Source organism: Colias eurytheme, chromosome 15 (genome assembly GCF_061535395.1).
Source record: "Colias eurytheme isolate Ceu_HAF_F1 chromosome 15, ilColEury1 Martin Lab GWU primary, whole genome shotgun sequence".
Taxonomy (NCBI): Eukaryota; Metazoa; Arthropoda; class Insecta; order Lepidoptera; family Pieridae; genus Colias; species Colias eurytheme.
In genome coordinates this window covers 896,029-1,456,944 of record NC_142994.1, presented here as the reverse complement: position 1 = coordinate 1,456,944, position 560,916 = coordinate 896,029, and the positions used below count along the sequence as shown (strand labels likewise).

The following is a 560,916-nucleotide window of genomic DNA, read 5'->3' as shown; positions in this document are numbered from 1 at the left end:
ATACTGCAAAGAGCATCGCTAAATTCCGCATTTATAATATTAACAACACTGCTATTAAGCAAGCCAACACCTACTCAAATATAACAAAGGAATCCACTTTAACAGCAACACGTAATCCGACGTACGTACTCATACAAAGTTAAATTTTTCAGGCATTACCAAAAACACCCGGGCATTACCGTAAACAATTCCGTTGAATAAACATTATGTTCACTTACACGCCATTAATCTGTATTCATTTATTCATTTCCCGCAGCTACAGTGCACTCATAGTTAATAATGCAAAATCAATATTGCCTGATTTTCAACACAATTGTAGGTACTGTTGTCCGCACCATTTCGTTGAGTTTCATTATAATCCTATCACGGGCAAAGTCAACTCTCCCGTTGATTAATTACCGACTTTGTATCACGGATTAATTAGCTATCAAGTCGCGTCAATTCAATTAGTTTTCCTAATAATTTAATGGGGGATTTCGCGTGTTAAGTGTGAGCTTTCAGTGAAATGTATACTATTTAACATGGACTTTGAATGTTGATAAAGACTTTTAAAGATGTTTTAAAGATTATTCAAATGTTTACACGATAAAACTTACCATTTCGGTTCGAATAATTTTATTTCCATTTTTATTTCCATGTACGGTAAATTTGAATATTTTATTTTTGATCATATTTTGAATTATTTTCAGCTTTGTACTTTAATTACAGATTATATTAACCGGACTATAATTAAGCCGTAAATATTTTTATAGAATACGAAAAGATGGCGAACGTTTTTCCATAAACAAACTATGTATCTATACTATTACTACGTTAAAAAATTAATACACATAAGTTATTCTAAACTAGCATAACGCCCGCGGCTTCGCCCGCTTTGTCTACAACCTTATAAAGTATATACTAAAAAATTCCTCTTGAATCACTCTGTCTATTAAAAAAAACCGCATCCAAATCCGTTGCGTAGTTTTAAAGATATAAGCATACAAAGGGACATAGGGAAATAGGGACAGAGAAAGCGACTTTGTTTTATACTATGTAGTGATAACAATTCAATTTCTCTATATATTCTACATTACACGCATTAACTAAGAACACAAGCGGACCTTACCCGCCACAACCAATACAGAAGCCTATAAATTTGATTACCCAAAATAATATAAATGACAGGCCATCCCAAAATCGAAATTGCTCAGTAATGGTTCTAGGGTATTTGTAATTAATTTAAAGCCTACATGCGATACGCAAGATGAACCTTTGGGTATCTTATCCGATAGCTTTGATGTTAAGTACATAACTCTGCGGTTTGGTATAATGAGGAAACTATAGCGAAATAGTTCTTAGATATACATTTCCTTATATTATGTAGAATTTTAGAGTATTTTAACCTAAGACTATCGAAATTCTCTGATTAATGGCAATCATTGTTGCTAATAAAGGTGTTTTTGCAAGGGTAAATCGTATTCCAGTTACTTGAATCATGTAGTATGATGGAATAACTATTTATTACATACGAGTAGTAGTATCTTCTCATCTTTCTTTAGTTAAACTACGGTCTAATTTGTCTTATTTTTGGACACACAATTATAACGCCGTAAATAGTAAATTTCAGTAGGCGTTAAGAAATTCTTTCCTGTCCTTTTTACAGTTTGAATATGAAGAAGAAGCGATAAGGCCGCCTTTTTAACTTTATAACATATAGCCTGTTTCTTTTTTTTATATTCTATGTATTTACTTGGTGCTGAATAAAGTATATTCATTATTAAATATTTATTATTAAAAAGTTCAACAGATTATACAGTACATATGTGAATTTATATACATATAAAACAACTAAATTAAATTTATATTATCTTTTCGCTTCCACCACACGAGTAATTGATGAGCAGCTGCGATTCAATAATTAATTTATTTAATGTCTCACATAACATGTTCCGATGCTCTGTCAATATCTGGTAATTATCCAGCCAATATCACATCTACATGAAACTAACAGCAAAGGGAAATTGTTTAAATTTATAAAAAACATCACTAAATATGTTTAATAATTGGGAACTATTTCAATTTCACTTGGGTTCGTGAGATTAATGACTATTTTACTTATTCAAGTAAAAATATCAGAATAATAATATTTTTATACTAGTATAGTATTATATTATCTGTGTATCTGTTGTATAATATTAATTTCGTGAAATTTTGCCATTGCTGTTTGACGTCAGACACTCACTGAGATGAATGTAAATTGACCTCCTCTTTATCCAGCTAAATAAAATGTTATATAAACAATATGTACAGATTAAATTACAATCGAACATAAATCTCAAGAACAATTGAAGACGATAGTACTTACCTTGAAGAAGAATATTCAATGAAACATACTCATGTTATTTGCAGCTACGTTATTCGATTAGAGTCCATTAGCTGTGTAATCAATAAATCACAATTAGTCCATTCGTGCCAGTAATCATGTTTCATACTGTTTTCGGCCGTTTTCCGTAAATTTTAATAAACTCTAATTATGTGTGATACGAGTTCGAAATATGTTTCAAATATGAAAGCTCGTTGTTTAAACTTTTTGTTTGGAATATGTGAGCCGTAATTGCGTGTGATCGACGGTGAAACCTTAATTAGAATTGACGGACAGCTAATATACCAATTTTATGATAATGGAGAGAAAAGCTAGGCTATATTGTTTATCAATTTTGACAAAATTGGGCTGGGTATAAAAATATTGAAGGAATTTTGTCTCAACTCTCAACAGTAGACAACAAGACTTAGTAAACAGACAATACTAGAAGTACACTACAAGATTACAAGTACAAGATATATTCATAGGTATAATTAATGAAACGAGATGTCATTTAATTTATGGAATCTATAATAACCAGTTTATATATGTATAGTTTTAAAGCATTCAAATGCTTTATAAATGAGAAATGAAAAAATTCGATCACGAGGCAGGATTTGAACCCGCGTCTTTCCGCCATTCCGAGGCTACACCTAGCCTTTCCAAAAACGATACATAAGTAAAGCCATCACTAGAAAGTTAACTGTAAACATTCTAAAGAAACAAACTTGTTACTGATTTATAAAGTTTTTGATTATTTAAAAGTTATAAGTAAATAACTAGATAAATAGATGAGCTGTCACTTGCACTCGCAACGACGGTACAGGGAGTAAAGGGAAAATAATACGAGTAAAGTTTTATACAAACGACTGCCACAGTTCCTTTGGCAATCCTTTCAAGAAATCTGTTGCATGGCTCAGGTTGTATATGCACACTGCGGTTTGATTCATTTTGTTATTATTTTTGTGAGAATGCACGATTTTTTAATATGCTAAAGCAACGATGTCGTATTTTAGAAACTGAAAAATAACACATCAATAGTAGCAATCAGTTAAATTCATATTTTTTATTAATGTGTGGTATAAGTTACAAATACCAAGCGTATGAGAAATTCTTTTGTCACGCTCATCTGGATATTTATTTATTTATTTATTTATTTATTTCTTTGTAATCATACAGCATTACAATAAGTAACAATTTCTAATATATTAGTACAGAACTAAGAGCCAATTAAGATTACTACTTAGATAAGTTAATTTTTTAAATGACATATTATCAGAAAAGAGTGTATTACATGTTTTGGTGAATTATATAATATCTTAAGAAAGGTTAATGAATAATTAAACAGTTAAATCTGAAATCTCCCTTTGTGTGCGTGTATGTCCCATCATTTTAACAGTTATAAAGTACGAAAATTAATTGTTTTCATATTATTTCAGATTGACGTGTGAAACTACACTGCAATTTCAACCCCAAAACCGAGAGGATGTAACAAAAGATAGACATCTTACTCGTTTCTACGATACTTCATTCACTGTTCAGGCTATTAAATTGTGGAACGCTTTACCTGAGCCAATAAAAAAGGCACAGTCATTGAATAAGTTTAAAATAATGGTAAGCGATAACTATCACTCTTCTTGTCGTACTTAATTATCTATATATTGTATTATATCTTTGTCGCTTTATATATTTATTATCATGTTTTTATGGCTTTAATTATTCTTTCCTATACTTTTGTGAATATATATATTTTATTTATACATATCTTTATATTATATTCTTACATATCTTTATATTATATTCTTACATATTATATTTATGCTCTGCCCTATCCCTCTCCTCTAACTAATTTCCTTCCGTACTCCGGTTGTCTGGAAGAAATCGCTATTTAGCGATAAGACCGCCATTTGTTTTAATTTATAATTAGATTAAGTTCATATTTTAGTTTAAATCTAAGAGCAATAAAGGATAAATAAATAAATAAATAAATAAATAAATAAGATAGATAAAATCTGTTATAAGATTACTTCATGCACAAATTACCTACTTTTCATTTTCAGCCTACTAAGAATTAACCATCAATCATCAAGTTATACTGTTATTAAAGAATAAAACTACTTTACACTTATTTCCTCCCACATTTATAACACATAGTTTATTCCTCGAACATAGCTTTTATAGTAACTTTGTTGCAGCTTATATAGAAGCCCGAAATGACGCGAAATTTTGTGGGTCATTTGTAACAGGATGGCGGTTCTACAGGAGTCTTAGTACGCAATGACAAAAAGAAAAATGATGGTCCGAACGCTGATACCGGATGCGTTAAGATACTGTAATATAAAATATAACAGTATCTTAAGATAAAATATTATAGTATCTTCACCGTGTGTGACGCACTTTACAGTCTTGTATTTTTAAAAATGCACATAATTTTAACGTCTTACATTTATATTAAATATTTATTTGCTTACTAATAAATTAATAAATAACAATTATTTTTGTCCCACAGTGCGAGACGACCCGCGCTACACACATAGTGCAGGTGACACCCGGGAATTCAATTTGTTTCCTCACAACTTGCTGAAACAAGACCTTATACTGCATAAGGGAAACTACGTGAAACTTAATTAAATCTATGGATTCATAACATATGTTAATGTATTATTAATTATACAATTTTCTTGTTACAAAAATTAAAAATACCTAACTCAATACCATAACCAATAGATGAGATTTTTTATATTTTTTAAATTTAAAATATTTTTTAAAGCTTTGCATGAATTTCTCTCCCTCAAAAGCTCTTGCGTATGTAATTTTTAAATTATTATGATAGAAAGATACAGATTTACACCTACCTAACCTAATAGAAATTTTAAATTAATTCATACCAATTTATGACCTTCGTTCACAAACAAATTTACAGTTATGTACTCACTTCCTTACAATAAAATTTAAGAAATCCGGCTGACTTAATATAAAAATAATTTTATTTTAGTACCTCTTAGGTTATACCGATCAAAATTATTTAAAACAACGGTTTCTAAAAACGATTTATTCTCATAATCACGTAACATACATTTCAGCCACATTTAATAAATATCCAAACATTATTTTGCACACTATATTACAAATCACAACTCAGTAGATAACGAATATCCTATGCTACAGCATAACACAACTCAATAAAAAAAAATATCCTTTTCCAATCGCTAACTCTATCGAAAACTTAACAAAAACCTTGCAACCAATAATCGATCATTGAGATAACATAAAGTGATTTACTTGGAGTCGTTAGCGATTTTAACTTTTAAATTAACTGAACCAATGATGTACTGCGGTCGCTGTATTTTGTGTTAATTGCCAAGGGATTAAATATCGCTCATTATCAGCGGAAATTTTTAATGATGTTCCAGTGAATACTTTGATATATTTATTTGCGATGTTGTAGGTATATAAATTACGGTTGAAAGTTTATATCAATGTTTCGAATACCGCATAAAACGGATTCATTCTTTCTAGATATCTATCCTATGGGTATATAGTGTTAACTAAAACTAATATTACTAATAATTACATTTCTGAAAATATCCTGAATGTAGGGTTAGCTTAAATGAATATGTTTAGTTTAGTTATTCAGATAAATAAATAATTTATGTTTTTTTCCTATTAATAATAGCACAAATATGATGAATATTAACAATATTAACAAAAATGTACAAAATAAAAACGTAATACATGCGTTACATAACTACAAAAACACCTGGATTTTCATATAAGCAAAACTCCAAAGCTCCTGTACAAAGAGGAAGACGTTTAACCAAATACAAATAGCACATAAAACTATCCCACATTTAAAACGTTAAAAACAAATACTCTTAACATTTAAAGTCGCTTGTTTCAAATACTTTTAAGAACCTAAAGTGGCCATATCTTCAAGTTAAAGTTATCCGAACTTTCGAGATTTTTAAACTTATATCATAAAAGAATTTGTTACGGACCATGAATACGAGAGCTGTTCAATTGAAGTTTCACCTGGGGAGGCAGTTTATCGGTTTTATATTTTGTTTAATCATTTTACAGCGTGTATCGCTTGTACAGAAAGTTCTTGTTAGAAAATTGTATGAAACAATCGTTAATAATAATATATGTGAATATGTTAAACTTGTAGCTATTACATAGCTACATAATATGATAGGGGCTTTTTCCGGCTCTTCTCCGTAGAAACTGAAAATCAGTAGTAAATTAGGTATTATTTTTCTGTGTTTTGACGATTCAAAAACGCTTAAAAAAGAGGTCTAGTTGAAGAAATTAACAAGAGAGTTTGAGCTTATGAACGACAACTTTCATGGTCTGTAAAAATGTTTTTAATGTTGAGCCCATCATGAGCCTTGATATGTTTTGCTTTAATCCTGGCTGGCATTGCTACACATAACGAATTATCTTATTTTATATAATAAACGAATCCTATATAAATCAACACAATAAGGTACTGTCATAAGTCCTCGACGGGTAAAGCCTAGATTTATATTTTAGCATTTATCAAAAATATTCGTTATCTATAAAAAATAACTCGCATTTACTTCAATTAAAAACAGATCATCGTTGAATTCAAATCTCAAAGTGCCACAGATAAAAAATTGCAATAATAGTTCGAATTTCAAATTTAGAAAAGCTGGCCAGTAATTGCGCTCTAAAAAGAAAAAAACGTATCTATAGTCTATACCTCGTCTAGCAATAAGATCCAATGACAATTTGGCGCGGCAACGACACGTGTTGTACAAATGACCACGCGTCTCACGGCAGGTGAGACCGGGACAAAGAGCTTGTTTAAGTTTCGCTTCGCGCGGCGCAAATAGCCAACTTGTAACGGGAGCGAGACTACTGAAAATGGCGACTTAAGCATTTTCTATTGTTTGTTTTTTCGAATTAAATTTTAAAGATGACCGTATTTTAAAGTGTAGTGAATATAATGTGAATACAATGTTGAGAAACATGAATCGCAAATAAGACAGAAGGCGGGAAGTGGAAACCGGGACAATTTTCAAGTACCTAATAAAAATAAATTGACCAAATTTAAGGTTGTATTCTGTAATCTGTTTGATTTAATCAACAGAATTTTATACTTAATTATTAAAGTATTCTCCAATATTATATAGACACAATGAAAAATATGTTTCAATTATCGTATTCTATCTTTCGATAAAAACACTATATCCAAATTCAACTGACCCAGTTCGTTTTGCGCCGTAATAGTGACACCAGTGAGCTTGTTTAACACTAAATTAATGAATGATACGTTCATGGTTCTTATTTTTACATACAATTTACTATTGCACGCCTGATAAGCGAAGCGTTGAGGTGGGTACTACTGTCACTTCGCGCAAAACATCTGATTTTTCAAACTTAAAATGTCTTTATGTATCATACATTGCACTTGTAAGATAATACATACACACACATATTAAGAAAAAACACTATTTTTAACGTTCATGATATTTTTGATGTCATTTTTGTTATTTAAACTAGTTAAAAAACAGTTTAAAAAAGTTCTGTCTTGGACGTCCGTGTGTCTGTATGTGCGGATCCTTTTTCTTGTTAACACGATAGCGACCGAAATACTTTACTAATCGAGTCTTTTTTTTTCTCTTACGCTTGAGTATGCTCAGGAATAGAACCCTTTCATTTTTCAGGGTCTGATTCGATGTGGTTTAATTGTTATTAAATAAACAAAAATAATAATTAATAAATATTTATTAAAAAAAATTATGAGGCGTGCACTTTTGGATTTTCCAAATTATTTAAAGAATGATTTCGCAAAAAAGTCCGTTGTTCGCAGTTATCCCATACACCATAACAAGCCAGTCAAGGCGGCCACGTGCGCGGACTGCGAGGCCAATCTAATTTCCTAAAGCTTTGTCCTTCCGTTCATGTTATTCAGAGAGCACGATACGTTTAAATTGTTTTATTCTTTCCTCCTAACATCTGATAATCTTGCTGCATTGTAATCTAATTGTATATTTGGATCATTGTTTTTTGAAGAAAATAGTGTGATGCTGATAAAAATGCTGTTTGTTCACAATTTTTGAACCATTGTTAAATAATCTTAGAAGAAGTAAAATATAAGAAATAAATTAATTGACCAAAATATCTTTATCTAATCTTTTCAAATATTACAATAGTATTTTTATCAACTTTTATTTTATTTATACTATATCTTATAAACAAAAAAATATAACATAAATTCCTTGTACTTCATCTCCCAATAAAAATGGTCCTTCAATATCATTATAAGAAAATTCCAGAACAAAATAAACAAACTTTACAAATAAACCCTTTTAGCTAAATTCAATAATAACATAAACAAACAATTGATATCTTTAATATCAAGCGGCTCGAATAAATCCGAAGTCAATTGAATGTTTGTACAAGTTTGAATCAAATGGTTTTCCCAGGATAAATCAAACTTTGCAAGGGAAATCTGAGGGACGCGGAAGTGTGGTCTAATGGTGCTGCTACACGAGTTTTAAGTTTTGAATGAACATTCGATCATGCAATTTAAGAAAGAAAGAAAGAAAATACATTTGTTTGTACCGATAACACATTACTTAAAAATAATAAAAATTAACTTATTATACTTATTACTTTAATACGATACGAAATGGATAATATCCACTCAGTGATTTGAGAATCTAACTACATAGTTGTATTAATGATTATAATTAGGCAGTTTCTTTTTTTTATAGCATACTGAATGATTACTTATAGACTTGCAAAAACTAGTTTTGATTGTAATGTTTTTGTATGAATTTCAAATCTGTATTTCTATTTAGTCGCATTAAAAATTATCGTAGTCATTAGGATATTCTAAAGGTGCAAATACTGCTTATAATTAATGAAAGCAATCATTGTTGTTTATTAACTTATATGAGTAATAATTTTGCACATGCTTGATCTCAAATAAATCGTGTAGCAGAACCTTTAGTTTGTTACACGTAAATGAGGTCCGTTTATGCATACGGAAACTTATTATGAATTGAAAGTTAAATTGTATAAAAACGATTTTATTTGATAATTCTGGAGGGTTCTTCGTTTAAACTTATTTTTGAATCAATTTCCTTTTCGCTATTAATAATAAATATTGTGGAGTTATGGGAGAGACTGTTTCTTTATGAAGACTTTATTCGTATAGCATTTAAACTAAGTTCGTCTTTGACTTTCCTTTTCGAGGTCACTAACCGTATTAAGAACCTATCTTCTTCACTTCGTATGAAAATCATCAAAGACTTAAAAGTATTTTGACCACTGGAATGAAAACGGTAACATATAAAATTTTAAAGACCAATTTCATAGATATAAGCGCGAAAGAATCCTTGCCAATATTCATCCACTCAAATACAACAAGGCATTCGTTTTCTACAAATATCCAACTATAACATGACACTCGTTTTTACCATATCTATACCATAATGCCATATAGAATATTCATTTCCAAAAACCGTGTAATCCATTTCCCGATTAATGCAGCAGTGCAACAAATAATCTCTGTTGGCAGCAAGCACTCCCAGTAGTGTATCTTTACGTAAACATTCCCAAACTCAAACTAAACATATCAGACAGACGGACAAGCTAAACAGTAACCTAATATTTCATTCAGCGACATACAAACATGCTTAATTCAGAGACTAACTAGAATTAAATAAAGCCTCAGTGCAAAAATCCAAGTACATTAATTCAGCTAGCTTTGTACCGAATCCGAGCCATGAGATAACAGGATAATGTGCAGTGACGTCACAAAAACATCTTGCAAAAGCCACTCGGCTCTTTTAAAAGCACCCTACTAGTGTACGCAAATGTACTACCGATTTAATGGTAAGCATGAGATTTAGTTGCGGATTTGTTAATATCCTAGCTCTACTTTTTTTTACTTTATATTATTCATTAGAAATTTGGTAGGAATCTTGCTTACTTATTGAAATGAGTATGATTTATGTATCAAGAAAATATATATCTCCTTAAAACAATGAACACATAAAATAAATTTCAATTATTTTTCACGATCGAGTTTCCATATTACGGGACAGTTTGTCATCTATATATCAAATACTAAAAAGGCAAAGGTCATAATTCGGCGAGCTACAACAGTACATTATACTATTTTTGTGCCTTTGTGGATTATCTTCCAGTGACATTAACATTAGGGCTGTTATACGCCTGTAGGGTTCTTTATCAGCCACAACTGCGTGCTATATATATGTAGTTTCGTTCTGTATACGTTTTTAGAGAAACAACTAACTTATATGCCACGTTTGCTTTCCAAATCGGTAGTCAATGGTAAATCGATTATGACGATTCAAAAGTGCTTCTTCTAGATGAATCCAATTGAAGAAATGAATGTTCGAATTTAAGTTTATCTTTAATACTATTTTATTTTACGTACTGTAGTGAGACTTGCAAGTCGCTTCGAAGACATTCAGTTCTCATTTGAACCAGTGCCAGGACCTCAACTAATAATGTATTGCTAAACACAACATTTTGATAATATGTTTAGTTTAAATATGTGATTTATATTTAAATATTATAAAGCTGAAGAGTTTGTTTGTTTGTTTGAACGCGCTAATCTCGAGAACAACTGGTCCGATTTTAAAAATTCTTTCGGTGTTAGATTTACCCATTTATCGAGGAAGCCTATAGAGTATAGGCTATATAATATCATCTCGGTAAGACCAACAGGAGCGGGTAAAACCACGGAGCACAGCTAGTCTGTATGATTTTGAATATCTACAATCCAAATTTGAAATGTGTTTATGAACATTTCAAAAAACATTATTAACTCAGAAAGTCCTCACGCAAAGAGTCGAATATTTTAATGAGGGTTCCGTCATTACAATTACATTTATTCAACTGCCATAGTGCTCACATCTAACGAGACACATGGCTTGATGAAGTAAAAGAAGACGAGCTTTTACTCATTTGGAATATTTTGGCTGTTCACAGCGGAATTTATATTTTTACGTGATCTTTTTAGGTTAGAATTTTCTATTTTTTGTTGAAGACGAATTAGAATAGAATGAATAATACGTAAGAGAAAAGAGTAATATAGTAGATTTTATTTATTTTCAAATGTAAGTAGTTAGAATGTAGTTTAACATGCATCACGGAGTCTCACGTTGTCTTGTGATACTGCGATCTGTAAAAGCAAATTGAAATAGACGTCGTGTGCACGTTTAGATTTCATTCCATTTGTAAGAATGGATTAACGTTAATGTTTATACCAAAAATTCTTATTATTTATTTCGGCATGACAATTAAGCTCATGAAATTGTTTACTGTAAAAGGCATTATCATTGAACGAAATGTCAATGATCATTCAAAATGATGATCCGCTAGTTTGCATTTGCTGACCACTTGATAACATCGGCCAAACAATATTAATAATTCGCAATTTAAATGCTAGCTTTTAAACACGCAACCGCAAACCGATACCGATACCGACACCGATATCGATATGTACATGCAAGATCGCCAAAAACGAAAAGATTAATGAAATGTCACGAATCGGTGCGACGGTGGTTTCCTTGTCATAAAGCGGTGCAATTGACATTATCCGTTTAATAAGTATTGGAATCATTTAAGCCCCGCATTTAAGGGCGCGTATAAAGTCAAATCACCAATCAACTTTTAGTTGATACGTGTAATATTCAAGACCAAATATAAAAAATAAAATATATGTAAAACTTGATGATATTTTCGATTATATTGTCAGATCAAAAACATAAAATATTGAAATTGACTCGATAGAAAAAATTCACGAAGTTACCTCTAAATTTCACACTTTTACGTTTTTTACTGGACATGGTAATACTTATTATGATTTTTTTTTCATAAACAATTATATTAAAACATTTGCAATATATTTGTCAGAGCATTTTGTGTAATTACTTTTAGTTTTGGTTTAATCACGATAAAACACTTTTGGCGCTTACTATATTTTTAATTACGCAAGAAATCATCTTCCATCGCACGTTCCGGGAGCTAAAAACATAATTCTATTTCATACATCAGACGCTATCGCTCCGTTGAGACGAGTAGACCACGCTAAAATTGCTGCGCCGTGTTTTATAATTACGCCGAATATTGATTTGTTGAAAATGGTAAACAACAAAATGAAAAGACTTAAGAAACGAGAACTAAAGAAGATTCAAATTGAAAAGATAACTAAATGTCGAAGGTAATAATGTATATAATGTATAATATAATAGTATTGTTATAATATTAATAAATAATAATTATAATATAAAAAGATAAGTCTTGATTTACCTATTTGAGAAAGTTTAGTTAGGTAAATAAAATTCATAGTGGTACCTAATTCTTACAGTCGCGGTGCAATCAATCAAGTCAAGAAAGATTTATATTATTATTATTACTATAGGCAGATCCTATGTTCGCTCCAGTAAATAATAATATCAATAATATGTAAACCGGTTGTGAATAGTACATATATATTATATTTACAATCTGTATTAGATAATCATACATAACATCTATACATAGGTATAACAAATTCGTACGAAAGTCAAAGTTGTACTTACATTGAATAGGTATTTTTTTTATAATATACATATGTATATGTATATATATAATATATTCATAATCTGTATTACATAGTAATATGTAGTACATATCTATACATAAATATAGTTTTTAGAATTTTTGTATGTGTGTCTGTATGTAGGTATGTCTGGGCTCTAATTTTGGTGCAGATATAGCTTGAGACCTGAGAAAGGTCATAGGATGAGTTTTATCCCGTAAATAAAAAAAACTGTCTGTGTTTGTCTGTTTGTTTGTACACGCTAATCTCCGGAACTACTGGACGGATTTGAATGAAAGTTATTTTGTTGTGTAGGTACTATTATATTATCCGGGAAATATAAAATAATAATTTATTTTGAAAACTGAAACACCTGATGCAGAACCGCAACAGACCACCTAAACTATAGATTCATTTGAGAAAGTTTATCCAGGCGAGTTTGGATATTATTATTTGTGTAAATTCTGTAAATTCGTTTCCGCGAGTTGAGTATTCATGCGACGATATTTATAGATACCTACATTCATAGTGCAACACACTGCCTTGCCTACAATTTACAAAGACACTTTTTATACTTAGTTATGTAGGTACCTAATTCCTACGGTCGCCTTGCAAATGCAATCAATCAAATTGACCCTGTTTGAAAGTAATTTACTAATTTCACAGAACAATTTTAAATTTGGAAAATGTGGACCCTCACTCTCAACCTGTGTCTACTGACTATTGCCACGCAGAAAAAAATACTCCAGAAAGGTACCTGCTAAAGTTACCAGCTGTCGATAAAATAATACGTAAATTTCGAAGAACTTTGTAATATTTTATAAAGGATAATTTTTATTTTTATTTTTAGAATAATTGCTGAGTCGAAAAATGTCGTACAATCTAATAGTCCATTGAATAAAAAGTTCTAGAGTGCGTGAGTTAGTAACGTAAGATGTTTCTTCGGAAACATGTCAAGAGTCCCTAGGTAATAAACATACTAAAACCCCGGGCCACTAGGAGGAGCCCCGGAGTGGGGGGAGGGGGAAAATGGATCCATTTTTTCATTTTTCGCTTAAATCTCAAAAACGGTACATGTTAGAGAAAAACTTTCAAGGAAAAGTTGAAAGGCCATAAAATTATCTACAAGTTGTACCTGAATCATTTTTTCCTATATCCTACCGTTTCTGAGTTATACGCAGTAAAACATGATTTTGGCTCAAACAATTTCCACATCAATCGATCAAAAAATATTTCTTTCTTCCAAAAAACTCAAAAGTGCTACTTGTGACCGGTACTGATAGATTGCTCTTAATTAGGTCTATAATTGGTAAAATAAACACATTCCTCCATGGAAGCCTTTAGGAGGAATCGATTGTCAAAATATTATATTATGGTAGTTTGAGTTACTGAACTTGATCTTTTTATTTTTTTCTTCCAAAAAACTCATAAGTGCAACTTGTGACCGGTACAGATAGATTGCTCATAATTGGGTCTATCATTGATAAAAATACCAGATTCCACCATGGAGGCCTTTAGGAGGTATTGAATTTTATTAGGGTAGTTACGATACATGAACTTTTTAACTAACTACCCTAATAAAATTCAATTCCCCGTAAACGCCTCCATGGTGGAATCTGGTATTTTTATCAATGATAGACCTAATTATGAGCAATCTATCTGTACCGGTCACAAGTTGCACTTTTGAGCTTTTTGGAAGAAAAAAAATAAAAAGTTCATGTATCGTAACTACCCTGATAAAATTCAATTCCCCGTAAACGCCTCCGTGGTGGAATCTGGTATTTTTAGCAATGATAGACCTAATTATGAGCAATCTATCTGTACCGGTCACAAGTTGCACTTTTGAGTTTTTTGGAAGAAAAAAATAAAAAGATCAAGTTCAGTAACTCAAACTGCCCTAATATAATATTTTGACAATCGATTCCTCCTAAAGGCTTCCATGGAGGAATGTGTTTATTTTACCAATTATAGACCTAATTAAGAGCAATCTATCAGTACTGGTCACAAGTTGCACATTTGAGTTTTTTGGAAGAAAGAAATATTTTTTGATCGATTGATGTTGAAATTGTTTGAGCCAAAATCATGTTTTACTGCGTATAACTCAGAAACGGTAGGATATAGGAAAAAATGATTCAGGTACAACTTGTAGATAATTTTATGGCCTTTCAATTTTTCCTTGAAAGTTTTTCTCTAACATGTACCGTTTTTGAGATTTAAGCGAAAAATGAAAAAAATGGACCCATTTCCCCCCTCCCCCCACTCCGGGGCTCCTCCTAGTGGCCCGGGGTTTTAGTATGTTTATTACCTAGGGACTCTTGACATGTTTCCGAAGAAACATCTTACGTTACTAACTCACGCACTCTAGACCCCCCTTGGAGGGACTCATTCAATGGACTATAACCAAATTAATCAAAATAAAGTTCTGGAGGAATGTGTGTCGTCGACTGCGTATGTTTATTTAAAAATAGTATCTATACTCGCTATTTCGACAGACTTTTTTTACGGATTCGTGCTCTATACTGTTTCCCTAATATTGTTTTTTTTTTATATATTACATACAGACAGTTTTTACTTTTTTTATTGTTTTATAATATGTATAGATTATCATTAATAATTATAAACAAATAATAATAAAAAGACATATTACATAATTTGTGATGATTTCAACTTCACTGTTTTATACAATTATTTTAGACAACATACCTACTAACTACCGAAAATACGCGTTGAACGAGCGAAGAATATTGTGTATAATTTAGCGTGCGATGAACTTTACGTACGTTGGATGAGCCGGGTGTATGAGGGTATTGTGAGGGCGCGCGGCATGGCGCGTAATGTGCGGGGCTTAATCGTAGAATTATCTGGCTTTATACGCCTTCTTAATAACGTAATTTCATTCGCATCAAGCTATCTCTGCTGATGATATTGCGGTCGAAATTCGCGCTTGTTTTAATTAATTGATGCGTTTTCGTTTTTAACTCGCATTTATGTTTATTAGATTGATAGTTAATGCAATTTGTAGATTGCTGTTTGTAAACGATTCAATATTGGTTCGATCGGATGTTTTAAGTAGTTTTGTCCGTTTTGTTTTGTAGTAGAACTTCAGTCTTTTTCATTTGGCTTGATAAAATGTACATGTGTTTTTACACCTACTGTTTAATGTTATTTATTTTAATGTTATATTAATGTATTTATTTTTATTACATATATGAATGTAATTTTTATTGTATTCTTTATTTTATAAATTTTTCGACCATCATAATACAAATAAAATTCTATTAGGTATTTTAAAAAGTCGGAAAACCAAATTTCCTTTTCACGCTAAACTCTAACCAATTCATAGACATTTCAACACAACTTACTTTCTAAGAATCGTGTATAGTTGCTTTAGTTATAAACCTCGACAATAGGTTTTACCGTAAATACCTGACACCTCCAAACAATTCCAACATCTCTTTTAAACGAGCGAAAACTTTTAGGAAATCCAACCTCCTTGTCTCCCTTTAGCTTTTAGTTTGTCAACATGTTAACTAAATAACATTTAAAGGTTATTTTTATTAAATAAATTCTATAAAGTAGTTTTGTTAAATTGGAAATGGCGGGCGTTACAAATAAAATTAACACTGAGGTTGTAATTTTTGTTATAAATATGAATGTTGTACAAACATTTTTTTAATCAACAGTACGTTACTATTGATATTATTATAATTACCTATACATTATATTAATAAGATTATAAATACGTAACTTAAAATTCGTCAATATAAAAATTTTGAAAATTACATTTTATTAATTAGTTTTAGGATAAAGCTTCGACATTTCGAAACGTTCAGAAATGATTATGTGTACTCTTTTTACCAACTGTCATGCAGTAATACAACATTTGAAATACTCTCCGCGAGGGAAATATATTCACGACGTGAGGAAGTGAATACTGGACTCCGTTTATACGATATCGGAACGACGTGTAATTTGATTAGTTTAGACGACATATAGTTAGTTCAAATAGCCTTGTATACTTGTATTAATTTCAAGGTGTGTTGAGAATCTATAGTTGACGGACAGCGGACTGCGGACTCTATATTATATAGTAGAAAATGAAACCGTGACGAATATTAAAAAGTGAAATAGTTTGTGTGTTTCTTTTCGTTAATAATAGGAACAACTAATAGGAGCGGAGCAGCGATGAAAAATGTTGCAAAAATATTACTTTTAAGTTTTTTTATAAAAATAAATATGTATTGAAGTTACTACATTTCTAATCTCAAGAATTCAAATTACTGTATAGTTATTTCTTTAAACTTATATTTTATCTTCGTTTAACAATTTGAGCAAGTATTAAAATTATAATTCATGATTTTTTTACGATTATACTCGTATCTATGTCCTTAATAAAATGAGGGTATAATATCTTAATTTTAGAACTTGAGATAAATTGATAAAAGACTAATTAAAATGCAATTCAGACTCTATTTAACGCCAAGGTTAAAATGTTTGCGAAAAGCGTGCCAAGATAATGTTTATACTTTAAATAATTATTTTAAAAAATTTTGAGACTCTTTATCAGTTTTCCCTTATCATTTTTTAATAAAATCCATAATTATCAATGCACCTAAAAAGGATTTGAATCACAGACATACATTTGAATACAGCGCTGGTCGCTGAATCGAACATTATCATACGACATCCGACAAAAATGTCGCAACGATATTGTATAAACAGACGGCACGATAAAGCGAGCAATGAATTTTTTAGTATGATGCTTTCATAAAACACTCTTTTGACTTCCGCCTAGCAATTATTTTTAGATATTTATTCATATGTTAACACTCATCATAATATAACTAATTAAGTTATGCACATCAGTAGGCTCTGTTGCAGTTGGGTTCGATTCTCATCTGGGGGCACGGTAGTGCCCCCGCCAAGACGAGCCAAGCGACTACGCGCACGGGCACTACCTACCTTTTCTCGAAGCGCTTCGACGTTTTTTTGAACCCTCATAACTTGGGTTTGGATTATGCTAGATCAACAAAATTTTCGGGATATATTGTCAATAGCGGACTTATTGAACATATTAAGTTTTGATTACATTAGCTTTTATACTTCAGATTTTATTTATATCTAAAAAACGCTAATTTCGTCACTGACTCACTGATGATCATCAAAATTCTTAAGGTATTTCCTAATGTCCTAGAAAGCTGAAATTTTGTATGTAAGCTAATATTAGCACACAAACAACAAAAAAATTATAAAACTTGTAACTTTCATCCCCCAACCCCTTAAACTAGGGGATGGGAGTTTGTATGAGACCTGTAATTTTAAATTAAATTTTGATGACGCTAGACGTCTAATCTAATAATCTAAAACTTGGTCCTCCTAGATATATATACGTATAGGTACTCCTTGTTCAAAAAAAATAAAAATTTAATCGACATATATTGAGACATATACTTCAGATCAGATCATATAAATATGAATGAATAGAAGTGTTGCGAACGTCTCCTGCCTCTTACGTCCACACAGTAGCTAAAAATAAAAATAAAATTGTTACAAGCAACTTACAAAAAGAAATGAAATCCAACCAAAAACATTTTCATGTAAAATGTTGCCAAGACGAGCCCATATGACTCGCACTGTCAAAAAGTTACCAGATCTCATGTAGAGCCAAGCTTCTAACACTACACGCCCTAACTCTACAAGGCCTAACTTCACAAACTCTACACCTTAGTCAAAATATGTGGCTTGGCCGTTCGTTACTACAAGAACTATTGTTCACAATTTTTCACCTTACGCCGATGTGAATGTAGCGAAATGGCCAAGCCACATATTTTGACTAAGGTGTAGAGTTTGTGAAGTTAGGCCTTGTAGAGTTAGGGCGTGTAGTATTAGAAGCTTGGCTCTACATGAGATCTGATAACTTTTTGACAGTGCGAGTCATATGGGCTCGTTTTGGCAACATTTTACATGAAAATGTTTTTGGTGGGATTAAATTGTCCGAAAATAATAACACTCTCATCGTGATAATTATGTACAATTTTCGTAATGTAGGTACTTATACTAAAAGTTGCCCTCAAATTTTATACAAAGATGTCTTTTAAATTTTATTTTTATCTAAGTTTTATAACATCCTGAATCAATGTCTATATAACTTTACTCAATTTGGATAAACCTAACTTGACGTGAAACATTTCTTTTTTTATATAACCTAAAAATGATATAAAATATGATACAATAGCATCCATAAGATCAATTTCCATCGAACATCACGCTCATACGAAATAGCCAACATTAAAATTCATACCCATGAAATTCGCAAGCGTCTACAAATTCGCTGAGGTATTACTTTCACGTATTCAATATTAGGTTCAATGTATGAAGGATCAAAGGGCCTCGCTACGTGGCCAATATGCCGGGTTATCATTTTCGATTCTTACAAGCTGCCTTTGAATATCAACCGGCCTTATTGAGACGTACGTTCTATTTCTGGGGTTAATCAATGCGTGATCTTTAGTGATTATTCATTGGTTGGGACTGGGATTAATAAGAGCGAAAAGATTATTGTATTAAAAATTAAATTGATTTTTCTGTTTCTTCATATTATCATCATAATTATTCAATTATGGCACCCTGCCGAATATGGTAAGATCCAGCTTCATGACCAGTGTGACAGATTAAGGAAAAAAACAGAGGTATCCTCCGGCGTGTGTTTCTATTTTTATAGAAACAACAATGAAATTTATAAATTATAACAATGACATTTTCAAATAAGTTATCCGTATAACATAAAATTGTTAAGACACCAACAATAGTTATGTATCGTTTCATGACCGCAGTCTGCACCTACATCATCAACTGTACTATTAATCTACTGTAATATTCTGAACACATTATAGCGTATATTTCTAAACCCGATCTAAAAAGGACCATTTAAAAATAGGCCACCACACATCCTTGACTAACAGAAACTCTGAGCCAAGCCAACCGCAGAATATTCGTATCTTTAAAAAGGATTCACGTGACAGCCATGTTGGCTCACACGCAGTGGTTAACCAAACGAATTTACAGCCTTATATTATAGTTTCAGTAAAAAGGTTTTATTCGTAAATCTCTGGGAAACTCATTACAGGCTACTTCTGCTGTGCAATTTCACGGAGTACTTGAATTGTCATGAACCATAATATTGGGTTGTTTATAAAGTAATTGTGTATTTACAATTTATTTTAAAGTAATTAAGTCTTGATATTTTGCAAAAAAATATATACTTTTCTGCAAGTATGCAAATTGCAAAGAAATAATTAAAAGATATATTTAGGTATAAATTGTCCTCAGGAGACAGGAACATCTTTGTTGTTCGTTTCCTGCTTATGCAATTATCATGTACTGTAATCACAACATTAAAACCTGGTTGCAATATAACGAGCTGTAGTGACTAATTTTATCTTATACATTATAACTCTTACTTAAAAGCTTAGAATTAAATTTCTAATGGACATCATCTAGTCTTTATAAGGTGTTAAATATTTGACCTTTTTTTCTTGTATTTCCAGTGACTTATTTCACTACTTCGCACAATAAGTGCACAAACACAATATAAAATGAATCAATACTGCAGCATGTCCACCTCAGAACCCGTTATAAACCAAAAGTTCCAAGCATTAAGACGTCGAATATCTCTAGAATCGTCCAAAATGGCGACCATTAGACGACGACGTGTACCAGTTACTCTGTACGTATTGTTTGTTCCATTCGAGACACCTTCAGAATTGTAATTAGATGAACGCTTCGATTGCGCTCAAACAGAAGCAGTGTACAGTAAGATTGCATTGATTTCGACGCTATTGAATCGAGCCACTTTGTATGGACCGAAACACAACTGTGGACTTTTGTCTCGGCGTCATTTGCAAATGAATGCTTCTAGTGTGTCAAAGGTTATTTGTGTGAGTAATTTGTGTAAACGAAACTCTGTATTGCCTTTAATTAAGCGATGATCTTGATTTTTTTAATTAAATATGTTTAAGAATTGAGTATCTTTACATGTACATCCATACTAATATTATAAATGCGAAAGTAACTCTGTCTGTCTGTCTGTTACTCAATCACGCCTTAACTACTGAACCAATTTGCATGAAATTTGGTATAGAGATATTTTGATACCCGAGAAAGGACATAGGATAGGTTTTATCCCGGAAATCCTACGGGAACGGGTTTTTCTTTGAAAACGCGGGCGAAGCCGCGGGCGGAAAGCTAGTATTACATAATTTGTTTTTATATTCGGCTTAAATTGTCAGCTTTTATATAAAGTCAATACAATATTATGTCGTCATTAGTTCACTTAAGTTTCACGTGATTTTTACTCGCAAATACGTTTATTATTTTCCACTATTTAATTTTTAGAATAACCAAAATATAATTCTAAATGAAAAGTAATCCAATTGGGCTTGGTTAACAAACTTAAAGAGTAACAATAGTTAGAAATGATTGCATAGTTATAAACTGAAAAGCAATCATGGTCCAGTGTTTACGAGTCGCGTAACAAACACGAAGAGCCGGCACGTTTTCAATTTCAACTTGCGAAATGTTTACTATTTATTAATATTTATTTTTGATGAGATATATCGGGGATTATGTTTAAATTGAAGTTAAATCAACGTGGACTATAATGATTGCATTGAGCGCTTTTCCTGTTAAATATATTTATTTAAATACAAAATACATTGTAATTTTGTTTGTATATTTTTGGTCACGTCAGAAGTACCTATTTGCGAATACAAAAACCGTTAAAAATCCCCTCATGCAAAAAGAGACTCTACAATCTAACATCAAATGAAAATAACGATCTTTAGCTTTAAAAACAGGCTAGGCAAATATTAATAATAACAATGATTGTCCTTCCAAACGAGACGTTTCTTTACGAGAGTCGTTTTGTTCCGGTTTCAGGCGATTCTCAATACATTTATCGTTTCATACTTTAGTTTTATAGCATTCAAATGCTTAATAAACGATTTTTTTAAGAATATACTCTACGTTTGTCATTTTAAAGCAATAAGTCGCTAAACATCCCATATTAAATCTCATGCTATCTATATATTTCAGTTTCCAGACACAGGGGTATCTAAAAAGCCATTTGCCGGTAGCCTAGGGCGTCGGAAGAGAAGTTAATTGCCATCGAGTAGGTATCACAATTCTGGCCAATGGGATGGGCTGGTGATATTGAATCCTATATAATATGACACCCTCGATGAGGGAGTCTTTAACTGCAGACTGCTACTATGTTAACGTAAATTGATTGGTAATTTTGTTAGGGAAGTAATTTTGTGTTGTTTTATTAAACGATATGAATTGAAGTACTGGTAGGGGGATAAATTCCTACTGATTAATAAATTGTGGTAGAAAAAAAAACTGGTGCTTGTATTTTAAAAAATATCAATAACTTATTAAAAAGCGACATCGCTAGTTGCATTTTTTACTGTTATAAAAGTTTTGCATGAAAGGAGACACGAGGAAAAAGGTCAATGTTATTACACTAATACATTATTAATTCAACTGATTTCGTTTATTAATAACAGACACAACTCATTTTTCTTAAAATATATATATAAAAAATTATGGAATCTAAAGCCAATTCACACATTTAAATGTATGATAAATCTATGCAAATTTAAAACACCACAATATTATGATAATTGAACCATAAAATCTTCCATGCATTTTATAGTGATTCAATAAACACCCCTATCAACATCAACACATCAGCACGCCTTGTTTCATCCTATTGAAAAATGTTTTGAGTAAAGTTGCTTTGAGTTTGAGTTTTAGTTTAGCAAAAATAAACACTATGATTTCATAGTGTCAGTCATTAATTAATTTTAATTAATACAAAATAGTACTTTCCCGTACAATTTGTATCTTTAATATTATACATACTTAAAAAAATTTCAACTTAACAAAAAACTCAAATGACCAAAAATCGCGGCCGGGAACTACTACAACGTAAAACGTAAAATTATAACAGTAGATGTCGTAATATACCACATATTGTGATAAAAGCAATGCAGGGCGGCTTTATCCGTATACTGTTATTACTCCAATATTTCTAATAGCCGAGCCAATCCGGGCTATCGTTGTCATACCGTGGACTTTGTTCAGTTTTAGGGATCCGGTCATAAAAGGTAAGAGTTATTTAATAAAAAATAATACAAAAACACCACTGTCATAGTAACTAAAAGAGAATCATATCAAAAATCAAAACATATTGATTTTCTTTTAATAACTTTTGTTGCTAAATTGAGTTGTTTCATTATACTCAAACTCAAACATTTATATATTCTACTTCTCTTAGAAGCACTTTCAAATCGTCTTATGTCGAATGAAATATTAAAATATGTAATCATATTTTAACATTTACCACCGATTCGGAAAGCAGTATTTATGGAGAAGAACCGGTAAGAAACCTATAGACCTTTTTGTCAATTCTCGACTACACTATTGCAAAATTTTATCGCGATATTGCAATTTAAAATCGTCCTTAAATACAGAATAATTACATCAAAGAAGCACAGGTTTCATTTTAATTGTATTGTACATTAAATAATTAATTATTGTTATTATTACACCATAATGTAGTAGCATGCCTTTTCCCTTTCTTATTAATAATGCAACATATTAATCAGAAGTAATTCAAAATTCTATATACCTACAGAACCCCCTTTGATCTCAGCAAATTGCCCTTGACATGTTTTATTATTAAAACTCTCAGCTCGAAACGTGACTTTGTTTGACAATATAGAGGATATAAATTGTACCCGATATAAGGTAGAGAATTTAAGATTGTATATATTTGAGTTAGAATGAATACTTCGCAATAGTATAGTAAATTATTTTAAGGACAAACAAACAAACAAACAAAAATACTTTATTGTGCACCACAGAGAAAAGTACAAGTAAGGACACAATACATTGTTAATAAAAGAGCACAACAGGCGGTCTTATCGCTCAGACAGCGATCTCTTCCAGACAACCTGGACAGTAGTGAGTCGAAAGTAAGCTATGTATAAGAGAGATTAAGATGATGAAGTTAATTGACTACGCAAGCGAATCAATAACATCTACGTGATTATTAATATGTGTTATCATATGTATACATTTTTAAGCTATTGCATAGCTTCTATCGCGGGCCTTGAGCGCGGGGACCGAATCCAGAAATTCCGTAACGAAAAAAACCTCACGCTCCCCACTCCGACGGGCACGGCGGAGGTGTGGCTTGAAGGCATAGCACGCAATAGCTTTACCGCGGCAGTCCCCGAATGCCACACGTCTTTTTTTTTACTTTAAAGCATCACTTGAAATGCTATGAACAAAAATATTGTACGATCCCTTTCAAATGTTTAATTCTCTTGTTTTGAGTCTCCATTTTGCAATTATTCCCGATTAAGTTAAGCCCTAAAGGCATAACCACTATAACATTCTACGTATTTTCAAATATATCTACTATATGTATATTGTATATAAAACAAACCCCAACTATTTCAATACCGAAACATTATCGTTCATAATACAGACGTTGTATGGCCAAAATACCTTTAGTCAATTTGTCTGCGAACCCAATCACGTAGGCAATAGCATTGAGATGGAGGAAGGTATGGCCGAATTATGTTGTCTCATCCGTTGAATAAACGACGGGTTTGCGTATTTGCACTGTTTGTTTAATAGATACTTTAATATTGCTTGCGGTTTATTTTAGATGTCGCGAAAATCTTTATACGATTGATTTCATTTTAAAACATTTCCTATAAAATTGATATTGATACGTTTCCAAAGGAACGTTTATTATAAATAATAAACGATAAAATATTTAAATGCGATGGACAAATCAATGTAATTGATGCATATTTATTTTGTGAGATTTACGAACAATCAATTTTTATAGATACATGCGTATGTGCTAAATTATTGTGTACTCAACCAAATTTAATGAAATACCTATGATGCTAAATTATTGTGTACTCAACCAAATTTAATGAAATACTCAAAGACATGACGCGTACATCATAATTGTAATTAAAATGTTTGTATAGTTACCTTTATTTTACCACAATAATAAGCTACCAGCCTACGAGATTGGCTCTACGAGCGTGCTACGAAATCCGTAGATGATTTCGTAACTTCTCACATTCGCATCTACACAACAAAGCTTAAACTATCTAACGCTCTTATCATACTACAATACATCTGGTATCCATACAATCCCCTTACTCGTCTAGTTGCTCTAAAAACCTATTAAGAAACAATTCAAATACGTTATCCAGAACATCTTGACATCGGCCGTATAATTAACCAGCCAAATCCCACAGATTAGATCGGCCTGGATAAGAAAACGATTGGATTATTCCAGCTACTAAATACAGATACATTTGATAGGATTTAGCCTGTGGTTTTCCGGTTAACGACGTCACTGATCTATGTAATTATCTATGGATGCCTGAAATTGGATTACCTATTATGTAACAACGTTTTAGTAACGCTATTATTTTTATTACCTAAAAGTTTGGTTTAAAACAATATGTAGAAATCAAAAGGCCTAATCAAACCTAATAACTTCGTTAATATTTATAATATTAACAAAGTTATCATAAAATTACATGAAGTAATCAAAAACTATAGACCGAAGATAAACTTAAAGAAATATGAACACAAAACCTTTTATAACCGCATAAGCAAAAATTACCAACTCCGACGTACCTCCAAAGTATAATCTTAAATGAGCAGAAGTCACGACTTCGCGATTAACATGTCCCCATAAACCTTAAGGATCTTGAAATATTTGCTTAGGCATCGTAAAATGTTGCCCTTGATTTAGGAGTTGTGTAGTCGCAAGGTATAAAGCAGCTAAACGCGGAATATAGGAATACAGTAACATGCGGCGCGGTACTAAAATCTTTTTATGGTGCGTCCTTGGCTGTTGTGTATGAAATCCAAGTTTCTTTTGACAGGTATCCAGGTGACCGGTTTGAGACTGGAAATTTATTACTAAGTTATATATTTTTATGGAGGATATAATTTGTTGATTTGTCTGAAGAAAAATAAGGAATAGATTGTGATCCCAATTACCGACTTTTCCTAAAGTTGTAACAATTTTTTTGAAATTTATTACAACTAATTATTATTAATCTTAATATATTTTTAAGAACTAATTGAATCATGATAGTATTTAGCAATTACACGGATATATAACAATACAGATGTACCATCAACATTATATTATCTTAGGATATATGGCACGCTACGGTCTAGAAATAAAAACATATTTCGTCAAAATAATAACCCAGCTAAGCCAAACTTCACGACTGCCATCATATACGCTCATATTCCTGATACCGCACCCAACTTATCCAAGTCTTTAATTTAAATATCGTTGAACCGCATTTGCCTAAATTTGACTACATTTTATTTCTCCAGAGCCCGCAATCCGTACGCCAAGTGTTTGCGTTTTACGAGCACTATTATGGCAACCCTCTGCATACTTAGTTTTACAGTTGCCATGTATTGCCATGATCTGCCTCTCGATTCTCCCTATCAGGGGTTTTATGCACTTTATCAGGCGAATTGAATCCGTCACGAAGGGATTTCATGTGGAACTTTTGGTAATCAAAATTTAACGGGAATTATAAATTATGACTATTTGTCATTCCATACTTCCGTATATTGTCTGATAGGACCTCGCCTTGCGGTGATATACATCATTATTCTTATTTTTTTCTATAGTTTTGATTGCAAAAACAAAATCATTCCAAATATTAGAACTATCTAAAATTTATGGTGTGCTTTTTTTATCTTAATTTCTAACGCTCTGTATGTCCGATTCTATAAGCTAGGCAATATATTTTTCTTACTTTTCCACTATTATTTTCTCAAAAAAAATATCCACGAGCGTTTGTAGGAATGTAAATTCGAATCTTCGGTATCTTTGTCCGAATTCGTTTTAGCTTAACGAAAATAGACTTTATATTAAAGGGTATAAGCACTACATTGTATGTGGGTTGAAGTTGGCAGTTTTGAGAGTAAACAATTCGGCTCCTGCCCAAATTTGCGGCTAGCGGTCTGTATGTTTGTTTGCTCAGTAAACATAACGCTGTCTCTGATTTGTATGTATTTCTGTAGTAATTGTTTCTATTGTGAATTTCTCCTGACAAATATTTGCCGAGAAAGTTTTGTATGTTTAAGTTGTTCCTTTATGTTAAAAGGTCGTCCTTAATTTCGTCCTTCGGGTTGTTTAGATAGAAGTATATTGTTTGAATATTAAACAAATGGAAACTAAAAAGCCGCTTTTCATTGTTAGTTAAAGTTTCTACACGAGTGTGGAATTAGACATTCCTTTATCTTTGTTCTTGTATCGTATTAAATATTAAAACCACTGATTCATTCAAAATGGGTTTATTCAATAATAATGGATTTTGTGAGCTTTAAATATCATCATCTTAACTGAGATACTTTAATTCTATCTTCAACGAACTCTCATAAAACCAACGCGCTTGAAATTCAAGGTGTAGGCAGAGATTTTAAGCACGCAGTTGATAAGGAAATACACTGAGTATTGTATGCTCCAGTTAATATCAAATTTGTAATACTGTTTAATACGTATTCTTTTACTTAGCCTCTTTATTTTACCAGATAAAACTAAGACAAGTTATTTATTAAATGTAGTTAGAACACACACAAAATGGCGGAAATATCGATTTTATTATACGTTTTTACTTAATAAACATGCACCTGGCAATAATCCCAAAATGAAATTTAAAAAAAAACAAATAATCATACTGAAACAATTTTATTCACTTACATGTTCTATCTTACACCGTTAAACTTACTTAATATAATGAAATAAGCAATTTAATTATCTAATTACGAGCTAGAGCCACGCCTATAATTGCAACCAAGAGGACCATTCATTAATTTGTTGTAAAGTTATATGCACCACAGGTCATAAAACTACAGAGGCATTTATAAAATTGGAATATGTCTCTATTTTGTTACAACTTAGAGCTAATTGTACTCATTAGGATATAAACTACGTGTATAAACTACGTACATAGGACACCGTAATAGCTTACCCACGCAACTTCGTTCGCTATTGCATACAATTCAGCCTTTTGTCTACCAAGCTTTCCAAGGGCCTGCTCGGCCTCGCCTGCTTTATAGAAAACTAAACAAATTACATGCTAAAACCTTCCTCAAGAACCACTCTATCTAAAATCTAAAATAAACGATCTTTCTTTCTTTCTTCTCTCTTTCTTAAAATCTGTTGCGTAGTTTTAAAGATTTAAGCATACATAGCATAACATCCGGATATCAAACTACTCTGTACAGACAGATTTAACTCGAACAATTCATAAAGTGAACGATAACCAAGGGACTAATGAATGAAACTTTCAACTAATAAAGATTTGCAACACATACGGACAGAATATTCTCTGATTTATTAGTGCAGATGTTTCACTAGTTTTATAATCACTGCACTGTGGAACTCGTAATTTATGGGACGGTCCACAAATTCAACTTTAAACCTTATTACCTTGCACTAAGATTGTAATTATCTTTATGTTTATTTAAAGTAGTTGTAAATTAACCAAAAAAGCTAGCGTGTCGTAAAATAAATGAAGTTATGAAGACATTAGCGCGGGAAATTATTTTAAATTGCCCTCGTTATGTTAAATAACAATGCAGTGTCGCAAAGCGATAACGCTTGCATTCTACGAATAAATTGTTGCAGAAAAAATAAGTCTCCTTGTGCGCTGAAGTATCATTATTTAAAAGCATAAAATATATTATAGTGATTTCAACGGAGGAAAAAGACGGTTTATTATTCTAATGTATTTAAAAGTAAAAATGTTTCGAGGTAACACGAAGCATAATTGCGATTTTATAGAACTACTAGAAGACTAGATTCACCCGCAATCTTTTGTACATTTTATAAATATCATCATTAAAATATAAAAAAATAATAAAATATAATTAATAAGTCTAGTAACCTTCATCAATCTAGGAATGTGATTATGAAAGCATTTTATTTACCGTGTTCAATACAAGAAACACTACACTATAAATTGGCCCAAAGAAATCTTTAACAAATAGCCTCACAAAGGAAGAACATTGAGACAAGGCACAAGTTTTAATCTTCCTTTCGTTCAGTTGCTATTTGATTGCGAATAAGCTCGTTTTATTACCAACGATAGCACTTTGTCTCGTAATGAAACGAGTAAATAGTTAAGTGTGCCGCTTTCAGGATATCTTCATTATGAGACTCGTAAAATAGTCGCTTTATAGTTTTAAATAGTGGTACAATGAAATGCGTTTTATTGGTCATGTTATCTGGGGTTTAAATGGGATAGTTTTTAAATAATAACAAACACAGTTAATAGGGGTAAATCATGGAAGTTTATTGAAGATTTATATAATACTAGCGACCCGCCCCGGCTTCGCACGGGTGCAATGCTGATACTAAATACACTACAGAAAAACTGTGAACGTTGTACCTATATATAAATAAACATAGCGGCGCCCGCTCCGGCTTCGCACGTGTATAAAATAGATAGCCGGGCCGCGGCCGGCCGGTACCGCCGCAAACGCTACGCAATCTTTAAATCTGTAATATCTTCGAAAATATTCACTTAAATCATACGGTATAAAGGGCCATATAGATCTATATTAAATCAACAATGTATTCAAGGTATTTAATTGGCTAAGGATTAATGCTGTATTGGTTAAAATCGCATCGAAAATTAGCCAATATTTGTCGTAAAAAGTAAATGACAAAAAAAAGTTATTGTGGGTTATCCATAAGAGATAGACATATACCATCGCGGACTTTTCTGTAGACCTTTTCAATGTGTATAATACTTAGTACATTATTTTGATAAAACTCGTAGGGTTCAGCCTGCGTTTGCAATGTAAGCGGAAAAAATGTAATTTTTTACGACATCACATTAGAAACCTCAAAAATAACAGTACTTTTCCACTATTTAATGGATGTTATTATACATATAAACCTTCCTCTTGAATCACTCTATCTATTAAAAAAAACCGCATCAAAATCCGTTGCGTAGTTTCAAAGATTTAAGCGTACAAAGGGACATAGGGACATAGGGACAGGGAAAACGACTTTGTTTTATACTATGTAGTGATGATTATAGAAACAAGAAATGACACTGGTCTAGAACTGAATATCTCTGCAAAAACAACTTTTACCAAATCTATCTGAAAAGCATATCAATAGACAATACCTGATTAAAAATACTTATATAAATCACTGCTTCATATATACAAAATTAAAACTCTTCTTGCTTCCATATCTTATTAAAACAGTAAATAACGAATTTGGTAAGATTTTCAGATGAAATTGATACTTATTGTTGTACAATTGTTACTTATAACAGCTCACCGTTTTATAACTAATCAAAATCTAACTAGTTAACTTCTCAAGTTTATTATGACCATAGAATGTTTTGCGTACTCCATATTGAATATTCAGGAGATTATAATTATGGACGTTCTCATCACAAGTCGAAAATTAATAGGTCAAAGATAGAAATGATATTCAATTATAGTTCACAGTTTATATAGGTTCGTGATGGATTAGATTTAGTCATCCGTAATGTAGTGACCGATGGTTAAGCTAGTCTTAGCATGGTAGATTAATTTAGTCTATACATCGGTGTCTATTAAATCTGTTAGGCTGTGTTTGCAGAGAGTAGAGAGTGAGTGAGTGAGAGAGTGTTTTGGTGACTAAATTATGGACTTGTTTGTTTGTAGATTTGACTAAAATATGAAGGGGAATATAATTATATCTTTTATCTATGTGAATGTCTTAAATATAACAACATCGATTAATTAACATAAAATATGTACATAATGATAAATATACCTACTTACTACGTTAGTTCTTCATGGCACTAAATTTGTGAATTAAAATTACAATATGCATTAGTTTTATATGTTTTCATTACGTTAGTTTTAGCGCGTAATTACAAACTAAATATTTCTACCAATTTGTTCTGATCTAGTAAATCGATCACAGTCTTCTAAGGCAGAAAAAGTTCCATCCTCCAAGAAGATCGACGAGTAAAACTCATTAAGACAGAAGTCTAATTTATACAGTGATTTTGTTTAATATATATTTCAAGAAGTTTAGCTCTTAGTCTTAGCTAGAGCTAACATTTATATAAGAACATTGTGTTTCTTTTGTTTCGAGAAACTTTCGTAAATGCTAAAACATTAAATTCTCTGCACTACTTTACAGCTGAAGCATGCACTTTCTCGCCGTAGCTTCAAACAAAATACCTTAATGGTCAGTAACTATAATTCTAGCACAGTCATAATAAATATCATACCCATCAACTATGATTCAACGCAGTACACCCACCACTTAAGATATTAGCCATATATCAAGCTGTTACAAGAGAAAATAGTGTGTATTTCCATTGTTTTAAGAAGTAGAACGGCTTGCATTGTTTCCCCGTTCTAAATCCTTTGTGATATGGGTTGTAGGAACCGCAAGGAGGCGTGATATAGTGTTATTGAGCGTCCCTTCTGTAATGGATGGTGCAGCGCCCACATCATGACAGATGATCAAACCGAGCTATGTATGAATGTATTATTCACGGTCAAGCAGCTTTAGGCATTAGGTTTAAAAAAACTTTTACTACGGCCTTTGGCTGAGACAATCCAGAAGCGAACATAAATTTTATACAAATTTAAAAACAACAACCTGTAGATGGAAAAAACAACAACCTGTAGATGGAAAAACATCGGTCACTTTAGAAATTAATACGCCCTTAACCTTAACTCATTTGTTTTTCTCCACTTAATTATACTTTTAAAGCCTAGCTTCTTACCAAAAAATACATATTATGTCTTATTTAAAAAATTTTAAAGTTAAAGAACAATAATATTTCAAAGTAAATTACTGAAGATAAAGCCGGGTCCCAGCGTAAATAATATTATATTTCCCTGCAAATTTATATTCTCAAAGGCCCTTTACAGCCAAAGAAGGCATCTAATGTAGTTAGAATTACTAATAAAGTAAATACCCCAGCTCGATTTTAGTTTCATCAAAATGGTATACTTATTAAGAATGTACGATTACTAACATTATTATACATGTATGAAATAATTACAACTTATTTTTCATAAGTCGGAATATAATAAATTAATAACAAATATATGTACATGATGCTTAAAAAACCTGAAAAATTTAACAAACCTACTTCATTATTGAATAATCCGAAGTATATAAATTATTACACATTTATTTACGACCTTAAAAAGCTGCAAACTTTTTACAACCATCATTATTGAATAATTCGTTAACCAAAAATCCACTAGAACATTCTATAACCTAACAAATTTCACAGTTCAATAGTCGTATCCGCGGGTCCATTCAAAAAGGTTATCCAGTTAGAGTTTTTACCGCCCCAATCAAACTCTTTAAATAGTTTTATCAAAGTGTTTGACGTTGTGAAGGGTAAAAGGCAATGTTTATTAATAAGTCACTCTATAAGTTGGACGGGGGATTAGGCATAATTTGTCGGCTAGTGGGGTGTCCCCATAAATTTTCATCAACGCACCGTCCCAAATGAAGTTATGACGCCGGTTTACATAGTAAATGAAAGCTTAGTGAATGTTTCAGACGATTTTGCGTTTCAAATAAATAGAATTATAGTGGCTGTTGGATTGAAATAACGATTATCTAAAGATATAGAGATGAATTATTTACATGAATATTTATATTTTTTTCCTTTTACATGAAATTTCAAAAATTATTTATTAACTAGCTTCCGCCCGCGACTCCGTCCGCGCGGATGTCGGTCTTCGCGTGGATGGTTTATTTCTCCATTTTGAGTAACTCTGACAATGACATCTTATAAATATCTATTGGACCCAAATACGGCTAGGCCTATAATAATACGCAACGTGTGTTCGCGGTTCTACAGAACAACGTCTATGGATAAAACTGAAAAATTAAGACTAATTTTTTTCTACGTATTTTTCCAGGATAAAAAGTATCCTATTTTACGCCCAGGATAATAAGGTATAATTATACCAAGTTTCATCGAAATCGAACCGGTAGTTTTCACGTGATGTCTTCACATACAGACAGACAGACAGACAGACAGACAGACAGACAGACAGATAGACAGACAGACAAAAATTTTTTTAATCACATATTTGGGTTTGGTATCGATCCAGTAACACCCCCTGCTATTTATTTCTTCAATATTTTCAATGTACAGAATTGACCCTTCTACAGATTTATTATATGTATAGATTCAACATTTCTTAGTATGCCTATTTAGTGTTTATTCTTATCATACAAACTGGTTATATTGAATAATAAAATAATAATAATAAAATAATTGCAATATCATGAAGTAACTGGCATGGCAAAAACTTTGACGTGGATTATGGCCTTATAGACCTTTCTATGGTTTTATATTTACATATTTACAGTGGCAGCAAGAATGGCTAACGAAGAGCCTTATTATATTTGATTATATATGTATTAAACCAGTGCATTTGCTGCGGGGTTTGGCTTTTATATGCCTGTTTATCTTTCTGTTTGTTCAGGTTAATCTCTAGACCGTGTTAGAAAAAAAAAGCTGTTATACAGTAAGTAATGAGGGAATATCGTCTACTTTTTATCTAGTTTGTAAATATTAATCTTGTAATGATAAATTCTTGCGTCAACCTTCAAGTTTTAAGTGACAAGTGAAGAGAGTTACCAGACTAAATTAAAAAAATTGATGAAACTTTTAATACTTTCCGTCAATATATTATTTAATCAAACAAAATTCATCAAAATGGATCAAACAGTAATATATCAGGGATGATGAATAAACATAGAAACGCGTCACTATTTGTGCCCATACGACCTGAACATTTAACAAACAATGAATTAGCATATACCATCTACTCGTACACCCTCTAACATACCACTTGGCAATCACGTAAAACAATCTGACGACAAACGCTCTTAACCCTTGCGAACTAAAGCCCACATCCGCGTAAAGCAATTTGAAACCAATCTCCACTATTGAAATTCGTGCGTTCGATTATCCGATTTCGGATTATAACCTGAACATTCGATTGATGGACTTTGATTGTCGCGTGATGTTTGCATCGAGTAGATATTGTTCATAAAATTAAATCGATTCGACTAACAAACGTTCTACTCGGCCGTGTCGAATGGTTCCGATAATCGAATTACAGTTTCAATGTTTAGTTAATCTATTGAACCGTTTAGGTAACATATTCTTATTAAATTTAGGATTTTTTATAGATATTCTTATGCGTCTTGAAATCAGTTATTGGAAAATTAGTTTGGCACAAGTTAGTTCAGATTTATGTAGACGCTGGCATTGTATCATGCTGTGTAAGACGGTATACGGATGTAATATACGGATGTAAGGCCGCCTTTTCGTACGTATGTGCCTTCGTGTTATTTTCTTTTTTAAATTATTATATCTTGTTATTCTCTATCTGGTATATATGTACAATAAAGAATAAATAAATAAATATTTAGATTCTGCTAAATATTTAATAGAGAACTAGAGTCTAATAATAAAATATGGATGATTATTAAAATTTTCCTCTTTAAAACGTTGAAATGTAGTTTATAAATTAATTATTGTTAGATATTTAATGAACCAAGTAAAGAATTATAGCAAGGTTATAAAAATAACACTATTTTCTAAAAATCCATCTAATTAATATTTCCATCACACACCCCTCTCTAAAGCGCGTCACACACGGTGAAGATACTATGTATAATATTTTATCTTAAGATACTGTTATATTTTATATTACAGTATCTTAACGCATCCGGTATCAGCGTTCGGAGCATCATTTTTCTTTTTGTCATTGCGTACTAAGACTCCTGTAGAACCGCCATCCTGTTACAAATGACGCGAAATTTTGTGGGTCATTTGTAACAGGATGGCGGTTCTACAGGAGTCTTAGTACGCAATGACAAAAAGAAAAATGATGCTCCGAACGCTGATACCGGATGCGTTAAGATACTGTAATATAAAATATAACAGTATCTTAAGATAAAATATTATAGTATCTTCACCGTGTGTGACGCGCTTTATGCATACCATAGAACATGCGCCTATTATTTCATTACCAAGTGCGTGCTAATGAGAAATATAATTGCTCAGAGTAAAGTGGGTCATTAAATTATACATAATTATGACGAATTTATTTTATTAATTAAGAAGCCATGACTGAACACGATCGGAGATATTTTAATTAAATCCGCTGACATTTTCGTTTTTCGTGTGATAAATTGCGCGTTAATCCTCGGATATGTTTTTTTCATTTTGTTGTGGAATGTCGCATATATTAAATTCGTAATAATACTTCTATTTGTTTTGTTTTCACGCCTGAACTGCTGGACTAAATTTGATGAATTTTGTAGATGGATATGGAAACTTGGACATTATATAATAAAGGAAACTTGAAGGGACGAAGATGAACGAAGATTATTCTATATAATATCGCATGTAAATATTAATTCACATTCTATCGTTAGATGCTTGTCTTATTTCAAAAGTCTCTAACATTCGTAGGTAGTATGTAAGAAAATCTCGATTCTATACAAAAGCCAATGTATCTTTATATTTGCTCTTTGTAAATCAAATAAAATGTTATTGCAATATTTACTTTTATTTCCAAGAATATGAAAATCCTAGAAATCGTCTTTGTTTGATTAAGAATACAATAATACTCCCAAGACCTTTCCAAGATTTCATTTTTAATAATATAATAGCTTAAGTATAAATTGTCAAACAACTCTATTTATATTGAAATAACCTTGACATTATAAGTACATAACCTAATACCTACCTAATACCATTACTTAAAAATGAACACCAATAACATTAATTGGCAAACAGTGTATTTCATGTTAAGAGTAAATACAACACATTGATTTGTTCATCTTCAACTAATTTTACATCATAAAATTTCACAACATCATTCATATTATATTTTAGCGTGTCTATAAACATTATTATTAGAGTTAGTGCTTTAAATAACCCAAAAATATATCCAACTAGATTTCCGCCCGCAGCTTCGCCCGCGCAGTCAAAGAAAAACCCGCATAGTTCCCGTTCCCGTGGGATTTCCGGGATAAAACCTATCCTTTGTCCCGGGGCCAAAAAGAAGCCTATGTCCTTTCTCGGGTATCAAAATATCTCTTTACCAAATTTCATGCAAATTGGTTCAGTAGTTAAGGCGTGATTGAGTAACAGACAGACAGACAGAGTTACTTTCGCATTTATAATATTAGTATGGATAATAGGATAATAGGATTATACATGTCACCTATATAATAATGTTCCTAGTTCCTACATATCAGGTAGACCGCGTGGTGGTATTAAAACCACGCATGCACCATAAATTGTAACCCGCTGCGCAGTAATGGTGAGGTGTTACAACAAACCTCATTTACAGATTGCTCTTAATAGCAGTACTAAGGGTTCTCGATTCTATCTCACAGGGTTTGCGAAACATTTTGTTGTAAATTCATTTATTTTTAAACTTCTTATACTTAATGAACAAACTAAGAAGCAATGATTATTTATCGTACTCTTAAGTTTCTTCTTCTTCTTTACCATATTTCCATCATAAATTTCTTTGTTCCTTCTCTTTTTTAATTAGCTGGCATTACCTCACCTCTGCAAATATGTATGTGAACACTTACTATCGAGCGATGCATCTTATTAGTCTGCTCTTGCATAATAAAAGCGTAGTTAACCTATTAAATTATATACTAACAATCCTCGAGAATTACATTTATCGAGAATTGCATTATCTATTAAAACAGCATCATTATCCGTTGTGCAGTTTTAAATAGCCAAGCATTTTCCGAAACACACAGAAGGCGAAAAGCGATTTTATTTTTTACTATGTATGTACATACAATTTCATGAAGATTTCACAAATAATATACCTACTTAATTAGAATCCAAGTAATTATTTCACAAAGGACACAATTATACAACGTGTTACATTGTATCGAGACACAACAGTAGGGGTGGTTTCATACATTTTATGTAAAACTTTTAGCGCAGTATACACCACAGCTGGTACTTTCATAAATTCAATTAAAATAATTAAATCTTGTCAATGATACTTTGTTTCTATCGTGAAACATAATATGAAAATTTTATATAATACTAGCGGTCCGCCCCGGCTTCGCCCGTGGTACCTACATGTTTAAACTATCCTATCTCTCAAGTTGGATCGAACTGCACATGGTGTGTGAATTTTATTATAATCGGTTAAGTGGTTTAGGAGTCCATTGAGGACAAACATTGTGACACGAGATTTATATTATATGTATTAAGATTTTAAGTGAAATAATATACTTCTCCTTCACTACAAAACCTATGCTTCGGTTCATTTTCGTTTATATCTAAAAACAATTGTTAATACATAAACTCAGACATGGTTCATTTTTTCATTTTTCAGGTTCATCTTCTATATGTACAATATATTTTTTATTCAATTATAACCCTGTTCGTAATTTAAGAACGACTTATGAAAATTAACAAAGTAAAGCTTGGAAAAAGCATTATAAATGTATAGTCCGCAGATAGAGTAGATATATCCTCTACCTTCAAAGTATCATATTTTATACCTATCTATTTACTAACTAGCTACTAATGTACGTTAATAGCTATTAACCACAGTATCACTATTGTGCCCTCTCTCACCCTCTTAAAGGATTAAAATCCAAACATGCCTGCTTAGTCTTTACCTATTACCTACAAACATGTAATATAATATAATACGTATAGGTATTAGTTACATATGTTTTATTTTTATATACCTACATATACAAATCCATACTAATATTATAAATGCGAAAGTAACTCTGTCTGTCTGTCTGTTACTCAATCACGCCATAACTACTGAACCAATTTGCATGAAATTTGGTATAGAGATATTTTGATACCCGAGAAAGGACATAGGATAGGTTTAATCCCGGAAATCCCAATTTATTAAAGTCTAACTGTACGGGAACGGGAACTATGCGGGTTTTTCTTTGACTGCGCGGGCGATGCCGCGGGTGGAAAGCTATATAAAGTTTCTAGCCGGCTCTTCTCTGTAGAATCTTTATAAATCGGTGGTAAATGGTAAATCCATTGGATAACAAAACGTTCGAGATTGAGTATACATATTATATTCTTGAGTATAAATTAAAAATCAACCTATAGTCACAATTTTAATAGAATTTTAAAATTAATTAAATTACCGTTCTATATACTCAATGCTATATTGAAACACCGTCAAAGCGTAAACAAGATTCAATACATACTGATTACATTTTAAATTCACAGCAGAGCTTATTACCTAATTAATTAGTCACAACACGTCTGCTATTGGCGTTCCCGTGTATGTATTGAAACTAGTTATTGCACGCTGCTTCGTCTATTAATATTATATTATTTACGTAAGTTTGTTATGTAGCGTAGACTTAGTTCCTCAAATTTTTCCTTTCAGGGGCTAAAACAAGAAAAAACTTCATAAAATCAAAGACGGTCCTAAATTCTACAATATATCTATTTTATAATGCTTTTATTTCCATAATATGAACAATTTCAGCTCTACATTCAAAGAACAAACGCTATAAATTATATCCAAGTTTCAATTTAATCTAGTAATACAGCCCAACGTACGTCAAATAAGATTACAGACTAAAAAACAGTTGTTATATGTTATCTGTGACCGCATTTTAGTCACGCAACATTTCAAACGTCAAAAATAACATAATCAACATTATAATCAACACACAGTGCATGCAATTCCTTGTCATATAATGACTTCAAAAGTGCAATAACAATAATGCGACTCGTGGAAGTTTATCGTAAAAGCCTTATGTGATAGCTTTTATAGTTTTATCGTGTAACAATGTGATAAGGTTTAAAAGGAGGTTTTATTTCAATTTGAAATGTTTTAATAACTTTATGAATAGTGAGTGTATGTTTAAAAAAGCTTGATAAGAATCGAATGATAACGGGCAAAACCTCACGTATATTTTATTCCAGTATTTCATGCTCTTTATTATTTAATATGACATACAGCCACAATTGTATACTAAAGTGGGACTAGGAATGGTGAGGAATTGAGAGTCTTTACTCTTTGTCTTTTTAGGGAAATGATAAATTATTCTCTAACAACGTCAATAGAAATTTAGAGTGCCTCGGTATTATGTATGTAAATTTTATCTTGAAACTACTCACATCATGGGATTCGACGATGTATGAGGTCAATTTTGTTTGTGTTTTTGTGTTTTGTATGTGAACTTGATTACTTATTTATTTTAGTGGAACGTCTTTAGACGCGTTCAAAGTAAAATTTCAAGGCAATACCGTCACGTCATGGAGTAAGGCGACGATTTGGGCATCTTTGAATCTTACTAAAGAAGTTTCACTTCTGACACGTGTGCTCAGTACACATGCTCTTTTTTTCTATACGTAGCAAGGTCAATTAGAAAAAGAAAGCGAATCGCAGCTAGGCAAACCTTAGAATTAAAGCGTAGATAGTTTCAGGCAAGTGCCTGTAAAGATAAACGTACCGATTAAATGCACCACAAAAACTGTGCCTTTTACTGTAAAAGTTTCGGGCCTACACATATCACGATAAAGTATTCAACTACCTATTACACACTTAACAAAACTCATTACACGAACAAAACAAAGACACTGTTTACAATGCCCGTAGCTCCTTTAATAATAATTATCTAATTACCAAAGAAATTGTTCACACTCGCTGTTTAGACAGTTTGCTCAAAGAGAATAACGACAAAGCGTAATTCCAAATGAAACATTTCAATTACATGTGTTACGAGTTTAGATACGAATTACTTTGATCTCTGCTACTGACTGTGTGCTCGATATCTAGGTTTAGATAAATATAAAAAGTTATGTTATTCCGTCAGTCCTCGGATCACAGACACAATAGAAAATCTATTGTGTCTCGGCCCGATCGGGCCGCTCGGTGGTCAATGGGTTATAAACTGTAATAATTATGAGAATGCAAAGGTCTTATAGTAAAAATAGAGTATTCAGTTTTCAACTTGTGCAAGATGATTTGAACGAATTGATTGTTTATTTATCGTTTGCTTTATATGACTGAAAGTATATATTCAATTTTTCATTGCACTCATAAGTAACAACTAACATTTTAATATAACATAAGTCATAACACTACATTAACACCTCTCACTGAAAACTCTAGGCAAGAATAACATAATTTATGAACAAATTATACACATAAAGATATCCCACATACGTTGTACGTAAAAAGTAAGGTTCTGAATCTGTAAAGTCGTGTCAGATGTGACAAAGGCATTCGTCAACATAAGAGTGCAAACGAATCAAAAAGCATTTGTCCTACAGTCTACAGAATGTCGAGTTTACCTTTGCTCTTTTAAAGCGTGTACAAATATTAGCTCTAGACCCCATGCTGCATTCTGTATGTGTGCTTCTGTATGTATTGTACACATATTCTTTGGAATTTCGTTCACGAGCGATTTCTGAACGGAAAATTTTTCGATTTCAGTGATTTTTTCGAAATTTGATAAATAAATAACCTTATTTCTATGTCACTTATAAACAACTATTCGATATCCCAATTAAAGCTTTTGTTTCTAATTGCTTTTTCTCTCTACAAATAAATTATTTAAATATCTTATAGATTCGTAGTATATTATTATTAGTCTGTGCTTATAGTATGCAAATACGATACTATTTCTATCCGTTCACGGTGTCTCCAATCGAAAAGTCGTGTATATTTTCTACATTTTAAAAGTATGGTGTCTTAACCCCAGTTACTAATTATAATTATATTGTTATAGTACGACAACCCCAGAAACTTAATACATTGATAAATAACACATTCTACCGTTTACAAGGAACTACATATTTTTTTAAAGTTTGTAATGATCACAGATTCCTTCCATTTTATATACACCTACAATGTATTCCTACCTTATACAATTACTAGAGGTCCGCCCCGGCTTCGCCCGTGGTACATATTATTTCGCAATAAAAGGTAGCCTATGTCCTTTCTCGGGTATCAAAATATCTTCATATCAAATTTCATGCAAATTGGTTCAGTAGTTTAGGCGTGATTGAGTAACAGACAGACAGACAGAGTTACTTTCGCATTTATAATATTAGTATGGATTACCTTATAAAGCATTGCGTCTAACCCATACCATTGAAGATAGAATTTTTATATCAGCATTTGAAAAGCTGCCAGCGCAAATAGATAGTCTTCATGGCTAATTTTATTACGGCAATGGTTATGCGGTTTTACAATATTTGCTTCGGCCGTTAGTTTTTAGGATGCAACGTTGCCAATTTACCAGCACTAAGTGAAATGATGCAATTGAATTCTTTTTCTTCTTGGTTGTCGGTGGATTTGGAATATGCATATTCGTATTTGTAAAAAGCATAAAAGTGATGATATAAAACCAATTTTAATTTCGTAACACTGTATTGAGAATGTATGTAATATGTAAATGTGTATTTTTCATTTGATTTCAAGTAAAAACGCTTCACGGGCCTAAGTTCACATAACTGAGCATGACGTAAAAAATTAGGTACAATTAGGTACATTTGATAAATATAAAAGTCTAATCTTACACTATGCTAATCAAATATATCCTAGCAACAATGGTTAATTTACTAATCGTATAAAAAAAGCTAGCAAAAATGTAGAAGACACGATAACAATAACACGAAAATGACTAGTACCTATACCAAAATATTTAATTAAATCAAAACATATCAATAAGCATAAGTTTACAAAAATATACCGGCTGAATTGAGAACCTCCCCTTTTTTTGAAGTCGGTTAAAAAAGCAAGTCTTTATTAAGAGATCAATCAGCCTAAGCGACTGTTTATCAAACACATTTACAATGCCGTTTATCCGCTTGTAAAACGTAATGCGACAATTATTTCCTCATTCCACGATCACAATATGCCATACCCAGTAAACAGAAGCTTACAAACTAGGTCGGTCGTTATCAGACCATCAGCGTATGAACCATTTTTCAACTGACGTCTTTTGTTAACCATTCACATCAATGCAGGTAATGCATGCAATACTAACTTACTGATAAAACTTCCTAGCTCGACAGCTCTTTGTTTTGCTAACCGAAACATATTGAACTCTTATTACTGGGGATTAAAATTGATAATCGTTTGAAATTAGTGGTGGTTAGTGTAATGGATCATTCTCATTTGGTTTAGATACATTAAGGAATATATACCTAGATTTCCAAACGTGGCTTCACCCATGTAGTCGAAGAAAAACCCGCTTAGTTCCCGTTGTATATAATACTTATCTAATTTCACAAATTCATTCCAAATACATTAATAATTATGTTACATTCTTATAGTTCTATTAATCGCACGAAATGTAATGCAAAAAGTGTCACTTTAACGCTGACTGTTAAAAACCAAAAAGTTAGCTATATAAAATTGCATAGATCTTCATTCTGTCCATCGTCACTCAAAACTTGAAAGTCTAAATTGTAACACGATTTGTAAAAATGAAGTTTGACGAAAAGGCTGAAAAGCTTTTCCAATTTACCGTTTCTACCCAACTCTATTTGTTTAAAGGAATTTATTTTATTTTTAAAGTTGCTTGCATTCGTTAGGGCTTTTTACTCTCTACACTCCTAGTCGATTAAAAGATCAGTGAATATTATTATTTCATCTTATTAGAAACTCTGGTAGTACTCTCAGTAAAGTCTGGTAGACTCTTCACATAAATAAAATCCATGAATCATTATAGTCATTTATTAATTGTTATCTCAAATAAGTTTTAAATACGCACTTAACTGTATAAGAAAACACTTTTTACACTTTATAACATAGGTAATATATCCTATCAGATATGGATGTATAGAAATAACTGTAGGTAGTATTAATTAATATTACTGCCCCGAATTTTATTTATTGAATAGAAGTTAAATTAATGTCAACTATTTGCAATGAAATTTAATGCTTGTACCAAAATTATTCTTAAATTTAATGATAACTATATTACACATCGGACCTAGTAACTTATTAAGATAGATATTAAGTTAATATATAAAAAAACTACATGAGGAACCTACATGCCATTATACTATACCTTTCACATTTACAATTCTCGTACACAGTATCATTTTCTAAAGTTGTCAATATTACACAAGCTTACAATGTACAGACAGTCTCGTTCTAAAACAATATAGCGAGTAAACTGGAAGTTGACGGCACAATATCACAAAGTTTTCCAATAATTGCAGCGCAATAAAACCAGTACAATTAGTTCACTCTTCTATTGAACATTGCCGTTTCTAGAATGTACCTATGGGCTGTATTCTCTGTGAAGTCGTGTATTAAATATATAATTCTACTGTTTAAACATTATCATTAGGTTTGATAATAAGTACTTAGTCCTTGTCTAGCTGATGACTTCTTTGCTGCAAGATTGAATGCAGTATTCGACCAAGTAGATGAAGAAAAGTTTTAGCAATGTAGCACAAATAATTTGTGAAAATAATATACACAAAAATAATATCTGAAACAAAATCAAGCAAGCCCGAAAATTTAGTTAAAAAACTTAAAAATCCCACAACGTCGCCTTTATTAGAAAATTCGTTACACTTTTAATAGAATTAAAAAAGTTCGCAAACTGGAAAGAGCGGGCGATCAAATTACATCAGAGTAACCGAAACACCTAAAACTTTATAAGAGTAAACACGATGCGTTCAGCGGCTATTGAAATTGCCAAGTTATTTAATAAAGCCAGTTTCTAGATAAAGGGAATAGGATTAACGAGGGAACTTCGTTCGTGGAGATTTGTTCAGTGCATTCACGGTGATCACGAACTTTGTATTTACGTATTTGCACGTGGCATTAGCTTGTTATGTAGCTTGGGGTGTCATGAGGGTACACCTTAACTCGATACGGCAAAATACACAGTACAGAGGTCTGTTACGTACGTAGGTACGTATGATGATTTTAGGATATCGACCTCACGGTATTTATCTTCGACCGTTATAGCAGTGGTGAATAATGTTTAAGCGGTTATTGCTTGCCCAAGTTCGAGACAAAGTGGTGCTATGTTTCATCTATGTCTCTATTTAGATAGGCATGATCATTTGCAAATGTATTTGGAATAATATAGAGGCAATATATCCTCAATTCTATGCCTATTTTGTGTGAAATGGAGGAAAAACAGTAAAAGTTGATACCACCCCTGCTGCTCCATGAAGCTCCACAGTTAGCAATCTTAAAGAACCCAGGTGTCCTTTTCCTGTATTCCTCAACTACCGATGTTGCATTATTTGACGTATTAGACTACAGGCCCGTATAGAAAAAAAATATGGGTCATTTGAACCACCAGGTAACCTATCTAGATCGATATAAGAGCATAAAATAATAAGATTCAGCACTATGCCGTCACTTGTAAGCTGTCCAACTGAGTGCAGATGAGAATTCGAAAGTACAGGTAGACTCGGTAAATTTTGGTAAATGTACAGTCACGAGCAATAATATATGCCCAGGGGGCGATGTGCAAAAATATCTGTCACTAGAACAAATTCAATAATATCTGTCTGCCCGTATACAGCAAAAATATCTGACATTATTAGGCAGCATAATAAAGTGGCATCAAAATTATATGACGAAAATGTAGAGCAAATAATTGTGACAACCTCTCGAAGCATAAATATGTGACGTTACCTAGGAGGCAATAATATCTGACCCAATTTTATATTTCTGTATTGTAAAATATAATTGATTCCTCACAAAAAGCATAAATATGTGACACTAGCTTTCCGCCCGCGGCTTCACCTGCGTTTTCACAGAAATACCGTATAGTTCCCGTTCCCGTGGGAATTTTGGGATAAAACCTATCCTATGTGTTAACCCAAGTTACTCTCTATATGTCTGCTAAATTTAATTGTAATCGGTATTCGGTTCAGTAGTATTTGGTTGAAAGAGTGACAAACACACACATACACATCTTCACAAACTTTCGCATTTATAATACTAGATTAGTAGGATAGGAAGTAGGATTATAGTAGGACTAGTAGGATAAGATAGGATAGGATTTTAAAAAGGCCAAACGTTTTTTTTTATTGAATTAGTGTTTTGTATTTTGCAGGGGTAAAAATATGAACAAAAGACACATTATATTTTGTAAATAGTTTTTATTTAAATGAAATTACGATAATACGATAACTTGCCATACTTTTCGATACTCAATAAAATAATAGCAATATTATAGGTAAATGAAAATGAATAACGGAGCAATCGTGTCAAACGCCGCTAACGTCAAATATAACAAAACAATTTCTAAATAATACACGAAGGTTACACTGAACCTTCAAATAAAATAGATCTATCCAAGTGGGTATTCATATAAGTATATGAATACTTTAATTTTGTCATGATATGATATCCTTCTAATATTATAAATGCGAAAGTTCGTATCATGTAAGGATGTTTGTTACTCTTTCACACAAATAAAAGACAAAACAATGAAATTTGGCACACGCATAGAAGGTAACTTGGATTAACGCTTATGAGAGCTTTTATCCTGGAAATCCCACAGGAACGGAAACTATGCGTGTCTTTCTTTGAAAACGCGGGCGAAGCCGCGGGTGTTAAGCTAGTAGGATATAATATCTAGACATACAATATGTAGTATACAACGACGGCACATATTAATTAATATGGTAATCAGTTTAGATCTGGTGTCGTATGTGACTAGACATTCTCCTGATTGTTGTTTGAAGTGTTTAAATTTTTTAAAATTAAAGTTTTTGCTCACCGCGCCCGTGTGGATTAGAACTCGGATTTCTAATTCGATAGTCCGACCCTACGACAGCGCAGCTATTTATGCTAAGAGACTCCGCGCGAAATACGTGAACGCTTATCTACGTACGTCGTATAAGATTTGTGTGGTGTCCCCAACCTTCGGTATGAATAATTGTAAGCGCTGCAACGAAAAAGTATCTGATGGCGCTCTTTGTTCGAGCTGCCGTAACACTTACCACTTCCACTGTGCGACGTTATCTGAAATTGGCTGGCGGAGACTTGGCACTGAACGACAAAATTCTTGGTGCTGTCCTGACTGTAGAAACTCTGTCTCATCCGGTGACGCCGTTAAACCTAGTACTGAGCCTAATTCCTATCAGTCATCTTTGAATAGGATTGAGGAAATGCTATCACCGCTCTCTACTCTGCCGGAAAAGGTTGAAAAGTTAAGGAGTGATTTGAACGACTTAACGAGCAAAATAAATGCAAATGTGATTGAAGATTTATACAAAAGACTGGAAGATATAGACTGCAAGTTATCCATAGTTGACAGACTTAACGAAGATATGAAGAAGTTAAAGTCTGATATGAAGGGATTTGGAGAACGTTTTCAAAGGTCCGAAGTTGAAGCAGCTAAGAGTCGTAACACTATAAATACTCTTCTAGCGAAAATATCTGCCCTGGAACTTGAACAAGGTCGCACAGAACAAAAGAATAGATTTTTAAATGTGGAAATTATCGGTGTGCCTGAAGAATCAAATGAAAATTTACAAAAAGTATTCCTTCGTCTAGCCTCTGCTATTAGCTGTAACCTCAACCAGGAAGATGTCGAATTCATTACAAGGGTTCAATCATTCAGAGACAAGAAGGACAGCCCACGTAAGATAATAGTCAAACTGAAAGACAAAGCCACAAAGGATACTTTGATCAATAACTTTAAAAAGTCTAACAAAGTAAAAGGCATAACATCACATGACCTTGGTTTCACGGGTAACTCCCTGAAGATATTTATTAATGAACATCTTACAATCGCTAATAAATTATTACTTAACAACTGCAAGCAACGTGCCAAAGAAAGAAACATAAAGTTCGTTTGGATCAGAAATTGCACCATTTATTTACGCGCTAATGAGAAAGCGCCGGCGAAGGTCATAGCTTCGGATGAAGACCTGAAGAATTTTTTAGAAACCTGCCCTTAACCATTTATTTCAATAGCAATTTACTTCTTTTAGATATGTTATTAATTTTAAGTTTTGATCATGCCCTACATAATATTACATACGCTTTTATATCTTCAGTATCTACCACTTACAATTTCTTAACACACTTATACACTACACAATACAAATACCTTTTAATTTACATTATACGTGAGCTCTCAATAAATTATTTTACGTCAACTTCATATATAAATAATTATTATTACGACTTCATTATAAAAGGTTCCGCTCCCCTGTACTGCATTACTTTTTTCAGAACTGCCCGCAATGTTTTTAACAATTTTTGTCATGTTCCGATAGTTTTATTCTATAATTATTATCTTTATAATATTCATGTGAATAGTGTAATATTACTAAAAAAACTTAAGATAGGTATATGTATTGCCGCGATAATACTTTATATAACTTGTAAGTTGATATTATTTCGATTTAATCGATTACTTCGCTATTGTACTTTACTTATATTTAAATTGTTTTATACTTGTTCTCAATGACTTCCAAACGTAATTTTATTAACATTTATTACCAAAACACTCGCGGCTTGCGAACTAAATTACCGGAACTGCATAAAAATATCGTATTAAGCAATTATGATATTATTATCTTAACGGAAAGTTGGTTGTGTGATGGAATTCTTGACTCAGAGATTTCTGATTCTCGCTATGACGTTTTCAGATTTGATAGGAAACATAAAATGAAAGGCGGAGGCGTTGTTATATGCGTTAAAAAAGCGTTTTGTGGTTACTTAACTCAAAATATTGTGTGCGGTTACGTGGAAAGTGTCTGGCTAACTATACCTGGTAAGTCTTTTAATTGTCAATTTGGTAAAAGTCAAGGTGACCTTCACATTGTTGCTGTGTACTTGCCTCCTAATTCTGATTTGCCTGGTAATATAAGATCTTTAAACGCAGCGTTACTGTCCTTGTATGAATGTTACCCTAATAACAAATATTTGATAGTGGGCGATTTTAATTTGCCGTTTATTACTTGGTTGAAGGATCACTCTTTTATTATTACAGATCCCTGTACCAATGATCTTTTAGATGCCTCTCTGGACCTAATGAATTTAACAACCTTAATGGGGGCTAATCAATACAACCTTTCACCTAACTGTTGTGGTAATATTTTAGATCTCGTGTTCTCTAATTTATCTATTGATTGTAATGATATTATTTCCTCCGATTCCCTAGTCAATATTGATCGATACCATCAACCATTTGTAATTACAATAAAAGATGTTTATATACAACCGTTACGTTTCCAGTTTTCAAAAATAAAAAAATTCTATAAGGCTGATTATACTGCAATAAATCGTGAAATTAGTAAAATAAATTGGACTGACGTTTTAAATTCCGCATCTATTAATATTTCCATCGATAAATTTTATAATGTTTTAAATTCTTTAATAGAGAAATACGTACCGTCTGTTAGGATTTCATCTCGTCGTCAATATCCGAAATGGTATACGCCTGCATTAATTAATTTAATAAAAGAAAAATATAAGTTTCACTTTCGTTGGAAGAAATACAAAAATCCAAACGATTACGCATCTTTTTCACTGCTTAGAACTAGAGTAAAAAAACTTCAGGACGAAGCGTACTTAAAATACATTTTACGTTGTCAAAAATCTATTAAAACCACGCCTAAAGAGTTCTGGACGTATATTAAAGACAAACGAAATAACTCTAGTTACCCATGCAGTATGATTTTCCGTGAACGCAACCTTACTGATGGTAACGACATTTGTTCAGCGTTTAGTGAATTTTTTTTATCCGTTTTTCAATCCGATGATAATACTGACCCAATTACTACTGTAGACGATTTTGAGCTTGCTGATAGCCTCTGCTCAATCACAATTAAAGATCAGGAGATTATTAAGCTATTTCGGGATTTGGACTATAGAAAGGGAGCCGGGGCCGATGGCATACCGGCTGTCTTCATTAAAAACTGTGGAACTAGTCTTAGAACTCCTTTACGCATACTCTTCCAACGTTCCATAACCGAAGGTATTTTTCCAGACTTATGGAAAAAGGCTTTAATTGTGCCCATACATAAAAAAGACTCGAAGAAAGATATAACTAACTATAGGGGCATATCACTACTTAATATATTTGCTAAAATGCTGGAAAAACTAGTATACCAAAAAATCTACACTCATACACTTAAATGTATTCCAACTAAACAACACGGTTTTATTAAATCACGGAACGTTACTACTAACTTATTAGACTTAACACATTACATAAATAACAACATGAGTGAAGGAGCACAGGTCGATGTAATCTACACAGATTTCGAGAAGGCATTTGATAGAGTAAGTCATAATGTTCTTATCCGTAAGCTTTATGCGGTGGGTATCAGGGGTGATCTTCTCAGATGGATAGAGTCTTATATCAGGAACCGCAGTCAATCGGTGATTCTAGGGGGGTTTAAATCAGATTTTGTTGATATTACTTCGGGCGTCCCGCAGGGATCGCATCTCGGTCCCTTATTGTATAACATTTACTTATTCGACATTGGTAACTGCTTTGTAAATTCTAATTTCTTACTTTATGCTGATGATAAAAAAATATTCAGAAAAGTCACTTCCTCTTACGATTGTCAATGTCTTCAAGATGATCTTAATAGATTAAGTGACTATTATAAATTAAATAAAATATCAATTAATATAAAAAAATGCCAAAAAATAAGTTTTACCCGTAATAGAAATAATAATATTATTTGTTTTGATTATAAAATTAATAGTGAATCTATACCTGCTGTTACTTCAGTAAGGGACCTAGGTGTGATTCTGGACGTCAAACTTGCATATCGTACGCACGTGGATTTTATTGTTCATAAAGCCTACAAAAATCTAGGTTTCATCTTGCGACAAGCTGATCCATTTAACGACATTACTTGCTTGAAAGTTCTTTATTTTGCCTACGTACGTAGTGTTCTCGAATTTGCAAGTGTGATCTGGCGACCGCAATATAAATGTCACATTAAAAGATTGGAAGCGATACAAAAAAAATTTGTGAACAAAATGAATTATAAAACAAAAAATTATTCGTTAAATTATGAACAGGCTTGCGCACATTATGGGTTAAATACTTTGGAGGATAGGAGAGATATAATAGACATTATGTTGTTATACGATATCGTGAACAACAAGTTTGACTATTCCACAGCGTTGGAAAATATAAAGTATCTTGTACCCACACAGCGTACTCGCCACACACGCCTATTCCACGTGCCGGCTACATCAACTAATTATCTAAAAATGTCACCGTTCCACAGGCTCCCGGACATTTATAATAAAAAATTTTCTTCTGTGGATCCCTTCTATTTATCACGTACTAGTTTTAAAAAGCAAATTTTACAATTAATTAATACTGAAGCTCAGCTCACATAATAATATAATACATTAGCTTTTAACACTCACACATTCTCATACACGCACTTTCACACACACACACACACACACACACAATCACATCCTACTTACATTAAATTGGTTTTAATTTATTTGAATTCGAAGATATTTAAAACATTTCCTTTCTTTATAAATACTTATTGGGCTTGATCAATGCTTACTTATACCTACAAAAAATTAAAATCTTTTCTCTTATCATTTGTAAAATTCTTATACTAGTATTTGTTCACATACGTAGATTATTTTTACTACCTATTGGTGTACCTTTTAATTGGCGTAGCTTAGTATTTATTCATCTCAAAAATTGTATCACTAGCTGTAAGGTACCTTATAATAAATAAAATAAAAAAAAAAAAAAAACAACGTAATAAAATTTATTTATTGTATATTAATTCAATATTAAATTGAAAATAAAATTGTGACAGATATTATTGCTTCCTAGTTGATGTCACATATTTATGCTTTTTGTGTGGAATCAACGCAAAATACAGAAATATAAAATTGTGTCAGATATTATTGCCACCTAGTTGGTGTCACATATTTATGCTTTGAGTGAGGAACCGATGCAAAATACAGAAATATGAAATTGTGTCAGATATTATTGCCACCTAGTTGGTGTCACATATTTATGCTTTGTGAGAGGAATCGATGCAAAATACAGAAATATGAAATTGTGTCAGATATTATTGCTTCCTAGTTGATGTCACATATTTATGCTTTTTGTGTGGAATCAACGCAAAATACAGAAATATAAAATTGTGTCAGATATTATTGCCACCTAGTTGGTGTCACATATTAATTATGCTTTGTGTGAGGAATCGAAGCAAAATACAGAAATATGAAATTGTGTCAGATATTTTTGCTTCCTAGTTGATGTCACATATTTATGCTTTTTGTGAGGAATCGATGCAAAATACAGAAATATGAAATTGTGTCAGATATTATTGCTTCCTAGTTGATGTCACATATTTATGCTTTTTGTGAGGAATCGATGCAAAATACAGAAATATGAAATTGTGTCAGATATTATTGCCACCTAGTTGATGTCACATATTTATGCCGTGAACGGGAACTATACGGTATTTCTGTGAAAACGCAGGCGAAGCCGCGGGCGGAAAGCTAGTGTCACATATTTATGCTTTTTGTGAGGAATCAATTATATTTTACAATACAGAAATATAAAATTGTGTCAGATATTATTGCCTCCTAGGTGACGTCACATATTTATGCTTCGAGAGGTTGTCACAATTATTTGCTCTACATTTTCGTCATATAATTTTGATGCCACTTTATTATGCTGCCTAATAATGTCAGATATTTTTGCTGTATACGGGCAGACAGATATTATTGAAGCCGTTCTTATGACAGATATTTTTGCTAATCTGCAAATGGTAATATATTTATGCTTCTGACTGTACAGTCACGAGCAATAATATATGCCTAGGGGGCGATGTGCAAAAATATCTGTCACTAGAACTAATTCAATAATATCTGTCTGCCCGTATACAGCAAAAATATCTGACATTAGTAGGCAGCATAATAAAGTGGCATCAAAATTATATGACGAAAATGTTACAGCAAATAATTGTGACAACCTCTCACGGCATAAATATGTGACATCAACTAGGAAGCAATAATATCTGACACAATTTCATATTTCTGTATTTTGCATCGATTCCTCATACAAATCTATACTAATATTATAAAGAGGAAAGGTTTGTATGTATGTATGTATGTATGTATGGTTTTCACGCATAAACTACTAGACCGATTTTGATGAAATTTGGCACAGATAATCTTTAGACCCTGAGAAAGAACATAGGCTACCTTTTATTTCGAAATATGTACCACGGGTGAAGCCGGGGCGGACCGCTAGTCATAAATATGTGACATCAACTAAGTGGCAATAATATCTGACACAATTTCATATTTCTATATTTTGCATCGATTCCTCACAAAAAGCATAAATATGTGACATCAACTAGGAAGCAATAATATCTGACACAATTTCATATTACTATATTTTGCATCGATTCCTCACAAAAAGCATAAATATGTGACATCAACTAGGAAGCAATAATATCTGACACAATTTCATATTTCTGTATTTTGCATCGATTCCTCACACAAAGCATAATTAATATGTGACACCGACTAGGTGGCAATAATATCTGACACAATTTTATATTTCTGTATTTTGCGTTGATTCCACACTAAAAGCATAAATATGTGACATCAACTAGGAAGCAATAATATCTGACACAATTTTATTACCCGACTGCCAAAGAAGGAGGGTAATGTTTTTCGAGTGTATGTAAGTATGTATGTATGTCTTTTCCTTTGTGACCACCTGTAGCCTAAACGGCTTGATGGGTTTTGATGTATGAGGTATCGTTAGATTTGTCTTGATTACGGGAGTGTCATAGGATACATTTTATCCTAAAAGTCCCACGGGATAAAGACATAATAATATTTTTTCTAAATTTCCCTTTATTTAGTGTGCAGTCGGGTATTTTGTTTTTTTAATAATAATCTTGTTTTTAATTTAATATTGAATTAATACAAAATAAATAAATTTTATTTTAACTACGTTGTTTTAAAACATTATTACCATATTAATCAATATGTGCCGTCGTTGTATACTACATATTGTATGTCTAGATATTACATAATATATCCTACTAGTTTAACACCCGCGGCTTCGCCCGCGTTTTCAAAGAAAAACCCGCATCGTTTCCGTTCCTGTGGGATTTCCAGGATAAAAGCTCTCATAAGCGTTAATCCAAGTTACCTTCTATGTGTGTGCTAAATTCCATTTTCTCTTTTATTTGTGTGAAAGAGTAACAAACATCCTTACATGATACTCACGAACTTTCGCATTTATAATATTAGAAGGATAATATCATATCATGACAAAATTAAAGTATTCATATACTTATATCAATGCCCACTTGGGTAGATTTATTTTATTTGAAGGTTCAGTGTAACCTTCATGTATTATTTAGAAATTGTTTTGTCACATGTTTTGTTATATTTGACGTTAGCGGCGTTTGACACGATTGCTCCGTTATTTATTTTCATTTACCTATAATAATTAGCCTATAATGTTGCTATTATTTTATTGAGTTTAAATATACGATTGTTGTAATTTCCTATAAGTATAGAAACATATATTGTTATTATACGATAAGCTATTTTAGTATTAAGAGTTTATAAATTATGTTTTCTTTGTTGGAAATTCTTAATAAAAATAAAAAAATAAATAAATAAATTGAGTATCGAAAATTATGGCAAGTTATCATATTATCGTAATTTTATTTAAAAAAAATATTTACAAAATATAATGTGTCTTTTGTTCATATTCTTACCCCAGCAAAATACATACCTAATACTAATTCAATAAATAACGTTTTGCCTTTTTAAAATCCTATTCTATCTTATCCTACTAGTCCTACTATAATCCTACTTCCTATCCTTCTAATCTAGTATTATTAATGCGAAAGTTTGTGAGGATGTGTATGTGTGTGTGTGTGTTTGTTACTCTTTCACGCAAATACTACTGAACCGATTACAATAAAATTTAGCAGACAAATAAAGGGTAACTTGGGTTAACACTTAGGATAGGTTTTATCCCAAAATTCCCACGGGATCGGGAACTATGCGGTATTTCTGTGAAAACGCAGGAGAAGCCGCGGGCGGAAAGCTAGTGTCACATATTTATGCTTTTTGTGAGGAATCAATTATATTTTACAATATAGAAATATAAAATTGTGTCAGATATTATTGCCTCCTAGGTGACGTCACATATTTATGCTTCGAGAGGTTGTCACAATTATTTGCTGTAACATTTTCGTCACATAATTTTGATGCCACTTTATTATGCTGCCTACTAATGTCAGATATTTTTGCTGTATACGGGCAGACAGATATTATTGAACCCGTTCTTATGACAGATATTATTGCTAATCTGCAAATGGTAATATATTTATGCTTCTGACTGTACATGTGATGTATTATTATACTACATTGAAAAATAAAATTTTGTAAAAGAAATGAATATTATTACTTCATTTACCTAACTTCTAAGCTCCTATTCTGTCGCGTTTTTGATGCTTAATACTATGCGGCTTTAGGTTTTTAATATAATAGTTAGGTTAGGCGTAATCACAACTATTTCTAGAGAATTCCTCCTATACCTTGCCTTGACAAGATATGACATGTGAAACTAATTGCTTATATTAGAATTTAATCAACCAAGCTAAGCGTTTATACTATCCCGGTTTCAATTTGAATACCATCAAGTATCAGTTACAAGTTATCGAAATAGTAAGGGGTTTACATGAGGCATTAATAAGGTTTCATATCATAGTTCATACTGTCTTCCTTAAATCTTTGATTTAATGGTTTCGTGGATAGGAGATAATAAAGATAGGCTTTATTTTTATTTTATATATTTTATAGGTATAATATAACAGGATGGATGTTTAAATTTGTATTATGTGGTGGATTTAGGTTTAGGTAGGACCAATTTTTTTGTTACATGACAACAGACAAATTCATGAGCTAGATTTTAAACTCCGTATTTTCAGATATTGATATCATAGCCTATGCAATAGCAGATTTTTTTCAAATTATTTACCAGAACAGTCTCTATATTCAGTCTCTATATTCAGTCTCTAAATTCAGTCTCTATATTCAGTCTCTATTTATAATTTGCATATGCAGCATAAGTCATTTTTTTTTTAAATAATCAAAATATCCTCCACTCTACGTTTACACACTCTACATATTTCAGAACTCGAAATAGATATGGAATCTAGTGCTGAATTAACCTTCGATCTTTTCACCAATCTGTTACTACTGCTAATAGATAAATAAATAGATAGTCCAGACCAAGCACCAAGTCTTTATAAATTATAAACCCCACCACAAAACGAATTATAACCACCAATACTGATTCGCTAACATGCCTTGAGTCCCGCCATACCTCAGCGGAAATTCCTTGAGTGCAAGAGTTCCCGGAGACTCCCAAACTATTCACTATTAACGCGACGCTCAGCCCAACTCGCGCTCATAATTTATAACATCTTAACTACCCGCAACTTTCCTGCTTAATACTTCATTATATGACCTGTCCTAGCTTGCAAATGATCGGTATCTTACGCTCTACAAGTAAACTTGTTCTTAGGTCTGCTCTACAATTAAGATCATTCAGGAAAAATAATTACGCTTTTATGCAATTTTTATTTACGCAAATATATATATATATATAATATATATTATATTATAATAATTACGCAATTATCATTTAAATTCGAAAATCTTTACATCTGTCTATAAATTATGAAGCAGGTTGCAAATTTTCACATGTTAACAAATGTAATTGACCAACATTCCTATCCAAGTCTTACTTAAATACATGTGTGAAACCGTAACACTTATACAAAAAAAAGTATTCAAATTCATCTTTGCTTACACCACTGTATATTCTAACAATCTAGTCATATACGTTGCGATATTTTACAACAAATGACAACGCATAATACCATGGCAGCACTTTGATCAAGATGCACATATTTATGTACAACTTATATGGAGTTTAATCCTCAAGCTAAGAGTAAGTCATATACTTACATAACTTGGCGAAGTAATGTGCGAGAGCTTCTGAGCTTGTTTTAATTATTTTCACCCTAAATCGCGTCGAAATCATGCGTTAATTTGCCACTTAGGAAAGTTTAACTTTTATCTTATAAATAAAAAAATTGTTCTAAATAATTATAGAAATACAAATAAATTTATACCGATGTCTTTTTAAACATTAAAACAAGGTCACAAAATAAAATGAACAGGGAATATTGAGACAATATAGCAATTAGCGACCCCATCAATAGAAAAAATTGCCTTGTCCCTACCACATATAATACATTCACAATTCCACACGTACGCACTTCCACTCAGTACTGGCAAGTACAGGCCTGTTGAGCAAATACTAAATATTAGCGGTCTCCGTTCAGTAAACCCATTTACACATGCACAAAGCTAAGGCTGTGTCCACACCGCCGCTGGCTCCGGACATTCATTTATTGATGACGCGATCGATGTCTTTGACGTGAAATTGCTGGTAATTACTGAATTTTATAAAAGCTTTTGAGTATTTAACTTTTATGTTTGTACTTTATTGTGAATTATTCAAACCAATTTTTAAGCGAATTAATTAAAAACTTTTTAATGCTATATCGTTTATAATAAATCTTTACATACTTATTATTGATTGTTGGATTGACCATTTAGTTTACCCTAAAAACTCACTCATCAAAAATGAATAATACCTATACCACAAAACTCTTAAGAATCGACTTCAGTTCTCAAACGATAGTCATAAGCCAAAACTAAAAACTGTCTCCAAAACAGCTAATAAATACAAAACCAATTCAGACACAACAAGCACCAAACATGCTATAATGTTTTCAATCAACAAACTAAAGCAAACAACACATCGCAAGTTGGTTCTTGCAATAATAACGGAATACGGCTGACTTGAATAAAACTTTGATTGGATTCCTCGCGTCGCTATTGGAGCGACGTTCATTAATGTTTCGTCTCGAGATACGAGTACATAATGTACATATATCTTACATTTAACGTCTACGTTCTTATGTTCCTATAAGAACATAAGAACTCAGAACTTATTACTTCTTATGCAGTCATATCCCCATTGATTCTTATTCCCCTCCTTTCATTCAGAAGCTCAAAGCTCTAAAACAACATAACGTTACCAGCGCGTGGAAAATAATCTCATTGTTCTTTAGATCTCAATCCCGATCGATTTCTAATAAAGTAACGGGACAAGGAACTCATCATTTATTACGCCGCTGTAAGATGATGAACAATGGGCAAAGATTAAACGCTAAGTCACGGAAACTTAATACGAGCGGGAAATATCCGTAGTGCCGGCCATCCGGAACAAATTCCGTCCCAATAACAAATAACACAAATGTACAGATTTCTTGAACACAAAGCCGAGGGCTCGACGGAATTTAGATTAAAAATGATCCTAAGTGAAGTGCAACTGAACGTGAAATTTTGCCCGATATTAATTTATTCGAAGCGTATAAGTATAACAATGGACGTCGAAGTTTTACGTTCAAGTATTTTTATTACATTTCACGTGTTCACACGAACATCGTTGGGTTTTATTGGTTTACGCTTCACATGCTCTTTAGAAAGCACACGGATCAGAAGGGAATTAATATCGATTTCGGGTTAGCTATTGCTCATTTTATCTACCGAGCCGTGTTTGAAGCAAGTCCCTTTCATAGAAAATTTTAAGCTATGTACCACATTGTTCTGCTTTTAATGAATACCAACAGTAGATGAATAATATTCCATTAAGTTTTTCAATGAATCGATCTTCCCATAGCTAACAATATATTCATTAATCAAAACGGCTGAACAGTTTTTAAATAATATGTGGTTTGAGAAATTGGTGATGATTTGGTATCTTTGAATCTTGCCAAAGAAGTTTGACTTCTGACACGTGTGCTCGGCACACGCTCTCTTTTATTTTAAGAAACAGATACGCTCTACATTTTTAAACTATGTATCGATATCTTAGCAAGTAGATGTATTCAAAATAACAGACAAAAAATAAACATGAGATAAGAAACGTTACAAGACATCCAATATCGAAGTATCCTATTCATCATAGTAATATCCACCCAAAAACATACTCTACAAAACCTTATAAGATTTCAAAAGAAACACTTCATAATTTAGACGTCAGAGTTCCTAACTCAACGTGTGAAAAGCATTTTATTACAATTATATCATACATCATCTCAAATTGTGTTCTTTGTGAGTAATTACAATTTCGTACCAAAGTTCCTTAAACTAAACAATACGACCAACTAACTTCTACAACTATGTATAAGTAAAAAGGAAAATATGTATGTCATGAAAACAGTTCTTGGTAAGTAATTACAATTACGTTCTTAAAACTAAACAATTCGACAACTAACTTATTCCATATCTACCAAAAACTGGAAAATAAGTTTTATCATGAAAACAACTACAATTTATACGATACAGATCATTCCGCATTATAACATACGCAAAGTTATTGACGATCAAATTGTGCTGTATCGAGCCTTTCAAAATTATGATGTGTAATTTATCCTCAACATATGAAACAGGAAACATTGATATTCAGCGTCGACTCGTAATAAATAAAATGGAAGCAAATGTAGCAAATACATTCGAGATACGTTCATTTGAACGAGTTGAATAAGTATATTGAAATGCTGTGCAATTTTATTACTTGTTTATGAACCACTGGGAGCGGTATGAACTTGCCTGTTTGTTCAGTAATATGACCTCATTGTGTGATTTATGCTTTATTGACATGCTTCAAGCTACTGATATCAATTTTCATTAGTGTTTATTGTTTGTAATATGTGCACGTGCTGGTATATTTGTTTAATGTGCTTCCTTAGTTTAATAGTTTAGGAGTAGAGATGGTAGAGCCTAATTATTTTGAATAAGATGTAAAAACATTTCTATAAGGTCTGGAATAAATGTATGTTATAGTGTAGTAATAGCTTCTTGGCTTAGCAGAACAAAACGATGTTATTAACATAATTAGAAGCCAATAATTTAATTTAACAGGGAAATCATTTTAAATCTGTCCATGAAATTCTTTTCATTTTAGAACATTGATGTAAAAATGTACGATGATTCTCACGGCTCTCCACTGTATTCATATTGTACAAAGAACAATGTCCATCATTAACCTTTGTCCTAAATTAACTGAACAATATCCAATTTTCGGAACCGCAGTGAAATTTAAACCAATCTACCATGAGCATTCGAGCACTGGTCAATGTACGTACGATCTCGTATTTTACAACACTCCAGAGGACCAAATGGGGCCTTACAGGGAAACTCCATTACCCTATTAAGCACAGTTTCAATTAGGTTATTAGCTGGCCTGTTACCCGATACAGCGCTGTAGAGCGCTTCGCGAATTTTTTCAACAAAATTTCGCTGCGATACTTGTAGCGCATTTTAGCTTGATTACTTAATAATGAGGTGCGCCATTTTGCTGTTTTTTCGTCACAGGATACGTGTGCTGAATTACATATTTCATAGAAAGACTATTAAATATGTAAATTATTAATATGTTTATACTATTATTATTAATACTATTTACTATTTATTTATATGATGTATATGATATACACCCTTTTTTTCCCCTTTTTTTTGACTGTAGCATCAAGTGACTGAAGTAATCATTTTTTTATGAAGTATTAAATGAAAAAGAAGGTTATCAAATACCAGTACCGTCTTTAAAATATTAGTTAAATCTGAGTCATATCCATGTAATTGGTTCAAAATATTATTTTACAACAAAACCTGCATCACCTGCATCTCGTAAACGCTCTACTGCGACTGAAGTGGGCAAATCAATCAGCCTTGGTGCATACTCCACGGCTCACTGAGCGTCTCACATTTGCTTACACCCTGTAATTAACCTTTACTATCCAGGAAAAATACGGAGTCTTAAATTTAATTCGGATTAGAATTGAACAGATAAACTACTAGATTACTTATATATATTTAAGCTATCTGAAATGCAATAAACCAAGATGCAATACCACATGTATAAAACGTACTCCTATAAAACGTACGTTTAATAGAAATTTCAACTCAAATCTTCCAAATGTAACCATCACATCGTTAACATTTAAATCGTTTTATTTTAGTGCAATTTAATCTCGAGTTCGCGTGGAATGTTCCCAACGTACAATATAACTGGGTAAACATTGTACACACAACTATTACAACAAAACAAAAGTGCTTGTTAACGAACGTGAAACAACTTTCCGAAACTATGCAAAATTCGTTAAACGAAAACTTTCTCTACACTGTGTTTTCTGATGCACTAGCTTGAATTACGCAGATACATCCTGCGTGTGTAAGGATTTTTTTTGCCAAATGAAAATGTTTTTATTCTTTTACTAAAAAATCGGATCGGATTTTGCTAAAATGTAAAGGATTAATTTTAAAACAGTCATGGATATCAATTTGGAAATTGGTCTACATTTTAGTAATATTATTAGTTCAGTATCGGTAGCGTTTAAATCAGAAAGAAGTAGAAATTAAATTTTTATAATTTTTTATAAATAAAATGAATACGCCCATTAAAGAAAAAAGTATCTAGTGGGATATCTAAACTGTATAAGACATAGACAACCACATTTGCTTGTTTCAACTACCAAAGCTTTTAAAAATCAACAAAAAGAGCGCTATATTGCACCTAATAAACACCGACACTGAAATAAGGCACGTTTGCAAATTCACCTAGTATTATATCTCTTACGAAAACCGGAATAAAACGAGGACATGTCGCTTGTATTTTTATATAAGGCGAGGAACAGCGCCAACTGTCTAACAAATTCACATTGGGCTACAGCAGAATAGCTTCATTTATGTTACTTGACAAATTATTACGTGGGCTGCTTTGTCTCGTATAGCTTTGTTCATATATAACAATATAACGGGGTCGCTCCAGGAATCTTTCGATAGTTTAGTAACTACGGAAAATTTTCCATCAAATGTCTCTTAATAAATAATTGACCTAGAACACGAGCTGAAAATTCCGTCCTTCAATAAAATCGAGAGTAATAATTACTTTACTGTTTCCTTCTCGAATAATTATTTATAATATAGGGATAATTATTTTTTGTTTGTTATACTTAACTGTTTCAGCAGTCATATTATTAAGTAGAACTACTTATAATTAATTGAAGATAGATCTATAAATTCTGAACTTATTTCGAAAATTGGAACTTCTTAAACATACATAGTTTTAAAAGCTTTATTTCATAAGAATTCCTGTTTAGTTTATTCGGTTCATATCGATGTAGAACTCATTTTAGATTTATTTCGTGAGCCTTCAAGCATAGATTGTATGAGTTCGAATATTTACCAAATGATGTATTGAATGTTACTAGCTATGCATAAAAAATTACGTATAAAAAAATTACGTCTCAAAAATTAACGACTAAAAATACGTATAAAACGCTCGTATAAAAATACACGGCTAAAAAATTTTCACCTGTCAAAATGTCCACTTAGTATAATTGGATGAAATAACATGATAATCTTGATGGATGCTCAGAATTCTTGAAAACACGATAAAACAATTTATAAAGGCAAATCTCTGGGCCTAGGAGGATTGGAAGCGTATTGAGTGGGGAAACTCAGTGTGCCCAGGCAGATAACTTTTCCAATTTGACGTTGAATGAGGTGATCGACAAATGTTTGCGAATGTGTCACTTTACGCACGACTGGGTAGAATTGACATGAAATAAATATACTTATGTGGACTACATTGCATGTGTGATTTATAAATATGTAATGTATAAGTATATCCTGGATTCAGTCATTTGTCATGCATGCATCGTCTCATAATATTTACCACGTCTCTTGATTCGAAATCCGTATCGGTGACTGTGATTTGAGTCATTTGTTTACATGTACCTACTAATGTATCAAGGAGGCGGGACATAATCATTCGATCAATGAAACAGAAATTAACCCCACAAAGGACAACATTATTTCTTTGTTTCTTCTGTCTAATTAAAATGTCTCTCTAGGTATTTGTAAACTCTCAAACAACCGTAGTAAAAAAAACATTAAACATCTGCATAAATTCCACATAATATAAAACAAGCATGTAATGTAAAGATTAAAATTAAAAACAAAAGTGACAGCAGCATCGCATACATCCGTAGAAGGATTAATTACGGTATTTACATGCAAACTTGCGGCCGAGCGTCCGAGCAAATCAAATTAAATTTCACGCTCGAACCGTTACGTAAACATTTGCTCTTACTCTAATGAGTTCCAAACTTTGCTCCTTTGTAAGATTACGCCAAAAATTGTGAAAAACTTCTGCTTGCGTCCCACGGCGAGCGTTTGACGTGGACATAGATTACTTAACTTATAGAGGGATGTTCAAACATGGATTAATTCATTATCTATATACGAGGAGGAAACTTTTCAACTTAATGTCGTTTCTTTTACGTCTTCTTATGTTTTTCGTTAATGTTTCTGTAATTTGACTGAAATTTCTGAAATATTACCTTTGCCTACTCTATTTAATCAATTCCTAACGATGAAATAAGCGGTGAAGTATCAAGACAAAACAAAAACCACCGCTGTACCTACAAATAAAATGCATACGTAAAATAATTATCATAACATAATTGCACTGCATACAAATACACATGATTGGCGGATAAAAATTTCAGTAGAATAATAAGTTCAAAATAATAATTCGAGTTTGTATAAATTGCTTGCACAACTTATTATTATTGCCAGGACATTAAAACTTTTCAAAAACAGAACGCAATCAAAACGAGCATCAAATAAAATGGCGCCTTTATAATCTATGGGCATAATATCCGACTTCCGTCGTTGCGTGTCCCGCTGAAAGTTCGTCATACTTTTCCATCTGTTTACTTTAGCACGCTTACGAGAATTAAAACTTAGGCTTAAGTTGTTTTTTATTACGAACATTTCCCTTCTTAACTTGGAATGTTTTGCATATTAAAGTTTCGATGGCGTACTACTTTTGCTTTTTACATTTTACATACAACGTCGTCGTCTTTGATTTAAGAAACGGACTCAATTTTTGAAATGGCGAACGTAAAACCATTTTAATTAGTCCGCTCACTTTTTATTTTCATTAATCACGCACAAAATAGCCGCGTTTAAATCGATAGCAATTTGGTAAATTCAAAAATAAAATTGGAACGGAACAAATTTAAAATCGGGATTATTCATGAAGCTCGTACTAATTAAAGAGCAGTTTTGTGGACAAAATACAGGAGTCGCACGACGTGTGGCTGCAACAAATTATACAAACATATTTATTCAGTTCTATAATTAGCGTGCACAATTTCCAATGTAACTTTATAAACGCTACGGATAAATAAATTTTGCTGGTAACATTTTTTGCCCATTCGTGCATGAGTTTTTGATTATAGAGTAGTAATTATATAGGAGACCTATTTGATTAAATGTGTTTAAAATAATTAATACATCACGCATTCAATTGTATTATTTTATTCTGATCTCATCAATTTATGCGATCACGTTTTTAATTATAATTTCGTATTGACAAACGTATACTGTATTAATAAAATAAATACAGCAATTACAAGCATGATTGTTACCAAATACAGACGATATTTCGAACAATTGCTTTTCTAATGATTTATATAATTCGTCTTTTTCTCAACAAATGACTCAATTTATAGAATAAGTTACAATTTTTCTCCAACTTCTGCTATTTCGACGTGTAATGGTCGAAAACCGAAATGTCCCAGCAGTAAATTGAAGTAATAATACATTTTGAAAGTTGCCTCTCAGCGTTGTACCTTCACACTTTGGAACTAGTTACCACCTGAGCTATTACTCGAATTTTATGACTTCAGAAAACTTCGCGGAAAATTTATCACGAAAAAAGTAGGTCGAATTAAAAATTCGATAATGAAATTTTTCCTTCGTTGAGACGGCGACAAGATAATAATGGTTAGTGTTGTTATTTGACACTAAAATCTGTCGAGATTAATTATAACCTAATTATGTAAGTTAATAATAAAAAGATGACATGACATTACATTTAGTTATTATACATATATTGGTCGCCTCCTCTTAGGTTCACAGTGATTATATTCATATAATGTTGCTCTAATGAATATAGATTTCTCGAATGTTTATTTTATCACGGTCCGTGCAAGGGAATGCACAGGTGAGGATAGCTATCAAGTGAGATTATTTTTTCATTTCTGTTGACGTTGGCAATATTAGTCTTTGAATGTTCATTTGGACACAGATCTGTGGACCTTTAATTATAATATAAAAAAACTTCGTTCCAAAATTTATACACTTTATCTATTACTATAGCATCAATAAAGTAAAACTATTTTAATCAATTTCTTGATCAAACAAATCATATCTAGTTAAATCACAGCTGTTATTTTACTTTCAAGTTTCAACATTACAAAATTTACAAAGTTACATTTGCTACTCGCAATAACATTTAGGATGCGCACATCCTTCAGCTTCTGTACTGTGTGCTGTTTGACCCTAAAACGCCTAGTTATCTAAAAAATCAATTTAATTATCTTGGTACTAATAACTGTATCTCTCTTCGCTCATCCAACCTTCTAACTCTTTCCACACCAGCTCATCGCACTAATTTTTACGGCTCTTCATTCACTGTTCGCGCTATCCAGCTTTGGAACGCTCTGCCGGAATCCATCAGACGTGCAAATACTATCAATAGCTTCAAAGAGCTCGTTAAAAATCATTTCTTGTCATTAGAATGTGTTGCTTATCTTTTGCCTGTGCTTTTGCCTAAATTATTTATTAAATGATCAGTATTAATTATTATTATAATACGTACGTCTTCGTACCGTATTAGTATGTATGTAGTGTATATAGTGTAGTGTATGTAGTTTATGTATTTTTATAAGTATATTGTATGTGTATTTGTGAAATATGTATTATTAATAGTAATTAATATATTTTATATTGTTATAGCACTGATATATATATAACTAAGTACGTATTACTTATTCATATTCTCATTATTTATTTTGTGCCATCGCGTTCTCGTTCAATATTCCGTGCCAACAGGGTTGCCTGGAAGAGATTGCTTTTAAGCAATAAGGCCGCCTTTTTGTATGTATGTGCCTTTATGTTTCTTTTTTTAATTATTGTATTTTGTTTTTCCATGCTTGGTGTATATGTACAATAAAGTATCAAATAAATAAAATAATAACATATTCAATACAATTAATTACACGGCGATGTAATGATCATTATTTCCCAAACTGAAACTGTCGCATTACGATATTACCATCATTTGTGGCTCACCACAAAAATTCCGGCGAGCTGCATACACACAAATGAATTACGTTAATTTATGAATAAACAGGTGTACCTTTTTACGCTCATTTACTGTACAATGTCCAATTCTTTTTAAAATAATATTCATTCACTTAACGTGTGAACATTTTAGTTAAAACAAAGAAAGGTTGCAGTTATTGTTTATGCTGAATGACTCGATTTCACTCAAAGTCACGAACAAACAAAATTATAGAATGTAATTTTTTTTTAAATAAATAATTCAAAGCTAAATCTATCATTTTATGTTTGAACGAATTTAAGATAAACTAATTCAGTAGTTTGTGCGAGAAAATTTTAAACAAAGAAAGTGACATGAAACTGCTTGCCTGAAAAACGTCAGATTACAACATTTTAAAATATCCGTCTCCATAGAGAAGTTGGTTAAAAACTCAACAGACTCCTAATATAACTTGCAATGTACTAACATCGTAAACAACAAACACACAAACTTGCAAGAAAAGCAGTTAAGAAAACCTTTGTTGCGTAGTAACTTTAAAATTACAGACTAGAAAATGGGGATTTGTTGTTATTTGCACACCGAATGTTATTGTATAAGATGTTTATTTTGTTGTGAATTCGGTCCACGTCGCGGAAATGTAGCGAGATATCGTGAAATAGTGTTCTATATACAATGACGTTATAGGTTAAGAGTAGTTTGTAGTAGTTTATCTTTTGGCAGCTTATAAATAGCAGTATATTCCAATTTAAACTCTAAGTTTAGAAATTAACTTTGTTCATTGTGATTTAGATATTACTGAACTGCCACTAGCAAGCTTTGATTTTTTTTATTATTATTACATGAACATTTTTGTAACATGAACGACTAATTACTGAGCGTCAAAAGATGTATGTAAAATACTGTTTGATTTGCTTTATAATCTTATCATATATAAAACTAACGGTCCGCCCCGGCTTCGCCCGTGGTACATATTTCGCAATAAAAGATTAAATCTGTGCCAAATTTCATCAAAATCGGTCCAGTAGTTTATGAGCCTATTCATTACAATCAAACAAACAAAGTTTTCCTCTTTATAATATTAGTGTAGATTTGGTACTTTATTATTTATATAAAATGTTTTTAAACATGTAAAGCGTAACGACAGTAAAGGGTTCTAAAATATTACGTAGCCATAAAATAAAGGAATAAAACTGACATCCTTTACGGATACGTAGGGGATAGAATCTTCACATATATTATAACAACGTATGAAATACTTATATTTCACAGCAACCTTCTACGACGGTCTACTATTCACCGAAACTAGAGCTAGAATCAATTTGTTCACAAGCACAACTCTTGTATATTATACCAAGACATTTCAATAACTTCCAAAAACCAACTGTAATATAAAACATACCGTAACAGGAACGCATATACGTGCGTAGATCATAATTCAACCTTTCGTCTCACTCGCTAGGCCCTCTGGATGTACTGATATTGATATAACGTGGGTCGACAATTACTTAGACAGAGGTTTAAAGTACTGGATATGTCATAAATATTATAGTTATGATTAAAAATGGAATAACCCAAAAGCTAGAAATAAGCTGCTACGTCGCTCTATTTACGTAGACATTCTCGTAGCGCGTAGCTATATCTTGTAGCATTTCATTAAAAGTTATCAAAACAATACAATATACAAATTAAAAACAAATTATAAAATTTCCTTTCGTTTTGCAATTTCGTTTGTAATAAGTTTATGCAATGTAATGTAGTATAATATTCGACATTGTAAGATATTCTTCTAGGATTATTATTCGTTTATTTGTAAATAGTAATTATTATTGAAATTAATTTCAAGAACTGCATCATTCTTTAAACTGTCAACCTTTTTCTTATCCAGTGTTCTTATATCCATGGCGTCAATAATATGCGACACAGGCAGAATTTCCCCCGAGCGCGATCCACAACAAGCCACGAAGAAGAATAACCCAAGTGAATGCAAAATGAAAATTATCATACAAATTCCCTTTCTTGTATGAACGGTGCCGTTACTGTCGCGGCGTAAGTATGCAAAAATATGAAACTCCTTTGCCTTTCAGATGTTAACGTGAAATTACGAGTGTATCGTATCTGTACGTTAAATTTTTATACGATCGTAATTTGCATTTTTCCGGCCACGATTGTCTTCACTTTGTGAGTGTTGCTTACTGCAAAAATAACATTTTATATGCGAATTTTTGTGTCGTTTTTTCAGACTTTTATTTGTTACGTACCAAGAGACTTGTGAATATTGAACAAAAATCTTTTCTCAGATGTAGGTACCCAGCTTTTATTTTATCAACACGATCTGGTCAAGTATTATTAAAGTCTAATGCCTTAAAATGGTTTTAGTTTTAAAACATAATACTGGTTTCATTATAAATATTAACCTACTGTTTTATTAGGAAATAATTCTTATTTACCAGAAAATAATATAGTACCTACCTAGTCAGCGCAAATTATGTATATGTACCTTTTCCAGATAGCTAAAAAATATGGTTTTTCCGCATACTTTGAGCCCTAATGATCCCTTTCATTAAAGAAAATAAAACTCAATGGGAGTGTACCCGGACCCCTCAAATAGGTTTCAAATACAAAATACTCCAAAATATAAAAACAAATCACGCTCAAGTTCATTTTGAGTACCTCTACTAAAATCGCTATTTACTTTGAGCCAAGTAACATGTTCAATGTACCACAGAATGCATATTACCGTAAGAATAAAAAATAATGCACGCCGTCGGAGCGCATAGCATCTACGCCGTGCACGGCAGTGAGCACACGTCAAACGTGGAACGGAACGACATCAAGTGTGCGAGCGCCTGGCGCGGTTGATTTCACGTCAAGTGCGGGAAATGGGCGGGAAATCCGATACGCCACAGATTAAATAGCACATTAACGGGTTAGAGTGTATTATAACGTATATTATAATATTAATTGAAATTGTGTTGTGATTTAATTTGTTTTTTTAAGCACGATAGGTATTATAAGTACTTACTTTATCTTATTTTATAGATTTTATGTTCTAAAATGTTACCGCGAGAAATGTGCCTTTGTGGATTCTACCATGTTGCTATTCTGATTCTTCAATGCGAGTTTTTTTTTTTAAGGGTAAGGGCTGACTTGGTAAAAGCTTAACTTTATATACTGTTACAGATTGACATGGTTTGTTATACCTCCAACCCTGCAGAATATTAAGTATGTAGTAATCTTTTTGACGAGTCCAAAAAAGAAGATATTATTTAAGATTATTTCAAGCGTAGAGTGAACAGAAATAAAAAAGGCAAATTAATTCCAAAACACATTTATTAAAAATAAAAGCAGTTTCCCGAACTACGTATGTTAAACATAGATAAAAAATATTAAAATTTTCAACTTATATCCTATATAAATGCGTTAAAATACAATGGAATTATTACAATTATTATTGAAAATATTAAAATTAGTAGATTCTCACAGATTCAAGGAATTAACTTTGGTTTTATATTACATCTACTTAAGAGCTAAGTTAAGTAAAAGAGTTGCCAATTTTAGAGGAGAGATTCATACTGGCAACATTATAGTACTTACATCCAAACGCTTTTCCGTCAATACTAAATACTTCCAAATTTTTTAAATTTTATTAATTTCGACGAGTTCAGTAAGTAATGGTATTACAATGTTAAATATTTAGTATTGCTTTAGAAAACATTCAATTGTAGCCTACCCTTCGCTAATATTAGATATTATGGCTCATTACAATTTCAATTGATTAAAAATAATGTATTGCTAAGTACGAAATAACAAATTACGTAATTTTTTGTTCGAATGTAGAAACCTTAAATGATACAAGGCAATAATTAATGTATAATATAAGGCAATATTAATAATTTCAATTCAAAAATGTCAAAGTCAACAAGGCAATGTATTTACTATACCTTAAGTTTTGACATTTGTTACTTCGATATAACAAGGCTGTGCGTTATATTACGTTCAATAACCATACGGCATTATAAAAAAGCATTAACAATATATATTATTCGACATTTGTATTGCTTACATACATCGTAAATTTGAAGACACGTGTTGAAAAAAAACTAAAAAATTGGCGCCATTCATTTGACAGTTAAAGTTGTCAATGCCAACCACTAGATGGCGCTGTAATAAAAAAAGTGTTAAAACTCGTCGTGTCTCGCGAGCGCTTCACCAAAGTCCGTGGCTTGAGAACCGACAAAGAGGTCGTATTTGTCTAATATTTCCTCTTTGGTTAGTTTCTCGTCAGCGTCCGAATCCGCTTCGAAAACTAAATGCTTCGCTTCAGCTTCCGCGTGATCGAATTCGGGAGGCGCGATCCAGTCTTTTACTTCGTGCTCGTCCATGAAGCCGTCTTTGTTCAAGTCCCTGAATAATTGCAATTTATTAGAAAATTATTCATAGCAATATAAGTTACATTCTCAAAAATCGTTTATAAAAAAATATTGAATGTTTGTAAAGTAGGTTTACGATCGAGATGGTCGTGGACGATTTCTAAGAGTACCCGCGGCCCCGGCTAACTGCGCGGCTCGACGGAACACAGTGGGGTTTTAGTCGGTAAGAATCCGACATAACCCTTGGCTCCATCCCCGGGGGCCGTGGGTATCTTTGGAAGATTTCCCCACTATAAAAAAAAAAAAAGGTTTACGATCGAGATGTTTACGTGATAACGTCTTATTGGTGGCAGCGCTCGAGATGAGACAGGAGATCGGTCCGTCTCTCTCTCGTTATAACTGCGATCGCGCTCGTGAGGTTTTGGTGTGACACAAGTTTCTGAACATGTCACCTGACTAAAACGATTTTAAAAACGTTATCACGTCAAAATATAAATTTTATATGTTTATCACATTTGTAAAGAAACTTTCTAATTTTTTTTCCACAAACAAATACATGAAATTAATTAGAATTTACTTCTTCCTTAATCCTGTACGTACCTATATCCAGTGAACTGTTCGCGCTCTTGTTTCACCCAATCTGGTTCATCATCAACGCTCTCGCCTTCCTCTGGCTTGTACATGTCTCCGATGTACTCTTCAAGAGATACTTTGCCGTCCTGTTGAGAAAATATATGAGAAACCATAATCCATACTAATATTATAAATGCGAAAGTAACTCTGTCTGTCTGTCTGTTACTCAATCACGCCTAAACTACTGAACCAATTTGCATGAATTTTGGTATGGAGATATTTTGATACCCGAGAAAGGACATAGGCTACCTTTTATGGCGAAATAATATGTACCACGGGCGAAGCCGGGGCGGACCTCTAGTATATTATACTTCGAATATGCAATATACATGTAATGTATAAAATCTATACTATAATATTATAAAGCTGAAGAGTTTGTTTGTTTGAACGCGCTAATCTCAGGGACTTCTGGTCAGATTTGAAAAATTCTTTCAGTGTTAGATAGCCCATTTATCGAGGAAGGCTATTAGGCTATATTATTATATCATCACGCTAAGACCAACAGGAGAGGAGCCACGGGGGTGAAACCGCGCGGAGCGGCTAGTATATAATATGTACTTCGAATATGCAATAGTACATATCCATACTTATATAATATTATACATGCGAAAGTAACTCTGTCTGTCTGTCTGTTACTCAATCACGCCTAAACTACTGAACTAATTTGCATGAAATTTGGTATAGAGATATTTTGATACCCGAGAAAGGACATAGGCTACCTTTTATTGCGAAATATGTACCACGGGCGAAGCCGGGGCGGACCTCTAATAATATTATAAATGCGAAAGTGTGTTTATTCGTTTTAATGTGTCATGGCCATGGGTAACTTTTGACAGCGGTTAAACGACTCATACTAATGCGAATTTAACATCAGGGGAATCCGGGGGCAAAGAAAAATATATGAATATTGTTTTCAATAAAAATGATGATGATGATATAGTTCATGAAATTAATAATAATTCCATAATTCCAGGGCCCTGGTGAAAGCGCCCAACGACCAGTCGAGTTTATACGTTCGCTAGCTATGCAGATACTGAGCCATTCTGCGCACGCGCAGCCTGTGGATAGAGAGCATAGCGTACGGGATGTGGGTGGGAATAGGTGGGTGGTTTACTTTAATCAGTCGTAAAAAATAATTTTAGGAAGTTTAGAAAAATGATTTTAACAATAGTAATTACAATTTCTATAAGCTGGAAAATTTCCATAAGGAAGGAAAATTTCTATATGCCAGGAAAATTTCTACACGCCAGGAAAATTTCAATATGCCAGGAAAAATTCTATACCCCAGGAAAATTTCTTTACGTCAGGAAAATTCCATAAGTCGGGAAAATTTCGATAAGTCCGGAAAATTTCTATAAGTCAGGAAAATTTGTATACGTCAAAAAAAATTATATACGCCAGGAAAATTTCTATACGCCAGGAAAATTTCTATATGCCAGGAAAATTTCTATACGCCAGGAAAATTTCTATATGCCAGGTAAATTTCTATACGCCAGGAAAATTTCTTTACGTCAGGAAAAATTCTATAAGTAAGCCAGGAAAATTTCGATACGTGAGGAAAATTTTTATAAGTCAGGAAAAATCCATAAGTCAAGAAAATTTCGATAAGCCAGGAAAATTTATATACGTCTGGAAATTTTCTATATGCCAGGAAAATTTCTATACGTCAGGAAAATTTATATACGTCAGGAAATTTTCTATAAGCCAGGAAAATTTATATACGTCTGGAAAATTTCTATATGCCAGGAAAATTTCTAAAAGCCAGGAAAATTTCTATACGTCAGGGAAAATTCGATGACAACGGAAAATTTAAGACAGGAAAATTTCCTTACGTCAGGAAAAATCCATAAGTCGGGAAAATTTCGATAAGTCCGGAAAATTTCTATAAGTCAGGAAAATTCGTATACGTCAAAAAAAATTATATACGCCAGGAAAATTTCTATACGCCAGGAAAATTTCTATATGCCAGGAAAATTTCTATACGCCAGGAAAATTTCGATAAGCCAGGAAAATTTATATACGTCTGGTCTATACGTCAGGAAAATTTATATACGTCAGGAAATTTTCTATAAGCCAGGAAAATTTATATACGTCTGGAAAATTTCTATATGCCAGGAAAATTTCTATACGTCAGGGAAAATTCCATGACAACGGAAAATTTAAGACAGGAAAATTTCCATAAGCCAGCAAAATTTCTATAAGCCAGCAAAATTTCTATAAGCCAGGAAAATTTATATACGTCAGGAAAATTTCCATACGCCAGGAAAATTTCTATATGCCAGGAAAATTTCTATAAGTCAGGAAAATTTGTATACGTCAAAAAAAATTATATACACCAGGAAAATTTCTATACGCCAGGTAAATTTCTATATGCCAGGAATATTTCTATACGCCAGGAAAATTTCTATATGCCAGGTAAATTTCTATAAGTCAGGAAAAATCCATAAGTCAAGAAAATTTCGATAAGCCAGGAAAATTTATATACGTCTGGAAATTTTCTATATGCCAGGAAAATTTATATACGTCAGGAAAATTTATATACGTCAGGAAATTTTCTATAAGCCAGGAAAATTTATATACGTCTGGAAAATTTCTATATGCCAGGAAAATTTCTAAAAGCCAGGAAAATTTCTATACGTCAGGGAAAATTCGATGACAACGGAAAATTTAAGACAGGAAAATTTCCTTACGTCAGGAAAAATCCGTCGGGAAAATTTCGATAAGTCCGGAAAATTTCTATAAGTCAGGAAAATTCGTATACGTCAAAAAAAATTATATACGCCAGGAAAATTTCTATACGCCAGGAAAATTTCTATATGCCAGGAAAATTTCTATACGCCAGGAAAATTTCGATAAGCCAGGAAAATTTATATACGTCTGGAAATTTTCTATATGCCAGGAAAATTTCTATACGTCAGGAAAATTTATATACGTCAGGAAATTTTCTATAAGCCAGGAAAATTTATATACGTCTGGAAAATTTCTATATGCCAGGAAAATTTCTATACGTCAGGGAAAATTCCATGACAACGGAAAATTTAAGACAGGAAAATTTCCATAAGCCAGCAAAATTTCTATAAGCCAGCAAAAGTTCTATAAGCCAGGAAAATTTATATACGTCAGGAAAATTTCTATACGCCAGGAAAATTTCTATATGCCAGGAAAATTTCTATAAGTCAGGAAAATTTGTATACGTCAAAAAAAATTATATACACCAGGAAAATTTCTATACGCCAGGTAAATTTCTATATGCCAGGAATATTTCTATACGCCAGGAAAATTTCTATATGCCAGGTAAATTTCTATACGCCAGGAAAATTTCTATACGCCAGGAAAATTTCTATACGCCAGGAAAATTTCTATATGCCAGGAAAATTTCTATAAGTCAGGAAAATTTGTATACGTCAAAAAAAATTATATACGCCAGGAAAATTTCTATACGCCAGGAAAATTTCTATATGCCAGGAAAATTTCTATACGCCAGGAAAATTTCTATATGCCAGGTAAATTTCTATACGCCAGGAAAATTTCTCTACGTCAGGAAAAATTCTATAAGCCAGGAAAATTTCTATACGTGAGGAAAATTTTTATAAGTCAGGAAAAATCCATAAGTCAGGAAAATTTCGATAAGCCAGGAAAATTTATATACGTCTGGAAATTTTCTATATGCCAGGAAAATTTCTATACGTCAATAAAAAATAATATTATAAATAAATTATGATATATACGTATTTAAGGCGATAGAAACGATTCAACTATAAATTTATATTTAAACATGGTATGCATAATAAATAACCTTATATTTCTACTACTAATTAATACAACGGTTCCGTGAGATGGGAGAGGATACGGAAGATTGCTCTAAACCGTTGTTAGGCGATTGTGTAGGTAATATTATTACTTATTTAATTAAGTATTTGATTTGATTGTTGTTAATTGTTATATGATGTAGAAACAACTGAACTTAAGGAGAAGATAGACTCCTTAAGTCAAATGTTAACTGATGTGAACCAGAAATACTCTTCTGCCCAAATGCAAATTAACGAGCATATACAAGAGGCAGATTATCTTATTAAGTTGAGCAATGAGAACATGGATCGTTTTGAGTCGCTGACCAATAAATATGTATGTCAGTGTTCAAACAATGACAATGAGCAACCGTCGCCCCATAAGCCTGACTACACAGACATACATAGTGTTAAACCCACTACCACAATTACAACCAGTAATACTAAATACCTTTCAAAGCAGGAAATAATTGTGTTGTCAGATAATATTGGTCAGGGATTTGGCGCTATGCTCAACAACTTAGGGCTTAAAGTTACTAATGTTTGTACGCCTAACAGTTCATTTAAATATATAATCAAATCACTGGATCATTTCAGCTTTAATAAGAATAATATTGTAATTATATTATATGGGGACAGTTTAAATATAAATAATAAGGATATTGATGTAGGATTAAAAAAAATGTTAGATATTAGTAGTAAGACTAAATGTAAATTTATGTTGTGTACCTTGCCATACCTACCTGGTTTAACACAAGAACAAAATAGATTAATTCATAATATGAATTTAAAATTGTATAACCTAACAAATCATCATCGTGATGCATTTATTTACTTTGACATTAACTCATGTATTAAATCTTTTAATTTGACAAAGAATACAGTGTATCTGCCATATAGATATAAGCGTGAACTTGCTATGTTAATAGCATATAATATTAACCAGTCTGGTACATGTTCGGTATCAGACCATCAATCTACTATAATTTTATGTAGTAGTAATTTTATACATCAACCTAGATTAAGTGTAGACAGACAATCTAGCCCTAAGCTAGATTTAAACTAGTATATAAGACAACAGCTAAGCAGTCTTTTTCCATTGTGCATCAAAATATTCAAGGCTTGGCTAGCAAATTGTTAGAAATAGAATTGTTTCTGAATGTTAACAATATTAAAATATTTTGTGTAACAGAACATTGGCTTAAACAATGTCAGTCGTTAGTAAATATTGAAAATTACAAATTAAAAAGTATATACTTTAGGACACAGGCTATTCACGGAGGTTCTGTTATTTTTGTACATGATAGTGTAAAATGTAAAGAACGAACTGACATTGTTAGTCTTTCTGTAGAACGGACCATTGAACTGTCCTGTGTGGAGCTGGAGCGTTATATTATTGTTTGCGTTTATAGACCCCCTTCCAGTGACTATAATATGTTTGAGACAGTCATGGAAGAAATATTAAAGCGTCTAAGCAGGAGTAAAAAAAAAGTTATAGTATGTGGTGATTTTAATATTGATTTACTTTTACAAACACAAACGGCTACACGAATTGTTAATTTGTTTCAGTCATTTAATCTATATAAACTTTTTAACGAACCCACACGAATTACACCTACTTCTGCAACTTGTATTGATAATATATACTGTGACTGCATCTGTTTAGAGAAAAATATTCTCAATACATTGACTTCGGATCACTGTGGCCAGAAAGTAGTTTTTGAATGGGATTGCATACCTACATTTAAAAGGATTAATGTTAGGCCTATAACTAAAAAAGGCATTAATAAATTTAGGAATAATATTAATAAAAACCTGCCCGTACTAAATGATCAATCCTATCCTAACAGTCCTTGTGAAATGTTTAAAAATCTTTTTAATTTAGTACATAAAGAATTTGAAAAAATATTTAAAGTTAAATCTTTAAATATTACCAAGGATTTACCATTTAGTAAATGGGCGACAGCTAGTATACATAGGTGCAGGAACATTCTTTATGAATTATATGGTATGAAGCAATATAATAAAGACCCATCTTTTCTTAGTTATGTTAGAAATTACTCAAAAAATTTTAAAAAAGTTTGTTTCACTGCAAAGCGTTTGTATATCAAAGAAAAAATACGCGACTCTGATAATAAAGTTAAAACAGTTTGGTCAATTATTAATGGTGAAATGGGTAAAAGCAAATCAAGTAATACCATAAAACTTGTAAATAATGACAGGGTTATTGACAAAAGTGCTGATGTTGCGCTTGCTTTTGAAGAATTCTTCAGTAGTGTCCCTGCTACTATTACTAATAGTTTAAATTCGTCTTCAGCACTTGCAGAGACCTTTTTGAGGGACCATGTTGCGGAGTGCAGTACATTATTTGAATTACGACACGTAACTGCTAATGATATTGTTACTGCCTTTAAGACGCTTAATCTTAAAAATACTTGTGATCTTTGGGGAATGTCCGTAAATTTAGTTAATAATATAATAGAAAATATTGCGAAAAATTTAGCTTCCATATTTAATAAGTGTTGTGACTATGGTACATTTCCTAATTTACTAAAGCTTAGTAAAGTTATACCTTTATTTAAGAAGGGCGATCAAGAAGACTGTAACAATTATAGACCTATCTCTATTTTACCAACATTAAGTAAGGTATTCGAGAAGTTAATATTAAACCAATTGAGTAGTCATTTTGCATCTAATAATTTACTGCACACCAAACAGTTTGGTTTCACAAAGGGACGCTCAACCACAGATGCTGGAGTTGCACTTCTAACACATATATATAAGGCATGGGAAAACTCAAAAAATACTCTAGGGATATTTTGTGACCTCTCCAAGGCATTTGACTGCGTTGAACATTGTACTTTGTTACGTAAACTTAATCACTATGGAATTAAAGGAAAAGCCCAGAACCTCATAGCGTCATACCTGCATGATAGGATACAGACTGTAGTTGTTAATGGAGAACGTTCTAGCGGTGCGTCAATAAACATTGGTGTTCCACAGGGGTCAATTTTAGGTCCCTTCTTGTTCTTGGTATATATCAATGATCTTCCCTATTATTTGCAGGATAGGTGTGAAATAGTTCTGTTTGCAGATGATACCTCATTAATTTTTAATGTGGATAGGCATGACCCTAATGTTGACGAAGTGAACAGTGCTCTTTTACACATATCTGAATGGTTTACTGCCAATAATTTATTATTAAATGCCAAAAAAACCACTTGTGTTGAATTTTTACTTCCTAATGTAAAAAAGTTGAACAGAGATATTACCTTGAACGGGGAGGTATTGCATCCTACTGAGTCTACTGTATTTCTAGGGTTAACATTGGACGAGAAACTACAGTGAGGAGCCCATGTCAACACCGCTGCAGGTAAGCTCAGTTCTGCTGCATATGCAGTCCGAAAAATAAGGCATCTCACCGATGAAGATACGGCTAGATTGGTTTATTTCAGCTACTTTCATAGCATTATGTCCTATGGAATTCTACTGTGGGGCAGGGCTGCAGATATAGAAACTATATTTATCTTACAGAAAAGAGCCATTCGCTCTATATATAATTTACGTGCTCGGGACTCACTAAGAGATCATTTTAAGAATACTGGTATCCTTACTGTACCATCACAGTATATATTTAATAATATTTTGCATGTACACAAAAGCTCTGACTTACACACAAGAGTAGGAGATAGACACGATTATGGCACAGGGAACAAGAATAGAATTGAAATGCCATTTTTCCGATTAGCTAAAGTTAAAAATTCATTTATGGGTCAAGGTATACGCTTATACAATAGAATTCCTCACAATATTAAAGAGTTTAGTAGTTCTAAATTTAAAACTTACATAAAAAATGTACTAGTTCAGAGAGCGTACTACAGTATTCAGGAATATATGGACGATAAAGACCCATGGAGGGTTGTCGCGTAAAAACCACAGGACAGTTCTTTGGCATATTATGTAGTTAGGTAGATATAAGTTACATATTATGTAAATTTATTGACATTATTTAAAAGAGCAACTATGGAGTTTCTTGCCGATTCTTCTCCATAGATACTGCTTTCCGAATCGGTGGTAAATGTTAAAAATACTATGTAATGACGATTCGAAAGTGCTACTAAATAGTAGTCTAATTGAATAAATGAATGTTTGAGTTTGAGTTTGAGTTTGATAAATAAATTAAAAAATTTAATCAGAGAGATAATGTAAAAAGCAATTTTAATCCCACTAATATTATAAATGCGAAAGTTTGTGAGGATGTGTGTGTGTGTTTGTTACTCTTTCACGCAAATACTACTGAATTCGATTACAATGAAATTTAGCACACATATAGAAGGTAACTTGGATTAACACATAGGGTAGGTTTTATCCCGGAAATCCCACGGGAACGGGAACTATGCGGGTTTTCCTTTGAAAACGCGGGCGAAGCCGCGGGTGGAAATCTAGTATAAATATTATACTTCGAATATGCAATAGTACATATAATGTATAAAATATAATATAGCTGAAAAAGTGGACTGTGACTAAAACAATAATTATAGTCGTATTTTTAGACGAAGTCAGCTGACAGCAGCTAATGTCGCTTTTTAAAATAATGTTGCCATATTTAAAGTAATAGTGATGTGTATTTTATTATTACGCGTTTATTATATTTTTAGAAATAAATAAGGAAAGGAAAATAGGTTATTAAAAATTCATATACAAGACGTCATAATCATAATTTACACAAAATTTAAAATTTTTATCACAATAGCATATAATGGGGAATATTCATGTTTTTCTTTTTTGTCTTAAATTAATAGTTTACTATTTTATAACGTAGAAAAAAATATTAATGGGCTTCAAAATACTCTAGATATTTTTAAAAATGAAATTTAAAACTTACAAAAAAATTTAAGCAGTTCAAACGCTGCCATTTTGCGCGCGCTTTGCGTGACGTCACATGACACGTCCAGTTGGTGTTTACCTTAGTGTTTACTGTGGAGTAATGGATACAATGTCGTATCAGATGACGTCACATTTCGTTCGACCAGTTGAGGCGCGTTTTGGAAGTTTGAATTTCGCTCCCTTATTTTGCACTTTTTGAATATTATTTTAGGGGTTTAAATGATAAGTAAATAAAAAAAAATACTTTTCATTATAATATTACGATGATAAGTATTCGAGAAAAAAATATTTTAGGCCATTTCAAATTGTATGCATATTCCTATTGTTTGTCTAAACTGCTGAATCTACAAATGAAACCACAGAACACAACTAGCACATTAAATAATTAAAAATTACCTTATCCTTGTCAATATCCTCCAGAGTTTCGAGCACAACAACATCTCTCATACCAGTGTGGTCTTCCGGGTGAAGGAACGATGCGAATTCTGTTCTGTTTAGCGCGTCATCTTGATCGGCGTCTGTAAATAGGAAAATATTTGTAAAACTAATGAATGTTTTGAAATATTTTAATCTACTACATAAAAATAAGTCGGGTTTTCCTTCCTGACGCTATAGCTCCAGAACGCACGAACCGATTTCCACGGTTTTGCATTCGTTGGAAAGGTCTCGGGCTCCGTGAGGTTTATAGCAAAGAAAAGGTGTCTCTGGTGGCGAAACGGAGTTCGCCCGGTTTGCTAGTTATATATGAAATTTTAATATAAAAAAATGTATTGTTGTAATAAATGGTAGTTTCTATATTTTTGAGAACTTTAAAAAAAACCAATGTGAAAATTGATGAATTTATATATTTTGATTTACAAAAACTTATTATTATGACTAGTGGTCCGCCCCGGCTTCGCCCGTGGTACCTACATGTTTAAACTATCCTATCTCTCAAGTTGGATCGAACTGCACATGGTGTGCGAATTTTATTATAATCGGTTAAGTAGTTTAAGAGTCCATTGAGGACAAACATTGTGACACGAGATTTATATATATTAAGATATGAAATTTTAATATAAAAAATGTATTGTTGTAATAAATGGTAATTTCTATATTTATTTTTGAGAACTGAGAGAAAACTAATGTGAATATTGATGAATATATATATTTTGATTCACAAAAACCAATATATTTTTTACTATGCACATGAAAATTATTTCCATGTAAGCACAATTACGGGTTCCTACTACATCGCTGACACGGGTCGCACGGGAACGTAAATCGCTGATTCTAACGCATTCCTTTAGTGCAACGTAATTCATTACATTTATTACAATTTTACTCATATTTCGTAATCACTTTATCTATCAATTCTTAATGGAAATCCATACTAATATTATACAGCTGAAGAGTTTGTTTGTTTGAACGCGCTAATCTCGGGAACTACTGGTCCGATTTAAAAAATTCTTTCGGTGATAGAAAGCTCATTTATCGAGGAAGGTTATAGGCTATTATATCATTACGCTACGACCAACAGGAGTTGAGCCACGGGGCCGAAACCGCGCGGAGCAGCTAGTAAAATATAGTTATTAAAGTAATCACTTCATAGTATAAAACCAAGTCGCTTTCTCTGTCCCTATGTCCATATGTATGTTTAAATATTTAAAACAACGCAAAGAATTTTGATGCGGTTTTTTTTAAATAGATACAAGTGATTCAAGAGGAAGGTTTTAGTATATAATTACATTTTAGACAAAGCGGGCGAAGCCGCGGGCGGAATGCTAGTCATAAATAAATTCGATTCGTTTTATTGGCCTCGATCTGTATGAAACATAATTTTTAAATATTTTCCATATCGATATTTTTATACATACATAGATATGAATTATTACGATTATTATGATTAACTAGTGGTCCGCCCCGGCTTCGCCCGTGGTACATATTTAGTATCCTATGTCCTTCTCCTGGCTTCTAAACTACCTCCCTGCCAATTTTCAGCTAAATCGGTTCAGCCGTTCTTGAGTTATAAGTGGAGTAACTAACACGACTTTCTTTTATATATATAGATAGATAACCAAATGAATATAAATATTATAAGACAAAAAATTAAAAAATATCTCACCAGCATAATGCCATCTTCTGCGATCCCTTTTCAACAGGTTGCTGTATGTAAAACCTTCGGTGTTAGCTTTCAATTCATTTGGACTCATTTCATCCATGAATCCATACACATTTTTCCTGTATGCCTGAAAGAGATTTAATCTATTATTGTAAGTCTATTTTAACTAATATGTGAAAAGAACAAAAACGAATGGGTTTCGAAACTGCGTCACCTATAGGCTTAAAGTTGAAATCTTTATATTATTTATGCTTTCATACAATTTTTTTAACATTTTATCTCATAAATATATCTATCTGAATATATATTAATCTATTAATATCATAATTATTAATCTTGCAACTTTCTGAACCAGATTATTAGACTACCAATAATAAACAATGCCCATTTAAACTAAACGAGTGTAAGATTACATTAAAATAAATTTAAATTATTCAAAAGTAGAAAGAATTTGTAATCAAGAACACAAAAAAAGTTTGTATTCAAAAACAAAAAACCACTAAAACGAACCTCCCAAGTAACAACATCAGTGTTCTCCGGATTATGCTGTTTCCAATGACGTTCGACATCTTCCTCTATATACCTTTTCTGCGTGTATCTAATCCAGTCCTTCAACTCTACCGGCGTCACGTAACCATCTTTGTCAGAGTCGATTTTGTCAACGATCATTCTAGAACATTCCGGAGATAATGAGGTCAGTGAACTTTGATAAGATTCCGCGGCAGAGTGAATTTGAGTGTTTTAGATGATTAATGGCTAGATGCAAATTGCTTACAGTTTGGATTCATACAGAGAACAATGCTCTATTGAAGAAACATTTGGATTTACAAAGTATTCTTATGATTTTGGAATCATAACATTGGATTTTTGACTAGATGACTAATTGCGGACTTCATTTATTTTCTAAATTATTTTGTATTGGTCAATATAAATTTAAATTCATTTATAAAATTTTTATACTCCCAAATATACTAATCATCTTTCCATAAAGATTTGAAAATAAACAGTATTCAAATGAAAAATTACCATAAGCTAAGCTTCTTCTGTGTCATTTTATCTTACAAACTACATACTTGGTGAAATCTTTACAATGCAACAACAGAGTTTCTCCCACATATTGTATATCTATTTTTAGCTCAAATCTTACAGAGCCGAACATTTGAATAACCCACATTACTATATTATCTTAGTAGTTATCACTTAAGTAAACAAAAGTTAATCATACCGGCAGAAAAAACGTTACAATTTTTTATAGAAAATTTGCCATATTTCTAATAATAATTATAATTATAACTAGAAAACATGGCTTAACCAAGATGACAAAAGGTGAAATACCAAAAAAATATTACCAAATTACCAACATGAGTAAATAAGTATGCAATATTTATTAATGTTTAAAAAAGAAAAACATAAGAGCTTTTACCATAAAAACTTAAACATTACAAATAGTTCACCATATTCATATCTAACGCACATAAAAATACAATCAAAATGAGGACGTAATTATTTTAATCAATAATAGAAGAATTAGAATAATATTATTAAAATAAACTCACCCTAATCTTCTTTTACTCTCTTCAGGAGGTAGCTGATCAAACGTCTTTGCCTGATCCTCACCAAGGAAGGCATCATGGTCAAACTGCTTATTGTGATGCTCGTTCCTATAATGCTCTGCGTCAGAGAGGTGGTCCATCATCCTCTTTGTGTCCTCTGGATTTGGGACTCCGGCAAATACTGCCGTTATGGCCAGTGATATGTATAGTGTTGTCAGCATTGTGACTGCAAGAGAAATAATTTTTTGAAGATCCTATCAGAAGTTTATTATTTAATAGTTTGGCAGTCCAATAGCAAATTGCAAAGATAGAATAATTTTACAGGGTAATTTAGTGTGATTTAACCCATTGACCACCGAGCGGCCTGATCGGGCCGAGACACAATAGATTTTCTATTGTGTCTGTGATTCGAGGACTGACGGATTAAGTGAGAAAAGAAGAAAAGATCATGATTATTTGTTTGAAGTAAATTTATTAAATTCAAACTATTTCATTTATGATAACAGTAACTGCAAATATGACTAACATGTACTCTATTACTTTTAAGAAATAAATTAACATAGCCTACCCTTTTATTACCTAGTTTATCTACTTGTAATTTTGCTACTTTTATGTTTTGACCTACATTCCATGTAAGTTTATAAGTACACCCCAGATTTCCTAAAGGACACTATAATATTGTAACAATGATGTTGATTAATCAAAAAATGAACATGAATTATTATATTAAATTTTTGTGGTCTAATCTAGGAAACTATAAAGCAACGATAACTTTTAAATGCCGGTATGGATGTACATCGACATACAATTAAAAGCTCATGATATCATTGCGATAATAATATGCGATAAAACAATTACTTACATTCTTGTACTGACCTTTAAACTACACAAAAACTAAAGACACAGTTAAAAATACGAACCTGCGTTGGTGGAATTGGCCACGTCAACAAAGTACACGTAAACTTCCTAGTTACCAGTTTGTTCCCTATTCCCGTTCAAATACTCCCAACTTCAAATAATAGGCGTACGCTCTATGTACCGGCAACAGTTCAATCGCGAGATGAATTTGATACAAAACGTCATAATTTATGTCAATCTGTGCAGGATGCAGCATCCAGTATTGCTAGCTAATATGTCATGAATTCCCTCTTTTTTGTCATCTATCACAAAATTCACACAAGAATAATTATTTCGCCATCACAATTAAAATTTTAACCCAGATATTTCAGTGGAAACATAATTTATTATCCTCTCTGTGTTCAATCTTGCTAATAGTTGCAACTTGCAAGATAATTTTGTTCTACAGACACTGCAGTGAAAACAAAGTGCGGAAAGTTGGTTAAAATCACAGGTTAAAATCAAAACCTCCAACCTAATGAGGTTTCATCCTCAATCATCCCTAATCAGGCATATTTTCGAAACATACTAATTACATATTACTATAATTATTCAATAGATATACAAATTTATCCATCTATATAAAAATGTTTTATAGGGGGTAATACACAGAAAGGGGTAGCATTTGCTTGAAAGAGTTAGCATTCGTTGTTTTTAAATTTTATCTTAGGGATATTCGAGAGCTTGATTTTTCTCAAAATAACGAACGTATTGGTGTTATTTTTATCGAGACAAAACTAAAAGAACGAACGCGCAAGGCGAACAGCGAGTTAACTGTTTACACGTGGATGTTCGTTTTTCGCCTCACTGGTCACCTCACTTTTCCCGCGAGTAGAGTGTGGAAATGCTCCAAAACTTCAAAAGATTGAGCTTAAGATTTAAAATTCCCAACGAAATATTTTTACCTATTAAAAAGATTTTTACAAAAGCAACTACAAAACCTTATTATTGGGTACCAAAAATTAAGTATCCAGTCTAAAAACATTTTAGAAAAAAATATAATGCTGTCATCTGATTGATTTGATTGAATGTCAAGAACATGACTGTTGTGCTTATTTTGCATACGCGTAATATTATATGCGGTGCTTAATTATGGTTTAGAGAGGAGCAACGCTGTTTTAATAAATTAAATTTGGCTAGCATTGCATGTGTTCCTCATAAGTGTAGCTAAAACAGGATTGCAAATGTCAATATGTCAGGATCTCGGCCTTAACTTCCAACAGAGAATGGTAGGTTTCTTCGTTTTTGGTTTCAGTGAATGCTGTTTTATAATTTCGATTTACAATTATTTCAACCGGTTTGTGTAATGAAAATGTAAGAAATTTATGTAAGAATTATATGCTGTTCCATTACAAATAGCGTGAGTAATTTATATTTTTAAACATCGTCCGATGTTTATTTATTCCATAAGCATTATTAATTATCACGTAAGGATATCTGCACAATGTTTTTGAATATAGTTATAAATATAAATGTGATATTCCAATTGGAAGTTATAACCTAATAAATGATCTGCAGGGCGCAAACATATCGCAATTGGAGAGAGATATAGGATCAGAGCAGTTTCCGCCGAACGAACATTATTTTGGTTTAGTTAATGTAAGTAATATTTAATCATTACTAGTATTTTCATACCTTGAAATAAAAATAAAACATTTTGGTAAATAGGTTCTTCTTCAGCTATCTTGATTGCAATAAAGGAAATGGCCTATTACCTTACATATCTAGTGTTAGTTCGATATATTTATTAATTCATTAATTAATGTTTACATAAATACATTTAATTAAATTAAAAGTTCTTGAGAACTGTCTAAAACAATCTCTAGACATCTTATCAGTACAGTATCAGCCTATATTCAACTCTCATAACCTCTTTTCAGTTTGGCAACACTTGCTATAGTAATTCAGTGCTTCAAGCTTTATACTTCTGCCGTCCATTCAGAGAGAAGGTTCTAGAATACAAAGCTAAAAACAAGAGGACCAAGGAGACATTGCTAACATGTCTGGCAGATTTGTTTTATAGTATTGCAACACAGAAGAAAAAAGTTGGTTCCATTGCGCCCAAGAAGTTTATAGCTAGATTAAGGAAAGAGAAAGGTAAGTGGAATATATATTTTTTTAAATATAATATCTATACTTAATATTATAAAGCTGAAGAGTTTGTTTGTTTGAACGCGCTTATCTCAGGAACTACCGATCCAATTTGAAAAATTCTTTCAGTTTTAGATAGCCCATTTATTGAGGAAGGCTATAGGCTATATATCATCACATTATTGTGATGTCTGTGATAGTCTTATGACTAACAAGAGCGGAGTACTGCGGGTAAAACCGCAGGGCACAGCTAGTATACTATAAAATTGTCTGAATATGTCCAATTTGTAAAGGTTGAATATTTATGTTGCTTTCAAGAAGGATCTTTATTAGTTTAATAAAAATTTTGTATCTTTCTCTTTAAATAAAATCTTAAGTCAAAACAGAGAATAAAAAAAGAGTCATCAGTTGAAATGTTATGTAATTTATTCATATTTAGGACTTACTCATAAAGAATAATTTTTAGCCTTATAAGTCTAATTTTGTTTGTATATCAAATAATATGTTTTCTTTGCAGAAGAGTTTGATAATTATATGCAACAGGATGCCCATGAGTTCCTCAACTTCCTCATTAACCATATAAATGAAATTATTTTAGGTAAGTTACTAGTATACTGATATTTTATTAACATTTACTTGTGAATTGATAGAGTGGAAAAGTTTATCTTGAGGAAGATTGTTATGTTATTTCATAATAAAATGTAATGTTAAATGACTATTCATTAATGCTTATAAAATTTTAAATTAGTAAAAAAGTGAAAATTACAAGAAGTTTTATATATATAAAATACTAGCGGTCCGCCCCGGCTTCACCCGTGGTACATGTTTACGTTTTCTCTACATAAGAACCATGCTCGTAATTCAAGGAATAGAAAAACAAAAGAATTATCGAAATCGGTCCACCCGTTCAGGCGTGATGCCGTGACAACGCGAAACGGGTTTCATTTTTATATATATAGATGAATGTTAATTCAAGAAATCTACCAATAACAACCTACACATAAGATTAGATTCAAAGATATGTAATTGGATTGCATTCAAATAATAATTGCTGTGATAACATAAAATGGCTTCTTTGTCTACACTCTACTGAGACATGAAATGGGATTTAGCTGTATTACAATTGCTTTTCTTTATAGCAATGTAAGTGTAAAGCCATACAGTTAAATTGACGAAATGACATTTTGATTGAAATCGTAACATATCAACTGATACAAGTAAATACATATAAGTTAATTGTGAGAAATGTTGTTTAATAAAGAAAAGGGTTAATATCCCAAATGCTGGTTTAATTTGAAGTATACACTCCAAAATTCCATCTTATTACCAATTCTTCTGTGATTATATAAAAAAAATCATCATCAATTATAAAGTATAAAGTTTCATTACAAAAACTGTACATTCCTTTACCCTTGAACTAGAATATGACCATTGTGGTTTAGTATAATATTAATACTTAATAACACATTTTCACTTACAATGACCTATAAACTGGGTCATTTGTGACCCATCACAAATGACCCAGAGGATATGTATCTTACCAATAAATTTGTATTTCTGCTTTTTTGGTAACTTTTATATTAAAATTAGCTTTCCGCCCACCACAGTCACCTTGCGAATTATTTACTTTACGACGTTTTCTCAGACTTACATATTAAAATATGTGTGAACAATTTCATAAAAAGTCAATTGCAAAGCGTCAGTAGAGTTCAGTTACAAACTTATCACAAGAAAAATTTACATCAATTGTAGCGGAACGCAATCAGAGCACGTTAAAACTGCAAAAGACGTCCGGCTCCGGCGAGAGCGTGACGTGCAATGGCTCGGTGCCGCAGAGCGCGGAGCCCACGTGGGTGCACGAGATATTCCAGGGTACCCTCACTAGCGAGACCAGGTGTCTCAACTGCGAAACCGTCAGCAGTAAGGATGAACACTTCTTTGATTTACAGGTGAGTTTTTGATATAAAAAAAAATAATTTCGAGATTTTTGAAGGATTGTATAAAATAGTAGATGTAAAACATTTTGCGAAATAAAATTCAAACATTGAAAAATAAAACATAAAACATAACTCTAAATATAGATATAGGATACAATGATAGATATAGACATTACACATACAATGTGTAAGAAGAATATATTATAATTACTTGGTTTTGAAGAAAAGGAAGAAAAATATCACTACTATCTAAATTCATTCATCAAAATTGCTTTATTGCAACTTTAGACTTTCGATTGCTCCGCGATTAACGACATAATCGTTGATAATTTTTTTTTTTTAATTGTGATAAGCCCAAATATCAATCCCAAGAAGTTTTAGATGAATAAGAACAACGCATGATTGCAAAATCTATAAGATATCAATTTACGCGATAGGAAAACTGATGATTGACGTACATTTTCGTAAAATTTTAAGATAACTGTTGCTATCATACGATCAATATCAATTTGTATGCGTAAGACACTTGACTTTTATGTAGACCACGAAGACAAAGGATTTAGTGGGTCATTTAGTAATATAAAGTGCCTACTTTTGCCCATAATAATTATCTTAGTAGCGCATACTATTATTTGGGTCACAAAGCAATTCGTCTATTATATGAATCACACATTACCTATTAGTGATGGTCTATTTTGATTTTGATTTGTCTTTATCGCCTATTGTTAAGTACAACTGAAATACATATGCCTATGAACATTTCATAGGTTCTAAAGTATAATCTTTCATTTCGAAAGACTTAGATTGAGTTAAAAATTCGCATTTTGATTAGAATAGTAAAAATTCTATGAAGCGGGATTCGAGCGTCTTTCGCGGCTACTGGTCATTCGAGACCACACGAAAATTCGATTGCTGAGGTGGGAACCTCATCAATCAAATATTCTTCTAATCTTTCGATTTTGTGTTTTATGTGCTTAAAATTCGAATCCTACATCATTATTTTTATTTTAGATAAGAATTATTATAATATAGTGAAGTCCCATGTCCACTAGTGGGGTAAGGGGCAGTTGCATTATAATTTTTATATCTGTTTCACTGATCGATTTTCTTTAGGGACAAGTAGGTGATCAGCCTTCTGTGCCCTGCCAGACTGAGACATTTTTTTTTCTTCGTCTCCACCGGGAATCGAACCCAGGACCACTCGGTACTACGCTTGCGCGTCAACCACTGTACCAAGGAGGCGGTCGATAAGAATTATTAATGCTATAAAAATGTTCGACAGTTCTAATCGTCAGATATCTATCTATCATAAACATATTTATTTTGATTTTATTTTAATATAGTCTTTTCATTTTTTAAAAGTAAATAAACTTCCTCTCCAGGTGGACGTAGATCAGAACACCAGTATTACGCACTGCCTCAAGTGTTTCAGCGACACAGAAACGCTGTGTAACGACAACAAATTCAAATGCGATAACTGTAGCAGCTACCAAGAGGCGCAGAAACGTATGCGAGTGAAGAAATTACCGCTAATACTGGCTTTGCACTTGAAACGGTTCAAATATATGGAACAGTACAATAGGCATATTAAGGTGTCCCATAGGGTTGTTTTTCCGCTGGAGTTGAGGCTTTTTAATACGGTGAGTTTTTTTGCTGTCTGTATGTAGATACTAGATATAATCATCATGTTATCAATAATTGTAACTGTTTATCAGTGAAATAATCTTCTTCTCTTAATTAATGGCTCCACCCGATAAAAAATAGTGAAATAATACTAGTAGTCAATTGTAACTCACTCAAAAAAAATGTGTACGTGTACTAGTGTACACACGTAAGAAGTGAAACTTCTTTATGACCTTATTTTTCAAGAAATAATTTACTATATGCAACTTTACAGAAATACGTCGAATCACGCGTGGTAAGGACATGAAAAAAAAAGCGCGTAACGGAAAAATGTTACACTAAATTTTTTTCCAACCCCGATAAAGAAGTTTCACTTCAAAAACTGTACGGAATTTTACTTTCCAGTCCCTTTTATCTCGTACATTCATAAAATTGTTTCATGATTAGATACGTAATGTTAAATCAATCTTGTCAATATATAATTACGTCCCTTTACATTAACATTAAGGCATGTAATATCGGAATAGTTTTGAATTCCGATATTGATTTCCGATATTTGAGCTCAATATCGGAATTCCGATATTGATATCGGAATTGGACATATTTGTTAAAAAGGTGGATTTTATTAATTAAAAACGTAGGTATTATAATCATAATATTTTATTCGGTATGAAAATAGTTATTTTACTGCTTAATTCTAAACAACTTAATTTAACTGACTCAAAATAAACATGTTTTAAGCAATACAATTTTTGAAAATATCTGGCATTACTATTTTTGAACGTATCTCGGTCTGGCCGTCATCCGTGATCCGATCGATGAAAATGATCCCATACATTTGATGAGCGTTTTTTGAGAAATTCTGAGAACGATTTTTTTTATGAGTCCATTTTTAACAATTTTGCACACTATTCATCGCATCGCCAGAAAACGCAAACACCTCCTAACTATCACAGTTCATGAAAGTGACTGATGCACACAGCAGGTAATTGTTTCTCTGTGCGAGAGAAGAAGAAAGTGAGTTATACGCTGCGAAAGAGTAAGATAGGCATACTGAGATGCGTCATTTCAATCACCACTATACCTATTTCTTTTTTTAAATCTGGCTAATTATTTAAATTGCCGCAAATTTTAACCTCAACTTAATGATTCAGCACTGAATAAAAAAAATCTTAATTCCGATATAACGATATTGGATCACTCAGTATCGGAATTGTAATATCGTAATTTTCATTCCGAGATTCCGATATTGCGAGATTCCGAGATTCCGATATTCATGCCCTAATTAACATCTTGCGGTCTTAATTACTTTCTTACTGAACCCGTCAATTCACGGCGTAAACTGACTGGGAATGAGAGGTCATAATACGGCCCTTGTTCATTTTTAACCGACTTCAAAAAAAAGGAGGAGGTTATCAATTCGACCGGTATGTTTTTTTTTATGTATGTACACCGATTACTCCGAGGTTTCTGAACCGATTTACGTGATTCTTTTTTTGTTCGATGCGGAATGGTATCGAATTGGTCCCATAAAATTGTTTTTCGAATAGCTGCCCAGTAGTTTTTAAAGTGAAACTTTTATTACATCGTCTCAAACTTTTTGGTCTGTGTAGCGCATGTCGCGTGTATCGCGGCTGCCGAGTAGGTATACCTACTCGGCAGCCGACCGTCACGCGACATGCGCTACACAAAGCAGTGTTCGGAACCGTTCGAACAGTTTCACTTTTACCGTGGTTTCATAAAACCACACAACATTTTTATTTTATGAGCATTTTTGTCTGTACTCGATGACTAAATTGAAATGTAGCAAGTAACTTTGATTCACTTCCCGGTAACCGATTGAGCTGAAACTTTGTATACGTATGTAAATTGGATAGCAATGAAACACTATCATGACATAGAGCTGATTTGATGATGGAATCAGAAGGTGGCCATAGGAACTCAGTAATATATTGACTCAACTTTATCGAGTTTGGGCTCGTTTGATTCGTGTTGAAAAAGGCACTAAAAAGTATCAAATAAAAATAACTGATTTAAAAATAACCGACTTCAAAAACGGAAAAGTAAGAAATAAAAAAGATTTGATATTATTAATTATAACATATTATTTAGATGTGCTATTTACTAAAAAGGTTTGATGTCGGTGCAGGGGACAACGGAAAAGTATAAGAAATAAAACCTTTTTTATTTCTTACTTTTCCGTTTTTCAAGTCGGTTATTTTTAACGCAGTTATTTTTATTATTCCCCTTTTTATTATCGCATAGCTTTCGAGTTGTACGTACATATTGAATGATAAATATTAAATAACTCTATTACAGTCGGACGACGCAGTAAACCCCGACCGTCTATACGATCTCGTAGCGGTGGTGGTGCACTGCGGGTCGGGGCCCAACCGGGGACATTACATCAGCATAGTGAAGAGCCACGGCTTCTGGCTGCTGTTCGATGACGATATGGTCGATGTGAGTTGGGGATATTTGTGGAATGTAGGAGCCTTATCTGAATGGAAATTACCCAATTTCAAGTGGGAGAAAAGGAAGTGTGTGGGGATTGAGATGGATCATTATCGTCATGAGTTACGGTGTCTGCAGACGGCAATGTAGTATATTACAAGCATTTTAATTTGTCAGATGAAATGTTTGGTTTTTAGCATATCTAAGATTGTTTTCTTATAGTTATTTAGAACTTATACAGTGTATTTTGAAAATCTTTTAGGTTATATTAATATTATCCTTTCCAGAAAATCGACGCGTCCGCGATTGAAGACTTCTACGGCCTAACATCAGATATACAGAAATCATCAGAAACTGGATATATTTTATTTTATCAGTCTAGAGATGCTAGTTGTTAAGTTTTCACTAAATATAGTATAAATTATTTAACATAGGCACTCAATCATGTTAATATGCCCAGTTTGTTAACGTTGGAGCGGCATATTTATTGTTTATTTGTCTTTATTTAGATTTCATCCATTTGTAAATATAATTCATTTGAAAATAAAAAGAAGTGATTTTAGTTTGTTGTATTATTTTCATAACCCTATTTCTTGCCTCGAGTCTGATGATAAATGACATATTTAAGTAATAATTGAAGTATTTTCTTTTGCCCACGGGTCGTTTGCGGGTTTAATCGCGCGGCACAGGGACATAGTTTAGTATCATGATTTTTTTTTATTCTGGCTAATCCTATAAATCTATACAAATATCATAAAGCTGAACAGTTTGTTTGTTTGAACGCGCTAATCTCAGGAACTACTGGTCCGATTTGAAAAAGGCGTTCGGTGTAAGATAGTCCATTTATCTAGGAAGGCTATAGGCTATATTATAATCAGTGCCGGCGTTAGGGGAGGGCGAGTGGGGGCGATGGCTCAGGGCGACAAATTCTGGGGGCGCCAAGGTCTGAAGTTGGAGTCTCTTGCCTCTCCTGATGCAAACCTTCAGAACACATCCAGTGGGCGCCACAATATTTTCGCCCGGGGTGTCAGTGGCCCTTACACCGGCACTGATTATAATATCATCACGCTAAGACCAACAGGAGCGGAGAGCAATGCGGTTAAAACCGCGGGACACAGGTAGTAAAAATATATACCTGATATTTTATAAAGTTGACACTCAGCGCCATCTATTGAGAGAATGTTATATCATTATAGTATGGATTTAGAGATTTAAAAGCCACAGATAATATTATAATAATACTTTTATAGTAAAGCGAAACCAGTGGGTTCAAATCCCGCCATATTTAAATTAAAAATATCTTCTGTTGCTGATGTGCGTACTAGATTTTTAGATTTTGTACATTGTAATGCACTGTATGCCAATGTACAAACTAAAACATTTCCCATTTCCTGGAAGAAAATGTTTATCGGCGAAAAGCCGGCCTATTGCGTTTCTGTTTGTCGTATCTCTTATATATAAAAATGAATCGCAAAATGTGTTGGTAAGCGCATAACTCGAGAACGGCTGAACCGATTTCGATAATTCTTTTTTTATTTTATTCCTTGAAGTACGAGGATGGTTTTTATGTAGAGAAAACGTAAATATGTACCACGGGCGAAGCCGGGGCGGACCGCTAGTTTAAATATATTTTTTTTGTTTTCTTCGGATTTTTTCGCACTTGCGCTGGTCGGCCTATGTCCCAATTCTGGGAAGTCATATAACAAGTAATAGGTAATATTTAACTATGTCTTTAGATAAATTTTCCTACAAATATTAATAAGAACATCATGGTTAAAATAAATAATTATATAGTACTGTAGTCTCAAGCCTGAAAAGCGGTATGTTTGATCTAGTGTCCAGAGCTATATAATATAGAAATTGAAATTATCTCAATTGTATTGTAATTTACTAACTGATCAGCAATTATTATAATACACATTTCAATTCCCATGATTGCAAGTGGTGAGAATATGTTATATATTTTATATAGTGTCAAATTTAGTAAGTAATACTACCAGCCTACTTAGATAAAATAAACATAGTTACCTGACAGTTTATAAATAAAAAATATTCATAACATCAGGTATAATACATATTTTATTATAATATATTTAAGAGGAACTCCAAATAAAAATCTAGTATGCTTAAAAAATATTTATTTTTAGGCTACAAACTCGTAGGGGATGGGAGCAAGTAAGACTGGCTTTTCGCTTCCATTCACAATGTGAGAAGCCCTGGGGGGTTTGGGCTGCCTTTTGAGGTTGACTGTCTTGCCCGCCGCCTTAGCGTCTTTCAATAGCCTTTCGTTTTCCTTGACACGCTTGAGGAAATCCTCACGGCACTTTGAGTGCTTGACGTGTTCAATTCTGATGTTGATTCTCTTGGGGATGATTCTGCCGCGCACCCTCTTGTTAACAATAACTCCGAGGGCGTGGGCTGTTACGTTGTACACACGGCCGGTCTTTCCGTGGTATACTTTGTGTGGCATACCCTTTTGTACTGCACCATTACCCTGAAATAAACAATTTTAATAAGAATCAGCTGAAATTTACAATCGGATTGAAAATTTAACATAGGCCTATTTAGAAATCATCAAGTAATATCGTATGACTACTATTTGAAATATAATCGAATAATCGAAAAAATGTTTATAAGAAATAAGCAATTTAGCAAATATTTGCAAAAATAAATGAACTACACCGTATTTATAACTAGATTTTATACACATCAATGTTTTATCATCATGATTTGCATCCCTTACCCTGATGTCAACGATGTCGCCGACTTTGTATACTTTCATATACGTGGAAAGTGGGATGGTTCCATGTGTGCGGAACTTGCGGGCGAACAAATCCCTGGTACCACGACGATAACCTTTGGAGTTCGTCATTTTGATGCCTGTAACCAGAACAAACCCTTGTTGATCGAGCTATCGCACGTGGCTTCTTGCGATATTTACGCTACGAGAAATATACACAAAAACTATCTGATAAATATGCACAGTACAAATATTTTATTAGAAAAACAATGTGAATACGCAAAATAACATTAATTTTATAAATCTATCGAATATTTCAATTTTTCAATAAAATTCACCTTAGCTTGACAGAGCTTGGCTATTGAGAAAGAATAGGTTATGTTGTCTCTGGTACTTTTTAGGCCAAGATTGCCATATACAAATATTTTGTAGAAAATTAGGAAGCTATGCTTTTAAAATACAAACAAAATTTTTCCCGTAAGAATATGAAAATAAATAATTTAATTTTTTTTTGTTATTTTAAATACCAGTTTCACGTATGTGTGTGATCCTAATATATTTGTACGTTCATTATTAACATACTGATTTATTATACAATATTGAAATAATTCTAAAGATTTACACTACATTACGTCAATAATAATAACATAATTATTAATAAATTTTATTTATATATTTAATTGCACTACTTCCTTGAAATTATTTTCATATCAACTGAGCAAAATGAAAATATTCACATGGCCATACCAACCAAAACCAATATAAACTCATTCCGTTCAGAAATTATATATATTCTAGAAATGTCAATGTTACTAATGATTTTTATTGAGAAAACATTCTAAATTTACAACTAATCTATATTAATTTATTTCAATATAATTTTTTAAACGTATCAGAAAATGATAATCTTATGATAATACATAAGCTTACCAAGAATTATTCATCGATGTTTAACATCGCCTACAAGTAAAATTGTTTCTGAACGTGTCCTATATGTCATAGCATTCTTGCATCATACATAATCTGTGGCCACATAATTTATAAACACTGTTGATATTAGTGATTTACACAATTTTTTTAACTTATCTTCGATGATTATAACAATATAAAATATGTAAATGAACTATTTATTTTAAAAGATTTAGCTATTTACATAAAATGAATTCGCCTATTGAGAATATAATTGTGAATTCAAGTCAATATACGCCAGTTTATTTTATTGAAGATCCTGGTGTTAACCAGGTACATTAAAATATATTGAGATAATCTTTTAATACTGTACCATGCTTACATATTATGATGCAATTTTATATTTATTTTCAGACTGGATCGATAGTTGTTACTGCGAATCAACCAAAACCCATAAGTAATACATTAAAAACGTTTTACGAAAATAGCGGTAAACTGGAAAATAACCTCCTGCAGAGTACAGATACTGTTTCGTTTACGAAACCTGAAGGAATCGTTAATAAAACTGATATAAACGTTATTGGAAACAATCTGAAATTAGCAAATTTTTTTTTACCGAAAACGGGAATACAGATCGAAGCTAGTAAACAATACATAGCACCTGTCAACAATGTTGTGCTGAAACCTGTATATGTAGCTAACACGAACACGTCTAGTACTCCTACTGTCAAAAACACTGTCCCTAAACTTGATGTATGCAGTAAAATTGTTAAATTAAAAGACCTACCAAGTATACCAAAACAAAGAACTGGAAAAATAGTGCCAAAGAAAAAACCAAAGGAGGAGTATGTTTTTTGTTTATGTACAATGTTTTATTTTATTTAAGTTACACAGAATTAAAACAATCTTTTCTTTTTTAGTACCACCATAAGCAACAGTAAAACTACATCAGTGCAATTATTAAAACTAGGAGAGACATACCATAGGTAAATTTTGCATTTATTTTTTATATCCGTCAATATAATCCATGCTTTGTAATCCATTATACAGGAGGAGAATTCAAAATTCAATTTATTTTAATTAATTCTTTTCAGTCTCAATGAGCTGAGCGATGATCAAATGAAGATAGTAAATCATGCCCTGAAAATATTTAGTAATCCTAAGAATACTCCTAAAGAACCAACCTATGATCCTGTAACAAATACCAGGTTTATTTATAAGTAAGTATTGCTATAACTAGTGATATTAATATAAAATATGAATTAAGACATTTCTTTATTGCCGTTATTGCCTTCAATATACTCAGCTAATCACGCAAAATAGGCGCTTGACGTCGAGTTGCGGAGAAATGCCCGTATTATTATTATTATTATACTCAGCTAATTTACAGAAAGACTAATATAATAATAACACTCTTTATTTGATAATAAACTACCATATCTTTGAATATTGTTTTAGATTCTCATTAAATGTTTTATTAATTTAATAGCCTTTCCGCTTGCACTAGCCTTGGCTTTGCCTGCTCTAAAACCTAATAAATTATATACAAAAACCTTCCTCTTGGTTCACTCTATCTATTAAAAAAACTATTTAAATCCGTAGTGTAGTTTTAAAGATACAAGCATTCACACATACAGACAGACGCGGGAAGCGACTTTGCTAGAGCAATATATAATATTAGTATAAATACTATGTAGTGACTTGCTATGGCTACTACAACAAGTTAAAATATATTTTTCTATATTTTTTAGGGTGGTATCACCAAAAGATCTTACAGTTGTTGGCAAGAATAAAGTGGTAATAAAACAAAAGAAACCAGAGGTAAAAAAGGAAACTGTGAAGAGACAGGAAAAGAAAGAAGCAAAACTGGTACCTGAAGTAATTAATGAACCAATTCCTGTTGAAGTAAGTAAAAAAAAAAAACGAATGTGCCGAGGACACGATTCAGAAGTGAAACTTCTTTGGCAAGATTCATAGATACCAAAATCTTCGCCTACTTCATGACGTTATGGTATTGCCATGACACTACCTTTAAATTTTACTCTCAACATGTGTAAATAAGTTTCAATTCAACATTTGAAGAAAATGATACATTTTTTCCATGTGAAAAAGTAGCAAATATTTATATAAATAGTATTTGCTATAATAACAGGTAATATTTTCTTATTTCTAATATTACATTTAAATTCTAGACCAAAGTTACAAGGAGCGGCAGAAAAGTCAAATTGCCCAAAAATATCTTACCAGAGGAAATACACCAAAAGCCAAAGAAAAAGAGTGGCACTATAGCAAATTGTTTTCAATGCTCATCAGTAAGTTCTCATGTTACCTTGTATTAAACTAGTTAAAAAAAAACATGTTATTCTTTCACTAGGATAAAATTAGGTAGGTACAGTAGAACTCCAATCCGAACCACAAAAAATTGTCCAAAAAAGTCTAAGTGCGCTATTATTCTTCCCCTAACAAGAATATGGAGAGGGTGATGATGATAAAGATTCGTTGTCACTAGAGGAAATAAGAAAAATGATTGAAAAATATTTAAAACATGTGAAAATTTCATGTTTCTTTCATTTAATTCAATAAAAAAATAGTGAAATATCAAAACGTAGCTTTTATTCTCTCCAATGGCAATTTATTTTTAAAATCCGATTATCCGAATATTTGATTATCCGAATGGGTCCCGGTCCCCATTAATTCGGATAATTGGAGTTCTACTGTACTTAAATATATTATTCCTTGCTATTTAGATACTATGCACCCACTTTTAAATAGTTATACAAGTAAATTATTGAATTAAAACAATATTATTGTTTATTTTTTGATAAAATTTTAAAATTGAACAAATTACACAGGATCAAAATCAGTTCAGTAGTTTTGAAGTTCAAAACACAAGTAGGGAAATAACTTAAAAGCTATGGTCAATTACGATATAATTTGTGAACCAATATTATACCTACCACATGCAGTTAACTTCACACAGACACAGGAATCCATCTTCGATAATTTTGCTACCCTTTTTTCATGGTCTTCATTCTTTATTTTACCTCAACATTATATTATATACCGGTTGTCTGGAAGAAATCGCTATTTAGCGATAAGGCCGCCGTTTCTTATATTGTATCCTAGGCTAAGTCTCAATTTGTAATTTATCTTGAGCAATAAAGCATAAATAAATAAATAAATTATTTCCTCAGGAATTCAGCAGTCTGTACCGTTTACAACGCCATTACGAACACCACCCCACGCATATACCGGCTCGAATACACTCGAATCTATTCCACTGTCTTCTAGCCATTATCAAGACTGGTTCCGAGGAAGATAGAGCCAATATCTTCTTACAACAGTTGGAACAAGTTATAACGAAGATAAAATCATTAATACCGTGTTTATTAAAAAGCGATGGTGAAGGAAAACTAAGTACAATTAGTGAAGATGTGGGAAGGTATGTTTTACTATTATGATTTTATTAAACTAATTTTAACAAATTAGTAAAGTGATGTTCGTTATTCCCCTATTTTTAATGTGTTGCATTGCATTTCCTAAATAATAATTTAACCAATTCAAATGTAAGTCAATATTAAAAAAAAAATAGTCTGCCCGTGGCCACGCTCACTGTAAAGTGTTCGAAACGTCGGGAAAATAATATAATGAATAAATCGCGTTTAAAATCCGTTAAAAATCTTTAATTTCTAAATAATAACATTTAACATTGCCTATTTGTCTTTACAGATTATTTGGTGTAAGTCCTGGGAAGTACAATTTAAACATTGATGCACTTAGCTGTGTTAAAGACAAAGACGGTCATTGCTTACACAACCCGGCTCCACCAAGTAAACCATCACAAACTTGGAGTAATGAAAACAATGAAGAAACATTAAAAGTGGCAGAAACTGATGACTGTGCAAGAATTAACTCGGCTGAAAAATGGCCGACTGTCAGCAAAAGAATGGAACGCAAGAAACCTGAACAAAACACGGCAAAGAAAATTAAACTGATAGAATCGGAAGTGCCTATAGAACTAGGTGACGACGATATTGCCGCGTTCTTTAGCAATAACCACAAGACTGATATTAGCTCATTGGATAAGACTGTTACAGAGGAAATTGATATAAGTAATCAAAAGAACAACGAAACAAAACATTCAGAAACTTCAACTAGTAAACCACCACACATACAATTTCACAGCACACATTTTGATATCAGATCATCACCAATCAAACCGACGTCAACAGTTTTTAGAAAATTTCAAATAAATCCTGAGAAAATGCCAAAGTTTGATATACAAGAGATACAACCTTTAATTAGTCAAGAGAATGAATTTACAGAGACGATCAGAACTGAATCAAATGAGAGTACAAATATACAGAGTGATTTATTTATTGATAATCGAGTGCAATCCGAGGCAAGTTGTAATGATACGCCAGATTTGAATTTTGACACGTCAAAAGAATGGACTGTAAAGTATACGGATGCCGAACATGACACTGGAAGCTTTATGAAGTCTGATAGTTTAATTAATGAAAATACAGATTATTTAAAATCAAATGCCTCAATAGAACCTTCATTAATTCACGTGAAGGATATACCAAAAACTGTAGAAAATGAAATAAGTATAAGTGAGCTACCTATAAGTGATCATTCGTTATCAAATCAAGGATCAGTGTTAAACTTTTTAGATTCATTGGGAACTACTGAGTTATCCTACCCAGATACTACAATAAGAAATCACTCCGTTGATTTTCAACTAGATCTATTTTCTTTTAGCAATTAATAGTATTATTAAATAGTAAATAATGAGGTTTATATGATTTGATTTATTTTATTTTTCTAAGAAATAATTATACATTTTAAAGTATTTGTATTTTTATTTAAGACAATATAACTTAATTGTTAATCTTTATTACAGTAAATTAAAAAATTGTTACATTATGTTACCGTAACAAGTAACAACATTAAAGCTCTAAAAAAGGTTTACAAAGGTAACAATTATAGCATTGTAGCTATTTTTAACTAAGCCTGCAACACTGGCCTTTCATTTTTAGCTTCCAGACTCTGGTTTGTAAGTGCATATCCTGTGCCTCCCCTTTGTAAAGGAATGATGTCTTTTTCTTTCAATTTATCCCCTGTCAAAGGATGTAACCAATCTTTCTTTATTATTTTTTCAACACATTCCATTGTGACCACATGTCCTGTTGTTCTGAAATTCATTTTAATTTTATAGAATAATGTTTGATTGAAAAATTATTGAGGTTACTAAAAATGTTTTTTATAAATAGGTACATAGTTAGTGTATTACCAATACAAGGTTATCATGGGTTTATAAACAAATTAAGAGCATTATTTCTCATAACGTAAGTAATGCTTCCGTTAATTCTATTTGTTTGCTTTAAACCTTTTAATAATACCAATTTAAGTTCAAACAATATAAATGATTAGAGTTCAAATTCAAGAATACAAACTCACCTGATTACAGCACATGGTACTGCATTACTCAATATGTCATGTGTAACAGGACACATGTATCTGTTCTCCTTTGCAATAAGAGATTTCTTATCATCTGGGTCATTTACTAATGTCCACTTAACTTCAATAAGATCCTTCATTTTTAAAGGCTTTTCACTTAATGGACAATATACAGTAGGATCTGGCTTTTTTAACTTTGAGATTTTTGCATCAGGCAATTGAGAGGGCACCCAGAAACTCGGTAGCTGCTTATTCTTACCATTTGCAAGATTTGAGATAGAACTTGTTGGCTGGCCTTCCGATTTAGATCCACTGTTCGTTATATTTTTCTCCCTGTTCATGAATTTGATTAAATTTGCCTCTTTCTCCGCCTCAGCGAGTTCTTTTTTCTCTTCGTCCTCTTTCTTTAATTGTTTCTCATACTGTTTTAACTTACGTGTATACTCGTTCTTCTTAGTTATTATGTATTCAAGAATAGCTTCTTTGTCAAATAAAAATCCGTCTTTAGTTACGACTGGATTTCTACAAGGTTGTAAGGTAAGACTACAACAATCGAAGCTTTTGACCGAGTCCTTACCAACTCTTTCACTTTGAGTGCCATACCCTGATGCTGCAGCATCTTTCTTCTTTTCGTGGTAAGTATAAACCGCTCCTGCTGTGCAATTTCTTGCGTGACGTGTCATTCTTATATATTTGTGTTGAAGGTAATTAAACACGGAAACTATACATAAATCTTACGGACACTTTATATTTTTCAATATTCAACAACATCAATATCAATCAATATTTCGAGGATTTGTCATTTGATTTGACAACTCTAATCACAGTCCACAGATTGGTAAAGGATTGGTAAAATCAGGTGCCAGATAAAAAAGAATACATAAAATCCACATCTGTGATAAAATCTATTTTTATCTTATGCGTCTTATTCACGGTCAATCCCCGACGTACGTCGGCTCAAGGCCGCGGTGCTGGATGTATCCTACTGACGATCGTGCGCGCATCAAGCATGGCTAGGGTTGCCAACTTTTATTCGAAGAAATAGAGTATATCTGATTTTAAAGGAGGTAAATAAAGAGTAAATAAATATTTTTAAAAATGTATTTTTTTTTACTTTTTGCAGTAACCATGGAACTATAGTCATACTGGAACCCAAACTCCTAAGAATAAATAAAAAACTGATAGAATGACCGCAAGTAACCCCTGTTTACCCCATAGGGTAGCCAGCGTGATTGTAAATTTTTCCCCTATTGACGTGCATTAAAAAATCGACTGTCAGTAATAATAGTCTATATGACATAAATCATTAATAAAATCCGCTAAAAAAATGAAATTTAAACGAGATTCATGCAGGTTTGCTTTTCCATTGAAATAACAAAGGTTTACAACTTTTAAAATGGACTGCTTATCGAACACGCTCATAATTTTTTTCCCATATTTTGAATTATGTTATGAAAATCGTTGCGCGGCAGCCCCAATTCTAGGTGTCAAATAATGTTTACTGCAAAATGGCGGATGTTTATGTTCATTTCGTGAGTTTGTTCTTGTATTTTGGAATTATTCTGAGCCAAAATTAATAGAAATGGTTGTAAATATATTGTGCGCGGTTGCAAAAGTGAATGGCATCCAGGATGTGATATTATATTTCATTCGTAAGTACAAAAAACCATGCATAAACTACGCTTCATGTAAAATTGTAGTTTAGTAATATTTCTACTTTAATTGTTGTTAAATCTGGAATAATAGATCGAAGTTGTGATTATAATGTTAATTTTGATTAGGTTTTTTCCATTTAACATCGTTATTTGCTTATTATTAAATGTTTCATGATTGTAATAAATATTAGACTAGGGTGTCCATACTTTATAAAATTGTGTACATATATTTCGGTATGGTATTTTATATGAGGAGAAGTCTTTCTCCACTTGAGTTAGTTCAATTGGCGTGAAAGTTAATGGTATAAAAACGTTGTTTACTACTTTTATATAATGATATATTGTAAAATCAAAAACTCAAAGTACATACATATATGGTACCTACTGAAATAGAAGCACAAGACAACAGCACAAATTTTGTGTTATCTGTATCTAAATGACATTTTTTTTTTATATTTTGCAAATAATCTTCTTTTCTCTTTACAGGTTTCCGTCCAATCTAGCGGAACGTAATACATGGCTAAATATAGTAGAATTAAAAATATCCTGTTTTGAAAAAGTGAAGATATGCAACATTCATTTTAAACCCGCACTTGGCCAGTGTGGTGGATGTGGCTGTAACCTCATAGGAGGCCATGTCCCAGCAGTGGGAACGTAATATATACGTTACGGGAAATAAAATGTATGGGAGGGTTTAAAGTTACATTTTTAGATATTTCTTGTTATATTTAAAAAAAGTTATTATTGTTATTTTACTCATTAGGTAAAGTATCATATCAGTATCATATCGATATCAGTTTAAAGTTTTTTGATACCTGCAATAGTTACGGAATAATCACCTGTGCACACTTAACGATTACACCCTGAATATATTATATTTTGTTTTTTATTGTATGATAGGGAAGCGCTAGACCACGATCTTATATTTCAAGTACTCTTAAAACTATTTAAATACTTAAGGGTATGGAATGATAAAAATATTTTCAGTGAACCGATTTCGTTACTTTTTATTGTTATTATCTTATAATTTGCAAATTTGTAAAGGCAGTTGGCATTGTAATGATAAATAAATATTTTAAAAACACATTGATATTTTACTTCATTAATTCCTCAAATGACTGGACGTAACGCCAAATTATACAGCAAAATGTTGTCATAATTTATAGCGGTCCTGTGTTCTGAAGATGCAAGACGGAAGACGCAAACATGAAAAAACGCTGAAAGGAACATTACAATTTTCCAATGTTAAATACTTGAACATCTATTTTTTATCTATTTGCAAAAATTCTACAGTAACTATATTAGAATAATAAATGAAATTACGTAATTTATTTCCGCCGTAAATCATCAACCATCAATCAATCAATAAATATAAAACTCTCCCGTTACTTAGTGACTGACAGACAACGCACAGCCTAAAATCACTGGACCTAAAGACATGAAATTTGGCACACTCTGTATATCTAGAGTATCCTAAAGGTGCACTTAGAAAGGCTATTCCGAAATCCCCACGGGATAAATGGGATTTTATGTTTTATGACTTCAACGAGGACGAAGTCGCGGGCAAAATCTAGTATTATAGTAAAATTTTAATACGAATAAAATTGATGTATCCGTTATTTTTTTCCTTAATATCCTGAATTTTTTACATTTATACTCACCCCACGGAAATATAGACATACTATATATATTATGACTCACCGTAACTAGAAAGAGACGGAGGGGAAACGATAAGATTCAAGGTCAAATTTTTTGACTTTACTTTTTCTTAGGGAGTGTGGGTTCCATACGTAGTACATATATATAGTTCCATGGCAGTAACTAAGAATTTTTCATTATTTTTAAATGAATTATATGAATCCAAACATTCCAAATCTAAATTTATATATTTCAAGAGCTCATTTTTAATTAATTTTTAATGAAGCTCGGTTTCTCTCTTCCCGCCACTTCACATTCATGACCGAAAAGACTCTTTCAGTAAATGCTAAAGTGGCGGGAACAGAGAGTATATAGCTAATCATATTTTTTTAAACAAACAAATTCGTCAAGATATTTTTTTTAAATAAATTGCCATTTTTCTGCAGTGGACTTTTGCATAAAATCTGTGTTATTCAACAATTCGCCTTGGAGTTCTTTTAAAATAATAACTTCTGAATATAAACTGTCCATGTGTACAAGGTTGATCCAAGAGTAATGATAATTGGGATTTCCTGTGTACATAAAAATCAAAAATAACCGTTTCTTGCTTGCTCATGTACTCACTAAGTTATCACAAAAAATCATATCAATAGGCCACGTTTCCAAGTATTTACATTAATTTCTGTTGGCAACACTAATCTGCTGTACGTCCGCGCTATTCACTGTCCATCTGCACGACGTTCGCGGTGGTGGGGGTGCTTGCTGGATGAAAAGTTGGTCGTGCACATCCAGCAAGATAATAATAATAATTATTGACGTACGTCAACGCTATTCACTGTCGTTTTGCGTCGTGCATCGTGTATGACCTTGGCGGGACGTACATCAAGATGGACCGTAAATAAGACGCTTTAGATCATTATTTTTATAAATAACACTAAGCTCTTTACTTTATGGTTGTGATGTAAAAATTATATTAAACCATGGACCAATATACTCAATTAAATTGGTCCATGGTTTAATATAATTTTTGCATCGTAAATCGTAAAACGGTCTCGTAGTTTTTTTGTAGATATTAAAAATGATGGAAGACAGGTAAGGTTTCTATATTATATAAATTCGCAAAATATGGGGAAATTTGAATTTAATAATACTGGCAACGTTATTTTTACGGGACTAGTTTCGAGCCAACCACATAATTGACATTTCTCAACTTCAAATTGAAGTTTTCAATTTATGACAGCCCTCATCGACTTCTTTAATCAGTGATCATCACAATAATAAATTACTGCCTTGAAACTAGTCCTATTTTAATAACGAAACTATTAATAAGTGAGACGGTCGTGTGGTGTTGTATTACAAACGATTCTGTATACTTTTATAGTTTATTTGCGACAACTAACTGTAAAATGATATCACAACTACGAGTGTTCTAGTGTTTTTATTGAATATTTTACTGTGTTGTGTTAAACCTGTGTGAAGTTAAAATTGTATGTGTAAATAATAATGAACTTATCGTTTGCTGGTTGTGGTTTTCTTGGTATTTATCATGTTGGTGTTGCAGTGTGTCTTAAAAAATATGCTCCACATTTGCTTTTAGGCAATATATCTGGCGCCTCCTTCGGCGCTATATCTGCCTGTTGCTTGCTTTGTGACCTACCAATAGGTAAGTTTGTAGAAAATAAAAAATATTTTGAATCAGAGAAGAAAATAAATAGTTTCAAACTTTTATCACATACTCTGAGTAACATTCTGTATTCAATTCTTTGTAATAGTAACAAGTTTGCCGGGCATTACGGAACACATAAAATAAACATGTATGAATTTTAATGCAGTAATATGGAAGTTGTACAAATTGTAATGTGTGTACAAACATTTAGGTGATTCATTATTATTTGTAGATAATTGTATGCCCAGGTATATTCTCTCATATTCTTTCTGATGAGTGATTTCATTTCTAACTTTAACATACTAGACTTGTGTTTAGATGCACTTTTGAATCATCAATATGCACAAAGAGATTGTTTACCCCCAGATTAAAAACATTATAGTTAGTGTATATTTTGTAGTTAAAACCATTTATGTTTTAAATTCTTCTGCTATTTGATTCTTAAGAAAAATATGAATAATTTGTACTTACTTTCAATCATGAAATTTGAGATTTGTCTTCCTTTCTTAGACTTATTTTTATTATCTCTATAAAGCTGTAATTTGAGGCAAGTCTTGTTATTACATTCTGAACTTCAAATAATTTACTTAAATTATTTTGGTTTCAACTTACTTAAAAACTCAAGAACAGCTGAGCAGATTTGAATGCTTTTTGTTTTGGTGAATTTGTCTCTGCTTGCGTAAAGACAATATGTAAATAACTTGTTAATAAAAAAATTATATTAATAAATGCAAAAAAAGCATATTGTAATATTAATTAATTTCATGATAATAAATCAATATTTTTTTTACAACTTCGTTTCTAGGTACATATTTAGTTTATTTACTATTTACTAACTGCTATCATTAAACCATTTCGACTTTTCAGCCTTGTTTTAGGCACTGTTGAATTTTTGTTGTTTATTTTTTTGTATTTATTTAATTACCACAGCAATTTTTTCAAGGTGAAATTACAAGTGATGTCTTAAGAATAGTGAGAGAAGCGCGGGCCGGGTCTTTAGGACCGTTCAGTCCCTCGTTTAACATTCAAAATGTACTACTCAATAGTATGCAAAAGTATTTGCCGCTGGACGCCCACAAGATCGTCAGCGGCAAGCTTCACATTTCCCTCACAAGGGTGTACGATGGCAAGAATGTCATTGTATCAGAGTTTGCGACAAGGGAAGACCTCTTGCAGGTGATTATTGGATCTCTTTATTTTAATATTTGTAAAAACTAAAAAGTCCCTTCAATAAATGTTACAAATGAGGTTGTAACACTGTTCCAGGATTGAGAACCTTTTGATTGCGAGCCAAAAAAGTATTATTCAGTGTAGACTTCTGATATATGTATATTATGTGTTTATTTATAAATTTGTTTCTTTTATGAATTCCCAGATTACACATTTTTTGTCTTCAATCATAGACCTTTTACTTGTGTTTAAGTTTTATGAATAAGGAAGTTGTTCGTTTAGAAAAAAATAACTTAAAATTTAAATAAAAAAAATGTCTATCTACCAATCAACCTGGAGGCTTATCCCAAAATTCCTTCCAGGCCTTGCTAGCGACATGTTTCGTGCCAGTGTTCTCTGGGATGCTGCCGCCCCGTTTCCATGGCATTCGCTATATGGACGGAGGATTTAGTGATAACCTCCCGGTTCTCGATGAGAACACGATCACCGTCAGCCCGTTCTGCGGCGAAAGCGATATTTGCCCGAGGGATACTAGCTCACAATTATTTCACGTAAGTGTAAGCGTGAATGGGAGTTTTAGTTTTACTTTTTTTGAATGGGAAAAAGTTTTGTGTTGTCTATGGCTGTTTAATAAAAAAGACAAAAAGAAATAAAATACGAATTTCGAATAAATTTTAGAAACAAATTGAAACAAAACAAGATCTCTAATTTGTATCGCTCATTAAATTAATAATAATTTAACTTTACTATCGATTAATTTTTAGGTAAATTTAGCAAACACAAGTATAGAACTGTCAAAGCAGAATATGAATAGATTCGCGCGGATTCTGTTCCCGCCAAAACCGGAAGTTTTGAGTAATATGTGCAAGCAAGGGTTTGATGATGCTCTACGATTTCTACATAGAAATAACATGATATCGTGTACGAGGTATGTATTCAGCGATGGCGAATAAAAACTGTAAATAGGTTTTTTTTTATTATTGGTAAACAGCCAATTACTGTGTTACGCAGCAGCTGACCCCAATTTTGAAAGAGAAAAGATTGCCTTAAATGGATCGTTTTTTCCACTTGTTTCTTGTATCTTACGAGTTTTGTTCATTATTTTTTTATTCAAATTATGTTGCCAATCGTCAAAGTAATCTTTCTTACTGAATCCTAATACAGGAACAATTATTAACGTGTATGCGATAAGACATATTGACGCGACGGACAAACACATGACATGTAGTCAAGCCAAATAAAAAAATAGGATTCTCTCTGCATATCTGCAGTTCATAACAGAAATTCCCCAAAAAATATTAGCAAAGAATAGTTTTCTCTATTTACAATGTCAATAATTTGAACAGGTGTCTCGCAGTGCAATCAACATACCAGTTACAAGATGTTCTAGACGACAGTACTTTTGAATATAACCCCGAATGTGAAGAATGCAAAACCCATAGAGAAGTGAGTAAAATATATTTTTTGTATTTTTTTGTAATTTTGTCTTATGTTTGAAAATTTATTTTTAAACGATTCAACGAGAAAGTCAATCCGGTCCAGACTGGTTTAGTGAAAGTTGATAGATTATGCTGAGCTATTAAAAATTATACCTTATAATTTTCAATATTATTTATGACCATTATATAGGCAGCCGTTATTACATTAGATAATTCATACATCCTATATTTAATTGTTAAAAATTTTTATTTACATATATTACAAGGTCTGAATAAATTAGCGAATGACGAATTATTATGATTATTATTTTCTATTGAAAAGAAATAATAGCATGTATCAAAAAGTGCTGTTTTCGTTATCTAATAATGACGACTGGGAAGTCTTCTTTCTAGTGATATGTATTAGAAACAATATACAATATATTTTTCATCAAACAAGCATGAAGAATTTTTTTCAATATTACGAAATGCACGTGAAATCAAATTACGTCATGTTTCATTTGCTTTCGTAAAATGTGTTTTCCTTTTCTATCACGCAATGAAAATATAAAGAAACGCAGAAAATTATTTCAAAATATGTATTATGAAAGCCAACGCGCAAGTGGCTTTTTTCTTGATGGTGAATTTACTTTTACAAGAATAAAATTACACAAAATTTTGACAAGATGTGAAAAAAAAAATGTTATTTTTTTTAATAATTTCTAAATCTAGCCTAATAAATAAACCGCTTTTAGGATGCGCTAGTAGACGATCTCCCCGACACAGTGATGACGATATTCCAAAACGCGATAGATTCCGCGAACAATGGTATCATTAACTGGGTGATGCAAAACCGCGGTATGAGGTGTGTCTCGCTGCTAACACTACCGTACAGGATACCCGTGGATGTTATGTACGCTACATTTACTAAGTGAGTGCATTTTTTTGTAATTTTTTCTATTTTTTTTGTGCTAGGCATAACTAGTACTGCAAGCTAGAATTAGTGGTTTATACATTTTTGTGGTATTTTTTATTTTTGTACTAGGTAGAATGTCTGGGTGTATGTAAGGGATTGTGGTATATTTTTATTGTTTTTAAAACTAGGTGTTAGGTTATATACTTAGTACGTAAGTGTTTATCGTTAGTTTATAATAGCAGAGTATTTAGCTTTGATGCTCTCAAAAGGTATATTTTTACTACTTTTTTGAGATGAACTGATCACCTCAACTTTGATCTCTAAAATATTTTTTTCACATATTTTTACATTTTTATTAATGCTTTGTCACTGAATGTAGACTGTTTTTGTGTTGCCGATAAACCTTTAGAGGACCTAAACACCTGAAGAACAGCCCCCCTAGACAAGTGGCTTTCTATTAGCGTAAAGTTTAATAGAATAGATTATGAATGTATGAGATTGACGTAATCAATCGTCGTCGTCGTCGTAATCAAACGTCAATCTCACACATTCATAATCTATTCTATTAAGGGGATTACTATGGTCAAAACCGGAAAACACCTTATACATATTGTATTTTGTTGAGGAAACTATTGGGACGATTGTCTTAAAAAAAATATATGTGATACTCAAGGATATAATTAACAAAGTGTATTGTTTACTTTTCAGTTTAGAACGGCCTAAACATAAAAAAAATACATACAAATCAACCCCTTTTTGAACATAAAACGCATTTTGTTAGGAAAACGGCTACATATTTATACATGAAATTTATACCAAAAAATATGTTATGATATTTGTAACAATTTGTATTGATTGTTTTTTCAATTTATAATAAAACCCACATAAAACCTCACCTCTATTGCATATTTTCGATGAAATTTGACGGTGTCAGTTCGACTCGGACGGGGGACTGTACGTGCGGTTTTTTTTGCAAAATAACGCTAAAATTCACCGAATTGAATGTTTTGTTAAATTAAACCAGATTGTAATAGGTATTTACATGAGCAGTTCATGAAATGAAAGTTAAAAATAGGTATGTAAAGATATAAAAATCTGTTTGTAAATTAGTTTTGTTTTTGAAAGGCGTCATTGAATAATATCCAGTGTTGATAATTTTTGACAGTAAAATATTATCAGAAAACACATACCTACCTATAAAACAGTAACCAGATTTTCCCTGTGCCTTGAATATTTTTTAAAAAAGATTAATAATTGCTGTTCTATCGTATATATTTTTAAGGGTCCAAAACAATCCAAAGCCGGGAGATACTGACACAAAATTTTGGGTCATTTGTAACCGGATGGCGGTTCTACAGTGGTCTTAGTACGCAATGACAAAAAGAAAAATCATGGTCAGAAGTCAGAACAGTGCGGTACCGGCAGACTAGTCGCGTGGGCGTTAGTCGAACTCGTCGGATAAATTACGGAAGGCAAACGATTTGTAACACAAAAATTTTAGGATTTACCGATAGCCCATAAAAAAGAAGTAGGCGGTAGTGTCATGCCATACTTTTCCGGTGTAATTTACAGCCCACAATACCGACGTGAATGCGTTGATTTAAAAAAAAAATTCAACCATTTGTACCAGGCTAATTTTTGCACAGGTAATCATAGTCCAGTAGCCATGTACGAAAATCGCCATGCCATACTTTTCAGACAGTTCCAAATGGTCGCCATACCGCCGAAAATCAGCAATTTTTTTTAATATTGTATAAAATCATTTAATTTTATATTATTGTATAAAATCGTAGGAAAGTCAAAACTGACATAAACGTATAGCAACATTTTTAGCCGACGCCATTATAGGACGAAATTCTCAATTCAACTGAATTTTTTGTTGGTTCCGTTACCTCCGCACTTTTAACTGGGTGAACCGATGATTTCTTCTACACTAATATTATAAAGAGGAAAACTTTGTTTGTTTGTTTGATTGTAATGAATAGGCTCATAAACTACTGGACCGATTTTAAAAATTCCGTTCACCATTCAAAAGCTACATTATCCACGAGTAATATAGGATAGGTTTTATCCCGGAAATTCCACGGGAACGGGAACTATGCGAGTTTTTCAAAAATTAACCCCAAACTAACTACAAAATACATAACAAGTCGAAAAAAACGTGATTTCTTGTCCGTTCCCCTATTTTTTCGGTGTGTGTAGGTTGCATGCATATATTCCTACTAGGTATGAAGAGATATTCAGAGAACGCTAAATACATTTGCCTGGTCACCATTACCATTCGATACACCATGACATGGTAGAGGCCGTTCTATAGAATTACGTCAAATAATGTACTCCATCTTTTATATCTCTGTAGGTGAGATGTTCTCCACCCTAGCCATCATCAGGTCTCCAGAATATAGTAGAGTCCGTGTTGAATAAAATTAATTTCTAAATCGGTGTTTTCTTAACTGTTCCCCACTCTAGAACTTATAATTACTTGCTTTGTCATCTTAAGGTCTCCAGAATGGGTCATGTAGTAGAGACTTTGCTTATAACGGTTAATGTTGAAAGATGAGTCTTCCTACATTACATTTACAACATACATAGTACACAATATTTACTATTCATAAATGTAATATGTTACTGCCTCTCAGAGAAAAAATAAATTAGGTAGAAACCAACTAACACATTACGATACAATACGATACAGTATACAATTCCATAATCTTTGGTCACTTTTACTTCAACAACGATGTATATTTATAGAGGGCGGTTAAAAAAACAAATTCAAATGTAGTGACAGAATCATTAAGGTCGTTGAACCGTGTAATTGCCTTAAACTTTACACTAATAGAAAGCCACTAGTCTAGGGGGGCTGGTGTCAAAGGTCAAATCTGTATTTTTTGATGTTGTATTTTTTTCTGATAATTGCTAAAACCGCTTAAAGTGCTAATCGTCTTCTAAGTTTTTAACACATGTTGTATCGTTTTGCTGTAAAAAAAGGCTAAAAAAGTAAAAACTAATATTCTAAAGGACGCCATTTTGGATTTAGCGCGACGCGAGATTTTACCAGTAATTATGATGAGTTTAAAAGTTAGGCTGGAACTATGTATAACTGAAAAGAGGTTCTAACGTTCCATTTAGCCCAATTTTAACCATTCGGTAGAATAATAAAAATAAAATGTAGAATATAGATTGTAGATAAATAATAATTTGAATGCACAAATGTTGTTTTATCTTTAATTATAATAAGTAGGTATATCGTTTAAGGATATATACAGAGCTTACAATTAATCAAGGCAATAAAATGTATTTACGAAAGTGCTAATTGTAAAGATAGGTATTGCTGATTTCTTATTGAACCAGGATGTTTTTGATTTTGTATGAGTCAGTTTTGTTGTTGATCTGGTGAAAATATGATTTTATTACTAAAGACTAACTAAGTCAATATTATTGTTTTTTTAGTTAGTTACCTATGTTATTACACGAATCAAATAATAAATTTTCCTTACCAATCGATAAAATTATATTATGATTGTGATATCGATAAAAACAGATTTACTGAATTATTATAATTTATATGGTACGAATTATGTTAGAAAGCAGAAAAAAATGTATCTTAGATAATAGCTGCTGTGAGATAAAACTACACAGCAGCTATTCTTACAGCCTTCCGATCCTCATTGAAAAAAAGTGAAATAACTAAAAAATAGGCTACTTTCGTAAAAAAATAAAAGAAATAGGATTAATAATGGCGGATTAAATCGAGGGAATAGTTCGATCATAATAAAACTACAGATGCAATAAACGGCGCTCTATTAAATTCCTTGTCATACATAGAACCAATTATTTACAATGTAGATAAACAGTATATTATTAATATACTTATTTATTGTTAGTATCTCAAAATAAACGTAAACTGCGTGGATATATTTGTTCTACGCAAATGTGATAGGGCAAACAAAGAAACTGTATTGTATAACCTAATGTATGATTAATAATAATTATTATCAGATAAATTGGAGCTATTTTAATTTCATATCGATTGGTAATTAGTAATTAAGTACATATTGCTCAATATATTGAGGCGAATGTTTTGAAACTTTTTTGTGGCTTAATATATTTGATGACATTTTTATCTTTTAAGTACCTAAATGCATTAAAATAATTAAAAAATTATCCGCGTTCTTTTACGTGATACTGTCTTTTAGTAATCTTATGCTTATCTACCGTTTAATTATAAATATAAAACGATAGAAAGACAACGTATAAGAACTCTTACGCAACACAAAGGCTCTAAAATCATAACAATTTTTATTTTATATAAACTTAGGCATTGACGTCGATAATTTTGATATCTCATTATGAGGAGATAAGATTTTCATATTACGTTAAAATAATAATGGAGCAAAAAAATAACAAAATATATTTACTAAAGTTATGTAAAACGATTGAATACGTCGCGGAAAAAAAATTAACTGCATGAAAGTGCATACCTGTTTCCTATAGATAGGTAATTTGACGCATTTATACTTCCATAAATACACAAGAATATATTAAACACTTGACCGTAATTTGAAGCTTACTTCATTGAGAAGGTACCTAGCTTTTTCCGCCTATTTTGCCCTCTCTTTCCGTTGTATATATGCTATCTCTCTCGCACACCTCTCCACCAGGTGGCGGGGCGCACGATAATGTGCGGGCGCTGGATGTTTTTTCATTGGCGTCTAGCTTCCGCCGCGAGAAGGTTGTCTACAAGACTACAACCTTGGTGCTGTTAAGTATTAAGTATTGCTTAAAGCAAGTGCTAAAAGTGTTAAAAAGTGTATCCCGTCGGATCGGTACAGTGAGTTATTTTTACATCTATTCTAATTTAAAGTCAACGGTATAATCGTTGGACTTTATTTAAAATGCTGAGGTTTTTAATGAATCCTTCAGCAATAGTTTATTTTTCAATATACTTAAATACTTAATAGCATGAATAAAGATATTTAAAATTAACGATACAACCGTTACATTTTACTTGAAATAGTAACTTTTCTTTTGAAATATTTCATTATGCAATATGTACTAATTAATATTTGAATTTTTAATACTGTGAGTAAAGCTATTTTAACGGTGTTACCGTTCGGCTTTACTCGAATCGTTAATATTACTTTTGTGATTATTTGATATTACTAGATATATCAAATACCCTCTCTTGTATATAGATATTTTTAATTATTTATTTCATTTTTAATAATGTGTTTTTATTACAAGGTTACAAGTGAATTTTTCTTGGAAAAATTACAATTAATACCTACTTAGTATGGATATGAGCCAACTCAAAGCTTTACAGGCATACGATCCATTGCTACGACTTTATTACATTGTCGTTATCGCTAGGAACGGTTCGGAATTCCTATAATAGTTTATTACTAAAAATTATCGAACGAGATGAGTCAGCTCCAAGAAGTCACGACATGTCAGAACATGTTGTGATATTATTTTATAAATCGTACGGGAGTTACCGCTCAACTGAATAATGATGGAATTCGCTCATGTATAGTAGATACGTACCATGAATGTACCACACATTCAAAACTATCCGTAGTCTATACGTGTCCTTTTTATGAGTATTATTCTGATCCGTTTTTATGTGAAAATAGACATATTACACACGGCTAATTTGATTGAAAATTACGTTTCCTATGTTTCAAATGATGCAACTTTTTTGTTTAAACGAGTAAGTACCAAAATTTTACAATTCAATTCTTTGGTTTACTGAACTTGTGCTGAAAGGGTTATCGTATAATAATTATCGAGATACCTTAATATAAATTAGATTTAGATACATTTATTTCAAAGGATTTACAATTCACTTCTAACGTTTTAGAATAATATTATAAACTTGTACACCTTGACAAAAAGTAAAAAATTGCGGGTGAGTGGAGATTATTTTGTGCAATTAAATATAACGTCCTACGACGGTATGGTTGCGTTCGTAAGGAATGTTAAAACGGATATAAAGCAACTAAATGTTACATCGATTGCATGAACAAAAATAAATATGAATCGAAGTTCATTTTAAAATTTAGTGAATTGATTTGAATTATGAATTTATTAAATAGTTAGTTCTTTTTTATATAAACATAATAATTAATTACCATTGTCAAATCAATTCTTATTAATTCATCCTGGACAGTTGTCGCTAACATTGGAAAATAAGTTAAAGGACCTTGTTAATTGCTATATTATTTAAATGATTATTTACTGCTAATTTTATATTAGCACTAAGGTGTATTCTTGCTCGAAGCAGAATACATAAATGTGGCCACTACTCCTCGCAGGGGTTAGCCAGGTCAAATCCACCCTCGCAGGGTGTCTCTTAAGCATTTTTTGGCAGGCCCTACTTATTTCTAGTTACAAACATCCCTCGCGCAGCTGTCGCTCGCAGGGAAATGGTGCAAATATATATCGGCCCTCGCGGGGCTTTGATTACAACCGTCCCTCACGGAAAAGATTGTGCAAATATATATCAGCCCTCGCGGGGCTTTGATTACAACCGTCCCTCACGGAGAAATGGTGCAAATATATATCAGCCCTCGCGGGGCTTTGACTACAACAGTACCTCACGGAGACATGGTGCAAATATATATCAGCCCTCGCGGGGCTTTGATGGCGATTGGTGCAAATATACAAAGGATTGATCATTAAAATGATCATAGATATTTGCTTTCGTCAACGAGGACCCACGAAAGAAGTTTTGGATATGACCGTATCGGATCTTCACTCTTCTAAGGTAGGTAGAAAAAGGTTTTGAAATCTTCTTCACAGTGGGCAGTATAGTAATATGACCTAATAAATACAATAAAGGTTAGAGACGTCAAATAATGGGCGCATGAAATTGATACTTCGTATCCTAAAAGTTTACGCTTCAGGAATCAGGAAACCACCATTGGTTTACCAATTATTATGGAAATTGGAATTGAACAAATCGTATTTACCAATGTAAAGCCTATTCACAACAAAGGAAGGCGAGTCGGATCAAATATCATCTCGCAGATGATTTGTGGCGGTGGTTTCGAGGATTGTCACCAAGCCTTGCGTCAACGGTATGTTTGGTATCGTCATTCAATGGCACTAGCCGACCAATTTTCATATAAAAACATCGGAAGAGATTTTTTAATCGCAAAGCGATTGAATGTAACAAATGACGATTGATTCAAAATCAAATTTCAAATTTCAAACGATTGATTACGTATATTTGACCTCTCATAGGCCTATTTTAGTTGCCCGGTCTTGTAGGCAATTTATTTGACTCGTTTTTCAACCCATTTGACCTCATTATTGCACCCATGAGGTTTTTTCTTCAGGGCTCAAACAATAAATCGCTGAGGGATTAGGATAATCGTTTGTTAGACAAGTTTCTTGTCATCCCACCAGGATTATTATATTGTATAATAAAGTTATATACAACTATTTACGTAAAACGTTTAAGTACTCAACGAATACTGAGAATACTGACTGTTGAGTTACATAGGATAGAGGATAAATAACGGAAAGTGAATCTATCCAAACAAAAGCCTCTTATTATTAGATATTACTTGGAACCCCTACCCTAACGAGAAACCAAATGACTGTTCATTTCTTTGCTTTGAGGGGGGGGGGGGCAATAAATGAAATGCAGTAGGTACAGACTATACGGCTTTTAAAATATAAGTCTGGTAAGCGAACTAAACTTTGCTAGTTTAGTTCTTGCTATATCGCTGTCCGTGGCTGCCTCTCGTGTTTACGGATGAATAAAGTAATGTCCTGTCTTCGCATCCACAGCTAACTGTCCTATACTGTCATAATCTTAACACAGATTCATTGGACATAGCTCCCCACGAGCTCTGTTCTTCATTTTTGCACTCGCACAACTGTGGACAACACGAGAGCAATGCCTGCATTGGTAGCAGTTACAATCAAGGGCTAGCAAGGTAGGCTAGCCATATTACGGATGTTGGAACAACCGACTATATTTAGGGCAATTTTCTTTGTCCAGTGTAACGTTTAGACTGTCGTAGCATTCCTACGGAACAAAGATGGGATCAGATCTGCATCCTTAATGAAGTTAATCGAAAGGAGATACTTTCAGACGACGATAGTATTCAAAATCCACCATATTCCTGAGCATAATAATGCATAGTTAAGCTTATAATCTCTCTTGCCATTATCCTGCAGCAGAATTCCTTGGCGATAATTTGTTCTCGTAATGCTGGGGCCACACTAACGTCTAACGTCTAATGCCCTTTATCGCGATAATTATTCCGATAATTTTTAAGGCGTTAAGTGGGTGGCTACACTTGAACGGTCAACGTGAATGCCGATTGTTGGCGATAAAAACGGCGTTAATTTTACTAAAATTCTAGCAAGATGGACGTAGTGTGACCGCTTCATTGCGTTAATTCTCGCGATAAAGCTATCGCCTCGCCAAACGGCAATGTTAATGCCGTTGTTAAATAATACTGGCTACACCTAAAGTTAACGTCCATTATCGCGTTAATTAATGGCATTTCCTGTTAGTGTGGCCCCAGCATTAGAACGAGCGAGGTTGTTACGATAATATGAGAAATCCTGTCAGTTAGAGACCTGAACGACGCGATAGAGTACCGCTATTTCAGTAGTAGTAGCACCTAGAAGGGTGAAGGTATTCTGGAAAGCGGAACTGAAGGCCCGGTCAGCAGCACCAGCCACCTAATAGACAGTGTTCAGTGCTGCACTGCTATAATCTGCAAAATGACTCTGACGGTATGAAAATGTGGAGTACATTTTCAAAATATCAAATGATATAGTTGGAATAAAAATCCTATTTGCCTCCGTCTACCCAAAAGACGTACGGAGTAGCTAGTAGTAGTTGGTTGAATTATAATAAGTATAGTTAAAATCCTTTATTACTGACTGGATAAATTTGGCTCTTTTCCTATCTGACGTTCATATAGCTGTTGACTGCCTAGTGTTATGCACAAACACTATTATAAATAAGTCACGTTATGTAGTCCCGAGACTTTCGGTATATAAGTTCTGATGTAAATCATAATTATATCTTAAAACTGAATTGATTAAAAGTATCGTACTTAGCTGTAGTAATTGCAGTTTTGGGGCACAGATAAGCTCTTTATCATTTTAGTCTCTTGAGTTCAGTATATTTGTTTCCAGTACAGAGTTTATGACCTATCAGTTTTAAATAAATAATTCATGCATTGTACTGAAAGTACCAGCCATGTTTAGATTATGATTGCGACGTTGGCTCTAAACATTAAAAGATACCGCACGGTTTAGTTGGATGTTAAAAATCTGTATTATAATTTAAACCATTTACCTGTTTTGTTATTTTATTGCCTTATTCAAGGGGTGACCTTTTAAATTTACTTCTGACCCCAAAAGTAAGGACCAAGGTCTCTTCTTGTCCGCTTGTAGCAGGTTGGGTTAAAACTGTGTGAGTTGAGACATTTGGTAATTCTATGTTAAGATGATTCAATGATGCTTCTGCAGAGTTCTAATTGAATAAATAAAGGTTTGAGTTTGAGGTATTTTTGCCTCGTCGGGATCAGCTGTTGCTTCATTTTGTAAGTAACATCTAAATGCGTAATTGAAAGTCGTTACTGGCGCTTTCGCAGATTTACGCTAAAGATAGTGGAAATTGTAGTAACTTTAACTTTTCAAGCCCAAAAAGGTTAACTAAGGTACGCTTGAACCAATCTCATAAGTTCTAATACTTTTAATCATTATGATTAACTTTTTGGTTCTTATTTGATTAACTTTTCATCTGGGATTGTTAATATATTATATAATATAAAAATTTGTGTGATTTATTAGTAGGTATACTATCTGCACACCTTACTCTTTCAAATAAAGAAATAAGTAATTACTTATGTATTCAAATTCACATTGGCGTCACATTGTACACCAGGTGGGTAACAGACAGGTCTCAATGAAGTAAGCTTCAAATTACGGTCAAGTGTTTAATAGCTGTGTTTTACCTGAAAATAAAACACATATTAAATACTTACCTATATTTGAAGCTTACACTTAACGTCCACCTGTTGTGGATTTCGACTCAATGAAAAAACATCCAGCGCCCGCACATTATCGTGCGCCCCGCCACCTGGTGGAGAGGTGTGCGAGAGAGATAGCATATATACAACGGAAAGAGAGGGCAAAATAGGCGGAAAAAGCTAGGTACCTTCTCAATGAAGTAAGCTTCAAATATAGGTAAGTATTTAATATGTGTTTTATTTTCAGGTAAAACACAGCTATTATTACACTGTGTTATAATTATTAATAGATGCAAGCGAATATATTATAACGATGTATGTGTCCAGTTACAGAAGCTTGTGCATGACGTATGTTGCTTACACCTTGCCACTTCCCTGTATCAAGATTTGCATTTAAACATAATTACTATTACTTGTTGGAAATCATACATTTTCCATCCATTTTCAACTTTCTTACAAATGTGCGGACGTATGGCATGCTCTATTTAACTTGTCGGTTTGAATTACGACAGGAATGTTTCATATAGAATTCATTTATTATTGCATAGGTATATAATGAAAATAAACTCTGCAATTCTACTCATGAATCATTATCTCTTATATATAAAATTCTCGTGTCACAATGTTAGTCTGCATACTCCTCCGAAACGGGTGGACCGATTCTCATGAAATTTTCTGTGCATATCGGGTAAGTCTGAGAATCGGCCAACATCTATTTTTCATATGTACCACGGGCGAAGCCGGGGCGGACCGCTAGTAATAATATGTAAATATCAAATTGTAGGTAAACTCAAAACTCGACTATTCGAGTTGATAGGTCTTGAATAACTTAGTAATTTAATAACTTCTGACCTTGTACATTATATGTAGAGTCACCTGTTTCAGTTAAAAAGAAAACTTCGGGTTCGAGTCCCGAAGAGACGGATTAAAATGCTGTATTAAATTTTTTAATTGTATGTGGATTATAGATTAAATATCTATAGTAGATTTAAATCGATCGAATCGATTATGATTAGGTCACATTAAATGCGCAATAATGAACATTTAATAGCATTTAGATTAGCGGTATTTTCTTAGATACGCACTTTATGAACTACCGTCAAAATGCATGGTTTTGGTATAATAATATGGTCGCTTTCTAGCTATGTCGGTGGTAAAGTAGAGTCGCATGCGCAACAGTACTCAGTGGTGGGCAATGTGCGCGTGATTAGGAGGAGGTGTGTGCGTCACAACAACACCATGACTAGGTTAGTGATTGATTGTTGGCGGGTTGGTGCTTGGTGGTGGTCACTGTTTGTTGTTGGTTGATTGTAGCAATCTACAGGATTACGGATCGAGTTTGAGGGCTTTGCGTCGTGGTTATGTTATGGGAGCTACAATTTTAGGGATTATGTTTCGCGGAATAGTTCGAAGTGTGTTCGAATTTTGAAATGAATTTAATTGTAAAATAGTGGTTAGTGATTGTTTGTCGATTGGTGGAGGTTGTTTGTGATTATTATACTTATGTGATAGAATATAGATGTTCCACGGTCCACCGCATGCCTATTTTATTTATTTGGCGGATTGCTTTGCTTTGTTTTGAAAAAAGGTACTTAAATAATAGGAAAGCTTTTTGATTCAAAGTTCGGAAGTGCTGAAAACGAGTAGCGGTTTTATCGTACGGATAAGTTTTTTTTATATAAGAATTTAAATAATAACAAGATGAATATGAATGTTTGTATCCAATTTCGTTTATGAGGTCAAGTAAAATTCTTTTATCATTTCATATATGGTTGCATTATTTTTATTTCGCTGCAGGGGTCAAGAGTTGTTGTGACGTCTTTCATCATGTTTTTCGCTTTGTAGTATTTATAAAAAAAATGTTTTATGTTTCATATATATTTTGTTTTGCAATATACTGTAATTGTGAATAAGTTTCAATAATCATCATACAGTAAAAGCGCGCTATCCATACCAAAGTCAAAAACAATGCTTTATAATGCGTTTACTTACACATAGTACAATTGCATCTTAAAATAATGATTTATTAAATTAAATATATTTAATTAGTTACTACATTATCATAATTTGCAATGACCTCGAACATGTTGATATAAGAGCATAATAGAACCGCCTATTGATAACGTTGCTAGTAATGACACACCGCTTCCTGTTTTTCTATTTAATATCGGTATATTTTAATTTATAAGACAGTTATGTAGAGAAACAATGACATTGTTGAAAGTAGTACGGGATGATAATTATGTAGTAATGTATATTATTATGTTCGTGAGTTCCCCAAGGTTCTATTTTTGGTCCTTTGCTCTATTTTATATAGAGAAAAGTTGTTCGGTAATTATCTTAATTAAACACTGCTAATAAATCATTTCAATAATAACTTAAATACAATTTTATCATAAGATCTGAAAGGAGATTGTTAAAGAATTCCTTAATTTAATTTGAATAATATTAATACCTACCTACATAGTTATTATTGATCAGGTTATTTCATTGTTCCTTAATTACTTGCTGTATGTGATTGGAAATAATCTTAAAGATAACGTTATCAGGTAGGTGGATAATGTTTTATAAGCGGTCAAGCTACAACATTGTATGATAAATATTTTTAAAGTAAGGAGAAATAAGAATGCCAATGTCAATAACGCAGAAATTGATTGTTATTGAAAATCTTTATGCTAATAAATTCATTCTCTGAGAATTAATATCATCTTATATTTAAATTTTAATTTTTTTTAATAAAACTTTTTGTCTATTTTTTTAAGCATTTTGTCTTGTCGCAATGTGTGTACTATTCAATATTTCGGAAAATCTTTCTAAAGATGAAAATTATCTCAGATTCGTCTATGCATAATAAAGATCATCATGTTTCATGATGTTAATTAATCACGTAATGTTTATACGTGCTGCACTTTGGATTCATACATTAATCTATTAAACGATGATTAAACGGTGTGGCCTTTACTGCGCACTTTTCTTCGGTCATCGATAGAATTATTGTTATTGCATATGAAATGTCGATTTCTAAATGGACGCAAGCGTGAACACGTATTGAGTATTATTAAATAGTAAATACCTTGATTAAATTCCTTAAACGGTATTGCATGAAACGAAACTAGATAAAAAAGTAGAAGTTCCAACGATTTATGACGTAATATTTTAAACACAAAGGCTTCTGTAGTTTTTTCTATGACACGATTACTTAGAAATTTTCATTAATCCATGAAACTGAAGCAGCGCAACGTTAATAAATTATTATTTACTAGCTGTTGCCCGCGACTTCGTCCGCGATTAGGTCGTTTTTCGTCATTCGTCGTTTAAAAAAAATACGTGACACTTTATTTTTGAATGTTCTTAATTATTGTCTCTTATAAAATTTAACTACTTACATTAAAATTGAACACTCTGATTAGAAAATCTTAAAATCTGAAGAAAACATGAATGAATGTGATTTAAATTCTACATTACTTAGTATCAAAATATAATAATCTAAATTAAATGTAGATTAACAGTTTGAGCACACCATTATAGAATATGTACTTAAGTATTAAATTACGTTAGTTAACATAGTAACTTTACTAAAAACACGATGACTTTCTTTCGCGCTCGGTACCACAAACTAAGCATGTTTGTGGTAAGTGGCCCGCGTGACGCGTCACTTGACCCCCCGCGAGTTCCCCTCCGTTGCTATGCGAAAATACATTCGTTGCTCTATTTTAGGAAAAATTTGTAATACTGTGGCCTGGGCGTTATAACACGTCCAGGGAGTTCCTGAGTGCCGATATCACCATCTTGAGGAAAAGCTTCTAATGTCGATTTAAAACTGCATACATACGAATTAACCTGTTCTAAAATTGTGAAATGAGTTCAGTTTTAAATTTGAGAAATATTGATTTCTTGTATTCCACTATTCGTTGTAGTCGAATACAAAATATAGGGTAAAAGTGTGATAGATGCCGCACCGGGATAGATGCCTCATTTTCAAAAAACCTCACTTCCCAGAGTCGTGACAACGAATTAATGATTTAAATAGGAGCTCCTATCACCCCGCACCTCGGGTACGCATGAGCTGTTGTTTGGTGAAGACGTGTTTCGCTAGTGCGTGTTGTAATATCCGCGGCGAACTTCACGAACACGTTAAAATTTAAAAAGGTTGATATTTGCCTTTGCATAACTTTATAAGCATTAATAAATTTCACTATATTTCTTATTATGTCTATACACTGGTTCATTAATTACAAATCTAAGTGAAAATAGTGGCTCTTTTGTTTTTATTTAATAAAAAAAATACTGGGGCAGCTATCCTTATCAAAAAGTATAGTTGCCCCTTTTTTTTCGAGGGATAGATGCCCTTAAGGGCCTCTAAGGGCATCTGTCCCTCAATACATATTATGTGTATGTTATTATCGATAATCACAGGTACCGTTTATATTTTTACCTGATACCCCTGATGCCCTTATACTGATTGTAGGAGAACCACGCCACGAAAATACAAAAGAAAAGAAGGAGTGCGAGCGCAAGTATATTCTTGGACAACAGAACAACTATGTTAACATGACATTTGCTGGTTTATCATATAAATTTTATTAGATTTCGCGTTTATAGAGTATGTAAGGCATCTATCCCACTCTGCAGGCATCTATCCTCAAAAAAGGTGTTCTACAAAAATGTTTATTACACATTATCTATAAATGATAGGATAAAAAATATATACATATAGTACAAAACAGATAATTAACCTAGCTATATTCATACAAAGTGTTCGTATAAGATTCATGTTTTTAAAATTATGAGGCTATTTCAAAAAGTGGGGCATCTATCCCACTTTTACCCTATTTAAACAAACTTAGGTTGGCCTACAGGCAAAAGGGATCCTATCAAATGGTAAACTTGACCTTGTATCTTAAAAGTAAGCATGCCGTTCATGCACCTTCTGATAATTATTGAGCACCAAAGGATCATTTGAAACGCGCTACTATAAGAGCGAATATTGTCTAATAAAAGTTTACATTGCACAGTATGTTCCTCTAAAAGTAGTGATTTCAAAGGTTCCGGTGTATCTTCAAATGAAAGCCGACTCCTTACTACACTTTAAAGCATTACAAAAAGAACATACTACGCCTTTACAGAAGATGATCTGTAATCAATTGTGAGGTTATAAGCAAACCCACTTTTATATTTGTCAGACCACACCACCGAATTCGTAGATTGTTTACCTCAAGTCATTAAGACTATGACGAAATCTGTCTGCAGTAAGACGGGCCTCTCGCTATTCGTCCGTTTCCAGAGACCGAATAGTTTCAATTCTTAATGTTTCATTAAACAAACTTATTAATCGTTCTTGTCTCATATAATTGTAATATTCGCGTCCCTACTCTAGTCATTGCTTATACTCATGTTCATCTTCAAGAGATCGAATAATATTATGATGCACCCTATCATTTGTCAAACGGTCTTCATATTGAGTAAAGTTTCAGATTCTCGAGATAAAATATGACTGTCGTGATCAGTAGTGAGACGTAATTCCCTCTCAGTGAGGGTTTCGGTCTCACGGGATAGTACAATATGCCGTTTGCGATCAGCTGTGAGACGTCATACCCTCTCAGTGAAGGTTTCGGTCTCACGGGATAGTAGGGGAGACCGGGTTTGGTTGTCTCACGGGTTGGTTGTCACAGCGGTCTTAACACAAAACTGAACTATCGAATAAGTCTGTTGAACAGCGTGGCAAGAGCGATACAGTGACAACGCTGTCCCCACTTCGCGTCAGACCGCCCCGATCTGCCGTGAGGGCCTCACACGTGTTTATTGTTTTCGCACAGATTTTTTATGATATGAGGACCGAATATGCTCCTCATAACATCACTTTTTGTGAACGAAACGACAGCGCGGTTTAATTTAATGCCAAGACCATTAGAAAAAAGGATTATTATTAATTGTGAAAAAATATCATGATTTAGGTACACTATTAACACTCTTTTAACATAAAATATAAGTCTGTGAGTGTGTAAAAATAAATCCAGCTAATTACACATCAAACTTATGATTATAATTAGGTATACGACATGAAAATATATTAATTACCAAGCAATAATAATACAGATAAGCAGTGGTGGCTCAGTGGTGAGACCTCGGACTTCGAATCGATAAGTCCGGGGTTCGAGACCAGGCGAGCGCGCAGGAAATAAATTGATTTTTCAATTTATCTGCGCATGTTGTAATATCACCACTGCTCGAACGGTGAAGGAAAACATCGTGAGGAAACCGACATGTCGAAGAATTAAAAAGTTCGATGACATGTGTCATCCGCCAACACGCACTTGGCCAGCGTGGTGGATTATGGCCTGTACCCTCATAGGAGGCCCGTGTCCCAGCAGTGGGAACGTATATGGGCTGATGATGATGAATAATACAGATAAATACTGAACATAAGTAGGTATAATAGATATTAAGTAGTATTAGTTAAAATATAGGTACTTTGACTGTTAGTCAAAGTTTATTTTTACTAACAACATGTAAATGAAGAAGAAATAATAATTACCAACGAACTAACCTTTTCTATAATACTTAACACGGCACATTTTTCAAATTATCTTGCTCAACCCTGCTCAAAAATTTGAGGGTTTTGTTGGAACTTTAATATGTCAAAACTATGATATATCTAAACTACGATACAACTTGCTTGCGGAAATGCCCATTACAATTATTATTGTGAATCTAAAGAATAACTAACAACATACTATTCAATTTTATTGAGCTGATGAATATCTTTTGCCTGGAAGAAATCACCGTCGCCTAATAAATATACTGTGTTTTCTTATAAAACCGTTACATAATTTATTTTATCTAATGAAAATGATATTATATTTATAAAATATAAAACATATTATGTAAAATGATTAAAAACAAATAAATGAAGCAACTACGATTCAAAGAAAACATCTTTTTCAGTGTTAAAATGCTCTTAGCAATCCTGGATGATGAACTGTATCATGTACTCTGATCCCAGTACGGTCGGTACCTCGATAGCCATAACGATAAATATTATAATCAGATAACCGCAAAGTCAAAATAAAAACATTACTTGTACAGTTGTGAGTGCAAAATTTACGTTTCATTTGGAATAACATTTTTTTCGGTACTAAAACGTAGTCGTTTGATATGTGGTTGGCTGCCCCTCCTCTCCTTCCTGAAAAATATCCTCCAAAATTTCCCGAGATACTTCCAATGATTGAACCATTGGACGTTGGACATTAACTTCAGTCAAAAATTGACGAAGCGGATGATTACTAATTTCCACTTAATCCTCGCTGCTACTATCTTTACCATCAAATCATCAATTTTCAAGTGGTGTTGTAAAAATATCAGCAGAAATCGTCTTCCAAAGGCGATATAATTTTATGAGCATTGAATCTGTAAATAACAAAATCAAAAGTTAACTGTAAATCTATAAAAAAGCTACTTACAAATAAAATTTTATCAAAAACTACTGTTCCCAATGCACCTCAAAATAATAAAAGAATTCATCATTTTATTATTTCATTCTAAAAGTGTAATATAATACATACCAACAAAAAACATGAATTGCTATCATTATAAAAAATAAATACCTATAAGTAACAACTTACTTTTTGTGGGAACGCATGATGGTGAAAATTCACAAAACACGAAGATTGTATTTGATATTTTTGGTTTTATGGCATTCAATTGCTTTATAAATATCACTACAGTCGCTTTCTCTGTCCCTATGTCCCTTTGTATGCTTAAATCTTTAAAACTTCGCAACGGATTTTGATGCGGTTTTTTTAATAGATAGACTGATTCAAGAGGAAGGTTTTAGTATATAATTTATTAGGTTTTAGACAAAGCGGACGAACCCGCGGGCGGTAAGCTAGTAAATTTATAAAATACGAAGATTTTTAAAATTGTAACTAATGAACGCAATCAATATTAGATTTAACTGTAGATAATGGTGTCTAGTTTTACTTAAAATAATAAACATCTACCCTCACTTTAAAAAATGTAGTATATTTATTATTTACACGAAATATACCTTATAGGGAAAGGGATAAATAAATAACATAATTATATTTAAATTATTAATTTCCAACTGTGTATTCAGTAGTGTTAACATCTAAATTGATTTGATTTTTACGAAATCTCATAGATGGCGCTGTTACAAAATTAACATTATACAACTTACATTCTTTAAACTATGTTTCTCTTCCCAAATTACTTAAATAGCATAATTTTTATAGTGTCAATCTAGATATTGTCAAACAACATTTATATATGCGTCATTTGATTATTAATTTCCAATAGTTAACGTGTATTTGATTTTTCTAACACTTCATAGATGGCGCTGTTTCAAATTTGTCTTTATACTGCTAAGATTCATTTAACTGTTTCTCTGCCCAAATTACGTAAATGACATAGTTTTTATTTTGTAAAGCTAGATAATAGCATGGCTTACTCGAAACCAATATTTAAACATGAGTCTTTAGATTGAACGCTGTCGTAGTACACGGAATATGTAAGAAAAATAAAGGCTCACAGCTCCGCCCCCGAAGGTGATATCATGATAATATGCTTAAACTATCCTCACCCGACCTCTTAGGAATATTCATGCAAAATTTGAAGTAAATCTATGCAGTACTTTTCGAGATTAGCTCGGTCAAACATACAGACAAACAGACAAACAGACAAACAGACAAAAATTCTAAAAACTATATTTTTGGCTTCTATATCGATTATAGATCATGGATTATGTATTCTTTTAAAAAAATATTCAATGTACAGTTTTGACTTTCCTACGATTTTATTATATGTATAGATTACTGGATTGAATAAATAAAAGTAGTAACTCCTACAGGAATTGTCTTGACCTAATAGAACATCTTGAGTCTGAAATCTGATGTTTTCCTGATCCATTCCCGAATAAAACCAAATTTTTCTAAGGTATCATAAGGCAAAAATCGAACGCAACATTACACAGAAATGTGCGAAGACTATAAGAGGAGTTCCGTGTAGACAGATGCAATATACAATCTGCTTCACTGACCATTTTTTTTACGGAAAATTTGAGACTCAGCTTTCATGTTCTGCCAGATCTATATACCAGAGATCGAACTTATGATCATTCGGTTCTAAGTGTAATGTTAAGGGGGCGGTCAACGAATATCCGAAGGCTGATTTATACCAAACCTAGTAAGTAACAGATTTATTTATTGTTTGTTTTATTCCTTATTTCCAGGTTCGTAGCGTGCACTCCAAAGATGAGCAAATCGCTCTGGCGTCTCAGCTGGCGGTTGCTTCGTCAGTTACACGGGTTTATGTACTCAGCCCACGATCGTTCCGAAGTCGCAAGGGTGTACTATAAACTGACCATGGATAGAGATGACCATCGGTTGGATAAGAGGTTAGTAGAATTATTTCAGGAGAGTTGTGGGGTATTTATTATAGAGGATTTTGAAATATTAATGTGTTGCTCAAGTAACTAATTGTTTTTTGGAAATTGTCTCTGGAAGTGGTAATTAAACTGTTTTAAAGTAAGTCAGACTTTTGTCAGGTCTTCGTTGTTACGTTTTTTTATCAGATCAAAATCAAACAGAAAAGTTACCCTTATCTCTTGTACTTTCAAATGTATCATTGAGTGCAAATAAAAGATTGTACCAAGGAGTTTCTGTAATACGCATAATTTGTTTTTGAGAGTCACTTTGTTTTGGTACTTCTTACCTACTTGTAAAATGCGCATAATTCCCAAATTGATATCTTAGTCCATCGGAGTCCGGGTTGACGTATTCACAATGTTCGATGTAGAATCTAATCTATTGACCTTCGCTTGTCAGATAACCTTATCTATATTAATTGCATCGATATCTGGAACTGATTATTGAATGTTAATATGATAATTTCGTAAGAAATTCAAATTGGATTATAAGCTGATACGATTTGACTGATTAATGAAGCAAGTAAAGAAACCAGGTATCATTATTCGAAAAGAAAATCTTATTTATTAAAGGCCTTTTTCCCATGAATGGAACTGTTCCATATTATATATTTTTTTGTATCTAAGCCTCGTAAGCGGTCCTTTAATCGTTCCAAGAAAACATAAGCCTTGCCTTTTAGCTAGCTTATAAAAGTATAATACAGTCGTTCAAGTATTGTTCGCATCATCGTGAAAAGGCGACTGAAAAGAGAGAAATGAAAATAATTATCTGACTCATCATTATGACAAAAGAACTTCATTTATTTATAATAAAATAAAAATTAAATCGTAAATACCCTCATTTATAATCAGTCGATGTAGGAATAATAGATTAGATATTTCTATTAGCAACAAAAATCACATTACATAACTTCACCTACTATGAATTTCTAGAACAATAGATGTATAAAATGTAAGAAATTATCGTAATCTTATATCGATGCCGGAATACTGAATAGTGCTGTTATGTGACATTGAAATTTATGACTTATATCATATAACCTTAAGATGGAAAGTTCTTTGACACGTTTTTATCATATAATCATGTCGTTAACTTCAAACGACCTTTTTGTCTAACTTAGCGGTCAAATGTACTCCCGGAACTGTAGGTATTGTGCGATAGAAATAATGCCGGAAAATGTATTTATGTATGGCGATTAGTGTTCTAATTGATAGTTTAGAGTTTGATTAGAGGGTATATGAGCTTTTTCTTACATTAATAAAAATAAATAAAATTACATGTTTCCTTGTATTCAGTTTAAAATGGTTTTTCTGTAGCATCAGACATTGGTCTTGAAATATCATTAAGGTTTTTAAGCTATTGCATAGCTTCTATCGCGGGCCTTGAGCGCGGGGACCGAATCCAGAAATTTAGTAACGAAAAACCTCACGCTCCCCACTTCGACGGGCGCGGAGGTGTGGCTTGAAGGCATAGCATGCAATAGCTTTACCGCGGCAGTTCCCGAATGCCACACGTCTTTTTTTTATATATTTTTTGTACATGTATTTTTTTTTCTAAAATATAGTCCAATGTAATCATGTTTTAATTAAAATTGTGTCAACTTTGGCACAAATTACAGTGGTATCTTTGTTTTCGCATAAGTTCCCTGATTACGTTTGTTTCCTGTATTATTTGATAAAAAATTCACTGTTGTTTTATTTACATTTTGAAGCTTATCATTCAGTTGCGTATTAAACGAATTATTTTTTTTTCTGCGAATTTGTGAAATTATCAGGTTTTAGTCATATTATTAATTGATAACTTTAAACCGCTTGAGTAGATACCCTTCAAACCTAACTTTTAATAGGATCAAAGCGATAAACTAAAAATAAGCTCTATATTACGTATAAACGATTGTTTCAAATTTTCCCTTAAGAATTACAAAAAGAGGCCACTCTTTTTTGGTTGTATGTATTGTTGTATGTCTTTGATCTTTTTTATCCAGCTAAGGTTCAGTATTCTGTCCTGTTTACGACAAACCTCTTCAAATCACCTGTCTGTTACCATCTAATACTCACTTAATTAAGCTATTTCCAAACTATAAGCATCTTATTACAGAAACCTCATTAGATCCGGTTTAAACCCAGAATTTTCTGTCATATTAATTTCTACCCTCAAATTTTAAACCAGCCCAATCATCCTATCTAACTTCAGATTACATCATTTTAGTTTATCAAGATTGCTATAGCTCGATCATTAGCTATTTTCCGACAAAATCTCAGATATCCTTCACATCCAGAACACAACAGCATTGACGTCACCCACAGCTGTTAACAAGCAGATAGCATGACACAATTACGACAATCAAATAATTGTGCGCAAATGATAACTTATCACTTTCGTTGTTGTTTGAAAGCAGTTGGGCTATTTGATTGCTAATTAGTACGAATAAATTGATTTCATTGGTCGTTGGATGCTTTATTGTTCGATGTTTATTAGTCATGAACTACAATATAGTTCATATTATGTTCAATGTTGTTTAGGAAATCTATTTATTGATAGTCTATAAGTTGCTATGTTTAATAGGTTTGTTCTTTCAAATTGAATTGATAATTAAGAATAGTAAACTGTTTCCTTCACAAATGAGCATTTCTTTTCAGAAAGTAAACAAAAATATAGTTTTATCGAAGTTAATATTATTGCTGTTTGTTTATTTCTCACGAGGATTTGAATGACACAAACAATGAGATAACAGTATTGTGTCGGTACACGTGACTGCTTTTGTGATGAATTTTATAAATTACAAATGTAATTCTGTTAATTATGGGTCTCTCATTTATAGTTATAATAACGTTTTTGAGCACACAGAATGATGATATTGTGTTGATAATGTGTCAATATGTCATTTTGCACTTGATTAACGAGCTTTTAGAGCTATAAACTGAATACAATCTAAATCAGTTTTACTTATTTCTGCTTGTAGTTGGGTCAAGTTTTAATCAAACTAAACGTATGTTATTATCAATAACTATAGTTAATGAAATAGTAAAGCAGTTCTAGATGTAATGTCTGGATTAACACTATCACAATAAAGAGTAAGCATTCTATTTTTTGGTTGGATGCAATAAATTTGAAAAGTTCTCTTTTAGAGCTATTTCCTAATTGACATAACCTATTGTTTTACTTTACCTGGTTAATTTTATTACCCACTAGGTTTACGCCCGCGGCTTCGCCCGCGCAGTCAAAGAAAAACCCGCATAGTTCCCGTTCCCGTGGGATTTTCGGCATTGCGTCATTTCCCGGGATAAAAAGTAGCCTATGTCCTTTCTCGGGTATCAAAATATCTCCATACCAAATTTCATGAAAATTGGTTCAGTAGTTTAGGCGTGATTGAGTAACAGACAGACAGACAGAGTTACTTTCGCATTTATAATATTAGTATGGATTATATTTTATATTACATTTCAGAATTAAACAGTAACTAATTTACAAACATTTGTTTCAGACGTGCGAGTGAGCTCTGCGTGACATACGGCGACGTGCCCGCAGACGCGGACACGTTTGAACACATACTCAATGTGACCAATCACAATGATGCTCTACTGGCTTATTATTACCTCGATGGGGATAATAAGGTGAGTTATTTATATTGTTTTTCAGGCATTGACGTACGTACAATAACAAAACTCTGCCTGCGCGTGTATTAGGCAGAGTTTTCTATAGAGCGTCAACACTACAATACGCTTTGCACATTACTAGCACGGACAGACAAATTTTTGTTTTATACTATACTGCTCTATATTAACCTTTCACTTCATTCTTATATTTTGTTATCTAGAGAGAAAGACATATCTAAATATAAGTACATTATAATAAAATAAATTAATTATTAATTAGTAAACAGAAAAGATCTTTAAAGTAGATGTACAGCAATCTGCCTCCAATCCAAGGATAACAAGACTTAAGCTTTATAAACACATTAAAACACTAGAATCCCATAAAATAGGTACAATATAATATTTTCAAAGAGCGTTAAATAAACACTCGTTATCTCAACAAGATGACGTATATCGCACCACTGTCACTTCATAACCTATGACTTTGATATCGATGTGTTTGTTTTGCAATTTTTCGATTATATATCTTGGCTCGTTTATTGGTAGATGCTGTTTGAAATAAATCGATTTAGATACGCTTGTGACGCTAACGTCAATTATATGATAAAAGTATGCCTTTCCTTGTGTAGGTATAAGAAAAAAAATATTTAAGTAACCTGGTTAAAATGTAAATGATACATAAAAAAACCAGTATTCAAAAACAAAAGGAATCATAAAAAGAGGTACTTAAATTAAAAAAAAAATAGCTACCCTATAAAAACTGTGAAATTTCCTATTGTTAACTCGGTTAATATTTCGAGGAAAGGGAATCTTAATATTCATAAAGTACCTACGGACCACACTTTCCTATATGTAAATACTAGCTGCGTCGCGCGGTTTCACCCCCGTGGCCCCACTCCTGTTGCCCGTAGCGTGATGAAATATAGCCTATAACCTTCGTCGATAAATGGGCTATCTAACACCGAAAGAATTTTTCAAATCGGAGCAGTAGTTCCCGAGATTAGTGCGTTCAAACAAACAAACAAACAAACAAACTCTTCAGCTTTACAATATTAGTATAGATAGGTACGGTTTGCGAAATGAATATATTTTGTTAACTTCAATGAGCAAAAAAAATATTATATAATATGATGTCATGTTAAATTTGTTTATATTTAACTGCGTGTTTAATTTTAGCATGAGAATTTTAAATGCAATTAATTACGTTTTACACCGCGATAAAGTTATTTACGAAACCTTTGTGAGCCAATTAATAACATATGAAAATACGTAAACACGTGTTATTCATATTGTTTACTGCAAAACTTTACTTTGGCACTTTGTACTGTGCGTAATAGGTGATTATCTTTTGTTGCAATTTCTTTATCGTAATAAGTTGCAATGTTTTCGTTTTATTTTAAGTGTTTTATATAATATTGTATAAAAACGTTCAAAATAAATTCATCATTTCCTTCATAATATAAATCTTTTCCTTTAATCACATATCAAAAAGATAGGTTACATACTAACTATTTGTAATTCAAGAGGACAACCGGTGATTATAAGTATCGATCTTTCACACACACACACGCAGAAAACACATCTCGTTCGCTCGATTAAGTCAGGTAACTACCTGACTTCCTTATTACCACTAGAGAGAATAAGTAGTTAGGTACACCGTATCTATAACTTTAATTTTTTTTTAGTTATCCCTATAATTTAAATAAAATGGGAATTCATGGAGTGAATATGTTACAGTCAAAACCCTGAATATTATCTATATCCTTATTAACTGATTTTATCAGATAAAACCAGTCAATAAGGATATTAACCGACGCCCTTAGTCAATAACCGTAATAACCGTCAATAAGGATATTGACTGGTTCAGGGTTTTGACTGTAGCAAAATATACAACGTATGAAAACATTAACAAAACAGGGCGTGTGTGCCGAACACACGTGTCAGAAGTGAAACTTCTATGGCAAGATTCAGATACCAAAATCGTCGCCTTACTCCATGACATGAAGTTTCCCTAAAAAGCCTCTAAAATAAAAATTAATTTCCCCAGATGAAAATGACGGAAATCTATGACGTGACGGACGCGGACACAGACGCGGTGCAGTCTCCCGCAGAGAGAGACCTCAACCATCAGCTGCAGTTCGATAACGATTGGTCCGGCGAGCTCATTGCGGATGGTATGTTACTAAATAAATATTATACGACATTATTACACAAATCGACCTAGTCCCACAGTAAGCTCAATTAAGGCTCAATTAATGTTGTGGGTACTAGGCGACGATAAATATAATATTTAATAAATGCATAATATATAGATAACACCCAGACCCAAGAACAAATAATTGAGTTCATCACACAAATATTTGTCCTGACCGGGGATCGAACCCGGGACCGTCGGCTCAGCCCCCCTAGTCAAGTGGCTTTCTGTTAGCGTAGCGTTCAATAGAATAGACTACGAATGTATGAGATTGACGTAAGTTGTAGATAAACGTATCTACAGCTTACTTGTATCAATAATAGAGGTGGCATTCTTCCATATAATTATAATACAGGAATAATACGGAAAGCTCCATTCTAACTGTCTCATTATGAAACAGTATAATGCTAATTTTCCTTAACAGAGCTGCCATTTTCCATCTTCTTAAATATTACATTACATGTGTATAATTATTTATAACGCAAAACCCTCTATCAATCCTGAATTATATACAGGGTAGAATTCCCTGTAATAATCACACAATATTAACATTACCCATTATCGCAAAAATGTAACTTTCCTATCATTTCATTTATCCCACACATAATATCGAATGTTTTTAAACTTGAAAAAAAAAAGCCAACTAGATTGCCTTCATCTTAGCTATCTCGCGTTTAATTAAAAAATAAAATAAAAATAGTTTATTTCGTTTCTAAATTTTACACAATTTCGTACTAGTAAGTTTAAGATAAAACCTGTGTCAGGAGGACCCGCTCTTAACTTAATTATTATAATTACTCCTTTCATTTCCAGAAGAAGCAGACATAGACATAGAAGAGCTAGACCGCAATATATTCTCCGATCCAGAAAGCGAATGGACACGTAAGTCCTCCATTGATTCCAGTAGTGATGGCGACCAGCCGGAGTCCGATCGACCAATCACGTTCATGCACGCGGAGTAACAGCCAATCAGAAGCAAGCAAGCGGAATAACGACCAATGATAATCAAGCAAGCAGAAAAATCACAGATCACGCGGTGTTTTCTCGACTAATCAAGCAAGCGTTTTTACGACGAGAAAACAAGCCAAGCAAGCGTTTTTACGACCAAATGCAATCATTCAAGCAGAGTAGCTACCAATTATTTATAGAGAACGCGGGTTTTTGTCGACCAATTACAGTCTAGCAAGCGGAATAATAACCAATCACAATCATGGACGTATAAAAAAAGACGGACGGTATATCGCCTAAACATTGAGTGAAGCCTAGTAATGGCGGCGAAACATCCATGTGTGTGTGCCATGTTGCCATGGCAACAGCTGTCCTGTTGACAATGGCGGCTGTATTTTTTTCTATAAATTTTGCCGTAATAATTTTGGCATTAAAACATAAAAGAAATAACTTGCTTCCCTGTGGAATGTAATCCCTCGTGTTTTGTTATTTAAAATTGTACTGTTGCGACACCATTTAACCACGCAAGACGGCATTTTAAATATTTTTTGTGAAACAGTGACGCAGTTAATCAGTCGGTAGTTCACGACGTAATGGCGGCCGACTAGCTTACTATGGTGAGAGTGTGTGCGTTTATTGTCTTTACACGATCGCTAGCTTACTATGGTGGCTTCACGTTGTTTGTTCGTAATACGGCGTCCGTCTTTTTTTATACGTCCATGATCACAATCATGTAAGCAGAATAGTTGCAAACTATACAGTACGCTAATCGACATTTTAGCAAGCTGAAAGAGACTAATAATTACAGAGACTGGGTTTGTGGACTAATCAGGATAATGCAAAGGGACCAAAAATTGTTGTCTTGCAGTAAGATAAAAATAAAATTCAAAATGTACGATTACGAAGCTTTAAAAAATTGTTATTAAGTTGTTGTACTGAAGACTTTTAGCTCCTGTTTCTTTTCCTTCTACTCTAAAAGTTTGTTTGAATTTTAGTTCGGTTACTAAAAACATGACACGTTTATTATTGAGGGTCTTAATGTATTTGCTTGTTTGATCAATCCATAAAAATAATTTATACAAAAATGTAGTTCATTAACTATTTTATATCACAATTTTCGCGCTTTAATACAGTTTGAATAAAATAAGAAAAACAGTTTTGTTTTGTTTAGTATCGAAATTTTCATTTCAATTACCCTTTGAGAACTGTGTACCTGAACTTAAGCAAAGCTTAAAAAATAGTTACCTGCAATAAGGGAACTCAAAAAAATAATTGTTAAAATATAAAAAAACAAGTATTTATTTTTACAATTATTTAATAAGATATGTAAGTAAAAGTGTATTGTGATAATTTGGTTTTAAGACTTAATTTCATTATTTGTATATATTTTAATTTTCACGACTTTTAATATGACAAATCATTAAAATGTAGTCTTACAAATCGTCGTTTGATTTTCGATAGTATTGTTTCTTTCGCACTTATCACTTATAAGAGCGATAGACAAGGTTAGCGCTATACAAAATCGAATTTTATAAAACAGTCTTATTTCAAAATAATATTCAATCGTAAAAGAGGTTTAAGTCACCGTTATATTATGTTTGGAAATTCTAAATATAAGCTGAACATGAAAAAGTTATTTTTCCTAGTAGTTATCATTTTTCTCATCTTTCCATGAAATACAAAATTTTCATTGAATTTATCAAAGTATTTCATTTCCTTTGCTCGTATTTTTACTATACTGTTTAAATCTAGTGTTGTTTTACTTTTTACTTGCTTTATTATTCAATTAAAAAGTATAAACTTTACGATGCGATTGTATTAAATAAATAAATCATAAATAAACTTAAAAGGTTGAACAAAAACTAATTTGTCACGTAACCTAAATATTTATTACATAGAATACCCAATGCAATTACCAAATATTTTTATCTCTTTATAAGAAATATTTATTTGTTTGTTAACATGCTATAAGTATTTTGTTATCATTGTTATCAATTAATGGTGTAGGCTATTGTATCATTTAACACAAACACGTTTGCTTTGGAAGTATTTAAATTGTTCTAGAATGTAAAGCTGCCATTTTTTAAAAGAAAAAAATATTTTTTTTTGTTTCAAAGCATTCGTATAGCGGTTAAGTGTTTGACATTTAGTATGTAAGTTTTTTATCGAGTTTATGGTTCCTATACCATAGCCAACAAAATTTTCCAAATATTATAAAAAAGTATTTTTTTAACTACGATAGGTTTTCCTAGATAAATATTACGTTAACTGGTACAGTTAAGGAAATATATTTTTTTTAATATTTGCGTTACTCTTTGTATTGTTTAATTGGATTGGTATTGAAACTTTTAACTTCATTGTATTGACTGAATGTAAGACGGTTACTAAGTAATACCAATCTAGTTAAATATTTTATATTTACCTTACGAATATTGTGTATTCTTGTTACATATTTTAAGACAGCTTGAAGATAATATTTTTGTATTTTATGACTAAGATTTTCTTATACACGTGTAACGGTCACAAATATAGTACTGAAATATGGGACTTTGTGTTTTATTTATTTACAAATATTACCTATGGGCGTATTCAGAAAGAAAGCTTGAAACTTATAAGCGCTTATCGGCGCTTGTCATGTTCATATATTTTCCTGTCAGTGCTGTCAACCCGCGCAGGAAAATATATGAACATGACAAGCGCCGATAAGCGCTTATAAGTTTCAAGCTTTCTCTCTGAATACTCCCTATGAGTGTTCAATTACTATGAACACTATTAAGCGCGTCACACACGGTGAAGATTTTATCTTAAGATACTGTTATATTTTATATTACAGTATCTTAACGCATCCGGTATCAGCGTTCGGACCATCATTTTTCTTTTTGTCATTGCGTACTAAGACTCCTGTAAAACCGCCATCCTGTTACAAATGACCCACAAAATTTCGCGTCATTTGTAACAGGATGGCGGTTCTACAGGGGTGGGTGGTACGCAATGACAAAAAGAAAAATGATGGTCCGAACGCTGATACCGGAAGCGTTAAGATACTGTAATATAAAATATAACAGTATCTTAAGATAAAATATTATAGTATCTTCACCGTGTGTGACGCGCTTTAATCTTACCTCTTTTCAACTCTATGATTGAAATTGGATTGTTAACAAGTCTAGCTGTTTCAAAATATTTCTACACACATTAACTGTATCTACAGACGCTCCGATTTGGTTGGTGCCAACCATCCGACCACGACCAAATCGGAAAGTGTAGAGAGCGGTCGGTCCGACATAATTATTATTAATATTGGTTTGACGTGGTCGGATGCGCCAGCAATACCGACCAAACCAACTTCCTATCCGATCCAACCAAATTGGAACGTCTGGAAGCTTTGTTCCGACCAAATCGGCTCATTCCATAGAGTAATATAGGTAATTGGCTCATTCACATTCGCAACGCCGCCGGTGTAGGACGTCAACATGAACGCCGAGGGAGTTACGGTCACCGAACGTGACATATTAATAAAATTGCTGGAACTATATAAAGACTTTCCCTGTTTGTGGGACTTAAGTAACAAAGATTACGCAAATAGAGATGCCAGAAATCAAGCGTATTTTATTATGTTAGAAGTATTAAAAAAAAATTGACAGTGCGGCTACATTAAAAACCTTAAAAAATAAGTTGTAAGAGCCGCATATGACTGTAATTTTCTCTATTTCTATAGTAGAATTTAGCCCATTCTCTTCGTACTATGGTCAACTGACATATTACTCTATGGTCAATTGACGGCTGGAAGGCCAACCGTCGGACAATCTGTAGCAATGTTGGAATGGTTGCCTTGTCGGTTCCGATATGGTTGGCACCAACCAAATCGGAGCGTCTGTAGATACATTTAAACCTACCTACTAGGATTCAGTACCATAGAGTTAGATTTGTAAGGAAAAACCTGTGGGAAAAACCATAAATTTAAAAATAAAACTTAACTATTTATCCATTTATCGTATGATCTAAATGTGCCTTGATGATCCTTATATTTTAAATTGCAATATGTACGCACTGTACAGTCGTTTTATAAAGTTGGTATTATGTATTCTTTAGTACATATTAAGATTAAGAATCTGTAGATAGGTTGATAATAAAATTTAGCCCAAGTCAATATATCTGAAAATATATATGAAAACTTGACATATAGGTACGAAAAGGAAAAAATTATATTGACTATGTCATCGCCAAAGTTCTTATTTCAAACTAATGTGACTTTGTAATTTTTGAGGCTTGTACCAATTTATCATATTTCTCACCAATTTTTCTGTTTCTATGCGATAGGCCTTCCTTATATAGCGAAGGGCGCGTAATTTGATGTATTTTTTTAATCATGGTCGGCAAAGGTGAAGTTAAAAGCAGTCGAATCTTCCACCAATGTTATTTGAAATGTTGCAAGTTGCAAAATCTTACACCGTTAGCTAATGTAATTCCGACTGGTAATGGAAAGGTGCTGGACTTTTGTGTGGATAGGATAAAATATGCGGAATGGCCTCCCATTCTAAATGCACTCAGTTGCGATTTGAGTCTTCACTCTGTTGCGATTAAATGTCGCCAGCAAGTCAAAACTGGTAATAGTCAAAATGATAGCATACACATTTAGATTTAGATTTTAATTAAATTATTGTTTGACTCCAGGCAGTATGTATGTTATTGTCTATTGAGTTCAGCAAGGTAGTGTTGAACTTAGTATTGGCTTAACACTAAAAAAAATTACTGATTTAAAAATTGTTTTAAAATTATTTATGTCATAAGCTCAACAAAGCTTTATTATTATTTTTTACTTTGCAAGTTTTTGAACAACAGCATTGTTTAAAATTAAAAGTAGTCTATCAATATAATATTTTCAAATTTAATAACATCAATCATAATGCACCTGTATGATCACCCTTACCCTTTCTGTAAACAGTCCTAGAACACATAGACTGCGAAAGATTAGCGAAGACAGTGAACAAGCGAGCAGTGATCCTCACAAACTTCATGCTCAGTAACCTTGTGGAAGCGACCTCACAGTTACTCTCAAATACAACTCTACTAAATTCGCTGATGTTAGAGGGTCTGCCTTTGAAGATACCTTATTTGAACCCTATTTGTGAGGTTTCGTATATTATTATGCTCGTAGATGATTTGGTTAATGATTTATGTACACCTTCTTTATTCAAATCATTCTTTATCAATCATTCTTTATTCAAATTACTTTTCAAGAGTTGTTTTTTTGTGTCCACGTAATACGTAAGATATTTTATTCGCTTTCTTTGGTTAACTCCTGAACACAGAATCAAGAGGTCCTGGGCTCGATTCCCAGCGAAGACTTACAAAAAATAAGTGTTTTCTGGCAGGATTCAGAAGGTTCATCATCTAATTGAAAGTTTGAACTCTAATTCTTTATCAAAAGTTGGGCACGAAACAATTATTTAAGCACTGCAGATGCAAAACAATGCTTCTTAAAATATGTGTCACAGCAAAAATACATTGCAGGCACTTCTAGCGAACAATTCATTGCAACACCTCTATCTACCTCGATGTCTTATCGGTGACGCGGGTTGTTTGGCTCTGTGTAAAGCAGTGCGATGTCTGCCCAATATACTTACGCTGGACCTCAGTGGCTGCGAACTTACACCGCTTGGTGCTGGGTATATTGCCGATTTACTTAAGGTAAAGCATAAGATACATAGGGACAAATTTTTAAAAGTCATGGCTTAAAAATCTGTTCGAAGAAATAAATTACAAACTTGGCTAAACAAATAATAACTCCGATCAATCTGTAATAATTTAGTTAGCACTCAACTGGTAACAGAATTTTTAAAATCGGTCCAGTTGTTTCGGAGCTTATACCACCTGAACAAACAAGAAAATATTTCCTCTCTATACCTAACATTACCTAGTATAGACTGCCCGCGACTTCATTACCTACCTTGAATGTCGTTTTTATGGTAGCGTCTTTTTTTTTGCGTGCTTTAAATTTTTCTACTACATATTATACAGGTTTTTGAAGTGAAAACTTCTTTAGCGGCGTTGAGTACTTTTTCTGTAATGGGTATAAAATTTTAAACTCGCGTCAGGACACGTGACCTGATCGAAAAAGCGTAAGACGGATACCATTCCAAAATATCAAACATGCTCAACGTTAATAATCAAGTTTTCACTTCTGCCGGCACTCCCGGAGTGCAACCCGTCTTTTTTTATTCTTAAAAATCTCGAGATGAATTTCCTTTTATATCCACTAGTACCAAAAGATACACCGCTACAGCGAGAACTGGGTGCACACGTTACGCTACAGATTGCCCGAATTGGACACAATGGCCGGCTTGCGGAGGATCACGCTGTGTGGCAATACACAGCTCGGGGATGTAGGGGTGGGCAAGTTGTTTGACGTGTTGGCTGATGATTTATGGATCAAGGGTAAGGATGGTTAAATATATTAATTAGAAAAAAAAAGAAAAGAAAGTGGTTTTGGAGATTGCAAATAAAACAAAATTGTGTTATCATTATTTTCACGCGATCTATAAAGGTATGTTACGCAACTTTTGAAGCTATCGATAATAAACGAATTCCTTAAATTCACAAGTAGCTTTTGTAATGTTTCGTATTTATCATACGTTGTTCCCGTCCACGCATAATTATAAGTTTTTAACGAATTATAGCATTGGACATACAAAACTGCGGTCTATCAGAGGATTGTGCGGCGGCGGCGCTGCAAATGATGCATTCGAATACTACCCTCGTGGTGTTAGACATGAGACATAACTCTATTGCATGTGAATTTCTCTCGAAAATCAGATCAGTGTTGAGAGATAACGAAAGGGGAGCAGCGGGAGCGGTAAATATCTTGTTTATATTATAATCCTTCTAATTTATATAAACGAGAAAATTTGCAAGGATGTATGTTCGTAACTCTGTCACTTGAAAATCCCTGAACGGATTTTGATGATTCATAGCAGTGATGTAACTTATGTACTAGAATAACACAAAGGCTATAGAAATACTATAAACTAAATAATCTATTTGTATATTGTTGAAATATTATCACATTTAATTTATTTCTATTTATGTTTAAAGTATTCTTGGTTGAGTGTAAGTGGAAGTTCAACCGACGCCAGATCGGTGAAATCTATTTCCAAGTGAGTATTATCCTTTAAATTGAAATGCCCTTTTATTTATACCTTAATAATGCTTTATTTATATCTTAAACATGATTTTTAGAAACGGAACAATAAAAGACCGAGTGGTGTCGAACGTAAGAAATGCACCAGGAAAATATGCGACGAAGACAGGGGTAATGAAAAAGGAAAAGTAAGTATTTCCTTCATAAAGTTATCATATTTATTCAAGAACACACCTTAATAAGGCGCCGTTTATATTTTTTTGTTTGCTTTTTGACGTGACAACGTCTTATAATTCGATAGAGCCGGCTGCACGCACGAAAAAACTTGACTCATGCGGCGTTACCTCGCCCTGAGGCGTTCCATGTAAGGCTTGAAGTGCAAGCGAGAGCGCGGAACTAGCGACAAAGAAGCACAATCGGACGTTGTCACGTTCAACTATCGTCAGTAAACCGACTTTACAGACAACCAATTTTTTTGCTTGCTTTTTTGCAACGCTTAATTCACAGTGTTTCTAATAAATAAAGACACTCTGATACCATAATTTGGAATTAATGACCATATACCTAGTGTTTATCATACGTCAAATTTTCTAGAGATTACACGGAGGTACTAGAAGAGCAGCTCCAAGAGGAGATATCGCACCGGCAACAGCTGGAGGAGCTTAACTTGCAGCTGGTGGAACAGATGAAACAGTTGAAACGGCAGCAGATGCAGCTGTGGGCGAATGGCACGGCTTCTTCTGGTAATTTTAACAGTGGCATTGGGAAAAATATAGAAGACAAATGTGGAAAAATATAGAAGACAAACAAAATTATTTGGACAAGTATTTAGGGCGAAATTGTAGATAACCTGAGGTATAAGACTACTGGAAAATCTAAGTACTTGCAATAAGTGTTTTTTTTTAGTGTAAGTGCAATATAACTTCGGTATTAAAGTATCAATAACAATAGTACTTTCACGTCAGGGTCAGAACAATCATTCCAAGCCAGTTCCCATTCGGGCGACTTTTCAAGCAGTTCAGAATCTACGAGCTCTGTGCCAATCGATCAAAATACGCTCGCCTATATACAGCAAGCGTTCAAGGATATATATGCATTTATCAAAAACAATCAATGTCACGGGTGAGAAAACAAACATTTGTAAATAGCCAGCATATTTAGCGTAATCCTGCTTTGAGAAAAACTAGAATTCAAATAAAACGCAGTAAATGAGTAGAACCCAATTGCAACGCTTTCTGCTACGCTAAAATTAATGGAACTACTGAAACACGCAATAGAAATAACAACCGATTTAATAGACATTCATGTAGATGAGAATGATCTCAGACATAAATCTAGATTGATGAAATTTAAAATATTTTATCATCTATTTTCGTACTTAAACTAGCATCATACTAAAAGATTTTTGATAACAGTCAATGCGAAGAATTGAAAAAGAAGGATACAGAATCGTCACAAATGGAAGAGTCAGATAGAGAAGAAGAAGAAATTCGCGTCAATGTGATAGCGAAGAAAGCGCAGAGTACACATATGAAAATGGTCGACAATGTCAACAGGAACAAGATGACCAAATCGGCACATTTGTTGAGCGACGTGCATTATAGGGACATAGTGGAGATGGTAAGATACTACAGCATCCCAGGTTAAAGGAAAATACTGCTTCTTTTGATCCATTATAGAGAAAAGTTCCTTACATTTTTTATCAGTGTAAAATACAAAGTTTTAAACACGTATATTGCCATGGGACACCGTTAAAATTTTTCAATGTTCTTGCATCATGACTGTATACAATCTTTATGTAAAAATTAATTAAATATAATTATTATGTAATATTATAGAAGCCAGAGATGATAGAAAAACAAATGGGAGACACAAAGAACTCGTATACCAACGAACAGAATATCCTTAACGAAATTATCGCAGGACAGAAAGATGTGAAAAAGGTTAGTAAAATATTGAAGATTGTGTTTGCATTCGAAATTATAACATTCCTTGCATCTTTATTTTCCTATACTAGCAATATAATTCAGGAAGTAATCTCATCAAAATATCTTCAATAGCTATCATAAAAATAGACATACAAACTGAAAAATAGTTTTACAAATCATAATTCTCTGACAAGATTTTTCTATAATATGCTTATTTTTAAAATATACCAAACTCAAAAAAACTGCTATTCCTTTGAATATAATGTTTATAAATATCCATGTTTTTTGTAATAATTCCCAGACGCTATACGACAAGCCGAGTCCCGCCAGTAGCACGGTGAGCGACTCGTCCGACACACTCGTGTGTTCCCCGCGCCGCGCCATTCACCCGCGGGACGCGTTCGACTCGAGCGACGACGAGTCGTAACTTTTGGATACGGTTTATTTGTTACATGTTTTGCGAAGATTAAAGTTTTGTATTTATTTGGTGGTTTGTCTTTTCCTGAACATCAATTTTGTATAAAAACAATTTTTTCCCAAGAAACATGTATAATAAATAATTAAATAACCCTACCCAATCGTCAAATCGCTGGCACATAAAATTCATTAGGATGCCTTTGTCTCCTTGTACAAAGTGATGAATAATTTTTTTATGCAGTTTGTTTATCATGGTGCATTAGGAACTTGCAATGAAATTTTTAAATGAAACAAACATTCTAAATTAACAGTATATTACACACTAAACTAAAAAATTAAATACCTATTCAAGTGCTCTTTTCATCGACTTTCTTCTGTTGTAACTTGGCGAGCATCATTTTCTCTTTAGCTTCAATCTTGGCCTGTTTCTCTCGTTTCTTCTGTTCTTTCTCCCGCTTGGCTAACATTTCTTGGAACCTCTCGTCACGAGGGTCGAGCGTGAAACCAAAGTGGCGCCGCACTTCTTCAACTAGCCTTTCTTTCTTTTGCTGTTTACAGAAATTTGAAAAATTTAATAAGTAAATAACTGCAGAATTTTTTTCAGATACAGTAGAAACTCGATTATAAAGCTTATGCCAACAAACACTGGCACGCACATTTAAACATATTTTGCTAAGTATTTAATTAAGATGCATGTGTATTTTGTCAGATAATTTTCTTTGTGTGATAATAGATAAAATCAACAACCTAAGTCTATTTTCTCTCATTGACACAACTGGGCTAATGCCCGTTGGTGACAATTTTTTAAATATACAGGGTGTCCCACTATTGGTATACTAAACACGAAAGAAAACTATAACCTCCTTTGAGCTTAGTATACCAACAGTGGGACAACCTGTATATTTAAAAATTTGAATTAGTTAAAATTACATGTATTATTAAATAAAGTAGTATCACTCACCTTAGCGGCCTCAATCTCTGCAGCCTTCTTAGCCATTTTATCATTCAATTCCTTCTTCATCTGGTCCAACTTGGCAAACTTGGCCGCTACATCCTTATCCCTTTGCTCTATCCTTAACTGCTGCTCTCGTTTTCTCTGTGCAGCTGTTTCTATCATTTGTTGTATAGTAAAGGGAAATGCAACGGCTTCATATTCTTGTCTTTCCTGAATGTCTTCTTTGGTTGGCCAGCAAATACCTGGAAGCATTTTGTGACTATTTTGTGAATGATTTTTCGTATGGAATCTTAACAATAATTTTACTATAAATTGCTATTACCGATTAAGCTTCCCTAATAGTATCATCAATCTCAATCATATTATATCACAGTTTTACGTAAATTATACTTACTGGGATTAATGCCACTGACCGCACCATATTTCCCATACAATTTGCGATTATATTTGACGGTAAGATGTGCTAATATTTTAGGTTCTTCATATGGCCGCCTTTTATGCATTACATTTAGATGAGCAGGTGACAGTCGTGATATATTTCTCTTTTTCTCAATCTCTGCTTCTTTTGCGAGTGCATCTTCAGTATCGTCGAACAAAACTTGTTCATTTTGTTCCACCTCTGGAACAGTTGTTGCCGAACGGATAATGCTTATAAGACTAGATCTTAGCAGTTTTGGTCTTACACACAAATTCATGATTACTCTTAATTAAAACAATAAATTCAATTTTTTTAGAAAATAAACCTTGGAGGTTAATTATGTGTTTTGTGACTTGTGTCATTGTCAAAATCAAAACAAATTTTCAAATATTTTAAAGATAACATAAACGTTTCTAGATAAAAGTAGAATATTTGTATATAAATAATCTGTATAAATGTTTGTCTTTCACGGCTGTCAAGTGTCAAATTATCAACTGTCATTGGCTGTATTTCTTGCAAAGAATATACTACTCTCTAACGAGATTTCTTGGTTTCTCATCGACGTCAACTTTATTGGCTTCGCATATTCAGTGAATCATTTCATATTATTCTGAACAATGGATGATTTCGGCGACAATTTCGTTCAACCCGAAGTCGACCCAGCTGCAGACTTCTTGGCTCGAGAGCAAAACCAACTGGCGGGATTAGAAGATGAGCTAGAAACCAGTGCTCCGCCCCCTATTGCGTCGAGTATAGCTTCCAACGGTCTTGATGATTTTGTTGGTAATTTAATTTGTACTATACATTAAAATGAAGGAATAATTGGAAATTTGTAGATGTGAAAGTTGTACATTTTGCAAGTACCTACCTACTCACAATTTTTATTGTACCTACAAATTATTTACGAAAAGTTAAAAATTTCTTCATGGCTCCACCCAATTCAGGGACTTCAGCCTTTGCCAGTGTTTTAATTTTCTTGTCTTTCATAGACAAAGTAAAATTTTGATTTTGAATACTTATAATTTGAATATTTTATAGTAATTGCAGTTCACAATCATCCTTGGTTACAAGTATTTGTCTAGAATTATTAATCAAATTAACAACATTACATATTCAAAAACCAATAAAAAAAAATGTTGTGTGGTTTTATGAAACCATGGTAAAAGTGAAACTTATCGTACGGTTCCGAACACTGCTTTATACCTACTCAGCAGCTGACCATCACGCGACATGCGCTACACAGACCAAAAAGTTTGAGACGATGTAATAAAAATTTCACTTTAAAAATTAAATTAAATATCCAGAAGTACCAAGTGCAGCAGCATTTGAAGCCAATGGTCTGCTCGATGATGATCCAGCCCCCGCAGCAGCCCCAGCTGCTCCCGCAGTCTCTGTATTCAGACAAGAAAGGGAAGAACCTGAGAAGATTAAGATATGGAGAGAGGAACAGAAGCAGAGATTGGAAGAGAAAGGTGACATGAAATAATTGTCTTAATCTATACTAATTTTATAAAGCTGAAGAGTTTGTTTGTTTGAACGCACTTATCTTGGGAACTACTGGTCCGATTTGAAAAATTCTTTCGGTGTTAGATAGTCCATTTATCGAGGAAGGTTAAAGGCTATATTTCATCACGCTACGGGCAACAGGAGTGGAGCCACGGGGGTGAAACCGCGCGGAGCAGCTAGTGAATATAATAAACCTATTATATTTAACTCAAAATCTTGTGAAATGTCATGTTGTTTCATTAATAAAATGCTGTATGAAGCTCTCTGGGTCATCTCATCTTTAAGCAGTATTAATTCCAGTTTAGTAAAGTGATCATACAAGATGACCTACATAGCTCCATTTTTTTACTATGGAATGAATACTGTTTGTAGACATCATGGTGTACATACAGATATTTACGTATACAGACATCATGGTATCCCCTAGTACACTAAATTTTTAATTTATGTTTATTTATTTATTTATTTAACACTTTATTGTGCAATAAACCAGGTACATAAAATAACAGTTTACAATAAACAAAAGCACAAAGGGTGGCCTTATCACTATGCAGTGATTTCTGCCAGGCAACCACAGGGAGAAGGCAAAGAAGCGAGATAATAAATTGAGAAACAAGAAAAAAAAAATTGTATTGAGTAGAAGTAATTATATAATACAATATGTTATTATGTAATGAATTTCTTTTTATCTTTAGATGCTGAGGAGGAGAGAAAGAAGCAAGAAATGTTGAAGGTAGCTAAAAAGGAATTAGAGGATTGGTACAAAACACATGAAGAGCAAATTGCTAAAACTAAGGCAGCTAACAGGTAAAAATCTTATTAAAACACTCTGTAGATAACAAATATTTTTCTAATGCAACTGCTTTGTACATGATTTAAAAAAAAAATGCTTTTTTATCTGTAGAATCTCATTAACCCCTTGACCACCGAGCGGCCCAATCAGGCCGCGACACAATAGATTTTCTATTGTGTCTGTGATTCCGGGGACTAAGGGATTAATTTGAATATATTCCTTATGTAGTTTTTTTCACATACTGCATGTAAAAAATGGCTTTATGCAGTGTTTATCTGTAAAATTTGGTTATTATTGACCCATTTGCGAGTAGATTGCAGCATTTTAAATTATATTGTGTATTTTGTATGTATTATAAAGTTGTATATTTTCTTTTCTATGCACTCAGGGAGTCCGCTAAGTAAGTACACTAGAGTGGTATTCACTAACTTGTGTGGGTGGTGGATTTTTATATATACATATATTTAAGACTTTATTTATGTACGTCTGTGGGTATAACAGGGTTATGATATTGTCGAATTCATGTTATTTTAGTTTCAATGAAAATTTATGTACTAAGCATCTGTTATTCATTGGGGTATTTGATAATGTATTGAAAATATATATTTCCTAAAATAAAAAGTATTTTAATATCAATGTCATTATTTAAGATACAATAAAATAAATCCAGATTCCATTAAGTTAGTGAATTTCAGTTTGCATTAAGTACATTAAATACAATTAAGATTATTCACATAAAATTTATTTCACTGATTTTATTTTTCTCTTTTAAAATTTATATGTAATTCAAATCTTAAATATAACAAAAATAGTCTTGTAAGCAAAATACAAGTCCTTTCAATCTCATTTTAAAACATTCTTGGGCATTATTGGTGGAACATTATCTCTCATTTAAAAAAAAAACACAAATATTTATCATATTTGGGTATACATTACGAGTGTATCTATTAATCACTAGAAACGCAGAGAAAGCTCTAGCCCGTGGATCTGAGAGTACCGTTGAGGAGGGTAACGAGTGGGCTCGAGTGGCGGAACTTTGTGACTTTGGGCCGAGACGCGGAAGGGATGTGGCTCGTCTCAGATCCATTGTACTACAGTTGAAGCAATCGGGAGTCAGCCCTAAGTACCCCCCGCGGGCAACTAAAGTGTAAGTAAATCCTACTACTATTATAAAGGCGTAAGTTTGTAAGTATGGATGTTTGTTACTCTTTCACGTAAAATCTACTGAATGGATTTGAATGAAACTTTACCACAATATAGCTTATACATCAGAATAACACATAGGATAGGTTTTATCCCGGAAATCCCACGGGAACGGAAACTATGCGGGTTTTCCTTTGAAAACGCGGGCGAAGCCGCGGGCGGAAATCTAGTACATCATATATGGTAATAGTAATTTTTGTGACTGTTTTCAGTTTCTGGATATGTTGTGTGTAGCTTAACTGTCAGTTAAAAGATACATAATGTATGAATATATTCTGTAAAAAGTGCCAAATAATAGGCCTCTTACACATTATGCCGTAGCGGCAGCGGCACCGTCGCCGCCGCGGCGCCGCTGCGATAGTCTGCCTGATTTATATATGGAGCCACGACGCCGCGGCGGCGACGGCGAGTCTTTATGCCACGGTGGCCAAAAACGCTGCCGCCGTGGTGTCGTGTGTAAAGGCCCTAAGTGAGCTTGTATGTTGTTTCTAATTTTCTATTATTAATCTAATTAACAAATACACAAAAACTATATGAAACTGTATGAAGTACATTTAAACTTAACTGGCCTTTGATTAGACAAATCTAAATGTTATAATGATCTTATTTTAATTGCAGTTTAAAAATATAGTTCATTCATGTTACTATAAACATGTATTAACAATTAATTGTCTCCTAAGGGTTACCAGCTGATTGAATCAAAGGTTAAAAGAAAATAAACTACTAAAATGTAATAAGCATGTTTTAATAACAATGTTTTCTCTTGTTACAGAGCTTGAAGATGGTTTATAAATAAGAAAATGTTGTTAGCCTAAATATTTGTCTTTAATCAGTCTCTGAATAAATCACATTGAATTACAACAAAAGTAATAGAAAAACATGTGATGTTTATAGAATAATTATTGTATTGCTTAACAGACTGTTATTTATTAAATTTATTTTTTATTGTTCAATATGGCTAATGTTATTGGAGTATCTTTTTTATTTGATCAATAATTATAAATAAATATCATTCCAGAGTTAGTTTTGTTTTATTTCATCTCCTTTCAATATAATTGGATATTATAGAAATTATGTTAAATAGAAATAAATAAGCAATATTTAAAATCATCCATGAAAGATACACTTTTTATAAAAACTAAATAACATCATTTCCCCTAAATAAACAACCCAAATAATATCATTTTGTACCTAGCTTTTCTTATCTGCAACATTCATCTTAAAATATCACTAGAGATGCATCATAACTTTAAATCTCTAGCAATATCAATATGTTTCCTCTTATACACCCTTTCAACTAACTGCAACAATAAATACATTAAACTTATGACTAGAAGGAATGGCCACACACCACACGAGAGATAACTTTTCAACTGTAATCCTAATGGTTTGTTCTTGTTGAGCAATATTTTATTATACACTATTTCAGTCCTTCTCGTTATATCCATCCAATTATACATCTTCCTTACATTTCTATTACATTCAAACGGACAGACAATGTTTCCGTTTTTCAAATCGTTCATAGCCAGTTCTATACTTTCTACAATATTTGTAACATTGGGTTCAGATAAATATATCATATTATCTGGTAATACTTCTGGAATGCCTCCAACTTTAGTTGAAACAACTTTAAGCCCACAAGAGGCAGCTTCAACTATTGCCATACAATATGCTTCTGTTAAAGATGTATTTAAGAATATATCACCTTTGACTAATACATCCCTTACTTCAGAATGTTTTAAACTTCCCAAGAGTGTTACACAATGTTGAAAACCTTTTCTTTCTCTGACTTCTTGTAACAACCACATTTTTGGTCCATCTCCGCCTATTATGAACCTTATGTTTGGATATCTAGGGCACATATCAGCTATTACAGCTGCCATCAAATCTACACCTTTTCTATACACTAATCTAGACACAATTATGATAGTTATAACATTAGGATCTCTTTGACTTGGATTAGGTGTAAATGTGTAAGCATCTACAGCATTAGGTATGACTGAAACTTTATGGGCTTTCACTTTAGCCCTTAATACTGTGTTTTCTTTACCTGTGTGAGACACACAGATACAATGATCACATTCACACAAACACATTTGAAGATATTTGTTTGTCAGTACTGCTGACATGTCTGCAAAGCCAAAAAGGCTGTGGTCTGTGAATACTGTTTTCAATCCCATTAATTTTCCTATTATAGATACTTCATGTGCTAGTACACTAAAAGCTGAATGTCCATGCACAATTTGAATTCTTTCCCGTATTAAAATGTATCGTACTAATGCAATGTTACAAATCATCGTAGGTAGTGCACATTGGCTGTAAAACACTCTTATGGGTAAGTAATATACTTTAAGACCTCCTGTTAAATATCGAATTCCAACTCTATCTTCATAGCAATGTGTGATTACGATTACTTTATGTCCTCGTTTTATTAAACATTGCGATAAATTATATATGTGCTCTTCAACTCCGCCGGTATTCGGATAGAAAAAATCTGACGCCATGCATATTATATGCCTTTTGGTTTTTATAATAGGCTCCTGTAATTAAAAAGCTTTTTATCTAATTTACCTACATATTCATATATCATTATTTATTGGCTTGAAACATAATTTCTACTTACTGTTTGGGTAGTCATGTTTGTGAGAGAAAAATGCTAACATCTGTACTTTACGTATACAGTAACCAATCGAGCTTAGATATTATTTAAAAAGACGACAATTCTAGTAAGGAATAATTTTTAAATTTAATTTAACCAAATGATACATCATTCAATAAGCCCAGGGGGGTAACCGGCACCTTTAGAATAACAGTCTTATTATGGGTACGTTTTGTTGCGTTCACAAAATAATCTTACTTTTTTGGCACCGGGACCTTCTAAAACATATGAAAACCAATTGCAACAAGACTGTTTCGAGCGGTTTCGAGACGTCAATCGAAAAATTGGAACCGGCACGCTCTCTTTGACATTTAGCATTCTTGTTATAATGTCAATAATGACAGTTTTAAGCAATTTTAGTGAAGTTGTAAATATGGAACTTTTATAACATTATTTTGAATATTATTAAAAGAATACACATCAAATTTAAGTGAAACGTATGTAGTTGGAAATCTATTTAATAAATGAAGCTTTTAAAGAAGATAATACATTTATTATATTAAAAATGCAAAATTAACAGAACTACATCGGGTTGTTCCAAGAAAAGGCTTCAAACCTTTTGATTTAAGAAGAATCGTGTAAATAATTTATTATTGCGAAGTGCGCAATGATCACGAGTCTATGAGATATGGGGGCAGCATATGAACAATCTTAAAATACAATTATAACCTACAGATTTATCTGTGTAAGATAAAAGTAATGTAAGTACCATACCCAATGCAAACCTTAAGAGTATATTTAAAAATACGTTTGTTTATGTACACACTCTCCACTTGTTATTTCTCTATATAATAAAATGCAACCCTACTTATTCTCTAAACATAAATTTTATCTAATACCTACTTAATGTAAATCTATAAAAGATTGTTTATTATTTCTTCTTGATTCAATATATTTTATCATGTTATATTATTTATATAATAAAACACTTAAAAGTAAATCTACACTCAAATGCACTACCCATATTATACTTATGTTAGGGATCTCATTTAATTTTGAGAAGTAATACCATTATTTATTTCCAGGTTCTACAATCAATTCCGAGCACTAGGGATAAGATTACCCAGCGTAACCACATGGAAGCATTGATAGTATTCAAGAAACTATAAAGTGCCAGCGCAACATGAATATATTTATTTCAATAGGAAGCAATATCATGCTTTAAATGTATTAGTGCAATTAAAAACATATTTTATAAATCCAAAATCTTTATTTATTCCTTTTTATTTATTCATTGACAAAACATTTGCTCCTTTACTTCTCTTGATAACATTTATATATACTATATAAAAATGTAATAAAACATGGAATTATTTGAAAATAGATTCAATTCTATTTTGATTAAATATTAATTAAAAACAATTAGGTATATTACTCAAATCCAAATTTGTAAGTAAATAGCATATTAAATAAAGTCTTATTTATAATACCAGCCTTTAAAACTTAAAATGCAATAAACAAAAACTTTATATTTACATCACAATGAATAATTCCTGCACTAATAGTTTAATGGTATTTATATTTTTATTTTAAATTTAAATCAATTATTGTATTTGCATAATATAGAGTAGATAAATAATTCAAAAACTTGCAGTACTTATGTATACTTTTAATTTCATTTTTATTAAACTTAAAATGAAAACAATGTAGGTACTATATTAAGGTACAATTAAATTTTTACATTTTCTTTGAATATTTTAAGTGTAGACATGGTGGCGTCTCCCTCAACTTGAAGTTCTCACTACCACATGATCATCTCCCAAGCCGGTACTTCCTTGTTCAATGTTTGGGCAAGCCGGCAATCAACACAACTGTGAAAGATAAATTGGATTTAAACTGATTCTTTGTTGCTTTAAAATTTAATAAGTACATTTAATATGTTTACTTTTATTATTAAAGGGCTTGTCATGGTGTATGTAATTTAAGATGTTTTTTTAAACAATGTCGGTATAGTTTGTTAAATAATAAATACTTTATTTGTTAATCATTTTTCAAGTATTTTAACATTTTAGTTGTTTATCTTGCAATTCTTAATATCGTATTAAAAAAAAAGTTAAATGTGTAGGTGTGTAATTCCTTACAAAACTGTTAATATAAGTAGCTTCTAACCAAACATAGATAGGTTTGCTTATAAATTAATATAAATATTTACTTTTGACCAGCTGCTCTAGTTTTTGTGAACTCCCAAATCATTTGCACTTAAACTTTCAGCAGAGAATTCTATCAACTTTGTCTCATCATAACTTTTACCTCGTTGGGAGTTATTCATGTACCTATCTTTGTCTGTGTAATTTCGGGGTCAGGGAGCTTCGCGCACTCTGCACAATGTTCTGCTGTAAGTTAAATAAAAATTACTTCAATTAAGTAACAATAATCAAAACAGACGAAATCATGTAAAAACCAAAACTTTATTCGTAAAAATATATCTCTGTAGTCTGATAACATAAATCGTCCTTACTCGTACTTTATCTTACCTTGCTATTTCAATATTGCTTTTTCGCACTTTCTCATTTATCCAGAGATGAGATTCACATATTTAAGTTTAAGTTTATCTGAAATTTTAGATAATAATATGAATTAAGAGGACAGTGACATGACATTTTGATTTTTGACGTTTAATGTTCGATACAAATCATTACGACTTGGCCTAAAAGCCTCGTAGCCAAGCCATTAATCTTAAAAAAATAGACAAAACTTCGGAATTCATTCGGTCATTGGTCATTGTAGGCAATCGTATAGTAATCATGTTGAAAAGGCTCCCGGTACCAAAATAAAGTAAGATTATTTTGTGAACTCAACAAAACAAGGTTGTTATTATAAAAATGGCGGTGATTGAAAATTAAACGTCAAAAATCCAAATGTCATAATCACTGTCCTCGTATTATTATCTAAAATTTGGATAAATCAAATTGAAAAATTGCGAAAGATAAGTAATATGCATTAAAGAATGCATGAAAGAGCAATTGAAATAGCAAGGTAAGATAATATATACGAGTAATAAATATATCTAAAACATTGGACGATTTATGATAACACAGATATATTTTTACGAATAAAGTATTGGTTTTTGCATGATTTCGTCTGTTTTGATTATTGTTAATTGAAGTAATTTTTATTTAACTTGCAGCAGAACATTGTGCAGAGTGCGCGAAGCTCCTTGACCCTGAAGTTACAAAGACAAAGGTACATAAATAACTCCCAACGAGTTAAAAGTTATGCTGAGACGAAGTTGATAGAATTCTCTGAAAGTATAAGTGCAAATGATTTGGGAGTTCACAAAAACTAGAGCAGCTGGTCAAAAGTAAATATTTATATTAATTTATAAGCAAACCTATCTATGTTTGGTTAGAAGCTACTTATATTAAAAGTTTTCTAAGGCATTGTACCTACACATTTAAGTTTTTTTTAATACAATATTAAGAATTGCAAGATTAACAACTAAAACGTTGAAATACTTGAAAAATTATTAACAAATAAGGTATTTAACAAACCATACCGACATTGTTTAAAAAACTTCTTTTTAGACGTTTACATACACCATGACAAGCCCTTTAATAATAAAAGTAAACATATTAAATGTACTTATTAAATTTTAAAGCAACAAAGAATCAGTTAAGGTCCAATTTATCTTTCACAGTTGTGTTGATTGCCGGCTTGCCCAAACATTGAACAAGGAAGTACCGGCTTGGGAGATGATCATGTGGTAGAAGAACTTCAAGTTGGGGGAGGCGCCACCATGTCTACAGTCTACACTTAAAATATTCATATTTGTATCATACATCTGAAAATGTAAAAATTTAATTGTACCTTAATATAGTACCTACATTGTTTTCATTTTAAGTTTAATAAAAATGAAATTAAAAGTATACATAAGTACTGCAAGTTTTTAAATTATTTATCTACTCTTTATTATGCAAATACAATAATTGATTTAAATTTAAAATAAAAATATAAATACCATTAATCTATTAGTGTAGGAATTATTCATTGTGATGTAAATGTAAAGTTTTTGTTTATTGAATTTTAAGTTTTAAAGGCTGGTACTATAAATAAAACTTAATTTTTTTTAATCAAGGGTGTTTTTAATATGCTATTTACTTACAAATTTGGATTTGAGTTATATATATCTACCTAATTGTTTTTAATAAATATTTAAGCTAAATAGAATTGAATCTAATTTCGAATACTTACTTCCATGTTTTATCACTTTTTTTTATATAAATGATATCAAGAGAAGTAAAGGAGCAAAAGATTTGTCAATAAATAAATAAAAAGGACTAAATAAAGATTTTGGATTTATAAATGTTTTTTATTGCACTTAAACATTTAAAGTATGATATTGCTTCCTCTTGAAAAAATATATTCATGTTGCGCTGGCACTATGGCTTCTTGAATACTATCAATGCTTCCATGTGGTTACTCTGGGTAATCTTATTCCTAGTGCTCGGAATTGATTGTAGAATCTGGAAATAAATAATGGTTTTATTTCTCAAAATTAAATGAGATCCTTAACAACAGATTACATAAGTATAATATGGGTAGTGTATTTGAGTGTAGATTTACTTTTATAGTCTTATATTCTATATAGGTAAATAATAACATGATAAAATATATTGAATCATGAAGAAATATTATACAATCTTTTATAGATTTACATTAAGTATTAGATAAAATTTATGTTTAGGGAATAAGTAGAGTTGCATTTTATTATACAGAGAAATAACAAGTGGAGAATGTGTACTTATACAGACGTATTTTTAAATAGATTTGCATTGGGTATGGTACTTACATTATATGGTACTTACACAGATAAATCTGTAGGTTATATTGTATTTTCAAGTTGTTCATATGATGCCCCCATATCTCATAAGGACTCGTGATGATTACGCACTTGTTTACTATTTAGGTACACGATTCTTCTTAAATCAAAAGGTTTGAAGCCTTTTCTTCGAACAAGCCGATGTAAAGTTCTATTATTATCTGATAACTGTCAAATTGTCAAATAGATCGCAGTTCGCACCGGTCCCAATAATTGAGTGAACTATTACGAGTGACGTCATCAAAATTGCTAGAAAGACAAAATCAGTTTAACGCTGCAACAAGCTTGCGTTAAGGGTGTCACGGTACGAAAAGACATAGTAATGTTATAATAAGCTTGCTATAAGAGATGCCGGTTACCCCCCTGTTGATTATTTTGTTGATAATATTTTAATGTCAATTGTCAAAATAATGTGTCACTTATCACCTGGATTGCGTTCATAAACTTCATAAGCTTTTGGTAGTAGGTACCTATATTACTTGCTCTGTGGGTACATGACATTGATAGACCATGGTTGTTGAACGTTAACTGCTCCTGTCATATGTCAATAACTCAATAACACATCACCGTGTTAACAGAGGTTAGATGCTAAGAAAATCTCTAAATAAATTTAATATCATTAATATATGCATATTTCTATATAATGGACAAAGACAAACAAATCGGTAAAAAATGTAAAAGGTTTTCAGCGAGGTTAAAAACTTCTAAGGGAGTTTTATGCATAGATAAACCATGTTCGGTAGGTCAATGCTTATTTATTAAATTGTATGATATTTCGTTCGAATTAGCATTCATAACAGCAACAAAATCAATTTTTAAAAAACGTTCAAACCTCATTAGAAGTTACAGAAATAAATAATGTAATAGTCTGTAATCTGTAGCTTTTTTTCAAATACCAATGTTTATTGTAATTTATTTTAGAAAATTGTTCTATGCAATGTAGGACAAGCTACAGGCTTTAGTAAAGAAGAACTATTTGAAATGTTGGAACTGTTACCAGACATTAATCTTTTGAAATATATTGCGGAAAAAGGAGAATCACATTCCTATGTCGTTTTCGCTAATACAAAGAGTGCAGAGTTATTTTACAACACATTCAATGGTACAGCAAAAGCAAAAAAGAATGACACATTAATTTATATGAATTATGTTGAAGATGGTAAGTCATTGTCTTCAATTTAAATGGTGTAATTTCAGACCAAATCTTACACTTTTATTATGATGTTAAATTAATATTTTTCAGTACCAAATGACGAAATAATCTGTACAGCAGACAATCCTAAAGGCCTACAAGTACTACCTGACTTCATATCAGCTGAAGAAGAACAACAGTTCTTACAAATATTTGATTGGATAGACGATTCTAATTTAAAGAATCGTCAAGTGAAACATTATGGCTACGAATTTAGATTTGGGAGCAATGATGTAGATTTAAATGCTCCTTTGTCAGAAAAAATACCACCAGAGTGTGATATTCTGTGGAAAAGATTACAGGAACACGGCTTTGACATTGAAGTACCTGACCAGTTAACAGTTAACAAATATAGTCCAGGACAAGGTAGGGAATGGTATAATTATTTGAATACAACAAACTATGCTTCAATTTATTTGCTTTGCTTTGCAATTAATTGATGCTTTGCTTGTTTCCATTGTAAATTATTAATAACACCAATATAATTCAATTATATATAATTTGTGGGTGTACATTTTAACTGCAAAAAACAGTGATGGCTTTTTTTGTTTTATAGAAACATTTACATTTTTAAAAATTAACATTATTAATTATTATACACACACACACTATATTTTGCAGAGTTCTCTTCAACTTTTATCTGTATTTCCTTGCACTTACAGTAAGTGTTATTATGCTAAACTAACCCTTATATATTTTCCAGGCATTCCATCCCATGTTGACCGTCACAGTCCTTTCGGAGACACAATCCTGTCTCTTTCTTTAGGATCCTCTGTGTTGATGGACTGGAAACATTATAGTGGCAAATATGTTCCAATCATAGTTCCATCTCGCTCCATAATGGTTATGCAAGATGAAGCTAGGTATGATATTTCTGCATGTTATATTTTGATTGATTTGAACATGCAATATATTGTAGTTTTTAATTTTCATCATTGTTGGTGGATATAATGAATTAAAGAACCTTGTAAGTTCATGAATAGCAACTTCTCTCTCTTTTAATTTAGTTCTCATGTCTTGTCCCTTGTATCTTTACAACTTTAGTAATTCAAATATTTAGTTTTGTAGCATTCAAATAAATATATGGGTGGCTGAGCGGTTAGCCGTTGCTACTCTACGGTGATAAGAGGCGGGTTCGAATCTAGTCTCATCGCATTTCTTCCATACTTTCAAAGTTTAATAATGTGCATGTCACCAAAAGAATCACTACATAGTACAAAACAAAGTCGCTTTCTCTGTCCCTATGTCCCTATGTCCCTTTGCATGCTTAAATCTTTAAAACTACGCAACGGATTTTGATGCGGTTTTTTTTAATAGATAGAGTAATTCAAGAGGAAGGTTTTAGTATATATTTTATTAGGTTTTAGACAAAGCGGGCGAAGCCGCGGGCGGTAAGCTAGTTAAACAATATTTTACACTGTTAAGTACAATATTACATTATCGGTTTAAGATACGACTGGCAGCACGGCATTCAGCCGCGTACATGGGACCCAATTATAGAAATGAGAAAAGATCCAGAAACTTCTAACAATATTAAAGTTATAACCAGTGACACAAGACCCCGTGGTACAAGAATATCTCTGACGTTCAGGAAGACGAGGCAGGGGCCTTGCGAGTGTGGTTATAAAGTGCTTTGTGATAGAGGGAGTAAAGAGATCGATGATGTAGTGGCGTCGCATCTTGAGGAACTGCATGTACATCAGGTTTGTAGTTATTGTCTGATAGTTTGGCAATTTGTGTTTAATATTGAAATAGTATCAAATATGTTTTTGTTTTATTAGTAACTTGTAAAAACTTGTTATAATATAAAAGATTTCAGTAAAATGTGGATATCGTCATTTTATAAATTTTTATTTTTGCTAGAATTAAAAAAAAATTATAAGAATTCACTAAACATTACATGGTTGAATAAATATTATTCAATTTTACAGTTCCGTCCTTATAAGTTTTTTTTTTTATGTATGTGTAAATGCAATCTGTTCATAGAACATTCAGCACTTGGTTATGAATGTATTGAGACTTGTAGGGCGGGAGATCCAGTGATGCCAGCCGTTATTACTTCTTTTTGTCCTTATAAGTTACTAAATAATTTATTTAAGGCCAATAATATTGTGCAGGTTTACGAACAAATTGCAGGCCATTTCAGCACAACGCGGCACAAGCCCTGGCCCAAAGTGCAGGAGTTTATGATGAATACTCCACCTGGATCCATCGTTTTGGATCTTGGAGCTGGCAACGGCAAGAATATACTTAATAGGAATGATATTATACAGGTATGTAAAAAAACTGCGAAAATATTATATTTGTCCAAGATTTTTATTACATTTTATGCATTTAAAGTTACCGAAATATTGATCAGTAATAAACTTTTTCATTATCTTTCTTAATCTAGAATCGAAAATCTCTCCATCTTTGGAAATGATTTTTTCTCTTTTTGGAGAAATAAGAGCATAGAAAGGACAGGACAGGCCAGCAAAATCAGTGTTGCGATTGTTTATGGTCGCTAAGCCAGACCACATGCTCCTTTGCTTGCTCTACTGTAAAATAAATAATTGGTTGTCTGTAAAGTCGATTTACTGACGATAGTTGAACGTGACAACGTCCGATTGTGCTTCTTTGTCGCTCGTTCCGCGCTCTCGCTTGCACTTCAAGCCTTACATGGAACGCCTCAGAGCGAGGTAACGCCGCATGAGTCATGTTTTTTCGTGCGTGCAGCAGCTCTATCGAATTATAAGACTTTGTCACGTCAAAAAAGATCAGTTTTGAAAAAAAAAAACATTTTGACAGATAGCGTGTGAGCGCAGTGCGGGGCTACTCGCCGAGTGCGCGGCGCACACCGCGTCAGTGTGCGGCGCGCAGTGCGTGCGGCTGGACGTGCTGTACGCGCCGCTCGTGGATAGTTGCGCGGATGTCGCGCTGTGCATCGCTGTGGTGCACCACTTTTGTAGCGAGGTACGTATAGTTTTAGAACTATTTATCGGATTTTGGGTAAGATAATGCTACTGCTATACCCCCTATAATTTTGTTTGAATGTTTTATTGTGTAATAATGTTTGTTAAATAAATTTTATAATTCTAATAAAAAAATACTATACTGGCTAACTTAAGTTACATAATTACAAACTTATTAAGTCAGATAATCTTATTGATATAACTTATAGTAATGGGAAAAATAAAGGTGTTTATTACAGCTTCATTGAATAGTTATACCTACACCATTTGACCAACGTTACTGTAAAATAACATGCTTAATGAATGACTAAATGCAGAAGTAAACGTAATATTTTTTATTCCAGGCAAGAAGGAAACAAGCGATTAGTACGATCGCCCGCCTCTTGCGGCCCGGCGGCAGAGCTCTCATCACAGTCTGGGCAAAAGACCAAAAGAAATCCAACTACATCGTCCCAACTAAAGAAACCTCCGACACAAACGTCGTCACAACTGTCGGCGGACTCAATCTACCCGTACACGAAAACCGAACCCAGTTCCAGCACAACGATTTACTCGTTCCGTGGAAATTGAGACAGGTGAACAATAAAAAACTGTCAAATGAAGCGAATACGACGTTTTTGCGGTACTACCACGTGTTCGAAAAGGGTGAATTGGATAAGTTATGTGATCTACCCGATTTAGTAATAGAGGACAGTTTCTATGAAGAAGGGAATTGGTGTGTTATTTGTAAAAAACTGTAAATATGTATTATTTTGTATAATGTTTATTAAATATATTTTATTTTACCATATGCTCGTCTTTTATTGACAAATGTCTAAAATGAAACGCCATATAAATTTGACTTTGTTTTTTATTACAGTAAACGCATCTACAAAATAAACCATTTTAAAAACATTAACGATACAAGATCAAAGTGTAACAACAACTATTTTAACTAATAACATGATTATATAAAGCTGATTGCGAAACATATAACTTTCTATAGAGTATTGCAACATTAAAAAATAAAATTGCTTTATCTACATCGAAATAAAAAACTACAAACACATAATTACAAAATATTAATTTTAGCAACGAACGAGACAAAATTCTATCTCTGTAAAACAATTATTTTAAGTGCCTTATCATCGATTACACAGGTCAAAATAACGTGTTTACATAAAATGTAACAAAATAAAAAACAATCATCGATTCCGATTCCTAAACCTATAAAATTACGGTTTCATCAAAGCCAGTTGCAATAGTGGAATAACAGAAATAGTCGATAAATCCGCTAAAACGGCGTCAACATTTTGTAAAGTGTTCACTTGAAAAATATTCTCTTTTCTAAAGCTCAGTATTGCCAGCGCTAATAATGGCAGTATTTCCAAACAGTCGTAGCCCAAAATGGCATCCCAAAGCAGCAAAAGCTGATCCGGCGGTAAATGGCCGCTGAACGCACGCATTATCCATTTGAAAACCACTCTTATTCTGTAAGAAACAAGTTCTATTAAATAATAGATGTCAGAAATAGAAATTTTGTTTTAATTATTAATTTTGTACTTACGGGTTTACATTTATGTTCCTAAAATGAATCCATAGCAGAGGTTCATTTGCTTCCAACAATCTTTCGTACAGTAAGCATAGCGATACAATACCCTAGAAATTAAAATATGTATAAGTTTTGTGAAACGGAAAAAAGAGACGTTCTACTTTTTACAGTTTCAAATCTTTACCTGTGGATGAGTAGAAATATAATGAAGTTTATGCCAATAACGTATGTAAAACGCTCGAAATATGAAGTATAATTGCATGGGGTCATCATACAAATAACAAAACGGTGTTGCTGAAATTAAAGTTCGAATAATTATTATTTATTAGTTACCATCGAAACGCTTTGGATGTAAAATTTAAAACTTGGTAATAAGAATAATAATTGGGAGAACGAATGAATTTAGGCACATTTACATTGTTAAGAACGATCTCAAATGTGTAGGTATACAAGAAGTTTCACATCTAATCATATTTAGTGAGGACGCGGTATCGTAACTTTTTAAACCCTTAACCGACATATTATAAGGTAAAACATGGCAACATATAGAAAATCCAATTTTTAATTTCATATATATTTCTATGTGTGTGATAATTAATCTATACTAAAAGCTTACCATACATTGTAAAGCCATGAAATGGTATGATACCACTCGGCGGAAACACAGTAACACTGTCTGCAGAAGTCTGTTTCCCCTTTATAGTGACATTGAGGGGATTCCCGATACATCCCTTTAGATACTGCATTACCTCACAATCTCGAGAGAAACATAGCATTACCTGAAATTGCATTATTACATGGAAAATGAACACCGTGACCGAGCCACAATTTTTCGAATTTCGTTACAGAACTTGAAATTTAACGATATTTTTAACAGACTTCATAAAAGGAGGAGGTTCTCAATTCGGCCTGTATATTTTTTGCATTTTCATTTTCATTGAAAATATCGATAGCTTGAGAAAATGAGAATGTATCTTAACTATAGCTATTGTGAAAAGCACAATAAATCAAAGCAACCCTACATTATATTTTAATGTAGCATTTTCTGTCGTAGTGATGTCTTCGTGATAAAATATAGAAGGGTAAAAAATGGGCACACAGTGTTGTAGTTTAATTATTTCGAATTTTATAAAATAAATTAAAGCATTTGTGTAAAATATTATGAAATGAAATTTCTTACCTGATATAACAAATCTTCGAAAACAAAATATTGATCGTCATTCGAGGCAGTCAGTTGTACGTCTTTGAAAATTAACTTATCGATCATCAAATCGACTTCTAGTACGCTCTTTTTCAATCGGTTGAAATATGACACTTGCTAAAATGTAAGTAAAGTTAGGAAGTTATAGAGTTTTGGGTCCCTAAAGAACTTTGTGTGATAATTCAAAGTGAAATGAATCACTAAAATCGCAGGTTTGCCATGTTATAATTCTCATAAATACCCGACGTCCCACACATTTATTTTCTCGTAGTTGTAGAAAATTGGAATATATTCCATAAACTTACCTGAGACGAAATCTCAGCACCTAAAACTTGTGTCCACAACTTAGCTCGAAGGCACTGAGGGCTGCCCTTCTTCAAGTACTCCTGGATAACTGGAGCATATCCTAATGCAGCGACTCTTTCACCCAGACCAATCCTTTCTGCCTCCAGTGTTGAAAAACCTGGCACTGAACTGGGCATATTTGCATTTACGCCCAATAACGGTTCTCCGTTCGACCATTCTATGTATATTTTACGCTATAAAATAGGCATTTTTAGTGACGAAAATAATTAAAAAAAATATGACTCTAATAGAAAAAACAGTATGAATTAAGAAGCTCTATCGATATTCCGGGAACGGTCGGAGATTATTGAGTAGGAATTAAAACTATTGATTCAATTAATTTATTTTATGCAGACTTAGGTATGCCCGATGAACATAGCTTATTAATTATTATGTTAACTGTTTACTGTTTACTCTGAATAAAATTGTACTTACCAATTGATCTAAATTTTTAACTTGAAGAGGTAGATGAGCAAATTCCCATTTGGGTTCGTCTCTGTAAAGTTTAAGTACTTACAATATTTTCATTTGAAAAATATATGGGTATCTACTAGATTTTTTATCCTATTTTAATACTTACTCTTTCGTGTATGGAATGTAACCAGATAACGTGAGTAAAACTTCTAAAAAATCTTTGGGCGCATATACAGGTCTGTATTTTGATAAATCTGGAAAATATAGTTGATGAGAAAATTATCTTTTATTCGCGATCGCATAAATTGAAAATAGAGAGATTATTCTATGTCGGAAATAGTGAAATGCTAGACCGAACTGCGGTTACTTTTATACTCACCACCACCTAATTAAAAAAATAGACTGGCATAGCATATCTAAGGCATCTTACCTATGAGTACCTACTCTAGCACCTAGATGTGTTCTGAAAATTCGCCGACAATTCCTTGAGACTAAGCAGTTAAGTTGAAATTACCTAAGTTATAAGTACTAAGCTCGTTCCACTTCTCAGTTAGCTCTTCCTGTTCGCTCTGCGGCCGCACTTTAGCTAACGACGTCTCCAAATCTGAACACATGGAGTTTAAAGACTTATGGATCCGTTTTTCCCATTGAGCACTAGCTTTAGATAGGGACGTCAATGGATTTAGTTTCTAGAAAAAAATACAAAGGCCATAATACTTACATTTTTCTAATGCGGGTTTCGACGAAAGAATTAAAAAAAAAAAATATTTTTTCAGAGCAAGTATAGGTTTTAGGAAAGATAGTAAGAATTATTTTGTAAATACCGAGGAATTTACCACGAAGATATAGGTAGATCAACATATAGAGTTTTATAACTTATAGAGATAGATAGGCTGAAGAAAGTCCAACTGGATTTCGTTCAAAATCAAAATCTACATCATGATTCAATTAAAAGGTGTACATGGAATGCTACTGTACTATGAAAAGAATTTAATTTATGTAAGAACTAACGTTTTGTTTATTTTGTGTCCGAACCCAATGAAACACAGTGTTCCTTAATTTTGTATCCAAGCCTTTTTCTTTCATTGCTTGTTGTAGTGTCTGCTTAAAATCTTCCTTTTTCACATTTGGTAATGATACTAATTTCTACGAATAAAAGCATTTTAATTAAATAATATTTTTTTTTGTCATAATGATCTTATGCTATTGCAAAACTTACTTGAACATCACTGTAAAATGATTTATAAATTGAAAGATTTTTTAATTCTTCCGCCAATTTCATAGCTGTGTGATGGATAGCATCTTCTTTGATATTATCCATTGTGCCTTTTAACTAAAATTAAAGAGCTGTTACAAATAAAATATAAAGCTTGGACTTTATTTATTTTTTTGAATAAAAGTATTTTCTGTCATTTTATCGCTATGGTAACGATAATTGTTTCAGGTGTTTCAGTTGGTTACGAATTTTATCAATGAGTAGCGATCAGGAACTATCGTTTAATATTCGTCTTATTAATTTTTACGCATTAAAATAGAAAATTTTAAATTTGTTAAGGATTGAAATTCAGCGGACTTTTTCATTAAATGCCCAATGTCCTCATAGTCGTGTCCTGTAATTTTTTCTCAATTTCTTGCTGCTGTCAAATGTCAAATATTATAGTCTCAGCTGATATGTCATCAATCAACGTCAAAAAATATACGTCATTGTTTTCGTTGTGGTTTTCGTTCGTAGTGACAGAACTTGGATCAAAATATTTTTGTTTATGAAATATTGCAGCGAAGAATTTTTTGGCTAAAAAATAATCATGGGAAAAATATTTCTGGACCACATCGGTGGGGCTCGTTTATTTCTCTGCGCAGCTTGTGATGTGGTGTTAACGAATCGTTCAGAACTTATAAGCACTAGATTCACTGGGGCTACAGGTACGTCCTTTGTTACGTAGATGAAAGTCGTCATTGAGGAAATTTACTTAACGTTGTTAAATAAAATACTACTATCAATGTATTGCTGTTGTTTATTAGATATGCTTAAATAGTTAAAAGTAGTATGATAACATTGAAGACGAGATTAGTTTCTAATAAGCATTAAAAATTAAATGCGTTAGGCGTTATACATGTCAATAGAGCTTTAATCAATGAATTGCAAGTTTTTGAGTGTACTTATACGATTAATGACTAAAATCCACATTTATATAATTATTTATTTGCACAGGTCGTGCTTTCCTCTTTCACAAAGTGGTGAACCTAGTTTACTCTGAGGTGCAAGATCGCGTGATGCTCACTGGGAGACACATGGTACGTGATGTGTCCTGCAAGAACTGCTGCACTAAACTCGGATGGGTGTATGAGTTTGCTACTGAAGAGAATCAGAGGTAGGTACTACCTTTTATTATCTACTAGCTTTCCGCCCGCGGCTTCGCCCGCGCAGTCAAAGAAAAACCCGCATAGTTCCCGAGCCCGTGGGATTTCCGGGATAAAACTTATCCTATGTGTTAATCCAAGTTACCCTCTATATGTGTGCTAAATTTCAATGTAATCGGTTCCGTAGTTTTTACGTGAAAGAGTAACAAACATCCATACAAACTTTCGCCTTTATAATAGTAACTAGCTTTTCGCCCGCGGCTTCGCCCGCGTTTTCAAAGAAAAACCCGTTCCCGTAGGATTTCCGGGATATAACCTATCCTATGTCCTTTCTCGGGTATCAAAATATCTCTATACCAAATTTCATGCAAATTGGTTCAGTAGTTAAGGCGTGATTGAGTAACAGACAGACAGACAGAGTTACTTTCGCATTTATAATATTAGTATGGATGATATATAGCCTTAAGCATAGGCTTAAGGCTATAGGCCTTCCTCATTAAACGGGCTATTTAACACCAAAATAATTTTTCAAATCGGACCAGTAGTTCCTTAGATTAGCGCGTTCAAGCAAACAAACTGTTCAGCTTTATAATATTAAGTATAGATTTACAGTAAAATAGGTCATACTTATAAGCTTAATAATGACGTTATGTTATGTTTACAGATACAAGGAAGGTAGAGTCATTTTGGAGAGGGCTCTAGTGAATGAAGCAGAAGGATTTGAAGAGATTCAAGTCAACAATGATGATTAAAGATAAATAATTAATATAAAAATAGTATAAATTTATAAATAAGGTGTAGTTTGTATTAAAGAGATGATTTGTACCTAATTATAGAAGTCACTCAAGATTATTACATCAAATTTTGGTTCAATCTTACAAGTTGTTTTGAATAAACAAAATACATTAAAAATGGATAATTATAAAAAGAGGTTGTTTATACATCAGCCACATACTCACACATTAAAACAATGATCAATTAGCTTACAAGTGTTTAAGCAACCAAAGATAAGTTTCCATTGTTTTACAGTTTATGCAGAAATATTAGATGTGTATAAGATGATGTTTTTATTAGGTACAAATCATCTCACATGGCATTTAAAGTGATGGCAAATGTACAGAAACATCATTTAAAATATTATATTTTATAGTGTTCAGTAGTTGTTATTTAACATTGTGTGTAATGTAAAAATAATATTTCATTGTTCAAGATTTAATAAAACAATTCATAGTAATTCAATATCAGTCAATTTTTACTAAAATATGTGGGTATTGTTTTTTCTCATTGTATTCAACAATTTCTAATATTAACATTTTAAATTAAGTTTTAACATTTAACAAAATCATAATATTCAACTGCCTACCTTTTGTGTTGCAAGGGATTTTTAATAATAACATTTTTAGGGTTAATTTAATTAAAATATATGTTCTATTTCTATGATCTCTAAGCAATAAATTATTGTATAAATAATTGTTTTTTATTTCAATTTTAACCTGAATATTTTTGGTAAAACTGTACATTATAGGGCGTGGAATTTGGGGGTAGTGGGGGGTGGAGAGAGGGGGGGTGGGTACTAGGAACTTCCCCTGTAAAGGGGGGGGCGCGAAAATTAATAGTTTTCGAGATATTTACAAATTAAGTTTTGGTCCGCCTAAAGCAAAGGGGGCGCAAAGTAAGGACTTAGAAAATTTTTGATCTAAAGTGAAAATTGTATAGGAATCATAAAATACATAATTTTTATTCAAAACGCTAAAATAAGCATGTTTTATAAAAAAAACTTTTTCTCTAAAATAAAAAATGGCCGAGATATTCGCCCTCAAAGATTGATGATAAAACCTAACCTAACCCTTTCCCTATCTCCTCATGTCTTTTTTATATTGTCTCAGACACTGCCTTAGCTCCGACGCTACGGGAAGTGCAGCCCTTCCGCCCTTGCGTGACAAAGCACGGTCGCCCGTACTCCACTTCGCAGCTTCAGCTTATTGGTCGCCTTCGGCGACCAGCCTCAGCCGCTCCGCTCCGCACGGCTCCCGAGCTTTGTCACGGCGGGCGAGGGCTGCTCTCCCTCCGCGCCTCCGGCTTTTTACATACACTCTAGGGGTAGGGCAAACAAGACCACGTGGAATTCGGGGTTGACAGCTTCGGTTCTGTGGCAAGTCTTATGATAATGCAATGCTTATTTTAGCGTAACGTTTTTTAGCTAGATTCGGACTTTCGCAGCTTAATATTGAATACATAATATTCCATCATTGAAAAAATTTACATTTTACAATCCGTCATGTATCTTGGTAATTATCAAGTTTAGAGAAAAGTTGCCCCAACAAAACATGCTTTTATTAGCGTAATCTTTACGATAAAACAATAATAAATAGGTGTTATAATGATACCAACTCCATCAAAAATTTTCTAAGTCCTGCGCCCCCTTTGCTTTAGGTATTTTTTTCCAGTTCCACATTGATCTGAAGCAATTAATATTAATTATTACTTTACAATAATAGTTTTCAATACTAGTAATATTGCATTAGCTCTTTGATTTGAAATATGACAGATTTAATGTAATAGACATTAGTATGACCTGTAGTTTTTTTTTTGTTTGAGTGGGAATCGCCCTAAAGTCGCTTCTGGCACTTGCCGGCCGCTGCCGCGGCACGCTCGCTTCGCTCGCTCGGCTCGTGCGGCAGTTCAAATGTTAACCTAACACGCTCGTCGCTTCGCTCCTCGCTACCTATTTGTATGCTAAAAGTAAAAGTTTAATAGTTTTGTACAGTTTTAGGGCTTAACAGGAGTACGCACGAAACGATCTCGACTGAAAGGTGGCAAACGAACGGTAACTGAAAATGACGTCGTTATTGTTTTGTTCCACGGTACAAAGCGTACAATTAATATTGGACAGCGCTAGTCGTCCGCTAAACGGATGAATAAAATAATTTAATCGTCCGATAACATCTATTTATCTATATAGTTAGGTTATCGGGGTTTCTTTAAAGAACTGCCGCACGTATTATAGGTTTTTTGTGGGGGGAGGAGGGCACACGTAGGTATTTGATTTTTTTTTGCGCGTCGACGGAGCCCCGCTTCGCGGGGCTCCTATTTCTGTGTAGTTTTTTTTTTAAAGAAACCTAACCTAACCTAACCTAACGGCTAACCTAACCTAAACTAGATTTTTTTTTTTGCGCGTCGACGGAGCCCCGCTTCGCGGGGCTCCTATTTCTGTGTAGTTTTTTTTTTAAGAAACCTAACCTAACCTAACCTAACGGCTAACCTAACCTAACTTGATTTTTTTTTGCGCGTCGACGGAGCCCCGCTTCGCGGGGCTCCTATTTCAGTGTAGTTTTTTTTTAAGAAACCTAACCTAACCTAACCTAACCTAACCTAAAGGCTAACCTAACCTAACGAATTGAGGGTGAATATCTCCGCCATTTTTGATTTTAGAGAAAAGTTGTTCCTATAAAACATGCTTATATTAGCGTTATCTTTACGATAAAACAATAATAAATAGGTGTTAAAATGACACCAACTCCATCAAAAGTCCTGCGCCCCCTTTGCTTTAGTCCAACCCAACCAGCTTTAGTGTTAAAAGGTTATCTAGTAATCCGAATAATCGGACGATTAAATTATTTTATTCATCCGGTAATCGGACGACTAATTTATTTTATTCATCCGTTTAGCGAATTTTATTTTATTTAATCTATTTTACAAAAACTATACTTAATAATAATTATTTTTAATGTTGTTGTTAAAAAATATACAAATTTCATAAATAAAATTTAAATTATAATATTTTTTTTGTTAGATAGAAATGTTTTACCTGAAATGAAACGCGTTTGACAATCGCTGTAGGTCAATTTGACACTGTCATAACAGTAAGTTCGCGTTTCAAAGATAAAAATATGGAGTAAAATTTTCCGATTTTCAAAAATTCGTGACTCAAAAACAAAAAGTTTTCGCGCTGTGAAATTTCAGATTAAGGTTCCATAGGACAATAGCTAACCACAAAAAAAATTACGACTCTCAACTCCACGCCCTATAATGTACAGTTTAGCCATATTTTTTTTTGAGATATGTTTGAAATAAAACAATGCAGTTAATACAATATCACATTTTATTCATTATTATATTATATAACACAACATATATCTTTTGCGGATAACAAAATTTGTTTTTCTATTAATTTTTATGTAAAATCTTAAGCTCAGCTGTAATATTGGAATACATTATAAATAAAAAATGCCAACAACGTAAAATAACTGTCTTCCAAATAGTGAATGTTTAGGAGATCTCAAAATATCAAATAAAATTTTTTGAGTGTACTTTGCACTTTAATTTTATTAAAGATTCGTCCCAATATAAAATAAAGAAAACATGTTTTTAACATCAATTAAATTCATTGAATTTGAATCAATCACTATTCAAAAGACAAATAATATGCATGATACCAACTACAAATAGAAATAAAAAATATTCCTAAAAATATTGCGCACCTCCACCCATGATATAGGGTGTTACTTCACATAAAAGCACCTCATTTATTACATATAATATAGATAAGAAATAATAAAATATTAATAATATAGCAAATCATCAGCTGATAGAATAAACAATATTATCAAAGGGATAAAAATTCATTTGTGAGTTAACCAAAGCATAAAAGTTAAATAAATTATTATATATATTCGTAATTTTGAGGTATTTTTGCCAGACACACATATTTTGCCTCACCCAAAAAATGCTACAGATACTAATTGTTAAAAAAATATTTTTCGCACCTATAAAAGCTTTATCTTAACTACTTTATATTATGTTCATTTGTAAGATGGGATGAGGCAATTTTCCACATCATTATTTACTTCCAAAACACACTGATTATGATTCCATAATCCTACAAAATTTGCCATTTAAAATCTTTAAACTGAAAGGAAATATACTCTGTCCAATTCAAGAACCAATTCGAGATCACTTTGAAGCCAATCTCCAGACTTCATTTTGTATTACGTTAAAGCAATAATTTGAAACAATGTCAGGTCTCCATTGCTATGTTAATAATATGTATTTTTTTTCTCAATATAGTCAATCACCAACAATTAGTTATTTTATTTTCCCATACTATGCTAAATATTTCTTCTACCGCATAAATTATGAAAAAAAATGCACATTTTAATATGCATTCAACACTTATTTATACTTTCAGACGAAAATAAAATATTTCGAAATGGGCTACTTTTATATAAAGCTATATCAACTACTCAGTGCCTCTTTTTTACTCATTACTTAAGAAAAAGCCCATTAAATAGTATTTTATAACTTTCGTTTTCAATTTTAACAAATAATTGTTGACATATAGTAAGACACGTTAAACATAAACGTCTATAACTTATATATTATAACATTGATAAATAAATGATACATCCACCTTTTTATTGCATACTAATTAAGTAAATCTAAAACAATGTATCACTAGAAAAGATTCAAAAGTAAAGTCTAGTCATTTGTTTTATTAGCGCCTTGGACCTTTATGTTCTAAGATCTTATAATATTTTCTATTTATAAAGCTTTTAATAGCGGATTTCCTTACATCACCTACTCTAGGCATCTGTCGGCATCAAATGCGCGGCGAGTCGGGCGCCGGCTCGGGGGCTACCATGCCCACTCGTTGCTTTTCAGTTTCGATAAACTCTAACAAGGCCATATATATAAATTTGTACTGAGCTTCGTTTTGTACCATGCCCGAACGCTGGTCTCTCACCATCTGCACGGTACGGTGAACGTCTATTTCACAGTTGAACCCTTCTTTCCTAATTTGGTCCAAAATCATGTCGATGACGATGAAAGTTCCGGTGCGACCGATACCGGCCGAACAGTGCACGCACACTACGGCCTGCTCGGGAGGCTCCTCTCCCGTCATTATCTGCTGCAATCTAAAGTTCACATCCAGCAATATGTTCAGGACGCGACCGGGCTCCGAGGGCACCCCGTGATCTGGCCAAGCAGTGAAATGAAAATGATAAATTGTTCGCTTAACATCAGGTTCGTCTTTTTTGGTGACAACAAATCGTCTGAGCGTATAATCCTGGGTGGAGGATTCGGATTCGTTATAAATAGTGTACTTTTTAATGACCTCTGTTTTATTAAGCTCAGGCCAATAGCGTTCACATTTCACTTTTCCACGCTCAATTTCTTTCGTTGTCATAATTATGATGCGTACGTCTTCTTGCCATATCATGGACCAAAACTGATAAATCGTAGTCGAGAGACAGCCTTGGGTGGCAATGTACAATTTACTGTAGACATTCTCTGGATCACCATTTACAATGTTTCTCTGAACCTTCTTTGGACCTAATGCGTTTATAATATTTTGTGTTGAACGGAGAATCGCTGGTTCCATTTTCGTAATTTTATAAGTTCCATTTATTTTTCCAGTCTCGCTAGGAGTTTCTTCAGTGATTATGACAGGTGTATGAACAGGTGAAGATTTGTCTTTAATTTTTGATGATCCGTGATGTGTATTCTCATAGGTACCATTAGTATCGTGGGAGTCTGCTGAAGTATCGATAAAATCGGATCGAATATAATTAGCGTTGATGTAATCTGCACCTGGCGGTGCATCTGGAGGAATATCTTTCAAAATAACTCTAGTGTGATCAAATGGAATTATATTTTTGTATCTATTTTTTCTAATATTCTCAGGTTTCGAGCCCTCCATTCTATCGAACAACTGCAGGTTTTCCATCATTTGTAAGGTTTCAAATTCTTCCCAAAAGCCTTGTTTATAAGCCATACTTTCTATTGGACCCTCGTTTTCTTTCTGTAACTGTTTCACGCGCGTGTGGAAGTGTTGTACTTGTATGCGAGTGGCATTGAATGGTTGAATGAGTCTCAGAACGTCGCCTGTGGTCTCCACCAAAGGGTAGTTGCGGTAGTGTTCGATAAGGCTGACAAGATCGTCAAATTGTTGTCCTCCGCCCACGTCATATTTATTGTCGGATCGTCGAATGATGACGTGCGTAACCCGGTCTCTTGTACGCACTGAGAGCACGAAATCACCTGGTTGCCTTTGCGATTCCCTCACTAAAAATGAGCCACTTCTACCGTTTTCTAACATCATTCTCTCTGCCTCCTTGGCGGTAAGCTGTCCGTGATACCATCTCTCGGTTGTGGGATCTGCGCAGTTCAGTGGCGTTTTTAACCGTATTATACTTCCGTTCTTTTCTCGCAACTGGCCCTGATTATCCATGTAGTATTGAACAAGCTCAGATAAAGTGGCAAACTTTTCTCCACCATATAGATCAAGAAACTCGCCATTATTTTGTATTTTTATATGAGTTACCTCTGTGCCCCTTCTTACAGATAATGTGAAGTCACCTTTATTGCTTGTGCTTGGTCTAGCAAGAAAATAGCCATCCCGACCGCGATCTAAGAGTAGTTTTTCTGCATCCACACCATTCAAAGAAGGATGGAACCATCTCCGTGTTATCATCTTATATTTATAAAAAAAAAGAAGCGTCAATTCGATACTTACTTATATTAGTTATCAGAAGATTAGTCTTTGTATTTTATTCTTATATCTCGATGCACCCTTAGCACTCATCTGAAATTAAAATAATGTAGTAATTAACCAAATGAATCCCTTAACTCCACATTGTTCTTTATTTTTAAATATATTTATTTTGTATACCTTTACGGCATTCTGTATTAACAACTGATATTCTACTGAGAAGATACAAACTGAATATGTTAAGTGCAAATTGTACACTTAATCTAATCTATGGAAGCATAGTCATTTGACAAAGAGATGGAAATCAATTAAGTGTAATAGGTAGAAGATCAATATCACTAGAACATTAGGTCATGGGTATTATATGTAAGATACTCCAAAAAAAGGCTATTAACTATAGCTTGCCACCTTTGCTATATATTGCTTACACCTTAACAAATTACATACTAAAACATTCCATGAGAACCGCTATGTCTGTTTAAAAAAATCATCAAAATCCATTGATAATAAGGATCAAAGGTAATGCAAATAAGGATCAAAGGATCCAAGGATCAAAGCATACATACTTAGACTAGAAAGCCTATAGGTTTCTGTATCCTAACAGAAACCTATAGCTATTATAATTATTATAATAATACAGTAAAAGCTCTTTATTCGCGGGCAATAGGTTCCGTAAATGTGCTGCAAATAGAGAAACTGTGAATATAGAATGGTAATTTGTATGGGGTTATAGGGGATACGTTCCTAGGTGACGAAATAAGGAACCAAATACATAAAGAAATCAGTTTTATTGAAATTTTTGACCATACATATTTATTAATTACCATTTAATTAGGTATTATCTTCAGGTTTAGGCAATGGCTTGGCACTTTTTACTCGTTTTTTAGTCAATATTATAAATTCGTAGTTGTAGTTCAGGCGTTTACTAAGGATGACGATTGATTTTTATTTAGGTAAACACATATATGTAAGTAACGATGTACCGATTCGATCCGCAAATAAAGAATTTTGGGTCGCGAATATAGAAATAAGGTCGCATTTTTGTCATCCGTGAATAGTGAAACCGCGAATGAAGGAAGCGCGAATAAGGAGCTTTGACTGTATAAGGTGAGGATCATTGATAATATTCAAATGGATTTACACTTTTAATCAAAGTTTAAATCTCTTCCTCACAGCAAGCTAACCTTTAAGGTTAACATAACAATGATTTAAATTATAATATTTTACTAATATCTATCACTTCACATAGATAAAAAAGTTGGGAGTATTAAAATAATTAAATAAAGTAATTTTAAATTTATAATATAACTGCTTCTTTTGAATTTGGAAAAAAGGTTTGTGCTAGTAGGGCACTTAACACTGATCACCTTTAAAGAAAAACCTTTTCTCTACAAGACAATTCACATGTCTTAGTAGCTAAGTATACTAACAATTCTGTTGTTTTTACCATATTTTGAGTTTATACACCTTCAATTAATTATTAAAGGTCAATTGTGTAATAAACTCACAATTAATTAACAATAGAAAATCAATTACGACAAAAGTAAATCATTACAAACACATTAGTATTTACAAGACCAAAATAATATTTGTTTGAAATGAATTCAACACATGTACACATGTAAATGTGCTTAAAAATGCATAAATAATTTATATAGGTTCTAAAATGGTATAGTTTCAGTATAACAGCATTTAATTTAAATATGAATGCACCATAAAACGTAAATACACCGAGTTTATTGATAAGCCCACAAATAAAGATTTTCCTTTTATATATTAATTACTAGACATCGGATTATATGCATTTGCATATTTGCATATGCAAATGCATAAAACTCTCTAATTACGGCGTTAGTGCATATTATAGCCTTTTTCCCCAATCGTGCATATTTTGCTAAGTAGCGGGAGTTTTGATTGGTCGACTAACCTTTATTAGCCAATCAGAACGCTCAGCGAGTAAACCAACCCTATTTTGGCATGGTAAAATGGCAAAAAATTACAAAATGGGCTCCATTTTAAGTAATTTTAGAGCTATTAAAAATAGGGCTAGATTACCCTTTTGGGGCAAAAAACTTAAAACACGGGTTGAATTCCAAAAAAGGGCTAGATTTAGCCCGGAAAGGTCTAAGGTGGCAACACAGGGCTCGCGGGTGACAAAAGTCACAAATTTGCGCTCGAAAATTTGGTTAAAATGCTAAATTGTATATTGGCACAAAAACTATACTTAATTTCAAGAAAATTTCACTGTTTTTGTACAATCTTTGATTTAAATTTAAAATTAATAAAGGTTTTTTGATTTTGTATTGTGCATATTTTAGGCATATCAGTCGTTTTTAGTGCATATTTCGGCCTTTTTTAGTGCATATTTGCATGCATATTTTGGCATTTTGTTAGTGCATATAATCCGATGTCTATAAATTACCTATATTTGTAAATGCTCCTATTTTAATTTATTGGTTTCAAAATAAAGTTACATTGTAAAAATGGCAGTTTGAACAATACTCAAACATTGTACTCAAACTGCAAATGTACACACTCGAACATACTACAATGTAAATTTTATGTATACATATATATTTAGAGGAACATGTACACAAAGGTATTGGCAAATACGATTACGGTAATTTTGTACAAAGAATTATAGATCATTATTGTGATGTATTTTAACCCTTACCTCATAGAAGGCAACCATGCAGTGTCCAACACACTGTATTCCTTAAAATAGTAGTAAAACGTATCGGAGTGTTGTTGCTATGCTGACTTTAGACTTTTTATAAACCTTTTTTTCAAGGGCGTATTCACGCGATGTCCACAATAACATAAGAAAATAAAGTGAGGCGTGTAGTAAATTTTAAATCCAGTAGTTCATTATGATAGTTAAATAAAAAAGCTGAAACTAAATAGTATTTTACAAGGAAAGCCAAAAATTAATTTCATTCCCAGTCCCCAGATAGGCTGCGGAAATGTCACGCAACTTTCGTTTTTTTTTTGTACTGTCACATTTCAGCTGTCATTACGTGACAGCTAACGAATTGAATTATATTCGTTCAACTTAAAATAAAACGCGTTCGCAAACAATAAAAGAAAAAAGTTTTATTGAAATTCCAAAATATATTATATAATTTATTGAAACGTGATAAATTTTTTAAATTTATGTATACAGTTAAGTAAAATCTCAAAATTTATAAAGTATATTCTGAATACAAAAGAAAAAAAATCGTGATATTAAATAGGTTCTTGTGTTCTACAGTGTGGAAATTTTCGATGGGCCGGAGGGAAAGTAGGTACTTGATATACTGAAGATAGCAAATTTTGCTGAAAGGAAACATTCCTTTATTTTTAAAAAGAACTATATTCAAAGATTTTCGAAAATTCATTTGCATCGACCGGGAATCGAATTATCTAAAAAAAAAATGGAAAATTATGGGGCAATTTTATTATTAAAGAAATATTAAATAATGGGGCAATCTTGAATAATAATAATTTGGGTAGCGGTTTAATTAATTTTCAATATTCCATTTAATTTACAATACTCCAAAATTAATAATGCGCATGCAGATCTTCGCTAATTATCGTATTTCCAGAAACACCCGAAGCACCCTGAATCGTTGAATCGAGTGCCCTAAACAATGCACTTGCATCTTGCACCTTGTTCGAAAGAAATAGGAGTAAATTCAGAGTCATACACAATCGAAAACAATTCGGGTGGTAGGTGACGGTAGCCTGTCAGTCAAAAAATTCAAAAATCCGTCGGTCGTCTTTATATATGTAATATAGGTGGTGACCATAGAAATCTAAATAACAAGACACTAGAAGTCGTAAGCGTGCGTGACCTTGTCGCCACTCAGGTGATTTGCACAACACCAGTGCATTCCTCACTGTTCAGTTGCTCTGGAGACGTATGAGTGTATACATGGTGTGTTTCAGCAATTCCCATTGCGGAAATTCTTCCACAAGTTGTAATTATACTTATAAAGGAATAATATTTCATCGGAAAATATTTTTTTTTAGAAATAATGCCGTTTTTCCTTAAAATTATAGAATATTTACAAGTATTACGAGCGTCACCATAGTAATCGAAATAACAATGAATGACACAGTCGACCATTCTTATTATCACGTTTGTTCGTATTGGAGCAAAAAGTCTCATATACTTAGGGATAGACTACAAGCCCACATAGGACAAAAATATGGGTCAAATGAACCACCAGGGGACATATCTAGAACGATAGCAGAGCAAAAAATAATAAGATTCATCACTATGCCGTCACTTGTAAGCTGTCCAACTGAGTGCAGATGAGAATTGAAAAGTACAGGTAGACTCGGTAAATTTTGGTCATATATTTTTGTACGGCATTCTTAACCATCGATAGATCCATTAAAAATAATAAGAAACCGCTCAGTGCCGTACAAAAATGTGGGTCCACCAAGTCGGAATTTTAATTTCATTTCCGAGAGTTACCGGGGGTAAATTTGGTCATTTGACCATGTACGGCATCTGTGTCATACTATTGCTATACTGCTTTTAATCCATTATTCCGCAACGCCGTACAAAAATCATGGGGACAAGGGGAAAAAATCGAGAGTTGTAATCCCCTCTCTTTCCCCACTCCAGGGGGTCATTTGACACAACACGAAATAAATTTATTTTAAAAGTATTTTATGCATAGATAATATTTTTTCATGTGCCGTACATTTTCGTTGGTTCAAAGGGGAAAAATCTGAAAAAGAAAAAAATCGATATAACGAAATGTTTGCTTTATATTTTTATAATAAAATATAAATATACATTAATATTAAGAAGCTCGAGGTGGTTAATTATCACCTTGGAAAGTCGGAGTCAGGTGGAATTGACTCCGTTAAATTGATGAACTAATAAAAAAGCTATGAACGAAAAGATGTGAATTACTTATATGCAATCAGTCCATGAATACAGGTAAAGTCACAAGCAAATGCTAGTAATATATACATATTCAAAATGTACAAGTAAAGCGCTTTCAAATGATACCAAACACTGCATATTTATCTTAACTTTATTTTTTTACTCTGTATGTTTTGTCCGCTAGAGGGCGCCACATTAGATTTTGTGAAACCCCATATAGCCTTTAGCTAGCTGGTCGCTGGTTATCCAGTGAACAATTCAGACGCTTCTAATGATATGTCATTTGTCGAATTCTGATAAGTAGTTTAGAAGTTACGAGGGAATAGATGAACATACATACATGACCTGTAAACAACCATAACCCTCCTTTTGCTTTGCCGTAGTTGGGTAAAAATATGTTAATGCCGTACTGTATCAAATGGCCATAAAGCACCCTTAAAATTGTAGCTTTCGTCGCTTTCATCAGCCTAAAAGATGTGGTCTGCACAAAAATGTACGGCATCGTTTTTTCCTAATTTATCTATGTTAATACTATTTAAAACAACGAATAAAGTGTAGAAAACTATTATATTTCATTAATCTACGATGTTTAAACTTTAACAAAATTTCTGGGTTTGCATTTCTCTATAACTTTTTTTAGAACGGTTTCTTTTGAACGGCAATACTATACAACAATTGAATTTTACAATATCATGTTAAAAAAAAAGTTCCCGTACAGGGTCAAATGACCTTACAGCTCTTTATATCAAGAATTCGATGAAATTAAGATGATTATTGGTATACATTTAAAAGAACAATTATTTTTTGACGGCATTGCTTTTAATAGTACTTTTGAGTGCTAGATAATGTTTTGGAACCGAAGCCGTACTTAGTCAAATGACCCCCTGGAGTGGGGAAAGAGAGGGGATTGCAACTCTCGATTTTTTCCCCTTGTCCCCATGATTTTTGTACGGCGTTGCGGAATAATGGATTAAAAGCAGTATAGCAATAGTATGACACAGATGCCGTACATGGTCAAATGACCAAATTTACCCCCGGTAACTCTCGGAAATTAAATAAAAATTCCGACTTGGTGGACCCACATTTTTGTACGGCACTGAGCGGTTTCTTATTATTTTTAATGGATCTATCGATGGTTAAGAATGCCGTACAAAAATATATGACCAAAATTTACCGAGTCTACCTGTACTTTTCAATTCTCATCTGCTCTCAGTTGGACAGCTTACAAGTGACGGCATAGTGATGAATCTTATTATTTTTTGCTCTGCTATCGTTCTAGATATGTCCCCTGGTGGTTCATTTGACCCATATTTTTGTCCTATGCGGGCTTGTAGTCTAGGATGTTATTCTAAAATAAACCGTAAATTCGTGCGTTAGGATACATATTCAAAAGCTTAATTTAATAGATAAGTTAGTTTTCACTAAAATCAAGCTGTCCAATAAAAGGCATAGTTTACTTGTGTGTACTGTTTAGCTTTCGGTTTGAATGTGTTGATTTTGGCGACAGCGGTTTTCATACGAATTATGACATTTTAGCACTTCTATGTGTCTTGTTATTTAGATTTCTATGGTGGTGACCAAGAAGCTTATATCTAATACACTGGAGATTGCACTATGACCATTAAATTGTAACAAGAAAATATGACGTTGAATGACGCCTGTATGTTTTTTTATCCCTTTCACACCTAACTTGGCAAGTTAAGTTTCTTATCTTATCTTATCTTATATACAGCTGATGTAGAAGCAATTTATGCGAACAAACTAGCAGATAAAGCCGTTCCGAGTTAGACAAAGATAGAATATACATACATAATATATTTAAACATGATTTAAACCTTAGCCGAAAAGGGTAAGCGAGCAACTAGACGCAACCAAGCTATTAAGCTGACTCCAAACGGAACGTGTGGATTGAGAATCTACGTAAGTATTATTTAGGGAGACAATTAAGTATATAAAACAATATTTTATAAAAGTAGTTTATTGCCAAAAGATACCTAAAGCACTACGATTGGTCTTCGTTAGAAACAGAAGGCGATTTTGGAGATTTTCCAAAATAACTAGAAATAACTTTTCTAACAGCAAAACGTTTATTTTGCGATGAGCTTTCGCCATGTGGATTTGGTGATTTTTGCCAATGTTCAGCAAAACTTTGACGTCTGAATACTTTGCCTAGTGACTGCCATTTTTGTTCTGGAGCGACATCTTTATCTTCAAAGTTTTCAGTACTGCCAGAAGGTCTATCTCCCTGTATCATAATAAACCGATTTCACGTACTGTATCTTTCTTAAAAGAACAAGTAATGCACAAGGGAAAGGTACTTACGTCATTTGATTTAGTGGACCGTAGTTGATTACGAAAGAAATTGGTTATAGATTTCTTCCAGTTTCTCGGATTTTTAAATGAATTTAGCTCCAAGCTACCTGTGCCTTCAGCAACAATTTTTTTACTTTTCTTACAAACTTTTTCTTCTTCCTCTTTGGATATAATTTCGTTTTGTATAGCTCCTTCAGGACAGAGCATTTCTAGTTAATATTTTTAAAATTTCTTTTCGCATAAAATAATCAAAACTACAGAAATAGTGTTGAATATGGTGTTGTGTCATTTGTTATTTCTATTGTCAAAAAAATAATAATATGCAATTGAATTCCTTTTTCAATTTAATATAGTAAAAAGTTTTTTTTACCATAAATTTTACTATTATTTTATGAATATAGAAATGGTTTATTTTTTATTTATGTGAAATTAAAGAGAAAATTTTTCTTTTAAACATATATATTTGATAAATGAATATATTTTTAAAACTTTTTTAAAATATTTCAATGAACTGTGTAGAACTGCCCTACTTTTCGCGCGTTTTGGATGTATGTCAATACAACTTTTTTTTTAATGCTGTAAATGAAACAAAAGTTTACGCGGGTAAAACAAAAATTTAATTGATTTTAGTAGGTAATTCGGTACATTTATGAATATCAATTGATAATATTTATAATTAGCTGACGCCATAAAAAGGGACAAGTTAATTGAACCTAAAATGACGACAACTGCGGTGCCCACCTCCCAGGTATAATTATGTAAAAAATATTCTTATATTTATATAACTTGTATAATTTTTGTATTACATATTTTGTGATAATTTTAGGCAGTTGCTGAATGGGTTCGAGTTTTTCCAAAGCAAGCGACAGAGAATTACACAAGTTCTGTTACATTTATGAAACAACTGACAGTCGTTGCTGTTAGCACCATAACGTTTTTGAAAAATATTCTCCCCGATGATTGTTATATGATAGAAACTTTTGGAGGTATTAAATTAAGAATTTTGAAGAAGAAATGTAAAGACGAGTGGGGCCAGTTTCTAAGTACGGCTTTAATACAAGCCTTCGATGCTTTTGATAAGAAATATGTAAGATTCTAATTCTAATAATTTATACTAATATTATAAATCTGAAGAGTTTGTTAGTTTTTATTAATTTTTAAGTTTGTAAGGATGGATGTGTATGTGTATGTTTGTTTTTTTTCACGCAAATACTACTGAACCGATCACAATGAAATTTAGCACACATATAGAGGGTAACTTGGATTAACACATAGGATAGGTTTTATCCCGGAAATCTCACGGGAACGGGACTTATGCGGGTTTTTCTTTGAAAACGCGGGTGAAGCCGCGGGCAGAAAGCTAGTAGGCTATATATCATCTCGCTAAAACCAACAGGAGCGGAACCACGCGGGTGAAACCGCAGAGCGCAGCTAGTTAATGATATAGACATATCTTTATGAGAATTTATAGTAAACTAGCTTTCCGCCCGCGGCTTCGCCCGCGTTTTCAAAGAAAAACCCGTTCCCGTGGGATTTCCGGGATAAAACCTATCCTATGTCCTTTCTTGGGTATCAAAATATCTCTATACCAAATTTCATGCAAATTGGTTCAGTAGTTAAGGCGTTCGCATTTATAATATTATTAAGTATGGATTATTAATTTTTATTCTCTACGTTTTTGTTGAAAGTGTAAACAACTCAATTCATTCCAGCTTCACCAATTAGCTTTATGTTTTTATGAAGACGAGTGTAAATTGGAGAATTTGGTTGAATATCATATTTTCGAGTATACCTACAACTCTGATGGGGTGACCATGAACGTTCACTCTAAAAACCGGGACAGTACCAAACACACAACGCAGTATTCTTTCGATAATGTTAGGGAGAAAACTATCCAGTTAATTAGAACTTGTGTGGTCATGATGCAATCAAGCGCAACACAGTTTTTGAGGTCTAATGATATTAGCTTGCGCCTTTATTACAATGAAAGTAAGTATTTATAACTTTTATTAGGTAACTACATTCTATGTTTAACTTTTATTTGTATTATAGCTGAAATTAATTTTGTGATAACGCGAATATTTTACGTTCTTAAATAAATTAATATTTCACATAATTGTTGCATTGATACGGAATGTTCCGAAATTTAAATTAAATCGAAATTTTAAACTGATTTTTTTGTTCTAAACTAAATATTTAAAAAAATCTTGTTAAAAACCCGTTAAATTGGTAAACAAAGACGCACCAGCGGACTACCAAGCGCCAGGTTTCGTGAGTTCGGATGAAGACCACCTAGAGCCAACAATTCACGAGAAACTAAAACTTGGTTGGGTGGAAACGCCATACCATAAAATTGTGGCTCATTCCTTCTTTAAGGAAGCCATGAGGGCCAGCCATGAGGCAAATGTAAGATTTTTTTTATTATTTTTTTATATTGGCAGTTGTAAAGCTATTTTTAACACGCTTCTATTTGCTTCACCTGTATTTTTGTATGTAACCGACATGATTATGTATCTCTCAGTACCTGACTCTTTTGGAATGCATTTTTAAACTTACAGTTTTGATTCAAACTTTGTAAACTTATGAAGGATTAGTAGACAAAAGATACAATAATTTCATAAGTTTAAGCTATTTTTTTTACATTTTTGAAACTATATTAATTTTTCTCTTTTAGCCAACACAGAATCCACCAGTGCTAACTAATGATATGGAACTATCAGGTAAGTGTGTAAACAAACATTACATTTATTTGCACACATAGTTAAATCATAATTTGAGTATTTAATTTATTATTTAATGTACATAACAAATGGCAGATTGTTATACTAGTTTTCAACCTAGTAAATCACTACATAGTATAAAACAAAGTCGCTTTCATTGTCCCTATGTCCCTTTGTATGCTTAAATCTTTAAAACTACGCAACGGATTTTAATCCGGTTTTTTTTAATAGATAGAGTGATTAAAGAATTTTAATATATAATTTATTAAGTTTTAGACATAGCGGGCGAAGCCGCGGGCGGAAATCTAGTTATATACTAAATCCTTCATTCAAGAACTATTGCACAGAATAGTTAATAGTAGAGACTATTGTATCTGATTGTATTCATTAAAACAGACAACATACATCAACAGCGACTTTGTTTTATACTATGTATATATACTTTGTTTATATGATTTTTCATAGACATATCTAAAAAAATATAGATTACATTTATTAATACTTCCTGTAGGGTCGGTCCAAATGTCAACACCTGGGTCTGAAGTCCGTATATGTTGTCCCTGCAACAAGTATGGGCCATATGACACCTATACCCCATCTGAATTGCTAACTTGTCAGTGAGTACTATATTCAAAAATAGAAGCAATAAGTAAATAGTATAAAAAAAATAATAAAATAATAATAAATATTAAAGGACATTATTACACAAATCGACCTAGTCCCACAGTAAGCTCAATTAAGGCTTGTGTTGTGGGTACTAGGCGACGATAAATATAATATTTTATAAATACATATATAGATATAACACCCAGACCCAAGAACAAATAATTGAGTTCATCACACAAATATTTGCCCTGACCGGGGATCGAACCCGGGACCGTCGGCTCAGTATGCAGTTACTTTACCACTGCGCCAACCGCGTCGTCAAAGTATGATTTAAAAATTAAACGATTGTGTGATGAAAGCTAGGGAAGCGCGTACCATCTTAGACCGCATCTCAGCTTTCCATCAGGCGAGATTGTGGTCAAGCGCTTCCCTATCTTAAGTAAAAAAAAAAGCTGCTTTATAATAGCAAGTAAAATTTCATTAAAATAGCAAGTAAAAATTCATTAAAATAGCAAGTAAACATTCATTAAAATAGCAAGTAAACATTCATTAAAATAGCAAGTAAACATTCATTAAAATAGCAAGTTAAAATTCATTAAAATAGCAAGTAAACATTCATTAAAATAGCAAGTAAACATTAATTAAAATAGCAAGTAAAAATTCATTAAAATAGCAAGTAAAAATTCATTAAAATAGCAAGTAAACATTCATTAAAATAGCAAGTAAAAATTCATTAAAATAGCAAGTAAACATTCATTAAAATAGCAAGTAAAAATTCATTAAAATAGCAAGTAAAATTTCATTAAAATAGCAAGTAAACATTCATTAAAATAGCTAGTAAACATTCATTAAAATAGCAAGTAAACATTCATTTAAATAGCAAGTAAAAATTTATTAAAATGTAATCTTAACTTTACCAACCTGCATTAAATTTTGAATTTTAAATAGTATCACGTGTCGGTTTTAGAAATTTTGTACCTAATAAAGACTTAATAATTGTGCCTATTATATTCTATAAATCAGTTTCAGAATTTGAAATTTCGTTAAAGTAAATTCTAGTTAACAAATTAAAAAAAAATCCTTTTGATTGCTAGTATAAATAAATAAAATAAATAAATAAATAAAACATTTATTGATAACAAACGAAAAAGTATACAAGCCACACAGAAACAGAAAAAATAAAAATCGCTTAGTATGTTATGTTTAGGTATGTTACGATGCGTTAAAGGAGGGGGGGGGGGGGCAAAAATCTTAAAAAATTGCTTTAAATAATACTTGAACGTTATTAAGTTTACATAAGGGTCGATTTTTCAATGCTTGGACAAAACTTATCCGTCCAATAAAGTATTACACGATAATATTAAAATGTCACGTAAACTGTAAAATACGGGCAATTAGGATACGTTTTTAAAATGGTAGTTTTATACATTATTCGACGAATGAAAAAGTTTTATCCAAGCATTGAAAAATCGGCCCTTAGTATGTTATGTTTAGGTATGTTACGATGCGTTAAGGGAGGGGGGGGGGGCAAAAATCTTAAAAAATTGCTTGAACGTAATTAAGTTTACATAAATGATATTCTAGCTACTGTAAGCTCCAGCAACACGCGGCTTGTTTTGGTATTGTTCGTCACTTAGTATCGCGAGTTACGCAACATTGCTGTACCAAATGTTATGATGTTGATCCAAATCGTACTCCCACTGATACTAACTTGGTTTCCTTGAGTATGAGGAAACGGGAGGTAATTATGGTTTTTTTTTTAAATTTTTTTTCTTGTAGCGTTTGTTTTATAAATGTCATAATAGGTATATAGAGTCTAAATTTTATATCAATATTCAATGATGCACCTTTTATCTGATTATGCGTGAAATTAATGATGAATTTTTATTTTCATTTGCTTAAGTGCCTTGCCCTTATTTTATTTTTAAATCATGTAATTGGTTGCCTGGAAGAAACTGCTATTTAGTGACATGTCCGCATTTTCTTTTACAAAAAAACTTAGGTATTTTTATTTATATAAACTTATTTGTATATTTATTCATCCAACTTTAAATAACTTATTTATTTATAGTGCTTATGCATTTTCCGTCGAACATTGGAGCTATGTTCGGAAGTCCAAACCATTGAAGCTGGGGACTTGATAGACAAGTTCGATATATCCGAGTCCAATGCTGCTAAACTAATGAAGTTGCTTCATTCCAATAAAATCATCCAACAAGATCCACAATCTGAGTAAGTTAATATATATTTTTATCATAAGAATGTATATTTTGTTCAGTAATGCATAATTTTTCTAGTAAGGACTACTGGAGTAGATAACTAGAAAAAAAAACCCTAAAAAATATCAAATTACTATCACTATAATATACTTTAACACTTGTTTTAATTCTAACAAAACATTTTTTTTGTCTGATCAAAAGTTTTAGTTCACTTTTTTGATCAAATTCATCTAATTAGGATGATTTTACAAAAAAAAACTTATTTCATAATATATAACACCCTTCCCAGTCTAACAACAGCACAGAAAATAATGAAGAATCATTTAATAAAAGTGATGTCCAATTTCTTCCACAATACCGAGGATAAAATAGTCGATCGACTACTAGCCGAAAGTTTCGCCTCCCAGGAAAGTGTCCCAGATCCCATTTCTGATGCCCTAAATCCCATGGAAAAGATTTCCTTACAAAATGCCTCGAATATATCTCGATACGTCGACAATCCTATAGAAAAAAATATGAATAATGATGCAAATGAATATCTCGAAGTTGTCATGGCTCAAAATAGAGCCGAGAAAAGAAAAATGGAAGATACAGAAAATAAAAGCAGATCTGGCATTAAAAATAAGAAGGTGAAAATTGTACCGAAAGTTGTAAATTAGGCACATGAGCCACTTTTGTTTTTTCATTTTTTATATATTGTTCTGAAAGCTGTAAATGTTGATTTTCTTATAATTTTCTAACAGGAATTTGTTATTATTTTTTGTTATGTGGAGAAGCACTTTTTAAGTTTTTTTGATAAATAAAACATTATTTCTATTCTTATTTCTTATTATTTTTAAATTATTAACAACATAACTTATTACTATTTATTATGTCCTGAAATACAACAACCTATTTCTCTCTTTTCTCAATAGAGACTCTAAATATCTATATAATTAATTCCTAAATGTTACGTTTTAAACTTTTTAACATACACGTATTTTTGTGTCAGTCAGTAATAAATTGCATTAACAAAACTGCGTACATTTCCACCATTTATCGACAACTTAATCAATACATTGTAATGTCCTTTGATCATAAATATTCTTTGAAATAAAGTAACTTGATCTTAAAAATCAATAAATAAATTAACAAACATGAACACGCCTATAATCAGTAATTACAAACAGAGCTTTTAATGTCCTCCTCACAATCGAGAGCGTTGGCCCAACAAATGATCGTCGATGTTTGTCGCCATTACGGCGATTATGAATAAAAAACATAATGACGGCCGATCATAGACATTTGGCCTAAATGTCTATCGCGATTGCCTCTACTCGCCCAATGCATTTTGAAGAGGACCCAATAAAACTTAATCTAATCTATATTTTATAGGCGAAAGTTTGTAAGGATGTATGGATGTTTGTTACTCTTTCACGTAAAAACTACTGAACCGATTACAATGAAATTTAGCACACATATAGAGGGTAACTTGGATTAACACATAGGGAAGGTTTTATCCCGGAAATCCCACGGGAACGGGAACTATGCGGGTTTTCCTTTGAAAACGCGGGCGAAGCCGCGGGCGGAAATCCAGTTAAGTATAAACTAACAAACATGAACATGGCTATAATCGCCAAAGTTAGTGAACACGTGGCTCCAAAGCCGCGGGTCTGCGTGTGCGTCGATCGGTCTATTGTTCGGTGGAACTGCTGTTCTGTTGAATGCGTCTAACTCGCCGAGTAGACGATGTAACGTGTCGATCTCGCTGGAAAATACAGACAGACAGATTTTTATGAGGAGTTACTAATTACAATTGTTAATTAATATTTGATACTGCTTTTACTCTTCTCAGCAGAGTTTCAGGTACAGATAAACTAATTCAAGCATGCTCATCAGCAGAAAAATACAAAACTATCTTATAAGTACCCACCCTTTGCCATTTTCTGTGTATAACTTAGAATCACGACAAATATTAAATATACTCTACACAATACAAATTATGTTATGTTTAGAATAAATTCGTTATTTTGACTTAAACTTACATATCAGCGAGATTTCTCAATTCACACGGATCGTCCACGATATTGAAGAGGCAGGGTGCTTCTAGCGGCTTGCAGGGGATGGGCTCAATCGGTTTACACACCACAGTTGAGCCTTGCCTGAATAATATCAACGGTTTTATATAAGAAACAAAACATTCCGAATTTCGAATCAGTAATTATACATTTTCTACTACATGAATTTTTTTCCTATTTTTATAATAGACTAATTAAAGTATAGCCGTTTCAACACAATTCAAATTGACACTAATTCAAAAATTTTATAATCCATACTAATATTATAAATGCGAAAGTAACTCTGTCTGTCTGTTACTCAATCACGCCTTAACTACTGAACCAATTTGCATGAAATTTGCTATAGATATATTTTGATACCCGAGAAAGGACATAGGATAGGTTTTATCCCGGAAATTCTACGGGAACGGGTTTTTCTTTGAAAACGCACGTGAAGCCGCGGGCGGAAAGCTAGTAAATAATATAGCTTAATAATTAATTCTCATGTATTCCCCTTAATTTATTTCCTCTTGATTCTACCTACCTCAGTTCCAAGATTTTCTCCTTGTTAGGCATCAAGCCCAACTGATCTATCGCTCGACCAGCAAGGCCATCTAACACCAAGTCTACGTCATAACTTGCGTTCCGACCGCTCGGCCCGTACCAGTAGTCCCACGCTCCGTTATAGGTGGTTCCTGAAATTCATTGAAAACACTATACAAAATATCGAAAAAGACATTATGAAATACACACACAGGCCTACAAAATTTACACGCCAATATCTATTTATTTATTTATTTAAAAACATCACATGCCATTACAGAACAATGCCCAATGCGACACAGATACAATTTTATTTTACAAAAGAAACTTAACTAACTTAAATACTAAATTAAAATTACATTCATAACCTAACATCGTGCAAATAACACGATAATGGATGATATATAAAGAAAGGAAGAAGGCATTTCGCTTTTTCTTCAGCAAAAGAATGATGTTACCTATAGCGAAACATATAAGGTTAAAACTATAAATGTGAGGAATAAGGTCACATTATGTGCTGATTACAAGATTTTTTATATTTGTATTAGTTCAGTAGCACTATAAAAAAATATATGCATCGATATAAATACCTAAATACAATCAACATAATATTATGGGTGTCATCAGGTTTAGAGGGTTTAGAGAAAAATTTCAACCATTCATAAATGCTCGGACCACAAATTGAATTGAAAGCGATTTTTGCAACCATCACCATACTAAATACAATACAATGTTCATACTTTCGGTTTCTCATGTAATGAATATGAGAACGTTTAACAATAGTCTATTATGCTGTTTTTACCTTTATGCAATTTCCACTGATCGACCGTGATAGATGCACTGCCAAATTGGTCGTCTATGTTATGTAGGATCGTATTCCGCTCTGATTTCAAATCCTTGGACAAGGCTAGCCACTGGTCCACTCCATCTATTCCACCTAAGGAACTGTAAAGATTGTTAATTAAACATCAGTATCCTTACAGTATCTAACTTTAATAACAACATTTTTTTTAAACCTTCTTATTATGTATCTTGCTTAATCCTATTATTCCTATTATAATATTATAAATGTGAAAGTTTGTATGGATGTATGGATGTTTGTTACTCTTTCACGCAAAACCTACTGAACCGATTACAATGAATTTTAGCACACATATAGAGGGTAACTTGGATTAACACATAGGATAGGTTTTATCCCGGAAATCCCACGGGAACGGGAACTATGCGGGTATATCTTTGAAAATGCGGGCGAAGCCGCGGGCGGAAAGCTAGTTTAATAATAAAAAATGGGACTAATCTTATTGGATAAAATATAATGGTTCCTCGATAGATACATACTGTTAAGTTAGAGGATCTAATTATTGTGTATGCTATAAATTATTACGGTCAATTATCGTTTTTGCTATCATCATTATTTATTGCTGAAATATTTCGTACCTAACATTGCCACCCGCAGCACTAAACAGTGTTGGCAGCCAGTCGGATATATGCAGTGGTTGCGAGGCAACCCGCGGTATCGCACTAAGCAAGGGACTCCACAGTACTCCCGCGCCACGTACTCCACCCTCCCAGAGGGTATTTTTCACCTATAACAAGTGCTTTAGTAAGGAAAAGGTAAAAATATGCACATATACATTATGACCATTTATAATGTCGGTTTATGAAATCAAAGTAAGATGACCATTTCACCATAAATAAGACTACAGTATTTTTAAATTGTTAAATTTTAAATTCGATTATGATAAGAATTTAAGAAATAATTTATAGAAAATAGAAATATATACTAATTTATGGAAATGTTGCTCTTCCAAAAAAAATATTTGGATTACGGGCTTCGAATTTCTCCTTTTCTTTTCAAATTATTTACATTATTAATTATGGATTATCAAACATACACCTCTTAACGGGAAGTTGGAAGCCGCGTTTTGATTGAAGCCAGCGGCTGGCCCGCCGTTATCCGTACTGAATATAATAATACTGTCATTGAGCATCCCGTGCTCTTGTAGAGATTGAACCACTCGACCAACGGATTCGTCAAGCTTTGATACCACAGCTGAAATAGGAAAGCCTTAAATTAAAATACCTACAAGTACAATCAATTTCATACAGTAAAACAAGGAGGTACCTCTCAATTTAGTGGTTCTGTAGCCAAATATGATTTCAGCTTTCATTTGTATTTTCAACGTTAATTCAAGGCAATTCAGTCGGATATAGTTAAATAAAATTTTATTGCATAATGCGTTCTATTACAAATATGTATTCCTTCCGATCTAATTTACTACTATGTATAAACTATCAAGTTTTTATATAGAATATATATATTATCTACTTCTGTCTTACGCTCGCGGCGTTAGGAAATAACGGTGCCACAAAAATCATAACATAAAATCATTCCGATGCGAAAAGAAGAAAAACAACCAAAGAAACATACACCACTTGCATATATAAGATCAGTAAAGGTTTATATGGGTATAACCTGCGTATTTTCTTCTCTGTGGATCTTCTATATAACTGAAGTTAGCTATGAGTCCTTCAGGAGCTCGGATGGGCTCGTAAGGGTTGCCAGTGTGTACCGCTGAGTGAGCTATCATTAAGAACAATGGCTCATTCTTGTTGTGGTTCGCTATTATCTGTAAAAATATAATATTTTTAAGGTCACTTTTCATAGCTAATCGAAACAAAAAAAAAAGAGATGGGTTTGTTTAAATTCTTTGTACTTAATGATAAAATTAATTAATGACATTATAAGAATGATTTTATGATACAAACCCTAAGTGCCTCATTTGTGTAGACGTCTGTTGCGTATTTTCCAAATAAATCATGAGCTACTGCAAAACCTGAAATAAAAATTGTGGGTAGATGTTAATTGAAAAAAAGAACATAAGTAAATATCTGAGAAAAGCCTACGGCATACGGGTGTATCTGTCTAAAACGAATATGTTAAGTACAATTACCTCGTCTAAAATCAAATCCCCAAACTCCTTTTTCCTGATTAGTGTGATCATACATATCTATTTTTCCTGTCCAGAAACCTAAGTGACTGTCAAATCTGTAATATAATTATATGAACATTATTTTTAAATGCATGTATGTATTATAATTGTTACTAATACAAATACACAATTTCACCTCTTAGTGGTCTTTTAATAATTTTTGGAGCGAGTAAGACGCTACACTTATTTACATACCCTCTGTTCAACGGTAAATATTCCCTTTTGTAGCTACCAAGATGCCATTTGCCAACCAAGTGGTTTTTATAACCCAAAGTTCTTAAGTGCTGAGGTAGAATTGTCTCTGAAAGCGGAAGACCCCGAGGCTCCATACCATAGATAACGCCATGTTGCATTCCTGTAAAAGATTAGGTACCTACATAACATATAATTCAGCAAGTAATACATAAGTTTTAGTTAGTTGTAGGTATGATGGTGTCAGGGGAAAATATTGAGGTGAAAATTAAAAAAGGATTTTTAACATGATGTATTTTTCAAATAAAAGGGCAGCAATTATCTTAATTATAGCGACTGTCCATAACCATTTTAAAGATGTGAAATAAACGTCATTACGTGGGAATGGCCATTCGAAAGGTATTATGCTCGAATTCAATTATTCTCCTATATACCAGTGGGAGTAATTGCATATACGTATCATTATCCCATGTTCTGACATAAAAACAGGAAATGAGCGCAACTCTCGCTGTCTAATGATGTAGAATTTATTATCAGAGTTAATAGATATTGCTTTACACCGGTTCCGAGAAGATGTTGATCGGCAGATTTATATCAGGATTAAACTTGTAGATTAAATGATATTTCAACTGCTTGTAAATTAGCTCAATACATTCCAATTCAAATTTTTAAGTACCTAATTGTAAATTGACATATCGTACGTGTCTTCGCGATTGCTGGCTATGTTAATAAAACAAAGAAAATATTGGCATTTTGTCTCCAACTATGTAATAATATTGTCTATTCATAAAGGTCAACTAATTTATTGAATAATGCAGAAATAAGATGTGACCATGACAAATTTTTGAACTAACGAAGTAGAGTGCGACGAAGGTTCTTTACAAAAACTTATTGCTTGTCAAGCACTTGTATTTATGACATAGTTATGTTACATACTTTGTAACAAGTAAATATTATAATATTGAACTTTTGGAACTGTAGATAGTTTCTTTTCGATGGACCCGTTTTCAGTTTTAAAATATTTAGTTGTATTTCAACACTTACCAGTATGAATGGGATATTTCCCAGTCATAAGCGCAGCTCGGGATGGCGTGCAGATCGGGGTAACATAGTAGTTGTGCAGAGAGAGACCAGACGCAAACAGGGCGTCGATGTTTGGTGTCGGAATCTCGTTCGAGCCATGGAACCCTACGTCATTCCAACCCTGAAATATTGAACTATATTTTAGACAATAGTTATGAGTAGGTATCTAACTACAATTTTTTGTGATAAAATAAAAAAGGGTACAGTAGGTGCGTACCTAATACCTATAGGTAGGTATATTCAATATTGTGCCTATTAATTGTGAACATTGTGAAAGATTGTTGCAATAATTATCATAAATGTATATTGTGAATTGCGATAAGCCCCCGTCATTGACTCTTTGATTGTAATTTGTATGTAAATAAAAAATAACTAGGTAAGTACCTACATAGTTATTCCAAATAACATGTTGTTACTTTGTAAAGTTTTATCATTTGAAAAAAGTAGGTTAGGTAATTATTAATAGTAAATACATCCAGTGGGTGCTTTTTATATGATGTGAGAATAAGGTGGATAGTTTTACAGACTATGCATTAGATATAGTAATATGTATAAATTTTACTATATTGTGTATGGCACTTAATAATCCAAGTGACAACGATATATGCCGTTATTTCGACCTGAATATTTGCTTAAGAATCTAACAGTGTCTACCGCCCACACACAGGAATAATCATAAACGTATAGACCTTGTAGGGATAAGGTTTACATTTTTATTGTAAAATAACATACTATATTGGTAATTGCATTTTCTATATCTTCTATCTAGACTAGATCACTTTTTTCGATTATCTTCTTTTATATATAAAAATGAATCGCAAAATGTGTTGGTAAGCGCATAACTCGAGAACGGCTGAACCGATTTCGATAATTCTTTTTTTATTATATTCCTTGAAGTACGAGGATGGTTCTTATGTAGAGAAAACGTTAACATGTACCACGGGCGAAGCCGGGGCGGACCGCTAGTTTTTAATAGATTTAAATTCAACTTTAATGAGACTTCTTGGTCTCAAGACTCAATCAATTAGATACTCATTACGATAGGATTACGATTTTCTTATTAATAAATTTAATAAATAATAACTTTTTCACACGTACCTAATTTTTATTATCAAATGCGGGTACCTTGGTAGGGTGTTTTTAGTACTAACTAGTTAGCTAACGTATAAAGTACATATTGTAATATAATTTTTGTGGGATAGATACTGTCAATAACCTATAACAATAAAAAGCTTGTGTTGCTTGAAATAATTACATACTAAGTAGGTATACCTACTCGTATACACTGGTACCTATGAATAGGTGTGAAATTATTCGCGCGTGATTTTTATTGCTACACTATGAGTACAGATCTATCTAAGGATCATTTTGTCTATCTAAAACAATTAACTACTTTTATCTAATAAAAAGACTAAATAATTAGTACCGATTGTTATTTTGGATAAATAAAATACAATTACCTAGACATTAGTAAAATCGTTCGTATGTAAATTAAAACAAATATTATTGGAATTAATAGTCTTTCGGAGGAAATTTCTTGTGTTTTGTTCGAGGACATTAAAAATGTGGATACAGCGGCAAAAGTAATCCGTTTATATTTGAAATAAATGTTTTTTTATGACCTACGCCCTACATAGATAAACTAATTCTAAATAAATGAACGGAACGGAGTGTGTTAAAATGTATGTGGTCTTAATTACCATTATTAACAGTCACCAGTTTTGTAGTGCATATGAGAACTAAAAATTAATTTATAAATGGGTATTTATTTAGTGGATACCTGGGTACCTACAAAATTAACAAAAGTTTATTAAGAAACTAAGGTATTTTTGAGTTATGGCTTCCAGTTTTATAAATTTTAACAAAACTATTAATAACGTATTTTACACAGGTACTAATATTTATGTGCAACATTTATGATTTACTCATGATCTTATAGGTCGTATAATAAATTAAAAATAATATTTGATGAATTCTACAAATAATACAATAATAGTAAATAGTCATGTACAAAATAAAATAATAAAATAGGTACTTACGAAATCATCAGCTAAAATGAAAACAATATTAGGCCGGCACTCACACAAACACGAGCACAGCAAAACACATAATAAAGCACACAACATTCTCGCTCCGAGATCGACGGTATAGTGATTATGTGACCTCTTAGCGAATTATCAAAAACCGTTGGTCAACGATATCGGGATATGGGATAGGCCTATGTACCAGAACCGCTGTAAGGTATAATATGTTCCGAGAAGGATAAAAATACTGTGAATATTGCTCTATTAAAAAATAATAGAATAGGTATAATGTGAGAACTGTTGTACATATTTTTGAGTGTAGTTTCTACAGGGTTTATAGGTAAGTAATGATCACTTCATCGAGAAAGTTGAAACATACGTTCAATAACTACCTATTTCCTTATTGAACATTTTTATTATTAGGTAGGTATTTCTATAATTTATCAGCTGAATCCTTTCATAATACTCGTGAAATACCTGGTTAATGGTTCGCGTTGTTAATGCATTGTTTTACAAGTTATTAACCTTTCATTGACTCAACGAGTAACATTCCATAAAACTGTTTTTTAACCTATTTTAATATTAAATTCGTAATAGTTATATCTGTAACTTTTTTATGCATTATTCGATAAAGGTTTTGGATATATTTTGCTATGTTGGAAAATTGAAAACATATATTATGTACCTTGATTTTTTCAAATTAAAGATTTACATTCATTTTAAAAGTACTTTTGTCATTTTTTTTGTACATTCGGGTCAATAAATACAGCGATGTAGGTAAGTGACGCATCTTTTTGTTAATCTTTGGCATAGATTTAGGTCGATTTGAATGGGAGTCTATTTCGCAGGACGCACACTCAACACCTTGGTAGTTGGTACACACGTAGAATAAATTTAAACAAATATTACCTAATTTAAAAAAAGGTTATTTGTTTAATAAGTGAGTCACACCAGAACAAGATTTCATTGCTCGGTTCTATAGGCTCTATGTTTTTTGATGAAATTAATTTTATATCTTAGAAATGAAATGGAATAGCAATTGGTTTCCTGTAAAAAAATAAAAAGAGAACCTCAGTCTTTTTCTAAAGTCAGTTAAAAGATACCTGCAGAATCGAATGGGTTCATACTTCATAGGCTTTTGTATTATAAAAAAGATTTGCATGTTTTTATTTGTTCCTTTTGGCTATTTCATTGTCAAAAATAATTTCCGGAATAGATTTGGGCTAATTCCGTTCAAATTTTAAGTTAATATTTCTATATTCCGTTTAATAATTCACATTACTCAAATTATATGCACTTCCTCAAACTCAAATGGGTCAATTAGGAAATAAATAAATAAAACATACCATTATAAATAATTTATTTATTAATGTAAATTACAGTCCATTAACTCGTACCTATCACACAGTACATACATAGCTGAATACAAATATTTCGTGTTTTGTTTCTTGGCTATAGAATACTCTTTATACATATATATAATGAAAACAAAATCATATTTTATCAAATTTATTACAATTATCATATAACACCAGGTTGTACAAATTCGTACATAGTATGAAATCAAAATAAAAAGAAGATTGCCTTCGGAATAAAGAAAACAATGTATATTTTTGGAAAGTAAAAGGTATATATAGACTATAGAGTAAGCATGAAGAAAGGCATCTTTGCACGAATTTGAACAATCCTCTTTCTTTGGGAAATGCATTGAATAACAAAACATAGACAATATTCAGTTAAAATCAAAGAAATACTTCACATACAACCGCTTCTCTCGCTTACCTCAGCTATAGACGTAGTAAATATACATTCACCTATGATATTACCTATATTATAATATACTGACGTACATGCTGTACTTAAAAGCAATAAATGCTATGAAGAAAATAAATTAACAAGAATAATTTATATATAATAAGCTTATATATTTCAAGACGGTATGGAGAAAATATTATGTTAAAACTATAGTTTAAATAATTACTGTAGTTTTTAAGACATGTTATCTTCACAACGGTCGGCGAACGACTGACGTAAAACTTGTAAAATGGTCCTAAAGTTTACAAGTAAAATCAGCAACTGTCCAAACTATAGTTTTGAGTTTTGACTTTTGAACATATTTTTACTAGCAACATTTAAAAATTAAATCTACTTGAACACACATATAAAATATCAATGAATACTTTTCTCGAACGGAGAAGTCAAAAAAATATAATTAATTATGAAGATGTAGTATTTTAAATGGTCTTGAGTTTTTGAGATATTATATCATATTTCGAGAACTTAAAAGAAAAATACTAGAATTTGGAATCGATAATTACTTTAAAACCCTGGAATTATTATGATCTAATTATAGAGGTTGGGGGATGTTGGAAAATTAAACCAAAGTTTACACATATGTCGTTTTAATAAACCTCGTTTTACCGATCTGTTAAAACGTGAAAAGATTCGACTAGTGGTTAAATTAGTATTTCATCTATTTGTTTTTGTTATTATTTTTAACACCTCTATCTATCGCCTACCTTGTTCAAGAATCAAAGGGACTTTAGTGTTTCTTTGGTAGACATAAAAATATTTAAATATATTATGGATTTTATTGGAATATTTTAAATACTTCATGCTGTGGAATAGTTATAAAAAATTTAAGACATTTGGTATTAGAATGTTTTTTTTTATTTGTTCAAAAAACTCTACATCGAAAATCCACAAAAATCTATTTATTAAGGTAATTATAATATTGCAAGTATATATAAATAATATATATCACTAAATACAGTCTACCAAACAGCTTAAACACCTAAGCAAAGTAACCGCTCCCTTGATTAGGAAAAATTAAATTGCGTTTGAACTAAAATTTAAAACTAATATCGTGCCATCTCGCTCTAACGTGTGGATATTACCGCGTTAGAGAGAGACGACACGATTATTTTTAATTCGCCATTTTGGTTCACACGTTTGCTACCTAAACATTAATACGCATCGTTTGTTGATAGAAAGACATCAAAAATATGTTTTTTATTGAAGTATTTTCTTAGAAAAATCCTATTTAGTGTGATTGAAAGTGAAAATCTTTAAATCGTATATTAAGATTTTCTTTGAGTGTAAAATATCTACCTAACTTTTCATTGCAACACCATCAAGACATAAATTTAAATGTTTTTTTTTTAATTATTATATTTGATGATATTTCCGACATATTGATCAACAAACGACAGCAGTCCATTGATTTACTCCTTACGTGGTTTCCTCTTCCTGTGACCGTCGCCGCCGCCAGCCGCCTTAAAGATATTTATAAAATAAATAAATAAATATTATAAAAATACCAAATATTTCGTAACAGTAATAATAACAAGATACAGCGCGTAAGTATTATCATATTTACTTCATCTATAATATGTTCTTAGTTTTAAACTTTTTGCGTGTGTGTATTAATTTTATGTTCAATCAAATAGATGGCGCTTTTCTTTCTAAAGAATATAGTCTACTATGCGGGGAAAGCCATGGGCAACAGCTATTCACTACATATTATAAAACAAAGTCCTCCGCTGTCTGTCTGTTCCCAACAAACTCAAAATTCATTCATTTTTATTCTGTTTTATAGTTCAATAGTTCCCAATAAAGGTAATTTTCAACAAAGCCGCAATAAATATAACACCCAATAACATACCTCAGCGACCTCCTCCACGGGTCCCTCGAGATCCGACTTCCCTCCCCTCTCCTTGGGCTCCTCCTCCCCGTCCGACTTCCCCTCCCCGTCCCCCTCCCCATCCCCGTCCCCATCCCCATCCCCGTGAGGATCATCCTCGACTAGGGCGTCGGTCTTCTTTATTTCCGCGTCTGAGTCTTGCTGCGATTATCGATATAAAAACATTATGTTGTGTACAAGATAATTATGTATGTATTGGTTTATTAGAATATTTTTTCTGTATGTGCCCTATTTTGGTCAAAATTTATTTTTCATATTATGACAATGACGTTTCGGACTGTTATATCAGAAGCTCCACCGTTTACCATATTATGTTCTTTTATACGTAATTTTATGTTCTTAAATTGTGATTGTATGGTAAAACTTACAGACTTTACTATAAATCGTGTAAGAATACGTTTTTTGACCGTTGGCCTCGAATAAATTCGAATCACGGGAAGTTGGTAATAACTAAGAGAAAATGAATATCTAGAGCAGGAGCTCTAGATATTCATTTTCTCCATTCTTCATTTTAGGATTTCTTTAAATTATAAGACACTTATTCTACTTACCACATCCTCCAACTAATCTAAAGCTTATCTTAAAATTATATTGTTATTTATAACGCAGAAGCTGATAACTGGAACCCCAAGTTATTTTGATACCTATATCAGGAACCAGGCCCACTAAACACTAGATTTACGTTGTATAAGTATTTGTGTTGTAAATAAAATTATATATCTACTATATAAAAATTAGTCGGGTTTTCTTTCCTGATGCTATAACTCCAGAACGCACGAACCGATTTCCACGGTTTTGCATTCGTTGGAAAGGTCTCGGGCTCCGTGAGATTTATAGCAAGGAAAAGGTGTCTCTGGTGGCGAAACGGAGTTCGCCCGGTTTGCTAGTTATTAATTTAATAATTAAGGGTCGATTTTTCAATGCTTGGATAAAACTTATTCGTCGAACAATGTATAAAACTACCATTTTAAAAACGTTTTCTAATTGCCCGTATTTGACAGTTTACGTGACATTTTAATATTATCGTGTAATATTTTATTGGACGGATAAGTTTTATCCAAGCATTGATAAATCGGCCCTAATAGTTATTAATTTAAAATCAGATATCTAGGACCAATATTTACTACTCACCGTCCTAGGTCCACAGCACATATACGCAGTGACTCCGACCACAAGGAAAGAGCCAATAATCACGGCCGCATACACCCAGGGATTTTCTCCCGCGAACTTGAGAGCTCGCTCCACTACCGACTCCTGTAATATCTCTAGCTTGATAACTACCACACATAATAGCATAAAATGTACAAAAATAGCGATACAAAACATTGTAATACAATAAACAACTAGACTCGATATCACGCTAAAAAAGATCCGTGGCAAAACTCTGCCTATGTGAGTATTAGGCAGAGTTTTCTAGTGATACACGACTTTGAACATTACTACCAAGAAATAAGGTTTTAATTTCAATGAATGTTGTTTTATACAACGTTACTCGAATATATTTTGACAACTTATTAAGAAGCGATTGTGAGTCTAGTTGTTTATAGTAAATATGTGATAGATTATGTATGTGATAGATTGTTATGATTTATGATTATGTATTTACCGTATAATATGCAGGAAATACATAATATGAAATGTTAATAATGATAATGTAAGATGACGAAGAATGTCTCACAATGTCGACGAGGTGGGTTTGTATAGGATTTTTCTACCTAAAATTTATATTTAAAATATAACACTACACGCAACATAATACATACATATCTTAGTATAGCATAGCATAAAACACATTGTAACTCTCTCCAACCTACATCTCAATATTCACCCTGCTTCAAATCAAAATATACCACACCTAGCCTAGTTATGCTTAGCTCTCCTATAATTCCTCAACCATCAACATTCACGACATTCTAGAACATTCTAGCACATTCTAGAACATTCTAGAACATTCTAGAACATTCTAGCACATTCTAGAACATTCCAGCACATTCTAGAATATTCTAGCACATTCTAGAACATTCTAGCACATTCTAGAACATTCCACCACACATTTCACCTCTCGAGACCTCCCCAGCAAGTACACTATGTACACAGTGATGGGAACCGCGCAGTACATCGCGTACATCGCCCAATAGCCCGGCTTGTACTTGGTAGCCGCTAAGATGCGGCCCCAGAGCGTTTTCTGACCATAATATTCAATCATCATATGCAAATACAAACGTTATTGCTTAATTTGAATCCTTAAATAATTCGATTTGACCGCTGTGACGTCATAATATTATAGCGCTAGAACATTTAATCCTATTTTAGCCTTTTCTTAGAGTGAAATTAATTTTTGTGACTTTAGTCATCACGATTTTGGAATTCGGTTTTTTTTTATTTGGATTATAAAAGAAAAACGATTTTAAATATTGTCTGCATACCTTATAACACTTTTTCGTGTTAGATTGAATATATTTTATACCATTTTATAACAGATCCCTGACAAAGCGAAAAATTTCTCATATTTTTTCTTTTTATACACAAGAATTTAATTTTGAACAAATGATTTATTTGCTTAGTAATTTTAAAACTTACTTTATAGATATCGAATATTTCACTATTTACCAATAAGATTAAATATTATTAGAAATTCACTCACCGATTGACTAGTAATCCTATCCCTCTTCAATGCGTATGTTTGTTTGGCCCATTCCGCTGCAACGGCTTCGTCGTCCGTGATGATCAGATTGTCGAATAACAATTGGGGTGACATCGACCAGAGTTCGAATCCGACGGCCGTCTGAAATTTTGAAATATTTATAATTATGTGTCAATACTTCAATAGATAAAATAATCGTTTTTGAAACATTTATTAATTTTGGTGTATATTGACTACTTAGGTTATATTTAAGTAATGCTAATAAGCTTGATTTTGCTTTTATGTTTGACTTCCTTCGACTAGAATTTTACCAACACTTAAATTTTTTATTTCCATTTTTAATTAATATTTATAGTTTTAACAGTTTTATCTTCGTTCGTAAATCAACAACAGCAACAATTTATTTATTCAACAGCATGAGTGTGTGGTTACAAAAGCTATGAAATTCCCTGTTAAGTTAAAAATAACCTATGGTAGCGAAGTTCCCTGATATAGGATTGTGTGATTATAAATGATGGAATATAACAACAAAATACTCACAATAGTGGTCATCCTGTAAGGTTTGTCGTCGTTAAAGTAGTGCGGGTTGGGAATTCGTCTCGGGGCCCACTTGCCGCGGTACTGCGGGTTGGGGACCAGTGGGGCGCGCCATACACCCTGACACATTTTGTTTTTGTTAATCATTTTCGTGATAAAACCTGTCCTATGTGTTAATCCAATTTACCCTCTATATGTGTGCTAAATTTCATTGTAATCGGTTCAGTAGTATTTGCGTGAAAGAGTAACAAATATACACACACATCCATCCTCACAAACTATCGCATTTATAATATTAGTAGGATGGATTTCATATGAAAATATAATAGTATAGTTGAATGTATGTAATGTATTGTATAAACTTCAATAAGTTTATGATTTAATCATTAGTAAATCCTATATTATGTAAGAAATAAATAATTAAAAAAGTTATACATACGTTTTGTGTACAGGACTTACATAATATAATATCGCGATGCGAATGTGAATCACAATACTATATTACGTCTATTATTCTATAGATCTATCCCTTACACCTAATTAGAAATGAGTACGAAATTTAAATATATTGTGTACATAATATTATGTATTATATTGTAAAATCTAAAAAATATACAATTTTCCATCCATGTGACGTGCATGTATAAACATGTTAAATATTATACTTCGTATTAAATACTTTCAGTCTACACCACGTGGCTTTATATGCACGCACGCTTGTACGTATATGTCCGTACTTACGCACACTTGTACGTATGTGTCCATACTTACGTACGTGTGCACATGCACACGTTTGATGAGCCTTCACGTGCATGTGTGTGTGTATTTGTTTAAATTGACGTGCGTATATGAACGTGTTTTCGTCTGTCTGTATGTGTATACCTTATAATTTGGATTAGGCACGAGCGGCGGGCTCCAAGCCCCACAGCCAGGTGCAGCGGAACACTTGGGGTTGTCAACGAGAGGAGCTTCCCACTCGCCGTCCATTTCGTCCTCCCAGTCCGATGGCTTCACCGCGTCCGGGTCTGTGCACGGATAAACATACGAGTTTAGCACATAGATGTACAGAAAACAACTATACTAACGATCACGCTAAAAAATTGTCAGAAGTAATCTAGTCAGTGTGTTATCAACTCTATACTATAAAATTGTGTTGCACCTTGACAAGGTAATTAAAAACATTATTTCAACTCAATATTAATTATTGGAAATTTTAAATAAATTATTATATGTTTCAATGTTTTTATGCAAACCGAAACAACTTCATTTAATTAATTCATCCAAATATAAAATTAGATATCCTATATAAATAAATACATAATTATAAAGTTTAAACTGAATCAAATTCTAATATCCAAAACAAACTTTCAAATGATTACATCATAGGATAATCAATAATTGATATTTAAAATTCACGTGTAACCAAATGATCTATTTGTCTAATAACTTAAACATTTATTCTTGCTTACCAGGAATCATTTCCGGTTCATCATCGAGCCAACCTTCAGGTTTGACAGCATTGGGGTCCACGATTTGAGCCGGTGCTTCTTCGTCCCAGTCTTCTGGTTTAGTGGCTGTTGGGTCTACAATCTGTTATGCCAGAATTTATAAAATAATAATTAGTAAAATATAATATACAATTTTGACGTGATAACGTCTTTAAAATCGTTTTAGTCGGGTGACATGTTCAGAAACTTGTGTCACACCAAAACTTCACGAGCGCGATCGCAGGTATAACGAGAGAGAGAGACGGACCGATCTCCCGTCTCATCTCGAGCGCTGCCACCAATAAGACGTTATCACGTAAACATCTCGATCGTAAACCTACTTTACAAACAACCAATTTTTTTTGTTTAAATGTTGCTATTAAAGTAGGGATCAAATAATATTTTAAATAGAGTAGAAGGAAAATAATTAAATCAGGCAGTGATTCGCATGACTGAGCAATCATAAGGGTGCTTTCCATCAATAAAGTGCGAGGATGCATAGTGAGGAATGTGTTTGTTTAAACCAATCATATCACTTCGTTTAGTTTGAAGCATTTAGCCTTTGAATTGATACTATTGGTTCTTTACAAACACATTCCTCGCTACACATCCTCACAGATTGGTGGACGCACTGAAGTAATATGGATGTCGCCGTCATCTGGTCAAATCTGCTATTTGATTGAATGACTAGTGCGTTAATTGAATGACGACCATCAATTACGTCTTTAAATTATTACAAGACTAGCGGTCCGCCCCGGCTTCGCCCGTGGTACCTACATGTTTAAACTATCCTATCTCTCAAGTTGGATCGAACTGCACATGGTGTGCGAATTTTATTATAATCGGTTAAGTGGTTTAGGAGTCCATTGAGGACAAACATTGTGACACGAGATTTATATATATTAAGACTAGATTTCCGCCCGCGGCTTCGCTCGCGTTTTCAAAGGAAAACCCGCATAGTTCCCGTTCCCGTGGGATTTCCGGGATAAAACCTATCCTATGTGTTAATCCAAGTTATATGTGTGCTTAATTTCATTGTAATCGGTTCAGTAGTTTTTACGTGAAAGAGTAACAAACATCCATACATACAAACTTTCGCCTTTATAATAGTATTAGGATTAAGATTAAGATGGCAATCAAATAAATTACCTTTTCCCTCTCATCCCAGTCGTCCGGTTTCTTGTCATTAGGGTCATCGATTTCCTCTGGAGGGTTAACGGGTGGGGTAAAGTCTTCCAAAAGGGAACCAGAGTTTGCTTCCTTGCTATCTACATATATTGTGAATGTGTTGTCTGGACGTATGACTAGTGTGTATAGATGGGGCTCTTTGTCTTTGTATATGTCGTCTAGACGCTGACTGCGGGAATAAATATAATGTATAAATAAATAAATTAATGTAAGTAAGTGCCGATTTTTCAATGCTTGGATAAAACTTATCCGTCCAATAAAGTATTAAGTACACGATAATATTAAAATGTCACGTAAACTGTCAAATACGCGCAATTAGAATACGTTTTTAAAATGGTAGTTTTATACATTATTCGACGAATAAGTTAAATCCAAGCATTAAAAAATCGGCCCTAAAACAATGAAAGTTTGATAAATGTCACTGAAGATAGAAAAATAAATTTTTAATGATTTTATAAATTTTTATGCTGTTTAAACCAAGTAAAATTGAATGAATTGAATCATTCATCAATTTTTAATGGATTTTTTAATTCTATTAGTTAAAACAAAAATACTATCTAAATATGACAATCTATTTCTGTGTAAAATTTGAGTAAGATGGAATGAACCGTTTATACGAAATATTTTTCGATTTTAAATCACAAATATAATTACAAAAATTACATAGTAAATAAACTCTGACTCACGTGGGTTTCTTCGCATGTTTCTCTTCAATTGTACCATTCTTGGGGTTCTTGTGCCTAAAGATAAAATGCAGCTTATTATCGTTTCCACACTTGTCGGGGCCAAACATAATAGTATATGGTGTCTGGTCGTGGAACTGTTTGAGATCGTTCTTGGTATTCACCCCCTGGGATAGTAGCTTGATGTACGCACCGCCGCAGTTCTGGCCTTCCTGTGGAGGTAAATATTCATATGAATGATGTGTGTCATTTTTAGTTATAACATCTATTTGAAAAAAAAAATTGGTTGTCTGTAAAGTCGGTTTACTGACGATAGTTGAACGTGACAACGTCCGATTGTGCTTCTTTGTCGCTCGTTCCGCGCTCTCGCTTGCACTTCAAGCCTTACATGGAACGCCTCAGAGCGAGGTAACGCCGCATGAGTCATGTTTTTTCGTGCGTGCAGCCGGCTTTATCGAATTATAAGACGTTGTCACGTCAAAAAATGCGTCTGGAATTTTATAAGTATTTTTTACGTACAAACCGTATGCAAATTGCAAAATTATAACCTCCTTTGAGCTTAGTATATCAACAGTGGGACACCCTGTATAGGGCTGACATTTTTTAAACTTGTTTTTGATCTGGCAATTTTAAGGTCATTTTCTTAATTGATTTAAATTGATAAAAACATAAAGAGAATAAATATTGTAGAGATGGAAAGGCGAACGATAATGCTACTTGGTAGCACATATAATAGACCAGAACTGAATTGGTTGATAGTTATGGCTTCAATATATATATGAAATACTTGAAACATATTCTTAAACTTTTTACATTCATCCAACCGTTTATCCGTCCAATGCCTGACCAGCATTCATAAAACAAAGAAAGTGTTTATAACTTTTTTTTATTAGCAAATATTTGTGCACAAATTATATTTAGCAGGGAGTAATGATCTCCTGTTTTTAAAATGCAGTGTCATATTGTAAAGTACATAATAAATAATAAACACGTGGAATATGAACATGGCATACATCCAAAATTAGGATCGGAAATGTATCTTTATAAATACACGTTCACGTCATTGTACTCGTTAATGTTTACGATTCGGAAAATGCGTGTTTTATATATTATTATGTACTATTAAAGTGTAATGTTTTTTTAGTATTATAGATTTTTTATAGGCATTCATATCGGAAAGCTACTCAAATAATTGTAACCGTACCTTGAGGGCCTTTCTTCTACATCCTTGTTTTAATTTTATTTAAAGAAATTGATCTCTATTATTAATACTTAAAAAATGTTGTGTGGTTTTATGAAACCACGGTAAAAGTGGAACTGTTCGAACGGTTCCGAACACTGCTTTGTGTAGCGCATGTCGAGTGACGGTCGGCTGCCGAGTAGGTATACCTACTCGTCAGCCGCGATACACGCGACATGCGCTACACAGACCAAAAAGTTTGAGACGATATTGTAATAAAAGTTTCACTTTAAAAAACTGCCGAAATACATAATAGCGTTTGTTTCATTTAACAAGGTACTTAATGAAATGATGAACATAATGATTAATGATTAACAAAAATATATCAAAAATATTTTCTAAAAATTTCATAAAACAATATTTTTTTCTATTTTCAAACCGTTTATGAAAACTTCTAAGTAAGACGCAGTAGGTATCTTGCATTTCACATACTTTCTAGAATGTTCTAAGCCGATAAGCCAATTAGCGCCGCGCTAACGTATGAACTATGAATATACGTAGGCCACGTTGTATTAGGTACCTATATTATGATGAAAGTAAACTGCGACTTACAAAAGAAAATTTGTTTAAAAATAGTTTTTATATTTTGGCGTGTACTGAAATATCTTTGGTTTGGAGAACGCTATAAATAATGCGAAGGAAGTTGTTTTTGTTTTTTTTTCGTTGGTTGATCACCTTTTTTCTTCCGTTGGCCGATTTTACTAAGACATAACAAAGATAATAAAGATAAAAAAACGTCTCTTCGAATTTATATTTATATACTCAATTTATATATAAAAGAAAGAAAAAACCAAAACAAACAATGGCAATAGTTGAAAATTTATACATTATACATACCTACATGTAAGGTTAATTAGTTTCTCACATACCTAATTAGTTATTACGCAAACTATAATCTTGCAATGGTTAAAAGCGAGAGCGAGTTAATTAATAATGACCCTGAATTCAAGATCAATTTTAACAGTTAACGAAAATTATAAGAAATTATAAAATTAGTTTTAGGGTTCATTTTAAAAAGAGACAATACAATATTTTTATATACTACTACCCAGTACATATAAGGTACCAGGTATAATTCCATTCCCAGATCCATTTTTACACCCATTTGTTTGGTATTTTTTACTTTTAATTTTAATTAAGGGCCGATTTTTCAATGCTTGGATTAAACTTATTCGTTGAATAATGTATAAAACTACCATTTTAAAAACGTATTGCAAGAAGCTTATATCTAATACACTGGAGATTGCACTATGACCATTAACTAGTCACAAGAAAATATAACCTTGAATGACGTCAGTGTTGTTTTTTGTCTCTTTCTGTGGGTGACCACACTAGTTTGTATATTCAGGATTTTTCGAAATAAAAAAAACTAAAAATCCTGGTCTATAAATAATAACGACATATATTTTTAACAGTATTTATATTATAATATTACTGGTCAACTTACATGAATAATTATCATCTTTATAGGTACATACCATTTTAATTGGTAGAGAATGATAGTTTTAAATAACGCTTGATAACTTTTGATCTCATACTACAATTTTTTAATTAAAATGAGTGCTACATACATTAAAACATCGTTTTGGTTACTCAAGCTTCAGTCTAAAACTTTTCAATATTCCAAAGGGAGAGTTGCATTGCTAATGTTGATGTGTGGTAACGATATTACAGTTGTCAGAAATTCGTATGTCTTTCAGGAGCTGTACTTACGGTTACTAATGGTTTCATGGTGGTTAATTATAATATAATTAAAATAACTTTATCCACAGCTGTTGAGACGCAGTAACAAGAATGTGGTAAATAAAAAGGTATAGCACTTTTCAAAAGGTATTTTTTTTCTGGACCGTAATCCTCAGGCTTAAAATGCAAACTGCATATTCTGGCATGTTGATAAATTTTACCCTTGATAGGCACTATGGACAGCCATTTATTTCTTTTTATTTCATTTTTGGAAAGCTGAAATAAGTAAAACAAAAAAAATTTGGTAAGTTATAAGAACTATTAATTTCTATGTTAAAGAAGAACAAACATAAAACCACATGTGAGTGCAATATCGATGTTGTGCGTTGTTTCATTACTTACTAGTATAAAAATCTTTGAAATGGTGTTCTAAATGTTCATCATAATTTTGTTAACTATTACAATATTTTCTCTTCGCTATCCGTAAAAACTCGTCATCATGGTTACCTTACTTGATAAATTGGTTTATTGAAAAATGATGAAATTATTAGGAAAAGAAGATAGATAGAAGATATTTAGCATGATTGATTACTAAAATGAGACGATTTTTGCCATGAAAATGATTCTAAACAGGTAAATGCATGAGTATTGAGGAATATTGTAAATAGCGTAAATATATACACTTGCCTGTGAAATTTTATGCCAGAATTTGGTGTCCAAAAACTTCTACAATTTTTCACAATGCAATACATTATTTATATTCGGAAAATATTTATTAAATACGCAACAATATTAACTTAAATATTCGAAGCGACGCAATTTTTTTGACACTTATGCCATATTGTCAAAGTGAGAGTTGATACAATTTTATTATGGTATCTACCCATAATCAGGGAGTATCGCTTTTTAATAATTGGTTCAGATACTTATTTTATTTAGCATAAATAATAATTGTCTCATCCAAAAACGCTTCTGAATGACGTTGTTGGCAATTTATCAACAAACTCATGTACAAAAACTAACCTTTTGCACAGAATATTACAGCATACATAGTAGCCTTGGGAAAACTTCGTATTAACAGTGGCAATACCAAGTTAGGTGTGAAAGTGACAAAACACAACAATTTTCTTGTTACACGTCAAATGTTCATACCGAAATCTCCAGTGTATAAGATATAAGCTTCTTGACGTATTGTAATTGCCCGTATTTGACAGTTTACGTGACATTTTAATATTATTGTGTAATACTTTATTGGACGGATAAGTTTTATCCGAGCATTGGAAAATCGGCCCTTAATACAATGGTAACAAATAACATAGAAGTAGCTATCTGTTATATCATAGTCAATGGTTTGTTTTTTACAGTGTTTATTTATTTTAATACAAAGACGTAAAAAACTTAAATTTTTTCCGAACTGTCTTTTAACATTAATTAATATTGACCCTGAATAAATGAAAAATTACAAAAGATAAACATATAATTCTACAAATTTACAAATATAGTTTGAAGCTTTAGTTTTGAGGATCATTGAAATTTGTTTATGGCAACATAAAGGACATAACAGTGTGTCTCATACATCATCTTATAATTACATATATAATATTTTACTACAGTATTTATAACTTTAAAGTATACTTAATTTAATTCTAATTACAATACCTGCATAGTAACTTCATACTGCACAACAAATGGTTTATCTTTGAACTCAAACGGTCTGTCCAAGAGCGTAGCGATGGCCGCATGCTTGGCTTCAGTTGTCAAAACTAGACCTAAATCATCCTTGAGAAGTCGTCGGGATGGGGCTTGTATCTGAAAATATATGTTAATATAAAAAAATTGGTAGTCGGTAAAGTCGGTTTACTGACGATAGTTGAACGTGAAAACGTCCGATTGTGCTTCTTTGTCACTCGTTCCGCGCTCTCGCTCGTATTTCAAGCCTTACATGGAACGCCTCAGAGCGAGGTAACGCCGCATGAGTCATGTTTTTTCGTGCGTGCAGCTGGCTCTATCGAATTATAAGACGTTGTCACGTCAAAAGTTGTAGAATATCATGGGATCTATGAGAAGTTTAAATATGAAAAGTACATCATATGATTCGTTCCTTAGTTCCGAGGTTCACACATGACATGTGACATCTATATGCTACGGTTCCTTAGTTTGAGAAGACTAACAAAAAAAAATCACTATTTCGGTCTAGCACAACACTTCTCAAAAAAATATATGTTTGAGTTTGAATTTGATAAAAAATGCATCTGCCTGATACCCTACTATGGAACTTCGGAATTTGACTTATTAAAATTATCTGATATTTGATAGTTAATGGTAACATGTAAAGTATCTTCTTGTTATTTTTTCCTAAATTAACAAGGCAAAAGCCTTTTTTGAAAGAAAGGGAAAACATAATATCATAATTAAAAAACAATAAAAGCTCACCTCCCACTGCCCGTCATATTTAGCTATATTCTCGTCAACACCCTGTTTTTTAGCCTCAGATTTCACCCATCTTTTCTTGAAGGCAGCTTCATTGTCAAAGTGCTCAGCTAGATACACTTTCTTTGGGTCAATTTCTGGTGTCTGATATCCATCTTCTTCTACCTGTTTATACATAATTTTATTTATATTAGGGCCGATTTTTCAATGCTTGGATAAAACTTATCTGTCCAATAAAGTATTACATGACAATATTAAAATGTCACGTAAACTGTCAAATACGGGCAATTAGAATACGTTTTTAAAATGGTAGTTTTATACATTATTTGACGAATAAGTTTTATCCAAGCATTGAAAAATCGGCCCTTAGACGGTAAAATTATATTTTCAATTAACATTTAGTTCATGTTCAATTTAATAGTGCTATGCAATTTAGTTACTACTAAAAGTTAAATGTTCGCTTATTTTCAAGCATATCATTTTCTAACTAGTTAAATCAGACTTTTCATTAATAGTATAGGGCATAGGCTCTTTATTAAGTAGTGTTGTTTAATTAACTGTCTGAATGAATTTCAGCAATATCATTTGAACTCATTGGCTCATTGCCAGCTTTCTTAGAGCGTATACGCACTATGCGGGTAGCCGTCCGGCTGACCGCAAGCACAATTATGTACGTAATATTCATTTCTATGCGCACTGCGATGCGGCTACCGCAGACCGCACAGTGCGCATAGAAATGAATATTACGTTAGTGTCCGACCGAAACTGGTCTCCAGGCCGAAACCGAAACCGAAACCGAATGTTCGGCCGTGGCTTCAGTTTCGGCCGAAACCGAAACCGAAACCGAAACTCACGTGGTCAAGTATGAAATTTCTAAAAATACTGAACTTTGGTGCATTTTACCTATTATTTTGCCTTAATTAGGGCATGAAATGAAAACACAGTATATTAAATTTTTATTATTTTTTCAAATTGAGTTCTCAGTAAAATCAGTCATCTAAATCAAATCAGTAATTGTTACTGTTACTTTAAATACTAAGTTTTGGTATTTTGAGATCTTTCTCTTTATTAAAGAGTCTTTAATACATACTTTGGATTGGTATTTTTATTTATTTATTTATTTATTTATGACACTTTATTGTACATATAACAGGAATTTAAAATAAGAGAATACATAAAATTGGAAAGTGTACAATAGGCGGCCTTATTGCTTAAAAGCAATCTCTTCCAGGCAACCATAAAAATAAAGGACATGTAAGATTATTCTTCTAAGTGGAATTGTACTTAACAGAATAATCAGTCTCTTTTAGGTATGACGCCTGTAGGTATGTTTTTTTATCCCTTTCACACCAACTTGCCAAGGTGTGAAAGGGATAAAAAAACATACAGGCGTCATTCATATTTTCTTGTTACAAGTTAATGTTCATACCGAAATCTCCAGTGTATTAGATATAAGCTTCTTGGGGTCAACCAACACTTTGACAGCGTCCGTCAAAGCGTTGCCGAGTAAAAGGAAGTTAGAAGAGCGTGAACGTGTGTGAACTAAGTTCACTGAACTTGCGAAATAAGTTTCGGTTTCGGCAAAAGTTTCGGCCGATTTTGGCCGAAACCGAAACTGCGGCCGAAACTTGATTTTTGGCCGAAACTCGGCCGAAACCGAAAGTTCGGTCGGACACTATATTACGTACATAATTGTGCTTGCGGTCAGCCGGAGTGTGCGTCCACACTGAATGCGCGGTGGCGGCGGCCTAGGCGGGCGCGACGAGCGGGCGCTCGAGGTGGCCACACCGACGCGCGAGCTCAAGTAGCGGTTCGACGTTTTTCGGGTGTTGCAAACTTTGGACGATTTGCTATTTTTATTGGACAGTCCGATTTTGAGATGAGATCATTATAGAAGTTGTACACGAAATAAATAAAACAGAGGAATAACGGGTGAATCTTATATGAAGAATTGAGATTATACCCTACGAAATTACTGTGGTGTCTATAAGTGTTTTAGATTGAATCGCACTTATAAATAAAGAAGTTTCACTTCAACAATTAAGTATTTACCGCTATTTTACGAAAAACAATAAAGGATATAATATAAGAAGTCGAGCGACAAGACCGAACTGGTTTGATACCCCCGCCGTCCGCGCATTGGGTCGCTTGCTGACTAGGCCCGTAGTGTGGCCAGAACGCGCGGATAGGAGAGTTTGAAAACTACGCGCGCTGGCTCGCTCATTACCGTCGCACTAGGCTTCCGCCATAGTCATTTCAATGTGGACGCAAAGGCGCGTTTCATACGTTTGATATTTCGCGCCCGCCGTCGCAACCGCGCTAGGCTCGCAGTGTGGACCTGCACGGACGGCTACCCGCAATGCGGCTACCCGAATAGTGCGTATACGCTCTTAGGCTATTCCTATAATATTTAACATATAAAACTTTTAATTTTTTGTTTGTCAACAAGTTTTAAATTGACAATTTTGTTAAATTCATAAAATTTTTAATCCTTGAGACAGCAACAGTTAAGTGTTCTCTTTTGTTGAACTTTGTTAGCATGACAATGCCAATAATATTAAGGCCATAATAATAGTCATCCATAATACAGTGATTGGATTTTGCTGGCAAGTGGCAGCATGACATTATCAATAACTTGGCTGATCAAATCATTTGCCTCATTAAATGGCTGGATCATGCGTGAAGTCAACTAAAAGGTGCTGGTTTATATAGGACCTAGACTATCAATAAAATGGCTGATTTAAATAATTTGCTGCGACATATACCTGATGTAGTGTACTACTTTGTATGTTAAAACTTCACTCAAGGTTCTTGGGTGAGAGTTAATTTAGAAAATGAAATAGGTAACTCGGGATATCTTCATAACCAAGTCAATAAACTAAAATACAATTTACTAGGCTAGTCACACATTTTATTCCTGTCTCTAAATTCTAATCATATCACATTGTAAATAATTCTTATCTGATTGTATGTTCTGTACCTAAAATGACACTTCAATTTCGAAATATTCAAAGGAAACCTTTGCATATTTTGTCGGTGATGATATTTCTATGAATCAGTTGTGATCGGAACTCACTAAACACGAATTGTCGGTAAAATCAAATTAAATAGTAAAACTGTATGAAAGTAGGTCAAATAAAAACACCTATATCTAACCTCAACAGTAACTCCATCGTCTGCATTTTCGGCCTCAGCATGAGCACACGTTGTTGCAACAAGCACAATAAATGCGCTTGTTAAAATAACTCTAAATAGAGCCATCTGTAATAAATCCGAACTGGTTATAGACAGCCACGAACAAATCGTAATCTAATTAAATAAATAAGCCGAAGTCCAACCGGCGCAGTACATACGTTAAATATAATATGAATTAGAGGCCGGATGACGGAAGTTCTCAATAAAAACAATTTTAATAAAATAACGAAATGCACTTCCTTGCAGTGATTTTTTTAATTAATTATTGTAATTGTTAGAATTATGTATATTTTTAAATTACATACCTTGCTCAAGGAATCTTTAAACGCACGAACACATAAATCAATTTCTTTCAACAATTGTTTATATTTATTAACGTTGAAACAAACGAAATCTGAAAGCCGCAATAGATCTCAATTCTCAAATAATAAATTGGTTTCAAATTGAATTAGGCATGCTTGCAGAAGTCAGTTTGTAGAATAAATCTATTTTCATTCGTTGTCCACCTATATTTTTACTCTGTGGTTTGCTTCTATTGGCTGTTTATTTAATACCAAGCCTGTTTTCACCAATAGGGATGGAACAGTTGTCCGACATTTGTCGGTAAATGTCAGATTCAGTGACAAAGACGACAAAGATGATGGTGAGTTTTTTAATTTGTAACTGGCAAGTTTAACAATTATTTATTGAAATAGATATTCTACTTTAGTTATTACTAGCTTTCCGCCCGCGGCTTCGCTTTGTCTAAAACCTAATAAATTATATACTAAAACCTTCATCTTGAATCACTCTATCTATTACAAAAAACCGCATCAAAATCCGTTGCGTAGTTTTAAAGATTTAAGCATACATAGGGACAGAAAAAGCGACTTTGTTTTATACTATGTAGTGATATTAAAATAATTATTAAATAATGATGTAAAATTTACCTACCTACCTATCAAAATTTTGTAATCTTGGATAATTTGACTGACCGGTTGGCTTGGTTGGTAGTGGCCCTGCCTTCCAAGTCAGAGGTCGTGGCTTCGATTCCCACCCGGGGCAAATATTTGTGTGATGAACATAGATGTTTGCTCTATGTCTGGGTGTTACCTGGGTGTACCTATTGTATTTATTTTAAATGATATGTGAATGTTTATCAGCCATCTGCTTTCCATAACACAAGCGAAAGTTTAGTATGGGATCAGATCGTGCCGTGTATGAAAACTGTCCTGAAATATTTATTTATAATGTACAATTTTGACAACATTTCATTTATAAAAGGCCTTGAAAGAAAAAAAACCGTTTCTTTATTTTGCTCTTGCGATTACAGAAATAAATTTATTTCATTGTTTAATCGCATATTTTAAGAAAAATTAAATAAAAATGATAAATGTGATGATGACGTCATATTATATACGGTGGAATAAAAATGCGCCATATATGCTACTAGGTGTGCCGCGCGGTTTCACCCGCATTACTCCGCTCATGTTATAGCATCTACAGACGCTCCGATTTGGTTGGTGCCAACCATCCGACCACGACCAAATCGGAAAGTGTAGAGAGCGGTCGGTCCGACATAATTATTATTAATATTGGTTTGACGTGGTCGGATGCGCCGGCGATACCGACCAAACCAACTTCCTATCCGATCCAACCAAATTGGAACGTCTGGAAGCTTTGTTCCGACCAAATCGGCTCATTCCATAGAGTAATATAGGTAATTGGCTCATTCAGATTCGCAACGCCGCCGGTGTAGGACGTCAACATGAACGCCGAGGGAGTTACGGTCACCGAACGTGACATATTAATAAAATTGCTGGAACTATATAAAGACTTTCCCTGTTTGTGGGACTTAAGTAACAAAGATTACGCAAATAGAGATGCCAGAAATCAAGCGTATTTTATTATGTTAGAAGTATTAAAAAAAATTGACAGTGCGGCTACATTAAAAACCTTAAAAAATAAGTTGTAAGAGCCGCATATGACTGTAATTTTCTCTATTTCTATAGTAGAATTTAGCCCATTCTCTTCGTACTATGGTCAACTGACATATTACTCTATGGTCAACTGACAGCTGGAAGGCCAACCGTCGGACAATCTGTAGCAATGTTGGAATGGTTGCCTTGTCGGTTCCGATATGGTTGGCACCAACCAAATCGGAGCGTCTGTAGATACATTTAGTCTTAGCATGATGATATATAGCCTATATTACTCGTGGATAATGTAACTTTCGAATGGTGAAAGAATTTTTAAAATCGGTCCAGTAGTTTATGAGCCTATTCATTACAATCAATCAAACAAACAAACAAAGTTTTACTCTTTATAATATTATTAAGTGTAGATGATCTAAGTATATACTATAGGAAAGTGACCCATATTCACAATCTAAGTTCACAAACATGGATATAATCACAGGATTTATAATATAATATCTTATCTTAGTATTTTTATATTCCATTTTATATTTTATATTCCAATCAAGGAGCTTTAAACAACAAATATTTTTAGAAATGGCAAGTAAATTATTTCCAAATTCCAATACGAATGTCAAATCAAATAAAAAAAACATTGTCAAAATTTTATTTGACTTTAGCCCAATCACAAACAGCAAGTTGCGATTTACATCTTATATAGATTCATTATTGATTTTATTGAAGTATTTAAAAAATTATGAGTATGTAAAATAGTAAAGTGAACGAACATTACAGCTGTGTGAGAAAATCTTTTCGTTGTACTATCATTAACAATGAATATTTTTAAAAAGTAAAAGGCAAACCTTGTCGCCTGTCGGCTGTTTACTTGTTTGCCGGTTCCTTTACTGACTGGGTTCCATGTAAAATTGATCAGGTTTCGTACAAAAAAGGGTTTATAGCACCAGTGTCTGGTTAGTGTATTTACTTGTTCCTAGGAAGCATATCAAGGTAAGTAATTTATCTATGAACTCGTCAATCAGTGCTATTAATATTTATATTATCTTATCGCATTATAATGGGTACACGACAATTCCTGTGATTTATCTAATATAATTTGGAGATATTGATCTGCAATCATTGACCTATAGTTATAGCCATTTCTTGGAAAAGCAGACAGTTTATTATTCTTAAGTGTAATAATTATTATTACGAGCGCTAATAAAATAATTCATTTTTTTAATGTAGCTTAAATCATAATTATTCTTTTACCCGAAGTATCCGATACTTACATACTTACAAATAAAAAATTACTGTATATGTTTTTTATATTTCAAAGGTTTAATTGGGATGCGGCGCAACTTTTTGAGGCTGTTACGGCTTCGTAACCTTATTATAATAATAGTAATTGTGGCCACAGTATATATATTGAGAACAAAGGATGTAAACTCAATATCCATTGAGCCTTTGAAGCAGACACTCTTGGGCAGTGGAAAGAAGGATTATTTTGAACCAACAAGCTTAAAAGTATGTATAAGTAACCATACAATTATAAATGTAATTGATATGCTGTATTCTATTTGACTTTTATGGTTTTACGCCTTACCTGCATGAATAAGATTGTCTTTTATCAAGCTGCTTTGAAAGGAAAATTAAACTACTCACTAGTAAAAAAAAGGGTATTCATATTGTACAACTATAGCTTTCTTTCTTTATGATGAAAATCCTATAATATAGTGAAAAATTTGAATAATTGAAAGAAAATCTATTGAATTTGATATTTTTGGTTTTATGGCATTCAAATCTTATATATAAAAATGAATCGCAAAATGTGTTGGTAAGCGCATAACTCGAGAACGGCTGAACCGATTTCAATAATTCTTTTTTTATTATATTCCTTGAAGTACGAGGATGGTTTTTATGTAGAGAAAACGTAAATATGTACCACGGGCGAAGCCGGGGCGGACCGCTAGTGCTTTATAAATATAAATTTAAAAATAATAGAAAAAATTCGATCACGAGGCGAGACTCGAACCTGCATCCTTTCAAGCCAATCCAGGGCGGATGCCTAACCAACTCGGCCACCCGTGACCCGCTAGAGCGATCAAATTTTTTCTATTCTTTATAAATTTATAAAAAATCTATTTGTGATATAAGATAACTTATCAAATTTTAAAATTAATTCCAGAAAATAGACTGGCACAATTACAAACAGATAAAATATGAAAGGAAACGAGTGGGTGTGTATTGTTTTATGCTTAATATTATTTATTTAACAGCAAATATTCTAAAAATTTACAATTGATCTCTTAATGTTTCTGACTTACCAATAATATTAAAAAGTTTTAATTTTAAGGTATTGGCGAACAGGGACTGCCTGCTCATTTATCGAAAAGAGAAGCCAATCTGGAGAAAGAATTGTATTCAGTGAATGGATTTAACGGTGCCCTAAGTGATAAGATACCTCTCAATCGCTCCCTACCAGATATAAGGCATCTGGGGTGTCAAAAACGTCTCTATATTGAGTCGTTGCCAACTGTGAGTGTGGTTGTACCATTTCATAATGAGCATTGGAGCACATTGCTTCGAACTGTGGTCAGTGTGCTTAATAGATCACCGGAAAAGTTGATCAAGGAGATATTCTTAGTGGACGATGCTAGTACTAAAGGTAATTTGTATAAATGTTGTATGTAAGTGCTAAAAAGTATAATAATAGTTTAATAAAACTAAAAAAACACGCTTTTTATAGAAAACCGAACTAAAAAATAGAAAATTTTATCAAATTAGTGTATTGTCATAGGTCCTCAATAAATCTACAAAGTTTGAACGAAATCAGGCCTTTTAAAGTGGGTCAAAATCGCGCCTAAAGAAGTCGGTTACAAACAAACAAACATACAGGTGAAGCTAATGTAAAGCGTGTAAAAATTGTTCAGTATTTAGTGCACAAATGATGTTTGTGTTGAAATAATTTGTTAAATAGTTTGTTTTAGTTTTGTGTGTATAGTATTTTGTTGTATTTATAAAACTATTAATTAAAGATGTCTTTCACAATTACAATACAGTAATTTCTTGTGGATCTGAATATCTTTGCAATATTCAAAATATGTAATTGTTTTAAATAGTTTTAGCATGATGTCAATTAAGGCAGGATGTGTTGAACATATTATAATGTTCAAAATATTTGTTCAAGAATTATGTGGGAAATACCATGTACTGTTTTACTATTTAATGCACTGATAATGCAAAGATAACATAAATTTTAAAGCAAATTATTATAATTAGTAGTAGTTAGTAATATGTACAATACTAATTTAATGATTTTATTCAAATGTATAGTAGAGTATAGAAAATTGAGAAACATCATATATGAGTCTTATAAGATTGGGTTGGTTAAAAAAGTATGTTTGGTAAAAAAGTAAGAAAAGTATGCGCCAAGGTTTAGCTTACACATTATCATATGTTATTCTAGTTTGTATTCATCCAAAATGTAATATTTGTTGAAATTGAATGTTTGAGAAGACACTAAATTTGAATACATATTATTAGATAAAATTTTCTATCTTATAATTGGCAATGTTAACATTATAATTGAGAAATTTTTAAAAATTGATCGGATTCGAACTTTCGTCTTTCACCGTTGTAAAAAATTCTCAATATGTTTCAGATTTCCTGAAAGAAAACTTGGATGAATACCTCATGTATAACTATCGAAAAGTGAAGGTAATTCGTCTTAAAAATCGCAGTGGATTGATAACAGCGAGATTGGCTGGTGCGAAGCAAGCGACGGCTGATGTTCTACTATTTCTAGACTCTCATACAGAGGCCAATGTTAATTGGTTACCGCCATTGTTAGGTATAGTATGTATGCATATATTAATTATTATCATTAAGAAGTATTTGACGATAGGCTTTGTTACTGTTTTTACTAATGTAACATGTTTTAAATATGATATGATCAATTTTTTTATATATAAAAGGCTCATGTAAAAAGTCTTTCTTTAAAAAAGGCTAATAAAAAATAACCATTTATTTTTTTAATGGATTAAAATTTTTCAAAAAATATATTTTTTGTCAAAATATATTTCTTATTCGAAATCGCAAGAATTTTCTATTCTCATGAATATTCATATTAACATTGGTTTTGCACCATAATCGTTCTTAAACTTATGATATTTATTACTTCTCTTTTTTAATAAAAAAAAAAAAAACACTTTTCCAGAGCCCATAGCGCTTGATCCTCGCACAGTAGTATGTCCATACATAGATGTAATCGCATACGATACCTTCGAATACCGGGCTCAAGATGAAGGGGCTAGGGGAGCTTTTGATTGGGAATTGTATTATAAAAGACTGCCGCTGTTGCCTAGAGATGTGGAAAATATGCCGGAGCCGTTTGAGTTAGTATTTTTTGTGATTTTTTGTTTGTTTTTAAAGTTTTTTGTGTTGTGCGTTGTATATACCAAAAATGTGTGGAATTTTTTGATGTTAGTGTACAATGTCAATGTACACTAACATCAAATTTAACATCACCAGTACCCAAAAAAATAAAATTACTGCATTCATAAAATATATAATAAATAAATGTTTGAATTCGAGTTTAATATTTAAATTGATATATTTTATTTTGTAGGAGTCCAGTTATGGCGGGAGGATTGTTTGCAATATCACGTCTTTTCTTTTGGGAACTTGGCGGTTACGACCCTGGACTAGACATTTGGGGTGGGGAACAGTATGAATTGAGTTTTAAGGTATATTACATAAATATAGTACATTTTTAAAATAAAAAATCGGTGTAATGCTTTATTCCTATGTAATATTTAATTTATAGCTATTTTACTTGATCTACCTGTTTAGTTTAAATTCACAAAAAACGATCTACAGTATTTTACCTCTTTTTAACGTATTTGTTTGCAATTCAACTTTCATATTTGATTGCGGTCCTTCATGTGACGTGATAACCATAATATCAGTAATTTACAATGGAAATAATATTTTGTTCTTGTCACGTTTATAAGTGAATGAAGGATTTAGTTGTTAAAAATTTCACGTAAAAATATTATAATTCACAAAAGCTATAAATTTACTTATCGGAACTAAAATGGCCTTTCATCACATAGATTTTTACCTTCAATTTTTTTACATAGGTATAGTTGTAACAACTTTCACGTTGTGAAGTCCCATGTCCCCTAGTGGGGTAAGGCCAAGGGGCAGATGCATTATACATCTGTTTCACTGATCGATTTTCTTTAGGCACAAGTAGGTGATCAGCCTTCTGTGTCCTACCAGACCAAGACATTTTTTTTTTCTTCGTCTCCACCGGGAATCGAACCCAGGACCCCTCGGTGTTACGTTCACGCGTCAACCACCTTAGTGATGACTAAATAATAATTTACCATACATTTGTCCCCAGATCTGGCAGTGTGGCGGTCGTATGGTAGACGCGCCGTGTTCCCGCGTGGGGCACGTGTACCGAAAGTTCGCGCCGTTCCCCAACCCGGGACATGGGGATTTTGTGGGGCGGGTGAGTAAAAACAACAAATAAATAAAAAAAAAATTGTCTGTCTGTACAGTCAGTTTACAGACGATAGTTGAACGTGACAACGTCCGATTGTGCTTCTTTGTCACTCGTTCCGCGCTCTCGCTTGCACTTCAAGCCATACATGGAACGCCTCAGAGCGAGGTAACGCCGCATGAGTCATGTTTTTTCGTGGGTGCAGCCGGCTCTATCGAATTATAAGACGTTGTCACGTCAAAAAAATGTTTTTTTGGGAAAATAAAGTTTAAGAAATCGAAAAAGAATATCTGATTAATATCAGTTTATTGAGGAAAAAAGTATCCAGTGTTTATGGTATTAACAGTTATAATAATTTGTTTTATGTCTCAGTAGGATACAGAAGAATTTGTCTTCGCTTTGTATTTTCAAACAATTTTAAATTTTATATGATTCAGTTTCAAGTTTGAATTTCAGATGCATTTCATTAGTTTAACAATGTAGATACTTTACGAAAAAAATAAGAAATTACTAAGTATATTCTCACACAGAAATAAATTGTCATTGTTATGTCTAAGTTTTACAAATGAATTGTGAAGTATAGAACCTAATTTTTCCTAATTTCAGAACTACCGCCGCGTTGCAGAGGTGTGGATGGACGAATATGCACAATACTTGTACAAGAGACGACCAAAATATTTAAGTATTGATACTGGGGACATCTCGGAGCAGAAAGCTCTGAGGGAGCGGCTTAAGTGTAAATCATTTAAGTGGTTCATGACTCAGGTATGTTGATATATAGCTTTTTGTATCAGTTAAGGTTAGGTTTTCTTTTGAGTGTTTTTTTTAATTGTATTTGTTCTGAATTTTTAGTATAGTTCGGTTTGAGGAATATTTTTTTTTTATAAATCTATATTGTTTTTTCCCTTTTTTTAAACATGAAATAGCCTGTTGATATTATATTGTATTACAAAAACATGTAACAATTGCCTTTCAGTTAGATGTGTTGTTTTTCCTTATAATTAAGTATTGACATTGTTTTTCAGATTGCTTTCGACTTAACAGTGAAATATCCACCTGTTGAACCTAGTCCGTTTGCTGAAGGCCGCGTGAGTAGATTTTTATACAGTAAATAATTATTATTTATTATGAACTAGCTTTCCGCCCGTGGTTTCGCCCGCGCAGTCAAAGAAAAACCCGCATAGTTCCCGTTCCCTTGGGATTTGTAATTTTCAAATGTAATGCAGCAAAATTTATATTAATCTGTCTAGTATTTGTTTGGCGTCTAGAATGCATGTGCACCACGATCAAATCGTGTCGATTTATGTGGTGTTTCTTCTGTATGCTTAATGTATGTTTATTTTTCTATCAATAAATGGTTTAAAAAAAAAAAAAAATTCCGGGATAAAACCTATCCCACGTCCCGGGGTAAAAAGTAGCCTATGTCCTTTCTCGGGTATCAAAATATCTCTATACCAAATTTCATGCAAATTGGTTCAGTAGTTAAGGCGTGATTGAGTAACAGACAGACAGACAGAGTTACTTTCGCATTTATAATATTAGTATGGATAAAGGATGTAATGGTGGAAAATGAAACAACGTTTTGGGTTGATCTTTTATTAGGCTAACCTTAAAACAAATACATTGTAATTGTAAGTGAAAAAGGGTACATAATAGTTGACAATATAATATGTATAATTATTATAAAAATGATATTTATGTAGTAAGACATTGACATTCTCTTGTTAATTTTTGCATGCCAATCAATTGGCGATTTGTGCTGAACAATGAATTATGCAACATCTGTAAATCTACCACATTTCTTGCAAAATAAATCAAAATCATTTCATTTCATTTCATTTCATTAATAATTACAACACATATAATTATTTCAAACATAGTACATAAACTTAAACATAATATTATGTAAAACATCACATATACTAAATCTACACAACGGAAGGTATCTATTGTAGATAGAAAATTTTACTTGACGAATCCTTGCCTTTATTTTGAACAGAAAAAAAAATTTTAACGATTTCAAACAATTTGCATGCTAAAATATGTAAAATTATTTTTTTTTAACTGGATTACCTTTAATTATTTAAATAATTACAGATTAGACCATCGTCAAACCCGCAACTATGTGTGGACGCACACCACGGCGAACAAATGGACAAGTTACATCTTAAACCGTGCACCGAATCGCCGAAAGCTGAGCAAAACTTCATACTCTCCTGGCATAAGGATATAAGGTGATTGTTTTATCTATAACTAGCTGCGCCCCGCGGTTTCACCCGCGTAGCTCCGCTCCTGTTGGTCTTATAGCGCGATGATAATATCATCGCGCTATAGGCTATATATGTATGTACTAGCTTTCCGCCTGCGGCTTCGCCCGCGTTTTAAAAAAAAAACCCGCATAGTTCCCGTTCCCGTGGGATTTCCGGTATAAAACCTAGCCTATGTCACTCAGAAATGATGTAGCTTTCCAACAGCCAAAAGTTAGCCGTTGAAGAGTTATTGCAATTTTAATTTTTTTCTTGAAAATGCCACTTTATCTTCGCATTTAGCGTTTAATTTTTTATTTTACTTATTTGGTCTGGGTTTTTTTGAGTTTTTATGTAAAGGTTGAGTTAAACAATAATTCTCAGCAATAAAAATCCATATCGCTGCAAACAATTCAAAGAAATGGCTTTTAAACTAAAAATAATAACATTAAAATAATTAAGTTAACTCGTTTTAAACAAAGATATTGAAAAAAATCTCTATGAAAATGTGTCTGCAGATGTTTTTAAAAACATGGGCATGTTCTAAGCTATGTAAAAAGGTATGATAACCTCAGGTAGCATTCGTAGATTCCAAGAAATCGGGGATAAACATGGGACAGTGTTAGTAAAGTACAACATCAGAATAAATTTTGTTATAATTTATTTTTCTTAAAAACTTTACAGTTCCTGCTCAACATGTCTTCCTCTATTGCGAACACATATTCGAAACCTTTTCCGCAGAAAACTCTTGACTACCCCAGTTGTTAATTGGTTCCTCATCTTATTGGCTGCATCGATAATTTTTTGTCGTAAAATATCAACAGATGGAATCGGGTTCGGCTCATTGTACACCAGACTCTTCATATGCCCCCATACGTAAAAGTCCATGGGGGTTAGGTCTGGACTTCTAGCCGGCCATGGTATGGGCCCACCTCTTCCGATCCATCTGTTTGGATAGTTGATGTCTAACCATTCTCTAACACTTCTTCTGTAATGTGCAGGGCAGCCATCATGTTGGAACCACATGTCTCTTAACAAAGTCAGGGGTATGTCTTCAAGTAGGTCGCTTAAATGTTGGCGCAGAAAGGTCTCATAATTTTCACCATTTAGGTTGTCCGGAAGGAAGTATGGTCCAATTAATTTATTTGAAATTATCCCCATCCACACATTAAGACTGAATCGTCTTTGTGATTTTTTTGGATTCTTCTTGTTAGGATTGCCACGTGCTTTCGGAGCCCAATAGTGAGCGTTATGGTAGTTTGTGATACCGTCTTGATCAAATTTGGACTCATCTGTCCATAATTTTTTTTTGAAAAACGAGGGGTGTTCCAGATCCGCATTCAACATGAATCTACAAAAATCTAGTCTTCTTAAAGGATCTCCTTCTTCCATCACGTGCACGGGCGTGTAGTGATATGGGTAATATCCTGAAGTGTTCATTGTGAACCATACTTTCCACTGAGACAGACCAAGTTCTCGGGCAACAATGTTTGTTGATGTCGTGGGATCCATTCGAAAAAATCGCTTAATTTCATTTTCCTCTTCGTCTTCCTCATCCCGGACAGATGGCCGACCAACGTCTGTTCGTCGTCTTAGAATCGAACCAGTTTCTCTAAGGCGACGATAGGTCCCTTCGAAGACAATCTGGTGCACGACGGTCAGGATAGCGGGTCATGTATTCCGCACGAGAATGTGCAGATACACCTTGACAAAACCCGTAACACATCAAAATGTCTCCAGTAGGTGGAAGCGAGATAGTTGCAGCGTGTGAGTGAGACATCATAATCACGCGGCACAACCCTTTATTGTTCGCATAGGCAGATAATAACTAGACCGATGTTAATGAGCTATTCTAAGAATTATTTCCCCATACCAAGTTTATCCCCGATTTCTTGGAATCTACGAATGCTACCTGAGGTTATCATACCTTTTTACATAGCTAAGAACATGCACATGTTTTTAAAAACATCTGCAGACACATTTTCATAGAGATTTTTTTCAATATCTTTGTTTAAAACGAGTTAACTTAATTATTTTAATGTTATTATTTTTAGTTTAAAAGCCATTTCTTTGAATTGTTTGCAGCGATATGGATTTTTATTGCTGAGAATTATTGTTTAACTCAACCTTTACTTAAAAACTCAAAAAAACCTAGACCAAATAAGTAAAATAAAAAATTAAACGCTAAATGCGAAGATAAAGTGGCATTTTCAAGAAAAAACTTAAAATTGCAATAACTCTTCAACGGCTAACTTTTGGATATGGTATTATATGATCAAATCAGTTTGTTTTGACCCCTACTACACGCTCTTAACAGGAATAGGTCGACTTAACCTGTAACCCTGTATATAGCCTATAGCAGCCTCGATAAATGGGCTATTTTTTTCAAATCGGACCAGTAGTTCCTGAGATTAGCGCGTTCAAACAAACTCTTCAGCTTTATAATATTATTATAGAACAGGGCTTCCCAAACTTTTTTGTACTGTGACGCTCTTGAGTTTTTACCATTATTCTACGACGCCCCTCAACCCAGCCCCCAAAAATACTTAGCAATTTAAGTACCAACCTCAGGTTCAAAACACTATTTGGACATTTATAATTTTTATTAGAAAATAAGAACGAAATCAAAACATAACATAAAAATAAAAAGAGATATTTAAGCCAGCAAAGCTACTTGCTTTTCTGAGCATAGAAATTGCCACTCTCATTTCCTTTTCTACGTCTATTTTTGACCTGTACTTGTTTTTTATTACTGCAACTGCAGAAAAGCCTGTTTCGCACAAGTACGAAGTCGCAAATGGTAATAAAACCTTTAATACAGCAGTCCCGATGGCACGATATTCATGAGAAACAGAGGTCCAAAATTCAAACAGTTTGTCCTTGTCATGTTGTTAGGCTGGAATCACAGGACAATAATTATATTAATTGTTCTTCTTCTTCTGTTGAAAGTATTGATGGTGGTGGCGACTGAAAAGGATTTCTGACCCAGTCATATTGCTCCAGATTATCCGGGGAAATATGGACATGCGAGGCCCCTGGGACAATGGGACGCTTAGTTTGGGAAGCCCTGTTATAGAAAGTATAGATAGATGAGCATAATATTACATAATTATAAAATAACCATTGAATCAGAAATTTAGAACGGAACGTGTTATCTATTTACGGTCAATGGTTATTTCATCCCAATCAATCTGCATAGCAAATTTTATTCAAAACGACTGTGTAGATTTTGCGTGAAATTGCAACAATCACATTCATATTCATTCACTATTAAATATTGTAAACAATATATTTACTTTAATATTATAAAGTTCTATAATATAATGAAATAATCGGATAAGGATCGATTTCTTTATTAAATTTTTAAAGGGTACATATATTCCGTAGGTCATAGAATAGGTTGTAAACTGTTATAAAGGATGTCCTGATTGAAAAGAGTTTTCCAAGCTATTATTACCTACTTATCTAGTAGTTATTCAATAAATATATTTATAACAATTAATCGCAAAAATATCAAACATTGTTGTTTACAAATATTTCCCCTAAAGTATTGTGAATGTAACAATATGTGAATGTAGCTTGAATATAAACAAAGACATGATCGATATATCGATTAATCGATTGATCGATTGATTGATTGATTGAATGATTGATTGATTGATTGATTGATTGATTGATTGATCGATTGATTGAATGATTGATTGATCGATTGAGTGATTGATTGATTGATCGACTGATCGATTGATTGATCGATTGATTGATTGATTAATTGATTGATTTATCGATTGATAGATTGATAGATTGATGGATTGATTGAATAATCGATTGATCGATTGATTTATCGAATTGATCGATTATTGATTGATCGATTGATCGATTATTGATTGATTGAATTGATTGATCGATTGATTGATTGATTGATTGAATGATCGATTGATCGATTGATAGATAGATTGATCGATTGAATAATCGATTGATTGATCGATTGATAGATCGATATATCGATTGATCGATTATCGATTGATCTATCGATCGATTGATTGATTATTGATTGATCGATTGTTGATTGATTGATAGAATTGATTGATTGATTGATCGATTATTGGTTGATTGATTGATCGATCGATTGATCGATTGATAGATTGATTGAATGATCGATTGATCGATCGATATATCGATTGATCAATTATTGATTGATCGATTATTGATTGATTGATTGATCGATCGATCGATCGATTGAGCGCTTGATCGATTGGTCGATTGATTGAATGATCGATTGATTGATCGATTGTTTGATAGATTGATCGATAATTGATTGATCGATTATTGATTGATTGATCGAATGATTGATCGATTATGCGATTGATTGATATATCGACTATCGATTTGATTGATTGATCGATTTATAGATCGATTGATCAATTATTGATTGATCGATTATTGATTGCTAGATTGATTGATCGATTGATCGATTGATTGATTAATCTATCGATTTATCGAATTGATCGATTATTGATCGATTGATCGATTGATCGATAATTGATTGATCGATTATTGATTGATTGATTGATTGATCGAATGATTGATCGATTCTTCGATTGATTGATATATCGACTGATCGATTGATCGATTGATCGATTGATCGATTGATAGATCGATTGATCAATTATTGATTGATCGATTATTGATTGATTGATTGATCATTTGATAGATTGATTGATTGATTCAATGATCGATTGATCGATTGATTGATCGATTGATTGATTGATTTGATTGATCGATCGATATATCGATTGATTGATTGATCAATTATTGATTGATCGATTATTGATAGATCGATTGATTAATCGATTGATCGATCGATGCGCTCTTTGTTATCATCACTAGTCAGATAGAACGCTGTACGTGCACTCTTTGTTATCATCACTAGTCAGATAGAGCGCTGCACCTGCACTCTTTGTTATCATCACTAGTCAGATAGAGCGCTGCACCTGCACTCTTTGTTATCATCACTAGTCAGATAGAACGCTGCACGTGCGCTCTTTGTTATCATCACTAGTCAGATAGAGCGCTGCATGTGCGCTCTTTCTGTCATCACTAGTAAAATAAATGTATTTCCAGATCGAAGTCCCGTTCGATGTGCTGGGACGTCCCGGAGTCGTCCCCGCGCAGCGCCGTGCTGCTGTACGCCTGCCACCTGGGGGGCGGCAACCAGCTGTGGCGGTACCACGCGGTGAGTGTCTGTGTGTTAGCTCTGTGTGTGCGCCGTGCTGCTGTACGCCTGCCACCTGGGGGGCGGCAACCAGCTGTGGCGGTACCACGCGGTGAGTGTCTGTGTGTTAGCTCTGTGTGTGCGCCGTGCTGCTGTACGCCTGCCACCTGGGGGGCGGCAACCAGCTGTGGCGGTACCACGCGGTGAGTGTCTGTGTGTTAGCTCTGTGTGTGCGCCGTGCTGCTGTACGCCTGCCACCTGGGGGGCGGCAACCAGCTGTGGCGGTACCACGCGGTGAGTGTCTGTGTGTTAGCTCTGTGTGTGCGCCGTGCTGCTGTACGCCTGCCACCTGGGGGGCGGCAACCAGCTGTGGCGGTACCACGCGGTGAGTGTCTGTGTGTTAGCTCTGTGTGTGCGCCGTGCTGCTGTACGCCTGCCACCTGGGGGGCGGCAACCAGCTGTGGCGGTACCACGCGGTGAGTGTCTGTGTGTTAGCTCTGTGTGTGCGCCGTGCTGCTGTACGCCTGCCACCTGGGGGGCGGCAACCAGCTGTGGCGGTACCACGCGGTGAGTGTCTGTGTGTTAGCTCTGTGTGTGCGCCGTGCTGCTGTACGCCTGCCACCTGGGGGGCGGCAACCAGCTGTGGCGGTACCACGCGGTGAGTGTCTGTGTGTTAGCTCTGTGTGTGCGCCGTGCTGCTGTACGCCTGCCACCTGGGGGGCGGCAACCAGCTGTGGCGGTACCACGCGGTGAGTGTCTGTGTGTTAGCTCTGTGTGAATCGCCCTTTACATAGAACCCTTATGTTCGTAGCTCTACTTAAATATTTAATATAGTCAGTATCTACGAACTTGACACTTCGTAATTTACTCTACGTTCCTAACGCTACTTTTATGTTTTTACCAATTAATTATTTACGATTATTTTAGTCTGTTAACCCACAATATTATCTTTAGTATATATTTCATGTCATGAATTTACACATCGAATCAAAGTGTTTTCCCTATTTATTTCTGCGATACGTGTGTAATATATAAGTAGTGTTTATTATACTAATACTCTTATCTATTCACAGAGCAAAAAACTCCTAAAACACGGGACGAACGACAATTGTCTCGATTGGGACCGTTCCACCAAGGACCTGTTCATTCGTCCCTGTGATGGGACCGACACGCAACGTTGGGACGTAGAGCATATAGATTGGGACATGTTGGGGCAATGGGACAGAGTGGCCCAGCCCAGAACTGGGCCAGTTGAGGATTATAGAGAGTGAATTTGGTTTAATACTTTAGGCCCTAAAATTTAGGATATTGGAAAAAATAAATTGTGCTGTTTATAAGGGGGGTGGGGAGGAAGAAACGCTTTCCTAAGTTTTTCAGCATGTTTAGCAGTCATTAACAACATGCGAATTTATCACAACTATACATAAAATTTCACTTAGGGCCGATTTTTCAATGCTTGGATAAAACTTATTCGTCGAACAATGTATAAATTACCATTTTAAAAACGTATTCTAATTGCCCGTATTTGACAGTTTACGTGACATTTTAATATTATCATGAAATACTTTATTGGACGGATAAGTTTTATCCAAGCATTGAAAAATCGTCCCTTAATATTAATTTGTCATATAAATAAAATGGACGTAGACGTATAGATGGGGAAAATGGGACAAAGTGGCCCAGCCCAGAATTGGGCCAGTTGAGGATTATAGAGAGTGAATTTGTTAAGAATTTGGGGGTATTATTAAAATTTATTGGGCTTTCTTCACAATGGGCAGCGTTGGCACAAAAAAAACTCGTATTTTTTAAATTTCTCACGAATTGTTCTGGTCATGGGGAAAGAATATTAGGAAGAAGAAGTATTAGGAAGGCGGATATCAATGTTTTGTTTTTAGAAACTGGAACATATTTTTAGCAGTATATTTAAAAGAAAAAACATTGCTTATCTAATAGTGATTTTATAGATTGTGGATAAAAAATTTAATAGTATGGTATTTTCAAAATATTTAAATGTATTCCTTGCAAAGTGATTATTCTTATGAGATTTTCACAAGATTTTGTGAGTGATAAAGGAAAAAGAAAGGGGTTGGTTAGATTAAAATCTCATCAAGTATTTATTGCCAAAGGTGAAGGGAACTTTGAAATTACTAATTAAGCATCACGTGATAAAAAGACAAATATACTGAAAATCCCAATTATGTGGTAGTGTTTGGCATTTATTTAATTTGTCTTTGGTTTGTTGTAAAAAAGACATTTTTTTGCTTAGGAAAAGCATGGAAGGGAAAAAGGTTAATGTTGTGTTAGACGAAAAACGTCGCATTTTTTAGTATGTTTGCAGGATATTAATATATCAATGGTGTAATTGAAAATTTTAAACATAAGAAAGTATTCCATTGTTTGTTAAATGATTGTGTTCTTAATAAATATTAAACACGAATTATTGAGTAGAAGTTGCACATAGGTGCATGTTTATGCAATTACATACAAATAAATAGTTAGATATATTTATACAGTATGGAAATTTTCGATGGGCCGTGGAGGGAATTTTGCTTGCTCATTTCAGAAAAATTCGCTATCTTCAGTATTTTAAGTACTTTCCCTACAGGGCGCATCGAAAATTTCCACACTGTATATTAAACGATGTTATCGTAGTACATATTTACTAAATGATACATAAATTACTATTATTATCACCCAAATACTGTATTTTTTAAAATACTTTAAAATACGTAAATCATGTACTTTAATTGAGGCTTTATCTTTTGAAATTATTTTTTTATAATTATTTTTATTATATTTATTGACATAGGTACTATCATCAAGAAAACTGAATTGCTATAATTAATAGGTTATCGTTACTGTATATAAATAAATGCGATTAAAGAAAAAACATTTCTTGTGGCGAATGGTTTGATTATCTTCTTATGACAATGTTTTGGTTCCTTAAGTTTATGTATTTTGATTGCAGCTTAACGTAAATGTGTTTACAATATTCAGAAATATAATGATAAGAGATTCAATTATAATATTATGTAATGCTAGTCTAAAAAAACTTATTTACTTATATACATTTGATTAAAATTGTGAGCATTTATACTTCTTGCCTTTATTTTTATAGTATTTATAGTGTTGACTTAATATTTTGTAAATATATAACAGAGATTATTCGTTATTATCTATAATAATTAATTAAATTATGTCACAAATCTCAATGACGGTAATTTTGTGTGTTAATTATGATATAAAATATTAAATGTAGTAGAATTAAATAGACAAAAAAACATTATACTTATTTTTTTTTAATAATTATAATAATTATTGATCCTGTATTTCCGACATTTTTTTTTAATTTTATCAAGAAAATCATGTGTGTACAGTTTTATTTGAAATTACTAGCCATTTTTTAAATATTCGACTGATTTTTGTAACGTGAAATTGTATTATTTTTACTGGTATTTTTATAATTAGATGATTGTATATTGTGAAAATTTAGTCCTAAGTGTTCCTATGGTTAAATGTTTTTGTATACGATCCAGTTATTTTTTTATATTTGAAAAGCATATCACTGTAAAAGTGCTTTTATAGATGATAAAATTATTTTTATAAATAAATCGTATTATTTCAAAACTTCTCTTTTATTTCTTCTGACCCGAAGTCCGGCGTAGTCCACTCCACTTAGTAGGTAATTCTCTAAATGAAAATATTATAAATTACGAAAATAGCTTTTGCCAATGTAATTTAATATGGAAATGATGAACGAATTTTGAACATGTTTCAGTAATTACTAAGATCTACTTCCCACTACAACACATAAATCATAAAATAGTATAACATGAACTTTCTAAGGCTTCTACAGGCATTCAAGTCTATTGTCTCTTAAAGTTGTCAAGCTGAAAATCAACCTTATAAGCCAACGCAATAAAAAAATACATTTTTACCAACGTTGGCACGAACATTCTAGTCCGGGATACATCGCCCATTTTTGCAAGTGATTACTATCAAGCTAATTTTTCGTGAGTAGCTTTATTTTGATGAGATGCCCAATAATTTCATGTACGAAACTCTCGATTGTGGTAGCTTACAGAGGTAACAAGGATAAAAATTTTTGATTTGACGGTTCTCAAATATTTATTACGCAATTTGTAGGACAATATGTCTGTTGAATTATATAAGTATTAAATAAGTGAAAATAAAAAAATCAGCTGGTTAGTAATCATTTATGATGACTTCGTCATCGATACACATTGGAAAGGGGGACTCTTTGATCAAACCATAGATTTTGTAGGACAAATATTTTTTCGAATAATTTAGATAATTATCTTGAGATTGAACAAAAAAAAAAACATAGAGTTAGTAATTAATATTTGAGAACCATCAAATCAAAATATTTTATCCTTGTTTCCTCTGGTAGCTACCACAATCGAGAGTTTTGTACATGAAATTATTGAGCATCTCATCAAAATAAAGCTACTCACGAAAAATTAGCTTGATAGTAATAACTTGCAAAAATGGGCGATATATCCCGGACTATTCTTATTCATTGATAAATGTGAGAGCAAGACTTTACAGTATAGCTTGTTTATAAAAATACGTAGTACCACCAGTTGCCGCCTTATGAGTGGCGCTGCTTTCCATACAAAATCACGGTCGAAGAAATCAGCTGATGTTGTGCAACAGCGACGCACACGAAATAATACGAATTTTTATGCATTGAGGTATTATTATAGAACCACCACGAAAAAATCTGTGCGACAAGCGCGGCGGCGCGGGGTGGCTTGTGAGTCATACAATTTGCAAATATTCTGCCTATTATTACTTATAAATTAAAACCAATCAATGTAACAAAAAAAATGGTTTGAGACGATTGACTCTAACTCGTGTTAGAAAAAGTGTAGTAGCGATGGCCTCTCTAGTTTCTTAGGACGTTTTGCGACCAGTCGCTAAACTTTCGCGCTGCTGTTGCGCGGTGGTCGCTATCGGCTGATTTTTAGCTATAAGGCTGCCGATCAAGCGAAAGGCGACTTGTGGTCGAATATTTCTATTCTTTAAAAATGTCTCTTTGGTTTGTTTTTTATACACGTTTAATGCACGTGTATGGTATAAGTGAAGGCTAATAAAGGTTGATTTTTTTACAAAAAGTAAAGTTATTACCAAGGTTTGAAGAAGGAAAATAAATAGTGTTTTGGGAAAATGATTAGTATTCTATAACTTATCAATATCTCTATCATGAATGTGTAATAGCACTATTGTATAATATTATGTAGCATAGAATCGGCGGCAAAAATTTCCTCATCAAAACTGACATTAATTATGTAATCTAAACGAGGCTGAATTTATTTTTTGTGTCATCAGCTAGGATGATTATTCCTATTGAGAATACATTAAACTTATGCTAATAAGCTATTTTGTTTAAATGTTTATTTCTTTGAATATATTTTAAAATCACATTTCAGGACAGGTTTAAGTTCGTGTGTATGTACAGGATTGTGTAGTGAGAACTTCAGTATCAATTATTATAGAGTGCACTCAAAAAATGTTATCTAAAAATCTATAGAATGTTAGCTGTTACATTTTTTAAATTGAATTTAATCATTTAATTGAATCAGAATGAAATATATGAATAAATATAGCTTTAAAGACTTCAAAATCGGTTTAGAAGTTTACGAGTCATTTTAACATGTAAGTATCCAATATTTATATTTACAACATTAGTGTAGTATGTGAAATGTGTGTTTTCTATAAATCTAGGGTAACTAGGGTAAGGTATGAAAGAAAACAAAATTACAGTTTATTACTTTTTATTACATATTCCATTAGAATACTATATTTATTATTGTACATGCTTACACGCACGCACGAGCTATTGACTTACACAGCTGACTGCAGACTATACACATAACCCGGCTCTACGCCATATCTACAACAGTATAAATTAAATGCGGCAGAGGAATCTACTTATTAAATGCGATCGCATTCTCAAGCTCACTAATATTCTAGAAGCTTAGTCTATGGTAAGGTTGTCGATGACACTAAAGAGTTGCCTGATCGATTTGTTAGCCGATAAAAAAAGTATAAAATGCTCAAAATCAACAACGTCCTAAATGATTATAAATGCGTTTGTAAGTGTGTGGATATCCAACCGATCGGCAAATTTGACTAAAGCCCCGAAACTGCACCTAGCCTGACGTTAGTTACGATACGTTAGCCTAAACTTATTTAGTTACATAAATAATTCAAGCGTAAAGATATGTACAATTATTTTTTACACGTTACAACTTTTAAGTACCTATTTACAAATTAGAATCTTTATACATTATAAAAAAGATAATACGCTCTATAATATATCACCGCGAAATCAATAACTACATTCACAATAGATATAAATATCATATATATTATTACATTAATTATTATAAATAAAAAATTACACCCTATAGTTACTAAATAAAGGATAAGACGTATTACATTACAAAGTATTGCTTCGTTTAGTCACATTTTGCAAAAATATCACCATGTAGCCCCGCTTGCTAAGGAGCGTACGTAGATTAAAAATTTATTTCATTAACTTTTTATATTATTTTTATAAACTTTTCGTAAAAAATATTCCACGCCTATCATTCAGTCATCTAGCATTTAAATGATACATCTAACACAGAGTAGACACCACAATTTAAATGAAACATTTATGGACAAACACTATGAAACTACGCGATTTTATACATTCCTTCTTGCTGACTTATGTCGGATTGCAATCAATAATATCATTAGAAACACATAAAAAAGTATAAGATTATTACATAAAAAAGATTAATACAATTCCTTATTAATAAACATTTGGCAAAATAAAAATTGAGTATTTTTGCGCGTAAATCACATAATTTCAGTCTATAATGGCGATAAGTCAACAAGAAGTCACCTCTACACTGATAATATTCTAATATCGATTATTGTACAACACATACATTGTACGTATTCAAGTTTCGACTTACGTTAATTTGTAACGAGACCATGTTAGTAAAATTAACTCGATATAAAATGTACATTAAAATAACTTCAGTGCGTAAACAATCTATTTATTAGTAGGAAATTGGAAGTGAATAACGTAAAGTCTAGTAGAGTCTATTATAGGCCTTTCTCTGGGAGAAAATAGTAGAAAATTAGGAAGGAGAATATGAAGTTTTACCTAATAGGGTTATGGTTCTAGTAAACCGGAACGAAAGTTTTCAGACGAGTGAAAAGGTTTGATATGAGTTACGAGACGGGACTATCTTACATAGGTTTAATGAATTATAAAAACCTAACGCTACATATTTATAATGATAAAATTATTGCTTAAATAGTAATAGTATTGCGAAGTGAAAAGACCTCAGGTCTATCGTTAAAAGGAACCGACTACAAGAATAAAATATTATTTACAATCACTTAAGGGTAAGCGATAGAACGAAATATTTGGCTAAAAATATCATAGGAGTACGCGATACTTCGAAAAAGTAAAGGATCGACGCGAGCGATACGTAGATATACAAGATAATAGAGGGCGTAAAACAATAGAAAAGGGTAAAAAATTGTGATCGTAATTGAGTATTATCGTTTTGATAGTATATTATGCTTGTCAGGAGTCGAATCGATTTCGACTCGGTACCCTGTCGCGAGATCTCAAGAGATTCACAAACGAGATTCGAGCGTCGAAACGCGAAGCGGTCCTATCGTCCCCGAGCTTAACAATTCCGTTAATAGAAAACACGCGTAAAAATCCAATCACAAACATTGAGGTATTATTACTAGAGAGGGCACCACGAACAAAATCTGTGCGACAAGCGCGGCTAGTGAGTCATACACTTTGTAGATATTCTGCCTCTTATTACTTATAAATTAAAACCAATCAATGTAACAAATAAATATTGTTTATCTTATTAAAAAATATGATAAACTTATCAATTAAAACCAATCGATGTAACAAATAAAAACAAAATGTGTGCGTGTTTTTATTTGTTACTAGTGTACACACGTAAGAAGTGAAACTTCTTTATGACCTTAAAAATGTCACGAGTATGGCGTAACGCAAAAATGTCACGCGTACGGCGTAACGCAAAAATGTTACACTAAATTTTTGTCCAACCCCGATAAAGAAGTTTCACTTCAAAAAAAATTGAGTTTGAGACGATTGACTCTAACACGTGTTAAAAAAAGTGTAGTAGCGATGTCCTCTCTAGTACGTAGTACATGTAACTCAATGATCTCAAGCGTTCAGACGGGTATATAAGCGAGGGCGGGGGGCGCGGGTGCTCAGTGCAGTCACGAGCGGTGCCGCGCGCGGCCGCTCCGCCTCCGCTTGCGGCGCGCGTCTCGCACGAACACGATGTTCGCGGGATCGTCCGCCAGCGCGGGGAACCTGAAATGAAAATGAAATAAATTTATTTGTCCATTATATGTTTTACAATTAATGTACGACAGTGGGTCCCAAACTAAGTGAAATACTTGTGTCTTGCGAGTTGCGACCCTGAGTTGCGCTTCTTGGTTACATATGTTATGGACAGTGTAGAAAGTTAACAAGTAGGTAAATAATCTAATGTAATGGAAGTTAATACAAGGCCATACATACATATACATATACATACCTGGCAAGCGAGTGCACATCTCGCGCGATCCACCCGTCCACTACGCCGTGGGAGATGAGCTCCTCCTTCTCCTCCTCGCTCCACACTCCCCTCCCCTCCCACCCGCCCGCTACCAGCGCCTTCTCCCGCTCCCACGCGCGTGTAGCGGCTCGCTTGTGCGCGTGCTTCAGCAGCTTCGCACGCTCTTGTAACGGATCTACTCCGTACCGTAGTACTATCACAGCCTGTGCTGAGCCCTTGCCCACCGCGTGGACGCGCACCTGCAATTTTAATTATAAAGTTTAAAAATTGGTATTCATAGATATACATAAGAATTCATTCAGAATCACTAGCGTAATTCATTAGACAACTTAATATGGTATCATCAAGAAAAAAAGAGCAACTACGGAGCTTCTTGCCGATTCTTCTTCGAAGAAACTGAACTTCTTTCCGAATCGGTGGTAATCGGTCGGTAATATGATATGACGATTCGAAAGTGCTTCTAGAAGAAATCCAATTGAACGAATCGTTTATTCATTTGAGTTTAAAAAGAACATTTAAGAAACTTTAATTCTTTAGTCTAATCTTATAACACTATTATAGGAATTTAAAAGCTTCTTACCTCTAATCCTTGGTCGTTAGTTTCATCTTGCGACACATTAAACTTTCCGGACAATCGTCGTAATTCATCCATATCGTCTCTAATCTTCAATGAATTATCCTTCACGAAGTAGAAAACATCCTGATCGTGAATACTGAAGTGTACATCTAAGAAGTAGGAGTTATTGAAGACGGTGGTAATAACATCTTCAACTACGCTATTTGCACCATCGGCTACACTGATGTAAGCTTTGCCGTCTACTCTTGAGATGAGAACTCCTTCACCAAACACGCCTCGTTTGTAAGATACTCTTGGCAGAAGATTTCTCGTTATGGGCTCCATCTTCAGTAATGGTGTGGGTACAAATTCGATATCTGCCAGTTTATCATTCACCTGAAAATATTAAACAATTTTATGAGAAATTATTTAAAATGAAAATCATAGATAAAGAAAAGAGACAGTTCAGTTTATGATACAATTAAATCATATTTACCTTTTCAATGATACACTGCAATCCAGACATAACACCGAAGTCAGGCGCAAGTTGAGGAGCAGTTACAGACGTCTTCGGCGTAAAGATCATATCAGTTATGTACTTGGATCCCATCATTTTGTTCAAATCGTAGCCGTATAGTGCAAGCCAACTTGACAAGCTGGTCATGTACGGGACATTCTGATCTCGATTAATGGGGTCGTTGTTCCTAAATCTGTAGATAAATATGTCCGTTGGAAGACTCAGTTTAGTTGCAAGGTGTTCCCAGCTCGGTGTCATCCATTGTCCTACAACCGGATCGTATAATCGGTTCTCAAGGTATATCAGGTTCGTATTGTAGTCTAAGATACCACCTTGGAAGTCAACGGGTACATAGAAGCCAGGATTAGTGTCTTTGACAATTTTTCCAAATGGACTACGCTTGATTTCCTTAACGATTTCACCGTTAATATCAAATACGACTAAAGGAGACCCATTGTGGTCAGTTGCGACGTAAAAGCGCTGGTCTTCAGTTTCAATACACGTGAGGAAGTTGCGTTGATCATACAAAAATCGTACAGTCTTTTCTGTTTTCGGATGATGCATGTGAGTTATCAAATTCGGCGTTTGTGGATTGGTGTAGAAGAACTGCGTGATGTTTTCCTTATCATCCTTCCAAGCGACTAGTCTATTTCTATCGTCATAATAGTACCACACTTGGAACTTATCCCTTTCAAAAGCGTGAACGAATTGTCCTCGAGAATTGTACCTATACTTTTGTTCAGCGCGACGTATTACAAAGCCTCTACCGTCATAGCTACTGAACTCAATATCGCCATATTGTACTACTCTGTCACCAATATCATAGCCAAGATAACGTTTCTCTCCGTGCTCAATAACACCAATAACATTGCCGTTCTCATCATACACGTATTTCCAATCGTCTTCTGATCCCACAACTTCCATTAAATGTCCATCGTAGTTGTAGCTAATTCGTTCGTTCGATGAAGTGTCGCCAATCATCATCTTTTTCGATTTAATGCGGTTTCTGACGTCATATTCCAATTCGAGTCGGAACACGTCGAAAGCCTTTATGTTCATGAGCACGGTCTTAATTCTACCGTGATCGTCGTAGTCGGTGATCGTAAAGTATTGTTTGCTCGTGTCTTGCATCACAGAACGGTTGAAGGTGTTCCTATAGATTCTTAAGTCACTGACAGCTTCGAGAATACCCAAGTTCTGGTTATATTTCAATCGCAGTTGTGGCATTTCCTTACTGTTGATGTTCATGTCAATCGTAGAAAGCCGCGCGTTGCCATCGTACTGGTATTTGAAATGAGCATTGTTGAGACCGCTCTTTGAGTTGAATTTCATCTTTTCGTCTTTTAGAATACCCGCGTGATATTTGTAATCTTGTCTAAGTTCATAATCTGGGTCGGTTATTTCAACATTCTTGACTAGATGACTGTTTTCGTGATACACGTAGCGTATAGCTGATGCGCCAGCCAACACCGTTTCTAATTTTCCAGAACTGTCATAGACGTACAGAATTTTACCAGATTGATGAGGGAATATCTTTGCCAATATGTGTCCATCGTCGTTGTATAGAATTTCATATGGATGTCTGTTCATTGGAGAAAAGTATTGATATTTGAAGTAGCCAAGAGATGTCATCAATGCAAAGGTATGAATGTGTCCTCGAGGTGTGGTAAGGTTTTGCAGTGCACCAGAATCGTCATAGTCAAGGAGATAATCACTGCCTCTTGGTGTCGTTACTTTAAGCGGTAGGCTTGTGAACATATCGCGGAAGGAATAAGCCAAAGATGAACCGTCTCCATAACGTATTTCGTGCAATCTGCCCGCTCTGTCGTATCCATATGTTTCATTGAGGTCTCCCCATCTCCAACTGGTAAGTCTATTGAATCTATCGTAGTCGAGTTCAACTTCAGAGAATAAACCGCTTCTCGGTCCCCAACGCACGGGCCTGGCCATTCTGTCATATGTTACGTTCAGCAATTCTACCTTATCGTCCATAAATATAGCCACCGTTGAAGTATCCCTATCATATTCAAGCGTAAGCAAATTTTCACCGTTAACTCTCAACTTTCGACCGATTTGAGCGACTGCTTTGCTACTCTTTCCTTTGTTGGACTGTAATCTTCGCAAGAAATATCTCCATTCGAATCTGTTTGCCAAGTCGCCACCTACTTCAGTTCTTTGTTTAGCTGGTACGGGATAGCTTTCTCCTAATATAGGATCGATTTCTGATAGTATTGTATATGGTACTGTATCGGTTGATATCACATGACCCCAAGGCATACTTGATGAAATGCTACCATCAATAGAAATGATTGTCTTCTTCTCAGCTTCCCCTATTCTCGTATTGACAGAGGAGCCCTTGATCAGAATGGATGTTGGTTTCTTATTATTTTCACTGACTAGGACAGTTGCTCCCTTCAAGCTTAGATCGAATGTTAATGTAATAATTCTTCCTGTAGGCGTTACAGCTGATGTCAATCTACCGAATTCGTCGTATTTGTAAATGTAACTGCGTCCAGTGCTGTCATATTTAGCTTTGAGTAATCCTGTAGTACCATGGTAATCGAATGTCACATTGAAATTATCAGGTGTTCGTAACTCTTGCAGCATTTTCATTCTTGACATTTTGAGCCTGCATTTCTGTCCTTTAGTATTTTCAATAGAGTTAACGAGGCTCGAATAATCGCGTAGTAAGAAAACTTTGTTTCCAGCGGCGTCAGTTACAGTACTGAGTTTACCATTGCTTGTATTGACTGTGTATGTAAATACGTAGTTGTTTTCACCAGTTAGAATATTCTTAGTCATAATGTGCTGTCCGAATCTATTGAAGATGTAAATTTCTTGCGTATCTGGGGAATATATTTCGTACTCCCTAGCACCACTTGCGTCAGGAATACTGGCCATTACGGATCTAATTCTGTAGTTAGCTTGATCAGCGATATGAACAATACCATCTGGACTGACTGCAACCGCGGAAATCGTATTAAACTTGGAGTTAGAAGCCAGGAAATGATCGGCTTCGAAGCAATCGCAGCCTCTTTCTAGACAGTTACATTTCGATTCGGCCCCAGCGTAAAGAGATATCTTTCCATCGGTAGTTATCAATCTAACCCTGTTAATTCTTTGGGAATCACTTTCAGCTACATACAAATCACCGGCGGCTCCAAAAGCAATACTTTGCGGCATTACAAGAGTAGCATAAGTCGCTAATTCCATATCATACCCAGATAATGGCGACGGGCAATGTAACGGTCTTCCAGCGATCACTTTAACTCTGCCATCTGGCGCCATTTGCAGAATCATATGATCGTCAATAATATGTAAGCTGTTGTCTAGAGGATTAATTGCCAATTCCGTCGGCCATCTTAAGTGCACTTCTTCAACACTGAGCGTGCCTTCACACGGTATCGGTTTCCAATGCGCTCTGTGCATGTGATTTCCGATGACAGTTGTGATAATTCCATCTCTGTCGACCATTCTGATGTTAGTGCCGTCAGCGAAGAACAGAACATTGTCTATAGAAACTGCGACTCCTTTAGGGTAAGCTAGTTTAGCGTCTCTAGCAAGGGCTCCATCACCACAATGCGCTTCATCACCAGGGAGACATCTTTCACCAGATCCCACGACGGTTTCCCAGTTTCTCTCAGGGTCGCTATAGTCGTCTGTGTTGCGGACTTTGATGATCTGATGGGATTCTGGGTCGGAAATGTAGAGCGTGCCGTCAAGTGGGGATAGTGCCATGTGGTAGCGGTAGGAGACTCTGGTCGCACTGAAACAAGAAAGATTAATGTTAGGACTCAAAAATATTTTACTGAAATTATGAGGTCATTTAGTGAGGACATTTAAAGGCAAAATAAATATTTAAAATGTAGAAATGACTATTAATTATAATAATCTTTAATGAACTTGTTAAATATTGTTAAATAAAGGCTATTATTATTGTACTTTAGGGTACGACTTCAGACATTTACATTTTTTTTGGTAGTATTATTATTTTTGTATTAGTTACTCACTTAAGCTTGACAACAGTATGCACACTGCCATCTGGTGCCAATTTCCGCACCAAGTTGAAGTCCCCAACGAACAGGCTCCCGTCGGGTGCCGCGGCCAAAGCCCCGGGTGCCAGCAGTCTCGCGGGACACGCCCCGCAGGTGAGTGCCCGCTGTCGCCCGTCACCGAGTGCCGTGATCAGGAGACGGGGCTTGTGTTTCAGGTAGATGTTCGTGCCGTCACCTTTTTGGAGGATACCTGGGGAGACATAATTGTTAGAGAAATGCTAATGTCAAAAAAAAGACGGGTTGCACTCCGGGAGTGCCGGCAGAAGTGAAAACTTGATTATTAACGTTGAGCATGTTTGATATCCATCCGTCTTACGCTTTTTCGATCAGGCCACGTGTCCTGACGCGAGTTTAAGATTTTATACCCATTACAGAAAAAGTGCTCAATGCCGCTAAAGAAGATTTCACTTCAAAAAGTCTGCATGACTGAAACGAGTGGATATTTCTGAAGGATATATACAATTTAGTTTGAAATGCCAAGTATCAGTGTTAAAAATATATCTACATAAAAATAATAAAATTTACAAATTAAAAAACTTTCGTTGTTACAGCAACATCAATCATCTTGATAATTTCAATTTTATCCAGTTACCTTAAACCTAGATTAGTGCTGTCTTTTATAAAAAAGTAAACAAATAAAGCAGCAAAGAGGTAGTACAAATCAATTCCAATATTGATAGCAAATTACTTTTTTATATTTGTATAAATAACAAATATAACACACATCTTACCTTCATGGAAATTGTATCTATGATGAATATCCAAATTCCAACCACCCACATCAGAAATGCTCATATCATGTCCGCTCAATTTCGTCGTCTGTACGTTCCAAATGATATCCTTACAATCTGTGTACTGATAACCGACTTTAACTAAAGCGGTAGTTACTCCATACACTCTTTGCCTGTAGACATTTAATCTGTTCCAGGGGTATGTGAATTTGATAACTGGGTCTGCTTCAAAGGTTTTTTCAAAGAGGATTCCTTCGATAGTGATCCTTAAGTGTATAAGGGCAAGAGTTGGGGGCACTTTCTCTGGGGTCAATTGGAGCTGGATAGTGGACAAGTAGCCAGCTGCTCGTGAACTGTGGTATACAAGGTTTAGACCTGTTCCTGGGATTTGAAGGCTCTCTTGGACCACCTGGAATTGTTTTAAATGTACACTATTATTTGATTATTAATTTAATTAAAATAATTTATGACTTTCACATCATGTCAAGTTTGTGAATGACTCGCAACTGTAAACCAATTCTATTGATTGATCTTTATAAATTACAATTAGTCTAGTTATCCATAAATTATTATAGTTTTGAATGAAATGCTAGTAATTTTATTATCATTTTAAGATTTATATGCAATTTCTAAATATGATGTTTTCATTGAATTTTCAAATCAATCATTAAATAACATGATGATGAACGACATGCTCAGAGAAATAAGTTTCTTTCCAGATTGTTTTTTTATTATTTACTGTCCGGATACTGGGGTCATAGTAAAGATAAGGTAAACGTGATATTCACCTGCGACTCAGCTAAAATAGCGCTTTTATCGGGACAAGCGCCCTGGAAGCCATGTTTCCATGTAGCCAGAACGACCGGCTTCATCAGATCGTAGTCGTGTGCGAGGCAGGCGGCGGGTGGACCTGTACCACTCTTTTCGTCTGATGTTGTCATCACTACTTCGTCGATTATTACCACCTAAAGGATTTTTAGATTTAAGTATTGTATATACTAGTATATAGGATAGGATGCATTAATTAGGAACGGTAGGCTACATAGCAAATTTTGAATCGTAGAAAAATTAAGAACAGTGGGCCGGTTAGTAATTTTGAATGGTAGAAAATTATAAGATTTTTTTTATAATTGAGATATTTTTTGCTATCAGGAGTATGCACATTACGTAACTAGGTGTATGAAATGTTAATAATGTTATTTATAATTATATATTTACTAAGTAATTATTGAAGATTTTTTGCAAATAATATTTCCAGCTGTCATGAATTAGACAAAAATTAGATTCAATTATAATTACAAAAGTAACATCTACCTTTCCAATAATTATAATAAAATATTCAATCATAATAAAATAATTATAGTAATGTAAAACCTAATAAACATATCATTTGGCATTCCAAATGACCTATTAGCGTTTCAGCTTCAAATAGTTAAAATTCATTGTAAAAGTAAAAAGGTCAGCTAAAATTAAGAGCAATATTACTTCATTTTCCTTTGATTGCAGTTTCGCGTGTTAGTTATGTGCAAAAAATTAAATGGCTTCATATGCAGTTTTGGTACGTTACGGAGTTAAGTATTTATAACTTCAAATATTGCAATATTTATAAGATTTGAACATGAACAAAGTACAACAGAATTTAAATCAGGAATAAAGCCGAACAATACGATTTTCTCGAAATAACGGTATGTTAGGCTAAGAAAATGAGTTTGCTGGCCTATTTCACAGTAAAAAATTCTTAAAATAATTATGGAACAGTCAATCGAACTTCTTTTTAAATAATCAATTACTTCGTGTTATGAATCAAACATACCTCATTCCAAGGCACGAAGACGACCTGTGTAGATCGTTTGAAGGGTGCCCTGCCAAAGTGCAGAGTCACAGCTCCTCCCCCATTGACCAGCAGGTCGAACCAGCCATCCTCCCGTGTAAGGGTGAACCCTTCCAGGGGGGTGGAAGTCGAGACCCTCACCCCCACCAACCCTGACCCCAGGGAGGTTACCACACGACCACGGATAACCGCTGACCGACTGGAAATTGGACAAATGTGTCAAATCCTGACATTATGGAGAAGTATGACCTTTTTATTGCCATAAATCGTTTGTTATTTATAGAGCAGTTCTGTGAAATTCCAATTCCATAATGATAAATAGTTTTATGCGAACAAATAATTTGGTCTGTTTCAATTTGAATTCGTAATGAAGCTTTGGCATTCGTACACGTTAAATGTTAGTAATTAAAATAAACTGAGGCATTTAGCTGTTGCCTGGTTACATTTATCGTTATTAAATTACGATATTAGTTCCAATGGGAACCGCTGATAAATTACTATGAATACGTTAATCTCGTTTCATATAAAATACTTATAGGGAGGTTAACAAAATCATACTTGTTTTTGGGCATTTAAAGGGGACATGGTATCATTCAAATCGTAAAACTAAGGACATATTTACAATGTTACTAACTACATTATAGTTGATGATATCGTCTACTGGAAGGAAAACAAATTTGTACAAATCCCACCACCGTATTATTATTCACAACTACACACTACATATGGATGTATAATGTATACATAAGAAGCGAACACAAAATTCACAGGACACAGGTAAACCATCGTCATGCACACAAAAAACGCCTATATCATAGATACATATATAGATATGGTCTAATTCACACACTAGCCTACCTAAAGTTGTTTCTTACCTCGTGTTGAAGTGGTTCCAAAACATACTGGCAGCGAAAAGACGAGAAATAAAATAAGTAAGTTATGTTTGATGCAGTTTCGAGAGGAAATTTTTAGTTAGCCAATTAGTTGAACGAAGTCTCATGCGAACCAGTTTTTCGGTAAATAGCTTGCTACTAAAATGCGTGTTATTGTATGAAATACTTGACCTAATATTTCCGAAATTTCTCGGTAAGAACTGTTTTATATGTGAACTGTTTCTTTTATAATGAAAATTATATGGTGAATAAATTGTGTATTTAAATTTTGAAATTTTGTAAACTAAAGACACACATTTAAAGAGCAATGTATTTATAAGTGTTAAGGTTATGTTACAGATCATCTTAGAACATACACAGTTAACATAGAAGAAATAAAAAGAAAAATTGTTAACACTTCCTTAAATAAAACATTAGGATTGACTGGGGCACAACATTGCATATTTTATATAACAGATATTCGATTTTGATTTGATTCGATTCGTCCATTGATATTGTAACACATATTTTAAATTTAAGGGCCGATTTTTAAATGCTTGGATAAAAGTTATCCGTCCAATAAAGTATTACACGATAATATTAAAATGTCACGTAAACTGTCAAATACGGGCAATTAGAATACGTTTTTAAAACGGTAGTTTTATACATTATTCGACGAATAAGTTTTATCCAAGGATTGAAAAATCAGCCCGAATATCTTCATATGAAGTGCTAAATGTATTACAACAAATACTTCCATTTCCAGAACTTATATTTATTGTGTTTATTACAATATCAATAGACGTACATTTATAACAAATTAGACATGGTGTAATTAGACTACGACACAAAATACTTGATACATTAATCAGTAACTCATCCAACATTGAGACAAATTACCCACAAAAATGTATGAGAAAATATTAATTCGATCTAGTATCATGTCGTAGTATAACATGGGACATCGAACATATATCTCACCTTTCGTTAAACGTTTCTTGTTTCGCGTAGTTTTGCAAACTACCCTCATCTATGAGGAATTTCATTCGTTCGAAGAATGACGCAGTGATCGCTGGCGGTTGCTTTCGGAGTAAAATGTCAGTGGGTTTGGGAGATGAGACGCAAAGTTGGCTTGTCTTGCAGGCCGCTGTTTGACAGCATTCCGGGTCTTCGCAGTCCACTAGGCCGTCTGTTATTTAGGGATAGTAAGTTTAGTTTAAAATATTTAGTGTATTTGGAGCTTTGCAAGTACATTTAGGAAAATATCAAACAGAATGGACAGAAGTTTCGAGAAGTTGTCTGATGGTTATGGCTATGTCAATCAAAATAATTATTATTTCCATAGGAGCTACGAATCGCATCTTAACATTTGTTCTAAACTATGTCAGACATTTTGGATACTTTAAAAAACACAATCACATCTATCCAACTAACAAAAACAAACCTTTATCATTATCCTTAGAGTCGTCACAGATCTGTTCCTTCAGCGTGGTACAATCTGGGCCATCCCAGCCATCAAAACATTTGCACTCCCAATGGCCATCATTCGCCACTCTGCACTGTCCATGGCCAGCACAACCTCTAGGACACCCTTCGAGTGTACAATGTCGGCCATTCCAACCAGAGACGCAGAGACAAGTGCCATTCTTGCATTGTCCGTGGTCACTACAGCGAGGATCGCAGAGCTTTGAGGTACAATATTCGCCGCTCCAGCCGGGGTCGCACACGCAAGCTTCGCCCACACAGCGCCCGTGCGGACCACAGTCAAGATCGCACACCTCTGGAATGGTAACATTTAAGGTTACAGTTTTAGAGAAGTTTGTGGTTGCAGGATTTTTGGGGAGATGGTGAAAGGTGTATTAACTTCTGAAATCAGTAAGTTGATATTTTCTTCGTAAAAAATCGAGAAGAAGGTCTCAACTCATAAAAATACGTAAAGAAAAGTTGTCAAGACATCGACATGATTTTTTAAGTTTTGTATTCAAAATATCAAGGAAAACCACGAAGAGTTGGCAATTTCTTATTTTCTTCTTTTGCATGTTTTTGACAAAACCAACTCTTCCTATATGATGTCTATGTATTTAAATGCTAACCAATTTCAAAATTAAATACGTTCAGTGTTAAGCTATTACAATAATGCTGATAGCAATTTATCTAATGCCTGGACCAATAACAGTTATAATTGCATTACGTATTAACCATATCTGCAACCATTAGATTAGCAGCTATGATCGTGAAGGATTTAGTAACATGTTCGTAAATTATTATTGCTTGTTAATGATTCATTTTCAAATTGGATACTGTTCGTTTAATTTTACACAGATTTGCAATCGCAATGATTATTTGTTAAAGCTTCGAATGTCCGCTCGAGGATTATTAATGACTAAGTGTTCAACTAAAATATTGATGGATTGTTGAGTGTTTTGTAAATAATTTGGGAAGCTAAAAGTTTCCTTTGAAGAAACATTTGTAAATCTACAGATTGAACTCCTATTCAGATGGATTGTATAGCTCTAGCTATCTATCTATGTGTGTTATTATAATCATAAAAATTAAACAAACTAAATGGTAGCCAAACAATCCAAGCTAAGATGATTATTTGTAGTCACGTATACAATTTGTAGTCAATATCTCTTTGATTAAATTGTTCATTTCAATTGGATAAATAATATTAATGATGCTAATAACAATTGGCATTTTAAATCTTTATAATACGAAGAATGAAGCCGTATGTGAATATATTTTCAGTACGCATTCTATCCAATTTAATAGACTACTGCAGATTAAGGCCATTTATATTATTCATACTTATTTAACTATATTTATTTAATTAGTATTAAGTAATTAGGTACAAACAGATTCTTGGTAATAGTGACTCAATAGTCCTGTTTTATGCTAGATTAATTCCGAGGAAAACCTAATCAGCGAAATAGATGTAGAAAGACGTATATTCAGATCTACTTCCTTGCGTTTCTTTGAACGAATTGAGTACATATTTATGTTTTTTTCTGTTTTCTTTAAGTCAACTCTTAATAATTTTATTGCATAACAAAGTTTAATATTCAAATAAAGAGATGGTGTACTACAAGCTGTTTTATTTGAACTTATATAAGTCCTGTTATATTACGCAAAATCACACAAATGTTTGCATCAGAAGCCTCTGCAACAAATTACTTTTAGTCACACAAATATAGCCTAGTATTTAACCTGACAAGTCGAACAATTTAACCGCCCGAATTCTACTAAAAGGGTAGTTTAACAACACCTTTGTGTATCTCAAACTCACCTTTAGAACAATCCTCTCCAGACCATCTAGCATGGCAGGTACAAGTCTGCGTCTCAACATCAAAAGTTCCATGACCAGAACAATCAGGTAAGCACTGTAGAGCATCAGTGTCCATAGTGGCACAGTCTCCGCCCTTCCAGCCCTTCTTGCACACGCAAGTACCGTCGATACAGAACCCGTGTCCAGAGCATGTGGGGTGCGGACAGTCTACCTCGGCACAGAACTTGCCTGAAAGGAATAGTACTGTTAGAAAAAAGGTACTAAACCCAATGATGAATTATCATTTTTAAAACTAGCGATACAGAACGGTAAACAACGGAACGGCGACAATTCGGTATACTTCTCCAACCAGAAGAATTAAATTATAGAGACTTAAACGAACAGTAAAGGCTTCTCATCTTACGAATATGCATGACTTAATATGATTCGAAATAGATTAAAGATTAAGATTTACTTTTATTTATTTTCTCATCACAAATGCACAATCAACACATACATTGTTAATCTATATATCTTAACACTAACATTTGTGAGAGACTGGTGCCTGAACTGGTGTACGAAATAGTAATATATGAAAATATTTTCACCCATATTAAAAATCCTCTCAAAAGTTAAAGTCAATTTCCTGAATCATTTTAATTTGTATTAACTACAAATGATTTGGATTTCGTACTAAAGTTGACTATAGCATTACAGAACTTGGCGTCAACATTAAAAAAACCACATCCCAAACTAACCTTTATACCCCCTGACACAAGAGCACTTTCCGTTCACACAGTGCCCGTGCCCGTTACAGTCGGGCACTTCACACTCGTCGTGCCGCAGCGAGCACTCCTTGCCCTTCCAGCCCGGGTTGCACTGGCACTCGCCGTTGATGTACTCGCCTCGCTGGCTACATAGCACTGGACAAACGCCTGGAAAACGAGGTTTATTTATTTATTTACTAGCTTTCTACCCGCGGCATCGCCCGCGCAGTCAAAGAAAAACCCGCATAGTTCCCGTTTCCGTGGGATTTCCAGGATAAAACCTATCTTATGTCCTTTCTCGGGTATCAAAATATCTCTATACCAAATTTCATGCAAATTGGTTCAGTAGTTAAGGCGTGATTGAGTAACAGACAGACAAACAGAGTTACTTTCGCATATTTTATAATATTAGTATGGATTTAACACTATTGTGCAAGAAATAAAATATACATAAAGGTTACAAAAATAAGATTGAAGAAAGCACAAAGGGCGGCCTTATCACTATGCAGAGATCTCTGCCAGGCAACCACGTTTATGTAGATGTTATAGGGATAGACATGTGTAAAAGTGGTTTATGTAGTTGGTATATTAATAGATACCTGGGAAGGAGGTTTCTTTAGTAGATATTGGGATAGATAAATGTCTGTCCAGGTGGAACTCAAGTTGTGTGTTTTTATTTTTTATGGCAAACAAAGACCTAGCTAAGTGGCTTCTATACATATAAATAATAAAAGAAGAGAATAGTTATGGAATGGAAACTATGTAGGATTAAATTAAATTAAATTAAAATTTATTTATTTTTCTCATCACAAATGCACAATATATATACATTGTTAATCTATATAAAATCTTAACACTAACATTTGTGAGAGACTGGTGCCCGCGAGAAGTATAAAATACTTGTGTTACGGGTCACCAGGCCCCCAAAGCATTAACAATCACATCTATAAGATAAACAATGAGCGTGAGCATGAAATGAGAAAGAATTAATCGTAACTAAAGTTAAATGAAAAATTAAAATAGAAAAAATTACCAATGGACATATTATAAATTATTATAGATGAGGTGAAAGGTTAAAGTGAATTGATATACTATGTGTATAATGTGTGTGTTTGTGTATGCGTGTGTGAGTGTGTGAGTGAGTGTGCGTATGTGCTCGCGTGTATGTGTGTGTGTGTGTGAGTGAGTGATTGACGGTAAGGTATGGAATATGGATGGGTTTTTGCGATGGAGTATGTACGTTTCAGTTTCTCTATTTACCGAATTGAATGAATAAAATTTTCTGTTGTTTGATAGTCTAATTTTTTGAGCCATTTACATACCGACGTCTTGCACCTTGATGTACTAAGAGAGTATATTGAGATAGACTTATTGATTCTATTGTATAAAAATGCCCCGAGAAAATAATAAAATCTATGTGATAGACATGAATTAAAAGAGTTCTTTTTACAAATAATATCTTTTCTACGCTTGTCCCTATTGAAATTCGGATCATAGTTTATTTGTGCATGTTGCCTTATTACAATAGATAAGATAAAAGTCTGTCTGACAGTTAGTACATCCCAGCGTTTGTATAGTTCGCAAGTAGGATAGCGAAATGGTAAACCAGCTCCTACTCTGAGTAAGGCTCTTTGTGCTCTTTCAACTTCAATGAGGTGTACCTTGCAAGCGCCTCCCCAGGAGCTAATACAATAATTAATGATTGAATGACATAGAGCTGAGTATACCATTTTTATTGTCCGGAAATCAGCAATATGTCTCAAAATTTTAAATATATATATCAGTTTGCGAATCCGTGTAACTAAAATTTCAATGTGAGGCTTAAATGTGAGAGTTTGATCCAAATAAACTCCAAGATATTTGATAGTGTCAGTTCTTTGAATAGGAGGACAAGAGCAGGTAAGGTTAGTCATAGGTGTGCATGTATGTGAGGTAATTTTGTAACTTACAGGTGGAAGAAGATTTTTTTTTGATGCAAAGGCAATATATTTAGTCTTATCCACATTTAACGTTAAAACATTACATTTTAGCCACTCACAAATCTGATCAAAGCCCTTTTGTGTACTTTGAAACACTTCTGTCCATGAGTCACCCGTGAACAAAAGTGCTGTGTCGTCTGCAAAAGACAGTATTTTACCATGGTCCAGTTGAAGTTGGCATAAATCGTTTAGATACACAAGAAATAAGCTAGGTCCAAGAACACTACCCTGAGGGACACCGTACTGCACAAGTAGTTCATCGCTAACCCAATTGTCTATTTTTACACGCTGCTTTCTATGTTTTAAGTAATCTCCCAGTAATTGTAATGGAAGGCCTCTGACACCGATCCTTTCTAACTTAAGTAACAAGAGTGGTATTGATACGGTATCAAAGGCCTTGGCTAGGTCAAGGAAAACCACAATACATTTCTTTTTCTTATCCAAATTGCAAACAATGTTATTGGTTAGTTCGTGAACAGCATCGTCAGTCGACCTACCTGACCGAAAGCCATATTGTCCTGGTGAAAGTAATTCATTAGACTCTAAAAAGTTCATCAGGCGTTTATTGATCAAGCGTTCCAAGATCTTAGACAGAGTGGGGAGAATAGAAATTGGCCGGTAATTTGTAATAGAGTCTATATCTCCACCTTTGTGGATTGGTTTAACTAGTGCAGTCTTAAAAGCCTGTGGAAAAATAGCGGTGGTAAACGATAAGTTACAGATATGTGAAAGTGGGAGCGATATTACTTTGATGTAACGTTTTATGATTTTGCCTGATATCTCATCAATTCCCACCGCAGCATCTTCTCTTAGATCCATAATGATATGTTCAATCTCTGTAACATCAGTTGGAAGCAGGACAAACGATTTGGATATTTGAGAGTGTACATTCTCATAAATGTCAGGTTTATTATGGTTACTGATAATCTTCTCCGCCAAAGTTTTACCAACACCTATAAAGTAACTGTTAACATGATCAACACTATTTTTCGGGTTGTTCTTATCAATTAGCGCTGAAGCGGACTCTGATCTTTTATTTGTGTAACATATATTTTTAATGACATCCCACAATTTTTTATTATTATTTTTAGTTTTTTCAATTTCTTGTTTTTCGTAGTTTCTTTTTTGCTTCTTTAGTAGGGCGTTGCAGAAATTCCTATATCTTTTGTAGATTAATTTAAGTGATTCATCATCAGGTTTCTTTTTTAGTTTTTTATATAATTTGTCCCTATTGCGTATACATCTCAGTAGGCCTGTAGTAATCCATGGCTTATGAATCCTCTTTTTGTTAGGTACTTTAACAATGGACGAGTTTTCTAATATGGCATTATTTAAAAGTGTGACGAATTGGTCTGTTGCTAAGTTTACGTCGCTGTACTCTATTACTGACTGAAAGTTCATTTTATTGATAGTTTTATCTAATTCAGTATAATTAATTCTTTTTATGGTTGATAAATTAAAGTTAAGTTTAGTCTGCAAATTAACAGTTATAGCAACACTTTCATGATCAGTCACAGATGAGTTAGCTACACAACATGTGGTATCCAATTTTGTTTTGACCATAAAATTATCTAGACATGTGTGTTGGCGTGTGGGTAAAGTATGAGCGGGTAGTATACAATGATACGCCAGAATATTTAAATATTCAAAAGAGCGCTTATCGGTACTATTGGGACCTATGTCAATGTTGATATCTCCACCAATTACTATTGTTTTATAGTTATTTAATTTAGTAAGTAGTGTATCTAAAGAATTAATAAAATTAGTGGTATTACGTTGACCTGGAGGGCGATAAAGACCTAAAATACAAATCTCGTTACTAAATTTTAGGCACAAATAATTAGCATCAACTAAATGAGGCTCATCCACCATTACTTCATACCGGTTTTTATAGTAAATAACAACGCCTTCATTTTGGGTTTGATGTATGGTTGTGCATATATGTCTGTAACCCTCTAAAAGGGGTATATTATTATGTGACGACCGAAGCCAACATTCAGAGAGAATAATTACGTCCCAATCTATGCCCGATCTATACAATATAACCTGTAGGTTAGGCATGTTACATTGTAAACTTCTTATATTTTGAGAGAATATTTTTAAGGTTCGTTTGCCTAATGGTAGGACAGTTTTCATGTCTTCAATATCGCATGTAAGGGATTTGGCTTTAGCAAAGGTATCAAGACTTTGATGGATTGATTCAATTCCGGAATTATCGAATTTGACGTAAAAGTAACTTTAGGCTAGCTTTGGTGCATGTTATATGTGAAATGTAAAAAATGTGTGGCTGTGTATATGTATATAGTTGAGTGAACGTTTTTATCTTGAATAATATTTTGTAGAGAAGTGTGTAAGTAAAGTTAATTATTTGTGTATAAAAGTAAAATTCTATAATATATCCATTATAAATTACAATACAAATAATAGAGTTGCACATAGTACTAATTTTAACTATAAAAACATAATAAAACGAACATAATATTATAATTAACAACGAAACATGCATAAAGATGATTAAATCTAGTCACAATGATAACTTTTGCAAGTCGGATTCCTCCGCGATACGTAATGGCATCTGACCGTCTTTTATTTTAATATACACTTTTCCGAAGGAAGTCCATGTGCTAATTATCTTTTTATTTTTCACAGGCTGTCTGGTCATGTAGTGAAGTTGACGTGCTTTACCCGACAGAACCTCAGAGATGTATATCGGATATGTCGGTCCTGGAAGCTTAATATCCTGTGTATTGAGTAGTGGTTGTTTAGTAAGGCGGCGTGATTTATTAAAACTTTTATATGCATTTAAGATAGTTTCTTTTCTGCCAGTGGTAACAAAGTCAACTATCAAAGCGTCAGACTTAGACCTATAGATTTCTTTTACTTCTAAATCCACCAACGGATTCTCGGGACACAAAGTTGTACATACACTGTTAATAGTATGCATCAAATTTTGTTTGTTGTCACTTGTTTGTGGAATATTGCGTATTTCTATTTTAGAACTGAGTGAAGTTCTCTCCATTAGATCCATTTTCTTTTCTAGTGCACATATTTGTTTTTTATATTGAAGATTTTCCCTTTCAAGAGCGTTAAATTTATTTAATAATTCATCATACTGAGTGGACATAAAATCAACAGATTTCATGATGTCTTGGTTTTGGGACACTAATAAGTTTATAGAGCTTTTTAATGATTCAAATTTTTCTTCTTGCTGTGCTTTCATTTCTGAAAACATGTTTTTTATTTCTGACATTCAGATTGACACAGACAATTGGTTCTTTGTTATAGCGGCTGAATTTTCTCTACTTTCTGTTACAAATTTTCACTAAAACTATTTCACTAATACGTTGCTTAAATAATCGACGTATTTATCAGAATTCTGGGCGTTGGCTGACTTTTATTTCATAAGAAAGTGGTTTATTTCAAGCATTTATTGTGCTTTATGACCTGTGTATTTGATACATCAAATACTTGATTCTTGGTATCAATCTGCGTATGAAAATTTGAATATATTGGTGCAAACATAGAGGTTTATGTATTTTATGTTGGATCGAGTGTTTTTCTAGGAACAATCTAAACCATTAAATGATCGCGGGTTTTCGGCTTTGATGTACGTTATTACTTCTATTCTAATCTACTTTTTGGCATAATGCTTATGGGCACATGGTTGTTAATTAAAAATACATGAAATATAATATACAAGATAAAGATAGGAAGACATACTTTCACTACAATCGTCTCCTCCAAAGCCAGGCTGACATTGGCAGTGTCCCATCAGACATTCTCCCTTCCCAGAGCAGCCATTCGGACAGTTGTGCGTCATATCATCCGCAATTATTGCTATGAAGGAGATCTCTTGCGGGTCGCCGTCGTCGTTATACAGAGACAGGAACCAGTGGCCTTGCTCCATGTAATGCGTCACTTCCTTCTTAATGGACGGCTGTCAAAATTAATAATATATGAATAAAAAGTACGTATTTCAGATATGTGTATGTGATTATGTATATTATTATGTTATTATGTATTATGTGTTGTGCTCTCGATTAATCGTAAATAGGAATAATAAGTGAAATATACGTGAAAAACAACAATAGATTTCTTAAATCCAGGATTGTTTAAAAAAAAAAAGAATATCGCGTTTCAGTTTAACTCAAGTTCGAAATCGATGCAAAACTCACACGTGTTAGATTACAGATAGTACTTACGTGCGAGGCTCTCGTAGTTCTAGCCTTAAATCCGCTTAGAACTTCCAAAAAGTGATACTGTGTATGTGTGGGCAGAGCGTTTCGTCTCGCGTACACGCCTATCGACGCCCCTCTCGGTATCATGTAGTCGAATTTCACGTAAGAGGCTTCTGACTGATAGAACTGCATGTTCCAATAGCTATATGGAGGGATTTCTTTTGATAATTTTTCACCTAAAGTTATTTGTTTGAACGTAGTCCCGTCTGGCGGAAAAGACTGCGCTGGGAATGTTCGCGCACCTATAACATTAAACTTGTGTTGTTATTTGTTCGACTTTGAAGTAAACGAACGAGATGCAAAACCATGCGATAATGTGATGAAGTGATTTCAGTGATAAGGTAATAGAATACGAAAAGAAAAGATAACATGCATTTTACTATATAGCGTTTTGCTAATATTACGGTAAGTACATCCGATCTAAGTATAATTAATAAGCATGCGAATTAGTTTATTAGACACAAAGCACCGACGCCCGGAGATGGTTCTATGATTGTTAGTTAGTTATCGAAACGACGTAAATTTGGACACCTCACCTTCCAATATTAGGATTGGTGGAGGCTTTACTTTTGGACATACGCATAGTACCGGTGCTTCAGTTGTAGAAATACTTTCTGTACTTGTTGGAAAATCTGTAGTCTCATCTGTTGATGTCGAATCGGTTGTAGATGAAAACTGAACTGATTCAGTTGCATTTAGATACTCTGTTGACGTACTATAGTCACTTTCAGTAGAACTAGGTGCAGTACCTTCTTTCATTTGATCGGTTTCGGTTTGACCAGAAGAATCTGTAGTACCTGTACTGTCTGTATTAACAGGAGTAGTTTTCTGTCCATCATCGTCATAGAAATCATCACCTGTGATACTGTCTTCACACACGGGGCAGGAACATTCACAACTACCACCCCAATCTTCTGAATTCACATCTTTTGTCGATTTCGTTCCATCAATTGTGACAGGTTTATTAAAGTTTGTAGGCGCTGTTGGTTCTAAATCGATCGGTGTTATTTTAACAGTGGGAATTTCGTTGGAATCGCCAACAGTAGGTACTCTTACTGTTAAGGAATAAAAAGGTTTATATGAATCACCATTATTGGAATCATCTGATGATAACGTTAAATTAATTAATACATGCTTGCTGTTCACTGGCATGTCTGTTTTAGATCCAGAAGCAACATTAATTGTAGACGATTCATTTGTAGTGATAGGAGCAGAAGTACTACCAGTTGCTGTTGTTATAGTACTTGTTTTAGACGAAGATTCCGAAGTTGTATTATATACACTGATAGTATTAGGTGCACTTTGTGTAGTTGGGGTTAATAGGACATCAGAATTAGTTTGAATTTTATCTACATGTGTCGTAAATATATTAGTTACTTCCGTGGTTACTTCACTCATTAGTAGGGGCGTTGAACTCTGTGTTGTAGCATTAGTGTAATATACAGGTGGAATTGTAGTTCCAATGCTTTTTGATGTTTGAATATCGTAATGATCTTTTTCAAGTTTTTCACTTAAATCATCAGTGTCGATATGTAACTCTTTGTTCAATCTTGAGAGTAACTTTAAATAATGTAGCTTTTGAACACCGTACGAATAAATTGACGGATAGGCGTCGCCTTGCATGTCCTCAGGATCATAGGCTATTGCATCTTTTTCCGAATCTTTTATTTCTGGTGGCATTTCCGTTAATATCTCAGCTTTGTTAGTCACTTTATTAGTTTTTGTCGAGGTTGTAGTAGTGCTTGTATTATTTACACTGTGTGCAAGTGTTGCAGTATTAGTAACATTATCAATTTTCGTTGAAGTGGTATATTCCTCAGTGGTAGGTTCTATATCATTTTTCACGTTTATCGATGTGTCATTAGTAACATTAAGATTTACACCCATAGCGCCCACATCGCTAGATACAGAAGCTTTAGAAGCGCCCCCGTCTTGCGGTTCAGTACTCCCGTCGGCTGACACACCATGCACTAAGCTAACAGTGGTCGAGGAAGGAGTAGTGATTAGTTCATGCATATCTACAGTGGAAGAATCCGTGGAAGAAACAGAAGATAAAGAAGCATGCTCGTCTACACTTCTACGAGCGCGTGAATGGCCACCCCCTTTACCTGTAGCTGACGACGTCGAGCTCTGGTGCGGTCGTGGCAATGATTTATTACTGGATTCAAGCGTCGTCGCTTTTGACGCTTGGAATTTGTCCACGTCTCCAACGATTACGGAACATGGTTTCGCATTTTCATACGACCAGTTGTCCGTAAAATATGAAGCTGCAAATGAATAATTGAATTATTGCTCAATCTTTGGTTAATGAATACTCTATTAAAACACTTTCATAAGTTAAATAAATTTTGATAAAAAGGTAAAGAATATTAATTTTACCAAAAAATACTAACCTGACATATAAGAAGCAATAGACAATAATAGAACAAATAGCACTATAAACACTATCGCAGTACACTTCCAAGAACATCTTGAAGATAAGCCTTTTCTGAAGTGGAACCTCGAGGCCGCTGGAGGGAAGTGCGTGGCGCGGAGGTTGTTCCTCACAGGAAGCACGGGGACAGGCGCCCCGAACGCTGGATGTCTGTCACTACGATCCATCCTTTCTAGCGTTCCCTTTTCTTGTTTACCTGGACTGCTACACGACGAATTTGATTTATAGTCCATAGACGGATTCTTTTGTATGTCCCCTGAAAAGGTAAAGGCAACCTATGTAATATTGTAGCGATCTTTTGTAATCAATCATACTATCGGAGTAACAGATTTTACTTTCGTATTACAAACATTTTTGCGAGCTTATGTAAATATTTTTTCTTTAAAGCTTAAACTTGTAGACCAAGTAAGTAAACATGACCAGAATGTCGTTACATTTACATTCTAATTATTCTACTAATGATAAAAATTGAGACTCACACGTGTTCAGTTCACCTGAAGGCACGTAGAAGTTTCCCGAAGGAGTGCGTACAAGACACGAGGGTTCGAAATCACCCAAGTCAGCTGGGTTGCCAGTGATGCGGCCGTTTAGCCGAGACATCGTTGGGTTGCGGGGGGGTACATCGGGAGGGGGCCGGGACCCTTCTAGAAGACAACCTGAGGACAAACAAAACAAACTTTTGATACATTGTTGTGTTGTTGAGAAGTCTTGTAATTAAATAATCGGTGTTGATGCTCTTATATAGCATTGTAATTATATAATATGAAATGCAATATATATAAATATATAAATGCATTTGTATATATGTGTGTATGCATGTTCGGTTTATTTGATGTTTTATTTTTTCTTGTTTAGATTGTTTTGTGTTAATAACTACATTATATGTACATAAAATTAGATAGCGCACAGTAATTGACAATGTCCTGTTAATTAATTACATATTATTGGACAAGGCTGGCCCAAATTGATTTTGACCGCAAAATTAGCATGTCGTAATTTAATTAGGGTCAAATTCTTGTAATAGCAAACAAATAGCGTTTAGAGGTCTATGGAAATGGATCAAAGATCGCGTGTTTCGGCAGTTAGTTAATAAAGGAAATATATTAGATTGGGAGCTATCGGATGGAGAGAGGCGCGGCGACCTCTCCCATCGCTAATATAAGTTAATGGAAAATCGAAGCATTATCCACCCCGCCACCCCCTTCCCGCTCGCAACCAACTTTTGATCCTCGACAAATTTTAAGGATTCCTTCAAGCGTTAATTAATTTATTGTAGCGGCCGATGTAGCCGTAAGAAAACTCAATTAATTTTAAAAGGGTTTTTGTGTTTTTTTCAGCGATCGTTTTCCGCGTCGCGAAAAGAAAGCGAGCTACAATGCGACAGTCCTTTGAAGCCGTCCCTTTTGAACGGTTCGGTTCCTTGTAATTAGAGAGTAATGAATTTACTCCCGAACCCAAAGAAAACGTGCTTTCAATAGACGTACGAATTACATTCACGACGAGAATAACCACGTTTTCATTAAAAAAAGATGTATTCACTTGAAATCTCATTAGCGTACTGAGCGCAGTAAGCCGGGATTAAGCAAGGTCATTTATCTTAGAGCCCTTTGGAGTTCAAACTGTAATAGCAACTAAGTATTCATCCCACCCAGTAGCCAATGAAAAACTAAATCACCTCCCTAACCTAATTTAGGAGGACAAGTATAGTCATTAATACACATGTCAGTCGACGTCCTAGTACAAAATGCGGCCCATTTATATCTCGTCTTGGGGAGCGGGAATTATGGTAATCGGACGAATCGTGTCTTTTGTCTGTAATGGTGGGTAATTACTGAGGCACCTCCCGGGGACACTTCGTTTCTTTAAAGGGCCCAGGAGCATGAGAATTCGACACTCGTTAACCGAATCGTCTCAACTTTAAAAGGGAGCGCGATTTTGAACGTCGCTGCGGGATTTGTCGGTCGAACGAACGTCCTTTTTGGTTTTAGAAATTGGCCGCCGCAACGCCAGCACTTTGCCCGATTGTTTACGCAAAATATAGTTTGTTAATCCAGCTTTTTCATCGTTCATTTACCGACTTCTATGCATAAAACTAATATCACTCGTTCTATCCGTGTAACGGTCCGTTCGTTTTTATATTTTTCGAGCCATCTGCTATACGTTCCCGCGTGAAACCTTTTCCTACACGGAAAAGCTAAACTCGCTTACTTATTGGAAGATAAAGGGGGTGTGTTTCGGCTCATTTGCGGAGCTCAGTCAGATCAAACGTGATTTCTTATCGACGAAGGGAAAAACAGATGGAGATAGAAATTCTTTATTCCCTAAACCAAACAGGGAATAAGCCAGTTCATTTATTTTATAGTAGTCGCGTTCCTATGTTATGAAAACTATTATTGATTTAATTTATGTACCTTATTTTTTAATATCAATACCACCATTAACTCATATCTATACACTCTTCTATTATGTACATAGATTTATAGCCAAAGGAATGGCCTGCACGGGCTTGTACATTAGAAAGATATTAAGGGCATACCATCACCATACGTGGTCGTTAGTATAGGCCGTACAGAACGTATTCAATCCGGTTAACCTGTCGGGCATATATCTCTTTCAAGTTTCATAACTGCAGACGTTGATGTATGAGACACTAGTATGGAGACTCGGTACTATGGCCAATCTGAGACCAACATGTGCCGACAATCTTATACTCGTTTGCGTTACCATTTAGAATTCAATACATTAATCGATGTTATGTTGCTTACGAATTGAGACGAACTGTTTGGTAGAGGGTAAAAAATATATCGTCAGAATGATGTACCATTCAATAATAAGTAACTAACTCAACCGAAATTTCTCTACAGCTAATAATTATTGAGCAAATATAATTGAATAAAAATATTGCATAATATGTTTCTTTATAATATAATACACAAATACAATATATTAAACACAGATTAGTTGAGATCCGTGGGTTAACCATTACTAGCATCCAAGAAAAGTTGTCTCAATAACTATCCAGGTAAAACCGCTCGCTATCCCAAAGTAATTAATATGTAAAACGGAAATGATAAGTTCCCGTTCCCCAATTTCTATTTTAAAGGCATTAAACTTTCCCTGAACGTGCAATATTTATTTGAGAGAAGCGCAGCATTTAGTTGGGAACAATCGGGAACTTGGTCTGACGCTGTGACTCCGTTTTAATTAGCACCCATTCATCGTGAAACAATCGAGTTGAGAACAAATCCATTATAATCGAACTTTTCGATAGTCGAGTGTTGGGCTTAATGCGAAACTCGCTATCAATCTCGATCGGTTTATTTGACCCGATATTATTCGGATTTGGTGCTAAAGATTGTTGAGATTTAAATTATTTGCTGTACTAATAATTACTTTGATAATTAACGTTTAAGAATGTCTATACATTTATCCAATCACTTTTGTATTTTGAACAAAATGTTCACGTAACAGAAAACTACTTTGATGCAAAATTCTTTAAACACGAGTAGATGTAACTATATTTAGTTTACATGCACGCCATTTGGAGTTTCCAGTTTCATCTAGTGTACCTATTACATACATATGTCCGAAAATTTCAGAAATTGAAACTTGAGGTAAACCACGGAGTAAGTTTGCTGAAATTGGTAAGTTCAGAATTGCTTACGTTGCCACATTCGCTGCATTTGTGTGATTACATTTATATTTATATTTTACAATATATGTAGTCTTGTTTAATTAACCACATTGTTAATTGTTTCCTTTCTATCGATATCTTGTATGTACCAATATGTACAAAAAGGTAAAATATGATTATTATAAATAGTAAAGTACCAAGAAATATAAAGCCTAATATAAAATGTTCGAGATATCATAACTTAATCAGTAAATCTCCAAGTAATCTGATATAATTTGGATTTTTCGTAATCTACATTTCTGAAGAATATCGAAGGAGAAAATATCAATACCGACGGATTATTTCAAGATATTTTTATCTCAGCGGGAGTTGAGCAATAATTTCCTTAACGTTTTCCACGTCGGAAGTCTTTCGGGGCATTATAGCGAATTCTCTGACATTAGCAAAATTCCCTTGTAACGAGAATAAAATTTTATCTCTGGTTACATGTTAAAGCGATCGCGTACTTACAATATTATTGTACAATATTTGTTGAAAGATTTTCAAGGAAATAATGCTGTTATTTTAATAATAAAATACATTATAAACTTTGTATTGTAAAATCAAAGTGAAGTGAGGTAGAATGTACATCCTATAGTTTATCTTATGCATTGTTTGAAACTGTGCCAAAATTTGCCTGTTTTTACCAGGAATATTCGGTTAAAATATACATCCATTACGATATGATTAACATTTTTACAATACATAAAAAGCCATATCATTTGCCGCATCATGCTGTATTTTTTGCTGTTTTATAAGTACTTACTAATAATTCAGTATTAAATTACTTATACATAATTAAATACCTTTTACCATTTGTATCTTATAATCCTATTCAGTTGCTAATCGTATTTGAGGTTAACAACCGCGCCTAATTGCTGCGGTTAGTTGCAGGTGACGTATGTCGCTTAGCTTTTTGATTTTTATTATTATTTAACTAGCAATATACCCCGGTTCTTCTCGGTTAGTTTTAACAGTTACAATGCTCAAGCAAGTGACAAATCCAACTTCGTTTAAAAACGCTTTCGAATCGTCAAAATACAGAAAAATAATTATTTACCAAAATACCATCAAAATCCGTTCAGCCATTCTTAAGTTATAGTTGCTGTAAACGCAACTTTTTAAAATAATATAACGACTTGTAAGTGTATAGGCGGTATAAAACTCTCCAGTTTCAAGCAAAACGCCGCTTAATGATATTACGCTTATATTTAATCGATGGCTTTCAGTTGGCCTGGTTTCCACGATTCCGTTAAATATTCTCTTATCAGTTGACGCGTACACGAATTCGGTCAATGATTTATGTGCCGTTTTGAAATCGTTGCGATTTTCACTCTGAATTATAATGTGACGTCACACGCTTGAATTTAGATGTTCGCTACAAAAACTCAAAGGTTCCAGTCGCTTCGGCGCTGATTTATGTGGTTAAATAGACATCCATTTCATAGTTGGTTGAGCAAGAGATTTGTTATTATTGTACCGTTGTTAGGTGATTTTGGGTTGGTGTATTTTTCCGATTATAGTACAAAGGAATAGAATAAGAATTTCATTCCCATGGAGGGAATGAAATTCTTATTCTATATACTTACTATGTGAATGTTTACTGATTAGTTTCCACGATTAATTATAGGGAGGTCGCAATAAATAGCTTGTATTAATCTAACGTAGGTCCAGCATTAAAGACGCATGTAAATCTATATTGTGGGCAATGTATCATGTCAAGCAGCAACCGCTTGCCCGCTGATAAGATTACCAGACAAAGGAAGTCCACCCATATCGCTACCACAACCACCGCTAAACGCAAGCCTTTATGACTCCACTATCCGCGCAATTTCAATTTTAACACAAAGTAATAGAGTCCACATTGTCTCGAGAGGTCTTTATTAAGGCTAACATCAACGTCTCCTTCGTTAAAGGACACTCAGCTTTATTTATGTCGACATACTGCCAACGTTGCCTTATTTGCCATTTCAGCTACAGTAACAACTAGATTTGCACTATCTATTGCTATGAATAGAGTCCGATTTCGCATCGCCACCTCCGTTCACATCTACGTAATGAAGAGGGAAGTTGAACTTTTCGGTTGAGATATTAGGGTGTGTTTTTAAACGTGTTCGTTTTTGTTTCCGGCAACGATAAGGACACGACGTTGCCCAAGTCGGTACGTCACGCGACTGGTGCACTAATTTATGTTGTGATTTAAGATATACCGTGGACGCACCTTGCACTTTGCCCTAAGTTTTTATGGGCTGTTATGGTAATAAACTGTCTGGGCAAACAAAGCGATAGCCCGAATCACCATATTCTTACAAGGACTGTAAATTATATTCTGCATTTATAGCTCGTGTCGCTGTTGAGAATGCTTGCTACGAATATTATTTGCGAAACGAATACAAAATAATATAGAAGAGCCTTACCTAGCTATCAATAAGATGTTACTAATCCCTTAATCGACTCGTTACATAAAGCCCTCATTAAACTTAATTTAAATGAATATTACACGCTAAAATAGATCCTCGTAAATCAGCAATTAATTCTAGTTCGACAGAGAATGCTGTACAATTAGTAGATGCTTAAACAATCGTGGAGGATTTAAAACTACCGAGTTGATAACAAGCAAAAAGCTGCAACCTTACCGCTCGTTAGATGAAAGGCTCCTTCATTAGTGCAAGAAAAAAGCCGAAGAGACTCGGGTTACGTAACGCGCAACATCTGTTACCGGTCAAAACAATGCGCCTAGCTATTAATCTAGCTATCACATATTTCTTTGTCTGAATCCATTAAATTAATTGTGTTTCGGGGTGTGTATTCGGCTCGTTATCATTGAATCTGCGGTGTGAGACGTGATGGATGCCAGCGTCACACGGAACGGTCGCACGAAATTAGCCGTCCGAAAAGAATGCACTTGATTCCGTGACTGATGTCTGAGATTTGGGGAGGATACATTGCTGTCGTTGGCCTTCGATGAGGGTGATGAAATTGAAAAATTCCTCCTTCATTGCGACGAGCTATATCATTGTCATGGATATCATTTCTTAGCCCGTGTATTCGTGAAACGTTATTAGGCTCGCACGTGTAACTGGGCTAATATAGTCACTTCGGTTCAATAATTTATGAACGGCTGCCGACAGCGTTGTCTATATTTAGTTCCTGTTTTATATTTATTCTAACATTTCCTATTTTATTATACACAGTTAAAATAAGCTTGTATTTTACAGCTAAGTATTCTACATACAAATTATGATCTATTATAGAGTTTCTACAGTAATTTAAAGGTTCTATACACAATATTAGAAAAACATAAATAGCCTCATTTATTATGAGTTTTTAGCTTATCTATTAAATAGTTTGAACATTACATGTATCGTTGAACTAGAAACTACAAATTAACGTGAGATAAACCATACGCTTATTTAATTTTACATTAAAACAACTATTAATATCCCCTGTGTAATTTTAGTCAGTTATTTCATGTGTGGTACGATTTTGATCTCACATAGCATGTGTTACGGTTCAGTTTAGATCGCAGGCTTTCGACCTTGTATCTTCGATTTGAAGTTTGAAGCTTTTTGATACAACCTGAGCCGAGATGTGTGATAACGCTTTCATTAACCTTACCCTAGCATTAATTACCATTAATAGAAACAAACAAAACGAACAGATAAATGGGAAGAGATAGGCGTTTAATTGTCTTTCGAGTATCCAGCTGAGGACGATTGGAGATGCCGGGACGGGGTCGATACGATATCGTAACGTACTGATGCTTATTATGTTCTTGCTTAGGTATATATTATTTTATTGTTTTTTTATACAACGATATAAGAATTTTCTTTTCTATGTATTACAGTTTTAATTGTTTCTTAATTTGTATCTATTAATTCAACACAAACTTTATATTTTGTAATTTTAATACTTAATAACTTTATTAGTTTTGTTTACAACTATTTTATACACTTTATACTCAACTAATGCAAGCTTACAATATAGAAACTAATACGTAAACAATGCTTAAATGGTCAAGCTCGAGGCTTTGATCACGTGGTACAGGGATAAAAACTTTTAAGTAATCCAGGCCATAATCTATTTACTTGCCAAATATCAGCCGAGTACGATACGGTACGAGTACGTACTCTTACGAATATGTAAGAGTAGTTTAGTAACAAAAATTATTATATCTAAGAGTAATCTTTAAGATTTATAAAATTAGTAATTAATAACTCATCGGTCATTGGTTACGATTATTTTGAACAATGTTATCGTATCGTATCGTCTAAAATATCTTTACGGTTCATTTTCTTGCATTTTCTTGAGAAGTTGTTAAATTCAATTGTTATTATAGACGACGAGAAGATATTTTGTATAATTGATTTAGCAAGTTCGTCGTTAACTTGCGAAATCCAATTGAAATTGTTTCAAAATAAATATACGTTTAATGTTATCTCAACTAGTAACAGATAAATTGATGGCTAAATTTATTATTAATGCTGTATAACGAATTACGCGATATAATAATTGGATTGACTCAGAGTTGTGTGAACAGTAAGTTTATTAATTTGATAAGAACAGGAAGAAGTTTAATAATTAAATTAAACAAAATTACGATACCATATAATGACTATATTTAATGAGCAATAAAAATAGAGTATTAATTAACTTTAGTGTTAATTTTGTGTTAAGACTAAGTTAACGATCGTTCAATAAAAACTACACGATTAAATCGTTTTAATAGTTCTTTAATTACTTCTATTACTATTAGAAACACTTGATTTGTTATATCTCATTAAATTTTAGGTTAAAAATGAATTGAAAAGGTTTCAATAGTTAACCTCATTTTTAGAGTGTAGATACAACAAAAGTAAAACGGTCTAAACTACCATAGTTCGTATGCATATTTGCTCAAAGCATACGCCGAGTTTCCCACGGACACGGTCATATTTCTCACTTTTTTCAGCAGAACGACGGCTGATAGAGATTGATGATCGGTCACCCCCGTCCTCCACCCTGTGGAGGTCTTACACGATTAAATGGGGATTCGCATATATCCAAATTTAAATGTTTCTAAGACGTATAATGATTATTGTCTCTGCGGTGTCGTTAGGGATAACTTTTGGTTAACGTCTTTTGGGTATAAATGACGATATAGCAGAGCATTTTTATATAAAAGGAAATATCTCCAATATACTGACAGAACATTACAAGAAATGCAGAATCGAAAATAAATTCAGACTACACACATAATTGTTATGTGTAAATTTATTTCAACTCTGGGCCCTGTTTTTGTTGTAAAACTATAATCATAATTATGCGGCAGTGGGAATTTCACTGGATATAGCTAAGACAATAATTCACTTATCATAAATCAATATGAAGATATTTTTAGCCTTAGTACTTGAGCCCTAGTTACTTGAGATTAAACAAACATCAATTCTAAAGAGTCTTTTGAACTATTTGGATGGTACCAAAAGTTTTGTATTGATTTTCTATTCTTGCGACCCTCCTTAATTTTAGTCTGTCATGTTGAAATTGTTATGCTTTGAACTGTCTGCGAGTGAAATACAGGCTCTTCTTAAATTATTGCCTAAGAAAATTTTCTCATAGGCACTCAATTTTTTTGCAGTTTTGTCAAGTACTCTTAAACATATTAGCAACAAAGTCTAATAATCTATCAATGTCAAGTAAAAAATGGCGCGCGTATCTGTCACCCTTCGCGCGCTTTAGTGATGTGCATATAACAAGTGATGCAGCCTTGATAGTGAAGTGGCCTTAACACCGACTGAGTGGGCCATTCACGCTGCCAACTCAAGACTTGAAAAAACACGCATTTTCTTAGCGTAATTGGCCGTGAACCCTTGTACAGATAACATAACGTACGACGACCCCAGCTTCACCATCGCGTATGCAGAAGTAGACAATGATAAGTAGCGCTAAAGGATTACATTCGCGTGCTATTTTTTAAAGTGTGAGGTTAGGTGTACGTAAACGTTAGGGGAGCGCTCGAATGCGGTAAAATCATATCGGGTATGAAATAAATCAGCAAGTTTCGCCTCGGGACGGCTCACGTTACACCCCGATTCGTTATCTGCATTTTAAAATAAAATGGCGCCGCCCTGGGACTTGATGTGACGTTGACAGGTGCGAGCTGTCACTTTACAGTGATTAAGCGTTCCGTTTACGAAATTTTTATTTGGGTTATGTGTGTTTTGTTAGGATTTTAGACGTGTTTTTATGAATTGGTCTCAAAGTCAATACAAAACAAAGTCATAACGAAACGAAGTTTTTTATTTTTTTCTTTTTCCACGGGTTATACGGATGTTAAACGAAAAGAAATTATGCCAACAATAAAACCTACTTACGCCGTTTCCAAACATCTTAACGCGTCTTTATCCATTTCGCACGTTCATCTTCAGATCCGGGGTCTCAAATACCCATCGTGACCCGAAATATTCGAGGGTCAAGTATACTTGGGTCGCTTTGTACCCAAATAGATAGAAGGCTGTGCATTAGCAAGGGTTCGCTTTCTTCTGAGTTCTTTGCGTTGAGGGTCCGTATAAACGGATGTCATGTTGATTTATATTTGCAATTATTACGCCCTCACGCGTAGTACTGTCACGATAACATTTTGCAGATTAGATGATTTATTCAATAATATTAATTATTTCACACTCGAGTATAAATTATGGATTTCATGGCTGCCCCGCGTTTTTGTCGGTTACGAATTTGCTTATCTCTTATGATATTAATCAAAATTAAGGTAAGATTACAACGTCCGATTGCGAGCGAAACAACCCATTTAATTTATCCGATAAAAAAGTAAACATTGACAAGAGCAATGAAAAAAACTTACTCTCACATGCGTTCTACAAACAGGTTATTATCATAAAAACAATATGCAAACAAATATTACTTTAATAATGAGTATATGAAAGGGAAAATGTTATGTCTACCCGTAGCAACCTGATAAATGGAAATAATCGCGAGCAATATCGATATAAACCTGTCAGAAATATATTATTATTTACTTAAGCGAGTAAATAAATTGTGCCGTATTTGTTCGTATTGTGGTTGTTTGTGTTGTCGGATAGAGGACTAATCGATTAAATATTGTTTGTTTTTACATATTACTGTAATGGTCGTTGTAAATCTTTTGTTATGTTAATATGTTTGTGCAGTTCATTTTGATAAGGGCTCGTTAAATAATGTTATGAATACGATAGTTGGCCTATTTTGATATAGTTTATATTACTAATTTTAAGGAGGAAAAACAGCTTGAATTAAAAAAAAAATTTGCTCTACATTTCATTATGTCAAGTTTTTATAGTCTTTAGAACAATTTTAACTCAATATTTTATATTAGGATCTTCATAGACATTGTCTCTATTAATTTACAAATTGTTGATAATAAAATCGGAAAAGCATTCCTCTAAGTAAATTCTAACATACAGAACTCTGGCAGAATTACACTCACTGCTTTTAAAATGACAAATCGGTGTGCCAACGCAAAAAGGCTGGCGAAATATATTTCAGAGGTCACCCATATAACCGGGTTTCATTTACAAACGGGACCATCTGCCCGTTCTGACCGATTCGATGACAATGCGATGACCCTATATCCATTAGTTTGGATCTAAATCAATACGTCTTGCGAATTTGGCGGGATGTTATTTATGTGTGGGATGATTTTTTTTTAACGAATATAAGGCTGTTTATATTTAGGTTATATTTTATCTATGATTATAACGATTCGATTTTTTTTTGCAGTAATAATTTTCATTAATTCTCATAATTTTTCTAAACAAAGATTTATTTATACAATGTCATCAAAGGCATCAATTTATGCGTATTTGTTTCTCGTTGTATTAATAATATTTACCGGAAAGAATATTTAATTTTAAATGTAGTTACAAATAATTATTACTATAAATCGTTGGTTGATTTCAACCGGGACTGATAAGCGGCTATTGACTGACGAACCAACGGAAATAAGATACAATTTGATATTATTGAATTAAATTCTGTACTCAAAAATATTAATAAATAAATATTCATATCATTTAATATGTCCACCTGTCATCTTTATATCTGGAGAGGTGTCCTGCCCATTTCCACTTTTGTTTTAAACTGAAATTAAGTGCGTCTGTTAGTTTGGTTTTCTTGCGAATGTCCACGTTCCTTTGTTTTTCTATTCTTCTTAGTTTCAGTATACTTCGTTCCATAGCATGTTGGCATGATGAAATTTTGTTCTTTACTTGTTCTGTGAAGACCCATGTTTGGCTTGCATAAGTAAGGCTTGGAAGAATACAGGAATCCATTATTGTCTTTTTTATTTTAAGGTTATAATTACCTTTTAGAATTTCTTTTTGGGCCCAGTATTTTTTCCAGGCTGTACTTATTCTTCTGTCTACTTCGTTTTCGTTGCTTTTTGTATCAAAAGAAACCAACTTTCCAAGGTACACATATTCATTTACATAGTCTATTGGGTTTTCCTCTATTCTAATTGTTTTCTTTTGACTATTTGACATAATTTTAGTTTTAGATGCGTTCATGTGTAGGCCGACTTTTATGCTTGCAGAATTTAATTTTTGTAGCATTGATTCTAGCCCTGTTGCAGACTCACTGAAAAGAACAATGTCATCAGCAAACCTTAGGTGTGTAAGTTTTTTATTTCGTATCCATATGCCATTATTTTCCCACTTAATGTTTTTAAAAATATCTTCCAGGACGGCAATGAATAGCTTTGGAGACAATGGGTCACCCTGGCGTACTCCTCTTCCAATTTTGAATTCTTCCCCTTGTCTTTCCAGTTTTACTCTGCTTACACTTTTAGCATAAATGTTTTTTATGATATTGACATAAGCATTGTTGACATTGTTGTTCTGTAAGGCTGTCCAAATGTATGGGTGTATTATGCTGTCAAATGCTTTGGAATAGTCCACAAAGGCTATGTAAAGTGGTTTGTTGAATTCTCTAAATTTCTCTATGATTTGTTCTATTGTATGGATGTGGTCTACTGTTGAGAAGTGCATCCGGAAGCCCGCTTGTTCTATTGGCTGATTCTTGTCTATATCTGGTGTTATCCTTCGTAGTATGATTGACGAAAAGAGTTTATATATTGTAGATAGTAAGCTGATGGGCCTGTAATTGCTAATGTCTAGCGGGTTCCCTTTTTTATATAGCAGTATTATATTGGATCTACACCATTGCAATGGTACTTGCTCTTTTTCCAGTACTAAGTTAAATAAATCCTTTAGGTATTTAACTAGGTATGGCGCACCGATTTTCAGGGCTTCATTTGGGATATTATCTTCACCTGGACTTTTCTCGGGTTTCAGTTGTTTAATTTGAGTTATTATTTCACTTTCTGTTATTGGGTCTGGTGCTGTTTTTGCTATATCTTCTCCACTGATATTAATACTATTATCGTTTTTGTTATTTTGTGTTGTATCATGTGATGGTTTTTCATAAAGAGAAGTATAGAAAGCCGTTGCACATTCTATGATGCCCTCTCTATTTTTGATTTCACCCTTTTCGCTGTTCAGACTTTGTATCCAATTTTTATGAGTTGATAATTCTTTAAAGGCTCTTTTGGAACTCCGGAAAGTTGTCATATTTTTTTCTATTATTGCTCTTCTATGATTAGCATAATCTATTTTGATTGCTCGATTGGTTTCTTTGAACAGATTCTTGAGTTCTTCTCTTGTTTCTTTCGATTTGTTCTTTGTGAACATAAGTTCAGTTCTTTTACGGATTAAATTCTGTGTTTGTTCGCTAATGATCTTGTTTTTTTGTCTATTGTTTTTATCCATTTTAAGGCTTTTAATGATTAATTCTTCCAGTTTGTTGCTGAATGATTGTACAGACTGATCTTCTTTTAGGAATTCTCTTAGTATTGGTAAGTTCTCTTTTAGATTTTCTATGTAGTTTTCTGTCTCGTGTGTATACTTCAATTTACTGGGCATGGTTTTGATTATTCGACGGTTCATTTTAGGATTTTGTATTTTTAAAGAGCATCTTATCATTCTGTGGTCTGATGGGTAGCTTATTTTATTCAGGACTTCAACATTTGTTACAGATTTTGGGTTGGAACTCAATATAAAGTCGATTTCATTTTTTGTTTTGTGATCTGGTGATAACCATGTCCATTTTCTGGAACTTCTCTTCTTGAAATATGTATTTGACAGGTGGACATACCATACCACTAAATGGCAGGGCCCAATCGGCAAAAGGAAAGTGGGAAGGCAGAAGAAGAGGTGGGTGGACGACATAGAGAAAATAGCAGGAAAAAACTGGATGCGTATGTCCCAAGATAGGGATCTTTGGTACAAGATGGAGGAGGCTTTTACCCATAAGGGGCCACCTAACAAGGAATAGATTAATAAAAATAAAAATAAAAATTTATACTTATTATAATTATAAAAGGAAAAAAAAAAAAAAAAAAAAAAAAAAAAAAACTGAAATGTAATAGTTATGTATGATTATGTATTTACTAATAATTGTAAGGTGGAAATAAATAAAGCTTATTATTATCATTTAATATATAGAACAATCGAGAATATACTTTATTTTAACGAACATAAAATAGTTAATAGTGTTGTAAATAAACTTTTCAGAGAAATTTCGTTTTGATATTTATAATTATAATTATTATTTTAACAAGAACTGAACTCATTTACAAAAACGAGTTCACAAAGGAACACTTTACCTTGTAGATAAAATTTTCGTCGTAAATCAATTTTATGATTTTTTTCAATTTCAAAAAAATTTTGCCTACTTAATATTTTTTTATATGTAAGTATATGAAAACATACTGCAAGCAAAGTATGTATCTCTACATATAAAATTAGTACTTACCTAAATTGTATATGAAAAAACAGAACAAAATCTAATCATTCGCAAAGTCCATAATCCATACACTATTAATAACCATCGACTGTTGTGCAATTTATAGCAATCACAATCACTCAGCGCAAAGCGTAAAGTATCAAAATATTTAGCCCAGTTGCTGTTAGCACTAATCTGCTTAGTAATTACATGCCGAATATAGCACCACGTGGTGCGTTAAATCTCATTGTTCGTTGCTATTTCAAACTGTATTTCGACAATCCGGCCAAATTGAATGACATCTTTATCTAGCTACTAAACAGATTTTGCGGGGCTTATAACTTTGGCCGGTTAATGTCGGTGACAACTGGCCAGTTTGTATTATATGTTGTGGTGAAAAAAAAAGTGAAATTCCGCGCGCTTTTTTGAAAATGAAATGTTATTGCATCTGTTGCAACTAAAAAGGTTTAATGAATAATAACAAAAGAGGTTGTATGAGATTATCAGGCAAGAAAATATATAAAAAAAAAAAAAATTCTTAAGCAAAGACTACATGAGATTTTTAGCTGTATGATGAGTACGAAATAAGAATCGACCAGCGCTACTTAAAGTCAACGGTTATACAATAAAATATATGTCTATTACTACATTGTAATACCTTTTATCTCTTGGATAATTAAGCTGTATTCTAGAGATAATAACATTCAACAAGATAAGCTCTTAAGCGTCCATAAACACTCGTAGTGTATTTGTATAAGCCCACTTTATGCTTCATAGAACGCGTTTTAGTAAAGATATGTACATTTGTATTGTAGTTACTATTTTTTCTTATATAAATGTTGTCTAGATTTTTCTGATGTTAAAGGTACAGCAAATATAATAATACAGTACTAAATAATCTACCATGTAACAGTTAATCATTATATTTCAAGGAAATCTAAAGCTTTCAATTAAAAGAACAAATAAAATCGTTTATATTCCATATACCAATATTACTTAATTAGTATATAGTACATTTATATATTATAAAATGTTGATCGAATACCATACCTACCAGTTATCCATGAAAATTGATATAAATAAAACAGTAGTTTAACAATATAATACGAACATTGCACCTGCATTTTCAAAACAGCACATTACAATGAAAAACAAAATTGAAACGCAAAACGAAAGCAAAGAATGAACAAACACCTCACTCAATAAAAAGGTAACAATTAAATTATTTTCGCATGCTCATTATTTAAAATAACGAATCCCTTAATTAAGGGGAAATAAAAGTCAGAGCGGGTTCTTGTTATCCGTTATCTAGTGGCTAAATAAAGGTCTGAATTATGGCGGAGTGTGGATTAAAATGGATTTTTATATAAAATAAAAATGGGCAATGAACGGCTGCGGCGGCCCCGAGGGGTCGGGTTTGCGGAACCCTGCTAAAATGAGATGTTACTCTAAAATTGATATTTTTGATTAGATACTGACTCTTATTTTAATATCTTTCTTGGTGAGGGATTGTCCGGTTATTTTCGGAGATTATTTCCTGTAAAATACTTTATGAAAGAAATGTTATTATTAACTTTTCCTAATACATTGTTTTAATAATTTCTTAATGCAATACACTCGTATTTAAAACGACGTACGAGTGTACAATTACGATAGCATATTAAGCTTTTTGTTTTAAAATATTCGATACCTACTGGCTACATCAAATAAACCATAGACGAGTTTTTACTCCCAACAGAAAAACCCCCGGTTGGTTCACATCAAACGAATTTGGTAATTGAGCAAACCTTAAAACGGAACTTCGTCGAACAATAACCGAACTTTAGTATGCATTTCTTAAAGTTATAAAACTTGGGGGAGTTTAACACGTTCACAGCTGCGTGTTCAGCCCGGGACAATACAAGAATATTCCATCAGAGAAATACCTCCGTTTTTATGTATTCATAAATTTTCACATTGATCAATGTTTTATTCGCGCCTCTATCTCGCCCTTGAGAATTTTGTATTAGAATACTTTTGTGGTGTTATGTACAAAGGCGTTGTATGGTAACCCTTTATAATTCAACGAATTCTGTTGCAAACTTTCTGCCAATGTTTTGAAAATTTCTTAGGCGATTTTCTTAGTATATTATGGTTATTTATAGTAGAGATCGCATAAAAGAAAATTAGACATTGCATACAATAGTAAACAAAGAGTAAGACACCATTAAATCGAAGGAAATTTATTTTAAATCACAACACTAATTTGCCAAATTCCAAAAAAAAATTGGTTGTTTGTAAAGTCGATTTACTGACGATAGTTGAACGTGACAACGTCAGATTGTGCTTCTTTGTCGCTCGTTCCGCGCTCTCGCTTGCACTTCAAGCCTACATGGAACGCCTCAGAGCGAGGTAACGCCGTATGAGTCATGTTTTTTCGTGCGTGCAGCCGGCTCTATCGAATTATAAGACGTTGTCACGTCAAAAAGTGAAGACAATTTTTTCAAACCAAATAATTGTATTCGTTCCTACATTCCCTGTAGGAAACTGTAAAACAACACTTTTACAGTCATTATGCCATACCATTAAAGCAGCCTCCTTACCTACAGGTAATGTAGGCCAGAACGTGACAGGTGCGCTTAAAAGCCTCCGAGATTGTATGGCTCGAGCGATTGCTTATCCGATCTTGCGAACAAATAAATATACTTAACACGTAACTGCGTAGCCTGTCGTAAAACCTTTGATAGCGTTTGGACAAACGCGTGGAATGGAACGCAATCATGTACGGATTAAAAACAGTTGATTATAGGCAATTGAATGTAGATATGTTCTATTTTTATTTTAAATTTGTTTATATTTCAATTTTATAAGTAGGTACTTTTGCAATAACTTAACAATTCTATTAAGCATCCACGAATGTTAGTTTTTACGTATAGGTAAGGAATGTTTGAATTTCATATATTGCTTTATATTGGTTTATTTGATAGATTAAAAATAATACATTATTTACAAAGAAAATTGCGAATACATCCATTAATACAAAATATGCAAGGGACAAAAATAAAATTAATATACAAAATAAATCATAACTATCCGAACGTCCGATGACCACAGAGTATACCGCCCGTAGACAGCATTGTCCGAAAAAATTGCCTACAATCGGCTCCCCGCAGCTAATCCTATTTGCTGGGGCAAATAAATTATATAGAGCGGGTGTAATGAGCGTGGACCGTCCCGGGGAAGGGGCATACGATTTGTCATGTTATGGATAGTTAGGTATATGTTGATCGATTTATTATTGTAGATTTTGTTGTTTGTGGACATAAATTATGTGAAGTGTTAGTAGGCATGTTTTCGTGAGCACGTATATTTTTTGATATTTTTTTTAAATTTGTTATGAAATTACATGTAAATTACGTAACAAAAATGTGGTTTCAAACGGCCATTAAAAAAATAACATACAATATACAAGCGACGCTCAAAATCCTAAAAGAGCAAACAGAATATACTAATTAAAAAGTATGAATACCCAGTCTGTGGAAAATCAGTATTCAATATCAAAAAACGAAGCCCAAAAGGGTTTCGCCTTACAAAATATCACGGTAACAATGATTAAAGCAAAGCTAATATTACAAAAATGTCTAGAAACATCTCAATCCGGCCGTCTCAATGTTTACAGTATCGGATGGCTGTCGCCGTAAATATTGATCGATTATGAGTGTCGCAAGTAATAGCGGTATAATAGCAGCCTGTCTTGCCGTCTTGCGTATACTCGTTGATTTTAGATAACCATTTTATAAACGCTCTGGTGTTTGATTAGTCTGTGTGATTTTTGTGCACGTGTCATAAATTTATGAACGTTATTATAATAAGTTATGCTTGATAATTTCACATGTTTGTCGTATTTGGTAATTTGGATCATGACAGTGAATTAAATATGGAAGAACTTCCTGTTATAATTTAGATGGAAATCCAATATGTTAACGATAACATTGAGGAATGACAATGAATGAGGAAAAGATAACAATTAATAAATTCTAACATGCGTGTTTTGCTTTGATGAAAATTGCGGAAGCCAACCCAAAATTACATTATCTACATATACAGTTGAAATAAACCACACCAAAAATTACGTTAAATTAATCGAATCAAACGCAGCCCATTCCGAGTTATCTAATCAAAAAAAAGTGCGTAAAAAAATTGGCAACAATTTCAATAAAGCCTCAATTTCACGGGCGCGTTGGCTCGAACGCTGGCACAATTTAATAGGACTTCAAAAGGGCTGCTGATTCGTAGCACAATTCTATCAGCTTAGTGGTCTATCCCGGTATTATGTGAAGTTATCGCCCGCCCGAGGGGAGCGGGTGACGCAATAAAAAAATAATATCCCCCTTTTTGTAAGCGTAACTAGCTGTTAACGCGATTTTGCACCATCTACTCACGTCTTTATCATTTTTTGTGTATTCAATTTTATTGTGACACTCGATTTTGTATGCGAAAATTGATTTTAAAGAATGTGGTAAAAATCGCGAAAAATTAAAATACATTTTGATGTCACATCGTGGCTTTCAGACGTTGAAACCGCAAAGCCCCTTTGACAATATTTATACCGTTATGTTTAATTAAAATTAATTCCATATACAGATTTTTGATTCAAAATATAAAACAAATCCCAACGTTAGCTCAAAGCAACTTGTGCACGGGTGCATTTATAATGAAGTTATTAAAAATGCACTCTAAAAGTATGAAATAGAACTGTGAAAAACTTGTTTCAACAACAAAACTTAAAAGAAAAGCTGTATACTAAGCAAAAGTTTAAAAATAACAACGCGGCGGGCATCCATTTTGTCGTGGGCGAAAAAGGCGCGAAAATAGTGCCCTAGGAAAATGGCGCTTGTATATTTATAGTTTCAATTAACGGACTTTGCACGCTTCGCTTGGCGGACTTAAACTCGCTAACTGGTACGTTATTAGAATAAATAAAACAAATTCGCTGCGAAAAAAGGTTTATCAAAGAAAGTTTAAATGCTGAATTTTTGTCAGCGAAATAAATATGCGAGACGTGTGTTCGCGTTTATACTCTGTGGCAATTAAATCCTTGTTCCACAATTTTTATACAAATTTGTTTTGTCAAAAACAGCTTGGGGATTACTACGAATTCGTTAAACTATTTCCATCGGTATACCAATCACAATGTACAGTGTATAATAAAATTATCAATTTGGTTAAATAAGTGAGGAAAAGCGATAAATTCCAACGGACGTGTAGCATTACAACGTAGGCGTTAACAGACCAAGAAATAGAATTTAAACGCAGTCAATTTAAATGCGTATTAAATGTACATAAAATTTACTGTGACACATAAAAGTCTATGGTCGGAAAATTAATACGTCATTCGAAAGTAAACGACTCATTTGCGCGGCAATAACCAGAATTTAAAGATGTCGATGTAATCCGTTCGACATTATTTAAATGCAATAATTAATTTATAGCTGTTGAATATTTAAATACAGTTAAATTAACACGTATAAATCTTCGTTGATGAGTGTAAACAAAAACTGTATCAATTATCTGTGCTCGAAAAGAACTGTCAGTTGACAGCGAAAAGGGCGGGAAAGTGTCAAAATAAATCGTATAGAATCGAGCAAACACAGCGCAACATACAATTAAAATCAAGCGATTTCGCTTAAAACGCTATTTAGCGGCAATTACGCCGCGTCATCGGCCATTGTCCAGGGCGATTACGCGTTTCGCACAATGGGACCAATCGGGGCCTTAACGAAGCGCAGGGCCGGCGCCGGCACTCCGAAGACGTAATTTGCGGTACAAATTGCAGACGAATTTCGAGCTGCGGCAATTTGCTGGCGGACAAACAAGATGTCTGCGACGCTGACGTTTTGGATATAATTTACCCAGTTTTGAACGAGTCTTCGCTGTGAATAGGTCAGACAAGATAGTTATGCATAGGTACTAAAGTTGTATACATAATTTAATAACATACATACATAATTGTATTGTAAAAAGTATAATCCGTATTTATTAATTTCTGTTCTATTTCATCGTGTTAATAAAAGTTATCAAAACTGTAACTGACCACTAAAATATATTCAATTATATTATAGAGTAGCCCAGTCCGTTGGGACAGTAAATCCGATATAAGGTATCAGGCGCCAGACCGACAGCTTTGGATATTCTCTAAGGCATGTGTAGCACCGCTTACTTCCTTACTCAGGACTGCTTTTGAAATGATTCTACAATAGTAAATTCTCGAATTTAAAGAAGAGACTTATATAAAATATCAATAAAGCTTGCACGAAAAATAAAGTGAATAAATTATATCCGATTAAAAATTAAAAATGTACTCATTACCATCACAAATAATCACTCACTAATCTATTTATTATTTCATCGTGAAAGTTAATCAATGATTTTTACTACAGTCCCTTCTGTATCCAATGTGACAGTCTTCAGTCTATATGAGCTAGCCAATTGACCGTGCTAAACAACACTTAATAAATAAACTCCAATACCCGCGTTATCCAAGGATCATAATAGTTACCTAAAGTACAGGGCCGGTAATTATGCGCTGACAAAAGCGCTCTTTGTACGCGCCTCCAATAATGGCATCAACTTTACTAATTTCGCCATGCCGAGCCCAGCCTTTGTTCTGCTGTCTTTTATAACTAGCTAGTCTATATAAATAGGAATACTAAACTATAACTACGTATAATAAGACGCTTTTGTATTCGCGTTGGTAAGAAAAACGTTGGCGCTGGTAATGTTAGTATTAGTTAGGATTATTTAAAGCAGTTTGATGTAGCATTTATAATGCTATTTACATGGAAATTAACCAAATAAAAATGTTTATTTTTATTCTAATATTATCTAAAGATAAATGAATATGTTCTAAATGTTTTCTATAAGTATAGCGAAACAATTAAAATAATTTATCCAACACGATTTACTAATTGCTCATTTAATTAACATTTAGATATGTTATATACTAACAAAATGTAATTTAGAATAAAAGTTAAAGACAAAATATTACAAGTTTCTATCAATTGCTATAAAAACATTTAGTGCATGTGATTAGAAGAAATAAGATCAGACCAATAATGATCCGATTTTGTTCACATAAGAAATAAATATTTAAAACTTTTGTATAAACGCAACAAACATCATCATCTTCGTAAGCAATTATTTTGCATTTCACTCCGAAGGCACAGATAATAAATCTGCAATTGAATAAAAATAACATTAACAACAGCACTGTTGCTATAAGAGGGTACTTTCATAAAATCGATGACGTAATACCACCAACAAAAGATAGAACAAGGTGGAATTACTGAACGAACTTCAAGTCAATAACTCGGAAATTGTGAAAGTTATATTGTTTTGTTATCAGCGAGTTTGATTATATTTAATGTGAATAAAGGATTAATGCTATTATGATAATGGTGTAGACTTTATTTTATAGAAATTTTTATGAAAAACTAGTTCAAACCGGTGTTCAGGATAAAAGCCTATATTATGTTTTCCAGGTCTGTATTTATCTGCATACAAAACATTAACTTAAGTATAACATGCATGTAGCAAATGCTGTATAATTTGATGACAGAGGAACGATATTAACATCAGAGAGGATAATTTTTACAGAGGATATTTACATCTTTATTGCAAATTGTAGGAATAAAATATAAATTACTCCACAACCTAGCTACTACAAAACTACATCTGTAAGTCTAACATGCATTTTCAATACGCAATGTAGAAATATTTTTCCTCTTTCTCCCAAGACAGACAACCTTAACTATTATTCGAAGGTCTCAAATGACCGAGCTAAAAAAACAAAATCATTAAAAATGTCTGCTATGACTAAACATCTTTATTATAACCCGTAATGGCGTCGAGTGTATTGTGATTCGTCGGAAATTTGCTTTTTACAGCATCCGAGGACTATTAAAGGCTAAATTATACAAATTCTCTCCATTAATTATAAAAATTATAACAGAAAGGGAACAGGCGAGATATTTTATTGTGTCGTTTACTTGAATTATTCGCGATCTCACTTTTAATAGGTACAATAATAAACAAATGTATCTGAAACTTAACGCAAAATTGTGACGATATAAACTTTGGATATGAATGTTGCCCGATTACACAAAAACTTCATAATCCACGCTTGGAATTTAAACGGAGGCTTATATTCTGTAAAAGGTAGATTAGCTGCGATGAAGAAAATTTAGAGAAAAGTAATCTATACGTAAACACAAAAGTAGCATAAAACTCTTCGTATAATTTATGTTTAAAAAGATACAAGTCAATACAAAAGCCATTTATCGAGATAAAGACTTTTAAAAGACGTGCATAAGTGCGAGTATGAGAGCTTTCATTGCGCTGAAACTAGCAATATGGCGGAACTAAAATAAGAAAACGATTACACAGCAAGAAATATAATGAAAGTGTGTATTATTTAACAGGAACGTTGTAGCCTGTAGGTAAGCCGGCGTGTGTCGGCGAGCATTATGCTAAATAATACATAGGATCGCGGCATCTACCACGCTGCGATGTCAGATTATAAAAAACAAAGAGGTGAAATGCATTGTTTTAAACGTGATTTAATGGTGAAACGTTTTACCCTTAGTCCGTAGCATTTTTGCGGTGAAATCCTGGAGAATTAAAGCGTTTAACTTATTCCATGTGGGACGAGATTATCAGATTAATGATATGTTTTTGTTCCTCTTAGTTGTTAGACACATGTATTCTTTTTAAAGCAGAGTCATCTCTAGTAAATAACATACTTGCTTGCATTTAAAAAATTAATTCATGTACTCCTTTTATACTACGGTCGAATATGTAATATTTTCAGCGATATTTTATCTCAGCATCCTTATACAAGTTGATGCTGCCTAAGCCATATTACATTGATAATTAAATAGCCACCAAATTAATATATACACAGGTCTCAAATTGTGTCGATCTCAATTAAGATCGCCGCTCGAGCCTCGAGAGACCACAGGACTGGTACAGTACGGAGATGTCGAGCTCAGATTCATTAAAATTATTCACGCAATTATAGAACCTTTGCCGTTATAATAATTGTCATTATTACATGCAAAGGTGCGGAAAAGAAACTGATGTTTTACAGCAGTAGTGATAACTCAATATGTATTTGAAAAAAAAAAAAAAAAAACATAAGTATTTCTAATAGTATGGAATTAAATTAACATAATGCACAGACAAAAAAATTTTTGATAGTAAGTTTACTAGGTAGATTATTGTATTTAAAATATAAAAGTGTAACTAGAACTACAAAAAAAATACGAAAAAGTGCCTTGTAACGTATTCGACGTAATTATTCGATGAAGAGCAAAATGATTGAATTGATTAGAGGTCTATATCAATATCTATTATATAACAGCATAGCATGTAACATAATGATGTCATCGCCACGTATACACGGATATTATAGCATATGAGAATAGGTCACAGCCTACTTTGTTGATAGGAAAATGCTACGTGGATAACTAAAATATTATATTCAGATACCTTTGGATATTAACATATACAACAGGCAGATGACTTAATTAAGTTGAGTACTGAAAATATGGATCGCTTTGAGTCGCTGACCAATAAATATGTATGTCAGTGTTCAAAAAGTGACAATGAGCAAACGTCGCCCCATAAGCTTGACTGCACAGACATACATAGTGTAAAACCCGTGACAACAATTTCAACTAGAAAAACTAAACACCTTTCCGAGCAGGAAATTTTTGTGTTGTCAGATAATATTGGTCAGGGTTTTGGCGCTATGCTCAACAATTTAGGGCTTAAAGTCACTAATATTTGCACTCCTAACAGTTCATTTAATTATATAATCAAATCACTTGATCATTTCAGCTTTAATAAGAATAATATTGTAATTATACTATATGGAGATAGTTTAAATGTAAAAAATAAGGATATTGATGTAGGATTTCAAAAAATGTTGGAAATTAGTAGTAAGACTAAATGTAAATTTATGTTGTGTACATTGCCATACCTACCTGGTTTGACACAAGAACAAAATAGATTAATTCATAATATGAATTTAAAATTGTATAATGTAACAAATCATCATCGTGATGCATTTATTTACTTTGACATTAATTTGTGTATTAAATCTTTTACTTTGACAAAGAATACAGTGTATCTGCCATCTAGATATAAGCGAGAACTTGCTATGTTAATAGCATATAATATTAACCAGTCTGGTACATGTTCGGTATCAGACCCTGGATCTACTATAATTTTATGTAGTAGTAATTATATACACCAACCTAGTGTTGACAGAAAATCTAGCCCTAAGCTAGATTTAAACTAGTATATAAGACAACAGCTAAGCAGACCTTTTCTATTGTACATCAAAACATTCAAGGCTTGGCTAGCAAATTATTAGAAATAGAATTGTTTTTAAATCATAATAGTATTAAGGTTTTTTGTGTAACAGAACATTGGCTTAAACAATGTCAGTTGTTAATAAATATTGATAATTATAAATTAAAAAGTATATACTTCAGGACATATGCTATTCATGGAGGTTCTCTTATTTTTGTACATAATAGTGTAAAATGCAAAGAACGAACTGACATTGTTAGTCTTTCTGTAGAACGGACCATTGAACTGTCCTGTGTTGAACTGGAGCGTTACATTATTGTTTGCGTTTATAGACCCCCTTCCAGTGACTATAATATGTTTGAGACAGTCATGGAAGAAATATTAAAGCGTTTAAGTAGGAGTAAAAAAAAAGTTATAGTATGTGGTGATTTTAATATTGATATACTTTTACAAACACAAACGGCAACACGAATTGTTAATTTGTTTCAGTCATTTAATCTGTATAAACTTTTTAATGAACCCACACGAATTACACCTACTTCTGCAACCTGTATTGATAATATATACTGCGACTGCATCTGTTTAGAGAAAAATATTCTCAATACACTCACTTCGGATCACTGTGGCCAGAAAGTAGTTTTTGAATGGGATTGCTTACCTGAATTTAAAAGAATTAATGTTAGGCCTATAACTAAAAAAGGCATTAATAAATTTAGAGATAATATTAATAAAAACCTGCCCGTACTGAATGATCAATCCTGTCATAATAATCCTTGTGAAATGTTTAAAAATCTTTTTAATTTAGTTCATAATGAATTTGAAAAAATATTTAAAGTTAAATCTTTAAATATTACCAAGGATTTACCATTTAGTAAATGGGCGACACCTAGCATACATAGGTGTAGGATCGTTCTTTATGAGTTATATGGTATGAAGCAATATAATAAAGACCCATCTTTTCTTAGATATGTTAGAAATTACTCAAAAATTTTTAAAATTGTTTGTTTTACTGCGAAGCGTTTGTATATCAGAGATAAAATACGCGACTCGGATAATAAAGTTAAAACAGTTTGGTCTATTATTAATGGTGAAATGGGTAAAAGCAAATCAAGTAATACCATAAAACTTGTACATAATGGCATGGTTATTGACAAAAATGCTGATGTTGCGCTTGCTTTTGAAGATTTCTTTAGTAGTGTCCCTGCTAGCATTACTAATAATTTAAACTCGTCTTCAGTACTTGCAGAGACCTTTTTGAGGGACCATGTTGCGGGGTGCAGTACATTATTTCAATTGCGTCACGTAACTGCTAATGATATTGTTACAGCATTTAAGACACTTAATTTAAAAAACACTTGTGATCTTTGGGGAATGTCCGTAAATTTAGTTAATAATATAATAGAAAATATTGCAAACAATTTAGCTTTCATATTTAATAAGTGTTGTGACTATGGTACATTTCCTAATTTACTAAAGCTTAGTAAAGTTATACCTCTATTTAAGAAAGGCGATCAAGAAGACTGTAACAACTATAGACCTATCTCGATTTTACCAACATTAAGTAAGGTATTCGAAAAGTTAATATTAAACCAATTGACTAGTCACTTTGCTTCTAATAATTTGCTGCACACCAAACAGTTTGGTTTCACAAAGGGGCGCTCAACCACAGATGCTGGAGTTGCACTACTAACACATATATATAAGGCATGGGAAAACTCAAAAAATGCTTTGGGGATATTTTGTGACCTCTCCAAGGCATTTGACTGCGTTGAACATTGTACATTATTGCGTAAACTTAATCACTATGGGATTAAAGGACAAGCTCAGAACCTCATAGCCTCATACCTGCATGATAGGATACAAACTGTAGTTGTTAATGGAGAACGTTCTAGCGGTGCGTCAATTAACATTGGTGTTCCACAAGGATCTATTTTAGGACCCTTCTTGTTCTTGGTATATATCAATGATCTACCTTATTATTTACAGGATAGGTGTGAAATAGTTCTGTTTGCAGATGATACCTCATTAATATTCAATGTGGATAGGCATGACCCAAATGTTGACGAAGTGAACAGTACTCTTTTACACATATCCGACTGGTTTACTGCTAATAATTTATTATTAAATGCCAAAAAAACAACTTGTGTTGAATTTTTACTACCTAACGTTAAAAAGTTGAGCAGAAATATTACCTTGAACGGGGAGGTATTACACCCTACAGAATCGACTGTATTTCTTGGGTTAACATTGGACGAGAAACTACAGTGGGGAGCCCATGTCAACACCGCTGCAGGTAAGCTCAGTTCAGCAGCATATGCAGTCCGAAAGGTAAGGCATCTCACCGATGAAGATACAGCTAGATTGGTTTATTTCAGCTACTTTCATAGTATTATGTCCTATGGAATTCTACTATGGGGCAGGGCAGCAGATATAGAAACTATATTTATCTTACAGAAAAGAGCCATTCGCTCTATATATAATTTACGTGCTCGGGACTCACTAAGAGATCTCTTTAAGAATACTGGTATCCTTACTGTACCATCACAGTATATATTTAATAATATTTTGCATGTACACAAAAATGCCGACGTACACACAAGAGTAGGAGATAGACACTGTTATGGCACAAGGAACAGAAATAGAATTGAAATGCCATTTTTCCGATTAGCTAAAGTTAAAAATTCATTTATGGGTCAAGGTATACGCTTTTACAATAGAATTCCTCATAATATTAAAGAGTTTGGTAGTGCTAAATTTAAAACTTATGTAAAAAATATATTAGTTCAGAGAGCCTATTATAGCATTAAGGAATATATGGAAGATGAAAATCCATGGAGGGTTGTCGCGTAAGAACCACAGGACAGTTCTTTGGCATATTATGATATATTATGTAGTTAGATTTAAGTTACAGATTATGTAATATTGACAATATGATTTTAAAAGAGCAACTATGGAGTTTCTTGCCGGTTCTTCTCCATAGATACTGCTTTCCGAATCGGTGGTAAATGTTAAAAATACTTATGTAATGACGATTCGAAAGTGCTACTAAAAGTAGTCTAATTGAATAAATAAATGTTTGAGTTTGAGTTTGAGTTTAACGTGTATTTTGTATTCAATTTCTGTTCATCACCATGACATTAAAACCCAATAATTCCTTCACTGAAATAAACTAGGATTTTCAATTAAACAGTCCAATTAAAACCTACAAACACTATGAAATAAATAGTAAATATAGTCTATTTTGCAGTGTGCACTAAAGCCCTAGATTCTTGTAAGCGAGTGGCGGCAGCATTAGGTCAAACCTCTTAAGTTAATTATCTGACCGAGCTGTTTTTCAATTTACACTCGATTCAATAGAAATCGCTTGTTAATAAGACTCGCTGTTAATTCTTTTAACTGGACGACTGGACGTGATAATTCTGTTTAGTCGTTTTGTAAAAGAATACGATACATTGTGAAGTATTATTTAATTTTAGATTTGTAATAGTAGTATGTTAGGGAATATTGAGTCACGGGTATTACAGTACGTAGAGTTGATTTATGAGTATGAGTGTTTTTGGAAATAAACTAAAATGTTTAAAATAAAATATTAGACTACGAATACATAATGCACTTGTATACATATAAATATGAATTATTCGATATTCAGTAGGAAAAAACTTGAAATCTAACCCTATCACATAACAGATAGCAAGAGGCAAGAAATCAGACACTAGATACTAAAAGGCCAGAATGGACCTATATACATCACGAACAAGGTTAGGCAATTTCGGAGGGTCGTGTTACGTCTAATGCACACTAAAAACCTTTGAAGACGGATTGAGTTCCTTTAAGAAATAATGTAATGTACAGATAAAAAGTAACTATACAAAAAGTCTGATTTAAATTCGTTCATCTATTTTGTGCCAATATATACGTGGTTTTCCAAAATCATAAATAATTTGTCTACATGCTTTTCATATCGTAAAAACCTTTCCTTATAGTAAAAACGTAATAAGTATCAAGTAAATTTATATTTACTAGGTAGATTATAGTTTATAGGCAGTACCCTACGATCAAATATTATTTTTCCACTTTAAAACTAGGCCTTAAAAGCCTATGTTTAACGGTCAGTTACTATCCTAAGGCGGTCGATCGAATGGCGGAAATTACATATAAGCAGGCCGCAAATACATCTGATAAGTGGCTTTCCACGCTACTTGATTGATGCCTTCATTGTGACCCTGGTGTTGCTGCCCTGTGGTGTGATATCGAGTGTTACAACACTTGGAACAAATAATATATATAAAAAAATATGTATGGTTGTTGGAATAACTCAATAGTTAGTTAAATTAAAGCAATTAGGTTGAAATTATTGTCGTTCCTACTGTGTGATGTGTAGTTAATGTACTTACGGTTTATATATGAGTAATTTTTCGTGTTTATCCTTTGTTGTATGTTTAAAAAGTGCTTTCTTTGTTTTAAGTGTTAGCCGGAATGCTTATCAACAATTATAATCACCATATTTTTTATTTCCCATCTACAATAAATTTAACGGGCAATGCGACTCGCGTCCTACTAAGTTTATAATGAGCGGAATGTTTCTTTAAATAAAAAATTAACACCAATTTCAACCCGATGATTTTGTAATTAGGGGCCGAATCTTAATTAATATGTAAATCAAGGCTTAGTTCGTAGTTAATGGTAAGAAGTCGGTGTTATGTGAGCGAAACACGCTACGCTAGCATGGCCAGAAATACAGCAAATATTTCCACTCAACTTGAATGAAATGTAATTAAAGAAGCGGTGGCGGCGGAAATTTTATTTCGAAATAGTTTGAGTTCGCGAAATTAATTTGGAGCCGCGGTATAAACGTGTTATGTTCGTATTCATGCACATACGCCATTGACAACATGGTATTAATAATGTTTTGCCGTAAACAAATGATAATCGCGATGATAAAGCTTTACGAAAAATTTGTTGTTGAAATATTTGTGATGTGTGACAAATCACAATACACATCAACACGGGATTACATTTGTAAAGATCAAAAGAAATCTGCCGTTTCATATTAATATTTTGACAAATTGAAACAAAACGAAATGTTTTAATACAAATATTTTAAAAGTGTTCATATCTATAATATACCTTGTTAAACTTGTACATTTAACGACTAAGAAATCCTTTATCCAAAACACCAGCGGTCACCAACACCACGTCCGTACATTCTACAACTGCATATTCGCAAACAAACAAGGCATAAAAAACAATCACCATGATCCAGCAGCGAGGGTTTAAAATATTCACTCATTAAAAACTTTTCAACGCGTAATGAAAATCTTATTGGACTGCAGGCGGGTTAAGGGGACAGAAATAGCCCGGGTAAATGTATTACGAATGGATCGCTGCCTTTGATTCGTCACATCAAAGACGATAGCTCTCCGCTAAATCGAATCAGGGAGCTTTGTTTCTAGACGGTAGGTAAATTTGTAAAGGATAGATCTCGAGCGTCCTATTGTAAAAATGCTGAGTATTGAGTCGAGTGTGCAAATAGTTGAGGGATGTCTATTGCTATTAACGAATCGAATACTCTATTTAAAGATGTTATAGCATTTCGATTGTAAGACTAGATCACTTATGTTTTATTCAGCTTTAATTTTGTTCAAGTTTTTGTTTGTATATTGGGTAAACTGACTGCAATTAAGACAGTAAATTGCGAATAAAAGAATTTGATATTAAAACAGCTTATAGCCATTTCAATGTTATTATTTAATGAGAAAGTACATTTACTTTAATAAGTTTGTCTTGTAAATGCATCGAAATTATCATCAGTCAGATATTGACGAAGAAAAAGTTATATCTTCAATGTAACTTGATAAATAGAATCTCAAAGTATATAATGATAACTGAACTACATTGCAAACTATAAGTTCATTAATCAATTCAATAACATCAATTTAGAATGATTGCTTTACATTGAGCACTCCAATCAACTACACATAATGCACTTGTATTTCCAAGCCATTATGCATTACATCTATAAACATAACCCACCAATAACCAAATAATGCATAATCATTTACACCTCAAACCTGAACTCGATATTCGAGTTAAAAATCCCAGTTTGGGCCATCGCCAAGCGCTTGCGTAACGGGCTGCAGTAATTTTAAGAAGTATATTGGTTTAGTTTTACACGGCGCTTGCCAACCAGGCCAGTATTAACCCGTGGTTTATTGCATTTAACTGGAGGTTATATTTAAGAACGCTACCGAATACAAATTAGCGCTAACGCCCGTTTGTGGTACAGGGAGGTTGGAATGAGTGCAAGCGTACTGTATACTTCAGCTTAAATACGTACTGTATGTGTTTAATAATGTAATAATACGAATTAACATATTAAATGTGTCTGTGCATATATGTGATAGAAAATTACAAAAAATGTGTAAACTTGAATAAATTTACTAATGTACAGTCTTCAATTAAAATCGCTAAATCAAGAAAATAAATAGAGTCGACAAATAATTGAAATACATAATTCACTCTAAGACTTGATTTTATTCTCAATTCCCAAAAATACAAGGACCCAATTTAAGAAATAACAAACAGTAATAAACCTTTTTAGCTTTCGATATCAAATAAACAGCCTGCTTACGTATTCACGCGGCATTGTTTACGAAACGTAAAGATTTAAAGCGTAGCGCCGTAGCACCGTAGCGGCGTAGCAGCGTAGGCTTCACGTAGGCGTCACAATTGTTTTTACAAACTGGCAAGTGTCCAAGGGAGCTACGTGGTCAGTGTACTGATCAGCTGATTACGGCATTTGGACGGTTAGGAGACTGTATTGGTTCTCTAACCAGGATTAACCAGAATCTTGGCAGAGGACTGACTTGCTTGGAATTTCATATGTACGATGTGTTTAGACAATTTTGGTAAATTCTCCGTCCATTCAATTGAATATGATGTGAAAATACGTTTGGTTTGTGTAGAATTAACTTTTTAGTTATTTAATATAAGAAATTTTATCTATCAGATAAACATTTTAATATTAGAAACAAAACAACAAAGTGTAAGTGGCGTGCTCGTCATTTGCTTGAATTTTTTATCATGCTTCTGTTACTTGTGTTACAAACAACCTTGCAAATTGAAATGATATTCATTTCCTTTTGAAAATACAAAACAACCTAAATATGCCAAGTACCATATATTAGTTATTGAAGATATCTCACAAAACATAAAGCATACGATTCCAAATCCTTGTTCTTCAGAAAACGAGACAAAAGAACAAAATCTGGGGCTGAGAGCTTAACCTATAGCCTCATATTTATATTGAAGGCACTATTTCCGAGGCTTCATTCAAGACCTACTTTCCGTCTTTACATTATGAACGAACTCTGTGAATGCTTTATGCGTCCTGTTTTGAGATCGGCTTTTTATTAATTGCAGCGAGATTTCAAGTACGAGTAATGAAGATAATTACGAGAGATTTTAAGGAATAATTCGGATGGAAAATTGCTTGCACGCCCGGATTATAGTTTGTACTTGAATAAAACATGGCTGAACAAGCTAATAGCGGTTTGAAATAATTCATATTTTCTATATTTATAACGTGATTGTACGCTATTTAATTTTGCTGCATTATAGAAAAGTTGGAGCTAACTGAAAATAAATGTGTTTAAAACTTCCTGACATTTAAATGTCTTATGTAAATAAATACAGGGTGTCCCAAAAAGTAGTGATGAACGGAAGCTGGGAGGTAGAGGACCTAAAGGGCTATCCGAATCACCCCCATGTATGTTATGCGATTTTTCGTATTTTCGGAGTTATGACGTTTTTTTCAATTTTTCACCGATCGCCGAGTACGGTGATATTTTCACTCATGGTGACGTCAATTATTGCGGAAGGTGCTTGATTTTTTTTGTGTGCTAAGCTGAAAGATAGGCCAATTCAGTATGGTAACATTTACTATCGTTAGATCTTTGAATGGAATAAAAAAAAGAATTAAAATGCCAAGAAAGATAAAATTACCCAGTATGTTCTCCACTTCAAGGGCCCGTAAAAAAATAAAATCACATAAAAAAAGTTTTCCATTTGGCTTTTAAAAACTTGCTCTATCTATCAGGTAGCTACCCTGAAAATTTCATTTTATTATTCAGAAGGCTTCAATCGAAAAATTGAAATCTAAATGAGGTAAGTGCAAAAATTGAATTAACATGATGATTAATAAAAACAAATTAAAACCAATAACAAGGTGTTTAATTACCAGAAATTTTTAAAATGACCCCGCTATTGCTCAGTGCAAGTGCGACATCACCGTAAAAAGTTGTCTTTTAAATGTCTGAATGCCCTTTTATCATTTTTAATGGTTTCTTCTGCTACTATGAATTTCCAGGTTATTTCGTTCAAATTGTGGCAGTCTCTCGTCTTTGTAGTATCCCCACGGAAAAAAATCAATAGGGTTTATGTCCGGGGACCGTCGAGGCCAGGCTAAAGGGCAAAGATACCCTGAAAGATGGATTGGTCGTTGCAGCCTGCGCATGCGCTGGTGACGCCTGCCTTAAAGCCTGGCCTGCACGGTCCCTCGACCTAAACCCCATTGATCTGTTTCAATGGGGATACTAAAAAGACCTCGGCTACTTGAGAGAATGCTACAATTTGGACGAAATATCCCGGAAATTCATAGTAGCAGAAGAAACCATTAAAAATGATAAAAGGGCATTCAGACATTTAAAAGACAACTTTTTACGCACTTGCATTGAGCAACAGCGGGGTTATTTTAAAAATTTCTGGTAATTAAACACCTATTTATGGGTTTTAATTTGGTTTTAATGATCATCATGTTAATAAAATTTTTGCACTTACCACATTTAGATTTCAATTTTTCGATTGAAGCCTTCTGAATAATAAAATGAAATTTTTTGGGTAGCTACCTGATAGATAGAGCGAGTTTTTAAAAGCCAAATGGAAAACTTTTTTTATGTGATTTTATTTTTTTATGGGCCCTTGAAGTTGTGAACATACTGCGTAATTTTATCTTTCTTGGCATTTAATTCTTTTTTTATTCCATTCGAAGATCTAACGATAGTAAATGTTACCATACTGAATTGGCCTATCTTTCAGCTTACCACACAAAAAAAAATCAAGCATCTAGCGCAATAAGTCACGTCACCATAAATAAAAATCTCATCGTACTCAGCGATAGATGAAAAATTGAAAAAAATGTCATAACTCCGAAAATACGAAAAATCGCATAACATACATGGGGGTGATTCGGATAGCTCTCTAGGTCCTCTACCTCCCAGCTTCCGTTCATCACTACTTTTTGGGACACCCTGTATAAACCCGTAAGAATTTATTTAAATAAAAAGGAGAAATATTTCTCAATCTCTGAAGTTTTCCGTCTACATTCATTTCGTCGTAGCACTTAGCTACGAATCGCGTAGTCGCGTAGCGCACTCGTAGTATATCTTTTTCTATTCAAGTGCAGTTTACGTAACAGCAAAAGTTGCAGAGTGTTATCCAACTGCTCATGAAAAGATAAATTCTGTTAGTTACGAGGATTTATTTTTGAAACACCAGCTTTATCTTTATTTGTATAACACTGGGTTGGAACTAAATATGGTTTAAATGTTCCGATATTTATTCAAACTGGCTACGAATTGAACTATTATAAAAATAACTTATTGATGCTTAATACATTGAAAATAAAATGATTGATAAATGATTAAATAATACTTTATTTCATTGCTATAATGAATAAAGTTTCCTAGTAATCAATTGAAAAAAATTTGTAAAGCTGTAATTGAATCATAAGAATTGAATTTATTTTACCTTTAATATTGACGATATTTTTGTTAGAGAAATACCACAAGAATTATAATTTATGATTACTACTTTTAAGTAATTTTAAAGGACAGGAAAGTCATAAAATGTATCTTCTTTTAAACTATAAACTATTGCAAACATCATGAGATTCACAAGACGTTTCCATACATCTAGAAGAGTGACATAACTTAATGGCACTAAACCTTGTAATTAGGTCAGGCCACTTAATTAACAAGTGTCATTACGAATGTGCCCGGTGCGGCCGTTGACCCCGTGACGTAAGCACTGACATCTCGGTTTTGAAGAGCCCGAGGCGTGACTCTGCGTTTGTTTCTTTTTAAGGATTCTGTTCTATTAAGATGTATTTTCTAGCTTGCAACAAAGTTGTAAAATTTTAGGGTAGATTTGTAGCTTCAAATTATGTTCATCATGTTGACAAAATTTGAGTAGCTACCTATCGCTGTATTGTACTGTAGTGAGCAACGCGGTGCTAATTTTAGTTAGGTAATTTCAAAAACTATTATATTTTGGTCAGGATTTCAGTTGCAGAAGAAAATGTCATCCTAAAGAAGTTTCTCTTTCATTAAGAAACCATATTAACCGTGTACCTTGGACAATGTCGTGGGCACATATGTTTCTATAAAGAAAGTCTCTTTATAAAGTTCCGAATGACCTCTAGACATCTAAGTGATAGAAAAAATACCAAAATTAGACGAAGTCTGTCGCCGAATATTTACTTACATAATATGAATGTAATAAAAACATATGAAATAAAAAATGTATCATAAAATAAGGTATTTCTCAGAATTGCTATTTAGAGGCAAAGCAATTTTATTTATTTCTTCAAGTATAATAAGTGTAGATTTTTTCTTTGTTTTGTAAAAGTATCTTTAATTAAATTTCCTTCAAGATGAAACAATACAATAGTAAAGTATCAACATTTCACAGCTGCACTACAGTTATCTAACAGTGAAATTCAAATGCAGTGCATAAAAGGTAACAATAGTAGAATAATTTAAACCATAATAATAAATACACGTAACACGGATCGATTTAAAGCGAGGCAATCGCAATAGTAAATTTCGTTCGCGCCATTTCACACGAACGCTGAAATTCCTTTTTTAAATTTACTTAATAATTCACGTGGCGCCATCTGTGCGTGGACCTACATTTCACGGTTTCGAAGTTTTTTTATTAATTCAACGTTATAAATTGTCGGTAGTTAAGATAAAACAATTTATGTTGCATTTAAATGTAATTAATGAAATTTATTATGAAGTTTTGCTTAACAGAAAATTACAGGCCATTATTTTCATTTGCGAACATAATTCTATTGGATAAATGATGCGGAAAACTGTTTATGTAACGAACAGATACAGGAAATATGTATATTCATTTCATAAGTGCAATTGGCGCGGTAGGTTTCAGCCAATCATGAGTATACGAAAACAAACTTTGATAAATAGGTGTGTGTCATTTCAGATCAAACAAATGAATAACTATTAATATCTTTTTCTTTTCGGGTGTGTATCTAGATAATAATATTTTTGGTAAAATTATCAGCAGTCCCAAAACGCTATTGATTTAAATTGAATACATCAATATACTATTATCGTCACATTTTCCAACTAAAATTACGTACAAAATCAAAAACTAATTGAATATTCCCCAAAAAATAGCTTTCAACGCGTACGTCCCGCCACGAACTCGATGACGTCATCAGTTATCAAAAGTATCTCTTAATAAATTGTCACTCAAATTAACAAAATCACTGAGTTCAAAGGGCCAGGGGCAGGAGCAGGGCCAGGGGCAGTGGGGTATTGGGGTAGAAACAACGGCACATTGTAATTGCTCCAATTTGTCGGTAGCACAGGCGCTCAGAAGATTGCTAATGACGTCACACCTCTTGCGTGCTGTATTGACGTTTTTAAAGTATACGATATCGATACGACAATTCAAAGACATTTCTTTAAAAAATATGAATTCGATTCAGTAATATCTTTTTCAGGATTCCAAAGGATTTTCTGACCCTACTTAAATAAAATATAATTTTCAAGGTGATAATAATAATTTTGTAATTTACAGTATTTATGTGTATAATGAATGAAATCTACTACTACTACCTAAATTATAGTTAAGTCAATCATATATTTTATTTGTAATTTCTAAAAAAATCAATATACGATCGATTACCAGGTGCCTTTACATATAACCTTGTACTTCTAGAAAAGGCAACACTGCTTGCAGCTTTGCCACCCACATTCCAGCATATTGTTTTCCAATTACCGCAACGACGTCGTGTCGTCAGTAACAAACGTCCCCCAGTCTCGGAGACCACAATTAACGTTCGTTTCAAGTTTTCTTGTGAGTGGAAAATAATTGCGATTGAGTTGCGAATTCAGTGCTATCTGACGCTAGCGAGCCCTTAATTGGTGCTTAAATAGCGAATTCGTATCGCGAAAACATTTTAATAGCTACGACTGCGCTGTCATTTGTACGAACCAATTATATTTATTGCTCGTCATCGATCTTATTAACGCCTATTCGTGAGTTAAAATGCAGTGTGAATGGTGTTGAGAGTTCTTGTAATGTGTGAATGTATTCCACATTCATACTGAATATTGATGCTTCATATTTATGTTGTATGGTGAGAGAAAGGGTTCCTTCCAATAGTATCATATCCTATAGTATAACCCGTACTGTAAGAATCAGATAACGATGTACATCGATAGTGCTGCTTATAAACGAAATATATGGGTTTTACTAGCGGACACATTAGCTATTATTTCTAAAAATATACCTATAAATTCAATTTTGTTTATTTAAAAAGCATAAAATCAACATCAATCTGGCCAAAACCTATAAGTTTGTTAGGATTGCAACAATTTATTCGATATGTCATTTGAATAAAAATATTATCCTCCCGTTAGCAATTCGAGCAACGTAATTGACCCAGTTTTGTCCATTCGGCATTTCGCGTCGAATTCGGCTCGATCGGTCAAAACTGTCTCCCTAAATCTCTACAGTTAGACCAACTTTTTCATTCAATTCCTATATATCATTGAATACAGAAACATCGAACGTTTCTCTACCAAATTCCACGATATTAGGTGCCTCGTTTATTACTTGACAAGGGTTTACAGAACCTAATCATAATTCATTGATATTATCATAATTCGTGTCTAAATGTAAATTCGTACCTCCTTATTATGAGCGAAAGAACTTAATGAATTTATTCTCATTCCTATATTTCGCGAGGATAATTGAAATTTTCTTTATAATACCAAGTTTTTGTAAATAAAATGAGAACTGAAAGTATGGCTATGAGAGCTCCGCTTTTAATTAGCAAACGGCGTTATCCTCAGAGCGGAGAGATTTGATTGTTGCTTTTTTGAGAGATGAATAAGATATTCGATAATGTCATTTCGTTGTTAATCCCCCGGGTTTTTGCCTTTTGTGGAGGAGATGTAGCAAAGCCATTGGTAATCCGATTTTAATCCAGAATGTTCGTTGTATTTACATTATTTCCCTATTTAACTGTACCACGACAATGAAATAACAAAAATAGAAAATGATTATCTAAAATTGAGAACTTTAACCAAAGTCAGTTTAAAATACATTGTAAATGTATCAATACTACCCAAACAGACAACAAAAAAGCTACTCTAATTATTACAAAATAAAAACATAACATCGACAATATGAAACCTAAAACCGTCTATGCTTTATCAAATTTCAATAGGAACTCAAATAAAGCGTAATTCCCATTCCACAATTATGCTGGTAGCAGGGCAAAGCGCCTCATTAGGGCGCCAAGATTCCGCGGGAAACCAAACCGGTGCGAACAAAGGAAAATATAGTTTATTAACCTTTGATCTGTGAAAATCTCTCCAAATTCTTGATAAAGAGCCATTGAGGCGTTATTTGAATGTATATTGTCTCAGATATGATACGTAATCAATATTGTAATCTGTTACCTACTTATTAATAACAATTCGAGTTCTTGATCTTTCACGCAAATAATGTTGAAGCGGTTTGGCAAAATTGCTACGCAGGTAGATTTGGATTGGCGGATTTATGTTTTATCTAGGTTACATGTGAGCCCAAGCAGCGACAAATTAAATCGTAATTAGAACAATTACAATACTATAAAATATCAAACGATGAATTTCTATTCTGGCAAATAAACATTGAAATAAGTGATACAACCAAAATAAAAACTAAAAAATATCCACGAATGAAAAACAACACTGATTATAACAATAACATCACTCACATTAATAAAAGTTAAATCTCACTACATGCTATCCTTGTCGCGTTCATACGTTAGAGTGAGACAAAAATTTCCTTTAAATTACTCGGAATAGTGCACTTATTGTTAGTACAAAGTATTTTGTGTATGCTTAGTTTGAACTCCGTTTATTATTCCCGGCGTAACGTTAAGTTCGGGCACTATATCTGGTTACATAATTTTACGGAATAAGGAAACATATGCTGTGAAGTTTGTAGGATAAAATTTTTGTTGGAATTTTTTAGATTTTGTCAGTTTATTTTAGTAAGGAGTATTTAGCTGTGATAAGTCGGTAATGGTAACATTTATAACATAAAAGTTGATATTAATGGTTATAAAGAGTAACTCTACCATAGTTTCTTCTTGTTAGTTAAAGGAACAAATTTTGCGTTCGACTTTGTGAATACCGTAATATAACAACTTTATAGTTTTCACAGTAACTTATAAATAGAAATGTTCTTTCAAAGTTTCAGACCCAGTAAGAAATCAAGAAGATAAAAAATCAACCACAAAACTAATTTAATAGAATACTATACAGTATTATTGTATTAAATTAATGTGTTTGTTCTTACTTATCTCCAGAAAAGCGACCATTAAGTCTCCATTACGCACAATAAAACAAAACAAATAAATAAGCGCAACTCCAAAACGATACAATAGAAAGAAAAATAAAAAATCAGTTGGATTTTTTCACAAGCAAATGTTTTCAACAAATATATTTGCCGTTCAAACAAAAAGTCGGGCGTATGGAGCTGTGATTTTTGTGAAATATTTTTTACTCTTGCTTCCAATTGCAGTCATTTTGTAGCCCACTCGCATTATTGGTGCCCGTTCTACATTTTTTGCGACATATATAAGTTAGTGATGTATCCTTGTGTTTTGTGTACGTGAGAAATAGGTATACATACAAACTGAAAATGTGATTTCTGTCTATATATATTTAAAGCACTTCAAATACTGTACTATTCACTACTTAAAAAAGAGCGTGTGTGCCGAGTCAAAAGCGAAACTGCTTTGGCAAGTTTCAAAGATCCTAAAATCGTCGGTATTGCCATCACGCCTAAAGAAATTTCACTTCAAAAATCTTCGACAATTATGCTACTTAACATCATAATTTTTGTGAACATAAACACGAGATACATTAAGGCAGAATAAAACTCATTAATATCTCGCAATCGAATAAAATAACACACCATAACAATGGGAATCGAATCGGGCACCGTTCGTTTAACAATTAAAGCTCACTTGAACGTCGATTGTTTTAATTAAACGAATTTCAAGAGTAATCGCATATAGTGCCACTTGCTAATGGGATTTTGGATCTTTTTTGTTAAATTACTGATCATTTATTGTATAATTTGTTCTTTTAATGTTTGTCTGTTATAAGGTACCTTGAAGTTGAATAAAAAGTAATGCTTTTTGTTGATTGGTTTGACATCAGTATTAATATTACTAGTTAATAATCAGGAAAACAGTGAGTAGCTCCTCTTTATACATACATATACTTATACATATTTATCATGAACAAAATATTATTAAACATTTAAGCACGGATATAACTACATTAAAAATATTTTTTCATTTATAAAAATCAAACTGAAATCACTTTATTTGCGGCGAAGAGCGGAAAATAATAATATTATAGAAAAGTTCTTAACGAAGTTATGAGCGGAGTCGTAAGATAAACTAAACTGGACTCATTTCGATACAACTTTTAGTTTTTATTGAAAAACGTATTTAAAATCGTATTCGCAGGGATTTTTTTTCAATTAGCGCCGCGTTAGCTGAACAAAAGTTTTGTTTTATTTGAGCGACTAATAAAAACTACCGTGTATAATTTATATAATTTATACATTTTGTTTTAAAATAAAATTCTACAGTGAATTTTATAGTTGAGCCAATTTAATAGGCAACATTTGACGTCTATCAATTTTATCTTCATAGGGTGGTAACCTGCTTAAAAACATCGATTAAAGCGAATTAATCGATACGGACTTGAAACAATTGTCAATCGAACTTGATACACATGTCAATAATTTATGATGATTTTTATTCCCAAGTAACCAATGCATTCGATTCTAGATGTCAGATTTCGATTTTTAGAGTAACGTCTCTGGTATTTATTTATTTATTCATACTTTATTGCTCTGACAAAGCTTAACTGGGAACTTAATCTAATTATAAATTAAAACAAATGGCGGTCTTATCGCTAAATAGCGATTTCTTCCAGACAACCAGACGTACGAAAGGAAGTTAGTTTGAGGAGAGGAATAGGGCAGAGCATAAATATAATAAGTAAGAATATATTAATATGTAACTATAAGATTATCGAGAAATACAATATATATTCACAGTATAGGAAGGAATAATTAAGGCCATAAAAATATGTTAATAAATATATAAAGCGATAAAGATATAATACAAAATAGATTATTAAATACGACAAGAAGAATGATAATTATCGCGTACCATTATTTTAAATTTATGTAATGACTGTGCCTTTTTTATTGGTTCTGGTAATGCGTTCCACAGTTTAATAGCCTGAACAGTGAAGGAAGTATCGTAGAAACAAGTAAAGTGTGGTGGCATTCGTAAACGATACATTTCAGTGGAGCGAACAGGTTCTCCATTGTTACCCCTGAAGACAAATTTTTCTTTTAGGTATTTCGGCATCTTTGGGTTGAACATTACCTGATAGAGGAGATGCAGCACATGAGCATTCCGGCGAAATCGGATCGGTAGCCATTTGAGTTTAGACCGGAACTCAGATACATGGTCATATTTCCGTAGACCAAATATGAATCGTATACAAGTATTTATAAAGAAAAAAGGTTTATTGACACAAAATTGTAGCGACGTCAGTTATTTAAATAAGTAAGGTTTATCAGTAAAATCAAATCTTAAAATTAGTTGCATCGGTCATTATTATTATAAATATGTAATCGTAATTGAAAAAAGTTAAACAAATGTGCAGTTCTAACAAAACGAAATATCATGTTATTCTATGTCGTCGTTACTAGGTTACGTTGTTGAATTTTGTTGAACTGTCAAATGTTGCCTATTAAAATGGCTCTACTATATGTACCGTAATTGTTTCTTTTTTATAGTCTAGTTGCGAATAGAATAATATTGATACAATATTTTGATATTTTCATTGCACCTTTTTTATATACTTAACGTTTTTCAGTATGTTTAATAAACATAGAGTATCTTCTGCCTTTACTGACTTAAAAAATCCCTGTAATAGGTCTTACTTTATACTTATAACACTGCCATAACATTAACCTCACGACAAATCCTACAAAAAAGAAAACAAAATATTTACCACCGAAAACTTTAGCTATAAGCTTGAATACTGCCTACACAGGCTTTACAGAAACACTTATAATAAAACGTGACGATATTTCGCAAAAATCCATAAATCGCGATAATGACTGAGTAATTTTTATCTCTTTAAGTATAAAATAGGAACTCGCGCCATTGTGCCGAAGGTTCCCGAACATCAAGTGTCAGTGAACGATAAAAAATAATGCAAATTCACTCCGTCCCGGGATAATGTCCGATCGTTACATAGATAACAGATTTATAGGTGTTCCCGGGACGCGCGGGAGAAACGCGCTCTATTGTTGCTTATGAGAAGCTTTATAATAGGCCTATGTGTTTATTGTGGAATCTATGCTAATATTTCCTATGTGTTTATTGAGGAATCTATACTAATATTATAAAGCTGAAAAGTTTGTTTGTTTGTATGAACGCGCTAATCTCAGGAACTACTGGTCCGATTTGAAAATTCTTTCGGTGTTAGATAGCCCATTTATCGAGGAAGGTATAGCCTTCCTCGATAAGCGTAGTACTATTATAATATATTCTGTGCTATAGGCTATATCATCACACTAAGACCAACAGGAGCGAAGCCACGCGGGTGAAACTGCGGAGCGCAGCTAGTATGTAATAAACAGCTATTCATAGTAAATAATAAAATGAACATCAATAATTTCTTAATTATAAATCAAATGAAATTAAATACCACGTATAGATAAGTAGGTAAATTATCTATAGATAAGTAACGTGAGCTTTGAATATCTTAAAGAAAAATGCCTTATTTTCTAAGTTTATTATATTCTTCGATATGCCATGAGTCAAATTAAGCAAACATATAAGACAAATGATAAACATAAAAAAACTTGTTCCTATTTAGTAATGTTATTATTACAACATAGTGCGCGACTTAAACGCTCGTGTGTAATTGGCCTTAGCGCTATAAACGACATCACCCTTACTTAGGAAAGTGATTCAGGTGGTCGTTTGGAATCCTTTTTTCATTTTAACCGTTCTGAGTGAGAATTTATATTGATATTGCCGGTTTAATGTTCCTGGTATTTACTAAATTTTTTCCCATTTTCTTGGAAATTCCGGTAGCTAGGTAATTCGGTTTCGAGGCTATAAAAACTTGTTGATCACTTTTTGTTGTTTGTCCTGAATTTTATGAAATATATATTTTATTTATGAATGACTACAGGCCATGTACATAATACCTCAAAGAATTTACTTAGCTTGCTGCTCAGGCGAGCTTCACGAAGTTATATACAAATATCAACGCATCTTTCTATATAAAATATCTAACATTGTATCCATTAGTATTTATGTTAAAATTCATCAAATGCATTTTTTAACATTCAATATATCACTAACTAGCTTTCCACCCGCAGCTTCGCCCGCGCCGTCAAAGAAAAACCCGCATAGTTCCCGTTCCCGTGGGATTTCCAGGAAAAAACCTATCCTATGTCCCGGGGTAAAAAGTAGCCTATGTCCTTTCTCGGATGTCAAAATATCTCTACACAAAATTTCATGCAAATTGGTTCAGTAGTTAAGGCGTGATTGAGTAACAGACAGACAGACAGAGTTACTTTCGCATTTATAATATTAAGTATGGATTATAGTTTGTAACAAAAAATAAAACCTCCATGTATTAGGCTTTCTTTTAAGAGTTCAAAAAGGCTTTTTATCATTACATACATATAATATTAGGATATCTTTTTTTAGACTTTTAATAAAAGTCTTTGTTATACATTATTATATTCGCAAGATATAATCTCGCTTGAATACCCTTTGAAACTCATTACCCAGTATCTTATGCCGACATCGTGTCTCTCAATAGGCCTCATTTACAAACAACTTTACCAATTTCCTGTAATAATAGCGTCTTTATATTTATGATTAATAGCTTATTTTATACTAGCTTTCCGCCCGCGGCTTCGCCCGCATTTTCAAAGATAAACCCGCATAGTTCCCGTATTTCCGGGATAAAACCTATCCTATGTGTTAATCCAAGTTACCCTCTATATGTGTGCCAAATTTCATTGTAATCGGTTCAGTAGTTTTTACGTGAAAGAGTAACAAACATCCATACATCCATACAAACTTTCACATTTATAATATTTACTTTATATATATTCTATGAATAAGAGTGAATATTGTGATGGTGTTTATATTCTAGTATCAGCGATACAAAAATTTAAGCAATAGTTTGGAAAGTAATTCAGTTTTTATGAAAAACGTTCTGTTATCGGACGCCTTAGTTGAAGTCGATCGTTAGTTAAGATTACTTAGGAACTAGGTATTTTACGATTATGAAAGTAATAATTACTTATAAATAAACCAGCAGAAATACATTGTAGGGACGAAAATAGTATACTTCTAAAACTGATGAGAAAAGTTTGCAAGTGCATATATATATATTTCACTATATCTCCAAAACATTTTTGGAAATAACAAAATTGCCAAGGAAACTTTCAGCCCTGTTAACTTGTTGGCAGAATTTCAAAAAAATCCCTCGTTAGTGCACCCTTGGGACACTCGAAGAATTTCTACATTCAGACCACTAAGGAAAGCTTTAGATTTCATAAAATGATGAAGCTAAGCGTAAAGAAGCCCTTTATATACATACCATAGTATTCAAAGTCAAACTGAAACTTTTATTTATTCAATTAGACTTCTCCTAGAAGCACTTTTGATCGTCATTACATATTTTTAACATTTACCACCGATTCGGAAAGCAGTATCTACGGAGAAGAACGTAATTTAATCAATTTAAAGGCAAACATCAAAATATTAACGATATTTTTAATCCCTAAGATTAAACATTGAATTCCTTAACACCAAAACGCATCGTTAACAGTTAAATGTAACCGAATTATTCCCCTTTGCATTTAAGTGCGTTTTTAGAATTTAATATCAGATTAATGAGAAGTTATGGCGCTTGCACGAATTCCGACGTTCCTTCCGCGCGAACTCACTGCATGCTATTCACTAAAATTAGACGCACCCAGTTATTGGGGTTTCGTTTATCAATTGACGTAGGTATGGTTATATTTAATTTTCATAGTTCATATTTAGTAAGAATCTAATAAATATATTATAATTCATAAGCTTGTTCTTTGGTAGAAAATAGCAAAAATTTGTATAGAGCTAAGCAGTCATTTCTTAAAGTTTAATTTGAAATTATCAATACTTATGTTTTAAAACACACACACATCGTATAGATTTTTACATCAAAATTTCAAATATATTGCTTCTCAGATTAATAGTATTTAAATAAAGGAAACTACACTTTCTTATAAAAAGGTGTCCTATCTTGAGAATCGGAGAAAATAAGAGACTTTGGCATGATAATACCAGACTTTAAACTTCAATCTACGGTTAACTAACACGGTAATAAAATAGAGCATTAAAGCTAATATAATACGCGAAAATCGTATCAAACAGGATAGTTAACGCTTCAACATCCAAACTGGCTTAAACCGTGAACAACTTGCCTAACTCGATAGTAACTAAACAATCGGTGACGTCGCTCTTAGAGTTTCCTAATACTGGTAATAATACTTACATACCACGGTACAAGTATAGTACTAGTATATTTCTATTGTAACTAGCCGATGATATACAAGAAACACCTTCATAAAATAATCTATACTAATATTATAAAGCTGGAGAGTTTGTTTGTTTGAACGCGCTAATCTCGGGAACTACTGGTCCGATTTGAAAAATTCTTTCGGTGTTAGATAGCTCATTTATCGAGGAAGGCTATAGGCTATATACCATCACGCTACGACCAACAGGAGAGGAGCCACGGGGGTGAAACCGCGCGGAGCAGCTAGTGCTAAATACAAAGAAAAAAAGGTTGTATCGGTTTAAATGTATATGAGTAATTGGCCTTATTACCGTTACACAGTTAGCTTTAAAACGACTAGTATTAGACTTTATTTTGCGAACTACTCTTTGTAAATCTACGTAATTATATCCTTTTGATAGTGATTAAAATTAGCTACTCGGTACAACTTGGTAAGCCCTCGCAGATCTGAATTGCCGAACTAAAATGAAACGGCTCGCTCCAGCAAAATTACTTCTCAAAGCATAGTTTATAGTTTTAGAGCGCAAGTTCTGTACGAAATTGATTATGAAGATATTGAATAGTATCTTCGAGTCGGCAATCATTCAGATTATCGCCGTCCTATGGAATATTCCATTAATTTAATTAATTTCAATATTGTGAGAACTCGGGAGCTATAGAATTGACGTAAATTGAGGATGGAGTTAAGATTATAAACTAAGTGAATTATGATAACGGCCGCCCGCGAATCGGAGTTCTATAAATGTATGTGTGAATTTGGTTTACAATGTGGAACTTTACAGTGCATAGAACTATATTATAATTGGAAAGACGAAAGTTGTTACGTAGATATGGCAGTAGATAGTAAACACGTGAAAAAAAGCCAGTTTTTTTAATGCCGTTGTTATACGAAAAAGATTTTTAGCGATTGCATAGCTTCTATCTCGGGCCTTGAGCGCGGGGACCGAATCCAGAAATTTAGTAACGAAAAACCTCACGCTCCCCACTCCGACGGGCGCGGAGGTGTGGCTTAAAGGCATAGCATGCAATAGCTTTACCGAAGCAGTCCCCGAGTGCCACACGTCTTATTTTTATTAATATACTAGCGGTCCGCCCCGGCTTCGCCCGTGGTACATATTTACGTTTTCTCTACATAAAAACCATCCTCGTACTTCAAGGAATATAATAAAAAAAGAATTATCAAAATCGGTTCAGCCGTTCTCGAGTTATGCGCTTACCAACACATTTTGCGATTCATTTTTATATATAAGATAAGATAAAATGCGGTATACCTAAATAGTATGTATATTATCATAATATTGTAGTCGACGTGATTTTGTGATTTTGATATCGAATTTCAACAGCTGTACAATATAAACCCTCCAATAGACTAAACAGTACATGGAGTGTTTATGTTTATACATTAAAATTAGCTCATAATTTTGTAGGGCTGTGAGAGAATGAAAGGCTGTGCCTAGTTATAATAACTATGAGACTTAAAATATAGGTCATTTCATAATTGAGAAATAGTCGATTGAAACATTATTAAATTGTATTGAAAGTTCTGTCTTTATAAAAAATATTTAAAAGTTACGATCAGTCATATTGATTTTATTAGTACCTGAACTTATATTTAGAATAATATATTTTAACTGTTATACTGCCTATAAAAAGCACATTCAAATATATAAAGTACAAATATTTCTATTTTTGACACAAAATACTTAAACAAGTTTCGTTTAACTGAATATTTTGGTTAAACTTATTGAATATTTATGACGGATAGCGAGAATTCAGACTCATTTGGTTAATATTTTAAAGTGTCATTATTTATATTATACTCAGTAGCAGATTATTCATAAATTTATTGGCAATTTGTTTGTTGATGATAATGATATTCAGTGCAAAACCTTTGGCAGAATTGAAATAACGGCGAACATTTGATATCTACTAGATATGATTTTCTGTTATTATTATTTATATAATAGAATATAATCGACTAATTAATAAATCCGCTATTGGTTAACTATTGAAATAAATTAATGAAATAATTTTAATAATTTAATTTAATCCTACAATTTTTACAAATAATATTACAGCATTTTCTTAAGGAAATATTCGAGAAGGTTCTTTACAAACAATTACAGTTCGTTCTTTCATGTAAAACGAAACGCAAGAAATACTTTTATTTGTACTTGCATTTACCACAACCAAAAAAAAAAACAAAGTTCATAAAACCCGTCCAAACATTTGCCCCATAAACCATTTGGTACATTTCACAATAGGTTTCACTGTTGCCATGGAAACGAGCTGAATCTAGTATAAAGGGAAAAATTGATGACCTAACTGAGGTTCTATGCTAGTTGCTTTTTATTTACACGTCACGGGAATGACGTGACGTGTCGTGTACAGGTGTGCAGAAATTGATTATTTTTTGCTTTTCGTGTCCATTGGAATGATACGGGGTTAGAAATGTGTGAATAATACATGGATACAAGTTTTATTTAGAAATGTGCGGTTGTTTAAGTGTTATTGAGTAACAAACACACATAGTGTACAATTAATATTATTTAAGTGTACCCACTTATTATTATGTTAAGCTCTATGCTTTTTAAGTTGATATAATATGAAATATTTTTAAATATGATAATATTTTAAGAAATAAAAATAATTACTTACGTTCGTGGTCGGGCCGATCGTATGTAGATCTGAGCATGCCTGTAACAAAATAAATTAACCTTTAATACCTTTTATAAAATTAAGAATATGTACATACAATTAAGTCACTGTTTATATTTTTCAAATAAGTTTGAAATACAATTATTACAATACAATATGAATAAAAAATATTCCCAAAATAACTAACCTCTTAACTATCTATAGCGCGTCAATTAAAAATCTCTAAAACTGAACCTTTTCCCAAATATAGGGCATTGATTTTTAACTCGTTCATTAATTACGTCACAACTCATTCCGAAACCAATTAGTTTGCTTAGCGGGGTGTATCATATTGCGTTGTCATGGCAACCGGTATGGACACGTGCTAATTGCCGAACATTGGAGCTAGCCCGTCGGAACATTTTGTAACGTTTAGCACCTCCTGAGCGTACTGTCGGCTCCAACACATTCTAGACTTGCAATTATTACACTTCGGAATTGGAGTACGCAAGGCAAGGGTCTTGATTTTGGTTGAGAGTTATTCTGTTATGTAGTTATTTAATTTGTATTTTGATTGATGGTGAAGTTAAAAGCTTATAATAATCACAAATGTGTAGACATCGTTTTATAGGAACGTTGTTAGTTCAAAGTAATTTTGTAAGTGTTGAAAGTAAGTAAATTACATTTATAAGTTGTTATAAAGAAGTTTTAAAAAACAACTACGAATTAACAACCCATCTGAAAATAAAAATAACGAAATAATTTTAATAAAATAAATAGCAAGAAATATAAAATCATAACTTCAAAACGATATTGTACGCGACTGTACTCTCAGTGTACGAGCCAATTGATCGTAATATTTTGTACAAACCAACCGAATGAATGAAACGCAACGTTTGACTTAAAAATATAACATAATTCCATTCCGTGAGAACATTTGAAAGTATTTATTTTATATTAAATTTGCTGCATTCAAAGTGCTATTCCAATATAATTTTATTTCATACTAGCTGCGCTCCGCTCCTGTTGGTCTCAGCGTAATCATAGAGGTATACCTATAGCCTATAATAGCCTTCCTCGATAAATGGGCTACCTATCTAACACTGAAAAAATTTTTCAAATCAAACCTGTAGTTCCTGAGATTAGCGCGTTCAAACAAACAAACTCTTCAGCTTTATAATATAAGTATAGATAAATATAAATATGTTTGTTTAGATCTACAGTATTTACGTAGTCTCTTAGAAAAAGCATTTTCTCTGTAGGAGGAGCTGGAGAACTACCTTTTAGCTTTATCTTTTATCTTTTCCGATCTTGGAATTCCGTTGAAACCTCACATCCTATTTTAGGAAAGCAATGCATTTACGACATAGTATTGTGTTGAAACAATGTTTAAAAACACTGTATATGGGTAATCTTTCGAACACTACTAAAATGGTATACCTACGATGCTCGGGAGATTGGAAAAAGGTGGGTAATAAATATAATTTGTAGACGCGTGTTGATTCTTATTCCTTGAAACTTTTATTGTAAATATTAATTTTATACCTTCATTGTTATTTTTGTCGTGTAAAAATGTATAATTAATCGACATTCCTAAAATATACATATAGGATTTTTAAAGACTCTTTATTTACCAAAGCAACTGCAGTGAAAATCATTACTTCCAAATGCCTGTGTTTATAATTCTTATCATGTACATATATATATATATGTTATAGTCAAAGTCCGATACACAGTCTCTTCGCGGAAGGACTGGTTTATCCTAGGTTTGGCCAAAGCCATCAGGCAATACCCGAAATACATTTCAATTTCGCCCTTTGCCTGAAGTATTTTTAGTCAAACCCAGGAGCTCCTAACTTTTCAGTCAAACGTCGAAAGTAAATTATTCTGTTTCGGTTTTGGCCTAGTCAATCCTAGAAGCGACTGCAATTCTCGGTCAAACGTTGATCTGAACATGTTTAAACAGGTTCATAATGTTCATAATTCAAAATTTGGTGGCCAAGGCTTTATAAAATGCCACTGCAATAAAAAATGCTCTTCAAAATTATGCAAATGTAAAAGGTCTAATGTATTGTGCAATTCTAAATGTCATAATGCCTCACCATGCCAGAATAAAGATTAATTTTTCATTTTAATTACCTAAGAAATTATTAAAACAATTAACATTAAAGTTAATGCCTCACCATGTCAGAAAAATGATTAATTTTTCATTTTAATTACTTAAGAAATTTTTAAAACAATAAACATCAAAATTTTAAAAATGTTATTTTTTTATACTTAATCTTATACAAACTAACCTCCGTATATTCCAACGCATTTATTTATTTATTTTATACTTTATTGCACATCGTACAAAAGGCGGGCCTAATGCCACACGGCATTCTCTCAAAGCATCTCAAATATAAAAGTGAAAATCACGTAAGATGACCAATCAGGTGTCAGAACTGGCAGAGTTAAGCGGTTCTTAAGACTTGAAAGCTGCTTAAATGATAAAATGCTTCCAAATATACGAAGATAAGACACTTCATACCTATATCGGAGTTTGACTCGTCAAACCCCGATTTAATGAAATTGTGTTTTGACGTTTGCCTGACCAAATTAGTCTCTCCCAGGTTTGACGAAAATTGTTTAGTCAAAGGCCGAAAATTTACATTTGTTTGGGCTTTGACTAAGTCATTCAGTCTGACCTGAGGATGGACCAGTCCAACCTAGGAGCGCCGGAGCTTCGGAGTTTGCCTATAACATATATATATATAATTTCTATACCACAGAACAGCATGGCAACGGCATGAAACATTTTTTGTTATTATTTGCAAAGTAAACATACGTCTATAAGGAAGCCCCGAGGCTGCTCCCGGATTGTTAGGCTGTATTTATTCAGAATCGGATAAACTTCCAATAAAAACATCTGAAACCAAGTTTCAGTGCTATTTTTACTATAAACATACTGTATTTTGTTTAGCGACTTTTTCATGTAATCCCAAATTGGATTTGGGAGGAATCATAACGGCCGAGCTGTTAAAAAATACTTGTACTATTTATTTGTATTCGAAATAAGATATCGTGTTACAATAAACTTGTAGAAGAAATGTGAACTCAGATAAAATTACAGATAATATGTATTTATTATTTACAAAAGGTCACTTACATAGTGTATAGAAATATTTCTATAAAGGCAATTGAATAGAAATATTACCTACATTTTACTATTCACATTTAAATAATTGAAAATCTGAATTTTGAAGTTATATTATCTCCATTTAATTCAATATAAGAAACCTTATACACGTAACATAGGAGAGGTCACTACATTCTTCAGATGTTAACTTTCGTTAAATAAAATATGTCTGTATAATATTGTCATTTAAGTAATTGAATGCAAATGTAGAATGGCCGGTCTATGCGGTCGTGTCAGGTTTTATTCACAAAGCGATACAAATGGTGAAATAAATGGGTCAGGCGCGGACAATAAGAGACCTTTGGAGGTCTGTCGCGTATTCCACTTTAATTTATAGCCGCTTAATCGTATGTATATTGTATAGTTAATGTAGAGGCGTTTGGTTGTGTCGTGTCACGAATTTGATACTGATTTTTTATGCTTAATATTAAGGCTTGTAAGCACAAGTTAATGTTCAAAATATTGGTTTTGATTGTGTAGTAATAAACTTGCATTTGGAATTAATTGCTATATTAAATAAGAACTGGTTGTTTTAACTGGGGTACATACGATTCAGTAAGCTAGCAATTGGCTTTTATAAAATTGTTCATAGTATTCATATTTTACTGCAAATTTGTTCGGAGAATTAATAAAATAAACTCATTTTTATTAAATTAGTTATAAAAGGAAATGCTATCAATTAATATAATCACAAACACAAAGTCGAGCGCGCACAACACCAGCCGCGTCCGGTAATAAATGACGCTGCGACAAAACGTCGTGATTCAAAGTCGTGAGACGCGCACGTGTCGTGCCACGTCACGATATCGGCGCAATGGATACGTGATTGGAAAAAATGGACAATGCATTGTGTATTGTATGGGGCCTTAATATTTGATAAATAAACTGGCTGTGCCCCGCGGTTTTACTCGCAGTGCTCCGCTCCTGTTGGTCTCAGCGTGATGATATATAGCCTTAGCCTTCCTCGATACATGGGCTATCTAACACTAAACTATCTATCTTTCAAATCGGACCAGTAGTTCCTGGGATTAGCGCGTTCAAACAAACAAACTCTTCAGCTTTATAATATTGGTATAATATAGTATACCTATTTTTAATTAGTAAACGATTACGTAAATTATTTTATTAATGATTAAGATATAAATATTAAGAATTACATATTTTATAAACATAAAAACGGCGAATCCTTTTTCTATATTATGGAGATTGCACTATTCTTAAAGGAAACCATTAAACATATATGATAGTTTCTATACGACTACTTTTTATGTAGGTTTAAGAAGAATTAAAAGATTTTATAAATAAAATAGACTGACAAAACCACGGGTCAAACTAGTTAATATTAACGATATAATCACATGCGTGGGTGCTGCCCACCTCGTTGCCAAGTATTCCAACCGCTTTGGATTAAATAATAAATGCTTTTTATGTAATATTTGTTCTTTTTTTCGTATTATTTTAGGTCATAATCTTAAGTTGAATCAAATCTGTTAAGACCTTTTTGGAGAGACAATGTCTTTATCGTTATTAGGAATAGAAAACCAAGTTCTTACAGTATACATTGGTTCCCTTATTTCATTGAATAAAATATATTATTTAAAAAAAATCTCACAAAACAAAATATGTTGACATCCGAATAAAATTAAGCACATAAACATCAAATTTCGACCTTACGACCTCAACAATAAAATTCAATATCCAAATCACAACTCAAGGACACTGGAACACTGTACTTGCAATATTGATTACGCAAGTAATAAAATAACACTGCTGTATATAGTAACAAGTCCTGGACCTTGTACGCATCCTTGTAAGGTCCCGACCACCCATCGTACGGTTATGTCATGTTTTTTTCATTCGGTCGACGACTTGGTAGCGGTTAAGTGTTGTATGTTTTTGTTGTTTTGATTTATTTGTGTATTAATTATTTTAATATGCTCTGGTACGAATTTAAGTGTTTAGATTTGTTAAAAGTTTCATGGATGCGCTATAAAGTGGTAAAACACAGGAGAGACTCTTAGAATGACAATTCACAAGGTCAAATTTCAACGACCTATTGACATACAATAATAAACTTGCTATTAAAATACAATTGTTATAAAATTTCTATATTTCGTATCAAATTTAGTTAAGCATTTAATAACAACCAAACATATAAACGCACATCGCATCAAACGATCAATTAAACCAACGCATATTCAATTTATCATCAATTAGAATATTGAAAACTCCCATCTATAATGCAATAAAATTTTTAATTAACAATTCCTCCATTACTATAATGCAAGTCAATATTAATCACAGGTATCCATTACATGTACAAATGGCCCACGAGTCTTATGCAAGACTTTTTATTTAATTGGACAAGCGGCCTTTTGGAGTTTCTTTGTGAATGCCGTAATGTTATAGAGATTTATTTTGATGATATTGAATTGTGTTCTGAATGTAAGACGAAATTTAATTTTACATTTATTAATATTCTAAACTACACATTTAAATAATATTTTAATGTTAAAATTTTATAAATGTTTATAGAACTCTACTCTCGTCTTACTACACTGCAGCAAAAAGGCAATTAAGGCTAAAGGCAATTAAACTTAGCAGATCTTATTACATATATTTTTTAAATATTTTGCAACACGTCGAATATGACCAACATAGCCAAACAAACAATATCTGAAACAACTGCACACAATCGATACATCACTTTCGAATCAACGCCTTATTCAACGTCAGGATTAAAAAGTTGCGTCACGAAAATTGCAACAAAATTATCCGCAAAATAAATCTTGAGTACTGCAATTAACTTCGCATCATATAATAAAGGGTTTTCGATAGCTATACATGGTTCTGGCCATAACCAGGTACATATTTGGTTATTGTGATTAAAAGTTGTTTGTTCTGACAAAAACGGTTTTTTATTATGCAACACCGTGTAATGCGATGGGACGTGAACGTGATGCTTTTTGGGAATATTGGAAAGTTTTTACTTATTTTTCTGTGTTTTTTATATAAGTATTAGTATGATGTAGTAGTTTTATCATAGTTTATATTTTCGAGAGTAGTGTGTGATATTTATTCTGCAAACAACTAAATTATTACATTTCAATTTAAGATGGCAAATTGTTTAGTAGAATACTATATAATATGTAGTTAAAGTCCTTCTAGGTACCTTTTCGTGAAAATATTGAAAAATAATATTGAATCATTAAAAATATAGATTAACCCTAAAACGCCGATGTATGTAAAAGCAATCAGCCGGGCCGTTTCGTCCATCGCCTCGCTAGATCACCGTGATACCACGCGTCAATCCCAATGATATACGACTCTGTCGGCACGTACATTTTTTGCAACACCATAAACTTGCCTGCAAATAAAAGAGGTTTACGCAAAAGGATATTGCCTCAAAAGATTACGATCTTATTGGACCCTCCGTAGTTTTCGTTTACTTGCATTTAAGATGTAAAACGTTTTAAAATTACATCACATTACTAGCATTAGTTTTTCATAGCCGTGTCGTGTATAGCTTTAAAGTTAAGAACAGACTTTACAATTTAATTTGTCCAAACAAGGCACATGTTTGTATGTTAACTAGAACATAAATCTATTCAAACAAAACATACTTAATAACCATTAACTCACTGAGATGTCAACGATAAAACAATTCAAAAGCAACGAACAAAATTAAAGAGAGTATTAAAATATTCACACTATAAATAGCTGGTACTGTTGTAGATTTAACAGATACGAGGTACAATTGTAGCGAGGTATACAGAGGTAGAATGGCACTCACAATCCGTATAAGGCCTGGTCTTGCTTCCATACGGGGCTAGAATGGCCGTACTTACCAAATAAGAGCGCGCTCGGACAGCCTGCAGCGAACGGGTTGGTTTCGAAATGCGAAAGCCGATGTTTGTTTTTGTTAAAGTTTATAGTAAAAATACGATTATGGTAAATTTATTTTTGCCGTCAGCTAGTCTGAAGTGCTAACTATTTTGCGGAATAAAATAAATTGCCGGCGTGTCACTTCGCGCTGTATTTCCAAATAAAAATACGATTTTATTTTATACGCAATGTTGGGAATTATTCAGAAATATACCTATGCTAGTTAAAGTAAACATTAATTTTTTTAATATAGTTATAATATTGTTTAATATAGAGTAGGCGTTGGTGTGTTTATGTAGACTATACATAAATAAACATAAGTATATACAGAACAAAAATAAGTAAAAATCGCAAAACAATCAATACAACCTAAAAGCTCTTACTGTACTTCTAGTTTGAATGGAACACAAAATTACAAAAATTGAATACACGTTTGAACTTATACAAAAGGTATTTCGTAACGCCTGGTGCATACTCACGGATTACGGAATAAGTTAAGCATTTTTTCAGGCGTGCCTCGGAGCGCGTAAGTCATTTATCACCGTCAGGCGTCAGTGTGCCCCCGGCTTTGCTTAGGCCCTGATAACAGCTAAGTGAAACGAAAATACGTTTTATAAATTACACTTGTGGTATTTAACGGTATTTGTTTAGAGGCATTCTGTGTTTTGATGTTTTTGTTTTAATTAAGGTATTGAAAAGTTCTTAGATCATTGACGGCATATGAGTGATTTAAGGAAAACATGGAGTACGTTAATTTTGAATTTCTTCGTACCTACATGTAGGACTCAAAGAAAAGCATTCTGTTCCATATTGTTTAACCAAAATCATTATCAACATAATCAAAGTAATATATTAGTCCACTTGCTAGGTTCACGTAGTAGCATTTTAAAATACTTACAACAAAATCTCTACTATGAAATACCACACAGGCTATCACTTCACAACGTCCTTTACAAAACCACCGCCCAGTTAAAAGCAGGACAGATAAAAAACTCCCCATTTCTACAAATTAAAGTAATCGCAAAAATATGAATCACAATGATATTAGAAGCAACATTGCGCAATGAGTCTCGAGTCTGCGTCTGATCGCTTATCGGCTCCCCAGTGTCTTTCAGCCGTATTCCAACTGGAATCAATCGTGAAATAGTGATGGGACGTTATCGATATCGCGGAATCACGTTAAAGAACTTGTGAGTCAAAAGAATTGCATTTATGCATTATTCTTAAAAAATCATGAGTCATAACGATCTACGTAACATGCGAAGTTATCTCTTCTTATTACTACATAGTTTAAAACAAAGAAACTTTCTCTGTCCCTATGTCTCTATGTATGCTTAAATCTTTTAAAAAAATGTATTCGTGTGTTAGAGTACACACGTAAGAAGTGAAACTTCTTTATGATCTTATGTCACGATAAAATGTCACGAGTATGGCGTAACGCAAAAATGTCACGCGTACGGCGTAACGCATAAATGTCACGCGTACGGCGTAACGCAAAAATGTTACACTAAATTTTTGTCCAACCCCGATAAAGAAGTTTCACTTCAAAAGTGGGATTGATTTTGATGCGGTTTTTTTTTAAAGATAAAGTTATTCAATAGGAAGGTTTTAGTATATAATTTATTAGGTTTTAGACAAAGCGGGCGAAGCCGCGAGCGGAAACCTAGTTACTTTATAAACTAAGTAATTATTGAAAGAGTAGTTTCTTGTGTTTCTTAAATTCTGCCCACTTATTAATTAGATAATGTTCGAAGTATTTCCACAATTTATTAATATTCTGTTAGCGTTGTTTTATCATCCTGATTACGCAATAATAGCAGAACCTTCATTATACAATGTGTTGAGAATTTTAAACATCGTATTGTTTTCCAACTTTTAAACTTTTTTATAAAACGATATATTATATAATATAGTATTCTTTCACAGATAAATTACAGTATTGATTTTAAAGTCTTAATAACTTTACATAATCACGATTGCAGTTCACTCGGAAAAACCGTAATAAATCATCGATAATCGACTGCGTGTGACAACCCTATTTGCGATTACGCTAGTGTGGGGCGATGGAATACTGACGATTGCATTACCATCTCAAACGTGACGCCGGGGCGCAAGACTTGTGAATTTTTAATTCAAAGCCTAAATACGTCGCATTTCAACCTCATTATTTCCACGCATATTGACGATAATTTTAATCCGGTAAGGCGTTTGATGTTGGATTTTTCGGTCTGACAGTTGTATAAGTTCGAGATCTCTACTGTTTGGACAGCCTTGTTTCACTTTATTTATTCAGAGTATAAGTATTTAGCAAAATACGAGTCCATAAATGAAATAAATTTCTTGTGTATTTCAATCAGATAAAATACAGAAAAACTTATTATAATTTGCCTATGATAATGTAAACAGGATGTTCCAATTCAGGCCATTTTATTAAATCCGCGCAAACTTGTCGTGCCATCATTTTGGGCACATCTAACGATGTTATAGACAGAAACGACAATTCCTTTTGATCAATCCCGCAATCGTCTCAGAGTACGGCTTATCCGATTTAATTTCGTCGAAATATTGTAATTACACGCTCAAAGTATAAGAAAGTCACGGCAATATAGACTTAGGACGTAAGAAATAGGAGCGGATTTCGTTCAAATAAGATTAAGTATGTATGATCAGATGGTGACTGTTCAGGCCTCTTTGGACTCATATTTTAATATTGCGGAGGGCGTTTTGCTAGATTAAATCCGAATTGAAGAATTCGGCTGTGGAGTAACTGATGATTAGACGTGTGCTTGATAGCTGGATATTGGAAATATATTTTACACCCGTATCCGTTATTGTACTGGTTCTTTGCATGTGGTTGTCATTAGATCGGATTATTGCGTATTTTTTATAGATGTAAAGTACAAATAGGGAGGAATATGAAAAAGCAAAGAAAAAAGAATTTTTAAAACCTTTACAAAATTCTTAAGTTCAAACCTCGAGTTGTAATGAGAGCTCGTTACAACTCGAGGTTTGAAAAATTATGCCTTATTTTGGGCTATTCATGTAACGTTAGCAAATAACTGAGCCCTGTAAAAGGCATAAACAAGATATTTTGCATGCAAGATACAGTTCTCACATTTTGTACAACTAAATTTAATTATGCTTGTATTTTTCAAGAATCTGGCCAGTGCTTCTGATCTCTCTTGCTTTTGTTTATAATAAAGTAGACCTTATTTTTAGAGTACTAAACTATAAGTGTAAAATTTGTACCAAGCCACGACCCCACCAGTAATTTCATAGTAAAAAAAATATTTTTTATAATTACATTTAACCGCTACCACTCATCACTTACAGTCAAGAGTTATTAAGGCGTCGGAAACGCTCCTGATATTCAAGGACCTTAAGATTTGCTAATTACGGCCGCTGTTAAAATTAACCGTCCTCGCTCTCATAAAAACCTCCGTCTTATAAGCCATTGTTTTAAGAATATACCCTTTTGAAATTCTTAATTATTACGAAAATTCTGGACGAGGCTTCGCTTTAGGTTTTCCAATTTTACATATGTTTGCGGAGTATATTATGATATAAGTAATTTCGGTAAGGGTAGAAAATATTCTTTAGACATGTTGTTATTAGTATCGTGGTCTGCATTTATTGCAAACTTAACGCTTGATGCATTTTTTGTAATTCTTGTGTTCAATCTAGGATAACATGAGTGTACACATTGAAAACACATAAAATTTAAATCAAAATGATTTTTTTTATTGCCTTATCTAAACCCATAGAGCACAGAAAAAACAGACAAACCTCAAACTTGTTCACGATAAAGCGTCACAAATCTAAGAGACAATTTTAATTGCTTTCCATCCACGCATTGTGCATTAACTTGTCACGAAGACACTGACTTGCTTATAAACTTAAATTAAGGCAGGAGATAAATGGGATCTGTCAATATCTACCCATTAATGATTTCCAAAGCGTTTGAGGGTTTTATACCTATAACGCTGAGTCAGTACTGCACTTAATATAGTCTGCTGTTGGATTGAAATGTAATTTTCTTGTAGAGGGATGGATGTAATGGACGACTGCGAATAATTTTCTTCGCTTACGCTTTTAAATAGATACTTAGTTTGTACTTAAGTTTTATGACGGTGCGTGAATAGACAGCTTTATTTAATATGGAGCGGTTTATGGATGTTTCATATTTACGCGGAGTGAGAAGGGTATTTCGATTTGTGCTTTGATATACGTTTACATATTGGATGATTTATGGTATTTTATAGAAGTAATGATATGACTTCAGATGAATCTTTGTTTATTATATTATGTACTAGCGGTTCGCCCCGGCTTCGCCCGTGGTACATATGAAAAATAGATGTTGGCCGATTCTCAGACTTACCCGATATGCACAGAAAATTTCATGAGAATCGGTCCACCCGTTTCGGAGGAGTATGCAGACTAACATTGTGACAAGAGAATTTTATATATAAGATAAGATAATAGAGGCTAGATGTGTTTTTTTAAATAACAAAAGAGTTATTATATTCCCATCTTTTTATTTGATGTAAAAGTGTTAAAATTCATAAATAAAAGTATAGAATAAGTCTTTAACTTCCGAAGCCGTATTCATAAACAACTTTCTGAAGGAAAACTTTCTGGTTCTAATTGAAAAAGTTAAATTTGGATGTTTTTGTGTGATGTGTGCGTCAAATTATATGTTTACATACCTAAATAAATGTAATTAGCTAATTTTATTGGAAATAATTTCTAAGAATATCACTAGAAGTTTCCAATTAATTTCCATAAAATTATGTTTTATGAAAATATCTATTTTTACAGTCATATAGCTTTGCGCCCGTGGGTTTGCCCGCTTTGTCTAAAATCTTATAAGACCTATAAATACTAAAACCTTCCTCTTGAATCACTTTATCTATAATAATCCATAAAAATCAGTCACGTAATTTTAAAGATCTTATCATACAGACGGCGGAAACTTTGTTTTATATTAATTATACTTCTTAGTTCTTAGTAATTTGAGACCTAATAAGATGAAAAAGTATATCAATGGATAAACGATGAATCTTATATATAAAAATGAATCGCAAAATGTGTTGGTAAGCGCATAACTCGAGAACGGCTGAACCGATTTCGATAATTCTTTTTTTATTATATTCCTTGAAGTACGAGGATGGTTTTTATGTAGAGAAAACGTAAACATGTACCACGGGCGAAGCCGGGGCGAACCGCTAGTAGATTATAATTTTAACTTACCGAAATAAAACAATATAATGAAATTTTTCAGTGTATCGGAGGAATATGTAAAACTGTCGTACGTAAAAGTAAAATTCTATATTTATATTCTCCTACAAAGCATTATCAATTATGTATTTAGAGTTAATTGTAATAAAATATTTTGATTTTTAGTGCGAAGGCAACGAATGCAAATCTACGGTAACATTTATTTATAGTTTTTATAAAATACTAGCGGTCCGCCCCGGCTTCGCCCGTGGTAAATAATATTTACGTCTTCTCTACATAAGAACCATCCTCGTACTTCAAGGAATATAATAAAAAAAGAATTATCGAAATCGGTTCAGCCGTTCTCGAGTTATGCGCTTACCAACACATTTTGCTATTCATTTTTATATATAAGATTATCATATATTGATGATCTTCTATTCATATATCATACGTACACAAAATTGGCATTATTAAATTACATAATGTCCTGCCTTGAACTTTTAGGTAAACAAAGTAGTAGGTATATGTATAGGCTTTTAATACTGAACTTAATATGTATTAAAAACTTAATTATATGTAGGTAAAATGTAAGTAAACGTTAACCACTCGACAATTATTCAATACTAATAGTTATGACTAGCTTCCGCCCGCGACTCCGTCCGCGCGAAAAATTAATATTTTTTTTTTCTTCGTATTTTTCCGGGATAAAAAGTATCCTATTTTATGCCCAGGATAATAAGGTATAATTATACCAAGTTTCATCGAAATCGAACCGTTAGTTTTCACGTGATGCCTTCACATACAGACAGACAGACAGACAAGTATTTTTTTTATCACATATTTGGGTTTGGTATCGATCCAGTAACACCCCCTACTATTTATTTTTTCAATATTTTCAATGTACAGAATTGACCCTTCTACAGATTTATTATATGTATAATTGTATAGATAGATTATAACTAATAACTACTATAACCCCCTGAATGTAACTAAAATACGAAAATGTAATTTCAAAACTAAAAATACCAAAAGAGGTCGTATTCGTTTAAGGTATTAAGGTTAGACCTAGAAAAAAGTAATGGCTCTTTCTACCTTGTCAGGCCACTTAAGCACTTAACCACGTTAGTGATAAAAATATATTTATTTAAGGCGTAATTTTTTATTATTTTTGTGGTTAATTCTTTATTACTTTAACACTGGCTGTTTGAAAATGTTTATTTTATTAAGTAGGTATCATTATAAAAAGTAAATAACGAAGTTTTTTAGTACAAAGCTTCTTTGCAGGTTTAGTAATAATCGACTTTGCGAATATAATTTTAGTATTCGCATTAGGTTCGTAACGGCATTTTCATGTATCTTGAAATATTTTTAAACTTTATATTAGAAAAAAAGGGATTTTCATTCACACAACATAGAAATGTCACCGCAAATTATCCTTGGAGTTTCTGAAATTCCTGTAAAAGAAAGATCTACTTAAATAGATTGTGAAGTGAAATTTAAGCAGTTTATAAATATCGTTTGCCTTTTGCCATAGTTACAGCCAAATCCATAACATGGAAACAAACAAATTGACTGGTGTGAAAAATAATGAAGGTAAAATGAAAGCAATTAAAAGTGCAAGGAAACGTTTCCACCACAACCCTCGGTGCCTGGCACCGTCTCCCCTCAGGCTAATAACCTTGCTTAAGTGGTATTGAAAAAAATAGATAAGAGCAATTTCGTATATTGAGTTTTTAATGGCTTTTCGGTTTTAGTTTCAAATGCACTGATGTAACTGTGACGTTTGATTCTTTCGTTTTGTGTAGGTAACTGTTTAATTGATATCGTTTCGATAAACATATGTTGATCGACGCGACGTTGATAAACAAATTATAATGTATCAAGTTAAATATGTTCCTACGAATATTATAATTCACAAAATTATTTAATACATATTTTGTTGAAATGTCAACTTTTAACAGTAAATCAAATAAAATAATACATTTTATCAAAATAACTTATCAAGTAAACATCTCCACCTTTATAATTTATCATTCCACGAACGCTGAATAAAACATTCGGAAATAAACACATTTCCTTGACAATTAAGTGGTGAAAAGATTGAAATAAAAGCGTCGAGCGAAGACAGGGCGCGAATCGATACCACCGTCAGCTATGAATATTGTATTCAACGGAACATTTGTAACGCTGAAAAAACACTTAAAAATACGTGTTATTTTGTTATTTCTGTAATATCTGTGGCGCATACGTGTGATCGAACAGCTGTTGGTTATTTAACCCGGATTATGTATGAAATACAGTTGAAACGCGCCATTTTTGTAGAAATAAAGAAATCGAGCCAGTCTGCGAGCTGCTCTCAGGATTTAAATCTGACGGCTTTAAATATCGTTCTTGCGAATATTTTGGTTGGTACGTGGTTGTAATTATGCTACTAATATTATAAATGCAAAAGTTTGTAAGGATGGATCGATTGTTATTCTTTCACGAAAAATCTACTAGACGGATTTAGATGAAACTTTAAAGTAATATAGGTTACACATTAGAATAACAAATGAGCTATAGAATATAGCTATTGCTATTTAAACAGGAAATATTCTATTTTTAGTGTGTTTGTAAGAATTTAATTAGATTTAAAATATGCATTTTCCATCAACTAAAATATACTTAAATTCACCTCTATATTGCACAACATAATTAGCATTACACACAGGAAGGGCTATCTTGACCTACACAGAGCTATAGCAAGATTAAAGGCCTAGAGTAGCTCCAGCCAATAATTCCAATTACGTGTAGACCGACGTAATAAGTCAGCAGATGCATTGTCCATTAATTGTGGTAGTAGCTTACTATAGTACGGTACGAATTTTACTTGAATTGTCGTGTATAGATAGGTAATTATTTGTCCAAAGAATTAACACAAATAACAAAACATAGTATGCACTTTGTAACTATCTAATGCGCAGTGAATTTGTGATTGACAGCGCTGATTTTCAGTTAACATGACGCCAATCTTTCGTGAAAGGAGAGAGTTATAAGCCAAGACTGACGCCAGGTCTAATTTACTGTAAATGTTATGTTATTCAATAAAAAATATGAATAACCTTACCGTATAACCTATTTCTCTTTGTTTAAATGTGCCATGAACATCAATATTATTTATTTGACAAGCTTTCAATTTAAACCCATACAGTCTTAAGAAATAGAGATGTGCTGCATCTATCGATGTGTCGATACAGATATATTTAGTTTTGAATTCAGATAATATTTTTTTTTTGTTATTTATAATATGTATTTTATACAAAAGTTTTAAAATTAAACAAAGTCTATCATTGTCCTATTCATTCTTATAGAATAGAATCTTCCATATATGTAGTAAATTACATATACAGCTTTTCAGTACTCAATCAAACACAAAACAAAGTAAACGAAAACACAATACCACACGTAAAATAGTGATGTGCCGTAACGTATCGATCAGTCGATGAATTATTGAGCGGGCGAGCGGAAAATATCGACGCGAACATAAGTCTATTTGCCCGCTGCGGGGTTATTTCAGAAGTGGAACATTGTTTATGGAATTCTTAATACAGTTAGCCGAAGTGACATTTCGCGGTGGAACTGGGAACTATTGTCGTCGCGAAATGAATTGTATCCGTGAAATTGTAGCTAGCGTTTAATTTGTTTGATAGTTGTGAGTTATGGCGATCGCTTTGATACTGGAGCATCTTGCTTTCGTTTTGTGTTTATTTTATGTTGCGTTTAATGGCTTGGTTTTGTAAATTGAATAGAGAAGGCACTGCTAGAAAATTGTTTAACTTAGGTATAGTGCTATGTTTTTGTGTGTGTGACAGGGCTATCTGAGGAGTGTGACGCACACAGACATAATATAGAATGTCTATATTATGTTTATGTGTGTGGAACTCTGCCAGAAATTAATCAGCTAATAGTTAGCGTTTACCTTTTTCGTAGAAATTTTTAAGTACATAGGTAATAGAAGAAAGTTTGCAATAAAAGATAACGTAGAAATAGTAGCGTAGTATACAAAAAAAAAAAATAATTATCAATTAATAGGTATTATTTGAGGAATAAAAGAATATTACAATGTAATAATTTAAATTTGACATATTTATGTTATTAATTTAAACTAATTCTTTCATTAGAAGTAATTGCTAATTTACTATATACTGGTTTAAGAGACCATTACTTGCTTTCAGTCATCTACGAGGTAAGCTTACGCTACACTAATTACGATACCTAATCGAAAACTACATGTATTTTTGAAAAAGAGTTTACACGCATTAAATAAAGCCGAATTAATGCACCAATTCTGTGAAGTAATTGGTTATTATAATAATTGGATGTATAATATATCTTAATTTATTTATCATTGGCAAACGAGCGTGCTGATTGAAATTGATCATTGCACATAGCTCGCAATATCTGCTTATTATCTAGTAGTAGCGAAATTAATAACCGATTAACTACTAGCCAAACACGCTGGCTTTACTTCGGTTCAACGGTTTTCAATCTCGACCATTACGTGATATTGTGGCAATGCAAATAATTTAGTTTGTAGGTATGTGAGTAGGTTTAAGAAATGTAGGGAACAAAAATATTTAAATAAATTATAAACGTTTCACATGCATCGTATTTACATTACTAGGAACAATTATTGTTTAAAAAAAATCTTCAGGTACGTTTTAATTTTAAACGTAGGTAGTAGGTACTGTACGTACGTTTGATACCATGGTGCTCTGTATAAATGACGACTTATTACAATACTAAAAGACATACCTGTTCCTGACTGACAGATAATCTTTACTTGTACTTGTACTAAATTGGAGTCTTGATGATGACTCATATTTTAGAACATATATACAAATTGTCGTATGTCGATCAATCTATACCACACATAGCTACCTGTTACCTTCCACCGCGCAACTTACCAAAAGTAATCTTACATATTACATAGAGTTAGTAAACGTAATAAAACAGAGATTGCTATCACCGTCGATGGCCAAGCGAGCCAACAAAGACACAAAAGTGACGCTTACAATACAACTAGACAGTTATTACATTCCTGAATAATGGCGTTGTGGTGAACCGAATTTAATCAACGACTTAGCTTGACTTAATGTGGAGGTTATTGCTTTTTGTTAATACGCTCTTTTTAGGTGAAGGATTAAGAATTTTTTGTGGGAACAATGTTTGTAAGGGAGCTCTGTTTGGTTTCAGGCAAATCGAATGCAATACTATAATTTAGTTAGATACTAAAAAAATATTTCTAAAACTAACTCAAGTTTTTTCCGCTTTCAATAATCATGAAAAGGATCTAGTATACTTCTATTATAGCCTCGTGGGTATCATAAGTACCAAACTTAAAACTAAACATAAATAATTCTACGTTACCCGATAAAACGTGTTTTAATCTATTATGAATGTGTACACACGGACATGACAATCTCCATTATTACACCGGCAATTGTCTCGAAAATGCAGCACAAATTCATAAAGTTGTATATTTAATGAAAGCTAAAGACACTCGAACATGTAAATGGCATGTAGGCTATCCGCATATCCTTTCCGCATGGCCAGTCCACTTTACAAATGATATCTCTTTAAATATTCATTATCAATACGTCGACCGCTATCCGACTTGGATCTACAATCCCTGTGCATTGCATTAACTATTTAGCTTTGAATTTTGCAAGCGAATATGTTTACGCGATAATGTATTTTATTATAATGCGAATAGGATACATTTAAATCCGTTGATGTGCAATTTGACGAAACCTCAAGCATTGTTTCGAATATTTCCTTGAAAAGCACCGAGTACAACCTAATACGTTGATTATCGTATTCATAACTGTATGTACATATTTAATAAGCTCACTGTATCATTGTTTTATGCTTTCTGAGTAAATTAATTAAGAAATTAAAGATGATCTGTTATCATAAATCATATTCATTGAATAAATTCGTATTATTAATTCTATTGAAGTACGTTAAATGTGCATTAACTATTTAAAGGTTAAAATTGTAATTGCTTAATGTACCTTCGTAATGCTGACAGGATTGCCCAAATAAATTCATTAGTTCATACAAACAAAAGCACTAAAACTTACCCCTTTATAATACTAGTATAGATAAACAAAACCAGTAGCTATTTGTATTCGCAGTTAGAACGGCAGTCACGAATGCTTTAAGTTTGATAATTTACGTAGTTTTATCAAAATTTGATAACTTCCAAATGGATTAACGACACGTATAATTAATGTATCAGCATAATTAGCCACCCTTTTTTGCATTTCAAAGTTTTTCCAATTTGATAACAGATACGAATTAAAGTATTATGAAAAACTCTTATACCTATAAGTACATAATTTTGATTTATAATTTTTACGTTACGATTTTCAATACCTAATTAAATTACTCAATCAACTGGAATCATCCAAGCAAAAAAAAAACTATCGATATCGATAGCGCATCACTAAAATTTACAGAATGCATCACAACCATTTATGGAAGTAGGGCAGTGGTCCCAATTACCGAACGCGACGTCGCGTCGATAACGTATGCATCGCGTAACAGCTTGAAAAACTGTCTTTAATGTTCTTATTATCGATTCGATATTTTCGTCGACAACACTATGATTACTTCTGATACTTGTGTTTTCTATTGTACACTGTGAAAATGTTATAAAATTATAGCATTAAAGTCATGTAATTACTTCTTGTCTAACTTTTATACTAAACAGTTGATATTTTGTATTGAATAAAAAACAAATACGAAACTAAATAAATCGGTCATAAAATATTCCAACGCATTGCATTTAAAATGCTTGCAAGTAATTTTCTGCAATTATAAGAAAGTTGGAAAAAGCCAATTATCTTTAAAGCTTTAAATTATAATTGGTCATATTATATTCACGGAAGACCAATTCTTTGTTTTTTGTGTTTTACAAATCTTTATTAATTAAATGCGTTCATAAGTTGTTTATTCACATTCGATTTAAAATTAAAGGTATACAATATACTCCTCCATTTCTAACATTTACAGTCAAGAACAGGTTGAAACTATAAAAAAATATATCCAAGGCCACATAAGCCTAATTCCTCATTTGATAATTTCCATATAGTTTAATTACTGCTAAATACGCGACGCGGTCGCGGGAAGCGCGCGAAGCAACCGCCGTTTGACATCAGAATTAATTCGTTACCACGCAAAATTAAATCTAGTACAAGAGCTAGAACAGTGTTCTCACCTCGCAGTTAGTGAATGACTAAACAGGGTGTCCATATTTAATCCGCGCTGTATCGGTTAATGTGCGGCGAACACATGCATTATTCAGAACGCACCAGAACTTGGCGCAGTGTTCCGTTGCGCATAATGACGTCTGACTTGCCGCCATGACGGCGAATGCGCGGGAACTGTTGACATAACGCTGACAGTTGAGCGCGCGAAAGTTTTTTTTTAATTGAGGACTGATGTTTTTTAATGTTTTAGTGTTGCAATTGCATCGAATATTATCCGATACTTTTTGCTATAGAAATCTACAATTCATTTATAAATGATTAAAAGCGCATTTAAAGTTCTTCAGTTTTTCAATAAACGTAAAAAAATAATTTTAAAGCTGAGTAATTGAAAAGCTTTTAAAATCTAGCATTGCTTGTATTAAAAATGAACGTGGCATTGTTTACATCTAGCGGAACAACGTTTTCTTTATCTAAACAAGAAATAAAAGAAACACCACTGGGACTTGGGCCAAGCAAAAAGTCACATTAAATCCGCTAATTTATGATTGACCTATATTCCCAAATCGATACTTATAAACTCTGTGAAATTCAGCGGCCATTTATGTAAAATATCAACAACCACAGTGTGCGTTGTGATGGTTAATAAATTAGCATACATTTAGGTCGATAGTTATATTATGTACTCGATTATTCTGAAACTAGATGTTAACTTTGGAAATTAATTATAAAGCTCAGATGAGGTATCTCTTGTATATAAAATGGGTATCAGCGGAGCGTGTATTATTTAAGTGATATTTATAATTTCATGAAGCGTTATTTTTGTTAATGGTTTTTTAACAGCTATCAGGGGATATAACTTTGAAGTCGTGTTGAAATAATCATTCATTTTTTCCGATTTATTATTAATGTTCTAGATTACTTAACTAAGTTTAAGATTACATTAAGTTTGGTTCTTTAACAATATTTTATGTTAAGTAAAGAAACACGGTTTCTATAGAAGGATCGCAACAATTGTTCGACCAGATAAAATAAACAGAGGATTCAAGTTGAAATTTCTAGTATTCCTTGAAATTCTTGCACGCCCGATCGCCTGCCTCCTGGGGTCGATAAATTAAGGTCAACAGGCAGACGGACATCGTTTTTTTACGGTCGATTCACCTGCAATCCACGTATTTAATTTAGCTATGAAGTTGCATCTCCCCCTACGGTGTACCGCAGGGAAATCTAATGATTTAATACGGTTATAAAAAAGTTGTGGGGATTTCCAGCTCCGGGGAGACTTGATTCCGATACTTTTAAATTTTATGTGCTGCTGAATACCGAATTTATAGACGATGTTTACCCACTGAAGACATTAAATTCGCTTCCTTAATCATACGCCGTGAAACAAACGACAACGAACATGTTGTTAATTAAAATAAAAGGAATGACTCGTGTTACTTTATAATTAAATGAGCTAAAGTTATTTCTCAAACGCAATGCTTATACTCACTTAAAACACAAACACGGGCCGTGTCTACAATATTTGTGTTAAATTCTGTACACATTAACTGAATGAACATTGTCGCAGCATACTAACTCAATTTATTTAACGAATGCCATACATTACCTCGCTTCAGAACAATTCACTATAAGCTTTTCGTTTGCCAAGTTTGCGGGTATCCTGAAATGTCAACAGTGACGCCGCGGCGGCCATTCGTCGTTCGGGCGCCGAGCGAAGCGGACGTCTCATATTTATTTTATTAATAAATATGTTAATGTGTCAGGTAAGTGGCGCGGTTCCATTATTCATCAAGGAAGGTAGCTCAGTTGACATAGCCATGGATAGCGCCCATGCAAATTCAATCCGGCGAGATACGACGGGAATTATCATAATTGTAAGTGAGGTTTTTGTTTCTATACCTGCGGGGGAAGTTTAATCCGAAGTTTGCGCGACACTTTTAGTTTTATATAAAGCCGTCATCGCGGTGCCATTTGCAATTCAGATTGTAGGAAAAGGCGGACGAGAATCCGTTGCGCTACAACTTTTGCCGTCGCGGATTTGTTTGAAAAATACACAGGTTTCGTCTTTTTCGGTCGCCGGCGCCGCTGCTTTTTAGAGTTACGTAAATTGAATTATCTTTGCCGTGTAAACGGGGGAAGTTTCGCCTGCAAATTAGCCACGCTTTAAATAATTTTTAAGGGAAATAGAAACAATCTCGGCGTGAAATAAAATGTTTCGAAACTTGCAGTAGGTACGTAGGTAAGCGTAAATTGCGGTTGGCCGCGGAAAAGCAAACATCGGGAACAAAGTTTGATGAAATTAAAAGATAATGAGTTTATATTTTGTGATGGTTAAAATTTTATCCGCTGTAGTTTAGCGCGGTTGAAGCAAAGATAAAGTTAAAAAGGCGTTTGAAACGGAAACACATGAAACGTTTATCGGCATGTCTTTACAGCATCATCACTAAAGAGGGACGTTAAAGTGGGATCTCGTAAATATTATGTTGGATTGGAAAAGCCTACCGATCCATTTTTATGTCGGATCGCTCTATATTTATGGCTAGGATGTAGAATTGGACATAAAACTGAAGATTTGAAAGTTGTAAATACGATTCTCTCGGATTGGATACGAATATACGTTTCTGATTTCGTTTACAATGTATTTGCAACGCTTCTAATATGATAATTTTAGATTTCACACATTTTATGCATTTTGTTATGGGGAGCGGAATAAGTTCCTTGGAATCCGTTTTTTTCCATCTTCTCTAATTTACAAATAAGAGAAGTGAAGCCATTTTCAATTCAATTAATTTTGCCTATAATATATTACAGATGTGAAAGCTTGTTTTAATCTAGTATTCTGTGTAACCGTACACGTGTCTAATTGTCTGTTTTACCTACCTTTTAAGTAGTTGGTATAACAAAATGTATTAACACAGTTTTTAAAATAAACAACATAGGTATTCTATTCCATACTTTATTTTCACTTTTTACGCAGGGTGAGAGGTCAATTCCGAGAGGCTGCCAATCAGAGCGGGCGGCGCAGTTACCATGAATGTCTTTACATGTACATACATAGAGACTTGCTGCATTCATCACTCTGTTGCCATAGATACAGGAAGGTTTAGAGGTGACACCGTTTTTGGCACTACTAAGAGTAATCACTTATTGCTGTCTGAGTAATTGTGATGTGTGTTATTTGAAAGTGAGATTGTGAAATGTAGGTCGTAAAATATTTACTGTTAACATTGATTTTATATAGAATAGTTTTAGATAGTTAGTAATCAATGTAAACGCTGGATTTCCTTTAATATTATGGCTTTGAATTTGCAACGCAGATTCACCGATTGTATCTGTAACGCATTTTGTAAGTAATAATACTTGAATTAGAAGGTTCAATTAGAAATAAACAAGCTGTATTTATCTTCCTACACACTCCTAATTTATGTGATCAACAACGCACAACTTTCTTACATTATACACCCCAGTCTCCGATACCCGTAAATAATTGAACAGGCGCGTCTATACATTCCTAACTCTACGCAGCGTAGTGAATGTTTTAACAAATGAAAGACGCGTCGCTAAAATACTTTCAGGGCTTCAGCTTACGCACATTTCACACGCTCCCCCAATAGCGTACTTTTATCAAATTGTTTTTTCCTGAAATATTGACGGTATATAAAGCATTCGTGAAAAGTTTTAAAAGTAAGTGTATACTCGGAGTGACGTGCTTCATGAAAAGATGTTGAATCTTTTACGTTGATTATTTAGTTTAGAAAGATGTTTCAAAAATAAGCCGTGTAGAAAGTTACATGTAAACACAAATTCAAAAGTTTGTGTAATGAACTTTGGTGTTCGAAAAATAACTGAATCGATTTTAGTAAAACTTATTACAGATGTAGAATATATAATATATAGTCTAGATACAGATATAGGTAGTATAGGTAGCTAAGTAGTATGAAAATATCAAACATCAAAGAATCCTGAATACATCCAAATTGAAAAATAAACAAAACTCCTCAATATTAAGGTCTCCATTTGACCTGAAAGTAAACGTGAAATATCTCAAAGAACACCGAAATAACCTAACAAGTTGTTTTCAAAACGTTTTTGTATAAGCAAAGTTTTAATTGGTGGATTAATACGTAGCTCGTTAATAACCTTTCTGTTGAAAACACACGGAAGTATACCCGAGCGTGAACGCTGCTTTTGACCGATTACAGAAAATGTGGCTTTTAAGAAGTAGAAATTTATCAGAACTTTTTTTAATGTTTTTTTAAGTAGTAAGATGTGAATCTGGATTTTACTGGGGGTATAATTTTTTTAAGTAAATTTTAACCCAATGAGCATTGAATAGCTTCGAGATAGGAAAGTAGTTAAAGGAAGAGTCAGTTAAAGTTCTCTGTATCTTTGGAAAATAATCTATCTATCAATTGAATATAGGTAACTAGTGGTCCGCCCCGGCTTCGCCCGTGGTAAATATTTCGCAATAAAAGGTAGCCTATGTCCTTTCTCGGGTATCAAAATATCTCCATACCAAATTTCATGCAAATTGGTTGAGTAGTTTAGGCGTGATTGAGTAACAGACAGACAGACAGAGTTACTTTCGCATTTATAATATTAGTATGGATTAAATTAAAGACTCCGGTATATTTTGTGAATGGTACTTTATATTACACCATTATTATTTAAATCCATAGGTATTACATTAATATCAACCAGATAATTATATAACAAAAAAAAAACGCGACGCTCTACCACATTTTGTCGCCCGTACATTAAATGTTATGTTACTTACGAACGAAAACCGTTTAACAAAATTATTCCCGTTTTGTGCAAATATTAAAGCACTGATTGAGTTGAAAACTTGGAGGGAGGGGGGGAAGGGAAGGAGGGGGGTTTGCCTTTGATTAGTACGCGGCATTCGGCGTCACTTGAGTAGATAATTGTATGAACGAGCGCTGGTAATGCGTGCTTGTATACTCTGTGGTTACCGTTTGGCAGATTGATTTTTTAATTTCGCAGTTAATTGTCTATGGTTTGTACTTCTTAATTTCCAAAGTTAATTCCATTGTTTAACGTTGATTAAAAATTAAAAGTACTCACAGACCAGTTATACTTCTTTAATATTGTTCGATTATGCAGAGATTGATTCATACCTGAAAGCAAACAAATTCATGATTAATATTAAATCGAATAGAATATCAAATTAAGTACAATTTTAAATAAAACCCATTGTATAAATACAATTAGCAGGCCATTAAAACAACCACCAAAGCGTAGGATCCATCGGCCGATAATTACGTATTAATGAAACTATAAATTAATTTATTAAAAATTCATTCATTAATTAATAAAAAATTGGAGGTAATGTTCGGGAGCCCGTTTACATTGTTAATTTGGTTCTTGTTATAAATTTCAGATTAAGCTACGGGCAGACGTGTAATCGCGCCGTGTGGAGCGACCCTTAATTTATGACATAATTATTCGTACCCGAATGTGGAAGCGATAAAACGTGATAAAACAAGCCGAGCTGCGTACTTTATAATTATATGGGGCTGACGCAGTGGCCGGTGACTGATTATGGAGGCTGCGGGTTTGATAAACATTGCTTAAAATATTGCTAATATTAAGACTTATAAGTCTTGATAGATATTGCTTTATCTGAGTGTTTTATAATAATAAAAATAATGTATTATATATATGAAAATGACGTATTTAAAACTAGTCAGTCTTGAGTCAGTCATTACGGTATAAACTTTGCTTAGTTTGTGGCTAGATAGCGCTCACTGCGATCAGATGACAATCTCACTTCAAAACATGACTGTTTCTTTAGTTGATTACTACAAACAAAAAAACAATCCACATGTAATCTTCTATGTATACTTTGTTTGTACTCTGAAGACTGTGCCAATCAAACTTAAAAACATTACAAGAACACAAACACTAGCAGCGCATTACACATCCAGTGAAAGGATCGAAATTACCAACAAAGGGAGGACTGGATAAACATGGAAGGGGTACCACATCCACTAAGAAAACACTTTATTGTCTGCCAATGTGGGGAGAGTCAATCGACAAAATTTTCAAACTTTCGCTATGGCGTAATTTTTAAAACGACTGCTGAAAAGCGTGTTATGGAGTTTCGTGTTTTCTTGGAAGACGTTTTAGGAATATGTTCAAAAGCGCTTTTAGGATATCCTTAGGAATACATTTTTAAACATATATTGTTAATTTAACTACACAGAATCATATAAGCTATCCGTTTGACTTTCATTATTCTAATAGGTAAATCTAGGCCACACTGTTATGGTTACAATTGACTAGAAACGATGTAGGTTAGGTTCAATTGCAATCGTCTATATTCGTCCTAGATCAGCGCTATAGTTAAGTATTGAATATCATTGTGTAGTGATTTCAAGCTCTACAAAAATATAAGTTTACGGCAAAGATACAAAGCTTTGTCATAATAATGTGTGTTTAAAGATTTTATCGAACATGTTATGTTTCTCTTAAAAAATGTAAACAGTCACATTCAAATATCACATAACTTCCCATATTAGCCGTAACATATACACAATAAAAGTTGACGTTTACTGCGTATAATTTTTTTTATTTCAGCTTTGTTTTATTGACAGGGGCTGAGATGGGACAATTGAATATAAAGACATTTCATTTTTTCCCGTGTCATGGAAGATTAGATTTGCGCGGGAGATTACAGCTCGCGGAATATATTAAAAAGTTTTTCCAAAATCCCATATTTAGAATACGAATTGGTCAATTATTGGAGGAACTGCGAAATTGTATTGGGGGTAAGGTATTTTTTTATTGGAGACATTTCGGAAAATGTTACGAGTGTTATGATTAGTTTAAATTGTATTTATCCACTTTACGATTTTATAAGATTAAATAACATGTTTCTGCATGTGTTTAACTTTCGACATTTATTATTCTGATACGAATAATGTATTTTTTACATTTACCCATAATACTCAACAAGTTATTATTATAAAGATAAATATCGATTTGTAACGAAACTAAGCACAAGGTTTAGTTAGGTTAGGTTCCGCATACTTCGATCGCGTGCACTTTACGTTATCACGATAACTATTCCCGATACAAATTTGCATCCCATATTTCATTCTATTCTATTTATTTTTACAACAAAAGTAGCCCACGTCCTATACCTATCTATACACAAGAATTCATTAGAAGCAATTTAGCAGATCAAGTGAAAAATTAAATGCAAGAGTTCGAAAGATCAAACGTGAAATTTCTCGTTTAGATTTTCGAATTTTTTCGCTTCACTCGAAAATGTCGCTTCAAAATGCAGCGCACGATAAAATATTACGAGCACGTGACAGAGTCATACGTTAAATCCAGAAAATAAGCATTTGGGAAGACATCCACTAATTCGGTAATAGAATTGCACCTTGTTAGCACGCGCATCGAATGCATGCATCGTACGTGGTTACGTTGGTGGCAAATTTAGCGGGCACAAGAAATATTAAATTGATGACTTTGAATTGAAAATATTACATTTTTGCTTGTTAGATTGAGCGTATATTTAAAGGCAACAAATAGGCATGTGTGTACGCTTATTGTTAATTGCTTGATTAAGTGATTTTGCTTGATTTTAGTTCATGACAATGTTGATAAAAATATCGTTGGTATTCTTGGAAAAGAGGTTACAAACACGTACAAATACGCCTGTCCAATCTTTCTATATTGTTTCGAAGTTGTGACGAATATAAACTTGGATAATGTTTATCATTATTTATAACCACAATTCAATATAATCCGTAAATACCTACATTACTACTCTTAACACATGATTCACAATAAAACTACAATACGTGACCATCACGAGGAAACGAAGATATCCGTATGATTACGAACCGCTGCTAGTGTGACCGCACAGCGCACGGGCAGCGGATTACGGGTACGGTTACGGTTAGCGCGGGCAGCGGTTATCATAATAATGTTTGTTTTTTAATCACATGTGTTTAACTGTACAGCATATTGGCAGTAGTAAGAAAGAAAGGCTGTACTGCATTTTTTTTATTTATTTTATACTTTATTGCACACACATAAGAAAGTCCAAATACAGAAAGAACATAAAATAGAGAAAGATATGTACAAACGGCGGCCTTATCGCTAGGTAGCGATCTCTTCCAGGCTACCGTATGTATATGCGTAAGGAGAGATTTTGATTGAGGTGGGTGAGCAAAAAATAAGGCGTAAATGAACGAAATAAAATTAATATATAATATACAATGAATAAATAATATAATAATTAATGCATAGTTTTTTTGGACTTCGATATTGTGATATCTATATGAAAAGTATTGTATTGAAACAAACAATTTCTTCAGCTGATAGACTGAATAATTATGTAATAGAACCGTTATTGAAACAATATGGATGTCATAGTTATTTGTCCGGTATCAAAGCTAAGTGGACGGAATACTATAAAAAGCGTGCTGAAATAAACACGTAGGGTTGCCACTATTTCCAAGAATACAAAAAGTAAACACAAAATAAAATAATAAAACACATTACTTACACACACGTGCCATATTTATCACACGAATGTAAGAAAGCTCTAACAAAAAAGTAACATGAATATTTTCTCAATTGTATTGAATCGGTGACAGGTTGCTCTGTTTGTCCAACCTTGGGCGCCATTTCTTCCCATTTTAATCTATTTAATGTTATCCTAATCCGTGTTTTTCCTGCTTTTGCGTTCCTTTTCACCTTGTAACTGTTATGTTCAAGTTAATTCCAACTCCTGCACTCAATTTTGAACTTTAATTACTTTCACAAAAAGAACATTATCAATTCTTAGTTTTAAGCAAAATCAGTAAAAGCGACAGTTCGCGAAGAACCAATATCAAATTAATTATCTCATAAGTTTCCAAGTAATTAATAAATCGACCAACATTTTCAAAGTCCATTAAGAGTTGAATTTTTTAACCTTTTTACATCAATGGCCGCTTTACGAGATTGGGGATAATTATAGAACTTAATCAAGTTATTTAAATTTATGTGACGTGCATCGCGATTTGAGTAAACAAACGAATTTAAAATAAAATTCTGTTCAAACTGTCGCTTGACACGAACGGTTAACGAAAATAAATGTTATCACGTCAGTAATTATAGGGTTTGAAAGTAGTTGTTAGTAAATTACTATATTATGTGCGAGATATAGCCAACAACAAATCAGGTGGAAATTTATGTTTATTTTACTGATAACAATGACTTGATAAACTCTTCATAATAAATACATGTTATTTGGTACTCTAAATTTACCTACTACTTCTACTACTAATAAGTAGTATTAATGTAAGTGACAAGGGTTGGTTGCAACTTGATTTTGAAGTTAATTCAATGTATGTACCTATAGAAATTATTATTTATCATAGTACTGAGTACCTAACTCGCGAATACTTAGCATAATCTAATCACAACACACTCGTCAAAATGACAACAAAAAAACATTTAACATAAAATCCAGGAGAAAGAATAAAACAAAACACGCCAAAGGATATCAGAACACAGCATAAAGATATTATCAGAAAAGTCCAGAAGTTTAAAAATGTTTCAAATATAAGGATTTAAAATCGACCATTATATTATCACGGTGCGGTAAGTAAAGTACTATGAAACTGAGCAAGGATAAGAATCTTTCGCAGTCAGCCATCTATGAATGTATAATGACGACCGCCTCGAAAGCTTTTGTCTGTCCATTTTCAGTTCTTCAGTTTTATGTACATTGATGCTTTTTTCTTGGAGATACAAGATGGTAGCTATGTAAACTGCAATGTATAAGCTTGATATAGTAAAATAGTGTTCTGTTTTCTCTTTCTTTCTACAAGTTGAGCTTGTCTCAAGTCTGTAATTTGTTATAAAAATTCAAGAATATAATATTGTTCATAGTATAATCACCTAAGACACATAAAGTGTAAAAATTTCAAATTTACATAACAGCTTTATCTAACATTAAAACGTTCAGCAAATTTTCGTACAAAATTTCAGCTAACTGGCTAATACAACATTAAATAAGGTAAGGTGCATTTACCGGGGGCAATATAAAATTTCCCAATATTTACAGAGGCGATAACTTAGAATTATGGAATTAAAGCCGAACTCGCTAATAACACTCGCATCCCGGTGCCCATTACCAAGCGTTCTACTCCGCGGGATAAATTACTAGGTTATGAATAAATTTCACATAAAACTCGAAAGTGCACCTTGGCGCGATGCTAGAGACGGCGTTATGCGAACCAAGGGTAGTTAGACAAGGAGGGGAGACAGGGACGAGTCGTAATCCGAAAATTTCATTAAGAAGTCTGGCGATTCGAACGGCCCCGATATCTAGGATATTCGGCATCTTATTAAGATGCGGAACGAAATTTCTTCCGCGCCACTAGATGATTTTAATATAGTCCCGTTTTAAGGTGCAATTATGTGAAATCGATGGAACTTCTTGATTACTGAATTCGTTTGGACTGCCATTTCTGCGATCATTTCACTGCATTTCAAATATTTATGCATACTGATATATATACTTGATATGCTTAAGCATAACATTTTTGGGTATGCAGATGACAGCACCGTTGTAGAACGGTACTTATCTGATGCTACTGCAACAAAGGACAAAATTAAAATGGAAAGAGAGGCCATGGTCGAACGCGTGAATAGGACACTCAGAGAGGTCTCCGATTGGGGCGACTCCAATCTTGTCCAATTCAATGCCAATAAAACTCAGGCCTGCCTTTTCACTGCCAAAAAGTGTAGTTTTGAGCTGACGCCTTCTTTTCAGAATGTAGCGATTACAGTAGCTGACCACCTTGAGCTACTAGGAGTAACTCTCTCATCTGATCTTAACTTCGGTGCTTTCATCGAATCCAAGGCTCGAATGGCTGCCAAAAAACTTGGCATATTATCGAAGGTCAGGCAGTACTTCACACCAAAACAGCTTCTAAATATATATCAAGCACAAATTCGTTCGTGTGTGGAGTACTGCAGCCATTTATGGGCTGGAGCTGCAAAAACACATCTAGGAGCATTGGATTCGATTGAGAGACGTGCTGTAAGGATTATAGATGACCAGAATCTGACCAAGAGTAGACTGCTTAGTCTTGAACATAGACGTAAAGTCGCATGCCTATCAGTTTTTTACCGCTTGCACTTCGGGGAATGTGCAACGGAGCTGCATAATCTCATTCCACCCTCCCCTTTCCACCACAGAACATCTCGACGCGCGCTTGGCTTCCATCCCTTCGTAGTTGATGTACCTTTTTTGCGCACAAAACGGTTTCAGAACTCTTTTATAAACCGAACAGCGAGGGACTGGAACGCCTTGCCCGCGTCTGTCTTTCCAGAAACCTATAATCCGGATCTGTTCAGGGTAAAAGTGAATAGGCTCTTTCTAGGCAGGCATGCTCATTCATAGACTGCATTACTACTTACCATCAGGTAGGATGCAGTCAAATGCCTGGCTATTGTTAATAAAAAAAAAAAATAAAAATACTTCAAGCGATAAATGAAAATTGAGATGAGAATAATACTTTTAACTTTTAAAATCAATTTTTATGTTCAAATGTACTTAGCCAGTAACCTACACGTCTATCTAAATTCATAATCAGACCAAACTTTATAGCTATAGAAAGTGAAAGAAGTATTTTTAAATTGATATAAAATGAATAAAGACAAATTATCAATTAAAATATGGTAGAGATTGGTATAATAATTTTGATAGAACACACAACCACGGCAATGGTGCAAAAAATTAAAATTAAAATTTTATGTAAGTAATAAAAGAAATGCGAAACTACAGGGCGAACTCTTGTTACATAAATCTCCTTTTTATTTCCTGTTATCTTCAACAATGCAATTTATTCAGTTTTAAGGAGCAATTACGCAGTATCGATAGCGAACTTCTGTATAACTTTATTCTCCAGATATTTTTCTTACCATTGCCGTATTCTTAACTATTTTCTTATGAAATAGCTTTGAAGAACTAATAATAATTAATAAATGTATGTTACATACTTCGTCGTTTATATCTAGGTTAGTAAACATTATTATGGAAGGCTCTAGATACCATATAAGGAAGATAGTGGAACTAATGAATTTTTGATGACTAGAACCAGTTTTATTACAGGTTTTAATGAAAATTTATCTATATGGATTTTTTATATACTATACTAGCTTGGGTTTGATACCTAGTAATTTTCAATCTATACTCTATACTAATATTATAAAGCGGAAGAGTTTGTTTGTTTGTTTGAACGAGCTAATCTCGGGAACTACTGGTCCGATTTGAAAAATTCTTTCGGTGTTAGATAGCCCATTATTAAGTCATAAACATATAAGTCTTCGGAAGAATAGTATAAGAATTCATAGGACCTTAAAATGTTCTAGAATGTCTTTCACATCAGGTAGGAAATAAGACGTACTTTGGCTACGGCTCAGCCATTAATGTAAAATACGGTAAGAACTACGAATTTATTGTGCTATAAAAGTCTACATACTAGTTTCAAGTGGTCTATTCAAAATTCGGTAGGACTGAATCCGTAGGAATATGTAATAATCGATAACATGTCGATTTTATAGCACTTTTTACAAATTACGCTTACGCATCTAAATTTTTTAAATTATTTTAGATTTATAAAATTTGTATTACATACATTGTTAGTTTGTTGAGAACATTGAACTAAAAAAAAAAATAGTGAATAAATGGTTTCTGAATTAGGTATATTTTCGGACAACCACATAATTAACATCACATGATGGAACAAGAAACTCTATATCTACTCATAGTAGATATATTTTCAACTCCAAACAAAGAACCGCTAAATAAAATCTAGCGGGTACAAAAAGCGCCAAATCATACCACAACGTCATACACATTACCATTAATTACGGTCATAAAGTAGAAATTTTTTCGGTTAATCAAAAAACCTGTCGGAGTCAAGGGTGTTCCCCTGTAATCATTAACAAGCGAATTTGCTCGACTGCTCGCAAAAGTTGATTTCGTCAAAATTTAATTCAATTTACAATTAAAACCGTTCTCCGACTTTTTGCGTTTCTAATTAGGGTGATAGATGGGTGCTGTACTAGCTTCTGTTTTTGGTTTTGGTTGTTTGAGACGAGTTTTAAAGTATCTATTTATAAGGTATGTAAGTGGTAGTATTTTGAATTGCTCTAAAATTATGCTTTTTATAGGAATAAGAATACAATAAATTGTCACGTGTCTTTATAGAGATATTACGTGTCTTTATAGAAAATTTCATTCATATTAATTAGTGAAGATTTTGAAATTTCATCTAGCAATTTTTCCATTTTGTTGTAATGAAAGGCATACAACAATTTAATAGGCCACAATACATCATGTTCTTATATGTATATTAGGATAACAGTTCATTTCCATAATATAAGACACTTGAAACAGTATTATTCATAGCCATAATTACTCATTCAAGAGGCATGGCCATATCTCGTCAACTTGTTTCGAGCTGTGAAGTATTAAATATCTAAATAATAAATAGTAAAATGCATACACACGGACACTCGCATCCTATTACGTGAATTATCATATCAAACGTAAAGCATTCTGCGTTAAAAAAGAAACATAATGCTTCTTCAAACCTTTCACCCTCTTATTAGTAAAAGGGTTAACTACAAACTTTATCCATTAGCTTGTCGAGCGAATTTAAACTTTAAGCCGTTGAGATAAGTGCTCGATGAGCGGCATAATAAAGTTGGGTTTATAACGAGCTTTCGTCGCAATCAAAGGTCCGCTATTTAAATAAATCTAGATTCGAATCCACAATGGGGTTTAGCGGTCACATCTGTGTATATACATGGAATCTATTTGTACAACAAAGTATGATAAAAGAGTATTTTTGTCTCTCTTTCGCCGAAAAGAAAGCGTATTTTTCTCTCATTCTAAAACAACCTATTAATTTTGCCTGAATACACATCACACTCCGATAAACTTCTTAACATAAACAGTTGGCATTAACGAACACCTTTCGTCGAAATCAATTAGCAAAAACTATATGTAAAATACTAAATACTCTATTACTTTATGACAAAATAAATTACTAACATTCGTTACTTCTCTCGATACCTGTTTGGACCTAACTTACAATCAATTCGATGAAGCTCCTCCAGGTAATGATATCATTCGAGCATCAACATAAACATATCTTTTAAATCGAAATGCCCCAAACCGCATTACCCCTAATGAGGCACTGTGCTTGCCACTCGGCTGCGAGGAGGCAGTTACTCTCCGTACTACACCGACCATTATGCCCCCTCCATAGTTTTAATCTTCTTTATGGCTCACCCTTTTGAAGTTCGGGTCAGGTATGAGACGTTATGCGATCTTGTGATGGATGGAATAAAAATGGACGGTCGAATTCTTTACGTTTGCTGAATTACAATATTTTCATTTGGTGTACATGTACGAATTATTATTTCATTTCTTTATTACCAACCATTTCTTTGCATTACTTGTTATGATAAGAATAGTATAATGCCCTTATTCATTTTTAATACCATATTGTTCAGCTACCTATGCAATATTGATAAGAGTGACTTTTTCTTTTTATATTGGATATTTTAAAGTGGCTTTTTCAAGGTTATTTATATTATATTTTTACCAATTACCTTTTTACGGCTCATACCTATGTAAAACCTATCTACAATAAACATTGTTTCTCTACAACCACGTTCCCATAAAATTGCCTCTAAAAGAGAATGCTCTCAAAACTCCACATTCCACATAATTTATTAATGATTCGCGAGCATCAGACGTGTGTACTATCAATCAGAGCACAATAAGAGATGATTTTTCGAGCAAAACCGTAGGGTGTGCGCGACATAAAGGCTACAATTAATTTTGGGCGCTTCCCTCCTAAACGTATTAGTCTAATTCACGAACGGTTTCATATTTATCAAGATGTTTTGTTGTGATATATTAATATGAGGCTTTATAAATGTAATTTTATAAACGGAGCTTTCTATTTTATTAGCCACAGAGACACACATTTTATTGTTTCACTTAGGTAAGTTAATTAACTTCACGTTCGATCTTTTAATACGTATATTGTTAACATTGTTTCTAAAATGTCGAGGCTGTTTCGTTTTTTATTTTCTGTATTTAAGATTCAATCTTGCCAATGTATACCATAAGTAAACTTTTAAAGAGGGTGATATTGGCAAAGAAAGTTATATGGGAACCTGTCATACCACAACATTACAACCGGACGAGCGATACCAGACGCACAGCTAGTACATCTCCGAACTACAGTCCAACAAATTTTATAATAATAATAATAGTTTAAAAAAACTAAAAAAACACGCTTTTTATAGAAAACCGAAGTAAAAAATAGAAAATTTTATCAAATTAGTGTATTGTCATCGGTCCTCAATAAATCTACAAAGTTTGAACGAAATCTGGCCGTTTAAAGTGGGTCAAAATCGCGCCCAAAGAAGTCGGTTACAAACAAACAAACATACAGGTGAAGCTAATTTAAAGCGTGTAAAAACAGGAACGTGAAGTTTCGGCCATTAATTCAAAAATTCGCTGTTTCCCATACCTTATACTGCACCCAAGAGTAAACTAGGGCAGAATGGAGTATTAATCTTGGCTCACGAAAAGTATTGTATAGATTACGCGGGACTAAGACGTACGCCCGACTTCGTTCGCTAATCAGCCGAGAGCAAGTAATTGGGTGTTTACTGGGGGATTACATTGATTATCTGCGTCGTATATTTGTAATGAGATATTGTGACTTTTCGTTTCTGTTTGGCTGTAGATTTTGTATATGTTGGAACTAAATATTTAATTTTTACCATCGGTGTCGAGCAACTTCCTCTTTGAAGGTTTGTATGGATATATGTAACATTTATTATGTTTGTAAACATTCATCGTCAAGTTTTAAATCCTTGTGAGAGAGATAAATAAATGTTTTTATTAAAAAATGTCAATGCGATTTGTAAGTAGGTAGTATGGATTACCGTAAAGCCTTCAATGCAGATACTGCGTAAAGTGAGTAAAGCGGCATCTTGCATCTACTTTATATGATCTAAAAAACGTATACGATATTTATAGTGATATTCAGAGAACAGATAAACTCAGAGATAAGTTGTATAGACCTATTTTTCATTATTAATACAATTTTAGTTCAATACAGAACCGACTGAGTGCCTGATACAAGGATAACTAAAACAAAATCGAACATAAAGTTTATTCTATCGTTCTAGGTAGAAGTACTGAAACATACGATATGAATTCTACCAGGTTGAAACCATACAATATAAATTCTCTTAATTTACAATACCCCAATATATTTGGCTAATATCGTGTACCAAAAGGTTAGCTCTAAATTATCTAATGTAAAACAAGAGTTGTGAGAGATTAATCAGTCTGCGGTTACATTAAATTGCGACTGTATTGTCTTATAGGGATACGATTTATGTTATTCTGCATCTGTTTAGAAATGTTTAGTGTTAGGCTTAATGGTATGTGTTAAAAATATTATTGTGTTTATTGTGTTTGTGCCTTGGACTGAATGGAAGGAGAATAGTATAGTCTTAAAATAGGGAGTATCTTTGAAGGTCCTGCTTACGTCTAAAACGTTGTCCTTAATCTTCTGAAAACATAACTTATGATTATTGAAAAAACGTATTTTGATATACGTATTTCCTAATCATAGTAAAGAAAATAGTATGTTTTTAACAACCGACTGAAGAAACTAATGAAGCCGAATTTATTATGATTATACCTCCTTCATTTTTTGTTGAAATACTTCTTCCACAAACCTTGTCTTGTAGACTCACAACCATAGAATAATTTAAATTGCAACGTACCAATTAAAAAACGCATAAAGGGGAAGTGAAATGTTAAAAATAAGATAATCAATAAGTCCTTTGTTTAGGTGAACGCACCGTATGTAGGCCGCTGATAACTCGGCTATTTGTTTAATGCGCCGCCACGCACAGCTCCTAGTGTTTTTTAATGAGTTTATTTTGAAATTCGGAAGAGCTTTTCGCTTATACATATTCATTATTCATATGGAATCACCATACACTCTTTTGGATGTTAAGGGTTTTTCTAATTACATCTCTACGTCATTTTCTCATTGTTATAGTTTTATTATTTAATCAATTTTATATTATAAGTAACTATTAGTAAACGATTCGTCCAAAGATTCAACTTGGTGATCGCGTGATATCATTATACCCATTACATGCTCTGTTTGAAGTACATTGCTGCTCAGATATGTTGCTAAATCAATCATTTAATTACGGTTCTTATATAATACGCAATGTAGAACAAACGACAGTCGACCTTCACCTCGTAATATTGGGTCTTGCGTGCCCACGCATTAGTCCAAAATGTGATTCAATTCAAGCACGCTCCGTGGGGAACGAACGAATAATAATAAATAATACTAACTAGCTAATCTTTTTCGATAATAGCCGATGCGTTCTAATATAGATAAGAAAATTGGAAAAATACAGTTTTCAGAATTATTATGTAATTAAATTGTGTTAAAATGAATTTAGGGTTAAATTTTAATTCATCTTTTTGGTCCTTACTCTTTCATAAATATTTTTACAATTTAAAATGGAACAGGTTTTCCCTCTTGATATTCTAGCCCATAAAACTAACCCCTCAAAACAAAGCCAGCTATATTTCCACTGCCAGATTTGGCAAATTAAACGCAATCAAATTTAACAAGGTGCCATCAAGCCATTTAGAATCGTCAACTGTCCAACGCGTTTACAACTACTATAAACTATCGCGTAGGGGCCAAAACCCTAAGTCCTCGAGAATTAATAGGGTTATTGTGGCAATAAATAGAAGGTGGGTGGTTTGCGGCCGTGGCTAGATAAATCAAGATGGCGGACCGCAAGATGTCCTGTGCAACGCTTACTCTCAACCATGGTGAGCGTAAGTAGCCGAAATGCGGTCTGAAATTGGCCAAATACTATATTGCAACCTGTCTATAGATTTGCGTATATACCAAAGAGTTTATATATTCCAAGACGTGTTCAAATTCGAACTGGCTGAAAATAATAAAACAATTACACGTCAAGAATGTTTCATTCGAAATTTAAATGACGCGCGCTTTACGACTTATTTTTTATTGAGAACATGGATGATCATATTATGGATACCTAATAACAAAAAGTGAACGGAAAACACAGAATATTTGAAGTAAAGTTCTTCTGGTGATGAAAATATTTTACAGAAGTACCTATTTAATCATTACTCAAACTAAGGAAAGGTAAGAGCAAATCATATTGTAACGTACGAAAGTTTTTAAATAAAATATTGCCAAAGATTGAAACAAATCGACTTTAAAGTGACTTTTCAACTTTTAAAGTTACGGCAAGTTGGATAGTCGCAGCGGGAATGTAACTACCTACATTATAGAAAATTTTGTAACATTACTCTAAAAAAAACTCAGTCAATGTATGTACTATGTACGTGATTTACATTTAACATTGCAACCCTTTTCACACTATTATACTTTTAAATACAAATATTACGTGCTTTTCTTCCATATTGCACTATAAACTTTCAATTATTTTTTTTTAAACCACTTATTGATAGAAACAAATTTTGTATGTATTTTATTATAAGTACAATCTAAAAAATTGAAGAAAATTTTATAAGTTTTCTTTTAGTGTTCTTATACATATAAGAAACTATGACACGACATCTATAGCAACTACCTATTTATTCTAAAACAAGCGTCAACTATTATAACAATTAAAACATGTCACCCTTTCACAGACAATTCCTAAACGAAATGTTATATCCCATAAACCACGCTAGAGTCCAGCATTTATATTCTATGGGCTATCACACCCCCACAATAGTCTTAACGAAGTCCACTGCAATTAGTTCCCTCCCGAAATGCCTTCATTAACAATTGTAATACATGGACTGCACTTTACGATACGGGAATCACCTGGGGTGCGAAGGATGTAGTGCGAGAGACGGCGGCCGTTTTCATGAAACGATGTGATATATAAAATATATATACTTGATGGTAAGTATTTTTGTATAATTTACGTGATTTTGAAAAAGTAAGAACTACTACATTTTTAATACACAATGGATATTGAATAGTAAGTTATTAATCCGCTTAAATATTATATTCGAGTTGAAAATCAAGGATAAAATTGTTGACATATTGATTTAAAACTTAGCAATCGCTAACCTTGTATATAGGGATTGAAAGTCGAGACATCGTAAATAAGTTGAAAACAAACGCCGAAATTAAGTTTGGATCAAATATTATAAGTACAAAATCTAAGAAGCTTAGCGCTTCTCTCGTTTTATCATGAACGTAATAATTTTTAGAGGAACTTTTAAGACATAACGAAACAAAATTTAATACATCCCTAACACATCACATAAGCCTAATGATAAAATGCTATCTATGGTTTATAATGATTTGAAAATATAAATAGTGCTGTTTTAAATTTACATTTGCATTTAATTTTTTTCTTTATATTTTATCATCTACTCAATTATCATACCTATATGACAACAAATAGGTATATATATATATTATCAACCAAAAAAGAAGTCATTGTCTTATATAATTATTATTTTACACAAATATTTCTCACACATCCAACCACGAGCTCCCGCACTATAAAGGCATCGGATTATTCAGGCCGCGTTAATTCAGTCTGTTTTATCGCCGACCCGTGTCCGAAAGAATTGTAATGGGCCGATTTGCATGTCCCACGAGTGTACGAGTATGTTGGTTACGTATCGCTATTGTACTGTTGAAATATCTGAGTGTTGCGGAAAACTATCAGAATGGACGTATGTTATTCAATGTGGAAGATTTTGAGAAAATAGATTTCTGTGGTAAAGGGGATGTGAAGAGTATTTTGGGTAATGGAAAATATGGTGAAGGTACGAATGTGTTTCGAAGGTTGAAAGTTATTGCAAGGTTTGATATACTCAGTGAAATATGTGAAGAATTAAATGTATAATAATATAAGGAAGTAATTACAGTGGAATGGTTAATTGGGATTTCAAGGGTCCAAGGATATAGTAGCTACTATTCAAACAGGATCCTTCCTGTTTGAATAGGTATTCCGGTTTGCTTGACAATTACGATACGATTGTAATCAATTGAAATCGATGGGTACAAATTAACAATATTATATCTCTTCTTAATATTAAGCTGAAAAGTTTGTTTGTTTGAACGCGCTAATCTCGGGAACTACTGGTCCGATTTGAAAAATTGTTTCGGTGTTACATAGCTCAGTTATCGAGGAAATCTATAAGGCTATATATAATTTCGCTAAGACCAACAGGAGCGGAGCACTGCGGGTAAAACCGCGGAGTACAGCTAGTGTTGTAATAAAAATATTCAAACATTGTACATACATATAACATACATTAATATCAAAATAACGAACTAAGCCGTACATTTGTTTCATAATTTTCTAAACGTTTTCCCAATAGAATAAGCTCACTTGGCCGTCGTTAAATAACCGAAGCTAAAGACTTAATTAAACCGTACGTATAAAAGTTATAATTAATGGCTGCTCGTTCGACCCTCTGTAATTTAAGGCTTCACCGTGAGCATTTACCTATCTGACCGTTCCTGTCTAGAAATAGCCAAAACTCTGCGAAATACGCAAATATTCAGTTTAAATAAAAGCTAGAGGTAAGGCTTTGACGCTACATTTTCAAATTACATAATTAAGAAACTTCTTGTTTTATGAGACATCAAGGTTATGATCACTTATTATGTACTTCGTAGTTAAAAGCTTGAATGGTAAATTAATCTGAAGCTATACTGATTTATTTTAAAATATTAAATTATTACCAAATTTTTATCGTCGTCAAGATTATGTATTAAATGAATCGATATTCATAGATTAAAACGAAATAATTCAATTTTAAAGCATGATAGTTTCCCGAACATAATCAGGTAACAGGTACACAATAAAATATAAAAGTTACGCAAAACATTTTTTTATTCTGTTATCTTTTTCCGCACAATATAATACCCATTCCACAACAATTCGACTCAAATTACCTGAATATTAATCTGTCAACGTTAAGATTTCCGCGCCATTTTCTTTGACACATTTCAGAAAAAAGAAGCGTCATTATCGCTGTTCGACGTATCGACAACTCGGTCACGTAATAGCTATGATAAGAATTAAATATACCTTCACATTTGTAGATAAAAATACTTATAATAAAGTAGATTTATTTCTTGTACTATAAAATTATTTGGGAATTTTCTCGAATATTCGATATGTTGCGCCATTTTCTACATAAGAAGCTTGAGATTTATGGACATTGATTCAAAAAGTTATAGTAAACGCCTCATTGATTCACAAAACAAGGGCTCTTTCGTTCTCTAGGGGGTAGTTGGAAAGATACGCTGTATGTATGTACTTGTATAAAACCTAAATCGGCCAAACTTTGTACATTTTCGATTACTTATCTATATAAAGGGCTTACCAAAATTTTTTTGCTATTCACATTTATTATGAATCACTTCTAACTTTTAGATATCACTTGACAATAAACTAAAATACTATTAAATTAATAGAACTACATTTTACAGTTTACGCTATAATTTATGGTGCCTAAAATATTTCGTATTTTGCGAGTACATTGTATCAGACGGCGAGACAAGTTAGACGGACTTCGAAAACGTGTAAGAAGAGAAACTAATCAAGTATTTTTCAAATAACAATACATATTTGGTTCTTTGTTAGAACGAAAAAGAGATCACGAATCGTCCCATTCAAAAGATACAGACAATACATATCAGAGACCAAAAAACAATCAAATTAATTAACTTAAGACGTAATACGTTCCAAGTTGTCCCAAAACAAAACTATTCAGATCCTTTCAGCAGTAATAAAACATTGTTTCGGAAACAGACATGTCTGGAATCCGACACAGGTTCGTAAAACCAATAACAAAGTAAAAGAATTGTTTACACGGCACAATTTGATCAGATGTCCTTTTTTAATCTGGAATTCTTAAAGTTTCCGCAAATAAGCAACTTCAAAGAAACTAAATGTCGCATTTTATACAATTCTTTTGTAGGTATATAGTATCCGCCCCTGGCTCTGCCCGCATGTATCATCAGTGTTTTTATTTTGTCATAGGGCCACATAGAAATAAATTTTAATCAGAATTTTATTATTATTTATTATTCAGCCATGGCTGTCCCACTGCTGGGCAAAGGCCTCTCTTCCCTTCGTCCATGTCTTCCTATTGTGAGCAATTTTAGCCCATTCCTTGCAATGAGAGTCAAGTTCGTCGCGCCATCTGATTTTGGGCCTTCCACGCAGCCTTTTTCCATTGTCGGGGATCCACATAGTGGAGATTTTTGCCCACAACTCTTCGGACATCCGGCAAACATGTCCAGCCCAGTTCCATTTGAGCTCGGCAGCTTTATGGGCTAATAATTTAATTTTAATTAATTTAATATTTAATTAAAATTAAATTAATTAAATTAATTTATCTTTAATTAGAATAGTAATATAAAATATTGCAAAGAGAGCTATGTATCTCTGGGCTTTTGAAATATGTAGCATTATTGAGCCAAATAAAAACGTGGATTCACTGATAGATTTAGTACGATTAAGTCGAGATTCGGTTATAAGAGCAACTTCGTTTGCTCTATGAAATCACAAACTACGTAATGTCAGGTGACAGGATAATAATAGCATTATATTTAGTGACGTTATCGTCATGTACGAAGCCTTACCCCGCCATCATCTCCCTAGAAGGGGAAACTTGAGCAACTCCTATAATCCCGGCGATGTGTTCTGTCGCGGCTATTCCCATTGTAGCGGACCAACTTTTTTCTTCACAAACTTTTTCCTTTAATTTTATTTCGGCCTGCAGATTATCTCGCCTTTTATACGATGCGATCTTCACTTTATTACTCTCGAAGTAGTTTCTCGGATTTGAAATAAGTCAGTTTAAGTTTTAATGTGCCTAATGAAGATAAAACTACTTAGACTCGGAGGACTTGAGAACTTTTTAGCGCGGTTATAGGATTTACGTTTCAAATCCGAGCGATTTTGAATTACGCTTAAGTCTAAGCTGTAAAAGGACGGTAAAGTAGCTCTGTTAACGAAAAAATAGCGACAGTTAATTGGCCGCTTTCGACTAAACGATAGAGATTTAAATATCGCTCGCACAGAGAAGTAAAGTAAAAAATATCGTCCACATAATAAATCGTGTCGTTCCCATCACGTCATAAAATGGCACCCCAACAACAATACAGCGTTCACTTTGTAGAACGAATTAGGCTCACTGATTTCGTTATTTTTATTCAGCGCCAAACTTTGTATTGTTTTCCCTTTTCCATTTTTTTCGCTCAAAACTTTATCCGAGATAATATTCGGACTGTGACTCCGAGATTCCTATCTTTTAAATTCATTCGAATACTTTGATGATTTTTCTTTTAACAAGCGCAAATGGATCTTGTTTTGACTAAAAACTTTTCAGCTGAACCATTGTTATATAAAACAAAAAAGCGGGCTGGGAACAAATGAACAGTGAATCGTGAGAAATCAAGGGAAGTATAATACGGGGATCCTCACATTCTGCGCGAAGACGATTAACTTTGGTGAAAATAAAATAGCGTGATGAAAATTTTAAAGCAGTTTTCCCGGAAACGAGTGTCTCGTTAGACGAATGGGTAGTGGCCGTGTGTCGGACGCGACCCCCCGCCCGGCGGGTTCCGGCCCCTCGACCCGGGCCTGTCGAACGCACCCGATGCCTTTGTTAAAATTGCGATAAGAAATCGCGATATGTACAGCTATTGGTCCTTAGAGCGGGATCTAGTGCGATCTTTACGACTGGGGATTTTCTTATGGGCACCCGGAAATGTGTTTTTGGTATCCTATAGCTACAGCGAGGGGAACCTTGTAAGTATATTTTATGGAGATATGATCACATATTTTGGGTACTTTAATGCAAAACTTCAAGAAATTACCACAGATAAAAGCTAGATATAGAATATTTTCAAAAAGTAAAAACACAAACTTATGATAGGAATTAGGAACCCTTAGTTGCGGAAAACTAAGTCAAACATTATTAAAGGCTCAGAAATAACTGCGTTCAATGTACAAGCCACACACAGTCTTTAATAACAGTCTACTGAACTCCGTTCAAAATTCTTACCGTTAAAAATTTTAATATGAACGCATTGTGATAGCAGTTACATCGCTCGGAGCGACCCGCGCTTTTCCAATAACGGAATTCGTCATTCTGTTTGTCCCACATAGTCTTCAATTTATGTACAAAACACGATGTTTGCTGTTGTGAGCCGAAGCTCCCCAATCCCAGATATTGTGTTTGTCCCGCGTCGTAAAGACTTTTAATAATATCAAGTCTCGATTGGACGAGGGATTTCTCGACTCGACTTATAGACGTTTGCTCTTATTATCTGCACTCTCCATTACGATATTGGTTGGTTAATTGAATTGTTCAGGAACAGTCGTATAATAGTATTTTCTTTGTATCACGCCAATTTAGAAATTGATAAGTCAACATTTGAAATGGTATTTATCTGCAGTTATAACAAGAAGAATTCCAGTGATCAATTCGGAATGTTTTCTATGTTATTGTTTATTTGTATTGGTAGGAACGGAAAACTTATTAAAATTGTAATGATGAATTAATTAACGCAAATTAAGTCTGTCGTTTTTGTTTGAAGTATCTATCATTTGTTGACGATTAAAGAATATCAATTAAAACTTTTCTAAGTTCGTAATTAAAAGCTGTTCACGGCGCTATTTTGAGACATGAACGTACTTATCAGCAATCAGGAGTACAGAAGTTTTCCAAATAATAAATGGTCCTTCACATCTTAATATAGACGTTGAAAGCGGAGTAAGGTGGGGCGTTCGCTAATCAATGCTCAATAAAGGCGGAGTGCTGTCAACGGCATGAATAGAAATACTAATACGAGTTGCGATTCATCGATGGAAACAAAATGAGTCGACTTGTAGCGAAAGAAATTGGATTTTCCATTGAATTACCGCACAAACAGGTGTAGCGCGGTGAATACGATATGTCAAAGATCACGACAGACTTCTCACATTTTAATGGATAGCCCTATATATTTAATGGTATTGCTCGAGAGTGGATGAAATGTCTTCGGCGACGGTTGAGGAAACGCGATACGCTTTTAGATTATTAATGCGAATAGTTTTGTAATTGAAATGTGTTGTCGAGTCGGCAGATGATGAATGAGGGATTAAGGGTTGCGTTGGCGTAGTTTTAATGAATCTCTAATTATTTTTGAAGCTTCACGGGCCTAGATATATTACATTGTCTATTTTATGTCAACTTTAGTTACACTAATTGGCTGAGTTTATTAAGCTCTATATAATACGTAAAATGTTGGAGCTGATAAAACTGATTAGTTTGTAGACATTCAATGTCACTATAATTAATTAATTTTGAAGAAATCTGTACAGACTAATGTTTAGAAATAATGTTCTTAAGAAGCACTTGATTACACTTTACTTTTTTTTTAAATTCAAATGAATAGTTAGATACAAATAGTGAACTTTTCATATATATTTTTGCATACAGGACCTCTTTTTTTAATACTCTACTTATAGGTATAAAAGTTGAAAGCTCTCTAGTAGGACATAAAAAATTCATGCTTATATGCTTCACAACGCAAAAAAATGTATTCCTATTTATAAATGAACATTTCAATATACGAAATAGATAACACACGATAAGGTTAGCGGACGGACGAGCGGAAGTCCTTTGTCTGCGCGTTTCGGACGTCTGGACCTCCATAATGTGCTATCGGATGTGCGCTGATGAGTTGGATTATCCTCAATTTGTTATTGATTAAATTGTCGTTTTTTATATCGTTTAACACCGTGTGTGAGAGGATTAAATGAAATATAATGTAGAGCCTAGGTATTATGTTAAATTTTGTGGTGTAATTTTCTATTTTTAACCCTTAATATAAGTCAGGATAGAAAAAGAATCCTACTACTATTATAATCACGATGTACAACTAAATTTTGTGCAATATTATCTCTTTCTATTCCAAATTTCATCAAAATCCGTTCAGTGGTTTAAGGATGAAGAAGAGACAAACAGAGTTACTTTCGCATTTATAAATATTAGCAGATCCATTAGATAGGCAGACACGATATTTCGAATAAATCATCATTATAGGTACGTAATTAAATTGATCAATTCATTCCCAAACGCTGTCAGCGGAATTAGGATTCTTCGCGAACGAGAAAATATATTGAGTCAACGAATGAATGCTATTTTGGGGCCCCATTAACACTAATTGAATTTGAGGCTTATTTATGAAACCTAAAGAAGATTAAACATATCAATAAATAATTAAATATGAAGAGTAGTTAGTGTGTATATACGTAGTATGTCAATGTATCACAGTGAAAATCTACCCTAAGTTTAAAAAGAAGAAAAGGTTTGCTTTTTTGAGTGCAATTAAATTTAGACAGAGCCAATATTGTAATAATTACATATAACTTGTAAGTTGTAACCTACAAGTAACAGCTTCGTGTATTCAAACATATTTTTGTAACAATTTTACCCAACTTTAAGTAGATCTATAGTAATTATATATTATTAATAATACCATCACACAGTGCAATATTTTAGCAAGACTACAAGCGAAAAGTGTAATCCACCCAATTTGTCGGGGCCTTAAGAGCACCACGGCCGGCTCTGAACAAAATTTACATGCAGATTCCTCGCTATGAGTTCCGCGAGACTCGAGTAATTAAAGCCATGTAATCATCTCCAAATACGAAAGGATATGCCATCAAACCAGTCGGGGCTTTAGAAAAAGCATGAATAAATCCTGTTTCTTAGGTCTCATTACTTGGTTATGTAAAGGCAAAGTTAATTGTTATTGCTCATGATTATAAAGACGTGTTTAAAAATAGCATGGATAATGAAATGAATAAATTATGATGCTAATATTATGTATCGTAAATTTTGATTTTCTAATAGTAATTGCAAAATTAATTGATTTCATTGCTTTATAGTCCATTATTTTGTTATTTTTTGTGTAGGTTGGTATCGTCATATTCTGATCAGCAATAACACTTTCGACAAATAATCTTTTTTGATACATTAATGTAGCATGATTACTAACTGATGACTGATTTAATGTAACTACAGATTCTAGAAACAGCATCACCATTTCGACTAAATAATCAAGTCCAATACAGTTTCATGCATTTAGTTTCCCTACAAACATGTACTCCAGCTCTGATTACTTTTAACTTTTAAACTATTAACTCAAACAGTATTCACTAATAAAATTTGCGTCCATTTATTTAAATGAAACCGGTTTATACCGGTTAGGTGCGGTAATCCTAACTGAGGTAACTAGGCGGTATCTCGCTTGCACCCCGGGGAGCGACTAGACACTGTAAACTTAATAAAATCATTATATCTTGTACTTGGCAACTTTAGCTTAAAATACGTTATGGACTTATACGACGATGCGAGAACGGCTTTTTTAATTTAGGTTTATCGGAAGGCTTCAATGAAATGAAGTCATATTATTCGTTGGATAGATTATGTGTTTTTAGTAGAAATGATTTAGATGAATCTATTACATATCTATGAATTATTATATGCTGCTTCGATATGTAGAGCTGGGTTAAACAAATAGGGAAAAGGAAATCATTGGTTTTGAGCTTAGTTAAACCTGTATTATTACCACTTTAATGTTACCTATTAGTTTCTTTCTTGAATAAAATGTGGAATAACTTGTACACAGCACTGCTACATTAACCTTGGATTGACTTAAAGTATTTGAACTAAAACAGTTGCAACAAAACAACATGTCTGCATGAATGGACCAACGTAATTCGTGTTCAAAATTAATTAACACAAGAAGTCGCCGACTAAAACGCTATATAAATACTAATTTAGCTCTTAACTCGCAACTCCACGTTTGTAAGTTCGAGTGAGTTAAAACGACGGAATTAAAACACTAAGTTAAATCACTATGAAGTACACATTACGTAGATCACGCAACCCAGACGGGGGCCAGTTCAACCCTTGCATTAACCAATTTACACCCCGATTTCAGCTCGGTTATAAATTTCATGTAACCGACGTTTCCGGACCTTTTAAAAAGGGGGGGCAAGGAAGTTAGCTCCTATGTCTATGGAGATAAGACGTATAGTCGTGTATTGTCTGAAATCGAAATATGGCCGCCAAATAATTGATCGTTAAAACGCCGTTCGGGATTTTCGATGCGCGATTAAGATGTTGAAGTGTTGTAATATTTACTCGGATCGCGTTTTAATATGTCGCGTCGTAAAAAGTGTTATATCCTACTAATATTAGAAACTGTAAAGTTTATTTGTGGATATGAATACATACTCGGAGAATTACACAATGAATTCTATATAGTTACCGATTTATCGGAAAATTCGTGTAGTGAATTCACTAAAGTATATTATATTAACCATAATGGCATTGTATAAGTCACTACATATTTAATTTCGTATTCACAAACTACACAATTACTTAAATTCCTCAGCTCTTTGCCAAAATGATGTATGATTTTCAATAAATTCATTTCAGCATATTTGGATTTACGTTATATAATAAGAATTTATTTCACTAAAATATTGATAGTACTATAATAACGAAACTATACTATACTGCTCGTTTTTTTTACATCATCCTAGTGGATAAGGTAAATTATAAGTTTATTATAATTATAATTATATACGAATATAATTATAATAAACGTACAATTAAGTAGATGTTATTTTATATGTCAATACCATGAAAAATGCTGAACCGCATATCGAATCTTACCTAAAAAGCAAAGGATACCTACTTCTTACCATCCCCCAATATTCAGTCGCTCAATCCAAAATGTCTTACCTGAAACAAAAACATCAATATTAATTATGACAATCAACTCCACCCACTATTTAATTCACAGCTTTAATTTATTCTACAGATAGTATCGAAAAATTGAGGCGTTGATTAATCGGCTAAGTTATAAATGGCCTTTCACTATAGAACTTATCAAGTAACCTAATAAATGGTTAGCCTTTTCAAAGACTAGCATAGAAGAATTAACTACGATTTAGGACAGCAATTTTATTTATGAATCAACTAAAAACTAAAATCAGAGCTACGAAAATTCGTTCTTAAAAGTAACAAATTTCCCAATGTTGATTCGATTTAGTCAAATTTATCAACTACTTAGTTGTGATATTAAATTTGCTGGTTAATGTAATGTCCCTACTATACATATATATAAGTAAAAGTGTTTGTTGTTGTTTGTACCAAACTGCTCGAAAAACGCTCTACCCATTTTTATGAAATTTATTAATAAATCTCGGTATCCTAGAGAGAGGTTTTACTTTACTACCTCGATATCCCGATATTTGATATTTTGAAAGTCTATAAAATTCGTGCAATCAAACAAAAATCATAGCGGATATACAATTTTTATTACTTGCAAACGCCTAACTGCAACTTTATACGAATACAACAAAACAGTAAAAACTAAAAAAAATATTTTATTTATTTATTTTGTTTTATTTATTATATTTAATTCAGGTAACAGACAATAAATTGTACAGACCCATAGAATAAATACCTAAGTATAAAATTATTGTAACTTGTAAACGTCCAAACGTATTCCTTGTAATTAAAAAATCTCTTTATATACGAACGCAATGTCTTGAATCTTGATTAGTACCTTGTTAATAACAAAAATTGTTGGAGCTTATCTTTTACTAGGAATAACCTACAGAAATGTCATTCCATTTCTCTCATACAGAGCGATGGCTTTATCCAGGAATCGCGTTAAATCTCGTATTTACTCGAAAACAATTTCACGCGCTACCCCAGTAGCAATTGGGAAAGGCAAACAGAGTACGCAAACGGTACCTATGCAATTATCTAATTATCCAACATGGCCGCCACTTGGCGCGCAAATATGACGTCACCGGACTAAGGTCAGGACACGAAATTGTTTTAAAGTTATTATAACTGGATGGAGCGTAGGTGAAGTTTGTTGCATGCTTTTTGGTCTTTTTAGTATGTTTTGCATTTAATGCATAAAATGCCAAGTTTTCGTATTTATTTTTCTAGCATTGAGGTGAAGCGAATGTTTAAAATTGGTTTACATTTTGATAGTGAACCAGATGTAAATAAAAATTACATAAATGTATATTTGTACTTCCTTTTGAGTTGACTTCAGATTCTTTACCGAAATTTGGGAAAAAAGTAAACGCGCCGGTTTTGTTAATAAAAATATATTATACAAAGTTTCTCCACCGGCAATTTATGAATGAGACAAATTTGGCAAAATCTTTTTGCCATAAAATTCAATTTATTCACATCGCTCGTAAAATTTATTTTCCATTCAATGTAAATGTTTTACAAATTGTAATTTAAAGAAGTGCACGATGTAAGAATTAGACCGCTTTATGTGGGTCAGGCCATTCATGTCTTAATTAAATTCATTAGCTACATAGCACACAATTTCATACAAATGTATGTAAAGTTATAGTTTATTATGTTAATCCTAAGATTGTGACGGTACAAGGGAATTATGATGCAAATTCGGGAACAACGCGAGTCTCGTCTTATGATTTGGGAAACTTTGACACTTGCCAATCCTCTATTTACACGTTATTATTTGTATTGTTAAGACGAACGCGTGTTTGGATTATGACGCCGAATATTGTTTGCTTTGATGATCAAATAGAAACAATAGTTTTGGGTTCCAGCTGAATTTTGGTGACGAGCTTGGGTAAATCAGTGACGAACTGAATTTGAAATGTAAATTAAATAAACACTCTATTAAATGACTTTAAGGTGATATAGTTTTCCTGTTTACTTAGGTACATAGGTAACCTACATTTGTATATGTATATTACCAAAAGCTCTTACACCAAAAAGTATCTAAGCTTTTGCTTCCAGCTACATCTCTATACATAAATTAATTAATTTTAATTTATTATAGTTAAATAGCAATTTATTATAGTTATGTGTTAGTAATGAGACGCAACTATTTATTGTTTTTATTATATACATTTTCCTTTGTTCTCTTTATAATGTAATGTTGTTTTTTCTCTTCTCGCTGTTGAGTTTACAATTAAAAATTGTCAGTTTGTGTAATTTATATTTGCATGTTGTGAATACCTATAATTGTTTGTTACATTTAGAAGAATACAATAAGTCTGTAATTAATAATTAATGAAACAATGTAAACAAACGTTGGTATTTCTAATAAATAAATAAATAAATAAACATAACAAAACAATTCTCATTACATTAAAATATCCTAATTCAAAAACGTATAATAACAGGTGAAGGAGAAATACGAAAAAATGAAACGTAACTGCGTCCCAACCCGTCGCGAATTCCACTTGTAATGAATAAAAAAACGCAAAGAAAGAATTAATAAGCAGTGGAAACAATTTTCTCAAGTCGTAATCCGTCACAATACATCACGAAACATCTGTATCTGTTAAAATGACATGGCAATAAAGAAAACGCTCTTAGAAATGACGAATTTATTTCGTATTTAGTTTTCTTGTTTAGTTCAGATTGTCTTGTTATTAATGTTATTTGTTGAAATATTTCAAAGAACACAATTACGATAAAATTAAAGTAGAGCTCGAGATATTTTTAGCACTGTTGTTATATTACAACTATTTTTTAAGATACGGTAGTTGAATCGATTTGTGACAGTTGTCTCATTAACTTCGTTATATCGAAAACTAGCTGTGCCCTGCGGTTTTACCCGCAGTGCTCCACTCCTGTTGGTCTTAGCGTGATGATATATAGCCTATAGCCTTCCTCGATAAATGGGCTATCTAACACCGAAAGAATTTTTCAAATCGGACCCTACTGGTTCCTGAGATTAGCGTGTTCAAACAAACTTCAGCTTTATAATATTAGTATAGATAAGTTTCTTAATTTTAAGGTCCCTTATTACATTACTGCGTAAAATAATAATACATAATAAAAATTGAGAATATACGTATTTTAAGCGCATAAACACAAGCTACGAATTTAGCAAACATTACGTAGCGTTTTTATTATCTCAATCCATTTGTATATTACAATATGGAGGATGCTCCGTTTTATATACATCCTTATTGTTAGAGCATGGGGTCTTGATAGAATGGGAATATTTGTGTTAACTTGTTCAATATTATTTATACGTTTTTCTATTCTCATGTTATGTACTAGTGTGTTTTCTTTTAATTTCGTTCAAGTATATACATTACATTACATTTTGTGATGTAGCGTCAATTTGTATAAAGCTAAAAGCAAGTAAATATAATTTAATTGAATACATTTTTATAACTTTTTAATGCCTTAAACGCAAACCTTGCGTTATAAGTGTAGGTACTTTGTATCATTAAATAAAATATTATTTAAATACCGTTCAAAGGCTTTTATCGTTTCAATAAAATGTACATTATAACGATGAAGGTACATTAATATTAACACTATAATAGGTATCTATGTTCACAAATTTCCCTTCTCTTTCTCACAATTTATAAATAATTTAATTAAAATAAGTGCAACATTGTAAAACTTTATCAACTACCTACTGAAAATATACTGAAACAAAAAAACATCAAACTTCATACATGTCTATCAGACGGTACATGTATTTTACAGGTATAGATAATTTAATAGAGCTCCACCCTTGTGTACAGAAATGACGAGTTAACAAAATTTCACGTGCCTGTGTGCGTGCACACATACACACGAACAATTGCATGCCTGTCTGTATGGTAATGGGCCTCTATTGGAAATCGTTTATCAATTTTTTGTTCGTCTATTGTGCGTCCTTTTACATTTTATAACACAATGTAATATGAATATCGATTTTGTGAATTCCTTTCTAAATAGCTTTCAGTTTGAAAATATATCGTTTCAGAATTATGAATGGGCACCTTAAATGTAGTCAAACTGCCCTAATCAAAATGGGCCTTTTTAAGATCTATTGCTGACTATAATATGTATAAAAATGTACAAAAATCACATTTATCAAACGAACTTAAGATGTAACAACCTAATTGGATTCAAAATTATGAATGGGCATTTTTACATATTATATAGTAGCCGAATTGTCCTAATTGCCAAAAAGACACTAAAACCACATTAAACAAAGCAACTCAGGATATAGCTCTAATTCGATTCGACAATATTTTCATGATCTAACCACGTTTTCCCAGCGAGGTGATGTCCAACAAGGCGTTAAATGAACGGAGAGGCTGGCCTCAGAGATCGCATTAGTGTAATCGTGAGGACCAAGCTTCACTGGACGATCTGCTTCATTGCGCTTTACTACACAATAAACTACACTGTAATAGGTTGTATCATTTCTTATGTGCGTGGGATTTTAAGTTATTAATAAAAAATATCTATAGAAAAAATCATTAAGCTGGTTTAGGCAATATTTTTAGTCTGTAGACTGTGCTGTCAAAATGACATTTCACGCATCGGTCGGCCATGTTTCTTTTTAAGTTTAAGTCTCATTAAAATAACGGTAGGTATAAAAGGATTATTTTTCTATTGATTATCAACTATTTTGTTTAAATTAATGACAAAATATGGTTACATTTATGACAAAATTTCTCCTTTTAAACTTGATTAACATGCTTAAAATTCACAGTTAAATAACGACCAATCGTAATTCGTGTGGCCGATAGTAAATGCTATAATATCATCTGTTTAAATGTAATTTCGTACTTTCGCTAAAGATAGGATGAAATTGCGCTTCCATCACGACGTGCCGTCACGACGCTAAGGTGCACGGAAACAATGCTTTTATATTCATTTTAATTTACTTTCTTCCCACAGAAGTAATAAGATATATGAGATATTTTACTATTGGTTAACTTTGATATTTTTACTATAATATATTATAATAAAGAAGTGAAGTTTCTAACTTTGTATGTTTGTGAGGGTAATCTTCGAAAGTTCTGTGATCATGAAAATTACAGAATATAGTACTTTTTTTCCGACACGGACGAAGCCGAGGCAAGTAGCTAGTAATATGTATTCATTTTGAGTACCGTACATACTCTTTTGTTTTAAATAACAGAAAATGTATGTATGTATTAAAAATAATCTTTTATATCATAAAAAACACTCATAAGATGTTATAAGAATATCAAAGAAATATGAATATCTATACTTAAGCGACATTTTTTATTAGTTATTACATTGTATTTTTAGAATGTAATAAAAGTATCTTATACAATACATGGTAAATTAATTCTATATTAAACTGTTACTATGCCGAAATATAAATTATCTAATAAAATATCAAAAATAATAGATTCAAATCATTCAATGTATGTAATATTCTATTCTACGTTAAAGTTCTTTCTTTCAGTTGGTTGCCTGGAAGAGATCACTTAAAACGTCAATGCCACATTATGTGCTGTATTTTAAAACTGTATTTTATTTTATTGTTAATTGGCATAACAATAAAGTTAAGAAAAATATTTATTTTTTATTCCACTTGTACACAGTTCAAAGTACACGAGTGTTACAGACGTGAGATCGCATCGGCAGAGGCCATTCATCAAAACGGCTCATTATCTTTAGCTAAGGTTCTCTTTTGGAGTACTTGTAGCTTTGTTTTAAATATATACTGCTTTAGGAATTTGCTGGGAATTGAGTTAGCGAATTGTGTTATTGGACAAATCTATACTAATATTATAAAGCTGAAGAGTTTGTTTGTTTGTTTGAACGTGCTAATCTCAGGAACTACAGGTCCGATTTGAAAAATTCTTTCGTATGTGCGGAAACACTGTAAAAGTTTCAAAAAAGTTTTTTTATAAATTCATAGAAATACGACTTTGTTGCTTATTTTTGTGTTCGGACACATACGACACAGTTCGCATTCATTTTTCTTAAAAATAATAACAGGTGTTTCAAAAATATGTAGCATATTTTAGCCTTCATCATGTATCTAAAGATATACATTTCATATACAAAAGCTTAATTTATCGTATTAAATGAAATTTTAGATTGAATGAATTGTATTCATACACCCACTCCCTTCCTACGCAGGATGCCTTTCCTGAACAAAACCATATTTTGATGCGTAATTTTCTTTTATTATTTATACACAAGCTGCCCACCCTGGAATAGGATGTGAATTAATGAAAAACTAAATATGTATTAATCTAATAATGTTATATGGATATTTTTGGCGACGTGGGTGGTGAGTAATAATACAAAAATACATTGATGTAATTAAAAGGTAATATAATACGAGTAGTCAATTAACTAATGTTCCCATCGCTTTTCAATTGACGATAATTAGGAACTGTACTATAAGCTCAATTGCTTTTAGTTCCGTCTATAAATTCATAAGAAATACAACGCAGCAAAAATATCTTCATTCTAAACTAAAATAATCCCATCCAAACAGTTAACCTGAAAATGCCGACTTGTAAAATTCAACGGGTTAAAGCAAAACGGTCAGTCTAATCTTGCGGAGTGGACGCGAATGTCCAATCTATACGCTATTGAGTCCGCTTGTCCATTATTAGCTCTGAGTGTAGTCGAGAGGCTCGAGAGCCTTAGCATTCCATTTTTGAAATCAATTTCATGTCTATTTTTATTCTTTGTGAGTTCTATATGGCCACGCTCGCAGTTGCGTGTTAGAATGTTACGTAATTGCTACTAATATTAAGTATTTAAGAATCCATACTAATATTATAAATGCGAAAGTAACTCTGTCTGTCTGTCTGTTACTCAATCACGCCTTAACTACTGAACCAATTTGCATGAAATTTGGTATAGAGATATTTTGATACCCGAGAAAGGACATAGGCCACTTTTTATTGCGAAATATGTACAATAATATTATGTAGTAGTTAATAATATCAAATCTTTTTTATTTCTTACTTTTCCGTTTTTGAAGTCGGTTGTTTTTAACGCAGTTATTTTTATTTAATACTTTTAGTGTATTTTTCAACACGAATCAAACGAGCCCAAACTCGATAAAGTTGAGTCAATATATTACTGAGTTCCTATGGCCACCTTCCGATTCCATCATCAAATTAGCTTCATGTCATGATAATGTTTCATCGCTATCAAATTTACATACATATACAAAATTTCAGCTCAATCGGTTACCGGGAAGTGAATCAAAGTTACTTGCTACAAATCAACTTAGTCATCGAATACGGATAAAAATGCTCATAAAATAAACACTACTGGGCCTATCCGAAAAAAAAAAAAATATGGGACCAATTCGACACCATCCACGCATCGAATAAAAAAAAAGAATCACGTAAATCGGTTCAGAAAGCTCGGAGTAATCGGTGTACATACATAAAAAAAAATATACCGGCCGAATTGATAACCGCATAAAATCGCATGGAGAGCTTAATTTTCATTAAAGGCTCTAATCGCACGGAAAGCTTAATTTTCACAAAAAACTCTCATCGCACGGAGAGCTTAATTTTCACAAAAAGCTTTTATCGCACGGAAAGCTTAATTTTCAAAAAAACTTTAATCGCACGGAGAACTTAATTTTCGCAAAAAGCTCAAATCGCACGGAAAGCTTAATTTTCACAAAAAGCTCTAATCGCATGGAGAGGTTAATTTTCACAAAAAGCTCTCATCGCACGGAGAGCTTAATTTTTACAAAAAACTAATCGCACGGAAAGCTTAATTTTCATAAAAAGCTCAAATCGCACGGAGAGCTTAATTTTCACAAAAAGCTCTAAACGCATGGAGAGCTTAATTTTCACCAAAAGCTCTAATCGCACGGAGAGCTTAATTTTCACAAAAAGCTCTAATCTCATGGAGAGCTTAATTTTCACAAAAAGCTCTAATCGCACGGAGCTTAATTTTCACAAAAAGCTCTATTCATAAAAAAACCTAATCGCACGGTGAGCTTAATTTTCACAAAAAGCTCTAATCGCATGGAGAGCTTAATTTTCACAAAAAGCTCTATTCGCACGGAAAGCTAAATTTTCACAAAAAAGCTCTTAATCGCACGGAGAGCTTAATTTTCATTAAAAGCTCAAGCTTAATTTTCACAAAAAGCTCTAATCGCACGGAGCTTAATTTTCACAAAAAGCTCTAAACGCATGGAGAGCTTAATTTTCACAAAAAGCTCTAATCGCACGGAGAGCTTAATTTTCACAAAAAGCTCTTATCGCATGGAGAGCTTAATTTTCACAAAGAGCTCTAATCGTACGGAGAGCTTAATTTTCACAAAAAGCTCTATTCGCACGGAAAGCTAAATTTTCACAAAAAAGCTCTTATCGCACGGAGAGCTTAATTTTCACAAAAAGCTCTATTCGCACGGAAAGCTTAATTTTCACAAAAAAGTTCTTAATCGCACGGAGAGCTTAATTTTCACAAAAAGCTCTATTCGCACGGAAAGCAAAATTTTCACAAAAAAGCTCTACTCGCACGGAGAGCTTAATTTTCACAAAAAACTAATCGCACGGAAAGCTTAATTTTCACAAAAAGCTCTAATCGCACGGTGAGCTTAATTTTCACAAAAAGCTCTAATCGCATGGAAAGCTTAATTTTCACAAAAAGCTCTATTCGCACGGAAAGCTAAATTTTCACAAAAAAGCTCTTAATCGCACGGAGAGCTTAATTTTCATTAAAAGCTCTAATCGAACGGAAAGCTTAATTTTCACAAAAATCTCTAATCGCACGCAGAGCTTAATTTTCATTAAAGGCTCTTATATAATTTTCATTAATAGCACATCCATACTAATATTATAAATGCGAAAGTAACTCTGTCTGTCTGTCTGTTACTCAATCACGCCTTAACTACTGAAACAATTTGCATGAAATTTTGTATAGAGATATTTTGATACCCGAGAAAGGACTTTTTATTGCGAAATATGTACCACGGGCGAAACCGGGGCGGACCGCTAGTAGGTTTATAAAAGTTTTGTTATTGAGTGAAAGGGGTTTATAAAAGTATGTACATTTTTGGCAAAAGTATCAATTAGATTCCCTGAAAAAAGAAATATACATTAGTCGAAGTAAGCAAAGTTTGGAGTGCGAAATAAATTTTAAAATTTGATTGAGACACAACTTTGTAACCTAACTTTTTATACTAAAATCGATATCATTATTCAAGCTGAAGCGCTTCTAACAAGGCATATTACAATGAAGTGATGTTTGAGTTAGTATTTATCACTTACCTATATGTGGTATTACTTTACTAAAGAGCTTTAGCGCGAATGTGACCTAATTCATGACAGAATATGGCTTCAAAGAATAAAGATTGATTTTATGCACCATTTTCGACTTTTTATTCAAGTCTATAACGACGCTATAAAAAAAGTGATGAAGTTACTGATGATTGGTTTGACGTGAATTATTAATGTAGTTTCAAATTAGTGAAATAATTTTCAAAAGCATTATTACAGATTATTTCGTCCAAACTCAAAAAATATAGATTGGTTCCAACTCCCAATATACCCTATTCAGCTACCAACATAGCGGTACGATGAAAAAAACATTCCCCAAGCTTATCGGGTGAACGTTTAAAAAATCTAATTACTGAGCAAAATTAGAGTCACAGTAAGAACGCTGCTAGTGACGGCCAGCTGTAATTAAACCTAGAACAGATTTTTTCAGTCCAGAATAGGTTTTAAGTAATGACACGCTCGCTTTTAAGTTTTTCATTTTATCTTCCATTCATTACCACGTCTTTAATAAGACGGTTTTGGGCGCAGTGCGATGCGCAGTTTATTACGTAGTTTGTGATTCTTCATTTGAGACCTTTTTAAATGAATGTGGTAAGTGTGGATGGTACAAGTCGTAGTTTATAAAATATCGTATTACCTAGGTACAATGTTTATATTTAAAATGCTTTATAAATAACTATAAAAGTGGTTTTTACTTGGTTTTGTTTACGCTACTTACAATTTTAAAGGCATATTTCTATAATTTTGTAAAATTAAGTACAGTGACTTTTTGTGAATTTTAACAAAACAATGATTAGATGATTTTAATAATTCTTCATAAAAACCATAAACAATTTAACATAGCGAACAAGCTTCATAGAACTATTTATAACAGCTATAATATCATATGAAAATACGTAGTTGAGCTATTTATATACAATGTGATACCACTGAGCTTGAAGTTTTGTAAACAGCAAGCAGAAAATTATAAATTCCATACAATTGTGTACACTAACACGATAGGCAAAGTTTTTAACTGATACAAAGTCAGTGCATGAAAGCAACACAATATAATATATAAATAATTATCGTAGCTTCTAGAAATATCGTGCTTAATATGTTCATTTTAAGTAAGAGCGTAGGTTTGATATTATCAGAAGTTGAGGTTAAATACATATATAATTTATTAACACAGATAATTTCTCTTTTAAATCAAGCCTATTGTAGGTACAAGATCTACAAATGGACAGGCATAAATCGCGTATTATTCAACGTAAAAGGTGTAATTCCAAAAATATATACCCTAAATATATCCTCGAGCAATACAATGCCCATAATAAAACGAGTTCAAATTTTCGCCAAGCAAAAGGCCATAATGACTGGTATTATTCAATTTCGATAGACAGGCGCTATTACAGCCTTTGCAGTCGTGATCGTATCTTACTGCCACCGTTGGCTACTGACTGATTCTACGCCTACCCGCGAAATGGACAGAGACATCTGTGGAGCGGCTATGTTATTTTGCTATTTTAAACTGTGCAAATCATTTAAAAGATACGAAGAAGCACTCAGGTAACATGTATGTTCTTTTGATTGGATGCCTTTTGATCTATCCATTGTTAAAAATATATTGCAATTACTTTGCATACATTGATATGAAAATATTTCTTCTTGTTTTCTCTATGTCTATTTCAGTATGAAACAGTATATTGTAAACTCTCTTCAAATGGGATGTAAATTTTGCATTCCTTACCATCATATTTTTTAACCACAACATTGCACGCAATACAGCTAATACCTACGAGACTTGTTTAACATTTTTAAACACAACGACTCCACAGCACCCCTGTTCCAACCAACGTCCAGTATACCCCAATCGATATAGTGGCTGCAATTATGTTAATGCAGCGCCGTCGGCCAGCGAGATGCAATTGAAAATGTAAACGAAGCGACCTACTCTCGGCTTATGATCGCCTGGTATTGCTTCAGATTAGATGAGGCTTTGCTAAGATTGGATCAGCGATTGTGATTGGAAAAGGACACGTGTTCTGTTCTTTTTATAAAGAACAAATTATTGCAAAGTTGAATTCAATGAATTTTTAAGGCGAAGATATGTTAGGATTTTGGTTCAATGATGTAAGCGTTTTAAAGCATTGTGTAAAAGAAAATTTCCAAATGTAAATGACACTTCAAATATAAGGAAAAGGAGTAATGATGATGAGCAAGATTCAACGCGATCTTTCTACCACTGTTATGAAAGCTACTACATTGAATATTTTGTTTCTTTACCCTTTCATAAACTGTTTCTTTTACTTAAACAAATTTACAAAAATACTCTGCCAGTACAAGATAGCCTACAGGCTATAACGTATGAAAGAACATGTACCTTACGAGTGTTATACAGACATAATTTATTTATGATGCAGTCACCAGCCTTCCGGGAAATGCCTTGAATGCGCAATTGTGTATTTACATTTTTTCTTATAAACACTTATAAGTTTGTGTTACTGGTATCCTGTGACTGGATTGGAATATCGTTTGACATTGTATAGATATACTAGCTTTTATATCTCTCTTGCAAGCCCAATGATACACACGACTGCTTAGTTAAACTTAATGGTGATCTAAATCGAATTTCTACCTGGTCAGCTAATAATACCTTAGTGCTCAACGCTGACAAAACAAAATTTATGATTTTAGGTACACCAAAACAAGTAAAAAGTATAGAGCAGCAAAACCCTGTAATAAACATCCAAGGTACTGTCATAGAGCGTGTACGTGAAGCTCGTAATCTAGGAGTCATATTCGACGAACAACTTAGATTCGAAAAATACATTAATTCAATAATAGCAAACTGCTTTTACCGTCTCAAAGTTTTGTACAACATAAGGTCACATTTGAACACAGATCTGCGTATAAAGCTTTGCGAATCACTCATACTAGCAAAATTTAACTATGCCGATGTGATGTATGGCCCTAGATTGTTGGTACGCACAAAAAATTCAATACAGCGAATACAAAATGCCTGCGCTCGTTTTTGTTGGGACATACCAGCTCGGACCCATATAACACCTGTCCTTAAGTCCCACAAAATCTTAAACATGGAGAGTAGGCGGCGACTGCACCTAGCTTCTCTACTTTTTAACGTGATCCTGACTAAAGCTCCCGCCTACCTCTACAACAAACTCAAGTGGATGGATGACGGCAACCGGTTATATGAAACACGGGCGTCTATGTATAAACTCTCAGTTCCCAGAAATTACACAGCGGCCTTCAGGGGAAGCTTCACATACAGCGCTACTAGGTGCTGGAATAATTTGCCTCCACCTACAAGAAATTGCAAAACACTGCACAGTTTTAAATATCAGTATAGAAAAGTTGTACTTGCTGAATTTCTCAACCAGCCCTAATAGCGCTAAATGTATACGCTCATATCATTATGTATATTTATATGTGTAATTGTGTATGTACATTTCATTTTTTATATATGGACATATAATATATTGTTTCTTTTTTCTTTTAATTATAACTATCTTACTTATCTTTTATTCACCTATCTCAAAATTATAATAAACGTTTATGCTATTTATTTTACCACCCAAAAAACCGTTCTGGTGCTCCAAGCGTAGCAAGTCGAGGGGACTACTGAAAACCGGCGCCTCTCCACTAATACGGAGAGGCAAATGCTGAGTAGTCCACCTTATCACAAATACTGACCAAATACTAGAATAATATATCCGATGTACTTAATATTTATTTTTTATTTTTATTGTTCTTAAAATGTATTAGTTGTAAGCTAAAATGTTGTATTTGTGATTAAATGTATTTTCTTTCTTTCTTTCTTTCTTTCTTTCTAGCTGCTCCCCGTGGTGTCACCCGCGTGGCTCCACTCCTGCCCCCCTAGTCAAGTGGCTTTCTGTTAGCGTAGCGTTCAATAGAATAGACTACGAATGTATGAGATTGACGTAACCTGTAGATACGTTTATCTACAGCCTACGTCAATCTCATACATTCGTAGTCTATTCTATTGAACGCTACGCTAACAGAAAGCCACTTGACTAGGGGGGCTGTTGGTCGTAACGTGATGATTATAGCCTATAGCATTCCTCGATAAATGGGCTATTTAACACTGAAGTAATTTTTCAAATCGGACCAGTAGTTCCTGAGATTGGTGCGTTCAAACAAACTCTTCAACTTTATAATATTAGTATAGATAATCCAATAAATAATCTGGGTAAAGTGAAGTTACGTCACTACTTCATACAGAGTGTACCTATTCTACCACTTAATTTTTCGATTAAATAGGTAATAAAATTATTTTTATATTATTTATCAATGTAAATTAAATGAAAAAAATCAATTGTTACCGTATCAATATAATGTTGAGCGGTTGAAAGGGATGAGAGCCTTAATTATTAGTGAAAAAGCAAGGGAATATTTTCCCCTCTTGCGATTGAATTTTATGAAGAAAAACGAACTGTTATTTCTATTCTGTAACTGTATCCTTAACTCAGCAGCCAACAGCCTTACGTTCGTTTAAATCAATTCTATGAAATGAACACACAAGCCCAAACGGCCCATTTTGCATTCCAATAAATATAAAAACTTAAAATGTCGAAATCCCCGCATTTATGCCATTAGGCTCCCATCTCAATACGAAATAACCAAACTCGGTACAGCATTTGGAAGTACCATATCATCCACACTACATTAAACCGGGCCAAATATTTGCGTTTGTAAAAGTTCAAGATACGAGGGGAAGAATTAAGGTTTCGCCATATTTTAAATTTATTTACGCGATGCAAATTATGAAATAGAGATGGGGGAAGCGATTTTTTTTTTAATCGAATGGGGGACCATTGTTACCGCTGAGGGGAAGTTATTTGCTTTTTTGAAAGTTGAATTATGCAATTATTGGAGCTGGAGAATCCTTTGAAGGTTGTTTGTTATTCTTGTGGTGTTGATGGTTGTTTTTGCGACCGCTGAATTTCGTATTGCGTCGGTATACAGATGGTCATAGTTTTATTTCCCTTTGGGCCTGCGTGATCTAAATCAATAATGGCGTTTCTTGTTTGCTTATATTTTGTTTTGTGTTAATTAAGTTTATTTGTATTTCTTTATCAAATACGAAAATGAATATGAAAATAATTGTCAGAATCAGCAGAGTTTTGGGTAATACCTAATCTTACGGTACGTACGGTAGGTGACTGCACTTTTGTTTTACAATTTACGTAGTAATACCTGAGCCTTTTCATCATCTCCTGTTTCTATTTTTCATGTAAATTACGTAAGTTACATTGAAATCATAAGAATTAATATGATGTACCCAAAATCGATACGAACGATCATTGCATAATAAATGGGCTTAACACACATCCCATAATAAGCTATCCAACAAAAACTAATCCAAGTACAACTCGTAAAGATAGCTCAATCCCTCGGGCCGTTACAATATTTAGTGCCCTTTGCAACTCTGTCGAAGTAACTTCCACATAATTTACAAGGACCCACCGTAGTTATGGTACGTTATGGCTACAATGACACGGTTCCATGTGCGGGGATGGTTTAACATTTGCTTTTGATATTAAAGTTGATTGAGTGTTAGTTGTATCGGATTTGTGTTATCCCATTAATTCCATCTATTATTATAATATTCTTTAATTTGGAAATATTTTTTGTGTTTAATCAAAGACTTTATTAAACATCATGTTTGTTTTTCTGCACCTGGTTTAAAATTTTTTGGTCAATAACTTTTTTGAAATTCGTAAAAGCTTTGTTTATCCTTTATTGGTAAAATTATACATTGCAATAAGGGAACACATTTTTTTATCTTTTAACTATTTATCTTTAAAAGGAATACATTGTATTTAGCAAAAAGAGACCCCTGAATCAACTGCTATAAACATGCTATATTCCATCAAAATGTTTATATCCCGAAAAGCGAATTCATAATATTAATACGAAATTAGATTTCATCGACTCATCCCTCACCATAGAAACAGGAAAACGTAAAACAGTCTGCGGTTCGATTCTCAGTAATTGCATTTATCTGGCTTCACACTACCGTCTATATTGTAGATTGTCAGGGTCTTATTATATTAGTGAAATTAATTATCACTTTTGTACGCATTCTTTAGATAATTTAATCAGTTAAAAATGTTAGCATTTTCATGCGACAACTGCTCACATTAACGCAAGAGGTTTTTTTTATACTTTCAAAGCAACCATGTCTTTCTTGATAGTTTTGGGCTATTTTTTAAATGATAAATAAGAAGGTCCTTCCTTTAGTTGGAAAGACATAATAAAATTAGTTAGTAGGTGTTATTAATGTAGACAGAAATTAAACAAACATCTCACCAAAGCTTGATGATGTTAATTTCTACACTAGATCTTTATAGATATGTATTTTGTATGTGTTTTCATTACAACAATCGTATTGGCCATAGTATAATTAATAATGTATGTATTAGCAATAGGTTATGTAATTGTGTCGTGGTATGAATAAAATATTTATACATGACCTTGTATAACCTTAACTAGAGTTTTATGGCACTTGCTGTAAGCATACGTAATTATATTTCACTCATTACGATTCTTTATACGATTGTATAAATGCTATTATAACTGAGGTTTAAATCAAACCAGCCGTTAAAAGTGACATTTCTAATAATGATGGCATAACCGGCGATTATATTTTAATCTCCGGTTTATTTATTTTTATTGGAAAAAAATTACTGTTGACTATACAAGTCGGTTAGAAATAGAAATAGAATATAAATAGTCAGTTGTTAGTTAGTTTACTAATTACAAAAATTAAACCATATAATATAACGTATTTTTCGTTAAGAATTTAGATTGTTATCCAAATGCTATCAAGTTAAAATCATTCGCTGTCAATCCAGATATTCTAAATATTCTGAAGTTAACAATTTTTATCGATGTTTCCATTAAAAAAAATCCTTTTATAACTATTGAAAGTCAAATAATTATGCTTTAAGTCGTTTTTCAAACAGATGATTAAATATACAAAAAATTAAAATAACAATTCCCGATGGCTACAAATAAACGGAAATACAATCAAAGCTTGTAATTCATTAATAGGAGAATAAATATCAGTTATTGACCAACTAATTAATATAATATGTAATTGAATGCGGTAAAATGAAAATGCAACATTTTTAAAGCCGAGTGGAAAGTTCAAAGAGAAGTAAATAAATTATGACGTTGGGAAGGAAGAAAATATTTTTAAAGTGAAAAGTAGGTGAGTGGCGTTGTTATTTGTTTTGATATAGAGCAGTGAGCCAGCTGTCCACGCTCAATGACCTTATATCGAGAATTGGTTTAGCATATTGAGAAGAGAATAAATTGTATTGAGTCTTTTACTACTCTTTGAGGTAAGTGCAAATGTTAAAAGAGGAAGGATCTAGTTTCTATGGTAGGAACAAAAAAAAAATTCTATGTTTTCACGTTTTTTGGGCACATATTTTTATTTAAGTTTAGAATTGCAAAATCTTCATATTTTATCCATATTTTCTAGGAAACAAAAGTAGGTAGGTTATCCATGTCAATTTCCAATCACCCATCACTTAATTAACCTAAATTTATACACTGTTATTACAAAAAAGTTAAGCGCATGTTGAACACGTGTTTAAAAAATTGTCTATTACAAAACCGTGTTTAACCCCTGATTAGTGTTAGACACTGTTTAAACACTGTTTAAATTTAGACACGACTCAACGCTTGTCTAAAGTCCTATTTAACCTCAAAGTTACAGCTAAATAATTAAATCTGTGTGAGTGTGAGCTATAAAAATTTTGTAACAAAACTAAAAACATTAAAACAAATTAAAAACATCAATAGCAATGGATCTAGGCTTCATTGATTTTATTGATGATATTGATAGAGAAGATTTAGATTACATGGATAATTTTTGTTTACTAGTTCGTTCTCTGCATTCATATTTGTATCAAATACTTAAACGATCGTCACGAAAATACAAATAGAGATACAAATCGCAACAATAATTTGTGACAACTGACAATGACAAACTGACAAGCGCGTTTCATTTCTTCGAACTGTTGTTTGTTAGATTATTTTCATTGTTCCAAAACTTATTTATAACAGCTGTGTATAACAGCGTATTCATTAAAATAGTACAAATATTCGCAGAATACAAGCAACCAAATATATAATAAGACTATTTAAACGATTTAAACATAATTTTCTGCATAGGATCACGTAACTGATTTACTTAAAAAGGAACGCTATGGAATGAACTGTAGACATTTGAACGAAAGTTATGTAGTGTTGCTATTTTAAAATAACATTTGGCTGCCTAACGATGTTTTAGCTAATCAAAAGATAAACACTGTTTTGTAATAGAGAAAGTTAGACACATCTTTAGACAGAGTTTAAAGCTCTAAATGCTGTTTAACTAAACACGTGTTTAGACATTGTTTAACATCTTTTTTGTAATAACACTGATAAACTCTAAAATCATCAAAATCACATACATTGCTGCATCCAATCGATACACACCAAACAAGCAATGTAAACCAAACGTTAAAACGAGTAACTCGGTCAATCAGCAACTACTGACAACCAATTTAAATAGACCCGTGGCAATATACAAGTAAAGTGATACACTGGTCACACGTCCGCTGGTCACTGTCACTGTCAACATACTAACAGGATTGCACTCATTTATTCATGAACTACCCTACATTCAAGCTGTAAAATAAACTTTCATCAAACGAGCTAATATTTTTAAAGCGTAATTAGCTATCAATTATAGATTAACGCTGTTGTTTATAGATGTAAGGATAAATAAAAAAACTATATGAATTTTGATATTTATTTTTAAATTTATATTCTATCTAAGCGTAATATTTAAATTTTAGATAGACATTTCTGAAATTTCAAAATATTGTTTCTGTTTTGATTTTATTGTGGATCACCACAACTTCATCTTTAATCTCAAACTTCATCTTTAAAGATGAAGTTTGAGACAAGTCAGAGTGATTACAAATCAAATTTTTATCCCGTACAATTTGCAACTACCATTCATCATTTAAAATTTAAACAACAAGTTGGTAATTATTTATTACCCACGATTAGAACTCTATACGAACAAAACTCGAAACATTGAAATATATATCACAATATATATTCCAATAATGAACCATAAAGCAACCCTTACAGAATACACGACATGTATGTATGAAATCTTACCCAGCATTACATCCAACTTATCTGTTAAGTCTAAGTATGTAGCTAACTTGGACTAACTTGGAAGATATGCATAACATATTCATCGAATGAAACTGTTACTTCACGTTAGCACAGTTAAGATTCCGTTGCATTATTTATTGGAAAAACTTGTACATAAATATATTGTGTGGTGCGCAAAAAAGGACTATTATATTACATTGATATAGTACATTTCGGTGTATATGTTTTTGGGTATTATAATCGTATTGAGGTATTTTATTCAGGGGTTTTAGACTGCTGTTGCTCTTAATATTCCATCAGGGCAAGTTTTACAACACTAAAATAATCGACCAAATACTAAGGAAGTCCTTGGTAAAGTGAATAACACGCAGAAACAGGAGTTCTAAGTTCGGTTTTCAATAAGGATTAAAGGGCAATGAACGATTTTAGATAGCGTTTATAACGGTCATAATTCATACAAACTTTACATTGCAATAATAGATCCGAGATAACTTACATAGTTTTCATATTATTCATTCAAAATTAAATATTGTCGTAGAATAAAGTTTAAAGTAGGTATTCGTTTAGCATTTATCACGCAAATAATAAATTAATTTCAAATTTTCGAATCCTAATTAAAATTCGTTCCATCACGCGATTAGACAAATGCAGGAACGATCCCAAAATACAGTTAGTAAGACGTCAAGTGTACTTAAACATAATGAAGATAAATCGCCTTCGAACCACCAAAGCCGAAACTCAAGTGCAACGTTAATATATTTATAAATACAAACTATAGGTATAGATATCAAAAATTCAGTCTGTTTTTAAACAAAACATCCATCTGTATATCAAAGGACTTGAAAGGTTTTAAAATTTAAACTCAAATGCTGAGTTCGAACTAACAAAATTATGAGCGAACTCTAATAATGATCTGGTAAACTTGCTTTTGATCTCAGATATTAATGTGCATTTTTATATAATGTGCTTAACGAAATTATATAGAATTCATGATGCAGCTGTTTATGGAAAAGAATAGCTATTTTTCTTAACAGTTTCCTCCGGGATTAAATCATATACTTAGATTAAAGCATGTTTCCAAATTTTAACAGCAACGCTTAATAAAAATAGATTAATGAATTACTATATATAACATTGTAAACATTCACAATAATAGGTATATAAAGTAAGTAATAAAGTCTGATATCTTGAATACTCTGTAACCTAGCAAAGATTGCTACGTTTATTTCTAATTATGTACTCTCTCTTTTTACTAATTGAAATTGTACAATTATACTGTAACTTAGATATCTTTAAATCTAAGGTTAAGTTAATATTTGATGAAATAATTTTGAACATTTATCTGAATAAATAAACTAAACAATTCAATCAAACACTTCACATCAATAAATTCCCTGAACAAATAAAACACTTCTACCGTAAACAGGATTGTCTCAAATAAATTGAAAATTGACTGCGAAAAGGCAATTTTCAATAAGGTTTATTTAAATCTGCGTCCATATATCAGAGTGAAATGCGTGAAGCCACAATATTACAATATTTATAGCTAAATTGAATCCACACCCGATGTGTTTTGTCAGCACCACGCGCGGTGTTCGCGACATGAGGGCCCATTGTGTAGAAATAGTGACGGTACGTCTATTTATCGATTATTTTAATAATTATCGATATGTTTAGTTTATGTGGTTTTAATAACGAATGCCAGAAACGTTCAGATATTATACTCAGAATTGATGGAATTGATAGTTACATCTGTAGGTATCTGTGTTGCATTGTTGTGGGTAATTTGTTTATGCAAATTAAATTAAGTGACGCCATTTTATGCAATTTCGTTACTTCATTAATTAAATAAATTTACATCGTGAAAATAATAGTTAATAATAGCATCTTTAATATTTACATTTATGCGTACATAAAATGCTAAACTATTTTAAAATTTTACGTCGAACCTCCACAATGAAATATAATTTATCGATAAATGCTTAGAATGTACATCCCTAGTATAATGATGCATTATACTGCATTGCCAATAGAGGGTCGGGGGTTCCATTGTGCTCTGAGGTGTTGAGCAACTATTTTGGGAGGCGCTTTTACACGAAAAATGGAACATCTTTTTTGTATACACTTGAGGAATGTATCGAACGCTTAGCGTCATTTCCTTTTAAGGATTTTGAAGTAGAATTTGGATGTAAATCGTTTTTGATTGGATAGAAGCAACGCAGTATTTATTTTTATTAAATGGAATATATTTATGCATTTGGATGACTATTTAATATTTATTAAATGATTGAGAGGTGCAAAAGTCGAGTCTCGGTCAGGTTAGGAAAAGACTTATATAGTTCCACTTATTATTTGTACCTATTCATAAAAAAACAATATATTAATGCTTTAGTTAATTGATAATATTCCTTATTTTAAAAGACAAGCACAATTTCCAACCCACAATAGATTTCCAATAAGGTTATATCTATTAAAATCAACAAATAATCTTCTAACAAAACAGTTCATAATAATAGAGAATAGCAAGAGCCCTTAGCCCTTACAGGTAAGGCCAAGTATGCAATTGTTACAAATAATTAATAACCTTAATTGAAAATAATTATTCGCTGAAAGATTCTAACTTGGGCTTAATTAAAGTGATCAATATACGTTTATTGTGAATCTTTGGTTGGTCTAAGAAGTAAATTTCGTTTTGGGTATAATTTATGCATGGTTTTGGGTTGGAGAATAATTTTGGTTTGATTCTTGTCTATTTTAGAGGGGACTCTTATACTATAACTGTTTTGATGTTTCCTATCGTATTGGAATTTAGAAATTGTTGTAATTTATTGAAATACAAAAATGGAAATATACAAAATGTATCTTTAAAAATAGTATCGATCAAAACACACGATGTCTAATTATATTTAGCCATGCAAAATGCAATGGACTATTTTACTCATAATGCTCAAAACTTTAAAGGTATTTGGATTATTTCTATACATATTGAGACCAATTATTATCATTTAAGATTTTCATTGATTTCTTCATTCTAGCCAACACATTTCAACCAAAAACCCTTACAATAAAGCCTTTAAATTCTCAAATAATCGCTTCAATCCCATTACTTGCGCGACGTTATCAGCACCCCGCAGGCCCCGCGTATTTTTGTTAACAACTTCTTTTCAGAAATTTCTACAGGTATTGTGAGTTCCTTGTTATCGGCTTACTTCACCTAACAAGGGACAAATACCTTTACTGTGATCAAACCTTTCGACGTAAACTATTAAGAATCGAGAATATGTAACGTTTGTGAAGTTTTGCATAGATGTTTCGATGTGGTTACTTTTAAGGATTTATTGATGGCAGCTCTATACTGTAGTGTAGTTTTGGCATGCCTATTTATAGTTGAGCCAATTTAATAGGCAACATTTGACGTCTATCAATTTTATCTTCATAGGGTGGTAACCTGCTTAAAAACATCGATTAAAGCGAATTAATCGATACGGACTTGAAACAATTGTCAATCGAACTTGAAACACATGTCAATAATTTATGATGATTTTTATTCCCAAGTAACCAATGCATTCGATTCTAGATGTCAGATTTCGATTTTTAGAGTAACGTCTCTGGTATTTATAAAGAAAAAGGTTTATTGACACAAAATTGTAGCGACGTCAGTTCTTTAAATAAGAAAATGTTTATTATGTTTAGAATGGTTTATCAGTAAAATCAAATCTTAAAATTAGTTGCATCGGTCATTATTATTATAAATATGTAATCGTTATTGAAAAAAGTTAAGCAAATGTGCAGTTCTAACAAAACGAAATATCATGTTATTCTATGTCGTCGTTACTAGGTTACGTTGTTGAATTTTGTTGAACTGTCAAATGTTGCCTATTAAAATGGCTCTACTTATAATGTGGTATTTTTATCCTTGTAAATATGTCATTACATTAAGCACCTACATACATGTGTTGTATACACAAATTATACACTCTGTAAATTATATTTTACTAGCGGCCCGCCCCGGCTTCGCCCGTGGTACAAGTTTAATTTCTCTCCATAAGAACCATCCTCGTACTTCAAGGAATATACATATAACAAACAAGATCACTGAATCCTTTACATTCAAAATCAATTTGTAAAATATGTATTCAAACAAAATTTTATTCCCATATTATAAAGAGAGACTTTGAAATATCGATAGTAAATTATGATTTTCAGGCTAAGTGCCGTCCATAGCCGTTTTACACCAATTAACTTCATATTGATTAGGTAATGCATTAAACCTAATGCCCGTGTGAATGGACCCTGACTGCGACATACATGTTTTCAGTAATGTATAGGGTAATTCTAATGCTATTAATGTATGCGCTAGGTATTAAAATATGCGTAAAAATTAACTTACATAGAGGTTTTCCTACTATACCTTGTGTGCCTTAACGTTATGTCCCTAAACGGGTAATTTCTACAGAAGTATACATTCTGATCCAATAATATCTTATATATAAAAATGAATCGCAAAATGTGTTGGTAAGCGCATAACTCGAGAACGGCTGAACAGATTTCGATAATTCTTTTTTTATTATATTCCTTGAAGTACGAGGATGGTTTTTATGTAGAGAAAACGTAGATATGTACCACGGGCGAAGCCGGGGCGGACCGCTAGTCTTATATATAAAAATGAATCGCAAAATGTGTTGGTAAGCGCATAACTCGAGAACGGCTGAACCGATTTCGATAATTCTTTTTTTATTATATTTCTTGAAGCACGAGAATGGTTTTTATGCAGAGAAAACGTAAATATGTACCACGGGCGAAGCCGGGGCGGACCGCTAGTTAAAATATAAAATTAGGGCATTTTCACGTTGCTTGAGGCAAAATATAGTCAACAACTACACATTGTTCAGCTTAGTAAATTCTTAAACGATATATAACCCTCAAAAACGGCTCACCCCAAACGAAAAAAAAAATCGCAACACGGTATTTGTGTTAGCAGTACCACATTACTATCACCGATAGATGACGGCTTATTCCAATGCAATAAGGACATCACAAGGTTGCAAGACTATAACTTCTTAAAGAGGCAAAATTGCCTCTTCCTTTATATCTCTTTGCTTTTGTCGCGACATCGCGTTTCCAATGTATTTTATTTCGTATTATTTATTGTGGACCTCGTGTCAATGGAGTCATATAATTAAAGGTAATGTTATGTGGAAAGAATTTATCACGGTATTGTGAAGAATCATTAACGCGGACATTTGGGTCTATTCGATTTTATTTATAAGAAATTGTTCGGGCAGTTGATTACTTTGTGTATTAGTTATTGAATAGAACATTTAATATAAATAAGTGATAATTATTGACATAAAGATTGTTATTATTAAATATTATACTTGTGAATGTAATAGATACATCTGTTACTAAATACATAAAATTTACTAAGCAGATGTTTTTGCAATTCTAACGACAGAGTTTAGCATGTTAGTTTTTGTAAGGGGTGGAAACGAATTATAAAATACCTATAAATTTGAATAACCCTAGTAAATCATTTATTTTATAGATCAATATACTGAGTTAAATAAGTTAGAGACGCTGCGGTTGAATAAGTTATAGTTTGCTAATAGCTAAGATCGTTCGATGATTGACATTTGGCTTGCTTATTTAATAACAACTCCCACATGCGTTCAAAAGTTAACTCCATGAAACATAATATATTCTAGGCATTAGTTATAACACACAAAAATGATGTAGCACGATACATGAACGAAAAGCTTTGAAATACGGACGAGAAAATGTAACACAATAATAAAAATTGTCTTAGTTATTACTTATTACATAACATTTCTATGAAGCGTCATCCACGATTTTTGACGCGCGAATATCGATTCCCAAACCAGTCTATTCATACATAGCGTAATCCGGAATTCACGATAAATTTATATACTGCAGGATTTGTTTTAACAGCAGCTTTTAATCTCGTTATGCGCAATTGTGTTTCCCGTATATGGTCCATATTTTGTTATTCAGCCTTTGTCTTGGATAAAATACGAATATCGGTTTAAGGTGTAAAGTGTTACAATGTAAGATCTGTTATTTCTATGTTGATAGCCGTTTTTGTATCTACTTAATGCAATGTTTAGTCGCGAACAATTCTAGGAAGTGCGATGAATATGTTCAGTATAACGTTCCTGGGAAAGTGCACATGCTCCCAACTTATATTTGCGACGACATTTACTGCTTTGACTTGAATAATTTATATATTTTCTTGTTTGTTCTTCTAAGATGTTTTATCACCAGGATTGCAAATAGATTTCTCTTGAACAAATTAAATGTCACCGTCATTAATGTAACTTCATTTCAAAACTTGATACTAATTATCGATTGTAAAATAAAAAGGGCTTTCAAATATTTGAAAGAGAACTTAATTTAAAAACGCCTTGTTTAAATAACTAACAGGCAATATCTATCTGCATAGCTGCGAAAAATCTATAAAGTTAAATCAGGGCAAATTTACCCTACACTTCAAACAACGGAACAAACTAATAATTAACTTAAAATAATGATTTCCCCAACGGATACGGGAAAAATTAAAAACAGCAACACTCATATTTACAAGTTAGATCAGATTTAGGTTCTGAACAAACAGGCCATTGTTTTCCATAAACATACAACGTCGGATTTTAAAATTAACATATTGTTTTGTATTTATTCAACAAATTATAATTCTCTTGGCAATTTGAATGTTAATAATTTATTACTCCTGTTACGAAATTAAAAAGGTCCCATAGGCATCATTATCATACATTAATTGTTTCAAAACATTTCAACGGCTCAAGTTTCGGCGCGGTGATTTATCGTCTTTTTATTTAACGTTCCTGGCCATATATGAAAGTTATGTAATAAGACTTATATAATTTTTCAAGCTCTATCTATTGTTGGAGTGTACGAACATCCAATAAGTTCATCTATAGCAATACAGAATTCCGCGCACAAAACTAACACTAGAGGTACATTTGGAGACAATAGCCCGGGGCCTGGCGAAGACAACAACTATCGACGAACTGAAGAAGCTACCGAAAGGGAAAACTCCGCAGCGACGCTGTTATTTTCATTTAAGTTTGAAAATTGCCAGCGAGGCCGCGGCGTACCGCCAGCACCGCGCAAATTGTACGCGAATAGGGATCGATAATGGGATTCTAGGTGCGATTTTCTTCTGAGATGGGCCACTGTGTAAATCTTCGAGATAGAAAAATTTCGGAAATTGTCTCCGAGATTTATCGCTTGCCGCGTGCGCGAGAAATTGTTTTTTGATTTTACAGCAAGGTATTACGAGTAATATGAGACAGGCCCGCCTTTTGTGCCGGGTAGGTTGGAGCGGGTGTAAAACTTATTGTTTCATTTTCGAGTTATTGCACGGAAAATTATTCACTAAATGGAACGAGTTCTGATATTTATGTATTACGATTTTAATAAGCGGCCTATTTATTTGATGAACAACGGAAATTTATTTAATTTGTCGCAAGAAAGAAACGACGTAATAAATTTTAATCCCGATTACGCGAAACTCTTTCGTGGTCTTTCAAAATTCAAGATTATTACGCTCCCATTTCTCGGGCCTTTGAGTATTGCGAGGCCAAAAGATTTTTATAAAAAGAAACTTCGTCTACGAAATTATGATTCAATTAGTATTAAAGGATTGGAATCTCAAAGGAGTCGAGTTTTTCGGGTCTGTCGAGTACGACTGATACAAACTCCTTTGTGCTTTCGAGCAGACTAAGCAGGACCCGGCTTCTCGTTTGTCGCATAAAGCTATCGGTACAAATAATAAGCGGAAACATATAAGGAGTACGGACGGGACATAAAGGTTTCACGATAAGCGGAGAGCGGTGGAGTGCACCTTTGGTTTTGAGTTGTTTAATTTGTATTTGCGTCAGGAATCTATATGTTTTTGAGTGACACTCATCAGCTGTTATGTTCTTTGACACAAACGAAATTGCGAGATAACAGGAGCGAGATCGAACAAGAGACTTCATCCGTCATGGGTAATACTGGATATTTGTTACACTCGAAGCCCCAACAGCGTCGCGGATTAAGTGACGAATTATACATTTTTTTACTCTTCACAACCTCGCGATTATTCCGCTCCGTTCGTAACTTTGAGTTATTCGTCTTAAGGATTAAGGGGTGCTTGGAGCGAACGAAATTTCACGGAATTCCCTTGATGGATGAATACGGAAACCTTAATTCCGTAATTCCGGGGTGCAAAATAGTAAAGAAGATGAAAAAGTGCGCGCCGGTGACATTAATGACATCATATTCTTGCCACTTCCGTGGAACAAGTTGATACAAAAAATACACCAAGCATTTCTTTCACTCTTTAAGGCAGTGAACATATTTTCATTGTAGAGAATATAATACTAAAGTATTTTTAAAATAGAAATGTCGTAGATCAAGCAGTCGCAAATGTAGTTCATCAATTTGACTTTAACAAAAATGTACAATGTAAAATTAGAAATTTTGTTTTGTTAACGTTAAAATGGCATTTAAAGATCAAATATAAAGGTGAATTAAAGGGCAGCTGAAACATTTCCGGCATCCAGAGCGTGGTATCCACTAAACGATGTCGCCATATGGAAATTTAAAAGGACATTCATTCATTAAACAGACACATAAAAATTTAACGAAGCGCGTCTACGCTCAAACGAATTTCCTGTTTTCATTGCAACTATTAACGCATTCGAAACACAGATAAATATTTACATCTCACTCTTTCACACTGCAGTAATCAGAGATAGAAAAGGATGCTATAAATCCCTTATTCAGAACGGTACGTGTCCATCTATCTCTCGACAGGCCGGGGACATGCGTTTAATAGAGGCAATTAAAAGTGACACTGGTCCTACCAAAATATTGTCGTATAAAAATGTCATTGGTACTGCGTATCAAATTGTTTTACACCTCCCGTTTACGACCTGTCGCTCGTTTATGGCGGCAATCGATGCGATGTGGACTTTTTAAGGGTCTGTCAAAACTTGAGCATGAGCGAAGCCTTGAAAATTTCTTTTTTATTAGTTCCATTCATGGTGTAGATAGAGTCGTATAAGACATTGCTTTACGTCTGACATGACCGAACAAAGGTGCTATAAAAATAACGACATAATTATCGAAACTTCACGCCATCTTTACATTTCTTTGGGCTTATAAAATTTCATGTCAACATTCCTCATACAATTTTAATGCAAAACAATATTGAAACATCCCATTATGAACCTGTTCCTGTGGGATAGCTCCTGGGAAAAAGGTTTTAAAAGCAAAGCAGGAAAAATATTTTATTTCAAAATACCCAGCGAAACAATGACAATGTTAATTGAAATCCGGATATTCTCTATGCTTTCTGCCAATAATATAACAAAACCTTTTGAGCTTTAATCATTGTCTCCGAAGTCAGTCGCAGAAATATCGAAACAACAAAGGTTACGTTCAGTTTCACATGTCAAACGTTATTTGCTCACTGATATTGGTCTTTATTCCAACTTTTTTCAGCTACATGAATTTTATGTTGTTATTTTGATTCCCGGGAACACATCTCTGACGCAAATAACGATTCGGTAAACAAAGATCGTCCTTTTCATTACTTGGTATGTCAAATATCAAATTTGACGTACCTTTTTTGATTAAGGTAAATTACGCTGGGCTTTTATTAGCAAATTCAATTAAACGATGTTAACGAAAGGGTTGGTTTGTAATTGTCGTTTGGAATAAACATAAAGCATCAATTTTATTGTTTACCGCGCCACTTTTTATAGCACTATTGGGTTACGAATCCATGAAATAAAGCAAATGTTATTTCCCAAATTATTACGGATAGGAGCGATGAATATTATTATGTTAAGTATTGAATTTCTCAAACGTTGTTACTAAATTAGAATATTATTAAAGCAAGATTTCACCGAAGTTTCCAAATTACAAATACACCGTAAGTAGGATCCCGTAAGCAACCACAGCCCAGTAATATTAAATGTCCTTAATGGCAAAAGCGCATTCAACGTAGCTGAGAAGCAACTTAGACACATTATAAAATTAAACGACTTTGCAATCCGATGCAGCGTTGAGGTAGGAGGGGAAAAGTGTTTGCGGGAATACAAAATGAAGCATGTGATTGCAAGCGAATTGTATTATGGTGTTTCAGATATAAATCGCGTCTAGAAGAGAGCGAGTGTCACGTACACTAAATAATGAGCTTCCAAATATTTGTGGAGCTGCTATTTTAGTTTATGTCGCGTGCTTTATATATTCAGATTTTAATCTTGACAGAAAATGTTTCGCTTATCGTATTATGCAAGGAATATATTATTTACGGAGAGACTTTGGTTCCAGAAAATATTCCGCAGTTAGCCATCTAGTAAATAAATAGGACGAGATAATTTCAAGGGATATGACTCTTCCAGTGAATATGACATTTTTGAAAACAAGACGACGGTGAGGCCTCTCAGCGCTTACGTAATGGATTTTTATCGCGTTACCCTCCATGGAAATTGAATAGGAAAACCGACGGAGTCCCGCTTTTAATTTGCCTACCGTAGACTATAATCGCCGGGGATTTCATTGAATGCAATTAAATTGGAATTCTTGTGCACTCTGGAATGGACCACGATTCGATAGAATTAGTGGGTCATTGTAGTTGTCCGTTTTGTTTCAGCAAAACGGGGACTATTATTGAAATGCCTTTGAATCTATTCTCGACGAGTCTACACTAATTCTAATGGAAGTTATTGTCTCAAGTAATTCAAGTGTTCGAGTATTGTTCGGTTTTTAATTAAACTCTTATTTGATTTTTACGCTGTTTAATGACGATATTTTTCTGCGTTTTACCGTACGTTTTAGTCAAGAGAGTCTAGCATCCGATTCTACTTGCTATACAATGTATGTAATTTGTATACCTTATTTGTTTTGTTATCAAAAGTTTAGGAACATTAATTAACTATTGAATACAGCACAGCAAGGATAACCTTTCACAAATATTAGAAGGAAACAATTCGATCCCACCACATGTTTTCGATGGACCGAAAACTTTCCTGACCCTGTTTGTTTACATACAGTTTTTGGGTTCCAATTTAAACTATCGTTGCTTTTATTTGTCGTTTACTGTAACGTTTGTCCTACCGCGGTTAGTTTGGCTCAACCTCCTGTTGGAGCAAAATTTATTCGGCCAATGTTTGGTTCTCCCAAAATTTAGGGATAATTTGTCGAGTGTACAATGAAAGTGGTGTTTAATCTTTAATTTGGGTCGTCCCTACATCGGTGGACTTCATTCTGCCTCGTACGGCAATTTAGATAAGTGATGTTATATTTTGGGGAAAGTAATCATACATTAGGTATGCTCTGAAAATTTCCTTCATAATAAAATTATGCAACATGTATCAGATATATCGTGGCAGTTTGTTCAATATCCTACTCATGCACGTCACTTGACTTTAATCAATCTCAATTGAGTGTTATAAGATACTCCTTTCTTTTACGATCTCGTTTTAGTTACAAATTCATTACTTCAATTACTTCGAGAAAATCGCACTATCACATATCAAGAGCATAATGTTTAGTATATTAATTGTTACCAATCGAGGACATTTACAAAATAAGAAAACAGTTCTGAATGTGAATGATGTACGTGGAATGCAATTTTCTAAGAAGTAAAAAACCTAGTAGACATCACAAAGATAAAAAAAAATTGTATTATCCAATATTTGGATTAACAATCTATGCAAAAACACTTTTGACTATTAAAATACTTTTAACATAGGTAATAAGCGTACGATTATCACGATTGCCTTCATCTGTTCCTCCTTATCAATTCTAGTTCTTCGATTCTTACCGTTTTGCACCAGCAGTGTGGAGTCCCTCGCGAGAGGTAGCTCGGAGTCCGTGAGGGTCGCGTCAGATGCGTTGTCTGATGCTGAGGTGGGGGTCGTGGGGGTCGGGGACTCGGAGAGACCTCGCCGTGCGCGGCGGCCGCTACCGGAGCTTGAGCCACTGCCCGAGCCGTACGGGTGGAGCCGGCCCAGGCCTGGGGACAAGATACGTTCATGTAAGAAAAATTAAAATAAGCTTAACTTACAGCTCATATTATAATATTAATAAAATTTGTGAATTCATAATTATAACATGTTTGTGACGCGAACCTATAATATTTTTTATACCAAAAAATTTTCTACGTGGCTAAAGTTTACAAAAAAATCCATCAAGTAATAAATTTATTTTTATTTTAAGGCCCTAAAAGTATTGAAAATTCATAAAAACAAACTGTATGTAAAGCATGCTAATCCCAGTGGAACAACGTTAACACATAAATAACAGAAATTTAATATCACCGCTTTCTTATACGGAAATCTACAAATCTATGAATTCGTAAAGCATATAATCTTGAAGAGAATTTATTTCCTTTTCAATACAGTTCCATGTGACACTTTAATTTCCACGGCACTACAAAAATGGGTCAAGCGTGAGTTCTGCGTAAATCGAAAAATCACTTTCCTATACGCCGAGAAAACTCAGGTGTATTAAATATGTCGTATATCAAACGGAATCGTATTTGACTGACAGACAACGCAATTCAAATCGATTATTATTAAACGGATTTCATATTTTTCTTTATATATTTAAATACATTTTTTTATTTATTAGTTATAAAACTATCTTCTTACAATTTCACACCTAAAATTAAAAGTCATACTTGAATCAAGTTTCACATAGATGCAACCTTCGTGAAAGACAAGCTACTGTCGTCATAAAAAAAAAACAAAACGGAAATGGGGGATAAACATTGTATGAAAACGGCAGTCGCGCGGAAACGTGGAGTGCACAGTGAAGGGTTAAACGTACTTTTTTTAGAATAAAAAAAATTCAATATTATTATGACATTTTTTAAACATATTTTACTGCGACATATTTTATGTGATATATCATAAAGTTAGTAAGTAAAATAAAATTACGTATACTTAAAAATAAGGTTGAGACGATAAAAGCTTGAAGTAAATATAATGTAATATTCAATATCGCTAATAGATAGCATATCAAAGAACCACAGAAAGGATATTAATAATAAAACATTTTATTTATGTACAAAAGATATACTAATAATTTTCCTCTATATTGTAAGAAGGTTTTTAGCTGGCTTTGATTTTCTTTGTAAAATTGTGGTTTGTTAATATTTTAGGAGACTTGTGTTTACTCTCTAATGCCTTTTATTTTTGTTCTTTTATTGATTTGTTTTAATTCTTTTCCTTGTCAACAACTGTAGCTTTACTATCTTGGTTTAAATAGCATTACATTTCTTTTTCCGACCAAATTTCATATATCTAAATACACTACAATAAGGACGCCAAAACATAACATAAAAACTATAATCTAGAAATATTGATTAAAACATACGATAATAACGTGGCTTCATGAATATTCCAATATTTGTAACAACATCAGCAAACTTTATTAATTTCATACCTAATAAATAGAGGCACCCTAATCTCTACTTTAAAATATTCCTTTTAGGCATACGTAATCCACAAGGTGATTAAGTGCGACGTTATCAATACGGGGCCAGCGTCTTAATCTCGTTTCAAAAATATCTCATTACCAACTTCATAAAAGCTTATCCCGGTTCATAAAATTCCTTTTAATCCGAACTCTAATCGTATGAGACCATTAAGGAAAAGTATCAGAAAGGAATAAACCGGCCATGCCGAGACGGCGCGCTGAAACTTTTTAATTTAAGGCAAACATCCCGAGAGGCCCAACTCAAAGGACTCGAAGAAAATAAAATTAGTTCGGACTCTACCTCATTACTGGAGTTAGTAATTGAGTATGCAGATTGCATGTGAAGTTTTTAAATGTCAACTGGCTTGTCGCAAGCCAATAGTGGAATAGTGCAATAGTGGGTGGAATTGGTGTGATGTTAGGGCGCAATTTTAATGCAAGATATAAGAATATCGTGCGGTCACTGACGAACGTTGAAGCTTAGTAATTCGTTGTTGAAGTTGACTAGCTTTATGGGTCTGTTGAAGAGCTGAAAATCGATACTAAAGTAAAGCTTTATACGAGAGGAAAATCAAAATTATCATCATATTTAAACTTTCGAGTAATTGAACTATTGCAACGTAATAAAAAAATAATCGTTGATGATATAGCTCTTATTATAAACGAAAAGCGTATAAATACACCATTTCAATGTAATGTAAGAGAAGTAGGTTATCAACGTAATATCTAGAACTGAATATTAAACTCAGCTGTTTGAGTGAAATATGTAGATTTTATTTTAATAGCAGTTCACATGACGACGTCGGTGAATTTTCCAAGTTCCTGCATTTGAATTCTTTAAAACCATTACGAATGCTCCATACGATATTATTATTGAAATTTGTAACGAACGACTCCAACTGTTTTGAATTTTGTTTAATGTGTTAGAACTATAAAATTGCGATCGAATTTTTGAGACTATATTTGGCAAATACAAACATTGTGAAATGAAATAAAATAGGAAGGACTAAAATTTCATTAAAATGCACGCTTGTTTCATTTTAACGACAATAATGAAGAATATTAAATAACCAGAACTTCGAGATTTTAACAATAAGAAATATTTGTATCGTCATCTTTAGATGTATAAATAAATCATTTATTTCACTTCAATGTATGAATGAATAACTCGATTTAAATTCAAAAAGTGCACATAATTTCACAATGATTACACAAAGCACGACACTAATCAAATAGTCTGTAACTTATTCACATTTTCTAAACAGCGAAGTTATTCAATGCCATAATTAACAGACTCCTTTGATAAAGCACAATGGGCTTGTTACAGATTTTTGTGTTCCCTTCAAGTTTCTAGACGTTTCTCTAATTTGGTTATTTTGGATGGCCAAATAAATACCGATTGTTTAAAATTTCAGAAAAATCTACATGTCGCTATTATAAATCCTTTAAAGTAAGAATTTACAAAAAAATAAATAAAAGATTAGATGATGTAGTGTACCTTAGTGATGTACTAATAAATAAATAAATAAATATTTGCATAAATTTTTCTTAAGTACCTGTAATTTGGGTTTTTATTTAGTACCTGATTTAATAGAGTACACAAATTGTTTATTGTTTTTTTGTTAAATATCTGCTCATACATAAAATAATTTATAAAATTTCATACGTCTGATAGAAATGTCGTGATAATCTTTTATGTAAAAATGAATCGCAAAATGTGTTGGTAAGCGCATAACTCGAGAACGGCTGAACCGATTTCGATAATTTTTTTTTTATTATATTCCTTGAAGTACGAGGATGGTTCTTATGTAGAGAAAACGTAAACATGTACCACGGGTGAAGCCGGGGCGGACCGCTAGTAATGAATGATTTCCTTACACAAAAAGTAAGTACTTGCCTATCTATAAAAACGTGATCACTTTCACCACAGAATAAATTTTAAACTGAATAAAACTAATCCAAGGTTACCGGATCACACACCACCACTCGCAAATAAATCGCGAACTAACTAACAAACGTGGGTTAAAAATATATAAATAAAAACATTACTGCATCCTGTGATAAGGATATCGCAGGATGTCCGTAGTGATAAGGGGCGGTTGTTTCTAATTATTTTAACTTCAATATTTTGCCGGATAATTTTGGAATTGCCTGTTTCGATTTTTGGTTAAAAAAAATGGTCGAAGGAAAAATGGTTAATGATAACAATAATATTATATACTTTATAGCACCAATATTGTATAGAAGTAATGTTAAAAGACAATTATTTTAACTGTTGAGCCAAAAAGTCGGCCTTATCACTACTAAGCGATGTCTGCCAGACTACCTAAGGGTAGGACCATGGTAGGACTTTATTGCAAATGATTGTACACACGTTATACAGTATGGGGTGTAATGTGAAGAATGTTGTTTCGTTAATGTGGGAATGTCAAAACACTACAGTGTTTGAGGAAAATAAATGGTTATATTAAAGAGAGAGATTTATGGTACACATATACAGATGTGAACCGAATCTTTTCCATACTCACTAGGAGACACGGTTCACGGTTCTTCGTTGAAATAAATAACAATGAAAATAAATATGGAATATTTTAATTCCACCTCTAAAGAGCTTAAACGTCGATCGCATCGTAAATAAAATAAAAGGAAACACTGCAAAATGTAATTCAACGGACTCATACATATACAATTGGTAAGTCGCTTACGTAACAAAATCACGTCTACATGAGTTACCGAAAATTCACGAAACATTCGACAAATACTAAACCCGGTTTCCGCACGTATTGTTAGCGCTTCGTTACTAAAGAAACTACAATTTGTATATATAAGTAGAAATGAACCAACAAATCTGACACCCTCAGGGGAGGCTGTCACAATCACTCAATGGTAGGCGAAAAAAATGCACGAAATTCCTTTGGATCCAACAAATAGAGGTGTAAATTCGAGCCTTGCTCGAGTTCTCGTGAAAAATTCTGGTTAAAATTATTCGGGTGTCCGTACAGGTGTCCGGAGTTGTGATAGCTGGCTTCTAATTAATGCTACTCCTAATTCCTATCCTACCAATTGTGAGGCGAACGTTAGTTTGGATATATGAAGTCTTCTTTTACTGTTACAAGCAACAAAAGACATCTTTAATGAGTTACGTGCAAAATTAGCAAATTTGTTTCAAGAACTAGTTAATAGTTAAGAACTTAAGTAATATTTTCTAAGTTATCGTTGCCAAGATAAAAGTTATTGAGTAGAATAGTGTAGTAAGTATATCGTAAACATATAAAAATTCTATGAAGTAGTAGCGTTTGCAATCTCTGTGTCATAGGCCATTTTATCTCCCGGCTTTTATCGCTTGTTTTGTAACTTATGTGTGGGACACTATTATAGCTGAACTGTGACACGCATTGTTCATATCTAACCGGGGAAATACCAGACTCACAAGATACGAGCATTTTGAACAATATTGCCGTTGTATCGTTTGAACTGTTTGCACACATTTATCGATGGAATAATTCCTTAAACAGTTCTCAGTTCAATAAACGGACCTGTGCTTCCATATGTAAATCAATGTGAACCCGCAGACCCTACACCAGATATAATATTCTAAACACGGCGTCCCGCGTTAAAGCAAACGCAGAAATTTGTCACATGAGCGATGGCTCACCTACGTGTTCCGCCGACCAAATCCCAAATATAATCCTCTCCTACACGAATAAAACACACCTTTATTGCTTTAAGGAGAGAAGCTTAAATCCTGCGTGGCTACCTTCGGGGATTTCACATTCAACACTGGCGTACCGAAATTACCGGCCGTTTTATATCTTACCTTTCTAATCAAAAAGGTTATATTCGATTGTCTTCGCCAAGAAGTGTAGTCGGAACGTGTGCCACTGTATGATTTCATGCCAGCAAAAGTAAAGAAGGTTGACAAATAGGTTCGCCGTGCCGATGTTCAGTTTTATTAAAATTAAAACGTTCCATCGTTACATTAATAAGGAGATGTAAGGGCGAAATCCGCGTAACTCCGTTTGAATTTACAACGCGAACACGAGGGATAAGCTGAACATTTTTATTATCATCGCTGTAGTTTATTGCCTCGCGAGCTTAAGCATTAGAAATAATTTTCACTGGGGCGGGTGTACTTAGAAAAAGTCGGGAAAATAGTCGCGCTTAAGACGTATAATCCTGACAGTTTTGCGAAATACCGACTGAATAAGAAAACAAAGAGAAAGATAAATCTGTCAGGCCTCAGCAAAACAGGCGAGTCGAAAGGTCCCGTCCACAGTCGTAATTCAATCTTAGTCGCACAATTTCACTGACAATTTATTCGACATGAACTGTAGTTGTCAAATGCTGACGTTCGCGTATCGGCGGAATAAATGATAGACATAAAGGAGGCTGGAGACAACGCCGGGCTCTGTATTGTGATCACGTAGGGACGAGACTCGGCGGAGACGCAATCTTCGAGCAAAGAATTACATTTATCCAAAGAACGGGGAAATCACTAGTAATTCAATGCATAGGGGCGATGAGACACATGCAAATATTAGACATGTCGGCGTTACGGAAAACTTTTTATTGTTTATGTGACATTTTCTGGCAATGCGATGTTCCGACTTTACCAGATTTGTAGATCTTACCCTTTTTCTTGGGAAATTGTGAAATCAGATACAAAACATAAACGTCGTAGTTGTTGAAGTAATTAGACCATGAATTTTATTAACTATGTTATTACAGACAGCCACAATACAATTTGAGATATGAATAATAATTCTCAAATCTTTGACTTCGTAAATTTATTACAGGCCGCAAAATAGATTCACAATCCACGAATACCTATTTCAAATAATTGTCGGCTTATAAATTGAAATTCGAGTGGAGTAGTATCGTAATACTAACAATGTCAAGGTCGGTATGAAATAAGTTAAGCCTTAAGTTACGGCTTCGAGTATCGTCTGCCCTGGTCGTTACAAACGTGTTTTAACTGAATACAATTTTATTTTATTTGTATGTTAGGATGATAACCGTCTCGTTCCGCAGGCTGTCAACAAAGTTGAATATTGAACACATAATATTTGGTAAGAACGGTAAACAAACGATAGGAGAAAGTCAATCAAAAATCCTTATTGATCAGTACACAACTACGAGCTAAACCACAAAGGAGCACAAATCATTTCACCATCGAGATAATCGGTTCCAACGACATACAGACGTGTAATCCCAAAGGCGCAATCAGCCACAACGCCAAATAAACAGAGCGATCAACGAAATCATTGCGAATCATCTGGACTTAGATCCAAAAATCCCGACGAGTGTTTGTTTTTGATTTTTGTCTAACGAGACAATGGGGAAATGATGAGCACCGCGCCGTACGTCGCCTTTGGGATTTCACCCCATTCCGACACAGCCACCCTCGTCTGCGCTGATTTACTCAAGTTTAAACCTTCCAGCCGATCGAATAAAACTTAAATTTACTTCGCCCCGGGCGGGATTTATAGTATTTCGTTCCTCGGACGATCACATATGGCGTCAAACGGGCTACGGCGAGTGACGGTGGCACTCGAGGGATATTGGCCTACCAGAGGGGACAGTATATCACAATGAAAAAGAACTTTGAAGTTTTGAAACGTGGGTCAGGGTTTATTGTTTTTGGATGACGGTTGACTAATTTTAATGAGTCGAATGAGAAGCTCATTAAAAGTTGACTGCCAGTGAATGATGTACTGTGGGTTGCGTGTTTTTTTACAGCGATATATCAGTTGAACATATGTATGTAACGAGTGACATAAATTGTTTTATTTGTACTAGTTCAAATCATGTAATTTGACTAAACAGAATCAAATTTAACCAAACGTTCTATTCTGCTCCATGACGCATATGAATTGGTAATTTCTGCAAATTTAATCAAATCAACATCTTTATTCAAGTATCCCATTAGGATCTGTTGGCACTTTTAATTTTTGTGAAGAGAGGATTCTAATGCCAATACTAGTCCACCGAAATATCAACATTAAATGATACGAAAAAAATGTTGTGTGGTTTTATGAAACCACGGTAAAAGTGAAACTGTTCGAACGGTTCCGAACACTGCTTTGTGTAGCGCATGTCGCGTGATGGTCGGCTGCCGAGTAGGTATACCTACTCGGCAGCCACGATACACGCGACATGCGCTACACAGACCAAAAAGTTTGAGACGATGTAATAAAAGTTTCACTTTAAAAATATTTTATTAACAGGTTAATTAGGTAAACTAGGCTTACCTTTCCCGGGAACGTCTTTCAGGTTATTTAACAGTGCACACATTAAATAGAAATAAGATATGATTGCCATTATATTCTAAAAGCTGTTTGATGGTTTAACCAGCCTTCTAATTTGTTAGTTAACACAGTGTGGAATTCACAAACGATTGAGATCCCGAGCACGTATAATAGATAAACGTACTCAAAGATTATTGACATAACAATGATTCGATTACATCACAGAAATGATCCGATCAGGTACCGTTAATTAGACGTTATTTGTCTACCTTTGTATATCCGAGATCAAAGGCGTCTTGAACTTGGCTGATTTATTTAAGTTGTTTCGTATCGATCCGTGCATGACGCTCGCATTTGGAGGGAAGACTCAAAGAAACGGGGTCAACTGTGGATGACATGTAGCTGTTTGTTTGGCTTCGTAAATACGCATGTCGTCGAAAACACGAAACTTAGACTTGTTTGGATTTTCGGAAGTTTTAATGGATTTTAAGTGCGGTAAATATGTTAACGGGATGTTTATTCCGTGTTTGTTTTTCTAATCTAAACACGGACATAATTGCTTTCCCTTCTGATGAGCCGGGATTTATAGCAGACCGGGAACTGGTTTCCTTTTAATTGATTTTAATCAGTCGAAGCCCACCTACGGAATCGTTGCAGGCACATGTATCAGATCTACTGCGTTTTAATGAGACATGGGTGGCTTGTAATTAACTCTGCGATACTTTATTATTATTACTTTCAAGTGCGCCATAATGTTCTGGAAATGCTGCTTGATATTTTAAATGTCAATTTATGCTTAGATCGTTTTGAAACATCGATTTGAATTTAGATAAGGTTCTAACGTTATCTGTATTTATACGTATTTGAATTAAATGTAGCGTAAGTATTTTAAATGGTGAATTCTTTAATTTCATTGCATGGGCACTTTAATTTATGTTTATAGTGTAATAGCCGTACCTAATCAATTGGTCAGTTCATTTATTTTCTGTTTCGTAGCAATTAAAAATTATCGAACATAAAAATATATATGTTTTTACCATCCGCATTTTCGCGCAGCAGCTCTGCCGCGCAGTTCGCGCTGCCACTTGTCCGCCATTAGCCATAGATCAAGCCAGTTAACATCCAAATTGTCCATAATTAATATTCATCAACGACGTTTGAAGAATCGATCGGTACATCGTCGTAATTGAACGGGAACAGGCGAATGCGTACATAATTCAAATTAAAGGAGAACTATCGAATTGCACAGTAACAGTAGACCGGAGGTAAATAATTGAAGTAATTGTTTGGGTCAGATCGGGTCAATTAATCATTGGATGCGGTCGCATTATCAATGATGGCCAAAATACGGTAACGTGTTACGGATTTTCTATGGATCACGTACGGGAGTTATTGGTAAGCGGTTGATTCGATCTTTGGGCTTTGTCTATTTGCCTGTATGTACCTGTTACTGGATGGCATTCTCTCATATATTTGATTGTAAGTAAGGTAGATTGGAATAATATTATGTAACATCCTATTTATATACCAAGAAATTTTGCGTAGAAAAACATCTACGTCTACATCTACTCCACCTCAATATTTTCAGAAATTAATTAATATTAAGTAGATAAGTAATTGTACATTTAAATCCTACAAATAACAAATAATAATGTACCTCGTGGTCATGCATATTTCTCATTATAAAAGAAAATTTAACACCACTATTTAATTAAGCCATAAAAGCGGTAACTGATAATCATTTGTAATAAATAACATAAAATAAATAGCCTCATGTAACGGACGCCACAATATCGCATGGATTTTGCGAAAACTGATGACATTTTAATATTAAAGCTACACTAATGGTTTGACCGATTTAATTCTGTTACCACGTGCTGTTAAGATATTTAGGTTAAACGTGAAGCTGAGCGTTACATCAGCTCTTTAATTTATGCTTTATATAGTGAGAAATTAGCAGATGACATTGATGAAAATAATGTTGGTATTTCAGTTAAATAATGATGGATATTCATTTTATTCTTGAAATGTAAAAAGTTAAAAGAGTGAAGAATAAAATTATTAAATTGCGTAAGTAATCAACGTTTTATTTTTTCTTAAACTCGTATTTTTGTTGCACTCATTTCAAATCACACCTTTTTAAATTGTCGTAACTCACGACTGGTTCTTAAGCTATTGTTTCAACTTAATGTTGTTTAACACGTTTCTCGTGCACCAAATAAAACGTCTCACTATCAATACCACCCCGGGATACGGCCATAACATAAATCGATGCTATCTCCTAATGCAAGAATTGATTCTAACCCCATAAAGCGATGTGGACCACCGTCAAATCATAGATTCATCCCACAGGACTAACTTAAACGTCAATATCATAACGTGGATGCTATACGAAGCTTTGGTGACGATAAAACTCTGATAGTGCTAACGAAAAATAAAAACATACGACCATTTTAATGTGACCCGCCAGGACGTGACAAGGATAGTCGGCGAGGGATCTATATAAAATGGATGATGCGCAGTGTAGGCGGGAAAGTGCCACTTTGGCGATGTCTTATTTTTACTTTCGGGAATTTATTCTTGTATTGACATAGTTTTAGTGGGACATTTCTGTTTCACTGTGGCTTATTCCGATTTTGTTGAATACAGAATGGGATATAATGTTATCAACTAATATTGAGTTCAAAGCAAGTGCGAGTAATTTTATAGTAGGTAGGTACTAGGTAATACTTAAGATAAAAAAAAAAAACACAAAGAAATATTTTTTTGTAACGGTATAAAGTTAGATAATTTTATTTACTTACTAGAAAACTAAAAAAAGAAGCGTGGCCTAAATACAGTTAACGTAACGGGAAAAATCACCCACATAAGTAAACAAAAATATTTATTTGACGGGCCAGAGCAGAGTGGGTGCAACTCGAGCACAAATAAATTAGAATTATAGAATATTATATGATATCATATTCACATCAATTTATAGCCTCAATGGTACTATGGAGTATGCATTATAATCCGGAGGTGTCGAATTCGAATAGTAGAAAATAATAAAGATGTCCTGATACTAAATGATCATGTAGTAACGAACAAATCGATCTAGAAAAAATGAACGGTTTAAAACAAATACTAGACATACAAATACAAAGCTAGATAAGTCTATGTGATGTTTATACATACTATGTCATATTACACAAGTATAATCCTTCAAATCAATGTCCAGCTATTACCATTACATGTAACTTCTACAGGTTCTACTATCCTTCTTAGATTATACATACAAACATGTTAATCAAACAAAAACAATTGAAAGGACGGTAATACAATTTAGCTCACAGTTAGTTTATAACACACTTCATAACTAATTCAATCCGGACGAATCCGGGCCAATAAATTACACTCCAAATGTCCTAACATATTGGTTTCCTTTCAAAATAAAGACGTAAAGATAACCAAATCCCTAACACGTTGTTTTGGACGAGACAAGAGTTTTTTATAACTGTTTTAGATGCACTCACGATTTTTACGACTCCAGTCAACTGACTGAAAATGTTTCGATGTTAAAATCGTATCGTAAACGGGCCAGACACGATAAAGGATTTCAATTAGTTTTCGAGTTTGTTTTGATTGTTTTAGTATTGTAATTTCAATTGTTTGGGACGTGGTTGGAATTTGTAATGCTGGTTGATTATAAAAACAACTTTTCAATTCAACTGAATTTTAAGCTTTAGGGTTTTCGACTTTACTACCTACGCAATAAAGATATAGAGACGTTTCTAGAATAAAATTTGGATATATATTATATTTGGATAATTATAATAGTTCTCGTGTGATATTTGATACATCTAATAATGTAGTTATGTACCTACTTACTACAAAGCATTATTGCCTCCTATTACATGCCTAAAATTTCAAAACCAACATTTTCAAGCACATAAAACCAGGCAGGTGACATCACCCCCTATACGAGCACAGCCATTTTATTGTCCCGATGACAGATTTAGACTGTTTGATTGATGCGAGCGTAATGCGTAATTGCTAACATGTGGGTATCAATAAGCACGCTTTGACAATTCCGTTTTGACAGAATAATGGAAGCCGTTAAATGCTAGCTTTTAAGAAATCACAAAACAAATGACTGTGGAAATCGAACGTTCTGGAACAAAATGTAAACGTTGATTCACACGTCACTTCGTGAGTACGTTTTTCCGCGGATTATACTAAAATAAAACATTAAATATTCATGGCTGTCAAATATAGAAGCTGTTGAAATATTGATTTCATTTACAAAAGTTTCTCTCTTAAAAAGCAATTACGTTTCTTACACTATACGTGTGATTTATTGCAACGACCTTTTTTCTTATCATGCACATTTGGTAAACCTATTGTGAGTCCTGTATACACTCAACGCTTGGTAACACATGTTAAACCTTGTGAATATTTATTGTATAGATTCCTAGAAGTACGGGTAAGAAATACTCGAAGAGGGTCATAAATAAAGGTATAATTTTGAGTGTTATATAGACCCTAAAATAGTTGAGTTAAATAGCTCTTTGTGGGTAGTTCACTCGTATCCTTCAGACTGTTAAGACATACCTTCGATACTCTATTTGAAGATAAATAAAGTGACTATCTTCCTACAACAAAAAAAAAAAAAAAAAAAAAAAAAACTATCTTCCTACAACAAAGTGCTTGAATTATTTACTAAAATTAATCACACCACTATCCATAATCCCAATAGGTTATGGGCCCAGGCTACGTTGTTGATTAATTTAAATATAAATTTTATTGAGAGGAAGAAAATTAAAATTTCAAAGTGCAATTGAAAATTAGTGAATGTATCGTAAGTAAAACATTCAGAGTGAAGATAAAGATTTTATAAACAATATGGAAACTATAAAATCTAAAAGAAACATCCAACCTTTCAACGGTGAAAATTATAATATATGGAAGTTCAGAACCCGCAGTCTCTTAAATGAACTTGAAGTGATTCATGTAATCGATAAACCAGCACCAGCGAATCCTGACAGCAAGTGGAAGAAATCGGAGTCAACCGCAAAGAATGTGTTAATTGAATATTTGTCCGATTCGTATTTAAGTTACGTGAAACCAGAATCGTCGACAAAACAAATTTTTGATGTACTAAACAATATCTTCGAAAGAAAAAGTGTAGCAAAACAAATTGGAGCTCGGAAGAAATTATTTAATTTGAAGTTGGAAGAAGACACAGATTTGTGTAAACATTTTATGATGTTCGATTCTTTGATATCGGAGTTAGCATCAGCCGGTGCGACTATCTCAGAGGTTGATAAAGTGACTCAACTATTGCTTACTTTACCACCTTCTTACAATGGTGTTATAACAGCCATCGAGACTTTGTCAGAAGACAACATCACGTTAAGTTTCGTGAAAACAAGATTATTAGATCATGAAGTTAAACTTGTTAATGAAAGTCTTGACACAAGTAAAATGGTTCTACATGTTGAACAGAAAACTAATGAAAGAAAACGAAATAATAAGGAGCTTAGAAAATCATCGAAAATACGTCGTGGAATCGTCAAGCCGAAACAAAATGGTATAAATTATAAAGGGCACATTAAGTGTCACAATTGTGGAAAAAGAGGACATTATAAAAATGAATGTCGTAACTTCTCGAAACGCTTTAAGTCCAAACCAAGTACAGAAAAACAAAGGACAATTCAAACCATTCAAGCTGAGCCAGTGATTGAAGACAGCTTTGCATTTATGGCAGGAAATTTTCAGTTAACAAATGAAGGAAGTGAAATATCCTTTTAGCAGTTAGTAAGACAGCTGACAGTGAGGTGGAATGGTAAGACGGCAATGACTGGTAAGCCGAAATACAATATATCTATTCTGGAATTTTCGGTAAGTTAAACTTTATTAATTATTAAAATAAAGATTCTAATTCCGAATAAAACTATTAGCATCAGTGACGAGGTCAAATAAGAAAAGATAAATTTTAAATTATCTATTAGAAGTTTGAAAAAGTTAAATTATCTAGTAGCTAATATATGACATTAAATGAAAAGGTAGATTACCTGTTTGTGTGAAGCTTGTATAAACAATAAACAAGTGTAAATGTCATTTAATAAAATAATGTTGAAATCAGATGTTTATGGTTCTCATGATTAAAAGAAATGAATAAATAATAATAAAATTATTTTGTAATGTTTAATGATGAATTCACTCATAAGAGTGTAACATATTTTATGAGAAATAAATCTGATGTATTGTAAACCTATTTACTGATCATGTTAAAGAGAATTTATCTTACTACTTAAAAGGTAGATAAAGGTATCAGTTATCATCTCACATTGCCACGAACTCCATATTTAAAATACCTTTAGGTTTTCGAATCAGCCGTATGTTGAAACCAGTAAAACAAATTTGATGAAAAGTCATCAAAGGTAAAATGGGTATAGAGCGTATAAAGTGGAGAGTAATAAATATGTGGTAGAAAGAGATGTAAATTCAAAGGGAGACGAGGTTGATTCAGGTTTAAATACTGAAGTCCCTAACGATTCGTTAAACTCAGTTGACAACCTTATATATTCAGTTAAAAATAGCTATATGGGTTAATCTCAGTTGGTTGAAACTGAATGAATAGCTATATTATGTTAAACTCAGTTGGTGAAAACTGAATGAATAGCTATATGTGTTAATCTCAGTTGGTGAAAACTGAATGAATAGCTATGTGTTAATCTCAGTTGGTGAAAACTGAATGAATAGCTATGTGTTAATCTCAGTTGGTGAAAACTGAATGAATAGCTATGTGTTAAGCTCAGTTAGTGAAAACTGAATGAATAGCTATGTGTTAAGCTCAGTTAGTGAAAACTGAATGAATAGCTATGTGTTAATCTCAGTTGGGAAAACTGAATGAATAGCTATGTGTTAAGCTCAGTTAGTGAAAACTGAATGAATAGCTATGTGTTAATCTCAGTTGGTGAAAACTGAATGAATAGCTATGTGTTAAGCTCAGTTAGTGAAAACTGAATGAATAGCTATGTGTTAAGCTCAGTTAGTGAAAACTGAATGAATAGCTATGTGTTAAGCTCAGTTAGTGAAAACTGAATGAATAGCTATGTGATAAGCTCAGTTGGTGAAAACTGGAAGTAAATAGCAGCTATACGTTAAACTCAGTACCTAGACGAAAAACTGTAGTCAATAACTTTGCGTTAAACTCAGTAGCTAGTCATCAATAAAATAATAAGGCAGAAGGCTATCGAAGTATTGAAAATACAAACAATACAGTGCCTAAAATTTTATGACACAGACAATTAGTATTGACAATGAAACCGATATATCAGATAGATATTAAAAGCCAAACTTCATCTAATGAAGATGATTATTAGCCGTTTCATTATTTACTGTGCGCATAATACATTGTATATTTACTCCTAATTCACATGAGATAATTGAAAATAGGAATGATGCTAAACAATGAAAAATGCAATTAATGATGAACTATATTCTTTATTTGTAAATAAAAAGCTTGGACTTTAGTATCAAAACCAAGTAGTACAAATATTGTATATAATGAAAATGGATATTATAAAGTACGATGAGTTCGGAAATCCATAAAAGTGTAAAGCCCGTTTAGTTGCTAGAGGTATTAGTAAAAATATCGGTTGCAACAATTTTGAACTTAAGTCTTTTAACAGCAGCATGGCTTGTTAGTTTACCAGATTGATTAAACTGCATTTTAAGTGGTCAGTTAATCGTACAGTATATTAAAATACTTGAGGGTGTGAAAAGTGAAAACACTTGTGAACCCCGATTGTAAATTAAACAAAGCATTAGGTAGCATATTGCTTAAAAGGTTGCCAGATGTTGGATTGAAATATTTGAAAAGACTATTAGAAAAAGGTTTTACAAATGATTTTAAGGATCGATTCATTTACATACTGAATAGATGAGATATCTCTAATAATATTTATACTGAATTAAATGTGGACGATCTAGTGATTATAGTGAGTGACTATTGTTGAAAAAAAAAAACGATGCAGAATTTAATGAATTAATTTAAAATGGGTGATTTAAAAGGAGGTTAAATTCTTATTAAGCTTTAGAATCACGAGACAAAATAATGTCGTAACACTAGATCAAAGCACATAAGTAAATATTAAAACCGTATGAAATAAACTTAGTACAATGGGTGATCAAAATCTTCTTACATAAAATTCAATTTAGATTTTGAGGCAATGGAATCCAATGAGAATGACGGTATTCCATTTCGAATTCTTATTGGAAATCTAATGTATTTAATTTCATGTACAATGATCTGACTTTAACTATAAGCAGACATGTGAATGAAAATAAACAAGAACTCGGTAATGTTTAAAAACAAGTAGATTAAAATTAAATATGTAAAGGAAACATATAAGAACAAATTGATAAGATACTTGATTCTAATTAGACAAATTGATAAGATAATTGATTCGAGTTAGTATTTAAAAAGAAAAGTACAACGGGTTACTTCTTCTAGTTGTATGATTGATGTACAATATGTTGGAGTACAATAAGGCAGGTTCTTCTACAGAAGCTGAATATATGGCTCTGTATGAAGCTGTTAAATGCAATATGGTTGAAAAAAAAAAAACTTTAGCAGCAGGTATAAACCTGAAAACTAAAGAACCTATCTTAATATATGAATAGTAAAATGGATGTACTAGCTAACAATCCAACAAGCCTTATTAGATCCAAACATATTGACATCAAATATTAATTCCTTTGGGATCAATATGAGAAATAATACTAAAATTATTAAACATATGTCAACAGGTGTTCAAATTGCAGACATGCTGACAAAGCCACTACCAGGGAGGTTCCTGGAGTTAAGAGCGAAAAAGGCATCAGAAGATTGATTAGTAAATAAGTTGTATCTTGATGTAAACTTATATATTTTTAATGATCTGATAAGGTTTTCCTGGGTTTCCCTTATCGTGAAGACAAATGTCGGATCACTATGTATACGGTTAGTAACAACCGTCCCAGACAAAGAGTAAGCGGAAGGTATGTCGATCAGTATTAAGAGTATTGTATTCAACTTTAGAATTTTGGTTATCATGATGTATTAATATAATTGTATATGTATTAATATGTAATTGCAATTAAAATTGTAACTTGGAAAAGAGATTAACTTTTGAGGGGGCGTGTTGAAATATTGATTTCATTTACAAAAGTTTCTCTCTTAAAAAGCAATTACGTTTCTTACACTATACGTGTGATTTATTGCAACGACCTTTTTTCTTATCATGCACATTTGGTAAACCTATTGTGAGTCCTGTATACACTCAACGCTTGGTAACACATGTTAAACCTTGTGAATATTTATTGTATAGATTCCTAGAAGTACGGGTAAGAAATACTCGAAGAGGGTCATAAATAAAGGTATAATTTTGAGTGTTATATAGACCCTAAAATAGTTGAGTTAAATAGCTCTTTGTGGGTAGTTCACTCGTATCCTTCAGACTGTTAAGACATACCTTCGATACTCTATTTGAAGATAAATAAAGTGACTATCTTCCTACAACAAAGTGCTTGAATTATTTACTAAAATTAATCACACCACTATCCATAATCCCAATAGAAGCCATTTAGATAAACGTCAAAATGTCATGAAGGTGGGAAGAAAAGGTACATTCAAAAATAAACCAGAAATTACCGCAAGTGAAAATTTTAACATACATAATATAACAAGACACCATATTGCATCTAACCAACCTACAATACATGAAAAGCATCCGTTGATTTCCAGTGAATACCCAACCCATCTTTGTTGAATACCTAAATACGGAGCAGAATATTTAATTCAAGCAATAAGACTGGCCATTTCATACATCGCCAGTATCTATACAATTCTCTCTAATACGATAACAATAAAACGGTACTGCGAAGAGCGGAATTGTTTAATCTTCTTACCTGACCGAAGCAACGACGCGAATAGCGGGGAAAGAACAAATAAATACTTCGAGAACATTCTTTAATAACTGTTTAATAGCTTCTTATTTCAACTTATGAGGTGAATGAACATCATTCTGGTAAAATGGTGAATTTTTAGTGTCGCAAAGTCGAAACTGAAAACGTGGGTATAATTGAATTTAGATCTTCGTGCATATATGGAAAAATTTAATGGATTTCAATACAGCGAAACTGAATGTTCTACTAGAGAATAAGGAATAGATACGTAGTACATAGTATGTTTTAGGATTGGGATTCTTAAATAATTGTTTCTATGGTGTTCCTCGCTGATAACCAGCCAGGAGGATACATCATGGCACTTATGTTAAATAAGTAAAAAGCGCCCTTTGGTCGGCAATTGTAAAAGAAAAGGTTACAATAGTGGAATCGAAATTAAGCTATTAATAAGTGGAACAACGGTCAGCTTTCCAGCAAGTTGATAGTGATATACAAATAACTAGAATTAATTTTACAATAATTATCATTATAGTCGAATTAATTTTACAGCGCAAATATTTGCTGTTCTATAAGTAATCAGTGTCCTTGGTCTATTTTCCCTTATACAAATTAAGAACTAGGTACGTATCAGTATTCGCACGCTGTGTTTTTGGCAAACAGAAAATTCTTTTTACATATTATCTGACCCTATTTGTTGGGACAAGGACAAGACGAAGGTTACGGTCCTTTGTAGGCTTTAAGAGAAAATAGTATATTGGGTATATTAATAATAGTCAATTAAAACTTTAGACTTAAATCCAAAAAGGGTTAAAGTATTAATGTATTAAAATAGACTTAATCCCGACGTAGTTTAACTAGATGTGCTCGGATTAATTTAAACAAATAATATGGATTGCCTTGTATCTAATTTTTTAAATTAAATATATAGCTGTTCCAAAGCACGAATAAATTCACAAAAGCCTGTCAATACACATCCAATCTATCAATAAATGATTGGCCACACAAACCTAGCCCGAACTAGAAACGTTGGACAAAGGTAGCACTGACGTTACGTCAAGCTTCATAAAATATTTTTCAATACCTCGGGAAATTGGTCAAAAATGACTTCCAACAAGATTATCTTTTGCTACCCGCAAAATGCACGATAACTTGCACTCTAACTCGACAGCATAAGGTCAAAGTTAGCTTGGACTTTTGAAATCTTTAATTTCGCCTGCCTCCCGTTCTTGTCTGGTCTGGAAGCGTTATTTATTGAGACCTTATTACCACGGCTTATAGACATTTTTTAAATATTTATTTAAAGTAAAACGTTCACGTATTCTTGTTTAAAATTGCCTTCTGCATTATGGCGTGTAATTTGCTGGTTTCATGTTTAATATCGCTGTTTAAATATGCCACGTTAAGAATTAAATTATATTTTACTTGCATTCCGGGGCAGTTTTGTACTATCGTTATTCTTTTGAAAATTCACACTTTAAGAAACTATGCTGAAGAATGTAAGCTTATTTGAACTTTAGCTACGTATTGTTGATAGCATGGTTTAAAAAGAGTCTTAAAAATGATCGATTTCTTTTTGTATAAAATTGCACTCTTTAGTACTGTTCCAAGGTATATAATTTCAATCTTATATAATCTTTACTTAACTCAATCTACTCGTATTCATCACTTCTTAACATCACCTCGACAAAGCGTATATTTTCAGAACCGTCTTTGTGTCTACATCAAACACCAAGAACAAATGTCGTCTATCAAAAAGTTGAGTTAAATCATTAATTAGCTTCCTCTATCTATTTTCGTTACTTAACCATCCTGTAATACAATGACTTGATATATTACCGTATAAATGGCTTAGAGAAATGATGTCCTTTCTGACTTCCGCTAGTTTTTATAGATCCTTTATTGTTAGAGTTGAAGAAACTTAAAGAACAGTAGGTACGTGATACTAAAGTTTATCTACGGTGTTGTAAATTTGTGGCTGTGTTCTTTCTTTGTTGTTTTAATTAAATTTATTTACTACCTTTTATTTTCACTACTGTTATTGCACGCCTCATAAGCGAAGCGTTGAGGTGGGTACTACTGTCGCTTCGCGCAAAACATCTGATTTTTCAAACTTAAAATGTCTTTATGTATCATACATTGCACTTGTAAGATAATACATACACACACATATTAAGAAAAAACACTATTTTTAACGTTCATGATATTTTTGATGTCATTTTTGTTATTTAAACTAGTTAAAAAACAGTTTAAAAAAGTTCTGTCTTGGACGTCCGTGTGTCTGTATGTGCGGATCCTTTTTCTTGTTAACACGATAGCGACCGAAATACTTTACTAATGGAGTCTTTTTTTTTCTCTTACGCTTGAGTATGCTCAGGAATAGAACCCTTTCATTTTTCAGGGTCTGATTCGATGTGGTTTAATTGTTATTAAATAAACAAAAAAAAACTCGGATGTTTTTTTTTTTTTTTTGAAGTGAATTTTTATATTTTTATTGAAATTGATTCCAGAAGATTACTGGGAACTTTAAAAATACATTTTGTTACTTTTATTAGTAGGTACGATCCTTATAAGTATTTTAGTGTATTCAACCAACTTAAAAAAGTGTGACTATTTTACAACAATTTGAATATGAATTGTATTATTGTATACAATATCGAAGCTTTTTAAGAAATGTATAAAATACTTTTTTAAGAATTATTATCATACATAATATTATGTTACCGGCAATATATTAAAACCGGCATTGTATGCAATTCTTAGTAAATGTATGTTATTCCGAGAAACAGTCGGAAATAAATTAAATTCGTCACATTACCTACTTATATCTTTAAATCTGAACTTTTCCTAAGTAGCAAACACATTTGCAAATGTGGGTGGTTTTTGGGGTAGCTATTAACCAATATGAGGTCAAAACTAAAATCCAAGATGGCGCCGACGAAAATTTGAAATCTTTTCGTCATGGGTGTCATTTTCATGGTTTTTGGGGTAGCTATTAACGAATATGAGGTCAAAACTATAATCCAAGATGGCGCTGATGAAAATTTGACTTTTTTTCGTGATGGGTGTCATTTTCATGGTTTTTGGGGTAGCTATTAACGAATATGAGGTCAAAACTAAAACCCAAGATGGCGCCGACAAAAAATTTACATCTTTTCGTCATGGGTGTCATTTTCATGGTTTTTGGGGTAGCTATTAAACAATATGAGGTCAAAATTAAAATTCAAGATGGCGCCGACGAAAATTTTACACATTTTCGTCATGGGTGTCATTTTCATGGTTATTGGGGTAGCTATTAACCAATATGAGGTCAAAACTAAAATCCAAGATGGCGCCGACGAAAATTTGAAATCTTTTCGTCATGGGTGTCATTTTCATGGTTATTGGGGTATCTATTAACCAATATGAGGTCAAAACTAAAATTCAATATGGCGCCGACGAAAATTTTACATCTTTTCGACACGGGTGTCATTTTCATGGTTTTTGGGGTAGCTATTAACGAATATGAGGTCAAAACTATAGCTACCCCAAAAACTATGAAAATAACACCCATCACGAAAAAAAGTCAAATTTTCGTCGACGCCATCTTGAATTGTTTTACCCCACCAATCTATTCAACAACCCATAAAAAAGAGGATCTCAGGCAAGGTAATTTTTAAAACATAATTGCACGCCTCATAAGCGAAGCGTTGAGGTGGGTACTACTGTCACTTCGCGCAAAACATCTGATTTTTCAAACTTAAAATGTCTTTATGTATCATACATTGCACTTGTAAGATAATACATAGACATTACACACACATATTAAGAAAAAACACTATTTTTAACATTCATGATATTTTTGATGTCATTTTTGTTATTTAAACTAGTTAAAAAACAGTTTAAAAAAGTTCTGTCTTGGACGTCCGTGTGTCTGTATGTGCGGAGGATTTTCTTGTTAACACGATAGCGACCGAAATACTTTACTAATCGAGTCTTTTTTTTTCTTACGCTTGAGTATGCTCAGGAATAGAACCCTTTCATTTTTCAGGGTCTGATTCGATGTGGTTTAATTGTTATTAAATAAACAAAAATAATAATTAATAAATAATTATTAAAAAAAAATTATGAGGCGTGCACTTTTGGATTTTCCAATTTTGTTAAATTGCCAGTTTTTTAACCTAAATATACATATCATGGTTAATGTTAAGTGCCTCATTTCAATTCGGATAGCCCAGATTCTAAGAACCGTATGAAATGCGTATCAATAAACCGAGAAAATTTAATTTGAGAACTTGGAGTTCTAGAAATTCCACTATAGCATAAACGCGCAAAACTAAGCCAGAATCGAGCATAGAACCATCCTTTCATCTCAGATAAGTCATTGTTAAAATTACGTAACTTGCTACATTTCTTCTTCCCTTACATCTTGATATAAGTAAGGTCAAGAGAATTTGTTTTAAGCATTAGAAGTATTGTGCCCCAGGGAGCCTGAGCTCAAAGACAAGATTACGAAGTTTTTCCATCTAAAAGTTGCACTATAAATCGTTTGGGGAGACCAACTATTGCCGGCGTTGTTGACAATTTATGGCAGATTTGCATTTTTTGTACGTTATTTAATTTTAGACTAGTCTTACCTTTGGAGAAACTCTTTTGCATATTGTATTGTGAACTGCCTGATCGTGACTTTCTCCGTTGAATGCAAATTTATTGAGGCCTAAATGAAACTTATTTTTCTAAAGGAATACTGTCCAATCTGAGATCTAGTTGTTATCGAGATTAGCTGTTATGTTACGTACTCATAAATAAGTATCTTGAATACTATTTATCAAAATTAGCTCCTTAAAATGTGACCAAAAATGCAAATGTATGTATTACAGCTCTAAATCGATTTGTGCCACTCAATAAGCGTCTGTATGCACTATTTAGGAAGCAAGAAGGTGCAATTTAAATTTGGTCACCAAATAAGGTTGCAATTTGCCTGCAACCGCAGTCAGACGCCCGACCGCATGCCATGTAACGCGATAAAATCGATTTCGACTACTCCAGATTATACAGTCGATATTCTCTTTTGAGGAGTAATTTATAAGGTGTAATATAGAAATACAAACAAATATTGGAAATACCTACTTATACGAAAGTCTATTTTCGGATCCATGATGCAGTTTTTACGATAAATCGTATTCTATGTTCCTCTCAAAGGATATTGGTATCTTTAAATTGCGCTACACAGTTCCGATGTGAAAACTAAACGAACAGACAATTTTTAGTATTTGTGTTAAGGGTTTTGATGACGTCAATATTTTGATTTTTTTACATGCCGGTTTCCTCAAAAATTTCCTCTATCGATAAGACTATTAGTTAAGTGGATAAAGCGCGATACATTCCAAAAAATCCAGAGTGAACCTTGAGGGCGACTTATAGATGACCTATACACATCAGAGACTTTAATCACAACTTTATATAACTACTTACTACTCCTTGTCGCATTCAATACAGAATTTCAGAAGTATAGTTTAATCAGATCGCGAAGAAACACGGTTGGTACTATTAGTGCTTTGATAAACAGAATTTCGATTAAAATCTAACCACTTGTGCGAGGTACCGAGAATTATCTTAAATCAACTCCAGTCTAGACATGACGATACAATGAGACTTGAATTCGTTTACAAGCTCTCTTTGTTAATCGATTTGAAAAAAGTTTTTAATTATAGAGGTAATTGTAAAGGCGAATTACTCGTCGTTATTTATCAATTGATAAAGTCGCTAAATGTTGCTTCGAAATACTGTGAAAAATTTCGTTTTGGTTGTGTTTTATATTATTTTGTCTTCGTATTTCTCCGAAGCTATCGAATTGCGATGATTCTTCTTTTATGTACAAGTTAAACACAAATCGGTTATGGTTAGGTAAATAATATATGATCTTATTCTACACGTAATAGTTTACCATACATAGATATTATAATACGATTGTACACAACAACAAAAACTTGGCACGTGTAACAAAAAGTACGCATCTTTCATATTTATTTGATCGCAGATTAGATAGAACATTCGGGAAAATAATAGCTTGATTTATTCAGAGGTCCGATAAGGGCACGTGAGATGGGCACCTTAATGGCGGATCCTGGCCGAAACCGGCCAAAAACCGAATATACTTTAAATATCCCACGCATTAAATTATCGTGGATTTTTCTGGAGTTATGAAGAACATATTTTCCGAAGGTGCGTTATGAAAGGTTTCCTTCGGTTGCGTATAATTATATGGTGTAATATTTCATTTTACGCCCGAGTTTTTCTCATTTACGCGATTTATATATTTGATTTGAATAATATTCATGAAAATGCATTTGGGTCACTTGTGTGATATATTTGATGAACGATTCTATGAGTTTCACGTAACAAAAACTTTTTTGCTTTTTTAATAAAAATATAACGTTTGATATCGGTGTCGCCTTAATTAACCTTGTCCTGAGTTATTATCGCTTTATGATTTAAAATAAGGTCAAATATTAGTGAGCTTAATGAAATCGTGTTTTTTTTTTATTTCACTTAGTTATTCATTTTAATTTTTTCGCTCTTGTTTGGAGAAAATGAACCTAAATGAGGGCTGAACCTAATTTTTATACAGGGTGTCCCAAAAAGTAGTGATGAACGGAAGCTGGGAGGTAGAGGACCTAAAGGGCTATCCGAATCACCCCCATGTATGTTATGCGATTTTTCGTATTTTCGGAGTTATGACGTTTTTTTCAATTTTTCACCTATCGCCGAGTACGGTGATATTTTCACTCATGGTGACGTCAATTATTGCGGAAGGTGCTTGATTTTTTTTGTGTGCTAAGCTGAAAGATAGGCCAATTCAGTATGGTAACATTTACTATCGTTAGATCTTTGAATGGAATAAAAAAAAGAATTAAAATGCCAAGAAAGATAAAATTACCCAGTATGTTCTCCACTTCAAGGGCCCGTAAAAAAATAAAATCACATAAAAAAAGTTTTCCATTTGGCTTTTAAAAACTTGCTCTATCTATCAGGTAGCTACCCTGAAAATTTCATTTTATTATTCAGAAGGCTTCAATCGAAAAATTGAAATCTAAATGAGGTAAGTGCAAAAATTGAATTAACATGATGATTAATAAAAACAAATTAAAACCAATAACAAGGTGTTTAATTACAAGAAATTTTTAAAATGACCCCGCTATTGCTCAGTGCAAGTGCGACATCACCGTAAAAAGTTGTCTTTTAAATGTCTGAATGCCCTTTTATCATTTTTAATGGTTTCTTCTGCTACTATGAATTTCCAGGTTATTTCGTTCAAATTGTGGCAGTCTCTCGTCTTTGTAGTATCCCCACGGAAAAAAATCAATAGGGTTTATGTCCGGGGACCGTCGAGGCCAGGCTAAAGGGCAAAGATACCCTGAAAGATGGATTGGTCGTTGCAGCCTGCGCATGCGCTGGTGACGCCTGCCTTAAAGCCTGGCCTGCACGGTCCCTCGACCTAAACCCCATTGATTTGTTTCAATGGGGATACTAAAAAGACCTCGGCTACTTGAGAGAATGCTACAATTTGGACGAAATAACCCGGAAATTCATAGTAGCAGAAGAAACCATTAAAAATGATAAAAGGGCATTCAGACATTTAAAAGACAACTTTTTACGGTGATGTCGCACTTGCATTGAGCAACAGCGGGGTTATTTTAAAAATTTCTGGTAATTAAACACCTATTTATGGGTTTTAATTTGGTTTTAATGATCATCATGTTAATAAAATTTTTGCACTTACCACATTTAGATTTCAATTTTTCGATTGAAGCCTTCTGAATAATAAAATGAAATTTTTAGGGTAGCTACCTGATAGATAGAGCGAGTTTTTAAAAGCCAAATGGAAAACTTTTTTTATGTGATTTTATTTTTTTATGAGCCCTTGAAGTTGTGAACATACTGGGTAATTTTATCTTTCTTGGCATTTAATTCTTTTTTTATTCCATTCGAAGATCTAACGATAGTAAATGTTACCATACTGAATTGGCCTATCTTTCAGCTTACCACACAAAAAAAAATCAAGCATCTAGCGCAATAAGTCACGTCACCATAAATAAAAATCTCATCGTACTCAGCGATAGATGAAAAATTGAAAAAAATGTCATAACTCCGAAAATACGAAAAACCGCATAACATACATGGGGGTGATTCGGATAGCTCTCTAGGTCCTCTACCTCCCAGCTTCCGTTCATCACTACTTTTTGGGACACCCTGTATTTAATGATAATTCTAAAATCTAGTCTAGATTCTAAGTTTGAGTTTGTTGTATAATATTAAACACTTTTTTATTGTTGTATTGTTGTTTATTGAATGAATCTACATACTTTGTTAATTTTAACTACGTGCAATGTGCATGATGCGTCACGTGGGTTATGAAAGCGGACGTCACAAAAGCTAAACTTGTTTCAATAATATACCTTTGTGAGATCATCGCCTAACGTCGCACAACTGTAATAGAAAATATAATTTTAGATTTACAGTTTTTAGAGGCTTGCTTAGCAGAAAATATATAATTTTATTTATGTATCTCTACAATACAATAAATACATTGTTCATACAAATTATGTATACCTACCTAGCGAAATATTTTTAAGAAGACTTGCACTACCTATCATAAAAGTGAGTATTAAATGAAGAAAATTAAGTGACAATACCTAAGTAATTATAAATGTAAATACATGCCATGGTTTTTTATAAAAATGTATCATAATGAATATTAAATTACATTAATTTCTTCACATTCTAGCTTTTATTGATTTGTTTACCTAAGTTAAGGAAGTACGGTTTAAGTGTCAACGTCCCCATACGTCGAATACGAAATCAGTACCATTCTATTCTGGAGGAAACAAATGTGAATATCGTTGGGAATCAGCTGCAATCATGCATAGAGACGGAGACAGGATTCGCCATGGGTGCGAGCGGGACAGCCTCAATGCGGACAGCGACGCGGGCGGAATTGTAAATGTGTAAGTTAACGCAGTAACGGCTCAGTTTTAAAGATAAACTTTATATTGAGAAATTTAAATTTATCGAAATATATATCTATATCGTAAAAAATAATTCAAATTTCTATATAGGCCTATATTCTGCGCTATTTTGGAAAAATTATGAAACTGCTCATATGAAAGCTGTTCCGCCTGCGATATTTGATTGGAATCGTACATATAAATTTTAAAATAAATTAATTAACAGTATTAACGCGGTAAGCAATAACTTATTAAATAAGATTTTATTTTACTAACATGAATCCGCTACAAAGCAATTAAAATTGAATAAACAATTAAAACGAAATAGCTTGTCAATCGTCATGTAAAATTATTAAAAAATCATGTTCGACATTTATATATTTGTTTCAACAAATTTCAAGAAAATTACCGGCTATAAAAATTCAATCAAGTCAACAATAATTAAGTTATAAAATCAATCACGGTAATTATTCAGCAGCTGTCGACAACTCTGATGAATTTTTCATAGAACCCACTTTCCACTCGATAGTTTATCAAATGGTAGGAAAACTTTGTTAATCAACTTACGAACCGCGCTCTGTTTGGAACATAATCAAACTAGGGTTTCTTTTGAATATTTTCTACGTTAGTTCGCCTTAATAGAATTCTTATTTAACGTTGTTTTCGCTCAATTTAACTTTTAAATTAAACATTAATTTTTGCACGCCTCATAAGCGAAGCGTTGAGGTGGGTACTACTGTCACTTCGCGCAAAACATCTGATTTTTCAAATTTAAAATGTCTTTATGTATCATACATTGCACTTGTAATTTTTTATTTCGTACGTTTATTGACAGATGTATTGTTATTCTATTCAACACTATAAAACCCGTATTAATTGATATTTGATGGGTAGTTGAAAAATTTAACAAAAAGTGAAATTATCTACCTCAGCTTGTTCCTTTATCTATGAAAACGTAAAATAAATTAAACAGCAAATTATAATTAAATGTATGAAAAATGACGTGTGCTTACTTATATAACTGTAACCGCAGTCATCTCCATTTAATTGCGACTCACCTGAAAAGAAAAACAAAAAATTAATCTATTAGGTCTCACATTCACACAAATTCAATATCAAAAGTCAGAAGTTTTCAATTTTGTACAAATAGTCTTAAAATTCGAGCAGTCTTCAATTAAAAACCAACTTTATATGATACAGACAAAGACTTATAAAAATGTGTAAATAATTATTCAATTTAAATCTATTCATAAACCTCATAACAAGCACAATACGCGTTTATTATAGAAAATCCAGCGCTATTTACAGACAAACATAAATACTGAGACCTAAGCTTCATTCATAACGAAGCAATCGTGACTTTTCAATAAAGCGTTCAATTTATTGTTTATCCGTCCATTCCGAGACAGCGACACATGTGCGACACTTCATTACATTTTACAAACATACATTATCACTATTTGATACACAATCATCCTTATTCTAATCGAACAGAGTTCACAATCGCATAAATTTAAATCACGCAAATGCATAATATTCCTGTCAGTACACAAAACAACGCACAATTTAAATAATGCTCTTAGTGAGCAAAGAATACAGTTCAAAATTCTTTGCATTATTAATTCACAACTGCATATGCGACGTTGCCGAACGTGTAGTGACACCACATGTTACAAAATTTGAAATAAAAATAAACTGTAATGCATTGTAATAAAGCTCTAAATGGCTGTTTAAATTCGCGAACAATGTTAAGTATCGTCACGCGGTATTAGATTTGAATCTTGACTCAAATGTCTTTTGGTTTATTTTATTATCATACGAAATGCGTTAAATTGAAATAAACCTTTTTTTACGGCAATTACACTCCAAAGTGCAATATTTTAAAATTAAGTTGTTTTTTTAATTATATCAAATTAAAATATTGGAGAAATAGGCAATTTGCATGCGTCGTTTTTTAAGGTAGGTAAATTTTTTTTTGTAGGTTTACTAATCATAGGATAAGCTTGTCCTATATCAACACTATCGATAGCGGCAGAGCCAATGCTAGGATAAGTCCTCGACCGAATTTCAAATTTGGGTTGCTGTCGTTATACTTATTTGAATACAAACAAAATTAATCGAAATATATTCCGCGAAGTAAAAATATATTTTGTCATTTATTTAAAAACATTTCGAACAAAGGCGTCACATCATTATAAAAACAAAACTTTTCCCCGGTAATGATGTAAGCCGATACGGTTAGAATCCTTTTAATTTGAGCTTTCAGCTTTTGACCGCGTTTCGAAAAACGCGGGTTAAGTACGAGCGTGAGAAACGCCGCGTTTTTAACCTATATAGGATACCTACAGATTTTTTCATGGCGTGTTTTTAGTGCAATTTGCATTTTAAGTTATAGGTACTAGGAGCGAATTTCATTTGCATTCCATTTCACGTATCACAACGAAATAGATTCATTTGATAAATCTACATTGTAAGTAGGTAGGTACTTAATAATGCCAAAACAACTATAATTTGTGTATCAGAAAAATAGTCACATAAACGATCTCTGAAATTTTTATTGATTCATAAATTCGATCTGAGGTTTGGTGAGTATATAATTTTTTAATTCCATTACACTTCGTTATTTCAAAATAACTAGGCCAAGCCGTATAGAGTATCAAATAAATCACATTTATTTGATAAGGACAAACATATCATAAATATGAAACTTGTTTTCCTCATATAAAAAGTTGAAGAAACTTCTTTTTGGAGGAAAACCAAATTCTTATAAAATAATACACACTACAGTATCTTCTTATTTCCAGGATTTGTGGTACCAAAGTCATATAGGTACCTAAGTATTTAGTAATGATTTATATTTTTATTAAAGTAAATGTATATAATATGTATATCAGCCCATTGCAAATATACCTACTTAAGCAATATTATACCTACGATTTTTCCCTAGAAATGAATATGTAGCTACCGGGTGCTTCTTTTTTATCTTACAATATCACACTAAAACTAGGTACTAAAATATTCAGAAAACACCCAATTTCTAATATTTTAAGCCCCATACCCGACCATTGCCATCACGTTCGCATAACTCGAAAAACTTCTCAACTGACCTTTATAATCTATCTAGGGAGTTTGAAGACCTCATGAAATATGACGGAATCGGGAAATTAATGTTCGGAAAAGATACTCCGTGATTCCAATATTTGATCAGATCACGTACAGGCCATAGTATTTGTAATTAGCGGTAACTGTTAGTGACATTGTTAACTTAGAAAAATCGTATTATACTTTGGAATAGGATAATTCTCGGCTCTCGCGTCATGACAATACCGTCACATCATTATGTAGGCATCGATTTTGACACGTCATTCTAGAAAGTTCTATATTATTTATTGGTTGAGACGGTGCATTTTTTGATAAATCAAAGGACAATCGATCTTACAAATTTTAATCTAAACGCGAAAAATCACGCGCGACAGTTTTATATTAAATTTCAAGAACAAAGTAGGGGTAAAAATCGATGCATGTGTTACCTTGGTGAAGGGATGTAATCATAGGGGTACATTCAGACAAGTGCTCCCACGAGATAAGACATGTATTATGAGCCACTCTTTGTTAGGTTATTGCGATTTTTTATACAGCTTCCGCTTATATGGGCCTAATCCTGTTCAAAAATGGCAGCTTATATAATAAGCTTGGTTAATTGTTACAGTTTTATTATAACGCCATGTACTTAATCAGACTACATTGTGTCAAAAAGTTTGTAGTATTCTATACGTATATACAGGGTGTAATCGTTATGTGTGCACAGGCGATTTTTCCGTAAGTATTACAGATAACAAAAAACTTTAAACTGATATCGAACGTACTTAGCCTAATGAGTAAAATGGCCGTAATAAATTTTTAAAAATAAATCGAGAAATATCAAAAAAATTATCTTTAAACCCTCCCATGGGAGGGTCCCATACATTAAGTATGAAATATGAATATCCCATTTACATTTAATATGAAAGATTTTAGCTTTCTTTTTCTTTTTTGGTTTTCTGCTTTAATTACTTCGCAAATTTGAAGTGGCATTTTCCACGCTTTTCCCGGACATTTTCACGCATTTTCCGGATATTTTCCGGGGATTTTCCGAGCATTTTCCGGGCATTTTCCAGACATTTTCCCACGCTTTTTCCGGACATTTCCACGCATTTTCCGGATATTTTCCAGACATTTTCCAACATTTCCCTGGCATTTCCCGGTTATTTTCTGGGATTTTCCCAGGAATTTTCCGGGAATTTCTCAGGCATTTTCCGGGGATTTTCCAGGCTTTTTCCGGATATTTTACGGACATTTTCACGCATGTTCCGGAAATTTTCACGCATTTACCGGGTATTTTCCGGCCTTTTACACGCATTTTCCGGATATTTTCCAGGCATTTTCAGGTTATTTTCCGGGATTTTCCCAGGCATTTTCCGGAATTTCCCAGGCATTTTCCGGTGATTTTCCGGATGTTTCCCAGACATTTTCCGGACATTTCCATGGCATTTTCCGGGGATTTTCCGGGGATTTTCCACGCATTTCCCAAACATTTTCCGGACATTTCTCAGGCATTCTCCGTGGATTTTCCAAGCATTTTCCGGATATTTTAGAAAGAAAGAAGAAAGAACTTTCTTTCTTTCTTCTTTTCGGATATTTTACGGACTTTTTCACGCATTTTCCGGTTATTTTCCGGGAATTTTCCGGGATTTTCCCAGGCATTTTCCGGAATTTCCCAGGCATTTTCCGGGGATTTTCCGGATGTTTCCCAGGCATTTTCCGGGGATTTTCCGGATGTTTCCCAGACATTTTCCGGACATTTCTCAGGCATTCTCCGTGGATTTTCCAAGCATTTTCCGGATATTTTAGAAAGAAAGAAGAAAGAACTTTCTTTCTTTCTTCTTTTCGGATATTTTACGGACTTTTTCACGCATTTTCCGGTTATTTTCCGGGAATTTTCCGGGATTTTCCCAGGCATTTTCCGGAATTTCCCAGGCATTTTCCGGGGATTTTCCGGATGTTTCCCAGGCAATTTCCGGGGATTTTCCGGATGTTTCCCAGACATTTTCCGGACATTTCCATTGCAATTTCCCAGGGATTTTCCACGCATTTCCCAAACATTTTCCGGACATTTCTCAGGCATTTTCCGGGGATTTTCCAAGCATTTTCCGGATATTTTACGGACATTTTCCGGATATTTTACGGACATTTTCACGCATTTTCCGGTTATTTTCCGGGACTTTTCCGGGATTTTTCCAGGCATTTTCCGGGGATTTTCCGAGCATTTCCCGGGGATTTTCCGGATGTTTCCCAGACATTTTCCGGATGTTTCCCAGACATTTTCCGGACATTTTCATGGCATTTTCCGGGGATTTTCCACGCATTTCCCAGACATTTTCCGGACATTTTCAGAACATTCACGATAATTTAAATTTGACCCAGTTGAAGTCGGCGATAAAAAATAACTATTACATAAGTATTATAGGTTTCTCTTATAATATGTATTATATAGTATTATAGGTTTCCCTTATAATATAAATTTAAACAAGAGGTTTTTTTGCACATAAAAGTTTGGCGTCATTTTATGACGTAATACTTTATTGGCGGGAAAGCATTACTTATCAAAATAATTTTAAACACAGTCATTAAAATTTGGATCGCATCCAGGGTAATACTCCGGAAACCTACATTGTTAAAAATAAATAACATATTAATGTACTTTTGGGTTTTATAATTTGTACATTATGTAAAAATTAAATAAATACATTCCTTTGTGAAACGTAATATTATTTTTAAGGAATTTCTGAATACCATATTGTTAGCGTATCGATCATAATTCATAACCTAGCCACCAACAAAAATATTTTTTTTGCTTTTGAGTTATCGAACTCAAATGCATTAGTAATACAAATTATTTTTTTGGGACTGAATGAAGTGATTTGAAAGTTATTCAAACTAATAAAAAACTCTATTCACATACACACTGCTGCTCATATTTTACTAAAGTTCATTAAAATCGAACCAGTAGGTATCTCGCAGTTATAAAAATCAAGTCAAAAAGAGTGCAAAATTACTATTTTTATGTTACTACATACGAAGTTACGCAGAAATGTAATACAAAAATAATCCTCACTTGAATCGAGTGTTAGCTTACAAAGTACGATATATGTTTAATTATAACACGTTGTCATGGTAACCCGATACCAAATAAACCTTAAGGCGCTTAAACATTGACTTGTAAAAGATATTTGAAGAAATCGCTTTGGAAATTACGTATGAAATTGTCTGTAACTAATAATTTGTTTGGTATCAATAACACTTCAGATATTTAAGAAGTTTAGAAAATTAAAGACTTACATTTACTTATTAACAGAAGACTAGTAGGTACCTACTTACCTACCTAAATATGCGAAAGATTGTTTTAATTCGCTGGTATATTAAATTTGAGAAACTTATATAAGTTCAATGTATTATCAAAGATTAATCTAGATCTGTATCTTGGTCTCATATCATGTTTTAGTATCTTCTTTCATAACAAAATAATTTATTGCAACTGCAGCTGTAGGCCATGACTTGGCCATAATAATACCACGAGAAAATATACTCAGATTGAATAATATTCTACGTTTTAAACATCTTGACATTATTTTCATATACCTACTTATTGCAATAATTTCGAATAATCATAAATGCATACCATGCCTACTCAATTTACCGTAAACTTATTAGTATTACCATCCATCACACGCAAAATCACTAACACAATTTCAAGACAGTTTCATCAAGAAAAATTGGTTGTCTGTAAAGTCGGTTTACTGACGATAGTTGAACGTGACAACGTCCGATTGTGCTTCTTTGTCGCTCAAGCCTTACATGGAACGCCTCAGAGCGAGGTAACGCCGCATGAGTCATGTTTTTTCGTGCGTGCATCCAGCTCTATCGAATTATAATAAGACGTTGTCACGTCAAAAAACACTCAAAACATAAAATCAACCAGCGACGCGCTCGCTCCTAATGACTTGAATATTTCTCATCTGACGTTTAATTAACTATCAAAGGGAAAGCCTCTTCTAATACCCGCCAATAGCTTCCGTTGGAGATCTTGTAATGGCTGAAAATTAACACGGAGTGAGGCTTCTTCGAGTCTACTTCTGAATATATTTTGCTACAGCCCCTATCTATGGGCATTCTACCGTATAATTCAGAGCATTGCTATAAGTTACTTATCTGTAAGGATATGTTACTATGTACTATTATTCATGGCTAGGAACTTTATTGAAGACGTTTTTACTTTTTTAAGCTTCTTATTAGCTTCACCTGTATGTTTGTAACAGACTCCTTTAGACTCGATTTTGATCAATTTAAAACGAACAGATTGAATTCAAAATTTGTAGACTTATCAATTGGAGACAATAAAATTATTTTTAAACTAGCGGTCCGCCCCGGCTTCGCCCGTGGTACAAAAAACACATCTTTTCTCTACATAAAAACCATCCTCGTACTTCAAGGAATATAATAAAAAAAGAATTGTCGAAATCGGTTCAGCCGTTCTCGAGTTATGCGCTTACCAACACATTTTGCGATTCATTTTTATATATAAGAAGATTATTTCAGGTTGTTTCTAATGGTTTACCGTTCGAATACATCAAATCGTAAAAATTGAAATGAAAGACATGTGTTTTTTTCTGTTACGTATTTTACAATTTTGTACAAAAATTATCACTATTGGAAAAATAAGGGTGGTGAAGTAGCTAAACTATTACTATATTCTGAATCATTGCAATTCAGAACATCAACACTAAAATAAAAATCACCGCAAGAAATACATTTTATATTCATCGAAAGTTAAAATTCATCTCGCATAAATACTTGAATACTTTAAACCGTCTGACGCATTGCTGCATTGGGTTAAATGCACATTGACTGGTAAGATTTTAACGGTTTTTTATTTTGAAAATATCTTTTAATTCAAGAAACGTCACGTTCTTATAGTTTAAAGGATTTACTCTGCCTTTTAATATTTTATCGTCGAGATATTTCTATGATGTTTGATGTGTTATTTATTTAGTTAGGTATAATGATGTTTTAATTTAATGGTAAAAGGAATTGCATATTGATTAGAGAATGTCAAAAAGTATTGTATCAAATATAAAGATCAAACGTTTTTCTGCTACCAATGCAGTTTGAGTTAATCCATACACATGATAAATGAAATAAAAGTATCTGTCTAATATAGAAAAACGTTTTATTGAATGCCTTTCAAATCCCTACTAATATTATAAATGCGAAAGTAACTCTGTCTGTCTGTCTGTTACTCAATCACGCCTAAACTACTGAACCAATTTGCATGAAATTTGGTATGGAGATATTTTGATACCCGAGAAAGGACATAGGCTACCTTTTAATGCGAAATATGTACCACGAGCGAAGCCGGGGCGGACTGCTAGTAGAATATAAAATAAAATGCGGTTACCTATACCATCAATACATTCCCAACACGTCCACAAGTAAATTAAAATCGTGAACCGAAGAAAGCTTTGTGAAAGTAGCCTAAATATTTTGACAGAAACTACGGAGATGGGTGAGCGATCGTGCGTAACCGTATGTAATTGGAAATGAGGAATCAAATGTCCACAACAATTTTGTAAATACACATTACATTTTCAACAAATTATATTTATAATAATAGGTACATACCGGCTTCAATACAAAGACTACAAAATATTGACTGCAGCGCCATCAGTGCACTTTTGAAGTTTCACTTCTGACACGTGTGCTCGGCACACACGCTCTTTTTTATTGTAATCAGATAAAATTTACCACCGCGACTTTTTTGGAAAGAATCTATGAATTCAAAACCTAATCCTTTTAAAAATAAGTAGTAAAATTAATACCATCACTTTATTTCGTCTATACCAATATACCAATGATTGTTTATCATTCTTCGTAATTACTGCATAGATTATAACAATGAATACATAACTATCCATTTCCTTATGATGCGAAGCGCTTCACTATAACAAGAATAACAATCTTAAATGATTCTTAAACGTTATTAAAAGCCAGCGATCGAACGAAAGCATAAATAAATCTTTCAAACATTTACTACTTTTAATTTAGTAAACCGAGCGATAGCGATCGTAACAACCCGCTACTATCAAGGGGGAAATTTCTAGAAAAATCCAGAAATATCTGGTAAAATAAGAGTAGATTTATAGTCGAATAAAAGTTACAGTTCCCAGTTTATGTTGGCAGTAACGTGCAGGTCCGGTCCGTATAGTTTTTGAATTACATTGATTTAGTGTCGAGGAATACTGCCTGATTGGATTGCAATTTGAAAGAATTGGCTTTTCGCGATCTCGAACCGATTGAGCAGTTAGCGGAATATGTAATTTGGATAAACTACAGTTAAATATTTTAAGGACGCTTGATGTTAATCATTAGTTAAAAAAAGGGCGTGTGAGCCAAGCACACATTTCAGAAAGTTACTTGGCAAGATTCAATGTTACCAAAATCGTCGCCTTACTCCATGACATGACGGTATTGCCATGACGCTACTTGAAATTTTACTCTCAACGCACCTAAAGAAGTTTAACTTCAAAATATTCCAAAAACCTTCACATGATATTAACTTAACTGTTTTGAATGGTAGGTACTTTTAATATTTTACATTTATCTAATTCATTAATGTTTTCCATTTCATTAAACCCAAGAGTTCAATAACCCACACATGCCAATTACTGCAAACATTTTTCCATCTTTGACATCAATTTATACTAAAATCAGTTTCCATCAAACGAATGCACCAATTTGGTTAGGCACACGCTTGTTATTTCTGCCAAGCCAACCGAATGATTCTGATACTGCAATTCGCACAAAGAAAAACCCATGTGATAAGAGCCTTTGGCTTCGTGAATTGTATCACTTCGGTTGGTGTTTATTTGAATTAGTAGCTTGTAGTGTATGAATGTTATTGCGTTAATGAGTAGCTGACTCGATGTACTAACGAATTGTTTCAGAATTTTAATCATTTTAAAGTTTCTGTTCTGTTATATGATGCGGAGAATAACCGAAAATCATATTTGAGGCACAAGTACATGTTGTAAAGCCTAATTTAGCCTCTATATTGGTTTTGATTGTAATGTGAATTTTAGTTCAATTGAAGTATATTTACATTGCTGACTTTATTCCATCATTTTCTTTTGGTTTAAGTCTCTAAAATAAATTCTCATTGTTAAGTTTAACGTTAGCTACTGTCACTTTAAATTTTCTTTTCATCACTTATACGATAGTATAAAAATCTTTATTATACGATTTTTGTTACACATTCTAGGTAACCTATTTAACCTTGATGCTATCTACAAAGGAACTGAACGCTCGCACCGTGTACAGACGGATTAGTCTGTCTGTTTGTACAGCTTGTTTGTACGCCTTATTGACAACCGTTCAATTTGTCGGGATTCCCCGATACAGCCCTAATTAATTTATCTTTTCGAGTTTTGGTAATCAACAATAATTTGATCAACGCGTATTTGAGTTGAGCGGATTTGGGTCTAGCTGTAATTACGAAATTTTCAAGTTTTCGAGTTAATTCGTTGTTTGGAAGAATTTTGAACTGAATAAATAGATTATCCTTTATTTAGAATAATGAACGACGCAATGACGATATTCATTAATTGTTCGAAAGATTAAATGCGTTCTTATTATTGCAACCTTCTTGCAAAGCTTCTTGATAGGTTTCTTTAAAGGTGTTATCATTCCCTATACAATATAAACACAAGGCACGTCAAAAATACATACCCATATACCTTCCTTAGATACCTTCCTTAGATATAAAAGAAGTCTTAGATGACTTCCCTTAAAATCGTTTTCAAGTCAAGAAAACATATGTTACGTCTTATTTACTTCATTCAAGTACGATATTCGCCAATAAAGACTGCACGAAGTTAGGGTTCGGAATAGGGGAGATTTTCAATATTATCTATAACTAAAACACCCCTACGCAATAGCTTCAGGGCTCAAGTTGTAGCATTTAGTGTGCGAATGCTACGACGCTACGGTCTACGCCGTAGGCGATTGCTACAGAATAATATACGAGGGTCCAAGTTGCTTAAATTTGTCAGTTATAATAGCTTTAAAATAACATTTTGAATGCAAATAATAATAAATATAGGGGTTGATGTGAGGGTGGATAAAAATAACAAGGTGAGGAAGGTGTGTTGACAATGTTTTGATGTTATATCTTTAATAATTACTTTTTATCTTATTACGTTTGATCATGTACTTAGATATGAATCGCATAGCAAAATCAAACCATTAAAATAAGACATTACGTTTGTATCTAATACATTCAAGTAATAAATTATAATGGAACTTTTATTCAATATGATATAAACTATTGAAGATAGCTCGTGAATAAGTGGAGTGTGGTGGAGGCAATTTCAACAGTTGGTTATATGACGGTACTTTTAGATTTATGGCTGTAGCAACTGAAACTATTCAACAACTTGAATTTGTAATGTCTACTTGCTATTTATATTTATATCTATAACACGCTTCGCTTTGGTTGTGAAGAATAGAGGAATTACATTTTCTTGGTTTTATCTATTGTAGTGAATTATATTATTTATTTTTAAATATATACATAGATATATGAGTTTCTTATACGTTTAAATGATTGAAAATACAATATTGAATACGGCTTCAAAACGGTTATGAACAAGAAGTACGAGCGTAAAACAAGTGTGCAATAATTTACTTTCCTAATTAATTGACCATCTAACAAAAAAGTAGGCATATTCTTTATTATAGAACACAAACAATAGCAGAACCATGAACACTTATAACAGTACAAATATAAATTTTAATTTACAAATGGTAGGTGCAGTTAAGCTCCCCAAATTTGACCAAAACGTTAATTCCACAAAACAATCTCTCTAAATGGACACAATCGTATAACGTCTCATATAAATGAGCCATTTAATCATATCAAGTGAGAGAAATCACCGTCATTAAGGATACCAGGCTTTTTTGTTCTGTTTACCTTAATTCCTGATATAATCTTTGATGTTTTGATCGTAATATTGTTTGGATAATAAGCGCGTTTAATGTTTAATGTAACAGTCGTTATTTTTAATCGAGAAATTAGACTTTCGTATTCAATTGCTATGCTATTTAAGGAATTAAAGATGACGGTATTTTAATGTCATTCATTAATTATTGTATTGTTTAGTAACAATGTTATTCAAACTCAAACTCAAACATTTATTTATTTAATTAGACTTCTTCTAGAAGCACTTTTGAAACGTCATAACATAATATTTTAACATTTACCACCGATTCGAAAAGCAGTATCTTACGGAGAAGAACCGGCAAGAAACCCCATAGTTGCTCTTTTAAATCATGTCAGTTTTACAATTTAATTTCACAAAATACGTAACATCATATATTATTGTTGTGTTTAGTAACTAAGTTATTGCGTAACATCAAGAACCAGCAAGTATTGAAATATAGTTTGTTCCTCAAAGTGAGATCTTTTTTCCGTATTCCAGGTAAAAATTCCCGCTCAAAACACTTAGCATTTGAAAGCCAAACAATTCGTCATTTGATATCTACATCCATTGAAAGTGTAGCCAGCAGTCAGGGACGTCGTAAAGAGAAAATGTCAGTATAAATGAGCTAATAAGAATCCCATAATGGGGTCATTTGGCACATAGCGAGCGAGTAAATGTGGTGGAAAGAAAGATGCGTGGACTAGTGTTTTTTTAGTACCTTATATTTTGGTTTAAAATGTTGAGTTGGATGTTTTGAACATGTTGTAGTGAGATTCATTAGGCTCTATGAAGAACGTTAAATTGGAAATTACACTTAACCGATCCCGCGTCCTACTATAACATACTGATTTAGTTACGAGCAAATAATGTACGTAGGACGCGTGAAGCTCTAAATATGCAATCAATTACAAAAATAAGCTTTCCAAATTATTAGGTTTCAACATTTAACAAACACATTCACAAACTGTTTTATTATAGTAGAGAAATATATAAAAAAGCTTTTATTGAAGTAAATATTGTCCAGATCCAAACAAAAACTATCCAAGTCTAGACGAAGTCTGGTTAACTTGTATCTTGAATGTTTTAGTTACTTGATTATAAGAAGAAAGAAATTACAAGATTCGTTTACGTCATGACTAAAAAAGCTTTTTAATTTAAAGAAGTTTTTTAGCTTTTTAAATTTAAAGTACCTATCTATTTATAGGAGTTCTTTTCAAAGTGCAAATTAATCAATATGAAGATTGACTTTCATGAAGATAAAAAACTTCTCTTAATTAACATTTTGGCCAGTTCATATACCTAATTAAACTCGACATCATCAACTACAAAGTTTTATTAAAATAAAATAAAACGCATTGCAAATCGACCAAGTCATTCCCAAATTAATCTAAACGGTATCGAACCGAATCAAACAATACAAAGCAGGGACAATTTCCAGTCAGAAAGCTGTTATCTCCCATTCACAGGGGTTTTAATTGGTTTATAAATAACTGGGCCTTCCCTTAACCCTTCGCCTCACGAGTTATGACCTTAGGGTATATTTAACGCGGGACATCTTAAAACAATGCGCCATTACACTGGGAAACGGTCATGGATGTCCGAGTGTAATTAAATGTTCGTACTTTTGTATTGTTTATAATTTTTAATTCGTTGAAGATCGCAAGGTTTCTTGATAATGTGTGGAAATAACTTACTAGACCGGTATGGTTCAATACTGTATAGTCAGTACTTTCTTCATATTATACCTAAAGCAAAGCAGTTAGGAAGGAACTGAGTACATTTAACCGTCAACCTGTGCAATCGATAGATTCAGACGTAAAATCTCTATCGTTTACGTTATAATACAACATAAACAAATACCTAAAAGCACTAAGATCATCACTTTAATTCTATACACATAGAATCGACCCGCACACCTTCACTTTAACAAACCTCTTCACCTTTACATAAATCCATATTTCTAATCCACAACATCTATTTGCAGTGTGCACGTCAAGAATCTAAAAATATCATGTGAATGGACAGAGAGCTGAATAAACGAAAATAGACCTCGGAGAACTCTTACGACGCCAAAAATAAATCAATTCTGTATGCGCTTTGGTCTAACGCCGTTTATTTTCATCTAGTTCTAGGAATTATAATAAAAACATTGAAGTTTGAAGCACTATTTCTGTCAGTTTTGCGAAATATCACATATCAAGCCATTTTTATATGGTTGAAAAACACCACACACTAATCATAAATGTATTTTTTTTTAAGAAAAGAAAAATAATGATCACGAGGCGGGATTTGAATCCGCGTTTTTCGTCGAACCGTGGCAATTGAAAGGTTTTTTTTTTATTCTTTAAAATTTCTCATTTGTAATGCAGTTGTATGTTATTTAAAACTAAAAGCTAAGTTAAGATAAGCTATCCTTAAGATTCAACTGTTTAAAACAAACTTCATACTGTTCTCGTCTATTTTTTTCTTGGTAAACTTATAGGTATGGTATTATAGGTATTAGTCATGAACTAAACCTCACTCAATTTAGATTCTAGGGCCCATAGAGTTGCGTGTTCTAGTAATTTGCTTTACAAATTGACTCGCTGACGTGCTCCCCGTTTGAAAGGTTAAATTTTACCTCACCTTACAAAAATGTGTATGCGAATTATAGTTAATTATGAAGTAATTATACTTGTCTTGTGTGGATTCACGCTTGTATTTGATTTGGTTGGTGTAAGGCTTGTATCGATAAATCGGGTATGTTTTGTTGCTAAGATAGGAATTTAAACAACTCGGGAATATTGATATAATGAGATAATTTTGAATTATTTCTTCAGTAGTGAGTAATTCAACTTTGTTATTTTATTTCACATTACACTCTTGATCCCTATAACAAAGGTAAAATTTGCCACAATATAAAATACTATAAATAATTGTTTCTCCTTCTGTTACTTTTAAGAATGCACCCTTGAGAAATAGTACTGGTTTTTGTGACGAAATATTTAGGGGCGATGCAACAAATAGTTGGTAAGAAGATCAGCAGTTACACGATAAAGTGAGAGGCAAAAAAAATGAGATTTCATACATAATAATATGCTTAACAATTCTTAATAAATGATATCACAACAGACGTCTTAATGCACTATAAAAGCGGGAAATGATACATTTGCTATTCAAATAAACTGATTGATACAGTCATCAATTTTCATACTCTTAATATTTGATCATTAATAAAAATCAAATATGTTAAGAGTCCAGAGAATTGGGGACATAATATTTAAATTACATTTGGAACGTATGCACCCCCTGTCATTAATCAAACGTCATAAGCTATTAAGATGGGGTGGTGAATGATGAAACCAATACGCTGTCTATACGTTTTGTAAAAAGAATGGAGGGTGGAATGTGTCAGTGCATCCCCGGTAGGTCATATTTTAATGTTCAAGGGATGCGATCGTTAAATATTGTTTTGTAATTCATCTGCAGGATTGTAAAGAATATTTCGCTAGTTGTCTTATATGTTCGTGAGGGGAAATTATGATTGTATTTCAGTATTTTTTCGACATATTTGTTTTCTACAATATTATTTCACTACATATTTAAATTCTTAAGTTATATCGAATACGAAGAAATAGGTTACAATAATTAACAGTGTATTCGGCTTTTAGTACCTATATAGTTAAAAAAAGTGTGTGCGTGTAACCTTTACGCGCGATTGAAGTAAAACGCACATGTCAATATAACCTTGTTATTGAATATTATAAAATGTCGCAATTGTCAGAAAATTTATTTTCAATTTACTTATTTTAACCCGGCGTCATTGAGGTTGGGTCAAAATGACCCGGCTTGTTTATAATTTACAATATCTTTGTAATTACGTGCACGATTGTGCTGTTCTTTGTAGTAGCTGGAGCTAATAATGTACATTAAATGTTTTGGAAGTGAAATTCTTTCGACGTCGAGTGTACTGGGAGCTACACGCGTGTATTTCCGAAAAAGGTAAATATGACCCATCCTCACAATTGATGTAACAATTTCGCGCCATGTCTAAGTTATCGATTTTTACTGTTGTGTATGATTTCTTGGTGTCTGCAAACATTTTTTTTGCTTGTTTCAGTGAATTTAATGCTTTTGTTTGTCCGACAGGTACTTATTATAAAATAGGTACTATAAACGGATAGAATAGAAAATATCACGTATGATGGCGGGTTTAGACTCTTGTCTGACTCAGACTTACCTTATTATGATGATGAAGTAGAAGAAGAGGGTCATGTTAGAGTGCGGAGTGTGTTTCAAGCGGAGACAAGCGAAAACCCGAATTAAATAAAACTAAATATGGGGTTGACGTCGCTGATGATCTTTGCGCCTCCTATGATGTGAGTCGTAACTCCAAAAGTTGGCCCCTGACAATTTTTATGCCATGTTGGACACACAGGAATTAATGCGCTTATAATACGTCACATAAATAAAAACAAACCAAACGATAAGCGACGTAATTTTTTGAAAAACTTAGGTCTTGCTCTGGTCTTAGAACATTTGAAAATTCGCCAGGAATTGATCGATAGCAATGACAAAATATGGGCAAAATAATCAGATAATTTATTGGTGGATCATCAGAGGAGCCACCTGCAGTTCCCGCAAAAGATGTTAAGTGTGTCCGGAAATAAAAATAGTAAAACAAAACATTTTTGTCAAGCTTGCCCTAAATTTATTTGTCCTGAACGCATCATGGCTTTCTGTATTGATTTCATTTACAACGAAGATTCTAATTAGCTTTGTTAAAGTTTTTTTCTAATATATTTAGACTTAAGTTTATAAAAATGCTATTTGTAACCAAAATTACTGGTTATTAGCGTAGTAATGACATGAAAACGTAAGAGGTCTATATTTTGTTCCTATTTTTATGAGTTTATGTCAAAGTTGATTAAAGTGAATAAAACGTTGGTTAATTATTATTTTTATTTTATATTATCAAAACCAGAATACCTATAACCTATAATAATAACACAGAAAACTAATTTTCTTAAAAAGTTTAAAAATAACAACTATAAAATATATGGGTAATATTGACCCACCTCAACGTTCGCGTATCTGTTTTCTACCACAATGACGCCGGGTTAAAAGTAATAAATAAATAAGTATATTTAGAGATTTTCAAAAAATTTTGCAATTTAAAATAATGTTTTTAAAACTGTTGAATTTTTCATTCACTTTGCTATTCACAATTGATCCGTTTGAAAATTTGAAAATAAATAATCCTAATTGATTATGATATTTGCCACTAGCTGGCGTATAAGTAAAGAAGCGTGTAGTATATGACATATATATACTTACAACCACAGAACAATAAAAACAAATAGAAGTGCTGTCATAATTAGTATGAAAACCAGTGTCGCCAAACCCACACATTTAAACCGATAGTTATACAGTACACTACAAGTAAACTATGCCTTTGATTGGACTGCTTAATTTGAGTAAAAACTGACTTAGGTTATAAATTCAGCATTTCAATATGTACCCTAACGCACCATGTTACGGTTTATTTTAGTATAACATCTCTAGGTATATTAGCTGTTTTGTTTCTCATTGCACAGCAATTCCAAATTCGAAAAACATTCAGCTACTCCACAACAGAGGGCGTTAGTTTTCAATAGATATAACTTTGAACCTCAACACATAGAGATAAGGTTGAAATTTGTGTCACTCAACATTAATGACATTAACTTGATATTTATCTGATGCTATGCCCTGAGGGATGTCAGCCTTGTTATCGATATCGAGATATCGATAATTCACAAATAAATATTTTTTGTGTATTTTTTTTTCTTTCTATTATACGAGTATAGTATAATGTGTCACATTTTGGAGTATGTTTATTACTACTAAGTACGTCTTTTTATATTATTATTATTAAATAAAAAACGGAATATAATAGTATTAATCTATATTTACAAAATACAAACAGAAAATATGCATTATTTTAAATCTTGGAACTGCCGTAGGTTTGCTGTATCGGTGGCCTTTGTTAGACTGCTTAGTGCTGTTCGGCATTCAGTTAACTCGTCACGTTGCATTTATCCATTTCTCTTTTAAATTAGCCTCTTTGGGAAATCTGTAAATAAATTGGACAAATGAAAGCTAAGGAAAAATAAAATAAAATTTAATATTTATAATGTTTGTCTTTTCTAAAGTATCGATACTGTCGATATGCGCCACAAGCATCACTAAAGCGACATTCGTTTGTTTATTGCAATAATATTCCAGAAAGTCTTGTTTGCTGTTCAATCTATAATAGTACTAATTTCTTACGGATTAAGGTTCATTTTGACTAGATATTTGTATACAATTTTGACAAATTACAAGCGAAGATATAACATAAAATAAAATATTATATGTAAAATAAATAAAAATAAGACTTACCGATGGTATGAAATGCCTCCATTGCTGATATTATTTCGTCTGCTATCATTTTTGCACTCTAATACCGAACAACACGTCCTAATTAATGAATAAATACGGAAAAAAGGTTTGACAGCTGACAACCGACTCGAATATTTTTCTGCGCACAACTGAGAGCAAGTTAGGTGATCTTACCTTACAAGTGACACGTGGGCCACGCCCACATCACACTTCTATCTACTTTACTGTTCTGTGCTTACAACCAATCAGAATTATTATTTTTAAATGGCGGAAACTACACAGCGTTACTTCCGTCAGAAAAAAAATCTGAGTTACTCCCTAGTCGCGCCTAAAGAAGTTTTACTTCAATATTATATGTAAAATAAATAAAAATAAGACTTACCGATGGTATGAAATGCCTCCATTGCTGATATTATTTCGTCTGCTATCATTTTTGCACTCTAATACCGAACAACACGTCCTAATTAATGAATAAATACGGAAAAAAGGTTTGACAGCTGACAACCGACTCGAATATTTTTCTGCGCACAACTGAGAGCAAGTTAGGTGATCTTACCTTACAAGTGACACGTGGGCCACGCCCACATCACACTTCTATCTACTTTACTGTTCTGTGCTTACAACCAATCAGAATTATTATTTTTAAATGGCGGAAACTACACAGCGTTACTTCCGTCAGAAAAAAAATCTGAGTTACTCCCTAGTCGCGCCTAAAGAAGTTTTACTTCAAAAATTGTTGTGAATTTGTTGTTTACAGTACAAATATACATTTCAGGAGGTCATTCTTTTCAAACCATACATAAGTTACTAAAGGTAATATAAACATACACCTAGAGGGTAAAAAATGTTTTTAAAAATGCGTATCAATACTCTCCTTTTCTCTTATATTTAACAACGTGAGAGACACGGCACACACACCAATTAAATCAATCAAAACATTTTTAAATCACGTATCAGCAGACGCACCAAAACCACCAGGGAAATGACCATTTCACTACATCTCGCATTCGATCGGATAAAATTTTGCCAAAATTGAATCGGCCGGCCCAGTAGACCGTGAAATTGGTCGGTCAGATATCGTCTTTGGTGTTTGGCCGAATTATGTGCCGTGTTTTCGCTCCTGAATTATACATGGACCGAGATTTAGTGCTTTATATCGACAGCGAGGTGAGGATTGTTTTTGTAACATATATTATTTATACCTTATGTACTAACCATAGAAAGTACTAACAGATCTTAATATTTTTTTAATCTATAGAGATACTATTTATTATGTCAACATAGTCGCGTCGTGACAATAATAAATTAATAAGCATTGTTACTTATGTTTGTAGTTTTTGAGTGGTATAAAATACTACAGCATCACAATCACATCATATAATTCACGTAGTGCAAGATGGTATCAGGCATATGAATAAAATAGCGTCATTTATACTGAAAGAAGTGTTTTATAACATCAATATTTTAATTCCAATTCTATCTAAGCTAGAGCGATTTACCTTATATCAAAAGACAACCTACCCTCCACCAAATATAAAAGAAAAAATAACCATTTCATTACTAGTAATAGGCCTATTCAACTATTGACTTCAGCAAAATCTTTTGACTCGTACATTTTGTCTACTTACCCTAGTCATTATGTATTTTGCTAAGTTCTTTCCCCCGGGTTCGTTTGAATGGCCGTTGGCCGGCATTAATTCATGGGGACCTTTTGTGCAACTAACTAAATGGGAAAAATACGGACTGGAAAGGAAATGGCGATTTACGAATGCAATCTTGATGAGTAATCGAAATGTTTGTTAAAAGAACTTGTTTTTGTTTATTTATGTTTAAAGGTAGATTTTTCAAAACTACCGTATGTTATAAGTTATTGTCCCTACCTAAAACCTTACAAATCTTATTATATCTAAAAAATATTGAAATATACCTCTTAAAAAAACTAATAGCATACCTACCTCCTATAAAATAATATGTACCTACTTAACTTAGATCAAAGTTGAAGTGACTTCCATTGAAATGTTATTCTATAAATACCTAAAGCAGATTAGAATGCTATTATATGATATATAAAAAGATCATACAATGATAAATTCCGCGAACACAGTAGGTATTAAATTGCCCGCCCTTTTTGTCTTATTGGAATTAATTTAGAATAATGATGTCACCATACGAGTTCTGAAAATCCGCTTCAATGGAAATTCGCTTTACTCGTGTCGCTATTTAGTTGGTAAATAAAAGCTAAAACCGACAGCAAAAATGATAGAATGTGTTACAGTAATTGTATTGTATGATTGGATGCAGCCTCTAGATTATAGTAAGTACCTAATTAAGATACTATGGAACATTTCAACATAGATATATATACATATATCGGTAGATTAAAATATAACCAGCTTCTTACTTAAGCTGTCCGCTATTACGTTAGATAAAAAATAGATGAGTCTTTATTTACTAATACACTAGCGGTCCGCCCTTGCTTCGCCCGTGGTACATATTTCGCAATAAAAGGTAGCCTATGTTCTTTCTCAGGGTCTAAAGATTGTCTGTGCCAAATTTCATCAAAATACAAACCTTTCCTCTTTATAATATTAGTATAGATATAAAACGATACAGACACAGAAGACTATACATTAATGTTCACAATTTTCGTAAACTACTCAATAAATTACCTCAAAGTCCACAAACTTTCACCGCATTATCTTAACGCATAGTTGCAACGTCGAAAGAATTTTACACGATACATCATCCCAAGCAAATAACATCTTATCTGGAGTCAGAACCATCCGTCACCCGTCGCTTATCAGATAAACGCAAATAAAAATGTATTGACTCATCTCGTTCTGGGATATTGATTGAAAAAAAAATTGAATGCAAATATGTTTGATTTGGGGATTGAGATTTATGGTTGTTGAAGATGACAAATATTATCTACTGATTAAAAAAATATGAATTGGATAGGCTCTAATACGTCGTTTTTGAACGATAAAAAAGTTGAAGTAATCGATACAAAAGTATCTTATTTTTGTAACCTTTATGTATATTTTGTAATAAATAAATAAGTAAAAAAATATCGAACGACATTTTTTTCTTTCTAGCAATAAATTAATGAAGCTAAAATGAAGCAGTTTTTTCGTAAAATTCTCTGTAATTCTCTGTAATTCTCTATACGTAATTCTTAAATATATTTTTAAAAGGATTATCACGACATGTCGTCTCATGACTCGTTTTGTATACAAGTAGGTACTCCAGGTAAACATAACAAAAAACAAATCCCTTACCTTTTCCTATCAAGAGCTTTACTTCCTCTGTCTCATAAATACTTGAGATATGCAAAAACTACAAAGATTTGCCCCTATACGTGCTCTTTAAAGGCCCTTCCTGATTATTTCGATACAAAAAAGCGAGCATCTTTACAATTCGATATTGGTTGAATAAAAGTTTATCTGAATTTTTTTCCTAGTTACGATAGATAAGCATATTATTTCTTTTATATTATAGATACCTAATCCGACTAATGTTACAAATGCAACTCTTTTATATACGTCCCTTACGTTTTTGCTGTCTCTCAAAATTAACTTTCAATGAGAACGATACCACTACATACGACTACAATAGATACGTATAGATTCATGAAAATATTCCTCCTTAAATTTACAAACGGCAAAACAGTAATAATTTTGAACAATTTACAGCATCGCAGTATTTTTCCAAAACATGGGTAGTTGAAAATAAACAACAAAACAATGAAACACATTTTACACAAATAACAGTATCAAAGATTTATACAACGGTGGCTGCGACGCAGTGAACCTCTAAATGAATTTAAACTTTGCACAAAATCCCAGCTGTTGCCAAAAATTAGCTTAAAAAGCAAGTGAAGCGAACTTCCTAAGCTTTTCACGTGAAAGCGATAGTGGGACGAGCTTTTAAGCTAAAATTATTAAGCTCTGCCAGGTTTGATGGCAGTTATTGCAACTTTTAGTATTTCACCTTTATGAGATAACTTTGAACGAGTTGTACGGACTTAGAGACGTCAACGCTATGAAATTATTCTAAGTCTGTTTTGTATTTCTAAATTAAGTCTTATATCTCTGGTGAGATCTCTATTCGAATAAATACTAATTCGCTGTCGCTACTAAATACTTACCGATAGGTATATTTAATACCACCTTCTTCTTCATATGGTTTCTTCGCAGTTAAAAAACTGCTTCTAAATAACAATTACATATACACATCAGAGCTTTACATGTTTTATCGTACCATTTATGTCTTCATATGAGGATTGTCTCTGTATTGGCAAATACAGCAATGACGGTACATTTAAAAACTATAAGGGAGCCTTTCCAAATGGTCCAAATGAGTCCTTCTACACTACAAATAAGCAGATCACAATATACGTCACAATACGAGTCAATGTATCGCAAAACTCCAAGGGCTCCACGCCCCAGCGATTCCAGGGTCCGCTAGGGCACGATAACAAATGGTCCAGCAAAGAGCACCTGTCTGTATCTAGCCATAGAAAGTTATTTATGGCCCTGGGAGTGATCTTGTCTCGAAATGTTAGTGGTGTTACAAATTTCTGATGTGAGACCTCGACATACAAATAAAGTTATAAAAATTTGAAACTTAAAGTAGAATCTTTTTAACACTCCATTGATAGGGTGATGGTCGATGTGATTATGTTGTCCATAACAAAAGTGAGTACCTAAGTTAAAAGTAATGTGAAATGCTTAATCTATCTGTGTAAAGAGAATTAAATATTTCTTATTTCTGAGTTTCACCATCAAGGTTATTACAGGCGGATTGATATCATTACTTTGTCGTGATATACTTTAAACACGTTAAATAAGAGACAAACCCTAAAATTTAAGTCTGTATTACGTATAACGTAATAAATCTTTCCTTCATCTTTCACAATGAAACAAATACTCGATACTTTGTATGACATCTAAGTCCTTTGTCAGTTCTCAATTGAACAGTTCAATAGGAAGATATATTTAATAATAAATGAACGTAGAAAATACAATAAGTAGTGCAATAGCTTCAGATGTTATAGTTCTGACAAACGAACAACGCGGTCACTGGGCTGCGAACTGATATTTTGCTCAACTGTCGGTCGAAGATATTTATATAGAATGCGGGGTTTTATTCACAACTTTACTCGTGGATTTGAGAAAACAAAGATGTGCATTATTGATTTAACCAAGTTTGTGATAAACGAAATATAAGACAGTTGTTGTTGTATGTGTTCCACACATTATTGGTCTGGCAACATTTCAATTTTTTACGTATACCTAAAAACAACAATTAATATACAAAGCAAATAAATCTTACTTTCTTTACTTCTCTTGCTGGCTTACAATATCTTCATGTTTGAGTTTGACTAATATACGCGTATCACAATCATTAACAGCAAGCCTTTTTAAATACCCGACACGCAAATGACGTCACAATTGCGTATAAAAATCATCACACAAGCGTAATGATCCCTGTGAATCAACAAAACAACAGACCGTTCGAACCGAACAACTGAGGTCTGAGTCTAAAGAATATTTGAATACATTTAAAAATCATGCTAATGGAACCCAAAGCTGAGTCCGCAATACTTTTATTATAATCTTTTATTACAGTTCAGAAAGCGCTTGAGTAGGGCTCGTTAAAACTCTTAAAGCCGCTGAAAAGAAATTCTCGAGAGTACATTTATTTGTTCCCTTCATTACTTAATATTTAAATTTACTTTCATAAGCAAGCCTCTGAGGCCTCGGTGCTAAAAGAATTTTCCAATAATCGATGCTTTATTCGGTAAGCAGCGCGATTTATGAAGGAATTCATTGATTAAAACTCTCCGAGAGATCGTATTATGTTTTTGTATTCGCGAAATACTTGCTTGATTTGAGTGTTTTGTGCTTGCGTTTGATGTTACGTGAAAAGCGGTTTAGTCAGCGAATATTTTAAGTAAGTTTTTCACTATTTAGAAAGCGCTTTATCCAAGACTAGCGGTCCGCCCCGGCTTCACCCGTGGTACATATTTCGCAATAAAAGGTAGCCTATGTTCTTTCTCAGGGTCTAAAGATTATCTGTGCCAAATTTTATCAAAATCGGTCCAGTAGGTAGTTTATGCGTGAAAACCATACATACATAATTACAAACCTTTCCTCTTTATAATAGTAGTAGGTACCTATAGATTGATGGATGATATATAAGATTCGAATTTCCATGATATACACTATCCTAAATAAATAATTTTAATCTGTAGATGAAGTACCAAATTGTTACTAGTTTCAATAGACTTCGAAGAAAGCTCACAAACATATAATTTATAACATGCAAAAACTGCAGCAAATTATAAAACAGCTCATACATTATATTTCCCATACAAAGATTGAAAGCACAAGCAGTAGTATATTAGCAGAAACATCAATAAATTAGCCGTAAAATAAGTGGGACAATTCTGTTTTTATGTCCCTGTTTACCATTCAGGCCATCGTTGGGGGCCAGTTATTTATTACATGTTTACCGTCCACATATGGGTTAATAACAACACGATTTTGTTACATGTTCATTATTTAAGGAAACATTGTATATACGGTCTAAACCTCGACTTTGTGTGGTTTCTTCTATTGTAATTTGTGCCATGTTTGCAAATCTATATTTAAAAACTAGCTGTGCTCCGCTCCTGTTAACCTAAGCGAGATGATATATAGCCTATAAGCCTTCCTCGATAAATATGCTATCTAACAACGAAAGAATTTTTCAAATCGGACTAGTAGTTCCCGAGATTAACGCGTTCAAACAAATAAACAAACAATTCAGCTTTATAATATTAGTATAGATTTCAGCAATTTCGGTTAAGTAAAGGTATGACAGATTTCTAAGCTACTACGTAAGTAGTATCTTATGATGAAACAACTCAGATATATTATATACCTTGATAAATATGCATGTAATGTGCAGGAATAAAGCTCATATTATCACAATGTCAAGTTATCAGGTAATAAAACCTCATCCCGATGGTAAAACAAAGCTTACTTCACTTTACAATACTATAAAATACATAACATATCACTTAGTCGTTAACCGTCCTAATCTAAGCTGTAAAGATAACTTAAACGCGTGTTTTTATTACTTCCATACTTTCAAGTGATAGCGGGCTTATCTAAGTTAATGTAATGTTTAAGATAATAAACACATGTTCTTGAATAATAAAGTTGTGATATAACATTCTGGGATTAACAAGCTTTACTACAACTTCATACGAAATTCAAGTAATTACTTACGAATGGTTGAGACGCAAAATTAAACAGTAAAAATAATTTAAATATGCAGTGGCATAAGTAATTTTGCACAAATCTTGAACAAAGTGAAATTGGGGATTAACTATTGTTAACTATACGAATACACGCGGACGAATCCGTGGGTAAAATCTCAGTTTTATCTACTTCGAGTTTGTTTTATAGGCTTATATTTCTAATAATTATAAATTATATTTATAATCCATTGTTGGCAAAATGTTTGTAAATTTGCATACAATAATTTCACGGAAGTACTAAACGGTTATATCAAATTAAAAAGGGCCCTTGTTTACCCCCAGTCGATAAAAGTTGGGCCAATTTAAAGTAGGGCCTATAAAACCCCCGTTCTGAGACGTTCGGAAATAAAGCGGGTATATAACGATTCGATAAACGTACGATTTAACTTTTTCAATTAAAACAGTCGGTTCTGACCCTAATATTTTCAGTTCAAATGTATTGGATGATGAACGCAATTTGGGGTACTGCGATTTTGAACGTGTTTGTTTTGTTAATTTTTTAATTAAAATAATGTTTTAGATCAATGACCTAAATCTAAATAAAAGCGAGTTTAAAGTTTTCGAGTTATGAACTCAGATCTTATCCAGACTGATACTATTTTGTGTGTCTAAACTATTACATATTATGTGTATAAATACCTATATATTTTTCTAATATAGTCAACGATTCAGAATGTTGTTGTATAATAATGTTGTACGTTTGGAAATTGGGTTAAACCTCAAGTAATGAAATATAAAAGGAGATCGAAAGTTCCCAAACGGATATGAGGATACTCTCGTAATAAATCAATATAATCAAATTAAGCAACTGTCAAACATTATTAACGTGTCATTATAGTAATGTATGCAGTCGTTAATTACATTAATGGATACATTGCTGCTTGAATACTGTAGTAGGTGACGGTTTGTGTAGGTATTGCGTTAATGTATTTAGTACATGGTCATTATACCAAGCTGAAACTAAATACCTGATAATTTACTTAATAATTCTTTATAGACCTGCTATGGATAGGAATATGGTCAGGGGTCCTGGGATCGATGTCTATTGGTAGCAAAAATAAATAAGTAGGTATTTAGTGTTGGTTTTGCAGGGCACAGAATGCTGATCATCTATTTGCTAATAAAGGCAATGGATCAATGAAACAGATAAAATGCATCTGTGAACCTGTAATCCACAAGGGGACACGGGACTGCAAAATTAATCGTTCCATGGAAATCGTGTTAGAATTATAATTGAGACTTCTTACTTCGATCGTTAATAAATATACCCACTAATAGGTAGGTACTTGGCTGAAGTAACGTGTAAGTTTTAAATTACAATTCATGTAACTCAAACCATTACATTTGAAAAAGGAAGCCGCAAATTAGAACCGTATTACGCACAAGAATAATAAATGACGGCTTATCTTCTAGAAATATCTATCTCAGGGATAACAAATATTTTTTCCATCCGTCTTCACAATATAAACGAAATACATACGAAGAGAGCTGTATGGAATTGTTTGCAAATTGCTTACCCCACACCCTGTATGAGATCTTATATTTGAGCTTATCAACAGTTGTCGAGAACAAATTGTCTTCGAGGGGGTAGGGAACAAATTTTATCGATATGAATTTATATCGATTGTGCACATCCCTTTGTTTCGAATTATTGGTATGTGTATTTTAAGATTAAGAAACGGGTTTTGATTTTCATATTCCTACTGTTAAATTAATTCTATGATTTACGTCTTAAATCTATGTTCCGTTACAATTGAAATAATATAATTCAGTGTACCTGTACATATTTGTTGATATAATGAAATTATTATAATGAACACAATATCATCAGTTCATGCAAAATATTTGAAAGTTATGCGGAATTTGCGAATTGCAACTATACACAAAATAATATTCCTTTAACTCTTCAAACAACTGTAAATTGCATTAGGTTTTATACCATTAAAAATGTACTGACTTTCCTCGTAAAAATTCTAAAATGCACCTTCCACGATGACCTGAATAAATGCGCTAAAAGAGCACGTAAAAGCGACTATACCTGATAAAAAATTTTAATTGCACCATAGGGGAATTGCAACTATGCACCGATGCAGGTAACTCTTGAAAACTAAAAGCTAACCTTGCCCCAATTACTCTGTCCAAGTAAAGTTGACATGCCGCTGGCGGACTATGGGCTACGATTCGCGCCGAAAACACACGATGCGGCCACGAAGTAGCCCGATCAATACCTCTGCCTGACACCCGCCCGTCAATTCCGGGGCAAAAGTCACGCCGGGACACATGATTGCTGACGGTTAAGACCCGTTCCAAAATAGGATCATGCGTTATCACTTAAAAAAGCGGGAAATTCAAAAACAATTCCACTGTCGAATTTACCGCGTATTTAACTTTTTTTTTCATGACACAGATAAGTGATGTTACAGTAATTTAATAACAAATTGCAATAACAAACCGTAGATACAAGTACGGTTGTTCCTAGAATCACAGCGGAATAATAACCTAATTTACTAGAGCTCTTGTGATAAAAATGAGTGTCTATTCTTGACTTTTATTTCATTATTACAATCGCAAACAAATCTGGGGGCACGGCAGTGCCCCCGCCAAGTCGAGCAAAAAAAAAGCGGCACGGCCGTACCATCCTTTTCTCGAAGCAATTCGGGCCTTTTTTGACCCCCTATAATTCGGTTGTGGATAAAGCAAGAAACCTGAATCTTCAGTAACTAATCCGGCATTGTATAAACACGGAATATTTAAAATTTCAGTCAATTTGAACCAGTAGTTTAAGAATGACAACTTGTTAAAGTTTCTAAATTTTGTCACTCACTGACTCACCGATCATCAAAAGTCCAAGGCACTTCTAGCAGACTTAGAAGCTTCATATTTGGAATACATATAGAGTTTAGTGTCTTAATCATGGGAAAACTTAAATATTTTGTAATTTCGGTCCAGTTTTCCAAATACACCAACTGCATCAATAACTTTGTAATCCCATATAAATATATGGGATTACAAAGTTATTTATGCAGTTGGTGGTTGGTGGTGGTTATAAATTTAATAGGTGTAGATAGGTACCTACCATATGAGGCAAGGGAGGGGGTATAGGGTGGGTAAGGGTGTGTTTAGCCCATGAAACTGAACAACATTATTACTTGTAAAATGGTCGACGTAATGAAAAACACATGATTGGACATGTCTTGAAGTACGAAAATCTAATAAAACAATATATTGATTACAAAGTTATTTATGCAGTTGGTGGTTGGTGGTGGTTATAAATTTAATAGGTGTAGATAGGTACGGTCTACCATATGAGGCAAGGGAGGGGGTATAGGGTGGGTAAGGGTGTGTTTAGCCCATGAAACTGAACAACATTATTACTTGTAAAATGGTCGACGTAATGAAAAACACATGATTGGACATGTCTTGAAGTACGAAAATCTAATAAAACAATATGTATTATAATTTAAATCTGTTATATATAAATTGTTGGCGCGACTAGCCTCCTTACAGACAGACTGGCCTCTATTTTACTCTATGACTGACAAGCAAAATATACGCCAAAATGACAGAACAATGAAATGTGCGCCTTCGAGCGAGCGGCAGCCGCACGCATACGTGCGAGCGCCCTCATGCTGTTCGGATGTGCAAATGTGAAAATGTGCACATCTGTTTACAGGTAAATATCCATTGCCGATTGGTAATGATAAATTTGGAAGAATAACACCATACTGACAAGTAATGTATGACGAAAAAAAAGAGGAAGACTACATATAAAAATAAGAAAAAAAAGAGGAAGACTACATATAAAAATAAGAAAATATCATAAGACCTTTAACAAAATTCGTTAGAAGTAGATGGTATCAAAAAGAAAGGCTCTACAAAAAGAAGTGAGATCCCATCAAAAACATCCTGTAAAAAACCCAAGTCTCGCAGCTCAGTCTTTCTACCGTCAAAAGTTGTGAGATCCATGTAATACCAAGTCGGTTAATCTATTTAGTGTCTACTTGAAGGACCTTCTGTCTTAAGTTATTACATAAGTTATTATCATGCCAATATTAAAAATATTTAACGTTTTAAACAAATAGATCGACTTGGACATCGCATGAAAACAAAATGAATATTACAATATTATATTAGATTCTTTAGTCTCTCGCGCCTCACGCGATTGAAACTCTCGTTCCTGTTGGTCGCTGGCCCGTCGTGCTGTGTAGTGTGATACATACTAATAATCAAATCAAGCGATGTCCAAGTCGATCTATTTGTTTAAAACGTTAAATATTTTTAATATTGGCATGATAATAACTTATGTAATAACTTAAGACAGAAGGTCCTTCAAGTAGACACTAAATAGATTAACCGACTTGGTATTACATGGATCTCACAACTTTTGACGGTAGAAAGACTGAGCTGCGAGACTTGGGTTTTTTACAGGATGTTTTTGATGGGATGAATATTATTCTGTGGAATTCTTTTAAAACTATATAACTGACAGCGATGCTTTTAAGTTGTTTTTGTTACGCTTTCTGAAGTTCTATTTGCTGGCGTTTAAAGTATTATTATCAATAAGTGATGTGGTGACTTACTATTTAAAGTCTGCTAGAATATTTAGTGTTACATACTGAAAAATATACGTGTAGGTGTATAAAAGGGCACTATATATTACACTAAACCACTTAATCTTGGTCTATCCGTCGAATTTCTTTAAAAGCTGTTCGATCCAGTGAAATAACAAACTCCTGCGTTTATATTTATAGTCTGAGGACTTATATATTACGTAATAAATTATGAAACACGCTATTTATGTTAAAGTAAAATAAAATTTGTCAGCATTAGTTAATTGGGTCACGCGACGGATAACTTCTTTCGAGATTATATTTAGAAAAAGATTTAGGGATATGCATTACGTAATACAACTGACAGGAGTAGCCATTTTGTTTTATATTCTGTGAATTCTTGTGTTCTAAACACAATTTAGAGTGTAAAAGAATTTTCTTTTTTGGTTTGAATATGGAAATAAATGGGAAGGAATCCGAAAAGGCGGGAACGATAAATGGGTCGAATGTGTTACTCTGTTTTTGTGTTGCGTGTTCTTAAATTTATTTAGGTAATATAGGTGATGCAATTCAATGAAAAGCACTTATACAAATACAAAGCAAAGAAACAGAGATTTTTTCGGTAACGTATAGCCGAAAAGTAAGCAGAAGCTTAGGTTTTTTTTAAACAATGAGTATAAAATAATACCGACTTATAATTTGAAAACTTTAGCTGGTAATATAATCCTTATTAAATATCATTACGACCATTAAACGTTACTCGAGAAGCTACACTATAAACAACCCCTTGCACCGAAAAATGGGTCACGGGCGTTCCGAGAGGAAGAGGGGCCAAATTAAAAAACTGCCAGAACTAGACCTTTCAGAATAAGGACATCATTATCCCGAAACTGACTCTGAAAAAAAATCCACTCGGTTTCAATGGCGGACGTCATTAGAAAAATTTGGCGCGCTTTTCATTGCTTTGTGGCCGCCATTTGTGAAAATGTGTGTAATAACTTGTCGAGTGTTCTAGACGTACAAAGTTGATGGTGATGTCTTTATTTACGTTTCCTAAGGGAACTTTGTGTTTATTTATCTAAGATATATATTTAGCTGCTTAGTTGTGACGGGTGCTAAGTATCTACCTATAGCATAATTTTAAGACTCAAAGCAAAACATTTTCGCTTACGTAATGTAATGTGATTATTAAAGACTTAAAATGCATAATCGGAAGGAAGTTGAAATCGACTGATCTGAGCAAAAAATAAATGAAAATCATCAGATTTAAATTCAATATTTTTAACCAGTTGATACAAAAGTCATTAGTTAATTATAACATTACCGTTTATTTTCAGTAGGTACACTCGTTATAACTTGGGACACCTTATAACAAATCCTACATAGTTCTATAATTTCTTAACATCTAAATACAAATTAAACAATGATCAACAATGTACGGTTTAATCACGTAAGCGCAGTAAACCCCTAAACTAATTTAATAGACTAAAGTTAATATAACTTAATCCTGTGTATCATTAGATTAGGAGATCTTAAGTAGGCTTAAAGTTCACTGAAATCATATTCAATTCGTACGGCTTCTTCTTTAATTAGCTATGAAGTTTACTGTAAAACCGATTTACCGATTCACAAAATCTCAGTATTTATTTCGTTCTTCTAATTATCTACATTTGAAGTGAAACTTCATTAGGCATTGAGAGAAAAATTTCAAGGTCGCGTCATGGTGATACCATCATGCCATTGAGTAAGGCGACGATTTTGGTATCATTGAATCTTGCCAAAGAAGTTTCACTTCTGACACATATGCTTGGCCAACACGCTCTTTTTTACTAGGTAGCCCTGTTTATTGAAATAAATATCTTCTATGATTTTTCATCACAAGTATCAGCTTTAGGTAGAATTCGTTTTTCTTATTCTGATAAATCTCACCTACATTCCCCTGCACGTGTCGCGGTGAAATAGGTATTGTATTCGACAAATATGTATTGTAATACGAAAACAACAAGAATGTATCATCGCGATACTGGGAAGGAACACTTCGTAGGACACACACGAAAAGGCAACCTTTTGTGTATAAACTCGTATAGATTTCCTTTTGATATAATTTTATTTCCTAAACAAAATTTCTAAATGGCATGATAATATATATTTTTAAGGGCCGATTTTTCAATGCTTGGATAAAACTTATCCGTCCAATAAAGTATTACACGATAATATATATATATATACGATAATATAAAATGTCACGTAAACTGTCAAATATGGGCAATTAGAATACGTTTTTAAAATGGTAGTTTTATACATTATTCGACGAATAAGTTTTAACCAAGGATTGAAAAATCAGCCCTGAATGAAGTAAAATTAATGTATCAACACTTACCTTGCATATAATGAAATCGTCCTATATCTGTGCCTATACTATGTTTGTTTCTCATAAGGTATTTGCTCTTCTAATACATTACCATTCGAGACATTGATATCATTAATCACACATAAAATTATAATTAACCTAAGATCACTGTAATCCTGAATTTTTGAAGTAAAAAATCAACACATTTCGCAATTAACCCATATACCTACTATAGAAAAATCGTCCAAAATCCGGCCGCAGTTACGGTATTCCCGTGACGGTTGCATCGTAAATTTACGGGGTAAGTTGTGTACTTTAGTGTGGTAAGCTTCAGGCGTGAGGGACACGGGGTGAGATGGCAGCGATATGCTCTTAAGGTTTCATTTGTATTGGCTTGTTTGGTAGCTTTATTTGTAAGTATATAGTTCATTCTAGCGAAGCTGTAGGTATGTTTGATTTTGATAACGCACTATGTAGATATTTATCTTGTACAATTTACCTTCCATATTAATATGACCAGAATCAATTTATGCACATTAGTAAAGTAAGCAGTATTAAGATAAAAGATTAGTTAACTTAAAATCAGCGCCATTATTCCCATTCATAACTGAAACATGACTCAAACTTTTCTCCTTAACTAATTAACGCTCATTTATATTAAATTACTTCATAGAACTGTTTGTAACAAGGGTCAATTTCAATCGTATTTAGACTCAAATTCTATTAAACTATTTACTATCAAATCTATTGACTGTCTGACAAACAGTTACAAAATCAATTTCGCTTAAAATCGCTACCTCTTATAACTTATACCACAAAATCTAATGTACACTCGAGGCCAACAAAACACTGGCCGCTCCGCTACGATACGATCATGATCCTAACAATACACATATGTTTGCATGAAGTCAAATATCATGCTGTAAATTATTTATACGGCTCATTCGCTGCTAGTTGTGCTGTTTGATTGTTTTATTCATGTGATTAAGATGAGATTGAAGTTTGTTTAGACTGTACAGTTGAATTTACTGAAAGTAGAGAATTATTGCTATATAGTTTATCAAATTAGGTACAATTGAAGTTTGAACACATGATTCGTGTCACTTTCCACGTTAAGATTAAGCGCAAATCACTTAATAACGCTATGATTCAGTCCGATTTTTAACGCCGAGAGCTAATCCAATTACTAAATATATGTCTATAAGAATAGACAGAAATTTTTGAAATTGTTATTTTTCTTCTAGTAAATGTAGGTACAATCGAACCCGTGACCCTCAAACGTAAATAACCTGACAAACATGCACAGATGCAAACCGTCGAGGAAACGGTAATCCTCTCGAATGACAGGATAAACTTTCCTTCGTGTCACGAATTAGTCGTGTCGTGTCGTCAACCTCTTTTAAAAGTAAATACCTACATTTCACAAGCGTCTATTTCGTTACTGGGTTATTCTAAATCTGTGGCACAGGATGACAGGTGTAACAGCGTTTCCCTTTCGAGTTGCACAAGATATAGCTGAGATGCTGCGTATTTACGAGATTAGCTAAGAATATTCAGTTACATTATTATATAGAATTGCTACACTGTTTGTGACGGCTGATGGTGGTGTCTCTTTTTCGCAGATTGTAATATAACTGAGATGTAGCTCAGATACTGCGTATTTTCGAGATTACCTAAGAATATTCAGTTAATATTTGTGGTATTATTATATAGAACTGCTAAAGCTATAATAAACGCAAGTGGTGGATGGTAGTTTGTTACTCCTTAACGAATTAGGTACCAGCTCATTGGAACTGGATGTAATTAGCTCAGATGTACTTTGTATTGTATACGAGGCAATGAAGCAGATATCTGATAGGAAGTGATTAACCAATATGCACCTACAATGCCACCTACACCGCGAATGTGTTGGCGGCCTTTTTACCCGACTACGGCAAAGCAAAAGGAGGGTTATGATTTTGACAGGCTATGTATGTATGTATGTATGTATGTATGTATGTATGTATGTATGTATGTATGTATGTATGTATGTATGTATGTATGTATGTTCATCTGTTCCCTCGTAACTTCTAAACTACTTATCAGAATTCGACAAATGACATATCATTAGAAGCGTCTTAATTGTCCGCTGGTTATAGGCTATATGGGGTTTCACAAAATCTAATGTGGCGCCCTCTAGCGGACAAAACATACAGAGTAAAAAAATAAAGTTAAGATAAATATGCCGTGTTTGGTATCATTTGAAAGCTTTTTACTTGCACATTTTGAATATATATATATATTACTAGCATTTGCTTGTGACTTTACCTGTATTCATGGGCTGATTGCATATAATTCACATCTTTTCGTTCATAGCTTCTTTATTAGTTCATCAATTTAACTTTTGTTTTATACTTTTTCAGCGTCGTTTTTTGTCGTAGTTGGGTTTTAGTTGTTTTACTTTTTATCTTGTAAATAGGACTAAGCTCTCCTCTTTAATTGTCTTTAAGTCGTACCCAAAAAGATAAGCATATTTTAACATGTACATAACATAAGCTTCATTTTATCTGGTTGCAGAGAGTGAAACCGCGGGCATAGACTTGTTTAAATGCGTTAAAATTCAACACGGAGTCCCGTAGTGAACGCGAGACAAATGCAGTTTCAATCGATATTTCTTTATAAGCATGAATGATCAGTAACCTAGTTTTTAGTAATGAATGGATACTTCGACGAGGTATAGAAATAAATGTCAATTCGGTCGTCGACCTTTAAACACCTGAAATCTAAAGTTGCAATGCTTATGAATTTTGTACATTTTAAAGTAATTGCTGTGTCTTATTTACCTATAGGTTTACCTATAGTTATATGAATTATGTAATTTTTTTTGTACATGCTCGATTCTAATAATTTCGATAAACATCAATAATAATCACACAAAACCCAAATTAAGGACTTCAGATTCTAAAAGCGTAACCACCCAAGGCACGTACATATTTGTGCTAAAATTCGAACGTTTAAAAAAACCTGCTAGAACACAGCTTCGCTCGGACATTCGGAGCGATATGTCAACCATTTTGACAAAGTGCCGCGGGCTTGTTACTCGACAAAAACATTATTTTAACCAACTAAACGGTACAAATGTACAATGATTTCTGTAGTTAAGGGTTGTAGTCGCAAAATTTGTGCCATATTTCGTGATTCACGTACCAACGTTTTATTTTTAAAGTGTTCAAGTTTTATTTTTATCTACGCGATGTACGGTCGATGTCAGTGCTTCGTGCAATTTTATTTCATTGCAAGCACCTGGATAATTTGTATTGAGATTTTGATCAAAGTGATTTTGTAAACTTTTTCTGTATATCGCTATAGTACGTGAAACAATATTTATTTTAACGATGGCGGCGATTAACCAGAACTTGTACGGTATCGACAGTTTTTAATACGATCTCGAAATCGAAATGATGCATTATTTAACAAATGTTAATACTGAAACATATTTAATTGAATCATAATAAAAAATACTGACCGAAATATGAATCCACGACACTAGCGCCGCAGACAAAAGTGGACATTAGTAAAACTATCTTAGCATGTAGGTAGGTACATAATACAAATACGATAATAACATTCTCGTCTATAATTTCACTAATTGCAATTGAATAAACTAAATAATATCGCTGTGACTTCTTGTTCCCTTTACATAATGAAAACACTTCCCAACCATTCGCGATATGACGACAAACAAATAAGAGGCCTTTAATTCTGTTAACATTAACACAATTATAATGTTATTATGTTTATTCGCTTCCAAATTAGCACATAACATTGTCATTTCCCATAATTATGTGAGGGAAAACAAATTACGTTCGAATCCCTGATGGCTTAAGTGTTGTCTTTCAAAACGTGAAACTTTGTTACGTGTTATTTTGTGATAAATTACACTGTCAAATGAAAGGGTTTTATAATCTAATTGGAAAATAACTAACATTAGGCGATTCACAATGTTGTGTTGTCTTCATTTACGAATATAAAAAGAACAACATAAACCGTATTATCTTAGGTGTGATAAATAAACTTTCTCTATGTTACAGAAATCTAAAAAAATAACTATGAATGTAAATTATAGCCAAAGTTTGAAATGAATTAAGTAAAGCTTTAAGCTCATTATAAATCTTAGCTTTAAGTTTAAAATAGGTTCCTAAATACTTACATACAAATATAGTTCAAGACGTTATTGTGACGTGCGTTAATCTTTTTCACGCAATATAACTTTAAACCAACCGTATAGAAAGTATTGACTATTGAGACATCATAAAAAATACTAATGATTTATGCTCAAGAAACGTTCAAACCATTAAACTCCGTATTTTAAATGACTTACAATTTATAACAACCAAATGTCCACGACGAGCTAACAAAAAAAAAAAAAGAAAACATGTCGCTCATTTGCGACAAGAACGTGTTAACGAGCATATGTATCGTTATGGAATAATGATACAGTAGAATCCGTCGCATCGCGCTCTACCTGCTGCTAAAACGCGATATTTCTAGCTCCAAAAATGACCGAGTTATGAGGGAAAAGGTCGGCGACTATCGGTTTAGCGAAATCTCTTTTTGCTCTTGAATTTAATGCAAGAACGGTTTAAGTCAGTTGTCGCTGCTCCCTTGAGAAGGAAACTGCTGCCCGATTGCGGTAAAAACGTAACAGCTTATTGTATCACGGTTTTGCTGAAAGGTAAGTACAGCTTTTTGTTTTTTTACTGATTTATATTTGCAGCTATAACGGGACATTTGTATGTGGGTCATTATTGTAGTAAAAATAGTATTCGCATGCTACGGTTTACATAGGATTGTCCCGTTGTTGCTGAAATAAACAATGTTTTTTGTTGGTTAATTTAAGATGTTCCGTTACAGTTGATAATAAAAGTACAAAATGTTTGGTATTTATGTTGGTTATCTCAAGTTAACACATTCTTGATAAAAAATAATACATTTTTACAACGAATACGCTACAATGTTGCATTATAAATGATAAAAAAGTTGTCTGATTACTTAATTTATTTTTCAGATGGAATCACGGTCTAGGAAGCTTGTAAATCTTGTACGAGAAAATATTCATTATTTTATTTTACATTCACTTAAGTTAGAAAAACGAAAAGATCATACCGATTCTCGAAATACAAATGAATTAAACAATCAATTTATTTTATAGCATAAACGAGTAAAAAATACCACTGAATAAAGAAATATGAAAAAAAAATATTACAAATCAGTTAAAAAATGCAAGACTGCAGTCCTACGAATCGAAAGCATCACAAAAAAAACTGTGCCGCCCCGTCAACTAAAAGAGAATCCTGCAAGGAAACCTGCATTTTCAAGTGTCAATTGCACGCCTCATAAGCGAAGCGTTGAGGTGGGTACTACTGTCACTTCGCGCAAAACATCTGATTTTTCAAACTTAAAATGTCTTTATGTATCATACATTGCACTTGTAAGATAATACATACACACACATATTAAGAAAAAACACTATTTTTAACGTTCATGATATTTTTGATGTCATTTTTGTTATTTAAACTAGTTAAAAAACAATTTAAAAAAGTTCTGTCTTGGACGTCCGTGTGTCTGTATGTGCGGATCCTTTTTCTTGTTAACACGATAGCGACCGAAATACTTTACTAATCGAGTCTTTTTTTTTCTCTTACGCTTGAGTATGCTCAGGAATAGAACCCTTTCATTTTTCAGGGTCTGATTCGATGTGGTTTAATTGTTATTAAATAAACAAAAATAATAATTAATAAATATTTATTAAAAAAAAATTATGAGGCGTGCACTTTTGGATTTTCCAAATTATTTTTTTTTTTCCGAAGAATAACACCGTGAAATACTGAAAGATTACTGGAATTTAGGAGAGATCAAGAAGCTGTCTCGAGACAAGAACCTGTGATTTGTTTTGCTAATATGTTTATTTGATTTATGTATGACCGGGACCCGCAATAAAGATTAGTTTCCTAATATTACTGAGATAAGCAAAATATAAAACAAAGTCGTTTTCCCCGGCCGAATGCTTGCCGTTTTGCAATTTTGATGCAGTTTTTGTTAACAGATAAAGTGATTCAAGAGGAAGGTTTATATGTATATTGTATAATAGCATCCATAAATAGGTGAATTAACTGTTATTTTTGACGTTTCTAATGTGATGTTGTAAATAATTACATTATTTTCCGCCTGCATTGCAAACGCATTCTGAACCCTACGAGATTTATCAAAATAATTTACCTATTAAGTATTTAACACATGAAAAAGTCTTCAGAAAAATCGATGGTATCAGGATTGCACCCGTGCGAATTCGGGGCGAGTCGTAATATTATAATTGCCAACGTTTGTGAGTAAAAGTAAAACAAAAAATATTAATGTCTGGTTATAATTGTATATTTTTTTTAAATGTGTATATTACTTGTATTTCAGAGAAAGTTACGCAATAATTTCGCAAAAATACCTTTCATTTTGTAAAACAAAGAACAAAAATAAAAAGATTTCTACTACAGTAACACGTTTTAATTAAAATTTCCAATACATTTAGATTACTGATTATCAATAAAACGTAACAATACGACATAACTTGTAAAGTTTTAGATTTTTATTCAATTTTTTTTTCAAGAAAAATGATACATATCTGTTTGTAACGCAATACTGCACACTTTTTACAAGAAAAACGCAACAAGAAGGGCCCTTTCTGAAAAAAATAATCATAATAAATTTAATAACCGACTTATTGTTCTGAATACAATTTGATTCAAAAAAACGAGAACGTTTTAATATGTTGTATTGAGCTGAATAGTCTAAGCATAATAATTAAAAAGTTACAGGAATTTTAAACTTTCAAATGCGTTTTCCCAACAATTGAGATTTTGACTTTGTCACGTTATAGAAGCAAATGAGCGATGTGTTGTCACAATTGACAAAAAATCGTAGTTGCGATTGAAAGATGTCGTGATGTTCGAACATTACCAGCTTTATTTAACAATGGACTGGATTTAGTTGTACTCTTTACCAAATTTTATGGTCAGTTAGGGACTGTATACATTTGTAAGTTTTGTCTAATATTATGAAGAAATACATAGTAGAACTATAAAGGTAACATAAATTATTATAAAATTATCAGATTACTTCGTTGTTATTTAAAAAACAACTAGGTACTAACTTTATCAAGTTAGATAAGTAGGATCGAATGTAAGAACATAATCTAGAGTCTGGACCTTTTACTAGTCGGTATCCTCAAGTACCTATCAAGTTACAGGTATCAATTATCATGTAAGAAAACTATTCAAAACTATTCGTACCAAATTACATATAATATTTAACTTCAAATACATTCTCTACATTACAATTAGGTAATTCTTTAGTAACAAAAAATCACAACCAATTTCTTCACACATTCAAATAAGTTCACATTCCTTGCAACTGCAACGGTTAAATGTGTTTAGCCCCCAATACTTCAATAGACTATACATAATAACTCCACACATTCAAATAAGTTTACATTCCTTACAACTGCAACGGTTAAATGTATTTAACCCCCCAATACTTCAATAGAATACATCGGTAACAGAACATTTGTAACTGTCGGCCGCCATTTTCGGATTGAGATGCGTCAACGTAATCCTTTGACATTCCTAAACGTCGCTTTTACGTTGGTTATGTAATGAGTAAGGGCTTTATCGTACTTGTTGTAAATATTACGATAATTACAAGACATTAGGAAATGATTTTCGACTGATAGTGTATGTTTGAATAGGTTTTGGAGATTAGCGTTTGTTTAAATTAGAAGCTGTAAACTAGGTTATTATTTAAAACTGTCATTTCATAAATCAATATGTTGCTATAAATAATTAAGAAGAATTTTAATAAAATTCCTATTTTTTAAATTATTTCTTACAACATGTTTGCATACAAAAAACCAATATTCACATAGTACCGACTACCGAGCAAGGAAAACATTTAAATACAAAATTAAAATTTGCATTCCCGGGCTGGCGTTACTAATCCCGAGATGTCACTAATAGCGTCCAATTTAGTAAGACCTCCCCCGAAGCTGTATATTGGCATAGTATTATTTCATACTAGCTGCGTCCTGCGGTTGCACCCGCAACAATAAGTTATAACTTTAATCTTAACGTAATAACTAATATTGGTATAAAAAGAAGCCCAAGTCACTCTTTATTCAGCTATCTGTTAGTGAAAGTCCGGTTAAAATTTGTGCAGCCGTTCCAGAGATTATACGGAACAAACAGACATACAGACAAAAATTGTAAAAATACTGTTTTGGTATGTTGACCGTGTGCTTCTAGGCATTTAATAAAAAGCGGTTTTAGCAAACATACACTCCAATTATATTCTTATAGATTATTTCTTATGAAGATTATATTCAGGGGTCTTTCTTGGTTCCGGATGTTCGGTGAACAGATGTGGGTGACGTCATACTGTTTAGAAATATGTCAGTAACGTGTTTGTTTTGTTTCGGAACATTTAAATTGCAGATGTTTATGTATTTCAATGTATTGGAATTAGCTCGGCTGTGAAAACGTGTTACGGATTAAACGAAATTATAATAAATATAGAATATTTTATTAACTTTACTAAATTAGATTGCGTTTATATGTGTTAATAACCCCGAATCAATAGGTACCTACAGTTCAAAGAAATAACATAAAATCTTTAAATCGGCAGTTATTGCACGCCTCATAAGCGAAGCGTTGAGGTGGGTACTGGGTACTACTGTCACTTCGCGCAAAACATCTGATTTTTCAAACTTAAAAATATGTCTTTATGTATCATACATTGCACTTGTAAGATAATACATACACACACATATTAAGAAAAAACACTATTTTTAACGTTCATGATATTTTTGATGTTATTTTTGTTATTTAAACTAGTTAAAAAACAGTTTAAAAAAGTTCTGTCTTGGACGTCCGTGTGTCTGTATGTGCGGATCCTTTTTCTTGTTAACACGATAGCGACCGAAATACTTTACTAATCGAGTCTTTTTTTTTCTCTTACGCTTGAGTATGCTCAGGAATAGAACCCTTTCATTTTTCAGGGTCTGATTCGATGTGGTTTAATTGTTATTAAATAAACAAAAATAATAATTAATAAATACTTATTAAAAAAAAATTATGAGGCGTGCACTTTTGGATTTTCCAAATTATTTTACATTGCATATAAAATACGTCGCTAATAATAAGTATTAGGAAATCACAGTCTACGGACATATTACTACAAAAATTACTTACAAGTAATAAAATCATAGCAACATAATTAACAAAAAACGATCTTCATACCAACTTTTAATATCCGCAACAGAAATATGTTTACACACCTCCCCTGTTTACGCGACGCAATCAAAGACGCTCCATACATAAGCATGTAAATATATATCTATATACCTCTATGTATATATGTACGTAAATATACTTGGAGAATTTTATTTCTTGATTATCTTTGAATTTGGGATTGACGGCTAAATTATTTGCAAGTACCTACGCCTACGTTCTGACTTCTGAGCGTGTTTGATAACTTCAATTTTCGTAGCTTTGTAGGTAGGATTGTGTGAATATTGGTTTTTTTATTAATTTGGTGTTGTCATGTAAGGTATAGATAAATATAGGGTTATTAAAAATTATGCTGACGCAAAAATGATATCAGAACTTATGATAAAAATACTTCATTTTGATAATAATAGTTACCTACATAGCCACAGAATCTATAGTAAAAATTAATTACTCATAACATGCTAAAAAAATCAATTATATCACTTACCGAAACTCAACCAAAAAAAAATGCGGAAAAGAAAAAACCGTTTTATCACATTCGAAACCCACTATTATTATGATAAAAGAGGTTAGTTATTCACCTTCTATCCGGATAAAGTAAAAGATAGGTACAAAATGGGACATCAATCAGACGTCTGACCCACTGTAAATTGATACCCAAAGCCCTTTTCGATTTATCACTCAATCTACTAGTTCGCGCCAAAACCGTGTGGCAGATTATTTCTCGTTATTCGGGCAATGGAAATCTTGTATACAGCCACGTTAACTTTTTAATGTTTTTATAATTTATTGTATTTTCGTTAATTATTATTTATCACACTCAAACTTTATTTATTATTAAAATAGCATTATTTAAATAAATTAAATGATTACAGTAAAGTTAAAAAGTAGTTACTACTGAAATGAAAGCTAGGTATAATACTAATTGTTACCAATCATAATAGTACCTAATTAGTAAATTAAGATTAAAAATATATTATGCACCTATAATAAAGAACGTTATAAAAGGCAAATAATCTACATAGCAACAGCACACTCAATATAAAGACGCTAATTAAAACTTAAAAGTGACATTTCAGAACGCAACATTAGTTCCTTGCAGCGCTCACAGATGGCGCTAGCAATACCGCGGCCTACATCCGTGACTAATCGCGCGCCATTCATTGCATCTTCGTTTGATGCACTCAAGTTATTCTTATGCCATGCATATTCAAAGGACTGTCGTTTCCAAGTTTCAACTGAATACGTTAAATGTTAAAAGCGCATCATTGAAGGAAGCCGTTTTGCCCGATTGTATTGCGTTTTTAGGTTACGTTTTATGCTTCAAGCGGAAAGCGCTTCGCGTTGTATGGAAATTTTTGTATTTTTATTCATAATAAGCGTTTAAATTTCTATAGGTAAGAAGTTGTATAGATTTCGAGTAACATTTTCTCGAAGTAATTACAAATTTAATTTCGGTAATAGTTTGTATAAGAAATATAGGAAATAGTTTAATACTTGGGAGTTGGGACTTTACGGTAGATTATAAATTGTGCACTCTATGCTTAAAAATAAAAAGTAAAACCTTTTAATCGGATCAAAAGTACATAAGCGATTACATAACCATAAATGATAACAACAACAACAGTCTCAAATAAACCAAATTACTCCTTTATTACTTCATAAGTGCCCTAAAAAAACGTAAAAGTGACCGGAACGAATGTGCCAATAATCGCTAATTTAATTACCAGTAAAAATGATATAAAACCTACGGGACCAAGTGAATACCGCATAAAAACATAGTCTGTTCGATTGTCGTTAAACGATACAAATGGCTTTTTAACAGTTACTTGTTTGAGATAAATCGTTTATGTATCTACATGCTTTTTATTTACAGTCTACAAACTTATCTAGATTGAAAAAGTAACACCAGTATATGCTACCATTTTTAGCAGGCTAAATTATATGATACGATCTACTGAAAATATCATTTTTAATTAGGTAAAACTTAATATGACAACAAAGAACTTAAACATAATATTAAAATCTCATCTCTGTACCAAGTATACACGTCCGATCAGCTGTTTTTTCCCGAAAAAGCATATTCATACATTCTTACAATCGCGTTTACACTGTGAGTACATAATTAATCTACTTATACTAATATTATAATTCTAAAGTGTTTGTTTGTTTGAACGCGCTAATCTCGGGAACTACTGGTCCGATTTGAAAAATTCTTTTCTTATTTAATTTATCGAGGAAGGCGCTCATCTCGCTAAGACCAACAGGAGCGGAGCACTGCGGGTAAAAACGCGGAGCACAGCTAGTTGAATAAATAAATGTTTCAGTTTGATTATAAGTAAGTAGGTAATTACCGCGTCACACATAGCTATAATATAATATAAGCGCTATCGAGCTAAAAGGCATTGCCACAGTATTATGAATCGCTATCATTAGCAGAGTGATTAATGCGTAACCCAATTCCCGTAGCCGACAGATGCCCGACACCCGCTTCACTATTATAATTATCAGTATAATTAACGAATAGTGTATCGAATTAGTCCTTTAATTTGTTTGTTTATCTCGATTGGCCGATTATGTATTGGTTATTAACGTATTACATTTCATTCGTTGTAAATGTATTAAGATTAACTAAAGAATTGAAAGAAAATAACTTAATATGAATTAAAACAGTGTAATCAGCCTGACCTAGAATAAAATACGTTATTACCACAAAAAAAAAAAACGAAAAGAAAATCAAGATAACAAAATATCGGTACGAATAATCACAAATTTGCATTAAAGCGATGTAATCAAATTGAAACTTAATTACTTAAATATGACAAAAAAAAAAAACAAAAAAAAAAGCTCCAAAAAAAAAACACCCTGTATTATTCCGTCCGACATATTATCAGCATAATCAAGCCATTCGCACCTCAATATCATCTACATCTGTGCCAATGAATATATGAATATCATCTGAACTATTTTTCAATTTTCTGCCACAATACATATGCACATTATCATATTGAAGGGATCATGCTAATTTGATTGATGTATAGTTTTGCCTTCTATACAAAACCCTCCCCCATAGCTTTGTGAAGCTAGGGGGATAGCATTTATAATTTAAAACAATACAGAATATATGCAGGCTAACTAACATTCTGTTAAAAGGTTTGATATTTTTACAAAATCAATTTTATATCTTTTTATGTATAATATATATGTACTATATACATATGTAATTAGTAATTACATAACTATATTATTTCGTTTTTACACAAAACAAATTCTAAAATGTATACTAACAAAAATACTTTCTATTATTTCTGTATTAATGTTTAAAATATTTTCATCATACAAAATGAAAACAACTAATCCTTCAAACAACATGCGCCTCACCTATCCTATATTCCATAACAATTATAAAATCATACAATTAGTGCCCGTTGTTACGTGGCACAGTATTTTTTTGACCCTTCTTTTGCGACAGCCTAATTTTATTGAATGAACGTATGGATATATACATGACAAACGCAAGAGTAAAACTCCCATGAAGCTCACTATCATACTTTTCGAAAAAATGCAATCTGAATAAAAAGTACCGGTTTTTTATATAATTCAATTTTTATTTTTTATTAATTTTTCTACCATTATAACACATTTTTTTGGTTTGCGAGCGTCAAGGCTAGCCATAGGGCCAATTTTCGATCCATTCGGGGAAGAGCTGTGACTTCGCAATTTCGAGATAATCGCATAAATAACAAAATTTCATTTCTTTTTTTGTGACTGAACTTTTAAGAAAAAGCAAATTATGTTTACTTCAAAAATTAGTTATATGTATGGACTACTGCCACAAAAAAAACCAATTGCGAAAAGAGCGGATTTCGCGAGATATTAATTTCTGAAAAAGTACCGGTACTTTGACGATTTTTTGGTATAAAATCCTAAATCACACTTTATCAATATTTCTATTTCATACTTTCATATAAAGGTAAGTAGGTACCCCAATTACCATTTTTTTTTCTTTATTTATATATACTTATACCACATTATACTATGAAGAGGATCACATAAATTTGTAAGTTTCCTTGTTTGTAAAATTATTAAAATAAACTTGACCTCGGATTTGGCAGGAAAAAATATGTAGCATGGGAGTCTAAGGGAGTGAAATGAAATGTGAAAATGTCTAAACTAAAAATATGTCATTTTCATTTGTTATTGTTGTTTCATTTGTGGCAATTAACTGTGGTCTACCGGTAGACTCAACGAAGTTCGGAATTTTTTGCAGAAATTTAGCCAAAAAATATGTAGCTAATTACAACTGGCACCCCATGACGACGACAATGCACAAAATCCTCATTCACGGCCAAGAAATTATAGAAAACTCGGTACTGCCCGTAGTTGTTTTATCCGAACAAGCTGGAGAGTCCAGAAATAAGTATTGGCGATATGACCGCGAACATCACAGCCGAAAAGACGACAGAAAACACACAATGGAAGACTTATTTCATACGGCATTGGAATCGTCCGATCCAGTTGTATCAAATACACGTTTGAGTATGCGCCAAAACAGCATTAAAAAATTGCCTTTGCCCTCTGCTGTTATCGAAATGTTAAAACCATTTCAATTTAATGAAGAAGAAGATGAACACAACGAAGAAGAAGCAGAATCATATTGTACTGAAGTTAAAGACAGTTCACTCATTCTAACAAATGAAAATGACATATTTTTAGTTTAGACATTTTCACATTTCATTTCACTCCCTTAGACTCCCATGCTACATATTTTTTCCTGCCAAATCCGAGGTCAAGTTTATTTTAATAATTTTACAAACAAGGAAACTTACAAATTTATGTGATCCTCTTCATAGTATAATGTGGTATAAGTATATATAAATAAAGAAAAAAAAATGGTAATTGGGGTACCTACTTACCTTTATATGAAAGTATGAAATAGAAATATTGATAAAGTGTGATTTAGGATTTTATACCAAAAAATCGTCAAAGTACCGGTACTTTTTCAGAAATTAATATCTCGCGAAATCCGCTCTTTTCGCAATTGGTTTTTTTTTGTGGCAGTAGTCCATACATATAACTAATTTTTGAAGTAAACATAATTTGCTTTTTCTTAAAAGTTCAGTCACAAAAAAAGAAATGAAATTTTGTTATTTATGCGATTATCTCGAAATTGCGAAGTCACAGCTCTTCCCCGAATGGATCGAAAATTGGCCCTATGGCTAGCCTTGACGCTCGCAAACCAAAAAAATGTGTTATAATGGTAGAAAAATTAATAAAAAATAAAAATTGAATTATATAAAAAACCGGTACTTTTTATTCAGATTGCATTTTTTCGAAAAGTATGATAGTGAGCTTCATGGGAGTTTTACTCTTGCGTTTGTCATGTATATATCCATACGTTCATTCAATAAAATTAGGCTGTCGCAAAAGAAGGGTCAAAAAAATACTGTGCGTGGGAGTCCCGTATTTATAGTCGTTTGGATGCATGCGTGGTTAAATTAACCGGAAACTATAATGCGGTTAAGATTCCATTCAAGTCTCAAACTTAAACGTGCCACCCTATGGGCTCGTGAGAATCGATTCAATCACCTAAATACGTGGGATAGCAGGTTCATGCAACACTTTTTTAATCGATGTAAATAGACACCGATATAATGTAGCATTAAGTACAAGTAAGTTGATGAAACCTAATCCCAAGCAGTGAAAACGAAGTAATAATAAAATTGGAATAAAAAATTGTCAGTACAAACTACAACGCGTAAGACCTTTTTGCTATCATATTATAAAGTCGAAGCATACACTGGCAGTTAAGAATTAAAAATAAAACCAACCAATAAAAAAAATCATTCAAAATTCGAACAATACGTACCTACATAACCAAGAACATTTTGCATTCAAAAGTATAAGCACACACTGGCAGTTAAGAATAAAAAATAAATCCCACACAAAATAAAACCGGCCAAGTGCGAGTCGGGCTCGCGCACAAAGGGTTCCGTAGCAGCAAATATAATAAATTACAGTTAAATCAACCTATCTCAAAAACTATAAGAGATACTTTGATCAAACCAAAAATCGTTGAAAGAGTTAATTAGCATGCATCACCTCTATTTTTTTTAGAATTTTATACCCCGTAGTTATAAAAATAGAGGGGGGGGGACATACTTTTTACGACTTTGAGAGCTGATATCTCAAAAACCGTTCACTTTAAGAAAAATGTTTTTTAGAAAACTTTATATCATTTTAAAAGACCTTTCCATTGATACCCCACACGGGTATGTACATCGAAAAAAAAAATTTCATCCCTCAGTTACATGTATGGGGGGCCCCACCCCCAATTCTTTTTTTTACTATTTAGTGTCATATTTTTGTAGCGGTTCATACAACACATATTCCCATCAAATTTCATCACTGTAGTACTTATAGTTTCCGAGTAAATCGGCTGTGACAGACGGACAGACGGACAGACGGACATGACGAAACTATAAGGGTTCCGTTTTTGCCATTTTGGCTACGGAACCCTAAAAAAGCTAATTCAAAATTAGAACGTCCCATTTCTCATTCGTTTAAAACATTAGCATTACCAGTAGCTAAACAATCGATACCAAGTTACCATGACGGTGCAGTTTGCTCCAGTGGGTTCCGTCCGAGACAGTCAAACTTTATCATACAATTGCTTCCAAGTTTCGGACGTGGAATTTTAGATATAAGCAGACAAGACGAGAGTTCAAAATATTTAGATTTATCTTTGGTTTGCAACTTTAATAAGTCTATCGCTGCGGACGGGATATAAATCGGTGCAGATGTAGTTAAAAAGTTTTATTTGATCGAATAAAATGAAAAATCACGAAATCTGTGATCCGTTTCCAAAATGTCTTGCAATCTGTCTGTTTTAATTTCGTACAAAGAATAATTTCTTACCTTCCTAATGTATAGATAGTAGACACACTTTCGAATTTAAATACGTATCCTACACCTTCGTCCTTCACATACTTGTAGACTTTTTTAAACTATCAAATAAGAAAAATGTATTTTCTAACATACATAACTATTCCTCTATAAATCTTATAATAAGGGCATTCTTAATTCTTATAAGCCGAACTCATAATTTACTCTACTTATCAAGGGAACTCTAAATAAATGTATATTTTAAAACCAATAAGAAAGGGCGGAACTGTCTTTGATACAACACATAATGGGTACGTGCCAGCATAAGATTGCGGGTGGTCTTCATTTTGTATTAGGGGTCCATTGTCACAGATTAAAAATTAAAAAATAACATGGTAAGAATAATGTAAAATCGAATCTTTCGATAGTTATTTTTGTCTTGAAATAAAAAAAGATTCTAACAATTTTAATTAATAGTTAAAACAATATTTTACTAAACCTATTTACATAACAAAAAAAAATTGCTTAATTAGTAGGACTTTTAAATTAATTTCACATTCGGTTTCTACGAACTTCTCGAAACCGTTTGGATTAATGAACTGTTCATTTTAATGAGCTTGTACAAAACTTACTCATAATAAAAATTATATCAGGAACCACATTCAAACGAGCCGGCACACGCTTGGCTTGTTTGTTTACGTGCAGAGGTGTCATATGAAGTGATTTGTTGACTCAATATTAGCTATCGATTTCAATGGTCAAACATAACTTTTTTGTCACCGATAAAATATGGACTTTGGGAATATTTGAAATGTCAGCCTCCGTGATATTTTAGGCGATATTTGGTTATCCATATTGAAATTTGAAAGTTTGTTTTCTCATTCTGTGAAGAATTTTAAAGGGTTTATTAAGGGCTTGGTCTAGTAGTGCAAACAAATGCATCCTGTCATCCTATATGTAAATAATACAAATGTACTAAGGGAAAGTTGCTCCACTTAATTTTTAAAAATTAAATCATTCGTATAATTTAATATTCGTAATAAGTACCAAAAATGACAATTTGAAACAATTTTCGTGAAAATTACACCGGGTGATTTTTTTTATCAGTACACAAAATTTGCGAATACTTTCTATTGATATCTTCAACTTCATGTTTATATAACTGATCAACTTTTACAAAGAAATTTGGACGAAATATAAAAAAAATAAGCTTTCCATACAAAATGCATAACTCTATACATTTTTTTCGACCTAAGTTTCTTAGTGAAAGTTATTCAGTTTAACTAATAAAACGGATAAACAAATTTTGTATTTAATAAAAAAAATGTAATGTTTGTGTTAAAAAATTATAAAATAGAAAAATACGCAAATGAAAACAAAAGATATTTATTACTGACTAGCTTCCGCCCGCGACTCCGTCCGCGCGGATGTCAGTCTTCGCGTCTTCTACAGATTTATTATATTATGTATAATATATAGATTAATATTGATAAACCTAATAAATCTTTTGCTAGCATTCTGATGCTTTATCGGTTGCACTGGATTAATCTCTTTTTTTTCAATCGCTTGAATGATATAGGATGGGTCCTTGATGGGCATCGAATGCTGAAGTCTCGAATCAATCAATTCTGACAGTAGGCAATTTATGTAAAATCTTGATAATGGTCCATCATTTTATTTTGCCTAAACGTTACATACTTTTTTATATATTCTATTTTTAACGAATGATTCACTCCAGTCCAAACAGCAAATAAGCAGACTTCTGCTTCTGCAACGTTTAGTTGTCCCTGAATTTGAAAAAATAGTCATGATTCTTATCTATGACAAAAGTGTTATTTTTTGCATTGTATTTCAAATATTGTATTTTTTTTAACCGCATCTTCCGCATTCATGTCTTTTGCCGGAATTAGACATTTAACTTCTACTAGTCCCATTTTCCCTTTTTGATATGGGAGTGTATAAAGTAAATTTTTTAGATATTTCTCGTTATACTTTTAAAAAGTTATTATTGTCATTTTGCTCATTAGGTAAAGTAATTTCGATATCAGTTTTAAGTTTTTTGATACCTGCAATAATAACGTCATAATCGCCTGCACATACTTATCGATTACACCTTGTATACAATCCACCATCCACATTCATAATGTTTTCCTGTCCTCCTCTCCTTTACGCTGTTCACCGATACATTTTAAATGAGTAAATCTGCTACCACTGAAGGATGTTTCATTGTGATCAGCAAATTTTCACCACTGTTGTCGATTATTTGTTTTTCATTTTTAATCAGCAATTGGGAATTATCAGTTTTGTTTTTTGCAGATTGGTGATGTACCCTAACAATACGTCGAAAAGGGAAAGCATCAACGAATTATCGTTTTCGTCCTCTTTTTTTATTCTTCGCGTCTCTGTTACTTCTGTTTGTTTAGTTCTCAACCCCACTGAATTTTCTATGTTATTGTGATCTTCCATTACATCTGAGTTTTGATGATGTGATGATAATCCATTCGTTTTAATATTGGTACTTAGAGTTGGTAGACTAAACTAGAAATGGTGGACTAAATTTGTCAGCGCGTCTGTAAGATCAGAATATAAAACCAACATCCTGTATTAAAGTTACAAAATTAATAATCAAACAACATGCCGCTACGTTGAAAATGACTAGAAGAAAAAATTAAAACACCTCGGATCAATTTTGGAGTAAACAAATCATTTTCCCCACGTGGGGATTTCCCCGGATGAACTTGGGAAGTTCAAGTTCTCAATACAAGTTTATATTATATTTCGTATTTCTCAAACGAAAAATAAACATTTTTGGAACTTCAAAAAAATTATATTATAAGAAAATTTATGAGCTTACTTTAGTTTTAAAGAAATATACATCCCTTTACTGACACCCCGTAAAATAAAGAAATTGTTGCCAATCACCTTTGCAATCTATTTGGTTTCATTAACTTTATGTTCGAAGATAATTTTTTTTCTAGTAGTTACACGCGTATTTTTTTCGTTTATTTTCCATATCGAAATCAAATGTTTAAAAATACGAATATTTGCACAAAACTAAGATAAAAATAATCAATTAACAAAAATATTAAATTTAATGAAGTAGAGCAACTTTCACTTCGGTATGAAGGAAAATCGAGCGTAGAGCACACGTCAGAACGCTCCGGCCCAAGGAGCGCGACTAAAGAAATTCGCTAGGATTTTTACTTATTATTTTAAATATTTTTTTAATATTTAAAGAATTATCAAAATTAAAAAAAAAATTTTTTTAAAGGATTAATACTCATTGGTCTTCAACCAACTCGAATAAATTAATGGAAAAAATAACTTTTAGCAGTATTTATCAATCGATTTTGTAAGGCAAAAAATGGGAAATTTAATGAATTTATAACGTCCTAATTAAGAAAATCATAAGTTTTTCGGCAATTGTATTCAGCAGTTTTTAATAACGACTATATAAGGATAATAATGCGCTGATCAGATTGTGTAAATTGTAATCGGTTGCAACGTAGTGAGTGCACAAACTTAGCTCGAAATGTCTTTGGGGGAAAGAGACTTATCTTTAAGGCCTGATTAAGGTAACATAAAGTAACTTTATAAATGTGAAAAAATTCACGCGCATTGCGTATATAACACTAATTGATAAACAAGAAAAAAAAATTCAGTTTATCATTTCATTAGCCGGGAAAAAATTGTCAAATAACTTGTTGAAAACGCAATTTTGCTAGACTGCAGCCTTAACGTTTAAAGTTATTACTTCTACGCGTATAAATGTAAAATTTCTTACGATATTTGGTCGAATTTAATTAAAAAAAATTGATGAGGAATATTTTGCATATTGTGATTTTTTAAGAATAAGTACCTAGGTAGGTACTTAAAATTTTATTTTTTCCTTTGCGTAACGGATCTTAGCTGTCCATTAATGTACTTAAAAATTCAGTATGGGATATTTTATTTTATTTATTTATTTAAATACAACATTAATTGAAAGATATTTGTGTTATCTAGGTACTGCCGAACTCCTTAAAAATTATTATGGTTTAAGTACAAAAAACTTTTTTTAGAAAATGTTGTACCTAATACTATTAATGTGACCTACCTATAACCACATACACATGTACAAAATATACACTTATTACTGATTAATACTTACGTAGGAACTTATCTATTCAATACATAAAACTATAAGCACAAAAACCACATAAAAACAATAATTGGTTTGATTAATCCTGTGACTCGCTGCACCATAATTGATCTAATTATAACAAACGGTAGTCTATAAGTTAATAGGATTACAATATTGGATCGCGTTAATTACCAAACTAGGTACCTCCTACTAAACAAGGAAAATTATTTCGTCTATTATTTTTTTATCTATGGAATAGGTACTTAGTGAACATGTAGGTACCTACTTAAGTACTTCTGAATATCTCTTAATATTATTTAATTAAAATAAACTAGAAAGTTATCAAATTTTAGAGAATAAAACGAAAATAATTTAAAGTGGCTACGTAGGTACCTACCTATGTAGTTAAATTAATATATTTTTAACTTACAATACAATTTCGTGACTCTCATAGGTTTTTCTTTTTTACCGATCGAGATTTTTTGCTACGTATCAATAACCAACTGTAATTGAATACTGAGGTAAGAATGCTTTTTTTCAATTAGTTAGGTACAATCATGTAATAGAACTCGTCAATATTCTATCAATTTATCAAGCAAAAAAAAACAAATTTATGAATAGAGCTTAAAATATTGATTTGTTCTCTTCGATACATTGCAAAATTTTCATAATAAAGTTAGGTAGGTAGGTAGGTTACCTACTTAATACATTATACATATAGGTACTTATTATTATTGAAAATAAGTAGAATGTATCTTGTCTATATGTACGTACTCTATCCTTTATAACATCGACACGAAATGTGCAAAATACCTATCAATAAAACACTGTTTTCATAAATGCACACATGCAACATTCTGCCATATCAATTTATTAAAATGCTTTCTATTAGTACATTCTTATCTATTAACAAGCAATGCAATAAAAAGAAAAATTCGATCTAGGTAACTACCTAGTTAAAAAAATCAAATCGTTTATCACACCAACACGCACAGTGAGAAGAAATCGCGTCATCGTTCTATCAACTGGAGCACCCTTTGGATCCTTAATTGAACTAAATCATCAATTTAACCGATCTCATGTTTATCTTGGTTAAATAAAGAGTTCTTGTTGCTCATTAGCTATCTCCAACACAAACGATTCCAGTCTCAAATAATGTACGTTTGTTTAGCGTTCGTTATAACATCTTTATTTTCAAAGCGTATAACGTAGCGGCTATCTTTGAACTATTTTTGAATTCTTCATTGAATAAATATTAATCGTACGCAAACAGAACACATTCATCTCATTAAAAAATAATAATAAAATTTATCAAAACATTGCGCCGGTTTCATATTTGGAACACCGTGACACCTCAACCAGAAGTTTACTAAAATCAAATTTGAATTGAATTTTAGTTGCAACACTGCAAATGCGTAAGTACTAAATTGTCAATATTGACCTAAAAGTAAATTTTTAGTTATCGCTATCGAAAGCTTTAATGTTCATTTAAGTTGATGCTTCTTCAAACAATTCTCGGAAGTAAACATCACGCACATGACAAACATATTAAATTATGGTCCAATAGGAATATCGATTTCTATCAAAACCGCAAGCCAAACACCACGAAAGACGAATAAATCCACATTATAAATATATAGAGAAACCGCAAGATTCTTCACAACTTATAAAAAACACTTACGCTGATCGAAGAAGCAGCGATCCAAACCATTCATAACGCACAAAACATCATAGTGCACTTCACAATTTATTCGTCACACAAACTGTTACACTTAGAATTCACAGTGCACTTAATCGGACACAACGTCAGGGCGGGTGCTTCGGGCACCGACACGGGAGTTTGTTACGTGTTGCCGTTACGACGGTCGGCGCGCGACTGAATTGCGCGCGGCGCTCGTGCTGTTGTGGGGTGGTGGGGCGAGGGATGCGTGCGTTCGGAATTCAACTTCCCACGTGCTTTGCGCCGTCCCTTTCTTACAGGACGGGTTAGCTTTTTAAAAGCCGTCGACGCATCGATATGCCTCAAGCGATGCTCGGTAACCTTGTTTATGCGTACTGCAGCTAATAATAACGCGCGAATAACACTCGAAGCGCATTTTGTTGTCGTTTGTTGCGTTTTTTATTGCACTTGCGGTGTGTGTGCGTTGTTTTACTTTCCGCTTGGGTGCCGGCGATGTGCACTTGTTTGTTGTCTTGATTAGCTACCGTTTTATTTGACATTTATGGTCGTTACCGTGTATCTTTTTTCAATTGAGCGTGATTGAAAAATTTACTCGTAGTGTGTAAGTTTTGATTGTGATAATACAAGTCATTGAAATGATAGATACAAGTAACTGCTTCCTTTGCTTTTATTTTAAATGATAAGTTTTTAAATTTTATTTTAGTGAATATTCCGTGAAAATTAATTGTTTTAATGAGTATAAAAGTCACTTGGTACCATTTATATGCGTTCCTATTTGTCATCACATGTATCAAAAATTGCAGTAACTACTTAACAAAAAAGCCACATTGGAAATTCGATAAAGACCAAAAATAGTTATAATGATTGATACAGACTACACAAATAGTTAAAAAGACAAAGTGCATCCGCGACAAAAGGGGAGTGACCGAATTAGGAGATATTCTACAAAAAACTTAATGTGTTTCTCAAAAATCTATATCGGTGGTCGTGGAATAGGGTTGGCGATTTACAGTTCTAAATCAGTGGTGTAAGATAAGCCTTTGTGAAAAATAATTATTTATTATTATGGAATTTTTTTATTGTGAGTTATTTTAGTATGTCATAAATTCAGTGTATCTCAATATTTATACTTTCATGTTGAATTAAAAAATAAGTGAAAATCCACGAAAAATTTCAACTGAATGAAAATTTAGGTACTAGACCTTTGAACACGCACACGTAGGTTTTATGTAAAAATATTTCCGTGTTAACATTACATTTTAACCCATCCACCATTTTAAATGCGAAGTTGAATTGTCACCCATTTTAATATTTAATGGAACGTCAAAGGATTACTGCTCTCTTTCAAATGACTCATAGAGCTGGAAACAGACATAAAAGCGCGCAAAATAAAACTAATTATCATCATCCAGTAATTACAATTATTTTTTACGAAGGTCATGACTTATCTTCGCGCACGCCTACATTGTTCATTAGAATAAAACCTCATCCTATTCACTATTCCAAAGTTTATCACTTGACTGACAACCCTGATAGTATCTTATCGTCTGTCACTCACCACAGAGGTTTTACTTTAAACCATTTTAACTCAATACTAAAGATAGTTGACTCATTGTTAAAAATCCCTTGGTGAGATAGTACCATTTTTTTGATTTACGAGCTGTTGGTTACTTTAGGTAATCTGCGGACGTGATACCTGATAGCACGTAATGGACTTTTTAAGTATTTTTGTGGACAAAAATGTGCCATAGATAATAGATACGAGATCGAGAAATTTGTGGTAAAGAGGAATGGAATGCTTGAAGGTGAAGATTTAGTATTTTCTCCTCCTTAGATTTCTGTATTATAAATTATATTTAAAAATACCGAGCCATATTAAACAACATTAAGTGCTCATTAACACGATAACAATTATTAACTGGCAGTATAAATAAGCAATGATATCTGATATGCGATATTATTAATTATAAAAATAATTGAAAAACATTACATTTCCACTTGCTATACAAATAAACAATAAATCGTCGCAAACGTCTGTTTATCAAATACTTCGCTTGTATCATCCAAACAAATTGTAATGTATAATCACTCGTTCATGACTATCAAAAAGGCGGAAACTTTAATGGCTCGAAGAAATTTCGGTAAAGCGATATACAGCCAACGAACTCTAAAGTCCTTTAGACCATATTAAACATTATAACGACTCCGTATTCTCAATTAAAGCTCCCACGATGTATGGCGTCATTAGGGATTCCTTGCCGAGTGTTAAGAACATTACAAGGCAGTAATCTAATAAATAAACAGGGGACAAGGGAGACTGTGGGGCTCGAAGGACTTAGGCCTCCGAGCGGGATTGTAGTACATCGCTTTGTGAATTAGAATATTTATGAAGCCGAGCTACGAAGGTGTATTGTTACGCCGCAATGAATTACACTTTTGCTCCGAGTATTGTCTAACAAGTGTTGGGATAAATGTATGCTAAATATGTTGATACATAGACAGTTGTTGTTTTAGCTTCTGTCAAAAAGGATAGTTTACGTTATCTATGTGTGGTATAAACAATGCGTTGTAATTATTTTGGGACAGTTGGTTATTTAAAAAGAATTTTCCTGTAAATTACCCTTAGTTTTTGATGATAATAATAAAAAATGTGTTATGAGAAAGGAAAAATAAAGTGAGTTAAAAATAAAGTATTAACGGAATTTATTCAAAGGAAACGAAACTACATGTAAAATTAAAGTAACACAAACGAATGATTATCATACATTAAAATTTACATTTCAATAATTCAGTAAATAGTAAACTAGATTCGTCAAAAGACCAAACATTTATCCCCTTGCATTGGCATGTACTATTTCAAGTATTTACCGAAGCGCATCAAACGTTCGTCAAACATTCGATTTAACGTCACACATGACCAAATTTAACCCCACACATTACTGCAATAAACTTGACAATAACTTAATTCTGAACTACGCAGGGCGTCCCCAGCGAGCGTCTCTGTCAGGGCTGACAATCGCTTCAGTTTAATGACATTATAGCACTCGATAGGGTACAGGAAGTGAGATACTAACTAAAGTAAATTACGTAGATAATTAATCCGCTGACAGCCCTAGACAGTCTGGCGCGCAAAGCGTAAAAACGTCTCCTTAATAATTTAAACCTTTGAAATAGCACGCGGCCACTTGAGCACGGTAACTGTTAACAGTTCGCACGCAGCGATTATGAAGGTAAAGTGGATTTATAATTTTTTTACGTCTGCTTTTCTTTTCTCATTTACGCTTCGAACGTCGACGCGAGCGGACGTCACATGCAAGTGTCGCGAGTCGACGTGAAAAATAAGAAACTGCAACGTCAATTCGCATTTCCGGAGAATTTTATATTATACATTTTTCGAGAGTATGGCAATGACGTTGAAATGGAATGTGTCCTTTTGCTTTGATCCTGTTTCGTAGAGATGTAATTTATTTCTACATAATTATGAGCAGCTCCCTTCAGCCAGGCTAGTCATCATGTTTGTTAGTTGCTCAATTTTTTTAAGTTACTACCTATATCCTAATCCTAATTGAAGAAAAAATTATGAAAACAAGTTCAGCACGATTTTGAGTCATATTTGATGTAACAAACTTAATTTCTTCACATAATATGATTAGAATAGAGACTAATGTAGTATTTAAGCGGTAGACAAATAAAAAATTATATTGTTTTCATTGTTTTACGTCAAAGAAAAATTGAACCGTCCGATCTATGGTTCTGCAAAAATCTAAGATGCTGCTTGTAACGAACTTCACTTTTATCAATATAAAATCAAACTCATACTAAAACATTTATTTGTAAAACACACTTTTGGGTATAATCACAAATAGAGTTCACTCAAATGTTTCTGAATAGGTACAGCTGTTTTTTGTATTCCTTTATAATCTCCCTTAATTATAATCACACAAAAATTATAACGAATCTTGTTAGCATAAAAGGTTAAACTATTTTTAACATAACATTTTAAACCAAGCTAAAACCGCTTTAAAATATTCTTTACACCTAGAAACGTTTCCTGAAGAGTCTTGTGACGTTAAGTGCGATTTAAGTAAAGTACTTATCTTATAAAACTGTAAAATACAGGGAAATTTAATTAAAAGTAAAATGAATAAATGTGGTTTAAGAAAATAGTGAAATACATCTATAGGTACAAACAGTATAAAGCTAAAGAGTTTGTTTATTTGTTTGAATGCGCTAACCTCAGGAACGACGCGACGGGTCCGATTTGAAAAATTATTTTACTGTAGGATAGATCATTTATCGAGGAAGGCAATGATATAATCACGCTACGATTAAATAGGAGAGGAGCAATGCGGGTAAAACCGTGGGGCACAGCTAGTTGACAATATACCGAGTTTTCATGCACACTTTTTTACTCTATCATCATTGATCATATGTATTACTTACGTTTTTTGTCTCTTAAAACATTGTCTTCCGATAATTACCTGGAACAAAAAAAAATTGTTTTATATTATGACATAATATTATGTGCTATGTTATAAACTCAAACTCAAACTCAAACATTTATTTATTCAATTAGACTTCTTCTAGAAGCACTTTTGAAACGTCATTAGGTACATATTTTTAACATTTACCACCGATTCGGAAAGCAGTATCTACGGAGAAGAATCGGCAAGAAACTCCATAGTTGCTCTTTTTAATCATATCAGTTTTACAATTTTACAAATTACATATGTAACATCATAATAATTATATTAACATAATATGCCAAAGAACTGTCCTGTGGTTTTTACGCGACAACCCTCCATGGGTTTTTATCGTCCATATATTCCTTAATACTGTAATAGGCTCTCTGAACTAGTACATTTTTTATATAAGTTTTAAATTTAGAACAACTAAACTCTTTAATATTATGAGGAATTCTGTTGTAAAAGCGTATACCTTGACCCATAAATGAATTTTTAACTTTAGCTAGCCGGAAAAATGGCATTTCAATTTTATTTCTGTTTCTTGTGTCATAACAATGTCTATCTCCGACTTTTGTGTGTAAGTAAGCGTTATTGTGTACATATAAAATATTATTAAATATATACTGCGACGGTACAGTAAGGATACCAGTATTCTTAAAGAGATCTCTTAGTGAGTCTCGAGCACGCAAATTATATATAGAGCGTATGGCTCTTTTCTGTAATATAAATATAGTTTCTATATCTGCAGCCCTGCCCCATAGCAGAATTTCATAGGACATTATGCTATGAAAGTAGCTAAAGTAAACCAATCTAGCCGTTTCTTCATCGGTGAGATGCCTTATTCTTCTAACTGCATATGCAGCTGAGCTGAGCTTAGCAGCGGTGGTGGTAACATGGGCCCCCCATTGAAGCTTCTCATCTAATGTCAAACCAAGAAAAACAGTCGATTCCACAGGGTATAATACCTCCCCGTTTAAAATAATATTCCTTTTCACCTTTTTTACATTTGGGAGGATAAATTCTACACAATTTGTTTTTTTTTGTATTTAATAGTAAATTATTAGTATTAAACCAATTGGATATGCGTAAAAGAGCAGAGTTTACTTCGTCAACATTTGTGTCATGTCTATCCACATTAAAAATTAATGAGGTGTCATCTGCAAACAGTACTATTTCACACATATCCTCCAAATAATAAGGTAGGTCATTAATATACACTAAGAACAAAAACGGTCCTAAGATAGATCCCTGCGGAACACCTATGTTAATCGGCACACCGCGAGATTTCTCTCCATTAACGACAACGGTTTGTACCCTGTTCTGAAGATATGAAGCTATGAGATCCTGAGCTAAACCTTTGATACCATAAAAATTTAGTTTCCGTAATAGAGTGGAATGTTCTACACAGTCAAAAGCCTTAGAAAGGTCACAGAATATCCCCAAAGCATTCTTTGAATTTTCCCATGCTTTGTATATATGTGACAAAAGAGCTACTCCAGCATCAGTGGTAGAGCGCCCCTTTGTGAAACCATACTGTTTGGCGTGCAGTAAACCATTTGATGCAAAATGACTACTTAATTGGTTTAAAATTAGTTTCTCGAAGACTTTGCTCAAAGTTGGTAATATGGAAATTGGCCTATAGTTATTACTGTCTTCTTGGTCACCACTTTTAAATAAAGGAATAACTTTGCTAAATTTTAGTAAATCAGGGAATATACCACAGTCGCAACACTGATTAAATATAAACGCTAGTTGATTGGCAATGTTTTCTATGATATTATTTACTAAATTTACAGACATACCCCAGAGATCACATGTTTTTTTTAAATTTAATGTTTTAAAAGTTTTAACAATTTCATCAGCAGTCACGTGTCGCAATTCAAATAATTTGTTACACTCAGCAACATGATCCCTCAATAAAGACTCTGCAAGCGCTGAAGACGAATAAAGTTGCAATAATAAGTTTATTTGAGTCAAGTTTATTTGAGTATTACACGTTTAATTTGTTGATGTCACAAAATTCCTTGGTAAATATTTATTTCTTTCGAAAGTTCAAGCCTAATAGCATAATCGTATTTTCTCCGTATATTCATATCACCACATTCGGTGATGATGCAGATTATGATGAAAAAAATATATCCGAGAAAAAGAATGACATGTGACATCTGTCAACACACACTTAGCTAGTGTTTATGTCTTAGAATCTTATAGAAAACCAGCCCCTTTAACAAAAAAATACAGACTGATGATAATCAGATGCTTTGTAAAAATTACTAAATGTTATTGCATTGTTAATGCCAGTTATTTTTAAATCATAAAACAGTGAACACATGTATGCATTTTAGATAATTGCTTCTGGCTGTTCGTGGTGTAATTATGTGTACCGCTTATGCTATGATAATAAAAACTACATGAATGGTAATCGTATTTATTCCTTTTTTAATTGTTATTGTTTTAATTGTGATAATTTATAGGCCTTTTCACTACTTCTGAACGCAGAGTGCGGTTAGATTATCTTTTGGTTAAAAAACAAATTTTATTGAAATAACTTGAAAATATAGAGTCAATAAGTGCTAGATAAGCTAACGGTGGCTTTTAATTTTTAATACAAACAAATCAGGAAGCCTCAAAAAATATTATTAATTTGTTTCACTATATTACAACGAAACACATGCGTATTCTACCGTTCCTATATAGTAACCTTTACTTTTAAAATCATCAAACTATTATGAATAATACACATTTTTTGAAGTCGGTTAAATTTCTAACACATTAAGGCGTGGCGCCACCGCTGACAGCCGCTTATTATTGTTACAAAATGTTTATACGCTAATGCCTCTAATGACTTAATAAAAGTGGATTTGTTTATAAAAAAAATATAAAACGGTAAGTACGTAAATGTATGTTGATTGAGCATTGTATTAGAGCTTTTAGGTACGCGTTTGAGTAATGTAGGGTTACTGTTGTTGTGTTTAAGTTAAATCGACTTATAATTTTATAAATAGTTATCACTACATTGTATAATAATTAATCAAAGTCGCTTTCTCTGTCCCTATGTCCCTTTGTATGCTTAAATCTTTAAAACTACGCAACAGATTTTGATGCGTTTTATTTTAATAGATAGCGTGGTTCTCGAGTAAGGTAGTATATCACTTATTAGATTGTAGACAAAGCTGGCGAAGCTGCGGGCCGAAAGCTAGTAACTTATACGCGTAGTGTATGCGTAGCACAAGAACAGACATTCAATAGTCTGACACCGTAACAGAATAGATATTTATATTATACTAGCGGCCCGCCCCGGCTTCGCACGTGGTACATATGAAAAATAGATGTTGGCCAATTCTCAGACTTACCAGATATGCACAGAAAATTTCATGCGAATCGGTCCACCCGTTTCGGAGGAGTATGCAGACTAACATTGTGACACGAGAATTTTATATATAAGATATCTGTTATAAGAAATACCTAGAATATCGAAAATTGTAAAGTAAGTTTGCTTGTAAGTTAGTAACTTTATTTGAAAAAATCCAGTGGGTTGATGTTTATTAACATTTTATTAATATGCAGTATTTCATTTTTATGGACAACATAAACATATAGAGCCTCTACTTTTTATCAATAACGCATAACTTAGTAAATAGGAAAACAATAATTTTTTATCTTGTTAAAAATAAACTGAATTATACATTAATCCATAGTAATGTGAAGTTTTAATACCTTCTGACCTTTCTCAGTGATTAGTCACGCAGAGATTGTAAAAACCGGACGTGCTTCATTGGATTTGAGAGACAAAAACTGTTCGTAATTATGAAAAATCCTTTCATAGACCTGTTTAGCTCAAGATGAAATGGCAGCATTTACACCGAAACGAGCAGTTATTATTTGATAACGTCTCGAATGCTGTTGACTTAATCTGGAAGGAAGGAAAGAAAGAGCCAAATAGTAAATACATTTATAAAAATGATCTGTCTGTATGATTTTTGTAAACCCAACACAATGATTTAATTTTGATATAAAAAGTACCCAGACACTGTAGTTTTATTTTTTTTTAAATAAAAACCCATATAACTATAAAAATTACACTATAATATATAAAAAATAAAATGATTAATTATAATTATACACCTTTTCAATATCTATAAATTCGTTTTTCCTAATCATAGAGCACATAATTTAAACTTGATATTCTTGCCATATTCTGTTATTTGTGTTTTTACTTTTTTGTAACAGTTGTGTGGATGCCAACTATTTCAACATAATTAATTATTATTATACGGTGTAATAGACGGCCGCTGTCATATACCGAATGATCAAACGCGCCGCAGTTCAAAGTGCTTACAAGATGCTTTGCGACTATATAAACCGTATAATTAGTGAGTTGTACAGTTTTAAGGTTATAAAAATAATATGGCGGGAATTTATTGGAAGAAAGTTCTACAAATAAATGTAGGTTATTCAAAAAAGTTCGTTACACAGTAAGAATTTATAATAAACTAGCGGTTCGCCCCGGCTTCGCCCGTGGTACATATTTACGTTTTCTCTACATAAAAGCCATCCTCGTACTTCAAGGAATATAATAAAAAAAGAATTATCGAAATCGGTTCAGCCGTTCTCGAGTTATGCGCTTACCAACACATTTTGCGATTCATTTTTATATATAAAGAAGATATGCTTTGTTGTTATGTTTTTCAATACACCTTATAATACACACTAGACGTCTAAAATATAAGAAGATGATGTGAAACTAAACAGGAAGATAATATTTCTAGGTAGGTCTGACAATATTTTTAAAACACAATTGAACTTCAAAAAATATCACATGCATAACCCTTATATGCACTTACTAACCTTCTTAAACTACACGTAAACAAAAACACACGCAAAGCTTGTATAGTACACTCATAAAGAACAAGCAACCCCCGCATTATCTTGCTAAACTATTTCATCCAAGGAACTTACGATTTAATTAAAACATATACAGATAATAATTACATAAAACAAAACAGGCTGTTGCATACTTTATACATCGTTACCACGTTATAAAATAGTCAGAGACCACTGCTTTATTGCGCTGTAAAAAAGAGTTTTTTTACCCTGTTTATAACATACGATACGTTTTTTACGCGTGTTTTAGATTATTTACCTATATAGGATTTAGAAGGTTTGAGAATGAAATTTCGAGGGAAATTTGGTTACTGACATAATATCTTAAAAACAGAACAGAAATGAACTTATTTATCTGTATTTACAAAAAATACGTATTGATACCTAGACCTACAAAACATTTTTAAAACATGTAAACAGGTTTGTTCTACTGTGGTTCTATCATTTCAAAATCTATGAAAAATAAACTAAAAGTACAGCATACTACGAACGCTATTATAAAACATATCTTTGATATTTCACGTCGAAAAAAAGCTCTACTTTATTTGCGTAATTAGCGATACGATATTTATGAATATCGTCAGTCGTAAAGTGTAAACGGACGCAGTGTATTGGCAATAACCGTGATATGCATCCACTGATCTAACAACGATGATAAATTTAATAAAAACACTGACAAAGGTTGTGAAATGCTATATTTTTTACTGCGCCATGTGTCGACTAGATTCTGACAAATTAACTTGTGTGAAATACTAGTTTTGACTCGCGGTTTAAACAATTTTATTTATTATTTAGTAGATACATATTCGTTGTTTAATGTATGAAACTTTTCATGTAATTCGAGAACATTTCTCTTCGCTATGCGATCTCAAACTTGGCGAAGCTGTAGACAACTTAGTTGTTACAAAAGACACAGTTCTATATCTCGTCTTGGGAGTAATTTCTTTTTATTTATTTTTAACGGTTTCTAATCATGTCCTTCGTAATTGATAATTATTATCATCATCATCTGCAGTACTATTTTGGCCGTAGGTGTCGACTTATAAAAAGAGCTTTAGAGTTTAGAGCACAAGGAATAGTAGTAGTGGTTATTGGCTGTCAACTTTGAGTCCCTAGCTTTCAGAAAACCAAAAATTTATATATCTACTTCCTATGATATCATCTCATTAGAGTTATAGAGGATTAACCTCAAAAATTAAATTTGTAAATATAGCTTACTACCATAACCAATATCAAATATCTTACCATCCTCCACCAGCATTCGAACCATAAGCAACCATTTATTCCAAATATAAATCAGTTGTGCTAACCAGCTATAAAACATAGGATCTCATAAGTCACGAATCAAACCCAACACTTCTAATTTATTCGCAATTCATACCAAGGAACCGCACTATCATACCACCAAAGAACAGTACCCATTTCATTCATTTATTAAGATAAAACAAACCCGCGGTATTTATTTACAAAGCGGAGAGAAATCAACGCCGCCCGCAATCTGGGGTTCGACGGAAAATGTATTTCTTGTATGCGACCAAGTTTGTCTAAGTTGCAAGTTGCAAGTAAGGTTAAGGGTACAGGACATGAGCGAGCGATTTGGTTTCAATTAATCAATTAAAATGATACCTTTTTTAACAATTATTACGTTTGAATAATATAAAACTAATTTCACGGGGAGTGTTCTGCATAACTGTTTGAGCTTATTCTGCAAACCTGCAAAAAAAATATGTTACATGATTTTAGATTCAGAAAAAATTAGAAGTACACAATGTAAAATTCTTTGGTACGAAAGTTAATTCATGCTAACAGGTATTTTAAATGTAAAGTTACTCTATCTGTCCGTCATGTTATTGCAGCGTACGTAATTGTATTGTTATAGATCAAACTTTGGACACAGTTTCAGTATTGTCACAAAAAAAATTCATAATATAACTAGGTGAAATACTAAATAGCCAATTTGTATGGGAAACGGTTGTCGCGTGCTAAACACGCTGAATCGTGATCCGTAAGTTTATCGATAGAATTATGTAAACGTATTGCTCAGGAAAAAGTACCTAGTAGAGCTCGATAAAATGCGAAAATAAATGGCCCAAAGTAATTATTGCTTCATAATACAATACGTCGAAGTAATATCGATGAAACCAACTCTATATTTTTACTTCCATAATAGTCATTAATCAATTATAATTATATAGCTTATAATGAAAAATAGCTTATAACCTGAAACAAGATAAGTAGAATAGGTATTTTCTTTTTACTTAAGAGCTGCTAGGCGGCGGTAATTAATTAAAACGAATACTGGTTATTATTTAATAAATGCCATAGAATAGAGTATTAAATTTTCATCAAAAAAAAAATCGCTCTCTCAAGCGCCAAAAGCTGACCTCAACACCCGCATATTCTCTTTTCTTAGAGGACTTTTCACATAGAACGGGCGGAAACAGAACAATTTACTACTGTAATACAAATCTAAACTTTAGCGTTCTTGAATAAAATAAAACTAGAATTGAATTTCACTACGAAATCAGCATAATTTGTATTTGCTCGACTTTTTTACTTTTATTTCAAACTTGGATGAGGTTTAGGCACGGAGCGCGGATTGTAGGTACCTATAAACTATGAATGTAAAAGTTTGTTAGGATGGAGAGATGTATGGATGAGTAGATGGATGTTTGCTACTCTTCTACGCAAAAGTTACTGAGCTGATTTATTGAAATTAGGTATAGAGATAAGTTTATGTTTTAGTATGCAAGACATACATTTTAAATAATAACACGTCACAATTACTTCTTGTATTTCATGTAGCACCACCACGACTCAGTAATAAATTTTCCTTGTCATTTGTGTTGCCTGCCCCCCTAGTCAAGTGGCTTTCTGTTAGCGTAGCGTTCAATAGAATAGACTACGAATGTATGAGATTGACGTAAGCTGTAGATAAACGTATCTACAGCTTACGTCAATCTCATACATTCGTAGTCTATTCTATTGAACGCTACGCTAACAGAAAGCCATTATCTACAGCTTACGTCAATCTCATACATTCGTAGTCTATTCTATTGAACGCTACGCTAACAGAAAGCCACTTGACTAGGGGGGCAGGTAGAGATCGGTAGCGTGAAGCGAAGTTTATGAAATTGTGTTCAATATGGTGTACCTACAATAAATAATTTGTCATGCATTTAATTCCATTCATTCATTCCTTCATTCATTCATTCATTCATTCATTTCATTCATTAATTAATTTATTCACGATAGTCACGATAGTCGCGAGCAACTCTAAAAAAATAAAACTCTACATCACTAAAACAAAAATATTCAATCGCAATTCTATAATATGTAATATACAAAAAACAATAAATAGAAACGCATTAATAAAATTAGTATCCCACCCACACACCCATAAATTCTAATTAATTTACTGTTAACCTACACTTATTAATTATTTCGTTCATGTCGAAACATAAGAAATGAGAGTATATAAAACCGTGACAATAATTTATTTATCGATATTTTCTGAGAAATTTGTACGTGTGAATATGGCTTGACCATTGGGTCAAATTTTCAATTGTAAAGGCTCGTTCACAAGACCGTATTATGGAAGTGATTAATTTAATAATGTGTAATAAAATTTGGCAATATCGTAATAAAAATATATAGGAAATCTTATAAACAAAAAATATCTTACAGCTTATAGCTCATTTTTTTACACAAAATATTCATTCAAAGAGTGCAGTAATGGTAGGTACTATGTATTGTACCTAGATTAAAATATATACGCATCTTGAAATCGAAGATTTCTAAAAAACTTAAAGTAGACCGTACACTTCATTCTCATAATTTTTGCAACTAAAAAAATTTCAACAGACTTTATTTGTCAAAAATCACTTCACATGCAAATCACGTGTGTGCCGAGCACACGTGTCAGAAGTGAAACTTCTTTGACAAGATTCAAAGATACCAAAATCGTCACCTTAATCCATGACGTGACGGTACTGTCACTCGACCTTGAAATTTTACTCAACGCGCCTAAAGAAGTTTCACTTCAAAAACGGTATGACATTATAACAGCTGCCTTATAAATACGAAAACAAACATTGTGCAACGAATAAAGAATTACATACACCGTCACGTACCTAAGTGAGCCATCTAATCGATTACATGCATGCGTTATATCGATATCTCAAATGTTTCGTAATATTAAATCGATTTGTGTTTATTTGCATATGTTTTTCTCTTAAAATTAGCTTCAAAGTTCAATGTAGACATTTGTCTACATCGTCTACATACGTCTTGTGTGTATTTACACATAAGACTAGTTTCTAGCAAAATTATTTCAGTATCACTACACAACATAGTATAAAAAAAAGTCACTTTCTCTGTCCCTATGTCCCTTTGTATGCTTAAATCTTTCAAACTACGCAGCGGATTTTGATGCGGTTTTTTTTAATATGTAGATAGAGTGATTCAAGAGGAAGGTTTTAGTATATAACTAGCGACCCGCCCCGGCTTCGCACGGGTGCAATGCTGATACTAAATACACTACAGAAAAACTGTGAACGTTGTATATAAAAACATAGCGGCCCGCTCCGACTTTGTACGGGTATAAAATAGATGGCCGGTCGGTACCGCCGCAAACGCTACGTCCCGCAATTTTTAAATCTGTAATATCTTCGAAAATATTCACTTAAATCATACGGTGTAAAGGGCCATATAGATCTATATTAAATGAACAATGTATTCAAGGTATTTTATTGGTGAAGTATGTATTGGTTAAAATCGCATCGAAATTTAGCCATTATTTGTCGTAAAAAGTAAATGACAAAAAAAAGTTATTGTGGGTTATCCATAAGAGATAGATATATACCATCGCGGACTTTTCTGTAGACCTTTTCAATGTGTATAATACTTAGTACATTATTTTCATAAAACTCGTAGGGTTCAGCTTGCGTTTGCAATGTAAGCGGAAAAAATGTAATTTTTTACGACATCACATTAGAAACCTCAAAAATAACAGTACTTCTCCACTATTTAATGGATGTTATTATACATATAAACCTTCCTCTTGAATCATTCTATCTATTAAAAAAAACCGCATCAAAATCCGTTGCGTAGTTTCAAAGATTTAAGCGTACAAAGGGACATAGGGACATAGGGACAGGGAAAGCGACTTTGTTTTATACTATGTAGTGATTTATTAGGTTTAAGTCAAAGTGGGGGAAGCCGCGGGCGGTAAGCTAGTTGAATAATAAAAAAGGATTATGCAGCTCTACTAATGTAGAGCATTTTTTTTAATTTTCAGTAATTTTGTGTCGGGTATTGAAAAAGCCGATTTTCGGATCACTTCTTTTACTGTAATAACTGTGTTTATTATTATAAAATATATCCAATTACGACGTCTGCTGAAAACGTTAACAAGTACTTATATACACTTACACATTTACAATTCTATCAATAAAAAAATAAAACTAATCCCTCTAAACAACGTTTTCTAGTTCATCTATTACACAGTTTATTGCATCGTTAGGCGGCGCACGCGCACAGTAACAAGACGCGAAACGGCCATTCAATGGTAAACTCTCATCTGGGTCAGTCGCATTTGTAAGTTAATTCCCTATTGTTTGAGACCTTTGTATTCATAATTTCGTGGAATGAACAAATAGCATCATGTTATTGGTTATTTTGCGGAATCGAAATGTACGATGCATTTTAATGTCCTTTTTATATAGAAGACACAGTGGATTTTAATACTGTGTGTGTCTTTTCGCTTTGTTATGTAGTTAGTAGAAACTCAAATGGACAGAGGTAGAATATATTACTGATTTCTATATTATCCATCCTTTAACTCAGGTTGCCTGGAAAAGATCGCTGCTAAGTGATAAGGTTGCCTTTTGTACTTTACGACTAGTCTTCATACATTTTTGAGTTTGAGTTTACATTTTCTTGTGGTATAGCAATAAGATAAATAAATAAATGATCAATCTATACAAATATTATCTCAGTACTTTTATAAAGAAAGTATGTGTGGATGGATGTTAGTTAATCTTTGACGCATTAATGACTGATCTGATCTGGATGAAATTTGGTTCAGAGATAGGTTTGTCTACAATATGTCGAAATACACTACGAAATTAAATCGGTAAAATTAATACAACGCAAAGTATCTCTAGTATGCTGTTGGAAATATTTGGAGTAATTTCGTGCCATAATAATTAGCATGATGCGAAATACTGATTCAAACGTGATTCTTTCAAATGTAAAATAGGTTGATGATTGCTAAATGGTTAATTAAAGAGGAAAAATAATCAATAGGCGAAAAATACGCGAGTTGATAAACGATAGATGTACTCAAATAAATAAATATAAGTTTTAGAAAACAGTAAACCGACTTTTTATATTTTCGTTTGTTATAAGTACTGAACCAATTTCGATGAATTTCTTGAATTAATAGAAAATAAATAAAACATAGGTAATCAACCAGGAGGCAAAAACGTTTTAAATTATAATTATAAATAGTAGCTGGATACTGTTGCAAATAAAATTAATAATATATAGATTAACTTATAAGCAAGACAAATAAAAACCCATAAGACAAAAATCCGTACCTCCACTCTAAACATTCAAGACAAAAAAAAATCATAACCAGCATCCTTAGCCCCTACATTTCCAACAATATCAACGTATCTTAATCTCCATTACACTACACCATTAGTTACTACGCTTACGCATTTTCGTCCGTCGCATACCGAGACACTTTAAAACACATTACAACTAAATCCTGTGATAAACGCAACAATACTTCCAACAGGGACGCCTATTAATCAAAATGAAAGATAGTGGACTTCGGTGCATTCATTTATTCACTATCGGCTAGGCTGTTGTCCTAGTGGGTAAGTATTCGGACGTGTTCAGATAAATATTACAGTAACATGTGTTGACTGTTGGAGCACCTCCTTATGAGTAAGTTTAGTATTCACCTCGAATGTACATGTTATTTTATATTGTATGGTATAATTTTGCTTTTGGTATTATAATGATAACCTTCTAATTTTAATAAAATGTGTATTGGATAAATTAAATATAAATCTTATTGCATTTAAATTGAAATTAAAAAACTTAAGATTTTACCTTAAATATTTATTTCATCTATTCATTTTACAAAAATTCATCGCCACTAAATATGAACAAAAATTAAAGTATATTATTGTTATGAGCCCAAAGCTGATAGCCATGACGGATTCTTACCAATAAGGACGAATGCAGACGTGGGACGCGCCTAAGTAAAAATAATAGTCGATACATTCTTTTCTTTATTACATACATTTCCTACATTTAAACTTGATTTCCAATAACCGCCTTTATTACTTGCACTGAAGATCTGTTATTCTATTAAATATTAACGTTAGTTCGACGAAACAGCGTGTAAATTATGAATATTGTTCTAGTATCCTTGTTCTTGTAATATAGTTTTGTTTTAACAAGTTCATCTTTTACTCAAATTCTTATCGGTTGTTATTGATGTACTATGAGAAATCGACTTGAGAATTTTGTATACTCCATACTGGGAAATAAATTTTAATTTGTGATTCAATAGAAAGTTTTTAAAGGTGATCAATTTGTTTGTTTGTTTGTGTATTTGCACGATTATTCCTGTAATTGTAATAAGAATTCGATTCGATATTTTGTATTTAAGTACCTATTATGGGTTATATAGGTATCTATAGGTACTTAATATTATAAAGCTGAAGAGTTTGTTTGTTTGTTTGAACGCGCTAATCTCAGGAACTAAGTACTGGTCAGATTAAAAAAAAAATATTTAGGTGTAAGATAGCCCATTTATCGAGAAGGGCTATAGACTATAATATCATCATATGAACGGAGAAATGCGGGTTAAACCGCAGGGCACAGCTAAAAATCCCACTCTTCTCTATAGAAATTACTTTCGGAACCGATACTCAATAATATCTAGATGTATTTTGATTTTCAAGGCGCTTCTTTAAGAAGTCAAGTCGCATAAATACAATTATGAATTTAATTAACTGTTTACATATTTATAGGCCTCAATCATGACTTTCAAAGTTACCGAGTTGTCCTTTATAGCCCATAGCCTTAATTCCGTGACCTAGAAAGTTCTTCATTTTAGACTTCGTAAATTAATTAGGAGATAACTCAATATAATCAAATTTTAGTTGCCAACTTTGATAGACTCTTTTGTTTCAATGTTTTTCGATCAATAAATGGAAAGTAAAAAAATTGTCAACTGAATTAAATTATTTTGAACTGGTTTTCACGCTTTGTGATTCGGTGATCATGATGATGATATTATACAATCGTCCACGACCGCGACGTTGCGTGATATATTTATTTATTATTTATTTATTTAACACTTTATTGTGCAAAAAACAAAATATACATAAAGGTTAAAAAAATAAAATTAAAAAGCACAAAGGGCGGCCTTATCACTATGCAGTGATCTCTGCCAGGCAACCACGAGGAGAAAGGCAAAGAAGCGCAAAATATTGTAAGACAAAATAAAAACATATATTTATAGTTTAAAAAGTAGTATTTTCCAACAATAAGATAAACTAATAAGACATTCTTGGTTAGAATAAAATCTTCAGACCTCCTAATTACAAAGATCTTAAGATGTAACAACTAGACCGCGCAAAATCTATTCTGTTTAATAATACATTGTCTCTTTTGTAATAAATGAAGTTCTCATACGAAACAAAACTTGAGCTCGCTCAGAGCCGACGAACTGAAAGTCATTAAAATTATCGTCTGAACTTACTTTACCTATAATAATTAGGGTTGCCACATTTGAAAAAGGATGGTAAAAAATTAAATGTTTTTTTTATTTTTATTTTAGTTTCTAATTATATCGTAAACTGTTTAGCTTCTTGCGTCAAGTTCAGATAACTGACAGATCGTAATTTAAGCTTATAAAAATCAATCAGATATCTCATTCATCTCCCCTTGTGGCGCAGATGCATTTCACATCTGTTTCTCTGATTATCCTTACGGACAAATACATAGCCATTCTTGCCTTGCCAAATCAAGACTTTATTTCAAAATATAAATCATGACACTTAAGAGTGTTATAAAAAGTAATTAAGTTTATCAAAAAAGTTTCAGACAACCCCAAAAAAGTTTAACACCAAAAAATTACATAAAAATTTGAAAAAAATCTAATCACAGGCAGCCCTACATGCAGTTATGAACCCGCTAAAAGAACCCTTGTTCAAACTACTCGGAAGCAGTTTGACCTACTTCTGTTATCATTACTTTATATCTAGTTACGGAGATTGGATCCCTAACTTCGTAGTTTTGAACAAAATCATCCTATCAGATGCTAAGTGGCCAAGAAATGGCGGGATCTCTACTTTTATAAAGTTGTAAGTTAGCTTGAAGGCCTAATCAACCTATGTAAGTAGGTTAGATAATGTAGGAACAGCGGTTCGGATATGTCACATCCTATATTTTTATAGATAATAAAATTTAGATTCTTGTTGCGATAATGTGATCTATATAATGAAAATGAATCGCCAAATGTGTTGCCGTAAAACTCGAGAACAGCTCGACCAATTCGGTTAACGTTTTTGTTGAGGCACAAGGAAGGTGCTTATCGAGAAAATTCACGAAAAATGGGCGAATAGAACAATGTCTGTCGGGATAGCTAGTTAAAGATATTTTTAAACAAACTTGGAAGAAAAATTATACAAAAAGGTTAAAATTGTATTTCGACCACCTACTGAATAATTTAAGTTAGTAGCTAAGTAGAAATTACATTGCAAAAAGTTTAATTTCTATCAAAAATATCACAATAACTCACTTTTCAAGTCCTACGTCTTATTCCTCCATACTTAGTTAAATGATTAGTTATCTAGAATGTGCTCGCTATCTTATCTCGAGGCAATTAGGCACACAATCGCTTGCAAATAATTCATTATCAGCGGTTGGTACACGTTAATAAAATTAGACCCCGTGTTTTGAGCGAGTGGGCGCGCATGGACCCCACAGATACCAGTTAAGGAGGAGCTTGTATTTAAGACGTTATTATAGACTTTTTACCTACAGCTGTGCTCTGTATAATGTTTTGGCTAGGTTATCCGCAGCTTTTTTATAGGGTAAGTTGATAATCACGATGTCGTATTGCTGTTCCTTATTTTACACTAGCTTTCCGCCCGCGGCTTCGCCCGCGTTTTCAAAGAAAATCCCGTTCCCGTAGGATTTTCGGGATAAAACCTATCCTATGTCCTTTCTCGGGTATCAAAATATCTCCATGCCAAATTTCATGCAAATTGGTTCATTAGTTTAGGCGTGATTGAGTAACAGACAGATAGACAGAGTTACTTTCGCATTTATAATATTAGTATGGATTTACATTTAATCCCATTTTTAACCTTTTTCGGTTTACTTTATGTGATAAAAAGGCTTGTGGTTAATTATATTTGTACACATAAATTACCAAGATTAATCGGAGCATTTTATTAATAGCATATTATTATTATCCGCTATGCCGATTAGTGTTTTGACTTTTCTTATTTTCTATCATCTTCTTTACACGTCTGACAGATGTAAGACAATAGAAATATTAAATTATTTCTTCTTGATTAAAAGTTAATTTGTAGCCGTATATTGAACCAACACAGAAATTGCAAAACTTGAAAATCAACAAGTTAATTACTTATATCAATAATATAAAATTGTACAATAGTAACAAAAGCTTCTCCTTAACATCAACGATAATGAAACACCTTAATCGATATATATAAAATATTTTTATCAACTTGTGAATTATTCGTTTTAATTAAATAGTTAAGTAGGAGGCTGGTTTGTACAAGAAGAGAACCAAGAAAAGGTAATCGTAACTAATTAATTTGTAGAAATTAATAGAAAATTAATTATTTAATTGGTATTTAAGGAGCAATAATCATTACTTATATACATTTTTCGTAGAAGAATAGGCAATCCTATACTATGATGTTTCGAAACACATGTAATTTAAGTACCCTACCTAGATAGAATTAAAAAAAATAGTAATACCTCATAACATAAATTTTTCATCACATTATTTTTCCAAGTTGAATAATTGAACGAAATAAAAAATATTTGATATAACCTAGAAGTATTACGCTCTACATAATTATGCATATTTCGTCGATTAAATATATGCTAAAAGTTATTTTTAGTAGTGGAGATCTTAAAACCGCAATTATTAATACAATGTAGCAGAACTTTTTCTATGTACAAAGCCTCGCCATACAAATACCCATAAAACTAAATTAACCATAACGTCCCTATAAAATTTGGAAAGCACAATCTGTACATGAGAAAGCAAAAGAAGTGAAGCCTCTGTCAGGAAGGTTATCGATAGTATCTCGGTTCGGTTCCCGGGCTAAACAATTAGACGCTATTAGACGTATCGATCTGCTATCGTACGGTTCGTTACTCGTGGATGTGTGTTACACCGATGGTTAAAATATAAAGCGATTTTATTTGGATGTGTAAAGTTTGAGTTATGGAAATACTAAGCATATTAATAGTATGGATTTTAGTAGAGACTTTGTGTAAGAAAATATATCTGTTACTATTATATCGTAATTAGGATACGGGGTAAAAAAAAGTTACATATAAATGGCTTGGTATTATTAATAAAAAACGTTTTGTTTAATAATTCAAATAGATCTGAACCCGGTTGGAAGCAATATTACGATATTTGGGTAGACCGTAGAAGTATAAATTTTCACCATATGAATTTTCAGTTATAGAATTATCTAAGTTAATTAATACTTATCTAAGTTAATTTTGTGTTACAAATTAGTTAAAAATCAATGACAACGTATGCTGAGTACATAAATTGTTATTTTTGTTATATGTATAATGTAATGTGTAGTATTAATTTGCATTTTTTACTTACCAAATTCTAATAAACGAATCATAAGGACCCATTAGTAATTTTAAATCGAAATGAAATACCAATGTTACACTGCGGTGCAATAGCGGTCCATCAGAACGGTAAAGCGAGGTTACATAGTTCACGAGATATTATCAAATAACGTTTTTGATACAGCGAGGCGTTCGAGTGCTCTGTCGATCTGTCAGGGTAAGCGACGGTGAGCGCGGTCGGGAAGTGGATGGGAATAGTGATGTCCTTTGGTTGTTATTTGGGTTATTTATTGCGTTGGTTAAAACAATGGTTTGTATTCACGATAAAATGTTGATTTAATTAAGTAATGGAAATAAAACTTGAGGAATATTTTTTATGTAAGATAAAAAAAGAGCGTGTGTGCCGAGCACATGTCAGAAGTGAAACTTCTTTGGCAAGATTCAAAGATACCAAAATCGTCTTACTCCATGACGTGACGGTATTGCCATAACGCGACCTTAAAGTTTTACTTTTTTAATAATAGTACCTACTTAACTGAAGTTTTGCTCCAAATTACAACGATTTCTTCAAAATTAATTTTTCTTTATAACCTATCGAGTCGGGTAACGAAAGGAAGCACTAAAAAGGTAACAATCATAAAGTTATAACAATGAAAAGTTTAAGTTAATTTTTCCTGAAGTCAGGTTTTTATATTTTTTCCATAATTCAAGTTTTCACGTCAGTATATAAATGCCTATGTATTTGATTTAAATGCAGTTAAAAATTTTCGTATCCATCCCAGTTCAATCCATTACTTGGCTCATACGAAAACAAGATTTAATTCTAACTCCATTTACAGTCAATAAATCTAAAACAAAATTTTCAGCGACCGTAAAAACGTTTGCGAATAAAAATTTGCATACGCGTTCACGAATTTATTATTCAATCCGAATACAGAAATCAATTTTATACCGTTGATATCATTTTATGTGTGATTTATTTTGTCACAATAAACATAACTCTTCTATACACATCAAATATTATGTGATCATTTCTTCAAAGTTAATCTATGATAGTTTAGTAGAAATTGCTCATGAACGATAAACCCATCCGTTGTATTATATCAATATTTAATTTATTTAATAGCTTTTATGTACAATAAAGAATATTCATTCAAATTATTGTTTTCTTTGGCTATAATAATAATTCTAAGCTTTTGCTCTACTTGCTCGGAAGAGACCACTTTTCTGTAACAGTGCTTTTAACGCTACTATTTATAGAATAGAAGAGAAATATGCGAATAAATATGGCCATAGATTTAATCGTAAAAATAAACCTTGCTAGCGACATAGGATGGTAAGTTAGGTATCTATAAAATGATTGCAGCGTGATAAAAAACTGCACGCTAGAGAAGCCGCGGCTCTGAAGCCAGTATCGATACACAAGTGCCTATATTATATGAAGTATTCAATGAATTAATTCCATAAATATCCGCATACAGAAATTTTGACATGAATCCGTGTAAACAACGTTATATCAGCGCCAATAAATTATTTCTGCATTTTTAAAGCCGGCGCATTGAGACCGGAGAGCAAATCGAATTAAATTATATTGACTCATCATTAAAGTTCAATTTACTTCACAATGCAATGAACCAGTTTGAGATACTTTTGAATCAATTGTATGCATGTTTAATGCGTTAAATTAAGCTAACGTTTGTAGAGTTGAATGAAGACTGTTCTTGTTATAAAGAGCACAATAAGGTCGCTTGTTAAAAATTCCACAATCTTCTAACATTTCTTACCTATTAGTTCTACTGCACGTAACGCGATACAACATACATTCGACAAATCTACATTGTAACACGAAAACAACGATATATTAATTATCATTGCAAACTCAAATGTTTTTTTTTAATCAATTAGACTTCGTTTTATATCGTCTTAATACAGAAAAATAGTAATTTACCGCCGGTTCGGAAAGCACTGTTTTTGCAATGAACGTGATATCCATAAATATGTTATTTTATGAATAATGCCATTTCAGTCTCAAGTTAGACCTCAGAAGAAGTTAGAACTCTTGTTAAACGTAGCTGAAACTGAAGAAATTGAGTATTACATATTATCAAATAAGAAGAAGTAGGTACCTACACATTTGATACAGTTTTTAAAGACGCTTAAAAAGTAACAAGAATAAATTCCATAAGTGGTAATAAATATAATAACTAAAAGGTTGTTATCGTAACAGCATCGAGGCGTACCATCGATTAGGAAACAATAATTAAGCTTTTTAATAGCATAAATTATAACATTACAATCATATTCTGTTTGACAGCTCGGAGCGTGGTAATTGTAGGTTTAAAAAGGTAGCGGAGGGTCTTAAGCGGAGCGGATTTAGTTTTGGTCATTTTTTGTGAATTTGGACTTAGGTTGTATTTGAATATCTTATAAGATATCATTTTACTTGCTGATTTTGAAGTAGGTACACCGTACAGATTATGTTAGAAGTGATTTTTTAGTTGTGTTATTTTATATTCGATTTCACAGAAAGATTTACCTATCACTGAATAAATAACATGATAGTTTTAGACATGAATATTTTTAATATGTTTAATGGTTCCACCTTGATAAACCAAAGATGTAAATCCACACCAGAGATAGTGTGATATTTAAAGGCAGAGATGTATTATTTCAAAATACATCTATAGAGCTGATAAAAAAAAAATTTTTGTATATTTGCGCTACGCTGTAGCGAATCGCTGTCGCCTGTGAGACGTAACGTACTCACAGACATAATTACAGTGTCTGTAATAACCACGTAATAACATTAGCTGCTTCAAATAAAAAATAAACAAAGGTTTAATTTGATGAACTTGCCTGTTTATTTATAGGCTTTGTACATGCTTAGTTAACACCTAAAGTTGTGTTTTGGGAAAATAATTGAAAGTAAACTGTTTTTAATTAGGACTTTAGATAGTCAACTGTTTGATTATTAATGTGTAAATAAGTATGGCATTGAAACGAAAATAATTTCTAAAATTAGTTTCATTTATAGTTATGTGACATTAAATATAAAACTATAATAAGCCAATATAAGCATACATACGATGATCCCAAATACTATTTACAATATGCAATATCTTTAGAAATTCGGCCAATATCTATATCTAGCATCAACCCTACAAGATACTCAATAACCAGGAATCGAATATGCACCCGTGACCAAAAACGGTGTCCAAAATCCACACGACACATAAATTGTAATCACCAAACATTCGTGTTTGAGTCCAACTCTATTGCTTAAACATTACACTTTACACTGCATTCAGCTTTTGATCTGGACAATCAAATGTGAGCCTTATTTATAGTAGTACAAAGGTGATTATCAATGGTGTTGTATGCTAATGTTTTGAGTGGTAATGATATGCGATTCTGATGCTGCGTTAGTGATGTACGGTAATATCGGAATGGACGCTTTTATTCACGAGAACGCCTTTGTGTATGTCCTATTTTTGTTTTAACTAAGGCACTTTGTCCGCTTTGTGAATATATGGAATCGGAACGGTTGGTTTTTATTTGTTAGGTTGTAAAATAACCTGTAAAAACATGTATTTTAACCTAGTTTTTTAGAACATTAGTTTATTGAAGCAAACTCCAAAAGGAAATAAAAGTATGTCACATTAGATGTGAAATATTAATACAGAAAAACATAGTACTTGCTCTATTTTTACAATTATATAACCATAACAAGAGTATTGAATATGTATAAATAAAAATATTTTAAACTACATCTCTATCTAATCTATACTAATATAACAATGCAGAACAATAACTGAGAGTAAGAAGAATTCTGTCCTAAACTTTTCTAGTGGAAATATTCTTACATAAAGTATATACTTAGGAAATATATACCACTATCATTATACCGAAACCACCGTCGAACGGTCGAAGTAATAAAAAACAGTCGAAATTCATTATTCCCTGTCCAAACAAATTAGTCGTGCACGCTCTCACTGCACCCTGTTTTAATCTTTCAACCCCCAAAGAGGGAATCGAGACGTCTTACTCAAAACGCAATCACGGACAAGAAAACCGCATTATACTTTTATAAAAATGACGCTATCTCCGCCGACAAGGTGTTGGGGCTACAAATAATTTATTTCTCTCCGCAACAGACAATATAAGCCGCGGGAAAAATAAGCAAACTACCCACTTATACGGACGGACGTCCGAAAGCGAACCTTCTTGCGCCGGGCGAAACTCAAAAGTCAACCGTTGCACTGCCGCTCTGGGGCCGTTTCGACGCCACCGCATAGTTTCTGCAAAGGGGTATAAATTTCGCGCCCGGCCTGGCTTGGGGAGCGTCGCGTCGACCTTATTTAATTTCATAATAAATTGCAATAATTGCATTAGTCGGGTCGTCGAGGATATAAATCAGGCGATACGGAGGTCGCTTGTCAAGCAGTAAAAATGACGGGCTATCGCTTGTTTCGGTGCGTTGCCCCGACGTCGTAAACTTGAAAATATGTCGTCGCGGGGAAATAATAGCGATTCTATCAATGCGTTTCGCGTTTGCTGAGTGCATTACTCTCCAATACTCGCTATGAATCACAACATCGGCTATTATTGTCGAGTTATGCGCTGATATGATATTTGCCAGCGTTCATTCATTATGGTTAATGTCTACTTCCTTTGTATATTTTCTGAATAATGTAAAGACATTTAATAATTGCTTTTAACATCGCAACAAGAATACCATAATTGTATTCATTCATTCATGAATATCATATTATCTCTTTATATATAAAAATGAATCGCAAAATGTGTTGGTAAGCGCATAACTCGAGAACGGCTGAACCAATTTCGATAATTCTTTTTTTATTATATTCCTTGAAGTACGAGGATGGTTCTTATGTAGAGAAAACGTAAACATGTACCCACGGGCGAAGCCGGGGCGGACCGCTAGTTGTTAATAAAAATATTGTTTGGAATATGCCGTTTTGAAACATCAAAGCAAGTTTCATACTTAAGATATTTAGCGTAAACAAACGCAAACATAAATTATTCGTTCATATACTTGTACGATTAAAGGTCACATAAATAGTAAGTGGATTTAATTTCAACGTTACAAGTAATTAAAACTAATTTCACTCGAGCCTGTCGCATCCAATTAACACTAAACTTCCAAGCCGGCCTTATTGTGTCCATATATTTTCCAGCGCAGACAAGCAACAGACTGTGAACCCTCCAAGTATGTTATCTGAAAGCACTGGGGGTACTTATGAAGATTCGATTAAGCCAGCGCAGATTAGTCAACCCCGATTACGACTATACATGGAAAAACAATTAAGGAAAATACTGGAACAATGACAGAATGTAAAGTTTGTCTTTGTTTTCTATATCTTAACGTGGCTTGCGGTGGGCGGGCCTGCGAGACCTATGAGGGGATCGTTGTCAGGGTAAATAGGTGCGGTATTTGAGGGTTGAACGCTGGGCCGTTAGAGTTAAATTTATTGTTTTTCAGATAAACTTAATAGGGATTAGCGGGAGTTTATTCGATAATGAGGCTGCTTGGTGAAATAATCCGTTTAAGTGACTTAGAAAACTGACATTTACCCGGAACATAGTATACAGTCCCATTCATAAATAAGCTATGTAGTTCCAGTAGAAGGAACTAAAACTTTTCAGCCATTTTAATGTAATTCAAAGAAAATATGTGAACATACATAATATCATATACGCAGATATTAAGCTAAGTGCAAGGGCGGATCCAGCTTTAGTGCCAGGGGGGGGTCACATAGACGTGGTCGATTTTCAAAAGCTATATTTTGGTAATTTAATTGATACGTAGATTTAAAAAAAAATGGTCAAGTGCGAGTCGGATTGGCGAACCAAGAGTTCCGTACAAACATTTTTATATTATGTTTTAATATTGAATTTATGCTTTTTGCGATTTTTCCTTTATCTGTGCTATAAGACGTAAGTTTCTATTAAATAAAGATTAAATATCAAGATTCTGTGTTCACGGGAAGTACCCTATAGGTTTTGATTCCTGGCAACACATGCGAATGTTGATAAGCATGAAATGTAGGTATGTTTTAGCAATTTTCCCCCCATCTGTGCTGACATTGCTTTTAACCAAATTTCAGAACTCTGTGTTCACAGGAAGTAGTACAATACCTATAGATTTTGATTCCCCTGCGATAATGTCGAAATTTGCGATAATTTACGGCATAAATGGCTGTATCTTTTGATTGCGTTGGTTTATAAGTTTGATTTTTTCACAGCTATAAGGAACCATAGATTTGAGTATTCGGTATGAATTTCAGATTGATACCTCCACGCGTTCCTAAGAAAAAGGGTCTTCACAGGCAGACGAACTTGAAAAATATATATTTTTTGCAATTATTCCTGTATCTGTACTTAAAGATGTTGCTTTGTACCGAATTTCAAGATTCTGAGTTTACGGAAAGTACCCTGTAGGTTTTGAGTTTTGATTCAATTGCGAATGTCGAAATTTGCGAAATTTTTTGGCATTTACGGCTGTATCTTCTGATTCGTTGACATGGAAGTTTGATTTTATTATAGCGTAAAGGTTGAGTAACTAACTAGGAGGACTTGAGTTTTTTGGTATGAATATCAAGTTAATACATGTCAGCGTTCATGAGTAACAGGGTTGTAAGTTAAAATTTTTTTTTAATATTTTTTTATATTATAATCTAAGGAAAAATCCATGCTTTTCGCAATTAGTAAACAAAGTCGTTGTCTCTGTGCCGATGATTAAATTTCGAATTTCGATGCAGTTTTTTTAAAGATAGAGTGATTCAAGAGGAATAGTATATAATTTATAAGGTTTTAGAGAAAGCGGGCGAAGCCGCGGGCGGTAAGCTAGTCTGCGTTATAAGACGTTTGATTGTACTAAATTTCATGACTCTGTGTACTCGGGAACTACCCTGTAGGTTTTGATTTTTTAGGGAGTGTCGAAAATTTTCAGCAATTACAGCTGCATCTTTTGATTGCGTTGGCTAAAACGTTTGAATTTTTCACAGCATCAAGGGACCGTAGACCGTAGGATTTCGACATTAGCAAGGGAATCAATACCTGCAGGGAGCACCCTGTCCCGTAAACACAGTCTTGAAATTGAGTAAAAAGTATCGTGTTATAGCATAGATGTAGTAATAACTGCGAAAACCCTAATTATTTAATTAAATTAAATAAAAATATTTTTTTAAATAATTTTAAACTGACAATCTCTTTACTCATGAACGTCTACATGTATTTAATTGATATTCACATCAGAACTCAGGTCTATAATAACTTAAATCTGTTATTTAATTCAAATTCTATGTCAACGCAATCTGAAGAAAAAGCAATTAGAGCCGCATATTCTGTAATACGCAACTACTTGCAAGGGAATCATCAAACAAAACCTACAAACAGTCTTGAAATTTGGTTAAAAGCAACGACTTAAGCACTTACAAGCACAGATAAAGAAAAAATCCTTTAAACAAAATTGTAAGATACAACATACTGAAAAAATATGTTTACTCGGAGTCCTCGGTGCGCGAGTCCGACGCGCACTTGGCCGATTTTTTGTTGTAATTTGACTGTATTTTATAGTGTTCATTTAAAAAAAAATTGCTATATTTTATGTCTTATATACACGAACTGGGATATTTCGATATTTGAGGTTTTGTGTGAAAAGTGTAACAGCAAAAGTTGTAGAAAAAAAATTAATTACATATTACAACTTTACCATTACACTTTATTCCGCAGTTATAGTTTTATTTTTAAATCGAAAAACCTGTTATTTGTCCTTAAATTACGATCACAGGTCGACCCTAATAAACTTTTTCTATAATTTTTGTTATATTCTCTTCCGTTACCGTTTGTAATTGATTTCATTGTTCTATATTACTTTTATGTCTCAAAATTCAACAAAAACATCATATTGAATAGTATTAATTTGTTAATTTAAAAAAGTTAATATTAAATTAGTGGTCCACTTAGGTCGTGGACCTAGCCCAGGGGGGGTCATGACCCCGTGACCCCCCCCCTGGATCCGCGCTTGGCTAAGTGTAGGTACATTAAAATACTCATGAAACGTCTCCTTGTAAAATTAAATGAGCAAAGAAAGGTCTTGATTTAGATTATAAGAAAAAATGTGAATGATATCTATATTCGCATAATATGTTCTTATTAAGAAAATCAATACCATTAACCAAAAGTGAAATACATTTGCCCCACATGGACACAACTTTACAAACATTTATAACCATTTAAAGCATTAAATATTATGGCAAACATCAAACAGAACATCATCAATATGCATAAAACGGAAAGAATAATAGATGCTTAGTGGATGTGAGTGATCCATGAACCGATGGACTGTGGTGCATACTAATATGAGTACACGGTACTGACACGTAGATGTATAGTTCTAGAAGGTTCTGTATAAATTATTGTTTAAACTAACAGAAATTTTTCCTCAAATAAAATTTTGTAAGATTGGAAATTAATTTTCTCATCTAGAAAATTCTAAAATGGATGTCAAGAATCGATTTTCTAGGTATATCGTTTGTAGTATTTTCACAACAACACGATTTTTCACTGAACTATACGTTTAAAAAAAATACTAACATGGAGGATATATTATATACATGGAGGTTCACTAAATACAGCTTTTAATACCTATGATATTACATATTAATAATAATCGCTCCTTGCCGATTTCGGCTACAGCGACTGCTATGTGTCGTCGTTACGGTAGGTTAACAATGCCCTGTCGTAAGTAAGTAGCGAAGGAGAGGAGAAGTCATGTTTTCATTAATATGATTCTACGTGATATTACTAATACTTAAATGTCGAAAAACCGACGTAGACGCAAGTGTAGCCATAGCTCAAAAAAAAAACTATCATAGTAAATTATAAACTTTACCACCTGTTAACACATCTAGTATCTATACATCTAGATTATAATCATAGAATCTCAGTATCGGATGACTCGGCCATTGTTTTTGTAATCCGATAATCGATTTTATCCCAGCAATGTTATCTACATTGTGTCGGTTGGTTTGAAAGCCATCTTTTATTTTCACGACATGAATATTAATACGAACTTTCTAGAAGGTGAATGGTTTAGATTGTGATTTTTTTTGTTTGTACAGCCGCGGATTGTAGGGATATTATGACCTAGTGCGGCAGATGGAGGGTAATACAGTACATAATATTACAGTAGATATTGACATTGCGTGTGTTTCTTCAAAATTACTCGATTCGTCTAGTTATTGTATATTTTATATCATCATCAATCATCATCATCATCATCAATCATCATCATCATCAATCAATCATCAATACATATAATAAAATTGTAGAAAAGTGATGTCTGTACAATGAAAATATTAAAAAAAAACTTAGCGGGTGTTATTATTAAATCGATCCTGAACCCAAAACAGTAGTTAAAAAAATTTTTGTCTGTTTGTCTGTTTGTCTGTTTGTCTGTATGTTCGTGCACGCTAATCTCAGAAACGGCTTATCCGATTTAGATGCGGTTTTCACTAATATATTGTGGTAAGCTTCACTTAACATTTAGTGTTTATTTCATGTCAATCGGTTCATAAATAAAAAAGTTATGACCATTTAAGTAATCACGGCGAACATTTGCTGGCATTCTATACATGAATAACTTTATTACGCTAAAGTTATTCCTTGACATGTCCAGATGATCATATCGAAAGTCCCCTACCGTGGGGGGGGTTAAGCTGAGGTGGTAGTAGGGGGTTCAAAGGACCTTTATTTAGATTTTTGCTCATAAGTCTAAAACCTGCACAAATAGCATTATGGTTACTTCTAGGTAAATTTTCTACATAAAATGTCTCTTAAATTATGTCGTAGGTATTATATTTTTAACCCCCAACGCAAAAAGAGGGGTGTTACGTCCGCTATGTGTGTTTGCGTGTCCGTCTGTGCAACCGTAGCTCGCTAACGGGTAAAACGAATTAGATGCGTTTTTTTTTTGTTACATTAGTTGTTCTTAGATATAGTGTATCAAAATCGGTTCATCCATTTATTATATATAGGGGTAAAAGTGGGAATGGAAAAAATGAATGTTGTCAGTTATACCCAAGTGATATATCAAATGAAAATAGACGACCTGTCAGAAACAATTAGTCAAATTTTATCAAAATCGGTTCATCCATTTATTTTATATAGGGGTAAAAGTAGGAATAAATAAATGAATTTTATCAAATATACTCAAGTGACGTATCTAATGAAAGACATGACGTGTAAAGTACAATAAGACATATTTTATCAAAATTGGTTCATCCATTTATTGGATATAGGTAAGTGGGAATAAAAAAATGAATTTTGTCAAATATACCCAAGTGGCATATCAAATGAAAGGGCATGACATGACGTGAGAAGTATAATGAGGCATATTTAATCAAAATCGGTTCATCCATTTATTGGATTATTGCGGTAAAAGTGGGAATGAATAATCGAATGTGGTCAAATAATATACTCAAGCGGCATATCAATTGACGTCTGAATTACAATTAGTTATGTTTTATCAAAATCGGTTCATCTGTTTATTACATATAGGGCACCTTATATAGGTACAATAAGACATGGTTTACATTAAAATCGGTTCTGCCATTTACTAGGGGTGAAAGGGAAAAGTTGAAAGTCTGTGAAAGTAGAAGGATATGGGAGCGGGAGGATAGCCATACCCTGGAAATTTTGAACTCTTTTGTACCTAATTTTTTTCGCTGAGTTTAGTAATAAATTTTACTAACAGTTATTTTGTGTTATTATTTATTTAATCTGTAAGTACTTATAATTTAGTTGTTTATCGTAGTACGTGTTTCAAGACGTGTTTACTCAATAATTGTGTGTTAAGTAGTAACTACTATGCAGTCACTATTCCACGCGGACGAAGTCGCGGGCACAGCTAGTTATATTCTATATTTTTAACTACAATAACTTCATTAGTAGGTATATGCTACTTATGTTAATGGTGGTTTGACCAACATTTCTATAAGTTACCCATTTGATTTCGTTACTTAAATCCTATCCTATAGTATGTAGTTTAGTTCTATCTATTCAATTATACTATACCGTTTACACATTCTATAGTATACAGTATATAGTTTAGTCCTATTTATTCACTATAAACATACTTAACCTCTCGCAGGTGGCAAGCGGTTGTTAGTTTAGGTTCTCTTAATGACCACTTTCACTGAGTTATTGATTTTCAGAGCTCTTTTGGTACAGTTCCTTTCTTTATCGAGTACAGTATATCCTTTATCTTGGATCTGTAATGTATTTAGTGTAAATTACTCTTTATTGTAGTGGTAACTAAGTGGTTATGCCTTTGAACTATGGATTGATGCTTCGAGATTAGATACACGTACAAAAGTTTTATTTTTTTTATCCCCACAATATACGAAATGGTAATAAAGTGGTTAATTTAAGTTTAGCGGTAAACGTTAAAAATATAATATGATGACGATTCAAAAGTGCTTCTAGAAGAAGTCTATTTGAATAAATATATGTTTAAGTTTGAGTTTAGAGAGAATTAAACTGGTTTTAATAATAATTGGAGATAGCAGAAGGTAGCTTATAGCCGCACAATCTAAACTTATTATTGTACTAGCGGTCCGCCCTGGCTTCGCCCGCGTTTTCAAAGAAAAACCCGTTCCCGTAGGATTTCCGGGATAAAACCTATCCTATGTCCTTTCTCGGGTATCAAAATATCTCTACACCAAATTTCATGCAAATTGGTTCAGTAGTTAAGGCGTGATTGAGTAACAGACAGACAGACAGAGTTACTTTCGCATTTATAATATTAGTATGGATATATTTATTTATTTTTAACTTTAAGCACTTTCATACTATTGGAACAAAAAAAAACATGTGATCGAATATCTTTATCTTCTTTTAAAAATAATTTATCTGCAGCGGTAAGTAAAATAAATTTATATTGCACAAATTGCAGCCAATCCAAAAATAAAAATAATAATACCTACACTATTATTTTTTTTGTTTGAATTGCCACCAAAATTGCTTGGACCTCCACAGGGATCCTTAATAAACATTTAATATTACAAACATGTACGGCACAGACTTCTTTGAAAGCGAAATTAAGATGTCGATTCAATGCAAATATTCCGACATTAAAATAAATACGCACAACGCATTTTGAGTCTAATATCTAAGGGAATTGGATAGTAAATTGCGTGGATGGTATTTTTTATTTCTGTCCAACGGCAGTGACATTGAATCTCGTATCGATATCTTGATCGAGACATCGATTATTGGCGAGACATCTCAATGAGAATCGATTATTCGCGCCGAATCGAGTCGCGATATGACACCTATATTTGGTGATATGTATTTATTATTCGTGAATTCAACTGCTTGATGAAATAATTTGTATTGAAACATTGAAGCATCCATTTCAAAAGTATATTTCGGCACTTTTTTTCACGTGTGAACCTTTACATATTAAATTAAAAACTAGAAAGAATAGAAAAGTGTTTTATATAGATTTTGAACTTCCAGTTCCAACAGTAATGAGAACCTCCTCCTTTTTTTGAAGTCGGTTAAAAATCCTTAGTACTTATTAGTGGTGTAACTAACCCGACTTTCTTTTAAACATAAAATTTATAGTCTATCGGAGTCTGACGTTCCAAACATTGTCTCAAGAAGAAAGTTCTCGTAAAGTATAGAAATAATCAACGTAGATATGAACCCTCAGGAAAATATTAGATAAATCACTTTGACGTAAATTAATAATGCCCGGGGGCCATATTAATTATTGTTATCCGATCTATTGGTATCAATTGTAGCATTTATTGTATGATTCCATTCATAAATTGTGTTTAATGTGAAACTAACGCTTTTTATACTGTTCAATTACCTTATTGTAATTAGAGCATTGTAGTAATCGTTACTATTAAAATGTTATAAATTATTATTTTAATCATTTGCGTATTGAAATTTGAATTATTTGAATCGCATTATTGTACATTTTGATTGTTAATATTGTATTAAAAATGATACAAATGGATGAAAAAAAAAGAAAACTATATAGATATTTGGGACTCTACTTAAGTATAAATACCATCCTTATTGATAAAATGCATAAGCAGCAGGATAAATATATAAATACTAGCTTTCCGCCCGCGGCTTCAAAGAAAAACCCGCATAGTTCGGACCCCGTGGGATTTCCGGGATAAAACCTATCCTATGTGTTAATCCAAGTTACCCTCTATATGTGTGCTAAATTTCATTGTAATCGGTTCCGTAGAATTTGCGTGAAAGAGTAACAAACACACACACATCCTCACAAACTTTCACATTTATAATATTAGTAGGACTTTTATTTCCATAAAATAATTTTGATTACAAGACTTATAATACAAAACAATCAAATCGGTTCATGATTCATCCGTTTCCTAAATGTAACTGTAGTACACAAAAATATAATATTTGAAAGTACAACCCTTTTTGTCGAATATTCAAAATGGGATTTTTCACGTTAATGCCTGCACTTTATCTTAATGCTATAAACAGAAAACCATTTACCATTAAACCCCCAAAATACGCATTAAAAACGTCATTATTCATTAAGCTATAATTTGAAAACTAAACAGTTTCAACAAAATGAATAAATCAATAATTTTACACCCCAAAATTTATACGGGGCGTTTTACACCCTCGCGGCATTCACTTGCTGACTAAGCACTAACTTTAACTGAATATATTTTAGCTGAGAAGCGAAATATAAATGAAAATGTATTTATTTTAAAATATATTAAAGACTAACATTTCGTCGGTCGAACGAGATCTTTTTATTCATTTACATTTACAGATTTTTAAACTACTTTCGTAGTATGTAGTACCTAAGTACCATCTCTTTTTCAATCGACTTCAAAAAAATCAAGAGATTCTCAGTTGGACTCTATTTTTTTGGTTTGTTACTTCGGAGCTTTCGACTGGATGAACCGATTTTGATGATATTTTAATCTATTATTTGAAAGTTGGTGCCTTCCATGTTATACTATTTAAATTTGGTTCAGTTCTGACAATTTTAATGCAGTTTAGTTTTTTGTTAAAAACCTACTTGATTTATTTAAAAGTTCTATGAACAGCTAACTACGACTTTTACTGAATAAAACGGAGTATAATAAATATCAAATTGATTACACTATCATTAATTGACATAAACCATCAATACAATAAAAGTAAAAACAATTAAATACCGCATGATTAATTACAAACGAAATATGTAAAAATAATTTACAATGTAATATTGATAATATTGATTTAATGTTGCGACCTGTGTCGCGTGTCATTGATAAATATATTTATTAGATGAATAATTAATATTATCTTTAGTTATGGCTTTTAACGAATATTTAGTAAAAAGTTCAGATAAAAGTACCATCAGAAATATCCTATCACTAAACTCCTACTAAACAATTGAAATGACCTTTGAAATTAAGAATCGTTTAGATTTTATTACATAGTAATTGTCTATTTACGTAATAGTTATTACATTTTTTTTATATCTGTAGTGTAGGGCGATATACCCAGTGGTGGGCTACTTGGCTAGTGTTGGAGGGATTTGTTGTAAAATAAAAACTAAAATGTACACTAATTAATTTATTTCTAAAATCACTGTTCTACTTGTTTGTTACAAAACACTGTTAAACTTGTTAATGTTTTAATTGTTAATGCTATTGTTAATTATTGTTATATTATATGTTAATTATTCTGTTAAATAAATGTTATGTTAATGTTAAAATGTTACGCGTCGCGACGGTAATATGTAACGCCGCCCGCGATACCTAGTATTGCTGACTAGGCTGTTCGGTGGTCATTGCACCGAACATGTAGAATTGAATACATCATTGTATAAATTTTTTTACCATATATTTTACAATGAACATCTAAAAATACTTCTTTTAATTTTCCCCACTACATCGCTACAATTTACAATGAATTACATCTAAAAAAGCTTTTCTCTTTAAATTTTACCAAATACAAAACCTAATGTCCACATAAACTTCATTACACTAAAAGTAAAATCAAAGTACATAAATTTAGCACAAATAAAGACAATACACGCATTGTTCAAGTGTGGCAACACAGATAACTTCTGACCTCTGCACAATAGCGTACGAGTGTTGGCCACATAAATAAAACGGTATTCAATATCGACTTATCTTCTAAATAAATGACGGTGGGACGCTTAATTATAAGCTGATAATGTTTGAAATGTATAATCTGTGGTATAATTTTGAATTTTGGAGGAAGGAAATTTATAAAAACGTTTTAAAATATTATGTAATACTGTGTCCCGCTGTTTTACCCTCATTGCTTCACTCCTATTGGTCTTAGCGTGATGATATTATATAGCCTATAGCCTTCCTCGATAAATGGGCTATCTGGTTCCTGAGATTATCGCGTCGAAAACATCTAAATATATAAAAAATCATTTATAAGAATAAGAATTTTATAAGTGGATTGATTGTCTTATTTTAATTAGAAATAATATTTTTTTATTTAGTAGGATTCCCACAGAAGTCGAGTTAATTTAACAAATAAATAGAAGTTTGATCTTGCAAAAGCATAAATTTCAAGTATTTTCAAGAAATCTATAAAAATATAACTCAATCCAACAAATGACTGTTAAGTATAATGTTTCCATAGAACTTACATCATAAAATTGTTTCCGAGCTTGTCTAGACTCTATCTAGGAAAAATTTGGCAGACTGTCTATGTTTGCCTTGTAAATGTTAATACGTGGTATTTATATCATTCATCAGCTATTTTATTAGGGGATTGAAGATTTTATATATGTATAGTTTTATTCTGACGATATATATATGGTTTTATTCTCTTGTAGTCCTCTTAAGAGGACTTTTGAAATAAACTATATTGAATAATCCATACTAATATTATAAATGCGAAAGTAACTCTGTCTGTCTGTCTGTTACTCAATCACGCCTTAACTACTGAACCAATTTGCATGAAATTTGGTATAGAGATATTTTGATACCCGGGAAAGGACATAGGATAGGTTTTATCCCGGAAATCCTACGGGAACGGGTTTTTCTTTGAAAACGCGGGCGAAGCCGCGGGCGGAAAGCTAGTTATTAATATATTTTAGTTAAGTTAGTCGCACTATAGCTTTGATATAAGCGATAGTGCGAAGTAGCAGTAGCGAAGCGAAGTGATAAAATGTATAATCTTTTATTTGTTGGACATTTAATATTATATAAGTACTAATATAAAAAGTGATCTATACAGTGGTTTCAATACATATTTCATTGACTTTCACACCATTTCTTGGGTTTTAGTGGATATAAGGATTCGTAACAAAATATTTTGGTCGGTTCGTTGTCTAGTTATATTTAAGGTAGATAAAACAGATAAGACAACGAAACAAAAACAAACACAAAACAAATAATTCTCACAGCATTATAAAAATAATAAAAATATATTGTCTAGAAATAATACTTACCTTAAAACATTTTCACATTACCATACCCCTTCGCGAAATAAATTTATGAACTTTAAAATTACTAAGAAGCAGACGCATCCTTTGTTTTTGTTTTTAAACTTGCACTTATTAAATTTAAGAGAGTCGTAACAACCCTTCAGATTAGAGGGGAGGGAATTATTAGGGGTAACGAGAGGCGATAAGGAGGAGTAATGTCCCTCTCTAGGGTGGTGTAAGACATTTTTGGGAGCGATTTTCTTAAATAGGTAACATCTATATTGGAAAAAAAAATATTGTGTGGTTTTATGAAACCACGGTAAAAGTGAAACTGTTCGAACGGTTCCGAACACTGCTTTGTGTAGCGCATGTCGCGTGACGGTCGGCTGCCGAGTAGGTATACCTACTCGGCAGCCGCGATACACGCGACATGCGCTACACAGACCAAAAAGTTTGAGACGATGTAATAAAAGTTTCACTTTAATAATGTTTTATTTTTTGACTGAAAACACAGGTTTGGCTCTTACTACTGCTAGAAAGATCTATGTTATTTTATGTAGGAAATAATATCTTCTCTTTCGATTCTATTTCGATTTTCTATTAATATATACACTAAATATTTTACGTGTAGCAGTAATTTTTAAGTCAAATCTTGTGTTTGATCTGACTCTGACTTAAAATTATATTCATCGGTAGGCTTACCTTAAAAGACAGCAATATAATAATTATTCATACTAATCTAGTGGAAAGTTTTGCCGAATTTGTGAATATGTGTATCTGCTTAAATGTGTCACTGGTTACATGGAAGAAATCGCCGCCATTCATGCGTCTTATGTCCTGCTGTTGTTAAATTTCCTACAATATGTGCAATAAGCATTATATAACTAAACAAATAAATAAGCTAGTAAATGAATGAATGAAATATTCTTTATTGCACACAAAAATACAAGATTACAAAATAAGCTAGTATGTATGTTCATCATTTTTATAGCTTGCTGCTGTGTTCTATCTCTCGATCTTTGTTGAGTCCAACAGATATCGCTTCAACTATTACCTTAAGGTCGTCGAAAGGGTGTCTAACCAGTGTTTAATCTGCAGCCCAATCTGAAGTTAAATGAACACCTACTGTATCGATTGTATGATAGTGTAAACCTCTGGCCTTAATGAATTGATTCTGATGAATAGAGCTTTATTTGCCGTCTAATTGGATTTGATAGATTCGTTAGATACCTATATCGCGGTTTGGAGATTTTTATTTTTGATGGTAATTTAATGAGTTTTAGGATGTTATTGGTGGAGGTAGTGTAGGTAGTAGGATCGATGTATGGTTTCGATAAAGAATGATTTAAAGGACTTTAGATAAGAATGCTAAGGTTGACTTAAAAAAAATTAAAGAGATAATTTTTTTCTTATTTATTATTTACTAGCTTTCCGCCCGTGGCTTCGCCCGCTTTGTCTAACACATAATAAATTATATACTAAAACCTTCCTCTTGAATCACTCTATCTATTCAAAAAAACCGCATCAAAATCCGTTGCGTAGTTTTAAAGATTTAAGCATACATAGGGACGTAGGGACAGAGAAAGCGACTTTGTTTTATACTATGTAGTGATAAACATAGTAACTACTTACGTTAAAATATGTAGGTAAGTATATATTTTTTAATGAATTTTTTCCTTTCATATAGGTACCTTCACTTTGGAGTAATTGATTTTTATTCAAACACGGGGGAACATTGACTCCCATAAAACGATGTCTATAGAATTATCTAGTCTACGATATAAATCTTCCACTATCATTGATAACGTTATTTAGGGGTCTGTTCCTTAAATCACGGTAAGGTATAAAAATGATAAGACAGGAAGCGATGGGGTTGTTAAATTATGGTAGATCTAATGTGTTAGTAGCATGCGATAGCATGTTGTTTTATAGCACGATTGATTTTTAAAAAGCTACTTTACTTTTAAACAACGTTTTTTTTGTTTGTAAACTCTGAACTTGCGTGTGGGTGAACCGATTTTGATGATTCTTTTTTTCAGTTCAATATGAGGTTTAGTTTTTTGTTAAAAATCTATTATGTTTGCGAATGTGAAATATTTCCTTGTATTTATTTTAAACAGTTACTTTTCACTGTTTCATCCGCATTATAAAAAATGTCCAACAAAACTATTGATAAGAGTCTTAATTTTCTTAGGATTTTGTATATATTCAATTCATACTAATATGATAAATAGGTAGTATAACTATATAGTATCTTATTTGTATCAAGGAATAGATAGAGATAAAAAAATATTACGTAAGTTTTAATATTTCTAAATTACACAATATAAAAAATTACCTCACAACTAGGTAATATAATTCATAATACCTCCATTTTATTATATTTATTCGGAATATTCTCTACACTTGAACACAAAAAGGCATACCGTATCTTAGTAACAGCCTTACTTCGAACGTAACTTAAATATGTGAAAACTTTTCGCATCTATGAAAAGTTCATTTACTTCAAAAAGCTATTACCAATAGAGTATTATAAATTATAAAATGGCGACTGTAACTAAAATATATTCGCGAAGTTTGGCACGGACCTGATAAAAATGTAGGAGCTAAGACGTAAACTTAATATAAGCATTTTTAGACTATTTTTAAAGATTTCAGCGGTATATTATTATGTTATGGACTGTATTTGAAGACATTAAGGATATTAAAGTTTTCAGGAACAACCTGCTTTTAAAATGAATGAGATATTAACTTTCTGCGATGTTTTTAGGGGCTCTACATGACTAATTAAAAATTGGAATTGTATATCTTATCATAAATATATAAAAATTAAACCCGTTTTCCTCGGTCACGGCATGACCGGGTGGACCGATTTCGATAATTCTTTTTTTATTATATTCCTTGAAGTACGAGGATGGTTCTTATATAGAGAAAACGTAAATATGTACCACGGACGAAGCCGGGGCGGACCGCTAGTCGTAGGTCGTAGTAGAAGAGGATTTACTAAAATAACTATTTGAAAATTTTGTAACTAGTACAACAATTATTGATGATAGAATATTAATTTTTATAAAGTGATGGCATTGCTTCTAAGCTACTAAGTATATAAGTTTACAACTGATAGTTATATCTGCAAATTATTTTTTTATTTTTCCTCTCTATAGCTAAGCAAATAAGAGGAAACAATATTTAAGAACCCCAAAACAAACGGAAGAATATATCTACAACGATTAAGTTTTATATCAACTAGTTTTAAACCTTAGGGCGTGGAGTTTGGGAATAAAAGCGGTCATAAATAATGTTTATTTGCACAGATAACAAGGAACAAATTTGATAAGTTTTTATTTGGGGGTGACGCAGGTAGATTGCTTTGGGCATCACTTGAAAATGATCTTTGTTGTACTTTATTATGCTTTTATGAGATCGTTGTCCCGGCTTTTGGTGAGTAGAACGGGGATTAGAAATAGTCAGTGATAGCCGGTAAAGATGCAGCTTTATACTTATGGTAAAATATTTTTAAAATCGATCCTGCAGTTATGGAGTTCAATTGAGCAAACAATTAAGTTGATTCTATTTCAAGTATTCTTCTGTCGAAAATCGCAACTATGTACCTATATTATTTTTTCTTAAATGTCGTTGCGATAGTTTTGATTTATACATATAAACAATAATTTTAGGCAACTAGAGATATTAAGTAATTATAACGTATTATCAAAACTATTTCAAACACTTTGTAGTTGCTAGTCAAGAGTTCTTATTTTCTTCGATAATAAACTAACATATAATAAAAAAGGCTAAACTAAACTTGAGGAGTATTTTTTTTATTTCGCCTCTACATTACATGATAAAAGTTCAATAAAGGTCAGCTTTTAAAGCTACACAAACATCGTCCATAACACATTAAATCGTTTGACTGACACGCACTTTCATACGAACTTTTTGCCATCACACCGTCCGCAAGCCGGCAATAAACAGGTCATAAAGTATAAAAGACTGCACTAAAACCTCTGTGCTAAATGTCCACCTTTTGTTAAACGAACCCGTCAAATTTCAGCACATCGAAGGGTTAATATTACTTTTATGGTGCTATTAAAAATCTTCAATTTTACGGCGTTACACGCTACAAAGCCTGACAGGGTAATTATAGTATTTGACTTATGAGCGTGCGGTTTTTCGGCTTGTAATTGAGGAATTTTCGGTGTGAGAACGCCTTTTTAAGTGCAAAATGTATATGTGTAATTTTTTTTAATTTTATACGAAGTTCCTTGCTCTGATGATATTCAAAAGAGATTGTATATATATGTAGTTCGTAAATAATTATTGAAAAAGTTAATGTTATGCGCATCTACTTTATAGTGCATCATCATCATATTATTTCTTAAAAAAAAGCAATTAACCCACTAAAATTATAGAATATCGTTTTTATATTCTGATGATCGCATTACTTTCATCCATGCAATTAAATCGGTTGAAATGTTGATAAAACGCGAAGGATTTAATTACCAATAATTAAAACTGCAAAAGGGTTTAAGAATCTTAATTTCATACCGATGCCTCCTAAGTATACTGAGTCAACTAACAAATTTAGGTATTTTCATATTTTTATAAAAACGAACATGATAAATCGTGATCTAAACGTTCGTGTTAAAAAAAATTAAAAAAGTACAATAATTACCGAGATAATTTCACGTATACTAAATCAATTTCAACATCAGTTAAAATCGTACATCGTAAACTGATCTAAATGACATTGTACCAGTGTACGCGGGGCGTGAGGGGGTACGCAATAAACTTGTATCGATATACAAGTTTATATCGGCTCAGTAGACTATGAATGGCGGCAAGTAAGCACGCCATTTTAGATAATAATTGTTCTTTAACATGTTAAATTAATAATATTAACAGAATGCAGTCAAACAGGGCGCGAAAATTTTAAAAATTTACACAGGAATCGATGATATTATGATGATTGATGACATGAATGAATGATATTATGGTTATTGTTTTTTATGACAACAGACAGCAAAGAGAGGCGCTAATGAAATTTCCAGCTGTGTTTTCAAGTTTATAGAAGACACGGTGGGTAATGGTGTCAAAGATTACCGGTTCAGGTCAGACAACTGTGGAGGCCAAAATAGAAACAGAATTATATTCTTAATGTATTATAATATGTATAATATATCTATAACAAAGTTTGTTATATATTAGTCATAGCTTTCTATTAGTGGGTCCAAATGAAGGCGACAGTATGCACGCTATAATTGAAAGACAGACGAAAGACAGCTACAGCTTTTAGTTTTGCCAAATCCGATGAAAAGCCATACAAAGTTACTAAAGTGTCTCACTCACTTTAAATCAAAGCTATAACTTATAAACAACTGGACAACTACCAATGATGGATCAAAAATGCCTTGGAATAAAGTAACAGAAGAACTAGTTTAAGCGGATTATCCATATAGGCTGTTTTGTAAAACGAGATACTAAGATGTTGTTACAAGTAGATAGATTGTGTAAAGATATCAAAAGCTACACGAAATAGAAAAGAGTTAAATATTGACGTAGATAATAATATTTCTTTAGCTTATCAGATACCCATTCCTGTTGACCAAAATAAGCACAAAGATTTGATGGATCTTTGTAAGGCACTGGTAATTCCTAAAGAGTATCATTTATCTATACTTATAATAAATCTGTAGAGAGGCCAATTCTGTACATGAAATATATTTAAAAAAAAAACTATGAAGGGGTGATAAGGGATCGCTACTGATGCCAAAAATGCAATCAGTAAAATTTTTGTCTGTCTGTCTGTCTGTCTGTCTGTATATTCGTTATAGAAACAAAAACTACCGGACGGATTTTAACTAAATTTGGCACAATTATTCTTCATACTCCTGGGCAGGTTATAGTAAAAGAATCATGTAAATCGGTGTAGAAACACCAAAGTTATACATGAAATACGTTATAAGTCATCGCGCGTGAATACAGAATCATGCCATAAGGATTATTTTTGTGTATCAGTTGCCGCGTTCGACGCGCTTCGCGGCGGGAGCTATAAAAATTAAAAAGGCGGCGGGTCTGCACCCGTTTCGCGTTGTCACGGCATCACGTGTTAATGGCTGAACCGATTTCGATTATTCTTTTCTATTATATTCCTTGAAGTACGAAGATGGTTCTTATGTAGAGAAAACGTAAAAATGTACCACGGGCGAAGCCGGGGCGGACCGCTAGTTTTATAATAATTTGATTTCAACGAACTCTAATGCAGCTAACGACAGCGATTCTGACTTCTGATTATAGATATATGACTATAATTTGTTAAAATTGATATTTTTGAGTATTAGAAATGCCTTAGACTGTTACGTTATTAATTTATTTCTCTTTGATGATGGAACATTGTTAATTTGTTAAATGTTGATTTGTTTTTACTTGTAGCTTTTAGAATAGATTCTAATGGATCTAACGACTGATTTTTAATTTGTTAAGCACTAGAAATGTCTGGATTACTACGTTATTAATTTCTATAATTTTCATTATTGTTAAACGTAAGTTACCAATTGATATTTTTTAATAGCGATTTGTTCACGTTGTAGCGTTTAGTAAAGCTATTATGTTAAAAAGATATTCCTACTTAATTATGGCTAAAAATACATTGTGATTCTTCAAAATGAATTGTTATTGGTTTCTTATTCATGTTCTTCTTCCTAGCTTTTATTAATCCCACACATCGAAAGGTATTACAAAAAAAGATTCCTAAAAATAAACCTCAGTAAATTACATTGGTCCAGTATACGTTGAGGTTTCAAATGTTAACTTTGCTAATTACTTTCCTAGTATAATGAGTCAAGTGACATAATTTCAGCATTTTATTATTTATTGAGATAAACAAACCCGAAAACAAACAAAAGTAAAATTAATTTAATAAAATGACAATCATTATTTCATGTGATTTTGGTGTTAACGATAGATTTTGATGAACAACGTACATAAATATAACTGGTAGTTGTACCATTTCACTATTGAGTCCCGCCGGCGTATACCCAGCTATCTACAAAAAAGCCATTTAAAAACAAATATCAGCAAAATCATTTTATACCAAAGGAAGGGCTTACAATTTTTATTAAAAAATCATTTACTTTGTTTCGAATTAATTTGATTTCATTAAAATATAAACGATTTGCCTTCAAATCACTCTCCTGTAAAATTACTAAAATGTCAGTTGACTCATTATACTTAGGAGGCATCGATACAACAACCACTTGAGCATCAACCTTAATTTATTAACATCTTCAAATAGTACTCAATGCCGTCGCCCTAAATTTTAATATCCTTTGATTTCGCTCCTAAGAAATTATTCTCCCGAATTAATCGCAATATCGGAACTGGCCAACCGTTATTAGTACCTTCTATAGTTGCCAAGGTGTTCCACCCCTCGATAAATCTTGTCTAATTTGTGTGTAATTACAGGCACAGTTCTCGTTGTAACAAGGAGTGCGTACCGGCGGGGTTCGAGCACGTGCCTACGCGTGCCCGTATTTACAAAACGACCCAATTAACATCATTGAAAATACCACCTTATTCCTAGCTAAATAAGACCCAGAATACAACGCTCCATCAATGTCAATATTCATAGAATAAGTTTTAGAAGCTATTTCGCCAATCTCACTATTATACTTCAGGGCAAAGGTAGAAAATTCGGTGGCCCTAAATTTTAGCGTTGTCTTAACAGTATGTGCAGACGTGCCAAAAGTTTGTAATATGAAGTATAGACAGCAATGTGTACTTTGACCCCTGACGATGGTAATTATAATAAAGAAGGGTGCACTATTTTGAGTCAAATTAAAGTTGCGTTATTGTGAAGTTAGTCTCAGCTGGACGTATAAAACTAACGAATTAATTAAAGGGGGTCACATTTTTAATAACTGTTGCAACTCTGTGAATAATTTGTATGCGATGATTTATAATTTCGCGGTCCTAATTTATTGCATGAGGCATGTCACTGTATGTTTTATATTAAAAGCCCTTCATTTCCAGATATGTTTTTGCGTTGATCGTCTATTCATTCGTTTTTATGACGTAAAATATGAGTGCGTGCAAGTTATAAGTATTAATTAATATTCTTTTGATGAGATTGATGATGAATATTCAAATGTTATAATAATTATAAGAAACTAGCGGTCCGCCCCGGCTTCGCCCGTGGTACATATTTCGCAATAAAAAGTGGCCTATGTCCTTTCTCGGGTATCAAAATATCTCTATACCAAATTTCATGCAAATTGGTTCAGTAGTTACGGCGTGATTGAGTAACAGACAGACAGAGTTACTTTCGCATTTATAATATTAAAGTATGGATGTGCTATTTATTAAATAGGTTTGAAGTTGGTGCCGAACATTAAGCACTTAGTATTAAGCCCGTGCACCGACATCAAACCATTTTAATAAATAGCACATATTATAAATAATATGTAGTAAATAATAATGTCAAATCTTTTTTATTTCTTACTTTTCCGTTTTTAAAGTCGGTTGTTTTTAACGCAGTTATTTTTATTAGTGAATATTAAGCTTTCCGTGCGATTAGAGCTTTTTATGAAAGTTAAGCTCTCCGTGCGATTATAGCTTTTTTGAATATTAAGCCTCCGTGCGATTAGAGCTTTTTGTGAAAATTAAGCTCTCCATGCGATTAGAGCTTTTTGTGAAAATTAAGCTCTCCGTGCCATTAGAGCTTTTGTGAAAATTAAACTCTCCGTGCGATTAGAGCTTTTTGTGAAAATTTAGCTTTCCGTGTGAATAGAGCTTTTTGTGAAAATTAAGCTCTCCATGCGATTAGAGCTTTTTGTGAAAATTAAGCTCTCCATGCGATTAGAGCTTTTTGTGAAAATTAAGCTCACCGTGCGATTAGAGCTTTTTGTGAAAATTAAGCTTTCCGTGCGATAAGTTTTTTGTGAAAATTAAGCTCTCCGTGCGATTAGAGCTTTTTTGTGAAAATTAAGCTTTCCGTGCGAATAGAGCTTTTTGTGAAAATTAAGCTCTCCGTGCGATTAGAGCTTTTTGTGAAAATTAAGCTCTCCATGCGATTAGAGCTTTTTGTGAAAATTAAGCTCTCCGTGCGATTATTTTTTTGTGAAAATTAAGCTCTCCGTGCGATTAGAGCTTTTTTGTGAAAATTTAGCTTTCCGTGCGAATAGAGCTTTTTGTGAAAATTAAGCTCTCCGTGCGATTAGAGCTTTTTGTGAAAATTCAGGTCTCCATGCGATTAGGGCTTTTTGTGAAAATTAAGCTCTCCGTGCGATTAGAGCTTTTTGTGAAAATTAAGCTCTCCATGCGTTTAGAGCTTTTTATGAAAATTAAGCTTTCCGTGCGATGAGAGCTTTTTGTGAAAATTAAGCTCTCCGTGCGTTGAGTTTTTTGTGAAAATTAAGCTCTCCGTGCGATCAGAGCTTTTTGTGAAAATTAAGCTCCGTGCGATTAGATTTCCGATTAGCTTAAGTTAAAAATTCATTTATGGGTCAAGGTATACGCTTTTACAATAGAATTCCTCATAATATTAAAGAGTTTAGTAGTTCTAAATTTAAAACTTATATAAAAAAATGTTGTGTGGTTTTATGAAACCACGGTAAAAGTGAAACTGTTCGAACGGTTCCGAACACTGCTTTGTGTAGCGCATGTCGCGTGTCGGTCAGCTGCCGAGTAGGTATACCTTCTCGGCAGCCGCGATACACGCGACATGCGCTAGAACTACTAGAACTACTACATAATATTATTATTGTACATATTTCGCAATAAAAAGTGGCCTATGTCCTTTCTCGGGTATCAAAATATCTCTATACCAAATTTCATGCAAATTGGTTCAGTAGTTAAGGCGTGATTGAGTAACAGACAGACAGACAGAGTTACTTTCGCATTTATAATATTAGTATGGATTGTTTTAGTTTTTACATTTTTTAATTAAATTAATTTATCATAATCAATTTCATTCACAATTTCTGTACAGTGACTAGTGCATCCATGAGGATGAATATTTAAATAAAACCTTATTAATTAATTATGAAACTTTAATTTTCATGTAGCGTAATAAGAATCGAAGATTCAATAGCCAAAAACGATAACCATAAATCGGAATACTTATCCAATACCGTTAATCCCACCGACTCAAGCACTTTATCCTGCATAATTAGCGCAGTCGACTCCATGCGATGAATAAATCTGCAACTACAATTGCTATTTGAGCCGTACAAATAAATCTTTGTCATTTACTACACATTCGTCGGCAACGGTTCCTGTATCCGCGTCGCTCTGCCAATCGACTCGCCCCCTTATTCCTGCACCATAAAGTTCCATTTCGTTTACAATCGGCATCAGCTGCAACCCCAAAAAAGTATTGTTGAGTGTCGATACGTCCACCATTTACGAGGTTGATTGAAATTTCGCAATCAACGGGGGGAGTATGATCAAATTATTCGTGTACATTTTTTGCCCTCAACCTTCTGGCTTTATTATAATGGCCCTACGGAATAGAAAATTTAGGGATTTAAGATTGTAATCGCGGGCCACTCGGTTGTTCAAAGTGATTGTTCCAGAGATAGGAAAGGTCGTCCCACGCTACAAATACATGTATATTATAATGTGCCGGGATCTGCTTTGTGTGCCCTCGCACGAAAATATCACGAATTTCGTAATCGCTTGTAATTTTAATCGAATAATTAAAAATTACTGAGGGTTTTAATAATTGTAACTGTTGTGGTTATTTTATTGATATGTGTTGTTTGTACGTTAGATCGTGAGTTATTACTTGTTGTAAATTCTTTAAAAATTATAAGGAATTCCTTTGAAAAAGTGAAGTAATGGTTTCTTATCAGATTGAGATTAAATTTCGCAATTACTATATTACAAGATAAATATACTTCTATATTATTTTATACTTAATACGGCAGTTAAACTTGATTCAAAATAAAAACAAAAACTATAAAAAAGTATAAAGTTACAAACGCATCTTATAGCTTTTTTATTGTTCATAGGTGTCTATTAAATGTCCATTTCACAATCTTAAGAGCACTAAAAGATTTCAAGGAAACAAACGTTTAAACAATTTTTAAGAACGCTTTTTCTTAAAAAGTGCTTCAACTATTTTGGTGGAATTTTGTAAATGCAGGAGATCGTAACAATAAAAGAACTTATCTTTAAACACATTCTACGTTAAGTTTTATATGTCGCTGTGTCATAAAAAACTCTTTAAACTTCTTTAAAAAATCTAAAAATTCTTGCTTCTTCTCCAATCTATTTAGAAAAAATTTCAAGTCACACTGCTTATAACTAAACATCCTCGAAACGGCTTGACCGATATTTATGATGTTCACAACTACCACAAAAAGTATATTGTGAGTAGAAGCTATAAACTATTTTTTATTTCTTTAAGTGTACACCGGCAACGTTGTGCCATTTTTAATAATATTTTGCATCGGGCCACTCCGTCTTGATCAAAAAACATTTGTTGTTAAAGAAGTTTAGAAATAAACTTACAAACTTAAATGTAGTCACATAAAGCATAATTTCCCATCTCCATATTCTTGTTATCAAGTAAAGAATCACATTACAGCAGCCATTAGACCTACTACAGAAAAATGTAATGAAAGTTCGCGTTTGTGGAAAATAAACTCGGTTTCTTATTTATTTGGAAAACTAATGTGAATAGACGACACATATAACTCACTGTGGCACACAGATTATGAGTCCTCTTGTGTGTTCACCAGAAAATTGTAACCACCAAATTTTTGGACACGAATTTGAATTTTATTCCCAGGGACTAAAATTCATTTTTGAGTAATAAACAAGGTGTAACCAGCCGCTCGTAGAGACGGTATTCGCAATGCTGCGACACATTTTTCTTATTTCTGATGCATATTTTATGAAGTAGGTACAAACGTATAATGAAAGGAATCACGTAGTGGATAAATAAGTTACTATTTTTATTAGAGGTTATAATCTTAGTAATTACAGTGTAAGGGTGATGACACACTGGGTATTCTGACTAATAAATATAATACATCTATACTTAAAATCAGCTCTACCGTTTGTAGAGGTATAGATAACGGCCGAAATATATAGATAAGCAAATCTTATATATAAAAATGAATCGCAAAATGTGTTGGTAAGCGCATAACTCGAGAACGGCTGAACCGATTTCGATAATTCTTTTTTTATTATATTCCTTGAAGTACGAGGATGGTTTTTATGTAGAGAAAACGTAAACATGTACCACGGGCGAAGCTGGGGCGGACCGCTAGTATTAAATAAATAGTTTGGAAAATCCAAAAGTGCACGCCTCATAATTTTTTTTAATAATTATTTATTAATTATTATTTTTGTTTATTTAATAACAATTAAACCACATCGAATCAGACCCTGAAAAATGAAAGGGTTCTATTCCTGAGCATACTCAAGCGTAAGAGAAAAAAAAAGACTCGATTAGTAAAGTATTTCGGTCGCTATCGTGTTAACAAGAAAATCCTCCGCACATACAGACACACGGACGTCCAAGACAGAACTTTTTTAAACTGTTTTTTAACTAGTTTAAATAACAAAAATGACATCAAAAATATCATGAATGTTAAAAATAGTGTTTTTTCTTAATATGTGTGTGTATGTATTATCTTACAAGTGCAATGTATGATACATAAAGACATTTTAAGTTTGAAAAATCAGATGTTTTGCGCGAAGTGACAGTAGTACCCACCTCAACGCTTCGCTTATGAGGCGTGCAATATATAATGATGTAAATTGTAATGCTGTCCCTTATTTAAAAGATGAATTAAATAAGTGTGTTTTAGTTTAAATACTATAAAAGTAAACTCACCGATGTCTTTGTCACTCTATAAACTGAAAAATTATCAAACGAATTTTAATTCGTTCTTTCACTTCGTTTAACGTGTTATCATTCCTATTATCAAGAACAATTTTAGTAACAAACATATTATGTTAGGTTCATTTTAATTTGTAACAATAAAATTGTAAGCGAATATACGTGAAATAAGACAAATAATTTCGAGCACATATCTATACTTCATTGATTATATTCATTGATTATCATCAAATTAATCAATCTCAGATCATAGAAGAACATACGGGATAAGCATTAATATAAAAAAACTATATTAACTTAACTATAGCCCTAAATAAGAAAAGTAATTTAATTTAAACTTAATCCGCGATCACAGCTAATAAACACTTTTTCAAAGCGATTAAACCAAGATTAAACTATGAAGCTTTTTAATCTCAATATTAAGGTGTTTAGTCGGACCGTTATAGTTTATTTTTTACGGTAATCTCAATAAATAAGGATCTTACCCAGTAACCGCGTAAATCACCATGGCTTAAAGATTTCGTCACAGTTGTTTAAGCTAAATGGATGACCGTAAAATTCTGAACTTAGAAAGTTTGGACGATGCTTTTTATATATTGTGGGTGTTTTGTATAGCATTAATATATGTTTAATGCCGATAATATACCTACTAAATAATATAGATTGATTAAAAATATACAATTTAATGTGTGACTATTATTATGAGGGCTAAATACCTGAACAGATTAAATTTTGTAGACATCTGTAGAAGCATTATTAAAGCTAAATTATGTGAAGTGAATTAAGAAAATATTGTAATATTTAAAAATTGACATGATTTTCAGATAGTTTTATTAAAATATTATCTACGTTAATTTCAATAAAGTTGTAGTGAACGAGATTATTACGATTTCCAAGAAATTATGTAATATTATTATGAAATATGGGATTAGCGCTCATTCTAGTAATATAAGATGATGTTATTTACTGAGAATCAGTGCTAAATGGTTAATTATTATCGTGATCGTATTTTTAATCAGAAATTTGAATTAATTTCAAGAATGTTTAAAAGGTAATAATTTATTTATTTTTAGTTTAATTTCAAAGTATAGTAGTTAAGTTTTTAATGTCCAAATATACTTAATTCCTTGCTTAATTTATTACTGTTAAAAAATTTATTAAAACCTGCTCAGCCGTTTCCCCATGATATTAGATCAGTCTTCATCTTACAACTAAAATAAACAAAAATATTAATCCAAAACACGTTTCCCTATTTCACCAAAGCAACGGACTATAATCCTCAAAAAATAAACTATGTATATTATTTTACTAGTAAAAACGTCCGGTCTATTTTAAATGTCCACTAAACAGCTTAGCGAGTTAATAAATATTGTAGAAAATCCCGGACGATACCAGAATTACAATAATGGACACGTTGATTTGTTGCTGGCTATGTTTATGGACAGACTGACAGACAGACGGGACGAATGGTTAGCTAGATAATGTAGAATTTAACCAATTTATGCAATACATCAAAATACGGGTCTACACAGAGCGAGCTGCCTCGAGAAGCAAATGCTGTGCGAAGAAGCTCTCAATGTGTCTGTGTGTGTATCTATGTAGACACAAACACACACATGTGTACTTTATCTCTATGTTTCTTTCGTACTGTGTAGGATTTTCAACATCAGCTAAGTAATTTTTGAGACATGATTGCTAAACATAAAAATAATCACATGGCTCTAGACAATGAAGTTATAGGTTGGTAAAGTCTAATATTTATTTTTATATTTTACTAGCCGCGCCCCGCGGTCTCACCCGCGTGGCTCCGTTCCTGTTGGTGTAAGCGTGAGGATATAATATAGCCTAAAAGCCTTCCTCGATAAATCAGCTATTTAACACCGAAAGAATTTTTCAAATCGGACCAGTAGTTCCTGAGATTAGCGCGTTCAAACAAACAAACTCTTCAGCTTTATAATATTAGTATAGATTATTGTATTTAAATAAATCTCTTTCCACATGCTTTTCAGTCTACATGTCTGTATGTCCACACCTGCTATACTTACAATACCTACATGGTTTAACTAAGATTATGGAAACAGTAATTGAGTTTCGAATGAGTATATGTTAATACATTGTCCTGCATTATGCATCGTTTAAGAAAATACTTCTTATAAGATTACTAGCTTTATACTGTGCGTTTGCTTGCGTATAAATTGAAAAGCATTGCATGTTTTTAAGTTGTTTAATTTTTTGAATTGTAATATTGGTATTTATTTAATACTAGAGGTCTGCCCCAGCTTCGCCCGTGGTACATATTTCACAATAAAAGGTAGCCTATGTCCTTTCTCGGGTATCAAAATATCTCCATACCAAATTACATGCAAATTGGTTCAGTAGTTTAGGCGTGATTGAGTAACAGACAGACAGACAGAGTTACTTTCGCATTTATAATATTAGTATGGATATAATTCAAGTAAAATATATCAATATAATATTGTATCTGTATCATTTACACTACTTCAGCCAATAATAATACTTACAAGATTATTTCTATTTACGAGAATATCCCATATTTTTAATACGTAAAAGCTATATTTTTAATACTAGATTTCCGCCCGCGGCTTCGCCCGCGTTTGCAAAGGAAAACCCGCATAGTTCCCGTTCCCGTGGGATTTCCGGGATAAAAACTCCTATGTGTTAATCCAAGTTACCCTCTATATGTGTGCTAAATTTCATTGTAATCGGTTCAGTAGTTTTTACGTGAAAGAGTAACGAACATCCATACATCCATACATCCTTACAAACTTTCGCCTTTATAATATATATTAGATTAGATATATTAGATATTAGATTTTTCACTACTTTTAAAAGTATTAGAAACACCGAATTTCGTTATAATATTTATAACTGACCTTTAGAATACTTACTCGGGGATACAGGAAGGGTCACATTAGAATGAATCTTTAATGTCGGAATATTAAAAGAAACAGCAACTTAATTGATACATCTATATTATAAAGACGAAAATTTAGTTTGTACCAAAATAGCTGCGAAACTAAAAATCCAGTTTAAAAAAAATTTTTCACATAATATATTAGCAAAAGATAATTTAATCTAAATTATCTTTTTTACACAAAAATAGGTACGGATTTTTATGAAAGACGGCTAAATAGATAACAGTCTACAACTCTAGATAAACACATTCTTATTCGCATCATTGAAATATATGAAGCTAGTAACTATGTTTTGTTTAAAAGACGTGGCTGTGTCCGCGGTATTAACAGTATTGCCTTATATTCGCTCCTATTGGTCTTAGCGTGATGATATATATAGCTTTCCTCAATTTATGGGCTATCTAACACTGTAATTATTTTTTTGTTTTTAAATAAGATCAGGGAAGAGGAATATGTGGCAGAAGCAATATGTGCTTATGTAGTTTTAAGGATCTTACACCCAGGTGGTCACGGCAAAAGTAATTGACGAAATTTTTAAATTTAATAGCAATGCGTATGTTTAGTTAAAATGCTTTATAAATGTAAAATCAAGGGCCGAAGCCTCGCCTTGATAGCGAAAGACGCGGGTTCGAATCCCGCCGAAATTTATCCATTAAAAAAAATTACACGAATTTTTAATGAATAACTGCATAACGACAATAAGTCACTAATCTGCCAGTGGAACAGCTGTAGCATAATTCATAGCCCGGCGCCGTCCGGTAATTGAAAATAAACAGTGGACACGAGTCGCGTGATTTATTAACGCTTATGTACATGGTGTTCATATGTGATTTTTAACTTTATTTTTTAATTTAGTGGAGGTTTTATGTATTGTTTTTATTTATAAAGAGGTTAACCTCTTACGATAGACTTAAATTTAATCTAAATCATTAATATACTTGAATATAACAATAAGGGCACCTGAAAGATACTTTTTCTTCTTCAATATTCGAGAAATGTAACTTATTTGTTTTATCTGTTCCAGTTGCTGAATCGCTCAAAGTGCGCCGATGCATGCCAGCGAAAAACAAGTGCAATATTTATGAGTATAGCAATGTACCGATTTATGACCAACCAAAAAAAAGCGCCAATTTTGCTGAGTGATATAGGCTATATATTTTCATTTATATATATCTGGAATCCAGAGAATCTTAATCCAGGCAAAACTGGACCGAGCATCGTATATTTACTAATTTATTCATTTTGTATTATTTTTTTTCCATAGGTTCAGAAGCAAACACCCTGTATACTCTGTGGTTGTTGATCAGCCTTCATTACTACGCGATGGATGGCTTCATTTAAATCTAAAATTTATATCTTCTTCCGCGATTGGGTGTTTGAAAATTTATCGGTAAACTCATATACAGTATGTTATTTTATATTTATAACGAGAGATGAGAGATCGGAGATACAGCTTCCGAAGTATGGGTTTGGTCATGCAGGGTTTAATTTTATATTTGTTGCACTTTATATCAAATTAATTGAATTGGCTATAACTAACCTCTATATAATAACATATATGTATGAAATAATGTACCTACAGATATTAACTAATTATCCAATTTTAACCAGGCACCACGTGCTCCAGTTAATCAATCTATAACTAAAAACTATTTTTACAGAACGTCAGTATAATCCAGCAAGAGCTAACGACAGCCTCCGGTCCATTCAGACGCTGGCAAAGTTTAAAACTGCCACAATTACACCCTTTGTTCTTTGCTTTTAGCTTTCAGAGTTATATTGAGATAACAATCGATCTACGACTCGAAGGTCCATGTGAGTTGTTCTATACATGTAGCTTCGAAAAAAAGATAATTATTACATATATTGTTCAAAACACCTTAGTTTTGGTTTGTTTGTGTTGAACCCGAGAATAATGACAGACATTGAAAAATATTAAATTATAATGCCATCATACAAAATAATATAAATTAACTGTCCATACTTTATTATTTTAAACGAAAAGTACTATTGATTGGTATTCTAACAATAAAGATTGAATTTCACTGAAAATTGAGTACACACACGTTCGTTTTTATTTTCGTATTTTATATAGTAGCTTTCGCTACTTGACCAAAACCTTGACCCATAGGAAACCTGTGTCCCTGTAATCCAAACAAAATTAGATGATAACTGTGATAGATTTAATGATACACAAAAAGAATTACCAAATTCCAACTTAAAGTCAAAAACATTGTACTTAACGTCGCCAAAACTAAATGAACATAAATTCGTTATTAGAGTGGAATAGTGTTTAGTTAATTACTGGACACAGGAGCCAGGATTCGGTCTAGCGATTCGGAATGAGCTAAATTCTCAATTATCTATCTATTCACAAATCACGTTGCTATCGCCGCCGGAGTATTTCTCACGGGTGATGGTTGGTGGCATGGGAATTGTATGGATGAGGCATTTATCGCGAATTATTTATTTATATGAAAAATTCTGAATTGGGGTTGTGAATATGAGAATGTAAATACACGGTAACATGGGTTTAAAAGTAAAACTGAAATGTTAATATATTTCTTAATAGATAGAAATCTATTTTTTTACATTCTGTGAATAAAACGATAATAAACCATGGAGAGCCATAGAAAAAGGTAACGTAATATTCAGTATTTTTCTTCTCAGAATTCGGACGTTTACTTTTGGGTATAGGTACTGAAATTACACATCATTATATTAAAATTTGTTATCACCACGAGCGCGAAGTAACCACCTTGTAACATAAATCTCAAAATTAAGATTATACTTGTAAAAATTACTAGCGCAAAAATTTAGTCTAAAATATTATGCATCATATCCACACATTCTAACTCGTCATTACGTACAGAGCCCCTGGCTAAAAGTATAGCCTATACGATCGGCCAATTTGCCTGAACCGGTGTTTTGATCGCCCAGACGCTATTTTGCCATATTTATACACTGTTAAAAGTGCATCAAAAGAAACGAGCACTTAAGTGCAGTTACCCGATTGTGCCCTTAAGCTTCGCCTTAAATGACCTAAAAGTACCGTGGTTACGTGGTTTTTTGTTTTATAAAGTACTTAAAATATTTGGAATAATAATGGAAAGATTGGGAATTTATTTAATAGTACCTAATTGTTATGTTGTACTGAAATTGTGTTGATAAAATGCTTTAGTTATATTGGTCCACAAATTCCTTTTGTTTAAAGTTGTGTTGATCATCACTAAAACTTACATTGTAGAGCTTCATATGCAATTTCGTATTACCTGAAAAAATATTTTTTTTAATTTCGTTATTATGACACACGCTTTGTTAATTTCGTTATTATGACACACGCATTTAAAACACACACATAGTTGGTAGACTTAACATCGTTAAATATTACAATATTAAAATACAATTAAATTAAAAATTCAAGCATAAAATAAACAGGCTAAAGTCTAGCTTAAAAGCTGTACCTGCATCTTTCTTATACGACTATAAAAATAATATTAACAAATAAATAACCATATCCATAATTTCACATGAATTAGACTTCCTCGTATATTCCTATTGTAAAAAACAACACGATATCCGTCCCAAAAACTTAAATAGAAAAGTCAATCACAAACAAAAAGGGCTGGCGAAATCTTTTAATGTTAAGAGCATACGAAAAGCGAAATCAAATATGGACCCAAAAGACAAACAGAGTACAATAGAACGCTCAACAATTCTTGACCCTTTTTACTGACTAGCCGACAATGGCTGGCTAAAACGATTACATATTCTGATGCAAATATTTCTTAGGCTCGAGGCGAGAATTAATTGAAAAGGACTCTCGACAATGATTTACGATTCGTAACCATGGATCAAATTATGGTGGTCGATGTATGAACATTGATGCATGTGATATTCAACTTTAACGTGTGAAATTAAGGTTGAAGTTTGATAGTGCTGCAAATAATGTAGACTTAAAATGATAAGTTTTAATTGTATGGTAGTTGAAATTTAGTATTGCATAGATTGTCCGTATGATTGTGGCGTGGGTGTCGACGAGAAGTGTATTATGATTTACATGTGATTTGTGCTAAAATTAATTATTTCTGTTTATCATGTGTTGTTTATATGTTTGTACGTGAAAATAAACTTGACGTAATACTGCGATATGTTTGGAAGGGAAATGTTACCGTGCCGAGGAACCATATAACAATTATTTATGAGCGAATCATTTACTTCGGGCCTGTGTGTCATTAATTTTATTACCTTTTATCTTACAGTGAAGGGAAAACTGATATATTCATACATTATAAAATAATTTGGCAATACTACCTTAATCATTATATTTGAGAGATAAATAAAACCGATAGTAAGTATTGGTATCTATTAAAACATCTCAATTCCATAATACAGTTTGAACAAAAACTCCCTTTTTATGTATCGCTTTCAGTTTAATTCCTTCCAACAAAACGTTAAGATGACACAATGAATAATGAGTAATGACAATGCAAATCGCAATTCGTGTGAACAATAAAAATATAACATAAAGTGACGGTAGGTCGAAAAACATACGTCGTAAACATACAGCCCACCAAGGACAAATTTTCAAAATTTTCCTTAATACAACTAACCGATCAAAACATAAATACTAACGAAAGTCTTTACACGAATTTAACATCAAATACAGAAAAAAATACAAAATAAAATATTACCACATTGCATGCTTTCTTACTCATACGTTCTAAATACGAACATAATATGAGGCTCGAGAGCCAACAAAAAAAATCAACATTAGTTGGTAATTGGCAAAAAACACAATTTAGAAACAGGACGTTTAATTACATTGTTTTTACATTTAAGACTGACAACTCGCGTAATTCCGTCCAATCCGGGATGTTTTTCAACTATAATACCATATAACCATCTTCCAGGTGGAAGATCATCCTCCACTACTAACACTAAATCTCCAATTGTAGGTTCAGGAACAATATTGTTCCATTTATAACGATGGTAGAATTGAGTCAAATATTCATTTGACCAACGACGCCAAAAATCTTGTGTCATTTTTTGAGTCATTTGCCACCGTCTGAGATTTGTGATATTGGATGTTTCGTAATTGACATCAGGGGGTAAAACCAGAGGTTCTCCCACCAAAAAGTGTCCTGGTGTCAGTGGGATTGGATTGTCTGGATTCTCAGTAATTTTAGAAATAGGCCGAGAATTCAGACAAGATTCTATTTGACAAAGTAATGTTGTCATTTCTTCGAATGTTAAAGTTGAATTCCCAAAAATGCGTCTCAAATGATGTTTCGTCGATTTTACCCCTGCCTCCCATAGTCCTCCAAAATTTGGGGAATGGGGAGGGATAAAATGCCATTCAGTCCCATTTGTAGCCAGTTGATCTGCAATTTCCTTCACTATACTGGACCTCTCATGAGCATATAAAGATTTGAGTTCTCGTGCTGCACCCACAAAATTTGTCCCATTATCGCTCCATACTTCAGCGCAATGACCACGGCGTGCTATAAAACGCTTAAACGCTGCTAGAAATCCCTGAGCTGTAAGGTCACTTACTGCTTCGAGATGGATAGCGCGTGTGGCCATACAAATGAATAAGCAAATATATCCCTTGAATGACCGATTACCTCTGCCTTTAGAGGTTCTTATATTAATAGGCCCTGCATAGTCTACTCCACTCTTTAAGAAAGGTCGACAAGCAGTAGATCTTTCAACCGGTAGTTGTCCCATCAACTGGTGTCTTATGCGAGCGGCATATCGTACACAACGAACGCATTTACGAACACACAGTCGTACTAAATCCTTCGCACCTATTATCCAGTATTTTGATTGCAAATAATTTTGCATCAATTGGGGACCGCCGTGAAATGTTCTCTCATGAGCATCCGCAATAATCAAAGTTGTAAACTGTGATTTGCGCGGAAGAATGATAGGATGTTTTCTCTCATCACTAAGGATTGCCTGCTGCAGTCTGCCACCTACTCGTAGAATACCGTCTTCGTCAACTATTGGATTGAGTGAGGTAAGTCTACTTTTTTATTTATTTCTTTTTTATTTCTTAAATCTGCAAGCTCTTCACCGAAATGTTTTTCTTGGCATCTTTTAATACATACTTTTAAACTTTCTCTTATTTCAAAACTTGTTATCCAATCCTTATGATCTTCTACTTCCTTTTTTCTCATCCTTTTAATTAGTCTTTTACAGAGTGCCGTAACCCGGAGCAGTCTTCTCAAAGATGAAAACCGTGAGTATATTTCTTCTTCGGGATCTGCTTCATCACCGTAAGTATTTATTAAACAAATTTTCATTTTTCTTTCTTCTAGATGTGTATCTTCTATTTGACGTCTTGTAAAATTAATATTCTTTTCTTGCAGCCACTTCGGCCCTTCCTTCCAGAGTTGAACATCCCATTGCGTACCGCCACGCGATGCACAATCTGCAGGATTATCCTTGGTAGATACGTGTTGCCACTGCTGCGGTTCCACCGAAGTAATAATCTCCGACACACGGTTTGCGACAAAGGTTTTCCAACGACTAGGTTGTCCTTGAAGCCAAGCGAGCACAATTTGTGAGTCGGTCCACGCATGAATTGAAGATTTCTCCATACTCATGGCTTGAGACACTTCTAGTAGCAGTCTTGTGAGTAGTACAGCTCCACAAAGCTCCAATCTCGGAATCGAAACTTGTTTAATGGGCGCTACCTTTGTTTTGGAAGCGATTAATGCAACATTAACCTTCCCATTGGAGTTAACCACTCGCAAGTACACAACTGCCGCAAATGCAACATTTGAAGCATCGCAGAAGCCATGCAATTCGCGAACTTTATCATCATTATTGATGTTGATCCAGCGTGGGATACTAAATTTGGTAAGGGTATCTAATTCACTTCTATACTTGAGCCAGTCCTTCAGTAATTGTGGAGGAAGTTCATCATCCCACTCAATTCCCGAGAGCCATAATTTCTGTATAAAAACTTTGGCTGAAATTATTACTGGCGCAAGCCAACCGACAGGATCAAATAATCGAGAAATTTCTGAAATAACTTTTCTTTTTGTTACAGGAGGAGAGAGCGGTGGAAGGTGTACTAAGTATTCAAATTCATCAGTTCTTCTGTTCCAGGTAAGTCCTAAAATTTTCATGATTTCATCTATTTTTAGTTTCAGGTTTTCTGCTTGATCTTCAACATCTTCATTAATCTCTTTAAGTATTTCTTCGCTATTACTACTCCATTTTTGCAAGACAAATCCACATCCTTGGAGAAGCTGTGTTATTTCCTTATAAATTTGCTTACCTTCTTCCACAGAAAAGCAGCCTGACATAAAATCATCCATGTAAAAATCATGAAGTACCCTTTCAGCAGCCAGCGGATACTTTACTCCATCGTCGTGTGCAACTTGCTGTAATGATTTCACAGCGAGATAAGGTGCTGAAGCCGTTCCAAAGGTAACTCGTAAGAGGCGCAGATGCTGCAGTCTTTGATCTGGATCTTCGCGCCACACAAAACGTTGAAAATCTGTATGTAATTCAGATATTTTTACCTGTCTATACATTTTTATAATGTCAGCGACAAGACAAATTGGATATTGACGCCAACGCATTATAATGTGACGTAAGTCAGGTTGTAGCGATGGGCCTACCATGAGTTCGTCATTCAATGTGATGCCATTGGTTCCTGGACAAGAAGCGTTAAAGACAACTCGGACCTTGGTAGTATCCTTATCCTCTCGGATCACTGCATGGTGAGGTAAGTATACAGCATCAGCTGAATCCTCTTCATGTGATGGCACAGATTCCACGTGACCTAAATTTTTATATTCTTTTATGACAGCAGCATACTCAGCCTTAAGTTTGGGATTTTTTAATAAATTATTCTCAAGCCGATTAAATTGTTTTATTGCAATAGCCTTTGAATTACCATATTTACAATTTGGATCATCGGTTCGAAATGGTAAATTAACTATATAGCGTCCTGAACTATCCCTCCTAGTAGTTGATGTGTATATACTCTCACATTTAATTTCCTCCTCTGTAAGAAGTGATTTATCAGAGGCAAATTGATCCGATTCAAGCTCCCAAAACTTCTTCATAAGTTCGTATTCATCATTTTGATGAATATGATTGCACCAAATAGTGCTGGAGCTCGATCTGGATTGAATTGGACCCGATAGAATCCAGCCCAGCTGTGTATTTTGCGCGATTAATGCACTGGGTGAATCCTTGATCAGACCTTCAAGCAAAATCTGACCATAAACATCTGCTCCAAGGAGCATGTCAATTTTATTTGGTGTTGCAAAGAAAGGATCTGCTAAAACTAATTTAGAAACTTCAGGACTAAGATTAACAACAGCATTCCTTTCCGGAAGTACTGAGGTGAGCTTATTGAGCACAAAAGCTTGGACGCAAATTTTAAAGTTGCAATGGCGTGATTGAATCTCAATTTCTACCCTCGCTTTAGAGGCAACAGAACTTGAGTGGTCACTACCCAAACCAATAATGGAGCTTTTGTGTGGAATCTTTCTTAGCCCAAGAAGTTGAACTGCGGCTTCAGTCATAAATGAAGCCTGTGATCCTTGATCAATGAGACATCTTAACGTGATCAATGAGCCTGTGTGTGACCTGGCATTAACTAATGCGGTGGCAAGTAAAACTTGTCCACTGAAACGTGAAAAGCAGGCTCTGATATTATTAATATTTTTTACCTGTGTTGATGTAGATGCTGTTGCTTCTTTAGCATCTGGTTCTGCCTCACTCATTTGAGGCTCCAACGGAAGCGATACATTTTTGGGATGTAGTAAAGAATGATGTTTCTTCTTGCAAATACGACACCTGGAAGACTGGCGACACGAATATACATTATGACCTGCACCAAGACAATTAAAACAAAGATTATGTGATTGGACAAAATTCCGTCGAGTATCAGTCATTTCTCTTGAAAAACTTTTACAATTTCTTAAATGATGATCATTAGAACAATAAATACATTTTAAATTTGAAATATGAAACGCTTTCGGAGTAACATTAGTTCTATATTGTTGACTATTTTGTTTAGCTACCTTAGGATCAATAAATTCTAATGAACGTGAGCGGATTTCTAAAAATTCTATAAATTCTTTATATGTTGGTAACAAATTACAATTTTTACTACTTTGCAGTTCCCACTGCTTACGGGACTCGGAATCTAATTTTAAGCTTACAATATAAATAACAATAGTGTCCCAAGTACTTACATCTATTGACAAATTTTTAAGTGCAAACATACATTCATTAGTAGTATCTAATATTTCGCGTAACGCTGTAGCTGATTCAGTTGTTACCGTTTTTTGATTCATAAATTTCTTTAAGATACAATTGGCAAGATACTTTTTGTTGCTGTACCGATCTTCAAGCTGTTTCCAACATAAATTATAATTTTCTGCAGTTATTGGTATGTGTCGCAAGAACTGTTCCGCTTCTCCAGTGAGTTGACATTTTAAATAATGTAAACGTTGAACGTCATCCAATGTAGGGTTACTATGTACCAGTGACAAAAACAGGTCTCGAAAGCTCGTCCATTCTGCATATTTCCCGGAGAAATGTGGAATAGCAATCTTTGGTAATTTAAAACCTTGTTGTTTCGAATCTGTAGCTGTGGTGCTGCCATCTGGCGCATGATGTACAGTGGTTGATTTAACTAAATTAGCTCGAGCTTCCCGCAACTCATACTTATAATCGATGTATTGTTCTTCGCAATTGCCATATGTATCAGCCTTGACATAAGTAGTAGCATTCAATTTATCACTTTCCGAAACTTGAATAATTTGTGTGTGAGTTTGCAAAAACTGAGACCAAAGTTCTTCAAGCGCATCTAATCTTGTCGATAAATACGCATCATTCGCTAAACGTTCTTTAGGCGATTTCTTAAAATTAGATCTAGCTTTTGTAATTCGATCATATATATTGTTTTGCACTTTAATATAAGACTCCATCTTTTACAATAAACAAAATTAATATACAAACAACTTTATAAATATCTATAGGTTAAATATTGTACATATGTAATCTAATAAATTATTAAATATATTAACTTGATATTATCTATAGGAAATCCGACAAAGGTTTATAAATACAATATTCATAAACTGATACGCATTCACAGATTATAATAAGTAGGTTATTACTGAACTATAATTGTTTTAAGTTTCAGCTAAACACGTAACCTTGACCTATTTAACACGTCAATCTTTAAAGTACAAATCAATTTATTTTGTAATAGCAATTAGCAAGTTTTATATACGATTTACTTAAAGTCCCAATATATTATTAAAGTCCAATTATGTATTATGATATCTCGAATGTACTCACGGTTTGTCCACTTATTTACTCACTCACAGCACTTATACACAAAATAACCTCCAGATGCAGATGTGAAGACACGATGATAGAACACCCAACTCGATGTAACGCTGACCGTTATAGTTGTATGTACGTACTATTAGTCGTAATCCACCAATAATAATTTCATCGATATTGTCGTAACTCCAAAGCCAGTATTCTCCAGTATCGTTAAATATTATATATTATATCTTATATCCGGCTCGAAGGACCATGAACAAAAACTCCCTTTTTATGTATCGCTTTCAGTTTAATTCCTTCCAACAAAACGTTAAGATGACACAATGAATAATGAGTAATGACAATGCAAATCGCAATTCGTGTGAACAATAAAAATATAACATAAAGTGACGGTAGGTCGAAAAACATACGTCGTAAACACAGTTCTTTAGTAAATTAATTTTCATATCTTTGCTATCATATTTTACACCAAGTCTTTGAACTGTTGTGACATAAAAACACAACAACTGTATAAAGCCATCCACATACCGTAAATAGCAGGAAACACGGCTTAATATCCACATGCGATGCCGGTGTACTCTAAATAATTGGCACGTTACTTCTATAGTTATGCTAATGTATTCAATACACAAATACCGCCTATAAATTCATTCATACTTATACAACTACTGAGTACCAAATGCGCCTTCATTACAACTAACACGAGTGCAGGAACAGGCATAAGCTTAATATCTGACATTCCAACAGCGGCCAGTGTAAGTTAACCCGTGCTTCAGGGTCACACCGCCGAAATTGTAAGGGATTTCCCGGGTCGCGGGGAGCGAGGAAGGTCCCATCTAATTGGTGGTTTCATGCTGGGTATCCTAGTTACGAGCGACGATAAACTTCGCGTTTCGTGAAGAGTAAAAGCGTTTAAATTGTCGACGCTCGACGATGCTAACCGTACATTCTTAGTTTAGTGTTTTGTACGGTCTGCAGATGAAAATTTAGGCTCATTTTTGGTGGATTTTATTTTAATTAACAAGGCGTTTAAGTGAAACGTCAGTAACGAAATAATACAGCAAAACAGATGTAAAGCACTGAGCATCTCTCTCCATAAAATTAGAATAGTTACAATAGAATTGTAAACAAAACACGAGAAGGGAACTGACTTTTAAACCTTTGACCTTCACATAAACCACCTTGATTAAGTTAAAAAAATAATTTGACTAAAAATCGAAAAGGTTCAATGAATTATCAAATTCCGTTACCATCATCATAAAAAGTATTTTTCAGCAAAAAAGTATTATTTTATTTATGTTTTATACCATAATAAATAAAAAAAATACTTTTTTGCCTTCAATAACAGGTCACTAGTATACGATAATTCCCGTGAGAAAAACAAAACCCCACAAAACGAATAAAAAGTTAATTCGCGTGTAACAAAAACATTAGCGCCGTTGTCAACACTCAATAAGCTGTGAATGAATTACTAATTGCGCAGTCGGTCAAGCATTTGTCACTTGTATTAGTAATCTTGATTGAATTCTCTGCAGTGATTGGTTGCGTTAAAAATGGCGTCGCGTGATAATTATTGTCAATGGTAGATTAAAATATTAAGTGGTTTATTTTAATTTATAGTTAGTTTTTAAATTAGGGATGGATTCGTTTGTATAGTGGTAATAAAAATGATGTTTAATACTTTTTAATTAGTGTTAAATTTACTCTATATTGCTTTGTGAAATGTATCGTGTGTAATGTGTTCACTTATTCGTTTATTTTAAGGAGTAAGTTTATTTGTAGCTGGACTAGATTAAAAAGCAGTTCCTATTCATTATTGTAATTTCTTATTATCCATGAAATAATTATTATACCTATGTATCAAAGTTACTAATATTCTATTACTTTTGACGACGGAACTGAAACACTTTTAATTATAAGGACCCATAAAATTATAATATTTTCTTCTATCCTAGTATATACTTTGAAATAACTTCGCTTTCATCTAACACTCTCTGATTAATTAATAAATTACATTATATTTTTATGATAAATTTACACGGTTTTTTATTAAAATTTATTTACACGTGTGGAATTTTGAGTGACTTTCGTACTTAATATTTATGAATGTAATAAATAATAATCTTATAATTATAAGATATTTAATTATTTATATTATTATTTCAAACTAAAAATAATGAGGACGGCATTCAAAATATTTTGAAACAAATTACAAACGATTCATATTATAATCTACGATATTTAAAAAATAGTGAACCTTCAAGATTAACAACACACATTCCAAAAAAGGGTCACCTACAAAAAAACGTCACCTAATTTGCGAACTCTACTTTTAAAACAAGTATTTTAATCAAGAGAATAAATGTTGCAATTAAATAAGTGATTATCGTGCACTATAGTCATACATTACATTTCAAGTAGGGGTCTCGGGTCCCCCCGGGGGGGCGGGGGTGAAATTAAACATTTCGGGCTTCTAACGGGTTACGTGTGCCTCTAAGCATCTACGTGGGTTATGGGGACTGGAAGAGATGCGACTTTTAAATTTAATTTTATTAGATTTAGAATTAAAAATATCAGTGAAATTTCCAAAAAAAAATTTATTGAAAAAAAAGGGCGTGTGTGCCGAGCACGCGTATCAGAAGTGAAACTTCTTTAGTAAGATTTAAAGATAACAAAATCGTTGCCTTACTCCATGACGTGACGGTATTGTCATGACTCACGATGCAATGAAATTTTACTCTCAACGCGCCTAAAGAAGTTTCACATCAACTATAATAATATAATATAGTGATTCAATCTGAATAGGAACTATTTATTTCGTATAATAATGAATGAATGAATGAAAATGAATAAATACATTTTGTTAATTGTCATACTAATGGAAGTTTTCTAGTATTAGTTAAGCATTGATTTGGTAAAATGAATCAAACAGATTCGCATTGAATAAATCGCGTTCGCGTTCCAATATACATAAATAAATATAATTGCCCCATCCAGTACTATACATCCACAAATTTAAATTGTAGGTAGGCTATATTTGCATGTTCATTTCACGAGAGATATTAGAAATTCAGATTTTACAGTTTGTATGTGCGCTTAGTTTTTATGGCTGAGGTAAGTCTTATGAGATGTTTTCATTGTGTACGTATATATGTACTTCGCTTTTAATGTTAAGCTTGGTATTTAATAATGTTTATATGGAGCACTTATTTTTGAAGATATTAATTTAAAGAACAGTTTATATTTTTAAAGATGTACTAGTATCTACTTATAATTCTGTCTGTGTTTTATCTTACATTTTTCCTTTTGATGTTTTTTAAGATTTTGGTAGTTACAATATTATAATGAATTTAATGCCATAAAAAATATTTCTTTTCAAAGTTTTCTATAAACTTTTTGAAATAAGTAGATGAATAAAAAAGCTTGTAATTACGATCTATGCACTAGTTCCTGCAAAATGTCTCTACATTACTATCTACAAACGATTATAGGTACATAGTTTTGTACATTTACAAGCCTGTACATATACCTAGTTACTTGTAAGTATTATCCATTTTGTCCTTTTTTGAGTTTCACAAAATATATTGTGTCGATTTAAAAAAAGCTTTTTCAAATCGTTGAAAATTTACTACGAACAAATCACTTCCTAGTTTATGACTTAATACAAAATGTGATACCCAATACATATTATATCGAGTAATATCAGACAAGTAATACAAACTAGTAATATCAGGATCAATTTATATAATAATACCAAACTAGGGTCAAAACACAATTACGCGATTGAATGGATTTCGAATTTACAACTACCTATATAATTGGTGTGAGTGAATCTTTAGATGTTAATTGATCAGTGTCCGGGAAACTATGTTCTGAGGTTATCCATGTGACTTGTGTCTTATCTATACTAATATTATAAAGCTGAAGAGTTTGTTTGTTTGAACGCGCTAATCTCAGGAACTGCTGGTCCGATTTGAAAAATTCTTTCGGTGTTAGATAGCCCATCTATCGAGGAAGGCTATAGGCTATATCATCACGCTAAGTCCAACAGGAGTGGAGCACTGCGGGTAAAACCACAGGGAACAGCTATTCTAAAATGTAAATAAGAACCTCTAATTTCTCTCCGCAGGACTGGTTGTTTAGAAGAAATCGCTTAATAGCCATGACATTTCTTTAAATTTATTTAGATTAATTTTCATTGTAAAGCTGTAGAGCATTTAGGTATTATAAATACATATATAGTATTGATGTTGTTAGTAAATAATTAATTAGCAGCAACCAAAATCTTTGTACCACTTACGAAAATTGCATGAGTATGAAATTTAGAACGATTTCCTTTTCTTTGGTTAAAAATTATATCACTAAAGATCCATTAAATTCTCCTTTCTTTAAAAAATAAATTACAACTAAACAATTACTGAAATATTTATAATATTTTGTTATAATTATGAGTAAAACGGAAGCATTAAAATATTACTGCTATCTCCTAAGATGTGTTTACTGAAATCTTATATTTTTATCATTACGTGACATTCCATTAACGAATTAATTTTCGATTTCAACAAAACATTAGAAAAACATGGATGAAGCTTTTAAGAAGCTGTCTCAAATTTCAACACAAAAAATTATGTGATTTCAGAATGTTATAAAAAGTGATCCGTAAAATGGAATTTAGTTTCATAACATATTGAATTATTATTTCAAATAGTTTCGAGAATTTTCGACGTTTCGTTGGAAATGTGTTGTTTATTATTGTTGGCTGAAATTTGGTATGTAGAGACTGAGATTATTGTAGTTTGTACGTACCTACTATACGAGTATATAATAAATAATGTTTTTAGAATTGATGTTTCATTTTAATATGTGTTTATTAAGTGCTAGTGTTTTCTTTATTAACTATGATTCTGTACAGCATTGCTGGTAATGATTTAAGTAATTGTTCATTTCAAAAATTGTTTCATTTTATTGACTGTTCGTTGAGTATATAAAGTTTAGTTTCATACCATCACTAAAAGTTATACTAAGTATATCCTATTGGAATCTTAATCTTAATCTTAATCTTTCTTAATATACTATTATAAAGGCGAAAGTTTGTATGGATGTATGGATGTATGGATGTATGGATGTATGGATGTTTGTTACTCTTTCACGTAAAAACTACTGAACCGATTACAATGAAATTTAGCACACATATAGAGGGTAACTTGGATTAACACATAGGATAGGTTTTATCCCGGAAATCCCACGGGAACGGGAACTATGCGGGTTTTCCTTTGAAAACGCGGACGAAGTCGCGGGCGGAAATCTAGTCCACTATAATTAAGAAGACTATAATTATAGAACTCTTATGTTTAATTACAGAATACATAATATTACAATAGGATTTAAAGAATTTAAATACATGGTCAAATACCCTTCTACCATAAAGGCTAACTGGCACCTACACCTAAAAGGGGTCCATCCGAACCAATTACGTACACAGGCGTTATGAGGCATTAACAATAAACAGGGGTCCAAGGATCCCTTAAAATCACCAAGTTAAACCTGCTGTCAACCTAGACACAATCCCGACCAGCATTCTTTTACCGCTCCTACACGCGGCCAATTAAATTTCAATTCTATTCCAATTTGGAAAGAGTTCAAATTTAATTAGCCGGCCATTGCTACGGACCTGCAAATCTGTGAGAACCTATTTTGAAACGTATGTCTATAAGGGTAAGGTTGATTGTTGTAGATACTGGAAGGTAAGTATTGAACATTTCGCGCGATTTCAAAAGGAAACTGACCGTCGCTAATTCAAAGGGGACACAAAATAATGCGCTCCTAACAAAATTGTTGGTGTATAAAATTGTTATATAATTATTCATTGATTTTTAATCCTGTTACGAATAGGCATGACCAGTTGCGCTTTTTTAATTGGAATGTAATTTGACACACAAGCAAAATAAATTAAGTACTGATTTTAACTACTACTACTGATTTTATGAAACAAATAAATGATTTTTATATTTATATTTAATTTCATTTCACGCTAGTCCTTGCTGTCCGGGTTGACCTGTAAGAAAAACAGAAAAAAAAAACCCCATTCCTCTTTCAGGAATAATTTAGTGTACAACCGCAACCGCTAAGTTACAAACAATCAAATCTTTCTACTTTATTATATAAGGGTAGATTTCATAATAATTATTCCTACCTTTATTAAATAAATAATTTCCACAATTTTAACGTGTAATCAGTTTCTATCTGATATACGGACAGACGTAAAAATTTGAAATTTATATTTTTATCCTAGCAAAAATTCCAACCGCACAAGTTTTTAAATCCCCATAGATTATACAAAAATCTCAATTTGTTCAAGTGTCTGTTGCACATGTTAGTGGACCACCCCGGGATTACATGTTATTTTACATTTTTTGTTAAAACAACTGAACACGTGTGTGCAGATAAGTGGAGTGAAATTCTGAGACAACGTCACGGCTGCGACACGATATCGGAGACTGTAGTTTAAAACTTAAATAATTTATGTTTTAGTTTTTAGGCTGCTGTTATTTTGATACATTTTTTTTTATTTCTAATGACCCAATTATGAGGGAAACAACTCTACTCTATGCGTTTAATATGTATATATAATTTAAATTAATGAAATTCCGCATTATTATATAACGAAAGTAATCTTGCACAAAATAGTACATATTAAAATAGTAAATACATACATTTCTTCCATTTATATAATATCTTAACTCTTAACATACCTGAAAGATTTAAAATCCATAAATATTACAAGTATATAAGGCATAATATATATCAAAATCTTGGAATACAATATCTGCATTATTAAACGTTAAAGTTTTCAAAGAAGTCTACGATTTACTTTTCAAGAGATCTAAGCATACGTTTATTGACAGTTTCCGATATACGATAAAAATATCGTCAATTGTAAAGGGAATGGCAGGCAAAAGTTAAGTAGGTCTGATTTATTGTTAGAACTTCGATACACTGAACTCTGATCCATGAATGTGACACTTGAGTGTGGCTTTCTAACTTTTTCTGACTTCTGGCAAAGATAAGTGAAGTAGAAATAAAGCTTACTTACAAGTTACGATACAATTTAAAATAGATTTGTAGAGTTTGTGTATAATATGAGTTTGGTAATGGAATAGTTTTAGTATGTGAATTGGTTTAATCGTGTTTTATGTTGTAATGACTGAACTGAGAAAAATGATTTTTGCCAGAAAGATAGGTGTCGTAGGTACCGCATAATTTATTTATTTAAATTGAATACACATAACAGATCACGCTACTTCTTAAAAGAAGTTTTTTCATATAAAAATTCTTTCTAAGTAACTACTTTTTATGATATTACATAAACTTATCGTTTCACTTGCTAAATAAATATTAAATACTACTATGAATTAATACTTAATAATTTATTATTATTTATTTAATAAAACTACTCCCCTACTACTTCCTTATCAAAATTATACATTCCTGTTAGTGAATATTTATTTATGATAATTAAGAAAACCGTTCAGACTATCAATTGAAACGAGATTCCTTTGTATTAATGAACGTCAATTGACTCAAAATAATTAATTCATTAAACTGAGAACCGCGTAATTTGCGATATTGACACAAGCATTATTTGTACAATAGTTTAAACGCTAAAAGTACTCAATTTGAATGCTATTATAATAATTCTCTTACTATTTTGTTTGTGAATTATCGCAATGAATAGATTGGAGTTAATTATAAATGTTCGTTTAATTGTTTGCTCCAATCTGTGGTTGTTTCATGTGAAGCGATTAAACGCCTGTTTGTTAATTTATTAATATGTTTCGGTATCTGTAATTGCTCTGATGGTTTTGATGTAATTTTGTATGGATGATACTTTTGGTGAACCGTGGAGGGTATTATGGTTATTGGTGGTATTATTTAAATAGATTGGTTTGATTTGATTTAATTGAATGCTATTCAAATCGCAAGAACTAATGATTTTCACAAAATACAATTTTTATGCCCCATAGTTTTTCGGTTTTCTAATAATATTTATTCGAACAATTGATTTAAGTGTCGTGTATATTTCTCCTGATGAGAACTCAATTCTTCAAACTTCAAAATTTTAAAATCGGTCTAGCCGTTTTCGAGGGATATGACAACTAGGTAACACTGTGACAAGGATAGATACATAGATTTAATAAATGAACTGTTTTCACAAAACCTTATACGTCGCATCTTTCAGCCGCTTATAAATTGCTTGTTGAATTGTCCGTTTATTTATTTTCCTTTTGTATATTTTCTACATTTCTATTATGTATTTTATTCTATTAAGGTACTATTAACGTGAAAAGATTGAATTGTCGGTCCATTTGGATGTGTTATGAAAAATATTATTTAATTATAATGTTTATAAAATATGTTTTTTTGCCTAGTGGTTTGTTATTAAAGGTTCTGCTCTACCATTACTAACTGATTATTTAATGGAACTTACATATTGAACTCATCCTTTTTTAATTTATAAACAATTTAACATTATAATTAGCTATTAATGTAATACTGATCAACTATTTTCTTTAAATAATTTAATGTTTCAAAATAATACAAATCTGTGACATGTATTAGCATACATTAACTTTATTTATAAATTCTAGAAATCCACAATCACCCACTAAAACAGAACAAACGGTTACGGCATTAATCATAATTTTATGCCGCGTCTGACAACCGCAGCTGGACACCTGACACGAATTCAAATCCAATCGAAAATTTAACATCGGACGCAGCTCCCTTGGATTTGGCTCACTCGAAAACTATAATCCCGCTACAAGGGCACGTCTAGCTCGAGTGACGGACGGCAGCGGAATGAGGATTAAAAAGGCATTTGAAAAATCAATGACGGTAGGTTTATAAAAGTATAATTGACCTCGATACAACTTGTAGTATGAAAGTCAGTAAAAAGTATGAATGTAAAATTTGGAGACGTAATTTGGCTGTAAAGATTATATTTATCGAGTGAGCCAAATATTATGTCTTTATTGTATTTTTTTACAATTAATATTATGTCACTCTCACTATTTACGTTCCCTTTCTATTATTATTATTATTCACATAGTATATACACACACATACTGTAAAATCATAGAGCTTTTTTAACTAGTGCAGTGGAATTATATAGGTATTAGTATAAAAAAGAAAGACTAATTGTGGCATTTAACTCATTTTTAGTTTGTTATAATTGATAGAGCATAATATTCACCAATTAATCATTGAAAAAATACGATTTAGTATATAGAAAAATGTAGAGAAGTCTACAGCCTATAGAAGTCTAGAGCCAGGAAAAGAAGTTAAATAACTACAGCAATATTTTTATTTTTAGCATTTTATTTTATCATACGACACTTCGCTCGCTTCCCATTAATTAAGGCAAACAACAAAATACAAAGGTCCAGTGAGGACCCATTTCATTGGGCATTAGCCGTGATGGCTAGGATTTCTTGCTTAGAAATTTTCTCATCGGACATAATTAATAGGCACGTCCGTCACCGTCCCCGGCCAGTGCGTGACTGACCCTGACATCGCTTGTGATTCACCATCTGTGCAAATAGTGGACAAATTAAATCAGGGTAGTTTGAAGAATGCTATTTGAATAAAGATTCGATGATAGAATGGTAATGAATCATGACGATATAGACTATAGAGTACATATACATATAATATGTGTGAATGTACGAATGGAACAAAAACTGTCTTTCAAAACTAATAAATTATCATAAAAAAACATTTTTTTGCAATAGGTTATATCGCTTATAAGTAGAATATTAGTAGAAACAACTTTTTCAAATTCAAATTTGATAAACAAATTATTTTTTAACTTAGAAATATTAGCTATAATATTTAAGGCTACTTATGTTTGCCTTATTGAGCGTATTTTTGAATTATCCAAAGAATTAAAATTTTTATCAATAAATAAATTTTTTGAAATTGAATATAAATATCAGATATTTTAAAATACGCACGCGATGGAATCTGCTATACAACCAATTAGATATATTTCGTACGGAAAATTTTAATTGGACGATACACCAGTGTTTACTAATTGGATGGGTTTTGTTATTCGTGATAGTTCTCAAATTTATTTTTAAATCTTTCCGGGTTGTAGCTGGCATGGATGAGTTTGTACGGGTTGACCGGAATTGTATTTCAATTGATATATGTAGGTATAAGTGAATTGTTTTATTTTTTAAATCTACGTTGTTTACCAGGATAATATTGGCAATGATAAAATACTATATTTTGATCCGTAAAAGTCATGAAACTTGTAACGTAACTAATGTCCCATTATATTGGTTGTTTTATCAGCCAAAACGTGTTTTGATTAATCTAAATGACAAACTGACTAAAATAATTATTTACGTTATTGGGTTTACGTTCTTCAGAAGATTACCTACTCTCTACGTTAATAATTTATTTGAGAATATTCAAAGAAATCTAATTATGTTAAAAAGCAAAGAATTATAAATTATTTGTAACTTGATACATACTTTAAAACAAAAATTTAAATTTTCAAACTAAATTCATATTTTCACAAAATTTTTGACTTTTAACTCCATATTCAGAAATATATTATTCCGTTTAAGAAATCGAATCTTCCACTGAATACATTCTTAAACATCATATAACTCGAAGAACTGGGCTAACCAATGAAAATTTGAAAGGATCACTTAGGTGGTCCCTAAGTGGTAATATAGATGGTACGTGATATAGCTCTCCGATTTCGATCTAATGATAAATTTTAAACCCTCGTTTTTTCCCGATATTAAACTGACTTGCGGTAAAACACGATTCCTGTTGAACTGTTTTTTAGTTTTATTTGAGCTGCTTTTATTTCTACAATTTTCTTCGCGGTTATGTATTTGACTAGAGCGATCTTTGAAATGATCGAGCATGATCTTAAATAAAGATTTTCTGTTGAAAATCGCAAAAAATTATCCATCCATGAAAAATGTCTCCCTCAAAAATGAAGATGACGATTTTCAGTAAATAATATGTAATTTAATATTGTGACTTATCTGAATATGATTTTCATAAATACCTATTGAGTAACTATTGTTTGTAAAGAGATTTTTAAATTATACACTAACACAAATATTTTAGGTAAAGTTTAAAATATTTTATTAAAAATGATCTTTATACCTATCCAAAATCTAATAACCATAGATAACACTGTACGACGCAACGTATACATCGATTAACATATTCTGATAGCTGCTTGTAAATTCTTCGAAACAGTACCACGAAATTATAGCAACCCATGTTAGAATAATAAATGGGTCAGTAAGTAATATGTAAGGATAACATAACCCTTCAAACATGTCGCAAACGATCTTAATTAAAGTTTGCTCGCATTTGGAGATTCAATTAGGGTCTAATATTGACATTAGTCTTAGCGGTACCCGTCGGAACCGAGATCAACACCTAACATTAGCATAGTTGATTAAAAGGCCTCCCCGGCGTGGTTGTTAACTCGTAAACGTCAACCGTACAACATATCATAAATCATCTTAAGAACATGCTTCAGTTACATATATATTCTTAAGTTTCGGGCCAAGTATATGGCCTTGGGGTACCCCAGCGATTTTCTACTCTATTTCTCAATGTTTAAGGTTTTATTTCGCAGGAAAATCTTTGGTTATTACGTCGTTTTATAGATGGAAGGGAAAGTGCAAGTGTAGCGGAAAGCTAGTAAGTACTGATTCAGCTACTAGGTACTTGTGTATATCGAAAGCGCACAAAGTGCGGATGCCGAGTCGAACCTCTGAGAATGATTTATAGTCCAATTATAGTCGGTTCATTGGTTGTTTCTGATACAATTAATTAATAAGTAATTGGGCGTGTAGTTTTCACACCCGATAAGAAGAACGATTTATTTAATAAAGCACTCATAAGAATAATTATGGCGGCAATTTAAAAATGTAATAATTAAGTGGAACGCTCACTACATCTTGATTTAATCTTACTTTATGGTAGCGCAATTTTATCTCCACGGATTCGTTCTATGTAAGTAAATAAAATATCATCTTTTGAACTTGTTTTTTAAAAGTTAATTATTGCGCGGGTTTTTAAGATGTAATGAAATATTACTTTAATGTGAGCTTTATGTGTGAATATCTGCAACTACACGAAAAATATTGTATATTAAATTATGAATTTACATAACTAGGTACAAAATTAAATATGTGACAATATAAATAAATATATACTGGTGCTTTAAAAATAAGAGACCTCGCCGTCTATGAAGGTTAAAACTATGTTTTAATTTACTAACACGTACTAATCAACGTGATTATAATAAATACTCAAATACAAAACAATCTATACGAAATTAATTTAAAAATATAAGTCAATACAATTTATGAATGTTTGTAAGAATAATGAAGATCACAAAGTTAGTGTGATACGGTGCAAACCGCTGCATCAACATAGATTTTATCTCAAAAGCGCATTGTTATCTCTCAAGGAGAATGGCGCAGAATCTCAGTTTGTAGCAAATTTCCATATTTACACGTAAACAACAAAATACAAAATAAATTTCTCATTTAAATCTAAGAAAAAAATATTTTTATCTACGCAACTTTAGGAATTACGATAATCTCCAACTACTCAAAATTATGTAAATGCCTGTAATTTGCATGATTAAGAGATAAAAACCTAATTCTAACTCAACCTGATATAGTTAGAAAACTTTTTCCATATCGTAGATAATCCAAATTTAGCAATAGAAATATAAAATTTAAAGGCCAAATAACTGGCGAGAGAGAATTCGATTTTACTTAACTCAATATAATGAAATCTTATTCAAAGAAAACATCTAACAAATATATAGTTTAAAGGTTTTAAATCAGGTCACAGTATAAAGCTCCGTTTACAATGGATCACGTATCGGGGAATGCTTGGACAGACTGCTCTAAAATCTGAGGTCAATCGGAATTTTTAATTTTATTCCTTTATTGTAGTCTAGTGTATAATGTTTCGATGGTCTTTTGTTTTGCATAGTCCTGTTTGCGATAATATGTAACTTCTGGACATGAAAGTACAAAGAGCTTTATGTTGCTGAATATGAAGTTTTAACAGTACATATTTTGAATTAAGTGTAATGATTTTATTTTCCGTATTTGTTTTTTTTTACAGATTGCTATCTCTACCATTTGTACAATTTATTTTTAAATGATTTTATTCATTACAATTATTGTTACTTTATAAGCGAATTATTTGTTGTTTGTATAAAGAAATAAATACTCAATAAACTACCTCTTACAATTACTATACATCATAGATGACGTTCCTATTAGCTAAAACCATCTCAAGCAAATGAAAATTTAACATCAAGGCACATTAGTTCCACTTAATTAGGATTACAATACTAAAGTTCACATTTTAGTGCCACGCACCCTCTATCTAATCTACATTCTTTGTGAGTGACGTAATCGATGCCGTGTCCCGAGTTAGTCGGCTCTATAACATGTCTCGTATCTTATACTTCAGCCGAAACTTTGTTTTACCGCCGCGCGGATTATACGTCAAAGATTAAGTCATAGATTAGGGATTATACAGATGTGTCGTATTAGAAGTTAAATGGAGTTCTTGTTTGATAGCGATTACTAAACACGAAACGGAATTTGTGTATTTTTTAAAGAAACATGTAATAATTTATGGAATAAAAGGAAAAATACGAGATTTTGAATTGTAAGGTGATTTTTATTCATATTAAAAATGTTCTGAATGAAAATTTGCGTGGAGAGAGAGATCTTTATTTTTTCGTACGTAACTATAAATTATATTTTTTCAGGTGCCACAGAAATGAACCTTGTTTAATAAAAATACATCCAATAATATAGAATCGGAGTAATTTCTACACGAACAAAAAATATTTAGGCAAACGTGTTCTGATATTTCCATAATTTGCCTATAATCAGTTCACGACAAGATGGCGTCCTAGATTAGTATTTAGAACATTCCCTCACGCTATCCAAGTGTTATTTAATAGTTCAATGCCAAATTCTTAACAGTATTTCCTTCTCAACTTCAACATTGATAAAATTACAAAGATAATAATAATCGATAAATATCGAGATCTTTAACCTAAATTGCAAAGGTACTATGAAAAATCTAAGACTGGAAATTTTAATGACATCGAAATAAATATATAATATAGTTATAGTTATTATACACTAGCATTCCGCCTGCGGCTTCGCCCGCGTTTTCAAAAAAAAACCCGCATAGTTCCCGTTCCCGTGGGATTTCCGGGATAACACCTAGCCTATGTCACTCAGAAATGATGTAGCTTTCCAACAGTGAAAGAATTTTTCAAATCTGCCAAGTAGTTTTGGAGCCTATTCAATTCATACAAACAAACAAACAAACAAAAAATCAAACCTTTCCTCTTTATAATATTTGTATAGATACGTAAAATCATTTAATTAGAATTTTCCTACAACACAAATCCTCATACAATGACACATCTGCAGATATTTGCATACTCTATAAGCCATCAAAGTCCATTAACAAGTTCTTGGAACACAAAACGTTCGCACAAGTTATATCATATCGTAATAGGTGTGATCCTGCCTCGAATATCGTTTGAGAGCCACTTAAAGCTAACTTACCAATAAACTTAATATTTTTATGTGACGGTTAGGTTGTAAAAAGGTCCCGGTTGACGTTTGTTGGGTGATTTCGCGAAATTTCGCGTTTGGCCTATGATTGTTATGGGGTACATTCTTGCGTGGTGACGCTTGGCTTGTTTAGATCGCGGTTCACGTTTTATGTGGACGTGGTGATAAGAATATATGTTGATGTGACTTTGGAACAAGGATATGGATCTAAGGCTAATACTGGTTGAAAAGGGCAGGTATTTTGAGAGCTACGTATAATATGTAGAATTTTATAACAGTACATATAAACATACCCATCCTTTATAGAAGGTAGAGTGAATAAATTAAAATAAATAATGAAAGAAGAAATTTTTCAGAAGGTGTCACTTAAAAACTCGTCGCTCAAAAAACGCAATGATGGCGCTAAAATTTTGACAGAACTATAATTAATTCCGAGAACCGACTTATAATTTATGCAACAGCAAAAATTTGACGCGAAGTCCAAATGGACGAAGTTGAATAATATTTAAATTGGAAATTTATTTGCATACTGCACTTGGAGTGAAATAATCACCCCAACAAAACTTGATTGGTGTATAAACAATGGGTATTAAAACAAAAATAAACTGAAGAACGCTCAGTTGACTAATAAAAAGACTAAAGGGCCATCGTTACCTCAAGTAGGGTGAAACATGAGGGTAGAAACAAAGGCTTGATACGAAATTGGAATGAATTATTGCGCGCGGTTTAGTTTTCTAAGGGCCGATTTTTCAATGCTTGGATAAAACTTATCCGTCGAATAATGTATAAAACTATCATTCTAAAAACGTATTCTAATTGCCCGTATTTGACAGTTTACGTGACATTTAAATATTATCGTGTAATACTTTATTGGACGGATAAGTTTTATCCAAGCATTGAAAAATCGGCCCTAAATATACGAAACGTCTGCCTTTTTGCTCTTGAGTGCTTGGAGGGGGTGACGTGGCTAATATGGACCTAATAATTTAGTGCATTGAGTCCACTTTAAGGCCTTGGTTTGTGCACCATTAAATAGTATAATTCAACGAATATAATGACGTCAAAATTATTCAAGCTTTGAAAGGGCGCGCTTAATTAAAGACACTTAGATAAAGATTAAAATTGATAACTTAAGGAAATTATAGCTGGTTGTATGCTTACGTATTTTATCTTTGACTCTATACTCTTATCATCCATATTTCTAATATTGCATGTGTGTTCAAGAGCTGCGAAATAATTTCCTCAATACTTACAAACAGGTACCATATTGCGGGTACGTTTAGTATGTATGTTTATCATTTCGATATACGATTATCTATACCAAATTGCCTTACAAAAGACCTGATGTTTCATTGTTCGCATAAATGAGTGTTATTCTTTTATTGGCGAGACAAAGGCAGCACTTAGCTTCAAAGCGCCGCCAATATTTATACAATCTTCGCTTGTGCTTGAGGGATCGGTAGCGGTCTGTGATGAGAGATAGCGGGAGCGATTTTTTGAAGAAAAATCTTGTTAAATCCCCGATTCATGGTCATGAATTGAAATATTGAAAACAATATAGAAGGAAAAGTAAGTGTATTGATAGGTTTTGTTGATAAAAAGTTTGTTTAATTTTACATTATAGATATAATACATACTTATAGCATATGCGTCTCTACGCTTTTTTTTAATTATTTTCATATGATTATATAGTGCATTTATAGATTTGAATCGTAAATAATTAAAATTAATTCCTTTACTTTGATTTGGGTCATTAATATAATTTACCTGATACCCTTAACCCGGACAAACCATAGCTTATTCATACATAAACTTTTTAAATCGCCTCTCGCGTCGCTCACAAACATACCACACCCCCAAATCAACAGTGTAGACTCTTGATTATATAAGAAAACGTTCGATACTCCAGTGTTAGTTGAGGGTAGTTCCACATCGTCTCAAGTGAAGGGAAGTGTGTTTGGATACAAAATATTCGCCCCCATAACTGTTATATAACTAATATCGAATATTGTTGAAAAACATATTGGCTGAAAATATAGGAAATAATAACGATATTATAGAGTATTCATTTAAAATAACTGTGACAGAAATTTTAATATAGCCAGTGGTTGAATAGATGATTTATTATTACATGACAATTATATGTTTATCTATACTAATATTATACTACTACTGGTCCGATTTGAAAAATTCTTTCGGTGTTACATAGCCCATTTATCGAGGGAGGCTGTAGGCTAAATATTATCATCACGCTAAGACCAACAGGAGCGGAGCAATGAAGGTGAAACCACGGATCACAGCTAGTATAATATAAAAGAACTAACTGGAATTAGCAACATCATGAAATGTCTCTGAATAAGATGACGTGATATTTAGAGGTGGCCTAATGTGTTAAATTTAAAATAAATGTAAACATTCAAATAAGGAATTCATAAGCAACAACATTAGCATAAATTCTAAAAACGTGACCTTGACCGAGACCTAGCTACAAGCTTGAGTTTCGGACTAGTTTTAGCTGTGACTCATAGGTTTCATTATAATAAGTGTGTTATTAATTCACTAATTACCTTTTACCATATCTTTATATTAAAAGAGAATTGCCAAATGAGTTGCCAAGCCTAAAACATTCGTGAAACTCGAGAATGGCTCCAACGTTTTTGTTAAAGGACAAGGAAGATTTTTATGGAGAAACAGGAAAAAGGGGCAATAGGGCAGAACTGCCACAGTAGACTGTGGCAGTTATAATTCAAGTTCGATGACATTAAAATAGCACGTACAATTATTATTCCAATCAACAGTACAAATATTGCAAAGTTTGTCAACAACTTGGCATTTTAATCAAAGGGCCTGGAATAATTCGCTACGAACTATGATGCAAGCCTCCCTAGGGGTTGGTATTGTTCCTCCCCTATAATGGGTGTATGACTTGTTAATATCCGTACTGTAGGTATGGAGAGACGGACTAAACGACCTTTTAACTGGATTATGGTCTTTTAAAGGTACAGTTTATCATATGAATTGAAAATGGATTATTTTTACGTATGATATTTGGACGTAGAAGTATGACTCTATGAGTGATATTTTATGAAAGATGAAGTTAAAAATCTAACACGAAAGACAGATCAAATTAATAATAAAAAAAAATAGTGTACAAATGGTAGAAAGTCAGAAGGACACAGGCTTGAAAAATATTAAACAATTTTAATCGTATTTTTAATTCACTTCCAAAATGGTTTCTTTATAAGCATTTTGAAGTTTGTTGCCTATGTAAACGTAAACTAAGTAGTTTTAGTAAATGTAGTGTGTATTAAAGAGTACAAAAACCCTTTCCTTTCCCATTACTTGAACTACAGCTATCTTGTTTGTTATTTTATTGAAGAACGGCAGAACTGAACTTTGAATAGAATGAGAATCTATTCACTTTAGACATCTAAGCCTTCTTTTTATAGCCGAGCCTAACCTACATACGTTAAAATTCGCAGAATTATCTTTAAAACTCGAAAATTCCATTTCAATTTACATTCCGGAGGCTTTTAAAGTGCAAAATAAACTATTCAGTAACTTTCTCTGAAAGTTAACAAAAAACGTAAAAGGTTTTTGGGTTTCTCTTCATTTTATTTGACCTGAAAATCTTTGAGTTTTTTTTCTTTGATATGGTCAACGATGGGATGACCTATATCGGCTTCATTAATGTATTTTTATATGCGAATGTAAAATGTTTTTATAGAGGCTGTTATACGCATGTTTGAGTGCAAAGATGCAATGTATTTTTCAGTCCGGTTTAATTCATCGAATTCCGTGGGCGGAAATGAAGTTTTTAAGCAAATTGAAAATGATTTAAATACACACGAGTTTTATATACTTATCTACTAGTTTTTGCTTGCGGTTTCGCTTGTTTTTTTTACAACTTCGCATGATATTCACTTTCATCAATTTATATTTACTATCGTGAATCTAAGTAGTGGCATTAGTGTCGTTTTTGCGATTTTAGTTAAAAATGTATGAGACTAACATTTTTTATACTTAAAGTTAGTATTATGTATTATACACTATGAGATGGATATTTTCAGGCAAAGTCGGATCGGTTCCCTAGTTATACGTTTATAGCGGCGCAAGTAATATGAAAGTTTTATCGAAGCACAGTAATGCATGACAAGTGTTCTCATATAATTCGTGCTTATGCCTATTCTATGTAGAGTTAAGTTAGTTTGTATTTGTGTTGTGTTCTGGGTTCGATACCTGACAGACGATTTGTATCAAAAATATATTAAATAATTATGTGATGCAATTATTTAGACTGTTTTCTATTACCTTTGGAACCCATTGAAGTGGGATAAAGGTTTAGTTTAGAATATACCTACAAAAGCAAAATTTGTATCATTCTTTCAAAATGCAATTGTATCCATATTATCCTAGAGAATAAATATAGAAAAATCTATTAAAATAATTCATATTAATCGAGTATTTTCTTTGTCAAAATCTAGGCCATTTCTAAATTCAATCGATGCTCTCGAATTAGAACAATATTTTATTAGAAATTTTCTGGCTTAGTATGGTAATCCATACTAATATTATAAATGCAAAGTAACTCTGTCTGTCTGTCTGTTACTCAATCACGCCTAAATTACTGAACCAATTTTCGTGAAATTTGGTATAGAGATATTTTGATACCCGAGAAAGGACATAGGATAGGTTTTATCCCGGAAATCCTATGGGAACGGGTTTTTCTCTGAAAACGCGGGCGAAGCCGCAGGCGGAAAGCTAGTATTATATATGTATTACATTGTTGTCTGTCAGTTGTCTAGTTTCCATACAAACTTTTAGTTTGAATCAGTCTGAAGATGAAATATACGAAACGATATAAGGTATGTACATTCAATTTAAAAATATTACACTGTTCCTTGTAACTTTAAAATAAATGCTAAGAAAAATTTATACGACTGTCTGAGATATATTCATATTCTCTACATAGATACACCACCCACCACGCAAACCAGATACACGAAAAATTCAAACTTAAAATTTCATCAACACCTATCTGCAATAAGACCGCCCCAGGGAAATATTCGCTCCATACACAGAAATTCAGCACCTTAGGAAAATAACATATGCGCAAAATTTTTCAATCATGCACCTTATTCACATGCTAAACTCCCTTGGATCCAATCTATTCGTAGCAATTGATATGATAATTGTCCGTAATTGTATTGCGAAATTGAAGACAACTTATATGTATGTCGCAGTCATCTGGTTGAATCTGCTAGTTGATTGAATGACTAGCGCGTTCATTGAACGACAACATTCAATTGCATAACTATAAACGCCCTTCATTGAATGATGAGCCCCTTATCCAAACTAGAGACTATGCGAAATGAAAACGTCAAGATGTTGAACGGTACATTCAACAACTCGATGCGTTGTCCTTTAATCGTTCAATTGAATGTCGTCATTCGCGCTAGTCATTTAATCAAATAGCAGATTCAACCAGATGACTGGAAGACTATGCTGATTATCATGACAATGCACAGCTCACACTCTGATGATGGGAGGTTGAAATTTTGACTGGATGCTGATTAGATATATATATGTACTGACTTTTCGAAATTCATATCGTGTACGGTAGATGAGTTTGTATGAAACTCTATCGATTTTCAATTGAAATGTATGTACCTATGAAAACAAAACAATACAATTTTTCCTTCAAGATAAAAAGGAAATTGTTGATTATTCAAATTACTCTAAATTTCGTAATAATACTTAACAATAATGTATTATTGGATTTTTTAACTTCATTCATACTTTGAATGAGTAGTCAAATATTTTCTTCTTTTGTACTTATGCTATTCAAATATAATACAAGCAAATTATATGAAAAATTTTATATTGTTGTTTCCAGAATTCACGTCTTTCTGAGAGCCAATTTCGTCAATTATATAAAAAATGTACCTACTTACGATGATATGAAATTCCAATCATAAAAGAGATGTTATTAATGTTTTTACTATATCTCCGCATATGGCTTCGTCCGTGTTTTGAATATGTTATCTTCGTAAATTGAATTTTTAAGGAATAAAATTTTCTTTTCACGCTTTGGATAATATAATGGGATAATGAATACATGTTCAATAAAAGGTTTAGTACATGTGTTGCTATGGGTTATTTTTATCGCCTTAGCCTAGTGGTTAATGCGGGAGGAATAAGCCGAAAGTTCTTGAGTTCGATTCCAATCAACAAAAGTCTCGTTCTCGTACAAAAGTTAATTTACTAAAAATTAAGTTAAGACATTTTTGACTAAAATAATTAGTAGGTAAATACATACGAATCTTGTACCGTTTTGATGATTAGTAAATATATTCAACACATAGTTTACATAATAAAAAAAGTGCTATGTACTTCTGTGCTACGTCGAAAAGAAATACTTTCTTCTATTACACCTCCAATAAATGAACAAAGTATAGGATTAAATGCACATCTAAACATCTAAAAGAACACAGAAGTTATTCTCAACCCCCTGCAACATAAAACTTTACCCAACCAAGGGCGAAACTTCGGTCATTTATACAAATAAAACTGATTTATCATCCACGGTTAAAAATAGAAAAACATTAACATTTCCATTGTCTTTCCCCGACCTACTCGACTTATAACACTCGAAACATAAACATATAATTTACAACTATAACTTGCAATTGACAGCCCTAACTATTTCCTTATTCCTATGGTCATAAAGTTGATATTTGCGTAACTGATTCATTCTTAGTAGTAAACTAAATGTTGTCTAGCAAAGAAAGCAGGGATGCTCCCTTCGCTCCCTCTAAGGTTGTCGAAGTAATTTTTTTAATCATTCTTTATACTCGTATTAGTTTACTTAACGAGCGTCTTAGCAAGGAGTTTTTTAAATGGCGTCGCCTTTTCGATGAATATATAATGCGGTGGCCCCCAATTGTAAACCGATCGTTTGGAAAATTGTCTTGGATATACATATTTTGTTGTGTTTTACTTAGTTCTAAATATAAATACTAGTTAAGGCCATTGGAACTCCTTTCTTCATTATTATTTACTCTCTTCTTAATTTTACAGGAATTTACGACGAATTTATCTGGGTATTTTATCTGTTAAATAGCTCTTATTTCAAATTACAGTTATAAATATTATTGTTATTCAATTTTTTTAGTTATAGCATGAATAATAATATGATTTATAACGAAAAAATATGAGAAGAACCAGAAAAAAATGGGTAGTTATCAAAAAACTTCAATCACATAATATATTGGAACACGAAAAATGCACATTCGTCGAGAGTTTTTATCGTTATCTGTGAGCTGTCAAAATGACATTTCCTGTATATTGGTCCGCCATTTTTATTGTTGTTCTTCTATGATAGAGTGGATATTTAATAAATATGAATTATATATAGTATTATTAAAGAGGAATTTAAGGCCTAAAATTATAATGTTTCAAACGACCTTAAAATATAATTAATATTATGAAGAGTTGTGTATTTTGACAATATTTTCTATCCATTTCGCTTGTTACGATATCGTTCAAAAACGGCTTGGTCAAGTTTAAAAATTATATTGCCAATAGAAAGATACGTCATTTCTGCATTATTTTTCTTCTCAGCCCCCCTAGTCAAGTGGCTTACGTATCTACAGCTTACGTCAATCTCATACATTCGTAGTCTATTCTATTGAACGCTACGCTAACAGAAAGCCACTTGATTAGGGGGGCAGGTCAACCCGAAAGAAGCTGGGGCAATGTAGAGGAAATATTAGCCACGTCATATTATTACGAACTTAGTTTTCTCATATCTTCTAGGAAATCTATCATCCGTCGGTTAAAAACAACACAAAACAAAGGAATAACCGATAAATAACAATAATGTTTTACAGAATTGTCTCGACTTTCCATATTGGAGTCGAAAGTTACCAATTTCGCTTTGAACATAACAATATCTCCCCCTCAAAACAAAATGTAGTTTGCATCTGAATGCCCGTAATAAATATAAAATTTACATTTTAAATATTGTGCATAATTCAAAATGCCATAAAATTATGAAAATTCTTACAAATTTGTTTGAGTCTATCGTTATGGGGGTTTGTGAAGGTAAGTTGAATTCAAAAACGGTAAAAAATGGTAATACAAGGTATGATAAATATTTTATCAAGTAGACGATAAAATACTGTCAATAAACTAAGTAAAATAATAATTAGCATGTTACGCTTCCAATTCTAAACTGTTAAGCAAATTTTAATGATGTTTAAAAATATAGATCAAGCAAACCTATGTAAAAGACAAAGGGCTTTTTAAAATGAATGAAATCGATAGAGCCTTGAAGAAGACCTCTGAGCAGTTGCAATAGGGGATGAAGTTTGCAGCAGCCTAACCTGACACATAATATAAATATGAATTATGATTACTTGTGTGTGAATGTATTACTAATGCGTTTTTTTCTACAGAAAGCTACAGTATTCCAACGTAAATGGGCTAGATATATTTTTACGTTTTAATGGCGGATCCTTTATTATTTAACAGGGGCTAGTAATCTTTATTTCTCTAGTAATTTAGTCTAAAATTGTTTGCACATTATCGCCAAAAACCGTCACTTAAGCCGCTCACAGGGTGAATTCCTTAGGTGTTGTTTACCCGGGGGCGATTTACCCAAGTATCTGTTAAGCCTATAATTAGAAAACTTTTTCAATTACTTGAAAGTCGCTGTAAGTTGAAGCTTACATCTTAAACGGCGTGTCTTATTTTACTTAGATTTTAACGAAATTGAAGTTAAGCACCTTTGTATGTTATTTACAAGTTTGAAACAATAGTTAAGTATTGTTAGGCTTAAATAAGAAACTTGAAATAGGTATTACTTGATAAGTATATTAGGGTTAAGGTGTACAATAACAACTTTAAAATGTTTTGCAGTTTTAATCCGTCAGTCCTCGGATCACAGACACAATAGAAAATCTATTGTGTCTCGGCCCGATCGGGCCGCTCGGTGGTCAATGGGTTAAATTTACAATTAATGTCATTTTTCAGGCCAATATAGGTTAATTATTTTTATTTATAGATTATGTATTGTTAATATTGTTATTTATGAGCTGTAGAGTTGTAGATACAAAAAAAAATGTGTGCGAAAGAAGAAGTAAGACACACGTAAGAAGTGAAATTTCTAATTATAAAAATAATGTAATATATGCAAAGACATAAATACGTCGAATAACGCGTGGTAGGGATAAGAAAAAGATGGCGCGTAACGGAAAAATGTCACGCGTAACGAAAAAATGTTACACCAAATTTTTTTCCAATCCCGTTATAGAAGTTTCACTTAAAAAATCTAAGACTTGACACGTTATGCGTACTGAAACATATGTATTTGATGTCAATACCTACATACCTACATTCAGCCTTCAGGAAATATATTGTTACTTACACAATATTTTTCCAGTTATAATGTAATATAATAGATTCCAGAATAAAACTCCCAACTAGTGAAAAAAGTCATATTTGCTTGAATTGTTGCAAAAAATACAATATTAAAACAATGCAGAACCGCTCTTTAATACAAACATACAAAAACTTAATAATTAATTAAAGTGAATGTAAATAAAGCTTCACAAAACCAAATTTCCAAATACCCACACTTCATGTTCCCTGACCAACACCGTAACGGTTCGCTAGTCAAATTATTCGGTTTCGCCTGCTGGTCCGGAAGAACGCACAGACAGACAACACAGAGTTTAAAATTTAATTAAAGATGACGCCATGTGTCTTGCCGCACCGGATTCTTTTGGTAAACGGGCGTTTTGCATTTTAATAATGTTGACATGAAGATAAAATAATTCATGAATATTTTTATGTAGGGCGAAGCTTGAATTACCAAATATTAATAAAATATTAATTATATTAATAAAATACCAAAGATTAAATTTGATTATTTTGCTGATCAAGTACGTTAATATATTAAATGAAATGCTCTAGAACATTTAAGATCTATCGAATTCAATATTATCTACCTATTACGTATATTTAATAAAAATATTGGTTTGAACTCAATTTCCGTTTAATCTATTCATATTATTATTAATGTATAATTTCTGTAATTTAAGTTTTAAACACTAAATAATTTTTAATTGATTTATTTTAAGTTCCAGTTTGTTTCAAAACATGAAATAACAGAATATTAACAAAATACGCGCATTATAACGTACCATAAAACGCGGCGTACCAACCGCCCGTTTGCATTTTCTTTCTACACCACGTGTCGCAACTCAATCGTGCACGCATAAGTATTGCAATGTTACGTACTTTATTATAAGCTTCGAAGAAAAACAATAAAATATTTATATCCTTATTTCTTGTATTAAGGTTGTAATGAATGAAATAACGATGAGATTATTCGAAGTAATAACTAATACTTGGTGCAGAGAACCTCGAATATTTAACTTACCTATATACCTATTAATTATTTTACGCGCACTTTTACAGCTACTTAGGTACGTTTGATTTTTTTAATTTTTTTGGTAAGAGTATTACATAAATGATTTTATGTATATAAGATTTTATTTAAAGTCACCATCCGAATTTGTCTGTCTATCTACCAATCATAAGTGTTACATCACTTCTTTTTTGAAGTTACCAGAATCGAACCCACGACCATTCTCCCTATAGATAACTTACTACTACACTCAAATACAATCGATAAATATCAAAAATGTTACTCGTACTATTATAGTACTATATTATCTGTGCTCGTACCAAGCCTCACAAAAGCCTTACATCCAAAGCTCATATCTCTGGAAGCTTTCAAATCAAAAGCTATACACATAAAAGTATTAATTTATAGATCGTTCCTAGCCCTCATGCTCATATCTATAAAGTAAAGAAATTTAACCCACACATTCGCAGTTACGACGTACACAGTAAAATACATCAAAATTGTATTTTTTCGGCGTCATTTCGACGTACAGGATGAAATTCTGAGGATAAACGTCACGTTTTTAAAGATAAGTTAATAGTTAAAAGTTGAAATATAATCTTATTGCTAAAATTTGTATTATTTGAGTTTCTTATTGTTTCAAAAATTAAATATAAGCACGTTTAATAAGTTAATTATTTGCGATACAAGATTCTAAATATGTTTAGCTATCTACCATACTACTGATCGATGTTAACGTGATACATTTTAAGGAATATAACAGTGTACGTCAACAATACATAAAAATAGATATTTATTTATTTATTTATTTAAAAAAAGGCTTACCAACTAGATACATATTTTTTTGTTCAAACAATTCAATATTAAATTAAAATAAACATTAGTATTTACGTATCTAAATTACAGGTAGGCACACCGCTTTAACAATTTTTCATAAAAATTAAATTATACATATCTAAATTGAAACCAAAAAGTAAAAACTTAAATTACAATTTGTTTAATGTTTTAACAATATGCTTTTTGAACGAGCTTAGTATGATTAAGTAGATATGTAATTATAAATCTTTAAAAAAATCAATATATTATACTATAAATATAATTATTACCTATATAATAAAGAAAATATTTCATATGTTCATTTAATCAAACAGTAATAAGCAAAAAATAAATAACATCGTTACGCTTTGAGACGAAATAATCGAGCGTATTTTTCACTTTATCTTTTTAGTCCTTTATTTGATTGGCATTTCGCGTGGATTTCCTTTTGAAAATTATTGCGGTTCGTTGGTATTAAATAGATTTAATTTTTTCTACAAAAATATAATATCAGACCCATTTGAAGGTAATCTGTATGTTTTTGATTTACATTCGTTTTATTAACTGGATTAATTTGCTAGTGTATATGTTTTTCTTTACAGCTGAAATATGTTTTTCTGGAATATTTTATTACAGTAATTATTTATGAAATACTTCAACGAAAATTTACAAAGCATAACTATCATTCAAAAATGAATCTGGAAATTGTATACGATCAATATTCAATATTGAAACAAAAAAAAATTATATTTACGGAAAACTTTATGGTGCTATAAAAATATGGGTTCCCTTAGCCTTCCACATAACAGGGGCAGGTGTTAACTTTCTATATTGTTTTTCATACACACTTAACGCCTATTTACCCTTAAAAGTTATTGTTTCAATGTTTAGAGCAAGTATTCGAGTTCTTTATGTATTATTATCATGATTTTTATGAGCAACAAAATTTCATGGAACTTCAAAAAATACGATGTTGATACAGCTGTGTATATGGATTCTTTACGTATATAGTGAGCTTATGTAGTCCTAAACAAAAAAACAAATGATATTTATTTGGATATCACATAAAAAGTAAGCTAGAATTAATAAACTAGGTAGGTACTTTAGTTACAAATTCACTCCAAATCACTTCTAATTTTTATTTATCCCATTGACCACCGAGCGGCCCGATCGGGCCGAGACACAATAGATTTTCTATTGTGTCTGTGATCCGAGGACTGACGGATTATTCATAATCTAAAAATTAAACATTCGCCTTAAGTTCGCAAAACTAAATTTTACGAACGTGTAAAGTGGTGTTAATGACACACAATTTAACTCATTACCACTAAAACCAGTGTAGGCTCTTAAAATGACCTTCAAGCTATTCCTTTACCTACAATACCTATAATATACCTAAAAAATGGGCAATTTCAAAACGGTCACTCACACTGATGACCCATAGAAAAAACTATTTGATGAGTTCATAAGGACGGCCGTGAAATTGAACCGTTCCGAACAAAGTAGCGCTATCTCAGTAATAGATCTGAGAAACCGCAGGTATCGTGTGTTTAGCGAACTGTTTTGAGCTGTTAAGGCGAAGCTGGTTTCAAAAATGTATTTTTTAATTTGGGAAGTGGGGGCTTTTTGGATATGTGTATTGGAGTGAAGTACATGTGATGATGAGGATGTTCAATTTATTAAAGAGCGTGAATCGTGATATTGTGTATTGTGATTTTAAGAATGTGTTATTTTAACAAGGTTTGAGTTCAAAATTAAAGAACATATTTTTTACTTAAAAATAACATGAGTTTACATAAATTTAAATATAATATCATGATAAAAAAAACCCTAATAGCACAGTATTACAATATAATTTTTTGTAATACTGTGCTAATAGTATGAATATGAATATATAATATGACAAAATATATAAACCTATAATATGAATTGATCAATTTAACTTGTAACTCTTATTGCAAAATAATCGGTTTTAGTGATATAAATTATAATTAATAATTATGTGATGTCCAACAGACCTCCCCTTGAATAAAATTTTGACAGGTATCGTAACATAAGACGCTAGCGAAGGCGGCGTGTATTCTCACGACTGTTTTGAATTTTGATCCGTTGTATTTTGGTAATTAATACAATGTTACTTTCTATTTTTTGTATTAAAAATTCTTTAATTAACTTTGGGAATATTGTGAAATCCTAATGCTATTAATATTTGTGTTGATAATTGAAAATATAGGAAAAAATGCATCGATATCTGAAATTCTCAAATTTAATATGCTTAGGAATGTTATTTTGCATAACAACCTAAATAATATAACACTAGAAAAATGTAG

The 560,916-nt window shown here is 32.9% G+C and overlaps 21 protein-coding genes and 3 long non-coding RNA genes across 29 annotated transcripts; 10 read left to right on the top strand and 14 right to left on the bottom strand.

Moving 5' to 3' along the window:
• Positions 1-68,706: 68,706 nt before the first annotated feature.
• scf (Calumenin B scf) lies at positions 68,707-83,835 on the bottom strand. 3 transcript variants are annotated; one of them, XM_090110280.1, is made up of 7 exons: positions 83,589-83,835; positions 82,730-82,952; positions 81,684-81,843; positions 81,177-81,300; positions 79,469-79,590; positions 70,365-70,483; positions 68,707-69,798 (listed from the first exon to the last, which is right to left on the bottom strand). In XM_090110280.1, exons 2-7 carry the CDS (start codon positions 82,945-82,947, stop codon positions 69,573-69,575), a joined length of 969 nt encoding a protein of 322 aa, XP_089966406.1. In that variant the 5' UTR covers positions 82,948-82,952; positions 83,589-83,835; the 3' UTR covers positions 68,707-69,572. The 3 variants fall into 3 exon arrangements, with proteins under 3 accessions (XP_089966406.1, XP_089966407.1, XP_089966405.1); XM_090110281.1 differs by having other exon boundaries at positions 83,603-83,835; XM_090110279.1 differs by having other exon boundaries at positions 83,647-83,833.
• Positions 83,836-84,641: 806 nt separating this feature from the next.
• Usp12-46 (Ubiquitin-specific protease 12/46) lies at positions 84,642-92,290 on the top strand. The gene is made up of 8 exons (XM_090110372.1): positions 84,642-84,852; positions 85,142-85,222; positions 85,504-85,720; positions 86,232-86,312; positions 87,467-87,663; positions 89,034-89,291; positions 91,594-91,737; positions 92,016-92,290. The coding sequence occupies exons 1-8, from the start codon at positions 84,808-84,810 to the stop codon at positions 92,124-92,126; spliced, it is 1,134 nt and encodes a 377-aa protein (XP_089966498.1). The 5' UTR covers positions 84,642-84,807; the 3' UTR covers positions 92,127-92,290.
• A 1,561-nt stretch (positions 92,291-93,851) lies between these two features.
• On the bottom strand, positions 93,852-94,942 carry RpL21 (ribosomal protein L21). Its single transcript, XM_090110343.1, has 3 exons — positions 94,807-94,942; positions 94,472-94,608; positions 93,852-94,222 (listed from the first exon to the last, which is right to left on the bottom strand). Exons 2-3 carry the CDS (start codon positions 94,598-94,600, stop codon positions 93,872-93,874), a joined length of 480 nt encoding a protein of 159 aa, XP_089966469.1. The 5' UTR covers positions 94,601-94,608; positions 94,807-94,942; the 3' UTR covers positions 93,852-93,871.
• A 472-nt stretch (positions 94,943-95,414) lies between these two features.
• Positions 95,415-100,148, top strand: LOC149902121 (uncharacterized). Its single transcript, XM_090110102.1, has 8 exons — positions 95,415-95,710; positions 95,792-96,222; positions 96,298-96,363; positions 96,472-96,597; positions 97,129-97,282; positions 97,570-97,689; positions 98,572-98,819; positions 99,107-100,148. The coding sequence occupies exons 1-8, from the start codon at positions 95,627-95,629 to the stop codon at positions 100,146-100,148; spliced, it is 2,271 nt and encodes a 756-aa protein (XP_089966228.1). The 5' UTR covers positions 95,415-95,626.
• Positions 100,149-100,288: 140 nt separating this feature from the next.
• LOC149902120 (nitric oxide synthase-interacting protein homolog) lies at positions 100,289-101,655 on the bottom strand. Its single transcript, XM_090110103.1, has 2 exons — positions 100,841-101,655; positions 100,289-100,574 (listed from the first exon to the last, which is right to left on the bottom strand). The coding sequence occupies exons 1-2, from the start codon at positions 101,521-101,523 to the stop codon at positions 100,388-100,390; spliced, it is 870 nt and encodes a 289-aa protein (XP_089966229.1). The 5' UTR covers positions 101,524-101,655; the 3' UTR covers positions 100,289-100,387.
• A 3,712-nt stretch (positions 101,656-105,367) lies between these two features.
• On the top strand, positions 105,368-144,981 carry LOC149902119 (uncharacterized). The gene is made up of 21 exons (XM_090110217.1): positions 105,368-105,796; positions 106,743-106,975; positions 107,332-107,520; positions 107,734-107,897; positions 108,316-108,415; positions 109,143-109,318; positions 128,555-128,719; positions 132,235-132,364; positions 134,394-134,520; positions 135,354-135,479; positions 140,431-140,618; positions 141,000-141,176; positions 141,749-141,923; positions 142,166-142,341; positions 142,581-142,642; positions 142,725-142,814; positions 143,221-143,369; positions 143,592-143,748; positions 144,042-144,246; positions 144,465-144,569; positions 144,856-144,981. The coding sequence occupies exons 1-21, from the start codon at positions 105,637-105,639 to the stop codon at positions 144,979-144,981; spliced, it is 3,180 nt and encodes a 1,059-aa protein (XP_089966343.1). The 5' UTR covers positions 105,368-105,636.
• A 287-nt stretch (positions 144,982-145,268) lies between these two features.
• Positions 145,269-146,689, bottom strand: CRIF (growth arrest and DNA damage-inducible proteins-interacting protein CRIF). Its single transcript, XM_090110176.1, has 3 exons — positions 146,321-146,689; positions 145,933-146,168; positions 145,269-145,519 (listed from the first exon to the last, which is right to left on the bottom strand). Exons 1-3 carry the CDS (start codon positions 146,619-146,621, stop codon positions 145,319-145,321), a joined length of 738 nt encoding a protein of 245 aa, XP_089966302.1. The 5' UTR covers positions 146,622-146,689; the 3' UTR covers positions 145,269-145,318.
• Positions 146,690-146,892: 203 nt separating this feature from the next.
• On the top strand, positions 146,893-150,869 carry Clc (clathrin light chain). Of its 3 annotated transcripts, XM_090110040.1 has the most exons (6): positions 146,893-147,127; positions 147,649-147,816; positions 148,546-148,657; positions 149,032-149,043; positions 149,602-149,790; positions 150,619-150,869. In XM_090110040.1, exons 1-6 carry the CDS (start codon positions 146,962-146,964, stop codon positions 150,623-150,625), a joined length of 654 nt encoding a protein of 217 aa, XP_089966166.1. In that variant the 5' UTR covers positions 146,893-146,961; the 3' UTR covers positions 150,626-150,869. The 3 variants fall into 3 exon arrangements, with proteins under 3 accessions (XP_089966166.1, XP_089966167.1, XP_089966169.1); XM_090110041.1 differs by lacking the exon at positions 149,032-149,043; XM_090110043.1 differs by lacking the exons at positions 149,032-149,043; positions 150,619-150,869 and having other exon boundaries at positions 149,602-149,794.
• On the bottom strand, positions 150,859-152,624 carry PIG-A (phosphatidylinositol glycan anchor biosynthesis class A). The gene is made up of 2 exons (XM_090110039.1): positions 152,470-152,624; positions 150,859-152,386 (listed from the first exon to the last, which is right to left on the bottom strand). The coding sequence occupies exons 1-2, from the start codon at positions 152,482-152,484 to the stop codon at positions 151,088-151,090; spliced, it is 1,314 nt and encodes a 437-aa protein (XP_089966165.1). The 5' UTR covers positions 152,485-152,624; the 3' UTR covers positions 150,859-151,087.
• Positions 152,625-153,940: 1,316 nt separating this feature from the next.
• Positions 153,941-155,185, bottom strand: LOC149902115 (uncharacterized). The gene is made up of 3 exons (XR_016457551.1): positions 154,980-155,185; positions 154,658-154,838; positions 153,941-154,316 (listed from the first exon to the last, which is right to left on the bottom strand). It is a non-coding gene; the product is annotated as an uncharacterized LOC149902115 (long non-coding RNA).
• Positions 155,186-155,221: 36 nt separating this feature from the next.
• LOC149902114 (uncharacterized) lies at positions 155,222-156,381 on the top strand. Its single transcript, XR_016457550.1, has 3 exons — positions 155,222-155,481; positions 155,633-155,806; positions 156,143-156,381. It is a non-coding gene; the product is annotated as an uncharacterized LOC149902114 (long non-coding RNA).
• Positions 156,382-157,905: 1,524 nt separating this feature from the next.
• LOC149902113 (tRNA (carboxymethyluridine(34)-5-O)-methyltransferase alkbh8) lies at positions 157,906-162,257 on the top strand. The gene is made up of 8 exons (XM_090110226.1): positions 157,906-158,063; positions 158,246-158,483; positions 158,568-158,882; positions 159,220-159,379; positions 159,967-160,219; positions 160,634-160,789; positions 161,304-161,468; positions 161,812-162,257. The coding sequence occupies exons 1-8, from the start codon at positions 157,968-157,970 to the stop codon at positions 162,205-162,207; spliced, it is 1,779 nt and encodes a 592-aa protein (XP_089966352.1). The 5' UTR covers positions 157,906-157,967; the 3' UTR covers positions 162,208-162,257.
• Positions 162,258-162,299: 42 nt separating this feature from the next.
• On the bottom strand, positions 162,300-166,445 carry LOC149902112 (TBC1 domain family member 19). Its single transcript, XM_090110224.1, has 11 exons — positions 166,178-166,445; positions 165,970-166,104; positions 165,473-165,647; positions 165,125-165,212; positions 164,980-165,040; positions 164,505-164,738; positions 164,179-164,316; positions 163,615-163,777; positions 163,183-163,292; positions 163,014-163,105; positions 162,300-162,937 (listed from the first exon to the last, which is right to left on the bottom strand). The coding sequence occupies exons 1-11, from the start codon at positions 166,277-166,279 to the stop codon at positions 162,682-162,684; spliced, it is 1,554 nt and encodes a 517-aa protein (XP_089966350.1). The 5' UTR covers positions 166,280-166,445; the 3' UTR covers positions 162,300-162,681.
• Positions 166,446-166,675: 230 nt separating this feature from the next.
• Positions 166,676-168,789, top strand: Ype (yippee zinc finger protein). Its single transcript, XM_090110017.1, has 3 exons — positions 166,676-166,881; positions 167,171-167,330; positions 167,984-168,789. The coding sequence occupies exons 1-3, from the start codon at positions 166,764-166,766 to the stop codon at positions 168,069-168,071; spliced, it is 366 nt and encodes a 121-aa protein (XP_089966143.1). The 5' UTR covers positions 166,676-166,763; the 3' UTR covers positions 168,072-168,789.
• A 2,614-nt stretch (positions 168,790-171,403) lies between these two features.
• On the bottom strand, positions 171,404-177,793 carry csw (protein tyrosine phosphatase non-receptor type corkscrew). Its single transcript, XM_090109984.1, has 2 exons — positions 177,486-177,793; positions 171,404-174,904 (listed from the first exon to the last, which is right to left on the bottom strand). The coding sequence occupies exon 2, from the start codon at positions 174,791-174,793 to the stop codon at positions 172,919-172,921; it is 1,875 nt and encodes a 624-aa protein (XP_089966110.1). The 5' UTR covers positions 174,794-174,904; positions 177,486-177,793; the 3' UTR covers positions 171,404-172,918.
• Positions 177,794-181,694: 3,901 nt separating this feature from the next.
• LOC149902109 (uncharacterized) lies at positions 181,695-182,256 on the bottom strand. The gene is made up of 2 exons (XM_090109967.1): positions 182,016-182,256; positions 181,695-181,938 (listed from the first exon to the last, which is right to left on the bottom strand). Exons 1-2 carry the CDS (start codon positions 182,211-182,213, stop codon positions 181,696-181,698), a joined length of 441 nt encoding a protein of 146 aa, XP_089966093.1. The 5' UTR covers positions 182,214-182,256; the 3' UTR covers position 181,695.
• A 133-nt stretch (positions 182,257-182,389) lies between these two features.
• LOC149902108 (uncharacterized) lies at positions 182,390-188,321 on the top strand. The gene is made up of 9 exons (XM_090110163.1): positions 182,390-182,754; positions 182,833-183,093; positions 183,719-183,995; positions 184,246-184,412; positions 184,681-184,726; positions 185,238-185,343; positions 186,917-187,073; positions 187,404-187,564; positions 187,841-188,321. The coding sequence occupies exons 1-9, from the start codon at positions 182,725-182,727 to the stop codon at positions 188,208-188,210; spliced, it is 1,575 nt and encodes a 524-aa protein (XP_089966289.1). The 5' UTR covers positions 182,390-182,724; the 3' UTR covers positions 188,211-188,321.
• Positions 188,322-188,462: 141 nt separating this feature from the next.
• On the bottom strand, positions 188,463-196,569 carry LOC149902107 (arylsulfatase I). The gene is made up of 12 exons (XM_090110162.1): positions 196,438-196,569; positions 194,360-194,519; positions 193,319-193,478; positions 193,085-193,179; positions 192,900-192,967; positions 192,607-192,760; positions 192,026-192,183; positions 191,568-191,716; positions 190,933-191,075; positions 190,132-190,282; positions 189,576-189,692; positions 188,463-189,298 (listed from the first exon to the last, which is right to left on the bottom strand). The coding sequence occupies exons 1-12, from the start codon at positions 196,522-196,524 to the stop codon at positions 189,139-189,141; spliced, it is 1,602 nt and encodes a 533-aa protein (XP_089966288.1). The 5' UTR covers positions 196,525-196,569; the 3' UTR covers positions 188,463-189,138.
• A 3,024-nt stretch (positions 196,570-199,593) lies between these two features.
• LOC149902106 (calnexin-like) lies at positions 199,594-215,330 on the bottom strand. The gene is made up of 12 exons (XM_090109960.1): positions 215,174-215,330; positions 212,021-212,182; positions 211,247-211,396; positions 206,668-206,876; positions 205,943-206,150; positions 204,776-204,896; positions 204,189-204,331; positions 203,310-203,426; positions 202,770-202,910; positions 201,257-201,379; positions 200,087-200,266; positions 199,594-199,697 (listed from the first exon to the last, which is right to left on the bottom strand). Exons 1-12 carry the CDS (start codon positions 215,276-215,278, stop codon positions 199,647-199,649), a joined length of 1,710 nt encoding a protein of 569 aa, XP_089966086.1. The 5' UTR covers positions 215,279-215,330; the 3' UTR covers positions 199,594-199,646.
• A 3,116-nt stretch (positions 215,331-218,446) lies between these two features.
• LOC149902105 (N-acetylgalactosaminyltransferase 6-like) lies at positions 218,447-231,912 on the top strand. 2 transcript variants are annotated; one of them, XM_090110011.1, is made up of 13 exons: positions 218,447-218,631; positions 219,293-219,344; positions 219,461-219,772; positions 220,769-220,957; positions 221,324-221,501; positions 221,735-221,852; positions 222,515-222,625; positions 223,223-223,381; positions 223,642-223,704; positions 224,714-224,850; positions 229,984-230,095; positions 231,148-231,350; positions 231,799-231,912. In XM_090110011.1, exons 1-12 carry the CDS (start codon positions 218,455-218,457, stop codon positions 231,343-231,345), a joined length of 1,806 nt encoding a protein of 601 aa, XP_089966137.1. In that variant the 5' UTR covers positions 218,447-218,454; the 3' UTR covers positions 231,346-231,350; positions 231,799-231,912. The 2 variants fall into 2 exon arrangements, with proteins under 2 accessions (XP_089966137.1, XP_089966136.1); XM_090110010.1 differs by having other exon boundaries at positions 231,148-231,912.
• A 5,703-nt stretch (positions 231,913-237,615) lies between these two features.
• Ten-m (teneurin transmembrane protein Ten-m) lies at positions 237,616-469,001 on the bottom strand. Its single transcript, XM_090110419.1, has 21 exons — positions 468,818-469,001; positions 415,143-415,187; positions 387,307-387,498; positions 308,466-308,504; positions 260,438-260,614; positions 259,918-260,214; positions 258,061-259,791; positions 257,489-257,766; positions 257,007-257,223; positions 251,299-251,475; positions 250,562-250,789; positions 248,720-249,055; positions 248,257-248,464; positions 246,386-246,602; positions 245,361-245,537; positions 244,573-244,981; positions 243,797-244,031; positions 239,766-243,552; positions 239,294-239,665; positions 238,693-238,952; positions 237,616-238,466 (listed from the first exon to the last, which is right to left on the bottom strand). The coding sequence occupies exons 1-21, from the start codon at positions 468,849-468,851 to the stop codon at positions 238,370-238,372; spliced, it is 9,513 nt and encodes a 3,170-aa protein (XP_089966545.1). The 5' UTR covers positions 468,852-469,001; the 3' UTR covers positions 237,616-238,369.
• Positions 469,002-528,339: 59,338 nt separating this feature from the next.
• On the bottom strand, positions 528,340-528,945 carry LOC149902103 (uncharacterized). Its single transcript, XM_090110216.1, has one exon. It carries the CDS (start codon positions 528,943-528,945, stop codon positions 528,340-528,342), a length of 606 nt encoding a protein of 201 aa, XP_089966342.1.
• An 8-nt stretch (positions 528,946-528,953) lies between these two features.
• LOC149902102 (uncharacterized) lies at positions 528,954-530,103 on the top strand. The gene is made up of 2 exons (XR_016457575.1): positions 528,954-529,201; positions 529,395-530,103. It is a non-coding gene; the product is annotated as an uncharacterized LOC149902102 (long non-coding RNA).
• On the bottom strand, positions 529,494-532,299 carry LOC149902101 (uncharacterized). The gene is made up of 3 exons (XM_090110215.1): positions 530,250-532,299; positions 529,626-530,135; positions 529,494-529,555 (listed from the first exon to the last, which is right to left on the bottom strand). Exons 1-3 carry the CDS (start codon positions 532,297-532,299, stop codon positions 529,494-529,496), a joined length of 2,622 nt encoding a protein of 873 aa, XP_089966341.1.
• Positions 532,300-560,916: the final 28,617 nt, after the last annotated feature.

Excerpts from the sequence above, each read along its gene's own strand:
- scf (XM_090110280.1), bottom strand. The coding sequence starts at position 82,947 with ATGCTGACAACACTATACATATCACTGGCCATAACGGCAGTATTTGCC. Across the intron at positions 81,301-81,683 it reads CTGATGTTGTTACTTGGGAG|GCATACAGGAAAAATGTGTA; the intron begins GTTCGTTTTAGT and ends AATCTCTTTCAG. Across the intron at positions 79,591-81,176 it reads CAGAAGATGGCATTATGCTG|ACGCCGATCAAGATGACGCG; the intron begins GTGAGATATTTT and ends TCCTATTTACAG.
- Usp12-46 (XM_090110372.1), top strand. The coding sequence starts at position 84,808 with ATGTCAATATGTCAGGATCTCGGCCTTAACTTCCAACAGAGAATG. Across the intron at positions 84,853-85,141 it reads TTAACTTCCAACAGAGAATG|GGCGCAAACATATCGCAATT; the intron begins GTAGGTTTCTTC and ends AATGATCTGCAG. Across the intron at positions 85,223-85,503 it reads ATTATTTTGGTTTAGTTAAT|TTTGGCAACACTTGCTATAG; the intron begins GTAAGTAATATT and ends ACCTCTTTTCAG.
- RpL21 (XM_090110343.1), bottom strand. The coding sequence starts at position 94,600 with ATGACGAACTCCAAAGGTTATCGTCGTGGTACCAGGGATTTGTTCGCC. Across the intron at positions 94,223-94,471 it reads GCGACATCGTTGACATCAGG|GGTAATGGTGCAGTACAAAA; the intron begins GTAAGGGATGCA and ends TGTTTATTTCAG.
- LOC149902121 (XM_090110102.1), top strand. The coding sequence starts at position 95,627 with ATGAATTCGCCTATTGAGAATATAATTGTGAATTCAAGTCAATATACG. Across the intron at positions 97,690-98,571 it reads ATTGTTTTCAATGCTCATCA|GAATTCAGCAGTCTGTACCG; the intron begins GTAAGTTCTCAT and ends TTATTTCCTCAG. Across the intron at positions 98,820-99,106 it reads ATTAGTGAAGATGTGGGAAG|ATTATTTGGTGTAAGTCCTG; the intron begins GTATGTTTTACT and ends TTGTCTTTACAG.
- LOC149902120 (XM_090110103.1), bottom strand. The coding sequence starts at position 101,523 with ATGACACGTCACGCAAGAAATTGCACAGCAGGAGCGGTTTATACTTAC. Across the intron at positions 100,575-100,840 it reads GTACCATGTGCTGTAATCAG|AACAACAGGACATGTGGTCA; the intron begins GTGAGTTTGTAT and ends AATGAATTTCAG.
- LOC149902119 (XM_090110217.1), top strand. The coding sequence starts at position 105,637 with ATGAACTTATCGTTTGCTGGTTGTGGTTTTCTTGGTATTTATCATGTT. Across the intron at positions 106,976-107,331 it reads CAAGGGAAGACCTCTTGCAG|GCCTTGCTAGCGACATGTTT; the intron begins GTGATTATTGGA and ends AATTCCTTCCAG. Across the intron at positions 143,749-144,041 it reads AAAAACAATCAATGTCACGG|TCAATGCGAAGAATTGAAAA; the intron begins GTGAGAAAACAA and ends TTTTGATAACAG.
- CRIF (XM_090110176.1), bottom strand. The coding sequence starts at position 146,621 with ATGAATTTGTGTGTAAGACCAAAACTGCTAAGATCTAGTCTTATAAGC. Across the intron at positions 146,169-146,320 it reads GGTCAGTGGCATTAATCCCA|GTATTTGCTGGCCAACCAAA; the intron begins GTAAGTATAATT and ends AAATGCTTCCAG. Across the intron at positions 145,520-145,932 it reads CAGAGATTGAGGCCGCTAAG|CAAAAGAAAGAAAGGCTAGT; the intron begins GTGAGTGATACT and ends TTCTGTAAACAG.
- Clc (XM_090110040.1), top strand. The coding sequence starts at position 146,962 with ATGGATGATTTCGGCGACAATTTCGTTCAACCCGAAGTCGACCCAGCT. Across the intron at positions 147,128-147,648 it reads CGGTCTTGATGATTTTGTTG|AAGTACCAAGTGCAGCAGCA; the intron begins GTAATTTAATTT and ends TTAAATATCCAG. Across the intron at positions 147,817-148,545 it reads GCAGAGATTGGAAGAGAAAG|ATGCTGAGGAGGAGAGAAAG; the intron begins GTGACATGAAAT and ends TTTTATCTTTAG.
- LOC149902113 (XM_090110226.1), top strand. The coding sequence starts at position 157,968 with ATGGACAAAGACAAACAAATCGGTAAAAAATGTAAAAGGTTTTCAGCG. Across the intron at positions 158,064-158,245 it reads GCATAGATAAACCATGTTCG|AAAATTGTTCTATGCAATGT; the intron begins GTAGGTCAATGC and ends AATTTATTTTAG. Across the intron at positions 160,790-161,303 it reads ATAGGAATGATATTATACAG|ATAGCGTGTGAGCGCAGTGC; the intron begins GTATGTAAAAAA and ends ACATTTTGACAG.
- LOC149902112 (XM_090110224.1), bottom strand. The coding sequence starts at position 166,279 with ATGGATAATATCAAAGAAGATGCTATCCATCACACAGCTATGAAATTG. Across the intron at positions 165,213-165,472 it reads GCTTAGTACTTATAACTTAG|ATTTATCAAAATACAGACCT; the intron begins GTAATTTCAACT and ends TATATTTTCCAG. Across the intron at positions 164,317-164,504 it reads GTGCTGAGATTTCGTCTCAG|CAAGTGTCATATTTCAACCG; the intron begins GTAAGTTTATGG and ends CTTACATTTTAG.
- Ype (XM_090110017.1), top strand. The coding sequence starts at position 166,764 with ATGGGAAAAATATTTCTGGACCACATCGGTGGGGCTCGTTTATTTCTC. Across the intron at positions 166,882-167,170 it reads TAGATTCACTGGGGCTACAG|GTCGTGCTTTCCTCTTTCAC; the intron begins GTACGTCCTTTG and ends TTATTTGCACAG. Across the intron at positions 167,331-167,983 it reads GCTACTGAAGAGAATCAGAG|ATACAAGGAAGGTAGAGTCA; the intron begins GTAGGTACTACC and ends TTATGTTTACAG.
- csw (XM_090109984.1), bottom strand. The coding sequence starts at position 174,793 with ATGATAACACGGAGATGGTTCCATCCTTCTTTGAATGGTGTGGATGCA.
- LOC149902109 (XM_090109967.1), bottom strand. The coding sequence starts at position 182,213 with ATGCTCTGTCCTGAAGGAGCTATACAAAACGAAATTATATCCAAAGAG. Across the intron at positions 181,939-182,015 it reads GGTCCACTAAATCAAATGAC|GGAGATAGACCTTCTGGCAG; the intron begins GTAAGTACCTTT and ends ATTATGATACAG.
- LOC149902108 (XM_090110163.1), top strand. The coding sequence starts at position 182,725 with ATGACGACAACTGCGGTGCCCACCTCCCAG. Across the intron at positions 183,996-184,245 it reads GCGCCTTTATTACAATGAAA|ACGCACCAGCGGACTACCAA; the intron begins GTAAGTATTTAT and ends TGGTAAACAAAG. Across the intron at positions 187,565-187,840 it reads CAACAAGATCCACAATCTGA|TCTAACAACAGCACAGAAAA; the intron begins GTAAGTTAATAT and ends CACCCTTCCCAG.
- LOC149902107 (XM_090110162.1), bottom strand. The coding sequence starts at position 196,524 with ATGTTGTGTGCTTTATTATGTGTTTTGCTGTGCTCGTGTTTGTGTGAG. Across the intron at positions 191,717-192,025 it reads CCAACTTCCCGTTAAGAGGT|GTGAAAAATACCCTCTGGGA; the intron begins GTATGTTTGATA and ends CACTTGTTATAG. Across the intron at positions 189,693-190,131 it reads GAGAAAATCTTGGAACTGAG|GCAAGGCTCAACTGTGGTGT; the intron begins GTAGGTAGAATC and ends GATATTATTCAG.
- LOC149902106 (XM_090109960.1), bottom strand. The coding sequence starts at position 215,278 with ATGGCTCTATTTAGAGTTATTTTAACAAGCGCATTTATTGTGCTTGTT. Across the intron at positions 201,380-202,769 it reads ATAGGATTACTAGTCAATCG|GAGTCGGTAGTGGAGCGAGC; the intron begins GTGAGTGAATTT and ends GAGATATTACAG. Across the intron at positions 199,698-200,086 it reads CCGTGGAGGAGGTCGCTGAG|GCGGCTGGCGGCGGCGACGG; the intron begins GTATGTTATTGG and ends AATATCTTTAAG.
- LOC149902105 (XM_090110011.1), top strand. The coding sequence starts at position 218,455 with ATGCGGCGCAACTTTTTGAGGCTGTTACGGCTTCGTAACCTTATTATA. Across the intron at positions 220,958-221,323 it reads TTGGTTACCGCCATTGTTAG|AGCCCATAGCGCTTGATCCT; the intron begins GTATAGTATGTA and ends ACACTTTTCCAG. Across the intron at positions 223,705-224,713 it reads GTCCGTTTGCTGAAGGCCGC|ATTAGACCATCGTCAAACCC; the intron begins GTGAGTAGATTT and ends AAATAATTACAG.
- Ten-m (XM_090110419.1), bottom strand. The coding sequence starts at position 468,851 with ATGAATGGTTTGGATCGCTGCTTCTTCGATCAGC. Across the intron at positions 248,465-248,719 it reads CTCTAAGGATAATGATAAAG|ACGGCCTAGTGGACTGCGAA; the intron begins GTTTGTTTTTGT and ends CCTAAATAACAG. Across the intron at positions 245,538-246,385 it reads TCTTCGTGCCTTGGAATGAG|GTGGTAATAATCGACGAAGT; the intron begins GTATGTTTGATT and ends AAAATCCTTTAG.
- LOC149902103 (XM_090110216.1), bottom strand. The coding sequence starts at position 528,945 with ATGAGTATGGAGAAATCTTCAATTCATGCGTGGACCGACTCACAAATT.
- LOC149902101 (XM_090110215.1), bottom strand. The coding sequence starts at position 532,299 with ATGGAGTCTTATATTAAAGTGCAAAACAATATATATGATCGAATTACA. Across the intron at positions 530,136-530,249 it reads TGATCCAAATTGTAAATATG|GTCACGTGGAATCTGTGCCA; the intron begins GTAATTCAAAGG and ends ATAAAAATTTAG. Across the intron at positions 529,556-529,625 it reads CTGCTTTTCTGTGGAAGAAG|TAATAGCGAAGAAATACTTA; the intron begins GTAAGCAAATTT and ends AAAATGGAGTAG.